General features: G+C 41.6%; 3 protein-coding genes, 4 long non-coding RNA genes, 2 other non-coding genes and 2 pseudogenes across 18 annotated transcripts; 2 read left to right on the top strand and 9 right to left on the bottom strand.

The window, feature by feature from the left end:
* Positions 1–159: 159 nt before the first annotated feature.
* LOC114829486 lies at positions 160–278 on the bottom strand. Its single transcript, XR_003777403.2, has one exon. It is a non-coding gene; the product is annotated as a 5S ribosomal RNA (ribosomal RNA).
* A 103-nt stretch (positions 279–381) lies between these two features.
* Positions 382–500, bottom strand: LOC114829485. The gene has a single exon (XR_003777402.2). It is a non-coding gene; the product is annotated as a 5S ribosomal RNA (ribosomal RNA).
* Positions 501–603: 103 nt separating this feature from the next.
* On the bottom strand, positions 604–712 carry LOC114829483 (annotated as a pseudogene).
* A 103-nt stretch (positions 713–815) lies between these two features.
* On the bottom strand, positions 816–924 carry LOC114829495 (annotated as a pseudogene).
* An 8762-nt stretch (positions 925–9686) lies between these two features.
* Positions 9687–11283, top strand: LOC117593305. 2 transcript variants are annotated; one of them, XR_004574750.1, is made up of 4 exons: positions 9687–9811; positions 10008–10079; positions 10297–10324; positions 11223–11277. It is a non-coding gene; the product is annotated as an uncharacterized LOC117593305 (long non-coding RNA). The 2 variants fall into 2 exon arrangements; XR_004574751.1 differs by lacking the exon at positions 10297–10324 and having other exon boundaries at positions 11223–11283.
* A 39047-nt stretch (positions 11284–50330) lies between these two features.
* Positions 50331–316056, top strand: LOC105009234 (protein tyrosine phosphatase non-receptor type 14). Its single transcript, XM_029114543.2, has 19 exons — positions 50331–50642; positions 125367–125731; positions 173450–173625; positions 229044–229141; positions 246832–246899; positions 247321–247391; positions 300184–300271; positions 300572–300660; positions 300846–300933; positions 302159–302241; positions 302779–302839; positions 303280–303346; positions 303857–305493; positions 306999–307139; positions 309812–310030; positions 312100–312228; positions 312540–312774; positions 313072–313235; positions 313462–316056. Exons 2-19 carry the CDS (start codon positions 125558–125560, stop codon positions 313588–313590), a joined length of 3717 nt encoding a protein of 1238 aa, XP_028970376.2. The 5' UTR covers positions 50331–50642; positions 125367–125557; the 3' UTR covers positions 313591–316056.
* On the bottom strand, positions 144166–147319 carry LOC114829422. The gene is made up of 4 exons (XR_003777341.2): positions 147224–147319; positions 146179–146279; positions 145113–145261; positions 144166–144571 (listed from the first exon to the last, which is right to left on the bottom strand). It is a non-coding gene; the product is annotated as an uncharacterized LOC114829422 (long non-coding RNA).
* LOC105008077 lies at positions 254904–255443 on the bottom strand. Its single transcript, XR_827607.2, has 3 exons — positions 255401–255443; positions 255040–255103; positions 254904–254946 (listed from the first exon to the last, which is right to left on the bottom strand). It is a non-coding gene; the product is annotated as an uncharacterized LOC105008077 (long non-coding RNA).
* On the bottom strand, positions 307042–313383 carry LOC105009233. Of its 3 annotated transcripts, none has more exons than XR_827761.4 (4): positions 313077–313383; positions 312093–312217; positions 307320–307475; positions 307042–307151 (listed from the first exon to the last, which is right to left on the bottom strand). It is a non-coding gene; the product is annotated as an uncharacterized LOC105009233 (long non-coding RNA). The 3 variants fall into 3 exon arrangements; XR_827759.4 differs by having other exon boundaries at positions 312159–312217; XR_827760.4 differs by lacking the exon at positions 312093–312217.
* LOC105009235 (N-lysine methyltransferase SMYD2-A) lies at positions 314717–386325 on the bottom strand. Of its 2 annotated transcripts, XM_029114541.2 has the most exons (12): positions 385962–386320; positions 373652–373715; positions 371078–371188; positions 350263–350323; positions 333403–333527; positions 333124–333191; positions 325800–325902; positions 324596–324706; positions 323081–323201; positions 322704–322878; positions 320622–320730; positions 314717–316401 (listed from the first exon to the last, which is right to left on the bottom strand). In XM_029114541.2, the coding sequence occupies exons 1-12, from the start codon at positions 386129–386131 to the stop codon at positions 316300–316302; spliced, it is 1320 nt and encodes a 439-aa protein (XP_028970374.2). In that variant the 5' UTR covers positions 386132–386320; the 3' UTR covers positions 314717–316299. The 2 variants fall into 2 exon arrangements, with proteins under 2 accessions (XP_028970374.2, XP_028970375.2); XM_029114542.2 differs by lacking the exon at positions 371078–371188 and having other exon boundaries at positions 385962–386325.
* Positions 386326–470313: 83988 nt separating this feature from the next.
* Positions 470314–498191, bottom strand: LOC105007623 (prospero homeobox protein 1). Of its 6 annotated transcripts, XR_002196444.2 has the most exons (7): positions 496970–498188; positions 491805–493793; positions 487930–488037; positions 481994–482188; positions 478245–478402; positions 472697–472826; positions 471889–471974 (listed from the first exon to the last, which is right to left on the bottom strand). XR_002196444.2 is itself a non-coding variant. In XM_010866621.4 (5 exons), the coding sequence occupies exons 2-5, from the start codon at positions 493725–493727 to the stop codon at positions 471789–471791; spliced, it is 2412 nt and encodes an 803-aa protein (XP_010864923.1). In that variant the 5' UTR covers positions 493728–493793; positions 496970–498177; the 3' UTR covers positions 470314–471788. The 6 variants fall into 6 exon arrangements, 5 of the variants coding, with proteins under 5 accessions (XP_010864923.1, XP_019900305.1, XP_019900303.1 ...); XM_010866621.4 differs by lacking the exons at positions 472697–472826; positions 478245–478402 and having other exon boundaries at positions 470314–471974; positions 496970–498177; XM_020044746.3 differs by lacking the exon at positions 471889–471974 and having other exon boundaries at positions 472730–478402; positions 497345–498191.
* Between the last annotated feature and the right edge of the window lie 39516 nt (positions 498192–537707).

Below are 537707 nucleotides of genomic sequence, written 5' to 3'. Positions count from 1 at the left end.
CTTAGCTTCCGAGATCAGACGAGATCGGGCGTGCTCAGGGAGGTGTGGCCGTAAGCCTACGGACAGTTTGAATTTGGGCCTTTTATAGAGTGTGTGGACATGACCTAAAAGAATGATTGACAGGATTTTTTTCAAAAATTAATTGAGATCAATCAAAAAGGCTTACGGCACCTGGTATTCCCAGGCGGTCTCCCATCCAAGTACTAACCGGGCCCGACCCTGCTTAGCTTCCGAGATCAGACGAGATCGGGCGTGCTCAGGGAGGTGTGGCCGTAAGCCTACGGACAGTTTGAATTTGGGCCTTTTATAGAGTGTGTGGACATGACCTAAAAGAATGATTGACAGGATTTTTTTCAAAAATTAATTGAGATCAATCAAAAAGGCTTACGGCACCTGGTATTCCCAGGCGGTCTCCCATCCAAGTACTAACCGGGCCCGACCCTGCTTAGCTTCCGAGATCAGACGAGATCGGGCATGCTCAGGGAGGTGTGGCCGTAAGCCTATGGACAGTTTGAATTTGGGCCTTTTATAGAGTGTGTGGACATGTCCTAAAAGAATGATTGACAGGATTTTTTTCAAAAATTAATTGAGATAAATCAAAAAGGCTTACGGCACCTGGTATTCCCAGGCGGTCTCCCATCCAAGTACTAACCGGGCCCGACCCTGCTTAGCTTCCGAGATCGGGCGTGCTCAGGGAGGTGTGGCCGTAAGCCTATTGGCGGTTTGAATTTGGGCCTTTTATAGAGTGTGTGGACATGTCCTAAAAGAATGATTGACAGGATTTTTTTCAAAAATTAATTGAGATCAATCAAAAAGGCTTACGGCACCTGGTATTCCCAGGCGGTCTCCCATCCAAGTACTAACCGGGCCCGACCCTGCTTAGCTTTCGAGATCAGGCGTGCTCAGGGAGGTGTGGCCACAAGCTTGTTGGCCATTTGAAGTTGGGCCTTTTATAGAGTGTGTGGACAGGTCCTAAAAGAATGATTGACAGGATTTTTTTCATACAGAAAATACATGTATTTTAAATATATTTTTGAATACATTTGGAAAATATATTTCCGAACACATTTGGAAAATATTTTCCTGAATACAGTTGGTAAATATATGTACAAAATGTTTGAAATTGGCCGCGTAAATGTATTTAAAAAGCATGTCAAAAAATATCAGAAGGTGCTGATTTGAACCGGCAACCTTTTGTTCCACAGTAAGTTAAGCTAACCTCTACTCCAACCAGGAGTACATTAGCAGGGAAGAAGCCAGTATTGGTATTACCAAGTTTACCTTAGTACGTTAGTCTATATTTGTGACTAAGATTATATGTATTTTGGTAATGCACATCTATAAAATGTGTTTCGAACTTAAATGTAATATAATCAATACGTCGGTAATTACATTTCATCTTTTTACTTTCACAGGACATGAAAAAAGCATTTTAATACGGGCTTCAAAATACATTTTGTAATCTATTTTCTATAATTGCAAAAATATTATTTTTTTCCATATGGGGTGAGTTGCCCCCTGATCTGAAAAGTAGTCTCATTTCACTTTCTGCCGTGCTGTGAACAACGTTAGGTGCAGATGAGCATGTCCTTTGGTGCTCAACGGAAGAAATAGTATCAGAGCATGTTAAAATAGTTCTTAAAACTCCAATGGCTCACTGCAAAGCGTTCGTCTCATCCCCGTCCATGCTGATCGCGACCTGAACAAGACTCTGCTCAAGTTTCTCAGCCAATCACAGGGTGAGGTTGACAGCCAATCACATCGCGAGAAATGTTCTGCCATCCGTTTCAACTATACTCCTTCCGTTTCCACTATACTTTGTCTCTCACACACATACATTCTTCTCTCACATACATATATTTTCTTTACACATGCATACATTTTCTGCTTATATACATATATTATTTAAAATTGTGACTGCATGTGCATGAGATAAAAAATGTAGGAATATGTATGTTAAATTTAGAAATATGTGAGAAAAATATATTTGTGTGTGAGTTAAAATATAGAAATATAAGAGTAAAATGTATGAATGTGTGAGTTAAAAATATATTCTTATGAGAGAAAAAACTGTATGCATGTTAGAGTGAAAATATATGTATGTGAAAGGAGAATGTATGTATGTGTGAGAGTGAAAATATATGTATGTGAAAGGAGAATGTATGTATGTGAGAGTGAAAATATATGTATGTGAAAGGAGAATGTATGTATATGAGAGTGAAAATACATGTATGTGAAAGGAGAATGTATGTATGTGAGAGTGAAAATATATGTATGTGAAAGGAGAATGTATGTATGTGAGAGTATCAGAATGAATAATGTCTTATACGGCCCCTCATAGTTAACTGCATCTCTGAAAGCTGTCATTTGTCCATCGGTCAGGGGGCATGCTGTGTCTGGAACAATGATGCTTGACTGGTCATCAAATGGAAGTCCGCTGTTTTCCCACTCAATGTCAAGAATATCCATGCCATACAAATGGAGCATTTTGAGTTGTATGCAGTAAAAGTAGGCACACTTTCAAATACTACAGAATGTGATCTTGGCTTCTAATTTCTAAATTTCCAAGTACATGAACCACACTATTAATTCAAATCACATTATATTTCTATGTACCTCTGTATTATCTGGTCCTGGAATTGGGTAATGTGTACGACCCAGCTCCCACAGCTGGTTAGGGGTCATGTGGCTTTCTGTTCTCAGCGGATGATTGTCCCAACCATTGCGAAAAGTATCTAGGTCATCCTGCAGGCGTGGGAGAAACACGAAGTGACAGCAGAAGAGGTGTGTTTTATTGGCTATGCTGAGGAAGCCCTCTTCTTCCAAGTAGTGGAGAACATCATAGTAGATGCATGTTACAGCTACCCACAGGTCTCTCCACAGCCGCTCAATCCTGTAAAATTTGAATTGAAAATATTTATGAAAAATATTTTTATCCACAAATGCACTTTTTTTTAAGATGCCCAACTGATTACATTGTTAAAACCAAGTCTTTGAATTTTTTTCTTTATTTTGTGTTTATGCATAAACACAAAATTAGAAATAGATTGGAATTAGATTTTGTTATGTACTATACTGCATGTCATTACACCATTGCAAATTAAAGTACTCCTGCTAGCAGTTGTGTGTTAACATACTACCACTACATGGCATCAGTGAGGTGGCAGCTTTAATTAGCAGTATCTATTTCATTGAACAAACCTTTGGTTGTGAACACTCTTCCCGGATATAAAGCTGCTCTTTCCAGTGCCACGGACTGTACACATGAAGCGTGCAACGTCGACATTTTCCACTCCCTGATCAGCACGAACCCTAAAGTAGACACAACACTTTCAAAGATCACATATATATCATTTTGGTAAAGTTTATTGGTTGCTTATTTACACAGTGCAAAGGAATTGGTTAAATTCTTAAAATGTATATATAGATTTTAGTTTTGCTGATTATACTTGTGTGGGGTGGTATGGTGTTGGGCACTGTATTGTTCTCAGAGGTGGAAGTACTATTCAATTAATGTGATATTGATGTAGTTAAGTATTGCAGTAAAAGTAGTAGTTTGCTCCCTTTGAATGATATATTATATATGACATCATTAGATTTTTTGTAGTGAAACCAGAGGTGGGGGACTCGAGTCACATGACTTGACTCGAGTCTGACTCGAGTCACAATTTTCAGGACTTGTGACTTGCTTAATTAAAGTATGAAAATGACTTGACTTGACTTTGACTTGAGAACAAGTTGCTTGAGACTTGACTTGACTTGAAGTAGAAGACTCGACAATGACTTGAACTTATAATAAACAAACAGCAATAAAATAATTCTATATGTTGTGACATCAGCACTACTAATCAGCGTATGTGCCTTTAACGCTGCACAATTCAAACCGCTGCACAAACAAGTGTTTGTGGACTGCGTGTGGAAACTTAAAAGCATTGTGCTTACACCATAACAGTTAACTTTACTGCATGAAAGGCTAACATGGAGGCGCCGATGTGATTACTAGCACCTAAACATTTCGAAGAGTTTTTTTTTTACTCATACAGACAAGAATAATTACAGCGTAATTACATATTAGGCAGTTTTTCAATCACAATAATTAGTTTATAAGGTTGTTATTATTAGCCCTTATTACATGGATTGGCTGAATTCCAGTGCAGAATGCGTGTTATTTCTTGATAACAGACCATTGCAATGAAAAACAGCGCGTTGCTATGGACGCAGCAGGATTCTAATATTTTGTGCCAATTATTGATTTATTTGGTAGGTAGCCATGTAATAAGCGGGATAAGGTATAGCGAGATGGTTGTTATAGCGAATACAACCCCTTCAGGCTGATTCAAGATCCCTCCGCTTCGTCCCCCAAAAATATTATTATTATATTATTCAAAGTAAAGTATGTTATATACTTATTAAAACCTGTCTGAAGGTGATCTTTAAGTACATTACTTGAGTAAATGTTCTTAGTTACTTTCCGCCACTGCTTGTACTGTTGTAGAGTAAAAACTCCCAGTTTAAAACATGCATTTACCTGAGAGGAAAACCAAACTTCTCAACAGATTCTAGGAAGAAAGCCTGGGTGGTTGATGCAAGGTTGTTGGTGGCTGCACCAAGATACATTATCTGCAGCACAAATGCAATTACACGTCTATGAGACACTCAAGTATTTTATGATTACACAAATGTGTACTCTTAGTCCAAACAACTGTGCTTACCTTACGGGAAAAAACGTCAATACCACCAAAGACAACAATGTTGTAGCTGAAAGAGAAAAAAATAATTTGTCAGCTGTATATAACATACTGCAAGTAAGAAAAAGTGTTCTACAGACAGTTGCTAAATGTAATAGACTAGATGTATACCATTTTAAGAGGTTAACTGTGATGGTGCATATACAGTAACATGAAAGCAGTATAAAAAATGTGTTATGGTGCATACTGATAACTACCACATACTTTACAAACACACTGAATGTATGCATTTTGTAAAAAAGATTGCTTAAGAATTTAACGAATCAATTTATGGTTTGTATCTATGTGCATCAAAGACTGGGGTCCTGGAACCGAGTAGGTCCGTCGAGCAATACATCCTACGTGAACCATCCTACTTATGACACCAGTGGTGTCAACACGGTGCATGGAGGCTCTGACACGGTTATACTGCACCCTCAGTCCTCTGGCTTGCAGAAGGGCCTTCACCATTCGATATCCAGAGCTGCCTCGACTTAATCTCCCTCACACACTGATCTAACTCTTCATCTGTCATAGTGCTGTATAATGCCTTAACTGAGAGATCAGACTCAGCCATGCGGCGGTATACTGTGCGCCTGGACATCCCCAAAAGTTTAGCTATACATGGAACAGACAAATTAAGTTCCAGAAGTTTACTAAGGTACTCTGCGGATATGACCATTCTTTGTCGCCCAGCTGGTCCTTGCTCAAACTGCACAACTGCAATGTGTTGCTCCCTTTTGTCTTTTTCCAAATTGATAAGACTGTGTAGCTGTGTCAGTGAATCTAAAATAGCTGGACAAACAGTAACTCGACTGGATACAGCATTTAAAAACACAAGTTCTTGTGTGCAAGTGAACTCTAAGAAGTCCAGATCCAGAGGCATGCGTCCCAGGATATGGTCCAATCGAAAGCGAAGTCTTTCTAAAAGTTGATTAAGCAGGAGTTCCTAGGAGAAAAACAAAATCATAGTGAGCACATTTTATGGAAAAAATAAAGATAAGCATGATATTCTTAAATTAAACAAAACAATGTTTATTGTTTCAAGTAAGTTAACATCTCATGAATATCTGAGTGAGTTTTCAGAGCTGAGCTTATTTATTTTCATATTAAAATTGCTAATTTATATATGTCCTCTGTTGTGGACGTCAGGACTTCTTACTTTCCCTCGGAAAACAGCCTCTGTCCCACGAGTGAGGGAGTCAGACAGCGTCCAGTTTCATGATGGCGATTATGTAATTTAGCGCGAATAACGTAACTTTGCAAAGACAGTGGGAATGGGGCTACTAACTTACGAGCAACCACGTCCCAAGCTGTTACCAGTTAACACTAATGAAATCATTTGCGCCTTCTTTTAATGTTTTGGGTAAAGTGAAATAGCTAGTAACTTAATAGGCAGCTGTTAAACAAACTGTCAGTCAGATATTTCTGACCAGCCACATCATAAACCATGCTAATATAAAGTTAGCTAATAGCTAAGATAACGCTAGCTAGCTAACATAACCCTGACTAATAGCTAACACATTTTGAACGAACGCCACATAATTAAAAGTTCCCTGTAGACATTGTTCAACAAATTATGTTAATGTGCAACGTGTCCGGTAAATATTAATGACTTTTACGAACAAAAAGGTAAATAAAGTGTACACTCACCGAAGCACCATCATGTGTGTTCTGAGCCATGCCGAGCTCTGACCAGAGCTCACCTGAACTTCACCGCCTTCCTGTTTCTGCGTCACATGAACAATGGAACGTAAACTTGATTGGCTACATGTTGGATGATTTGATACAGGGATCGATTGATTCTCCTTGGTTACCCGGATGTTGCCTGTGACTATTTTTACACTGAATTTTTTGAGACATAGAATTTTTTTACACTGAATCTTTTGAGATGTCGAATTTTTTTACGCCGAATTTGTTGAGACACTGAATTTTTTTACAGTGAATCTTTTGAGATGTAGATTTTTTTACACTGAATTTTTTGAGACATCAAATTATTTTTACATTGACATTTTGTAAACATTGAAAAAAATGTCATAGGCAAAAAAGATTCAGTGCTAGAAATTCGATGGCTTTTAAAATTCAAAGTCTGATTTAGATGTAAAATAAAATTCAGTGTTCAAATTTCGATGTAAGAAAATTCTGTGCTAAAAATTCTAATTCAAAATCCGATGGCACAGATTTACTTCCATAATAATTCCCCTTAATGTATGTTAAGTATGTTTGTATAAAGGTAAAATGTATCTTTCCATGTCCACTGTACCCCACCCCCCCAAAAAAAAAAATCATAAAAATAACTAAAGAAATATAGAAAACTATTAAAGTTGGAACTCTAGCCAGGAAAATATTTCACTTTGTGTGTTTTCAATCTACAGTCTTAAAGGTTTCACCTCATGAATGGAATTTACCTGCTTGGACTTAATCAATCAGTCATATCAATCCTATTATATTGAGTGATGCATGAAGTGTTTTAACATTACCACAACATTTTTGTTAGGGACATTTCTGAAGATATGGGTGATGATGAAGAAGCTGTGGCCTCTTCTTCTACAACTCAGTAAGTAGAAAACACGCACACACGCATTAGGCCTACATATTTCTTGCTGAAGGATTTGTATTTTTATTTTAGGTATCTCACCCAAGAGGACAATCAAGATGACCTGGTGTCTACTGCTTCTGACGACACAGTAAGTTGCTAAAAAGTTAGGTGTTTTTTGTTTTGTTCGTGCATGTGCATGCACACTAGATACTGTAAATCGTCATAGATAATTCCACAACCAAAACTTCCTCCTGATGTTGCTTAAAGTGTCAGAAAAATATACATGTGGACAAAAGGGGGCACAGTTATTATTTTATTTAATTAATTTATGATATAATGACAAAAAAAAATCAATGGAGAGGACTGTTAAAAAAATAAACAAATACATTTGAGCTTGACTTCAAATGCAAGTGGTTACCAACCACATGAAATGGTACATTTGTATGAGTCTGTGCAAATTTGGGATTGCTAATCCAATGTTTTAAATTCACAGATGAACCAACCCATACCTGGCCCTAGCTCTTCACCTGGGGAGCCAGTAGAGCAACATCTAGAAGACCCCACAAGTCCAACTTTAGACCAAAAACCAACAAAAGAACAGGTGGAACTCCTGCTGCTGGCATTAAAACTCAAACACGGATTAACAAATAGAGCCTTGGAGGACATCATGCATCTTATCAACTTTATTGCTGGTCCTGGTGGGGAATTGGTCACTGACTTTCAACTGTGATGGAGTGCCAGTGCACAAATCAAACAAAAAGTTTGTGGCCAATTTTGTGTTCTGTTAATGAACTGCCAATACAGCTACATGCAAAACATGTTATGCTTTGTGGCCTGTGGTTTGGTCAAAACAAACCAAATATGAACACTTACATGAAACCATTTGTCGATGAATGCATAGAGTTGTTCTCTAATGGTCTTATATGGCAAAGTGAAAGTGGGGAAATTGTCACAAGTAAAGTACTGCTTACTACCATGGTGGCAGATTCAGTTGCTCGGCCACAGATTCAGAACTTTAAACAGTTTAATGGAGCGTTTGGGTGTTCTTTTTTGTATACAGAAAGGAACAAGTGTGTTAAAGCGCAGGGGGCGTGTAAGCCCACACAGCAGTAGACGCCTACGCGGATCCGCATCCAAGTCGCGAAACCCGCGTGACTGTCACATTCGTTTTAGCACCGCCCAGAGGATCCGCTCCGCCTCCGGGCAGCGCGGTGAATTCTACTATCCCACACTGGACCCGTGTCGGATCCGCTCCGCCTCCGGGCAGCGCGGTGAATTCTACTGTCTGACACTGGATCCGTGTCGGATCCGCAGAAGTGGACGCGCCTTTACTGTAAAGGTTGAACTACAACCTCTTGGTGTGATCTTGCGACGCCGAGACAAGAGTCATATCAGTGGAGATTTTCTTTCCTGGGACACGGTTGCGCTGAACTATCTGAGTAAGTGTATTGATTTATTGCGACATTCACAGCAAACATAGGCCTTTGTGTTTTTTTGCTCATCATGTATAATGATTGTAATGACGTTGTTTGATATTAGGACTTTTGTGCAACATGCTATTGCTAGCTGAGAGATTATGATGATATTGTAGCCCATTTGATTTAAAATGGGATAGTCATTTCGGCAGAATATGTTATGGTAGTGTGATAAAGACTGGTTTGGTCTGTTTTAATGTGTCGCTGCTATCCATATGTAGCTTATGCTATGTTAGCAGCATGTAGCTGCTAGCTAGCATGCTGCTAGGCGCGATTGCATCATTTCGCAAGTATTGATAATGCCTATATATAGCTATATGTTTGAGTTCACGTTTGCGATGCAAACCTATAACTGATAAATTGGCACTGGTATTTCAGTCAATGAAGTGGGGGCTCCAACTGAGCTATATGGATTTTTATGTTGGGATAGTTAGTGGTAATATGTAATTTACTTGCCCCATATTTATAAAATTGTTGAAGAGTTTAACAATGTTTTTCTTCTCTAACAAGACTGCAGCAACAGCTGAGACCTCAGCGAAAACACAGGTAAATAACATATTATGATGGGTATAAACTGTGTGCTTTGTAGGAGCCAATTAGTGTTATAAGTGACAATCATCCTCTCCTTCTGCCCCCCTTCACTCCTCTCCACCCACTGTCTTTTCTCCTTCCCTACTCTCCATCCAACCTCCTCCTTTCCCCCCACCCTGTACTCCTCCTTCTCTCCTTTAATAACGTTTTGGGCAGTGATTAATTTGTTTCATTTCTTTATCATTCATCTGCATTTATACATATCATTAATCTGCATTTATACATAAAAACCTATTAACTATTGGGAAGCTAAGCATAAGAATCAATATGAAACATGAAAAAGTTTCTAAAAGTTGCCAATAAATGTATATTGTGATGTGAAATTATTTTTCAGATGGACGTTATAAAGGGCTCTGGGGTGTTTTGCCAGGCAGAAGCGTGGAAAGCAGCCCGCCTTGCCCCCTCTGCTACTGCCATGGTGCGGAATCTGCTGTTGGGCACCTTTGATTTGGAGACTTTGCTGAAAAGCAACCTGAATGGTACAAAATAACATGTTCCTAATCTCTTCTGTCCTTGAAAAAAAAAAATCAGTCATATTCTGTGGAATAAATTATGTGTGTGCGGGCATACCATCGCTTTTTTACTTGGCATTTTTGTATTTCCTTGCACCTCAAGAAAACATGATGTGTATATAAAAACACCCCTTTCATAATAATTTTGAAATATTACTTTAAGGTGGGAAGCCAACCAGAGGGGATGGGGAGCAGCTGGTCGCACTTGACCAAATTAAAAAGGCAGCCATTATTGGTGAGTAAATGCATAATGCATTGAGAAGGGAAAACCAAACTTTTAAGACTTTATAAGTTCACCACTTTAACCATAGCCTACTTGTATCAATATTTATTAGGCATCAATGGAGACTGCATAAAGTAGGGCACCAATTATTGTTACTGTATCTGCTTGGCACCTTTAATACTAATTCATCGCTTTCTGACTTCTTGATCCTACCTTTCCTCTTCTAAAGCCACATTGCTGGGGTATTGCGCTGTAAGGTGTGTAGTCCTCTATTTTGTAGAACATATAGTGTTGCAAATAACCTCATGGCATATTGTTGTCGTCTGAAGTGTTCTTAAATAATCATATTCACCCCTCCTTCACCTTAATCCCCTCTGTCCTGTGTTTGTGCCTTATTTTGTCTATACCGGTAATTGATTTGCTTGATTTTATTGCTTGATCTTATTGCTCTTCGAGTAAACCTAGCATGGCAGCTCGCGGGTGGAATGTGTGTGTGAATGGGTCAATGGGAGGACATTGTAATGTATTTTGGGTACTGTTAGGTGCAGGAAAATGCTATAAAAGTGCAGCCCATTGACAACTACATATGTTTACATGTGCAAAGTTTCTTACATCAGATAAAAAATTTGAGGGATTAGAATATCTGAATCTGTTTACATGGAAACAAATAATCTAATCATGACGTGCATAAACATGCACCAAGCCTTATTCAGAATAATAGCATTTTGACATCCGCAGAGCGGTCTTAATTTCCCTAAAACAACTGCAGAAGTTGTACTTCACCTGTGTTTTAAGCTAAACAAAAAACTCGGGAGTGGCAAAATTTTTCCTATCCATGAATTTTCTCGGCTTTGGATGCACATGATTGACCGTGTGACTGTTAACAATGCAGTTCCCATGACGGACATGTGCATATGAAAGAACGATGCCCCCCCCCCAAAAAGGGGGGGTGATGTTTCCAATCAGAATCTCTTTCAGATTTAGCAGAATCCAATCAGAATCTTCCAATTGACGTGTTTACATGACACATTTTTTATTATGGTCAGCCCTTTATCCAAAATATGTCTCCAGTCGCAGCTGTACTGTAAGCACTTTGGGTTCCTGATGAAGCACTATATTATTATTATACTGTCTAATTATTTTTGTCTTCTCTAGATGCTACATTGAAGAAGTGGCCGGCAGCCAGCCGAGGGCAGATAGGCACATCTATCAATTCGAAGCTCACGGAGCTGAGAAGATCAACAAGATAAATAGTTTTTTTTTTCTATTCAGTTTTTTGTCTTGTTTTTGTTCTTGTTCTATTTGATTGTTCTTAAGTAAATAAATAAATGTACATTTCTACATTTTGGGCTTTTATTTATGTTGCATAGTAGCTATGGATTTTAATAATTTTACTAATATATAGGTAAACATATAGGTGCATATATACATGCATATATGCACCCATATATACTTGCATATATGTACCTATATAGGTACATGTATGCACGTATATATGTACCCATATATGTACACATATGTGCATATATGTGTAGATATATGGGTACATATATACGTGCATATATGTACCTATATAGGTACATATAAGCCCGTATATATGTACACATATGTGCACATATGTGTACATATATGCACACATATATACGTGCATATATGTACCTATATAGGTACATATATGTACCCATATATGTACATATATGTGTATATATGTACATATAATATAGGAAAACGGCCAATTTTATATATGTCACATATATTAAAAACATATATCAAAACCTATATTTAAACATATATGTTTATATAGGTTATTTCCATGTGGGTGTGGCAAACCTTACCCTGATCACAAATTCATAGTTTACCCACCTCTTATTTTAACCACCGCAACCCTGTTTATAAATTTATAATAATTTATAGTCATGTTTCTTTTTTTATTTAATCTCCTTAATACCTATCTCATATTGTATTGTGTAAGCATACTTGGCTTTGGATGCCACATACATAATCATATCTGTCTTTTTGATTACAGGTGCTGTGAGGAAAAACACAGTGACACGGTCAGCCACGGACGCAGAGGTCACCAAGCACGCAATCAGGTGGTTCAACCTGGCAGCGGATCGGGCAACGAGGAGACGTGTCCCGCCTCAAGCCACACAAACGGAGTAATAGGAGAAATAAGCAATAAACAATATTTTTATTGAACTTCTTGTCGTTCACCAGTTATTAATTTTCTGATATTTTAGCTGTGCATTTCATTGAAGTTTTAGCCTAATGGATAAAATATTTTATGTCTGCACCGACCTAGGCCTATAAAGCACTAAATTAGGTTTTGACCACAAAATGAATGTAAAGCTGCTTAGCCAACGTAGGCTACTTAACAAAAACGGAATAGAAAGAACTTGTAACTTTCCACAAATGTAAATGACAATTTTATATTTCCATTAAGTAGTGATTACTTTTGTACAGTGAATTGATGTCTTGACTTGAACCTTTTCTGTTTGGCCTATTGACAATATTGTTAGGTTAAAAATACAAGGCAATGCAGATTTAAGATTAGGTCTATATTGCTGGAGTAACCTAGACTAGGCCTAGTGATAGAAATCCTATGGTTTAGTTTATCCTATTTTTATCCTACAGCAAGAACAGTCCTAGGGATTTTGAAAATGAGAAAAACAGGTCCAAAACGGACCCGGGCCAGATGAGCCAGGAATTTTATGAGGCCGTTACGGATCCGTGGCGGATGTATGTATCAATTAGCGGGTCCCAAATGGCCTTCGTTGCGGATCTGTCACTGAGCTCTAACAGACACCGATACAGTTCCGCTTCGCGAGTCCGTTCCGAAAGCCGCAATACCTCCGCAGCGGTTCCACCGCGGAGTCCTTTTGCTGTGTGGGAGGGCTTATCCCTAAGAAAAAGCAGAGTTGAGGAATCCCTCCCAAACTGATGATCTGGTAGAAGAGGCTTGTAGTTAGTGTAGGGTATAATGTGTCAGAATGGTGATTTATGGCCCTGGGGGACATCCGGTTTGTAGGGTGGGACTTCCGTTATGACGTATGTTAGGGTGGGACTTCCTGTATGACGTGTGTTAGGGCGGGACTTCAGGAGTGACGTATGCATGTCCGGTGATTTATGATTACATTGATGTGTCAACGTCTGATGAGCAAACTAGACTAGTGTTATAACAGGTGGGTTATGATTGATGATTAATAAATGGGTCTTAGGGTTCCAGAATGTTAAATTCCCAGGCAGTAAATAAGTGTTGTGTCAGCGGTAAGGTGTTTGGTGTTAAACAAAAGGGTGCCAGGGTTCCAATGCCATGTGGTACAGATTTAAACTTCCATGTTTTACAATGTGGTTGTAACATGGTGTTTTTCCACAAGCACGGAGTTAGTGAGAGACATGTTTTTTCTGTAAGCTATAAAGAAGGGGATGGGGAGGGACTTACGATTTTGGATAGTTTCAGCCCAACATTCATTTTAACAAGAGATGGGCTTCAACGTTATATCTGCCCGGTAGTAATGGTCCCTAAATAACCACTAATACAAACTGTAGTACATGGAGGTTAGAAATCATCCCGTGTCTCACGGTTTGTAGTCCAACACAGCATTACAGCAAACTAACTTCGCTTGAGCAATGCTATTATTTTGAAGGAGTTTCCATGGCCCCGGCCAACCACACATTTCGCAAAGGTGGATTGTGTCGCGGTTGGGGTTTTAAAATATTGTTATAAATAAAAACAAGTGTATGTATGAGCAATGGTGAGTTTTGTAATAAAAATGGTTGTTTAAGTCAGCAGTAACTTCTAAGTTGCATTATTGGGCAAAACGTTACAAAGTTACCCGCAAGGCAGCATATAAATTTGCATGAACAACGGCAAATCGTTGACAGGTAAGGATAGGTTATTTCAGGTAATTAAAACATTCGTAAAGGCGTCTTTTGAAATTGTACAACAGAGATCAACGCAAGATTGTTTTCCACACATCGGTAGAAATGTTTAATAATAGGCAACGTTGTTTAAAAAAAAATACTGTAGTATTTGTGTTAATATGGGCTTATGCTGTCACTTCCGGGTGAAGATGTGCTGTATTCTCTTAATGACCAACTTGTGAAATCTGATTTTGTATTGCTGTATTATGGTCCTGTGTTAGTTAAATGTTGAACTGATTAATGGCGATATGGTGACAATAGCAAGCATTTATATGTAAGCAGATGAGTTTATCGTTAATATATACAATTATATGACGTGATGTCACGGCTGAGCCGCGAAAATTAACGAGAACGGCCGTTCTACCAGACAGGGTGTATGAATATATTTGGTTGCCAAACGGCTACAATAATCAGAACTAAATAGTTAAGTTTTATCCTGAATTTGTATCATTGCAGCATGTATAATTCTAACACAATTTGAATCTAACGTGAAGAACGATGACATGTAACCAATGACAAAGTTAAGAGGCGTGACTTGCTGGAGGCGCCCCGGCGGCGATGTGAAGACAGTAATTAAACCCCGCAGCATCCACAAAAGTCAGCTGTTGTTTCAAGCGTGGAGTATATCTTTTCTGTTGTAAGTACAAGTTATTTTATTTGAAGTAATTTATTTGAATTGTGATGCAAATACAAACGAGACAATTGAACTGTTACCAAACACGGTTGAAATTAAACACCGACCGTGTTTGGTAAACACATTTTTGGACCTCCAAATCTTGGTAAGTAGACTTTTGACATTATTGTTAATCAGCTTTAATTACCTGTATACACTTGTTAATCCTATTTGTATTTAGTTCAAGTGACCAGCATCTGCCTCAGTTGGACTGGGCGGTCAGACTGTGATCTTACACAACCTGAGCAGATACTTTGTGTAAGTTTAATTATTTACAGAAATGTTTAGTCTTGTTCTAAAGTGTTATTAACAATTATGACTATGCATACTGACCCTTGGTACAACATTCTATATTCCAACAGATTGAGGACAGCCGGGTGATGATACAAAGTACTTTACCACAATGGGATCAGTTACGGACACCCTTCCTTGTGGCTGCACAGCGTGAGGGGATTTTTGTTTTGTTTTCTTTCAGGCTTGAAAGCTGAAGGTAATACAGCCAACTCTTCAAAACTGCGCTGTATGTGAATGTATGTTTGAGTTAGAATATTTAAATCTGAAAAGTGGATTGTTATTTACACGTTAAACCAGAGAAAATGGCGAAAGATAATGCTAACAACAGACCAGACACCGAACAGCCAACAACCTCTACACATAATCAATCGACCACACCCCAAAATACAAATGAACCAACCATTACTTTGTTACACAGTGATGCACACAATAATCCTCAGATACAAGGCTTGTTAACTGAGCTTAGTAACCCCCATTTTTCACACGATCTAGTTGACACTCCTTCGAGCTCTCTGATGCAAACTCAGTGCAGTGATGGCAATGTTAGAGTTATACAACGTATTGCGTTTGACAATGTTGAATTACGACAGTTGATACATTTACAAAATACTGGTGAAGTTGGTGATTTTGGCACATTCTAAGCTAGTATTATGGCAGGCTTGGATACTTTGATTGTTAAAGCTTCAGACTTTGTACACGGGCCTGGTGATCGTCTGCAGATTGAGTTGATTGGTGAATCTCTGATAGACCCCGTACATGTGACCATGAGAGCGGATGAATATAATGAACGCACGTTTGGTAATTTACTTGAAAATGTTATGCAGAGTAATGCCGAGATTATGATTGATGAATCACTAGAACTGGTGGTACAAATTGTCAAAAACCGTGAGGGTGGTGCCCCGCGACGTAAAGCTCAAACATTGTTGATAGATCAGATTATCAATAAAAAAAGAAGACATTTATATGTGGCTGTGAATAATGATTCTACGTGTTTTTCTGTTTGTTTGATGGGTATGTTGAACCCGCAGTACACATATCCTGAGGCCCTGGTTAGTGGTCGTGAGTTACATAAGGGCGCTGGTTTAGCATTAGCTGATTGTGTGACATTCACAGATATTGTTCGGTTTGAAGAAATGACAGGGTGTAAAATTGTTGTCTTTCACCGAACACGGGATGGTCACTTTACCAAGTTTCAAAACAGCAAGGAAACCCACCCTAGAACTGTCTTTATGTACTTACACAATAACCATTTCTATGGCATCATGAATCTGAAGGGTTTTCTGGGTGTGTCTTATGTCTGTGACTGGTGCTATACTGGTTTCAACACACGTGGTGATCATGGTTGTAAACATAGCTGTAGTGTCTGTCTTCATGAAGATTGTCATACCCAACCCCGTAACACAAAGCAGTGCCCTGACTGTAAACGGATATGTTATTCAGATTTTTGTTATAGCCAGCATAAACGTTTGAAGCACCACAAAAGTGTGGATCGTTGGGCTATGTCGATTGCGGCCGTTATTACAATGTTAGTATTATCAACTATAAAGTGCACAGGTGCATGGCTAACATATGTCACAATTGTAACGTGGATCTGGCGGTTGAAATGAATCATCAGTGTTTTATAAAACCCTCCAAGCCCGAGGACCCCAGTGAGCACTACATATTTTATGATTTTGAGACTATTGCCAATCCGGTGAATGGTGTACACACTGCAAATTTTGTGTGTGCAATAAGCTTTGATAACAAGACGTGGTGTTCAGCCGGAGATGGTTGTGTCGCTGCTTTTTTTCAAAAGTTTAGTGTTGAAGTATAACACTTCCCCGAGTTGGTTTGTTGGAAAGGAGAATAAAACACCGGGAGTCAGGGCAATTACCGTAGTTATATGTCCATTTATTACAGAAGCTTCTGGAGACACGTGTCGCCGCACAATGTCTAAGGATCAACATTCAAAACATCATTTTTATACTTCTACTACGCCCAAAAGATAGAGTCGTTAAATTCACAGAACAAGTATGCTATTGGTCCAGTTCCAATTCTATTCCTTATAAGGATAAACGCAAACATCTTCTTGTCTCCTCCTGGTATCTGTCTGGCCTGTCAGACTATGTGTGTGTGTGTCTCTAACCTGTGTCCTGTTTCTCACAAAACAGACATACTAAATCTTTCTCTCCCCGGCAACTGCTTAAACAGGGTTTCCTATTCTCCTACTTGCTCCTTCAGTTTCGGTTCATATTACAGACATTTAATATTTTGTTTCATTGGTTACAACAGCTTATAACAGTTCACTAACTTATATAATCAATACATCTACATTGGTTACAACAGCTTACAACAGTTCACTAACTCATACAATCACTACATCTACAATTCCCCCTTTTGATCTCTCCCCAGAGAGATCACCCCTATTCGCCAAGCTCCAGTTCTCCCGGGTCATGCTGCTCCAGTAGAGGCATCAGCATCCCTGATGGCGATCCTGGAGCCTTCTCAATGGCTGTAGAAATCACTCTCATGGCAAGCCCTCTTATGCATGGGATACAACAAAACCCACAAGTAACCATTATAGCACCAAATGTAGAAAGCGATAAAAGAACAGACATTATCAAACCTTTCCACTGGCCAAACATCGAGGTCATCCATTCCTCCAGCGGATTATCTATCCCAGAATGCTCGTATGCGACCCCTTGACATAGTCCAATTCAATCCCCCAAATTTCCTCAAACAGGTGTCCTCAGGTGGGGTCGCGAACCTCTTCGCTGGGGGAATGAAGACCCAATGCCAACCTGGGAAACCTGTAACAACATACAACACACATATCAATATTCCACCAATTCCAATATACCACTTCATTCTACTATCATCTCCCCAGACCTTTCTCTGTAACCCTGTCATCTTGGTACGAGTGGTATGAGCCACTCGGTGTCCTATACCCCCTTTTGTTACAGTATTCTTCAGTTCTTTCCCCTAAGAGTCTATTCCCCTGGCGCCGTCCTTTGTCTCCTTCACTCGCTCGTGGTCCCGCCGTGTCCTGGGGTCCGCTCCTGGCACCGGTCCGGCTGGTGTTGGTCCTTCTTCCGTCCACGCTGGGGAAAGCTCCTCCTTCCCGGTTTGGATGAGGTCCTTTAGTGACCTTCCTGGCTCCTGCGCTGGTGTACACTGGCTCCAATGGTACCACGTCTCTCCTTTGTCCCTCAGGCGGACCACATGACTCGTTCTCTCCACCACCTGATGAGGACCCGTCCACCTTGGCTCCGACCACTTTCGCTTGATGACCTTCAGCAACACCCACTCCGCCTGGGGCAGGTTCTGGTCCAGCGGGTGCAGGTCCCTCCGTTCTCCGACTCTGTTGGTGAATTCTGAAACGAGAGCTCGCAATTCATCAAAATACACTTTATGGTCTTTGGGCCACTTTTCCCCTTCCGGGACCGCAGGCCCCGCGGCTGGTCCTGGAAACTGTCTCCCCGTCAGCAGCTCGTATGGGGTGAACCCCGTGGTCTGATTTAACGAGCATCGAATCATCACGAGTGCCAGTGCGTCCACCCAGTTCAATTTAGTCTGTGCACCTATCTTAGCCAACTTGTTTTTTAAGTTCTGGTTCATCCTTTCTACCTTTCCCTGGGACTGTGGATGGTACACAGTGCCAAAAGCATGTTTTAGGCCCAATAATCTCTCTACCTTCTGTAAATCACTGTTCTTAAAGTGAGTCCCGTTGTCTGACCTAATTTTCTCTGGGAAGCCGTGTCTGGGAATGTACTGGTTCACTAAACACGTGATCACTGTCTGACTGTCCTCCCTTCTTGCCGGCCAGGCTTCTGGCCACCCTGTGAACATGTCCACACACACTAACATGTAACGGCACCCCCGTACAGTTTCCCCCATGTCCGTGTAGTCTATCACTATCTCTTGTCCAGGTCTCGTCGTCATGGGGAATGCCCCCATCTCCGGTTTGATCGTCGGTTTTGGATTGTGGTGTGTGCAGATGGTGCATGTCCTAGTGTAGTTACGTACCATGTCTACCATAAACGGGTGCCACCAATGGCACAAGTTCCTCAACATCTGTGCTGGCCCTACATGGCCCAACCCGTGGGCTTCTGCAAATTTATCTCCCTGCATGGCTGGTGGAAGTATTACTCTACCGTCTGGCCCTCTCCAGAGCCCACTCGTCTCTGTTGCTCCTCTCTGTTGCCAAATTGTTTTCCCTTGTGGGGAAGCCCCCTTTTGATGTCTCACTAGCTGGTCTCTCTCAGGGCCTTCTCCCCACACCACTTCCTCATCTGCTCTTACCACCATCACTCGTGGAGTGTACCCTGCTGCCTGTTTTGCTGCTGTGTCTGCCGCTTGGTTTCCCTGAGCTACTACACTATTTGAATTATCGTGTCCTTTGCATTTTATGATGGCTACCTTTTCGGGCAGGTCTAGGGCCTCAGCTAGTTCTCTCATCTCTGCCTCGTGTTTAATCGGTTTGTCTCCTGCTGTTCTAAACCCAGCTTTTAACCACTGTCCTAGCTCCACGTGTGCTGCGCCTGCTGCGTATGCCGAATCAGTGTAAATGTTTACTGTTGTTCCCTGGGCCAGTCTAAGGGCCTCTATTAGTGCTCTAACTTCTGCTCTCTGGGCTGACTGCATCCCCTGGAGCCTCTCTGCTTTCAGCGTGACTAAACCCTCTGGTGTTAGTTTCACTACCGCAAAAGCCGCCCTCAGGCCGTCTTGTTCGTGTCTGAAACAGCACCCATCAGTGAAGAGGTCCTCTGCCCCTGGGAGGGGTTCTGCCTCCAGATCGGTTCGTGTCTTACTCTCCCTCACTACCTCTTGCGCGCACTCATGTGGTAGCCCCGTCCCCATTCGGTCTGCAATATTTATCCCTTCATGTGTGAAAATCTAATTTGGAGCCCCGAGAATTTTGCTTAGGTGTTGTTGCCTGAGGGAAGTCATAGTGAACATCTGGGAATTTACATACGCCACTACACTGTGTGTTGTGAGTATCTGAAGGTGATGCCCCATCACTATGTGTGCGCATTTTTGAATGAGTCTCGCTACTCCCGCTGCATGCTGTGTGCAGGTGGGGTGCCTTTTTTCGGTTTTGTCGAATCCTACGCTTATGTACATAAGGATGTTCCTATCTCCCCCTTTTTTCTGAAACAGGACCCCGTTCATGACTTGTCCTGTTTCAGAAACATCTAGAAAAAAGGGTTTTGTGTAGTCAGGTATGGCCAGATCAGCTGCGGTGGCGAGTTGTTGTTTCAGCAAAATGAAGGCCTTGTCGGCCGGGCAAGTCCAATCGAGAGTGGCTTTAAGTTTACGCATTCCCTGCTCCTTAACTAGCGCTCTAAGTGGCTCTGTGAGCCCTGAATAGTTTGGGATGTAATTGCGGCTGTACCCCGTGAGTCCCAGGAATGATAGCATTTCCTGAACCGTAGTGGGTTTAGGATGGTGGAGGATGGTTGTGCGGTGAGCTGGGGAAAGCCCCGCTCCCTTCTGCGAGATTACTCTGCCCAGAAAGGAGACCTGCGTCCTTACCAGCTATAGCTTTTCTTTTGACACCTTGAACCCTTTCTCAGCCAGTCTGGTGAGGACCGTCATTGTAGCTTGGATGCAGGCGGCCACGGTCGGGGCCGCCAGCAGCAGGTCATCTACGTACTGGACCAAAGTTACCCCTGTCGGCAGGCAGCATCCCTGCAGCGCTTCTCTCAGTACCTGGTTGAATATGCCAGGGGAAAGCGCGAACCCTTGTGGTAGTCTCGTGTACCGCCATTGTCGACCCCTATGTGTGAAAGAAAAAATATCACAAAGTTCCTCTGCTAGTGGGAGACAGAAAAAAGCGTTAGCCAGGTCAATGCAGGTGAACCATTTTTGATCCGGGGTCAAATTAGTGAGTGCTACATACGGGTTAGGCACCGGTATAGTGGGTGTGAGTAAAATGTTGTTTATAGCCCTGAGATCATGGGCCATACGGTATTTCCCTGTCCCTTTCTTTTCTACTGGGAGGATAGGTGTTTTCCACGCGGAACCTGACTCCTCTAACACCCCTGTGGGCCACAAACCATTCAATGTCACATCTAACCCTTCCTCTGCCTCTGGTTTGTGTGGGTATTGGGGCAGCCATATGGGCTCTCCCGGTCCGATTTTAAAGGTGACCGGTGGGCAATCGGTGAGCCCCACATCCGTGGGACCCTTGGACCACAGTGAGTCAGGTAACTCATTAAGTCTGGCTGTGGCTACAGGGTGATCCATCTTTTCCCTCCCATGATCCCGAGTTATCTCTCTTCGCTCTAAACACACCCAATCTGTCCCTGGTGCTTCTAACCGATACGTATTACAGCTGGGTGAGTACCATACGTTTGGCGCCTGAGTGAGTGTCCAATCAGTGCATTCGACCGCCCTTTTAACCATGGGCCCCAGGTCTTTTGCTTGGTGTTTAGGATGCAGTGCCAGTGACACATGCGGGACGGACTCCTCCGCCATCATGTACCACTGATCCTGCTCCTCTGTCAACTGTACATCTGCCGCTACCCCTTCAGGGCCTACATATATAAATTTAGACCCGACCTGCCACGTGTCCCCACACACTACATCCCCAAACCCCTCTCTATACACCTCATCGCCCTGCCGATCATAAAATAGGGTCACATGTGGGGGGTCTGGCGGAGGAAAGTACGGCTCGAGGAGGGAGATCCACGGCCTCCATTTGAAGTACTGGGACAAAATACCCTGTTTGTCCGGCTTTTCCGGTGTCAATAGTCCCCAGTATATCTCTGCTATTTCACCCTTCACCGGTTGTACCAGGTACTGCCCTTTGCGTGTGGTTTCAGGTCCGCACACCGCCGATGTCCCGTCTGGTAACGTGACAGTTAGTCCATCTGGAGAACACAAGATATTAGCCCCCAGTTTTATCAAGAAGTCTCTCCCCAATAATTTCACTGGTGTGTTTGTCGACACCACATACGGATGGCTGAGGGCCTGTTTACCCAGTATTGTTTTAAGAGGAAATGTCACTGGCAAAGTCTGTCCCACTCCTTCAAACCCCACAACTTCCACTGTCTTGGAGGATAGTAGTCCTGTGACGGGAGGGGCGGTGATGGTGGAAAAACCTGTGTCAACCAGAAAGGGGAAGTCCTTCCCGTCGACATTCAGGGACAGCATAGGGTCTGCCCTTCCCCCGCTGTCCCCTCCCCTCCCTGTAGACCGTCACGCCTGGTCCCACCCTCCCTCATAAGAGAGTGGGTATTGTCCAGGTGCGCTAGGTGGTGGGATGGCGTGTGGGTTGGGAACTGGAGCTGCCCCTTGGTTTGGGTATCCTCTGCCCCCTGCAGTGTTCTGTGGGCAGTTTCTGGACCAGTGGTTCGGGTCACCACACGTAAAGCAGACTCCGTATGGGACTTGGGCTCCTGGAGCCCCTCTGCCTCTACCCCGCCCCCTCCCCCTACCATAACCTCCCCTCCCTGATTGGTAGGGCGCGGTGAATGCCCCCGGCCACCGTGAGGTTGGGGTTCCCATGTGGGAACAGGGTATAAATCGGGTGTGTCAGGTTCTCCCGAGCCTAGGGCTGCCATCTGTCTGTGTTTCTTTTTCCCTTCATTGAGCCTCCCTTTGGCTTCACCCAGCTGTAAGCGCAACAGGTTCTCTTCCAGTCCCTGTATCTGTTTGTCTTTCTCTGTCTCCTCATCTTTTGCCCTCTGTAAATGATGTACTATGTGTCTTTCCCATACGTGTGATTCACTACCCGGCAAGTCAGGATTTGCCATCATTGCCTTCTTTATTTTCTCTGGAAGTCCCTCTAAGACCGCCCTTCTAAACCACTCCTGCTGCAGACCCCCCTTCCCCGGGTGGTGCCCTGTGTGTTTGGCCCATGTGTCCTTACATGCTTCTAGATACTGTCTAGGGTGTTGTTCTTTTTCCCAAGGTAACTTGGGCATCGGGGCCCCAGCGGGCAAGGGAAATCGTTCCCTCAGGGCCGTGGCTATGCGCCCTACCACCTGACTGAAAGGAGTGTCGTCAGGGCTCCGCCTAGTGGCGGCCCCTTTTTCTATCTCAGTCATAGCCTGGGCGGACATGGCTCGGGCGACTACTGCCCTCCAGTCCCCCAGTGCCAACATTTGACCAGCTGTGAGTTTATCAAATTGTGACAACCATAGTCCACCTCCCTCTCCCATCGGGGGTAATTTATCTACCAGTGCCTGTACGTCTCCCAGCCCCAGTGGTTTATATCGCGGTTCGCCACCTCCCACTCTAAAGAGAGGCAGCTGAAACCCAGCACAACCAGCTTCTCCTGCTTGTGACCGCGTATACATTTTATTTTGAGTCTTTTGAATTGATTCTACTGTGTCATGGTGTAGTTTATGTTCTGGTGGGGGCGTATGCGGCAGTGGGTATACGTCTACGTCTCCCTTACTCCCGTCTCCACTACTGTCTGTGTCGGGGTCTTCGTCTGAGTCAGTCCATCTCCCTACTGCATTGCCCGTGAGTACCACCCGTCCTCTATGTGAATTCCCTTTTTTCTGCCTAGTTCTGGTCCTTCTCACTGTGTCACTATCGTCCGACCCCGACCTTGAGTCCTCACCTAACCTGCCTTTAGTAAGGCCTGATCTTTTCTTTATGGCCCCTGTAAACTCCTCTTGTTTATTCTTTCCTAGTCGTCTCTTTTCATCGTATATTCCGTATTCTCTAACAGCCCTTGCCTTGAACGGTTTCACCTCCCCCTCAGTGTCTGTTTCGCTCTGTGACTCCGCCTTCCTAGTCAACTTTCTCTTATCTTGCTTTCCTGTGACTTGAGTTATGGGCTTGCTATCCTGTGTGTCTAAAGACAATATACCACTCTGTAAACGTAAGACTGGATATAATGGTGCCTGGCCCGTACCAAGCCCCAAGTCATCTTCATATGCTGGGGGTTCTATCTCTCCTCCCTCTTTTTCCTCCTTAATTTTCTGTCCCTTTTTCTCTCTGTTCAAATGGTTTACGCCCTGACACCACACTGCTAATTTACACCATTCTTTTCTGTGCTTTTCCCATTCCTTCTCCTTTTCTCTATATCTCCCTCTCTTGACCAAATTGGCTGTTTCCTTCTTGTCTCTAACTCTATCTCGATTTTTGGAACACTCCTTCTCCTTATTCCACAAAATAACATGTAATGGTCTCCTTTCCTCCATCCTTAATCCTGCCTCACTCACCACTTGTCGCAATTTCTCTTCTATCCCTTCTTTTTCTTTCTGAATTGGGTCCATCCTGCCTACAACAGTCATTACATTTGACACCTGTATCCCCAATTGTTTCCACTTTCCCGTGCCTGGACACCGCCCATCGTCATCAACTTCTCTCTCACACTCCCAGTCCATTTCAACCTGACTTACGTTACTGTGAGTCCCAGACTCAAAATAATTAACAAATGATTAACGGGTACCTGACCCAACACTTTTGGGACTCAAACCCAGTTTTCTTATAAAGAATTTGGGGAGTTCCAAAACTCCCCGGGCCTCTAACCCAGCTGAACGGGTCCCTGACCCAACACTTTTGGGACTTGAACCCAGTTCTCTTATAAAGAATTCGGGGAGTTCCAAACTCCCCGGGCCTCTAACCCAGCTGAACGGGTCCCTGACCCAACACTTTTTGGGACTTGAACCCAGTTCTCTTATAAAGAATTTGGGGAGTTCCGAACTCCCCGGGCCTCTAACCCAGCTGAACCTTTACACACAATAAATACTTCGAGGTGCCCCTAAGTCCTCGGGCCTCTAACCCGACTGGTTGCCGAGACTCTAACTCGCAACTCTCCACCGTCCCTGTCGGGAAGTGGCGTAGGGTAGTCAACCTTAGAACGATTAACGGGCCTCTAACCCGACTTACAGTGAGACTCTAACTCACACACCGGTAGCGGGCCTCTAACCCGACTTACAGTGAGACTCTAACTCACAGACCGTTCCCCTGACCCCCTGAATTTAAACCAGTCTCCCAATACGTTTTCCACAGGTCCACAATTTAGTTCATAGCCAATATGCAGATTTAGATATAACAGGCTCTGCTTACCTTTATCATGAGCCGGCTCGGAACCTGTGAATCTCGCGTAGGTTGTCTGGACAAGATCGAATTCCTTCTCCTCTTTCCAATCCCGGACGAGCCCCCAAATTGTTGAAGTATAACACTTCCCCGAGTTGGTTTGTTGGAAAGGAGAATAAAACACCGGGAGTCAGGGCAATTACCGTATTATATGTCCATTTATTACAGAAGCTTGTGGAGACACGTGTCGCCGCACAATGTCTAAGGATCAACATTCAAAACATCATTTTTATACTTCTACTACGCCCAAAAGATAGAGTCGTTAAATTCACAGAACAAGTATGCTATTGGTCCAGTTCCAATTCTATTCCTTATAAGGATAAACGCAAACATCTTCTTGTCTCCTCCTGGTATCTGTCTGGCCTGTCAGACTATGTGTGTGTGTGTCTCTAACCTGTGTCCTGTTTCTCACAAAACAGACATACTAAATCTTTCTCTCCCCGGCAACTGCTTAAACAGGGTTTCCTATTCTCCTACTTGCTCCTTCAGTTTCGGTTCATATTACAGACATTTAATATTTTGTTTCATTGGTTACAACAGCTTATAACAGTTCACTAACTTATATAATCAATACATCTACATTGGTTACAACAGCTTACAACAGTTCACTAACTCATACAATCACTACATCTACATTAGGCAACCGAAATATAATGACTACACATTTATAGCACACAACTCTAAAGGTTTCAATGGTTACATCTTGATGCAGTACCTTGCTAACAATGGTATTGGCACAACACTTATTGCTAATGGTAGCAAGCTCATGATTTTTACAGACAGCACATTCAATCAGAGATACATTGATAGTCATTGCTTTCTACCTATGAAGCTGTCAGCCTTGCCACGTGCTATGGGTTTTAAGGATTTGAAAAAAGGCTACTTTCCTTACAAGTTTAACATCAAGGAGAATGAGAACTATGTTGGCCCCCATCCGGAACCGCATTATTATGGTGTGAATTCCATGATGGCTAAAGAAAAAGATGAGTTTTTGCAATGGTATGCAAATGTTTCCGCAGACCCCTTTGTCATGCAGGATGAAATAAAGGCTTACTGCGTGAATGATGTGGTCATCTTGAGAGAGGGTTGTATGCGCTACAGACTCGAGTTCCTGGAGTGTGGTGGTGTTGACTCATTCCGGTCAATTACGATTGCTTCGGCTTGCATGAAAGTCTTTTGCAACAGATTCCTCACCAAGGACACCATTGCATTGGTTCCCTCAGAAGACATTCTCAAACAGCTCAATCCAGTGGCTTGAATATGTGGCCTCCGATGAGAATATATCAATACAGCATGCCCTGAACAGGGGTGAAGTGAAAATCGGTCCCTACTACGTTGATGGATATGCTGAACGCGATGGTTTTAGCACGGTCTATGAATTTCTATGTTGTTTCTGGCACGGTCACCAAAAGTGTCATAGTTCAACAAGCATCAATCCAATGACAACGATTCAGTATGGGTTGATGCACCAGCAATGGTTGACATAGCTAGAGGCTTTGAAAGAACAACACAACGTACATGTTCAATACATATGGGAGTGTGAGTGGAACCGCCTTAAAAACACATCCGCAGATGTCAAAGCTTTCTTGAAGACCTTTAGTGCTGCAGAGCGCCTTGACCCTCGGGATGCTCTTTATGGCGGTCGTACTAATGCGATTCATCTGAAGTTTACGGCTCGAGAGGGGGAGACTATTCAGTATAACGATGTCTGTAGTCTTTACCCATTCTGCAACAAGACAAAGACTTATCCGATTGGGCATCCAGACATCATCTTTTGAGATTTCAAACCACTAGACAACTACTTTGGTATTGTTAAGGCTACAGTGTGTCCGCCGAAATGCCTTTATCACCCCGTTTTACCACACAGGGTTGGCGGTAAGCTGTTCTTTCCATTGTGTAGATTATGTGCAGAGTCTGAAAACCAGGTAACTGATTGTTCACATACTGATTCAGAAAGATCTTTAACCGGTACCTGGGTTTCTATTGAGCTGGTTAAGGCTGTTGAGAAAGGTTATCGCATTGTGGAAATATTTGAAGTCTGGGATTTCACCAGGACATCAGATGATCTTTTTGCAGATTACATGAGAACATTCCTGAAGCACAAGCAGGAAGCTAGTGGCTTCCCACCATCTGTGGTTGACGATGAGGCTAAAGACTGGTATATCCGTGAATATCATGAAAAGGAGGGTGTGCAGCTTGATAAGGAAAACATTGTTGTAAACAGTGCTAGGCGATCTTTAGCTAAATTGGCAATTAATAGTCTTTGGGGTAAGATGGGTGAGCGGACTAACCTTATGAACACAATGTTAATTACAGATCCGGAGGAGTTTAGCCACTACCTTTTTTCCAGTGAAATAGATGTTGGTTATTTCTCGTTTATCTCAGACACTGTTGCGATGGTACAGTGGCGTTACACAAAACAGACACCAATCAAACCACGTAACGGCAACATTTTTATTGCTGCGTTCACAACTGCTTATGCCAGACTCGAGTTGTATTCACTCTTGGAGAAGTTGGATAGATTTGTACTCTACACAGACACTGATTCCGTGATCTTTGTCACACGCCATGGGGATTGGGTGCCCCCACTGGGCCCGTTCTTGGGTGACTTGACCGATGAGTTACCGGATGGTGACAGCATAGCTCAATTTGTTAGTGGTGGGCCAAAGACATACGGTTACAAAACCGTTAAAGGACTGACCTGTCTCAAAGCAAAAGGCATTGCGCTCAACAGCTACAACACAACCATTGTTAATTTGGAGACGCTGACACTACTGGTTGACAACTTTGTACGGGGTGAGGGCTGTGATGATGATCATGTCCTTGCTAATGCAGACACAATTGCTAGAGATAAAAGAACATTCACATTGAAAAACCGAGTAGTGTCTAAGCTTTTTAGAGTTGTGTACAACAAGCTGATTACAGCACAAGGCCTTATGGGTACTAAACCACAGTCTAGGATGGATAGCGGTTTTGAACCCGCGACTACAACACCCGTTCAGCTGTGTCATTAGTGGCCCCAGTAACTCTGGTAAAACATATTTTGTGAAGATGTTGTTGGATAATGCTGAGGTTGTATTCTCCAAAGAAATTCAAAATATTTTCTGGGTTTATTCATGTTGGAAATTGCTGTATGACGAAATGTTGAAGGTAAGGGAGATACGTTTTATAGAAGGTCTACCAACATCGCTTTTAATTATTGACGATTTAATGAAAAGTGCATCAGAGAGTTTGGAGATGGAGAGAGTTTTCACACAATATTCACACCACCGTACCCTGAGTGCAATTTACCTTGTCCAAAACATGTTTGTTAAAGGCAAATCTAGTAGAACTATTAACTTGAATACAAGAGAGACAAAGAGACAAAAAGCCAAAATTATATACATGTCTAGAAAGAACACTTCAGTTGCACGGAAAAGAAAAACCATCAACCAATCTGGAGGTTTTCTACTGCCGTTACTAAGCGTTGCAGTTCCATTCTTAACCAGTCTAATTGCATCGAGACAGGGTTAAACAACATGGAGCATGCTCAGAAAATGTTTCTGGTGCCACAACATCAGTTGGAAAAACTGCGGGAATCCAAAACGACTAGTACCGATGTAAGACAATCTGTTGAGAATGATTTGGACTCATCGATTCGCAATATACTGTTGAAGCCTGATATGGATTTACATGAGAAAGTTAAAAGATACTCTGCCATTTTACAAAGATTTTTGACTGTTGTGCGCCAGGGTGAGCTTGATACAAACACCCTGACTTTAAGTCTACCTGGGTCTGAGACCGGGTCTGCTGTAGTAAACGTGACTGAGAATAAGCAAACTGTTGACCGAAATGTTGACCTTGTTGATGACATTTTGGATAATGTGCCTGTGAAGCGTAGAAAGAATGTTGAATATATTCTTAATAGAATGCACAGGTCTAAAGATTTGACTTCATGGAATTCAAATGGTGAATTTGTTTTCAAAGGAGAGATAATCAAGGGCTCGCACCTATTGGATCTTGTTAAAAGTGTGACAGCTACCAATAAAATTGCTGACGATAGAAGACCGTTGGGGTGGGGTGTGTTTTTAGAGGCCATGGCATGTCTCAACATGCCTTTTACAACTATTCCAAATGCGCATGTAAGACGTAAAATCAATTTGTATAAACAAAAGTCTGGTGACACAATGGATGATTTAGCCACACCACCAGCAACTGGTTTTCAAACAACCAAAGCTTTCTTTGAACCTCATACCACGGACCCCGCAAAATGGCTTCCATTTTAATGTGTTTTCATTTTATTTGTGATACATTGTATGTTTGTTTTATCTTGAATAAATGTTGTATGAAAAATAATATGTAAACATTGATGTGGTTTTACAAATGTTTTTCTTTTTTAATAATAAATTTGACATACACGTGATTGGCTTTTCTATTTCTTCAACAACCATGGCACAAATTAAACGTTTCACAAGATTGAGCATGTTGTATGCAATTAAACATTTGCTTATCACGCTTACTCTGGTACATCTTAGCTACAAACTTTGAGACTAGGGCATCATTTTCTCGTAAATCATCAGCATAAAAAGACATAAAATCTTTATAACTCAGACCTTTTGTCATTAGAAAGAGAAAGAACAAACAATGCTGTCCACACGTGGTTGAAACCAGGTCCTGTACTTGTTTTGAACTGTATTCCACATTCTCACAGGTTTTCAGAAAGGCCTTGATTGACTTGGGAAAATATGTAAAATCCGGGGGGTTTCCAAAACTGTCATAAAACCTTCCAATGCCATCATCCGTTATGTAAATAGCCAGCCAGTGCTCCCCAGGTTGATTGCTTGGGTGTGTATTAACAATCATCATTGATGCAACATCTCGGACAGGCACCCTAGGTAGTTGGTCACTTGCCAGTACACCATAGAAATGGGTCCTAGATGAAAATTGGTTCACCACACAGGTCAACTCTGCGGTATTCATTTCCACACAGTTCTCCTAATAGTAGTCAACCATGACTTGTCGCCGGTTTGACACTTCGATAATGGAGTCAAAGATTGAATAAACAACTAAATTAATTGTGTGGGGTAGTGGTTGTCTGAACCTCATCTCAAGTCGTACATTCCCTGACTTGATCAAGGATATGTGCTGACCACATTCCTCGTCTGGTGCAGTTGAATGCATAAAGGGCATAGCCGTGTAAGAAGTCCGACCTGTCAATAGCCAAGGCTTGGTCCTTTAGGTGTTTTCCTGAAGCTAAGGCCAATTGGTAAAATTCACGCACTGCTGACCCTGTTGTGTAATTTGGTTGGAATGGTTTGCTAGGAAATTGCTGACCATCCACATACATAGCCATAAACTCCAAATTATAATGTTTGAAATTAAATGGATTCTTTGTGTAACTTCCAGTAAAACTGTCATTGTCCACCAATCCGATTACAATACATTTTGGCAGAGGTCCTAAAAATAGGTTTTCCTGGTTACAAACACGACCCCCAGCCGGTAAACTAAATGTCTTCATACACACTCTTTCAATTGGGTACTTGGCATTGGTTGAGAGTAGCGCTTGAGCGTGTCCAAGTTTCACGGCTGGCGAAACAGACACTTTCTTGACAAATAGTGATGCGGATAGTATATGCAAACGATAACGCACATCCCCGACCCCCATAAGGCAGAACTCATCTTTACCGCGCACCATCCTAACCTTTATGTCAACGCCGTTTAACATAAGTTTCTCTTGAAAGAAGATATCGCTATGAACAGGGCCGATCATTTCAAATGTTGTGCTATCCACCGAATAGGCTGCCCTTTTCGTAAGTCCATCGTTCTCGCCTGCAGGGTCCGTAACATCCATGTGACCTGCGGCATCCTTGTAAAACAACCCAGCTGAAAACTGTCTTTAATGTATCACATCCATAATTCAGAATGCTCTCTATAACGGCTCTGTAGGGGTATGTGTTGCTACTCTGGCTAATTAAACGATCACCCAAGGAGACATCCACTTGTGAAAATAGGGTGGCTATCGGATAGTTGATAACCCCAACACGGGCTCCGGCATCATTATTGGTTCCGTCCGGTTTAGTGACTTTTACACGTAGGTACAGCAAAGTATTGTTTAGATCAACGTAGTCTTCGCCATTCCCGGCAATAAAGAACTCCAGAGGGGCTGCGTCAGATATTGCTGATAGGGTCGGTATTTCAACGTATGTATTTTTCTCGATAGATGTCTGTGTGAATGGAACTGTGAATAAATCCAACTCTGTCTTCATACATTCGCCAGACATACGGTGTAGGAGTGCCATCTCTCTAAAATATATTCTTAATCAGATTTGTCGTGTTCCCTTTGAGCGTCCTCCGGGGTGTATGTCCTCTTTTAACCTTGGCTCTTGTTTTTGTCTCATTCTTGCGTTTTTTACTCTTGGGTAGGCTCCGCCTACCAGGTGGTCTCTTTCTAACACCTCGAGACATAACCATTAATCCAGAACCATCCTGCTGTTTTGTTTGTCGTGACATAACACTGTTGACAACATCGCCGACTATATTCCTAGCCGCACTCTTCAGATGTGGTTTTGCTATGGAGAACCCGCGCTTCAACAAAGGTATTGCCATCCGGAAAAGCCCTCGGAAAAGGCCCCCTAGACCGGCCCCATACATTGCTGAGTACCATGATACCCTGGTAAACCGTTACCGGCCTGTGTTGTGTAGTATTCAACATACCTTTGAGGATCATCATAGAGCTTCTGCGGCTGCATCTTAAACTCTAAAAGATTGTTTGACGGGTCTGAAGTGTAATTTTGCAATCACCTTCCCCACTACAAATGAAACCAGCTGGTTTTGATCAGATTTTACTTCAATACAGATCTCATCAAATTGTCTCTTACTAAGAGGTACGTAGTGTGGCTTGTCGTACGTCACTGTGACAACTTCATTCTTTCTCCCTGTAATATGTACAGTTCGCAGCAGTGGGACATGACTGTCACCAACACATTGATAATCAATTATATCTGTGTAGATGTATAGGGTGTTAAACCCCGCCAGAATATCTGTGGGGTATGTTCCGTACCATGTGGCAGACCACCGCTCGCCTGATTTTAACCCCAATATCTGTTCCAGTTTTGCACTAAATTTCAAACTAAACTGGGTCTCACCTTTTAGAAACACTCTATTTTTAAATTCATCGTACCCCACCGATAAACCATGTGTTTTTATATGACTGTTGAGCTCTATCACTAGTTTTAATATGCTGCTGTAATAACCGGTGTCGAGTTCATATTTCCAAGTTTTGTCGTTTTTCAAGTCAAGTAGTTCAAATGCGTTTTCGCCCCGTGTAAAAGTATTCCACGTATGCGGGTATTGGAACTCTATCAAAGATACTTCCCAATCGCCTTTCAAATCTATACCTTTGGCAAATTTAGTGGTATAGCACGAACTCGTGTTGCTTGGATAGACATGTCTCGATGAGTTACTGGGCAGCGTTATGTAGAAGCCACCGTCACCCATGCTGATCGCAGTCAATGTAAATGACGTGATCCTGTAAATCCTGGAGTTTTATCCAGTTTCTAGGTCAACCACTTGTTCCGATGGTATCCAGCTGTTGAATTTCTCAGGCCAACCTAGCCACTTCACAAGACACATTTTCCTCCCTTTCTGTACTTTCTCATTCAAAACTGCTTCCACTTTAAAAGTTTTATCCTTGGCCACGATTATTTTCAGCAATTCCTGTTCATAAAAGGTCCCAACTATCACATCACCATCGTAATCTTTTATTCTATATACAGGAGGTACCCGAGGAATGCATTCTGTTATTGTAAAATATTCATCTGTGTACCCTTTTTCATAGCCTTTTGTAAACGCACCTCTCAGCTTTGAGAGTCTCACAGTATCCCCAACCTGGAACTTGTAGCTTTGATTACCATTTCTCGTTAATGTTGTGCCATACAGGTTCTTGAGAACTAATCTAACATTTTCTTCACAAACGTCAGCAGGCTTCATCTTAATAGACCGATGGTAGCTATGGTTGTACCCACGAACTAAATCTTGAATAACCTCAACATAGCGGTGGGTGTTGGCTGCTGTCAGATACCTCCACATTCGTGATTTAATTGTTTTATTAAACCTCTCAACGATACTCGCTTTGACATCATTTCCTGTAGCAAAATGTTTTATGTTGTACTTCTTCATCAACATTTCAAAATGTGAATTAAAAAACTCCTTCCCCTTGTCCGTTTGGACTTTTTGTGGTGTTCTTCCTTCTTTTAATATGTCTTCAAATGCTCGCTTTACCTCTATAGCGCTTTTATTTCTCAGCACGCGAATCCATGCGTATTTGCTTAATACATCTATGCATGTTAACATAAATTTCATGTTATTGTTTTCCACGCTGTAAGCACTCATGTCAACCAAATCCAGCTGAAATTGTGAATTTATATCATGAACAATAACTCTATTTCTTTTAAAATGTATAGCTACAGGCCTTTGTAGCGTGTATGCATCCTGGGCGAGCAGCCAGTCATCGGCCTCACCATTTTTGAGGATCTCCCCGGTTTTTTCCAAGTATGCTCTTTTCAAACCCTCTCTACCCACATAAGCACCAGGGTTTGCCGGGTCATAGTAAATACTTTTCATAACCTGTTCAGACATCGTAGAGTGTTCGAGCAATAATGAGAATTAATACATGTTTAACAATGTTTTATTTGAGTTTACGAAATTACACAACCAATATATTCAGAAAGGTTACACAAACATTCAGATTTCTCATAGTCTTTGTTTATATACATGTTAACATGAGAACTGAAGCAACCCTGGCCTTAGACAACAGACTCTTTGCTTTCATCACACCATGACCCCGCTGCGTCGCAGACAACATCCTCATTAAATTTGTCCATGTACTCATCCCTGTTCTCACTCAGTCTCTGTGTGATGTTCGGCTCCAACTTGAGCTCGTGCAGAAAGTTCTCAGCGGCCTCGTGAACATCAGTCATCGGTGTGTGAAAACCAGATGCGTTCAAAGCCTTGACCAACACATGTTTCAGTCGCGGTGTTAAAACTGTCGCCACAATGTCATCATAATGGGCCTCAAAAAAATACTCAGGCGGTTCGAGACATGAATGTCTTGTCTGGCTCGGGTGGTCCACTTCGCATCCGATGCATGCTTTGTGTAGAATAGCCCCAACAACGTTTTCCAGAATCATACCCATTGTTGCTTTGATGATCTTTGTCCATTTTGTGATAACTCTTGTTAGCATTTGAAAGGTATGACAGGTTAAGAGGACCTAGTTGATCACCAACCCTGTCAATCCAATGGTAGTTTCTTGTTGGGTATGCCGGTGGAATCGAGCTGTCTGGGTCAGGGGTTCCGTAGAAGGCTTCAGCGTTGTCATCCCAGGCGTCACACAGCCAGTCCTCAGCCTTGGGGTCTTCAATCACCGCTTGGTTGTAATCTTGAGACATGTTTCGTAAAATCTTCCGACTGCTTGAATGTCACCGGCGGTCTGTCGGTTTTTATGCTGTGCTGATGAAGGTGTTGGCTTAAGGCGGGGCTTCGGGGGTCTTAGGTCAGTCGATCAGTCCGCAGTCACAAACTAACCCGCTGATATTTTACGGAAATAACTCCAATCTGACAGAGTCATACTCTTTCAGCCCCTCGACAACTTTAAACAGTACATCTACTGTATTATGTGGGCCTTGTTTTGGCCCCAAATAAAACACTTTTCGAAAGGTGGCCCATAAACTGGCATTAAAAACCATTTGATCAGTCACACCAGCCTTAAACACTTGGCCTTCGGGTAATTCATAAAATGCAACCTCTGGTTGCTCTGGGTTGAAGATGTATCCCCCGATCCGACCATCGTCCAATTTCCACTCCTGTGCCACCATATCCGGGTGTAATTGATGGATTCGGGTTAAACTCTGCATCGGTTTCTTCGGGGCTGGCATGTTGATTGCATCTCTGCGGTCCATTAGCAATTTCTTACCAAATCGCTGAGCTGCGTTTAAGCTGTTAGCTTTCACCGGTGTTTCACCCAAAACATTGATAGCAGCACAATCCTCCATGTTATGTAATGTGTAGGTAAGTTTGCTCAGGCAAGACTGAATGACCAACCCCGATGTCGGCGTGGTTTAAATACACATACCCCGCCACTCAACCCATAAAACATGAAAGGTTAACAAACACCGTTTGTATGCCAGCTGTTGCAACACTTGTCAGAAGATAAAACACCAGGGTTTTATATTTGTCGAACACCATTTGCTGTACACCAAACACCTTACCGCTGACACAACACTTATTTACTGCCTGGGAATTTTACATTCCGGAACCCTAAGCCCCATTTGTTAATCATCAAACATAGCCCACCTGTTATAACACTAGTCTGGTTTGCTAATCAGACGTTGTAAAACATCAAACACTGACACATCAATGTAATCATAAATCACAAAGTCACCGGACATGCATACGTCACTCCTGAAGTCCCACCCTAGCATACGTCATACCGGAAGTCCCACCCTAACCTACGTCATACCGGAAGTCCCACCCTAACATACGTCATACAGGAAGTCCCACCCTAACATACGTCATACCGGAAGTCCCACCCTAACATACGTCATGACGGAAGTCCCACCCATGCAAACCGGATGTCCCGCCCACCTGTCACATCAATATGGAAGTCCCGCCCCCTAGGGCCATAAATCACCATTCTGACACAATATACCCTACACTAACTACTCTGGACTCTTAATATCTCACCCGGCACAGCCAGAAGAGGATTGGTCACCCCTCTGAGCCTGGGTCCTCTCTAGGTTTCTTCCTAAAATTCGACCTTCTTAGGGAGTTTTTCCTAGCCACTGAAATCCAACACTACTGTTGTTTGCTCCTTGGGGTTTAAGGCTGGGTGTCTCTGTAAAGCACTTTGTGACAACTGCTGTTGTAAAAAGGGCTTTATAAATACATTTGATTGATTGAAACATATTATACGGAGGAATACATTGATTCTTACCTGAATCCTCTGTCCATCATACATCCAAGTTGTGTCAAAGATACTTACCATTTTGTAGACATTGTCAAGAGCCTCACTATCGCATCTGATGCCCTCCTGTTTGCTATGGACGTGGACAGCTTTTACACGAACATAGATATTCAGGAGGGTATGCAATCTATTAGAAAGAAAATTCTTAAATATCCTGACTCTAAAAGGCCTGACAAGGAACTACTACAACTATTAGAAATACATTTGGACAGAAATGACTTTGAATTCGATGGCAACTTCTTTTTGCAAATGAAAGGCACTGCCATGGGCAAGAAGTTTGCTCCCGCTTATGCCAATATTTTCATGGCTGAGTGGGAGGCTTCTGCCCTGGCGGCCTGCCCCAAAAAACCAATACAATTTTATAGATACCTGGATGATATCTGGGGCATCTGGACACACACAAAATAGAATTTCACAATTTTCCTGAGTACCCTAAACAACCACAACCCGTCTATTAAAGTAAAATCCACATGCAGTGACACTGCAGTGGACTTTTTGGACACAACCGTTTACAAGGGCCCTAATTTTGAAAACACTGGCAAATTGGACATCAAGGATTATTTCAAGGAAACAGATACACATGCACTGTTATATAGATCCAGTTTCCATCCCCATCATACCTATGCAGGTCTACTTAATTCTCAACTCCTGAGATTTCATAGGATATGCACGAGGGGAGAGGATTTTCATTTGGGCACTAAAACGCTGTTCTCAGCTTTAACCACTAGGGGCTATACTTACACCATGTTTAGGAAAGCCTTTAAATCCTACCAACAACCAAAACCCCAAATTGTTGACACTCTACTGCCAGTTATCACCACGTATTCTCCCCATACTGTCCAGCTGCTTAGGGCACTCAGGAATAATTTCAATTCATTTAATCAAGATTTTCAGTTGCTTCCTAACCACAGTCTGATAGCAGCCTACAGGAGAAATAGGAACCTGCAGGATACACTGGTGAGAGCTAAAATTAGACCCCTCTCAGCTCCTAAAAGACAAATTGGCAAAAGTGAGTTTTATAGACACAGACAGTGGGTTGTTAATAATTCCACTAATGAGGTTTTCAGGACCCAGAAGGACACCAGTGCTCTGACCAAAAACTACATTTATTTAATCAGATGCAAACACTGCAAATTGCAATATGTGGGTGAAACAATGAACAGTTTACTTACCAGATTCACTCAACACAGATACAATATTACCAGGAGGAAGAGCACTGGTGTCCCCCACACTCTGCATTTCATAGCACTGGGCTGGACCCAACTGGAGGCCACTGTCCTGGAGGCCAAACCCAAGTGGTCTACAGCCCACAGACGTAGGGCTGAGAGGATATGGATTGCCAGACTGAGCACAGTGGTGAGGGCCCTGGGGCCTTTGGCAGCGCCACCCACCTTATACTTACCTAACCCTAACCCAATGTTTCTGAGTTCTGATAGAATTGAATGGGATTTCACGGTGAACCTGAAACAGCTTTTCACTGAGGCTACAAAAGATTCCTTCAGGCACAGGTATGACAAGAGCAGAGATTGGGCCTCTCTCAGGCCCAGGGTTGAGATTAACAAAATCTGAACTGGGCTGCTGGTGCGCAACGAGCCCTGGAAACATAGCTGTCTGTAAACATTGAACGCGTACATGACAGCGATACACCCCGCGAAACGCATCACCTGCGGAGCAATAATCTCCATGCTTCCCGGCAGCAGGCACACCGATTGATTGAATAGGTGACCGCTCGAGCTGAACTCTCTAGGAAGGACTCTTTCGTACTCTGAGCTTCTGAGTACGTGCAGCGTGGGTACCTCTCCAGCTAAACCGCCTTTCCGTGTGTTTCCTCTGTGAGTTACATCTCCATCCAGGTTGCAAGATATCACAAGATGAGGTACGCTCGGGAACCCGCTTTCTACTCTCAACAGAGAGTACCCACACAGGAACCATTCCGTTATATAACCGCTTGGAACTGGAAACTTACTGGACCTCAGCTGAATCGTACCTGGGACTCGCTGTCCCATGCCAGCCATCCTCTTGGGTATGATCACCACAGCGTCCCTTAAGATATGTCTAAGGATCACAACGTTCTCATTCTCTACAAGAATAGAGAACCCAGATCGTATTCTGGTCATCTCTCTGAGAGCAACCAAGCCCTCACGTTCACAGGAGCTGGGTACGCTCGAGTGGTCAGCCACGAAAGGTTCAAGTTTAATCTCCCTAAGGGTGCAGATGTCCTGCAGCCACGAGCATGGCTCAAGAGGTTCCAGGTCTCTCAGATCTAAGCCTTTCCTTCCGTCAGGCAGCACACATTTCAGCTTGAATTCTGTGCCCAACCTGCAGTCTCCTATAGCCAGAGCGCACAGCGTGCAAACTATCTCCTCGCGGCAGCCTTCGTCAAAGATCAGACAGGTAGCTATCTTCTACGAGGCCACCAAGGTGTACAGAGATAGCCCATCCAAAGTGTAGATGCATTCCGATTCCACCTTCAGGCCTCGAATGTCACGCTCGATTTCTTAGCATCTGTGCCGGCCCCACCCCACTTCCTCTTCTGCTCTTACCATCATCACTCGCGGAGTGTACCCTGCTGCCTGTTTTGCTGCTGTGTCTGCCGCTTGATTTCCCTGAGCCACTACGCTATTTGAGGTATCGTGTCCCTTACATTTTATGATTGCTACCTTTTCGGGCAGCTCCAGGGCCTCGGCTAGCTCTCTCATCTCAGCCTCGAGTTTAATCGGTTTGTCCCCTGCTGTTCTAAACCTGGCTTTTAACCACTGTCCTAGCTCCACGTGCGCCACGCCTACCGCGTATGCCGAATCTGTGTAGATGTTTACCCGCTTCCCTTTGGCCTGCCTGAGTGCCTCTATTACTGCTCTCACTTCTGCTCTCTGAGCTGACTGCAGCCCTTGGAGTCTCTCTGCTTTGACCGTGACTAGATCCTCTGGTGTTAGTTTCACTATCCCAAAGGCCGCCCTCAGCCCGTCTTGTTCGTGTCTGAAACAGCACCCATCAGTGAAGAGGTCCTCTGCCCCTTGGAGGGGTTCTGCCTCCAGATCAGTTTGTGTCTTACTCTCCCTCACTACCTCTTGCGCGCACTCATGTGGCAGCCCCGTCCCCATCCGGTCTGCCATGTTTATCCCCTCGTGTGTGAAAGTCAAATTTGGAGCCCTAAGAATTTTGCTTAGGTGTTGTTGCCTGAGGGGAAGTCATGGTGAACATCAGTGAGTTTACGTACGCCACTACACTGTGTGTTGTGAGTATCTGAAGTTGAAGTCCCATCACTATGTGTGCGCATTTTTTAATGAGTCTCGCCACCCCCGCGGCATGCTGTGGGGTTTTTTCGGTTTTGTCAAGTCCTACGCTTATGTACATGAGGATGTTCCTATCTCCCCCCTTTTTCTGAAACAGGACCCCGTTAATTTCTTGTCCTGTTTCAGAAACATCTAGAAAAAAGGGTTTTGTGTAGTCGGAAATTGCCAGATCGGCTGCGGTCGCTAGTTGTTGTATCAGCAGAATGAAGGCCTGGTCGGCCGGGCAAGTCCAATTGAGTGTGGCTTTATGTTTACGCATTCCCTGCTCTTTAACTAGCGCTCTAAGTGGCTCAGTGAGCCCTGAGTAGTTTGGGATCTAATTGCGACTATACCCCGTGAGCCCCAGGAATGATAGCATTTTCTGAACGGTAGTGGGTTTGGGATGGTGGAGAATGGTTGTGCGGTGTGCTGGTGAAAGCCCCACTCCTTTCTGCGAGACTACTCTGCCAGGGCCCCAGCCGGCAAGGGGAATCGTTCCCTCAAGGCTGCGGCTATGCGTCCGACCACCGTCAGGGTTCAGCCTAGTGGCGGCCCCTTTTTCCAGTCATTGTCTGGGCGGACATGGCTCGGGCGGCTACTGCCCTCCAGTCCCCCAATGCCAACGTTTGACCGGCTGTGAGTTTGTCAAATTGTGCCAACCATAGTCCACCTCCCTCTCCAATCGGGGGTAATTTATCTACCAGCGCCTGTACGTCTCCCAGCCCCAGTGGTTTATACCGTGCCTCGCTGCCTCCCACTCCCCACCCACCAAAGAGAGGCAGCTGTAACCCAGCGCCACTACCTTCCCCTTTTTCTGCTTGTGATCGCATGTACCTTTTATTTTTAGTTTTTTGAGCTGATTCTACTGCGTCATGGTGTCATTTTTGTTCTGGTGGGGACGAACGCGGCGGAAGATCTACATATACGTCTCCCTTCCCCCAGTCTGTACTACTGTCTGAGTCTGTGTCTTCGTCTGAGTCAGTCCATCTCCCTACTGCTTTCCCCGTGAGCACTACCCTTCTCTTTTGTGCCTAGTTTCCCCTTTTCTTTTTGCTTTTAATCCTTCTCAACGTCGCCTCGCTGTCAGACTTCATCTCATCTTGTTCCTCCCGATCTAACTCCTGTTTTCCTCCCTGTCTTTTCTTTCCTACTTCCTTCTTACTCCACTCCTCATACCTCCCGCACTCTCTCTCTGCCCTTGTCTTAAATGGTTTCACTTCCTCCTCAGTGTCTGTCTCGCTCTCTGACTTTGTGGTTCTACTTAACTTCCTCTTTTCTTTCTTTCCTGTCGACTGGGCTACTGGCTCACTGTTCTCCTCTGCGTCTAGGCACAATGTTCCCTCTTCTAATGGCGGTGCAGTAGGTGACACCAAGTTGTTCTCATACGGCGGGGGGTCTCTCTCTCTCTCTCCTTCCTATCCTCCACATCCTGTGTTCTAAGCTTCCCCTCCTTCTTCTCTTTATTAAGATGACCTACTCCCTGACACCACACTGCCAATTCACACCACTCCTTTCTGTTTCTTTCTCATGCCTTCTCCTCATCTTTATATTTCCCTTTCTTGACCAAACTTGCTGTTTCCTTCTTCTCCCTTACCCTGTCTCGATTCTTGGTACACTCCTTTTCTTTATCCCACAAAATGACATGCAATGGTCTCCTTTCCTCCATTCTTAAACCTGCCTCTCTTACCATCTGTCGCAATTTTTCCTCTATCCAGTGGTGTAGTCTACGTGATACGCAGGTATACGCCGTATACCTACTAGGAAAAGTCAAGGATTTCCGTATACCCACTTACAAAAGCGCGATGATACGTAACAACATTGTTGTGACAGAACGTTCTCATTTTCATTCATAAATTCACCCCGTCTGTGTTGTGAAGCACTGACACTTGGACCTTTGAGGCTTCCGTGGCGGTGCCCTGGTTACCTATGGTTACCTTATATACCGTATATATGTCAATGAACAACACGTTTCTCGCAGCTAGGTAGCGCAGAGCCAATGAAACGTAAACAGACCCAAAAAACACTATTTCAGTGTTTTAAAAAGTCCGTCCCTGAAGCTACTGCCGCGTCGGGTGACACAGCTGCCGCAGATCATGACGATCGGATTACCGTTACAGAAAACCAGCCCGACAATCCAACCGCAACGTTACTGTTACCTGGTAAGTGACAGTATCATAGATATATTGTTCTATATCTATGGACAGTATCTTATATGATTTTGTGTGTGTGTGTTTGTGTGTTTTAAAAGCATTGAAAAAGTCTTAAATTTGATAATCTCAGGCCTTAAAAGCCTTGAATTTGGTATATAAAGTCTTGGATTTCGTTACAAATGTCTTATATTGTTTGCCTTCCCAAGGATTAAGTTCATACCATAACTAAATGAACTGTTACTAATGTAGGCTAATTAAAAACTGACCGGAGCGAGGACCGAGACACAAAGTAAACACGCCTCTCTGACAGGTACCGGGAGGGGGGGTTAGCTCGGTTAAACTGATCGGCGGATGTGCGGAATGTGTCGGGTGTGTCGGAGCCTGGCTGGCCACTCTGCGCCTTCAGACAAAGCTCAAGGTAACAGGCAAACGGCTTATTAGCTAGCCAAACACCGAGCAGCTCCATTAATCTGCTCTTATAACAAACCGAGCATCTGTGATCCGTGCAGGACTTCACTGTGAGCGGACTGTTTAGAGACCATGTTACCGGCAGGTAACGTTAAAGGTTCGCTGCTACTGTAGCGGAGCTGCAGGTAAACCACCAGGGCTCTCAAGTGTCACACATTGAGCGTGACAGTCAACGTAAAAAGCAAACGGGGCTCTGTGTCTGTCAGACGGTCTGAGATTTACCCTATCAGCAGAGCAATCACGTAATGCACAGCAGACTATGGTGCAGGTATTTTTATAGGTTTTTTTTAGGTACTTTATTTCTCTCAAAATATCACGACTCCAAATCTCAGAGAACACGGATATATTTTGAATGTGCACAAAGTTTTGAACATGAGCAGAAATCTTGCTCAAAACACATCTGAAATATTCCAGTCCAGGGGTGTATTAATTCATTAAAATGAATGAATTTGTCATTGAGGTGAATAATTGTCATATGCACATTAAAGGAGGTTACTTCCTCAAAAAAGGTGTCACTCTTGTCCTTAAAACTTAAGAGCCCTGAGTAAACGCTGACCTGAGCTATATGTTTTCAGTGTTAAACATAGCTGCAGGTATTCATGCACAACTGTTGTTGGTGATTTACAGAGGTGGAAGATCGTGTATTGCAGTAAAAGTAGAAAAAACTGTGTTGTAGAGTTACAAATTACTTGTCAGTTACAAGTCCTGCATTCAACATTGTCCTTAAGTAATAGTACAAAAGTATTATCAAAATATACTGTAGGCTACTTAAAGTACCAAAAGTAAAAGTGCTCATTATCAGTTTAATATATCTTACTTTATTGGATTATATTATAATCCAATAAATTGTATTACATGACTGATACTTTAAATATAACTGTTATATTAACTTGCCTTAAACTTGAGACATTAGTTAATGAGTGGCCTGTTGATACCTTGAACCTGTTATGGATGGATAATCTCTAAGGGAAGAGCATGGCTGGTTTTCTTAGTGTGTGATGTCCTGTGGTGTTCAGGTTCAGTTGCATTTTTCAAAAAGTTAAATATGTCTCATCTGTTCTCAACTTTAAGTGTTTTTCCAGGGCTTTCAATAAACGCCATCAATACTGAAGCAGTTGTCCGTGTATACTAGTTTGTATATGGAAACGTCACAGTGCTTAGTGTATGGGGTGTTGCTCTGGGACAGGCGAGTATGAGGCTGGGAGGGGAAATCACAGTATACTCACTACAACAATATAGACTACACCACTGCCTCTATCTGTCCCTTTTCTTTCTGAGTTGGGTCCATCCTGCCTTTAACTGTGAGTACATTTGCCACCTGTATTTCCAATTTCTTCCATCCACCGGTACCTGGACCCCACCCATCATCGTCCAATTCTCTCTCAAACTCTTCTTCCATCTCTCCCTGACTTATTTTACTATGAGTCACAGACTCAGAATGATTAACAAGTGATTAACGGGTGCCTGACCCAACCCTTTATCTATGGGTCCCTGACCCAACACCTTTGGGACTCAAACCCAGAGTTTCCATCAGAATTTGGGGTATCCTCAATTCCCCGGGCCTCGAACCCAGTACTCTTATACAGAATTTGGGGAGTCCCAAACTCCCCATCCATTTCCTTAATAGTGTTTATCTGTCACGTGAGATCCTAACTCAAACCATTATGTTCGAGGTGTCCCTATATCCTCTGGCCATTCACCCGACTGATTGTCAAGTCTCTTACTTACAATCTCCACTGTCCCCGTCGGGAAGTGGTGTGGGGTAGTCAACCCGAGAACAATTACCAATTGCCTCGACCTTTATTAAATACCTTAATCTCCTTTCGTGGCAAAAATGATTTGACCTGTTGCATTACTAATGAAGCTGTGATGTCATTTTGCTTCTGTAGAATATTGTAGAGTTGAGCAGTATCTTGTGGGCTCCCAAGAGGAGCAATGAGTGTGTCACCTGCAGGCTGTCGTCTTGACTGAGGCCGTGATGGAGGCTCTTGTGTTTGCTGAGGGGCTCGAGAGGGATGTGTTTGATAAGAGCTCACACGGAATCGTGGGAGCCCATGCGTCTGACTAAGGGATTGTGAATGGGATGGCCGTGGTTGCATTGATTGGGCAAGAGGACGTGTACGGAGACTGCTCTGACCTGACGGAGGACCGCACTGATGGTAGAAAATAGACCTCTTTGTCAGCATGAAGTTGGACTGGTTGATGCATGAGGGCATGAGTTTTAAGCCTGACACATTTTCCAACTTTGGTTCACACTCCTTTCCAATGGGTTCCTTTGTCTTTCATAATTTGAGTGATTTTGGTAAATACTCATTCAATCAATCAAATTTATTTATAAAGCCCTTTTTACAACAGCAGTTGTCACAAAGTGCTTTACAGAGACACCCGGCCTTGAACCCCAAGGAGCAAACAACAGTAGTGAAAGAGGGCTGAGTGTTGCCAGCAGTGTACAGCCCAATTGCACAAGTGCGCAACAGAGAGACAACAACAAGCCAGTGACTCTTCCCCCGAAAAGCATTGGAGAGAGGGCATCCCAGTGGCGACGAGAACCCATCTGGCAAGACAGCAAGGGTGGACAGTATCAAGCCTACTGGTCACCTTCACGCCCCCAGGCCAGGCTACACCTAATTATAAACCGTGCTGTAGAGATTCGTTTTTAGTAGACACTTGAAAGTTATTTACAGTTTTTTGGGATACGACCGTGCAGCCGTCGAGGTGCACAGTGAGATCTGCTAACAACGCTATTTGTTTCTTGGGTCCTAAAACGAGGATTTCTGTTTTCCTTGAGTTTAAGAGCAAGAAATTCTCTGTCATCCACTTCCTAATCTGAAATGCATGCTTCCAAAGTAGCTAATTTAGGGGCTTCTCCATGCTTCATTGAAATATATAACTATGTGTCATCAGCGTAACAGTGAAAGTTTACATTGTGATTTCGGATTACATCGCCCAGAGGGAGCATATATAGTGAGAATAATAATGGGCCCAGAACCGAGCCTTCAGGAACACCAAAGCATACCTTTGTCAGAGGATATGCCATCCACACTAACAAACTGATATCTTTCAGATAAATAAGATATAAACCAGGCTAGAACATGTCCACGTAGCCCAATATGGGTTTCCAGTCTCTCTAAGAGAAGGGAGTGACCAATAGTGTCAAAAGCAGCACTAAGATCAAGAAGCAACAGGACGGATGCGGAACCATTGCCCGAGGACATTAGAAGGTCATTTGATACCTTCACAAGTGCAGTCTCAATACTATGATGGGATCTGAAACCGGACTGGAGTATTTCATAAATGTTATTTGTCTTTAGGAAGGCATTCAGTTGTTGGGAAACACATTTTTCTAAGATTTTTGAGAGGAACGGGAGGTTCGATATTGGCCTATAATTGTTTAATATGTCGGGATCCAGATAAGATTTTTTTAGAAGAGGCTTAATTTCCGCTATTTTTAGTGAGTTTGATACACATACGGAGGAAAGGGAGCAATTTATTATGATCAGCATTGGCTGACCTAGCACAGGAAATAGCTCCTTAAGTAATTTTGTTGGAATCGGGTCTAGCTGAGAGTTTGTGGGTTTAGAACTCATTACAAATTTAGTAAATGTGTTGAGCGATACGTTATAAAATAATTCAAGTGTCCCCATTGACACCTGGTCAGGGAGGTTCAGGACAATTTTAGGACAACTGAGATTTTGAGGACCATAACTATTTAACGGGCAGAAATCCGTTTTCAGCCAGCAATTGAGTTGCGCAAGTCTGCTGTAGAGCTCGTCACCACCCCTAGCTGGGAGAGGGCCAGAGACAATTACTCAATGCAGACACATCTTTCTAGCTAGTTTACACGCTGATGCTATGTTCTGCTTCGTAACCTCTGACTGTTTCATCCTAACGTCGTTGGTGCCAACGTGAATAACAATATCTCTGTACTCTCTATACATGCCAGTTTTAGACTTCGCTAGCACCAACCCCAGATTTGCAGCTACGTCGGTGGCTCTGCCCCCTGGGAAACAGTGTATGAACTCTGGCTGATTATTTTGTCTAATACTGCGTGTAATGGAATCGCCGATGACACCGGTAGAACAGGTCACCGGTAGAACATTCCTGCCGATCATTCCCCTCCGAAGTCGGCTCGGGCCTTGACTCTGACTCCAGTGGGGAAAACCTGTTGAAAGACTCAGTTGGATTTAGCAACGATTCAGGTTTAACTGGTTGATGGCATTTCTTACCGTTGTGACGAAAAGAGAGCTGAGCCGGAAGGCAAAGCTCTCGATATACCGGTCAATTTTCCTTCCTACCCTCACCTATGGTCATGAAGGCTGGGTCATGACCGAAAGAACAAGATTGCGAGTACAAGCGGCTGAAATGGGTTTTCTCAGAAGGGTGGCTGGCTTCTCCCTTAGGGATAGGGTGAGAAGCTCAGCCATCCGTGAGGAACTCGGAGTAGAGCCTGTTGGGGAAGTTTCTGAAGCCTGATGCATTCTTACTGATTAAAGGACTTGAGTCCCATTGTTTAGGTAGGTAGAGGAATGTGGGGGATCTGGTATTTGCCAAAGGGGTATCATTGACTGGTATCAGCTGAAGAAATGGTTACTCTTTATCTCCTCATCTGTATAACTCATCAGGGCATCTATTGTCTGTTCGGGTTCGGTTGGAACTCTTAGAATTGAAGAAGTTATTCATGGGAGGAAGGAGAGCTGTCCTTTGTGTGAAGTTTAGGTTATAATGGAACAAAGGGAATGTGTCCTGTTGAGCTGGATTGTGCAGGATTTTGACACACCCCTCTTCTGTTCTTTATATACTGTTGAAAGACATGTATGGAGCCAGAGACTCCTCAGACGATTATGTTGGTAAGCGGTTGACGCGTCTCTCATATTTGCATAATAGTTAATAAAACTGTTAGAATGTGCCAAGAGAACTTTGTCTCTGTTTCTTACTCCTTTAAGAGTGTCGATACATGGAATTACCATCACAAGCCGCTGCTCCTATGCGTCGAAAGGAGCCAGTTGAGATGGTTCGGGCATCTGGTAAGGATGCCCCCAGGACGTCTCCCTAGGGACGTGTTCCAGGCACGTCCAGCTGGGAGGAGACCTCGGGGTAGGCCCAGGACTAGGTGGAGAGATAATATTTCGATCAATTGGTCATTTTCAAATAAGTTTCACTGGGTCTGAGCTATTGAGCATGGGAAAATGCTTTATAAACTAGTAAAAAATAGCTAAACTAAAGGATGTTGACAGTAAAGCTTTATCAGTTGATTATTTCCATATAATTTTCACTGGGTCCTAGCTATTGAGCATTTTCTATTGAAAAATGCCTCATAAAGTAGTAATAATGTAAACAATTTAAAAATAGCCAATCTTAAGGTTTATGGTAGAGCAGCTCTCCCTGAAAATGTATCAGTTGATTATTTCCATGTAAGTTTTATTGGGTCCAAGGTATTGAGCATTTTTGATGGAAAAAAAAACCTAGTAAAACAAGTAATGTCAAAAACAAAAAAAATGTAATGTTGATGGTAGAGCAGTTCTCCCTGAAGCTATAGCAGTTGATTATTTCCATGTACTCTTTATTGGGTCCGAGCTATTGAATATAATTCATGAAAAATTGCTTCTTAAACTATTAATACATTTCCTACATTGGAAAATTGTAAAACTAAAGGATGTTGATGGTAGAGCAGTTGTTCCTGAAGCTATATCGGTTGGTTATTTTGATATGAGCTACTGACATTTACATAAGCAACTGACGTTTTTTATTAACCTGACCAGATAATGGTGCACTTTTAAGATGGTGGCTTAACCCTCGCATCATAGTAAAGCAGTTTTTCATGTTATTTTCGACTCTGAAAGATTAAGATGAAACTGATTTGGTCAAACAAGGGGTGTTGCTTTTTCACTATCATCAGCAGATTCACAATATGTAATTGCTGTCTTTCTGGCAGGTTTCGTTGATGGGGTATTGACGATCAAAGTGCGAATCCTGAATATATAGCTATCTTCACCGCAGTAGTGCAGTGATTGCATTCAAGGTGAAGCTGGATTTGTGGATTACCCTGATAAGAAAGGTGAGGCTGACACACTTCCCAAACCTTGAAAAGATGTTGCAAAACATCAAAGACAAAAATGCCTTTCTCTCTGAAAAATTCTGTACCCATATCAACAAGCTGATAAATGAATTAAACTGAAGATCTTAGGTGGATTTGAAACCAGATTGAGCAAGTTGCTTTTCTCTCTAATGCATTAATTTCCCTTGAAATTGAAGAGCTGTCCACTAAAATGCAGAAAGTGTTTGATTACCAACGGGAGTTGACATAGAGATGATTGATTTACAAAGTGACATTGAGTTGAAAGCTAGATCGAGATACAAGGACATTTGGGGACTGGTGAGTAGAGAGAAGTATGAATTCCTTCCAACCTGCACGATTAAGATTAAGGTCTTCTTTGGATCTACATACCTCTGTGAGATGGCCTTTTAAAAGATGAAAATAATCAAGTCCAAATACTGGTCTCTTTAAGAATAGCCAATCTCTGATCCAAAAATATTAATGTGACAGGGTTGAGAATACTGGGATGGGGTTGAATACTGTAATGTATCCTAAATTAAAAGATGTAGATGGCAGAGCAGCTCTCCCTGAAGCTTAGTCAGTTGTTTTTTTTCAAATATGTTTCACTGGGTCCGAGCTATTGAGTATTTTTTTATTGATTAAAATACAATTTTGAAAAGTCATACATTTTCATCTTAATTGTATGTGATGGGGTTGAGTTGATAAGCTTGACAGCACCCTCCCTGACTATAATAGACCTCAAAAAATTAATAGAAAGTGTAATATCACTCACCTTCTTCTGCACCATGCTGTTGAAGAGAGCTGAATGATGCAACTTCCTGTAAATTATGTCACATATGGGTGGCCTAAGTTATTATGGGCGGGAATGGTTGAGGTGACTGGGTTAAGTTCAGACTCAGGGACATAACTTTATAAGTTGTTTTTTTATTAAATATCTAGCATTTTTTAACATGTTTTCTTTTCAAAAGCAAAGAACACAAATAAATACTTGCATTATGGCCAAAAATTATAGACACTGTGAACATTTTATTAATTATTTTCCAAGTACAAATTCAGCGAAGAACCTCAGGGACAAGACAAAATGCTTGCTGTAAGACAGAAATAAGATTTCTTTTAATGATAAACATTATTTAAATGTAATAATTATTTGTATTCATTATAAAGGACATACCAAAGTATTGTGAAAAGCTTTTTACATTTCATTTTGGTGAACCACCACTTTCAAATATCTAAGGGACTGAAATATTACCGAATCCCAGGAATGACCCTTGACTTGAATAACAGAGACACTGCTTCCATTGTGACTTATTTTCAAATGAGCCTATCCATATGTTGTTTTTACAGCCAAATTATTACAATTCAGAACAATAGTGCACTACTTCTACTGCATGTCATTGAGCAGAACTGTTGTATAAAAACAGAGACATTATTGTTACTATTCAAAAAGCACTGTGGCTATGTTCAGTCCTAATGGTGCTTAAATACCAGGCCTATAATTGAACAGGAACTAGTGTTATTACGTGTTTGTGTGTGTTGAGCCTGTTACTGAACATAGTTATGGTGCTGTTTTTGCTCTTGCTTTGTTAGAATGCAATACATTTGCTGAGATTGTGTGTGCTGAACGAGGTAATATTTTTGCACTTTCTCTGGTGTCCAGTGTTGTATTTAGTCTGTCAATGGTCATGCGTACAGACAGAAGGGTGGTGACTGTTTTAATATGAACATATTTTATATTTCTAGTGTTTTTTGCGATTGTAGATATCAGCTCACATTCTTAATGAAAAAGTGATCTTGGGCTTCAAAAGTTTGATGACAACATGTTTATATGATTGAGACGATGTAAGTTAATAGACCTAGTGGAACACAAGGTTTTTATCCTATTGCTTATTTCCAGTAAATCTGAAAAAAATAACGGATATGAAAATGGCCACCAGAGGATGCAGTTTAATTACTATTTCAAGCTGACCAAATGGTTGTTGACGTTTATGGGAATAGCCTACCGATAATTCGATCATCTTCCTTATCGGAGTCGTGTGTTTAGTGTAAAGGATTACGCTATGAAATATAGGAAATAATTTTGCAACGTTTCAAAAAGGTAGCCCACAATTCACTGTGAACCATATACTAAGCCCGATACCGAATTGTTCTAAAAGGGGGGAAAAGCAAGGAAGTAGCAGAGACGCGATAGAATATCGCATAAGCAAGGAAAGAGGACACATCTCATTCGTTTTTTGTTCGCCTTTTATTCATCTCTCATCTCTAAAACCATTAGGTCTATACGAGGAGCCACCACTTCTCCGCTAGTCTTGCATTCCTGAAATTCCTCCGTTCTGATGTCAGATGGGACGGGTGTCCATAGACTACTCTGAACCTGTGCACTGCGCTCCGCTGCTCCTGAGTGGTCACAAAATAGGCTAACCAGAGTCTCCGGGACGGTCAAACAATTTTATTCGTGTCAGAACTTGGAAAACTTACCGAATGTTGTTTTTAAAATTTTTAAATAACGTGGCGTTTTTTTTCTCTGAACGTCTTTGTTTATTCTGGAATACAATCCTTCATTTTCACCGTTTAAGAAGACATGTTGACTATTGGAGGCGGAGACAAATGTTTTAGAGGAATAACCCAATCTTACGGATTTTTAAGGACTCAGTTTCTCTCCGTCGGCACGTATAATTTCCTCATGTAGCAACGGAAAACGGTGGGTGTCTACTCTCTGAGTCTGTAGGTTACTTTCTGGCTACTTTTTATGTTGTATTTACCTTTATAGAGACTGCCATATTACAACAAAATAACAGCAATGTGTTGCCATCTTAATATCTCAATACTATTTATGGTATATTCGTGCTATGCATATGCTGTGTGGTAAACCAATGTAAATCGTTGTCTCGCATGCCAGTCCAGTGTCACATTTTTACATCCACAATCGGGAATATTCCAGGGGATTCAAATGCTATTTTATATTGGCTTACAACAGTTAAAACCCGTCAAATAGATCTGCGTTATTAAGTAGAACGTGGCTAGAGAAAGGCTGGACAGTACTGTCTCTGGTTTGCACCTCGTTGAGGCTATAATAGAAGTGTTATCACATGCATACAAACCAGCAGCCAGAGAGCCTATTTCCATAAAAGTGAGGCCTGGATATGATGAAACCACTCAAGCAAGGCCATGAACTTGAAGGAAAAGATAGAGCAGGTAAGTGTTGAGACAAATTATTTGCAATAGTCAATGAGATTCAAATCATCAAGAATCATGATGGTGGCTGGCCTATGGCAATGTGCAATTTACTGATCTCTGAAAATAAATGAATATCATTTAGACACCAATACTGGTTGTTTTGCCTGTATGTATGGCTATGTGTCTTGACTAATTAGAAAAAGGCCATGTGAAGTTGTTTGCATGTGTGAGTTTGCAAGTGGTTTACAAATGTCAACCTCCCTCTCTGTCTCCTAGTCTAGTGGTGGTGATGACATTAGGACATTACTGGTAAACTGGTAAGGCACATTCAGTGTTCAAATAGTGTGTATTAGTGTTAATGAGAGCGATCTGTTTGGACATGCCCCTGCTGTAGAATAACAACCAATAACTGTGAAGTAGGAGAGTATGCAAAGGCAAATATAGCATAGCTTCAGGAGGCGTGGGTCATACAACACACTCAGATACTCACATCTGGTTGCATTGATAACCTCAGTGAGCAAATTATATGGTGCTATCGAAAGTGGAATTGTAGTACCTAACATCAGCTTCTGAAACACTGCTGTAAGAGTTGAAGAGCACGACCGGTTTTACATGTTGCTTTACCACTTATGATACAGAACTTTGTCACTAACATAGGTGTGTATCTCTATCTCAGTCCATTCTATCATATTCTATGTGAAGTGTACACAGAGGATGGCCTTTCCCATACTGAAGTGCTGGTGTGTTTTGTGAGTTTTATAAAGGCTTCTCTAGCCATACCCTATAGCTGCAACTCACCTCAGACAATAACAGACACATCAGGCACATCAAGACCTGTGGCTTTCATGCTCTCTCTCTCTACCCCAGATATTTACTCCACTCACCTGCTGCAGCAAGGTACCTGTCAATCACTAAACAACTTAAACTACTGGCTAATCAGGTCACCAACACACACTTGTTAACATATACAGACAAGTGACTGATTGCGCAGTCGTTAGCATGTTCTATGAGCACTCTTATTTTTTCACACCACTATGTTCATCTAATATATTTGGCATTGTATTGCTGAAAAAATCTAGGCCTTCCCTGAAAAAGACATTGTCTGGATGGCAGAATATGTTGCTTTAAAACGTATGTATGTATTGTTCAGCATTAATGGTACCTTCACAGATGTGCAAGTGACCCATGCCATGTGCACTAATGCACCCCCATACCATCACAAATACTGGCTTTTGAACTGTGAGCTGATGGCAAGCTGGATGGTCCCTCTCTTCTTTAGTCCATGAATCCCAGAGGACCATGAATCCCAGTAGCCAAGTTTTCCACTTCACCTCACCTCATCATAAATGAGCTCGGACCCAGAAGAGTTGGCAGCGTTTCTGGAACTTGTTTATATATGATTTCTTCTTTGCATGGTAGAGTTTTAACTTGCTTTTGTGGATGCATCGATGTACTGTGTTCACAGACAATGGTTTTCAGAAGTGTTCCTGAGCCCATACAGTAATATCCACTACAGACTCGTGTCTGGTTTTAATGCAGTACCGCCTGAGGGCCTGATGATCATGGCCATCCAATATTGGTTTTTGGCCTTGTCCCTTGCATACCGAGATTTCTACGGTTTCTCTGAATCTTTTAATCATATTATGTACCGTAGATGATGAGATCTTTGCAATTTTACATTGAGAAACATTATTCCTAAATTGTTGCACAATTTGCCTCTGCAGGCTTTCACAGAGTGGTGAATCCCTCCCCACCCTCTGAAAGGCTCATTCTCTCTGGGATGCTCTTTTTATAACCAATCATGTTACTTATCCGTTGCCAATTCACCTAATTAGTTCTGAGTTGTTCCACCAGATTGTTTTTTTAGCACTACACAACTTTTCCATTCTTTTGTTCCCCCGTCCCAGCTTTTTTGAAATGGGTTGCTGGCATCAAATTCAAAGTGGCCATATATTTTTCAAGAAAGAATAACATTTCTCAGTTTCAACATTTGATATGTTGTCCTTGTACTATATTATATTGAATATATATGATTTGTACGTCATTGCATTCTGTTTTTCTTTACATTTTACATAGCATCCCAACCTTTTGGAAACAAGGTTGTAGTAATAATAAGCATCATAATTACTAACAAAAATGAAATATTTTGTTAGTTCTTTTGTTCCCCCGTCCCAGCTTTTTTGAAATGGGTTGCTGGCATCAAATTCAAAGTGGGCATATATTTTTCAAGAAAGAATAACATTTCTCAGTTTCAACATTTGATATGTTGTCCTTGTACTATATTATATTGAATATATATGATTTGTACGTCATTGCATTCTGTTTTTCTTTACATTTTACATAGCATCCCAACCTTTTGGAAACAAGGTTGTAGTAATAATAAGCATCATAATTACTAACAAAAATGAAATATACACTCACCTAAAGGATTATTAGGAACACCTGTTCAATTTCTCATTAATGCAATTATCTAATCAACCAATCACATGACAGTTGCTTCAATGCATTTAGGGGTGTGGTCCTGGTCAAGACAATCTCCTGAACTCCAAACTGAATGTCAGAATGGGAAAGAAAGGTGATTTATGCAATTTTGAGCGTGGCATGGTTGTTGGTGGTAGACGGGCCGGTCTGAGTATTTCACAATCTGCTCAGTTACTGGGATTTTCACGCACAACCATTTCTAGGGTTTACAAAGAATGGTGTGACATCCAGTATGGGAAAAACATCCAGTATGCGGCAGTCCTGTGGGCGAAAATGCCTTGTTGATGCTAGATGTCAGAGGAGAATGGGCCGACTGATTCAAGCTGATAGAAGAGCAACTTTTGACTGAAATAACCACTTGTTACAACCGAGGTATGCAGCAAAGCATTTGTGAAGCCACAACACGCACAACCTTGAGGCGGATGGGCTACAACAGCAGAAGACCTCACCGGGTACCACTCATCTCCACTACAAAAAGGAAAAAGAGGCTACAATTTGCACAAGCTCACCAAAATTGGACAGTTGAAGACTGGAAGAATGTTGCCTGGTCTTGATTTCTGTTGAGACATTCAGATGATAGAGTAAGAATTTGGCGTAAACAGAATGAGAACATGGATCCATCATGCCTTGTTACCACTGTGCAGGCTGTTGGTGGTGGTGTAATTGTGTGGGGGATGTTTTCTTGGCACACTTTAGGCCCCTTAGTGCCAATTGGGCATCGTTTAAATGCCACATCCTACCTGAGCATTGTTTCTGACCATGTCCATCCCTTTATGACCACCATGTACCCATCCTCTGATGGCTACTTCCAACAGGATAATGCACCATGTCACAAAGCTAAAATCATTTCAAATTGGTTTCTTGAACATGACAATGAGTTGACTGTACTGAAATGGCCCCCACAGTCACCAGATCTCAACCCAATAGAGCATCTTTGGGATGTGGTGGAACGGGAGCTTCGTGCCCTGGATGTGCATCCCACAAATCTCCATCAACTGCAAGATGCTATCTTGGGCCAACATTTCTAAAGAATGCTTTCAGCAACTTGTTGAATCAATGCCACGTAGAATTAAGGCAGTTCTGAAGGCGAAAGGGGGTCAAACACAGTATTATTATGGTGTTCCTAATAATCCTTTAGGTGAGTGTATTGTCTTTTCATTTGATAATTGGAAAACATTTCAATATTCTTGTTTCTGGATATATAAAAATAGGACAAAATAGGACAGGGTATATCCTGATAAATATTAACTTCATTCTTTATCTCTTTATCAACTTTATGAATAGAGAAATTTGGAAACTCCATGCTGTTGCAGGCATTGAATCACATAAAGAACATGGTGTGTCACACTGTTGCTAAACTTATTTATTCAAACAATGTTAAGAATGTACAGGTAAAGACATCAAGTGTAGGTTTCCATCTTTTCAACAGCATCTGACCTAGTTGTTCACTTTCCACCCCAGGCTCAAATCACTACCCAGCCCCCATTCCCATTTCGCTACCCTTCACTGAACGTTTTAGTGCTCTCATAAGAAGCAATCTAAACATTCCCTTAAAAATTATAAAATTTTCACTGAGGGTTTATATGAGAAAGTAAGGTTAGTGGCTTTTGGAATAATTTAATGTTTAGTGGAGGGGGCCATGTTATTTTGTGTGTGTGCATTAGAAATGTAAAAAAAAAAAAAATGTAAGCGTTTGTTTGATTCAGTTAATTCATTCTGCTTCATTTAACCTCTATATTACGGAGTCAGGGTAGCCTGATGGCTGTAGCATCAGATCAACTGAAAGGTTGCTAGATTTAATCCCTCAGGCAGCAAAGTAAAAGTGTCGTTCTGTCCCTGAGCAAGGCAAATGTTTAATATTTCCCAGGTCAGTGCTGAGAATGAGAATTTGCTCTCAGTCATACTTACCTGGGAAAATAAAGGATGTCATAGGGCCGGAGGGCAAATGCACAGTTGTTGCTCATCTAATCCCAGCAGTCGATGCTTTCTTATGCTTACTTACACCTCATTATACTGTATCAAGGTACTATCCTGTAACCGTAAAAAGAAACCTTTATACAATTAGTGGTCACCAGGGGGCATTTTTTAGCACATCATCTCCAGCCAGACACTGCTGTTATTGAAACTAGGTCTGCTTTTCATTCAATTGTGTCTGTTTTTATATAGCGAAATAAATGGTTCTTTAGTGGCCTATTCATGAATCCCAAGTGATGTAACCCAGCTTTGGTTTGTGAGCGGTAAGGATATTCTGAAAATGGTTCAGCCTGAATCGTAATTCACAACAACACAGATAAGAGTCTGTTAAACAGCTCAGTGGCAGTTGATACCATAAGGCAAGGTAGGCAGCCCCAGAAGGCTTAGGGCCCATGAACATTCAAACTGAAATACAATTTAAAAGATTGCTGCAAGCAGCAATTAAGGGGTCCAAGCTATAAGAACAGATAGACATTATAGGTCTGATAGGTTGTATTGGCCCGTTTGTGTTCAGGATTAATTAGCGCTTCATGTGATTTTCTGGAACAGTGCCCCCAAATGGCCAATTGGCACCACACACTGCACATTACCATTCCTTGCCATGCCAATGATGCGTGCCAAAATTGGTGAGAATCAGACAAACGGTTGTGGGAGATATGCTTTCACTTCTTGTAAAATTGTAGGATGCAGGAAGTTGTTGACAAATGACATCTGCTGTGTTTGAAATGTCTAATATTGTTAATAATAACTAAAGGGCAGTATCCACAAATGCTATTTTTCAAGTTTCTTGAAAATGTGACGAACGGCCTAGGGTAGGTTTTTCAGAAAATTCGAAATAGTGGAAATTGTAGTCAGACAGAAATGAAAACAGCCTTTTGTAAAGTTGTATATCACCTGTTTCCACATCATATTATACAAGTTGCCCCCACAATTGTGGCAAAAGCTTTGAGCTTTTGAAAATCTAATCTTTGGCCAGTGGCACTCAAAGCATTGGCCATTTGGGCGGGGCGATGCATTCCAGAGTCACCGTGGCAACTTGATCTGATCATGTTAAATGCATAGCTGACAGCACATATTGGATCTTTTATGTCAGTTGACCAGCTTGGGTGTGTGCTATTCACATGTCTTTCATGAGGGGACTTGAGAAATACACTGACGGGCCCCAAAAATGTTGCACACCCTAATATTTCATTGGCCTGCCTTTAGCTTTGATTATGGCGTGAATTCCCGGTGAAATTTTTTCAACTAACTTATCCAATGACACATCACTTAATTCTGACCAGAGTTGCATACATTTTTGGCTGAGATATACAGTGAGGCAAAATGAGAGAAAAAAAATCCAGAAAATCATATTGTAGGATTTTTAAATAAATTCATAAAAAATTCTACAATGTGATTTTCAGTTTTTTTTTGTCTCTCATAGTTGAAGTGTACCTATGATGAAAATTACAGGCCTCTCTCATCTTTTTAAGTGGGAGAACTTGCACAATTGGTGGCTGACTAAATACTTTTTTGCCCTACTGTATTATTGACAACCGGAGAGGCAAACCACTCCGTAAAGTCTTCTCAAGCACATCCCAAAGACTTTCAATGGAGCTAAGGTTAGGATTCTGTGGTGGCCAATTCATGTGTTAAAATGATTCCTCATGCTCCCTGAGCCAATCTTGCAAAATTTGTGCCTGAAGAATTCTAGTGTTGTCCTGGAATTTGCCCGTGGCATCGGGGAAGAAAAGATTTATTGATGATTTAAGAAATGAGAAGCTACTCGCTAGATTAGTTAGGGTAAAAATAATGGTAACTAGCTAAAACATATGAACCATTGCATTCTTTATTCAATCATAGGCACTTAAGTATCTCCTTATTGAAATTCAAAAGTTTTTTTGGTCAGGCAATGTAGGCTGTTGGATGTTTGGGATAACTTCAAAGTGAGATGAAGTAGAAGTACCAGGCACTCAAAAGTCAAAACGCCTGGGCCTGGTTTCCCGTTTCAGACTTGTCTCGCTTGAAATAAAGTACCAGCATACCTTGAAGAGGGTGCAATGACATCAAAAGTGGAGCTATATGTATCTGATATTATTGCATTCCTGACAGCTTAATGAGCCGATTACACATTAACAAAATCAATAGGCTACAGCAGAGGCGTCGCCAGGAGCACAATACAATCGGGGCTTAGCCCACCCACCCGCCCCGCCCGGGACAAAAAGTACAGGGTTTTGAATGTACATGTGGAACATTTTGGTGTACACACTAGCAGCCTACATGTCTACATTGTCATCATGTGCGATCAGAATTATAGATGAATAGATCAGGGGCTTTGTATATTTTTTGTGGGGTCAATTTGAGATCCGGGGCTATAGCCTAACGATGCCACTGGGCTACGTATTGTTTCCCGAGGCTGTTTCCCGAGGCAGATTGTTTCCCGTGGCCCTACTATTGAAGTAATTGACCAGCTCAAAAGCCTACATTTTTTTTAAATTTGCTAGACTATGCCGATTCAATGCAGGCATTTATATAGCCTATTTCCTTAGGGTTGAGTGTTTTGTTTTTCTTCCTGGATTTAAAATGTGTTTGAATTTGAATGATGGAGAATTAAAAGCAATTCATGCATGTTCCTAAAAGAAATAAGGCCAATAGATGAAAAAAGTTATGTTTGAGTGGACTTGAGAAATTCACTGTTGCAAGGTGGGGGTAACTTCAAAGTGAGGTGAAGTTGTAGTATTAGGCACTCTAGAGTAAAAAAAAACATGGGCCAGGGTTTGCTTTTAAGACTTGTCTGGCTTGATATAAACAAAGGAACAAATGCTGTATGTCTGATCATTTTGCTACTTTTTATCCTAGACGAAGTAAAGTACACGGTGCCAAAGATAGTGTCTTTGCTTTTTTGCAGCAAAACCATGTCATACTGGAATAACAGTTTTTTATACACTGAAACCTCCAAGGCAGTCATTCTTACCATTATTTTGCAATGAAATAACTGTAATGAAACCCATATAGCTATAGGACTCTGACTTTTCATAAATGTGTGTACATTATATTCTAACATTGTTTTTTATATTAACATTGCAAAACAAAAGATTTCTAGAGTTTTTCTAGCTTGAATGGTCTTTACATTCATATTGACCATATGTCTATAGACAGTGTATAATTTCTGTGTTTTCTACTTTTTCCTGCTCTTGAAAATCCGGGTCACCTAAACAAAGGATATTTTAGACAAAGTTCACATGGTAGGCTAGTGTGTAGGATCTGCACATGGAAGGTAGTGTTTACTGTGAGTAATTGCTCCACAAGCGTCAGTGAAATTGATGTGCATTGTTTGCCCACAAAACAACCAGATGCCTTGTTCAATTGATCCCACTTAGAGGGAAATACATTCATTATAATTTTACAGCATTATATTTTTACTCACTAAAACAAATATTGCTTTCTGAATCAGTTTGTTTTTCTGCATTTTGGCGAGATGATATTTTTTTCCTGTGAATGTCAGATTAACTGTTTTGGCCATTTTCAGATATTTGCATTTCATACGTGTCAATAAAGCCTTTACTAAGCAGTTTAATGGATATTGGTGATGTTTGTATCTTAGCAACAAACGAAAATGAGCTGCATGGTCGAGTTGCTAGGAAGAAGCCTTTACTGCGCCAATTCCACAAAAAAAGTCTGGTTACAAAATGTCTGACCAAACCTTGACACGCCTCACAGCTTCTGGCACACTCATTTGGAGTGACGAGACCACAATAGAGCTTTATGGTCACAACCATAAGCACTATGTTTGGAAATGGGTCAACAAGGCCTATAGTGAACAGAATACCATCCCCACTGTGAAGCATGATGGTGGCTCACTGATTTTGTGGGGGTGTGTGAGCTCTAAAGGCACGGGAAATTTCATGAAAATTGATGGCAAGATGAATGCGGCATGTTATCAGACGTTTCTGGAGTGGCCATCATTCTCCTGACCTTAAAATCGTCAAGCCACTCTGGGGAGATCTCAAATGTGCGGTTCATGCAAGATGACTTTGCATGACCTGGAGGCATTTTGTCAAAACGAATGGGCAGCTATACCACCTACAAGAAGACTGCACGCTGCCATTGATGCTAAAGGGGGCAATACACAGTATTACGAACTAAGGGTATGCAGACTTTTGAACCTGGGTCAGTTCCTTTTTTCCCAGGATCAGGGATAGGGTGAGGTTAAGGTCAGGGTTAGATTTACTGGTTGTTGGGGGCCTATAGGAGCTTTGACTGATCAGGTTTGATGGTGAGCAAACATTTTTAAAGCCTTTGATTCATAGCTTGAATTTGTTTGGCCCGTGGCAGTCACATGGTTTACACTACCAACTTCCTATTTATTGCAGCACAACGACCTGATGCACTCTTGCAACAGACCAAGTTTGCTTGAAAGATCTGTTTGCATTCAGGCGTAATGAGCCTTCAAAGTGACTTTCTGGTATAGCGCCCCCACATGGCCGAATAGTGCCAAACATTGAATGCCACCTCTACTCCTCGTTCCAACCATGTATACCAAGTTTAGTGACTATAAGATAAACGGTTGCTGAGATACACTCTCACTTCCTGTTTGACGGCCTCATCGCCATATTCGATTGGCTGTAACGGACAAATGGCAGATCAAAAATCCATATGATAACTTTTGTTAGGATTGGTCTGAAAAATCATCTGTGCCGTTTTTCAGGAATATTACAAATTTGTGGCCTATGAAACATTTCTAAGCATTTTCTGAAAATTCAATATGGCGAAATGAAAACAGCCTCTGGCAAAGTTGTTCAGCACTTGCCCATGCATCATATGATACCAGTTGTATGTCTCTAGGGCAATCAGAGCCTGGATTATGAGCATTGGAAAATCACAATTTTGACCCGATGGAAGCACCAGAGGCATGGGCACCAGAGGCATGGGTGAGATTTGATTTTATCTGGAATGGTAAAACAGATTAAATAAAACAAAAATATTTATATAATAAATGTGAAATGGGTGGGGTCAAACTAATAAATATCAGAGCTTTGAATCAGTCACTTAAAGCTTAAATTATATTGCTGCCAGTAAGCAACCTGTTTTTGAAGTAATTATGCGGTTGGTAAGGTTACCTTGTCAACTTAGGTTTGTTGTAGCTTCTTAAGGTAGCTAGCTAAGTTGGTTATGGCGCTTCTCCATTGACCAGCATGGTACAGGACGGCAAGCATGTATCTGACCCATGCAGTGTTGCCTGCACGGCAAGGTAATGGAGAAGTGCCAATCATAATGCAGACATCTTTGTCACCGGCAGGGTTGCATCTTTGTCACATTTTTCACCCCTGATGAGTTTGCCCCCCTGATTATTAAAGGCAGTAGCACACATGGAATAACTTTAAAAAACATTATTTCAATGAACGTATGACCAAAATATTATACTAAACAGTAAATTTTCTTTGGATGTGTCTTTTTAGCAACAATATTTAAACTGCAAAACAACTTTGCTATTCCTAACAGGATATTTGCTATTTGCTAACAGGATAGCAATATGATTACTTGTAGTGGCAGTTGCCTCCTGTGAGCATCTGTTTTGCTACACAACAACAGTAACCAACGAAAATTACTTTTCACAAACTGAGGCCCCAACATCATCAATTTTTTTACCTCATTGTTCTTATCAAAGCTATGCTGCCAACATTTTGTACACACCTTCTTTCTTTCTTGTTGAATGGAACTTCCACTTCCAAAGACACTTGCATTGTTGCCCCTTTCAGTGGAGTGAATCAATTAATTTAAAAGTAATTACATACTGCCTTATAAGTTACGACTACAGTGAAACACAAAGCATGTAGCCTTTTTGTTCAAGTGTACAGTTTCTTAATCATCATCAAGTGCATTCATCCTTTTCACACTATCCTGCACCTTTCCTTATCTGTCAACTGGGAGAGCCACATACTGTATACATGGAACAAAAATTATATTCGGTGTCACTAAACTGTCAATATCTTATTAACCTCTGTCTGGTGGACATTTATGATGGTCCAGGTCAGGGATAGTGCTTTCTTATGTGACTGTCAAACAGTAATATATGGAGCCATTAATCTTCATGACACAAGTAGTAGCCGCTAAACTACAACTGTTATGGCCACTTGATATTTTCCTACTTCCTTCTTTTTTCTTCCCCACTCACATATGAGCGTTTCATATTTTAAAAACGTTTCTGTCCGCGGTGTAGGGACTGTAGGGAGTGTCATGAATAAATGTATGAACTGGGATAATACGAGTGAGTTGACTAGAGTAACCTTGCCATAGATAGTTAGATGCATTCCTGTCCAAGGTTTTAATAAGCGATCGACCTTGGTAATTTTCCTGTGAAACTTACTAGAAACAAGATTTAAAATATCTTTGGGAATATGTGTACCAAGGAAATTCCCAAGATGACAAAAATACTGGAAGTTTAATCAAAGCCTTTTGAAAGATGAATCATTCAAGACCAGAATAAGAAACAATTGTTTATTTTTTTAAGGACAATTTTGACTCAGCAGATCCTCCATGTGGTATGGGATGCATTAAAATGCCACTCAATACTACAGTGGGGAGAACAAGTATTTGCTACACTGCCGATTTTGCAGGTTTTCCTACTTACAAAGCATGTAGAGGTTTGTAATTTTTATCATAGGTACACCTTAATTTATCCCAGATGCCCTTACACAGCTCTTTGGTCTTGGCCATTATGGAGAGGTTAGAGTCTGTTTGATTAAGTCTGTGGACAGATGTCTTTTATACAGGTAACGAGTTCAAACAGGTGCAGTTAATACAGGTAATGAGTGGAGAACAGGAGGGCTATTAAAGAAAAACTAACAGGTCTGTGAGAGCCGTATTTCTTACTGGTTGGTAGGTGATCAAATATTTATGTCATGCAATAAAATGCAAATTAATTACTTAAAAATCATACAATGGGATTTTCTGGATTTTTGTTTTAGATTCCGTCACTCACAGTTGAAGAGTACCTATGATAAAAATTACAGACTTCTACATGCTTTGTAAACCTGCAAAATCGGCAGTGTATCAAATACTTGTTCTCCCCACTGTATGTCATCAACTTACAGTTCCTTCTCATTATTAAGTTAATTCGCATTCAACCACAAGGAGCATGATACTTTATCTGGGGGTATCGTTAATTAAGAGTGATTTGCGCCTGCCAGGGTATTATCTGGCCAGCATTTTCGGTCTACTTTGAGATGTGTGGGCTTCTACCATAATTAATCCCCCCCACTCTCCATATACTCACTTTAACTCACTTTTAATAAATTGGGACGAGCAAGAGGCAAGATAAGAAGAATGTATTGTATAGTGTGGTTGACCTTAGACAGACAGCTGGACATTTGAATTGTAAACGTTTATTGTCTTAAAATAGCAAATGTTGGGGGAAGATGTGCTGTCAGAGTGCTTGTAGATATGTGTTGACTGACACGATCTTGCCGTTCGCTTGCCAGACTCCAATCTTTATACTAATAATCTGAATTACTGTTTTAAGTAGGCAAATAGATTCTAAAATCAACTCCTAACAAATTGTATACAAATACGAAAATGATTAAAGCGAAGATGACCATAGGTGAGAGTAGGAACTTAGATTGACTGATAAATCGAGAGCTTCGCCTTGCGGCTCAGCTCTTTCTTCACCACGACAGACCGATACATCGACCGCATTACTGCAGAAGCTGCACCGATCCGTCTGTCAATCTCCCGTTCCATCCTTCCCTCACTCGTGAACAAGACCCCTAGATACTCAAACTCCTCCACTTGAGGCAGGCACTCTCCACCTTAGGCAGGCACTCTCCACCCGAGGCAGGCACTCTCCACCTGAGGCAGGCACTCTCCAACTCAGAGTAGAGCCGCTGCTCCTCCACATCGAGAGGGGTCAGCTGAGGTGGCTTGGGCATCTGTTTCGGATGCCTCCGGAACGCCTTCCTGGGAAGGTGTTCCGGTCCCGTCCCACCGGGAGGAGACCCCGGCTGGCCTGGGAACGCCTCGGAGTCCCCCCGGAAGAGCTAGAGGAAGTGTCTGGGGAGAGGGAAGTCTGGGCATCCCTGCTTAGACTGCTGCCCCCGCGACCCGGCCCCGGATAAGCGGAAGATGATGGATGGATGGATTATAGCGAAGATATGAAATATAAAATTATTATTTTGATTGAGTGTAAAAATGAAATAAATAGCCAAAATCGCTGCTTTCTCCGTTTTAGAAATTTCACATGTTCAAATTGCTATTTCAGTATGATTTTGATTAATCGTGCATCCCTACTCCTTAGCTGCACTGTACTATTTTGCTATTTCACTTTATAATTGCTTTTTATTTGTATTACAAATGACAGATCATAGTGTTCTCTGAAGTGTGTACTATAAAGTTGTAGCTACCTTTCTTTCCTTCCGGAAAAGAAAAAAAAAGTCTGATCACTTTGATATTACATGACGTCTGGTCTACCACCCAAGTTGAATTTCACAAATTGAAACTTTTGTAAAGCAATTTCCAGAAATGACATTTATGACATTATATCAACAAAAAAAAAAAAAATCACCTCCATAAATTTCTCTAGAAAATGGGCTAGCTGAAAGGGTATATTGAATAGCAAAATGTACCATTTCTTTCCACTGCATTTCCAGTGCAGAAAATAGTAGCAAAAACGAATGGCAGTCGTTTATGACTATCAGACCTTTATTCGAAGAAATGTATTGACCAATTTGACCTAAAGCCTAAATAAACTCCACAAGATGTATTGCATAATTCCTAAGATATGAAACATTTATTCACAATTCTCGTAATGGAATAGATTATATAGGGGTTAATTGGAGTGCAGGTTCTTAAAACCCTTTAAGTCGTTTAACCGCATTTTCTGTCAGTGGTGCTGATTTGTCTATGAGTCTATGAGTATTAGGCCTAGATGCTTGAGATCATGAAATCTTGTTTTGTTTTCTCTTATAGAAGCCATTCATGTCAGCATCTCCATGCATCAAGATAGCACCCCGTTAGCACCTCCTGTGAATCGTCAATATATGTTCAAAATAATAACAACACTATTGGATTTATTCTGAAGAATATACGTGTGGTGTATTTTAATTTAATACATTTTTAGAGACTCAGACAAACAAATCCTGCAATTCAATCTTTTTTAGAATACTGAATGCTAACGAAGATAAACCAAATGGACACTGGGGGTCTGAAAGGCCTGCCGGTTTTAGAGTAGCGCAAATCCTGTATTTGGTTATATGTCAAAATCTTTTTTTGTAAAATATAGCTTAGGTGTTGAAGCAGAAAATACTGTAGCTTGGTTTTATAGTTTGCCCAAGTCAACAGAGAAAATCCAGTCATAATAAGGACATAATCATGTTGTTTCTCCTAAAATTGAACTCTCATTTTCAAGATTTATTCAGCTTTGTAGAATGAAAAAAACAGGAATTGAAATATAAAGGTAGTTTGACCAATTAGGAGAGTATATTATAGCCTACTGTCAGTTTTAAAGTCAATTAGGGAATTGTCATTAGATGCGATCTTCTACCATTCTCTACATCAAAACCATGATCTAATCAAATAGCTGTGCTTTATATTATATTATTTAATAAGATAATGTGTTTAAACAAATGGTATTTATTTCTGTGTAGGCTATTAGTGTTTCTTTATATAAACACTTTGTAATTATAGCAGAGATGAATACGCAACTGTAAACATTTCACTTTTAAATTAAACCTGTTATGTTAGGAGGTGTAATGTTAGGAACATTGTAAACATCGTCCGCAACTATCTTCAGAAAACGATTTTCAAAAAATAATTGCATTTTCATCATTTTAGCACTCCCATGCTTTGGAATAGTGCAATCACAGCTTGACGCAATTTACCTTATCTTACCGCGGTAAGGAAATGCTGTAATAAGATGAACAACATCTGTAGAATTATTATTTCTAAAAACACAGGATGTAGTATTTTCATTCATTTATTAGGCCCTACAAATGTACAATGAAAATCACTTAAATTATTCAAAAACAAGTCCATTAAGATTTCTAATTTCAACATATTTTGATGATGTACAAGGTAAAATAAAAGACATTATTGACCAGTTTGCGATGATCAAAAGATATCCGCATGAATAGCTGTGTATAGGCCTAAAGCACGGTTGCTTGACAAATTTGATAAATAAATAAAGAATGATTTACAGTAGCCTACACTGTCACGGTGCCTCCAGTGATCACGCTAGCCTCCGGCTGCTAGCTCCACATTCTGTTGTGGAAATCACTACAAAGGAACAAAGACTGCAGATTATTTTCATAAGTAAAGCTTTATTCAAGATTTACAAACCTGGAGCAGTTAAAAACACTCAGCAGAGTCAGGTAAAGAGCTCTCCGTTGAAGTTCGAACTCAGGCCTATATACAGTAGATTCAGTACAGCCCACTGTGTCCCCCTCCCATGCATGGTTAGTCTACATGTTTTACCAGCTGCTCTGCAAACATCGGTTTACCAAGATAACAAGATGTCTACAGCCCTTGAGTAATTAGCCAAAGCTATAGCTATCTGTTGTAGGCACATCCTGTACAAGTGCGCAGAGCCGAAACACACAATGGCCTTACTAAATTACTGGATGAAACTTAGAATAAGCAATATGATTTCATTGTACTATGGAATAACATAATTTCTACCACACATTCACGGAACACCCCTGACTTTCCACTATTAAACACACCTGTTCCTCATCACATCCCCCTGGACTTCCTGTCATTAAGCACACCAGATCCTCAATACTACAGCTTTTAACTGCCCTTCACGCCATTCTATTCAAGGAAAAACACTGCAGTGTACTGTATTATTCAATACATTTGATTTATAAATTTGATTAGCAGAGTAAAAGGATAAATGAATAACAAAATTGAATATTTGATAAAATATAGAAAAGTAATTTATTGATTTCTTTGAATCAGATGAAGACCCGGCATCCGAGACGTCGATTTTGGGGTCTGTTTCTGATCCTCCATCTAAATCTTGCAGCATGTGCAATGCTGTCAGGCCATCAAAATGTCAGGTTTGGTTTGCCATTGTGAACTAAACGCTGTGAATTTTGTCTGAGTTGAGTCTGACTTGTTCACCAAGTTCAAATTATATACAATTACTACCCTCATCATCATTCTTCATCATTAGACTTCAGTCACATGAATAGGTGTGTCTGGGTTATTTAGGGGGTTATCGCCCAATCATCCATTGACGTCATTGCAATTTCATTGCTATTCAGTTGATTAGATTAGATTTGATGTAATTTTGTCATTGAACAAGTACAGTATAACGAAATGCAGTTAGCATCTAACCAGAAGTGCAAATAGAAGAGTGCAAACAATTTACAAGTAAACAATTAAGAACAATGTATGTTATAAGTGGGATGTATGAATGTGCACATTGAAGGTGCAAGGTGGTATGTGCAACTGAAATGCAGGGCTTACAGCAATGAGGTTCCCACAGTAGACACAGTAGAAACTGAAAAAGAATGTAAACAACATCATAATTTCAAATAATAATTTGCAGTAGCCTACGTGAAAATATAGAAAAGTCAAAGTATAGAAACAGTAGTGTGTAATACGTTTGTTGAAGGGATTATTGGTGATCGTTGGTATATCGTTTTGTGAATAACTTTTTTAGCTTAAAACATTTGTAGAATCTTTCTCAGTAAAATAAGAAGAGAAAATTCAAAGAGAGATGGATAGGATGTGTATGCGATTTTGTTTCTCTCTCCTAATAAAAACAGTAACTGTGTACGTTTGTTGAATTGGTAATTAGTGATTGGTAAAAAAAATGATGGTATTTTGTTTCATGAAAAGTATTTAGATTTACATTTGAGGAATTAGAATGCTGAATCTCTTATTGAAAAATGGTGAAGTGTGATACATTTTTTGAATAGGCAAGTAGCCTATATCATTTGTATTATGTTTCAATAATAGCCTAATTAAAATGTTGAATGGTCATGGAAATCTTGTATTTCATTTGTAAATTCAACCTAGACTATCATTAATCTGGGAGTATCGCACATTCATCAATTGTACATCAGAACCCCCTTATCAACCCAGACACACCTATGCATGTGACTGAAGTGTAATGATGAAGAATGATGATGAGGGTAGTAATGGTATATTATCTGAACTCTGTCAGTAACTCAGACATAATTTACAGCGTTTAGCTCACAATGACAAACCAAACCTGACGATTCGACACCCTGACAGCATTGCAGACACTGGCAAGATTTAGACTAGATGGAGTCAGATGGAGGATCAGAAACAGTTCCTGAAATCGATTCTGATTCTGATAATGAGCCACCTCCTCCAGTGCTTGAACTCCTAAAGTTGTGGGCTGACTGTGGGGTAGAAGTTTGAAGTTCGAACGACCATGCTATCAAACAACCATGCTTTAGGCCTATATACAGCTATTAATGCGGATATCCTTTCATCATCGCAAACTGGTCGATAATGTCTGCTATTTTACCTTGTACAATATCAAAATGAGATTAAAATGAAAACAAAATTCTAATGGATTTATTTTAAATAATTTAAGTGTTGTGTAAATTTCATTTTGTACATTTGTAGGGATCTAATGAACGAATGAAAATACTATAGCCTGTGTTCTTGGGAATAATCGTTCTATTTATTCTTTTTTGACTTACTGCCGGCAATGCGGACCAAGCTCCTGCTTCACGATTTCGTCTTTGCTGTCGTGTTGGCCCCTTCAAACCAGGACCTTCAGCATGCGCTGGGACGGTTTGCAGCCGAGTGTGAAGCGGTGGGGATGAGAATCAGTACCTCCAAATCCGAGGCCATGGTCCTCAGTCGGAAAAGGGTGGCTTGCCCACTTCAGGTTGGTGGAGAGTGCTTGCCTCAAGTGGAGGAGTTTAAGTATCTAGGGGTCTTGTTCACGAGTGAGGGAAGGATGGAACGGGAGATTGACAGACGGATCGGTGCAGCTTCTGCAGTAATGCGGTCGATGTATCGGTCTGTCGTGGTGAAGAAAGAGCTGAGCCCCAAGGCGAAGCTCTCGATTTACCGGTCAATCTACGTTCTTACTCTCACCTATGGTCATGAGCTTTGGGTCATGACCGAAAGGACAAGATCCCGGGTACAGGCGGCCGAAATGAGCTTTCTCCGCAGGGTGGCTGGGCGATCCCTTAGAGATAGGGTGAGAAGCTTGGTCACCCGGGAGGAGCTCAGAGTAGAGCCGCTGCTCCTCCACATCGAGAGGGGTCAGCTGAGGTGGCTTGGGCATCTGTTTCGGATGCCTCCGGAACACCTTCCTGGGAAGGTGTTCCGGTCCTGTCCCACCGGGAGGAGACCCCGGGGAAGACCTAGGACACGCTGGAGGGACTATGTCTCCCGGCTGGCCTGGGAACGCCTCGGTGTCCCCCCGGAAGAGCTGGAGGAAGTGTCTGGGGAGAGGGAAGTCTGGGCATCCTGCTTAGACTGCTGCCCCCGCGACCCGGCCCCGGATGAAGCGGAAGAAGATAAATGAATGAATTAATTAATGTATTCTTTTTTCCATTTTTTAAATGATAAGACATTCTTGTATTTTTTCAAATTCATTAACTATTTTAAACAACAAATTATGTGATTCATTATTTTTTAGATTATTCTATACTGCTTATGACAACCCAGTACATGACCTGATGCTCTTGCTGGATGGTGATGTTGCAGAAGAGAATGTGTATGCTAATAGAGCCGATTCATATGCTAAGAACGAGAAACAGTGTTCGGCTCTGGCTGATACTGCTGGTCTTAAAGGCCTGGCATTTCTAGTTAAACTACACATTATGTGCATTTTCGTCATTCTTGTTTATGCATAGGCTGGTGTAGTATATTTACTTGAAGACTACTATATCAGACATGGTTCCTGTATTTTGTTGTGGTTACACTGGAGGTACTGAGTACTAAAACATAGGTTGCTCAGATGAGTCAGAGGTAGACCAGCGTCAGAGGTAGACCAGCCTAATTAATTGACCAGGCCACATCTACTACCCATGTGTAGATGAAGAGCATGACTGAGACCTCGCCCATAGTGAATATAGAATGTTTTTCCAAACATAACAATTCAAAGATATTGGTAACATAAAACGTTTCAGTCAGTGATACAATAAAGAAAAGTTGATACCTGTAATTTCATAGCTGCTTCAGCACCCCAAAACCAGAAAACCCACTATAGTGCAGGTCTGAACCTGCAGTGAATAGCGAGGAGGATAGAGTTAAAGTTTTTCAGTCACATTAGCACTACAGATCATTATTTGTATATGGAGTGCTGAGTCCAGACCTTGACCTGCAGAAACATCCTATCTCAAAAATAATGTAAACCTGGAATAGCAGCAGTTGCCAGTAAACAATTTACTTGTACACAAAAATATATGCAAGACTGGCCAGTCCTAGGGATACTCAGGGTTAAGTAAAACTACTTTTGACCACCATGCCCCACACTCGTGGAATGCCTAGCAGAGTAACCTTAGGTCTGAGTCCTTGCCTTTCTTAATGTGTATGCGCCTTAGGTCAGTATACAGTTAGGTTGGGAAATATTTGAACACTGACACAATTTTCATAATTTTGGCTCTGTATGCCACCACAATAGATTTGAAATGAAACAACAGAGATGCAATTGAAGTGCAGACTTTCAGCTTTAATTCAAGGGGTTGAACAAAAATATCTTATGAAACGTTTAGGAATTGCAACCATTGTCATACACAGTCCCATTATTTTAGGGGCTCAAATGTAATTGGACAAATTAATACAATCATAAATAAAATGTTAATTTTTAATACTTTGTCAAGAATAATTTGCAGGCAATGACTGCTTAAAGTCTGGAATGCATCACCAAATGCTGGGTTTCCTCCTTTGTGATCCTTTATCAGGCTTGTACTGTAGCTGTCTTCAGTTATTGTTTGTTTGTGGATCTTTCTGCCGTAAGTTTTGTCTTCAGCAAGTGAAATGCATGCTCGATTGGGTTGAGATCGGGTGATTGACTCGGCCATTGCAGAATATTCCACTTCTTTGCCTTAAAAACTCCTGGGTTGCTTGCACAATATGTTTTGGGTCATTGTCCATCTGTAAAGTGAATCGCCATCAAATCAACTTTGCTGAATTTGGTTGAATCTGAGCTGATAATATATTCTTATACACTTCAGAATTCTTCCGGCTGCTTCTGTCTTCTGTCACATCATCAATAAACACTAGCGACCCAGTGCTGTTTTGTGTTGCAGAGCTCACCAGTGTGTTCTCTTTTTCTCAGAATGTACCAAACTGTTGATTTGGCCACTCTTACAGTATATACAGTAGTTCCTGCTACTGTATCTCTCTGATGGATTATTTTTAAAGCCTAAGGATAGCCTGTTTAACTTGCATTGAGAGCTCCTTTGCCTGCATGTTGGGGGTTCCCAGCAACAGCTTCCAAATGCGAATGCCACACCTGGAATCAACTCCTGACTTTTAACCTGCTTAATTTATGAAGAAACAACAATGGAATGGCCCACACCTGTCCATGAAACAGTTTTTTTATTTGAGTCAATTGTCCAATTACTTTTGGTCACTTGAAAAAGAGGGGGCTACATAAAGAACTGTAATTCCTAAACACATCCTCCAATTTGGATGTGTATACCCTCAAATTAAAGTAAGATACTGTACTTTAAGCCCATATTCATTACTTAGCAGTAACTTGAATACATTTTGGTAAACAGACAAAATAACAACTTGTGTCAGTGTCCAGTTCTTTCTGGACCTAACTGTATTTCTGTAGTTTTTTTATATATCTTTTTGAAATAGTGCTGCAATACAGAGCTGAACAGTGAATCAGATCTCAGCCTGATTCACCTCTACAAATAAAGGTATAAAAACAATTGGCTTTTAAACAAATGTGCGTGTGTGTGTGAGATGTGGTTAAGAAGGGATCGGGCATGAAAAATTTGGCTGTAAAAGGACGAATGTTGAATGTAAGATTGTCCCTTAAGGCTCACTAGTATGGTCGACACTTAGGAAGAAATCTAGTGATGACAATACTCTAAGTGATGAGTAGTCCTCTTCTGGCTGTGCTGTGTGAAGTTTATAAGGGTACATGACCTTTTTTGCCATATCATTGTTTTTACATATTCAGATGATCAATAAATGAATGAAGCTGGTCAATAAATGAATGTGGCCTGTGTCCACAGTCTTTAAACTGTTCAATTCAGCTCCATAACCAGGTGGATAAGGAGAGGGACAATCAGGTAGGGTGTGGGCAGAGGCAGGACTTACTCTCCACAAACTGGACTAACATGATAAGATTGCGATAGACAACACCAGCACCCCTCTGTTTTCCATTCAACTCAGTTAGCTTTTTTCTATAGATATTCTCTTCCTCTTACTCAGTACAAGTGCAGAAGTTGGTGCTCTCCAAGTCTCTAACAGACTGACAAACACTAACACTCACACACACTTGTCACTTGGCCTCCCCTTCTTTTTGTATATTTTTTTTCTAACCACTTTCCATGACATCAGTGATTGTTTCCTGTGGCTCAGGATGAGTTGAGGTGTGGTGGTCCTGGTTAGGAAAAACATATCTGCAGTGTCATTGAGACAAAAATACTCTAATCTTCCTCCTGCTGTTTACTGTGCCTTCCATAGGTCATGGGAAAGTGTAGTCAAAATTGCTATTTTTGCTGTACTTTCAAGCATATGGAAAGACAATTAAAAGATGAGTATGAGCAAAAAGCACAATGTCACCTTTTGTTTATATCTGTTTCAACACATTTGTTTTACCAACTAGAATAAAAGCACTGTCAGAGTTCCATCCCCTGACAGTGTTTTTTTTATTTGATCATAAGTATTGGAAAATTTGTCTCACAGGTGCTTCTAATTGATCAGGTTTCCTGTTGCACTGATTATTCAGACATAAACTGGCAAAAAATATGTTGAACTCAGTTCCATCCTTTGCTTATGTTTTTGGTATCAGTAGGAATAATCAAACATTAAGACTCGGGAGCGGTCTATGAAAGAAAAGCAATAATTTAGATGCTAAAAGAAAACAGGAACTTAATTTGAATCCAAGCCCAAAAGTTGGGCATAACTAAATCAACAGTTTGGAATAACCTGAAAAACAAAGAAACCACTGGTGTCTTCAGCAATCTGCAACAACCAGGTCAGTCAAGACAAACAACAGCAGTTGATGACAGAAACATGAAATAAGTGTCAGTGAACTCACCAACAACCTCCAAAATGCTGCGGTGAAAGTATTTTGGCAGCAGAATTACAAAGGCAACACAACCAAATGCAAAACCCTATTTAGCACAAAATAAGATTTGAATTGGCAACAAAATAAAAGTGAAAGAGGGTACAGGTTTGGGAAAGGGTTTTATGGACAATTCAGACGATGATGAACCTTTATCAATATGATGGAAAGGCAAAAGTGTGGAGAAAAAAAGGCCTTAATGATATCTATACAGCTGAATAGGCTACTGCAAAATACAGCTGTGCTCATAAGTTGGCATACCCTGGCAGTAATTGTGCAATTTTGGCATTGATTTAAAAAATATGACTGATCATGCAAAAAAAACTGTCTTGTATTTAAGGATAGTGATCATATGAAGCCATTTATTATCACATAGTTGTTTGGCTACTTTTTAAATCATAATCATAACACAAAATCACCCAAATGGCCTTGTTCAAAAACTTGTTTTCATACCCTTGAATGTATAAAAAGCCACACCTGTGGCTTTTTAAATTGCAATTAGTGTCTGTGTATAACTAGTAAATTAGTTTCTTAGCTCTCACATGGATGCACTGAGCAGGCAAGATACTGAGCCATGGGGAGCAGGAACAAAAAAAACTGTCAAAAGACCTGCGTAACAAGATAATGGAGCTTTATAAAGATGGAAAAAGATATAAAAAGATATTCAAAGCCTTGCAAATGCCAGTCAGTACTGTTCAATCACATAAGAAGTGGAAAATTCAGGGGTCTCTTGATACCAAGCCAAGGTCAGGTAGACCAAGAAAGATTACAGCCAAAACTGCCACAAGAATTCAGAATACAAAGAAAACCCACAGGCTGCACTGGAAAAAGACGGTGTGGTTGTTTCAAGGAGCACAATACGGTGATACTTGAACAAAAATTTGCTGCATGGTCAAGTTGCCAGAAAGAAGCCTTTATTGTACCAATTCCACAAAAAAGCCTTGACACGCCCCACAGCTTCTTGGCACACTGTTATTTGGAGTTATGAGGCCAAAATAGAGCTTTGGGTCACATAAAAAAGTAAATTTTTTGTCAATTAATATAACATCAAATTTATCAGAAATACAATGCAGACATTGTTAATGTTGTAAATTACTACAGTAGCTGGAAAGAGCTGATTTCCAATGGAATATCTACATAAGCGTACAGAGGCCCATTATCAGCAAACATCACTCCTGTGTTCCAATGACACATTGTGTTTGCTGATTCATGTTTATCATTTTAAAAGGCAAGTTGATCATTAGAAACCCTTAAACCCTTGAAACCACTGAAATTGTTCTGCTGATTAAAGAAGCAATAAAACTGGCATTTAGACTAGTTCTGTATCTTGAGCATCAGCGTTTCTGGGTTTGATTACAGTCTCAAAATGGCAGAAACAAAGAACTTGATTCTGAATCTCGTCACTCTAAGCATGTTCTGAGAATTGAAGGCTTTTCTCCATGTCAATCAAACTAAAACTGCGTACAGCTGTCAACATTAGGACCTGATCAAGAACATCATGGCATCTAGATTGGCCTCAAGAATTGTAACATTTGAACTACAGGACTGTTGTTTGTGGGAGGAAATTAAGATCAGTATACAACATGCAAAACAAAAATTACTGATGTGAAAGCCACAAGCTTTAACGTTGTAAGACACCTGAAATCCCACAAAGACGGGTAAAGAATGACTGCTATACTGTGCCTAGCTAGCTAACGTGACATAATGTCGGAATAAAATGCTTTAGCCAGCTAGAAGAGCTAGCTAGAGTATCCTTACATTGGCTTCACATTAGAGCTAGACAAGCTAGCCAAAATGGGATTCATGGAATCTCCTAATTATTTTAGGATATTTCTGGTAATATTCTCGAATTTACTTGCTTGCAGTGGCCCCACCTGGCATTTTTATTGTGTTTTTAACATCCTTACATAGGCTTCACGTTACTGTTAAAGTATTAATCTGAATTCATAAATTCAATAGAAAATGTAAATAAATACATAAAAACAACAGACTAAGACTAACAACTGGACATGCACATCATGGACATCTTCTTCCGCTTATCCGGGGCCGGGTCGCGGGGGCAGCAGTCTAAGCAGGGATGCCCAGACTTCCCTCTCCCCAGACACTTCCTCCAGCTCTTCCGGGGGGACACCGAGGCGTTCCCAGGCCAGCCGGGAGACATAGTCCCTCCAGCGTGTCCTAGATACTTAAACTCCTCCACTTGAGGCAGGCACTCTCCACCAACCTGAAGTGGGCAAGCCACCCTTTTCCGACTGAGGACCATGGCCTCGGATTTGGAGGTACTGATTTTCATCCCCACCGCTTCACACTCGGCTGCAAACCGTCCCAGTGCATGCTGAAGGTCCTGGTTAGAAGGGGCCAACACGACAACATCATCTGCAAAGAGCAGAGACGAAATTGTGTGGTCCCCAAACCTGACACCCTCCGGCCCCTGGCTGCGCCTAGAAATTCTGTCCATAAAAATTACGAACAGAACCGGTGACAAAGGGCAGCCCTGCCGGAGTCCAACATGCACTGGGAACAAGTCTGACTTACTGCCGGCAATGCGGACCAAGCTCCTGCTCCGGTTGTACAGGGACCCAGGACCCCATATTCCCCAAGCACCCTCCACAAGATGCCGCGAGGGACACAGTCGAATGCCTTCTCCTAATCCACAAAACACATGTGGATTGGTTGGGAAAACTCCCATGAACCCTCCAACACCCCGTAGAGGGCATAGAGCTGGTCCAGTGTTCCACGGCCCGGACGAAAACCACACTGTTCCTCCTGAATCCGAGGTTCTACTATCGGCTGTATTCTCCTCTCCAGAACCCTGGCATAGACTTTCCCGGGGAGGCTGAGAAGTGTGATCCCCCTACAGTTGGAACACACCCTCCGGTCTGCCATCCCAGAGGCACTGTCCCCGACCGCCACGCAATGTTGCACAGGCGTGTCAACCAAGACAGCCCCACAACATCCAGAGACTTGAGGTACTCAGGGCGGATCTCATCCACCCCTGGTGCCTTGCCGCCGAGGAGTTTCTTGACCACCTCAGTGACTTCAGCCCGGGTGATGGACGAGTCCACCTCTGAGCCCTCATCCTCTGCTTCCTCAATGGAAGAAGTGACAGCGGGATTGAGGAGATCCTCAAAGTATTCCTTCCACCGCCTGACGACATCCTCAGTTGAGGTCAACAGCTGCCCACCTCTACTGTAAACAGCGTTGGTAGGGCACTGTTTCCCTCTCCTGAGGCGCCGGATGGTTTGCCAGAATCTCTTCGAGGCCAGCCGATAGTCCTTCTCCATGGCCTCACCGAACTCCTCCCAGGCCCGAGTTTTTGCCTCCACAACCACCCGGGCTGCAGCCCGCTTGGCCTGTCGGTACCCGTCAGCTGCGTCAGGAGTCCCACAGGCCAACCAGGCCTGATAGGACTCCTTCTTCAGCTTGACGGCATCCCTTACTTCCGGTGTCCACCACCGGGTTCGGGGATTGCCGCCTCGACAGGCACCGGAGACCTTACGGCCACAGCTCAGAGCGGCCGCTTCGACATTGGCGGTGGAGAACATGGTCCACTCTGACTCAATATCTCCAGCCTCCCTCGGGATCCAGTTGAAGCTCTGCCGGAGGTGGAGGTTAAAGATCTCTCTGACAGGAGACTCGGCCAGACGTTCCCAGCAGACCCTTACAGTACGCTTGGGCCTGCCGAGTCTGTCCAGCTTCCTCCCCCGCCATCGGATCCAACTCACCACCAGGTGGTGATCAGTTGACAGCTCCGCCCCTCTCTTCACCCGAGTGTCCAAGACATACGACCGCAGGTCAGAGGAGACGACAACAAAGTCGATCATCGACCTGCGGCCTAGGGTGTCCTGGTGGCACGTGCACTGATGGACACCTTTATGCTTGAACATGGTGTTCGTTATGGACAAACTGTGACTAGCACAGAAGTCCAATAACTGAACACCACTCGGGTTCAGATCAGGGGGGCCGTTCCTCCCAATCACGCCCCTCCAGGTGTCACTGTCGTTGCCCACGTGGGCGTTGAAGTCCCCCAGTAGAACAATAGAGTCCCCAGTCGGAGCACTTTCCAGCACCCCTCCCAGAGACTCCAAGAAGGTCGGGAACTCTGCACTGCCGTTCGGCCCGTAGGCACAAACAACAGTGAGAGACCTATCCCCGACCCGTAGGCGCAGGGAAACGACCCTCTCGTTCACCGGGGTAAACTCCAACACATGGCGGCAGAGCTGGGGAGCTATAAGCAAACCCACACCAGCCCGCCGCCTCTCACCATGGGCAACTCCAGAGTGGTGAAGAGTCCATCCTCTCTCAAGGAGTGTGGTTCCAGAGCCCAAGCCGTGCGTAGAGGTGATCCCGACTACCTCTAATCGGAACCTCTCAACCTCACGCACTAACTCAGGCTCCTTCCCCGCCAGCGAGGTGACATTCCACGTCCCTAGAGCTAGTTTCCGTGTCCAGAGATCGGGTTGTCTAGGCCCCTGCCTTCGACTGCCGCCCGATCCTCTTCGCACCGGCCCCTAATTATGAGTATCGTGACGTCGCCCGGTATGGCGCAGCCCGGGGTTGGGGCTCGTATGCGAGCGCCTGGTGGCCGGGCCTTCCCCCATGGGGCCCGGCCGGGCTCAGCCCGAACGGGCGACGTGGGGCCGCCCTCCCGTGGGCTCACCACCCACAGGAGGGACCATAAGGGGCCGGTGCGACTAACAACTGACAAATGTAAATAGTTCTCACACATTGGCAGCTGCAGTATTGGGCTTGGGCGGGCAAAGGCCCGACCAATTTACTCATTGGCCCACTTAGAAATTTGTAAGGATCTGGATCAAAACACTACCCAATCATGTTGTCCTTCTGTAGTTGCTATGAACCAGAAGATAAACATGTAACATTAGAATTATCACGGCGAATTCAATCCAGAGTCATCTAGTGAGACTATAATTTAACGTCTCTGCAATCAAAAATAAATTGTGTTATTCCAATGAACAGTACATACAGTATATGAGTAAAGTATGTCTTATAAGACATCATTGCATCCATTAACCAATCACAGAGTAGACTCGCAATATTATAATTATTGTAGTTTCTGGCGGGCAGTGTCTCGAAATAGCAACCACTACCCACTGCTCCAAATATGGATATCCCATTCTTCCCTGTTCGTCAGACTGTTTTGTGGTTGAGCCATATTTAGCCTCTTAAACCAACTTGGGTTGTTGCTTGGCCTGGGAAAAAGCTATTTACAGTGGGGAGAACAAGTATTTGATACACTGCCGATTTTGCAGGTTTTCCCACTTACAAAGCATGTAGAAGTCTGTAATTTTTATCATAGGTACTCTTCAACTGTCAGTGACAGAATCTAAAACAAAATCTAGAAAATCACATTGTATGATTTTTAAGTAATTCATTTGCATGTATTGCATGACATAAGTATTTGATACATCAGAAAAGCAGAACTTAATATTTGGTACAGAAACCTTTGTTTGCAATTGCAGAGATCATACGTTTCCTGCAGTTCTTGACCAGGTTTGCACACACTGCAGCAGGGATTTTGGCCCACTCCTCCATACAGACATTCTCCAGATCCTTCAGGTTTTGGGGCTGTCGCTGGGCAATACAGACTTTCAGCTTCCTCCAAAGATTTTCTATTGGGTTTAGGTCTGGAGACTGGCTAGGCCACTCCAGGACCTTGAGATGTTTCTTACGGAGCCACTCCTTTGTTGCCCTGGCTGTGTGTTTCAGGTTGTTGTCATGCTGGAATACCCAGCCACAACCCATCTTCAATGCTTGTACTGAGGGAAGGAGGTTGTTGGCCAAGATCTCGCGATACATGGGCCCCATCCATCCTCCCCTCAATACGGTGCAGTCGTCCTGTCCCCTTTGCAGAAAAGCATCCCCAAAGAATGATGTTTCCACCTCCATGCTTCAGGGTTGGGATGGTGTTCTTGGGGTTGTACTCTTTCTTCTTCTTCCTCCAAACACGGCGAGTGGAGTTTAGTCCAAAAAGCTCTATTTTTGTCTCATCAGACCACATGACCTTCTCCCATTCCTCCTCTGGATCATCCAGATGGTCATTGGCAAACTTCAGACTGGCCTGGCCTGGCTTGAGCAGGGGGACCTTGCGTGCGCTGCAGGATTTTAATCCATGATGGGGTAGTGTGTTACTAATGGTTTTCTTTGAGACTGTGGTCCCAGCTCTCTTCAGGTCATTGACCAGGTCCTGCCGTGTAGTTCTGGGCTGATCCTCAACTTCCTCATGATCATTGATGCCCCACGAGGTGAGATCTTGCATGGAGCCCCAGACCGAGGGAGATTGATCGTCATCTTGAACTGCTTCCATTTTCTAATAATTGCCTTCTCACCAAGCTGCTTGCCTATTGTCCTGTAGCCCATCCCAGACTTGTGCAGGTCTACAATTTTATCCCTGATGTCCTTACACAGCTCTCTGGTCTTTGCCATTGTGGAAAGGTTGGAGTCTGTTTGATTGAGTGTGTGGACAGGTAACGAGTTCAAACAGGTGCAGTTAACACAGGTAATGAGTGCAAAACAGGAGGGCTTCTTAAAGGTTTGTGAGAGCTGGAATTCTTACTGGTTGGTAGGTGATCAAATACCTATGTCATGCAATAAAATGCAAATTAATTCTTTAAAAATCATAATGTGATTTTCTGGATTTTCTACATGCTTTGTAAGTAGGAGAACCTGCAGTATCAAATACTTGTTCTCCCTAATGTAATTTTTGTTGCAAAGGGGTAGTATTTTTTTTTTCTTTCAGTAATGCCTCAAAAAACACATTAACCCTTATACAGGTGCTGAGGAGAATAATGCCTTCAGTACAACAGTAGCTGGCTAAGTGAAGATTGCAGCAACTTCGTCAAATAAAACCCCATTGAAATGTTGCGTTTTGTGGTAAACCATATTAATATTTGAGAGACAAACAATCTTTTCCTAGGGAAATCTTTGTTATTGTGACCAGATTACATACTCACTTTAGAATATATAATAGGACTATTAATGCTGGAATGATGGATTTTCTGAAGTGGTATCTGGCTCCTGTCGCAATCTACTGCTAAAATATCAAACTGTAGATGAGGTAGCAATAATTTGCAGTTTTGTGAGGGAAAAAGCTCATTCTGAATGAAAAGAGGTGGCTTGGCAGTCTCACCCCAGAATGTTACAACAGATTTTGGCCAACATGGATTTCTTGACTCAATGTTATGAATAGATCACAGTTATTCCAGAACAGACTTCGATTGTTCCTACATCTTTGCTTCTTTTCTGATATGTTGCAATCTATGTAGTTATTAAAACTTTGATTAAATGTGTTCTATCCAGGAACACTTAAATCACACATCAGGTCTTGATGAACAAAATATATTTAAGTTCAAAATCTATACTGTACATTGAGAACAAAATGACATAAAGGTCTGTGGAAACCAAAATCACCAACTGATTGAGGGCTGGATTCAAACTCACCCAAAAATCTAAGAAAACAATTGAAAAAACAAGTCGTTCCAGCTTGCGTGAATTTCATCACAGCAACTCATAATGTGATGATAGGAGAGGTATCAATGTCAAAGTACTTTATTGACAATATAACATGCGTGACTCGGAACAATGAAATTCTTGCGACAAGGCACGCAACATCTATGTATTAATTAAGATATATATAAAGGAAAAATAGAACAGACAATACAAAATGTTCCTCTGGTGACTGACCTGATCTCTCCATCTCCTTCCTGCTGTCAACACTCTGAAATCATTTGTTAGGCCTTGGAAGAATGAGAGTTGTTTTGAACGCAATCAGTCTGTGTTCCTCGTTCAGCATAGAGCGTATTGGTGGCTCTGACTACTCTGACAGTGCGATATGCATTTCTCAAATTGCATGCAGAAAATAGCTTAACGCGCTAAATACCTTCTTGACATGGCAGTCTGCAACGGTTAAATGAATGCAACGGAATCACTCATTCCCTGCCTCGTCCTCGCCCGTGCAAACTTCTGCTCTGGGGTATATGTCGGGGAGCTCCGCCCCCTAGACCGCTTTGCTCTTATTGGTTTACACTCCCCACCTCTGCAGCCATCACAGAAAACTTAATATGCACTATGGCTCAGCCAATCAGGGCATACCTTTCCCTATATAACTGAGTGTGTCCCTTGCTCAGTTGTCCTTTTTCTCCAGAAAGTTTGATCTTAACTCTAAACTGCAGTACTACTAGACAATGTTTGGTCAATATTATTCTTTATTATGGAGAGAGAGCACTCTGCGCATTTTGGTGAGCGGGTTTCCTTGGTGGCTGTCCTCTCCGCGCCATCCGTTACTGCGGAATCTGCAAGTGAGGACTCCGCCGGGGACGAACTTGGAGAGATGGATCACAGCCCTTCTCAGGGCTTGCTCCTGTCGATCCAAGTGTACCCCCCTCTTCCCCCTTTCATGTTTCTCATCAACATTATATATGTGTATATTTTCTGTACTCTACTTACCATCCGGAGGTTTGAATTTGCTTCTCGCCATCAAAGTTGCTAAAATCATTTTTCCCCCAGTTCGTGGGACCAAGAAAACAGTCATCCATTTTAATTTTCATGACACCATCTGCATGCACGAGTTTGCAAAAAAGATGGATTACTTTGTTTTTTTGTAAAAAAGGTTGACTTACTGTGTGAAATGAAAACATGAAAGCCAACATATAGGATGCGGCGACCACCCAACAAGATCATGTACCCATCAGCAAAGCATTACTCAGTCCTTTTTTCCACTATACTAACTGGCCTAAGACAAATCAAGGATCCCATTGGTGGATTTAATTTTCCTTTACAACTGCCGACTGCAATTTGTTAGTTGTCAAGACTTGACTAGTCCTGTAATTGAACTGTTATTGCCCAAGTTCAGTGGGTGAAGTTTGTACTGAATAAGCAGTCTGCTAGAACAGGTAATACAGGCTTTTTAATTTACTGCTTAAGGTGAGGCTTTCCTAAATAGTTAATACATTAGACAGAAATGTGTGGTTGTACACCTAAAAGGCTTCTGTGGTCGCCGTGTCCAAATATTTTATGTTTTCAATAGCCGCGCTTGCATATAAGAATTTGGGGACGCCATGCCTGGATAAAAAGCTTATGATAATAAATAAAAGGTTTGAGCACATTTTAAAAAGTGAATGGTATGACCAAAACATGGTCATTTTAATGACTGGTATTATTGTTTCACTGTCTGAAATGGGATAATGTTATGGCTGATCGGTATATACATACACACATACTATATACACCGATAAGCCATAACATTATGACCACCTGCCTAATATTGTGTAGGTCTCCTTTTTGCCGCCAAAACAGCTCTGACCCAAAACAGCATGGACTCCACTAGACCTCTTAAGGTGTGTTGTGGTATCTGGCACCAAGATGTCAGCAGCAGATCCTATAAGTCCTGGAAATTGTGAGGTGGGGCCTCCATGGATTGGACTTGTTTGTCCAGCATATCCCTCAGATGCTCATTTGGATTGAGATCTGGGGAATTTGGAGGCCAAGTCAACACCTTGAACTTGTTGTGTTCTTCAAACCATTCCTGAACCGTTTTTGCTTTTGTGGCAGGGTGCATTATCCTGCTGAAAGTGGCCAATGCCGTCTGGGAATATCGTTGCCATGAAAGGGTGCACTTGGTGTGCAACATTGGTTAGGTGATTCATCAGACCAGGCCACCTTCCATTGCTCCATGGTCCAGTTCTGATATTTACATGCTCATTGTAGGCGCTTTCGGCAGTGGTCACAGAGTTCAGCATGGGCATCCTGACTTGACTGGTCTGCGGCAACGCAGCCCCATACATAAACTGCAAATGCACTGTGTTCTAACACCTTTCTATTAGTACTAGCATTAACATTTCCAGCAATTTGAGCTACAGTAGCTTGTATGTTGGATCGGACCACATGGGCCAGCCATCGCTCCCCACGTGCATCAGTGTGCCATGACTCGGTTACCGGTTCACCGCATTTCCTTCTTGGGACTTTTGATAGGTACTGAGCATTTTGGAGATGCTCTGACCCAGTCGTCTAGCCATCACAATTTGGCCCTTGTCAAAGTCACTGAGATCCTTATGCTTGCCCACTTTTCTGCTTTTAACACATCAACATTGAGGACAGAATGTTCACTTGCTGCCTAATATATCCCACCCATTGACTGGTGCCATGATGACAAGATTATCAGTGCAATTAACTTCACCTTTTTATGGCTGATCTGTGTGTGTGTGTATATATAAAACTGTGTGTCATCAGCATAACATTGAAAATGTACATTGTGATTTCGGATTACATCGCCCAGAGGCAGCATATATAGTGAGAACAATAATGAGCCCAGAACCGAGCCTTCAGGAACACCAAAGCATACCTTTGACTTGTCAGAGGAGATGCCATCCACACTAACAAACTGATATCTTTCAGATAAATAAGATTTAAACCAGGCTAGAACATGTCCACGTAGCCCAATATGGGTTTCCAGTCTCTCTAAGAGAAGGGAGTGATCAATAGTGTCAAAAGCAGCACTAAGATCAAGAAGCAACAGGACGGATGTGGAACTTTGGCCGAGGCCATTAGAAGGTAATTTGTTACCTTGACGAGTGCAGTCTCAGTACTATGATGGGATCTGAAAACGGACTGGAGTATTTCATAAATGTTATTTGTCTTCAGGAAGGCATTCAGTTGTTGGGAAACAAATTTTTCTAAGATTTTTGAGAGGAACGGGAGGTTCGATATTGGCCTATAATTGTTTAATATGTCGGGATCCAGATTATAATTTTTTTAGAAGAGGCTTAATTTCCGCTATTTTTAGTGAGTTTGGTACACATCCAGAGGAAAAGGAGCAATTTATAATGTTCAGCATTGGCTGACCTAGCACAGGAAATAGCTCCTTAAGTAATTTTGTTGGAATCGGGTCTAGCTGAGAGTTTGTGGGTTTAGAACTCATGACAAATTTAGTAAATGTGTCGAGCGATACGGTATAAAAAAATTCAAGTGTCCCCATTGACACCTGGTCAGGGAGGTTCAGGACATTTTTAGAACAACTGAGATTTTGAGGACCATAACTATTTAAGGAGGAGTCAGTTATTTGTTTTCTAATGGTGATGATCTTTTCATCAAAGTAGTTCATGTATTCATTACAACTAAAGTGAAGAGCCATTTTACTTGAGCTTAGCTTTTTTGTTAACTTTGCAACTGTATCAAAGAGACATTTTGGATTGTTTTTGTTCACCTCAATCAGATTGGAGACATAAGCTGATCGAGCAGACGTGAGTGATTTTCGGTATTGTAGTGTACTGTCTATCCAGGCTAGTCTGAATACTTTCGCTCCAATTTTCTGGAGGCTTGCTTAAGTGCTCTAGTATTGTCTGTGTACCAGGGAGTTGCATTTTTTGTTTGTTTTTAGTGGTGCAACCGTGTCTAATGTATTTTGCAGTGTGGAGTTTAGATCCTCGATTTGATCGTTTACAGATTTATTTACTCTGTCGTTAATGAGCAAACGTCAAGGAATTTATTCCAGGATTTTGGAGGGAAATTATTAGATCTACAATATCTATTTCTCGTGACAGGACTAAATCCAAGGTGTGATTGTGGCAATGTGTTGGACCTGAGACATGTTGGATAAAACCCATTAAGTCAATTATGGCTTCAAAGGCTTTTTGAAGAGGATCATTGGACTTTTCCATATGAATATTGAAATTGCCAAAAATTTGAATACTATTTGCCATGACTACAAGTTTAGACAAGAATTCTGGAAACTCATTGAGGAACATTGTGTATGGCCCGGGGGGCCTATAAATAGTAGCTATGTAAAACGATCTATCGGCCCTAATATAGCCAGGAGGAGTGGCCTCATTTAAGGCAATTAATTCATCAGGCTTTAGCCACGTTTCACATAAACCAATAACATCTAGTTTATGATCAGAGATTAATTAATTTACTGCAACTGCCTTTGGAGCAAGGGATCTAACATTTAGGAGTCCCATTTTGAGATGCGAGGTGATACCGTCATTTTTATTTTTATTTGTGACCGAGGTGGAGGAAGGCTTTATCTTAATAAGGTTGTTTTTGTTAGCACTACCTTGTTTAACTTTTCTCAGCCTGGAACGAGTCACAGTGGCAATAGTTAAAGCTGTACTAACTACTCTGGCTATGTTATCGACAGATTCCACTATGTTAGCAAGCTGGGGCCTGACCTGCACCCTATCTCATGGTGAGGCTATAGGAGTGAGACTCCTGTCAATGTTCCTAGATAAAAGAAGAGCACCACTCCAGCTAGGATGGAGTCCGTCACTCCTCAGCAGATCAGGCCTAGCCCTATTTCTGGGAGAGTCCCAAAAAGAGAGCCAGTTATCTACAAACTCTACTTCCTGCGACGGGCAGAACTCTGTTTTCAGCCAGCGATTGAGTTGCACTGTAGAGCTTGTCACGACCCCTAGCTGGGAGGGGGCCAGAGACAATTGATGCCGACACATCTTTCTAGCTAGTTAACACACTGATGCTATGTTCTGCTTCGTAACCTCTGACTGTTTCATCCTAACGTTGTTGGTGCCAACTTGAATAACAATGTCTCTGTACTCTCTATACTTGCCAGTTTTAGACTTCGCTACCACCAGCCCCAGATTTGCGGCTATGTCGGTGGCTCTGTCCCCCGGTAAACAGTGTACGATCGCCGGCTGATTCTTTAGTCTAATACTGCAGTTAATGGAATCGCCGATGACTAAAGTTTTTAGTTTTTCAAGGCCACTGGTAGAACATGCCTGCCGATCATTCCCCTCCAAAGACGGCTCGGGCCTTGACTCTGACTCCAGTGGGGAAAACCTGTTGAAAGTCTAATTTGGATTTGGCATTTCTTCCCAGTGACCAAGAGAAAGTTCTTGCCCGGCTGCAGGAGCTTTGCCGGGGGGCTAACAAGACTATCGTTTCTTCCTGGTGGCACTTTTCTATTTCTACACTAACATAATCCTTGCCTGACATTTGCGTCAGAAGCCGAGCCTCTAACTCTGCTATCTTTATCTGAAGATGATAGTTCTCCTCCGTGTTGTAGCTACAACAATTACAGTGATAAGGCATTTTAATGATACTTAGCCTCGGGTGTTCAGGGGTGAGTAGTTCTGTAAATTATGTCCAAAAAGAGTCCCGGTGTAGTAAAGTTGGGTAAGAGTTGGGTAAAGAGTTTGGCAGATAGCCAGGTAGGTAACAGCAGGCAGCGTACAGCACGTCAACAATCCCACAATGCAATAGCAAGAGCCCAGCTCATAGAGATGCCTAGAGGCCCCCAGCCAGAACCGGACAGTATCCCCATGCAAGGCGCAGGCTCCCAACCACAAGACCAGAACATCCAAGCGGGGGAACGCTAGAGTGCCTGGTGGTGGCTCCGTCCCTGGAGCAGGACACAGTGCAGGACAAGAGGCAGCTCTGATCCCAGAGCAGGATGCGGCACCAGGATAGGGGAGGCTCTGCTTCCGAGGCAGGACGGGGCACCAGAGCTAGTGATGGGACGCATGAAGATTTGCTTGAAGCGAAAGGGCCGAGGCTTGAGAAGAAAATGTCACATATTTTGGAAACATGCTTGTTTTAAAAGACTAGTAGGGCATTCCAAGCCTTCTCTGCAAGCATGGTGGTTGTAGGTGAACGGAGCCAATTTAACACGCTTCCTGAAAAGGAAGAAAGAACATTTGCCTTGCAATATTGGGAAATTGCAGTCTGAAAGTTGAGTCGGCCTAATCTATGTAATATTGACTATTTAAAATATAGGCTTCTTAGCCTTATATTTGCACGTAGTGCATCTAATATATTTGCACGTAGTGCATCTAATATGTGCTCAACCCACTCAAATCTTTACAGTAGTGACGAGACACGTCAATATGAGGCACAGAGGCTGGCTCCAAAATTTCAATCCAGTCTGCTTGAAGTGAAAGGGCCGAGGCTTTGTATCTGTGGAATCTGATCGTTAACAATTACAATATGAATGTACTTTTCATTGGAAGTGCATGTGCCTAATAATGAGAACAACAGAAACATCTTTGTTTAAATTATCTCTCTGTAGGTTGTGCTCTAATGACCATAGGAATGTGTACGATGGCCATATGGCATGGGGGTTGACTTCTAAAAACATGGTCTTTGCTAGTTAGAAACGCCCTTAATGTATAGGCTAGCTCGTAACCAACATTACAGTGAGAAGATACTGGAACGTTCACCGAATGACATCTGTGCTGCAATTCTCCTATAAACTCGATTTGATACGGGTTCTACATTATTTTACCACCACACGTAACCAGCGATTTCTAACATATCTGAGAAACAATATCACGTGATTGATGACGTTTGAAGCTTCAGACGTCACGCAACCATCTTATGGGGTTTTTGAAGACATGGTGCTTTCCAACCATGCTTTAAAACATTTTTAAACTAAATTAGTCAACAGCCTAATAATCAAGAATTAATGACATTTACAAGCCGGTGAATGTGAAAATGTTTCTGCTACACACCATTCATTATCAATAACTAACAGGTAGGCCCAATACTGCAGACTGTTGTTAGAATTGTCTTGTAATTTCAGTAGGAAGATCACCTGGCTGGTGGCTCAACCTGTAGAACTGTGGATGGCTATGCAGTTGTTTTACAAAGCCCGGTTTGAGTCCCAATGAATATTTTCTCATATATGCTTTTGATAACACTGCATTTGTAATTGCTGTGTCAGGAATATTTGCTTGTAAGTTTTTAATATCACATCATAAATCAGACATTGGATCCACCATATTTTATGAATATTTTAACTCCAGAGTTTCTGTCATAGAGATGTATCATTCAGATGTATGATCACCAGGTGATTAATGACGTCCAAAACTTTGTTTGATCTCTACTGACAGGCACTAAGGCTTTCCTCCATGCCCAGTTATTTACAAGTTCTTCCCATATATTGGATAGCTAAGTAGAAAAGCCTATGTAAAGTTGGTAATTAGATAACGTGACATCACTGTCACAGTATTGAATCCAGTTTTAGTTTAGGTTTTGTGTGCCAGCACACTTATTGAAATTATAATATTTATTTTCGTATGAGTTATGTTAATATTCTTTTCTTCCACAGCCTAAATTATACCAAGGATACAATATTTTTTTTATTATTGTTGATCAAGAGATTGAACCAAATTCTCTGATCGAGGTATGTTTTGAAATTTCAACCCATTCTAATCCATACGAAAGGGCAGAATTTTGCATTGGTGTAATACCACGTGATTGATGACATCCGAAGCCTTGTTTGATCATGGTTTTTCCAAAGCATCTTTGGAAAATGCAAGCTTCTATGGTGGTGCGGTTTGTTGCCTGAGACTTTTAAACAGCAGCCTCTACTCGTCACCTTATTTAGTAATTTATTTGTAAAAGTTTTTTACAAGTTCAGCAATGTTGGTAGTGTTGGTAGTTGGTAACTCCCATTTTCTTACTTGTTATGGTGCTAGATCGAATCCAGATTATGTTTAACTCATTTGAGCATAAACAATACTGTTTATTGGTATTTAAATTATGTTTGTGTATCTTATGACACTCTTGCCATAGTAATACAAACATTAGAACAGATGCAGAGTTAAAAAATGCTAGCTGGAAAGGCAAGAAGTACACCAGCATTTCCTTCGGAAAGTGCATGCCTAACCACTGTCCTATGAAGTCATGTTGGATAGTGTGATAAAGACGACTATAGGATCGCATCTGATATTTATTCCTGACAAACAGGTGACACCTCTGTGCAGTGAGTTTCAAAGCCTTGAGAAATCATTTTGATGAAAGCCTCAAACGTGAGAGGGAGGCTCCGCCCCCGAGGCAGGACAGGGCACCGGAGCAGAGGTGGGAGGTGGTGATGGGAGGGGCTCGTCAGTCCACCAGTCCAGAGGTGGTGGCGGCAGTGGTTTGTCATCCCACCCCTCCGGGGGTGGTAGTAGAAGCCCATCGTCGAGCCACTCTGGAGATGGTGGCAGTAGTGGCGCGTCATCCCACTCAACAAGTGTTGTACTCGAGTCACAGGGCGGGGGACCGGCACTGGAGGCTCAGGGCGGGAGGCCTCACAAGTGTGGTGGCAGGAGTACCGTGTCTTCCTCCTCTGATGACTCCTGGTACTCCTGCTCCCAAGGCTGCAGGGACTCCTGCTCTCTCCTGAGCCCCCACAAGTATGGCAGCAGGGGCTCTACCTCCCACCCCCCTGAAGGCCCCCACAGCCCCCCCCACCAAAAGAAAACTGTGTGGGGGTCTTCTGGGCTGGTCACATAGAGATGCCTAGAGCCCCAGAGCCAGGACCTGACAGTTGTATTTTGGAGATATAAATATGTGCCTTCATGGAAATGCCTAAGTGCCTTTATCTACAAGCAATATCCCAAAATGACAAAATGAAAAAAATAATTTGAGCCAGTTTACATGAGAATAGGTTTTCAAACCCTTTGCCGTGACACTCCAAATTGCGCTCAGATGAATAGTATCCTTTTATTGACTTTCAGATTTTTCTAGAACTGTGGCAAAGAACAGAACCTGCAATGTTTATTTTCGATTTACATTTGATGAATTAGCCTACACAATAAGCTGAATCTTCTATTGAAAAACAGTAACCCATGTGAAAAGGAGCCTATACCATTTGTATTGTGTTTCAATAATAGCCTAATTAAATTCATTCATCTGGGAGTATCGCACATTAATCCATTGACGTCATGCATTCGGTGAGGGGTGATAAAAACGGTCGGAAAACTGTAAAAGAAAATAGGTAAAAAAACAAACAGGTCTATTAATAGTTTTCTGTTCATCAGATTAGAATTCAGGCAACTTAACAATGTAATATATGCCTATTTAGGAAAAGTCATGGAAGGAGGAGGGTGTAGCTTTCAAAATTTCAGTTTTATTTCAATTACATACTCAAACGCCAATTGGAGATCCTGGGGTTAAAACAAAATTGCAGTCAACCATGTCCCAGGAAAGACTGAATGACTTAACAATGTTCTCAATTGAGCAGATTTGTCCGTAGATCCATGAATATGGAAGACCAAATCAAAGCATTTGCAGAGGCCAATGCCAGGACGGTTAGATTCTGATTACAGCCAGAACTACTAGAAGATAGGAAAACTGTCTTTCACTCCTCCTATTTTAACTGACAAGAGAACACTTGTTCAAGGGAACTGATAATATTAGCTACATATCATGCGTATAATAACAGGATTTTGCCACAGTGTGTGTGTGTGGTAAAATTGTCATGATAGACATGGGGCCCCGAAAGCAAGCTTTGATTAGGGCCACAGAATTGGTACACACCACCCTGGAGATAATTAAACAAGTACTTTGGTCACGATTCTCACTTATTTGCGTGGCAACCTTTGGCTTCTTGCTGATCATGCACAACTTTTGGGTGTGAATGAATGTTTTTAAGACAAAAATAAAAAATAAAAAGCATGAGTCTTTTTAGCACACTTACTCTCTTTTAGCGTAAAAATAATCCAAGTAATCATAGTCCATTACATGTAACTCCCCAAGCCTGGATATATTACACCAGATAGTCATGGGGGTGCAAAATCTAAGCATAATCCTAAACATGACTTGTTTATATATATAACCTAGGTCTTGTTTTGCCCTGTATTACAACATAAACATTTACATATGGAAATATAAACATACATGTTACAAGAAAAACACATTTAACAATCATCGGATGAATAGTAAAGATGACACCCCAAAAATGCATATGCCGGGTCAAAATGATCTGACAAGATATGTGTTTTATTGATCTTGGTTCTAAAATATTATACATTTTGTGGAAGATAATAATTTAGTAGCCTGATTGCAGTTTTCAATAGGACACATTTCCAACTCATGTCCATTGCTGTAAACAATATTAAATATACACTCACCTAAAGGATTATTAGAAACACCTGTTCAATTTCTCATTAATGCAATTATCTAATCAACCAATCACATGGCAGTTGCTTCAATGCATTTAGGGGTGTGGTCCTGGTCAAGACAATCTCCTGAACTCCAAACTGAATGTCAGAATGGGAAAGAAAGGTGATTTAAGCAATTTTGAGCGTGGCATGGTTGTTAGTGCCAGACGGGCCGGTCTGAGTATTTTACAATCTGCTCAGTTACTGGGATTTTCACGCACAACCATTTCTAGGGTTTACAAAGAATTGTGTGAAAAGGGAAAAACATCCAGTATGCGGCAGTCCTGTGGGCGAAAATGCCTTGTTGATGCTAGAGGTCAGAGGAGAATGGGCTGACTGATTCAAGCTGATAGAAGAGCAACTTTGACTGAAATTACCACTCGTTACAACCGAGGAATGCAGCAAAGCATTTGTGAAGCCACAACACGCACAACCTTGAGGCGGATGGGCTACAACAGCAGAAGACCCCACCGGGTACCACTCATCTCCACTATAAATAGGAAAAAGAGGCTACAATTTGCACGAGCTCACCAAAATTGGACAGTTGAAGACTGGAAGAATGTTGCCTGGTCTGATGAGTCTCGATTTCTGTTGAGACATTCAGATGGTAGAGTCAGAATTTGGCGTAAACAGAATGAGAACATGGATCCATCATGCATTGTTACCACTGTGCAGGCTGGTGGTGGTGGTGTAATGGTGTGGGGGATGTTTTCTTGGCACACTTTAGGCCCCTTAGTACCAATTGGGCATCGTTTAAATGCCACGGCCTACCTGAGCATTGTTTCTGACCATGTCCATCCCTTTATGACCACCATGTACCCATCCTCTGATGGCTACTTCCAGCAGGATAATGCACCATGTCACAAAGCTCGAATCATTTCAAATTGGTTTCTTGAACATGACAATGAGTTGACTGTACTGAAATGGCCCCCACAGTCCCAGATCTCAACCCAATAGAGCATCTTTGGGATGTGGTGGAACGGGAGCTTCGTGCCCTGGATGTGCATCCCACAAATCTCCATCAACTGCAAGATGCTATCCTATCAATATGGGCCAACATTTGTAAAGAATGCTTTCAGCACCTTGTTGAATCAATGCCACGTAGAATTTAGGCAGTTCTGAGGGCGAAAGGGGGTCAAACACAGGTGTTCCTAATAATCCTTTAGGTGAGTGTACGTACCACGTAGAATTATTATACCATTATCCTTGTAGGAGAGGTGTCATATATATATATATTATATATTATATATATATACCCAAATAAAAGCTGCAGTATTGAGCGTATTTCATCATTCAGCTACTGTTGGCCTTATTTAAAACCACTTTAGATGTCCATGTGCACCATCTATTCATAAATTCTCTAAATAAAGCATGTATGATATTTCTTGTCCAATGGTGCCCCCATGTGGCCAGATTGAGCCATAGTTCATACATTAGCTAGATGCATTACCCTGACTGTGTGTGCCAAAAGTAAATCACACTCAGACATATAGGTAACGAGAATGTCATCTGGATATGTACATCAAATACAGGTGCTGGTCATAAAATTTTAATATTATCAAAAAGTTGATTTATTTCTGTAATTCCATTCAAAAAGTGAAACGTGTACATTATATTCATTCATTACACACAGACTGATATATTTCAAATGTTTATTTATTTTAATTATGATGATTATAACTGACAACTAATGAAAATCCCAAATTCAGTCTCTCTGAAAATGTGTATATTACTTAAGACCAATACAAAAAAAAATATTTTTTGAAATGTTGGCCAACTGAAAAGTATGAGCATGTACAGCACTCAATATTTAGTTGGGGTTCCTTTTGCCTGAATTACTGCAGCAATGTGGCGTGGCATGGAGTCGATCAGTCTGTGGCACTGCTCAGGTGTTATGAGAGCCCAGGTTTCTCTGATAGTGGCCTTCAGCTCTTCTGCATTGTTGGGTATGGCGTATTGCATCTTCCTCTTCACAATACCCCATACATTTTCTATAGGATTAAGGTCTGGCAAGTTTGCTTACCAATTAAGAAAAGTTGCATCTCCATAAAGTTGGTCAGCAGCAGGAAGCATGAAGTGCTCTAAAACTTCCTGGTAGGTGGCTGTGTTGACCTTGGACCTCAGAAAACACAGTGGACCAACACCAGCAAATGACATGGCACCCCAAACCATCACTGACTGTGGAAACTTTTTACACTGGACTTCAAGCAATGTGGATTCTGTGCCTCTCCTCTCTTCTTCCAGACTCTGGGATCTTGATTTCCAAAGGAAATGCAAAATGTACTTTCATCAGAGAACATCACTCAGCAGCAGTCCAGTCCTTTTTGTCTTTAGCCCAGGCGAGACGCTTCTGACGCTGTGTCTTGTTCAAGAGTGGTTTGACACAAGGAATGTGACAGCTGAAACCCATGTCTTGCATATGTCTGTGCGTGGTGGTTCTTGAAGCACTGACTCCAGCTGCAGTCCAGTCTTTGTGAATCTCCCCCACATGGGTTTTTGAATGGGTTTTGTTTCACAATCCTCTCCAGGGTGCGGTTATGCCTATTGCTTGTACACTTTTGTCTACCACATCTTTTCCTTCCCTTCACCTCTCTATTAATGTGCTTGGACACAGAGCTCTGTAAACAGCCAGCCTCTTTAGCAATGACCTTTTGTGTCTTGCTCTCCTTGTGCAAGGTGTCAATGGTCGTCTTTTGGACAGCTGTCAAGTCAGCAGTCTTCTCCATGATTGTGTCGCCTACAGAACTAGACTGAGAGACCATTTAAAGGCCTTTGCAGGTGTTTTTAGTTAATTAGCTGATTAGAGTGTGGCACCAGGTGTCTTCAATATTAAACCTTTTCACAGTATTCAAATTTTCTGAGATACTGAATTTGGGCTTTTCATTAGTTTGCAGTTATAATCATCAAAATTAAAAGAAATAAACACTTCAAATATATCAGTCTGTGTGGAATGAATATATACATTATAAAAGTTTCACTTTTTGAATGGAATGACTGAAATAAATCAACTTTTTGATGATATTCAAATTTTATGACCAGCACCAGTACATTTTATAAAGGTTGTCAGATTTATATGCATATATGTGTAAAACCACTCCCACTTGAATGTTTATTGGTCAGTAATGACAACATTTTATGACATATGGGTTTGGCTTATACATCCTTTACAGAACTTGGTCTATAGAAGCCAAAGATCAGACATTTGGTGCTAGAGGGGTTTTGTTTTAAGTGTCTTTCACAAAATTTCTAATGGTAAAAAATCGAATATGGTGTATTTTGAGTCTCCGTGGCAAAAGATTTCCTTGTGAGGAGATGGACATATGGAAAAAAGTTTCATGAATCTAAGACACAGGGCATGGGCGTGTGTCCTAGATTCACCTAACTTATTGTGGAAAGCTTGGTGAAGGCTAGCTGAATCATTTGACCCAAGTGAAACAATTTGAAGGCAACGCTATCAAATACTGTGTACTGCTGAAACCCTAATAATGAACTGGTACAAAAACAATAATGTTTTCATCTTTGAACTGCTGAAACACATATATAACACAGTGGATATAAAAACTCTACACACCCCTGTTGAAATGCCAGGTTCTTGTGATGAAAAAGAATGAGACAAAGATAAAAGTTCTGACATGATTTTACACCTTTAATGTGACCTATAATGTGAACAATTCAATTGAAAAACAAACTGAAATCTTTGAGGAGGAACAATGTAATACTCGGTTGCACACCTTTAAACGAATTGTTGAAGCGCCTTTTGATTTTATTACAGCACTCAGTCTTTTAGGGTAGGCGTCTATTAGTATGGCACATCTTGACGTGGTTTGCAAAAGCGCTCCAAATCTGTCAGATTGCGAAGATATCTCCTGTGCACAGCCCTCTTCAGATCACCCCACAGATGTTCAACTGGATTCAGGTCTGGGCTCTGGCTGGGCCATTCCAAAACTTTATCTTCTTCTGGTGAAGCCATGCTTTTGTGGATTTGGATGTGTGCTTTGGGTCGTTTTCATGCTGAAAGGTGAACTTCATCTTCTAACGGATGCCTGAAGGTTCTGTGCCAAAATTGCCTGGTATTTGGAACTGTTCCTAATTCCCTCCACCCTGACTAAGGCCCGGTTCCAACTAAAGAAAAACAGCCCCAAAGCATGATGCTGCCACCACCATTCTTCACAGTGGGTATGGTGTTCTTTGGGTGATAAGCAGTATTGCTTTTTCACCAAACATACCTTTTGGAATTATGGCCAAAAATCTGCTTTCATCAGACCATAACACATTTTCCCGTGTGCTTTTGGGGGACTTGATGTTTGTTTTTGCGAACTTCAGCCAGGCTTGGATGTTTTTCTTTGTAAGGAAAGGGTTCTGTCTTGCCACCCTACCCCATAGCCCATTCATATGAAGAATACAGGAATTTGTTGTCACATGTAGCACACAGCCAGTACTTGCCAGAAATTCCTGCAGTTCCTTTAATGTTGCTGTAGGCCTCTTGGAAGCCTCCCTGACCAGTTTTCTCCTCGTCTTTTCATACATTTTGGAGGGACGTCCAGTTCTTAGAAATGTCTCCGTTGTGCCATATTTTCTCCACTTGATGATGACTGCCTTCACTGTGTTCCATGGTATAGCTAATGCTATGGAAATTATTTTGTACCCTTCTCCTGGCTGATATCTTTCAACAATGAGATCCCTCTGGTGTTTTGGAAGCTCTCTGCGGACCATGGCTTTTGCTCTGAGATGCAACTAAGAAAATGTCAGGAAAATCCTACTAGAACAGCTGAACTTTATTTGTGATTAATCAGAGTCACTTTAAATGATGCCAGGTGTGTAATGACTTCTATTTAACATGAGTTTAAATGTAATTGGTTAATTCTGTACACAGCCACATCCCCAGTTATAAGAGGGTGTGGTCACTTATGCAATCAGGTTGTTTTAAGTTATTTTTTTATTATTTTTTTAACCCTCGAAGATTTCAGTTTGTTTTTCAATTGAATTGTTCACATTATAGGTCACATTTAAAAGTGGAAACATTTCTGACATGATTTATCTTTGTCTCATTCTTTTACATCACAAAAACCTAACAGGGGTGTGTAGACTTTTTATATTCACCCTAATAATAAAAAAACTGGTACAAAAACAATAGTGTTTCACCAGCGAACTAAAGAAACACTAATTATATTAATGAACTAGTACAATAACAAGTGTTTCACCATTGACGGGGTTCAGCTGTGTGCAACACTGTGCCACAGTTAGGACCAAATTGGATACACTGCCATAAAGACAAAAAACGCAGACTGCACTCCCATGTAAGTTACTAGATAGTGATATTATTTGCTTGTGTTTTTAGAATATTACCTTACTTTTGACGTTACATTTTATCTAGCTAGGAAGTTAAGAAAATGTATGTGGGCTGGTGTCCGTAATGTAATCTGGACTGTATGGCCATGGATAAACATGTACAGTTGGGAGAACAAGTATTTGATAGACTGCTGATTTTGCAGGTTTTCCTACTTACAAAGCATGTAGAGGTCTGTCATTTTTTTCATACGTACACTTCAAATGTGAGAGACGGAATCTAAGACAAAAATCCAGAAAATCCCATTGTATGATTTTTAAATAATTAATTTGCATTTTATCGCATGACATAAGTACTTGATCACCTACCAAACAGTATAAATTCCGGCTCTCACAGACCTGTTAGTTTTTCTTTAAGAAGCCCTCCTGTTCTCCACTGATTACCTGTATTAACTGCACCTGTTTGAACTCGTTACCTGTATAAAAGACACCTGTCCACACACTCAATCAAACAGACTCCAACCTCTCCACAATGGCCAAGACCAGATAGCTGTGAAAGGACATCAGGGATAAAATGGTAGACCTGCACAAGGCTGGGATGGGCTACAGGACAATAGGCAAGCAGCTTGGTGAGAAGGCAACAACTGTTGGCACAATTATTAGAAAATGGAAGAAGTTCAAGATGACGGTCAATCTCCCTCTGTCTGGGGCTCCATGCAAGATCTCACCTCGTGGGGCATCAATGATCATGAGGAAGTTGAGGATCAGCCCAGAACTACACGGCAGGACCTAGTCAATGACCTGAAGAGAGCTGGGACCACAGTCTCAAAGAAAACCATTAGTAACACACTACGCCATCATTGACTAAAATCCTGCAGCGCACGCAAGGTCCTCCTGCTCAAGCCAGCACATGTCCAGGCCTGTCTGAAGTTTGCCAATGACCATCTGGATGATCCAGAGGAGGAATGGGAGAAGATCATGTGGTCTGATGAGACAAAAATAGAGCTTTTTGGACTAAACTCCAATCGCTGTGTTTGGAGGAAGAAGAAGAATGAGTACAACCCCAAGAACACCATCCCAACCGTAAAGCATGGAGATGGAAACATCATTCTTTGGAGATGCTTTTCTGCAAAGAGGAGGATGGATGGGGCCATGTATCGCAATATCCTGGCCAACAACCTCTTTCCCTCAGTAAGAGCATTGAAGATGGGTTGTGGCTGGGTCTTCCAGCATGACAACAACCCGAAACACACAGCCAGGGCAACTAAGGAGTGGTTCCCGGAAGAAGCATCTCAAGGTCCTGGAGTGGCCTAGCCAGTCTCCAGACCTGAACCCAATAGAAAGTCTTTGGAGGGAGCTGAAAGTCTGTATTGCCCAGCGACAGCCCCGAAACCTGAAGGATCTGGAAAAGATCTGTATGGAGGAGTGGGCCAAAATCTCTGCTGCAGTGTGTGCAAACCTGGTCATGAACTACAGAAAACATATGATCTCTGCAATTGCAAACAAAGGTTTCTGTACCAAATATTAAGTTCTGCTTTTCTGATGTATCAAATACTTATGTCATGCAATAAAATGCAAATTAATTACTTAAAAATCATACAATGTGATTTTCTGGATTTTTGTTTTAGATTCTGTCACTCACAGTTGAAGAGTACCAATGATAAAAATGACAGACTTCTACCTGCTTTGCAAGTGGGAAAACCTGCATAATCGGCAGTGTATCAAATACTTGTTCTTCCCACTGTATATCTTTAAGCTTATTTGACAGCGAGGGACACATTCAACCAACCATGAGGTAGAGTAAGAGTCCTGAGATTATAAAGAAAAGCCAATGCTGACATTAATCCTCTCCAGCTTGAGCGGAATATTCAATTTCTTATTGGTTCAAAAGCAATTGTTGTGTTAATGAGTATAATTTGGTGGGGTAACACCTTATGTGAAAATATAATAAATCTCAGATGAGAAACAGGTGAAAACATTTAAAATCTGAATAGAAATACTGTTAAAGTTACAGCCATTTTAGTGATTGATGGTATTCATCTAACATTTTACGGACAATGGCATTATCAGAATTTCTAAACTGAACCTATACACTGCTGAGCCAAAATCATATGACCACTCACAGGTAAGGCAAATAACGTTGATCATCCAACACGGGCAAATGTCAAGGTCTTGGTAGATTAGATGGTAAGCAAACAGTTCTCATAGTGTTGGATGCAGGAGAAATGGGCAGAAGTAAAGACCAGAGCGACTTTGACATGGGCCAAATTGTTATAGGCAGAGGACTGGTTCAGAGCACCTCTGCAACGGCAAGGCTTGTAGTCCGTAGAGGGACAAACCACAAGTCGGCGACAGGGAGTTGGATGCCCAAGGGTCATCGATCTGCGAGGGCAATGAAGGCTATCCCGTCTGGTCCGAACCGACATTAGGTCTATTGTGGCACAAGTCACTGAAAGATATGATGGTTACAGGAGGAATGTGTCGCAACCAGTGTTGAGGTAATGTGTTACAAAGTAGTCAGACTACTTTTTCATGGAAAGAGTAATGTAACACATTAGTTATTTATTTAAAGTAATCTCTTACTAGTTAATTTTTCAAATAAATGATGCGCTACTCAATTTCTCTCAGGGCAACCAAATTAGCTTTACCTAGCATTTATTCTCCAGTAGCAAGTGGCAACAAAAAGATGTAAAGATGGCAGCACCAGCAGTTCTGCTAAAGTTAATGATACACCTACCAAAGCCATGCCCACAGCTCCCAAAAATGTCAGCATTGTGCAGCAGAAGGCTGAGCTGCATGATTCAAGCTTGGGAAGCAGTTCACTATTTTGTCTAGGATTACTACCCTCGCATTTAACCAATCACCGGGGTTACTGTTTTGTTTTGCTAGAATTTCTTGCCTTGTTGGACAACCAAGGTACAATCCCAAATCATCCTCTGTTGGACCACCAAAGATTATCTCAAACAAACATCTAGGTACATATTCTGTTTCTAAATGTGATTATTCTGAATAATTTCAAAAGTGATTCACCTATTCACCTCTGTGTAAAGGAGGTGGATTATGCACATTATTGCTAAGAGATTTCAAATTGCAATGTGCTTAATGTTGTCTTTATTGAGAAGGTGTGTTTATCAGTGTACAAGGCTACAGCTGTTTTTTGTTCTTCATAGATCCATTGCAGTGAACAATCTAGTATTGACGTCTGTACATATAGGCTGTTGAATAAACTAGGCCTGAAAATGCAGAGGCACAATCCAAAATTTTGTAGTGATTCTACAGCTCTGGAAAAAATTAAGAGACCACTGCACCTCTTTCTTTCCTTTCCAAAAAAGTTGAAAAGGAAGGTTTTGAGTGAGGAAGAGAAGGGTTAAAATTAAGAGACCACTGCAAATTGAACGCTTCTTTTCCTCACTCAAAACTTTCGAAATTTGAAGAGGCCAAATATATTACTGTTGAATCCATATTTAGTTTCAACAGCATATGCAAGAGTATTCTTGATTAAACTGATCCTTTTAAATCTAGATCAAGGCCTGCTTTTAAACTATATCCTTGGAATGATGAGAATATATGTAACCTTAAGAACATTCGTAGAAAAGAAGAATATAACTGCAAAGTTACAAAAATACAGGTTCATTACATGTATATGAGGCAGATGCTATCATCTTATTACCTACTTTGGCTATTTTACTGCTGTATGAAGCGCTTTTTGCGTTGGTTTAGAGAAGGGCTATAAGTAATTATTATTTGCCTCCACTCATTCAGTACGTGCAGAACCACACATTCTTGTAAATGTGTTGTCAATACGGATAAGACTATTGCAGAGCTAGGTTTCATATAATTGACATACAAGTAATTAAGGAGCCATGTAGCTAGTTAGTTGTACATTCCCTACATAGCCAGCACATTTCATTATTTTAAACATGGACATCGTTTTTTTCTATCAAACTAACATTGTAGTTAAGTTAGCCAACGTCAGCTAACGTTAGCCTGCTGTTTGGTACTGCTGCTTTGTAGCAACTTTCTGCTACAGTACCAGAGTTTTTACAACAAGGTTAGGTTGCATTAGCTACCTAAGTTAATACTTTTCTAACGTTACTAACTACAGTATAATTTTTACCTTCACTAGCATCCTGGTGAAAACACTATTGTTTTCATGTCCACTTCCCCAACTAGCATTAGCAAAGGCGGAGTAATGCTAAACTGTATAACAAAGCGAACTAACCAGCTAACTCATGATAACATCACTGTAACTGTTTGCAAATAGGTTCCTTACCTTAGTAGAATGTAACAGAGATGTTAAACCAGATTCATATGAGCAGTTTGGTTTGGCACAGAATGTAGCTAGCAACCTGGTTCTTCTGTCGACACTGGTCACCCACATTTCAAAAGGGACAGCTTGTGCAAAGGATTGTGGACATTGTTGTCTTAATAACCACATGGGCTCTGTGCACAAGCGTATGGACGAACTTCCGCTTTAGCCAGATGTCGGCATATCATTTTCCGGTTTACTTAAGGCGATCACCCGCGTCGCCCAAAATTTCTGTTTTTAGTAGATGTCTCCAAGACCTGCCTAAAATAAGCATTAGTGATGTCCATCGAATTGTTGATGCTTGGTCCCCTGCTCCAACAAGCAAGCAGAACAAGGGATTCAAACTCTACATATCGAGTTATCTGCACAACTACGAGGGTAAGTAGTTTACTGTGGTGTGCCGGCCGGCTATCGGCTAAGCTAGTTAGCGACGTGTTCCTTTTTAGTGTAGTATTAGGCAGGACAACAGAATGCATAAAAAGCCTCAAAAACGGCAATAGAACGCTAGCTGAGCTGGAACGCTAGCGCGTCCCCATAGCAAGTGAATTGAAACGAACCTTCATTCAGCCTCTTCAACCTGAATGAAGCTTATAATTCTATAGCCTCAGAAAAGCACCAAAACAGGTCTCCTCTTTTATTTTACTACTGTAACCTCATTTCACAACGAAACTGAAAAATAACAACTGGCATAGGAAGTAAAGATCTGGTCCTATACGGTATTATTTGCGCTTAAACCTGTGTTACGTGGAAGTATGTAAAAAATCCCCTTTCTGACTATTTCTAGTCTAGCGTTTGAATTCATTGAATGGCGCAAGCCATATTTTATTAAAAAGAGGACATTCTCCTGATTAAAATTATGCCCCACTTGTACCTTGAAACTTAAATGAGTCACGTACATTATATTTCTTTTTTTTCCGTACAACAGCATCACTCATCTTGTTGTGAGTTTAGGTGTTTACTAATGCGGATGAGTATTAGTAAGTAAACCGGAAACTGCAATACCGACTTCTAGACAAAAGCGGAAGTTCCTCACTACGCTGGTGCGCAGAGTCTATTGTGGTTTGAATAGGGTGAATCTGCCTACTAAGAAACTACAGTTCCCTTCTCCCTGGTGAGAAGTGTTATGGAAATTTTGAACAAAGGTACATTTGAGAAATGTCTTTCTTTCTATTGGCTGGTATGTAAATCTTTACTTTGATTGTGACACACGTCTGTATAATATCAGAGGATTATTGGGTATTTGGGCCATGTCATTTTGGAGAAAAGTATTGCATATATAAGGTATACGCCAAAACCGAAAGTTTTAATTTAATAAAACTTTAATGAAGCTTACGTGACTAAATATCAGTATATCTTCAACTAAATAACAAAAGTTTGCTTTCCATTACATCTCACTGAAATTAATTATTCCATATTTTGGACTATATTTGACTGATGTTAACTAATTCAAACGTCTACTTCTCTAGAACCACTGGCCTAAATGGAACCAGTACCCATGTTTTTAAACCCAAATCTTAACAAGATTCTATCTGAAACAGTATGGCCGCTATTCAACATATGTTTTTTCCAGTCCATCAGAACCACCATTAGGGTAATGTTTATTGGTCATTGGTCATGTTTCTCAACAAAATTGTATTGCATTGAGAGGGCTTGGTCCATAGATGCCAAATATTCAACTACATGAAGATCGGTCATTTGGTATGATAGGAGTAGAGTTTTAAGTGATTTTCATGAAATCCAAAATGTAAAGACAGTAAAATAGTTAGGCAGTGGACATTCGTGTCTGTATGTGTATGGACATTTGACTCAACAGTAACTCTCTAAGGCCATCAACAATGAAAAACAGTGGTAGAAACTATATGTTTAAAAAAATTTAATCTATAATAATGTGTGTGTGAAAAAGAGATGCAGACAGCATAGATATCTATAACATTTTTGACATGCGTTTTTGGCTTTTCCGTTCATCATATCATAAAAAATAAGACAGGTACACAAAGAATCAGCCTTATAGGTTAATCAGGGTGGAAATGGCATCATTGTGAAAAAAACTAATTTGGGCTTGGCCTGTGGCCAATATAACTTTTCACCAAGGTCTTTTTGAGTTATTCAATGGTTTCAAGGAATAAAATAATAATAAATATAGTTGCAAGCAACCATGTGACGGGGATCTCCTGTGACCATTGGGAAGCAGTCATATAAACATTGTAAGCATACACCTGCAGAAAAAAATCACATGGTAAGCACTTTCATATATTTTTTACTGTGGTCAGCCATATTGGCCTCCATCTTGTATTATTTTACTTAGTTTTAAACACCCTATATGGAGACATCTATTAGACACATATGCCGCTGGCCTGGTCAAACACATTTATTGTTGATTTTATGTTTTTTATATATTTCATGGAATTTTCAAGATGGCAGACATGATTGGTTCTTGATGCAGAGTTGCACCTCCTGGGGAATTAGGCATGTAGACCAACACTCTGCATTCTAGGTCAATCGTGGTGGAAACAGTGTCAGTGTTAAAAAAAAGAAAATGAATAGACAAAAACACGGGCAATGGATAACACAGTGGTAGGACATTGCAAGTATATGTTTTTTTTATTTTTTATGTTTCAACAAGTGTGTGTGTGTGTGTGTGTGTGTGTGTGTGTGTGTGTGTGTGAGATCCATCTTAACTCCTTTAAGCCAAACTCAGTCTCTCTGGGCTCCAACCAGTCCTGTATTGCTGAATCGCTTTCAAATGTCCTGTACCTGTCAGTGAATTCTCCTTGAGAAAATTTGTTGCAACTGCACAGTACACCATCACAAATATGTCCATTACATTAGCCTGTTGCATCTTGCTGATGCATTAGAACCCAGTCCTACCAAACACTCAAAACTGTATTTCCCATGCCTTTCTGCTTCCTTTGTCTAAATAGATTAGAACAGTTGTAAACAGTAACAGTATCGTTAAAACATTAATATTTCTGGTGCTTCTGTTCTGCTAGTGTAGCAAAATAACAATTCCACTCTTTTCTATAGTTGGTTTAACAACCAACACAAAGAACAGAAGAACACAATTTCCCATTTCCCATTACTGTTACAATAACTCATCAGTTAAGATAGTTTGCTTACATTGAAGTATCTCTCTCAAAGAGTAGTTCATAAACAATTCTCAGTTCACCTATATAATTTACATCTGATTATGTTGTACCGGAACTTCAATCAAATTCACCATTGTTTCACATAAATGACCAAATACCTTATTGAAAATCAAAACATTTCACACTATCTTGAAGGTCAGCTAATATAACTGTTATTTAGCCTAATTTCTCTACAAGATGAAACTCAGTGTGAATTTCTCCAAGTCTCTTCTTATTATCCTAGCACATCAAAGACACTCTGTAATCCTGTCATAAATCATGACCCCCCCCCCCCCTTTATGCCCTATCTCCCCAGAGCTCACCCTGGAGTGGGGGATGGTTCACTAACCTAAGGATAAGTCCAATCTCATAAGATAGATTGGTGTTATCTTGACGCCAAACAATAGCGAGCAAACAGTCTCAACATTCACCTAAAAGAAGCACCTGTTAACCATTAACATTCCAATGATTGCCTACTAGGACAGAAATTTAATTAGAACTAGAATACCCAATTTTGATAATGTTACCAGTAAGTCTGTTTCTCTTCCAAAGAGTTCAAAACAAGTCAAAAACCCATTTCAAACAGCCCCCCACCCCACACATGGTGTTTGTGTCAGTGAGTTGACCACTCCATGGGGTCTGTACCTCTCTTTACAATTTAGACTATGTAAAACTTCTCAACTTGGTTTTCTAGAAAACAACTTGATGCAGAATGACTTTCTCAGTATCAATTAAAACAAGGCAAAACTTAGTAAACATGTAAGGAATAACAAAATGTGCTCCCTGCACGTTTTACCCACTTATTCCATAATGCATGAGATTAGTATGATTACTTCTAATCAAATATCAAACAAACTGAACAGTAACAATTTTGTATAAAACAATGTAAAAAAATAAAAAATAAAATAGACAAACACTGACAAACACTGCAGGATGCTGATTTTAACAGATGCCAATTTTTTGCTATAACTATGGAAACAGAAAAACTAAGTCTTCATGTAACTCTTTAAGTACTTATTTAATTCCCTTTGAACTCTTAAGTTAAACTATTTTTCATTATAGATAATAATTTCATACAGTCCCCCCCCGCTTTCACAACAGAGTCAACGGAAAATGACTCCAAGCGTGAAAGCAGGACCATGACAGGGCCGACATGAAAAAGAAAATCGGTAGTTGGGAGGAAGCTAACATTCATTTAGTAAAAGGTCGCAAAGTCGCAAACTGAAAATCTAACAAAAACAAATGTGAAAAAAACATCCACAAAGAAAATCAAAACAACTGTGCCACACGGTCGCTCCCGTGAAGGAAGAATAACCCATAAAACCTATAGCCCAAATTAGTACATAAAAATGTTCATTCCCACAGGCAATGGCCAAACTAAGTTGAAACAACTCATTTATCATGACTCAATGAACCTCCTAAAGTCTGGGGAATTTTCTCAACTTAGATGCATGTCTATGTTATTCAAAATAATATTTAAACTTAATGTGCCCTAACACATGTAAGTGCCCTAACACTTTCATCTCAATCAACATGTCCTAACATCGTTAATAGACCTGTCGGCCCGTAAGTGAGATGTTCCAGGCCCTAGCCAGAATTGAAATGTGCCCTAACACATATTACCAGAATGTGCCCTAAAACATATACCTGCGCCCTAACGCAAAAAGGTGTTCTTACCTCCCAAGTTTAGAATTTAAGCCCGGGTACCTGTACTGAGGAATCCCAAAAATTATTTAAGCTGGGCGCACTGACTCTCACCCCTTTTGCAGCCAGTCCACGAGCGGGGGAGGAATTGGGCTCCGGGACCTAGTCACCTAGTCTGTATTTATTACAGTTAAAAGGGGTGTGGTAAGTTGTTGCCCATCTGCCCATCATGTCAATAAAACACATTCCCTTTGTTCTGTTACTACCTAGTTTTCACACAAGGGGAAAACTGTCCTCCTCCCACATGGGTAACCTATAGAACTCTAAAGAGCTTTTATAGCATCTGGATAGACAATAGATGCCCTGATGAGTCATACAGGTGCGCAGATAAAGAGTAACCATTTCATCTGCTGATACCAGTCAATGATGCCCCCTAGGCAAATACCAGATCCCCCACATTCCTTTTCTAATTTGAACAAGGGTACTCAGTCCTTTAATCAGTGAGAATACATTGGTTAGAGAAATTTCCACAACAGTTACAGTAGATGGGAATGAGCTGGTCCTGAGCCTGCTGGTGCAGGAACGAACAGACCTGTACCACCTGCCTAATAGGTAGGAGGACAAACAATTTGTGGCATGGGTATGAAGGGCTTCTGATGATGCCACTTGACATGCGCAGACACCACTTATGTTGAAGGTCCACGATGGCTGGGAGCTGGGCACCAGTGATGTGCTGGGCAGTGTTCACCAACCGTTGTAGGGCCTTCCAGTCGGCCACAGAGCATCCACCAGACCACACTGTGGCACAGTTAATCAAAATGCTCTTGATTGGGCAGCAGTAGAAGTTCACAAGGATCTGGGAAGTCAAGAGGGCCTTCTTCAGCCTCCTCAAAAAGTAGGAGGCTGAAGAAGGCCATTTTGACCAGGGTTGAGGTGTTGAGGTTCCAGGAGAGATCCTCGGAAATGTGGACACCCAAGAATTTGAAGCTGGACACAGGCTCCACCTCAGTGCCATTGATGAGAACTGGGGCGTGACTGCAGCCTTTAGAATTCCTGTAATCCACAATTAGCTCTTTTGGTCTTCTTCATTGAGGGCCAGGTTGTTATCAGCGCACCTTCTGCCAGACACTTGACCTCTTCCCTGCAGGCAGACTTGTCATTGTCACTGATCAAGCCTGCCACCGTGGTGTCGTCTGCGAACTTGACAATGGTGTTGGAACTGTGTACAGGAACGCAGTCATGGGTGAAGAGGGAATACAGGGGGCGGCTCAACACGCAGCCTTGTGGAAAATCAGTGTTCACTATCAGGGTGGAGGAAGTGATGTTGTCTAAGCTGACAGACTGGGGTCTGTTGATTAGGAAGTCCAAAGTCCAGTTGCAGAGAAGAGAGGCTGATTCCCAGGTCATGGAATTTGTTGACCAGCCTAGAGGGGATTAATGTGTTGAATGCTGAACTAAAGTATATGAATGGCATTCTCATATAGGTGTTGGTTTTGTCCAGGTGGGTCAGGGCAGAGTTCATAGCTGTGGAGATCCTCTGTAGAACTGTTTGACTGGTAGAGCATTACATGGACTTCCTTCTACACATCAGAAGTGGTCTTGCCTATCTACCTACCAACACATATGCTATGGTTACAAGACACAGGTCTTCACATGGTACCTAGAATTTCTAAACAACCTGGAGGCAGGGCTTTGTCCAATAGAGCTCCTCTATTGTGGAATGACCTGACAAAGATGCATACTCAGTCTCAACCTTGAAATGTTTAATGAAATACTTATGCCTTCGGTAGGGTTTATGATTAAGTGAACTGCGGCCAAGGGGTGTGAAGGAGAAAGGAAAGGCTCTGGATTTACAAAACACCACTGGGATATCCTTCAATATCTGCATATTCTAGTGTTATTCCTCCTTAAAAGACTCAATTGCATTAAGTGTAAACATATGAGAAGTGCTGTTCACCATTGCAACCTAGCTGCTAATGCAGATATGAACGTATTTATCTGTAAGTAGAGTAGTCGTTGTGGTCAGGGATGCTGAGTGAGCGTGTTCTTTCTGTCTTCTGCCAACACAGAGCTTGTTGCTGTTCTAGGAAGTGTTCCACCATATGATATGAGGAATTCCACTGGTTCATCATTGATCAGTTTATGGCCTGGTAGCGAGAGGACACTGCTATTTTGTTAATTGTTGCGACAACTTTGGTGAAGGAGGAAACTGTTTTACGAAGCCTAGATAGTGCTGCAGAGACTGGATCAGTGACTGTGGCTTTGTGGAAAGCAAGATGAAGTTTGTGACCAAAACATGGAATCCCTGTAAAGTCATCCAGAAAAGCTCTCTTGTTTGATGGATTGTCTATTGCAATTCCAGCCATTATTGAAATGTACAACCTCCATCCATCTTCAGTCTTCTCTTCAAAAGCCTCCCTCAAGCTCTCTGCTGTGTGATCTGTGTTTAGTTCACAACAGCCCAAACACCAGCCCTGCATCTCCCATGACTTGGTAATGAAATGAAGAGTAACAGCCATACATGTCTCTGCCGCCCTGCTGGTCCACAGATCACTTCCGGATGCATACATTTATTTCTGTAAGTTGTTGGTTTATTATCCTTGTGGTTTCTGTGTATAACTTGGGTATTTCAGTGTACATTAAATTGTTTCTAATGGGAGGCTAGTATTTGGGATTAAATTGCTCCAGGATTTGCTTGAATCCACTCTTTGACAATAAACAAAGGGAATTTGTCCAAACAGATGAATTTTGCAACTGCCTTATCCAGCCTCCAGGTTTGAAGACTTGTCATATTTTTGTTGTTGCCCAAAAGCTACAGATATGGAGGTCTTTGTCCGTGCATGCGCCTGGCTCTCTGTCAAATTTAACCTGATACTATGTAAAAAAAAAAAAAACACCTCTGTACTAACATTATAAATCTTTCACTAGATCTAATGTGACATAATTTGGGAAACTGGGCTTTTTCGCAAAATGTGAGTTTTGCTTTTTAGTGCAAAGGTCCAGATTCTAAGCTTTATAAAGGTCCAGATTCTGAGCTTTGAATTGGTATATAAAACATGTACTGTTTGATAAAGTTATGGGACAGATATGCTGAATTTAAAGTTGATAATCTGCTATATTTTATAGCGTGCGTCGCAGTCGGGCCGCTTTTATTACAATGCCTTCCAACAATACTCTGATCAGCGGCTCACCAGCGGATGCCTCGCCCCAATATTAGGTTTTATTTCTAATAATCCTTTACAATAATTTTGGTCATATCACAAATGACAACGAACTGAATAAAATCTAAACAATTTCAAATAGTGCAAGATGCATACAAAAAAACATGTATTGTACAGCAAGCATACAAAATAAACATGTGCAAATGAATAGATTTTTTTTTTTTATCAAATAGTGCAAGAAAACATGTCCAGCATCAGATATAGTAAAATTACACAATTTGAATGTGAAAAAGTACAAAATAAACATAATACAATACAAAATAAACGGGGGCTAGAATGGCAGTAGTATACATAAGTGTGATCTAGCAGCAATCGATAGTTATTGAATATTATAGATACATTAGTGCAATAAGCTTATGAATGGTGGCATAGCACACTACAACTACAGTCAGAATTAAGAAGATTCACACACAGCTTTAAATATATTAAGAGGATAATGCAATCATATACATAACACTGTGCATAGCAGCAGTTTAAAAAAAAAAAGAGTACTGTAAATTAGCAGCAATACTGGTTGTGCTGGAGATGTCATTCATATTCACGGCAGGTCCCTTGCACCGCCACAACGTCTTCTCTCACCTGCACGGTCAGCTGCCCCTTTCTGGTACCTGGGGACCTGGTTCTGGACAGCCTTGTCAGTGGCATCCCAGTTGGAAGGATTCTTCCTTATGGCTCCTGTAATACAGTAATCAGATATTGTACTTCAATGGTCTGACATGATTTTCTGAATTGCAAGACAAATTAAATGTTTCATGAAGACAACATGCTAGAGCAACTATAGTCTTGTTTTTACCTGATTGTAGAGCCAGCTGTGCCCTCGGCTTGACATTCTGTTCAGTCAGATGTTTATCAGAAGCTAAAAAGAACAATGAAATGTCAATAGCTTAATAGTGAAATAAACAAAACTGCCATATACATGTAATTTCTGAAAGGCTGTACAGTATTGCATTTTAATAAAGGGCACACGTTCAGATTAATGCAGTTTCATGAAGATAAGATGCTTGCGTAACTATAGTCTTGTTTTTACCTGATTGTAGAGCCAGCTGTGCCCTCAGCTCGACCTTCTCTCCAGTAAGCCGCTTGATCTTCTCCAAATGTTCTGAAAGTAAAGACAGTTAATTATTCAGTCCTAAATATCTGGTTATTTTAAAATCAGAACTCAAATCGTGTCCGTCCACCAAAATGTTAATTCATACATTAATGTGCAGAGCCAAAACATTCCCCAACCTCTGCCTTCTTGCCCTTAAAATTTAATTGAAATTGACAAATAAAATTGGAAGCAACTTGCTTTAATAACAAGTTAAGCATCTGGGTTAAGTGAATGAACCCACACATACCTATGTAGTGGAGTACCTCTCTGGTGCATTGGAGTATTGTGCTTGCTCCATCCTAAAAATAAACTTAAAAGTTGGTGAACAGGTAAATATGGTGAAACCAAGTAAACATTGCACCAATTACAAGATCAACATGTAATTCACATACCTCCAGGGCTGCAATCCACAGGAGCTTGTGGTGTAGATGTGCATCCTTGGGGTGGTAGGGGCCCACGCTGGATAGATTTTTGCTCCTCTGGCGATAAACACATCCGGTCTCTCACGTGTCTAGGAAAAGTTAAGGTTTTGTAAGCATTTACACTGCAAAACATATTTTCATTCCAAATTTCAAATTGTTATTATGTTTTCAAATTCACCTGCATGCTTGATGAGCTTATAAGGGACAGCCTCCCAGGTTTCTTCAGGTGGTGAACAAGCTCTGGCAAACATTGTGGCTGAAGCACTTCCTGCTGGTGACGCTTTGTGGTGGCCAGTCCCCCTTTGAGCCACAGACGTGCAACTACTTCCACACAGTCATCCTCCTACGGGAACAGAACTACAGAAAATGTCATGACCGGAAAGCACTGTTTAGAAAAGAGGTTCATAAAACCAGCAGCATCAGACACACACAGGCTGGCTAAGAACAATGTGGATACACAAAGACACATCAGTAACGGAATTGTAACAAGTGCAGTTTTAGCTAGTCTAGAAAACACGATTTAGCTAAAGTTGCATATCAGTTGATAAAAGTTACAAGGAATAAGCACATATATTATAACATTCTAACTTGTTGATAAACTAAGAAACACGATATAGACAAGTTAGCTAACTATGTTACCATACCTGTTCAACTGTTGATATGTGAAGAAGCACAAAACATCCAAACTTGAGGATAAACGAAGAAACAAAAAATTGTAAGCAGCCAAACTTGTGGGCACACGAAGAAACAAGGGTAGGTATTTCATCACAGGCCAATGCAGTTTTTTTCAAGCTCAGTCTATAACTTGTCTTCCTGCCAATGGTTTAGAACTTGCGTTCAGCTGCCAGTGACTAAAGAATTTGAATGTTAATAGAATATTGCAAACAGTCCTTGTTTAATACAAAACAGTCATTACGTTCTTATTCATTAACCTAACAACACTTAGGTATTTATTATAACACAGAACAGAACTCACCATAGCTATGTAGGTGACTTGGCGTTCAATAATTTTCAGTCCGATGTCCAAAGAAATCTTGATCTTCGTTTGTTTCGGGAGTTCATCAAATTGTAGTAAAACAATGTCGTAATCCCCCTGTTGTATTGTCCAATTCAGAGCATATAGCCTAAACCTTACACCCTTTGAAAAAGAGTTTTCCTGAACAAGACTTAAAGAACCAAGTCACTAAAATGATCCAGTTTTCACATTACTAGAATGTGGTATTTTGGCAAAAATGCAGATTGTCTTGCCTTTACGTGCAATTCACATTCCCTACGGACATGGCAGTGTTTAAACACAGTAAAGAACTGTCCCCCATGAAGCAATTAAAGTTGAGGCTATAGGCGAGTAGTTGAGCCGGGAGCATGCAGTGGAAAATGACCATTAGTTTGGGGAAAAAGTGATGGTAAGCTATGGTGAGAGACAACTGTTTCTATGTGTTTATGTACATGTCTACACAAAGGTTCTTTACACAAGCAATAGTGCAAAAGTCAAAGTGTATTTTATTTATAAACTACCAATGTTGACCAAAATTCTGTACACTAAGATTTAACAATATTAAAATAAAGTTAATACAAATAATGAGTACAAGAATAAAAGGGGTACAATAGCATCTCTGCTGGAAGAAAATGGGTGCACAAGCAGATACAGCAGATAACAGCAAATTGATAATTAGCTTATGCAAATTGAGATCAGGAGAAAAGCAACAAAAGCTGGTGGCGCGCTGGCTGTGGGACATTATACCCTCATGTGGCCCACCAGCAGCAAAACGCTGGCGGCCCGCCATCGATTGCTCACTGGGGTGTTGTTACCTAGCTAGCTAACGTTAACAGTAACATAATTTACTGTGCAAACATAATGGTTAAGCATAATCACACACAAGCTAGAAACCAGGAAATGTTAGCTAGCTGGTAAGTTAATGTTGTTACCTAGCTAGATGACATTAACAGTAACGGCAGTAGCTATAGCTAGATAACTAGCAATACAAACGACATGGACAACTTTTTGAAAGGGAATTATCTGTAGCTATTTAGCAAACGTTACACTTACCCGTAAACATTTAGGAATGTTTTGTGGCAGACTGAAACAATTATATATATTCTGATTACATACTTTTTCGCTACCGTTCACGTTCAAGGCGTTCAATACTCCAATAATCTATGCATCTTTCAATGTCGCTATCATAACTGCCATGATTGTCCTTTTCTTGTGAATGTAATCCGTAGACAGTTGTTTTATACAAGAGGAGCTAGCGTTTTCTTTCCACCATTGGCACTGCAATGAAATGCCTCAATTTTGCCTGAAAGTTTTAAACTGTCAAAGTCTGGGATATCATCATTGTTGTCCGATTTATCTTCATGATATCATGGCATCATTTTACTCCAGAAAGTAGTATCTCTCTTGTTGATAAGACCAATCAGAACTCAGTATGTCTGCATGTCCAGCCCCTTCATTATCTCAGCTAATGGAAGGAAAAGTCCTGTATTTTCCGCTGGTTAAATAAGGGTTTTATTGTAATATGTATTCGCATTTACACTTACTAGTCTGTTATTAAGTCACATTAAAGTTCACATCTTCAAGAAGGCTTTTCTGCAAAAAAAGACAAAATGTCCCAGAACGTTTTTCTTCTTACAAATGGCTCCCCTGAAAAGTAGTGACATGCGACAAGCCCAGTTTCCTGAATTCTGTCACATATTTGTTTTTTACATAAAATGGTTGAATATACTTTTGGGAAATATGGTATATATCTTTTTTTTATATTGCTGGTTCGTTTGTCCCAGCAACACAACATTATCCCAAATACACTGGTCAAAAATGGATGGAACACTTAAATCACACATCAGGTCTTGATCAATGAAATATATTAAAGATAAAACTCTTTACTGTACATTGTGTAATTCGTTGAGAACAAAATGACATAACAGCAGTAAATGGAAACCAAAATCACCAGCCGATTGAGGGCTGGATTCGGATGCACTGATACATAACGTCCCAGAGGTCAATTGGATTCAGGTCTGGGGAATGTGAGGGCCAGTCAATGTCATCACTGCCTTCGTCATCCAGCAACTGCCTACACACTCTGGCCACATGAGGCCGGACATTGTCCTGCAACAGGAGGAACCCAGTGACCACCGCACCAGCATAAGATCTGACAATGGGTCTGGGAATTTCATCCAGGTACCTATTAGCAATCAGGGTACCCTTGGCTAGCACGTAGAGGTCTGTATGCCTCCCCAGACCATCAGTGACTCACCGCCAAACCGGTAATGCTGGATGTTGTTGCAGGTGGCATAACATTCACCACAGTGTCTCCAGACTCTTTCACGTCTGACATCTGCTCAGTGTGAACCTGCTGTCACAGGTCCCATGTTTGGTCAGAAACATGCGTACCAGTAACCCGCTGGAGGTCATTATGTAGGACTCTAGCAGTGCTCCTCCTGTTCCTCCTAGCACAAAGGAGCAGATACCGTTCCTGCTGCTGGGTTGATGCCCTTCTATGACCCTGTCCAGCTCTCCTCTTGTAATGACCTGTCTCCTGGTATCTTCTCCATGCTCTTGAGATTGTACTGGTAGACACAGCAAACCTTTTTGCGACTGCAGGTACCGTCTCATGCTATCAGTAGTGACAAGGACACTAGCAAAATGCGAAACTAGAGAAGAATCAGTCACGAAGGATTAGGAGAGAGCAATTATCTGTGGACACCACCTGCACATTCCCTTTTCGTGTGTTGTATTGCTGTTGCTTCTCCAGTCCATCTGTTGTCATTTTCATTTGCACCAAAACAGGTGATATTGATTCACAGTCGCTTACGCTTCATAATTGGATAGATTGATATCCCTGAAGTTTAATTGACTTGGTGTTATACTGTTATTATGTGTTCCCTTAATTTTGAGCAGTGTATATACATGTCCATTGGGCTAGCTAAGCTGTTTGCTGCATCTATGTTAAATAATTATGCTTTGGTGGCAAGATAAGGAATGAACACAAATGCGCATAAGCATCCAAGGTAGATCAATTCTTATTAGTAGGAAAGTAGCCTAACATGAATCTCTGTTCTGTCCTTCACGTTATAATGGTAACACAAAGTGGAGTTTGAAGAGAGCAAAAAAATACTATTTCAAAAACATAGTTAAATTTAATATTTCACTCCCCTGTGGCTCCATCATGCAGATTGCCTCTTGTGCTTGCACCTTGCTAGCAGATTAACCGTGATTTGTGGGAGACTACATGTCTGTAGATTTAAGAGAGGAAAATGTTAACCACATGAAATCTATATATTTTATATAAATGTTTTTGTATCTGCTGTAGGCTACTGTTACTAACCAGCTTATAAAAAAAGTTACATTTTCAAGGTAATTTGTGTTATTGCTAAAAGCAAAATGCTTAAAAGGCTGTCGTAAACAGTTTACATGGTGAAAGAAATTTAAAAATAAGAACTGTGCTGACAATGGTAATCTAATGCATGGGGCCAGATGCCAAAACAAGGTTTGGAATGGCCAAAAAGGTTAACAGTTTGAGTGTGTTCAGGTTAAAGATGAACAACCTGTGCTCTCTGCCATTCTGTTTTAAAGGTTTAAGAAGTTTGACAGTCTGAGGTTTGTTATGTCCTTCTCCCTGTCTCCTCTGTGTTTCTGCTTTTATGTGCAGATTGGGGACAGTTGGAGCAGAGAGTGTTGTTAAGGTGACCAGTTACACCTGGGTTTGGAGTCAGCCAGGATATATAAGTTCCTGGTGCCCAGTTCTCTTTCTCTCTCTCTCTCTCTCTCTCTCTCTCTCTCTCTCTCTCTCTCTCTCTCTCTCTCTCTCTCTCTCTCTCTCTCTCTCTCTCTCTCTCTCTCTCTCTCTCTCTCTCTCTCTCTCTCTCTCTCTCTCTCTCTCTCTCTCTCTCTCTCTCTCTCTCTCTCTCTCTCTCTCTCTCTCTCTCTCTCTCTCTCTCTCTGTGTCAAGTGTGCAAGTGTTCAACTTTAGCAATTGACAACAATAAAATGGAATCGAAGAATTGTGGTATTTTATTTACTCTCATTGGTGACCAATAGGTCTAAAGGCCATACTGCTACTAAGCCCATCTCCAGTCATCTGATTTCTCCAACTTGTGATCATTTGATTTCTTTAAAGGCTCTTTGTCTAAACTGCTTAAATTACCCGGAAACATGACATTAATGTCAAATCTTAAACCCTGATTTACAATATTATGTCAGTGAAATTCACACTTCAATATTGTGATGTGGTATTATGGTTGTATTGCACAGCCATTTGGTGAAATAATGGGAGTAGTGTAATATACAAAAGGCCAGCCTAGTTCAGCAGGCCCGCAATAGGATGTGTTGATCTTGGCTACCCTCTCAAGAATCGAACCTGGGTCATTAACCACTACACCACCAAACTGCACAACTGTTTGGTATTAGTATAGCCTCTTGACATTACATAATTTTCACTCATTAACATCATGCCAATATTCTGTTAGACATCATTAACTACTATTAAATTGAGTAACGTTTTTTATTAAGTTTACCTCCACCACAAATACTATCTATGAACTTTATGGCTTTTGCGACTGGCCGTTTTAACAGCTTATTAGCCATTTGTGAATGACATTGATACAATAACTACTGTATCAATACAGATGACGATAACAGACTTTTTCGTCAAGTGAAAAGATGAGAGAATCGTGTTGCCAGTGAAGTGTGTGTCTATCCTGAACAAATCCTAAGACATAATTAGACGCAATATAACAGTCAACAAATTCATTTTGGGGTTCCCATAACCTAGCTACTCAAGGTTGTAGCCAGCAAGGTTTTTGTCTATCCTGAACAAATCCTCTTTTGCCACTCGCCGTTTTAACAGCTAATCACCCATTCGTGAATTACATTGATACAGTATCTATCAGTATAGGTGACGATAACTAGTGATGGCCATTCGAGGCTTCATTAGCGTTATTTTAGCAGCAGGACATTATGGTGGCAGCACTCAGATTTTCTTTATCACAATAAAAGCCATCATTGAAATGTATAAGGCAATATATTTAACAATCTAGTCTGTGAAATACAACAGACAAGTATAACATTGGAACAGACATTAGATATAAAATGTACAGACTAGATTGTTAACTATATTAACTTATATAGTTCAATGATGGCTTTTATTTTGAAAAAGAAAATCTAAGCACTGCTATCATAATATCCTGCTGCTAGAAGAAAGGTATTGAAGCCTCAAATGGCCATCACTAACGACAACTGACTTTTTTGTCAAGTGAAAAGTTGGCCTATCCTGAACAAATCCTAATATCCACCAGAACTGTTTTATTTTAGGCTTCCTATTACCTAGCTATGTAGGGTTGTAGCCAGCTAAGTTTTTGTCTGTTCTGAACTTCCGGCATAATGCGTTTTGACTGTTACAGGAGACGAATGCGGGACCTGTTATTCCGGAGATCGTGTCTGTAATCACTACACTATTTAACAAGTAGTCAGTGGTCGGTCACTCACTCATTCAGTAAGAGACATTCGCTCTTCTAGGCCAGCTCCGCTTACGCGGTCCGGCAAAAATACTACAAACCCCGATTCCAAAAAAGTTGGGACACTGTACAAATTGTGATAAAAAATCTATGGAATAATTTATAAATCTCATAAACTTATATTTAATTCACAATCAAATGTTGAAAGTGAGACATTTTGTAATGTCAAATATTGGCTCATTTTGGATTTCATGAGAGCTACACATTCCAAAATAGTTGGGACAGGTAGCAATAAGAGGCCGGAAAAGTTAAATGTACAGATGAGGACCAATTTGCTACTGCTATGTCAGTTGGCAACATGATTGGGTATAAAAAGAGCCTCTCAGAGTGGCAGTGTCTCTCAGAAGCCAAGATGGGCAGAGGATCACCAATTCCCCCAATGCTGCGGCGAAAAATAGTGGAGCAATATCAGAAAGGAGTTTCTCAGAGAAAAACTGCAAAGTGTTTGAAGTTATCATCATCATCTACAGTGCATAATATCATCTAAAGATTCAGAGAATCTGGAACAATCTCTGTGCGTAAGGGTTAAGGCCAGAAAACCATACTGGATGCCCTTGATCTTTGGGCCCTCAGACGGCACTGCATCACATACAGGAATGATACTGTAAAGGAAATCACAACGTGGGCTCAGGAATACTTCCAGAAAACATTGTCGGTGAACACAATCCACCGTGCCATTCGCCATTGTCGGCTAAAACTCTATAGGTCAAAAAAGAAGCCGTATCTAAACAGGAACCAGAAACGCAGGCGTTTTCTGTGGGCCAAGGATAATTTAAAATCGACTGTGGCAAAGTGGAAAAGTGTTCTGTGGTCAGACGAATCAAAATTTGAAGTTCATTTTGGAAAACTGGGACACCATGTCATCCGGACTAAAGAGGACAAGGACAACCCAAGTTGTCATCAGCGCTCAGTTCAGAAGCCTGCATCTCTGATGGTATGGGGTTGCATGAGTGCGTGTGGCATGGGCAGCCTACACATCTGGAAAGGCACCATCAATGCTGACAGTTATATCCAAGTTCTAGAACAACATATGCTCCCATCCAGATGTTGTCTCTTTCAGGGAAGACCTTACATTTTCCAACATGACAATGCCAGACCACATACTGCATCAATTACAATGTCATGGCTGCATAGAAGAAGGATCCAGGTACTGAAATGGCCAGCCTGCAGTCCAGATCTTTCACCCCTCAGATTCCTGTTGCATTTTCGACCCCACAAAATTACAACTAACTGTTTCATAATGTGTATATGCTGTTTCTGTGTGCTGTAAATAAACACAGCAGCAATATCATGTTAAGGCTGTGTTGATATAACATTATTCCTGAAGTGGGAACGTTTAGTTTCAATCTCTCGCCTGCCTGCATACCCTCAACCTAGTTCAGTCTGGTCCCTTGGCTAACCTTTGAAAAGTGTGTTTATTGTGTGCTTTATTGTGTGCGTGCATGTGCATGCTTGGTTACTTGTTTAGTCAGCTCCCCTCCCCCAGTGAATGTTATCATCTCCTTGTGCATGATAATATTTATGCATGGGATTATTGTCAGCTGGTGATGTCACTTCCCCTAAACCAAAACCGAGTCTTAGGTCTGTTGACCAGTGTTTAACAGACATCCGTTGTTATCTAATTACTCAGTCTTTGTGTGTGTGTGTCACCACATGCAAATATGTCCATAAGAAACATGAAAATAATATGCTACAATAGCAAGCGTTTGTCAGCCTAAAGGGGTTCAGGATAGCAGAATAAGGAATGTGTGACACTCCCTACTCATCCTTAATATCAAGTGTGGTTGTTTTTGTCATGCAAACCTATCACCACACTTACACACAAAAGAACACTACACAGGTGTGCTATGTTTTTCCATTCGGAGTACTGAGGAATCTGGGCTTGAATCCAAGCTGACTATCAGCAGCCTACTGCCAGAGTCCCAGACAAGATAAAACACATTCCCCTGTCTGTCCTCTCTACTATATTGTTCCTGCCCACTTTACTCTCTCTCCTTTCTCATTTTTCTCTCTCCCCCCCTCGCTCCCTCCTGCCTTGGGCTGCCATTACTGCTCAGTGTTCTGTTTTGGTAGGGAAGAGACATTCTTGTTGTCTACAGGAAGTTTGGGGGATTTTGATTGGTTTTGTGGCTGGGCTGCATTAGCCTGCAATGCTACCTGAGGCCAGCTAATTAAAACTGCCACCACTGTTTGGCAAGCTAATCTTACTGGTAGCTTGGCTCCCATCTACATTGTATTGCATTAAGTTACAGTATAATATTAGATTGCATGATAAATATGTAAGAAAGAATTTATATGTTGACTTTTATTATTTTATTTTATTAATTCATTACCACTTTCTACATGAATGTGTGTGGAGTTGTATATGTGCAATAGCAACCCTTACTGATCTGAGTGTATGTGTGTGTGTGTGTGTGTGAGACTGTGTGCGTTGTCCTACTTCAAAGCTCTTCTCTTATCCCAGTGCAATGCTCTACAGAACATGAAAGTCTACCCTGATGATTAATCCAGGGTTTGTGTTACAAGGCTTCCCCCGCTAGTATTGTCTAAAACCTACTGACCATACAAAGGTTTTGTGTGCACTAGGTTTGGGGAGATTTACATGTTAATTCCGGTCAATATAAGAAGTACACAAACATGTTCTGCAGTGCTTGTTAATGAGGGCAATTGTGAATTTGTTTGTACATGACTATTCTTTCTGAGTTGACAGGATTTTAAATGGAACTGATCCCTACCCAGCAAGCAACACGCCAGTGGCCCACCAGCGGCCACTAGCTTTTTGCCGCCTTTTTTTATAGCGCGCGTCGCAGTAAGGCCGCCGGTGGGCTGCTTTCTTGACAATGCCTTCTAACAATACCCTGATCACCAGGGGCTAGCTGCTTTTATGCAATAAACCCAGCAGGATGCCTCATGCCCCAATATTAGGTTTTATTTATAATAACACTTTATAATAATTTTGGTCATATCACAAATGACAATGAATTGTATAAAATCTAAACAATTTCTTTCAAATAGTGCAAGATGCATACAAAAAAAACATGCATTATACAGCAAGCATACAAAATAAATATGTGCAAATTAATTGAAATACAAATGTTACAAAATCAAATAGTGCAAGAAAACGTTTCCAGCAACAGATAGTAAAATTACAGTATTTGTATGTGAAAATACACAATAAACAAAATACAATACAAAATAAACAAGGGCTAGAATGGCAGTAATATACATAAGGATGACCTAGCAGCAATCAATAGTTGAATATCATAGATACATCAGTACAATAAGCTTGTGAATGGTGGCACTACAACTACAGTCAGAATTAAGAACATTCACACAGAGCTATAAATATATTAAGAGGATAATGCAATCATATATATATAACATTGTACATAGCAGCAGTAAAAAAAAAGAAAGAAATACTGTACTGCAGCAATATTGGTTGTGCTGGAGATAGCACATAACACTGTGCATAGCAGCAGTTTAAAAAAAAAAACGAATAAATAAAAAGAGTACTGTAAATTAGCAGCAATACTGGTTGTGCTGGAGATGTCATTCATATTCACGGCAGGTCCCTTGTACCGCCGCAACATCTTCTCCCACCTGCACGGTCAGCTGCCCCTTTCTGGTACCTGGGGACCTGGTTCTGGACAGCCTCATCAGTGGCATCCCGGTTGGAAAGATTCTTCCTTATGGCTCCTGTAAAACAGTAATCAGATATTGTACTTCAATGGTCTGACATGATTTTGAGAATTGCATGACTTTCAAGACAAATGAAATGTTTCATGAAGACAACATGCTAGCGCAACTATATTCTTGTTTTTACCTGATTGTAGAGCCAGCTGTGCCCTCGGCTTGACATTCTCTTCAGTCAGCCACTTGATCTTCTCCAAATGTTCTGAAAGTAAAGACAGACAGTTCATTATTCAGTCCTAAATATCTGGTTATTTTACAATCAAAACTCAAATCGCAGTGTCTGCCAAAATGTTCATTCTTACCTTCATGTGCAGAGCTAAAACTTCCCCCTACCTCTGCCTACTTGCCATTAAAAATAAATTGAAATTGACAAATAAATAAGCAACATGCTTTAATAACAAGTTGGTGAGCAGGTAAATATGGTGAAACCAAGTAAACATTGCACCAATTATGAGAGCAACATGTAATTCACATACCTCCAGGGCTGCAATCCACAGGGTGTTGTGGTGTTGATGTGCATCCTTGGGGTGGTAGGGGTCCACGCTGGAACGATTTTTACTCCTCTGGCGATACACACGTCCGGTCTCTCACGTCTCTAGGAATAGTTAAGGTTTTGTAAGCATTTACCCTGCAAAACATATTTTCATTCCAAGTTTCAAATTATTATGTTTTCAAATTCACCTGCATGCTTGATGAGCTTATAAGGGACAGCCTCCCAGGTGTCTTCAGGTGGTGAACAAGTTCTGGCAAACTTGTCATGGCTGAAAGATTTCCTGCTGGTGATGCTGTTTGGTGGCCAGTACCAAAGTCTGCTCCACTGCTGCCACCAAGGGCGTAGATTTGGTTTGAACATTGGGGGGGTTTAAAGTTGTGTGCTGCCTGTTTTTTTTTTCATGTGTATTGGAAACTTCCCCTCTTGATTACTGACATTAAGACAAATATTTTTTGTATTACAAGTTTTTAGAAAATATATGTTTAAATATGCTAATTGGGTATTATTTCATTAAATATGTGCAACTGTGCATACATTTCCAGAAGAGAAATCTGAACATTGGATAAAGCCAGATTCAAAATTCTTGTTTCATTATGTTGACATATTACAGTCAAAGGTTTTTACAGAGGGAATTTTGGATATCTCTTTTTATCACTCCATTAATTAGAAAAAACTGCCAACAGCCATAAAAAATCTATTTTCGCCCCTCTTTTAGGTACAAAATGTTGTATAAATCAGAATGTGAATGATATATAAACAAACCCCTCTGTAAAAACCTTGAGAATAAGGATAGGAATACACATGGAAAATTTGGTGAATGTAAGTGCTGCTGAAGTGGAGATTTCTGGCTCAGAGTATGAGAAAAAACCCATTTTGAGAAAACAGCCTTTAAAGATTTGTATTGTAAAAATGCATACTTTTTTGTGGAAAAAACTATTTACAAACATAATATCTTATAAAATCATTAGCAATCAACAATACAAACCATCTAAAAAAAACGTCAACACTTATAACACAGCATTTATAGCCTTTAACTGAACAGAATAGCGAAAAGAAAAGGCAAAAACACACTCCGAGCATGTCACGTGATGCGTCTGAACGAATCACGTTGTCAGAAATTGACATCAGCCAATGAGATCCGCTTTTAGAGTAAAATGCCCAATTTTAATTTGACGATTGCTTGCTGATAAAAAGGAAATTAGCATATTTAGACCCCACAGCACTCACCATGAGAGAGAGACCTTTCCAGTGATATATGATATGACAGGGTACAAACAGCGATTGCGCGGAGCAGCAAGTTGATTTAGAACGACAACTTTTGATGAATTTAGGCGAAATCAAGAGACTCAAATAGACTAGAATGTATTAGTAGTAAATGTAGTAAAAGTAGTAAAATAAAGACCTAATGTGTATTTTTGACTTTTTTTACACCACAAGTCTGAAAGAAGTCATGTTATTGAAGACAAATAGCCCCCATAGAGCCCCAAATCTCAACATTGACCAGTGAAAAAAACGATGTTTTTGCCTGCCGTGTCTCGCCTTAAGTACAGAAACCGCCAGTAAATCGTTCATTCATCCAATTCGTTAAAAAGTCAGATTAATTTAGGAAGAAAACAAACACCGATGTGAATACTTTTGTCATTGATAATTACAGACACTATTGAAAAATGAACTAGCAAAACAGACGGCTGATTTGGTAACTTGTTATACTGATAAGTGAGCTATAAGTTAAATACATTGAAATGGAGATTAGCTAGCTAAAATATATCTGGTTTAACTGGTGTGTACTTAGCTATTACACAATATTCTCATACCTCATTCTCAGTACATGGTTGTTGTTTTTTTACATCCCTCTCTGACCAGCAGTTAAATAAAGTCCGCTGTGCAGCGCTTCTCTTCATTTTTGAACGTTACCTGTCGTCGTGACTCGTGTGCTCTCCACTCGCGTTGTTTTGGAAAAAGTGCGCCTTGGGCGTTACCAATCGGTTCAATGGAGGGGAGTATTATTATTATTTTTTTTCCTATTTGATTATGACAAACTATATTTGAGTAGGAACAATTATTGTTACAAAATATATGAATTCTTCATACTTTTCATTTGATCTACTGTAATTCTCATGTCGAAATATTGGGGGGGTTGTAACTGATGGATTTGAATATTGAGGGGGTTACCTCCCCCCCATCCCCCCCATAAACTACGCCCCTGGCTGCCACACAGTCATCCTCCTCCGGGAACAAAACTACAGAAAACTTCATCTCCTGAAAGCAATGTTAAGAAGAGAGGTTTAAAACCTGGCAGCATAAAACACACATACAGGCTAGCTAAGAACAATGTGGATACACAGACACCTCAGTAACGGAATTGCAACGGAGTGTCACTGTGTAATTGCAAGTCCAGGTTTAGCTAGTCTAATCTAAAATTACTGCCAAGAGTAACATTATCCACATGATGTGGATAACGTTACACAAAGAAACACAATTTACCCAACGTTATGTATCAGTTGATAAAAGTTAAAAGGAGTAAGCACATATTATACAATTCTAACTTGTTGATACCCTAAGAAACAAGATTTAGACAAGTTAGCTAACGATGTTACCATACCTGTTCAACTGTTGATATGCGAAGAAGCACAAAACATCCGAACTTGAGGATAAACGAAGAAACAAAAAATAGTAAGCAAGCAAACTTGTGGACACATGAAGAAACATGGGTTACTGTAGGTATTTAATCTCAGGCCAGTTTCTATAAGTTGTTTTCCCGCCAATGGTTTAGAACTTGCTTTCATCTACCAGTAACTTAATTAAAGAATTCAAATGTTAATAGAATATTGCAAACAGTCATTGTTTAATACAAAACAGTCATTACGTTCTTACTCCGTAACCTAACAACACTAGTCATTTATAATGGCGCAGAACATAACTCACCATAGCTATGTAGGTGACTAGGCGTTCAACAATTTTCAGTCTGATGTTCAAAAAATCCTTGATCTTCATTTGTTTCGGGAGTTCATCAAATTGTAGTAAAACAACGTGATAATCCACATGTTGTATTGTCCAATTAAGAGCATATAGCTTATAACTTACACACTTTGAACAAGAGTTGACGAGAGAACCAAGTCGCTAAAATGAATGTTCCTTCTAGTTTTCACGCTACTACAGTGTGGGATCCAAATGGCGATTGTCTTGCCTTACACATGTGCAATTCGCTATAGCACCATCTACGGACACGGCGGTGTTTAAACACAGTAAAGAACTGTCCCCCATGAAGCATTAAAGTCGAGGCTATAGATGAGTAGTTGAGCTAGTACCATGCAGTGGAAAATGGCCATTAGTTTGGGAAAATATTATGGTAAGCAATGGCGAGATGTGTTAACTGTACATGTCTACACAAAGGTCCTTTACAAAAGCAATAGTGCAATAGTCAAAGTCTATTTTATTTATAAACTACCAATGTTGACAAAACTTCTGTATACTAAGATTTAACAATATTAAAATAAATCAAATAATCAGTACAAGAATAATAGCATCTCTGCTGGAAGAAAATGGCAGCACAATCAGATACAGCAGACCTCTTTTCGGCGGCTAGCCGCCAGCATAACGCAGTCTGGCCGCTGGTGGAAAGCTGCCTGAAATGCAAATTAGCTTATGGAAATTGAGATCAGAAGAAAAGCGGCAAAAGCTGGTGGCCCGCTGACTGTACGACATTATAGCCGCCGCTAGCCCGCCAGCAGCAAAACGCCGGCGGCCCGCCAGCGATTGCTCACTGGGTAGCCTGGTGAGCACACGTTTCCCTGTGTAAGGTCATAAGCAGTTGTTGTGGAATTTCACATAGATATTGATAGATTAATAACACAAAGACACCTTAATTTACAAAGTATAGCTGAGTCATTTAATACGTTTTAACATGCTGCATGGAGAGAGTCCGCATGCAAGGAATTCTCTCCCGAATGACCTGATCCCTCCTGCTTATATAGAATCTATCATTGTAATCTTAACCAATGGAAGTTAAGACAATTACTCTACCATTATATTAGTTCCTGAGGTCCAAAGAAGGGCTTTAGACAATGAGGCACCGAATCTTGCCAGACAGGGCAAGTGATACACCACAGGAGGTAACAAAAGGTCAGGATGAATATCTTTTGGGTATAAAGTGGGGAGCAGGTATAGGAAGGGAGTCGCAGAGTTACATGACAATGGGGACAGTAGAAACAATGGACCTCTAACATCTTGGCCTGATTGTCGCATTATTCAAGAGAGGCTTCTATGCTAGAAATATTACATAGGGAAATGATTCTAATTGACAGGCTAGATAACTACAATTTCTCCCATACAGTACATAAGTGTATCCTAGAGTTTAATTCAGCTGTGTTCATATAATATTAAGCCACCCTCTTCTATGTCTGTGGGCTGTTCTCTTGGGCTGAGCTGGATATAAGGAAAGGACTCCCACTAATGAGAAAAAAAAGCTCCATTACTTCCTCCAAAGCCAACTGTCTGCTTTGAATGTATTCCTCTTTCTAGTGTCTGAATTTGATTCATCCAGGTCTTCACATCTTCTCCCAGACCAGACTCTAAAATGGAGAATTAAAGAAGCCAGACACTTGGCTTGAATCACTAGTATTACTACTAGTTGGTTATGTTGTTTCACTGATTTTACTTGACAAATCTACTGTCCTATTATTTATTTTCTATTCACTCTGATTGTGTTTCTCCAGGGCAATCAACTAACATTCTAAAGGGTGTCAGACCTCACCCTCATCTAAATAATTGCCATTTGCAATACGTTAATTGTAATGCTCAAAAACTGCACTATCTTGTATTGTTATTTTTTTCTGGTATGTATCTGATACTAATGTTGGTCTTTTTCCATCTCTTCCTGCAGCTCCCAGTGAACTTCTTCCCCTCCTCTTTCTATTCCGGACTACTCTGGGAATGGGCCAGCACCTATCTGGGGTGCCCTACTTCGCCTGGGGGTGTGGCTGCCATGCACCGGTGGGGAGGGCTATGTTAATGTCTTAGAGCCCTTTCTTGTGACCTTTTAACCTCTCACACCATTGTGACCACCCCTGAGCCATGCCGTTCAAACTGAAGCTGCGTCGCACAAGGCGCTATAACGTGCTCAGCAAAAACGTCTTTGAAATAAGAATTCGTCTGCTGGACAACAATGTTGTAGAATTCAGATGGTCTGTGGAGAGCACAGGCCAAGAATGTCTGGAGGCAGTGGCCCAAAGACTTGAACTGCGAGAGGTGATTATTATTTTAATTTATCCTTTATTTATGCAAGGAAATCAAGATGAGACCAAGGTAATTTTTGGAGCTGAACCCGGTATAACGGCAATGTAATTATTTACAGTTCTGTGAAAAAGCATTTGCCCCCTTCCTGATTTCCTCTATTATTGCATATTTGTCACACTGAATAGTGTCAGATCTTCATAACAAAGGTAACATAAAATGAAAAGAACGAGAATACCAAACACATAGTTCTGTGTTTAACCCTTTGAAGAGTACAATCACACCAGTGTGATCAGGCTAGAGTGGTTCCTGAAGCTTACAATCACACCGGTGTGATTAGAACGTATTGTTAGAACGCACCATTAGATCATCTAGGTACGAGTGACATAACAACCACTGGTCAGACCACGCTTTTATTTACTCACATTTAGTTCAAACAGCGTTTATAACTTTATTTCCAAATTGTAACTGTTTGAAAATCAACTCTATGATATTAACAAGGTAGCAAGCATTCTAATTGAGACAAGAAGAGTTACTTATGTATTTGCCATGTTCAACAAGTTTATAAAACCCCCTAAAGCAGATAGCATCAGAACTCATGTCCACTGTATAATTTAATGAATTTGCATCTTTCTTTAGTGAAAAAATTTAAAGTATTAGATGGACCATCACCAGAACTACACAGTCTAACAAGGACAATGTATCATCACTACGACCACCAAGACATAACATGGTTATTATGTCACAATTTAATACAATTGATCCCTAGAAGAAACAGTTTGACATCTTAAAGCTTCCACATGTTGTCTTGACACACTGCCATCAGACTTAAAAAATATTATGTACTCTATAACAATGGACATTGGCTCTCTGCAATCCGGCATTTTTCCAATGTCTCTAAAAACAACTGCCATTAAGCCCCTATTAAAAAAGAGAACACTGGATGTATCTATATTGAACAACTATAGACCTGTATCAAATCTCCCTTTTATAGTCAAGATTATTGAGAAGGTTGTCTTCAAACAACTCAGCAATTTTGTGAACTCACTCGGTCTCTTAGACAAATTTCAGTCAGGCTTCCGACCTCACCACACTACTGAAACGGCCCTGATAAAAGTTTGGAATTATATACGGCTGAATACTGATTCCGATAAAATAACAGTTCTGGTTCTATTAGATCTCAGTGCAGCATTTGACACATAGATCATAGAACACTTCTAGATAGGCTGGAAAATTGGTTCAGATCTTATCTTGATGGCCGGAGTTACTTTGTCACCATTGGTAATCATGAATCTGATAGGGTGGCTATGGCATGTGGAGTTCCCCAGAGATCAGTTCTCAGACCGTTTCTGTTCAATCTCAATATGCTACCTCTTGGCCAAATTCTACAGAACAACAACATTAACTACCATAGCTATGCCGATGATACTCAAATATATATGGCTCTCAAACCCTATAACAACAGCTCAATAGACTCACTGTGTCATTGTATAGAGCACATAAATACCTAAATGAACCAAAATACTCTACAATTAAACCAAGATAAAACCGAGATTATTGTGTTTGGCAACAAAAATAAAATAACTAGTATTAGTAAAGAGCTGGATTCTTGGGCCCTAAAAACCAGGGACCAAGTGCATAATCTTGGTGTTCTGACTCAGACCTCACATTTAACAGTGATATCAAAGCGGTCACATAAACAGCACTCTATAATCTTAAAAATATAGCCAGAATCAAGGGCTTGGTGTCCAAAATGACCAAGAGAAGCTCAACCATTATCTCTAGTAGGGTTGACTACTGTAATGGCCTTTTGACTCCCCAAAAAACTAAAACAATTAAACAGCTACAGCTCATTCAGAATGCTGCTGCTAGAATGTTAACCAGGACCAAGGGAACAGAGTACATCACTCCGGTTCTTAAATCTTTTCACTGGCTTCCAGTCTGTTACAGAATAGATTTTAAATTGGTGCTTTTAGTCTATAAATGACTGAATGGTTTGAATGTTTGAAGAATATAAACTGAGCAGGGTTCTTAGATCAGCTAATAGAGTCCAAACTACACGTGTTTAGCAGTTATGCTGCGCACAACTGGAATAAATACCTGATGATCTTAGACATGCCCCAAACGTGTCAATATTAAAATCCAGGTTAAAAACATGTCTTTTTTCCCATGACGGAGCATTTGAACTTAACCGCACTGTTTAGCCTTACAGTTTTATAGCTTTCTATGTTTTTATCCCATTTTTATTCTATTTTATTTATATTTTATTATTGTTAAAATTATGTAAAAATTATTATGTTTTTGTTTTGATGTTTCCATTTGAGTATTTGTTTTTATCCTATTGTATTTTTATATTTTTTCTTTGTGAAGCACATTGAATTGCTTGTATGCATTGTGCTATATAAATAAACTTGCTTGCTTGCATGCTACGTACCAACAGGCAGCCAACAATAGCAGTCATATTTTTCTAAAATAAACATAATACTTCTGACACCAAAACAAATGATATTAGCGACTATAACATCTTACAATATCCTGGGAAAGCTGACAACTGGTCAAAATCATTGTGTAAAAACTTTCTAGAAGTTACATCACCCCTTTCTGGGCGCTGCTACGTTTGTTTATCAACCAAAGATAAAGAAAGGTGATAAGATCAGTAACTGAGACCGGATGGTCATTTAAATTTGTGACCCCCCCTACCAATGTTTTGATCCATTCTTCAGCAGTGGCACATCATGCAGGTACTACATATCTACAGTGTGTGTGGCAATCTGTCGTTGGTGGTTGACTTTCAGTAATTACAGTAGTTTAAACAAAGGATATGTTAGACATTTCTTTACTTCAACCGCTCAATACAATAAGACACATTAATAACCGTCGCCAATCTTCATTTTCACTGCATTGAATTACAGGACACACTTTGCTAGCTAGCGGTTAGCTGATGTTTGCTAGTTAGCTACAGTTACATCAACCAGTGTTTGCAGCTGTTTGAATTTGAGTCAATGAGAGAAGCTTGCAATGCAATGTATGTAATGTTCCTTAGCTTGCAAGGTGACTGTTCAACCATCTGAAAAGCACTTAATGAATGTAGCTAAAGTGGGGTTAATCCAGTCACTTTATTTTATGTTGGTATGGTTCACACACACAATAGCTGAATTTGCAGAGCTACAATAGCGAGCAAACCGATGGAACAGTATTACAGCACTACTTTTGGTGTCCCCCTCAGGAATTGCTGTTGAGAAAAAAGCTCAACGTAATCTTAAAAAATCTGTTTTTTTACTGATCGTATTTTTCCATTACTAAATTCACAATTCGTTAGGAATTCATAATTTTTCATAAACGTTAGAGGGCTTTTGAATAATTGCGTAAATAAATTACTTACACACCACCTATTGCCTGATAGGTATGTTTTATTGATACAGCAAGTGAAGTGTGTCAGTATCTTTTGCACTGTGATCTTTAGAAAAAGGACAGCATTTCTACAGTTGGTCAATAATTAACCTTTTTAACAGTATTACTACTGGTAGTAGTTTGCTAATATAAATGAAATGATGCATAACTAGCAGCGTGGTGTTTTTGGGAAGCTGCTGACATCACAATCACATTCTGGAACTCTGAGTGAGTACTGAAATCACACACAAAAAAACTCACGTTGCGGGCCTTTAAGTGATATTTGAAATTTGCGTGTGAAAAGATTAAACCATAATTGTATTTATTGAAGGAAAACAGTAATCCAATAGCAAGTGTGAAAAAGTGATTGCCCCCCTGAACTTAACAACTACAATATAGGACACAAAAAGTATGTTGGCACCCCTACTAATTATTGAGTTCAGTTGTTTCAGCCACACCCATTGCCCACAGGTGCATACAATCTAACATATAGTCATGGTATCTCCATAAAAAACACTGGCAGTACAATGACTCATACTGAAGAGCTCAGTGACATTAAACATGGCACTGTCATAGGATGTCACCATTACCAGAAATCAGTTTGTTACATTTCTGTCCTAACTAGATCTGCCCCGGTCAACTGTAAGTGCTATCATTGTGTAGTGGAAACCTCTAGGAGCAACAGCATCTTAGCCATGAAGTGGTAGATCATGCAAACTCACAGAGCGGGTCCACCACAGGCTGAAGCACATAAAATTTGCCTATCATGTGTTGTATCATTCAACACAGAGTTTCAAACTGCCTCTGGAAAAAAACATCAGCACAAGAACAGTGAGTCAAAATGAGTTTCCATGTCCAAACAGTTGTATGCAAGCATCATATCAACATCCACAATGCAGAGGGTCGGCTGGAGGTGTGTAAAGCACACCGTCACTGGACTCTACAGCAGTGGAAATACACTCACCTAAAGGATTATTAGGAACACCATCCTAATACTGTGTTTGACCCCCTTTCGCCTTCAGAACTGCCTTAATTCTACGTGGCATTGATTCAACAAGGTGCTGAAAGCATTCTTTAGAAATGTTGGCCCATATTGATAGGATAGCATCTTGCAGTTGATGGAGATTTGTGGGATGCACATCCAGGGCACCTGTTCCACCACATCCCAAAGATGCTCTATTGGGTTGAGATCTGGTGACAGTGGGGGCCATTTCAGTACAGTGAACTCATTGTCATGTTCAAGAAACCAATTTGAAATGATTCATGCTTTGTGACATGGTGCATTATCCTGCTGGAAGTAGCCATCAGAGGATGGGTACATGGTGGTCATAAAGGGATGGACATGGTCAGAAACAATGCCAAGAAAACATCCCCCACACCATTACACCACCAGCCTGCACAGTGGTAACAAGGCATCCAGGTCCTCATTCTGTTTACGTCAAATTCTGACTCTACCATCTGAATGTCTCAACAGAAATCGAGACTCATCAGACCAGGCAACATTCTTCCAGTCTTCAACTGTCCAATTTTGGTGAGCTCGTGCAAATTGTAGCCTCTTTTTCCTATACTGGATGTTTTTCCTTTTTCACACCATTCTTTGTAAACCCTAGAAATGGTTGTGCGTGAAAATCCCAGTAACTGAGCAGATTGTGAAATACTCAGACCGGCCCGTCTGGCACCAACAACCATGCCACGCTCAAAATTGCTCAAATCACCTTTCTTTCCCATTCTGACATTCAGTTTGGAGTTCAGGAGATTGTCTTGACCAGGACCACACCCCTAAATGCATTGAAGCAACTGCCATGTGATTGGTTGATTAGATAATTGCATTAATGAGAAATTGAACAGGTGTTCCTAATAATCCTTTAGGTGAGTGTATGTTCTCTAGAGTAATGAATCACACTTTACAGTCTGATGGATGAATCTGTGTGTGGCAGATGCTAGGAGAACTCTACCTACCGAAATACATGGTGCCTACTGCAAAGTTTGGTGGAGTATGGATAATGGTCTGGGGCTGTGTTTCAGGGTTTGGGCTAGGCCCTTGAGTTCCAGTGAAGTGTCATCTTAATGCTACAGGATAGAAATACATTTTAGACAATTAGATGCTTCAACTTTGTGTCAACAGTTTGTAGAATTCTATGTTCCACCATGATTGTGCCCCTGTGCACAAAGCAGGGTCCATAAAGGCATCATTCGACAAGGTTGGTGCGGAGGAACTGTGACCCACACAGAGCCCTGGCCTCAACCCCACTGAAAACCTTTGGGATTAATTGGAGCGGCGATTGCAATCCAGGCCTTCTCTTTCAACATCAGTGCCTGACCTCACAAATGTTCTATTGGCTGAATGGGCACAAATACCCATAGAGACACTCCATTATCTTGTGGAAAGCCTTCCCAGAAGAGTGATTGCTATTAAGGTATGGTTACACCTGCCAGAGCCACCAACCACCTCCCATTCATTCTCAAATAGAAATGTAGTGTTGACAAGCGATTTTTGCAGCTGGCAGAAAAGCAGTGAGATTTTTTGCTTGGGAAGCAGTTAGGTAGTTTGACATGTAGCTGCCACTTCAGAACAGTATTAACAACCAATTACAGATGACACTCAAGGTTCTTAGGGCAGCTGGGCTTGTTTGGGATTCACAAGAGTATACTTCAGTTCCTTTAACACTAGGCCCACTAAATGCCTACAGGAATTGAGGTTTGAGTTTGTCATTGAGTTTGCCATTTTGAACGCTACACCCTCCTCCTTCCATTGCTAAATAGGCTTATATTAAATAGTTCTGTTCAGAATTCTAAACTCACAAATGGAAAACTATTTAGAGTCTATATACCTGTTTTTTACCCTGTTTTCCGACCAAATCGGCCAATAGCCCACGGCACCTAGCATTGGCGGCCAGGCCTCCCGCTTATGGTACCCAGGTGCTTATCACCCCTCACTGAATGCATGAAGTCAATGAATGAATGCACAATACTCCCAGATGAGTCTTGGTTGAATTTGAATGAACTTACAAATGAAATACAAGATTTCCATGATCATTCAACAATTTAATTTTTAATAATAATATTATTGAAACATAATATAAACGATATAGGTTACTTGACAAGTCAACATACAGTGGGGAGAACAAGTATTTAATACACTGCCAATTTTGCAGGTTTTCCCACTTACAAAGCATGTAGAAGTCTGTCATTTTTATCATAGGTACTCTTCAACTGTGAGTGACGGAATCTAAAACAAAAATCCAGAAAACCCCATTGTATGATTTTTAAGTAATTAATTTGCATTTTATTGCATGACATAAGTATTTGATACATCAGAAATGCATAATTTAATATCTGGTATAGAAACCTTTGTTTGCAATTACAGAGATCATACGTTTCCTGTAGTTGTTGACCAGGTTTGCACACACTGCAGCAGGGATTTTGGCCCCATGCTTGTATGTACCCTCACAGCGATGCACCAAAAGAAAGGCTAAAAAACAAGTAGGAATACATTTTTAGTCATGGACAACAAAATAACTACACCCTAATAAAGATACTAAAAACTATATAAAGTAGAGTGTCTGGTAGCAGCAAGCTAGCTCTCATCTCTCTCTCCACGTCTGCTGCTACTCTGTGACTTAAACATCCACATGGACTCCCCCACCTGCAAGCTCTCATCAGAATTCACCATTTAACTGGATAACTTCTCTCTCACCCAACATGTCACATTCCCCACCCATGAAAAAGGACACATCCTCGACCTGGTCTGCTCCAGTAACCAACCGGTGCTCGACCTCCATCCATGCCTCTTTCCCCTCTCTGATCACAAACTGATACGTTTCACCATCCCTTCTCCAACCCCACGCCCCCGCCTCCTCAGAGAAATCACCTTCCGCAACCTTAAATCAATCGATCCCCACCATCTCTCTGACCTGCTCTCCACCTGGACTCAACCCTCACCTCACCTGATGATCTCACGAACCACCTCAACTCCACCTTGTCTACCTCCCTCAACACTCTGTCACCCCTCAAAACAAAAACTGTCACTTTTAACACATCTTAACCCTGGTACACACCTGCACTCCGGAAAATGAAACAAACTGGCCGCCAACTTGAACGTCTGACAAAGAAATCATCCCTCACAGTCCATTATGAAGCCTATAAACTCCATCTCACTGCCTACAAAGACGCCCTCATTGCTGCTAAATCTGCCTACCTTTCCACCATCTTCACCGACCCCTGCCAAAACCCCAGAACCCTTTTCTCCACAATGAACAACCTCATCAAGCCCCGGACCAACACCCTATCGACCTCTACTCCGGATCTCTGCAACTCATTCCACCACTTTTTCGCTGACAAAATCAACATAATTTACCAATCTCTATCCCCTGTATCTCACCTCTCAGTATCTACTCCAGCACCCACCATGGACCCTCCACTCCCCATCTCTCCTGATCTCTCGACCCCTCCTCCTCACTGCCTCCTCTCCCAGTTTGACCCGGTCACTCCTTCTGAAATCTCCAAACTCATCAGCTCTTCCAAACCCACTACCTGCTCCCTTGACCCCCTCCCTAATCCACTCATGAAGTCCTGCCTCCCCGTCCTATGCCTCTACCTCACTAACCTCTTCAACCCCTCACTTTCCCTTGGAACTGTCCCCTCTGCCTTCAAAACTGCCGCTGTCACCCCAATCCTTAAAAAACCTGGTCTGGATCCCTCCTCCCTCAACAACTACCGCCCAATATCCAACCTCCCCTTTCTGTCTAAAACCCTGGAACGCATAGTCGCGACAAAAATACAAACTCATCTTCATGCTAATAACCAATTAGATCCCCTCCAATCTGGCTTTCGCCCCCTCCACAGCACTGAAACCGCTCTCCTCAAAGTCCTAAACGACCTCCGCACTTCTGCTGACACCGGTTCCATCAACATCCTCATCCTCCTCGACCTGAGTGCAGCCTTCGATACCGTGAGCCATAACATCCTGCTCACCAGACTCAAAGACCTCGGTATCAAAGGTACTGCACTCAGCTGGCTCCACTCCTATCTATCCAACAGATCCCACTTCATCTCTCTCCATAACCACACCTTGGCCACAGCCACAGTCACTCAAGGTGTTCCCCAAGGCTCTGTACTCGGCCCCCTCCTCTTCATCATCTACATCCTCCCTCTTGGTCAGATACTTCGCCACTTTAACCTGGACTTCCACTGCTATGCCGATGACACCCAAATCTACCTCAGCACCAAATCCCCCCACAATCCTCCCCTCTCCCACATCAACTCCTGTCTGTCAGCTATTAAAACCTGGATGCAACACAACTTCCTCAAACTCAACAGCGACAAAACAGAATTCCTCCTCATAGGCTCCAAATCCACACTCAGCAAAACCAATAACCCCACTCTCACCATCGATGGCACCACTGTCTCCCCATCTCCCCAGGCCCGCAACCTTGGCGTTATCTTTGATTCTACCCTCTCCCTTGAGCCTCACATCCGTCAAGTCATTAAAACCTCCTTCTTTCACCTCCGCAACATCGCCAAAATCAGACCCTCTCTCACACCCACCGCTGCTGAAAGACTCATTCACGCCTTCATCTCCTCCCGACTGGACTACTGCAACTCACTTCTCCTCAGCATCAGCTCTACCAACATCAACCGACTCCAACTGGTCCAAAACGCAGCGGCCCGACTCATCACCCGCTCCAAATCCTGGCACCACATCACTCCAGTCCTAAAACAACTCCACTGGCTTCCTATCTCCCACCGGATCACCTACAAAATCCTGGTCCTCACCTACAAAGCCCTCCACCATCTGGCCCCCTCATACCTCACTGACCTCCTCTCCCCGTACCAACCCTGACGGTCCCTCAGATCCTCCTCAGCTGGTCTCCTCTCCATCCATAAATCCCACCTCCGCAGTTTTGGGGACAGAGCCTTCTCCAGGGCAGCTCCCAGGCTCTGGAACTCCCTCCCCCAAGAGATCCGCACCTCTGAGTCCCTCACCATCTTCCAGTCCCACCTCAAGACCTATCTCTTCACCTCTGCCTATCCGTAGCCCCACCCCCCCTCCTTTCTCACCTGTGTCTAATCTTGTCTTGTTTTGTTTGTTTTGTTTTGTTCTGTTTTTATCTACATGCATTGTAAAGTGACTTTGATTCCAAGAAAAGCGCTATAAAAATAAAATGTATTATTATTATTATATATGAGTAGCAAGATTCCAAATATCAGGTTAGTTATACTATGCAAATGTTTTCATACAACTACAAAAGTAATTCCAAGTTAGCAAATCTTTTTTACAAGTGTGCAACATATTTTACAAATAAAAAACCTATGTCACTGTTTTACCTTCATATAATAAGGGATATACACCCATTTTAGATGTGGCCTTATTTTATTTATTTTGAAGATAAACTTGTCATCACTTCCAATCAAATATAAAACAAACATTTTCAAAGCATATTTTTCTTAAAAGGAACCCTGACTATTAAGATACATAGGCCTAAATATGCTACAATTGCTCTCTCCTACAAAAAAAACAGTTAGAAATACATAAAATATTATTTAAAAAATCCTCACATTGTAATACATAATTTGAACTACGAAGGCAGCCATTATTTCTTGCGTGCGAAATGCATTCTGGGTCGATGACGTGTAATGGTTGTGTTCAGATTGAGAGGTGAGCTAATGGTGCTAAGTTTAACTGTAGCAACAGCCGAAAAGTGAATATAGTGCCACATTGTGCAGTGTTTGGTTGTAATTTCCAGTCCAAAGGCAACAAGGGGAGTGATGTAATCCTCCACTGCTTTCCTCACGAGAAGAAAATAAGAAAACAGTGGGAAGTTGCGGCTAAAAGAGCTCACAGGTGCTACTGGTTACAAGTGAAGACTAAAACCAAATGCTGTGCCTTCAATTTTCCCCCACAATGAGCCTAAACATCCATGCATAGTGAGTGAAAGCCGCTATTTTTTCACTAGCTTTATGTGCTGTGATACACAGAGTATCTGTAAATATAATCAAAGCATCTTGTTTTAGCGTTATACTGTATATTCTCATTAAGCAAATAATGGTGGTAATGATTAGGAAATTATTTATACCGATAATAAGAGTCTGCTCTTAGCCTACCCTGAACTGCTGCTGACAAAAAGTGGAGCTCTTTACAGCAAACACTCTCGCTTGGCATTGGCAAGCAGTTGCCGCACAGACACCAACGGTTTTGCCCCACTCTCGCTTCCTCAACTCTCTGATAGTCTTAATTTTCATCATGTAACTCTTGAGTAGGCCTACCATCTTCCGCATTATTCTCCTGATTTAAGCCTACGGTGCGCTCAGGTTCAAATTGAAAAGGCTGAACGGCAGACGTTTTCATCTCGCTGTTACTGTCGGCCTACTGTCAAAACTTAGCTGGTACGTTGGAAAAACACTAGACGCAGCACAGCTGGTAGAACCTTTACACATCACTACCTAGAATGCATTGAGACATACATAAACATGGCGGCCTACGAGTGAACGTATTTTCAGCGTTTTTTTTTTTACAAAAACCAAAACATTTGGAGTGTTTTTGTACCACCTTTTTTATAGCTGACGCCCACGTTATCTTATACGGCCAACATGTTGTACTAGTCGGGGTTCTTTTTAATACACATTTATAAACAAATTTGTTGCATGCGGCACGGTGTCCACTGTTTGATGTCCCTCTTTGCTGCTCTGTCCAGGTCGGCCAACGAACAATGTTTCTCCCTTTGTGTCTAGTATTGGCTTGCAGCTGCATCTGAGAAGTCATACGTGGTGTTTTAGCAATTATAATATGCTTTATAATCCTTCATTCAATATTAGAGTTTGCAGTCAGGCTATTTCTTACCATCAAAGTCAGTCCAGCTCCATTCTTCATCAATACATTTTAGACTAATCTGATTTACAACTAATCCAAGCACACAGTGTTGTGTCGACTATTCTACCAGGGATTTGAAAGACAAAACATTACATTTTCTGTACAGTATTGGAGCCATCTATCGCAGATGATGTACATATTGAACCAATGCAGTAAAGCAATAAATATGAAAATCTTTTTGCCATGCCCCTTCTACTCTTAACAAATAAATATGTCTACAGATTAATGGTAATTTATAAGTTATTCATCAAGTTAAAGTCAATAATAAGGTGTTAATCAATTCATATAACTAGGTACGGTGTTTATTGTAGTGCTATTCCCGCCAAATTGTTCCTCCCTAAAGCCCACCATACCTAAGACTAATCTTGTTTAATACATTTGCATACATTCACCTTTCATGCGGCCTATACTTTACATCCTCGCAAGTAGTATTGTGTAGGTCCCTGACTACACGCAATGAAAATGGGGTGAATCCAGGCAATTAGCAAATGACAGAAATTCTAATAAAATTACAAACCGCACAAATCTAACATAGTAGGGACTGTAGTTAAACGTTCAACTTACAGATAATGTATTTCGTCTTGTTCGAGAAGACCCCGGGCCTTCCGTCGAGCAAGCGGTTAGAAATACAGTCAATAGTCTGGTTAATTTGCTAGGTATGTATGTGTATAAATATTTCTATATAATGTAACAATGTTAGCCAGCAAGCTAGATAGCTGAAACTTAAAACTCGATACCGCACGTACTGCTAGCAAAACAAAATTACTTGGACTCCCTTGAACTGTTGTCACGTTTTCAGTAGTCTTTACCATGGCTTGGGAAGTTGAATAGAAATTGCTGGAATGCATTCTCAACGCTTTACTGAAATGTAAGACTTTGATTACAAACCAGTAAAACACAAATGCGAAGTAAAACGTTCTCGTTTGTTTTGAACTCCAATCCTCTTAATTTCACTGGTCATTGAAAATCGTCTCGCCCTCATTCCTGGTTTTCTTCGCCATATTGGGTGAAGAAATTAATTTGATTGGCCATCGATTGGCCGAGTGCGTCACCGTCCAGTTTTGAGCCATAATTGGAAACTGTCATCTCCGCTGTTTGATTTATTTAACACCTTAAACGTAATTTGCTCAAGTCATGGACTTGAGTCAAGTCACTATAATGTCAAAGCGCAAGGCAGATGATCGCCAACAGAGAAACTGTCCAGTGCACCAGTGTGAACAAAGTAAAAAGACATTTGTGGCCAAAAGTTAAGACAAAAGCAGAGAATAAATCAATAAAGACTGAAAAGAGTGAGAATAACCAACTGACCAGTGTTTCATTTGCAATTACTTCTGATATTATTTGCCTTCTCCGTAAAAAGCTGTTTGTCATGTCAAATGAAGATAGAGAGGATCTGCATAGGGTTTTCGCATTATTATATCCATTAAGAAACCAAACTTTAGCACACCTGTATATCGACTGGTGCATTGGAGACCAAAGGTCGATTCAAGTAAACAAAATATCTCCCGCACCCAGTCTGCGTAACTAGCAATAAGAATTGAATAACAACGTTTTGTAAACTGTTGAAATCTTGATACCGAAATGTTATTAAATTCTTATTGCATGTTATGCAGACTGGGTGTGGGAGTTATTTTGTTTGCATTATTATATCCAAACAAGGATCTTGCCATTGTTTTGCTGACATTGTTTCTTGAACTTTGCAATATAACATCAAACTTCTTGTGAATCTGAATCCTAAACCAGCCTATTTATAAAGTTCTTACAACTAGTTAAAATCATTTTATTTCACGACTTCTCTGTACTGGCCTTTTAACTGTCACCATTACAAAGATCTTTACTTGCATGGACATGGCCTTTTCATGCAGTGTAGAACTCTGGTACTGTAGAGCGAGAAGATGGAGATTAAACAAGTAAAGTTGAGAGCAAGCGCTGCTCTGCTAAATTGTAAAGAAGAAAGGAAAACACACAAAAAAAATGAATTTAACACAAGCAATTTTATCTAAGATCGTTAGACACAACACACCGAAGAGTTCAAAGAGTATGCTAATGCTAGCAGCGCAGAACCATCCATCCATCCATCTTCTTCCGCTTATCCGGGGCCGGGTCGCGGGGGCAGCAGTCTAAGCAGGGATGCCCAGACTTCCCTCTCCCCAGACACTTCCTCTAGCTCTTCCGGGAGGACACCGAGGCGTTCCCAGGCCAGCCGGGAGACATAGTCCCTCCAGCGTGTCCTAGGTCTTCCCCGGGGTCTCTTCCCGGTGGGACGGGACCGGAACACCTTCCCAGGAAGGCGTTCCGGAGGCATCCGAAACAGATGCCCAAGCCACCTCAGCTGACCCCTCTCGATGTGGAGGAGCAGCGGCTCTACTCTGAGCTCCTCCCGGGTGACCGAGCTTCTCACCCTATCTCTAAGGGATCGCCCAGCCACCCTGCGGAGAAAGCTCATTTCGGCCGCCTGTATCCGGGATCTTGTCCTTTCGGTCATGACCCAAAGCTCATGACCATAGGTGAGAGTAGGAACGTAGATTGACTGGTAAATCGAGAGCTTCGCCTTGCGGCTCAGCTCTTTCTTCACCACGACAGACCGATACATCGACTGCATTACTGCAGAAGCTGCACCGATCCGTCTGTCAATCTCCCGTTCCATCCTTCCCTCACTCGTGAACAAGACCCCTAGATACTTAAACTCCTCCACTTGAGGCAGGCACTCTCCACCAACCTGAAGTGGGCAAGCCACCCTTTTCCGACTGAGGACCATGGCCTCGGATTTGGAGGTGCTGATTCTCATCCCCACCGCTTCACACTCGGCTGCAAACCGTCCCAGTGCATGCTGAAGGTCCTGGTTAGAAGGGGCCAACACGACAACATCATCCGCAAAGAGCAGAGATGAAATTGTGTGGTCCCCAAACCTGACACCCCCCGGCCCCTGGCTGCGCCTAGAAATTCTGTCCATAAAAATTACGAACAGAACCGGCGACAAAGGGCAGCCCTGCCGGAGTCCAACATGCACTGGGAACAAGTCTGACTTACTGCCGGCAATGCGGACCAAGCTCCTGCTTCGGTCGTACAGGGACCTGACAGCCCTTAGCAAAGGACCCAGGACCCCATATTCCCGAAGCACCCTCCACAAGATGCCGCGAGGGACACAGTCGAATGCCTTCTCCAAATCCACAAAACACATGTGGATTGGTTGGGCAAACTCCCATGAACCCTCCAACACCCCGTAGAGGGTATAGAGCTGGTCCAGTGTTCCACGGCCCGGACGAAAACCACACTGTTCCTCCTGAATCCGAGGTTCTACTATCGGCCGTATTCTCCTCTCCAGAACCCTGGCATAGACTTTCCCGGGGAGGCTGAGAAGTGTGATCCCCCTATAGTTGGAACACACCCTCCGGTCCCCCTTCTTAAAAAGAGGGACCACCACCCCGGTCTGCCATCCCAGAGGCACTGTCCCCGACCGCCACGCGATGTTGCACAGGCGTGTCAACCAAGACAGCCCCACAACATCCAGAGACTTGAGGTACTCAGGGCGGATCTCATCCACCCCCGGTGCCTTGCCACCGAGGAGTTTCTTGACCACCTCTGTGACTTCAGCCCGGGTGATGGACGAGTCCACCTCTGAGCCCTCATCCTCTGCTTCCTCAATGGAAGACGTGACAGCGGGATTGAGGAGATCCTCGAAGTACTCCTTCCACCGCCCGACGACATCCTCAGTTGAGGTCAACAGCTGCCCACCTCTACTGTAAACAGCGTTGGTAGGGCACTGTTTCCCTCTCCTGAGTCGCCGGATGGTTTGCCAGAATCTCTTCGAGGCCAGCCGATAGTCCTTCTCCATGGACTCACCGAACTCCTCCCAGGCCCGAGTTTTTGCCGCCGCAACCACCCGGGCTGCAGCCCGCTTGGCCTGCCGGTACCCGTCAGCTGCCTCAGGAGTCCCACAAGCCAACCAGGCCTGATAGGACTCCTTCTTCAGCTTGACGGCATCCCTTACTTCCGGTGTCCACCACCGGGTTCGGGGATTGCCGCCTCGACAGGCACCGGAGACCTTACGGCCACAGCTCCGAGCGGCCGCTTCGACAATGGCGGTGGAGAACATGGTCCACTCTGACTCAATATCTCCAGCCTCCCTCGGGATCCAGTCGAAGCTCTGCCGGAGGTGGGAGTTAAAGATCTCTCTGGCAGGAGACTCGGCCAGACGTTCCCAGCAGACCCTTACAGTACGCTTGGGCCTGCCGAGTCTGTCCAGCTTCCTCCCCCGCCATCGGATCCAACTCACCACCAGGTGGTGATCAGTTGACAGCTCCGCCCCTCTCTTCACCCGAGTGTCCAAGACATACGGCCGCAGGTCAGATGAGACGACAACAAAGTCGATCATCGACCTGCGGCCTAGGGTGTCCTGGTGCCACGTGCACTGATGGACACCCTTATGCATGAACATGGTGTTCGTTATGGACAAACTGTGACTAGCACCACTCGGGTTCAGATCAGGGGGGCCGTTCCTCCCAATCACGCCCCTCCAGGTGTCACTGTCGTTGCCCACGTGGGCGTTGAAGTCCCCCAGTAGAACGATAGAGTCCCCAGTCGGAGCACTTTCCAGCACCCCCCCCAGAGACTCCAAGAAGGTCGGGTACTCTGCACTGCCGTTCGGCCCATAGGCACAAACAACAGTGAGAGACCTATCCCCGACCCGTAGGCGCAGGGAAACGACCCTCTCGTTCACCGGGGTAAACTCCAACACATGGCGGCAGAGCTGGGGAGCTATAAGCAAACCCACACCAGCCCGCCGCCTCTCACCATGGGCAACTCCAGAGTGGTGAAGAGTCCATCCTCTCTCAAGGAGTGTGGTTCCAGAGCCCAAGCCGTGCGTAGAGGTGATCCCGACTACCTCTAATCGGAACCTCTCAACCTCACGCACTAACTCAGGCTCCTTCCCCGCCAGCGAGGTGACATTCCACGTCCCGCAGCGCAGAACCACAACAGCTAACTCCAACACTGGAGAAGCAAATAAAATTTCCAAATGCCTGCAGGCAATTTTTTTTATTAAAGAGCATGGTACCTGTACGTTCAGAGTATTAAACTAGCTAGTGAGGTAAGAGAATAGTAACTGGCTGTGTCTGTATGCGCACGTTTGTGTTGAACTGTCAGTAAGTGGCTGTCACATTCATATAAAGGTAGCCATCGTCTGAGCGACAACCATTTTTTATGTTATTGTTGTTAATTTGCTTTTGCTCATTAATTTTGAAGAGGGGTTGTGTTATAAATCTGAGAGGCGATTCATGAACAGTTTTAAACAATGATTAATTGAGGGGGAGTACTTAGGTTAGTAGGGAATTATGTTAAATTAGTATTGTCAAACTATGTTAAGTTGACAAGGAAGGGAGACTGATGTAAAGGAATGACGTTTTTGCAATACATAAAAAATCATGTTTGTAACATCCCCAGCCAACACACCCATGTGGGGCCCAAACGGGCTGCAAATTGGCTGATATCCGGGGCCCACCTGGGCTACCCAACTGGGACCCAGCTAATTTTGGCCGCAGTTTCCATGGAGGCCCCACATGTGTTAGCCCAGATGGGTTGATGATGGGCTCTTGATGGGCTCCATATCGGGCCCATATGGGTAGCCTAGGTAGTCCCCATATAGGGACTACAGGAGTCTGCCCACATGGGTTGATGATGGGACCCAGATAGGTCTTATCTAGGGCTCTTATGGGCCACAACGGGTGTATATATGGGCTACCATATTTGTCTTTTTGGGTTACCTTATTTTACAGTAAACCCCTAAATACAAACATTATATGTAAGCAATGAACAGAAACCATTACTTCAAGCTTTACTTTATTAACAGAATATTTATTAACATATGTGTATTAACAGACAAGTATCAAAAGTGAAGGCTTTTGACAAACTTTATATTTCACAAACAAAACAAAAGTGCAGTTTTACAGTCCTCTGTCAGAAAACTCTATATTTCACATACAAAAACAAAAGTGCAGAATCTCAGTCCTCTGTTGTCGCTCTCCCAACGGCCCTTTGAAAAGAGAAAATAAATAAATCAACCATTTTTCTACTTTTGCAATTCCTTTTCACAGTTCAAACAGATGTGTCAGGTTAGACTTTTGGTGCTCCAAATCAAGTTTATGTAGATATGGGGTTTTCAAACCTGTCCCGGAACACCCCCAGCACTGCACATATTGGAGGCACAAAATTTACATTTTGACCAACTTTTACCACTTTTGACAAGTTCACACTTACATACAATTAGAAGGGTTAAGGTTTAATGCATATTTGCCGTGCTTTTCGGAGGGAGGACTCCAAGCTCTGAATTCAGCCCGAACCCAGAGTACTCCCCCCCGCATATAAGTGGTTAGGACTAGAAGTGTGGAGAATAGGTGGTGGGGGGAAGCTGCAAACTGTCAATGGATCGAGGTAAGACTGCTGAGTCTATATGGGCCATTCTACAGAATTGGTGCAAAGTCAGAGTTGGAAACATCTTGAATTTTTTTTTTTCCACAATTTTTTCATATATGCAAATTGTATAATATCCAAGGTATGCTTTTCTAGTAATTGTGCAGTTAATTCTCATTTTGTATTTTCAGATAATGCTGGAATATTTTCCTTCTCCCCAAATTTGTCACTACCGAAACACAATATTAAATAATTTATTAAGAAAGCTTATTATGACCTATTACAATTTTGTTTACATCTACCTTATAAATATATATTTTTTCAATTTTTTAAAAATATTTTTACAGGATAAATAAATGAAGATTATAATTTGTATGATATTTTTAGTGTAATTTATGAGAATTGTTGTATTTTGAACCCAATCTTTCTTTGTAGAAGGCATAAAGTTTATCGTACTAATTTCAAAGTTAAGGATTCATTAGTTTGAATATGCATTGAACCAAACACTATCATAACATCTTAGTTGATAATTCAATATACTTTATTTTTGACAAAACATCCCATGTTACGGTAGTGACTGCATGTTTTGGTAGTGACCACAATACTTAGTTTGCCATGGCTGAATCAGACTGTCCACATTTTATGTTAATATAAATAAATAACTATGATGCACATATGCAGTCAGTACATATAGCAGACACACATCTGACAGTAAATGTCTTATAAGAACACCTAGAGCTATTCTATACTTTGGGTCTTGAGGTGCAAGTGCGAAGAGATATGGTTCATAGATTTTTCTTCCTAAAAAAAACCTTTCAGAACCACTTTGTTTTATTTTCACATTTTCAACATTTTTTGTTTATGAGTCATTCAGATAAATCTCCAGAACCACTGAACTGTGTGTGTGTATGTGATTTTGGTTGGGTGACAGTTGTAGGTTAGCCTACAAAAGTTTAAAGTTTGACAAAAGCACAATGTTGTGTTTTACACAAATATAAGTAGGCTAAACACTTTTTAACTGCAGTTTTAATGATAATGACTTTTACCCATCTTGCTCTCCACCACGTGCCCTCGCTGTACGGTTTCCTCCTTCCTCCTGTCCCTGGCACCAATTAGCCACTTTGACACTGCCTTTTCAGCATCTCTTCTAGTAATCTGGTTTGTAAGGGCATTTTTTTTCAAGCTTCCTGTAAAATAGATAAAGAGTGAGATAAATTCCTCATTTGAGCCCTTGCAACAAAGCAGAAATCTCCACCATGTAATTTTTCAGGTAATACAATAATGGTATCGGATATAATATTCTGTCAAACACAACATTTTTGGTGCAAAGGTTTATTAAACAAACAAACAAGGGACTGGTTCTGTAACTGTACCTGAAAGCTACAGTTAATTTAATTTAAATGTGTAACTTTTGTTCTATTGTATTTACCTTTGCTTGTAACTAGTGTATTTTTACTTATATTATTTGTAGTACCTCACTTGTATTTAATAATGATTTAACTTTATTATTTATTATAAACCATGAGTTGTGTGATTGCTACACCACTAATTAACAGTTACTTATCACTGAATTGGCAGTATACCTGGTCCATATTGTCATAATTAAGGGTATTCTCTATCCAGGTATGGACAATTAATTGCATACAATCAAATTGATTTATGAAGAACTCAACTCTACAAAATAACCTTTGTTTGCACATTAATATGTTAAACAGCGAGTAAACATACCATATACAACCTCAAACAGTTTGAGCCCCGAAACAGTTTGAGCCAACAAAATTGTACTCTCTTGATAGGGAGTGGTCTAAAAGGAAGGCCATCATTCTTCTGGTGGCTTCATCCAATGTTCTTCCTCCAATTTCTGCCACCACGCCAACCTAAAGAAAAATAAGATTATCATAATGGGAATTAATTCTGATTATCATCGGAAGTAGTAATCTACTATTTGTATAGTGTATCGAGTCCCTAAATACAACTCTATTTTTCATAATTCCCAGGGAACACTCCCATAATACATGCAGTTGCCTCTCTAACAGATGTTTTATACTTGTACTTAAGTTATTAGCAAAAAAGCTACAGTACTGTGCAAACGTCTTACGCCACCATTATTTTTGTTTTAGAAATTATATAATGACCATATGCTAATTGTGGGAAGTATTTAGTGTGATCTCCCCTTACACTTGAGCAATTGTTGGGATCATGAATGTGGAAAAGTACAGACAGGTTTTAATTTATAATGCCATTCCTTCTGGAAAGTGCCATATTGGGAATGTTTTTATTTTTTTTAGCATGATAACGATTCCAAGTACACTGCTAATACAGTATAATCATATTTGAAGAGAAAAACAGCTTTCCTGAATTTATAGAGGCAGTATGGGGTCACCTAGACAGAAACATTTTTGAATACGGCCTAAATCTAAAGATGAACTCTGGGAAGTGCAGAAAGCAGCCGAGGTAAAATATGCCAGACAATTACTTCAAAAAACTTAAGGGCAGTCCCCCCAAAAGAGGTGTGAGATGTGCTCAGTGCAAAGAGAGATTACACAAAATACTGACTTTTGCCTGAAGAAGCCTTTTTGTTATTATTTTGTGTACATATTTCCTGTACTTTCTGTACATATTTCCTGTACTTTCTGCATCTTAATAAAGAAACCGAAATAAATGTGGGTGGTAATTAATACTTTGCTAAAACAACTAAGCTTGTGGTGGCCTAAGACTTTTGTATAGTATTGTATGTGCAAAAACATTAACGATCAGCCCAGTAAATCTGCTAAATGGTCATATTAGAACATACCACTTGTTTGTGGAAGGTGGGGTCTGCCAATTTCTGCTCCATTGCAGCAACCTCCAAGAGCGTCCTCAGGGGGAAAACAATATCTTCTGGAAGTGCTGTAACTGAAAACAGTAGTCATCACTAACTAAGCATTATCTATCAATGACTTCATTATGTGTGTGGACCCTCAAATAAAATGCTGACTAGTTCCTTTGAAACACTGATGAACAATATGGTGGCATAACTGTAAACAAAGAAGTGTTATAATAATATTTTTAGTAAAACTTTAGAATACTCTTCCATCATCAATGAATAACTACACAGGAACAAATAAGTAACACACTATTAACATTCTACTAATATTAACTAACAAGGAACTCTGATTAATGAAATAGTAATAGCACTCAGTTGAATGTGGTAGTTCTATAACTAATCAATAACTGCTATGTTTTTCATACCTCCCAGATAACTACTAAGAGAACTACTATATGAGTTCATAATGCATAAATTAGGAAGGAATTGGAACAGTATTCTAAAGTGTAACGTTAATTCGGTATATTTTGTGCCATTTGTTAATTGAATTAGCACTAACTTTAAATAAAAAAAGGAAAAAATAGCACAGGCCGCGGAGATGGTGTTAAAGCTTCTTGAATCTCGAATGTTCTGTGATGAAATAGACATTTGTTAAAGATTTATAAAAAAATGTACATTTGAGAAGGGGATTTTTTCATTAAATGCGCACACTTTTAAAACAACAGCTAGCTGCTGAAATGGTCGCTGTATGGCTTTGTTCTGTGATCACAAAATAATCGGGAGCAGACACGATTAAACAGGCTTGTCTTGTAATTGCATTCGAAAAATTAATAAGGAAGTGCTTTCATTTTGGCTGTTTGATGTGCACATCGATCTTATACAAATTCAAAAATGGCGCCAGAAATAAGGGAAAATATGGCGCGATTTGGGGGAATTCGAAATTCTAAAGTGACAAGAAGCTTTTGGTCAACATCGTGTTTTGAAAACAATGTATTTTAATGAACATTTATATTGTGAAATGTAACTTTCTTACCTTGACTTAGCCTTGACTACGAAGACAGCGAGAATCTTCCAAATCTCCTCCCGAAAATTACAGCAGAGTGTGAGTGAGACTGAGAGAGTGAATGGTGTCGCGGCCTCGAGAGCGCGAAAAGGGCGAGGGGAATGGGAAGTGTTGAATGAAATCTCGCGAGATCTATCATGCAATGGTTTTTCTTTTTTTTGTGTCACCGTTGTACAGTGTCTGTACCTTTAGGTGTCTTTTTGTAACTGTTTATATTATATTGTGAGTAAAAGTGTGCATACTTTTGACTGCACCACTGTGACAGTATCTGCAGGGTCTTGATCCTTTTAATAGGCCGAAAATTTGTTAAAATTGCAATTGTGTTGGCATTTGTATAGATACAAGCAATTTCAAAGGTGCATCTGTAAAAAAAAAATTGGGTTTGACTGTTTGCACTTCCTGAATTAGTAAACTGTAAAACTGAATTAGTCCCCAAGTGTAGCCCATTTTCAACCCATGCACTCATTTCCCATTAGTGAACCACCTAGGCCCCACAAAGGGAGCCCAACTGGGTTTGCCCATGTTGGACTTACTCAGTTGACCCAAGTGGGCCCCAGATAAGAAGCCCATTTTGAGCCCATGCCCACTCTGTACCCCTGTCGCCCATTTGTAACCCATGTGGGCCCCACATAAACGTGTTGGCTGGGTCACATAGAAAAATAACATTTTGTGAGAATTGGAGGTTTGGTGATGAAGTAGTTTCAAGAGGCTGGCTACTGTATAATGCTGAGGCTGTGATGACAAGTTGTTCTGTCTGTGGCCAGTATGCTAAAGATAAAAGCAGAAATTACTAATTTGTCATCGAATTGCCATAACATTGCCTCTCAACATCATCTCAAGTTTTAATATTTAGCTAGGTACCACTATAAGCATTGTGTTAAACTGCCTAACAATACATATGAAGTTTAATTCCACCACAAATAGCATATATGAACTATATGGCTTTTGCCAATGGCCAATAGCTTATTAGCCTGAAATTGGCCTCCTAGTATCTTACTACTTGGAAAAGTCATAAGAACTGAGCAATTGCTAGTGAGACTGAAGATGAGCTTTACACTGACAAAGCTATTTAATGGCACAACGATGTTTGTTTTTCTTTAATTTGTGAATGAAATTGATGCAATAACTAACAATATACACTCACCTAAAGGATTATTAGAAACACCATACTAATACTGTGTTTGACCCCCTTTCACCTTCAGAACAGTCATAATTCTACGTGGCATTGATTCAACAAGGTGCTGAAAGCATTCTTTAGAAATGTTGGCCCATATTGATAGGATAGCATCTTGCAGTTGATGGAGATTTGTGGGATGCACATCCAGTGCACAAAGCCACATCCTAAAGATGTTCTATTGGGTTGAGATCTGGTGACTGTGGGGGCCATTTCAGTACAGTGAACTCATTGTCATGTTCAAGAAACCAATTTGAAATGATTCGAGCTTTGTGACATGGTGCATTATCCTGCTGGAAGTAGCCATCAGAGGATGGGTACATGGTGGTCATAAAGGGTTGGACATGGTCAGAAACAATGCTCAGGTAGGCCGTGGCATTTAAATGATGCCCAATTGGCACTAAGGGGCCTAAAGTGTGCCAAGAAAACATCCCCCACACCATTACACCACCAGCACCAGCCTGCACAGTGGTAACAAGGCATGATGGATCCATCTTCTCATTCTGTTTACGCCAAATTCTGACTCTACCATCTGAATGTCTCAACAGAAATCGAGACTCATCAGACTAGGCAACATTCTTCCAGTCTTCAACTGTCCAATTTTGGTGAGCTTGTGCAAATTGTAGCCTCTTTTTCCTAATTGTAGTGGAGATGTGTGGTACCCGGTGAGGTCTTCTGCTGTTGTAGCCCATCTGCCTCAAGGTTGTGCGTGTTGTGGCTTCACAAATGCTTTGCTGCATACCTCAGTTGTAACAAGTGGTTATTTCAGTCAAAGTTGCTCTTCTATCAGCTTGAATCAGTCGGCCCATTCTCCTCTGACCTCTAGCATCAACCAGGCATTTTCGCCCACAGGACTGCCGCATACTGGATGTTTTTCACTTTTCACACCATTCTTTGTAAACCCTAGAAATGGTTGTGCGTGAAAATCCCAATAACTGAGCAGATTGTGAAATACTCAGACCGGCACGTCTGGCACCAACAACCATGCCACACTCAAAATTGCTTAAATCACCTTTCTTTCCCATTCTGACATTCAGTTTGGAGTTCAGGAGATTGTCTTGACCAGGACCACACCCCTTAATGCATTGAAGCAACTGCCATATGATTGGTTGATTAGATAATTTCATTAATGAGAAATTGAACAGGTGTTCCTAATAATCCTTAAGGTGAGTGTAGGTGACAATAACTGACTTTTTCGTGAAGTGAAAAGACGAGAGAATCGTGGAAACACCAGAACCCGGTCCACAACATGTTTATAGTGGGAAAAAGTTTTTTACTGAAATTAATCCTACCTAGTGCAGCTTTGAGTACTTAGTATCGGTGCTCGGTATCAAATACCCAAATATAAGTACTCATACTTGTACTCTGTCTGAAAAAAAGTGGTATCAGTGCATCCCTAATCACCAGTTATCCATTCAAACGTATTACACATTAATGTTTTCATTACTGTTTTTAAAATCAACCAATTACTGTTCTATATTTTCATGTAGGCTACTGTAAATACTTCTTTGAAATTGTGTGCATTTTGTTTACATACTTTTTCAGTTGTATGTCTACCTTGGTGTGAGGGTAGCGAGTGTGTAATGTAGTGGAAAAAACAACATTGACATGAAGGATCATGTTCTTGTCTTTATCCTCAAAAAAATGCACAGCCTTACACAGTCACAACACAAATCACCACAATTACCTGTGAGGTGCAGGACCTAAAATAGACATCATAATGACAAACTCAAAACAGGTGTTTGGGTGTAAAGGGTGCGCTGTTGCCATCTGCTCCAGCTGGCGGTTAGTACAATGGTGAAGTGCCGCGCCTGAGAGGGATAGAGCATGCAGCACCACGGGAGCAGCCGTAACAGTACCCCCCCCCCCTCAGGTTTGGCTCCTGGCGATGCCACCTGCCAACAACAAGGGTGGCCCTGAGGATGTGGAGCCGGCCGATCCTGGCCCTGCCTTAGCCGGGTGTCCAGAATCGCCTCGCCCCTGTACACCGGACCCCAGCTACCTCCACTTGAGGCACCTCTGCAAGACCAAATCCCCCCCCAACGGACCAGGAAGCTCCAGCCGGAGGAGAGAGACATGGAAAGAGGGAGAGATGTCATAGTACGGTGGTGTGAGTTGGAGATCGTATGTGACGTTGTTTACCTTCCGGAAGACCTTGAACATCCCCACGTACCGAGGCCCCAGCTTTTAACAGGGCAGATGGAGCAGGAGGTCCCTCGTGGACAACCACGCCTTGTCCATTGGGTGGTACTCTGGAGTGTTGCTCTGCTGTCGGGGGACGGTGGACCTAGTTGGACTTGCTGAACCACTCCCCATGGCCTGGACATTGCTGGAATCCCCCACCCTGGGGCACAACAGATGCTGGAACCCGAGGACCACCTGGAAGGAGGTTAGACCTGTGGAGGAATAGCGCAGGGGAGAAAACAGGCCCACTCACCTGGACAGTCTAGGCAGGAAGCCTGGAGGAACCTCCCTAGTTCTTGGTTGGTGCGCTCTGCCTGCCTGTTAGCCTGCGGGTGTTACCTGGACGTGAGAATGACCACAACCCCCAGACTGGACAGGAAGGATTTCCAAACTCAAGATGTGAACTGGGGGATGCGTTAGGAGTATATGTCCTCCGGAAGTCCATATAGCTGGAAGACTTGCTGAAACAGCACCACAGCAAACTAGAGGCATAGGGGAGGTCAGAGAGTAAAATGAATCGTGGTGTTCCCCTCTGACCATGGCAAGCCCGTGATGAAGTCCATGGAGAGGTGGAACCAAGGTCGCTGAGGTACTGGTAGGGGGTGGTGCTTGCCTGCTGGAGCCGTTTCATGCCAGGCCACCAGTATATCTCCCGGAGTGCTTCCAGGATCTAGGTGATGCCTGGGTGCCCTGTCGCTGGTGTAGTATGTGCCCAGGTCACTAACCAGCCCTTCACTCTCCGGGACATGTAGGTTTGTCCGGGGAGCACATTGGTGGCACGGGATCCTGTCTCCCTGCCCGTTGAATGTCTGTGTCAATGTCCTAGGAGACAGGACCCATGATACACGAAGAGACAGGACCCATGATACAGGACCCATGGCAGGATGGACATGTCCTTTGGTAGCTCTGCCCCCCTGGTCATGCAGGCGGGAGAGTGTGCCCACCCTGACATCCTTCGTACCTGGTTGGTATGTCAGGGTGAACTGAAAGTGCTCGAAGAACAGGGTCCATCTGGCCTTGCGGGAGTTGAGGCCTGTAATAGTAATTCCATTGATCGACACTCTTAAATAAGGAAGGAGACAAAGTTCTCTAGGCACAATTAAACAGTTTATTAATTATTATTTGCAAATAAGAGGGACGCGTCAACCGCTTACAAACATAATCGTCCGAGGAGTCTCTAACTCAATATAGCTTATTCAACAGTATATATCACATACAAAAAGGGGTGTGGTAAGTTGTTGCCCATCTGTCTTGTGTAACATTTACCCAAAGGGCGGGCTGTCCCCCCACCTTATCCTTCTCAACTCCTAAGGAGACACAATGTCTGGATAATCAACAGAGACACTAAAGGGTTATACAGATTTACGAGTAACCATCTAATCCACTGGTGCCGGTCAAGGATGCTGGTCAAGGATGCCTCCCCAGGCAAACACCAGACCCCTCTCGGCATCTTTAACTAGTAACTCATTCATACATACGTATAGGACGACCAAGAATACATCAGTTCAAGAATTTCCACAACAGGCCCCGCGCAGCCCTGACATGTGTTCCGGTGGCCTGTCTGGACTGTGAATACCTGTTTAGTGAAGAAGCACGCCCCCCTCAGCTGCTCGATGACCGATGGGACATTGGGTACCTGTACTTGATTGTAATGTTGTTCAGCCCCCAGTAGTCAATACAGGGCCGAAGGCCCCCGTCTTTCTTCTTGACGAAGTAGAAGCTCGCTGAAGCAGGGGAGGTGGAGTGGCAGATGCATCCCTGCTCCAGATTTTCCTTGATGTGATCTCCATGGCATCGTTTTTGGCCACCGAGAGGGAGTAGATCCAGCTTCAGGGGGTTGCGGCTTCTGGTATGAGGTCAATGGTGCAGTCCCAGGAACAATGAGGAGGGAAACACCCCGCTTAAGTTTGCGTACTCCGGCGGGATGTTGGCTGGGAGGGCGTCCTCCGGCCTCCCCACCGACGTAGGTCCACACGTGATGGTCAAACAGGTCTTCCGACACTCCGGGGACCATCCCAGGATCTTCCGCTTGCTCCAGGCAATGTTGGGGTTGTGTTTCTGGAAGCACGGGGGACCCAGGATGATAGGGTGAATGGACGACATCATCACCATAAATTCCATTCTCTCTCGATGGCAGACGTTGATGGTGAGAGTGAGCAGGTGGGTCACGTAGGTAATGGAACTGGAGCCCACATAACGGCCATCTAAAGCCTGGATGGGCATCGAGGACCTCAAATGGCACAACGGCGGCCCGAGAGCGGTTACCAGGGAACGGTCGAAGAAGCTCCCTGCAGCAACGGAGTCAATCAGGGCTGTGGCTGTATGAGAGAGAAAGCCACCAGACAACACCACCGAGCAAAAGAAAGGGCCTGCTATATTATGTAAACACAAGGCACCTGCTGTGCCAGCTTGCGCTGTATGGCTACTCACCCCATTCCTGCTCTGTGCTTGAGCCAAGGCAAACCCCTTCTGGAAGTGCCCCTTCTCGCCGAAGAACAGGCACAGACCCCATTTACTCCGTTGTTCTCTCTCCTCTGCGGTGAGCCTCGTGATCCCCAGTTCCATGGACTCCGGCACCCTTAAAGAGGAAGGATGGACACGGCGCGTCAAACGATCACGGTCCCAGAGCTGCCCGTCGATGGCAATGTCAAGGGCAATACAGACGTCCACCGGCATCAAAGTGCTTATGCATGCCAGCTCCATCAATTCCCCATACCCGCTATCCCAAAGCGCCATAACCCATTTGAGGGCACGGCCAGTTAAGAGAATGATTATCGTGATTACCTTCACATAATCAGTATAAGGCTTGTCTCCAAAATACAATTCACATTGGAGAAGGAAACCACGACAACCCTCAGGATTGCCATCCTACTTATCAGCCAAGGCTCCCCGGAGTTCTCTTACCTGGGTGCGGCTAGACTCCACAGGGTCGGCAACGAGAGGCACAGCAGTTTCGGCTTACTTGTTAGGGTATTCCCTCCCAACCATGCTGCCATGTGGGACATCATCTCGCCGAATGCTGTTCCTAATCTGGCAATCTGCCCATCCATGGTGTGGAGCCAATCCTCAAGCTCCGGCGCACGACCCAGGGTTCCAACCCCCTTCCCGTGCCCACCCTAAATCATCTCGACCTGGGTAGTGCAGGGAAAACGAAAAGAAAAACAGAAAACAAACAAACTGATCGGAAAAAAGTGCCTCAATGGGGACAGATTAATCTGTGAAGTGCGAGTGTTGTTAGTGTATAAAAGGAAAGGCAAAAAACTAAAACAAACAATACGGAGAAGCAACAGTTTAGCTTGTCTTTTAATGTGGAAAATGCACCATAGGTCTCAATACAAAACAGACACAATAACCTGTGAAGTGTGGGTCAAAACTAGGAACTCAAATAGACAACATAATGACTAACAAGACACAGGTGTGTGTGAGTGCATGAGGGTTGCATTTGCATTCGTCTCCAGCCAGAAGTTAGTACACCGGCGAGGTGGAGCCGCTGGAGAGGGAGAGAGCATGTATCGCCACGCAGAGCAACCCACACACATTTATTGCATTTAATGCATCGCCACACCAAGCGCTATTCATTATAGGGGGATAATCTCAAAGTTCATGAAAAAGAAAATGAAAACAAGAAAATAATTATATTATAAGGTCCACAAAGCAGCATTTTCCATTTTAATAAACTTTAGATATCATTAGTTAATAAACCCTCTCTGGCAGAGTTTCAGAACTAACAATACCCCAACTGCCATGATTGCAAGTAAAACGTAGAAGGCCGGGACATTCATAGGAATGCACTTCCTTGAAGGTGTGTGAGGTGAAGGCCAATGACAAGCTTTATTTGGGTTCATGTAGACATACACCGAGCACTCTAGAAACAAAATATACATAAGCAACGCAACCATCAGACAAACCCACAGAGTAAAACAATTTGGTATTTATTCGATGGCGAGAGCTGAAGTTTGTATGAACAGTGATGCAGAGTTGGCTACTTTTGACAAGTAAGGTTACATTTGATATTTAATTTAGCTAGTTGGCTAGATAGTCAAGGAAAGTTAAGTGAAAGTGACTAGATTGATGATGACATTGAAAATCATTCAGTGTTGTGTATTTTATTTGTATGAGCGCAGATACTTTTTAGGAAGGTTTCTCTTGCAAAAAGCTAACGTTAGTAAGCTAAGTTATGTGTCCAAACAGACAACAGACCTTGATTCCTTTTGCTGGAAATAATGTTACAACCTGGTGTTCTCTGCAAAAGAAAAACTAGCATGCATGTTTGACCAAAACAAATACATAAGTGACTATTGCAGGGAAGAAGCAATTACATTGCCTTTTAGCTAGATTTTAGCCTTGTGCAAACGGGTCAAAACGCAGATATAATTGTTAGCTAGCACAATTAGTGTTTCATATTCGAAAGCTAGCCATCAACGATTCTCTGAAATATGGCAATGCATCTAAAGCAATGAAATATATCTAAACTATGTGCACATGAGCAACTATGCAATATTGGATATGGGCCGTGCAGGAATCATTAAATTAAATTCAGTCTCCTGATGGGGAGTAATTATGTATAGCAATTGCAGTGGGCAGGAAAGACTTCCTGCAATTATCCTTGTTTACATTGGAGCTGTAGGAGTCTCCAGCTGAATAATACTCTGCTGCCCGACCAGCAGGCCGTGCATTGGATGTGAGGTGTTGTCCATGATGTTAAATAGTTTCTGCACCATTCTCCTCTCCACAACCCACTCAAGGGGCTCCAGAGCAGACCCCAGCACAGAGCCAGCTTTCTTTATGAGCTTGTACACTTTATTGTTGTCACTGGCTCTGATGCCGCTGCCCCAGCATATGGCTGCAAAGAAAATTACACTTTCCACAACAGACTGGTAAAACATATGCAACATCTTGCTGCACACATTAAAGGACCTGAGCTTCCACAGACCAGGAACCACCGGCCTGAGGATACAGATGGAAAGAGGGAGAGATGTTAGTGTATGGTGGAGTCAACTGGAGCTCATATGTAACGTTGTTGAACTTCCAGAGGGCCTTGAACGGGGACCCAGCTTATGACAGGGCAGACGGAGCGGGGGCTCCCTCGTGGACAACCATGCCTTGACCCCCGGATGGAACTCAGGTGCGTCACTCCATACGCGCTTCTGCTCTTTCTGCCTCCTGCAGGCGGACGTGTGCGGCGGACCAGACATTGTTAGACTTCCTGAACCAATCCTCCACTGGATGTCACTGGAACCCTCTACCCATGGGCACAACAGGGGCTGGAAACCGAGGACCACCTAGAAGGGGATGAGACCTGTGGAAGAATGGCGCAGGGAGTTGTGAGCATACTCCACCCAGGGGAGAAAACGGGCCAATTCATCTTGTCTATCGCGGCAGTAAGACCGGAGGAACCTCCCCAGTTCTTGGTTGGTATGCTCCGCCTACCTGTTGCTCTGTGGGTGGTGCCTGGACATGAAGGCCTTTCATACTCAAGATGTGAACTTGGGGCCGTGGTCCAAGACAATGTCCTCCGGAAGGGAGGGAGACAGGATGGGTATGTCCCTAGGCAGATCTGTCCCCTGGTCGTGTAGGCGGAAGAGTGTGTCCGCCCTGATGTTCTTCGTACGTCATCTGTACATCAGGGTGAACTGGAAGCGCTTGAAGAACAGGGTTCATCAGGCCTGGTGGGAGTTGAAGCGCAGCCCTGACAGGCTCTAGGTTCTGGTGGTCTGTCAGGACTGTGAACAGCTCCCGGGCACCCTCAAAGCCAGTGTCTCCACTCCTCCAGTGCCAACTTTACAGCCAGTAGCTCACGGTCACCCGCGTCGTAGTTCCTCTCTGCAGCAGTCAGTTTCCTGGAGAAGTACGCAGAGTGGTGGAGTCTGGGAGGAGTCCCGTACTGCTGGGAGAGGACCACCCCCACCCCGACCTTGGATGCATCCACCTCGATTGTGAAGGGCTTGAGACAACTAGCATTTAATTCTTTGAAATTAAGCGTGTTTATCAAGCAACTGTGCTTTACGCCTGTGTATGGCTATTCATGCTTATATCCTTTGATCGTCGCGAAATGGTTGATAATGTGGTTTATTTTAGCTTGGACTTAGTCAAAAACTTAATTTGAATGGATTTATCTTTGAATAATTTAGGGGTTGTGTAATTTTCATTTTGTACATTGGTAGGGCCTGATAAACAAATGAAAATACTTTAGCCTGTGTTCTTAGAAATAATCGTTCTATGTATTATTTTTTTCCCCATAAGACCTTCAATACAAACACATTCTTGTATTTTTCTAATTCATTAACCATATAAAACAAACAAATTCTGTAATTCAGAATTTGTCATTTGTTTGACTATTCTATATAGTTTGATAACGACCCAGTAGATGAACTGATGCTCTGGCTGGATGCTGATGCTGCGGAGAATGTGTATGCTAATAGGGTCGACTCATATGCTAATGACAAGAAATGGCGTTTGGCAACGGCTGATACTGTTGGTCTGAAAGGCCTGGCGGTTCTAGTGTTAATAAATGTCAGTTTCCCACATAATTTTATTATAATGGCTCGTCAGAGTTCTACCAGACTCTTTGGTCTTTTGGGAGCATTCCTGACTTTGACCCCAATTCATTTCCCCTCTCAGACTTTCAATTTTTTGTCTCTCTGCAACATTTATCCACTTGATACTTTTATAGCTGATACATACATGTTTCTGTGAAACACGCACGGTTTTGCAACTGGGTTAGACTGAAACAGATACATTTAACATAACTAGTGGTTTACCTTCTGTAATGTCAGTTGTGCTTTTGAGATCATCTTTACACTGATCACGAGAAGGTAAACACGATGATCACTCTCTTGACTGGGCATGCCCTTGAATGGGCAACAGCACCATGGGCCAGCGGGTCTGGGGAATTTAGGTAGTTTCCCGGTTTCATCGCTAAGTCCTGGTTAGTATTTTAGCTAAAGGACTAAATGCAAACCCAACAGGGAATTGAACTTGGGTCGCGAAAATGGTAGGCAGAAGCAAACCCGCAAGACCACAGGGCTGCGGAATAGAGAGCGTGCCCGGCGCCTCAAGGCATGGGCATGAGCTCTATAGTTGTAACAAAATGGGGAACCGCTCACATAAGGCCCATACAAAAATACGCCAGCACGCAACAGCGCCAGGTGTAGAAAAAACTTAACGAGAAGTCTCAAGCCGAGTCGAATGGGAACGATCCTGTTAGAACTACATTCAATGGAAAAACAAGAGATAGCCTCCAACACGAGGCAAACCCCTTGTCGCAGGATTGAGGGACAGTGCTCATACCACTCCCCCAACAGAGCTATGCATCCCCACACGCCTCAACTCAATAGATTATGGGGTTAAGGAGCACACTGCAACAGAGAATCCACCCATGTATGGGTTCTAACAACAATTACAGATTGTCACCGGCAGGAGAACCGAGTGATTCAGGGACGTAGATGAAGTAGAAATGAAAAAAAGCCGGCGACCAAAACGCCACGGCGCAAATATCGTCCACTCTAACCCACTGAAAAAGGGCAGCAATCCCCCATCTGGAGTAGGCACTGAGACCCCCGGGAGCCGCGCACCCCGAAGATTCGTAGGCCAATGTAATACAATCGCAAAGCCAGTGAGACAGCCGCTGTGTGGAGAGTGGACAGCCCAGCCGAGAGAATCCGCATAACACAATCAGCTGAGGAGTCAATCTAATATTCTTAGCGCTCAGGGCACGAATGGGGCACAAATGGGGCAGCCTCTCCTCCTCCTCACCCGCGTGGATAGGAGGAAGAAAAGATTGCAGTTCAGTCACCCTTGATTGGTAAGAGCTTGTAATTATCTTAGGCACGAACAACGGGTTCGGACATAACGTAGCACAATACAGATTCTCTCTGATCGACAGGCATTCAGGGTGCACGGAGAGCGCATGCAGATTACTCGCTTAGTGGAGGAGCAAGGCCGTTTCCATAGAGAGCGACTTGAGAGAGCTCTGTTCCAAAGGCTCAAAAGGAGGTGCACAGAGCACTCTGAGCACCCTGTAAAGGACCGTGCAGCGGTCCTGGCCAAAGGGCACAGACGGCGCGTACCCAAAAGGAAACGTCTAATCAGCAGGTGGCTGAAAACAGTGTTTCCAGCAAACCCCTCATGACAAGCTGAGATCGCTGAGGCCTAACCACTAATAGTAGAGGGTGATATCTCCATGTCGAATAGGTACTGTAAAAAGGACAGAATCACTGCGACCGGGCAACATGAGGAAAGAAGATCGCTCACACCAAGTCAAAAACGTGTCACACCTCGTGGAATACAGTTTGGAAGTAGATGAAGCCCTAGTGCCCTGTATAGTGCATACTACTGCAGTAGACAGTCCCCTTCTAATCAGCCTGGCCCGTTCAGGGGCCAGGCCACGAGGGTCCTTAAGAGCAACGGTGTGCGAACGATCGTGTTCCCGGCCTAGGACTGCGCATACTGTCTGAAAGGGACTGTCCACGGGCGGCCCTCCAGCAGTTCAGTCATTTTTGGGTACAAGACCCCTGTCAGGGGCAGGCAACATGCCCCCTATTGCCTACCCCTGACATACGCCTCCCCACCCCATAAAAACCTGAACGAATGTTGTCACTCTCCCCATGGGGACTCCCTGAGAGAGTGAGTCGGGGTCTCTCCAATAGGCCAGTAGGCTGGTCGGCAGGGATAGGAGTTTTTTTGATGAAGCTCAGGGTCTACCCGCTGTCAGGTAGATGATTGGTTTTAATCCAATGTTATTCTTGTCTTTCCAGCTAACGTTTTTCAGCTATGAATCCATTATGTTTTTTATTATTGAGGCAAGAGTGTCATAAGATACACAAAATAAACTTCGCCAACGTCGCCATCGCTGGACTGGTAAGGTTAACAACGTTTTAAAATAAATTACTAAATAAGGTGACCAGTAGAGGTTGCTGTTCAAAAGTTTCAGGCACAGAACCGCCCCGAACAACCATAGAAGCCTGAATATTCCAACGATGCTTTGGAAAAAGCATGTGATCAAACAAGGCTTTGAACGTCATCGATTATGTGGTACTACACCGACGCAAACCTCAGCCCTTTCGCCTGGATTCAAATGGGTTGAAATTTCAAAGTGTCTCAATTGGAGATTTTGGTTTAATCTTCTGACCAACAATTATTTAATTACGTTTGCATCCTTGGTATTACTGAGGCTGTGGAAAAGAAAATATTTACATAATACGAAAATAAATTATAATAATTATAAGTGTGCTGGCACATAAAACTGGATTCAACACTGTGACGGTGATGTCAGATTATTATCTAATCATAGCTACATAGCTATCCAGTATATGGGAAGCACTTGTAAATAACTGGACATGGAGGAAAGCTCTGGTGCCTGTCAGTTGACATCAAACAAAGCTTTGGACATCATTCATCACCTGGTGATCATACATCTGAATGATACAACTCTATGAGAGAAATTCTGGAGTTAAAACATTCACAAAATACGGTAGATAGAATGCTTGATTTAAGATGGGATTCCAAAAATCCGATGAGCAAATATTCCTCATGTAGGAATTGCACAGACAGTGTTGCCTGTGTTATCATTGGGACTCGAACCAGGGTTTGTAAAATAACTGTATATTCACCCACAGCTCTACACATTCAGCCACCGGCCAGGTGATGTACCTAACAAAATTACAAGACATATACCAACAAAAGTGTCGGGCCTACCTTTTTGTCATTGATAATGAATGAATGAACGTTTTGTGAATTCTTGTGAATTTCATTAGTTCTTGACAATTAGTCTGGAGACTAATTTAGTTTCATATGTTTTAAAGCATGGTTGGAAAGTGCAATTGTCTTTAAAAACCCATTAGATGGTTGCGTGACGTCCGAAGCTTCAAACGTCATTAATCACGATATTGTTGCTCGGATACAAACCTTGGCCCTTTTGTTCCAGCAGACTGGGTTGAAATTTAGGAGCCAGCCTCTGAGCCTAGTATTTGCGTGTCCCGTCATTGCTGTTATGACTTGGTGGCTGAGTGGGTTGAGCAACTGTTCGATGCTTTTTGTAGATGGGTTTGTATCTTGCTTAGTGAGGATGTTTTGTTTCCACATGCACATCTGTACATTTCCATGCATTTACACTACTCACCGGAGCGACTGCTGCAATTCTTCTGTTCTGCCGCTGATCTGTTTACCAATACATTGATGGAAGAGAAAGAAGCGGGGCAAACGTCATCATCATCATCATTTTCTTCCACTTATCCGGGGCCAGGTCGCGGGGGCAGCAGTCTAAGCAGAGCTGCCCAGACTTCCCTCTCCCTAGAAAACTTCCTCCAGCTCTTTCGGGAGGGACACCGAGGCGTTCCCAGGCCAGCCGGGAGACATAGCCACCTCAGCTGACCCATCTCGATGTGGAGGAGCAGCGGCTCTACTCTGAGCTCCTCCCAAGTGACTGAGCTTCTCACCCTATCTCTAAGGGATCGCCCAGCCACCCTGCAGAGATTTCGGCCGCCTATATCCCGTATCTTGACCTTTCGGTCATGACCCAAAGCTCATGACCATAGGTGAGAGTAGGAACGTAGATTGACCGGTAAATCGAGAGCCTCGCCTTGCGGCTCAGCTCTTTCTTCACCAAGACAGACCGATACATCGACCGCATTACTGCACAAGCCACCCTTTTCCGACTGAGGACCATAGCCTCGGATTTGGAGGTATTGATTCTCATCCCCACCGCTTCACACTCGGCTGCAAACCGTCCCAGTGCATGCTGAAGGTCCTGGCCTGAAGGGGCCAACACGACAACATCATCCGCAAAGAGCAGAGACACAATCGTGTGGTCCCCAAACCTGATACCCTCAGGCCCCTGGCTGCGCCTAAAAATTCTGTACATAAAAATTACGAACAGAACCGGCGACAAAGGGCAGCCCTGCCGGAGTCCAACATGCACTGGGAACAAGTCTGACTTACTGCCGACAATGCGGACCAAGCTCCTGCTTCGGTCGTACAGGGACCTGACAGCCCTTAGCAAAGGACCCAGGACCCCATATTCCTGAAGCACTCTCCACAGGATGCCGTGAGGGACACAGTCGAATGCCATCTCCAAATCCACAAAACACATGTGGATTGGTTGGGCAAACTCCCATCAACCCTCCAGCACCCCGTAGAGGGTATAGAGATGATCCAGTCTTCCACGGCCCGGACGAAAACCACACTGTTGCTCCTGAATCCGAGGTTCTACTATCTGCCGTATGCTCCTCTCCAGTACCCTGGCTTAGACTTTCCCGGGGAGGCTGAGAAGTGTGATCCCCCTATAGTTGGCAAACGTGCCGGTGTCTTATACAGATCTTGGATGAGATACTTCAATCCGCCGCTCCTGAGTATTCTACTCGCAACTGTACAATCCCTAGACAAAAAAAATGTATGAACCACATGCACAGATTAACTTCCAATGGGACATCACAAACTGTTGTGTGCTAGCGTTCGTGGATCCTAAGGTGCCAGAATTGGGCGTCCCCCTTGCTGGGTTTTCTATCTACTGGCAGGACATAATGTCAGGTAAAAGTAAGGGCAGAGGGGTCTGCATTATGGTTAACTCTCGCTGGGGAACGGATGTTGCAGTGCTATTAACACAGTTCACCAGACCTGGAGTTACTTTCTATAAAGATACGGCCCTTCTATCTTCTGCGGGAATTCAGCTCAGCTATTATCACAGCAGCCCTGCAGGCGACCTACAGTTGTGCTCAAAAGTTTGCATACCTTTGGAGAATTGGTAATATATTTACCATTGGTAAAGAAAACATGAGTGAGCAGGCAAAACACATGTCTTTTATTTCTTATGGGATTCACATTCAACTCAAGGTCATAACAGAATGGCACAATCATAAAACAAATCATTGCTTTATCTTCAAAACATTGCAACAAAGAAAAAAATCAACAGACCCCTGTTCAAAAGTCAGCATACCCTTAGTTTTTAACCTTACATAATCGACATCCGCGTATCCGCGGACAGTGCTCATTTGCATAAATATTTATAAAAATAGAATTGCCATAATCGTCCGATTTCAATGGTATATTATTTGTAGCCACTTTCCGTGTATAATTTGGGTTGTCCGTGTATAATTTGGGTTGTCTGTGTATTGTTTGGGTTGCTATGGGAACTTTTCACCAGGCAACGACATTGACCATGCATCTTAGAAAGGCTAATGTGTAGACAAGAATAGGGATTACAAGGGTGTACATCACTATATATGATGTTTTGAACCATAATACATCGTTTGTATTATAAATATGATATAAAAATAAATATTTAGTCCACATAGTATGGGGGTGTTCTTGAGTTTTTGGGAAGAAGTTGGTAATTTTTCTGAGTTTATAAAATATATAAGTCCAAACGTAACTAGCGATCTAGTTCTGCGTCATTACATGCAAAAAAAAGTGAGATAAGATAATCATCTTTCATTTTATTGTGTTTTATTTCTAGGTAGAAGAACCCAATTTTTTGGGGGTGCCTATATTTTTTACCTTCTATTATTTCATTATTTTCAACCCAATTACAGTGTAATTTGATAGTAAAGGCATGGAAGTATGAGGAAATACCATTGACACAAAACTTCATAATGCTTTCAAAAAAAAGTATTTATGCTGAATGGCAGAAATGTTTTCAGAAAATGTTTTTTTTGCCTTTCAAACAGATGAGTTTTATAAATAGTGACCCAGAAGTCTGTTTTTATCTGTTTTTATTGTAGCCAGAGGGGTTGTTATTACCAGGATTCATGATAATAGGTTGTATCTGTTACAGAAATGAATCTAGGACCCAAAATATCCAAGTAGTGAAATCCGGCCGAAATCAATGTGGCATTGGTGCAGTAAAGGCTTCTTTCTGGCAACTTGACCATGCAGCCACGTGAGAGCTAACAAACTCATTGACTATTTATACACAGACACTAATTGCAATTTAAAAAGCCACAGGTGTGGGAAATTCACATTTAATTGCCATTTTCACCTTTGTGTGTCACCTTGTGTCTGTAACAAGGCCAAACATTCAAGGGTATGTAAACTTTTGATCAGGTTTTTCTGATTTTAAAATGAGCCAAACAACTATGTGGTAATAAATGGCTTCATATGACCATTATGACAACATTTCACATTTTCTGCCAGGGTATGCAAACTTATGAGCCCAACTGTATATGGAGTAATGAATGGACTAGAGGTTGCACACCCTGAGGCAGCTGCTATTGTTCTTGGAGATTTTAATCGAGCAGATATGAGGAACGTTTTACCATATTACCACCAGCACCCGGGGTGATCAGACTGTTGACCATTGTTATTCCCAATTACGAAATGGATACAAACCCGTCCCCCGCCCTACATTCGGTAAAGCAGATCACACATCAATTTTGCTCACAGCAGCACAGGAACTTGCATTATCCATCATCAGCAAATTGTTACCTTTACACAGTTATTCCTCTGATAGATACCAGAACTTGCATTACAGAAATCCTTTAACAATTGGTAAAATATAGAAACATTTAAATATGGTAAAAAAGAAAGAAAACAACTGAATAAAACATACTAAGAAAATTGAAATAGAGTAAAAACTAAATAAAACATAGCTGGTAGATTCTGTAGTATATTCCATGAGGCTGTAAGGCCAAACAGTGTGTTTAAGTTTTAGTGCTCAGTCATAGACGCGTGAAAAGAGAAGTGTTTTTAACCTGGATTTAAAAATGAATACATTTGGGACACGTCAAAGATCTTCTGGTAGTTTATTCCAGAAGTGTGCAGCATAACTGCTGAATGCAGCTTTGCCATGTTTAGTTTGGACTCTGGGCTCTACTAGCTGACTGGAGTTTGTGGATCTAAGAACCCTGCTCACTTTACACTCTTCAAACATATCAGAAATGTATTTGGGGCCAAAACCATTAAGTCAACTTATATGCACATATATGTAGAGGATTTCTCAACGTATATATTTACATACACTCACCTAAAGGATTATTAGGAACACCATACTAATACTGTGTTTGACCCCCTTTCGCCTTCAGAACTGCCTTAATTCTACGTGGCAGTGATTCAACAAGGTGCTGAAAGCATTCTTTAGAAATGTTGGCCCATATTGATAGGATAGCATCTTGCAGTTGATGGAGATTTGTGGGATGCACATCAAGGGCACGAAGCTCCCGTTCCACCACATCCCAAAGATGCTCTATTGGGTTGAGATCTGGTGACTGTGGGGGCCATTTCAGTACAGTGAACTCCATTGTCATGTTCAAGAAACCAATTTGAAATGATTCGAGCTTTGTGACATGGTGCATTATCCTGCTGGATGTAGCCATCAGAGGATGGGTACATGGTGGTCATAAAGGGATGGACAATGGTCAGAAACAATGCTCAGGTAGGCCGTGGCATTTAAACCATGCCCAATTGGCACTAAGGGGCCTAAAGTGTGCCAAGAAAACATCCCCCACACCATTACACCACCAGCACCAGCCTGCACAGTGGTAACAAGGCATGATGGATGCATGTTCTCATTCTGTTTACGCCAAATTCTGACTCTACCATCTGAATGTCTCAACAGAAATCGAGACCCATCAGACCAGGCAACATTCTTCCAGTCTTCAACTGTCCAATTTTGGTGAGCTTGTGCAAATTGTAGCCTCTTTTTCCTATTTGTAGTGGAGATGAGTGGTACCCGGTGGGGTCTTCTGCTGTTGTAGCCCATCCGCCTCAAGGTTGTGCGTGTTGTGGCTTCACAAATGCTTTGCTGCATACCTCGGTTGTAATGAGTGGTTATTTCAGTCAAAGTTGCTCTTCTATCAGCTTGAATCAGTCGGCCCATTCTCCTCTGACCTCTAGCATCAACAAGGCATTTTCGCCCACAGGACTGCCGCATACTGGATGTTTTTCCCTTTTCACACCATTCTTTGTAAACCCTAGAAATGGTTGTGCGTGAAAATCCCAGTAACTGAGCAGATTGTGAAATACTCAGATCAGCCCGCCTGGCACCAACAACCATGCCACGTTCAAAATTGCTTAAATCACCTTTCTATCCCATTCTGACATTCAGTTTGGAGTTCAGGAGATTGTCTTGACCAGGACCACACCCCTAAATGCATTGAAGCAACTGCCATGTGATTGGTTGATTAGATAATTGCATTAATGAGAAATTGAGCAGGTGTTCCTAATAATCCTTTACGTGAGTGTATGTGCCCTGAATATGTTCATGAAATATATAACTTGCGCTTCTCACAATATCATAATACAATCCATGTCATATATTTAAGCGTTGAATAGTGTTAAAATAATGAAATGAATGAATATGCAGTACTTTAAGCATTTCTCTTCAATTAACCTTCAATTACTGTGAAAAGACAATTATTATCTTTTACTAACAACATCCGATTTGTAAATTGTACAGTATGTATTTACAATAATTTCTGTTGAATACATTGTAAATGCAAGTGAAGAAACAACTGGTTAGAGTCAGTCACCTTCATTTAATAAGGACATATGCAACTTCCACTGTGTAACAATATAATGATAAATGTTTAGTAAATACACCAAAGTTTTGACTTTAGTCACTGTCAAGCAGCATATAGCACCTTTTTCAGTATCAGTATAATTAACTACTTTGTACTCCAAGTTTACATAAAAAAAAAGACTCATTATGAAAACGGACCATTGGCTCAATGTCAGCATGCCAATTGCATGCTCCTTCAAAACTTACGACTGTGGCATTGTGCTGTGTGATGGAACTGCACATTTCTGAGTGGCCATTTATTGTGATATGCCACACCTGTGAGGTGGATGGATTATCTCTGCAAAGGAGAAGTGCTCACTAACACAGATTTAGACAGATTTGTGAACAATATTTGAGAGAAATAGGCCTTCCGTGTACATAGAGAAAAGAAAGTCTTAGATCTTTGAGTTCAGCTCATGATAAATAGGGGCAAAAACAAAAGTGTTGCCTTCATAATTTTGTTCAATGTACAATGGTAAGGGGTAAGCACAGTATGTTGAGTAGTGTAAAAATTCTACAAAAATCTTTTTTTTCTCAATTTCTTGGATACAAAATAAGCAAAGCAGTAAATAATTAAACAAAACTGAATAACATTTTGGGGAAACTTGGTAAAACACTTAAAGGCACCATAATGTTCATGTAAAATCATTTTCCATATTTTTCCTGGCAAGCTACATAGGTCCTACAACGCCATATCAAAATACGAAATTATTTATACAAACACTTTAAACAATTGCAAATGTTAACTAAATTAATATATGTATCTCTTGCACACACTTCCTACAGCTGAGCTTATGTACAATAGCTCCAGGTTCTCTGTCGATAATGGCTGATACCCTGGATGTGACCCCACTGTCCAAAGGTGCCCCAAGAAGATTTTAATAAAACACTGAAAATAAAAACATTGGCAATTGGCAAAAAAATATATTTTCAATGCACACATGTATGTAATAATCCTTGTATGGGCTGTTTCCTCCGGTGCACATGTACTGCTACAGTATGGTTTTGAATCCAGCCCATCTTTCATTGTGTGCGGTGTGCTGGTGAAAGCCCCGCTCCCTTCTGCGAGATTACTCTGCCCAGAAAGGAGACCTGTGTTCTTACCAACTGTAGCTTTTCTTTCGACACCTTGAACCATTTCTCAGCCAGTCTGGTGAGGACTGTCATTGTGGCATGGATGCAGGTGGCCGCCATCGGGTCGCCAGCAGCAGATCGTCTACGTATTGGAACAAAGTTACCCCTGTCGGCAGCGAGCATCCTTGCAGTGCTTCTCTCAGTACCTGGTTGAATATGCCAGGGGAAAGTGCAAACCCCTGTGGTAGTCTCGTGTATCACCATTGTCGACCCCTATGTGTGAAAGAGAAGATGTCACAAAGTTAATCTGTTAGTGGGAGAAAGAAAAAAGCATTAGCCAGGTCAATGCAGGTGAATCATTTTTGATCAGGGGTCAAATTAGTGAGTGCTACATACGGGTTAGGTACCAGTATGGTGGGTGTGAGTAAAATGTTGTTAATGGCTCTGAGATCATGGGCCATACGGTATTTCCCTGTCCCTTTCTACGCAGAACACGACTCGTTCAATGCCACAAGCCGTTCAATGTCACATCTAACCCTTCCTCCGCCTCTGGTTTGTGTGGGTATTGGGGCAGCCATATGGGCTCTCCCGGTGGGAGGTGGCTGGTGGGCAATCGGTGAGCCCCACGTCAGTGAGGCCCTTGGACCACAGTGAGTCCGGCAACTCATTGAGTCTTGCCGTGGCTGCAGGGTGATCCATCTTTTCCCTCCCATGATCCCGAGTTATCTCCCTTCGCTCTAAATATACCCAATCGGTCCCTGGTGCCTCTAACCGATATGTCTTACAGCTGGGTGAGTACCATACGTTTGACGCCTGAGTGGGTGTCCAATCAGTGCATTCGACCGCCCTTTTAACCATGGGTCCCAGGTCTTTCGCTTGGTATTTAGGATGCAGGGCCAGTGACACATGCGGGACAGACTCCTCCGCCATCATGTACCACAGTTCCTGCTCGTCAGTCAACTGTACATCTGCCGCTACCCCTTCAGGGCCTACATATATGAATTTAGACCCGACCTGCCACGTGTCCCCACACACTGCATCCCTAAACCCCTCTCTATACACCTCGTCACCCTGCCGATCACATGAGGGGGATCTGGCGGAGGAAAGTACGGCTCGAGGAGGGAGAGCCACGGCCTCCACTTGAAGTGACAAAATGCCCTGTCTGTCCGGCTTTTCCGGTATCAATAGTCCCCAGTATATCTCCGCTATTTCACCTTTCACCGGTTGTACCAGGTAGTGCCCTTTGCGTGTGGTCTCAGATCCGCACACTGCCGACATCCAGTCCGGTAACGTGACAGTTAGTCCGTCTGGAGAACATAAAATTGTAGCCCCCAGTTTTATTAGTAAGTCTCTTCCTTTATTAGTAAGTCTCCCAGTTCACTGGTGTGTTTACCGATACCACATACGGATGGCTGAGGGCCTGTTTGCCCAGTATCGTTTTAAGGGGAAACGTCACTGGCAAAGTCTGTCCCACCCCTTCAAACCCCACAACCTCCACTGTCCTGGAGGATAATAGTCCTGTGGTGGGAGGGGCGGTGATGGTGGAAAAAGTGGCACCTGTGTCGACCAGAAAGGGGAAGTCCCTCCCGTCGACATTCAGGGACAGCATTGGGTCTGCCTTTCGCACTCTGTCCCCTCCCATCCCTGTGGACCGTCAGTCCTGGTCCCACCCTCCCTCATAAAAGAGCTGGTACTGGCCAGGTGCACTAGGTGGTGGGACAGCGTGTGGGTTGGGAACTGGAGCTGCCCCTGGATTTGGGTATCCTCTGCCTCTTTCGGCGTTCTGTGGGCACTCCCTTGACCAGTGGTTTGGGTCCCCACACGTAAAACAGGCACCGTATGGGACTTGGGCTCCTGGGGCCCCACAGCCTCTACCCTGCCCCCTCCCCCTACCGTAACCTCCCCTCAGAGTCCCTGGTCGATAGGGCGCGGTGAATGCCCCCCGGCCACCATGAGGTTGGGGTGCCCATGGGGGAACAGGGTATAAATCGGGTGTGTCAGGTTCTCCCGAGCCTAGGGCTGCCATCTGTCTATATCTCTTTCACCCTTCATTTACTTTCGCTTTGGCCTCTCCCAGCTGTAAGCGCAGCAGTTTCTCTTTCAGTTCCTCTATCTGTTTCTTTTTCTCTGTCTCCTCATCTTTAGCCCTCTGTAAATGATGCACTACATGTCTTTCCCATATGTGTGATTCACTCCCCGGCAAGTCAGGATCTTTTATTTTCTCTGGAAGTCCCTCTAACACCGCCCTTCTAAACCACTCCTGCTGCAGACCTCCCTTCCCCGGATGGTGCCCTGTGTGTTTGGCCCATGTTTCTTTATATGCTTCTAGATACTGTCTAGGGTGTTGGTCTTTTTCCCAAGGTAACTTGGGTACCAGGGTCCCAGCCGGCAAGGGGAATCTTTCCCTCAATGCTGCGGCTATGCGTCCGACCACCTGACCGAAAGGGGTGTCGTCAGGGTTCCGCTTAGTATCTCATTCATAGCCTGGGTGGACATGGCTCAGGTGGCTACTGCCCTCCAGTCCCCCAATGCCAACATTTGACCGGCTGTAAGTTTGTCAAATTGTGCCAACCATAGTCCACCTCCCTCTCCCATCGGGGGTAATTTATCTACCAGCGCCTGTACATCTCCCAGCCCCAGTGGTTTATACCGTGATTCGCCGCCTCCCACTCTAAAGAGAGGCAGCTGAAACCCAGCGCCTCTACCTTACCCTTTTTCTGCTTGTAATCACGTATACATTTTAGTCTTTTGAGCCGATTGTACTGCGTCATGGTGTAGTTTTTGTTCTGGTGGGGGCGAGCGCGGCAGAGGTTTTACATCTACGTCTCCCTTCCCCCAGTCTCTACTACTGTCTGAGTCAGTGTCTTCGTCTGAGTCAGTCCATCTCCCTACTGCTTTCCCCATGAGTACCACATGTCCCTTGTGTGAATTTCCCATTTTCTTCTTGTTTTTAGTCTTTCTCGCTGTGTCACACCCATCAGACCCCGACCCCATGTCCTCGCCTAACCAGCCTTTGCCACTGCCTGACTTCTACTTCCTGGCGCCTTTCACATCATTCTGTTTTTTCTCTCCTAGTTTCTTCACTTTCTTACTCCTCTCCTCATACCTCCCGTACTCTCGCTCTGCCCTTGCCTTAAACGGTTTCACTTCCTCCTCAGTGTCTGTCTCGCTCTCTGACTTTGTGGTTCTACTTAACTTAGCTACCGGCTCGCTCTTCTCCTCTGCGTCTAGGCACAACGTTCCCTCCTACATTGGCGGTGCAGTAGGTGACACCAAGTTGTTCTCATACGGCGGGGGGTCTCTCTCTCTCTCTCCTTCCTATCCTCCACATCCTGTGTTCTAAGCTTCCCCTCCTTCTTCTCTTTATTAAGATGACCTACTCCCTGACACCACACTGCCAATTCACACCACTCCTTTCTGTTTCTTTCCCATGCCTTCTCCTCATCTCTATATTTTCCTCTCTTGACCAAACTTGCTGTTTCCTTCTTCTCCCTTACCCTGTCTCGATTCTTGGTACACTCCTTTTCTTTATCCCACAAAACTACATGCAATGGTCTCCTTTCATCCATCCTTAAACCTGCCTCTCTTACCACCTGTCGCAATTTTTCCTCTATCTGTCCCTTTTCTTTCTGAGTTGGGTCCATCCTGCCTACGGCTGTCAGTACATTTGCCACCTGTATCCCCAATTTCTTCTATACCCCGGTACCTGGACCCCACCCATTATCGTCATATTCTCTCTCAAACTCCCCGTCCATTTTTCCCTGCCTTAGAATTACTTATTTTACTATGAGTACCAGACTCATATAAGATTCAAATGATTTGTGGGTCCCTGACCCTATCCTTATCTATGGGTCCCCGACCCAGTACTTATCTAGGGGGTTCCAAACCCCCGGGCCACGAACCCAGTACCCTTATACAGGACCCGGGCCTCTAACCCAGCCGATCGTGAGCTTTTAACTCACAATAAATATTTCGAGGTGCCCCTAAGTCCTCGGCCCTTTAGCCCGACTGGTTGCCGAGACTCTAACTCGCAACCTACCGCCTCCCCGTTGAGAGGGGTGGGGGGTAGTCAACCCCGGAATGATTAACGGGCCTCTAACCCGACTGACAGTGAGACTCTAACTCACAAATAGCTGCCCTGACCTCCTGAATTTAAACCAGTATCCCAATACGATCTCCACAGGTTCACAATTTAGTTCACAGCCAATAAGAAGATTTAGATATAACAGGCTCTGCTTACCTTTGTGATGCGCCGGCGGTGGAACCTGTGAATCCCGTGTAGGTTAACTGGACCGGATCGAATTCCTTCTCCTTTATTCAATTATTCGCCGCACAATGTCCGAAGATCAGCTGTCACACAAGTATTATTTATACTACCAATACGCCTAAAAAGCGGGGGGTTTGAGGTAGCCAAACATGTGTGCCATTGGTCCAGTTCATGTTCTTTACCTTATATGTGTATGTGCATCTAGCCCTTTATGGTTTCTGTCTTGTCTATTCTTAATTCCCCCCTGCCCAGACTATGTGTGTGTGTTGTTAATCTGTCCCCCTCTATTTCCTGTTAGTCTGACACACAAGCTTAGTCTACTCTTCCACCCCAGCAACAGCCTAAATAAGATTTCCTGTTTTCTACTTGCAACTTTCAGTTTCAGCCTATGCTACACACATTCAACATTTTGCTTCAATGCTCACAACAGTTTAACAGCTTATACATTCAGTGTATCCACAATTGCCATCAAATAAATCATAGAAATGCCCCAAAAGACATAAACAATGTTTACAATACACCACTTACACATTGTAAGAATCTGTCAATTGCAAGCATCCACCTAATTAGTTGGCAGATTTAGTTGGTGTTGTGTGTTTAACAGAGACAGGACTGTGTGTGTGTTTATCCATGTGTATTTCTGCCACGTGCCTCTGTGTATGTCCTTTGCTCCCTCACTTCCGAGTGGCCTTTGTCCTTCTCTAACTAAGTGTAGCACCCTTTTGTCCTTCTTTTCGAGGAGGAAAAAGACATACCAGTCCTGATTTTTACCCCTCATTGTCTGTCAGTGCTCAACTGCCAAACATATTGGCTGGTTTGAAGACTGATCTGGTGTTTGTCTTACTGTGGTAGATTTTAGCTCCCTCCTTTTTACATTGGTCTGTTTCACACTGTTTTCATATGTGTCTATGCCCAATGTTTTTATCCTCTCTCGTTTTCTCTTACTAATTTGTTTACTCGCTTCTTTTTTGCCCTGTTCTCCTTTCCTCCCTCTCCTCCTCTTTTTCCCCTCCCTCTCCTCATCCTGTGTGACTATTCTGGCCTGTAGGGTTTTCCTCATTGCAGGTCAGTTCAGTGTTAACAATGCTTTTTACCTTTTTAAACCCGTTTAATATACATTTGGAATGGGTTTGCAGTATTTATTGTGTGTTTGTTGAATTCACATTTATATGAGTATGTGTATGCCTGTGTGTACAAAGAAACAGTGGTAGTAATACATACACAATATTATGATATTTCCCAGGCATCAGTGATGTCATAAATACAAGGTACAACTACAGCCCCGCTTTGGCCTCTGTCTAACGCCTGCTCTCTTACTCCTGATCCAAACACTACACCTGCATGCCATGATAGGCTACAAAAAAAGACACCTTCCTTCTCTCCTCACTACTGACGAAAATGTTTCTGTCTCCACAAACCCCTCCAGACAGCTCCAAGAGGATGTGATTGATGGCTGTCTGGCAATGTGTGTGCATGTGTATGTGTGAATGTATGGGTCTGCAAATGGATGTGTGGAATGGAAATTAATTGAAATTAGGTTTTAATCATTGGCTTTGTGGAAATGATTGGTGTGTGTGCACATTTATACTTAGCAGAGAATGTTTCTAATGAGTGTGTGTGCATGTGTTGGGAATCTATAGGTGGGCATCACCTTGAGCAAAAGACCAAGGCAAGAATTCCAGGTTACATACACACACTACACACTCCACGCTTACAATTATTGTGAGGTGAGGTTGCACTGATGTACAAAGCAAGTAATTGACTTTGCACCTGGGCACACACTCTCACACAAAGACATACCAACACATTTTTTATTTTATGTTATTAGATGAGCAGCACAGTAAATGCTGTTGATTTGGGCCATTCTATTTATTGTCCAATTTTAGTTTTGTTCGCATCTTAGTGAAAACCAGCCCTTATTTTAAATTGAGTGATATGTAATATTTGTCATATACAGCCTAATCATTAATATCTCAATCTCTGTCTCTCCCCCCTCTCTCCTACCAGATCCAATATTTCGGCCTCTGGTTCCAGGCGAAGGCCCAGCTTCAGATCCAGCGCTGGGTAGAGCTTGAGAAGCCTCTAAAAAAACAGCTGGATAAGTTTGGCAATGAGCCTCTGCTCTTTTTCGGGGTAATGTTCTACGTCCCCAATGTGTCCAGGCTGGAGCAGGAGGTGACCAGGTAAAACACACTACAGCTGAAAAGTGTAAGGCACACTCGATAAGAGTGTCTCCTAATTACTAAAATATAATTTATCAGAGAAAAATTTACACTTTCAGTCCCTTCATCTTATGTTGACGGTTTGGCAACTGTCAAAACACATTGTTACAATTATTACCAACAGCAGTGAATCCATGTGCAGTGGAAAATGTGGAACAACATTAAGTAGCCTATTTCCCAGATAAGCGTTGTACTAGTGAACAGTAATTTCATCCAGCTTTATGTAGTGTGGTTGTAGTGGTAGCTTCAAGCTACTGTTACTGCCTTTTGTACAACCCCATTTCCAAAGGTTTGGATGCTGCCTAAAATGCAAATAAAAAGGCAGGCCAGTTTAGCACCTGGACTCTTACTATGGTGCCATGCTGTTGTAATATGTGCAGAATGTGGCTTGGCATTGTCTTGCCAAGTAAGCAAGGCCTTCCCTGAAAAAGACGTCTGGATGGCAGCATATGTAGCTCCAAAACCTGTACATATTGTTCAGCATTATTGGTGCCATCACAGATGTGCAAGTGTTGCATATATTCTATGTTATAATAACTATGGGACCAGAAGGGTAAGGTTAGACTACTGGAGCACAGAGATACTCAAGACAATGGTGCTTTAGTTGAAAGAAAGCATTACAAAAAAAAAGAATTGCATTACAAAACACATTAAGTTTTCTAGTTAAACATTCAGTTTTCAAGTTAAGTGTTCCTAAAAAGAAAACATTCATAACATCAAAATCCATGTATAACATATACCCTGAATGACCTATTACAATACAATATCAATTCAAATGAGCTGATAAAACCTTGGTGTGTGCAGTCCAGGTATATAGAAAAGTTTACTACTGCACAGTGGGGTGCAGGAATGAATGTGTTAGCAAAACTGTCCTACCACACCAAGGGATGCAGTATGTGGATGAATAACTCAAAACTCTTCCAGACATCTAGGATAAAGGCTCGCCATGAATTCTGTGTGGAACACTCTTTACAAGACAAAATAAAAATAACAAAAATAAAACCCTACCAGTCGACAGAGAGTCAGAGAAATATCATGAGTATCAATTACATCAAGTCATTAAATCCACCCATTATTTGAGTAAACAATAGCATTACAATATCTAATGTAAAACTGCATGTATTTTTTTTCCACCACCAATTTACAGTGTACACAATTCAAAATATATAAACAATATACAGCATTGTAATTAAAACCATAATGAACACATTTCCCAACCGATTCCGTGTAGACAACAGGACACGCACGTAATGGCAGCGTCCAGCTCCACCACGAGGTCTCCACAGCTAGCTAACGAAATAAAATGAACCCAATAAATATATGTAAGACAGAAAAATAATGAATACAACTGGGACACTTAAATATTTTACTTAATTCACATTGTAGGTGTTTTACCTTGTCGAATTTAAATGAGGGAAAACAAAAGAAGGAAAAAAATGTATTCAAATCCTGACAATAAACTGCAGGATTTCTCTGCAACAGTTTTCTTCTTTATCAGTCACACTAGTCATCAGTCAGTTAATAGCTACGCTGCTATCCTTCTCACTCTGTTCTCTGCTCTGACGAACAAAATAAAATAAATGACGGTCCTACTATTCTACCCAGCACCTAATTGGCTGAACTGACACATCAATCACTCCGTTTGCTCACTTTAACTGGAATTTCCAAACCACCCACATACATTCACATACAATAGATATATTTTCCTCTTCAGTCGGGAGGTGTCCCTGATTCCCAACAATAATTTAAAGTTTTGATTTGTCAGACCACACGACAGTTTTCCATTTTGCCTCAGTCCATCTAAGCGAGCTTTGGCCCAGAGAAGGCAGCTGTGTTTCTGGATCTTGTTTATAAATTGTTTTCAATTGCATTTGTGGATGCAGCAACGTTCTGTGTTCACAGACAATTGTTTTTGAATTGTTCCTGAGCCCATGTAGCAGATGTCCACTACAGAATCATGTCTGTTATTATTGGCAGTGCCGTCTGAGGGCCCAAATATCACAGCCATCCAATATTGGTTTTGGGCCTTGTCCTGTGCGTTCAGAGATTTCTCAGGATTCTTTGAATATTTTAATGATACTATGTACCGTAGATGATGTGATCCCCAAACTCTTTTGCGTTGAGAAATGTTATTTTAAATTGTTGCACTATTTGCCAGTGCAGTCTTTCACAGTGTGGTGAACCCCTCCCCATCTTTGCTTCTGAAAGACTCATTCTCTCTGGGATGCTCTTTTTGGTGAACCGCGTAAGCTCTAAGAAGAGCGAATGTCTCTTACTGAGTGAGTGAGTGACTGACTACCCCTTGTTAAATACCGTAGTGGTTAGAGAAGCAGACATGTGAACTATTGGTCCCGAGTTCGTATCTCCTCACAGGCAAAACGATGTACGCGTTATGAATTATTCCATATAGACGAAAACTTTGCTGGCTAAAACCATTAACATTTACATTATACACTCACCTAAAGGATTATTAGGAACACCTGTTCAATAATCCTTCTCATTAATGCAATTATCTAATCAACCAATCACATGGCAGTTGCTTCAATGCATTTAGGGATGTGGTCCTGGTCAAGACAATCTCCTGAACTCCAAACTGAATGTCAGAATGGGAAAGAAAAGTGATTTAAGCAATTTTGAGCGTGGCATGGTTGTTGGTGCCAGACGGGCCGGTCTGAGTATTTCACAATCTGCTCAGTTACTGGGATTTTCACGCACAACCATTTCTAGGGTTTACAAAGAATGGTGTGAAAAACATTGGTTTCTTGAACATGACAATAAGTTCACTGTACTGAAATGGCCCCCACAGTCACCAGATCTCAACCCAATAGAGCATCTTTGGGATGTGGTGGAATAGGAGCTTTGTGCCCTGGATGTGCATCCCACAAATCTCCATCAACTGCAAGATGCTATCCTATCAATATGGGCCAACATTTCTAAAGAATGCTTTCAGCATGAGTGTAGTAAGCCTGAAATAAAACAGTTTACAGATTTTTGAAGTACGCATCCGTGCATGCGTTTTGGATCAGGATAGACAAACACATTCACTGGCTTAACAACGTAGTAAAGTTATAGTAAGCCTTAATTTAAACTGTATATGGTTATATTGCAACTGTTTCTGGCATGGAATAGTTCATCTTCAGTCTCACTAGCAATTGCTCAATTCTTATGATTTTTCTTATGAAGTTAGTTAATACTAGTAAGCCTATTACTGGCTAATAAACTGTTAAAATGGCCAGTGGCAAAAGCAATACAGTTCATAGACTCTAGGGTGGAGGTAAACTTAGTAAGAAATGTTAGACAGTTTTACACAATCCTCAATGGAGTCTAGCAACTGCTGAAACTTGTAATGTTGTGGTGTAATGGTTACAGACCGTGCCTCTCATATGGAAGACTTAAGTTCGAATCTAAGACATTTCTTAATTATTTCTGGTAGATTCCACGATTATCTCGTCTTTTCACTTGATGAAAAAGTGAATCATCGCCTTTATTGATAGTTACTGTATAAATGTCATTCACGAATTAAAGAAAAATTTACTTTGTTTTGCCATGAAAGAAAAAAATACCTTCTTATGCCATGAAATGAAATACCTTTGGCAGACTCAGTAGCAATTGCTCAATTCTTATAACCATTCCAGTAAGTTAGTATATACCGGTAAAGCATATTACTGGCTAATACGCTGTTAAAAAGGCCAGTGGCAAACGGCATACATAGACGCTTTTTGTGGTGGAGGTAAACTTAGTAAGAAACATTAGTCAGTTTAACTGTATCAATGTCATTCACGAATGGCCAATTACCAATTAAAACGGCAGGTGGCAAAAGAGGATTTGTTCAGGATATACAGATGCCCAGTGTCAGTATAGACGAGAGGCTATACTGACAGCCAGCAAATGTACAGCTCCATGGTGTAGTGGTTAACGACACAGCCTTTCACGTGGGCGACACGGGTTCGAATGTTATACCCAATGGTTTCTTATTATACCCAATCATGATACTAACCTGTAACACTAACCTAATTACCTAATTACAAATTACTAAACAAATAATGATAAGATGTTCCACAAGGTTTTGCAACTTTTCCATTCTTTTGTTGCCCTTGTCCCACTTTTTCTTTTAAATGTGTTGTTGGCATCAAATTCAAAGAGGGCACATATTTTTCAAGAAACAATAACATTTCTCAGTTTCAACATTTAATTTGTTGTCTTTGTACTATTTTCTATTGAATATAGGGTTCAAATGCACATCATTGCATTCTGTTTTTCTTTACATTTTACACTGCATCGAAAATAGCTGAAAGATTTATTAAGTGTTTGAAATAAGAAATAAACACTATATAAAATGTGACAAAAAATGTTGTGCTGAAAGATACATTTTCTTATAAGAGGTCTAACCTCCAAAGGAGCACGCATTTTCAGATGACTTTGCCACATGCTGTGAAAGAACTTCAATCTATTTCCATTTGAACCTCAATTAAGTGAATATTAAATAATATAAATCAAATGCAGACAACTTTTTGGGTCTTCCACTGCATTTTCTGTCTTCATATTGCCCAGTTTATTGAAAAACATTGTGAATTTTCTTCTAGCTGTCTACAAGTAATCAATGTTTGGTAGCCCGACAATCTGCCTCAATGATCCTATCCACCTACAGATCATCTCTGGAGAGCTTTTCCTACTTCCCTCATAGACTCATTGCTGACCACTGGATGCATCTGACTTTTGACAATGTGAACAAACAGATGCTCCTCTCTAGCCTCTCTGGGCTGGGTGTCTACATTCTAATTGCTTACAATTCACCTCTATTCACCAGGAATGCCCAATACTATTCTGATGGTCTGCCCCTATTAATTGTAAATGTAGTTAAAATTAGATATCTTTCAGGCAAACTAACACGCACATTTTCAGAATGACACACAGAGAAAACAGTAATGAAATCCCCTGTTTACTAATTTAATATAGAATACTATTAAAGAATAGTATTCAAAGAAGACAATTAAATAGTACAGTATGAATAGTATTACAATTTATATTTTCAACTTCCTTCTATTCCTTTACATTCAAGTAATATAGCAGATGTTTTTATTCACTGCAAGGCAAGGCTGTAGCCATGGAGTTAAGATACAGTGGATATAAAAAGTCTACACACCCCTGTTAAAAATTCCAGGTTTTTGTGATGTAAAAGAATGAGACAAAGATAAATCATGTTAGAACTTTTTCCACTTTTAATGTGACCTATAAAGTGAACAATTCAATTGAAAAACAAACTGAAATCTTTGAGTGGGGAAAATAAAAACCTTACCTGATTGCATAAGTGTGCACACCCTCTTATACCTGGGGATGTGGCTGTGTTCAGCAAAAGCCATGGTCCGCAGAGAGCTTCCATAGCATCAGAGGGATCTCATTGTTGAAAGATATCAGTCAGGAGAAGGGTACAAATGAATTTCCAAAGCATTCAATATACCATGGAATACAGTGAAGACATTCATCATCAAGTGGAGAAAATATGGCACAACAGAGACACTACCCAAGAACTGGACATCCCACCAAAATGTATGAAAAGATGAGAAGAAAACTGGTCAGGGAGGCTTCCAAGAGGCCTACAGCAATATTAAAGGAACGGCAGGAATTTCTGGCAAGTACTGGCTGTGTGCTACATGTAACAACAATCTCCCGTATTCTTCATATGAATGGGCTATGGGGTAGGGTGGCAAGACGGAAGCCCTTTCTTAAAGAAAAAAAACATTCAAGCCTGGCTGAAGTTTGCAAAAACAAACATCAAGTCTCCCAAAAGCACGTGGGAAAATGTGTTATGGTCTGATGAAACCAAGGTTGAACTTTTTTGCCATAATTCCAAAAGGTATGTTTGGCACAAAAACAACACTGCAAATCACCTAAAGAACACCATACCCACAGTGAAGCATGTTGGTGGCAGCATCATGCTTTGGGGTTGTTTTTCTTCAGCTGGAACTGGGGCCTTAGTCAGGGTGGAGGGAATTATGAAAAGTTCCAAATACTAGCCAATTTTGGCACAAAACCTTCAGGCCTCCGTTAGAAAGAGTAAGTTCACCTTTCAGCAGAACAACGACCCAAAGCACACATCCAAATCCACAAAAGCATGGCTTCACCAGAAGAGGATTAAAATGTTGGCCTTTTAACAGGGTTATTGCTGTGTTGTTGTTGCTCCTACAACATCATAATTAATGTTGCTCCAGGACCATCTTTGCAACTGACCTGTTGTTAGTTGGTTACCCCAGTCCAAAGACAGAATATTCCCCTGACTAACACCCTTTGACCTAAACCTAACCTCAGAGACAACTGGGCCTAAATCTAACCTCAGTGGCACCTGTGCCTAAATCTAACCTCAGTTGTGCCAACATTAATTATGATGTTGTAGGAACAACACCAACAAGGTGAAATCAGATTGGTCATCAATATTTGCTCCTTTTCTCACTCACCTCCATGTCACCTGCTCTCCCTGCCCTGTCGGCGTCCTCATGCTCTCTCTCCCTCTCTCTCTTTACTCTGAATATGCCAGAGTGAACATGGAAGAAATATTATCAGTAAACAAGTGGTTTTTCTTGGCATGATGTTCAGGAATGGATTACTAAACATTAAGCTTTTTGGCTGGCAAAAAAGATGACGCCTGTGTGTTTGGCTTGCCGTCTGCTGCTCTCGTGTTTTCTTTTCTGTCTGTCTGTCTGATGTGTCGTTTACCTGCTGTACGCGGCTAGTGTATGCCCATCAAGCTCTCCTAGACATCTGCATCTCTGTTGTGGATTCACTCGTGGACTTTCACACCGTGGACGTGGAATGCCCCCTTCACGTACGAGCCTCCCCGAACCATCTTCCTGCACGATGTCTGCCGGTGGCCACTAAACACGAGATCACATCACGAAACTGAAAGCTTATTTACAAGCTGACATTTTGTTTGGACGCAGATCTGCAGCATGGCATCCGCGGGACGCGGTTTACCGATGTCTTCGTCCTTGTTTCCCTTTACATCTGAGTCATGTCACTCGGGTTGATCTCCGTAGTGTGGGCCTCCGCTCCCGGCGGAACGGAGTAAATCACGGAAATCTGCGCTCACTGAGAAAAGCGCCGCCATCTCACGTGACTATTCCTCCACCTAAGTTGGCGCTAATAAACGCCCGCTCTGTGGTGAATAAGACCTTTTTATTAAACGACTTCTACTCCTCACACAACTTGGATTTTATGTTCATCACAGAATCATGGATACAGGTCGGTGATTTAACTCCCTTCTCAGAACTGGTTCCAGCAAACTGTAAATTTTTTTACTCTCCATGTCCTAGTGGACGCGGGGATGGGATTATAACTATTTTAAATAACTCTCTCTCCTCACACTGCCGGCTGGTCCCTGCAACAGCCTTTCCCAGCTTTGAATCTCAGCTTCTCCACCTAGATTGGAATGGTCCCATCTGTATAGGGGTGATATACCGCCCTCCACACTCCACTAAGGATTTTATACAGCAATTTACTGAGTTCATTGGCAACATTGCCACAAACTATGATCACTTCCTTTTGATGGGCAATTTTAATATTCATGTATGCTGTCATTCAAATTCCCTGTCGCAGGAGTTTCTTGACTTAATAGATGCTTTTAATCTACTGCATTGGGTCAAAAACTCTACTCACATTCAGGGCCACACATTGGACGTTGTGTTATCTTATGGGATTGATGTCACTGATATTGTATTCTCTGATTTTCTTCTCTCTGATCACAAGCCTATTTTATTCTCACTGGCCCTCATTTATCATTCTTGCGTGTAAGATTTTGCTTACACTCCTCTCATCGCCTGATTTATGAAACTGTGTGTACCTTTAAAATCCAGGTGTACGCAATACCTTCCCTTGATAAATGCCGCGGATGAAAACGATCGTCATTAGAATAACACGCCCCTATATATTCAAGTCTCCGCTTCCCCCACGCCCTCATTTAAGCCATGGACACACGGAAGACGGCAAAAAAGAGAAACTTCTCTGACGTGGGGATTGAGACGATCACCAGGGAGGTAGAAAGAAATAAAATTGTTTCATTTGGCAGTTTAAAAAGCGGAATAAAAGATGATGATGTGATGTGGAGTACCATTCATTCACATTAATAACTGCATGACAATTTGTAATATTCGTCTTATTATTTCATGATATTTATCAATGACGTTTATTGTTATTTAGAAGAAGAATGTCGTTATTATTATTTCTATTATTGTCTAAAAGAAGAAGAATGTCATTTTTATTATTTTGTCAGTCTGAATTATATTTTGGTAATTCAAAGCCTTTTATTACTGAACCCAGTCCATGCGCAACTGCCGGGCCTAACCCTGAAACGTCATGTAAAGCGCACAGACTCGCATCTGAAGGAATACATATAAGTCAAATGCTTTGGTAAAGTCACACAAATGAAACCTTGAAGTCCATGTTGCACAAAAATAAACACTGAAGTTTGTAATTATGTTGTTGTTTTTTTTACAGTAGGTCATAAAATATATCACATCTTTTAGTTTGTCAGTGCGTTAGGATTTTCTTTTCTGCGCTGTTAAGGTTTCATTTCTCTCCGCCATGTCCATGTGCAATATTTTGTTGTCATCCACCCACCAAAGATCACTCCAATTATAACTATTAATACTGTTTTATTTTCAGTTTACATCTCTGCACTGGCATAACATCAGTGCACAAGGGAACTGCAGCAGGGGCTGAGTATACGGCTACACATTTTTTACTTTAGACAGGTCAAAATAAAAGTCCCGTCTCTTCACACATGCGCACAATTAACTCTTGCACAATTTTGGGTATACAACAGTCAGTATCATAATTAAACAACATAATATAACATAAATGATGTGAACATATAACTCAACATGCGCATTTCCGCACTAACTCAAAACGTGCGTACACCACCTCCTGAGCTGGCGTAGGATTTGAGAGTGCCGTACGCCAACGTCCATATTGATAAATCTCAAAGTCACCGTGGTTTTGGGTGTACGCCAGGTGTACGCTGGAAATTTGGTGTACGCACTTTTGATAAATGAGGGCCACTGTCTCTTCTGGAGCTTTCTCAACCCACTATTGCACCTGTTATGTCGCGGTTCTATTCTCCACAGTTCAGCATAAACTTCGACTTGTGCTTTGCTGAACTATGCTCTCACTTGAACCAACCATTATTTGACCTGGATGCAGATCAGCATCTTAGCCTTTTAAATTCTGCTTGGCTTAAAGTAGCAAATGTGACTGCTACTCTTAAGCCTCATAAACCCAAACCAAAATGAGATATGTGGCAAAATTCTGACACTCGTCACCAAAGACAAACTTGTAGAAAGGCAGAACGCAAATGGAAACGGGACAGGCTAATTGTCTCCTTCCACATGTTCAAAGACTCTCTTATAGCATACCAGAACGCGGCTAAATCAGCTAAAGCCGCATACTTCTCAAACTTAATTGAGTCCAATCACTCTAACCCTAAGGTCTTGTTTTCTGTCATTCAATCTGTTTTAAATCCATCTGTTAAATTGTCTGTTGCCTCAGATACTCTATGTGAAGTCTTCCAGAGATTTTTTATTACCAAAATCACTAAATTAAGGCTTAGTATCTGCCCTAAATTAACTCTCCCCCCTATTATGTCGCTTACCTCATGTGTTTAGGAGGCTTTTGATTCTATTAACCTCCAGACACTGAAGGATGTGAGCGCCAAGCTCAAACCTTCATTTTGCCCAAATGATATCATTCAGCCGAGATTTTTAAAATTAATCATCATCTCGGTGGGTCCAGGTATGGTATCTCTTATTAACAAGTGTCTAAACACAGGCTCTGTTCGGGCCAATCTTAAAGTGGCTACGGTCACTCCTCTGCTCAAGAAGCCTTCACTGGATCCTTCTGTTTTAAAAAAATTACCTGCCCATCTCTGTCTTACCTTTCATTTCCAAGTTATTAGAGAAAATCGTGTTGGATCAACTCCAACACTTTTTGTCAAATAACTGTATATATGAGGTTTTTCAATCTGGGTTTAGGACTGCCCACAGCACTGAGTCCGCTCTCCTGCGAGTGCTAAACGACATTTATATCTCTACTGATTCTGGAGACACTGGTTTTAGTTCTCTTAGATCTTTCGGCGGCTTTTGACACCGTTGACCACCCAACTCTGTTAGCTAGACTGGAGACATGGGTGGGCATAAAAGGCTCTGTTTTGTCATGGTTCCAGTCTTACCTTTCTGACAGAAAGTTTTTAGTAAAGATGGGCAACTTCTCCAGCTCCATGGCAACTCTGAGCTGTGGTCTTCCACAGGGCTCCATTTTGGCTCCCTCGCTATTTTCTCTCTACATGCTACCGCTGGGCGCAATTTTTAGGAAACACTGTGTATCATTTCACTTTTATGCAGACGACACTCAAATTTACATTCCAATTAAGCTAAATAATCCTGCAGCATTCAATTCTCTTCTGCTTTGCTTAGAGGAGGTGAAGGCATGGCTGGCTCAAAATTTCCTCTCTCTAAATGATGATAAGACCAAGGTCATTGTTTTCAGCCTGAGTGAGAGGTCCCAGTGTACAAGCCCAGACTTGGGGAGTCTATCTCCCTTTAAATCTACCGGAGTGCGGAACTTAGGTGTTCTTGTTGACCAGTCCTTAAAGTTTGATAAACACATCTCATCTGTAATCAGTTCCGGTTTCTACCAACTTCGTTTACTATCTAAAATCAAAGGCTTTCTCACTCCAATAACTCTGGAAATTTCATCACGTGTCGGCTGGATTATTGCAACTCACTATATTGCGGTATATCAGATTCTCAAATTTCCCGTCTTCAGTTAGTCCAAAATGCTGCGGCCAGACTTATCCTTAATTGTCGCAAATATGATCATATCTCTCCTATCCTCAGATCTTTACACTGGCTACCGGTTCGGCAGAGAATAGAATTTAAAATCCTCCTCTTTGTCTACAAATCTTTACACAACATAGCTCCGGTTTATCACTCTGAACTTATTCATCTGTACATTCCGTCCAGAAGTCTCAGATCCCACGACCAGGCGCTGCTGGTAGTCCCTCGTGTCAGACTAAAGCGTAGAGGGGAGCGTGCTTTTGTGGTGGCAGGGCCTCGTCTGTGGAACACCCTGCCTCTAGAGATCAGAACGGCTCCAAACCTCTCTGCTTTTAAGTCTTTGGTTAAAACATACCTGTTCTCGTTAGCATATTGATGATTTTTCTTGGGCTGTTTTTACTATTTTACATTTGTCTTTGTTTTAAAGTTAATCTTAGTTTAGATGTTCTCTATATGTTTATGGGTTGTTTTGCTGCTCTTATTTTTATATGCTTGTTCTGTAAAGCACTTTGGTCTGTCTAGCGGCTGTTTAAATGTGCTATATAAATAAATTAACTTGAACTTGAACTTAAATCACATCTTGTGCTACTGTATACTTTTATCATCTGACTGGTACAGTACAAATTTTTTCACTGCTGTCAGCTTATTTTTCTTCTTTTCTGAGGCTGCCCAAAAACTGATGAATGTCACTGCCATTTATCCTTTTTCTCATGATTGACACTCACTGTGAATGAAAGCTGACTGTATAAAACTGCTTGCACTTTAATCAAACACTAATAATGCTATTTATCATAAGCAAGTACAGCCATAAGAACAATATACAAATATGCAATCAAAGAACACGACTACTGTCTACATTAATTACACATGCAGCGCAAAATAAATGATTGACACTTTACTTTAGTTCACATGGTCTTTCTGAAAAATATAACAAAATAAAGATATAAGCGTTAGTTGAATATGCTCACAAGCACCATTGTACTGTATGTTGCTAGGTGAAGGTGTTGCTAATTAGCTTTCCAGGTAACTTAGCTATGATAGCCAACATTAGTGATAGTTGATTGATTAGCACACGCAAATCAGCCTGTGTTCACCAAAAACTTTTGTTTCAAATCCATGCAATTACTGACACTTATATTATTATTTATTTTCACAATTACAGTTGCAGCGCAAAATGTCATGTTTTTGTTAAAACTCTCACAATCGACAGGAAGATAGCCTATGTTACACTCATATTACATTATAGTTTTCCACTTCTTAATACATTTGAAAGTAATGAAATAGAGAGACATTACAGTGTTTCACACTGATTGTACCTACCAACAGTTGAACAAAGGCTGGGCTACTGTTAGATATCAGCCGCTTCGTTTAGTGGTTGAAATAATGATTGCGTACCCTGTTGTCAAGGGAGAGAGTAATTCAATTATTTATTGCAGCATTTGATAGTCCATTGTTCATGTTGTTACAGACTCAATACTCGATCTTACAAACTCAATCTCATGTCACTCAATCTCAAAGAAAATTCTGGTCGTACCTCTACTTTATAGACATTGCAACCTGGAATACACATCACAGTACTGTAAACCCATTGGCTGATTACTGTCGCACTCTGACTGAATGTGATGAAACAGATGTTTGCAAATATTTGATTATATCTTTTAATGTGACAACACTGAAGAAATTACACTTTACTACAACGTAAAGTAGTGAGTGTACAGCTTGTATAACAATGTACATTTGCTGTCCCCTCAAAATAATACAACACACAGCCATTAATGTCTAAACCGCTGGCAACAAAAGTAATTATTGCTCTTATACTGGTCACTGGAAATTCAAAATGGCACCTCATGGCAAAGAACTCTCTGAGGATCTGAAAAAAATTGTTGTTCCTCTACATGAAGATGACCTAGGCTATAAGAAGATGGCCAAGACCCTGAAACTGAGCAACAGCACGGTGGCCAAGAGCATACAGCAGTTTAACAGGACAGGTTCCACTCAGAACAGGCCTCGCCATGGTCGATCAAAAAAGTTGAGTGCACATGCCCAGCGTCATATCCAGAGGTTGTCCATCCATCCATCCATCCATCCATCTTCTTCCGCTTATCCGGGGCCGGGTCGCGGGGGCAGCAGTCTAAGCAGGGATGCCCAGACTTCCCTCTCCCCAGACACTTCCTCTAGCTCTTCCGGGGGGACACCGAGGCGTTCCCAGGCCAGCCGGGAGACATAGTCCCTCCAGCGTGTCCTAGGTCTTCCCCGGGGTCTCCTCCCGGTGGGACGGGACCGGAACACCTTCCCAGGAAGGCGTTCCGGAGGCATCCGAAAAAGATGCCCAAGCCACCTCAGCTGACCCCTCTCGATGTGGAGGAGCAGCGGCTCTACTCTGAGCTCCTCCCAGGTGACCGAGCTTCTCACCCTATCTCTAAGGGATCGCCCAGCCACCCTGCGGAGAAAGCTCATTTCAGCCGCCTGTATCCGGGATCTTGTCCTTTCGGTCATGACCCAAAGCTCATGACCATAGGTGAGAGTAGGAACATAGATTGACTGGTAAATCGAGAGCTTCGCCTTGCGGCTCAGCTCTTTCTTCACCACGACAGACCGATACATCGACTGCATTACTGCAGAAGCTGCACCGATCCGTCTGTCAATCTCCCGTTCCATCCTTCCCTCACTCGTGAACAAGACCCCTAGATACTTAAACTCCTCCACTTGAGGCAGGCACTCTCCACCAACCTGAAGTGGGCAAGCCACCCTTTTCCGACTGAGGACCATGGCCTCGGATTTGGAGGTACTGATTTTCATCCCCACCGCTTCACACTCGGCTGCAAACCGTCCCAGTGCATGCTGAAGGTCCTGGTTAGAAGGGGCCAACACGACAACATCATCTGCAAAGAGCAGAGACGAAATCGTGTGGTCCCCAAACCTGACACCCTCCGGCCCCTGGCTGCGCCTAGAAATTCTGTCCATAAAAATTACGAACAGAACCGGTGACAAAGGGCAGCCCTGCCGGAGTCCAACATGCACTGGGAACAAGTCTGATTTACTGCCGGCAATGCGGACCAAGCTCCTGCTTCGGTTGTACAGGGACCTGACAGCCCTTAGCAAAGGACCCAGGACCCCATATTCCCCAAGCACCCTCCACAAGATGCCGCGAGGGACACAGTCGAATGCCTTCTCCAAATCCACAAAACACATGTGGATTGGTTGGGCAAACTCCCATGAACCCTCCAACACCCCGTAGAGGGTATAGAGCTGGTCCAGTGTTCCATGGCCCGGACGCTGTTCCTCCTGAATCCGAGGTTCTACTATCGGCCGTATTCTCCTCTCCAGAACCCTGGCATAGACTTTCCCGGGGAGGCTGAGAAGTGTGATCCCCCTATAGTTGGAACACACCCTCCGGTCCCCCTTCTTAAAAAGAGGGACCACCACCCCGGTCTGCCATCCCAGAGTCACTGTCCCCGACCGTCACGCGATGTTGCACAGGCGTGTCAACCAAGACAGCCCCACAACATCCAGAGACTTGAGGTACTCAGGGCGGATCTCATCCACCCCCGGTGCCTTGCCACCGAGGAGTTTCTTGACCACCTCTGTGACTTCAGCCCGGGTGATGGACGAGTCCACCTCTGAGCCCTCATCCTCTGCTTCCTCAATGGAAGAAGTGACAGCGGGATTGAGGAGATCCTCGAAGTATTCCTTCCACCGCCCAACGACATCCTCAGTTGAGGTCAACAGCTGCCCACCTCTACTGTAAACAGCGTTGGTAGGGCACTGTTTCCCTCTCCTGAGGCGCCGGATGGTTTGCCAGAATCTCTTCGAGGCCAGCCGATAGTCCTTCTCCATGGCCTCACCGAACTCCTCCCAGGCCCGAGTTTTTGCCTCCACAACCACCCGGGCTGCAGCCCGCTTGGCCTGTTGGTACCCGTCAGCTGCGTCAGGAGTCCCACAAGCCAACCAGGCCTGATAGGACTCCTTCTTCAGCTTGACGGCATCCCTTACTTCCGGTGTCCACCACCGGGTTCGGGGATTGCCGCCTCAACAGGCACCAGAGACCTTACGGCCACAGCTCCGAGCGGCCGCTTCGACAATGGCGGTGGAGAACATGGTCCACTCGGACTCAATATCTCCAACCTCCCTCGGGATCCAGTCGAAGCTCTGCCGGAGGTGGAGGTTAAAGATCTCTCTGACAGGAGACTCGGCCAGACGTTCCCAGCAGACCCTTACAGTACGCTTGGGCCTGCCGAGTCTGTCCAGCTTCCTCCCCCGCCATCGGATCCAACTCACCACAGGTGGTGATCAGTTGACAGCTCCGCCCCTCTCTTCACCCGAGTGTCCAAGACATACCGCCGCAGGTCAGATGAGACGACAAAGTCGATCATCGACCTGCGGCCTAGGGTGTCCTGGTGCCACGTGCACTGATGGACACCCTTATGCTTGAACATGGTCTTCGTTATGGACAAACTGTGACTAGCACAGAAGTCCAATAACTGAACACCACTCGGGTTCAGATCAGGGGGGCCGTTCCTCCCAATCACGCCCCTCCAGGTGTCACTGTCGTTGCCCACGTGGGCGTTGAAGTCCCCCAGTAGAACAATAGAGTCCCCAGTCGGAGCACTTTCCAGCACCCCTCCCAGAGACTCCAAGAAGGTCGGGTACTCTGCACTGCCGTTCGGCCCGTAGGCACAAACAACAGTGAGAGACCTATCCCCGACCCGTAGGCGCAGGGAAACGACCCTCTCGTTCACCGGGGTAAACTCCAACACATGGCGGCAGAGCTGGGGAGCTATAAGCAAACCCACACCAGCCCGCCGCCTCTCACCATGGGCAACTCCAGAGTGGTGAAGAGTCCATCCTCTCTCAAGGAGTGTGGTTCCAGAGCCCAAGCCATGCGTAGAGGTGATCCCGACTACCTCTAATCGGAACCGCTCAACCTCACGCACTAACTCAGGCTCCTTCCCCGCCAGCGAGGTGACATTCCACGTCCCTAGAGCCAGTTTCCGTGTCCAGAGATCGGGTTGTCTAGGCCCCTGCCTTCGACTGCCGCCCGATCCTCTTCGCACCGGCCCCTTATGGTCCCTCCTGTGGGTGGTGAGCCCACGGGAGGGCGGCCCCACGTCGCCCGTTAGGGCTGAGCCCGGCCGGGCCCCATGGGGGAAGGCCCGGCCACCAGGCGCTCGCATACGAGCCCCAACCCCGGGCCTGGCTCCAGGGTGGGGCCCCGGCTGCGCCATACCGACGTCACGGTACTCAAAATTGTATTCTTCATTAAGGGGGTTTTGAACCGCTCTTAGTCTGACCCGTCGCCTAAGACCTGTTTGCCTTGGGAGACCCTACCAGGGGCATATAGCCCCAGACAACATAGCTCCTAGGGTCACTCGGGTACTCAAACCCCTCCACCACGTTAAGGTGGCAGTTCTTGGAGGGGTTGTCTTTGGGAAATTGACATATGAGTGCTGCCTGCATTGATGCAGAGGTTAAATGGGTGGGGGGTCAGTCTGTCAGTGCTCAGACCGTACACTACATCAAATTGGTCTGCATGGCTGTCGCCCCAGGAGGAAGCCTCTTCTAAAGATGATGCAGAAGAAAGCCTGTAAACAGTTTGCTGAAGACAAGCAGACTAAGGACATGGATTACTGGAACCATGTCCTGTGGTCTGATGAGACCAAGATAAACGTATTTGGTTCAGATGGTGTCAAGCGTGTTTGGCGGCAACCAGGTGAGGAGTACAAAGACAAGTGTGTTTTGCCTAGAGTCAAGCAAGGTGGTGGGACTGTCATGGTCTGGGGCTGCATGAGTGCTGCCGGCACTGAGGAGCTACAGTTCATTGAGGGAACCATGAATGCCAACATGTACTGTGACATACTGAAGCAGAGCATGACCCCTCCCTTTGGAGACTTGGCTGCAGGACAGTATTCCAACATGATAACGACCCCAAATACGCCTCCAACACGATCACTGCCTTGCTAAAGAAATTGAGGGTAAAGTTGATGGACTAGCCAAGCATGTCTCCAGACCTAAACCCTATTGAGCATCTGTGGGCCATCCTCAAACGTAAGGTGGAGGAGCACAAGGTCTCGAACATCCACCAGCTCCGTGAGGTTGTCATGGAGGAGTGGAAGAGGACTCCAGTGTCAACCTGTGAAGCTCTGGTGAACTCCATTCCCAAGAGGGTTAAGGCAGTACTGGACAATAATGGTGGCCACACAAAATATTGACACTTTAGGCCGTACTCTCAAAAATGAGAGGGGTGTACTCACTTTTGTGATATACTCTACACTCACCTAAAGGATTATTAGGAACACCATACTAAGACTGTGTTTGACCCCCTTTCGCCTTCAAAACTGCCTTAATTCTACGTGGCATTGATTCAACAAGGTGCTGAATGCATTCTTTAGAAATGTTGGCCCATATTGATAGGATAGCATCTTGCAGTTGATGGAGATTTGTGGGATGCACATCCAGGGCACAAAGCTCCCGTTCCACCACATCCCAAAGATGCTCTATTGGGTTGAGATCTGGTGACTGTTGGGGCCATTTCAGTACAGTGAACTCATTGTCATGTTCAAGAAACCAATTTGAAATGATTCGAGCTTTGTGACATGGTGCATTATCCTGCTGGAAGTAGCCATCAGAGGATGGGTACATGGTGGTCATAAAGGGATGGACATGGTCAGAAACAATGCTCAGGTAGGCCGTGGCATTTAAACCATGCCCAATTGGCACCAAGGGGCCTAAAGTGTGCCAAGAAAACATCCCCCACACCATTACACCACCAGCCTGCACAGTGGTAACAAGGCATGATGGATCCATGTCCTCATTCTGTTTACGCCAAATTCTGACTCTACCATCTGAATGTCTCAACAGAAATCGAGACTCATCAGACCAGGCAACATTCTTCCAGTCTTCAACTGTCCAATTTTGGTGAGCTCGTGCAAATTGTAGCCTCTTTTTCCTGTTTGTAGTGGAGATGAGTGGTACCCGGTGGGGTCTTCTGCTGTTGTAGCCCATCCGCCTCAAGGTTGTGCGTGTTGTGGCTTCACAAATGCTTTGCTGTATACCTTGGTTTTAACAAGTGGTTATTTCAGTCAAAGTTGCTCTTCTATCAGCTTGAATCAGTCGGCCCATTCTCCTCTGACCTCTAGCATCAACAAGGCATTTTCGCCCACAGGACTACCGCATACCATTCTTTGTAAACCCTAGAAATTGTTGTGCGTGAAAATCCCAGTAACTGAGCAGATTGTGAAATACTCAGACCGGCCCGTCTGGCACCAACAACCATGCCACGCTCAAAATTGCTTAAATCACCTTTCTTTCTGGAGTTCAGGAGATTGTCTTGACCAGGACCACACCCCTAAATGCATTGAAGCAACTGCCATGTGATTGGTTGATTATATAATTGCATTGTAATTGATTAATGAGAAATTGAACAGGTGTTCCTAATAATCCTTTAGGTGTATATTGTAAGTACGCCCTTATTGCAAGGTATACTAAATGCTGTACATTTTGACATTGGCAGCTGTGGGAATCACACTCAAAACCTATTGTAAGCACCAGTACCACTACAGAGTTTCTGAGAGAATGCACTTATCATATTCAGTTTTGTTAATTAACTTGGCAGTCAGGATGGAGCAGAAATCCAAAACTAGGCTGTGTGCTGTGTCCAGACTACTTAAACGGAATCTAAGTCAGCTGCAAAACCAGGTGGACAAGGATAGGGACAATAAGGTGGGGTGTTGGCAGTTGCAGCAGGAATAATCAAGCAGCAACTATATATGCAACACAACTGGGAGGACTTTGGACAGGGACAGCAACAAGTTGTTCAGGCCAGGTAGTCATGAGGTGTGGTCCAAGGAGAATGCATTCCTTCAGCGGATTCACAATGGGAACTGACCCTACTCCCCAGGCACAATAATATAACAGGTTAAAACCTTGGGACTGAGACAAGGGGGACCATTGACACTGTGGCCCTATCCAAATGTAACCGGGCCCACCATGCAGGAAGTAATAACCCACTTTGCCAAGCATCCAACCAAAGGGACACCAAACCAACCATTCAATCCCATTGCATGAGGACTGCAACATGAACAAAAGTAAGCCAGTGACTCAGTCCGTAAATGTCATTGGAGAGAGGACATCTGTGATGGCAATTTCTAAATTCCAAAGTTCTATGAAAATGGTAGGTAAGACAGGAGAAATCAATTGCGCAATAAACGGTTTTAATCTTGCTTGCAAGGAGAAAGTATACAGGTTACAAAGTAACGGTGGATAGTTTCTAAATAAAAACATCATTTCGACAGTATTTATTACATAGGAAAAAGGGGTGTGGTAAGATGCTGCCATCTGTTTCATGTCAATCAAACACCTTTCCCTTTGTTCTATCACACACGTCAAATGCTATCTTCCCCCACCTTATCCTTCCTGTCATAATGTTTACCTAAAGGGGCAAACTGACCTTACTGCCCCCTTGCTGTATCTTCTCCTATCCTGTCCTAAAACCCATTGATCTGCATCTGGACAGACAATAGATGCCCCCTATGCAAATACCAGGTCCCACACATTCCTGTACCTATCTTAACAGTGGGACTCACTCCTTTATACAGTCAGAATACATTGTATAAGAAATTTCCACAACAATCCATCCTCTTGATACCATGTCAAACCTTGGTATCAAACCTTAAACAGTACACTCATTAGGATGTAGACTGCAACAAAACAGTACTCTTTAACAACATGACCCAGTCAATATTATTATCCTTAATGATTAGAGAACTGAGCAAATCTGAAATGTCTGGATCCTCCTTTACATTCTTCTAGATCATTACCTTCCGTATAGACACCAAGATCTCACATTGTCATCATACAGAATCATAACATAGTACAGCAAAACTTTTTTCTTTATGTTAAAATCATCATAAACACCTATCACTGAATGCATCCTTCAATTTATCACTGTTACAAAGTTCTCTCATGCCAATTGCTCAATTCACTGAAAAGTCCTCTCCATGGTTCCATTTGGATGTTCTTCCAAAGTCATCACAAATGTTCTGCTCTTCCAAACGTCAGACAGTCAGTTATGAACCATTTCTTTGACAGGTCGGTGTAACAGAACGAAAAAGTCAGATGTATATTCCAAGGTGTTGTCCTTCACTCAAATGCAGACACAGCTCTTGTTGTCTCCATTCTAGCTGCTTTATCAGCCAGGCCAGGAGAATCTGTGTGTTCTCCCTTGTGAACTCCAAGATGACCAGTTTTAGCTAAAGGTTCTAGAGCTAAAGGCCAAGTAGAAAGTGACTGGTTACGAGCACCAGAAAATTCACTTTCCCTCAGTGACTTCAATTCACTGCGTCTAATCTTTCAACACTGAAATCCTCGTGTAGCGTGTCGTCGACCCCAGGTTCCTCTCTCAGCTACCTGGACAGCAGATGAGATGTACCTGGTATGGACCCAATCAGCGTAGCATGATGTTGTGCAGTAGATCTTTCCTACACCTCCATCCTCTCGGTCGGAGGTTGCCTTCTCCATCACATTGCAGAATCAGCAGGACTCAAATCAGTTCAGCTCACAGGAACTCAGCATCCTGTAGACGTGCAGCACCTAGACATGCAGCGCTCCAGAGTCGACTCCTCTCTCAGCTGTAGGACAGTCTGTCTGTGTGTCTGTGAGATCCATCTCACCTCAGCCACCTCACAGTTGTCCTTTTAAGCCAAGCTCACTCTCTCTCTGGGCTCCAGCAAGTCCTCTATTGTTGAATCGCTTTCAAGTGTTCCGTATCTGAATGTGTGAATTATCCTTGAGAAGATTAGTTCCAACTGCACAGTACATCATCACATATGTCCATCACGTTAGCTTGTTGCATCTCGCTGATACATTAGAACCACATACTATCAAACACTCAAACCCTAAATTTCCAATATCTCTCTACTTCTTTTCTCCAAATAGATTAGAACAGTTGAAATCAATAACAGTATCGTTAAAACATTAACATCTCTGGTGCTTCTGTTCTGCTAGTGTAGCAAAATAACAATTCCACTCCTTTCTATAGTTGGTGTAACAACCAACACAAAGAACAGAAGAACACAATTTCACATATCTCATTACTGTTCCAAAAACTCATCCGTTAAGATAGTTTACTTACATTGAAGTACCATTCTCTAATAGTAGTTCATGAACAATTCTCAGTCCACCTATATGATTTACATCTGATTGTGTTGTATCGGAACTACAATCAAATTCACCCATTGTTTCACATAAAGGACCAAATACCTTATTTCAAATCAAACATTTCACACCATCTTGAAGGTCAGCTAACATAACTGTTATTTAGCCTAATTTCTCTACAAGATGAAACTTAGTGTGAACTTCTCAATCTCTTCTTATTATCCTAGCACATCAAACACACTCTGAAATCCTGTCATAAATCATGACCCCCCCTTTTTACTCCTTTATCACCACAGGGCTCTCCCTGGAGTGGGGGGTGGTTTACTAACCTAAGGATAACAGACCCTGGTCTTGGAGGATTGTCACCTTATCACTAAGGGACACTGTTGTTATCTTGAAACACCCCAGGCATTGACAATAGTAAAACAACCTTTTTTCTCTTCATTCACCTCAAAGAAACCTCTGTTAACCATTAACTTTCCAATGATTGCTTACTAGGACAGAACTTAAATTAGTATTAGAATACCCAATTTTGATAATGTCTGGTTCTCTTCTAAAGAGTCCAAACAAGTTAAAATCCATCTCAAACTGTTTTTTGTGTCAGTGAGTGGAGTGCTCCAGTGGGTCTGTACCTCTCTTTATGCAATTTAGACTATGTAAGACTTCTCAACTTGTTTACCAGAAATATAACTTGATGCAGAATTATTTTCTCAATATCAATTAAACCATGGCAAAATTTTGTAAACATGTAAGAAATAACTAAATGTGCTCCCTGCACGTTTCTACCCACTTATTCCATAATGCATGAGATTAATATGATTACTTCTAATCAAATATTAAACTAACTAAACAGTAACACACCCATCAAATTAGTTATTGCTTAGCTAAACCATTTCAAAATGGCAAGATGTATTCTACTCAACCATAACCATGTTAGATTTCACATAAAACATACTTTTCAAAGACCCAATTTGACAAACTAGATTATTCATGTAACTTCTTTAAGTACCTATTTAATTTGCTTTGAACTCTAAGTTCAACTCTTTTTCATTTGAACTCTAAGTTCAACTCATTTCCACTATAGATAATCATTTCATACAATCCCCCCCTGCTTTCAAGACAGAAAATGACTTCAAGCTTGAAAGCAGAACCATTACAGGACCAAAATTAAAAAGAAAATCGATAGATGGGAGGAATCTAACATACATCCAGTAAACGTCGCAAACTGAATATCCAACCAAAACAACCGAAAATAAGAAAAACAAAGGAAATAAAAACCGTACCACACACACGGTCGCTCGTGTGAAGGAACTCCCAAAGTAGCATATCAAAATTTGCATTTACACAGGCAACGGCCAAACTAATTTGAGACCAACAAACATCATGACTCAATTTACCTCTTAAACTCTAGGGAATTTTCGCAATTTTAGATGTAAGTCTATGTCATTCAAAATAGTGGCGGTCAGCCAAAATCGCTACTTCCATGCATATCTCATGCAAAGACATCGAATTTGTACTAGCAGTTAACAATGTTGGATGACTCAAGGTCTCCACCCATACTACAATTTGATTCGAAATCATAAATGTAAACATTAAAGCAACCAAAAGGAAAACTTATTCAGCTTTCACATAATGTTTTATCATCCCAAAACTGAACATGTGTTGGTAAAATTACCACGTGTGAGAACAGGCTGAATTTAACCCTTAGTAATATGCTACCTTGATATAATGTTAAGGGTGGCGGAAGCCATCCCAGTGGACCTGCCCACCCTTCCTGAAGCTCTGAGCTCAACACATATATGGTAAGCCATTAGCAAGGCCAAATGTTCCTTTATGGTCCCCAGACCATCCTCTCAATTTAGCCTACATCGTTCGTTAACTGAAGATTTTAGATTTAGTGTCCAACCTATCTAATATTTTCGCAGTTTGTAAAAATGTGCTTATCAGTATCTATACAACAACTCAACATTATGGTGGAAATTAAGAAACTCTTAAGAATGGCAATCCAGGCAGAAAACAGATTTATGACGTCACTATAATCAAGGTACAATAAGTAATCCAAAGGAAACTCAATGTAGCCTTAAACACCTTTACATCAATACCCTATTTGTTCACAAACGTACCATTCCAGAATTTAAATTCCATGAACAAGTATCAGGCGCTGGTTTTAAAAACACAAGTATTATCCCAGTTATCGTTGGAAAACACATAGAAGAGAAACTATATTATTTAACCAAACTCAATTTAGCATTTAAAATAGGACGTCTAATTTTAGGTTAATTTAAACGGGGAATAAACTGGCTTTGACTATTAGGGGAATAAACGGGCCGTAGTCATTTTACCCTCTTTTGCAGGCTATGACTATATTGGCTGAATCCAGTCTTCATGGAAAACAGCATGTTACCTTAATACTAAAAACTTTCGCTATCGTCTGCATCCCACTCCATACAAGGAGAGAGAAAACACTATTTTAACCCCTCATTACGAAACCACGAGACCATATTTTTTTCCTCATCATTATACCAATTTCTAAGCTATCCCTCTAATTATATTTATGCCATTATTTTCTTAGACTCCTAAGTTAGCAGGCTAACACTCCCACGTGTGCCAGCCATCAGGCAAATTCAATTTCAACACAAAGGCAAAAGCCAAAAGAGTAGGCCTCGCATAATAACCATGTTAAAAACCCAATGTAAGCGTTCGCCCAAACGCACTCCAAACAAGACGAAACATTGCTATTACAAAACTTCCAAGTTAACACCAACCTCGGTAAACGAGATCCAATATTCTATCAAGGAATACTCAATGCAGCCAATCGGATCCCTCGTGCACAGGGAATACCAAAATGGACAAATGCATTTACTAGACCGACCACAACCAGACAATGACAAATGCCCTTGACTCGGGCCATAACCACATTCAGAACAAACACAAGTGGCGCATGCATATACAACTTCTGTAGCATACTGATCCAAACCATAAGCTGACCAACAATTGCGGCAATTTACAGGAAAGTATGAGATCCAATCTCAATTGCATATTTAAGTCCAACCTAAATTGCAGATGTTCAAGCAGTCCAACCGCTTATAATCCAGCACTACTCGCAACGCAATAGGTTAGCAGCATAGGAATGGTTGTCAGGCCTAACTACAGTCGCTATTAACCAAAACACCACACTTCAACATCCAAACATACAGGAGCACGCTATACTCCATCACGCAGTCCAACTGCTGCACGGGAACTGGTGTCAGGACATGGAACAAAAACGACATGTTTCTAACTACAGCCGCCCTGACTGCAATACTCAAAAAAAACTTCTAGTCACCATACTTACTCAAATCCATTTATCAATTTCCACAAAACCATCAAATCTGACTTACAAAAACAACCACATTGTTTACTAAAGCATATGAAAACTGTATTAAGGAACAATCTCACCGGTTGATGCTCCCTCTGGTCCCCTGTCTGACCGTCCGCACCCCTCCCTCAGGCGGTTCAGCGTTCCTGCATGTTCCCGTTGAATCACTCGCGGCAAGGCCAAAGAGATTACAAGTGTGTACACCTGGTGTGTACAACTCCCCACTTTTGGAACTTTTTTTGAAACTCGTAGACATGCTCAACACTTCCAAAGCGGAGCAGAAAACGGCCTTCAGCGGCCCACCGCATTTCCACGTTCACAACGAAAAGGTCCACAGAGCTTATGACTCCAACGATGCAGTGTCCGGAGCGGGCCTCCAAGGAGACCCACCTATCGGTCCAGCTGAACTCCGCGGGGTGGGGTGACGGGCGATCAGAGGAGAACGAGCCATCTAACCTGAGCAAAAAAAACTACAACACAGATCAATATACTCCACACTGTCTACACACCGTAGCCTACGCTTTCCAAACAACTTTTCATACGTTACCACGTCCATCTACCTCCAATCAGCCCGACAGGCCGCGCATCCATCACCGAATGAAAACGCCAGTCGCCGGAAAACCCTAATAACACTCAAAGAAACATTGTTCACATGTCCAAACACCATAAACGTCAGTGATAATTTTTGCCGGTCCAGCCTAAACACGAGAGACCGGCAAATATTTACTGTCGCACTTCCCCATGTTCCAGATTTACCCAGTAAATCTAGTTTATACTCAACCAACCAGAAAGCGAAGTCAAGCTCGTCAGCCCACAAATGAGATTTTAAAAGGTCCAACCTTTTACTGCAGATTTTAAAGTCCAACTTTAAGTTTTTTTTGTTGTTTTTTTAAACCGAATTGCATTCTTACCTCCAAATTCAATTTCCGCAGGAAACCTGTACTGATCAAGCACGAGTCACAGCTCCCGACAGGCACTCTTTCTCAGCCCGTCAAAGGATAAGCCTTTTCTGGACGATACTAGAATTCCAGAGCTTTCTCTGGCCGTGCACGGTTAACCTGTTAGGAAAGGACTCGAACCGATCAGGATTAGGATCCCGGACGAGCCCCCAAAATGTGATGGCAATTTCTAAAATCCAAGTAATTCTATGAAAATGGTAGGTAAGACAGGAGAAATCAATTGCGCAATAAACGGTTTTAATCTTGCTTGCAAGGAGAAAGTATACAGGTTACAAAGTAACAGCGGATAGTCTCTAAATAAAAACATCATTTCGACAGTATTTATTACATAGGAAAAGGGGTGTGGTAAGATGCTGCCATCTGTTTCATGTCAATCAAACACCTTTCCCTTTGTTCTATCACACAAGTCAAATGCTATCTTCCCCCCCCTTATCCTTCCTGCCATAATGTTTTCTGTAGTGTTTACCCAAAGGGGCCAACTGACCTTACTGCCCCCTGTTGTATCTTCTCCTATCCTGTCCTAAAACCCATTGATCTCCATCTGGACAGACAATAGATGTCCCCTATGCAAATACCAGATCCCCCACATTCCTGTACCTATCTTAACAGTGGGACTTAGTATTTTAATCAGTGAGAATACATTGTATTAAGAAATTTCCACAACAGGGGGCAGTGGATGTGCATTATCATTTGCATATATTATCTGCGTCACTATTTGTCAAGAAAGTGTCTGTTTCGCCAGCCGTGAAACTTGGACACACTCAAGCGCTACTCTCAACCACTGCCAAGCACCCAATTAAAAGAGTGTGAATGAAGACATTTAGGTTTCCGGCAGGGGGTCGTGTTTGCAACCAGTAACACCTAGTTTTAGGACCTCTGCCAACATGTATTGTCATAGGATTGGTGGACAATGACAGTTTTACAGGATGTTACACAAAAAATCTATTTAATTTTAAACGTTATAATTTGGCTATGTATGTAGACGGTCAGCAATTTCCTAGCAAACCATTCCAACCAAATTACACAACGGGGTCAGCATTGTGTGAATTTTACCAATTGGCCTTAGCTTCAAGAAAACACCTAAAGGACCAAACCTTGGCTATTGACAGGTCTGACTTACACAGTTACGCCCTTTATGCATTCAAATGCGCGCCGGATGAGGAATGTGGTCAGCACCTATCCTTGATCAAGTCAGGGAATGTACCACTTGAGATGAGGTTCAGATAACCACTACCCCACACAATTACATTGGTTGTTCTTTCAATCTTTGACTCCATTATCGAAGTGTCAAACCAGCGAGTGGTTGACTACTATTAGGAAAACAATGTAGAAATGAATACAGCAGAGTTGACCAGTGTGGTGAAGCAATTTTAATCTAGGACCCATTTCTATAGTGTGCTGGCATGCAACCAACTACCTAGTGGACCAGTCTGAGATGTTGCATCAATGATGATTGTTAATACACACCCGAGCAATCACCCCGGGGAGCACTGGCTGGCTATTTACATAACAGACAATGGCTTTGGAAGGTTTTATGACAGTTTTGGAAACCCAGGAAACCCATTGTTTTCGCCAGAAGTATGTCTATACAAATAGATTTTACGCCTTATTAAACTCATTTGGATTAGTTGTAAAAGGCATGTTGAGACATGCCATGGCCTCTATAAACACCCCCCACCCCAATGGCCTTCTATTGGTTGGCTGTCACACTTTTTTAACCAGATCCAACAGGTGCAAACCCTTTATTATCTCCTTTGAAAATGTATTCACCATCTGAAGTCCATGAAGTCAAATCTTTAGACCTGTGCATTCTATTAAGAATATATTAAACATTCTTTCTATGCCTCGCAGGAACATTATTCAAAATGTCATCAACAAGGTTTACATTACAATCAACAGTTTGCTTAGTCTCAGTCATGTTTACTATCAGGCCCAGTCTCAGATCCGGTGAAACTTAAAGTCAGTGCATTTGTGTCAAGCTCCCCCTGTCTCATAACAGTCAAAATGTTTGTAAAAGGGCAGAGTATCTTTTTGCTTTCTCATGTAAATCCATATCAGGCTTCAACAGTATATTGCGACAGATTGTCTTACATTGGTGCTAGTTGTTTTGGATTCTCACAGTTTTTCTAACTGATGCTGTGGCACCAGAAACATTTTCTGAGCATGATCCATGTTGTTTAACCGTGTCTCGATGCAATTCGACTGGTTAGGAATGGAACTGCAACGCATAGTAACGGTAGTAGAAAACCTCCAGATGTTTTTTATTTTCTTTGCGACTGAGGTGTTCTTTCTAGACATGTATATAATTTTGGCTTTTTGTCTCTTTACTTTTCAGAGCTGCGATTCTGTTAAGGGTATATTTCCGCACCTTAATTTAAGCGCTATTTCACAGAGTGATAGAATGAGGTCGGTGAAAGCTGATTCTAAAATAACTTTTCGTTGACTTGCCGGTGCCTTAAATAACATGTTCAAAAGTGGTACATTTCTACGAATGCGTTTAGACATGATCAAACTTTCTTAGGAAAGTACACGACAGGCCAATCCCCTGAAAATTATCCTGTTCTCAGACGGTAGTCTTCTGGTGTTGTAGCTTTAAAGTTAATAAGTAAATAACCAAAAGGGGGATGTGTTGCGTCTTTAAAACTCTCCATGAAGAATCGAGAAAGACTGGGGTATATCTGTCTGCCTAAAATGCTAATCTGCTGATTGAGGTAGTTTGTGTTCAAGTTAATAGTTCTACTAGTTTTGGCTTTAACAAACATGTTTTGGACAAGGTAAATTGCACTCAGGTTAAGGTGGTGTGAATATTGTGTGAAAACTCTCTCCATCTCTAAACTCTCTGATGCGCTTTTCATTAAATCGTCAATAATTAAAAGGTTGTTTTTCTGAATCGGCAGCAGATTGTCATCATACAGCTATGTTGGTTGATCTTCTATAAAAGTAATGAATAAACCCAGACGATATTCTGACTTTCTTTGGAGAAAACGTCAGCATTATCCAACAACATCTTCACAAAATATGTTTTACCCAAGTTACTGGGGCCATTAATGACACAGCTGAATTGGTGTTGTAATCGTGGGTCAAAACCGCTATCAATCATAGAATTTGATTTAGTACCCCTAAGGCCTTGTGGTGTAATCAGGGAGCAGTACACACTTGTTGAAACGCTTAGAACTCTGAAAACACTTAGAAACTACTCGGCTTTTCAATGTAAATGTTCTTTTATCTCTCGCAATTGTGTCTGCATTAGCAAGGACGTGATCATCATCACCACCAACCTCGCCCTATACAAAGTCATGTTAGCGTCTCCAAGTTAACTGGTTGTGTTGTAGCTGTTGAGTGTAATGCCCTTTGCGTTGAGACAGGTCAGACCTTTAACGGTTTTGTTACTGTATGTCTTTGGCCCACCACTAACAAATTGAGTGATGCTGTCACCATCTGGTAATTCATCTGTCAAGTCACCCAAGAATGGCCCCAGTGGGGGTACCCAATCCCTGTGGCATGTGACAAATATTCACTGAGTCAGTGTCTGTGTAGAGTACACGTCTATCCAACTTCTCCAAGAGTGAATAAAACTAGAGTCTAGCATAAGCGGTTGTGAACGTGGCAATAAAAATGTTGCTGTTACGTGGTTTGATTGGTGTCTGTTTTGTGTAATGCCACTGTACCATCGCAACTGGGTCTGAGATGAAAGAGAAATAACCAACTTCTATTTCACTCAAAAAAAGGTAGTGCCTAACTCCTCCGGATCTGTAATTAGCATTGTGTTCATAAGGTTAGACTGCTCACCCATCTTACCCCAAAAAGACTATTCATTGCCAATTTAGCCAAAGATCGCCTAGCACTCAAGCTGCACACCCTCCTTTTCATAATATTCATGGATATACTGGTCTTTAGCATCATCGTCAACGCTAGCTTCCTGCTTGTGCTTCAGGAATGTTCTCATGTAATCTGCAAAAAGATTATCTGATGTCCTGGTGAAATCCCAGAATATTTTCACAATGCGATAACCTTTCTCAACAGCCTTAACCAGCTCAATAGAAACCCAGGTACCATTTAAAGATCTTTCTGAATCAGTATGTGAACAATCAGTTACCTGGTTTTCAGACTCTGCACATAATCTACAAGGGAAAGAACAGCTTACCACCGACAATGTGCGGTAAAACGGGGTGATAAAGGCCTTTCGGTTTGAGACATGGTAGCCCTAACAATACCAAAGTAGGTGTCTAGCAGTTTGAAATCTCGAAAGATTATGTCTGGATAACCAATCGGAAAAGTCTTTGTCTTGTTGCAGAATGGGTAAAGACTACAAACATCTTTATACTGAATTGTCTCCTCTTCTCGAGCAGTAAACTTCAAATGAATTGTGTTGGTACGACCGCCAAAAAGATCATCCCGAGGGTCAAGGCGCTCTGAAGCAGCAAAGGTCTTCAAGAAAGCTTTGACATCTGCGGATCTGTTTTTAAGCTAAATTCCACTCACACTCCCATATGTATTGAACATGTACGTTGTGTTGTTCTTTTAAAGCTTTAAGCTTTGTCAGCCATTGTTGGTGCACTGGATTGGTGCTTGCTGAACAATGACACTTGCCAGAAAGTGTGCCAGAAACAGCCTAGAAATCCATAGACTGTGTTCACCCCATCGCGTTCAGCATATCCATCAACATAGTAGGCACCGACTTTCAGTTCACCTCTGTTCAAAGCGTGTTGTATTGATATATTATCATCAGAGGCCACATATTCAAGCCATTGGATTGAGCTGTTGGAGAATGTCAGTAGTTGTCTGAGGGGACCAATGGAATGGTGTCCTTGGTGAGGAATCTGTTGCAAAAGACTTTCATGCAAACCGAAGCAATCATAATTGACCGGAATGGATCAACACCACCACACTCCAGGAACTCGAGTCTGTAGCGCATACAACCGTCTCTCAAGAAGACCACATTATTCACGCAGTAAGCCTTTATTTCATCCTGCATGATAAAGGGGTGTGCGGAAACAGTTGCGTACCATTGCAAAAACTAATCTTTTTCTTTAGCCATCATGGTATTCACACCCCTCTCCAGGAGCCATCACCTTATCGTGGTGGAGAGGTTTGTGTGTTCCTATGAACCTGAGGGCTGTGTTGTCCGGGCCTTAGTGCTCCTGGTAGGGTTTCCCATGGCAAAGTGGTCTCAGGGGAGGAGCCAGACTAAGAATGGGTCAAAAATACTCCATGTTTAAACAAGGAAGAGGAGGAGTTACCCTGCCTGGAGGAAGCCTGGGGCCCCCGTCTGGAGCCAGGCCCAGTGGGAGGGCTCGCCGGCGAGTGCCTGGTGGCCGGGTTTGCCACGGAGCCCGGTCGGGAATAGCCCGAAAAAGCAACGTGGCACCCCCCTCTCCGTCCTATAGGCCCACCACTCATGGGAGGAACCGCTGGGGTCGGGTGCGCTGCCATATGGGTAGCAGTGAAGGCCAGGGGCCTCGATGGACCAGACCTGGGCGGCAGGGGCTGGCTCTGGGGATGTGGAACGTAACCTCTCTGTGGGGGAAGGAGCCGGAACTTGTGAGGGAGGTGGAGTCCCAGTAGGGGACTCCATAATTCTGCTCCAATGATGGAGACACCTGGAGAGGCATGATAGGGAGGAACGGCTTCCCTGATCTGAACTCGAGTGGTTGTTTGTTGTTAGAGTTCTGTGCTAGTCAAGGATAATCTATAACGTACACCATGTTCGAACATAAGGATGCTCATAAGTGTACGTGGTACCAGAGCATGTGGTACCTAGGCCGAAGGTCGATGATTGATTTTGTGATCGTGTCATCGGATTTGAGACCGCATGTTTTGGACACTCGGGTAAAGAGAGGGGCGGAGCTGTGAACCGATCACCATCTGGTGGGTTGGGTCAGAGGGTGGGGGAAGACTCTGGACAGACCGGGAAAACCCAAACGGGTAGTGCGGGTGAACTGGGAACGTCTGGAGGAGGCCCCTGTCCGAAAGATCTTCAACTCACACCTCCGGCGGAGCTTTTCTGGCTTCCCTGTGGAGGTTGGGGGCAATGAACCTTAGTGGTCGATGTTCAAAACGTCCATTGCCGAAGCTGCGGCGGGGAGCTTTGGTCTAAAGGTCTTAGGTGCATCAAGGGGCGGTAACCCTCAAACACCCTGGTGGACACCGGTGGTCAGGGAAGCCGTCTGACTGAAGAAGGAGGCCTTCCGGAATATGTTATCCCGGAGGACTCTGGAGAAGGTTGCAGTGTACCGACAGATCCGAAGGGCTGCGACCTCTGCTGTGAAAGAGGCAAAACAGTGGGTGTTGGAGGAGTTTGGGGAAGCCATGGAGAAGGACTTTTGGTCGGCACCAAGGTGTTTCTGGAAAACCGTCTGCCACCTCAGGAGGGGAAAACGTGGAACTATCCAAGCTGTGTACAGTAAGGATGGGACACTGTTGACCTCAACTGAGGAGGTAATTGGGCGATGGAAGGAACACTTTGAGGAACTCCTAAATCCCACTAACACACCCTCTATAGTAGAGGCAGAGCTGGAAGCTGATGGGGAAGCATCGTCAATCTCCATGGCAGAAGTCACTGAGGTAGTCAAACAACTCCACAGTGGCAAAGCTCCGGGGATTGACGAGATCCGTCCTGAAATGTTGAAAGCTTTGGCTGTGGAGGGGATGTCTTGGATGACACGCCTCTTCAACATTGCGTGGAAGTCGGGGAAAGTGCCTAAGGAGTGGCGGACCGGGGTGGTGGTACCCCTGTTCAAAAAGTGGGACCAGAGGGTGTGTGCCAATTACAGGGGTATCACACTTCTCAGCCTTCCTGGGAAAGTCTACTCAAAGGTACTGGAAAGGAGGGTTCGGCAGATAGTCGAACCTCAGATTGAAGAGGAATAATGAGGATTCCGTCCTGGTCGGAACAACCGACCAGCTCTTTACTCTTCCAAGGATCCTGGAGGGGGCCTGGGAATATGCCCATCCTGTCTACATGTGTTTTGTGGATCTGGAGAAGGTGTATGACCGGGTCCCCCGGGAGATACTGTGGGAGGTGTTGCGGGAGTATGGGGTGAGGAGGTCCCTTTTGAGGGCTATCCAATCCCTGTACGTCCAAAGTGAGAGCTGTGTTCGGGTTCTCGGTAGTAAGTCGGACTCGTTCCAAGTGGGGGTTGGCCTCCGCCAGGGCTACGCTTTGTCACCAATCCTGTTTGTAACTTTTATGGACAGGATATCGAGGGTTGCAGTTCGGTGCCCTGGGGATCTCATCGCTGCTTTTTGCGGATGATGTGGTCCTGATGGCATCAACGGTCTGTGACCTTCAGCACTCACTGGACCGGTTCGCAGCCAAGTGCGAAGCGGTTGTGATGAGGATTAGCACCTCTAAATCTGAGGCCATGATTCTCAGCAGGAAACCGATGGAGTGCCTTCTCCGGGTAGGGAATGAGGCGTTACTCGGGGTCTTGTTCGCAAGTGAGGTGACAATGGAGTGGGAGATTGGCTGGAGAATCGGAGCAGCAGGGGCGGTATTGCATTCGCTTTACCGCACCGTTGTGATGAAAAGAGAGCTGAGCCGGAAGGCAAAGCTCTCGATATACCGGTCAATTTTCCTTCCTACCCTCACCTATGGTCATGAAGGCATGACCGAAAGAACAAGATTGCGAGTACAAGCGGCTGAAATGGGTTTTCTCAGAAGGGTGGCTGGCTTCTCCCTTAGGGATAGGGTGAGAAGCTCAGCCATCCGTGAGGAACTCGGAGTAGAGCCGCTGCTCCTTTGCGTCGAAAGGAGCCAGTTGAGGTGGTTCGGGCATCTGGTAAGGATGCACCCAGGACGTCTCCCTAGGGAGGTGTTCCAGGCACGTCCAGCTGGGAGGAGACCTCGGGGTAGGCCCAGGACCATGTGGAGAGATTATATTTCGACACTGGCCTGGGAACGCCTCGGGATCCCCCAGTCAGAGCTGGCAAATGTGGCTCGGGAAAGGGAAGTTTGGGGTCCCCAGCTGGAGCTGCTGCCCCCGCGACCCGATACGGATAAGCAGATGAAGATGAGAAGGTATTCACACCATAGTAATGTGGTTCCGGATGGGGGCCAACATAGTTCTCATTCTCCTTGATGTTAAACTTGTAAGGAAAGTAGCCTTTTTTCGAATCCTTAAAACCCATAACACGTGGCAAGGCTGCCAGCTTCATCGTAAGGAAGCAATGACTATCCAAGTATCTCTGATTGAATGTGCTGTCTGTAAATATCATGAGTTTGCTACCATTAGCAATAAGTGTTGTGCCAATACAATTGTTAGCAAAGTACTGCATCAAGATGTAACCATCGAAACCTTTAGAGTTGTGTGCTACAAATGTGTCGTCATTATATTTTGGTTGCCTAAACTTTTGGAAAAAAGCAGTGACACAACCATCTCCGGCTGAACACCACATCTCGTTATCAAAGCTTATTGCGCAGACAAAATTTGCTGTGTGTGCACCATTCACAGGACTGGCAATTGTCTCAAAATCATAAAATATGTAGTGCTCACTGGGGTCCTCGGGCTTATAGGGTTTTATAAAACACTGATGATTAATTTCAACCACCAGATCCACGTTACAATTGGGACACATGTTAGCCCCTTATAGTTGGTAATACTAACATTGCAATGACAGCCACAATCGACACAGTATTTCTTCTGGTCACACCTGCTAACCCAACGACCCACACTTTTGTGGTGTTTCAAGCATTTATACTATAACAAAAGTCAGAATAACATATCCGCTTACATTTTGGGATATGTGTTACGGGGTTGGGTATGATAATCTTCATGAAGACAGACACTACAGCTATCAATCAATCAATCAAATGTATTTATAAAGCCCTTTTTACAACAGCAGTTGTCACAAAGTGCTTTACAGAGACACCCAGCCTTAAACCCCAAGGAGCAAACAACAGTAGTGTTGAATTTCAGTGGCTAGGAAAAACTCCTAAGAAGGCCGAATTTTAGGAAGAAACCTAGAGAGCACCCAGGCTCAGAGGGGTGACCAGTCCTCTTCTGGCTGTGCTTGGTGAGATATTAAGAGTCCAATTGGAATAATTTAGACTAGGTCAAAAGTATGACCAGGTGGACAAGGACAGGGACAGCAACGGGCCCCCCAAACCAGGTACTCCACAGGTATGGACCAGGACCTCATCTCCTCCTAAAATTTAAAACTGGAGGAGACTGAGAAAAGTTAGAAAGTGCATTCTTCATATCCCCCAGCACAATAGTATAGCAGCGTAACACCTTGTAACTGAGACGGGGGGTCCGGCGACACTGTGGCCCTACCCGTGGGAGGCCCCGGACAGGGCCCAACAGGCAGGAAATCAATCCACCCACATTGCCAGGCATCAACCAAAGGGACACCCACCAACCGCAACCCCCCTGAATGAGGGCCGAGTATTGCCAGCAGCGTACAGCCCAATTGCACAAGCGCGCAAAAGAGAGACAACAACAAGCCAGTGACTCTTCCCCCGAAAGGCATTGGAGGGAGGGCATCCCAGTGGCGACGAGAGTCCACCTGGCAAGATAGCAAGGGTGGACAGTATCAAGCCTACTGGTCACCTTCACATCCCCGGGCCAGGCTACACATAATTATAAACCGTGCTGTAGAGATGAGTTTTTAGTGGACACTTGAAAGTTTGCACTGAGTTTGCATTTCTAACCTTAATTGGCAGATCATTCCACAGTAGTGGAGCTCTATGAGAAAAGGCCCAGGCGCCAGCTGTTTGTTTAGAAATTCTAGGTACAATTAAAAGGCCTGCATCTTGTGATCATAAGTTACGTGTAGGTATGTATGGCTGGATCATTTGAGCAAGGTAAGTAGGAGCAAGTCCATGTATTGATTTATAGGTTAAGAGTAAAACCTTCAAATCAGCCCTAACCCTAACAGGCAGCCAGTGTAAGGACGCTAGGACAGGAGTAATATCTGTGAATGTCACACAATCATCTAACACCAAACCAGCTCCCTTATGTAACTCACAACCACTAACCAGGGCCTCAGCCTATGTGTACTGTGGGTTCAACATACCCATCAAACAAATGGAAAAACATGTAGAATCAATATTCACAGCAACATATAAATTCCTTCTTTTTTTATTGATATCTGCTCTATCAACAGTGTTTGTGCTTTACATCGCGGGGCAAAACCCTCACGGTTTTTGACAATTTGTACCACCAGCTCTAGTGATTCATCATTCATAATCTCAGCATTACTCTGCATAACACTTTAAAGTAAATTACCAAACGTGTGTTTATTATATTCAATCCGCTCTCATGGTCACATGTACGGGGGATATCAGAGATTCACCAATCAACTCAATCTGCAGACAATCACCAGGCCTGTGTACAAAGTCTGAAGCTCTAACAAGCAAAGTATCCAAGCCTACCATAATCATTGCATAGCATCTGCCAAAATCTCCAACTTCACCAGTATTTTGAAAATGTATTAACCCGTTGACGCGTATGATCACACCAGTGTGATCAGGCTAGAGTGGTCCCTGAAGCATACGATGACACCAGTGTGATTAGAACGTATTATTTAGAACGCACCATTAGCATGCCTAGGTACAAGTAACGTAACAATGGTCAGACCTTGCTGTTATTTACTCACATTTACCTCAAACAGTGTTTATAACTTTAATTCCTGATTGTAATTGCTTCAAGACCACACTATGATATTAACCAGGTAGCAAGCATTCAAATCGGGAAAAGAAGTGTTACTTACGTACCAACAGACAGCCAACACTAATACACAAAAATGAATGATATTAGCGACTACTATAGAGCATCTTAACATTTCCTGGGAGAGCTGACAACCGATCAAAACCATTGTAAAAACCTTCTAGAAGTTACATTACCCGTTGTGGGCGCCGCTATGCTTTTTATGTAGTTTATTCGGTTAGCTGACGTTTGCTAGCTAGCTACAGTTACACATCAACCAGCTTTTGCAGCTCTTTGAATTCGAGTCAATGAGAGAAGCTTGCAATGCAATGTATGTAGTGTTCCTTACCTGGCTTGGTGACTGTTCAAATTCTGGAACTCTGAGTGAGTACTGAACTCACGCGCAAAAAAACTCATGCTGGGGGGCCGTTAAGGAATATTTGAAACTCAGGCGTGAAAAGGTTAACTGTCGTAACTCAACGTTGTATAACTCTAACTTTGATTGAACAGGCCTATACAAATAGCCAGATCAGAGTCAAGACCAAGATTTTAACCAGATAGTAAATGTTTGGAATGAACTGAAAACATTTGTTCATTAGTGGGGCAAGCTGGCAAGGGATGGTTATCTTGTTATGACCATCATAACGTCTTGGTTCGAGAAACTGAAGATAAAGGCCTGCAACAGCTACATTGACCACATAATACAAAGTCTTACCTCTGTAGTTTATTGACTAAAATCTAGGATTGTAAACTCTATATGTAGGAACAATGTAAGAATGTACATTATTTTAAATGATAATTAGACATGGATTTTTTCATTATTTCATTTCAAACTAAATAAAATTGTTAGGCCAATAGTACCTAATTTATTTGTCAATCCAATTGATTTTGAAAATTAAAAAAAAAGCTACCCCCTCCTTCCATAACTTTTCCTAAATAAGTGTATATTACATTGTTCCGTTCAGAATACTAAACTCCCAAGCTGAAAACTATTTGGAGACTATTATAAAAAATTATAAATGTACACTATTCCTACTTAACAGGCCAAATAGAATTAGACAATGAAGACGGGGAGTGTTGTTTTAGATCATTGGCGCGTCCACATGTTTCCAATCACACAACGTTTTCACCAAGTTATGAATAGGCTACAAGAATGGAGCGTCTTCACGGATCTGTCCCAGGAGTCCTGGATTTGAAATGGGTTCATTTCAGTGCCAGTTCATAGGACCAGACTCTTAATTTAAGTGATCGTATTTTCCCAAAACTCCTCTTGGTTTGGACCTACGCACTGGCATTGAAATCAACTCTCTATCCCGATCAGAAGCCCCGTGAGAGACCCGCAAAGACGCAGCATTTTTGGAGCCTATTCAATTAGAGAAAAGGACCGTGTCTATTTCCAAGAACTCCTCTTGGTTTTTCTATAGGCTAACTGGCATACATTTGCACTGGTCAAAGTATTATCCACTCTCAAATATCAACAACCTTGGGCATGGTCTTATTATAAAGGGGAGACCTAAAAGAGTGTTCCATGATTTTAATGGTCTCATTTGGATATTATTACAAATAGAGATCTATATATTCTTCATGCCTGTCTCATGGTTCAGTGGTTTAACCTTTTGTTTTTCTGACGTTTGCTTGCTGTCTTCATAGTTTTAATCTTTAGTCATGGCTTCTATGTGGCTTCATTAAAACACCTACATTAATTAAGCTGTTGGACACTAGCTCTGCACCAAGATTAAAAACAAGTTATTGTAATGTCAAGTCAAACTTCAGCTGCCTATCAATCTTTCTAACTATTTTTGCAGTCTGCAATGTAAGACAATAGTTACTGTTCACGCATGCTTCCTCCTTACTACCAGTAAAAACTGCCTTGTGTATAATACTCTTGAATCAGTCCACGTGGTATTATAGCCAGCAGTTAATAATGCAATTGTTAATAGGCTACCTTTTAATTGGGATGGAGGAGTAATGTAGCCTCTTTTAAATGTGTTGATGTTGAGTTGTTAAGTGCATACACTTAAATCTTACAGAACATTGCACAGTTATGTCATCTTTTATACTGCAGTCCGATAATTCTATTCTTATAGTTTTTCACTGTTTTACAAACAGATTCTGTGACCATGTTATCCAGATTGATTTGCCACTTTATATTTCAAAGCTTGTCAATTTAAAATGCACATTTTCTATTCACTGCAGGGTTTATATTTGCCGGCAAATGATGGCTTTTCACCAGTATCAGGTGTAGTTGTCCCACAGATGAAAATATCAATGGCCAAAATGTCAATGTGCCAAATGAATAAATAAATAGATTAATAGCAAATTAAATAGCCTAATATTGTGTGACCTATATGATCTGTTGCCAAGAAAACAGTGAGTCTCCTCTCACTTTTACAGTAAGACATTACTGTTTGGTCATGTGACTTAGTGTGGTGCCAGAGTTTCAGTAAATGATCTGACATCCTAGAAAACCAACATAATTTGCAAAGTAGGCTATTTGTTAAGACGTTTCTAACATTGGCTTCAAAATCCCCTATTCAGATTGGAAACATTATTTTGGAATCAATGGATCTAAATTGAAAATACACTACCGTTCAAAAGTTTGGGGTCACTTACTTCCTTGTTTTTGAACATATTGCACATTTGTTATCCATTAAAGTAGCACCAACTTGATCAGCAATACCATGAAGACATTGTTAATATTGACTATTGTACCTGGAAACTGATGATTTGTAATGGAATATCTACATAGGCGTACAGAGGCCCATTTTCAGCAATGATCAGTCCTGTGTTCAGCCAACATTTTCAGTTGGCTAATCCAAATGTATATTTTTAAAAGGCTAATTAATCATTAGAAATCCCTTTTGCAGTTATGTTAACACCACAGAAAACGTTTGTGCTGATTAAAGGAGGATTAAAACTGTCCTTCTTTAGACTTGTTGAGTATCTGGACAATCAGCTATTGTGGGTTTGATTACAGTCTCAAAATTGCCAGAAACAAATAACTTTCTTCTGAAACTTGTCGGTCTATTCTTTTTCTGAGAAATTAAGGCTATTTCATGACAGAAATTGCTAAGAAACTGATGATCTTGCACAACTGATGTGTACTACTCCCATCACAGAACAACTGTCTCTAAACAGAATAGAAAAAGGATATGGAGTGCTTGGCATCATCTCTCAAGCATGGTGGAGGCAATGGAATGGACTGGGGGTGCATTGGTGGGGGTAAATTTGTACAGGCTAAAAGGGATCTTGAAGAAGTAAGGCTGTCATTTCATTTGCTACGCCATGCCATACCCTGTGGACGGTTGCTTGATTGGAGCCAATTTCCTCCTATAACACGACAATGAACCAAAGCACAGCTCCAAACAACTATTTAGGGAAGAAGCATTCAATTGTTATTCTGTCTACAATGGAGTGGCCATCACAGTCACTGGAGCTCAACCCTATTGAGCTGTTGTGGGAGCAGCTTGTCGGTATGGTGCGTAAGAAGTGCCCATCAAGCCAATCCAACTTTTGGGACGTGCTTCAGGAAGCATGGGGTGAAATCTCTTCAGGTTTATCTCAACAAATTGACAACTAGAATGCCAAAGTTCTGCAAGGCTGTAATTACTGCAAATCGGGGATTCTTTGACAAAAGCTAATTTGGAAGCACACAATTATAATTTCAATTAAAAATTGTTATTTCTAACCTTGTAAATTACTGTATTTCCTATCAGTTTTGTTATTATCTCATGCTAAATATTAAGACTCCATTGTTTGCATCAGCTAACCTTAGACCATTGACTTGCAATGCAATCATCCCAAATATAAAAAAAACATCAAACAACACTCACTCAGCAATTCCTCTGTCTTCAGGTACAGTGCCACCATCCAAATGCATGTCCTACTCCCTTTATTGTAATGTGGCGTCTTCTGCCTCTCCTCATGCAGTTCTGTACATGCAGCACGATGCGCTCTTTTTGTCAATATGGATAAATACTGTAACGTCTGACTGTAGTAGCCTAAAGCTAGGTTTCATATAAAATGACATTTTTCAATATTCAATATTTGTACATGGACTTTGTTTTCATTGATTCCTTTTTTCTAACACCATGATAACCAGCAAACCTATCTACAACCATTATACTTGTTAGCTTGCATTTACTTGCTTTCTGACTTAATGAAAGAAAGACAGAGATTGTTATGTGTGGATGAGTAGACTTGTTGGGTGATCCTCTTGGTACTCTGGGCCCTTCAGCTTCTCACAGTCAATCCTTTGTTAAGAATCTTGGTGTTATTTTTGATAGCTCCTTCAAATTTGATTGGCAGATTAGTTCCCGTTGCCAAAACTAGCTTCTTTCAGTTAAGACTTAAGGTCTATCTCTCTCCCAAAGATTTTGAGAAAGTTATCCAGGCTTTCATTACTTCTCGGCTAGATTATTGTAGCTCTTTTTATATGGGGGTAGAACAGTCATCTCTGAATCGGCTCCAGTTAGTAAAAAATGCAGCTGCTCATCTTTTAACTGGTAAAAGAATGCATGAACACATAACACCAGTCTTGGCCTCCCTCCCTTGGCCTCCTGTCCATTTCAGGATAGATTTTTTGAATTTATTGCTTGTTTTCAAGGTTTTAAATGGGTTGGCGCCACCTTATCTGGCTGAACTCTTACACCGCCATTCTGCAGTTAGAGCACTGAGGTCAACTAACCAGTTGCTCTTGGATGTCCCATGATCCAGGCTTAAAAATAGAGGGGGATCGAGCCTTTGTGGGGGGTGACCCCATCCTCTGGAATAGCTTACCTCTGCGCATTAGAGCTGCGCAGACTCTAACTTTTAAATCGTTGGTAAAGACACACCTTTTCGCACTGGTTTTTAATCCTAGCGGACTTTGGCATTCGTATTTTACTTTGCTGCTGATCTGTTTCTTTTATTTTTATTTGTTAGTAACTTTGTACTTGCTAATTTATGTATTTGATATTATCCTGTTCAGCTCTTTGGTCAACCATGGTTGTTTTTAATGTGCTATGTAAATAAAGTTGACACTGACATTGTGACAGCTAACATTACCCTGCTGTTTGGTTCTACTGTACTTTTTATAAACAACGTTCTGCTACCAGAATTTTTACAAAGAGTACATTAATGTTTGTTCGTATTAGCTACCTAGCGTTAACCACTACTCTGGTATTTATCTAGCTAGGTAATCAAATTACAAGTAGTAAAAAGTAATACAAATTCAGAATTGCCAAAAAAACATTATGGTTGAGTTAATGGGTCCCAATTGCAAATATGTTCCATGTGAGGAGGTGGACTTAACTGTCTCTTTTCAAGGCTGTAACTCAAAAGGGATGGGTGTGGTGAGCTTGCAAATATAGAAAACCTCAGTAGATAAAAAGTTGATCAAAATCTTTGTCAACATATGTACCAAGTAGAATTATTAAACCATTAACACTTTATAGCAATGTCTATGCTTTAACCTATACAACATGCTAACTATTAGCTAACACCTGGTGAACATAGCTAAGGTGGAGTGGTGCTAAACCACTATACCACTATGGTGCTATAGTAATGTTAGCGAACGTTAACAAACATGAAGTTGGTAAGGTAACATCACTGTAGTGTTTGCACATAGGTTACCTACCTTAGCAGAATTTAAACTGAAATAGTGGACCAGATCATTGTAAGCACATGAGCTTGCTTGCTTGCAAAAGTATGAAGAACTCTCACTAGTCACATGAATTTGATGGAATATCGTACTAGCACCACATGCCCAAACAGTGGCCATAATTATATGACACCCAGGTTGGTTTCCTAATTCCATTGACTTTGAATGGGAAAGGGTCTAGCTTGTCAAGCCTAGTGTGATAAAAAATTGTGAGTAATGAGTGTCTCAGACATCTGAAAGTGTTTAACATCTCGTGAAAGTTTAATGTCTCTGAGTTATATTGCTGATTTTTGGTGAAATTCCTAACATTGGTGACCTTTAAAGTGTTGGAAGTGTTCTCTCACATTCAAAATGGCCGAAAATCCATCAAGGCTTAACTAATGGTCCCCAGTGTTAAATATGTTCCTTGTGAGGAAATGGACTCATCCACAATTTTTTTGTCTCTCTGTCAAATGGAGTGAGTGGCGTAAGTTTGCAAATTTGTCGGGTTTTACATCGCCCCCTTGTGGTTAATTGGAAAATTATTGCGCCACGATATGTCCTGCCATGGTTCTAAACGTGTCCCAAGTTGTCCTTTTTTTCTTGTCACTTCTCTGTTCAACAGTCATTATAATAAGCGAGTGCTAGTGAGTGCTAACTATGCTCATTACTAATCACCGTAGCAGTCCAACTAAGGTACTGGTTGCATAAGGCACAGGTCAACTTGCCTTTCCCAATCTGAACTGTAATCATTTGGGGGGGTGTGTTGGTCCTACTTTGTATTACTTGTAATTTGATTAAGGCTTATTTAGCAGTCTTAAATATAAGAACAGTTGCTATGCATTAGGGGTGGAGCCGAACGGTATTCGGAAAGCCACAAATAACGTGGTTTTTACAAATACTTATTTCAAACAAATACTTTAAAAAATATTTGTATTCGGGAACAAGAAAACCGTTATATCAAAAAATTGCGTATTCTCATGAGACCGCAGTACATGCCCGGATGAGTGAGTGAGTGACGTTCAGTTGGGGGAGGGGAAAATAATAAAAGCGGTAACTGACACAGGCTGCTCCACACATCTCCATTCTCCACACAGCAACAGAGAGCGCTTGGCTGAGCGAAAAAACTTCACTGCGTCACAATTTTGTTTAATAGATTTTTGTACCTTAACTGGGTTCCAAAGGCAATTTATAACTTTCAGGAAGCGGAGTTTGATCAGGATATTATTTCATTATGCTGCAATCGGGTGAACCAGCCCTAACGCAAAAAAAGAAAACGGAATTTTTACGCCTATTTTGAATTTTACTCGAATACAAATACAAATACTTTTTCCCCCTTAACAAATACATTCAGATACAAATACTGTCTGCTTTGCACACCCCTACTATGCATCATATCTGTCGATTTAAAATATGATGAGAGTAAACCAGTGACCCATGTCTTTGGTGTGGTGGCATCTCCCTTTGCAAAAAACTGGGCAGTCATTCCATTACTTACACACCTGCCCTGAGGTGGGGGCGAGACAAAAGCAAGGGAGAGGGGAATGAGAATAAAAGGGGGTTGGTGTGGTGTAAGGTTGTAACACAGATACGATTGGCTGGCTTCAGTTCTTCAAGCAGTTACCTAATTTTTGTGCGTGTGTGTTTGGGGTAGTGTTAGTTAGTGGAATCTTTGAAGTGTAGAAGGGTGCTTTTGATTTTTGTGAAATCTGATACAAGTAGTGTTACTCTCTTCTTCTGTCTATCTCTGCAGCTGTTAAAATTACCCACGGCAGGGTTAAGGAGGTTGGGGAGGTGGGGGTGAGATTTCGGGTGTCAAATAAATGGGGGTGGGGGATGTTGCCGTGTCCTTCTATCCATCCTAGATACCCAAGCCTAGTATTTGCTAATATAAGAGGTCCATTTTTAAACATTGTTGTGTTTGTCGGCAAGTCGGTTTGTCTCTTCCAGACTACTTCTCTCTGTTTTACAGTGCACTGATTTAAACCAAATCGCATTAAGAGCTAACTCTGCTAATGTTAGATGCTCTTTGTTATCGAAACTCAACAAAAAAACATCCAGGTGTTGTTGAAACAATATGGTGGAAATGTTTGGTCCAACCCTTTAACCCAGACCAGACCTCAAAATCTAGCCCTAATGCACAAAATGTCAGCAGCACAGACATCCTTGAAATCCCTGCTTTTTCCAGCTAGTTATCAGAGCTCTTCTCCCACAGACACAACTTTATAACCTTTGTTGTTTTAGCAATAATACCATGTAAATCCCGCCAACCTCCCACATTCTCGGGCTGGCCCCATCTGGGGTTGGTAAGAGGTTGCTTATATGTTTCTTTTGACATTGGGTGGGGAGATTATAGAGATGATACAGTAGAGCAAGCTGTTGGATAAAATTAAACTTGTCTTTGTAGATGGAATGCGGTGAAAGACCTGTCTGATGTTCTAGGGTTTGGGGTTTGGAAATTAGGGTACAGAAGATTTGAACATTGAATACATTCACACATTTTATTGTATTACAACAGGAAATCTAAAATGATTTAATAAGGAGTTGTTGCCACTGATCAACACATTTTATTTTATTGAAAAATAAAACCTGCAAATTGCTCTAAATTATAAACAGAAAATTGACTGCATACGAATTCTAGGGATAGGACGAATGAAACCGAAACTCCAAATCACCGTCAGTTTTCCGATCTCTACTGTTTCAATGCAGTGTACCAGAAGCTTGTTTACCAGAAATGGAACACCACGTGACCAATGAAATTTGAAGCTTCGGTCATCACAAAAACACTTTCAAGTTCCAACCTGCGCCATTTTCGAAATGGCTGTTTTTAAACTGTGTGCATAAAAGGTTAATGAAATCCAGTCACTTCGAGGGCTGTCAGTAGGAGTTTGGGACATGCATGTAAATGGATATTAGAAGTACTTGAAAGAGCAAGTTAGTCAAGAGCATCATAAAATAGAGCTTGTTATTTGATAGTAGTCATAGAACAGTAATTTGAGAGTTGTACAAGAGAATAATTTAGAGTGTTGGTTAGATAGTTATTTGAGGGTCATACAAAAGTTTGGGTAATCTGAGAAGTAGACAAGTTAATATTAGCTAGGTTCTTGGAATGGGTATAAGTACCGTGTATTATAGGGCAATGGAGAATATGTCTGTATAAATGTGTATATGTGTAACTAAAGGCCACACTGTGTTTGAACATCCTATGCGAGAACATTCGTTGTGGATTCATTGTCTGGATTTCTATTGTCTTTTAATGTTATTTATGTAATCATTATACTGTGATGGCAATTCCATCGATTAAACCTCTTACTAAGAAAGGTAAGACAGAGATCAAATGTTCTTAAACACAAATTACCGTTTATTATATAATATTTGCAAATAGAGACAGAAAGACAATAACACAAGATCAATGAGAGTCTGTCTGAAGAACAGTTAAGAAAACACTTTCTTACTTATACAAAAAGGAAGTTAGATCTCACAAAATAACTGACATTTCATCAATACATGTTAATCTGGTCTAAACCAGTAAGGTTTATTCTTCTTATCAGTTTCTTTCTCAGGTTCACCCAAATGCAGGTTGTCTAATTGCATTTTACAAATACTTCTTGACTTCAATTGTCCACCAATCTCTTGTCCCTCTCATAATTACGAAACCAAGAACAATTCTTGCATTCTTCCTACTTGGCTAAATACAGGTTTGGTACCTTTCTAATTAGCCCAATACTACACCAGTAATTCTCTACTCCCATATACATCTGTAAAAGGCACTAACACATTAGTTCTACAAATTTCTATAACAATGCACATTGTCAAACTACAATGGCTAAGGTCTGTGTCCAGGCCCTCTGCAATATGCCGTGCCTAAAAAGGTCTACACAGGAACATCCAAAAGTCAATATTGTTATCTGTTGTTGAAGCTTTCGTAGTTTGGTGGCTTACATGCAAGGCGGCTGACAACAGCATCTGAAAGATATTTTGGCATTTAGAGGTTACAGGTTCGAATCCCTTGTTAGGCATCTTTTTATTAATACTTGGTTTAAATAACTGTCACTTTTTAACACTAGAAGCACAGAGCCATTCACACCTACTTGAAGCACCATCAGGGGTCATTTTGACCCATGCGTGTTTTAAATGGGAGGGTGTTGCTCACCCACAATGATTGGTATATGGCGCATCTTGTGCGTATATTCAATGCCAATGACACTATTTGCACCAGAAGGACATTTGACCAAGAGGCACTTAAAAAAAAGTTTACTAATAATTGCCTTGCAAATGCATGATGGCCTAAAAGATTAAATAACATGTTCACACCATTGTGTATTTATCAACAATAGAGTAGATATAAAAAGATTTGAAAGGAAAATAAACTGTATGGCTAAATACACTGCACCATTTTTTTCCTTTCCAAAAAAGTTGAAAAGGAAAGTTTTGAGTGAGGAACAGAAGCTTTGAATTTGCAGTGGTCTTTTAATTTTAACCCTTCTGTTTCTCACTCAAAACCTTCCTTTCCAACTTTTTTGCAAAAGAAAGAAAAAGGTGCAATTTTGAAATTTTGAAAAAAGGTGCAAAGGTGAAATTTTTTCCAGAGCTGTATTTTCTAATATCGTGGTAAGCGTAATAGCAAACCCCGAAAGTCGGGATGCCAACATAAGCATTGCTCCATGGTCGAGTTCTGATGCTCAAGTGCCCATTGTACGTGCTTTCAGCAGTGTACGGGGTAAACATGGGCACCCTGACTGTTCTGCGGCTACGCAGCAGCATGCGCAACAAACTGTGATGCACTGTGTGTTTTGACACCTTTCTATCAGTACCAGTATTAACTTTTTCAGCAATTTGATCTACAGTAGCTCGTCTGTTGGATCGGACCACAAGGGTCAGCCTTCGCTCCCCACGTGTAGTCTTGGCCGCCCATGACCCCTTTTTTGAAATTGGTGTAGACTACAGTTTTCAAAGACAAATGACAACCGGTGTTGAGTGGGTAGAATTCAATGAAGCCTATAACTGAGGACATGTGAGGGGTCTATTCCTCAAACTAGAGACTTAGGTACTTAGTCTCTGTTTTTTGTATATCTGGGCCTTCCACATTTTTTCTATCTTTGTTAGAGCCTGTTGTCTTTTGTTGACCTTATGACATACCAGTCTATTGCATGCTGTGGCAATTCAAAAATAAGCACAAAGACAATGTTAAGCTTAATTTAACAAACCAAATACCTTTCTGTTGTATTTGATATTATGGGAAGTGATTTTATAGTACCAAATTAGCCATTTAACATGATTACATAAGGACAAGGTATTAGAGTGATGGCTGCTGCTGCTAGATTTGATCAAAAATGTATTTTTCAAATAATGATGGTGCTGTTTTTTTACATCATTAATGTCTTGACTATACTTTCTTCAGTTAAATGCCACTTTTGTGAATAAAAGTACCAATTTCCTTACGGAACAGCAAAATCTGTACATTATTCCAAACTTTTGGCCGCCAGTGTACTTTTGAGAACTTTCTATTCTTGTATTACTATATGGGAACCTGCGAGCAAGCATTTTCTTTTTAAACTTAACTATTTGCATCTTTAATTACATTACTGTTTTTAGTAATTTGTCCCAATATGTTTTTGATTTGAAATAATATACATAATATATTTTCTTGTTACCTTGTAACCCTGTTAACTTGTTTCTATACTACTCTACAGTCCCTGACAAAAGTCTTGTCGCTTATCTATTTTGTAGAAACACCTGCTATTAACCTGACTTTTAATTAATCAATTGGTGTTAGAAATGGCTCATATGAAAAGCTAAAACCCTCCCAAATGATGTTTAATGCACTGAAATAAATTAGTTTCACTGAAAAAAGATTTATCATTTAATCAAGACAGAAAGGTCAAATTTTGGCAAGACAAAAGTTTTGTCACCTATACAGAAATGGAAAAAATTTACTGCAAATACAAAAATATGTCAGCAAATTAAGTAGTGGTGCTGTGAGATCCAAATGTAATATCTTGTATGACTTCCATGAGCTTGAAGGACTGCATCCATGCGGTTTGGCAAGGATTCATACAATTTATTGATGAAGTCATCAGGAATAGCAAAGAAAGCAGTCTTGCATGCCTCCCAGAGTTCATCAATATTCTTTGGTTTCGTCTTCCATGCTTCCTCTTTCATCTTAGCCCACATATGCTCAATGATGTTCATGTCTGGTGACTGGGCTGGCCAATCTTGGAGCATCTTGATCTTCTTCGCCTTGAGGAACTTTGATGTGGAGATGGAAGTATGCGATGGAGCACCATCCTGCTGCAGAATTTGGCCTCTTTTATGGTTGGGAATATAAGAAGTAGCTAAGATTTCTTGGTATTTTAGAATATTGATGTTGCCTTCCACCCTGCAGATCTCTCGCACACCCCCATACTGGATCTAACCCCAGACCATGATTTTTCCGCCACCAAACTTCACTGTTTTCTGGGTGAATCTCGGATCCATGCGGGCTCCAGTAGGTCTCCTGCAATATTTGCGGCGACTATGGTGTAATTCAACAGAAGATTAATCTGAAAAATCCACCTTCTTCCACTTTTCCAGCATCCATCCTTTTAGCAGGCTGTGGGCTTTGGCAAATGCCACACGGTTTTTCAATTGTCTTTTGTTTGGTGCTGGCTTCTGGGCACTGATTTGACCATGGAGGCCATTTCGAGACAGAATCCAACAAACTGTTCTGGTTGACACAGGGACTTCAGGTGACCAGGTCTCGTGGAGCTCTGCTGCAGTGGAAAAAGGGCTGGCCTTGGATTTGAGCCTACAAACGGTCCTCTCAAGCAGTTGTCTTGCGGGGTCTGCCTGACCTGGGCTTGTCAAAAACATCTCCAGTGTCTTCAAATGTTTTTTTTATCCTCTGTACTTGACGCTGAGACACATTGAAGGTGTCTGCCACATCAGCAGTGGATCTGATCTTCAGCCTCTTGATAATCAAAACTATAGTCTCAGGGTGAATCTTAGGCATGTTTGCAGAGGTCTAGTTGCAGTTGTTGTGAAGGTCTAGTGTACTGGGGTTGTTTTTATACACACCTGAGACCTAATTGATCCATTATTAGTCACAGGTGAAGCTCATATGACAAGGCGACAACACTTATGTCTTTGCAAAAATGGACTCAATGGGCTTTACCAAGCTGTGAATATTTGAATACTTTTTGACGGATTCGTTTGGCACTGAAACATTATTACAAAAGCTGTTGGGATTAAAATGAGCCATTTCTTGTAAAAACATCTTGATTAGAAATATATTTCAGCGGCACTTCAGGTCAATTTGTACACAAGCGACAAGACTTTTGTCAGGGACTGTATACTAGAGAATATTCTGTTGTTGCATCGATGTGAGGGTACATACAAGTATCTTCTCGTCAAACTTGTTTACATTACTTGAACAATAGTACATCTGTTTATTTGTTTATTTATATAGCACAATTCATACATCAAAGCAATTCAATATGCTTTACAATGAAAAAGAAAAAATACAAAAGAATAAAAACCAATACAATGAAAACATAAATAAAACAAGGGGGACTCTAACCTCCTAAAAAAACAACATCATAATAAAACAGAATACAAACATTTAAATAGAGTAAAGCTAAATAAAAACATAGGAAGCTTATTTTTTATTTATATATAATAATTCACTTTTAATAAACTGTAAAATGTAACAAATCTTGTGTATTTATTGTATTGTGCTTACACCAGCACGATTCTCTCGTGTTTTCACTTGACAAAAAAGTCAATTATCATCACCTATATTGATAGATACTGTTTTAAGGTCATTCACAAATGGTAAATACAGTGAGGGAGGAAATGTGATCCCCTGCAGATTTTTTACATTTGCCCACTGACAAAGAAATGATCAGTCTATAATTTTTATGCTAGGTTTATTTGAACAGTGAGAGACAGAATAACAACAACAAAAAATCCAGAAAAACGTATGTAAACATTTTTATAAATTGATTTGCATTTTAATTAGTGAAATATGTATTTGATCCCCTCTCAATCAGAAAGAGTTCTGGCTCACAGATGTCTTTTATACAGGTAACGAGCTGAGATTAGGCGCACACTCTTAAAGGGAGTGCGCCTAATCTCATCTTGTTACCTGTATAAAAGACACCTGTCCCCAGAAGCAATCAATCAATCAATCAATCAGATTCAAAACTCTCCACCATGGCCAAGACCAAAGAGCTGTCCAAGGATGTCAGGGTCAAGATTGTAGACCTTCACAAGGCTGGAATAGGCTACAAGACTATCGCCAAGCAGCTTGGTGAGGAAGTGACAACAGTTGGTACGATTATTCGCAAATGGAAGAAACACAAAAGAACTGTCAATCTCCCTCGGTTTGGGGCTCCATGCAAGACCTCACCTCGTGTAGTTGCAATGATCATGAGAACGGTGAGGAATCGGCCCAGAACTACATGGGAGGATCTTGTCAATGATCTCAAGGCAGCTAGGACCTGTCACCAAGAAAACAATTGGTAACACACTATGCCATGAAGGACTGAAATCCTGCAGCACCCACAAAGTCCCCCTGCTCAGGAAGCACATGTACAGACCTGTCTGAAGTTTGCAAATGAACATCTGAATGATTCAGAGGAGAACTGGGTGAGAGTGTCATGGTCATATGACAGCAAAATCAAGCTCTTTGGCATCAACTCCTTCCCTCAGCCAGGGCATTGAAAATGGGTCGTGGATTCCAGCATGACATGACCCAAAACACACAGCCAAGGCCAAATATATTTTTTAGCCCCAAAGGACAGGGTTTATGTTACACTCTGAAACAATGTGAATTTCAGCTGTAACTCTTAGTGTCGAAATATCTGATTCTAATACAGCAGTTATTTTTTTTTTTATAAATCCTTAAAATTATTATTTTTCAGATTTACATTTTAAAGATATTTCACAACAATTTCTCCTGGGTTTCCTCAAATGAAACAACATTTTTGAAAATAGGTAGACATTTGTGCTCTATCAAATCCTTGTGGTATGTCAGGCACCTACAAGCTCAATTGTGGTTGTTCAGGAATTTGTTTACCTCCTGCACGAATGCCTGTTTGATAAGAAGGAACTTGGGGAGATGTGTGTTGGAGGACAATTAATACAGTCTGTTGTGTCTGCAGTGGAGCTTTTGCATCAAGGCAAGGCTATTATCCCAAATTAGATGGTGTGAAATTGGGAGGGGAAATAAATAAGAAAACATTTACCTTACAGGTGCCTGATGGAGCAATGAAGAAAATCTGTTCTAAGAGACCCAGCATCCTTTTCAATCGTTTTGTCTATTATTCACATTCTGCCACTCTACCATGGTTATTCACACACACACACACACACACACACACACACACACACACACACACACACACACACACACACACACACACACACACACACACACACACACACACACACACACACACACACACACACACACACACACACACACACACACACACCATTCTGTTATTATCCTTGTGTCTATGAGAGTCACACTGAGACAACATTTTCCCTAAGGGGGAGCTAAAGGAATGTTCTAGCACTATGACTAGTACTCTTTCCTGAATCTCTGGATGGTTTTCCTGCAGAAGCCTCGCCCACTACACCACAGTAGGTTTCTTCCCCTCTAGTGGCAGTGGTTAGGCTTGGCTAATTAGAGGGTTGCCAAGGAAACGGAATGGTGGCTCAGCCAACCAGTGTAATGACAGGGTGAGGGAGGGCTGGGTCAGATTATAGACTGTGTACACTAAGCTTAAAAAAGAACAAGAGAGGTAGAGAACTAGAGGGAGAGAGAGATACAATGCATGGGATAAAGTAATGGATAGAGATGCGTTGGAGAATGACATATCTTCAGATAAAGAGACAAAGATGACAAAGAACAAAGACGAATGGCATTATGATAGTAGTTTCTTGTTGACACAGGTCTTCAAACAAGTCATGGTCATGACATTCTCTCTGCCTCTCTCTCTTCCCTTTCTCCCCGGACTTCTTGTGTTGACTGAAATGAACATAGCTGTTCTTGTCTGTAACAGGGTGGAGTGACTAAGCATGCAGAGATGGCTTGGTGCTTTCCAGCCCACAATTTGTATACTCTGGCAGGTGTGTATATGTAACACAGGAACGTTTTCTAACAGCCTCCAGTGGAAACACACTAACTAGGGTATCTATGGTTACAAACAGGAAACCAGTTTCTTTGCAGCTGAAACTGGTCAGCTGGAATCAACCCTGACACAGCTCTGTTTTGATAATGGCCCATTTAGACTTTCTCTCGATTTCCTTCTCTCATTCATTCCCTAACTCCTTGCTTTTCCCCCTCATTCTCACTCTCTTTTCTTTGTCCCAATATTTTCTTTTCACTTCTCTAATGTGTGGCATTGTTAGAGTACTACATTCTGCCTAAAGACTTAACTTAAAATTAAGAAGGCAAATAAATACATTAGCAAATTAATTTCATATTTCAACTATAACAATAATAATATAAACAAAAACAATTCCGATATTTCAACTATAAACAAACCCTTTTAATGTATTGTTGACATCTTGTGCTAATAGGGGGGAAAAGTTGGGTTGAGTGGACCTATACGGAATCCCTGATAAGCTGTATGTTTCCTTCTGTTCTCTCATATCTTTGTCTTACCACACGTTTTTATGGTTACTCTGGGCCAAGACTGAAAATTATCATATCAACTTACTTCAAGCAAAACAGTGGCAGAGGCACCCACAGTCAAAACACTAGTCCAGCACCAACTTGTTCTAGCTAGATCTCTGCTCAGACCCACAGAAATAGACCCCAGCTAGCCTAGGTACTAGCTAGTGCTATGCTTCAATCCACCGTCATAACACTAGCCCAGCCTCAGCTAAGTGCTAATAATTTTAAAATGTCGTGCCATTTTGTGAAGTAATACTATGAAGGCTACAGTTAACATTGCTAAGTTGATTCACTGACTGTCATTTGAGCAGTCATCCTAATCTTGAGTAATTTACTTAAGTGCATTTATTTTCATATTTTGGCTCTCATAGGAATAGAACCCACATATGGAGTTAGATGTGTCTCTATATTGGTAAATATATTTAGAAAATCTGTGCTTATATTCATCACAACTCACAAATAAAAATAGGAGTTGTAAATGTGAAAAAATATTTAGTAGATAAAAAACTCTGTAAATATGTAAGTTTCACAAATAAATAACATTTGTGAGTATGTTAAAACATATTTCACAAATAAAACAAAAATCTGTAAAACATTTACAACTGTTGCTTAACATTTGCAAGTGTTGACTTACATTTACAAATCTTAAGTTAATTTACGGATCTGAATTTTATATTTACAAATTTTTTGAGACACATTTTTCTTCGTTCAACAAGTTCTTGTGTGCATGGTTTCAGTCAGAGGGCTCACTTGGTGGGACTTATGGAATTTCCGGACGGGAGCCTGGTAGATTGGAGTCTATAGTAGCTAGGACATGTTATACTCACATTTCAGGAAAAACTTTTATTTGTACAACAATATTTGACTGCATCACAAATGGGTAATACAACGCCGAGGGAGATTTCGACTTCAGGCTACTAACTTAACCACAGTTAGTTATGTCAGCCTACATCTAGTTGGCTAGCTAGCCAGCTAGTAGGCTACTGTAGCTTAAATAAAGTAATGAAGGTATCTAACCCCACGACGCAACTGACTAGATAACAGTATGTTTTTGACTTGCATAGCTGCATTTAGTTCATTCAGTATTAGTCTTGCACATCTAGATATTGTTAGTGGTTATACAATTGTGGTCATAAGTTTGCATACCATCAAGTTCAGTCTGAGTTCACTCTGAATTTGTCCACTCTTTATTTATTTTTAACGTCCACTTACTGTGTTTTAATCTGTTGTTGGTTTTATTCGATTTCTTAACTTCTTATTGTATTACTTTGATTTTAGATAATTTTAAGTGTTTTCCTTTTTAGTCTTGCCCTCTGTGTTGTACTATTATATTATATTATGTATTGCTGCCTTTTATGTATTATTCCATTAATGATGTATACAGACCCGGTGGCACAGGAAAATCACATTGTATGATTTTTGAGTACTTAATTTGCATTTTGTATAATCGCATAAGTATTTGATAGTGAAGTATTTGATCAGAAAAGCAGAACTTAATATTTGGTACAGAAACCTTTGTTTGCAATTACATTTCCTGTAGTTCTTGACCAGGTTTGCACACACTGCAGCAGATTTTGGCCCACTCCTCCATACAGACCTTCTCCAGATCCTTCAGGTTTTGGGGCTGTCGATGCCCCACAAGGTGAGATCTTGCATGGAGCCCCAGACCGAGGGAGAGTGACCGTCATCTTGAACTTCTTCCATTTTCTAATAATTGCGCCAACAGTTGTTGCCTTCCTACCAAGCTGATTGCCTATGGTCCTGTAGCCCATCCCAGCCTTGTGCAGGTCTACAATTTTATCCCTGATGTCCTTACACAACTTTCTGGTCTTGGCCATTGTGGAGAGGTTGGAGTCTGTTTGATTGAGTGTGTGGACAGGTGCCTTTTATACAGGTAACGAGTTCAAACAGGTGCAGTTAATACAGGTAATGAGTGGAGAACTGGGGGGCTTCTTAAAGAAAAACTAACAGGTGTGAGCCGGAATTCTTACTGGTTGGTAGGTGATCAAATACTTATATCATGCAATAAAATGCAAAATAATTATTTAAAAATCATACAATGTGATTTTCTGGATTTTTGTTTTAGATTTCCTCTTTCACAGTTGAAGTGTACCTATGATACCTATGATAAGACTTCTACATGCTTTGTAAGTAGGAAAACCTGCAAAATCAGCAGTGTATAAAATACTTGTTCTCCCCACTGTAGCTTGAGCAAGCCATGCATGCAAAGAATATTTGCTTAGGACAAATGTGCCTGTCCATGGCAATCAGTAGCCCGTCCAAAACGTTTGTTCTAGTGCTTGCACGTATACCTGTTTTGAGGGAGATGTGAATCCATCAACCTCGACTGTAAAGCACTTTGGGTCAACTCCTGTTTTTTTTAAATGTGCTATATTAAATAGAAGTGACTTGACTTTCCACCAAGTGAGATATTGGTTACATTTCTCTCACAAAAGCAGTGCGTGCTGTGGGTCATACCTTCTGCTTACAGAACTGTCAACTTGTGTATCTGGGAGAACCGCAGTGCTGATGTTACCGTGTGTCTGAGTCTCCGTAACCAGGGCAACGATGACATTCAGTGACAGAAAACTCGCCTGTCATTCTGATTAAATACTTCTCCGCTATGTTTGACGAAACAAATCGCGTCCCGGATTGATTCTGTAAGGGACAGTGCATTTTATTAGTATTATACGGGACGGGTGGCAACCCTAGGTTATATACCTTCATTACTTTAGTTAAGCTACAGTAGCCTGTTAGCTGGCCAACCCGATGTAGGCTGATAACTAACTGTGCTTAAGTTAGTTGCCTGAAGTCGAAAACACGCTCAGCGTTATATTACCCATTGGTGATGCAGATAAATATTGTTATACAAATAAACGTTATACTCAAATTTCAGGAAAAATTTGTCCTAGCTACCTATAGACTCCAATCTACCAGGCTCCCGTCCGGATATTCCATAACTCCCACCAAGTGAGCCCTCTGTATTTTTTCTAGATATATTCACGAATATTGAGACACATCTAACTCCATACCCACAACCCTAGCACAGCACCATAGTCAACATGCATGATCTTCTGAATTATTGGGTTCAGTAACTCCCCTTTTATTTTCCATTTTGTGCTCTCAGTACGTAACGCATACCTTCTCTCTAGGTACCAGTATTACCTGCAGGTAAAGAAGGAGGTGCTGGATGGACGTCTTCGCTGTTCTGTAGAGCAGGGCATCAGATTAGCTGGCCTAGCAGTGCAAGGTAAGACAGATTACCCACATGACTTCGCCCCATTGCTTAAGCACTAACCTTGTTTTAAGTCTTTCACTGCGAGTCCAGAGAATTCCTGTCTGTGATCACATTTCAATACATTATTAAACACATACAATGGATATAAAAAGTCTACACACCCCTGTTAGGTTTTTGTGATTTATAAGAATGAGACAAAGATAAATCATGTCAGAACTTTTTCCACTTTCAATGTGACCTATAATGTGAACAATTCAACTGAAAAACAAACTGAAATCTTCAAGGGGGAAAATAAAAATAAAAAAACTTACAATAACCTGGTTGCATAAGTGTGCACACCCTCTTATAACTGGGGATGTGACTGTGTTCAGAATTAACCAATCACATTCAAACTCATGTTAAATAGAAGTCATTACACACCTGGCATCATTTAAAGTGACTCTGATTAATCACAAATAAAGCTCAGCTATTTTCCCGACATTTTTTAGTTACATCTCAGAGCAAAAGCCATGGTCCGCAGAGAGCTTCCAAAGCATCAGAGGGATCTCATTGTTGAAAGATATCAGTCAGGAGAAGTTTACAAAATAATTTCCAAAGCATTCAATATACCATGGAACACAGTGAAGACAGTCATCAAGTGGAGAAATTATGGCACAACAGAGACATTACCAAGAACTGGACATCCCTACAAAATTGATGAAAAGACTAGAAGAAAACTGGTCAGGGAGGCTTACAAGAGGCCTACAGCAATATTAATGGAACTGCAGGAATTTCTGGCAAGTACTGGCTGTGTGCTCCATATTACAACAATCTCCCGTATTCTTCATATGAATGGGCTATGGGGTAGGGTGTCAAGACTGAAGCCTTTTCTTACAAAGAAAAACATCCAAGCCTGGCTGAAGTTTGCATAAACAAACATCAAGTCTCCCAAAAGCATGTGGGAAAATGTGTTATGGTCTGATGAAACCAACGTTGACATTTTTAGCCATAATTCCAAAAGGTATGTTTGGTGCAAAAACAACACTCCACATCACCAAAAGAACACCAAACCCACAGTGAAGCATGGTGGTGCCAGCATCATGCTTTGGGGCTGTTTTTCTTCAGCTCGAACCGGGGCCTTAGTCAGGGTGGAGGGAAGTATGAACAATTCCCAATACCGGGCAATTTTGGCACAAACCCTTCAGGCGTCCATTAGGAAGCTGAAGATGGAGAGGAAGTTCACCTTTCAGCACAACAACGAACCAAAGCACACATCCAACTCCACAAAAGCATAGCTTCACCAGAAGAAGATTAACATTTTGGAATGGCCCTGCCAGAGTCCAGACCTGAATCCAATTGAACATCTGTGGGGTTATCTGAAGAGGGCTGTGGACAGGAAATGTCCTCGCAATCTGACACATTTGGAGCACTTTTGCAAAGAAGTGGGCAAATATTGCCATGTCTGTAATAAAATCAAAAGGTTCTTCAACTAAAGTATTAGTTTAAGGGTATGCACACTTATGCAACCAGGTTATTGTGAGTTTTTATGTTTTTATTGTCCCCCCTCTAAGATTTCAGTTTGTTTTTCAATTGAATTGTTCACGTTATAGGTCACATTAAAGTTAGAAAAAGTTCTGACATGATTTATCTTAGTCAAATTTTTTTACATCACAAGAACCTGGCTTTTTAACATGGGTATGTAGACTTTTTTTATCCACTGTATGCACACATGCACGCACACACACACCCCAACCTACCCATCCTGCATCCTCTATGTACATACACACAAACTTTTTCTAGTGGGAAATGTAAACAGATTTTCAGTAACACAAAGGTTAGCCATGTCAGGAGGAACTTTATCTGTAAGGAAGCATTCTTCATTACACCCAACTAAACAGAATGACATTAGATTACATTAGATTCTACCTAAAATATCTAGCTAAATCAGCGTATTTTGAAATGGTATTGCTTTAGTCTGGTACTACACATTCTCCTGACAGACCGTAGTTACAGTGGGGAGAACAAGTATTTGATACACTGCCGATTTTGCAAGTTTTTACACTTACAAAGCATGTAGAAGTCTGTAATTTCAGTCTATTTTTATCATAGGTACTCTTCAACTGTGAGAAACGGAATCTAAAATACAGAAAGTCAGACTATATGATTTTTAAGTAATTAATTTGCATTTTATTGCATGACATAAGTATTTGATACATCAGAAAAGCAGAACTTAATATTTGGTACAGAAACCTTTGTTTGCAATTACAGAGATCATACGTTTCCTGTAGTTCTTGACCAGGTTTGCACAAACTGCAGCAGGGATTTTGGCCCACTCCTCCATACCGACCTTGTCCAGATCCTTCAGGTTTTAGGGGCTGTTGCTCCAAAGAGTTTCTATTGGGTTCAGGTCTGGAGACTGGCTAGGCCACTCCAGGACCTTGAGATGCTTCTTACAGAGCCACTGCTTAGATGCCCTGGCTGTGTGTTTCGGGTCATTGTCATGCTGGAAGACCTAGCCATGACCCATCTTCAATGCTTTTACTGAGGGAAAGAGGTTGTTGGACAAGATCTCGCAATACATGGCCCTCAATACGGTGCAGTCGTCCTGTCCGCTTTGCAGAAAAGCATCCCCAAAGAATGATGTTTCCACCTCCATGCTTCAAGGTTGGGATGTTGTTCTTGGGGTTGTACTCATCCTTCTTCTTCCTCCGAACACGGCGAGTGGAGTTTAGACCAAAAAGCTCTATTTTCATCTCATCAGACCACATGACCTTCTCCCATTCTTCCTCTGGATCATCCAGATGGTCATTGGCAAACTTCAGACGGGCCCTGACATGCGCTGGCTTGAGCAGGGGGACCTCACTGGTAATGAGTGTTTTCCACTCATTACCAGTTAATACAGGTAATGAATGAAAAACAGGAGGGCTTCTTAAAGAAAAACAGGTTTGTGAGAGCCGGAATTCTTACTGGTTGGTAGGTGATCAAATATGTCATGCAATAAAATGCAAATTGATTATTTAAAAATCATACAATGTGATTTTCTGGATTTCCTCTTTCACAGTTGAAGTGTACCTATGATACCTAAGATAAGACTTCTACAGGCTTTGTAAGTAGGAAAACCTGCAAAATCAGCAGTGTATAAAATACATGTTCTCCCCACTGTAGCTTGAGCAAGCCATGCATGCAAAGAATATTTGCTTAGGACAAATGTGCCTGTCCATGGCAATCAATAGCCCGTCCAAAACGTTTGTTCTAGTGCTTGCACGTATACCTGTTTTGAATGAGATGTCTCCATCGTCTCTCACAGTTATTGTGTACCTATGATAAAAATTACAGACCTTTACAAGCTTTGTAAGTAGGAAAACCTGCAAAATCAGCAGTGTATCAAATACTTGTTCTCCCCACTGTATGTATACTATAGAAAGTAATGTGCCATGACCCTCCTGTCATTTTATTTTGAATTGTGTCAGTATACTTGAACTGACAAAATACAGTTTATGCAAATGTTTCTCCGGTAAGACAAACCCTATTGTTATTGTTAGTATTATTAGGGGTTCTCAGAAGGACAAACCCTATTGTCATTGCTAGTATTATTATTGTTGTTATTATTATTATTATTATGATTATTAGGGGTCCTCCGATAGGCAACTGGCAATTTTTTTTTTTATAACTCCCCACTTAAACAATAGGCCCAGAGTAACTACCTCACTGACACCCACCCTGATTCGTCCACCAGGGGTGCTACAAAACACGATTCAGTGACCTGCCCTTTGGCGTACAGGTGTGATATACACTAACCTAAAGGATTATTAGGAACACCTGTTCAATTTCTCATTAATGCAATTATCTAATCAACCAATCACATGGCAGTTGCTTCAATGCATTTAGGGGGGTGGTCCTGGTCAAGACAATCTCCTTAACTCCAAACTGAATGTCAGAATGGGAAAGAAAGGTGATTTAAGCAATTTTGAGCGTGGCATGGTTGTTGGTGCCAGACGGGCCGGTCTGAGTATTTCACAATCTGCTTAGTTACTGGGATTTTCACGCTCAACCATTTCTAGGGTTTACAAAGAATGGTGTGAAAAGGGAAAAACATCCAGTATGCGGCAATCCTGTGGGCGAAAATGCCTTGTTGATGCTAGAGGTCAGAGGAGAATGGGCCTACTGATTCAAGCTGATAGAAGAGCAACTTTGACTGAAATAACCACTCGTTACAACAAGGTATGCAGCAAAGCATTTGTGAAGCCACAACATGCACAACCTTGAGGCGGATGGGCTACAACAGCAGAAGACTCCACCGAAGATCTCCACAACAAATAGGAAAAAGAGGCTACAATTTGCACGAGCTCACCAAAATTGGAGTGTTGAAGACTGGAAGAATGTTGCCTGGTCTGATGAGTCTCGATTTCTGTTGAGACATTCAGATGGTAGAGTCAGAATTTGGCGTAAACAGAATGAGAACATGGATCCATCATGCCTTGTAACCACTGTGCAGGCTGGTACTGGTGGTGTAATGGTGTGGGGGATGTTTTCTTGGCACACTTTAGGCCCCTTAGTGCTAATTGGGCATGGTTTAAATGCCACAGCCTACCTGAGCATTGTTTCTGACCATGTCCATCCCTTTATGACCACCATGTACCCATCCTCTGATGGCTACTTCCAGCAGGATAATGTACCATGTCACAAAGCTTGAATCATTTCAAATTGGTTTCTTGAACATGACAATGAGTTCACTGTACTGATATGGCCCCCATAGTCACCAGATCTCAACCCAATAGAGCATCTTTGGGATGTGGTGGAACGGGAGCTTCGTGCCCTGGATGTGCATCCTACAAATCTCCATCAACTGCAAGATGCTATCCTATCAATATGGGCCAACATTTCTAAAGAATGCTTTCAGCACCTTGTTGAATCAATGCCACATAGAATTAAGGCAGTTCTGAAGGCGAAAGGGGGTCAAACACAGTATTAGTATGGTGTTCCTAATAATCCTTTAGGTGAGAGTGTACATGCCTCCCTATAGGGTGACAAGGAATAAGAGATACATTACAAGATGAAGGGAAAAAAGGCCAATTAGTATTTAAAAAAGTATGCTCAATGTTCATGTCAGCATACCATTAACATGTGCCGGACGGGGTCAGTTTGACCCATAGGTACTTACATTATTTTTTTGCAGAACTCGATAAACTTACAGGAAGCTCCTATATTTATGCTTTATGCTTGATTTTTTTAAAATGTAATTTAAAAACATTTTCCCCAAAACTTCGCCATTTTTATTTTATTTTCTAAAGCTGTAATTCTCCTTCCCTCTCACCAGCCGCATAAAAATTTATTAGATGCCACCAGTGTGTGCATGTCAGGGATTACGCTAGCCGATGGTACAAATGCAGGCGGTATCACGTGTCACGCAGATGAAAATATCAACGGCCAAAATGTCAGGTGGGAAATACGGCAAATACATTGGTTAAAAGCATATTAAAATATTAAATGGCCTAATATTGTGTGACCTACATGGTATGTTGCCAAGAAAACAGCGAGCCTCAGCTTGCTCTTACAGACATTAAGACATTACTGAGTGTTTGGTCATGTGACTAAGCAAAATAGGGTTTAAACATTTATGAAATGGAACAACATATATTTATATCCATGCATTTTAATGGGCATTATCTAATTAGGAAATATGTTTGGAAATGACAAAAATGTACTTACAATATAAGCCAAAATATTTTACACACGCTTGAGTGTTTTTCTTTAGTTGATCAGAGTTGATGCGACAAATAAGCAAGTGAAACGTGTTTGTCTAATAATAATGTTGAGAAATGCATAAACATTCCCAACTAAGGTTAAACATATAGAAATTATGAACAAAAGAGTTTCAGTAAATTGATAACTTTCTGCAGAGCATGTCAAACATGCTCCTGCGTGCGTGGTCTAGACATCCTATGGAAATGGACATAATTTGCGTGGTAGGCTATTTGTTGAGACGTTTCTAACATTGGCCTGAAATCCTTAATTATTCAGATTGGAAACATATATGATTTTGAAATCAAAATATTGTGCAAGAAGATCGTTGTCTATAAAAATAATTGTGATCTGGCTCAAATAATTACAATCAGGCAGTTATGTAGTAATTGCGACAGCCCTTGAAGGCTCAGTTCACAAAGATTGTGAAGACTCCATTGTGCTTCTTAATTTAAATAAAATAAATGTAATTTAATTGTAATTATTACACACCCCACCACATCAACAAAATTCAAATATCCCATCATTACATCATGTGCCGATGGGGCAAAGATGGCAGCCCACCAATAGCTTGAATTGAATTAATTGAACTGACAGTTTATTTTATCCACTGAAAGTCTACTGAATGTCTGCTAAAAGCATGTTATGAAAGCTGTTATAAAAATTGTGTTCATGTGTGTACAGAGATTTACATTGTGTTTATAGCAGCATTTGACTTAGGATGAAATAAGCACAGGAACTGACTAATCACACATCAGTGTTCATCAATATAGCCTAGGCCTACTCCTTACAACTGACACAGGCTGCTCCACACATCTCCATTCTCCACACAGCAACAGAGAGTGCTCGGCTGAGCGAAAAAACTTCACTGCGTCACAATTTTGTTTAATAGATTTTTGTACCTTAACTGGGTTCCAAAGGCAATTTATAACTTTCAGGAAGCAGAGTTTGATCGGGATATTATTTCATTACGCTGCAATCGGGTGAACCAGCCCTAACGCAAAAAAACCCCGGAATGTTTACGCCTATTTTGAATTTTACTCGAATACAAATACTTTCTCCCCCTTAACAAATACAAATACAGATACAAATACTGGCTGCTTTGCACACCCCTACCCATTTCCTATCAGCTTGGACGATTGGCTACCGGTAGGCAAACAGCTAGAATGACAGGTTAAGGACCACTGCGAAAAGTGAAATATGAATTATAGCCTTGCCAATGCATATAGATGGCCTAATAGCAACGTTTTTACACATTATTGTAATAAGTGCAAAAAATTGTAAGTGAAATAAATGTTATTGGTAACCTTAAAATATTTCGAACTGTTTTGGATTACTGAGATTACTCAGTAAAGGCATGTCTGACAACAAACACTCATAACACAACATTTTCTTATAACACTTCTATTGTGTATTTGTCACTTAATTGTTACTGTATTTTGCAGTTCTGCACTTTAGTATTTGCCAGTTTTTGTCCCCACACTATATGTTTATTGTTATGCATCATCAGACCAGTGAATTCAGAAAAGTGAATTCCTTGTATGTGAAAACCTACTTGGCAATAAATCTGTTTCTGATTAATTGTGCTAATTGGCTTGAAGTGATATAAGATATATGTTTTTCATTATTAGAAGAAACAGTATAAAAAACAAACTTTTGTTTCCCACAAAAAAGTCCTCAAAATGATCTTCTAGCGAAAAACATGCATTTTACCACACTATTTGTTTAAAATATTTTTTTTTAAGTATTGATAAGCCATTTCATTTGTTTATTTTCAAAATTACCACACATAGAATTTGGCCATTTATTAAAAGAGAATTGTTATATATAAATAAAAAATAGGCTAAACACAAAATGGGAAAAAAAGCTTTTCAAGCTTTGAAATGGCGATGTATTTAATTCCAATCAAACCCTTTATCAACATTTCAGATATAATGGAAAATGGCATGCTTCAAGTTTCATATGAGCAAACAAATTTTCTTTACAGACAATGTGAAGAGGCCATCGAGGCACACATTTGGCAAACAATCGGATTGTACTGCCAGCAACTGTCCGTAACCATTCCACAAAATAGCTCAGTCCACACTGAATGCAGACTTTTGGTACCTTTCAAGTAAAACCAGTATACAATCCCAACCCCCAAATACCACGGCCCATTGTAAGCAGTTTGTTTTTGGCTTACAGGAAATACACCAGAGGTTTAATATAACACTTTTAATTCCTCATCTGTTAGTTCAAACCATTCTGCACTATTTCGCTTGGCATCAGGAAAAGTTTGGGCTAGAATCTTTTGCCACATTTCTGTGTCAATCAAACACCGGAAAGTGCTCAAAGGACGTTGAATATTTTTTCTTGCACATTAAGTTGGCCCGGGGGTTTCTATTATGATATTGCATTCTTGAATTTTCACCCACAGGTTCCCATCTGTTTGTTGAACCCATACTGTGCCATGTCTAGTGGGCTCTTGCAATGAGTCACAAGTAGAATCTGACTCTGAATCAGATTCAGTTTGAATGTGATCTCCGTCTTTGTCCTAATTCTCCACCTCATTATCCACACATGGTTCACCCTCAGTTTCCAATTCGTCAATATTTTGTATAATGTTTACTTGCTGAGCCATATATTGTAACCTTTGGGACATTGTAAGGAAATACCAAACTGTGCAACTTATTGTGTAGCAGCCTGTCTACACAGTGAACTCCAGCCACACACTTGCTACTTCATAGCACTAAACGCTAAAGAAATTGTACTGTGAATACAATTGTCCTAATAGCTCTGTCCATTGAGTTGATCAATACAATTGTCAATTTCTCTCTGTGGTTTCAATAGGCCATTATAGCCTATTGAATAGTAAATAGCTGGCTTAAACAATTGCGATTAGGCAGTTATGTAATAACTGAGTTCATTCTGCTGAATAATTTAAATAAAAACATTTGTTGGAAAAGTGAAAGACGAAATATAGCCTTGCAAATGCATATAGACGGCCTAAATGCATATAGTCTCTGCATTTTTACTGTTACAATAACTCAGAAATAAACCAGATTAAAAAAATAGGCAACTGAAAATATAGACCATGTATACCTACCACACAGACACCGGACCCGATTCCTCCACAGGGGGAGCCACAGGCCACGCCTACATTTCATTTGTTTTTACAATGACACTATTTCCACCCCAATTGACTTAGAATGATGATTCTTTGTCTACATGCCTTAATCACCAGGAGGTGCAACACTGCATCAAGAACTTCAAGAATTTCATGAAACCTATAAAAACCTACATAAAATCAACAATAACTGATTGACCTGGCAACCATGTGTCTTGTACATTTCTCCCTAAATGGTGTTCACTGCTAAGAGATAAAACTCAAGATGGCAGACATAATGGCTGACCAGTGTTAAACAAATGCATCCATGAACTTCATGTGTGCATTACATTATGGCACAATGAAAATATAAACCAGGTATATTATCCAAACAGACTCCTCACCCGATTCCTTCACAAGGGGTGCCAAAGGCCACACCTTAATGCATTTTTCCCACAATTATGCCATTTCCACCCCAATTGACCAAGAATGCTGAATCTTTGTGTACATGCCTCATTCCCCAAAAGGTACAGGATTGCATCAAGGACCAATCATGTCTGCCATCTTGGATAATTTGTACAGTGAAAAGTTCTTGAAACCTATACAAATCTACTTAAAATCAACAATAACTCTGTTTGACAAGGCCAGCGGTGTACATGTGTCTAATAGATGTTATGCATACAGGTACCCTGTATGTGCGTTTGTGTTTTTCCCCCTCCTGCCGTTTCCCCAGGTGTCCCTTATGTTCCCAATTGTGCTCGTTGGTGTTTCCCACCTGGCAGTCATGAGTGCATCACCTGACTGCTGTGGTGGACCAATCAGTGGACACCCCTCCTAATTGCCCCACCTGTTCCTTTTTTCATGTACCTAATCACATCACACATCCCCTGGTTTAAAAACCCAGTCAGTTGGTTCTCCCAGAGAGACTCTTTTGCTTTATCCCACATGGACACTGAGATACATACCTTTTTTGATAGACAGACACTTTGTTCATTCATACATCACTTAGTTTAGCGCATACATCTCACTTTGTCCTGTTTCATGTTAGTATGTATTGCCGTGGTGTTTTGTTTGGTCTTATATAGTCAATTGTTTGCTGTTGAGTCCCTGTTCAACCTATGTGTTTTGTTTGTCCCTGTGTCCCTGGGATTTTTTTTTTTAGCAAATCGCCCTTGGGCATACACTACCCATAGGAAAACTTCTTAAAACGTGTTTTACCATGTGTTTATAATAAATGTTTTATGTTTGACGGTAGCTTTGGTTGTCTGTGTCGTTTGTTCTCACTGTTCGTTTACACTACACTAATATTTTACGCATCTCTGTACCATCCACCCTAGACTGCTAGTGCCACAGGCTTTGTAACAGATGTCTCACTATAAGGTGTTTAAAGCAAAGAGAAATAATACATGGCTGTCCACCGTAAAAAAAATAAAAATGAAAGTGCTTTTCATAGGATTATTTCTGCTGCCATATGCTTATATTGTTGTTATGGCTGCATCCTATGCTCACCATGTCACAGGAAAACTCTTTCCCATGGTTGCTTGCAACTATTTCTGGTGGATTTTCAAAGTTGCATCTGTATATCCTTTTTGGGGTAATACAGATCCCAACCCCTTGCGCAGTAAAAGAAGAGGGCATCCACAATTCTCTTGTCATATCACTTGATGAAATAGTTATCTTCACCTATATTGAAAGTTATTTATCAATGTCATTCACGAATTAAAGAAATACGAACGTTGTTGTGCCATGAAATGAAATAGCTTTGGCAGTGTATAGTTCAACTTCAGTCTTGCTAGCAATTGCTCAATTCTTATGACTCTTCCAAGTATTAAGTAGACACTAGTAGGTCTATTACTGATTAATAAAAGCCATACAGTTCATAGACGCCATTTGTAGTGGAAGTTAAACTTAATAAGAAACAGTAGTCAGTTTAACACTGATCAATGGTGTCTAGCTAAATATTCAAACTTGGCACGAAGTACATACTTGTAGTACATATTATGTAGTATGCGATTTGAGATTCAGTCAATGCTTTGATTTCCTCATAGTTCACATCATCTAGTGGTTAGCTATTCAAATGTAATTGTATGGACGACCATCTACAGTAATCTTTGTACAAGAGAACACTTTAGTTCTGTTAATAAACGTTCTGTTGCCCACGTTATTTCAGCCAAAATGGATAAAAGTTGCTTTTTGGAGACAATACGGAGGTGCACTGCAGTGACGCTGACAGGGGACAACAACTGTGAACGTTGTCCCTGGCCCAGGCCTAGGGATGAGGGCCCATTTGGGTGGCTTAAATATAATTATTAATTTGTCAGTCAGTGTTAGTATTCAGTACTGTCAAGAAGGTTAACCGTTTATAAACCGAAGAATTTCACTGATGAAGGGATTCATGTTTTTTACTTCCCCTTTTCTGTAAAAATTGATTGTTCTAGCAACAGCCAATCAATGATACCCTAACACCAACAGCCAATCATGGTGATACCCTAAACACCAGCGCCAACATAACTTTGTTAAAGCAGCACTAGATAGGATATATTCAGTAAAAAAAAGCGCCTGTGGTGTGTAATTTGATCATTTTTGGAGCATGCCACGACTACCCAGCCAATCCTGTTCCAGCCAATTGCCTTCTGCAAGGCAGGCTTTCTTCTTTGGCTTATATTGTGAACCTGCATTTTACCTGGATGATATTATCAATGAGAAGCAAAGAGAGCCAGGCTGAAGTTTGCAAAAGACCATAATGATTGGACCGTAGAGGAATGGAATAAGGTCATCTCTGACGAGTCAAATATTTAGCTTTGCCCAATACCTTGTCGTCAAATGGTTAGATGGAGACCTGGAGAGGCCTACAAGCCACAGTGTTTTGGACCCACTGTTACATTTGGTGGAGGATCGGTGATGGTCTGCGGATGCTTCAGCAAGGCTGGAATCGGGCAGATGTGTCGTTGTGAAGGATGGATGAATCAAGCCAAGTACAAGGTTATCCTGATAGAACACCTGCTTCCTTCCGCTCTGACAATGTTCCCCAACTCTGAGAATTGTTTTTTCCAGCAGGACAATGCTCCATTCCACATAGCCAGGTCAATCAAGGTGTGGATGGAGGACCACCAGATCAAGAGCCTGTAACGGCCAGCCCAATCTCCAGACCTGAACCGCAGTGAAAACCTCTGGAATTCGATCAACAGGAAGATGGATGGTCACAAGCCATCAAACAAAGCAGAGATACTTGAATCTTTGTGCCAGGAGTGGTGTAAAGTCACCCAACAGCAATGTGACAGACGGGTTGAGAGCATGCCAAGACGCATGAAAGCTGTGATAAGAAATCAGGGTTATTCCACCAAATATTGATTTCTGAACTCCTAAGTTAAAACATTAGTATTTTCTTGATGAAAAATTAATTTGTTTTCTTTGCATTATTTGAGGTCTGAAAACAATGCATCTTTTGGTCATTTTGACCAGTTGTAGATATTGTAAATGACAATATTTTTATTTAGAATTTCGGAGCAATGTTGTCAGTAGTTTATAGAATAAAATTAAACATTTTAATTGTACATTTTACTCAAACACATACCTATGAATGATAAAACCAGATGTCTTAATTTTTTCTAAAGCTGTATATACACTCTAATAACATTAATCTCATATATTTAAAATAATAATTGTTTTATGTGACACTTTTTATTGTTTTCTAAAGAAACAAACCAGCCATGGAGTGACTGGAGTCATTGTTTTCATTATAGGTACTGTATAGCTATTATCTAGCCATCAAGACGCGGTGGGCACCCACTGCGCGCTTTCCTTTTCCTGCCACTGTTATCTGGGGTTCCCAAACCCTGGGTGTGAATGTTCTTATTGATTCCGGGGCTGATGACTGTTTTATTGACACCTCCCTTCTTGTGCAGTTGGGCATCCCCTCAAGCCCCTTACACCCACCCATAGAGGCCACAGCCCTGGACGGTCGCTCTATCGGGCGGGTGTCTGAGATATCAGTTCCTGTTACCCTGACCCTATCTGGTAACCACAGTGAGGAGATCCAGTTCCTGCCCTTACGTTCACCTAACGTTCCCATAGTGTTAGGCCACTCATGGCTTGTGAAACACAACCCCCACATTGACTGGACTACTGGCTCTGTTACTGGGTGGAGCTCCTTTTGTCTGGCTCACTGTCTGAAGGCCGCTCCACAGGTTCTGACCAAGGCCGCCCCCCTGTCCACGGACATCGACTTGTCATCTGTCCCTGCTGACTACTGGGACTTAAAGGAGGTTTTTGACAAAGACCGGGCCACCTCCCTACCACCTCACCGGCCGTATGACTGCGCCATAAACCTCCACCCAGGAACGCCGCCCCCCCGTGGACGCCTGTACTCCCTGTCTGGACCTGAAACAAAGGCCATGGAGGAGTATGTGGGGACTTCCCTCAGGGCCGGGATCATCCGACCATCTTCCTCTTCTGCTGGTGTGGGGTTTTTCTTTGTGGCCAAGAAGGATAAGACCCTGCGTCCCTGCATAGATTACCGGGGCCTGAATGACATCACGGTGAAGAACCGCTATCCACTCCCTCTGCTTGCCTCTGCATTCGAGATGCTCCAGGGTGCCACGATCTTCTCGACGCTTGACCTCCGCAATGCCTACCACCTGGTACGGATCAGAGAGGGAGATGAGTGGAAGACAGCGTTTAACACCACTAGTGGACACTATGAATACCTGGTGATGCCGTTTGGGCTGACCAACGCTCCGGCTGTCTTTCAGGCTCTGGTAAACGACGTGCTCCGGGACATGATTAACCGCTTTGTTTTCGTGTATCTGGATGACATTTTGGTTTACTCCCGCTCTGCCCAGGAACACACCTCCCACGTACGACAGGTCCTTCAGCGGTTATTGGAAAACCGTCTTTTCGTTAAAGCTGAGAAGTGCAGGTTCCACCGCTCCGTCATTCCTTTCCTGGGCTACATAGTGGCTGGGGGTAGCATCCAGATGGACCCCGGCAAGGTCCAAGCCGTCACCGATTGGCCACAGCCCTCTTCACGCCTGGACCTACAGCGCTTCCTTGGCTTTGCCAATTTCTACCGGAGGTTCATCCGGGATTACAGTGAGTTGGCTGCCCCGCTCACCGCCTTGACCTCCACTAAAGTGGCCTTCCAATGGTCCCCCGCAGCATCCCGTGCCTTTGCGGCCCTCAAGCAGCGCTTCACCTCGGCCCCCATCCTGATTCACCTGGACCCGGCCCGGCAGTTTGTAGTGGAGGTGGACGCCTCCAGCGTCGGTGTAGGGGCCGTTCTGTCGCAAAGATCGGGCCAGGACCAGAAACTGCACCCCTGTGCTTACCTCTCCCGCCGCCTGACTCCTGCTGAGGCCAATTACGACGTTGGCAACAGGGAATTGCTTGCGGTCAAAGCTGCATTGGAGGAGTGGAGACATTGGCTGGAGGGGGCGGAACAGCCCTTTCTCGTTTGGACGGACCACAAGAACCTTGAGTATCTGCGCTCGGCCCGGAGGCTCAATTCCCGCCAAGCCAGGTGGGCCCTGTTCTTCGCTCGCTTCCAATTCACCCTCTCCTATCGGCCCGGCTCAAAGAACACCAAACCGGACGCGCTCTCCCGTGTGTTCGGACCTGCTGCGGACCACCAAGAGCCTGAGCGTATCCTTCCTGCCTCCTGTCTGGCTACGTCGTTTGTTTGGGGGGTGGAAGAGGCAGTCCGGACCCTGGGTGGGGGCGTCTGACCGCTTGTTTGTGCCTGACCATGTCCGGTCCAAAGTCCTGGAATGGGGCCACTCCTCAACACTCACCTGCCACCCCGGCGCCCGACGGACCTTGGCCTTCCTCCGTCAACGGTTCTGGTGGCCCACCATGGGGGTGGACGTCCCCTCCTTCGTATCCGCCTGCACCGTGTGTGCCCAAAACAAGACGTCACGCCAAGCCCCAGCTGGCCTCTTGCAACCGCTTCCTGTCCCTCGTCGCCCATGGTCGCACCTCTCCCTGGACTTCGTCACGGGCCTGCCTCTTTCCGACGGCAACACCACTATCCTCACGGTGGTGGACCGGTTCACCAAAACGGCACACTTCATCCCCCTGCCCAAGCTGCCATCGGCCAAGGAGACGGCCCAACTGATGGTACAGCACGTCTTCTGAATCCACGGTCTGCCTGTTGACGTCGTCTCCGATCGGGGCCCTCAGTTCACTTCCCAGTTCTGGAGGGCTTTCTGCACCCTCATTGGTTCTTCCCTCAGTCTGTCCTCCGGTTTTCACCCGTCAAACGGCCAATCGGAACGGGCCAATCAGGACCTGGAGACGGTGCTGCGGTGTCTGGTGTCACAAAACCCCGCCACATGGAGCCGGCAACTGGTTTGGGTGGAGTATGCCCACAACACCCTACCCTCCTCCGCTACCGGGCTCTCCCCCTTCGAGTGCTCTCTGGGCTACCAACCTCCGTTGTTCCCAGAGCAGGAGTAGGAGGTCGGTGTTCCGTCCGCCCAATTCTTCATTCGGCGCTGTCGCCGGACATGGAAGCGGCCCGTGGGGCCCTCCTGCGCACCAACGTCAGGTACCGTCGGCAGGCCGACCGCCGCAGGACCCCGTGTTGGCCAGAGGGTGTGGTTGTCCGCCCGGCACCTGCCCCTTCGTGTGGAGAGCCGCAAGCTGTCTCCCCGCTTCATCGGGCCCTTTCAGATCTCTCGGGTCATCAGCCGCTCGGCTGTTAGCTTAGTGTTGCCCCGCTTTGCTAATAACGCTAATTATTGACTGAGATAAAGCTGAATAATGGATTGTTTTAAAAATGTACTATGTGCCTGAAGGACCTATTCGGGGTAAGGGGACTGTTAACGAAATGTGATTTTTGGATGGCACTTGAACAGACAGAAATGGGCTTAGCACACTCCTAGAACACCCTCTATCTTATCTATCATATGACCCTCGCATTGCTACCTGTCCTTGTCTCTGGGTGCCCTAAACAACAATAAACAACACCCTCTCCCCATTGTGGTGAGTGTAGCAAATCCTCAGCCAGACAATGGTGAAGCATACTGATGTTTCCAGAAGCCTTTATTTGCGCTCAGCCGCCAGCCTTATTATGAACACAAATCTACTTTCTCTTTCCTTATATTTCTTCTTCATGAAACACCGTAAGAGCTACAAGACAGATAAATAACAAAATTAGCTCTTACAAAGATAAACATTACCTGAAGGCCATAGTAACCGTAACATTTATCAAACATTTCTGTGACGTTACCTATGTAAGTATTCACACTGCCGAAAGGCCAATGATAGTATGACTCCGTATTACGGCAATAACAACACATTTCAACAGTTCATGGAAGAATAGATTAAACGTCATATTACTGCACACAAACATTTAACAAATCAACACACACTACCTTGTTCCCGTTCCAGCTAGGTTCTTAATTATCCCCTTTTAGAACTTTATAATTTCAGAGCAACGTGTTCTTCTTACTTCTGTGTGTGCGTCCCCCCTTTTAGGTGCTAGATTAACGTTCCGCTAGGGGGCACTAAAATAAAGGACTCATAATACTAAAAGAGGAAACTAATAAAATAAATCCCTGAAGTGGTTACCTTATTAATACACTTTCCTTAGAGTCAGTTACAGTGAGTGCAATGGCAGAGAGCTTGGTCTATGAAATCACATAACTGTTTGAGCGCCCTTGTTCCACACAGCTTCCCCTTCTTCCTGTCATGCTCCTGACTCTCTGCTTATATAGTCCTCGAGTCTCATAAAATGGAGCCTCTCAATTATCCCCATGTAAAGACCATTAGTGCCAACTCCCCTAGAGGGCTGTACTGGGAGAGTAGTGCACACTTCCATTACAATAGCTAATGTGAATCTGCTGAAGCAAATGCTTTCTACTCTCCCACTCAATTAATTTGCCGTTTTCATCTTGCTAATGTATGTCTTTTTATATAAAACATGAATTTCTGATGTGTAACTCAATATCAATGGCGTTTCTAGCGATTATTTCATGGGGTGGCAGGAGGGAGGAAAGTTGAAATTCAAGGGTGGCATATCATTCTATTGCTGGTTATGTCCACTTTATTTACACAAATCCAGCTACTGAAAACAGACAGTGTAATGTCTCGCTAGTAAATGTCATACATGTTCTACAATTTGATATTTGAAGTTTGGTACAAGTCTTTCAATTGTGCAAAATCTCTGAGTGTTGGGAGTTCTCTATTATAGTATTATATAAGTATTATATATGTAACTTAAGAATTGAGGAAAAATATGCTGTATTTTACTTTGAGACATTGTTTATATTATTCTGCCAAGTGCAGAAGCATCAATCAATGCATCCTGAAAATGAATGCCTTTTACTGCTTGAAATACACAAACGCTGAATCTAGGCAACAGAGGTTATAGAGTAGCCATTTAATATACTAACAAAATGTACTGTTAATCACATATGCCCACACATTACATTTTGTTGATGTTATAGAGTCCAGAGATGCATTTTTGCTAGCTAGCTATCAGGACAAGCATTACAAGTCAATAATGGCAGCTAGCACCAACTTAATTCATCTGAAAATTAAGCTAACTAAATTTACCAATAATATTGAAGACTGCATTACATTAGCTAGTAGACAATATCAGGCATATCTTAACTATAATAAATGTTTACTGCTAATGCAAGATTATAGCATTTTGTATTGTATATTTAGTGTGCAGCAGTACTTTCTTTCATTAATGCTAGGCTAGTCTAGTGCGATCCTGACTGTTCCGTTGCTTAGAGTATCACACACCCCTGACAACTGGGGTGGTGAGTGAGGTGGCAAGACATTTTTAGGGTGGCAGCAGCCACCCCTTGTCACCCCGGTGGTTTTGTTAGTGTCAACATGCATTTCAAATTTGAAGAGTTGATCTCAATTTGTGTTAATTCTCTTCCAGCTGACTTCGGGGATTACACACAGTTCCTGTCCCAGGACTTCCTCAGGGAGTATGTGCTCTTCCCAGTGGTGAGTGATCCCTAACACTACACCCCTTTAAATTGTCTTTTGCAGCATTCAGATGTGGACTGGAGCAAGTAGTGTCAGGTAGTGTGTTTGTAGGATGTTTTCCTGCTCTGATGTATGAGATTTTGTGCGTGACGGAGCCGGAACAAACACATTCGCAACATAATCTCCCTGTCTACTTCTGGTTCCTTTAGTCCTGCATGGCTTAATGTATACTTTCCCATTCAACCAGCCACCCCTGCCCTGTCACACCATACATGTTCTTGTGGTGCTTTCTCCATCTTTATCTGTGCCTCCTGTTTCTTTCTCCCAAACCATATGTATTACATGTCTCTCTTTTTTATCTGCCTCTCCCTCTAACTACTTTGTGCCTTTTACTCTATTTTGCTGGCTTTTTTTTATTCTTTCTCGCTCCTTCTACCAGAATTGGCCTCATGCAGATGAGTTGTTGGAGGAGTGGACTCAGAAGGTAGCTGAAGAACATAAGAGTCACTGGTAGGCCACTTGTGCAAAACATCATCCTATAGTTTACAGCTTACAGAGGTTTTTGCCAGTGATCAGCACAAACAAGTCCATACATTTAAAGAAAAAAATTAAATCTTCAAATTGTTGTAAATTAATTGCAAATAATAAATAAATAAATAATAGATTGCATTATTCACTCCCTATTGTCAATATTTGTAGAGGCACTGAGAGATTATGGGCAAGAGAAACTTAACACAACACATAAGGGCTGACTAACTGAACAAAGGACAGTTATATACAACATGGTGCTGGGCCCACTGCTGATGGGCCCCACACACCCTACCCACAGGTGTCCATGTGACTGTCATAGACTCTATGAATATATTCCATGGACCATACTGTTGTGACAAAGCAAAGTATCTTCCTAAAAATATACAGTGAGGGTAAAAAGTATTTGATCCCCTGCTGATTTTGTATGTTTGCCCACTGACAAAGAAATGATCAGTCTATAATTGTAATGGTAGGTTTATTTGAACAGCGAGTGACAGAATAACAAAATAAAATCCAGAAAAACGCATTTCAAAAATTTAATACATTTATTTGCATTTTAATGAGTGAAATAAGTATTCGACCCCTCTGCAAAACATGACGTACATGGCCCCGTCCATCGTCCCTTTGATGCGGTGAAGTTGTCCTGTCCCCTTAGCAGAAAAACACCCCCAAACCATGTTTCCACCTCCATGTTTGACGGCGGGGATGGTGTTTTTGGGGTCATAGGCAGCATTGAGTTGAATTGATTCCAAAGAGCTCGACTTTGTTCTGATATGACCATAAAACTTTCACTCAGTTCTCATCCTAATCATTCAGATGTTCATTGGCAAACTTAAGACGGGCCTGTACATGTGCTTTCTTGAGCAGGGGGACCTTGTGGGCAATGCAGGATTTCAGTCTAGACCAAATCTCCCGCACATCCCCTTCACTATCCATAGTTCTTAGATCTTCTCCAAATTTGAACTATGGAAGATCAACATCTTGGACTCATGCTAATAAAGGTTCTTTCCTGACTTGTGGGTTTTACGGTTTTGTTCATGGATCAAAAGTGGACAGAAGCCAACTGTAATGGTACTGTGACTATGGATAGATGGATTTAGGACTCTTATGGTGAGTAAAACCACATTATCTAAAAGAACAAGTCAGTTTAAAGAGCATAAGTATCCAGATTAAGGCTATATTAACCTGTGGTGAGGACACATAAGACTTTGCAGTTAGTCCAGAGATTCCACAGGAGAAGCAAAACCCTTTATAGGGCACTCAGACGTTGTAATGGAGAAAACTGCTAAATCTTTGGCTGATGACATTAAAATGACTGTCACCAAGACATAATTCAAAAATATGCCTTTGTTCCAGAAGAAGATTTTTTGATATACAGAAAATATGGAAAGAAAAAACATTAGTCGTTGATTTTGTTATCAGAAATTCCAAAATGGAATGATAAATTCCTCAAAGATGGTCTTGAAAGAAGATGTTGAAAATGTTGTGAGGTCAGCTGAACAAACAGCTGGACTTGGTGAGTTAACAAAAGGACTTGAAAGTTGATAAAGGAACTGGAGATGCAGGAAGAAGTTGGAAAAACACCTAAAGACACTCAAAGGCCATTGAAAAAGAAACCAGGATTCCACTTTTGTGGAATCCCTTGCAATTGGCAGAATGAGTGTCACAAGAAGAAGTCTCAAAGGACAGACAGTTGGAACATGAGATATTCTGCCCACATGCAGAGCAGCGATCTCCCCTGTATGGGATCCAGGAATCAAATATGGATTTCCTGGCGACACCTGGAACTGATGTGAGCTTGTATAATCACTGATTAAGAGTTCTAAATTCTTATTTCCAAAAATGTATTGTACCTAAACACTGACAAAAGCTGGAACTTATCTAGGAGACCTGATCACTTATCTTGTTAATGGTGTGATGGAAATTCCATGTATCAACACTCGGAGTAAGGGACACTGAGACAAAGTTCTCTTTGTACATTATAACCGTTTTATTAACTATTATGCACAGAGACTATTATGAGAGACGCGTCAACTGCTTACACACACATAATCGTCTGAGGAGTCTCTAACTCAATATAGCTCATTCAACCGTATATATCACATAGGAAAAAGGGGTGTGGTAAGATGCTGCCATCTGTCTAATGTCAATCAAACACATTCCCTTTGTTCTATCACACAAGTCAAATGCTATCTTCCCTCACCTTATCCTTCCTGCCATAAGTAACTTCAATTCTAAGAGTTCCAACCGAACCCGAACAGACAATAGATGCCCTGATGAGTTATACAGATAAGGAGATAAAGAGTAACCATTTCATCAGCTGATACCAGTCAATGATGCCCCCTATGCAAATACCAGATCCCCCCACATTCCTCTACCTATCTAAACGGTGGGACTCAGTCCTTTAATCAGTAAGAAAATACATTGTATAAAGAAATTTCCACAACAATGGCCAGGCTTATGTAATTGAATATTAATTTGAAAAAACACTTTGATGGTAAATAACATGTTGTAACAGGCATCCAATAGAATTGCCTGTTTTGTTTTGTCATGTTTGATGTAAACCAGAACCAGACGCATCTACTGCATCAACAATGTCTGTTAACCACTAGGGTGGTCTTTCTCCAAGTTGGAATGTATGTGTGTTCTCTCTCTCTATGCCTCGTCGCAGGATTACTGGAGGGGGGAACTAATACACAGAGGGTAATACTTTTTTGACGTTAAAGGAACTGAAGGAGGTACTGGCTGTGTGCTACATGTGACAACAATCTCTCATATTATTCATATGAATGGGCTATGGGGTAGGGTGGCAAGACAGAAGCCTTTTCTTACAAAGAAAAACATCCAAGCCCAGCTGAAGTTTGCAAGAACAAACATTTCCCAAAAGCATGTGGGAAAATGTGTTATGGTCTGATGAAACCAAGGTTAAACTTTCTGGCCATAATTCCAAAAGGTATGTTTGGCGCAAAAACCCAAAGAACACCATACCCACAGTGAAGCATAGTGGTGCCAGCATCATGCTTTGGGGCTGTTTTTCTTCAGCTGGAACCGGGGCCTTAGTCAGGGTGGAGGGAATTAAGAACAATTACAAATACATTTTGGAATGGCCCAGCCAGAGCCCAGACCTGAATCCAATTGAACATCTGTGGGGTGATCTGAAGAGGGCTGTGCACAGGAGATGTCCTCGCAATCTGACAGATTTGGAGCGCTTTTGCAAAGACAAGTGGGCAAATATTGCCACGTCAAGATGTGCCATGCTAACAGACTCCTACCCAAAAAGACTGAGCGCTGTAATAATATCTAAAGGTGCTTCAACAAAGTATTCATAAAAGGGTGTGCACACTTATGCAACCAGGTTATTCCATCTCATCTCTCATCTCATCTTCATCTGCTTATCCGGTATTGGGTTGTGGGGACAGCAGCTCCAGCAAGGGACCCCAAACTTCCCTTTCCCGAGCCACATTTGCCAGCTCTGACTGGGGGATCCCGAGGCGTTTTGGAACAGTGTTGAAATATAATCCCTCCACCTAGTCCTGGTCCTACCCCGAAGTCTCCTCCCAGCGGGACGTGCCTGGAACACCTCCCTAGGGAGACGTCCTGGGAGAATCCTTACCAGATGCCCGAACCACCTCAACTGGCTCCTTGCGATGCAAAGTATCAGCAGCTCTACTCCGAGTTCCTCACGGATGACTGAGCTTCTCACCTCTAAAGGAGAAGCCAGCCACCCTTCTGAGAAAACCCATTTCAGCCGCTTGTACTCGCGATCTAGTTCTTTTAGTCACGACCCAGCCTTCATGACCATAGGTGAGGGTAGGAACGAAAATTGACCGGTATATTGAGAGCTTTGCCTTCCGGCTCAGCTCTCTTTTCATCACAATGGTGCGGTAAAGCGAATGCAATACCACCCCCACTGCTCCGATTCTCCGGCCAATCTCCCAATCCATTGTCCCCTCACTTGCGAACAAGACCCCGAGATACTTGAACTCCTTTACTTGGGGTAACACCTCATTCCCTACCCGGAGGAGGTACTCCATCGGTTTCCTGCTGAGAACCATGGCCTCAGATTTAGAGGTGCTAATCCTCATCCCAACCGCTTCGCACTTGGCTGCGAACCGGTCCAGTGAGTGCTGAAGGTCACAGACCGATGATGCCATCAGGACCACATCATCCCCAAAAAGGAGCGACAAGATCCCCAGCCCACCGAACTGCAACCCCTCCCCACCCCGACTACGCCTCGATATCCTGTCCATAAAAGTTACAAACAGGATTGGTGACAAAGCGCAGCCCTGGCAGAGGCCAACCCCCACCTGGAACGAGTCTGACTTACAACCAAGAACCCGAACACAGCTCTCACTTTGTACGTACAGGGATTGGATAGCCCTCAGAAGGGACATCCTCACCCCATACTCCTGCAGCACCCCCACAGTATCTCCCGGGGGACCTGGTCATACGCCTTCCCCAGATCCACAAAACAGGCCCCCTCCAGGATCCTTGCAAGAATAAAGAGCTGGTCGGAATCCGCATTGTCCTCTTCAATATGACTATCTGACTAACCCCCCTTTCCAGTACCTTTGAGTAGACTTTCCCATGGAGGCTGAGAAGTGTGATACCCCTGTAATTGGCACACACACTCTGGTCCCCCTTTTTGAACAGGGGAACCACCGCCCTGGTCCACCACTCCTTTGGCACTGTCCCCAACTCCCACACAATGTTGAAGAGGCGTGTCATCCAAGACATCCCCTCCACACCCAAAGCTTTCAACATTTCTAGACGGATCTCGTCAATCCCCGGAGCTTTGCCGCTGTGGAGTTGTTTGACTACCTCAGTGACTTCTGCCATGGAGATTGATGATGCTTCCCTATCAGCCTCCAGATCTGCCTCCACTATAGAGGGCGGGTTAGTGGGATTTATGAGTCCCTCAAAGTGTTCCTTCCATCGCCCTATTACCTCCTCAGTTGAGGTCAACAGTGTCCGATCCTTACTGTACACAGCTTGGATAGTTCCCCGTTTTCCCCTCCTGAGGTGGCGAACGGTTTTCCAGAAGCACCTTGGTGCCGACCGAAAGTCCTTCTTCATGGCTTCCCCAAACTCCTCCCAAACCAGCTGTTTTGCCTCTTTCACAGCAGAGGTCGCAGCCCTTTGGGTTCGTCGGTACCCTGAACCGTCTCCAGAATCCTCCGGGACAACATATCCCGGAAGGCCTCCTTCTTCTTCTTCCCTGACCACTGGTGTCCACCAGGGTGTTCGAGGGTTACCGCCCCTTGATGCACCTAAGACCTTTAGACCACAGCTCTCCGCCGCAGTTTGGCAATGGAGGCTTTGAACATCGACCACTCAGGTTCAATGCCCCCAACCTCCACAGGGATGCCAGAAAAGCAATTGTTCACGTTATAGGTCACATTAAAGGTGGAAAAGGTTCTGACATGATTTATCTTTGTCTCATTCTTTTACATCACAATAACCTGGCATTTTAACAGGGGTGTGTAGACTTTTTATATCGACTGTACTTGGTTTAGCCCCTTTAAGGCCTTAAATGCCTTTTAGATCTCACATGCCTTTTAACCCATTTATGTTGTATAGGCCTGATAGGTCATATGGCCTGTGAAAGCCTTTAAGATTTAAAACCCATGTAGGTCTCATAGGCCTTATAAGCCTTTTAGGCAATTTACATAGTAATGTCAAGGTAACGCTGGTGTGTCACATACATTTATTGGCATGTGGTGGCCAATAGGTTATACAATTCTATGTACATGCCCAAAAAGTTCTTCATTTGAAGTTTTGTCAAAATCTGACCAATGGTCAAAATCTGACTAATTAGTTTTAGTTTCGTTGTTATCTATTCAAAGTTACGTGAAAAGATGATGATGGACCCAGCAAGCAACACGCCAGTGGCTCACCGGCGGCCCACTAGCGTTTTGTCGCTGCGGCCGTCAAGCGTTTCTGCAAAGCGTTCGGCAAGCGGGCCACCCGACTGCGCACTTCGCAGTCAGGCCACCAGTGGGCCACTTTCATGACAATGCCTTCTAACAACACCCTGATCAGTGGCTCACTAGCGGCCCGACGGCGGCTAGCCGCTTTTATGCAATAAACCCAGCGGGATGCCTCACGCCCCAATATTACGTTTTATTTCTAATAATCCTTTATGATAATTTTGGTCATATCACAAATGACAATGAACTGAATAAAATCTAAACAATTTATTTCAAATAATGCAAGATGCATACAAAAGTAACATGTGCAAATGAATTGAAATACAAAATCAAATAGTGCAAGAAAACGTGTCCAGTAACAGATAGTAAAATTACAGTATTTGAATGTGAAAGTACAAAATAAACATAATACAATACAAAATAAACAAGGGTTAGAATGGCAGTAATATACGTAAGTATGACCTAGCAGCAATCAATAGTTATTGAATATCAGATACATCAGTGCAATGAGCTTATGAATAGTGGCATAACACATAACTACAGTCAGAATTAAGAACATTCACACAGAGCTATAAATATATTAAGAGGATAATACAATCATATATATATATATATATATATAACACTGTACATGGTAACAGTAAAAAAATAAATAAATAAATAGGCTACAGTACTGCAGCTTAGCAGTAATACTGGTTGTGCTGGAGATGTCATTCATATTCACGGCAGGTCCCTTGTACCGCCGCAACATCTCCCACTTGCATGGTCAGCTGCCCCTTTCTGGTACCTGAGGACCTGGTTCTGGACAGCCTCATCAGTGGCATCCCGGTTAGAAAGATTCTTCCTTATGGCTCCTGTAATACAGTAATCAGATATTGTACTTAAATGGTCTGACATGATTTTGAGAATTGCATGACATTCAAGACAAATGAAATGTTTCATGAAGACAACATGCTAGCGCAACTATAGTCTTGTTTTTACCTGATTGTAGAGGCAGCTGTGCCTTCGGCTTGACATTCTTTTCAGTCAGACGTTTATCAGAAGCTAAAAAGCACAATGAAATGTCAATAACTTAATAGTGAAATAAACAAAACTGCTACATACATCTAATTTCAGAAAGGCTGTACAGTATTGCATTTCAGTAAAGGGCTCACGTTCAGACAAATGCAGTTTCATTAAGACAAGATGCTTGCGTAACTATAGTCTTGTTTTTACCTGATTGTTAAGCCAGCTGTGCCCTCAGCTCGACCCTCTCTTCAGTCAGCCAGCCACTTGATCTTCTCCAAATGTTCTGAAAGTAAAGACAGACAGTTCATTATTCAGTCCTAAATATCTGGTTATTTTACAATCAGAACTCAAATTGCAGTGTCCACCAAAATGTTCATTCTTACCTTCATGTGCAGAGCTAAAACTTCCCCCTACATCTGCCTTCTTGCCCTTAAAAATAAATTGAAATTGACAAATAAAATTGGAAGCAACATGCTTTAATAACAAGTTAAGCATCTGGCTTAAGTGAATGAACCCACACTTACCTATGTAGCCATCTTCTACATGGTGGCATGGAGTACCTCTCTGGTGCCTTGGAGTACTGCGCTTGCTCCATCCTAAAAATAAACGTAAAAGTTGGTGAACAGGTAAATATGGTGAAACCAAGTAAACATTGCAGCAATTACGAGATCAACATGTAATTCACATACCTGGCATGGAACTGATGTCACAGTCTTCCTCCTCCGGGAACAAAACTACAGGAAACGTCATCACCTGAAAGCAATGTTTAGAAAATAAGTTACAAAAAACGGCAGCATAAGACACACACAGGCTAGCTAAGAACAATGTGGATACACAGACAACAGTTCCAGGTTTAGCTAATCTTAATTTACTACCAAGAGTAACGTTACCCACATGATGTGGATAACGTTACACAAAGAAACACGATTTAGCCAACGTTACGTATCAGTTGATAAAAGTTACAAGGAGTAAGCACATATTATAAAATTCTAACTTGTTGATACCCTAAGAAACATGATTTAGACAAGTAGGTTAACGATGTTACCATACCTGTTCACCTGTTGATATGCGAAGAAGCACAAAACATCTGAACTTGAGGATAAACAAAGAAACAAAATATAGTAAGCAACCAAACTTGTTAGCACACGAATAAACAAGGGTTACTGTAGGTATTCAATTTCAGGTCAACACTGTTTTTTTTGTTTTTTTCAAGCTCAGTTTCTCTAACTCTTTTTCCCGCCAATGGTTTAAAACTTCCGTCCAGCTACCAGTAACTTGACTAAATAATTAGAATGTTAATAGAATATTGCAAACAGTCATTGTTTAATACAAAACAGTCATTACGTTCTTACTCAGTAACCTTACAACACTTAACGCTAGTTATTTATATTAGAACAGAACCATAGATGTAGATGTAGTGTTCAACAATTTTCGGTCTGATATGTCCAAAAAATCCTTGATCTTCGTTTGTTTCGGGAGTTCATCAAATTGTAGTAAAACAATGTGATAATTCACATGTTGTATTGTCCAGTTCAGAGCATATAGCTTATACACTTTGAACAAGAGTTGACGAAAGAACCAAGTCGCTAAAAAATTTTTCTAGTTTGCACGGTACAACAGCGTGGAATCCAAATGGCGTCAAGATGCCCATATGGTCTTGCCTTAAACATGCGCATTTTGTTACTATAGCGCCATCTACGGACACTGCAGTGTTTAAACACAGTAAAGAACTGTCCCCCATGAAGCAAAAGTCGAGGCTATAGATCAAGTTGAGCTGGTACCATGTAGTGAAAAATGGCCATTAGTTCGTGAAAATATTATTGTAAGCAATGGCGAGATGTGTTTACTGTACATGTCTACACAAAGGTCCTTTACACAAGCCTGTCAAAGTCTATTTTATTTAAAAACTACCAATATTGACCAAAATTCTGTACACTAAATTCGGTACAATAGCATTACTGCTGGAAGAAAATGGCAACACAAGCAGATTAAGCAGACTAGCACGGCCTCTTTTCGGCGGCTAACCGCCAGCGTAACGTAGTCGGGCCGCTGGTGGAAAGCTGCCTGAGATGCAAATAAGCTTATGCAAATTGAGATCAGGAGAAAAGTGGCAAAAGCTGGTGGCCCGCTGGCTGTACGACATTATAGCCGACGGCAGCGCGCCAACGGTTGCCCACTGGGGAGCTCATAGATGCTAGTAGAAATGTTGTTTTGCTCAATGCAAAGCATCGTATTTTGAGGTAAGTTTGGTGACTTCAGCTCTAAGGAGCACAGAGATATTGCCATTTGAAAACCTTATGTTTGACCATACACTGTAGCGCATCACAATGGCCAATTGGTGCCACACAAGTGTTGTTATCTTGTCATACTAATGATGCGTACCAAATATGGTGAGAATCTGACATACGGTTGTGGAGATATGCTTTTACTTCCTGTGAAACTGTAAGACGCAGGAAGTTGTTGACGTATGACATTGGCTGTGATTAAAATATCCAATTTTCTTTTAGTAATTATTGATAGGGAGCAGATGCAGTTTGTGAAGTTTCATGGAAATGGTGTGAATGGCCTAGGACCAATTCATTTTAATTTAGTTTTAATTTAATCAAAATACCGGGAAACAAAGATGCAGCACATAGGTCCAAATGGCAATTTTGTTTGGCTCAACCTGAAGCACAATGTGAGATTATTTTGGTGACTTTAGCTCTAAGGAGCACAGAGAAATCGCTATTTGAAAATCTCAAGTTAGATGACACACTGTAGCGCCCCTCAATGGCCGACCATCCATATTTTTATTAGTTGTTGGGGACCTATAGGAACTTGCAAAATGCTTGTGTAATGTATGTCCTGTTAAGGATCTGAATGTGTATCAAGTTATGTTATAGTATGATCAACGGTGTCTCATTAATATGCTGATAAGTACAACACCACACCCACTTGAAGGTTTGTTGGTCATTAGCGGCCAAATTTTTTGACATACTGGTTTGGCTTATACATCTTTTACAGACCTTGGTCTTTAGGTGCCAAATATCTTAGTATGTGATTATTGGACATTTGGTGCTACAGGAGTAGCCTTTGAAGTGTTTTTCATTTGATTATGTCCGAAAATCCCTCATGGCGGAGCTAATGGGTCCCAATGGCAAATATGTTCCGTGTGAGGAAATTGACTTATCCACAATTTTTTGTGTCTCAGGGTCAACATCGCCCCCTTCTGGTGAATCGGAAAATGCTTGCGTTAGGTATGTCCTATCAAGGTTCTGAACATGTGTACTTTGTTAGATTATAATAAGATTAAAGTTTTTTTGATAATATGCTTCAATGTAAAAAATCATGCCCACTTAAAGGTTTATTCATTTATAGTGATCAAATTATTTCACATACATGCTCGGCTTATACATCTTTTACAGACCTTGGTCTATAGAAGCCAAATATCAATGGACGTGAAGATTAGACATTGGGTGTCATAGCAGAATCGTTTTAAGTGGTTTTCAATATCCAAAATAGCTGAAAATCCAATATGGCTTTCAAGTCCCAATGAGGAATGAGGAATCAGGTCTGGTGTCTGTGTGGTAGGTATACCTGGTCTATATTTTCAGTGGTCCAATTTATCTCAAAAAAGTGAGTACACCCTTCACATTTTTGTAAATATTATATCATGTAAAGTAGTGAGTGTACAGCTTGTGTAACAGTGTAAATTTGCTGTCCCCTCAAAATAACTCAACACACAGCCAAACCACTGGCAACAAAAGTGAGTACACCCCTACATGAAAATGGCCCAATTAGCCATTTTCCCTCCCCGGTGTCATGTGACTCGTTAGTGTTACAAGGTCTCAGGTGTGAATGGGGAGCAGGTGTGTTACATTTGGTGTCATCACTCTCACACTCCCTCTTACTGGTCACTGGAAATTCAACATGGCACCTCACGGCAAAGAACTCTCTGAATATCTGGGATAATTTTTTTTGCTTTACATAAAGATGTCCCAGGCTATAAGAAGACTGTCAAGACCCTGGGGGGGTCTTGACAGTCTTCATGGCTTTCGTCCCAGAAGGAAGCCTCTTCTAAAGATGATGCACAAGAAAGGCCACAAACAGTTTGCTGAAGACAAGCAGACTAAGGACAAGGATTACTGGAACCATGTCCTGTGGTCTGATGAGACCAAGACCAAGATGAGACCACAAACTTATTTGGTTCAGAGGGTGTCAAGGGTGTGTGGTGGCAACCAGGTGAGGAGTACAAAGACAAATGTGGCTTGCCTACAGTCAAGCATGGTGGTGGGAGTGTCATGGTCTGGGGCTGCATGAGTGCTGCCGGCACTGGGGATCTACAGTTCATTGAGGGAACCATGAATGCCAATGTGTACTGTGACATACTGAAGCAGAGCATGATCCCCTCCTTTCGGAGACTGGGCATCAGGGCAGTATTCCAACATGATAATGACCTCAAACACACCTCCAAGAAGACCACTGCCTTGCTAAAGAATCTGAGGGTAAAGGTGATGGACTGGCCAAGCATGTCTCCAGACCTAAACCCTATTGAGCATCTGTGTGGCATCCTCAAATGGAAGGTGGAGGAGCGCAAGGTCTCTAACATCCACCACCAATTTGGGGTGGAAATGGCATCATTTTGAAAATACTGAATTTGGGCGTGGCCTTTGGTGCCCCCTGTGGGGCAATCGGGTCAGGTCTCTTTTTGGTAGGTATACGTGGTCTATATTTTCAGTGGTCCAATTTATATAATTTTTCACCAAGGACTTTATTTTTTTGAAAAAATATATAGTTGCAAGCCACCATGGGATGGGGTTCTCCTGTGACATGGTGAGCATGGAGAAGCAGTCATAACAACATTGTAAGCATATGGCAGCATAAATAATCCCAGGGTTTATTTCTGTGATCTGCTGAAACCCTAATGACCAATGCTGGGTTAGTCATCATATGTAGTCCTCTACCTGTCTTTTGAGGAACAAACATACATAAGAGATCAAAATACCAATCAGTTTAGGAAACTATACATTGTCGGGACAGAAGCTAGATTCCCATCATGTGTCCTGTTGTTAGTTTCTTTAGTCTTCTTTGTCTTCCATCATTGATGTCAAGTTCCTATATCAGTTATTGCATTCACTTTGATGTGGGCCTGAGAAAGGATCAGGTCTTAAAAATGTCAGTGAACGTGTGTATCTGAATAATGTAATTGTAGTAATCGCTTCTAGGATGTGTTGCTGTACTCACACTCGGTGGTCTGTGTCCACCAGAAAAAGATTTGTGACATCCCTACCTGTGAACGTATAATGTCACCATATTCAGTTAATGTCTTACAACAGTCCATCAGACTTTCATCCACTGGGTATATTTCCGTCAGTTCACAAAAGAGGAATCAATAGATAAGTGTTAAAAACTGGATTTCATGAATTCCATCATATACCTTATTAAGTTTCCATAACAGTCTATGTCAAATTATTTTGGTCCATCCAGAACTTGCTTAGTTGATGTTTGATTCCATGTGCTATTTTTATGTCTGATAGCACTTGTCAGTAGAATGAGATTGTTGTCTAATCAGACTTGACTTTTGTGAGCCAAATCATAGTGGTGATATCAATTCTACTACAAATTATTTGTAAATAAATGTGATCATGAATGACCCTTATTAAAGGTAGCTACTCTGTACGTCACAAGCCTAACATTAAAATGACATGTGTTCCTGGGTCCACCCAGACTGGTCAAAGACCCAAAACTCAGGGATGCCCACAGTGGCACGAGTTTCCCGTGTTTTACTTAACAGAACTAATGCCCTAAATAGTTTCAAAATATAATTTTAACCAGTTGAAATCAGAATACTGCTCCATATCTATTAAGTATAATAAAGGCAATTTCTGGCATTTAGGAAAAACTGTCTGCTCCCACAGCCATGTAAATATCAGCATATGAAGGGGCGAACTTCTTCCCCATTATGGTGCCATGTATCTGAAGGAAGAACTTTGAGTTAAATTTAAGCAACTTGGCAATTTTTGTTGTCATAATATACAATTCTGGAATTGTCAGTGCATACAGAAATAATATGCATAAAGAAATCATGCTGAGGGCCGTTTAGTGATATTTTAAAATGTACTTGTGAAAAGGTTTAAATCTGTCATTTGATGCTATAGAAGTAGCGTTTCAAGCATTTTTCAAAAATTCAGAATTGCCAAAAAAACATTACGCCTGACTTAATGGGTCCCAATTGCAAATATGTTCCTTATGAGGAGATATCTACCTCTTTTCAAGGCTGTATCTCAAACTGGGTGAGCATGGTGACCTTGCAAATGTGAGAAACCTCAATAGCGCCACCAAGGAGTTGATAAAAAAATTGGTGCAGTAATTTTTTCCGTATGGTCCTTGTCAACATACCTACCAATTGAAGATCGGACATTTGGTGCCAGAGAAATACATTTTTTAGTGTTTTTCAAAAAGTCCAAAATGGCAGAAAGTCCATCTTGGCAGACTTTATGGGTCCCAATGGCAAACATTTTCATCATGAGGAGATACACCTATGTAACCAAATACTCTAGGTCACAAGGGGTGGGCGTGGAGAGCTTGCAAAAAGTGCAACTTTGGAGGCTTGTGATAGCGCCACCATGAGGCCGACATGCATGCCACTGCAGCAGAAGTTGTTTACAACCATAAACATTTGGGCACCTTTAAGCCATGTAATCTCACAGGAATTTGCAAAAAAAACCACCCTTTTTTGCTGGAATAATAATTATAATTAAAGCTGCAAGCAGCATTTAGCGGGTTTCAGCATTGAAGCTACTACTAGCGAGAGTGCACATTTTGTTCTATTTATATCCATAGTTGCAAGCAATATGATTTTTCATTTCCTATAGTGTCCCCATGTGGCCAACTTGAAACATCCTTCACACAAAGTAAAATCACAACCCTGAAATGTTATTTCACTGTGAAAAAGAATAACAGATTCTGTGTTATGGCTAATTTGGCGCCACTGTTAGAAATCGGCGGTTTCGTATAGTGGTCAAATAGTGTAGAACCTGTATCAAATCGAGGGAGAAGTTCGCTCACGTTTATTGGAAAATTGCAGCACAGATGTCATACGGTGAACGTTCCATTATCTTCTCACTGTAATGTTGGTTACCAGCTAGCCTATACATTAAGGGCGTTTCTAACTAAGACCATGTCTTTAGAAGTCAACCCCCATGCCATATGACCATCGTAAACATTCCTAAAGAGAGATAAACAGAGAGGTTTCTGTTACAGAGAGATAATCTAAACAGAGAGGTCTCTGTTGTTCTCATTATCTAGGCACATGCACTTCCAATGAAATGTACATTCATATTGTAATTGTTAATGCTCAGATTCCACAGTCCCCCCTATCAAACATTTAAAGAAAAACATTACATGTTTGATAAAACATTACAATTCAATTCCTAATGAAAAGAAAAGGCCCATACGCATATGTTACAAATGACTAAAATGAAAGAACAAAAAGAGTATCCGACCAATCAGGTCTTATTTGTCCTCAAATGAAAATGAATTTAATCAAGACAATTGACACACCCCACTCCGACACCTAACTCAATGTATGACAGTCATCAATCCCTTCCCCAGCTAAGATTATAAAGGTCAAGAAACATTATGACATCAACAGGTTATTATCAGTGTTAACGGTGTTCAGCAGAAAATCAGACTCAACATGACATCATGATTAAAACATTTCCCCCAAAGTCCATTGAACAATCAAAACCCCCCTTGTCTGTATCATGATCCATGCGACAAAATCATACAAAAGACTTATGCATATCCTGTTGTACCTGTGACAGATTTCTACCTTTAAAATAGGGAAAACATCTACCTTGGTCAGGGACCATCTATAATAGGGAACAATTCACTGTCCAAACAAACCATGATAGCCATCATAATGTAGATCTTTAAGCATCATCACAAATACGCCGAAGTCCAATACTGGGATTGTCATCGTACAGTTTCCCACCTGTCTTGCGAGAAACAAACCTTCATACATATGAAATCACCATATCAGTTTATTTAGGAAAATCTTAGATTGTAAGGAAATAAGTTTGTTTTCAATCAAGTGTCCTTCAGTTCTTGTCTTCAGTTTCTTTGTCTTGCATCAGTGATGAAAGTTCCAAAATCAGTTATTGCAGTCAGTGTGATGTGGACCCAGCAATTTGCCTGGTTGTCCTAACAAGTCAGTGTAGGTGTATAATGGATAAGTGAGTTTCCAACACTTCACTTAATCAAGATTAACACCACAACAGTGTCTTCCACTGTGTTGGGACCCTGTGACCTTTCCAGTCAACTGGCCCGTGGTACTCTGACCTGTAGTTTGTGTAGTCCTTCAGGACTCAGGTGGATTCTCCTCTCATCTCGCTGTCGATGATTCATCTAGAAATGGAATGTGAAGCCAAGTGATCTGACCCTGGCATCGTTCTGCCATGTGAGTGATCAGGAAAATTCAAAACAGATTCAACCAATGTGGTTGTAGAAGTCCTTCTTGAACATGTTGCTGGTACTCACACACTCAGTTGTCTGTGTCCAGTCAGTGACGTGATGTGTCATCAGAAAAGGGGTTGTGATGTCCTGATCTGTTGAAAGTATAACTGCAAAACAACGATTATTGTGGTTCAACAGTCCATCAGACTTTCATCCACTGGGTATGGTTCCGTCAACTCCCAAAAATGAAGACAATTGATCAGTCCTGAAACTTGTGGATCTCAGAAGTTCCATCTTCAGAGTGAAGCATACACCCTATTCAGACAAGTTTCCATAAGTTTATGTCAAAGTTCCTTTTCCATCCAGAACTAGCTTGGTTGTTGTTTGACTCCTTGTGCTATATTATTGCCCAATAGCAACCAGCAGTGGAATAATATTGTCAGACATGACTTTGCTTAGCCAAATCAGAAATGGTTAGATCTATTCTATTTAACCATTAAAATGTTAGACCTTACCTCAAACAAAACAATCTCCAAATAAACCAATTAAAAACATCCTGTAAATGGAAAATGGAAAACATAACAGATGCCAATGCTCTGTTATAACTATGCAAACAGGAAAAACATTTTTTTTTACAAAACTCCTTGTAAATACAAATTTGATTTGCCTTGAGCCTTAAGCTCAACTCTTTCCAATCATAATCAATTATCATATCATACATCCCCCCGCCTTCACTTCATTAAGTCAATGGAAAGTGACACCATGAGTGAATGCAGAACAATGACAAATACAGCCACAGGAGGCGCCATCCTGAACCTGCACTGGCCATCTTTTCAGGACAGACATGAAAAATAGAGAATTGGTAGTAGGGTTGGATCTATAATCCATTCGATAAGGAGTTGCATCCTGTATATTCATCAAAACAAAGTGAACAAGTTAAAAACATGAACATTCACTAACACCAACAAAGACATCAATGTGCAACACGGTCGCTTGTGTGAAGGAATTATAAACCATATAACCCATTAACAAATTTTACATAATAGCTAAACAGCTCTCAAATTTGACATTACCACAGTACCATCACACAGGTCTGTGATATTGGCTATCATGCATTTATAATATCCTGTAGTTTCTTGCCACATGCCTAACTAAATTGTTTGGCCCCCTAGGGATAAGCTGTGAAACTAAATTGTAGGAGTGAAAAACTCCAGCCCATGTGCAGTGGTTTACCTGTGGCAACCACCAGGGCAATTGTATTAGCATAGCTACAGCATACAACTTTAGAATTTTTACAGGCAACGGCCAAACTACCTCATGAAAAACACAAAGTGTCTTGAGTAACCTCCTAAATTTTAGGGAATTCGCAAAGTTAGATTAATTTTTATACCAAATAGTGGCGGTCAGCCAAACCCTAAATCACAACTTTAATGCTTTATCTTTGTTCTATCATCAACAATGGGGGATGACTTTAGGTCTCTACCCACACTTCAGTTGGTTTCAAAATCATACATTTCAACATTAAAGCTAATGAGAGGAAAATATATTTAGCTTTCACTTAATGTTTGTTTATCCCAAAACTGTAAAAAAACTGATAAAATTACCATAGATGAGACCAGACCGAACACTTGAATTTAACCCTTAGTAATAGGCTACTCTGATGTAATGGGAAAGGTTGCTACTCTGAGCTCCACCCATTTATGGTAATCCATTAAAAAGGCCAAATGTTTGTTTATGGTCCTCAGACTATCCTATCAATTTAGCCGACATCCTTTGTTAACTGGAGATTTTGATTTAGTGTCCAACCAATCTAATATTTTCGCAGTTTGTAAAAATGTGCTTATCATTATCTATACAACAACTCAACATTAGGGTGGAAATTAACTCTTAAGAATGGCAATCCAGACAGAAAACAGATGTATGACATCACTAAAATCAATGTACAATAAGTAATCCAAAGGAAACTCAATGTAGGCCTTAAACACTGTTACATCAATACCCTATTTGTTCATTAGTCAATTTACCATTTTAGAATTTGAACTCTATTAACGAGTATCAGGCGTCGGTTTTAAAAACAAGCATTATCCCAGTTATCGTTGGTAAATACTAATAAGAGAAACTATATTATTTAACCAAACTCAATTCAGCATTTAAAAAATAGGTCATTTAATTTTGTGTGGAGTAAACTCGCTTTAACTGTATTACCCCTTTTTTAGGCTATGACTATTTTGGATTCAAATTCAGTCCTCATGGGACACAGCGTGTCTCCTTAATGTTAGACTATCACCATGTGGATTCTTCATTATACCACTTATACAATATATAATGAGAGCAAAAACACAATACGTTAACCTTTTGTAAGACAACCAGGAGACTATTTTACCAGATTAGAAAATCATGGTACCAAATTTTAATTCATCACTAGGTTTCAGACGTACTCACTTGTGCTAGCGAACAGCTCAGCAAGCAACAGACAAGTACCACGTGGTGGGCCTTGATTAAGGCCTACCTACATTGTCGTGAGACCCCCCTTGAGGCCTTACGGTTTTAAACATTATCATCAACGCAATAAATACGCTTGACTCAAAATTACAAATGTACACATGACAAAGCACAACAAAACAGGTTATTTCTTGAATGCCTATTAAAACATGGTCAAGCATGACAGAACAAAACAGGCTGTCGAATGCCTATCAAAACATGCAATATAACATTCAAGTGCTTTTCATACTACACGTAATATTCAATTAAATAAGCTTGGCTATTACCGAGGAAGGTGATCAGGTTTCCTTGATAAGTTCCAGCTTCATTTAATGATTAGGTACGATACATTTTTAGGAAATAAACATTAAGAACTCTGAATCAATGATTATGAAAGCTCACGTCAGTTCCTAGTATTGTCCATGATTCCAGGATCCCATAAGGGAGACTCCATCTTGAGACTACTGTCGGTCAGCCAGGTGGTCAAACAGAATGAATCTTCGTCCATTTCGATTGTCTCCTTTTGCGCCTTTCGACTGTTGTCCTTTCTCTGCCTTCTTAACTTTCCTCTGTCTTCTCTCTTCGTCTGTCCCAAACTCTCCATCTGTCCATATACAACTTCCTCGGAATCCATCTTGTTTAGCCGGAAAACTATGATTTACAGTGTCAAATGCTGCACTGAGATCTAATAGAAACAGAACTGTTATTTTATCTGAATCAGTATTCAGCCGTAATATCATTTAAAACTTTAATCAGGGCCGTTTCAGTAATGTGGTGAGGTCGGAAACCTGACTGAAATTTGTCTAATACACCACTATTATAGATACATCCAGTGTTCTCTTTTTTAAAAGGGGCTTAATTGCAGCTGTTTTTAGAGATGTTGGGAAAATGCCTGATTGCAGAGAGCTATTAACTATTTGCTGTAGGTCCATTGTTATAGATTAATAGTTTTTTTTGTCTGATGGCGGTGTGTCGAGACAGCAAGTGGAAGCTTTAAAATGTCGAACTGTTTCTTCTAGGGATTTTTGATCAATTGTATTAAAATGCGACATAATAACCAAGTTATGTCTTGGTGGTCGTGGTGACAGTACAGAGTCCTTGTTATACAATGTAGTTCTGATGTTCTGTCTATTACTTATTTTTTCACTGAGGAAACACGCAAATTCTTTACATTTCACAGTGGACATGAGTTCTGATGCTATCTGCTTTATTGGGTTTGTAAGCTGACCATGACAAATAGAATGCGGGTATTGTTGATATTTTTGTTGATCATTCATGATAAATGGTGCTGTCTGGCCCTGCGTAACTCATTGTTGAAATTATCCAGGGGTACATCAACTGACTCATTGTTGACGAGATACAGTGGGGAGAACAAGTATTTGATACACTGCCGATTTTGTAGGTTTTCCCACTTTTATAATTTTTATCATAAGTACTCTTCAATTGTGAGTGATTGAATCTAAAACAAAAATCCAGAAAATCACATTGTATGATTTTTAAGTAATTAATTAGCATTTTATTGCATGACATAAGTCTTTGATACATCAGAAAAGCAGAACTTAATATTTGGTAAAGAAACCTTTGCTTGCAATTACAGAGATCATACGTTTCCTGTAGTTCTTGACCAGGTTTGCACACACTGCAGCAGGGATTTTGGCCCACTCCTCCATACAGACCTTCTCCAGATCCTTCAGGTTTTGGGGCTGTCGCTGGGCAATACGCACTTTCAGCTCCCTCCAAAGATTTTCTATTGGGTTCAGGTCTGGTGACTGGCTTGGCCACTCCAGGGGTTGTACTCATCCTTCTTCTTCCTCCAAACACAGCGAGTGGAGTTTAGACCAAAAAGCTCTATTTTTGTCTCATCAGACCACATTAACTTTTCCCATTCCTCCTCTAGATCATCCAGATGGTCATTGGCAAACTTCAGACAGGCCTGGACATGCGCTGGCTTGAGCAGGGGGACCTTGTGTGCGTTGCAGGATTTTAATCCATGACGGCATAGTGTGTTACTAATGGTTTTCTTTGAGACTGTGGTCCCAAGGTCATTGACCAGGTCCTGCCCTGTAGTTCTGCGCTGATACCTCACCCTCCTCATGATCATTGATGCCCCACGAGGTGAGATCTTGCATGGAGCCCCAGACCGAGGGAGACTGACTGTCATCTTGAACTTTTTCCATTTTCTAATAATTGAGCCAACAGTTGTTGCCTTCTCACCAAGCAGCTTGCTTATTGTCCTGTAGACCATCCCAGCCTTGTGCAGGTCTACAATTTTATCACTGATGTCCTTACACAGCTCTCTGGTCTTGGTCATTGTGGAGAAGTAGGAGTCTGTTTGATTGAGTGTGTGGACAGGTGTCTTTTATACAGGTAACGAGTTCAAACAGGTGCAGTTAATACAGGTAATGAGTGGAGAACAAGGGGGCTTCTTTAAGAAAAACTAACAGGTCTGTGAGAGCCGGAATTCTTACTGGTTGGTAGGTGATTAAATTCTTATGTCATGCAATAAAATGCGAATTAATTATTTAAAAATCATACAATGTGATTTTCTGGATTTTTGTTTTAGATTCCCTCTCTGACAGTTGAAGTGTACCTATGATAAAAAATTACAGACCTCTACATGCTTTGTAAGTAGGAACACCTGCAGATTCGGCTGTATATCAGGCCAGTGTATATCAGGCCAGTATATAAAAAAGCAAGGCAACCATTGATCAGTGAACTTGTGCATGGGTGTGGTTTTGCATAAATATGCAACAGGCATAATGGTATTATAATTCTAATTGGTGCATATGTTAAGAACCATGAGATAACAAAAACTAGTGCAAGCTATTTTCAGTGGCGGTGTTGGGATTTTTACATTTGCCAGCTCACCACACTCATTTAATTTGAGTTACAACCTATGAACAAATGTAGTTAAGTCACCAAAAGGGAACATATTTGCAATTGGAATCCATTAACCTTTTCGTTATGGTTTTTCGGCCATTTTTGCCCATATAGGCACAGAATTCCTACTAATCAGATTATATTTTTACTTCTTATCAACCACACAGTGGCGCTATAGAGGTTTCCCACATTTGCAAGCTCACCACGCTGAACACGTTTAAAATAAAAGTGGTGTATAAGTCAATCTCCTCCCAAGGAACATATTTGCAATTAATGTTTACAGCTAGATAGGACACAGTTGGATGTTTCCTATTGGAAAAAAAACTGCAATCTAATGGCTTAATGCTAAAACCCTGCTAAATGGTGGTTGAAGCTTTAATTGATTTGTGTTTTCTATTGTGGATTCTACACTGTGCCCCTTTAAGTGGATCACTGAGAAGTTGGATTAGCTTTTAGGCATTTACGTATTTTTTCTGTCACTTTGTTGAACGCTAGCACTTTGCCCAAAGAATTAGAATTTCTAGTCTTGAACCTTAAATTAGGAATTAACTGTAATATTACCCTAATCGGTGTATATCACCCTCCCTCTGCTAAAATTGGCTTGGGAAGTCAGCTGATTGACTTAATAGTATCATCATCAATTTCTTCCACTTATCCGGGGCGTGTCGCGGGGGGCAGCAGTCTAAGCAGAGATGCCCAGACTTCCCTCTCCCTAGACACTTCCTCCAGCTCTTCCGGGGGGACACAGAGGTGTTCCCAGGCCAGCTGGGAGACATAGTCCCTCCAGCGTGTCCTAGGTCTTCCCCCTGGGTCTCCTCCCGGTGGGACGGGCCTGAAACACCTTCCCAGGAAGGCGTTCCGGAGGCATCCGAAACAGATGTCCAAGCCACCTCAGCTGACCCCTCTCGATGTGGAGGAGCAGCGGCTCTACTCTGAGCTCCTCCTGGGTGACCGAGCTTCTCACCCTATCTCTAAGGGATCGCCCAGCGGAGAAAGCTCCTTTCGCCCGCCTGTATCCGGGATCGAGAGCTTCGCCTTGCGGCTCAGCTCTTTCTTCACCACGACAGACCAATACATCGACCGCATTACTGCAGAAGCTGCACCGATCCGTCTGTCAATCTCCCGTTCCATGCTTCCCTCACTCGTGAACAAGACCCCTAGATACTTAAACTCCTCCACTTGAGGCAGGCACTCTCCACCAACCTGAAGTGGGCAAGTGGGCACCCTTTTCCGATTGAGGACCATGGCCTCGGATTTGGATGTACTGATTTTCATCCCCACCGCTACACACTCGGCTGCAAACCATCCCAGTGCATGCTAAAGGTCCTGGCTTGAAGGGGACAACACGACAACATCATCCGCAAAGAGCAGAGACGAAATCGTGTGGTCCCCAAACCTGACACCCTCCGGCCCCTGGCTGCGCCTAGAAATTATGTCCATAAAAATTACGAACAGAACCGGCGACAAAGGGCAGCCCTGCTGGAGTCCAACATGCACTGGGAACATGTCTGACTTACTGCCGGCAATGCGGACCAAGCTCCTGCTTCGGTCTTACAGGGACCTGACAGCCCTTAGCAAAGGACCCAGGACCCCATATTCCCGAAGCACTTTCCACAGGATGCCACGAGGGACACAGTCGAATGACTTCTCCAAATCCACAAAACACATGTGGATTGGTTGGGCAAACTCCAATGAACCCTCCAGCACCCCGTAGAGGGTATAGAGCTGGTCCAGTGTTCCACGGCCTGGAAGAAAACACTGTTCCTCCTGAATCCGAGGTTCTACTATCGGCCGTATTCTCCTCTCCAGTACCCTGGCATAGACTTTCCCGGGGAGGCTGAGAAGTGTGATCCCCCTATAGTTGGAACAAACCCTCCGGTACCCCTTCCGGTACCCCGGTCTGACATCCCAGAGGCACTGTCCCCGACCGCCACGCGATGTTGCACAGGTGTGTCAACCAAGACAGCCCCACAACATCCAGAGACTTGAGGTACTCAGGGCGGATCTCATCCACCCCCGGTGCCTTGCCACCGAGGAGTTTCTTGACTACCTCTGTGACTTCAGCCCGGGTGATGGACGAGTCCACCTCTGAGCCCTCATCCTCTGCTTCCTAAATGGAAGACGTGACGGCGGGATTGAGGAGATCCTCGAAGTACTCCTTCCACCGCCCGACGACATCCCCAGTTGAGGTCAACAGCTGCCCACCTCTACTGTAAACAGCGTTGGTAGGGCACTGTTTCCCTCTCCTGAGGCTCCGGACGGTTTGCCAGAATCTCTTTGTGGCCAGCCGATAGTCCTTCTCCATGGCCTCACCGAACTCCTCCCAGGCCCGAGTTTTTGCCTCCACAACCACCCGGGCTGCCGTCCGCTTGGCCTGCCGGTACCCATCAGCTTCCTCAGGAGTCCCACAAGCCAACCAGGCCTAATAGGACTCCTTCTTCAGCTTGACGGCATCCCTTACTTCCGGTGTCCACTACCGGGTTTGGGGATTGCCGCCTCGACAGGCACCGGAGACCTTACGGCCACAGCTCCGAGCGGCCGCTTCGACAATGGCGGTGGCGAACATGGTCCACTCGGACTCAATCTCTCCAGCCTCCATCGGGATCCAGTCGAAGCTCTGCCGGAGGTGACAGGAGACTCGGCCAGACGTTCCCAGCAGACCCTTACAGTACGCTTGGGCCTGCCAAGTCTGTCCAGCTTCCTCCCCTGTCATCGGATCCAACTCACCACCAGGTGGTGATCAGTTGACAGCTCTGCCCCTTTCTTCACCCGAGTGTCCAAGACATACGGCCGCAGGTCAGATGAAACGACAACAAAGTCGATCATCGACCTACGGCCTAGGGTGTCCTGGTGCCACGTGCACTGATGGACACCCATATGCTTGAACATGGTGTTCGTTATGGACAAACTGTGACTAGCACAGAAGTCCAATAACTGAACACCGCTCGGGTTCAGATCAGGGGGGCCGTTCCTCCCAATCACGCCCCTCCAGGTGTCATTGTCGTTGCGCACGTGGGCGTTGAAGTCCCCCAGTAGAACGATAGAGTCCCCAGTCGGAGCACTTTCCAGCACCCCTCCCAGAGACTCCAAGATGGTCGGGTACTCTGCACTGCCGTTCGGTCCGTAGGCACAAACAACAGTGAGAGACCTATCCCCGACACGTAGGCACAGGGAAACGACCCTCTCGTTCACCGGGGTAAACTCCAACACATGGCGGCAGAGCTGGGGAGTTATAAGCAAACCCACACTAGCCCGCCACCTCTCACCATGGGCAACTCCAGAGTGGTGAAGAGTCCATCCTCTCTCAAGGAGTGTGGTTCCAGAGCCCAAGCCGTGCGTAGAGGTGATCCCGACTACCTCTAGTCGGAACCTCTCAACCTCATGCACGATCTCAGGCTCCTTCCCTGCCAGTGAGGTGACGTTCCACGTCCCTAGAGCTAGTTTCCGAGTCCAGGGATCGGGTTGTCTAGGCCCCCCCCGCTTTTGACTGCCGCCCAATCCTCTCCTCACTGGCCCCTTATGGTCCCTCCCGCAGGTGGGGGGGCCCACGGGAAGGCGGCCCCACGTCACTCCTTCAGGCTGAGCCCGGCCGGGCCCCATGGGGAAAGGCCCGACCACCAGGCGCTCGCGTACGAGCCCCAACCCCCAGGCCTGGCTCCAGGTTGGGGCCCCGGCTGCGCCATACCGGGCGACGTCACGGACCTCAAGATTTTATTGACTACATTTTAACAAATGTACATGATAATTATTTGTCAATTGGTGTGTTGCATTTGGGCATTTGTGTACCTGTAGAGATGTCAGAAATCATATTCCAAACCTTGCATTGTCACTAAAAGAAACTTCAGTACATTTGATTGCATCGCTGCTATGTCAGATGTTGAGAAAGTGTTAGAGGATTTCACTATGGTTTTTAACTCAATTGCAGAACCATTGTTATGGTAATTCCATCAATAGGAACTCATAAGGAGTAAGCACAGAGGCTAAATTCTCTTGGCATAATTAGCAGTTTATTTGCAAATCAAGAGAAGCGTCAAAAGCTTAAAGAATAAACCTGTGAGGAATCTCAGAGGAAAACAGTCACAGTATTTAAACAGTTAAAAGGGGTGTGGTAAGACTGTTCTTTCATTCTCTAAAGAGAAAATGTGTTCCTTATCCTTCCTACCCCTGCTTGTGTCTTTCTCTATCCTGTCACAAAGGTTTACTCAAGTAGGGGCAAGGGGAACATCGTAAAAGACAGTTGGCCACATCCCTGAAGGACAGATTCTCTTATTGGTTTAGACAGATTAACAGATGGTCAGAGGACCCAATGGTCCACTGATATCATTCAGAGATAAAAAAAATTGTCATGGAAGAAAGCTTGGAAAACAGCTTCAATTTCTGTCTGGCATACTTTTACAAAACATTTGCATAAAGTTTGTGCGAAAGGCGAAATCAGCATACCATGTAAACACTATCGGATTGTTATGGGAATCCTGCAGAAATTTGGAAAGTAGTTAAAATGCTAAAGAACAATTCCTTCAACTCATTACTAAAACAGATAGTATTAGACGCCAAAAAAAAGTATATTATGCAAGCTTTCAAACTTCACTTTATTACAGCTGGCTCTCTATTTGAATGAACCTCTTCAGCTTTTCATAGTGTATTTGCAAATAGAAATATAGTTGCAAGCAACAATGGGACGAGGTTCTCCTATATGGCAAGGATGGTGAAGTAGGTTGCCAGTTGGAAAAGGTCAGACATGATCAGACACTGTGACACTAAGTATTTATATGGATTCTTTATACGCTAGTAAATAATTTTCAAATGCCATGTTCCACCTCATTACGTCTAGTTTTTCTGTCATAAGGCAATTTACATAGCTGTGTTTGACTTACAGTGTATAGAACTGGAGCCAATGAATCAGGGAGCTAAAAAAAAGTGCTGCACACGGCTATACACTCTATTTTCCCCTATGAATTGACATTTCATACGGACACTTCATAGCCTAGTGAGTATTTCTCAAAAGCCATGTTCCACCTCACAATGTCTAGTTCTTTTTTTACAAGACAATTTGCATATTTGACACAGTTGTTTCGTTCATTTGAATGACTAGCATCAGAGTTCTACCCAACCTCGGCATACGCTGTTGGTTTTACTTTCACAAAGAAAAATAGACCAAGACAATAGCATAATGGGGACAATAGCATAATGTTTGTAATAGATATTTGGACACATGGTAGGTCTAAAATAATTAATGTGGTAGTGGATTTTTGATTGTAATCATGAACACAGATAAAATCATACACTGAGCCTTTGACTAAGTAAAAAGACTTGTGAACGACTGACTGTCAGTTTTATCGTTCATTTGAATGTCCGCCAGTGGAAATCTACCCCAACCGCTGGCTTCCAGCTCAGTAGCCTACGCTCTGTCTAACAACTGTTAGTTTGATGTTCTTAAAGAAAAGTTGATCTAGAAAGTAGTGCCATAAATACATAATTACAACAAATAATTGGACACATGACCTACAGTAAATAATTTAGTATTACATTTTTGATAGAGAAGAATGAAAAGAATCAAACCTTTTACTGAAAGTCTCAATAATATCAGAGTCAGTAGAAAGAGTTGAGCTGGCCATCGCTACCATGTACAAGGAAGTGTAACACTGTACATAAATTACAATATGGCACGAAAACAACACTCTCTCACCTTCTTATCAATTACAGCAAACATAATCATTAACAAAATGAACAGCCACAAAGCATGCTGGGATATCACTAATAAAAATAAATACTCCTCTATGCTGTTTATTTTTGTAAACAGCGTAAAGAAGTCTGTGGTAAAACAGATAATTATTGTGTTTCCTGATCAAATATCTCTGTAGTTATTTAACTGGACAAGTTTTAATTAAGGTTATATATCTAATATAAAACAGAAACTCACTGGCATAACAAAATATAGAAAACAACAGGCTATTTATAAAAAAAATGTTTTACTTTTATTTAACCAGTTAAGCCGATTGAGAACAAATTCTCATTTGCCAGGGCGACCTGGCCAAGATAAAGCATAAAACATACAATTATGTTAGATACATAAAGTACAGTTGATATAAAAAGTCTACACACCCCTGTTAAAATGCCAAGTTCTTGTGATATATAAGAATGAGACAAAGATAAATCTTGTCCGAATTTTCCACCTTTAATGTGACCTATAATGTGAACAATTGAAAAACAAACTGAAATCTTTGAGGGGGAAAAATAAAAAACTCACAATAACCTGGTTGCATATGTGTGCACACCCTTAAACTAATACTTTGTTGAAGCACCTTTTGATTGTATTACATCTTTTGGGTAGCAGTCTATTAGCATGGCACATCTTGACATGGCAATATTTGCCTTCTCTTCTTTGCAAAAGAACTCCAAATATGTCAGATTGCGAGGACATCTGTGCATAGCCCTCGTCAGATCACACCACAGATGTTCAATTGGATTCAGGTCTGGGCTCTGGCTGGGCCATTCCAAAATGTTAATCTTCTTCTGATGAAACCATGCTTTTGTGGATTTGGATGTGTGCTCTGGGTCGTTGTCATGCTGAAAGGTGAACCTCCTCTTCATCTTCAGCTTTCTAACGGACGCCTGAAGGTTTTGTGCCAAAATTTCCTGGTATTTGTAACTGTTCATAATTCCCTCCACCCTGACTAAGGCCCCGGTTCCAGCTGAAGAAAAACAGCCCCAAAGCATGATGCTGCCACCACAATGCTTCACTGTGGGTATGGTGTACTTTGGGTGATGTGCAGTGTTGTTTTTGCGCCAAACATACCTTTTGGAATTATGGCCAAAAAGTTCAACCTTGGTTTCATCAGACCATAACACATTTTCCCACATGCTTTTGGAGGACTTGATGTTTGTTTTCGCAAACTTCAGCCGGGCTTGGATGTTTTTCTCTGTAAGATAAGGCTTCCGTCTTGCCACCCTACCCCATAGCCCATTCATATGAAGAATACGGGAGATTGTTGTCACATGTAGCACACAATCAGTACTTGCCAAAAATTCCTGCAGTTCCTTTAATGTTGCTGTAGACCTCTTGTAAGCCTCCCTGACCAGTTTTCTTCTCGTCTTTTCATCAATTCTGGAGGGACATCCAGTTCTTGGTAATGTCTCTGTTGTGCCATATTTTCTCCACTTGATGATGACTGTCTTCACTGTGTTCCATGGTATATCTAACGCTTTGGAAATTATTTTGTACCCTTCTCCTGACTGATATCTTTCAATGAGATCCCTCTGATGCTTTGGAAGCTCTCTGCGGACCATGGTTTTTTTCTCTGAGATGCAACTAAGAAAATGTCAGGAAAATTCTACTAGAACAGCTGAACTTTATTTGTGATTAATCAGAGACACTTTAAATGATGGCAGGTGTGTAATGACTTCTATTTAACATGAGTTTGTATGTGATTGGTTAATTCTGAACACAACTGAATTGTTCACATTATAGGTGGAAAAGGTTCTGACATGATTTATCTATGTCTCATTCTTTTACATCACAATAACCTGGCATTTTAACAGGGGTGTGTAGACTTTTTATATCCACTGTATAAACACACAAAATACAATAAAGAGACAACATATAATACAGATCGAAGAAGAGTCAATATACAGTATGTGCAAGGTGATGTGTAAGTGGTACAGCAATGACAAAATACAAATACAATAGAGAATCTATAGAAAAATACTGAATGTACTAAAGCGCCTATACATATTGTGCAAGGTAAATCAATTGATATGCAAAGATTGTATAGCAGTAACGGTAGGGGGGATAACACTTGAGTATTTGAGCATACCTGAGTAACTGGGATAGTGCAAAAGAGCATAAAACAACTATGACAGCAGTGCATGTTGGCTGCTGAGAACTGGACAGAGTGGCGGCCAATGGAGGTATGGGCTTTTGGGGTGACTAGAGAGATGTATCTGCTTGAGTGCAGGCTATGGTGTAGAGCTATGGTGATTAATGAGCTTAGATACAGCGGGACTTTGCCTAGCAAGGATTTATAAATGAGTTGGTACCAGTGAGTTAAGCGCGACTATGTAATGAGAGCCAGCTAACTAATGCATAGAGGTAGGTGTTGTATGGGGCTCTAGCAATGAAACGTATGGCACTGTGGTAGACCGCATCCAGTTTTTTAAGGAGAAAGTTTGAGGCAGTTCTGTAGATGACATCACTGAAATCTAGAATTGGTACAATAGTCATTTTCACCATTGCAAGTTTGGCAGTGTGAGTGAAGGAGGCCCTGTTGCGAAATAGGAAGAAGAGCCTAGACTTAATTTCAGATTAGAGGTGGTTTATGTGGGACTGAAAAATCTAACCAGACACCTAAGTATTTGTATGTGTCCACATATTCTATTTCAGACCCATCTAGCGTAGTGATGCTAGTCAGACGGGCAGGTGTGGGCAGTAGTTGAAGGTTCCAGAAAGTGTGCTGAATGGCATCAAAGCTCTTCTGAAGGTTTGATAGCACAGTATCCAATGAAGGGCCAGAGGTGTACAGAATGGGGTCATCTGCATAGAGATGGATCTGGGAGTCCACAGCGGCAAGAGCAACATCATTGATCTACAGAGAGAACAGAGTCGGCCCTAGAATCAAACCCTGGGGCACCCCCATAGAAACAGCCAATGGTCCAGATAGCAGGCCCCCCGATTTAAAATGCTGGAACCTATCAGAGAAATTGTTAGTGAACCAGGCGAGGCAGATGTGAAAAATCAAGGCTGTTGAGTTTGCCGATAAGAATGCGATGATTGACAGAGTCAAAAGCCTTGGACAAATCAATGTAGACGGATGCACAGTAGTGTTTTTTTTATCAGTGGTGGCTATGATGTCATTTAAGACCTTGAGTGTGGCCGTGGAGCATCCATGACCAGCACAGAAGCCAGATTGCATAGCAGAAAGGGTACAGTGGGATTTGAGATGGTTGGTAATCTGTTTGTTTACCAGGCTTTGAAAACTTTGGAAAGACAGGGTAGGATGGAAATAGGTCTGTAGCAGTTTGGATCAAGGGTATCACCCCCTTTGAAGAGGGGAATGACTGCAGCGGCATTCCAATCTCTAGGGATTTCTGATGATGAGAGAGATGGTGATGGGGGTTGCAATAATATTTGCAGATTATTTTAGGAAATAGGGACCCATATTAACCTAGCTGATTTGTATGGATCCAGAATATGTAACTCTTTCAACACATCAGCTGTCTGGATTTGGGTGAAGGAAAAGCTCCTTAGTAGTTAGTGTAGGGTATATTGTGTCAGAATGGTGATTTATGGCCCTAGGGGGCGGGACTTCCATATTGATGTGACAGGTGGGCGGGACATCCGGTTTGTAGGGTGGGACTTCCGGTATGACGTATGTTAGGGTGGGACTTCCGGTATGACGTATGTTAGGGTGGGACTTCCTGTATGACGTATGTTAGGGTGGGACTTCCGGTATGACGTATGTTAGGGTGGGACTTCAGGAGTGACGTATGCATGTCCGATGACTTTGTGATTTATGATTACATTGATGTGTCAGTGTTTGATGTTTTACAACGTCTGATGAGCAAACCAGACTAGTGTTATAACAGGTGGGCTATGTTTGATGATTAACAAATGGGGCTTAGGGTTCCGGAATGTTAAATTCCCAGGCAGTAAATAAGTGTTGTGTCAGCGGTAAGTTGTTTGGTGTACAGCAAATGGTGTTTTATCTTCCCCTGGTGTTTTATCTTCTGACAAGTGTTGCAACAGCTGGCATACAAATGGTGTTTGTTAACCTTTCATGTTATATGGGTTGACTGGCGTGGTATGTGTATTTAAACCACGCTGACATCGGGGTTGGTCATTCAGTCTTGCCTGAGCGAACTTACCTACACATTACAAAACATGGAGGATTGTGCTGCTATCAATGTTTTGGGTGAAACACCGGTGAAAGCTAACAGCTTAAACGCAGCTCAGCGATTTGGTAAGAAATTGCTAATGGACCGCAGAGATGCAATCAACATGCCAGCCCCGAAGAAACCGATGCAGAGTTTAACCCGAATCCATCAATTACACCCGGATATGGTGGCACAGGAGTGGAAATTGGACGATGGTCGGATCGGGGGATACATCTTCAACCCAGAGCAACCAGAGGTTGCATTTTATGAATTACCCGAAGGCCAAGTGTTTAAGGCTGGTGTGACTGATCAAATGGTTTTTAATGCCAGTTTATGGGCCACCTTTCGAAAAGTGTTTTATTTGGGGCCAAAACAAGGCCCACATAATACAGTAGATGTACTGTTTAAAGTTGTCGAGGGGCTGAAAGAGTATGACTCTGTCAGATTGGAGTTATTTCCGTAAAATATCAGCGGGTTAGTTTGTGACTGCGGACTGATCGACTGACCTAAGACCCCGAAGCCCCGCCTTAAGCCAACACCTTCATCAGCACAGCATAAAAACCGACAGACCGCCGGTGACATTCAAGCAGTCGGAAGATTTTACGAAACATGTCTCAAGATTACAACCAAGCGGTGATTGAAGAATCCAAGGCTGAGGACTGGCTGTGTGACGCCTGGGATGACAACGCTGAAGCCTTCTACGGAACCCCTGACCCAGACAGCTCGATTCCACCGGCATACCCAACAAGAAACTACCATTGGATTGACAGGGTTGGTGATCAACTAGGTCCTCTTAACCTGTCATACCTTTCAAATGCTAACAAGAGTTATCACAAAATGGACAAACAACTTGCACCAAAATTTTAAAGATCATCAAAGCAACAATGGGTATGATTCTGGAAAACGTTGTTGGGGCTATTCTACACAAAGCATGCATCGGATGCGAAGTGGACCACCCGAGCCAGACAAGACATTCATGTCTTGAACCGCCTGAGTATTTTTTTGAGTCCCATTATGATGACATTGTGGCGACAGTTTTAACACCGCGACTGAAACGTGTTGGTCAAGGCTTTGAACGCATCTGGTTTTCACACACCGATGACTGATGTTCACGAGGCCGCTGAGAACTTTCTGCACGAGCTCAAGTTGGAGCCGAACATCACCCAGAGACTGAGTGAGAACAGGGATGAGTACACGGACAAATTTAATGAGGATGTTGTATGCGACGCAGCGGGGTCATGGTGTGATGAAAGCAAAGAGTCTGTTGTCTAAGGCCAGGGTAGCTTCAGTTCTCATTTTAACATGTATATAAACAAAGACTATGAGAAATCTGAATGTTTGTGTAACTTTTCTGAAAATATTGGTTGTGTAATTTCGAAAACTCAAATAAAACATTGTTAAACATGTATTAATTCTCATTATTGCTCGAACACTCTAAGATGTCTGAACAGGTTATGAAAAGTATTTACTATGACCCGGCAAACCCTGGTGCTTATGTGGGTAGAGAGGGTTTGAAAAGAGCATACTTGGAAAAAAACGGGGAGATCCTCAAAAATGGTGAGGCCGATGACTGGCTGCTTGCCCAGGATACATACACGCTACACAGGCCTGTAGCTATAAATTTTTAAAGAAATAGAGTTATTGTTCATGATATAAATTCACAATTTCAGCTGGATTTGGTTGACATGAGTGCTTACAGTGTGGAAAACGATAACATGAAATTTATGTTAACATGCATAGATGTATTAAGCAAATACGCATGGATTCGCGTGCTGAGAAATAAAAGCGCTATAGAGGTAAAGCGAGCATTTGAAGACATATTAAAAGAAGGAAGAACACCACAAAAAGTCCAAACGGACAAGGGGAAGGAGTTTTTTAATTCACATTTTGAAATGTTGATGAAGAAGTACAACATAAAACATTTTGCTACAGGAAATTATGTCAAAGCGAGTATCGTTGAGAGGTTTAATAAAACAATTAAATCACGAATGTGGGGGTATCTGACAGCAGCCAACACTCACCGCTATGTTGAGGTTATTCAAGATTTAGTTCGTGGGTACAACCATAGCTACCATCGGTGTATTAAGATGAAGCCTGCTGACGTTTGTGAAGAAAATGTTAGATTAGTTCTCAAGAACCTGTATGGCACAACATTAACGAGAAATGGTAATCAAAGCTACAAGTTCCAGGTTGGGGATACTGTGAGACTCTCAAAGCTGAGAGGTGCGTTTACAAAAGGCTATGAAAAAGGGTACACAGATGAATATTTTACAATAACAGAATGCATTCCTCGGGTACCTCCTGTAAATAGAATAAAAGATTACGATGGTGATGTGATAGTTGGGACCTTTTATGAACAGGAATTGCTGAAAATAATCGTGGCCAAGGATAAAACTTTTAAAGTGGAAGCAGTTTTGAATGAGAAAGTACAGAAAGGGAGGAAAATGTGTCTTGTGAAGTGGCTAGGTTGGCCTGAGAACAAGTGGTTGACCTAGAAACTGGATAAAACTACAGGATTTACAGGATCACGTCATTTACATTGACTGCGATCAGCATGGGTGACGGTGGCTTTGTTAGATTCTGTCCAAGTTTGATCCATGAACAAAATAAATGCAACCAGAAGTCAGGGGAGAGCCATCTTTATTCAGCATGAGTCTATGATGTTTTCCTTCCATTTCTCATTTCTCTCTCTCCAAAATTACAGAGGCAACACTGTTTTTATGCCAGAATACATAGGAGGTGACCAGTGGTCATTACCAACCATTACACATTCCAATACCCTCCAATAAGAAAGGTTTATCCTACAACAGACCCTTGTATGGTATGTTCCAACCTATGGTCAATGGACCTATCCATATAGCCTATGTCAGGGGCAACTCCTAGCAGGAGGAATGGACAGAATGTATGGACAGGATGTGTGGGGCCCATCAGTAACAGGCAACACGTCCTGTCTATGGTCCTTCTTTCAGAGTTAGTCAGCACATCTGTGTTGTGTTAAGTTTCTCATGCCAATTTCCCATCAGCTTCTACATAACGCTGCCCAGTAACTCATCGAGACATGTCTATCCAAGCAACACGAGTTCGTGCTATACCACTAAATTTGCCAAAGGTATAGATTTGAAAGGCGATTGGGAAGTATCTTTGATAGAGTTCCAATACCCGCATACGTGGAATACTTTTACACGGGGCGAAAACGCATTTGAACTACATGACTTGAAAAACGACAAAACTTGGAAATATGCACTCGACACCGGTTATTACAGCAGCATATTAAAACTAGTGATAGAGCTCAACAGTCATATAAAAACACATGGTTTATCGGTGGGGTACGATGAATTTAAAAATAGAGTGTTTCTAAAAGGTGAACCACAGTTTAGTTTGAAATTTAGCGCAAAACTGGAACAGATATTGGGGTTAAAACCAGGCGAGTGGTGGTCCGCCACATGGTACGGAACATACCCCACAGATATTCTGGCGGGGTTTAACACCCTATACATCTACACAGATATAATTGATTATCAATGTGTTGGTGACAGTCATGTCCCACTGCTGCAAACTGTACATATTACAGGGAGAAAGAATGAAGTTGTCACAGTGACGTACGACAAGTCACACTACGTACCTCTTAGTAAGAGACAATTTGATGAGATCTGTATTGAAGTAAAATCTGATCAAAACCAGCTGGTTTCATTTGTAGTGGGGAAGGTGATTGCAAAATTACACTTCAGACCCGTCAAACAATCTTTTAGAGTTTAAGATGCAGCCGCAGAAGCTCTATGATGATCCTCAAAGGTATGTTGAATACTACACAACACAGGCCGGTAACGGTTTACCAGGGTATCATGGTAGCTCAGCAATGTATGGGGCCGGTCTAGGGGGCCTTTTCCGAGGGCTTTTCCGGATGGCAATACCTTTGTTGAAGCGCGGGTTCTCCATAGCAAAACCACATCTGAAGAGTGCGGCTAGGAATATAGTCGGCGATGTTGTCAACAGTGTTATGTCACAACAAACAAAACAGCAGGATGGTTCTGGATTAATGGTTATGTCTCGAGGTGTTAGAAAGAGACCACCTGGTAGGCGGAGCCTACCCAAGAGTAAAAAACGCAAGAATGAGACAAAAACAAGAGCCAAGGTTAAAAGAGGACATACACCCCGGAGGACACTCAAAGGGAACACGACAAATCTGATTAAGAATATATTTTAGAGAGATGGCACTCCTACACCGTCTGGCGAATGTATGAAGACAGAGTTGGATTTATTCACAGTTCCATTCACACAGACATCTATCGAGAAAAATACATACATTGAAATACCGACCCTATCAGCAATATCTGATGCAGCCCCTCTGGAGTTCTTTATTGCAGGGAATGGCGAAGACTACGTTGATCTAAACAATACTTTGCTGTACCTACGTGTAAAAGTCACTAAACCGGACGGAACCAATATTGATGCCGGAGCCCGTGTTGGGGTTATCAACTATCCGATAGCCACCCTATTTTCACAAGTGGATGTCTCCTTGGGTGATCGTTTAATTAGCCAGAGTAGCAACACATACCCCTACAGAGCCGTTATAGAGAGCATTCTGAATTATGGATGTGATACATTAAAGACACAGTTTTCAGCTGGGTTGTTTTACAAGGATGCCGCAGGTCACATGGATGTTACGGACCCTGCAGGCGAGAACGATGGACTTACGAAAAGGGCAGCCTATTCGGCGGATAGCACAACATTTGAAATGATCAGCCCTGTTCATAGCGATATCTTCTTTCAAGAGAAACTTATGTTAAACGGCGTTGACATAAAGGTTAGGATGGTGCGCGGTAAAGATGAGTTCTGCCTTATGGGGGTCGGGGATGTGCGTTATCGTTTGCATATACTATCAGCATCACTATTTGTCAAGAAAGTGTCTGTTTCGCCAGCCGTGAAACTTGGACACGCTCAAGCGCTACTCTCAACCAATGCCAAATACCCAATTGAAAGAGTGTGTATGAAGACATTTAGTTTACCGGCTGGGGGTCAAGTCAGGGAATGTACGACTTGAGATGAGGTTCAGACAACCACTACCCCACACAATTAATTTAGTTGTTCATTCAATCTTTGACTCCATTATCGAAGTGTCAAACCGGCGACAAGTCATGGTTGACTACTATTAGGAGAACTGTGTGGAAATGAATACCGCAGAGTTGACCAGTGTGGTGAACCAATTTTCATCTAGGACCCATTTCTATGGTGTGCTGGCAAGTGACCAACTACCTAGGGTGCCTGTCCGAGATGTTGCATCAATGATGATTGTTAATACACACCCAAGCAATCAACCGGGGGAGCATTGGCTGGCTATTTACATAACGGATGATGGCATTGGAAGGTTTTATGACAGTTTTGGAAACCCCCCGGATTTTACATATTTTCCCAAGTCAATCAAGGCCTTTCTGAAAACCTGTGAGAATGTGGAATACAGTTCAAAAAAAGTACAGGACCTGGTTTCAACCACGTGTGGACAGCATTGTTTGTTCTTTCTCTTTCTAATGACAAAAGGTCTGAGTTATAAAGATTTTATGTATTTTTATGCTGATGATTTACGAGAAAATGATGCCCTAGTCTCAACGTTTGTAGCTAAGATGTACCAGAGTAAGCGTGATAAGCAAATGTTTAATTGCATACAACATGCTCAATCTTGTGAATCGTTTAATTTGTGCCATGGTTGTTGAAGAAATAGAAAAGCCAATCACGTGTATGTCAAATTTATTATTAAAAAATAAAAACATTTGTAAAACCACATCAATGTTTACATATTATTTTTCATACAACATTTACTCAAGATAAAACAAACATACAATGTATCACAAATAAAATAAAAACATTAAAATGGAAGCCATTTTGCGGGGTCCGTGATATGAGGTTCAAAGAAAGCTTTGGTTGTTTGAAAACCAGTTGCTGGTGGTGTGGCTAAATCATCCATTGTGTCACCAGACTTTTGTTTATACAAATTGATTTTACGTCTTACATGCGCATTTGGAATAGTTGTAAAAGGCATGTTGAGACATGCCATGGCCTCTAAAAACACACCCCACCCCAACGGTCTTCTATCGTCAGCAATTTTATTGGTAGCTGTCACACTTTTAACAAGATCCAATAGGTGCGAGCCCTTGATTATCTCTCCTTTGAAAACAAATTCACCATATGAATTCCATGAAGTCAAATCTTTAGACCTGTGCATTCTATTAAGAATATATTCAACATTCTTTCTACGCTTCACAGGCACATTATCCAAAATGTCATCAACAAGGTCAACATTTCGGTCAACAGTTTGCTTATTCTCAGTCACGTTTACTACAGCAGACCCGGTCTCAGACCCGGGTAGACTTAAAGTCAGGGTGTTTGTATCAAGCTCACCCTGGCGCACAACAGTCAAAAATCTTTGTAAAATGGCAGAGTATCTTTTAGCTTTCTCATGTAAATCCATATCAGGCTTCAACAGTATATTGCGAATCGATGAGTCCAAATCATTCTCAACAGATTGTCTTACATCGGTGCTAGTTGTTTTGGATTCTCGCAGTTTTTCCAACTGATGTTGTGGCACCAGAAACATTTTCTGAGCATGCTCCATGTTGTTTAACCCTGTCTCGATGCAATTAGACTGGTTAAGAATGGAACTGCAACGCTTAGTAACGGCAGTAGAAAACCTCCAGATTGGTTGATGGTTTTTCTTTTCCGTGCAACTGAAGTGTTCTTTCTAGACATGTATATAATTTTGGCTTTTTGTCTCTTTACTTTTCGGAGCTGCGACTCGGTTAAGGGTATATTACCGCGCCTTAGATTAAGCGCTATTTCACAGAGTGATAGAATGAGGTCGGTGGATGCTGATTCTAAAATAACTTTTCGTTGACTTGCCGGGGCCTTAAATATCATTTTCAAAAGTGGTAAATTTCTACGAATGCGTTTAGACATGATCAAACTTTCTTAGGAACGTACACGACAGGCCAATCCCCTGAAAATAACCCTGTTCTCAGACGGTAGTCTTCTGGTGTTGTAGCTTTAAAGTCAATAAGTAAATAACCAAAAGGCGGATGTGTTGCATCTTTAAAACTCTCCATGAAGAATCGAGAAAGACCGGGGTATATCTGTCTGCCTAAAATACTAATCTGCTGATTGTCGCGGGGGGTTTTAAACAAGATGAGGTAGTTTGTGTTCAAGTTAATAGTTCTACTAGATTTGCCTTTAACAAACATGTTTTGGACGAGGTAAATTGCACTCAGGTTACGGTGGTGTGAATATTGTGTGAAAACTCTCTCCATCTCCAAACTCTCTGATGCACTTTTCATTAAATCATCAATGATTAAAAGGTTGTTTTTCTGAATCGGTAGCAGATTGTCATCACACAGCGATGTTGGTAGACCTTCTATAAAATGTATCTCCCTTACTTTCAACAGTTCGTCATACAGCGGTTGCCAACATGAATAAACCCAGACGATATTTTGAATTTCTTTGGAGAATACAACCTCTGCATTATCCAACAACATCTTCACAAAATATGTTTTACCAGAGTTACTGGGGCCACTAATGACACAGCTGAACGGGTGTTGTAGTCGCGGGTCAAAACCGCTATCCATCCTAGACTGTGGTTTAGTACCCATAAGGCCTTGTGCTGTAATCAGGGAGCAGTACACTCTTGTTGTACACAACTCTGAAACGCTTAGACACTACTCGGTTTTTCAACGTGAATGTTCTTTTATCTCTAGCAATTGTGTCTGCATTAGCAAGGACATGATCATCATCACCGCCCTCACCCCGTACAAAGTTGTCAACCAGTCGTGTCAGCGTCTCCAAATTAACAATGGTTGTGTTGTAGCTGTTGAGCGTAATGCCTTTTGCTTTGAGACAGGTCAGACCTTTAACGGTTTTGTAACCATATGTCTTTGGCCCACCACTAACAAATTGAGCTATGCTGTCACCATCCGGTAACTCATCGGTCAAGTCACCCAAGAACGGGCCCAGTGGGGGGACCCAATCCCCATGGCGTGTGACAAAGATCACGGAATCAGTGTCTGTGTAGAGTACGCGTCTATCCAACTTTTCCAAGAGTGAATACAACTCGAGTCTAGCATAAGCTGTTGTGAACGCGGCAATAAATATGTTGCCGTTACGTGGTTTGATTGGTGTCTGTTTTGTGTAACGCCACTGTACCATCGCAACAGTGTCTGAGATGAACGAGAAATAACCAACATCTATTTCACTGGAAAAAAGGTAGTGGCTAAACTCCTCCGGATCTGTAATTAACATTGTGTTCATAAGGTTAGTCCGCTCACCCATCTTACCCCAAAGACTATTCATTGCCAATTTAGCTAAAGATCGCCTAGCACTGTTTATAACAATGTTTTCCTTGTCAAGCTGCACACCCTCCTTTTCATGATATTCACGGATATACCAGTCTTTAGCCTCATCGTCAACCACAGATGGTGGGAAGCCACTAGCTTCCTGCTTGTGCTTCAGGAATGTTCTCATGTAATCTGCAAAAAGATCATCTGATGTCCTGGTGAAATCCCAGATTTCAAATATTTCCACAATGCGATAACCTTTCTCAACAGCTTTAACCAGCTCAATAGAAACCCAGGTACCGGTTAAAGATCTTTCTGAATCAGTATGTGAACAATCAGTTACCTGGTTTTCAGACTCTGCACATAATCTACACAATGGAAAGAACAGCTTACCGCCAACCCTGTGTGGTAAAACGGGGTGATAAAGGCCTTTCGGTGGACACACTGTAGCCTTAACAATACCAAAGTAAGTGTCTAGGGGTTTGAAATCTCGAAAGATTATGTCTGGATGCCCAATCGGATAAGTCTTTGTCTTGTTGCAGAATGGGTAAAGACTACAGACATCGTTATACTGAATAGTCTCCCCTTCTCGAGCCGTAAACTTCAGATGAATCGCATTAGTACGACCACCAAAAAGAGCATCCCGAGGGTCAAGGCGCTCTGGAGAACCAAAGGTCTTCAAGAAAGCTTTGACATCTGCGGATGTGTTTTTAAGCCGGTTCCACTCACGCTCCCATATGTATTGAACATGTACGTTGTGTTGTTCTTTCAAAGCCTCTAGCTTTGTCAACCATTGCTGGTGCATCAACCCATACTGAATCTTTGTCATTGGATTGATGCTGGTTGAACAATGACACTTTGGGTGACCGTGCCAGAAACAACCTAGAAATTCATAGACCGTGCTAAAACCATCACGTTCAGCATAACCATCAACGTAGTAGGGACTGATTTTCACTTCACCCCTGTTCAGGGCGTGCTGTATTGATATATTCTTATCGGAGGCCACATATTCAAGCCACTGTATTGAGCTGTTTGAGAATGTCTTCTGACAACGGTTGTAGTTGTCTGAGGGGACCAATGCAATGGTGTCCTTGGTGAGGAATCTGTTGCAAAAGACTTTCATACAAGCCGAAGCAATCGTAATTGACCGGAATGGGTCAACACCACCACACTCCAGGAACTCGAGTCTGTAGCGCATACAACCCTCTCTCAAGATGACCACATCATTCACGCAGTAAGCCTTTATTTCATCCTGCATGACAAAGGGGTCTGCGGAAACAAGTGCATACCATTGCAAAAACTCATCTTTTTCTTTAGCCATCATGGTATTCACGCCATAGTAATGCGGTTCCGGATGGGGGCCAACATAGTTCTCATTCTCCTTGATGTTAAATTTGTAAGGAAAGTAGCCTTTTTTCGAATCCTTAAAACCCATAGCACGTGGCAAGGCTGACAGCTTCATAGGTAGAAAGCAATGACTATCAATGTATCTCTGATTGAATGTGCTGTCTGTAAAAATCATGAGCTTGCTACCATTAGCAATAAGTGTCGTGCCAATACCATTGTTAGCAAGGTACTGCATCAAGATGTAACCATCGAAACCTTTAGAGTTGTGTGCTATAAATGTGTAGTCATTATATTTCGGTTGCCTAAACTTTTGAAAAAAAGCAGTGACACAACCATCTCCGGCTGAACACCACGTCTTGTTATCAAAGCTTATTGCACACACAAAATTTGCAGTGTGTACACCATTCACCGGATTGGCAATAGTCTCAAAATCATAAAATATGTAGCGCTCACTGGGGTCCTCGGGCTTGGAGGGTTTTATAAAACACTGATGATTCATTTCAAAAGCCAGATCCACATTACAATTGGGGCACATGTTAGCAATGCACCGGTGTGCTTTATAGTTGGTAATACTGACATTGTAATAGCGACCACAATCGACACAGTATTTCTTCTGGTCACACCTGCTAACCCAACGATCCACACTTTTGTGGTGCTTCAAACGTTTATGCTGGCTATAACAAAAATCTGAATAACATATCCTTTTACAGTCAGGGCACTGCTTTGTGTTACGGGGTTGGGTATGACAATCTTCATGAAGACAGACACTACAGCTATGTTTACAACCATGATCACCACGTGTGTTGAAACCGGTATAGCACCAGTCACAAACATAAGACACACCCAGAAAACCCTTCAGATTTATGATACCGTAGAAATGGTTATCGTGTAAGTACATAAAGACAGTTTCATTGCTGTTTTGAAACTTGGTAAAGTGACCATCCCGTGTTCGGTGAAAGACAACAATTTTACACCCTGTCATTTCTTCAAACCGAACAATATCTGTGAATGACACACATTCATCTAACGCTAAACCAGCCCCCTTATGTAGCTCACGACCACTAACCAGGGCCTCAGGATATGTGTACTGCGGGTTCAACATACCCATCAAACAAACAGAAAAACACGTAGAATCATTATTCACAGCCACATATAAATGTCTTCTTTTTTTATTTATAATCTGATCTATCAACAATGTTTGAGCTTTACGTCGTGGGGCACCACCCTCACGGTTTTTGACAATTTGTACCACCAGTTCTAGTGATTCATCAATCATAAGCTCCGTATTACTCTGCATAACACTTTCAAGTAAATTACCAAACGTGCGTTCATTATATTCATCCGCTCTCATGGTCACATGTACGGGATCTATCAGAGATTCACCAATCAACTCAATCTGCAGACGATCACCGGGCCCTTGTACAAAGTCTGAGGCTCTAACAATCAAAGTATCCAAGCCTGCCATAATACTTGTGTAGAATGTGCCAAAATCACCAACTTCACCAGTATTTTGTAAATTTATAAACTGTCGTAATTCAACATTGTCAAACGCATTACGCTGTATAACTCTAACATTGCCATCACTGCACTGAGTTTGCATCAGAGAGCTCAAAGGAGTGTCAACTAGATCGTGTGAAAAATGGGGGCTACTAAGCTTGGTTAACAAGCCTTGTATCTGAGGATTATTGTGCGCATCGCTGTGTAACAAAGTAGCGGTTGGTTCATTTGTATTTTGGGGTATGGTCGATTGATTATTTGTAAAGGTTGTTGGCTGTTCCGTGTCTGGACTGCCGTTAGCATTATCTTTCGCCATTTCTCTGGTTTAACGTGTAAATAACAATCCACTTTTCAGATTTAAATATTCTAACTCAAACATACATTTACATACAGCGCAGTTTTGAAGAGTTGACTGTATTACCTTCAGCTTTCAAGCCTGAAAGAAAACAAAAATCCCCTCACGCTGTGCAGCCACAAGGAAGGGTGTCCGTAACTGACCCCATTGTGGTAATGTACTTTGTATCATCACCCGGCTGTCCTCAATCTGTTGGAATATAGAATGTTGTACCAAGGGTCAGTATGCATAGTCATAATTGTTAATAACACTTTAGAACAAGACTAAAAATGTCTGTAAATAATTAAACTTACACAAAGTATCTGCTCAGGTTGTGTAAGATCACAGTCTGACCACCCAGTCCAACTGACGCAGATGCCGGTCACTTGAACTAAATACAAATAGGATTAACAAGCGTGTACAGGTAATTAAAGCTGATTAACAATAATGTCAAAAGTGTACTTACCAAGATTTGGAGGTCCAAAAATGTGTTTACCAAACACGGTCGGTGTTCAAATCCGCTCAACCTAAACCGGAGATTTAAACAGGCAATATGAAAGATAGCTAAAATGAATGGATTGCGCAATCGTAAAATTGATTTACAAATTCTTAAAAAGTTGCATCACAATTCAAATAAATTACTTCAAATAAAATAACTTGTACTTACAACAGAAACGATATACTCCACGCTTGAAACACCAGCTGTCTTTTGCGGATGCTGCGGGGTTTAATTACTGTCTTCACATCGCAGCCGGGGCTCCTCCAGCAAGTCACGCCTCTTAAATTTGTCATTGGTTACATGTCATCGTTCTTCACGTTAGATTCAAATTGTGTTAGAACTATACATGCTGCAATGATACAAATTCAGGATAAAACTTAACTATTTAGTTCTGATTTTTGTAGCCACTTGGCAACCAAATATATTGCTATATCACGTCTGGTAGAACAGCCGTTCTCGTTAATTTTCGCGGCTCAGCCGTGACACACGTCATATAATTGTATATATTAACGATAAACTCATCTGCTTACATATAAACGCTTGTTATTGTCACCATATCGATATTATTCAGTTCAACATTTAACAAACACAGGACCATAATGCAGCAATACAAAATCAGATTTCACGAGTTGTTCATTAAGAGAATGCACCACATCTTCACCCGGAAGTGACAGCATAACCCCATACTAACACAAATACTATAATATTTTTTTTTTAACCAACGTTTGCCTATTATTAAACATTTCTACCAATGTGTAGAAAACAATCTTGCGTTGATCTCTGTTGTACAATTTCAAAAGACGCCTTTACGAATGTTTAAATTACCTGAAATAACCTATCCTTACCTGTCAACGATTCCCCGTTGTTCATGCAAATTTATACGCGACCTTGCTGGTAACTTTGTAACGTTTTGCCATATAATGCAACTTAGAAGTTAATGCTGACTTAACAATTTTTATTACAAAACTCAACATTGCTCATACATACACTTGTTTTTATTTATAACAATATTTTATAAAACCCCAACCACGACACAATCTACCTTTGCGAAATGTGTGGTTGGCCCTGGGCCATGGATGCTCCTTCAAAATAAAAGCATTGCTCATGCGATGTTAATTTGCTGTAATTCTGTGTTGGACTTCAAACCGTGAGACACGGGATGGTTTCTAACCTGCATGTACTACAGTTTGTATTAGTGGTTATTTAGGGACCATTACTACTGGGCAGATATAACCATGAAGCCCATCTCTTGTTAAAATGAATATGGGGCTGCAAACTATCTGAACTCGTAAGTCCCGCCCCATCCCCTTCTTTATATCTTACAGAAAAACACGTCTCTCACATGTAACTCTGTGTTTGTGGAAAAACACCATGTTACAACCACATTGCAAAAACATGGAAGTTTACATCTGTACCACAAGGCATTGGAACCCTGGCCCCCTTTTGTTTAACACCAAACACCATACCGCTGACACAACACTTATTTACAGCCTGGGAATTTAACATTCCGGAACCCTAAACCCCATTTGTTAATCATCAAACATAGCCCACCTGTTATAACACTAGTCTGGTTTGCTCATCAGGCGTTGTAAAACATCAAACACTGACACATCAATGTAATCATAAATCACAAAGTCACCGGACATGCATACGTCACTCCTGAAGTCCCACCCTAACATACGTCATACCGGAAGTCCCACCCTAACATACGTCATACAGGAAGTCCCACCCTAACATGCGTCATACCGGAAGTCCCACCCTAACATACGTCATAACGGAAGTCCCACCCTACAAACCGGATGTCCCGCCCACCTGTCACATCAATATGGAAGTCCCGCCCCCCAGGGCCATAAATCACCATTCTGACACAATATACCCTACACTAACTACTCTCCTTGTAGAGCAGTTGGCTGGGGATCGGGTAGCCAGGTGGAAAGCATGGCCAGCTTCAGCGAAATGCTTATTTAAGTTCTCTAGTATCGTAGACTTATCAGTAATGATAGTGTTTCCTAATTTTAGAGCAGTGGGCATCTGGGAGGCGGTACTCTTGTTCTCCATATATTTTTCAGTGTCCCAGAACACTTTAGAGTTGATGCTACAGGATGCAAATTTCTGTTTGAAGTAGCAGGCCTTTGTTTCCTGAACTAACTGAGTATACCGGTTCCTAGCTTCTTTAAAGAGTTGCATGTTAGGCTAATGCAGTATGCCACAGAATGTTTTTATGCTGGTTAAGGGCGGTCAGGTCTGGAGTGAACCAAGGGCTATATCTGCTCTTGGTTCTAATCATTTTAAAAGGGGCATGCTTATTTAGGACAGAGAAAGTCACTTTTGAAAAACAACCAGGCATCTTCTACTGTCGGAAGATTAATATAATCCCAAGTTTAATAAAATTCAAAAAGCCTGTTCACTGAAGTGTTTAAGACAGCCTCTGACAGAAATGAGGGGTGGTTGTTTGACCGCGGACCCATTACAGACGCAGGCAATCAGGCAGTGATCGCTGAGATCCTGGTTGAAGACAGCAGAGGTGCATTTACAGGGCAAGCTGGATGACATCTGTGAGGGTGCCCTTGTTCACATATTTAGGATTGTACCTAGTATGTTCATTTATAATTTGTGTAAGGTTAAGTGCATCAAGCTTAGAAAGAAGAGTGGCTGGGGTGTTAAGCATGTCCCAGTTTAAGTCTCCTAGCAGCAAGAACTCTGAGGATAGATGGGGAGCGATCAGTTTGCAAATAGTGTCTAGGGCGCTGCTTGGGGCTGAAGGGGGTCTGTAACAGACAGCAAAGGTTATAGTGTTATTTCATAGGTGCCCGAGGAGATGCTTTTAGTGTTTTTCACAAATTCAATATGGGTGCCAAACCCTTAAAGCGAAGTTAATGAGTCCCAATGGCAAATGGCAAATATGTTCCTTATGAGGAGGTGGATTTATCTACCTCTTTTCAAGACTGTATCTCATACAGGGTGAGTATGGTGACCTTGCTAATGTGAAAAACCTCAATAGCCACCGTGTGGTTGATAAAATAATCCTGCCAGTCTTTTTTTCCATATGGTCATTATCAACATACGTACCAAGAATAATTATTATACCATTATCCTTGTTGGAGATGTCTGTATATGTGAAAAACCACGCCCTCGGACATTGGTCAAATAGCATCCATGTTTGTTGACATACTGGCCTGGCTGATATAACTTTTGAGGACCTTGGTCCCTAGATGCCAAATATCAGAGTACGTGAAGATCGGACATTTGGTGCCAAAAAAAATTCAAGAAGGTCGGAAAATCCATTAAGGCGGACTTTATTGGTCCCAATGTCAAAAATGTGAGTGTGTTTCAGCATTCAGCTACTATTGGGCTAATTTCACCACTTGTGCATTGAGACATCCATGTGTACCGCCTAATCAGGAATTCTAGAAATTAAGCATGAATGGTGTTTCTTGTCCAATGGCCAAATTGAGCCATTGTTCAACATTAGCTAGATGAATTACCCTGATAATGTGTGCCAGAAGTATATCACACTCAGATAAAGAGATAATGCCATCTGGCTATTTTGGCGCCACCTTGTGGTAACATTTAATTTACATGCATACATTACATCTAAATACCCTCCATGGTGTGAGGGAATTTGGGCCGGATATCACTACTTGGACATTTTGGGTCCTAGATTAATTTCTGTAACAGATACAACCTGGGACGGTTTGCAGCCGATTGTGAAGCGGTGGGGATGAGAATCAGTACCTCCAAATCCGAGGCCATGGTCCTCAGTCGGAAAAGGGTGGCTTGCCCACTTCAGGTTGGTGGAGAGTGCTGGCCTCAAGTGGAGGAGTTTAAGTATCTAGGGATCTTGTTCACGAGTGAGGGAAGGATGGAACGGGAGATTGACAGACGGATCGGTGCAGCTTCTGCAGTAATGCGGTCGATGTATCGGTCTGTCGTGGTGAAGAAAGAGCTGAGCCTCAAGGCGAAGCTCTCGATTTACCGGTCAATCTACGTTCCTACTCTCACCTATGGTCATGAGCTTTGGGTCTTGACCGAAAGGACAAGATCCCGGATACAGGTGGCCGAAATGAGCTTTCTCCGCAGGGTGGCTGGGCGATCCCTTAGAGATAGGATGAGAAGCTCGGTCACCCGGGAGGAGCTTGGAGTAGAGCCGCTGCTCCTCCACATCGAGAGGGGTCAGCTGAGGTGGTTTGGGCATCTGTTTCAGATGCCTCCGGAATGCCTTCCTGGGAAGGTGTTCCGGTCCCGTCCCACCGGGAGGAGACCCCGGGGAAGACCTAGGACACGCTGGAGGGACTATGTCTCCCGGCTGGCCTGGGAACGCCTCGGTGTCCCCCCGGAAGAGCTGGAGGAAGTGTCTGGGGAGAGGGAAGTCTGGGCATCTCTGCTTAGACTGCTGCCCCCGCGACCCGGCCCCGGATGAAGCGGAAGAAGATGGATGAATGAAAAAATAAAGATACAACCTATTATGATAAATCCTGGTAATCACAACCCCCTTGGCTACAATAAAAACAGACTTCCTTGGTCACCATTTAAAAAAACACATTTATTGGAAAGGCAAAAACATTTTTTTTTGAAAGCATCAAAGTTTTGTGTCAATGGTATTCCCTCATATTTTCATGCCTTTACTGTCAAATTACACTGTATTGGGTTGAAACTAATGAAAAAATAAAATAATAGAAGGTAAAAAATATAGGCATTTCAAATAAATTTGGTTCTTCTACCTAGAAATAAAACACTATAAAAGAAATAAGATTTAATGTATATCACTTCTTTTTGCATGTAATGACGCAGAACAGCCACCAGATGACAGCACGAGATCGCTAGTGAAGTTTGGACTTCTATAATTTATAAACTCAAAAAATTACCAACTTCTTCCCAAAACCTCAAGAACATCCTCATACTATATTGACAGAAGAAATGTTTTATATCATATTTATAATACAAACGGTGTATTGCGGTTCAATACATCATACACTCACCTAAAGGATTATTAGGAACACCTGTTCAATTTCTCATTAATGCAATTATCTAATCAACCAATCACATGGCAGTTGCTTCAATGCATTTAGGGGTGTGGTCCTGGTCAAGATAATCTCCTGAACTCCAAACTGAATGTCAGAATGGGAAAGAAAGGTGATTTAAGCAATTTTGAGCGTGGCATGGTTGTTGGTGCCAGACGGGCCGGTCTGAGTATTTCACAATCTGCTCAGTTACTGGGATTTTCACACACAACCATTTCTAGGGTTTACAAAGAATGGTGTGAAAAGGGAAAAACATCCAGTATGCGGCAGTCCTGTGGGCGACAATGCCTTGGTGATGCTAGAGGTCAGAGGAGAATGGGCCGACTGATTCAAGCTGATAGAAGAGCAACTTTGACTGAAATAACCACTCGTTACAACCGAGGTATGCAGCAAAGCATTTGTGAAGCCACAACACGCACAACCTTGAGGCGGATGGGCTACAACAGCAGAAGACCCCACCGGGTACCACTCATCTCCACTACAAATAGGAAAAAGAGGCTACAATTTGCACGAGCTCACCAAAATTGGACAGTTGAAGACTGGAAGAATGTTGCCTGGTCTGATGAGTCTCGATTTCTGTTGAGACATTCAGATGGTAGAGTCAGAATTTGGCGTAAACAGAATGAGGACATGGATCCATCATGCCTTGTTACCACTGTGCAGGCTGGTGGTGTAATGGTGTGGGGGATGTTTTCTTGGCACACTTTAGGCCCCTTAGTGCCAATTGGGCATGGTTTAAATGCCACAGCCTACCTGAGCATTGTTTCTGACCATGTCCATCCCTTTATGACCACCATGTACCCATCCTCTGATGGCTACTTCCAACAGGATAATGCACCATGTCACAAAGCTAAAATAATTTCAAATTGGTTTCTTGAACATGACAATGAGTTCACTGTACTGAAATGGCCCCCACAGTCACCCCAATCTCAACCCAATAGAGCATCTTTGGGATGTGGTGGAACAGGAGCTTTGTGCCCTGGATGTGCATCCCACAAATCTCCATCAACTGCAAGATGCTATCCTATCGATATGGGCCAACATTTCTAAAGAATGCTTTCAGCACCTTGTTGAATCAATGCCACGTAGAATTAAGGCAGTTCTGAAGGCGAAAGGGGGTCAAACACAGTATTAGTATGGTGTTCCTAATAATCCTTTAGGTGAGTGTATATAAATGATGTTTGTATTACCGTGAGGAACTGTAAATATGACACAAGTGTTTATGCTACTGCCCCATCCCATGCTCAAGCACTTGCTTATCTCCAGTCCGATTTTTCACTCCTACAAAAATCCCTTATTGATCTTAAGCTGGTACTGAATTTGAGAAAAAATAGATATATGCTCTGCTCTTACCCTGGCAGAAAATGTGAAATGTTGTATATTATTTAAGGATTGTGATCATATGAAGACTTTCATTATCATAGTTGTTTGGCTCCTTTGTAAATAATAATGATAACAGAAATCACCCAAATGGCCCTGATCAGAAGTTTACATACCCTTGAATCTTTGGCCTTGTTACAGACATATAAGGTGACACACCGGTGGAAATGGCAATTAAAGGTGAAAAACACTCTTAAAGGGAGTGCTCCTAATCTCAGTTTGATACCTGTATAAAAGACACCTGTCCACAGAATCGATCCATCAATCAGATTCCAAACTCTCCAAGACCAAAGAGCTGTACAAGGATGTCAGGGACAAGATTGTAGACCTACTCAAGGCTGGAATGGGCTACAAGACCATCGCCAAGCAGCTTGGCGAGAAGGTGACAACAGAAGAAACACAAAAGGACTGTCAATCTCCCTCGGTTTGGGGCTCCATGCAAGATCTCACCTTGTGGCGTTGCAATGATCAAGAGAACGGTGAGGAATCAGCCCAGAACTACATGGGAGGATGTGGTCAATGATCTCAAGGCAGCTGGGACCATAGTCACCAAGAAAACAATTTGTAACACACTATACTGTGAAGGACTGAAATCCTGCAGCACCCGCAAGGTCCCCCTGCTCAAGATCGCACATGTCCAGGCCCGTCTGAAGTTGGCATCAACTCAACTCGCCGTGTTTGGAGGAGGAGGAATGCTGCCTATGACCCCAAAAACACCATCCCCACCGTCAAACATGGAGGTGGAAACCTTATGCTTTGGGGGTGTTTTTCTGCTAAGGGGACAGGACAACTTCACTGCATCAAAGGGATGATGGACAGAGCCATGTACCGTCAAATCTCTAGTGAGAAATACAGGCTCATCTGGAAAAAGACTGTGATTGTTTCAAGGAGAACAATATGACGATACTTGAAAAATAAAGTGCTGCATGGTCGAGTTGCCAGAAAGAAGCCTTTACAATTTGCCCGACAACTCCTTGACACACCTCACAGTTTCTGGCACACTGTCATTTGGAGTGACAAGACCAAAATAGAGTAAAAACCATAAGCGCTATGTTTGGAGAGGGGTCAACAAGGCCTATAGTAAACAGAATACCATCCCCGTTGTGAAGCATAGTGGTTGCTCACTGATGTTTTGGGGGTGTGTGGACTTTCCTGCATGACGATGACCCAAAGCACAAGGCCAAATTGACCCTCCAGTGGTTACAGCAGAAAAAGGTGAAGGTTCTGGAGTGGCCATCACAGTCTCTTGATCTTAATATCATCAAGCCACTCTGGGGAGATCTCAAATGTACGACTATAAACTTTGCATGACCTGGAGGAATTTTTCCAAGATGAATGGGCAGCTATACCACCTGTCAGTTTTGCCTGCTCACTCATGTTTTCTTTACAGATGGTGCATATATTACCAATTCTCCAAGGGTATGCAAACTTTTAAGCGCAACTGTGTTTGGGATCACTGCTGGAAGGTGAATGTTCTCCCAAGTCCCTGGTCTCTTGCAGATGTCACAAGGTTTTATTCCAGGATTTCTCTGTACTTTGCTGCATCCATTTTGCCCTCTGTCTTCACAAGCTTTCAAGCCCAGATGCCAATAAGCATCCCCATAGCAAGATTCTGCCACCACCATGCTTCACATTAGAAATGGTTATCTCAGGATATGTGAAATCTACTTCTATTGGTCCCAGGCTCTCCCACATGCCTTCTGGCCAACTCTATAGTGATTAGATGTGAGTTGTTTTAAAAATGTATTTCTGTTTACCACTCTCCCATAAATGTCACTTTTGTGAGCAATTTTTCAAGTAAATAACATCTTACTCAATTTCCCTCAGTGCAACCAATGTAGTTCATGTAGCATTTATTTTCTCCAGTAGCACATGGCAACAAAAGGATGGCAATATTGCAGCACCAGCAATTCCTGCTAAAGTTCATGATACCCGTTCCAAAGCCACGTGCCCAGCTCCCATTCATTTAAAATCGATATGTAGCATGGACAAGAAATTTGTGCCAGCGGAAGGCTGAGTTGCGGGATCCAGGTTTTGGAAGCAGTTTGCTATTTTGACTATGTCATTATTACATTCTCATATTACCAGTCACAGAGGTCGTGGTTATGTTTTGCTGGAATCTCTTGTATGTTGAACAACCAAAGTTCGATCCCAAATCATCCTTTTTTGGACAACCAAAGTTGATCGCAAATGAACATCTAAATACATGTTCAGTTACTAAACCTGATTACTCCGAATCATTCAAAACAGATTTAGTAACTATTCACCTCTGAATAAAGTCGTGAAAGATTATTGGAATATGCACATCATTGCAAAGATATTTAAATTTGCAATGTGCCTAACATTTTCTTTTAAAGCAATGTTTATCAGTGCACCAGGCCACAGCAGTTTTTTGGTTCTTCAGTGTTCACTGTAATTGATCTATTGACGTCTGTACATATAGGCTATTGAGTAAGCCTGGTCTGAAAATGTGGAGTCACTTGCAATACAAAAATGTATTGAACAGATTCTTGATTTAAGAACTAAATGCAAATATTGTTTCTCATTATGGTATATGATTGTTTGAGATAATAGGATTGGTCACTCTTGCTGATTAATAATATTATATGCTGCTGTCTGACACTGACTATGCAATACCTGACTATGTAATTATACAATATCCCATTAAATGTGTGCCTTCTGGGCGTAAGATACCAACACGTGAATAAAGAATCAAAAGACATATCTTAAACTAAGTAACTTAACGCCTTGCTTTCTTTCTACAGCAAGTAACTAAATAATGTAACTACTGTAGTTACTTTATGGGAACTGTAACTACTTACTGTAATTAGTTACTTTAAATGTTCCCTAACACTGTTTGTAAAGCAACTGGGCAATTGGTGCAGTATGCACAGTGACTTGCAGTTAGGCCATGTAAGACTACTTTAACTTCCTTATAGTTGCCTTAGGTCTCTTGGTGGCCTCCGTGACCACAGATTGAGTACAGCCTTGTTGACTTATTCATAGTTGGGCCATATTCTTTCAATTAAAAAAAGTCAAAGGTTTGTGCTCTGAAGGATATTCATTACTTTGGAAATGTTCTAATATCCCACCTCTGATTGGTACTTTTGAAGAACCTTATTCCAGATTTGCATCAAATGTTCCTAGTTTTTGGTAGAAATTGTACTAACCATTTGCGAGACATCCCTGAGTCAGTTATGTTTAACCTGAAATCATGTGAAACATTTTAATTGCACAGAGGTGGACTCCATTTAACTAGTTATGTGAATTCTAAGCACAATTGGTGGCAACACAGCTTATTTAGGTGTCATTGCAAAAGAGTTGAATAATTATGCTGTCAATTCTTTTCTTTCTTTATATTTTTCACGTTGACATTATGGACTTTTTTGTGGTGATTATTGTAAATCTCCTGATCAAATCCATTTTGCTCATCGATGTGGAAAAGTTCAATGGAAGTGGAAAAGCTAAAGAGGAGTGAATAGTTTTGAGGCACTGTATTGTCAGCACTATGGAATAGCTTTTTGGTAGATTTTTGATGAATACAATATTAAATAGTAAAATATTTTAGTGTCTTTTCATATTGTAACACATTAGAATCTGGAAAGGTCAAAGAGGTCTAAGGGCCACTGTATTTGGACTCATATAAGTTTAGAAAATACCATAATCTTAGCATGTTTAGGTCTAATGTTTCATTAAGCCTGTACTGTTTTCTAAGTAATTACATTGTGTTTGTTTGTGTGTATGATATACAGTATGTATGTGTGTGCTTTCAGTCGAATGCAGCCTGCAGAAGCAGAGTTGCTTTATATCAAAGAGGTGGAAAAGCTGGATGGCTTTGGCCAGGAGAGCTTTGCTGCTAAGGTGCATCTACCAACACCCACACAAACCTTTTCAATTTTATTATCATTTTGGGGACATAAACATCATCATCCCATTCAAAATTCTATTTTCCTTAATCATCAACCTAAACCGTCACCCCAAAGATTTTTTTGTTCATGGGTACTGTTGTAATGCACCTACACTGTCAAATTGTTTGTGTTTCACTATCATTGCTGGGATTTTATCTGTCCCCGCCCTGATATTAAAATCTGTAAACACACAAACACACACACACTTGTTTCAGAGTTTGTGTTCTTTAATTTGTACGTATTTCTTTAACAGGATAACTACACAAATGACATTTTCATCGGTATGTCCTTCATCGGAGTCTTTGTCAAACACAGGAACGGCAGGTCTATTATGCTCCACAGGTGGGTCTTCCACTCACCCTATGGCCGTTTTACATTGTTTAGTACTGGTTAAGTTTTGCCTTGCTAAAGAAAATGAATATGCTTTAACCTGTGCTAAACTCTATGCTTTATGAGTTTCTGTTTGGTGTGTTTGTGGGTCTGCATGTCCATGCGTGTTCACATGCGTGTGTGTGTGTGTGTAACAGATGGAAGGACATTGGTAACATAGCGCATAACAAGTCGGCTATCACAGTTGAGATAACAAGTAAAGATGACACCATCATGTTTCACACGGTAAGTGTTGTATCTCCCAATGGGATGCAAACAAGGCCATTTCACAGGAAACTGATGAACACAGACTCACTTTTTACAGGGAATATAGAATGTTAAGTACATTAAATTCAGAATTTTTTTTAATTTGCTTTTACCTTTACTCATTACACATTTATATTACAGCCTAATTCTTAGTTCATCTTCAACCTACACAAAATACCCCATAATAAAAACAGGTCTAGAGATTTTTGTGAATTAATATAGCTTTTACTTAAGTATTCAGACCCCTAAGTATTCAGCACCAGCTGATAGGACCCTACAGTACCAGCTTAGCATATCTGTATTTGGGGAGTTTTCCCCATTCTTTTTTGCTGATCCTCTCAATATCCTCTCAGGCTTCTATGCAAAATTGCCTTGAAGGCCAGACTGGCCGATAAAAAAAAAATACTAAGATGGGCAAAAGAACACAGACAGAGGAAGAACTATGCCTAGAAGGCCAACATCCCGGAGTTGCCTCTTCACTGTTGATGTTGAGACTATTGTTTTGTGGGTACTATTTAATGAAGCTGCCAGTTGAGGACATGATGCTTCTGCTTTCTCAAAATAGACACTAATGTATTTGTTCACATGTTCCTACTCCTCTTTCTGTTCTGGTTAGAGACAGTTTGCGCTGTTCTGTGAAGGGAGTACCACACATCCTTGTATGAGATCTTTAATTTGTTATCAATTTCTTACATGGACTAGCCTTCATTTCTCAGAACTAGAATAGAGTTTCAGAAGAAAGTCCTTTGTTTCTGGCAATGATGCTGAAGATACTGAACAAGTCTAAACAACAAAGCCAGTTTTATTGCCTTAATCAGCACAACAGTTTTCAGCGACGCTAACATAATTGCAAAAGGGTTACAATGATACATTTGGATTGGCAAACACAATGTGCCATTGGAACATGAATGATTGTTGCTGATAATGGGCCTCTATGCGTCAATGTAGATATTCCATTGAAAATCAGCTGTTTCCAGCTAAAATAGTCATTTATAACATTAACAATGTCTACACTGTATTTCTGATTAATTCTATTTTATTTTAATGAACAAAAAATCTGCTTCTCTTTCAAAAACAAGGACATTTCTAAGTGACCCCAAACTTTTGAACAGTAGTGTAATTTGACCTAAATGTTTTTGGTCAAATCCTGTTTCAATAAGAAACCTGATATGTTGATGTTGTGTATGTGCGTGCATGTCCATAGGATGACATGGAACTGTCCAAGTACATTGCGCGGCTCTTCACAGCCAGACACAAGTTCTACAAACAGAACAAGATCTGTGCTGAGTAAGTTTCAGAATCATTTATTCACTTTTCACATGTAATATTGCCAGAAGAGCTACATTTATGTTCCATACTGCCTCCTGTGGTCTATATATTTCCCTGTGTATGTGACACCAATAGAGACGGAAATAGTTGTCCTATAGGTGTGGGCACACTGCAGTGATTGTATCTCCTTTGTATCTCCTTTGGCCTTCATCTTTCCTCTGATCGCTAACTCACCTCATACTGTGTTTTGTTGACCACCCATGACTAGTGCTTAGCCTTTAGCAATTGGCATTGCTTAAACACTAGAACCTAATTGCAACCTCTGAGCCAGTCGGAAAAAGAGAGAAGAAACTGCTAGTAAGTACCAACAAGGGAGGTGGAACAACTGGGCCTTCGGGAGGGATAACGTTAAAAGTCATACCAAAAAAACTACAGTATAGTGTTGGATGCCTTTAGACTCAAAGTTCTTAATATTACATGCTTTCTTCCAAGTAATCTAACAGTCTATATTGTTACACCTTTCCTTCCCGTCTCTGTCTTTATCAACCTCCTTAGACCTGCCCACTCCCCTGTGCCTATCAGGAGACGCCCCACTTGGACCCCCCGCCATTCTCTGGTACTGTCAGTCACTAAGTCAAGTCTCTTAATTGCCACCCTCATGCATGTTAGTTATACATTTAAAATACACCACAGTAGCAAGTGAATTTTAAGGTTAGATTAGTTATAATAAAGTCTGTAGGATGATTCAAAAGCCTTCTCTTTCTGGGTCACCCCTATACAGACTGTGGGGATTTAGGGTCAGGGCGTTGCTAGACTGTTGTGTGGGTGTTGTCAGGGCATTCTGATGTAACTGACAATAAAGTCTGTAATTTCCCTTTCTCCCTCCCTGCTGGTGGAACAATGAAGACACTATATGTGGAACAATAGTGGTACAGTCCACTTCGGATTCTCTGGAGGAATGCATTAGACTCTGTGAGAACCCTTAGACCCTAGATTGCAGTCTTTCGTTAACCATTCCCTTTCTCTCTCGATCTTTCTCTCTATATACTTCTATAGCCACGGCCACGGTCCTGTATCCTCCAGCCAACACACTCTCATTACCAAGATACACAGAGCTCTCAAGGTAGTGGACACAAACACATTTACATAATTCTTACATTTGAATCGTGTAGGTTACAGTTTACTGGCTGAAGTGGAATGGCAGTACAGCTGCAATATGTGGACAGAAGTTGAAATCCTGGTCGCAGCATACTGACAATGCCCAAAAGCGTAACATGGTCATGCAAATTCACTCAGCACCTGCAAGTGTTGGTGACTGACAGTTTCTTTGTCATATCACACTAATTTTATTGAAAATGTCTTGTTAGAAACAAAATAATAAACAATTAGTAATGTAAACAGTAACCAAAAGTATCTTGATCTTGATATTGTTCTATTCTGTCAAGTCTGTTTCCTTAATACTTTGTTTTCAATATATACACCCACCCACAGCTAAATCATTGTATCCATCTTCACAGGAATGGAAATGTATCCTTCTGAAATTGCGAAAAAATAAGTGTGTTTGACAGTGTACATAAATGATGTGTAATTGTGCCTGTGTGCTTTCTGAGTGTGTCTCTTTCTCACTTTACAGACAGCATATTCCACGACGACCTGTACTACAAATCTGAGACCAGTCTGGACCGGTGTCCAGCTGAATTCAGCTTTCGCAATGGAACAGTTCCCAATGGCAGTATGTACAGTAGCCCCAGTCTCAGTTCCCTCAACCACTCCCAAACATTTGTTCAACCTTCGCCCATCTCTTCAAACCTCAGCATCCCCGGCAGCGAGCTGATGCGTCACGACTACATCCCTAGTCACCGCCATAGTGCCATTATCGCTCCTTCCTATAGGCCCACACCGGAATATGAAGCTGTGATGCGCCAGAAGTGCCGCATGCTTCCAGCACCCCATGACCTTCACAGCCAATCTCTTAGGAGTCTCAATATTAGCAGTGCGAATGCATATCGTCACCCAGAGGCGTTGGTTTGTAGTCAGCCAGAGATGAGAGAGAGGGGCCCATATCCAGGTCCCAACTCATACACACCACAGATCAGCTACAGTAAGTCTTTGAACCCTGCTCCTCACCAGGGCCCTGGAGCTGGTCAGGGCCCCTGCCAGTCCTCGTGTGGAGGAGGCGATGGAGTAGGAGGGGGCGGGAGCTCAATCTTGCACACGGTCAGCACACCAGAACTTGCCAACACCAAACAGCAGGGCACTACTACCAGCAGCTATGGTGCTACGGCCAACATGCTGAGGAACCACATGTCGCGGCCGCCCCCTCCCTACCCTACCTTCCGGCCTGCCACCAGCACCCCGGACTTGGCAAGCCATCGGCAACGCTGTATGGGTGGCAGCAGCCCCGAGCTGGTCACTCGCATGGTGCAGCTGTCTGTGAAGACCTTCCAGCCAGACAGCTCCCCTGTGGTACACCAATCTCTGCAGGAAGTTAGCGAACCACTAACGGCGGCTAAGCATCGCTCTTCCCTGGGGAAAAGACACAGTATGGAAGTGGTCAGCAGCATGAGGGGTGGGGGAGGAATAGAGAGCATGGGGGTTCTGAAGGGGATGGCTGCCTCTGTTAATAGGAGGAATACTCTTAGAGAGCAGGTGATGGTGCCACAGCCTCAACCACCACCCCAGTCTCCACTACAACCCAAAGAACTGCCAATGCAGAAAGCCCACCAAACCCTGGCCCAATCCTCCACGCCAAAAGGGGTAGGTGTGACCTATCAGCATCAAAAGACTCTCTCTAATGCCACCATGCTGATCCACAGCAGCGAGAGCGAGGAAGAGGAGGAAGAGGAGAGGCCCGAGCTGGATGTTCAGATCCCAGGTCTGAATGAGGACATTAATGCCCAACTCCAAGCAGCCCTGGCCAAGCTCCCCAACAAGCCCCCTCCGGAGTACCCTGGTCCCCCTAGACCATCCCAAAATGCGGTTCTCCGCTCCCACAACCACCCTAACAACCACAACCATGGAACCACGGATCCATGCCAGTCCCAGCCCCGTGTGCTAAAAGCTGTGCATAGCCAGGGTGCCGGAGGTGGTGGCACCCTGACATGTGGGGAGCAGGCTGGGATGAATGGGGCAGTTCTGGGGCCGTCCATCTCTGAGCCGGATCTGACCAGTGTAAAGGAGAGGGTCCGGAAAGAGCCAGTCAAAGAGCGGCCAGTGTCTGAGATGTTCTCCCTAGAGGATAGCATAGTGGAGAGGGAGATTGCACAGAGGGTAAGATACAACTATGTTTCATCATTCCAGTCTATTACATACAATAAAGTTGGGTGATGAAAAGCACAATATGCAATTTGAGTTTATTTTGAGCTGTATGAATCAGAAAATTTAATATTAATCAGGGCTCGACAATGACGATGGCGTGATGGCGCCAGACCAGTAAAAAGTCAAGTTGGGACTAATAAAACTAGCAATTCACTGTCTCGATTGGGGCCACTGTAAAATAAAATTGGACCACAGTGCCAAAATACTGTATGTTTATGTTGAGTATAGTTAATACAAGAATGGGCACGACAACAGTCACTTGTCCACTTCATCAATTTACTTACTTACAAGTCCTCCTACTACTAGTTTACAGTAGTGAGTGCATCTATTGTCTTTTTGGGTACTAGTCTCTGTAGTAATTGAACACACAACCCCTGCAACATTTCAAGCAATATTCTCCAAGGCTTCCAGTAAAACAAAAACATCTTGAATATCTATTCTGACTGTAAACAAACAGTTTCAGCTTGTTTGCAGTGTACCTTCCCCTAGTAAGGGATTCAAACTGTAATCTCAATTCAGTACCTGAAGGTGACATTAGGTTCCAGTCCTTACAGCTAATCACAAATAATCTATCAGATTATGCTTTGGTGTGGGGGGTTGTGGTTTTGCATTGTTGTTTTCTGTTAAATAAATAATATTTAATGCAGTACTAATGTACAGGTATGTAGTTTAAAAGATGTCTTTGTGTTTATGTCCACATTTTAACTTATTTTAATAGTACATGTACAGCCATTCATTCATTGTCTGCATCCAATATAGATATGGACCCCTTTTTGTTAATCCTTTTTGTTACCCCTCACAATCCATAATCCTATAGTCCCATCATGTACCTAAACCCTTTCTTCTCTGCTTTTCTATAGTTTTATTTTCTATAGACCCCAGCCTTAAAGGCCGGGTTCTACCCCAAATCCATCGTGTTAGTAAGACTGATCCAGGAGGCCCGGAGGAGTTAAAGGTGTATTGGTAGAGGGGTGAAAGACTGGAGGGATTAGGAGAGGTAATCCTAAATGGGAGGGACCTGGCAATGTGGGCCAGGTTTTGGCCCACATGTGACAAGAGAAGGAGAATAAGATGAAAACAGAATGAGAAAGACCCAGACAGGGAAGGAAAGACAAAGTGAGAAGAAAACAAGATGAGAAGGAACAAATGAGAGGGAATGAAGAAGGGACTGAGAGGAGGATAGAAAAAAAGGAGGAAGAGTGGCTACGGGTCTAGTTTTCAACCACCTCAGAAAGTATGGTCGTATGGATCATGGGTTATGAGTCGGCTGTAGGAGGTACAGACAGTCTATAGTTTCAGCTAGTATTGCTCCAAGTCTGAAACCTTTGGGTACCCAGTGCAGATAAGCTAAGTTTAGCAACAAACAGATAAAATCCACACACATAGGCACACATCCCCTCAGTTTAGTTTAGGCATCATAACTAACCATGACAGCGGGCTTGTCCTCTTTCCTGAAGACACTGGAGAGACAGAAAATGTCTGTTGACTCTCTGAAGAGACCTCTGATGATGGCGGCCCTCAACGGGCTCTACGTGGCCAGGATGCCTGTTCCAGAGAACTTGCACAATGATGGGGTTACGGTTGCCCCTGATGAACGGGTAAGACGTGCACTGTTCAGAGAGTACCAGAAATTATATTAAACTATATGTATACTATTTGTAGTGTCTTTGTAACACCATTAGTGTTATTTATTGTTGTATTTTAGCACTCTTTGGTTAGGCATATAAACCAGCATTTCATTGCTAACACTACTAGCTGTGCTGATTGGTCTGCCTCACCGGAATAGACAATTGAGCTGGGAGGTGTGAAAAGCAGTCTTTGTTCCAGGCCTTGCTAATCTAGCGGGATCTAGCAGAGCGCCAAGTGGGCTATGGAACGTGTGGCATCATTGTGGTTATTGCTACTGGGTCCGCAGCTATGTCAGGAATGTGACCCTTGGGAGAGAAAGAGAGAGACAATGAGAGACAGAGGAGTGGGAGGGAGAGAAAGATACTTCCCCAGCCCACCGAGACCCTGGCTGCATACCCTCTCACTCACAACTCTCAATAACAACACATTCCACTGACAAAACTACATATTGTCAAAGGCCTGCTAGGCTGGAGAGCTGGAATTCATATTCTAGGTGGGGTCATATGGGTTAGTTTCACTATGGACATGTTGACATATCACTTACACTACACTCTTTAACCATGTACCCCTATCTCTCTTGTTGTAACAGTCACTTTATCCCATGTACAGTGGAGCAAAAAAGTATTTAGTCAGCCACCAATTGTGCAAGTTCTCCCACTTAAAAAGTTAAGAGAGGTCTGTAATTTTCATCATAGGTACACTTCAACTATGAGAGACAAATTTAATTTATTTTAATGAATTTATTGGTAAATTATGGTGGAAAATAAGTATTTGGTCAATAACAAAAGTTAATCTCAATACTTTGTTATATACCCTTTGTTGGCAATGACAGAGGTCAAACGTTTTCTGTAAGCATTCACAAGGTTTTCACACACTGTTGCTGGTATTTTGGCCCATTCCTCCATGCAGATATCCTCTAGAGCAGTAATGTTTTGGGGCTGTGGCTGGGCAACACAGACTTTCAACTCCCTCCAAAGATTTTCTATGGCGTTGAGATCTGGTGACTGGCTAGGCCACTCCAGGATATTGAAATGCCTCTTACGAAGCCACTCCTCCGTTGCCCGGATGGTGTGTTTGGGATCATTGTCATGCTGAAAGACCCAGCCACGTTTCATCTTCAATGCCCTTGCTGATGGAAGGAGGTTTTCACTCAAAATCTCATGATACATGGCCCCATTCATTCTTTCTTTTACACGGATCAGTCGTCCTGGTCCCTTTGCAGAAAAACAGCCCCAAAGCATGATGTTTCCACCCCCATGCTTCACAGTAAGTATGGTGTTCTTTGGATGCAACTCAGCATTCTTTCTCCTCCAAACACGACAAGTTGAGTTTTTACCAAAAAGTTATATTTTGGTTTCATCTGACCATATGACATTCTCCCACTCCTCTTCTGGACCATCCAAATGCTCTCTAGCAAACCTCAGACGGGCCTGGACATGTACTGGCTTAAGCAGGGGGACATGTCTGGCACTGCAGGATTTGAGTCCCTGGCGGCATAGTGTGTTACTGATGGTAGCCTTTGTTACATCTTTGGAGGGAGTTGAAAGTCTGTGTTGCCCAGCGACAACCCCAAAACATCACAGCTCTAGAGGAGATCTGCATGGAGGAATGGGCCAAAATACCAGCAACAGTGTGTGAAGACCTTGTGAATACTTACAGAAAATGTTTGACCTCTGTCATTGCCAACAAAGGGTATATAACAAAGTATTGAGATTAACTTTTGTTATTGACCAAATACTTATTTTCCACCATAATTTACCAATGTATTAATAAAAAATCCTACAATGTGATTTTCTGGATTTAAGTGTACGTATAAAATTACAGGCCTCTCTCATCTTTTTGAGGGGGAGAACTTGCACAATTGGTGGCTGACTAAATACTTTTTTGCCCCACTGTACATGAGTAGTTATTTAGCAAACACCAAATGCTAATACTCTGAAAAGTAAAAATTGTTCAAATGCCAAACATATCTGTGCTTATGTTTGTTGTGTACAACCACATACCTTTAGGGAGGTTCATGCAATTCATACTTTAGATAAAATAAAAAAACATAACAATATGGCCGCTGAAGGCTGCTCCATCTCCAGTCATTTTCACATCAAATCACAGAATCTACTTAGAAAGCAGTGTCAACATATACAGGCAAGTAATTTAGCATTAATGCTTATCTGGCACAGCCCGAAGAGGACTGGTCACCCCTCTGAGCCTGGGTCCTCTCTAGGTTTCTTCCTAAAATTCGGCCTTCTTAGGGAAGGCACTGAAATTCAACACTATGTTGTTTGCTCCTTGGGGTTTAAGGCTGGTGTTTCTGTAAAAGCACTTTGCTGTTGTAAAAAGGGCTTTATAAATACATTTGATTGATTGATTGATCCAGATTGACTTACAGTATTGAGTGCATTAATTTTCTTGCTTCATTTGTACTGCTTTACGAACTGAATTAGGCAGGACAAACATTTTGCAGTAGTTAGGGGTGGAGGGACTTAGTTGAGTCATAAAACAGGAAGGTATACTTATTGATACATTATTTTGTTTCTTCTTTTGTTGCATTATTGTAATGTTCCACCTTTCTACTTGCATGTGACAAATACACTTTGAGTAATGTTGATCCCATTTTCCTCCCAACCGCTCCCTCTCCCTCCAGTGTAAGATCCTAGAGTTGAAGTTGGAAGAGGAGAGGGTCTTCACAGAGTATGAGCAGATCCCCAAGAAAAGGGCAGACTGTGTGGTCACCACTGCTACACTTGCCGACAATTGCGAGCGGAACCGGTTCCGTGATGTGGTTCCATACGAGAATAATCGGGTGGAGCTGGTTCCAAACAAGGAGAACAACACAGGATACATCAATGCTTCCCACATTAAGGTGCAGTCAGAGGACAGAATTGAAACTACAGTGCATTACTGTATCATGTAGTGGATGCTCTTATCCAGAGGGGCCTACATTCTGGGAATACCACATAATTCAGACATAGTAAGTGCATTTTTCCTTATTAAAGGAGCTATCCGCAAAGTCAGCTCAATAGTAAGTGTAAGCAAGAGAGCACTGATCAAAGTTAGCAACTGTCCCTTGTATGCCAAAACTTTTTGTGCATGCCTATTTGATAGGTATCTAAAAGGCAACAAAGCCTATTCATTTGATTTCGCCAAAAGACCTAGTGAACATTTTGTTAAGGTTCTGCTTGCTGCTTAGTATAACTGAAGAATAATGTTGCAGCGACATTTTCATGCATTACATTAAACACCTTGACTTTCTGGTCATGACAAATGGTACTCAATTAGTGCAACTGATCACAAATTTTCATGTAGATTATGTATATCAACCTAGACATTTTACATTCCAGGAGGGAGAATATATGGACAGGCCATTCACTGGAAAAATTCAAATTATTTTTCATAGATTGTTGCCAAAAAACATAGCAAAGTAACACCAAGCTGTTCATAAGCTGAAAACATTTAGTGCACAGCTTTGTTCACATCCCTGTCACTAAGCATTTCTGTTCTGGCTGGATAATCAATCCAAATGACAGGTGTGGCATATCAAGAAGATGGTTAAACAGCATAATCATTAAGCATGGGACAATAAAAGGCCACTTTAAAATTAGCAGTTTTGGCAAATCTTTGACATTGTCAAATTTTGAGGGAGTTTTCTATTGCCAGAGCTGTTGCCAAATTATTTCTGCATATAAGCTTTTTTTCGACATTACACTAGCTGCGTATCTAACTCTACATCTGCGGACAGAATAATAATTCTGCATAGCTGGTTTTATTTATTATAAAATTAGACATTCTGCCACTAAAATAGGAGTGACTGCTTTGGAAATCAGTTTCTAGTAGATACAAATGTTTCTTAGTGATGTTAAGTTTTGATCAGCTGTGCACAGCAGGAGTCACTGCAACAAGCAGGAGGCAGCTGGCTTTGTGAAACCTCATAACATTAGCTAGCATTAGTGGCATCCCTTTTGTGTTATGAAGTAGACGACTGTCATACTTCATTAATACTGACTATTGGTGCACAAAACACCTTAGCTATAGGTAAAATAGCATATCAAACACCATATAGACCATATTGCAATATTCTCACAATTCCTATCTTGTAGGGATACAAGGTATAACTCTGTCCTTTGCTGAGTACATAATCAGCTCAAACATGAACAGCTCTAACCCATGTGTTTGGTATGCTAAATTAAACAAATTGTCTGCTTTTAACCTATTCAAACATTTTAGATTAATGGCCACCTTTGAGAAAGGAAGAATGTGGGAGGTAAAGTGGCCACTTTAAGATTATTAGAAGTCTTACAGGCTTAGACTCAATGGAATTCCCTGGGAATGTAGTCCAAACCCTCATAAATGAGCTTTAGCTGTTTTCTCATTTTGCACTTTGCTGGTGTGTTTATGTGTTTGTGTGTGAATGCTACTTCAGTGCTGAATTATGTCTTATTAATGTGTAACCCTCTAATTTTGATCCTCTGAGATAGATGAGGACAAAAGCCTGTGTTCGCTCATGACACTTTACTGTCACAAGTGGGCCTGATTGCTCAGCAGGTTGCATTGTGATGGGGTTGTGTTCTGTTCACTACTATAATGTAATGGCACTCCATCTTCTGCCATTTATTAATACAGGTTTCTCGCAGAGCTGAAGGGTACCTTCCTAGTAAGGAGATTTTGGTGAAATAGTTTTAAGAAATAGACCACCACAAGCCTTGTGTGAGCAATGGCAACAGTGCCCTCCTGTGGAAAACCAGTGTCTTGTAGTTTTATTTCTTTGTGTTTATGCTTTTAAGGATTAATGTTTTTGCTTTTGTGAATTAAGGAAGCAGATAGCCTAATGGTTTGAGGATCTAACTGCTCTAGAAAAGAGCATCTGCTACATTACAAAAATGCCAAGTGTGTATTAAATTCATTGTAAGCCATGGTTTTGTGCCTACTGTGCAGGTTAAGATCAGGGGAAAGGAATGGCACTATATTGCCACTCATGGACCACTGGCCAACACCTGTGCTGACTTCTGGCAGATGGTCTGGGAGCAGGGGGTCAACGTCATCGCAATGGTTACTGCAGAAGAGGTACACACACAACCCCAAAACAGAGACAGTAGTTGATTGAAGGCCAGGGTTTTGAACCGTGAATAATTAAATATGTGAAGTTGTGTGATGGCTGAATAAGGAAGGAGCTGGGCATATATTTTATTCTCCACACCTCAGCCCACAAATAAGAGAAAAATATTGTAGAATTGTAGAATTGTGTGTGTGTGTGTGTGTTTTTGTTTTCCTGTTTCAGTGTGCATTCTTTGTGGTTGTGTGTGTTTTGTGTATCCAAGTTTATATGAACTTCCCATTTAACCTCACTCTCTCCTCCCTTTCCTATTCTCTTTTAGGAGGCTGGTAGGTCTAAGAGCCACCGCTACTGGCCCAAGCTTGGCTCCAAGCATAACTCAGCAACCCACGGAAAATTCAAGGTGACCACCAAGTTCCGTACAGACTCAGGCTGCTACGCGACAACTGGGCTAAAGGTCAAACATCTGTTGTCGGGCCAAGAGCGAACTGTATGGCATTTGCAATACACTGACTGGCCCCTAAACGGCTGCCCTGAATATGTCCAGGGATTCCTCTGTGAGTTACGGCTAAAATTACTTTAAAATTACTTTTATAAGGCCATAACATTGTGAAAACGCTGTTAAAAAAATAAATAATGGGGTAGAAAGGACATCTATTCCCTGTGTATTTGCCATGTTGTAACACTGCAACTGAAAGGATAGACATTTTATTATTGATGTGAAAACAGAATGTTGTTTGTTATGCATTGTCCAATTGAACTTAATGAGAGATTTGCATTAATCAATAGGAATTTTCCAGTGTGAAATATGATTGATGTAGGATGGCACTAACTTCCTGCCTTCTTCATCTCAGCCTACCTCGAGGAGATCCAGTCAGTTAGGAGACACACCAACAGCATGCTAGACACCTCAAAAAGCCTTAACCCCCCAGTGGTGGTCCACTGTAGCGCTGGAGTTGGCCGCACAGGTGTTGTCATCCTGACCGAACTCATGATCAGCTGCCTGGAGCACAATGAGGTGAGAAGCATCCTTGGATTTATGCACATTAGATTTGTGTGAGGATTATCCTGGGGCTCACAGTTACCCTCCAAACCGTTAAGGTTACAACGGCATGATTGGTATATCATAGGACAAGGTTTCTGGGATTTGTATATGGACATTTCCAATATATGCTTAAGTACTGGCTTGATTTTTAGACTTGATTTGATTTAATTTGACTCTGATCTCTCCCTCTCTCTTTTAGAGGGTGGAGGTCCCTATGATGTTGGCTCACCTGAGGCAACAGAGAATGCTCATGGTTCAAACCATCTCCCAGTACAAGTTTGTTTACCAGGTCCTCATCCAGTTCCTCAAGAACTCACGACTCATTTGAATCCTGACCTTCAATTTTGTCCGACATGACCTGACTAGAACAGGACTAGAAAAGGGTGAGGAATATGGATATAGCCTCACAGACTTCTGGTAGTCTAAAAAGTAGTTTCCACAATTTTGCCTACATCAAACTTGTTCGCTAAATGGGAAAGTACTGTAGGTCTTTTTTCATATTTGAACACATCCAGTGACAATTGCATTTTCAAAACAGGCATTATACATGTTACATAACATACATCCACAATTCATCTGAAAATTGGAGAGAGGCCTTTTTTATCACCAACATTTCACTGAAAGCCTCTTTGTCCAGAAAGCTATGCTAATTCTACAGACCAGACTAGCATGCTAGTCATTAGCATCAAAAATCCAAATGAGTAACAGCTCATTTGGATTTCAGTCCATGTCAAGCACTGCTAATTTCAGTCCAGGTCAAGCACTGCTAAAGTCACATTGTAAACTTGATAGTTTCTTTCTTGTTTTTTTTTTTTTTTTACAGTATTAAAGTATTAAAAACAAATTATTATGTATTACCTATGTTTCTCCAGTTATGAAATCTTCCAGTAAATGGCATTTCAAATTGTATGGTAATTCACCTGTTCTGATCAAACCTAAATGTATGTTTGAAAAGATAAATGGCATCGCTTTGTTCTGTATTTAATCCGATTATACTTTTCTAAATATTCTTCCACTGAAAATTAATGTACAAATGTTTAATACTTTTTTCAGGTGTTAACTTAAAACACTGTTCTTTGCTATACAAGAAAACCTTTTCTAAGCCTACTGTCATAAACATTCTAAATCTATGGTAAGGACAGAACATTTTAAGATATATTGAAGATTCCTAACATTTCAATATTTATTATTTTTGTATTTTTATGTTTCTTTTGATTTATTTCTTCTAAAATCATCACCTTTGGCACTGAATGTGATTGTTAATTTGTGCCCTTCAAATATTCCAATTCACTAACCTATTTCAAATTTCTCATGAGTAAATTCCTCTTGAGTGGTAAAGGCATCCTTAAGATTATAGTTTTTTTTCATACTTAGCCATCAGCTTTTCATGCACATCATGTTTATTTTTTAAGTATTTTAAGGTCATGTATTTGTATCCACTGGATAGTCTGTCAGACATTTGCATTGTAATTTTATTTTACATGTATTTTCTCAAGCTGTTTTTTTAGGCATCCCATCCTTTTTCATAAAAGAGAAACATGAGTTATTTTCATGACTTTAAATGTTACCCAACAACCACAGTTCCCAATGTTTTAGATGCTACCTGTCTTTAACCCTGACACCAGTACGGCTCTAGTTTGCTAAAACAGACTGAGACATTCAGGTGTGTAAATTACACATATACAGACAATGTTATTAGCACATTTGCACAATTCTCTCTTTTTTATGAGTTGAAATTGAAAATACATTTGAACCCAAACCCAAACATTTAAAAATGTTCACTTTCACAAGTCAAAAAGGGCCTCATTAAAATTATTACATTTGTGTAATTTATCTTACCTGTGACACATTTTAGGTGCATACTGGATGATGGCTGAAAATTTGCAAGGGTGCCAATATATTTTACCGTAACTGTGTGTAAAAACCAGGGTACAAAACTGCCAATAATCAGATTAATCCAAAGCAGTTCATATGAAATGGAGAATGTCTAAGGTAACAGATAGAACTGAGCCCTAAGAGAAAACAGTTACAGTATTGTTGTACCTTCAAAGCCCTGATGTTTGTTTCTAATAGGGAAAGAGGATTTGAGGTATGTGATAGAATGGTGTTGTCACTGGGTGTCAGTATAGAGTCCAAGACCAATCCAAGGTGTCTGAATGGTATATCCATTGTTCTGATTGGTATTTTGTATTACAGACCAGATATGTTTTATAGACCATATAGCAGCCAACATGGGATACGTACCAAAAAAGCTTTCAGTGACCAACCGTCTGTTTTTGAACAATGGTAAATATGTCTCTTTTAGGAATTTGTGGCTCAATTTTATCCATTTCATGTTCACCAAGTGTTTCTCTGTCTTCACATTTTTCTATCTCTGTGAGTTGTGATGCAAAGACACCCATGTCCAAATTGATGTTTGTATACTGGGTAGCAAGATTAGATTTCTATTGATGTAAAATGTTTTGCTTTGACTTGGTACCTTAAAAATACTGCAAATGAATAAACTATGCATGCTTTTTTATATGTACATATATGTATTCATACATATTCAAGTATATTCTCCTGACAAATGAGTGTTCTATTGCACTTCTTCTTGTTTTGAAACAGAATTTTTCCAACATTGCATTCCAATGTTACTGTTTTATTTTCCTCTGTGTTTTGGCATGTTTCCTAAGAAACTTTCAATATATGTTGTATGTACAGTATATGTTTTGTATACATTTGCCATAAAGTTTTTTGATATTTACCAAGCTGTCACCCTTGCTTATTATGCAATAAAACATTATTTTCTCTATATGCCTGTTCTTGGTACTTTTTCTTCTACATACATATTGTATGACAGTGTCTGTGACCATTACCAAAGGAAGGTTGTGTTTTCTGCACTCACTCTACACAGGAGTTAATACCAAACAACAATCACAATGCTAAACACATTGTGACAGGGTCCTTTAAAGCTTAATGGCTTTGACTAAACTAGCTGTACAATAGGCATCTCATTGGGTGAAAAGTATTATAGAGAATTGATATCAGTTTAGTTTTAGTGTACGAGGTTACTTCCTTTCTGTATCCCAATCTCTTTTCGAAGTTCTACCAGGTACTGGTGATCCTTTCCATGTGCCACTTCCATTATCGCCATCGCCTGAACACACAAACCAGTTTTAACAATTAACATACCATTATTATACAGGTGCTGGTCATAAAATTAGAATATAATCAAAAAGTTGATTTTTTTCAGTAATTCCATTCAAAAAGTGAAACTTGCATATTATATTCATTCATTACACACAGACTGATATATTTCAAATGTTTATTTCTTTTAATTGTGATGATTATAACTGACAACTAATGAAAATCCCAAATTCAGTATCTCCTAAAATTAGAATATTACTTAAAACCAATACAAAAAAAGGATTTTTAGAAATGTTGGCCAACAGAAAAGTATGAACATGAAAAGTATGAGCATGTACAGCACTCAATACTTAGTTGGGGCTCCTTTTGCCTTGAATTACTGCAGCAATGCGGCGTGGCATGGAGTCGATCAGTCTGTGGCACTGCTCAGGTGTTATGAGAGCCCAGGTTGCTCTGATAGTGGCCTTCAGCTCTTCTGCATTGTTAGGTCTGGCGTATCGCATCTTCCTCTTCACAATACCCCATAGATTTTCTATAGGGTTAAGGTCAGTCGAGTTTGCTGGCCAATTAAGAACAGGGATACCATGTTCCTTTAACCAGGTACTGGTAGCTTTGGCACTGTGTACAGGTGCCAAGTCCTGTTGGAAAATTAAATCTGCATCTCCATAAAGTTGGTCAGCAGCAGGAAGCATGAAGTGCTCTAAAACTTCCTGGTAGACAGCTGCATTGACCTTGGACTGCAGAAAACACAGTGGACCAACACCAGCAGATGACATGGCACCCCAAACCATCACTGACTGTGGAGACTTTACACTGGACTTCAAGCAACGTGGATTCTGTGCCTTTCCTCTATTCCTCCAGACTCTAGGACCTTGATTTACAAAGGAAATGCAAAATGTACTTTAATCAGAGAACATAACTCAGCAGCAGTCTAGTCCTTTTTGTCTTTAGCCCAGGCGAGACGCTTCTGACGCTGTGTCTTGTTCAAGAGTGGCTTGACACAAGGAATGCGACAGCTGAAACCCATGTCTTGCATACGTCTGTGTGTGGTGGTTCTTGAAGCACTGACTCCAGCTGCAGTCCACTCGGGTTTTTCAATGGGTTTTGTTTCACAATCCTCTCCAGGGTGCGGTTATCCTTATTGCTTGTACACTTTTTGTACCATATCTTTTCCTTCCCTTCGCCTCTCTATTAATGTGCTTGGACACAGCTCTGTGAACAGCCAGCCTCTTTAGCTATGACCTTTTGTGTCTTGCCGTCCTTGTCCAAGGTGTCAATGGTTGTCTTTTGGACAGCTGTCAAGTCCCCATGATTATGTAGCCTACATAACTAGACTGAGAGACCATTTAAAGGCCTTTGCAGTTGTTTTGGGTTGATTAGCTGATTAGAGTGTGGCACCAGGTGTCTTCAATATTGAACCTTTTCACAATATTCAAATTTTCTGAGATACTGAATTTGGGCTTTTCATTAGTTGTCAGTTATAATCATCAAAATTAAAATAAATAAACACTTGAAATATATCAATCTGTGTGGAATGAATGTATACATTATACATGTTCCACTTTTTGAATGGAATTACTGAAATAAATCAACTTTTTGATGATATTCTAATTTTATGACCAGCACCTGTACTTACATTTGTGTTTTAGACTTAAACTGTTTCAATTATTTTGTTTGCCACCAATCTACACACAATACCCCATAATAACAAAGCTTAAAAACTGAAAATAGAAAACAGAAATATCATATTCTAAAGTTTTCAGACCAGTAATTTGTAGGACATTTGGCAGCAATCAAAGCTTTAAGTCTTCCTGGGTATGCCTGCTTTGCACCCCTGGATTTGTTTCTAGAAGAGCATCTGTGAACTGCAAAAAAATTAATTGTTGCCCCAAGTCTGAGGTCTGCATCAGGTTTTCTTCAAGGACCTCTTTCTAAACATCCTATGTCTTTTCATCCTTCCTTCAATGCTGTAGGTATTTCTACGTCCATTCTTCACCATAGGGATTCTATTAGCCAGGTGATGTTTTTCACCAAATGCAGAACTTCACATTTGGGCCTAATCATTTGATTTTGTTTCATCACACCATACAGTTGGGCTCAAAAGTTTGCATACCCTTGGAGAATTGGTTATGTATGTACCATTTATAAAGAATACATCAGTGAGCAGGCAAAACATGTCTTTCATTTCTTATGGGATTCACATTCAACTGTAGGTTATAACAGAACGGCACAATCATAACATAAAACATGGCAAAGAAGAAAATGAACTGACCCCTGTTCAAAAGTCTGCATACCTTTAGTTCTTAATACTGTGTATTGCCCCCTTTAGCATCAATGACAGCATGCAGTCTTTTGTAATAGTTGTCTATGAGGCCCCAAATTCTTGCAGGTGGTATAGCTGGCCATTCGTCTTGACAAAATGCCTCTTGGTCATGCAAAGTCTTTGGCCATTTTGCATGAACCGCACGTTTGAGATCTCCCTAGATTGGCTTGATGATATTAAGGTCAGGAGACTGTGATGGCCACTCTAGAACCTTCACCTTTTTCTGCTGTAACCACTGGAGGGTCAACTTGGCCATGTGCTTAGGATCATTGTCATGCTGGAAAAGTCCAAGAGCAGGTTTCATGCAGAAGAATGCAAAGTGTCTGCCAGTATTTTCTGATAACATGATAACATTCATCTTGCCATACATTTTCAAAGGCTTTAGAGCTCACCCCCCCCCAAAACATCAGTGAGCAACTACCATGCTTCACAGTGGGGATGGTATTCTGTTCACTATAGGCCTTTTTGACCCCTCTCCTATTTTGGTCTCGTCACTCCAAATTACAGTGTGCCAGAAGGAGTGAGGCATGTCAAGGTGTTGTCGGACATATTGTAACCAGGATTTTTTATGGCATTGGCAGAGTAAAGGCTTCTTTCTGGGAACTCGACCATGCAGCAAGTATCGTCATATTGTGCTCCTTGAAAAAAAACACACCGCCCAGAGCAGCCTGTATTTCTACTGAGGTTACTGTGGGTTTTTCTTTGTATCCCGAAAAATTATTCTGGCAGTTTTGGCTGACAGTACTAACTGGCATTTGCAATGCTTTGGATCTCTTTTCATATCCTTTTCCATCTTTATAAAGTTCAATTATCTTGTTACCCAGGACTTTTGACAGTTCTCCCCATGTGCTCCCCATGGCTCAGGATCTAGCCTGCTCAGTGCATCCACGTGAGAGCTAACAAACTCATTGACTATTTATAAACAGACACTAATTTAAAAAGCCACAGGTGTGGGAAATGTACCATTTTCACCTGTGTGTGTAACTTTGTGTGTCTGTAGCAAGGCCAAACATTCAAGGGTATGTAAACTTTTGATCAGGGTCATTTGGATAATTTCTGTTATCATTATAGTTTAAAAAGGAGCCAAACAACTATGTGATAAAAAATTGTTTCATATGATCACTATCCTTAAATAAAAGCACTTTTTTTGCATGATCAGACATATTTTCTAAATCAATGCCTATGTTTCACAATTTCTGCCAGGGTCTGCAAACTTAGGAGCACAACTGTATAATTTTTTTCCTCATCCTTTAACAGTCCTTCAGGTGGCATGTCAGGTGTCATTTTACTCAAGAGTGGCTTCTGTTTAACTATTCTACCATAAAGGCCTGATTGATGGAGTGCTTCAGAGATGGCAGTTCTTCTGGCCGGTTCTCCTATCTCAGCAGAGAAACTCTTAAACTCTATTGCTGCTTTGAGTGGCCATTGGGCCAATTCCTTTTCATTTTCATATATTTTTTCCTCACTTGGATATTTTGAAAGGGGGTCATGATATTCTATACCCACTGTATAATGTAGTCATATGAACACATCCATTAACTGCAGGTGGACTACAATCAAGACCTATAGACCTCAAGATCTCAAGAATGAGCAAAGAACATAAAACGCATCTGAGCTAAGTTTACGGTACCATGGCATTGTTTAAATACTTACAAATGATGCATAGTCTGAAGTGTTACATACATGATGTATTTCTGTTTTAAATTTTTAATTTGTTGTCACAAATGTCTAAAAACATGCATTTGCTCATGTGTAGATTGACGGCAAAAAATCAATGCTATCATTCATAAATTCTGTGAAATACTGAATACTTTTCAAAGACACTGTATTTCACTGAATTTTATAACTTGGAGCTGATATGGAAATTAGCTTTGTGCATCATACTGTCATGCATATAGTGTAGTTACCTTCTTCAGGGCTGCAATACCCTGAGATTTTTGCTCCAGGCCCATGTACAGACGACCCAACTTCAGACATATTGAGGCCACATTCAAGGAGTAGGGAGGGTATATTACACTTGAGGATGGTAAATTGTATATGGTTACTATACAGTCATCATATACTTAGATAATTAATTGTGAATGTAAAATTACTCCCTGGGATGTTTAACAAACACTCTACACTGTTTTCAAAGACACCTGAGATAAACAGATTCATTAGTAATTTAGGGTTATATTGGACCAGAACTTGTTTTCTAGGTGATTAAATGAATACCTATAGTACATACAGTGGGGAGAACAAGTATTTGATACACTGCCGATATTGCAGGTTTTCCTACTTACAAAGCATGTAGAGGTCTCTAATTTTTATCATAGGTACACTTCAACTGTGAGAGACAGAATCTAAAACAAAAATCCAGAAAATCACATGGTATGATTTTTAAATAATTAATTAGCATTTTATTGCAGAAGCCCTCCTGTTCTCCACTCATTACCTGTATTAACTGCACCTGTTTGAACTCGTTACCTGTATAAAAGACACCTGTCCACACACTCAATCAAACAGACTCCTCTCCACAATGACCAAGACCAGAGAGCTGTGTAAGGACATCAGGCATACAATTGTTGACCTGCACAAGGCTGGGATGGGCTACAGGACAATAGGCAAGCAGCTTGGTGAGAATGCAACAACTGTAGGTGCAATTATTAGAAAATGGAAGAAGTTCAAGATGACGGTCAATCTCCCTCGGTCTGGTGCTCCATGCAAGATCTCACCTCGTGGGGTATCAATGATCATGAGGAAGGTGAGGGATCAGCCCAGAACTACACGGCAGGACCTGGTCAATGACCTGAAGAGAGCTGGGACCACAGTCTCAAAGAAAACCTTTAGTAACACACTACGCCGTCATGGATTAAAATCCTGCAGCGCACGCAAGGTCCCCCTGCTCAAGCCAGCGCATGTCCAGGCCCTTCTGAAGTTTGCCAATGACCATCTGGATGATCCAGAGGAATGGGAGAAGGTCATGTGCTCTGATGAGACAAAAATAGAGCTTTTTGGTCTAAACTCCGCTTGCCATGTTTGGAGGAAGAAGAAGGATGAGTACAACCCCAAGAACACCGTGAAGCATGGAGGTGGAAGCATGAAGGTGGAAACATCATTCTTTGGGGATGCTTTTCTGCAAAGGGGACAGGACGACTGCACCGTATTGAGGGGAGGATGGATGGGGCCATGTATCGCAAGATCTTGGCCAACAACCTCCTTCCCTCAGTTAGAGGGAAGATGGGTCGTGGCTGGGACTTCAAGCATGACAACGACCCAAAACACACAGCCAGGACAACTAAGGAGTGGCTTCGTAAGAAGCATCTCAAGGTCCTGGAGTGGCCTAGACAGTCTCCAGACCTGAACCCAATAGAACATCTTTGGAGGGAGCTGAAAGTCTGTATTGCCCAGCGACAGCCCCAAAACCTGAAGGATCTGGAGAAGGTCTGTATGGAGGAGTGGGCCAAAATCCCTGCTGCAGTGTGTGCAAACCTGGTCAAGAACTGCAGGAAACGTATGATCTCTGTAATTGCAAACATAGGTTTCTGTACCAAATATTAAGTTCTGTTTTTCTGATGTATCAAATGCTTATGTCATGCAATAAAATGCAAATTAATTACTGAAAAGTCATACAATGTGATTTTCTGGATTTTTGTTTTAGATTCCATCACTCACAGTTGAAGAGTACCTATGATAAAAATGATAGACTTCTACATGCTTTGTAAGTGTGGAAAACCTGAAAAATCGGCAGGTTATCAAATACCAGGTTGATCAGAATGTACTGTAATTTCTGGCTGCCACACCTGGCTATCTAAAGATGAATTCAGTAAGGCCTGAATTCGATTTGAAAGCAGATCAATGCAACTGTAGCTTTAAAAGGCTATTTCGTATTGAGCCAACATATGCACCTACTGTTAAACATGATTTTGGATAGAATCCGGACCCAACTTTAAGTTGCTCTGGATGATACTTTCTAAAATGGAAGTAAAATGTAATGTATGGATGAGTACCTGTATGGTTTAAGAACCTTCTCTCCATAATGAATGGCTCCATCCCAGTCGCCCATGTAGAGACACACTCCCATGGCCTGGTACATCATATGCAGCATGTACACATTTGTGCTCTCAAACACTTCACCCATCTTGTCCAAGCTAAGTCGGCACATCTCCAACAGCTCACCAGGGGTTGCTAATGAGTCAAGGTCAAGACTGAATTTAAAGGAACTAGCTTGTGCACCTGCTTCAAAATGTACCCAAATCCCAGGTCAAACATTATTGACCGGTGTTTTAGAGAAATTAAAAAAGACATTAATTATTTTCATAAATTAAACAAAAAATTCTTAGCCTAGATTGAGAGGCAACATGAAAAGAAAAAGACAAAAGGATATTTTTCTGGTGTTTGGCTGAGCGGAAGTCTTTTATGGCATTCCGAGCGTAGCCAATCATGTTGCTTATCGCCTCTTGTCCAGGAGGTTTGTTCAGTTTACGCACCTTCAACTTCATCTTATCCTTAAAGAATAAACAATATATGAGATGTCTACTTTGGCAGTCTTTCCAGTTCTATAGTTGTATTAAAAGAATATGAAAAACATACAGCTAAGGAAAAAATTCATAGACTACTCCTAATTTTTATTTTTTATCAGAGCATCCCTTCATGTATGGCAGCCATTCCATTCCGTTGTCTGTTAAATTCCAACAAAGGCACACCTCATTTTACTTAATGAGGTACTGATTAGGTGATTACCTAATACTTTGCTTCCATCCTGAATATTTCAAAGACAGCGGTTCATAAGAACAAGCTAAAGACTGGCAGAGGGCGAAAACGACTGTCCACTGATTGAGATGACCATCAACTCATTCGAATGTCACTCAACAACCGTAGGGTGACATCATGTGACCTACAAAAAGAATGGCAAACAGCAGCTGGGGTGAGGCGAGGATAGTTTGAAACAGGCTCCTAGGAGCAGGGCTGAAGTCGTGCAAAGCTAGAAAAAAAGCCCTTAATCAGCGAGAAGCAAAGAAGAGCCAGGCGGAAGTTTGCAAAAGACCATAAGGATTGGATCGTAGAGGAATGGAGTAAGGTAATCTTCTCTGACGAGTCAAATTTGTGAAATTTGGTGAAGGATCGGTGATGATCTGGGGATGCTTCAGCAAGGCTGGAATTGGGCAGATATGTCTTTGTGAATGACACGTGAATCAAGCCAAGTACAATGTTATACTGGAAGAACACCTGCTTTCTTCTGCTCTGACAATGTTCCCCAACTCTGATAATTGTTTTTTCCAGCAGGACAATGCTCCATGCCACACAGCCCGGTCAATCAAGGTGTGGATGGAGGACCACCGGATCAAGACCCTGTCATGGCCAGCCGAATCTCCAGACCCGAGACCCATTGAAAAACTCTGGAATTTGATCAACAGGAAGATGGATGATTTGATCAACAGGAAGCCCGAACTGATTACATTTTTGGGCCTGGAGTGGCATAAAGTCACCCAACAGCAATGTGACTGGTGGAGGGCATGCCAAGATGCATGAAAGCTGTAATTAAAAATCAGGGTTATTCCACCAAATATTGATTTTTGAACTCTTCCTAAGTTAAAACATTAGTATTTTGTTGTTGGAAAATGAATAGGAATTTGTTTTCTTTGCATTATTTGAGGTCTGAAAACAATGCATCTTTTTGTGGTTATTTTGACCAGTTGTTATTTTCTAGCCATTTTCTACAAATACCCAAACACATACCAATGAATAGTAAAACCAGAGAAACTGATGATTTTGCAGTGGTCTCTTAATTTTCCCAGAACTGTATATGATTTATGTAATGTATACCTTTACAATCTGAATTATCTACCCTTAATAGTCAAAGTGGAGTAGGTAAATGATAATCATGCAATTGGCCTCTTACTTTAGATTTGGTTTTGCATTCTTTGCAGTCACAAGTAAAATAGTAGACATCTCTCAACCTCTTGTTTCTGTCTGCTGTTGGGTAGAGGAGGTCCATGTAGCTGGTTAAGACCTGGAAAGACACCCATACACATATGCACACGTGCACACACATTATTCAGTTAATAACCATTTAAGTTCACTATTCATACATATCCAATATTGCGGTCAGTGAACTCAAATACAGGTGAGCTTATATTGTTGATAGATATTGGGCATGAAAAGTAGCTGAATTACACAATGTATGAGAGTATTAATTATCTCTGTACGAAGGACACTAGGTAGGAAATGTGATGGCCCATTTCTGATAATTTCCACACATCCTGTCCATACCTCCTGATAGGAGTTTTCTATCTGACTTTCATAGACCCTATGAATAGACCCATGGACCGTAGGTTGGCACATACCATTGTGAGGAAACCTGTCTGTACCTAATGATATGCATGTATTTTAGTTCTATTCTCTTGTTAGAGGAGTGGTTCGTTATCTTGTGCTATATGAGGTACCATTTCACAAACAGTTGGTATCTACTACTGAGGGGCCTCACACAACCTGATAAGCTGTGGAGCCAAGAAACTTAAGAGGGGACACTATTAGGCCATGTAAGGTTAGGAGGTAGAATACACGTATGTGATTGGAAGACAGCCAGATATTGGAGGGGATGTGCCGGTGCATAAATACTGTGTCCACTTTGTAATCATTGGAGAGAGATTGAAATGAGAAATGGAAGGTCAACATCATAGACTCATGCTGAATAAAGATGGCTCTCCCCTGACTTCCGGTTGCATTTATTTTGTTCATGGATCAAACTTGGACAGAATCTAACATTGTGACCAATTCTGAGAGGTTTTAAAATAATCCAGCAAAGCTTTTTTATTAGTTGCTGTTTCTTTTCCTCCTCAATCACACCTCCAGCTTCTAAGACTCACAGAAAATGAATCTTGTGCTGGGGCTAGAGTGAAAGAAATTACTGCAATGATCCCATTTGAACAACAATAGAATCAATTTGTATTGCAGAAATTTGGCAAAATTCTGAAAATCAGTAAAAACAATGAAGAACAGTTCATACACTTCATAGGCTTTGCACCTCTCTGACTCAGCAACAGGAGGACTAACACTCCGTCCAACCTACGCCACCAACATCCAACAGTTGGTCCCCTTTTTACCTCTTCCCCAGGCACCATCTTTTGGACGGCCCGGACCTCTGCCATGTTCCCCTTGTATGTGACTATGACGTTGGGACAACAACTGTGGTTAACCAGGGCCACACTGAGAGATAGAGAGAGAGAGAGAAATGTCACACCCAGCCCAGCCCACAGTTAAATTTTATTTAATTAAATGTATTAAAATCAAAACATTAAAATATCCTATTTGGATAAGTGAACCTCCAGCTGAGTTAATACTTGGTGGAACCAGTTTTTGCTTGAATTACAAATACAACCGCGAGACTTCATGAACAAATCTCTACTAACATTGCACAAGTTATTTGACCATTCTTCCTTGTAAAATTGTTCATGCTCAGTCAAACTGCATGGTGACAAACTATTTCACTCATCAAGTCATTCCACAGATTCTCGATGGGATTTAGGTCAGTGCTCTGACTAGGCCACTCAAGGGCATTCACTTTCTTGTCCTTTAGGCACCGTACGGTTGCTTCGGCAGTGTGATTTGGATCATTGTCATCTTCCATGAGCCATCTTTGCATTTTTAGCTTCCTGGCAGAGGGCTGCCAGTTCTCCTCAAGAATCTGTTTGCACTGTCCATTTTCTCTTCTATCCTGACAAGTGCTCCAGTCCCTGCTGAAGAGAAACACCCCCACAATTGGATACTGCCACCAACTAGCTTTAATGTAGACATGGTGTTCTTTGGGTGTAAAGATATATTGGGTTTTCCCCAGACATATCATTTTGCGTTTAATACAAAAAGTAATATGATATATTTGATTTAGACTTATTTAACCCGGAGCGGTACATATTTTTGTGGGGTTCGCGGCCACCTGCCCTTTCCTCAATCATTATCGGTGCATTTGAAGAAATGGTAAGGATGAATGAATAATAAAGACCATTGAAAAGGTTAAGCTCAATAAAACAGGAATTTGTTGATGAAGAAAGGTTGACATTTTGTGTTCAACAAAATCGCATTACCCGCAACAGGAAAAATTAAACCTGTGACCATGTGATCAGTCTGGAATAGTACTGTTACGTCACAGTATTAGACACGTTGATTTGGTATTTGGTCTTTGATTATTTGTGCACCGTGGGGTATTGCGTACTGGTTTGAAAATAACTTGGTCAAATGAAGCTTAGGACGTTATTGATCACGATTATCCCTTTGAAGCTGTAAAGTTGTGTCAACATCTTCATTCACTCCCATACCTCCTTCCCTCATATTGTTTCCTGTCTAATAACGGTATTGTTTCCCTCTGTAGTGTGTTTGTGTGCTGTATTATTACCCTTTCCTACCTAAGTGATAGAATATGGGCATGAGAAACTTAACACAACACATTAAGTGCTGACTAATTCTGAGCAAAGGACAATAGACAGGATGTGGCGTTGGGCCCGTTATTGATGAGCCCCACACATCCTACCCACATACTCTGTCCATACCTCTTGATAGGAGTTTACCATGTGACTGTCAGAGACTCTATGAATAGACCCATGGACCGTAGGTTGGCACATACCATTGTGAGGAAGCCTGTCTTTACCTGATGATACGCATGTATTTTAGTTCTATTTTCTTGTTAGAGGAGTGGTTCTTCGTTATCTTGTGTTATATGAGGTACCAAATCACAAGCAGTTGGTATCCACTATTGAGGGGCCCCACACCACCTGATAAGTGTGTGGAGCCAGGAACTCAAGAGGGGACACTACCAGACCATTTTAGGTTAGGATATAGAACACACGTGTGATTTGAAGACAGCCAGATACTACAGGGGATGTGCTGGAGAATAAAAGACTGTGTTAACTTTTTAATTATTAGAGAACATTTGGAAGATCAACATATTGGACTCATGCTAAATAAAGATTCTCCCCTGACTTCTGGTTGCATTAATGTTGTTCATGGATAGAAAATTGACAGAATCTAACCTTAGTTTTGATTTTGTATTAGTTGTAAAGCATCGTTTGGTCCTTCAAAAGCGCTCCATTAGAACTACAGCTTCGGAAAGAAGTAAGAGACAACTGCACCTTTTTTTTTCCTTTCTAAAAGGGCGAAAAGGAAGGTTTTGAGTGAGGAACAGAAGGGTTAAAATTAAGAGACCACTGGAAATTGAATGCTTCTGTTCCTCACTCAAAAACATTCATTTTCAGCTTTTTGGAAAGGAAAGAAAAAGGTACAGTCCCAGATAGCAAAAAATATCCGTACGGCTTCTTTTTGCCGCCGGCCCTAAGCTGTCGGCTATAGGTGCGTCCTGCTGGCGGGGATGAATACGTCACTCCCATTTCTTGCAAGATTTCTTGACTGATTCATTTTCTCTGGCGGTTGCCTGGGTCTAAAGGACGGCGGTCCTTAGGCGGCAAGACGCTTTTAAATACAAGGCTACTCTCAAAATCGACCGGCCATGTTGGTTTGGACACACATTCGCATCAGTTCGTCGCTCAATCACGAGTTACAGCCTGCAGTTTGCTAGCTAGCAAAGTCATCGACTACCATCGTTTAAGTAAGTACATGTTTCCTTTTTGTGTAATGCAATATTATGTTTACATTGTTTTTAGTTGATATATTTAAAATGTGTAGTCATCTTTGTTCTTGCCTAACTAGCTAAAGGAGCCTTGTTAATGCAATGTTGTTAGTACATGTTGAATTTTAACGAGCTATAATAGGTAGCAAAAGCTTTACATCTAGAAAGACTAAGTTTAACTTTTAGTGTTTTCTTACAAAAATAACGATGTATATATGTTGTTTAAATTATTTTGTTTGCCTAAACAAGTATGCTGCTAGTCCAGTAGCTAGAGTAAGTGTTAGCTAGCACATGGTGTTTTGCCTTTGTTACAGTACACACTGTGGCTAGCAAGTTTTGTGCTGTGTTGCTACTGTACTGGATTTAAGGCGATTATGATTTCTAATTCTCTGAACTGCTGTACTTTTTATGTTTGAGGAAAATTCTGTGTTCACTTGAATCACAACACTCAGTGAATACATTTTATTTTTAACAATTTCACTGTTCCACATTTGGCTGATAATGTCCCCCCCCCCTACAGCATAGCTACTGTATATTCCTAACGTTAACAATCCGGTTTTGTTCATGTTTTCTGGCAGATACCTTGGCCAGAGCATAACCGACTATCTTCACCCAAGAGACCTACTGTTGGTCAATCATTTTGGTTTTAAAGGTAAATGCATTGTTAGTCACAATGTTTAGTTACTGGGCCAAAAGGAAAATAATATTGAAAAGAGTTGAGAGGGAAAAACAGGACATTCACTTGAATCACTACATTCTACAGAAGTTGCATCGATTCCAGAAAACCAGGAAAATGTTGAGCCATCTGTAGACTTCAGAGCTGGTATGTAAAATGTATTGCTGTTATGCTTAATTTGTGATCCTGTAACTAAACTATACACTTTGTTAGATTTTCAAATTTCTGTTCCCTCTTTCTCAGAACCAGGTTTCTCCCCAGTAATCCAGACTCCACTTCACAGAGCCAAGAGTTTGAGTACAAGTAAGTGATGTTATTTGTGACGTTTTTTGTCTTGGAAACTATTGCTTTTTATTTAAGATTAGGAATCCTTTTATCCATAATCTGTTTTTCATTAGGGCACTTGACTTTCTGGATAAAAGGTGTCGAGGTGTGTTGTACATATCATTAGCTTTGCACAGTTCAATTATTGTTTCATTACTGAATATGCAATCTCTGCAGTGAAATTAAAGCTGTTATGTTTGTTCCCCCAGCTCGTCAAGTACTAAGCTTTACACCACCAGCAGCAAATTTACCCTGGCAGCATATGGGTGAAAACGCTGGAGGTATGTAATACGTTGCGCTAAACTAAGTTTTACTAAGTCCAATTCATTAAATGTATGCAATTACTTCAAACATATTTTTACGTCAATGATTATCAATTGGAGAAAGTCATCGCTCTGTTATTGGCCCTTGGACGTCCCTGGCATCTCGTGTACAGCACAAAGTTTTCAGCTATGAAGGTATATTCTAGGCCTATGTCTTATTGTCCAGTGTTTTAACAGTATTGAAAATATTGCCTTTAGTAGTTTTTTATTTTTTTATGTAGATTTCCAGTGACTCCAGAATGAAAACCAAGCTCTGAGGGAGGAGAACCAAGCCCTGAGGGAATGCAATGCACAAGCAGGTGAGAACGTGCATTGTTTCTTAAATTTTACTTTTTTGTGTGTAATGTAGGTTCAGAATTACCATATGCCTTTGATTTTGTAGCTTCGGATGACAGCGGCTCACTTCAAGAGCAGGTAAAGCAAGTAGGGACAATGTTGAAGACGTTTGCTCTCACTGGGCAATCAGGTACAACTGGCAAACAACACCTGTGGTTGTTAGTTTAATACCTGTACATGTAGTAGACCTAGATATAAATGTCGTAGTTTAGTATTTGAGGGACCAGGACTGACTACTTTATTCTTTTATTCTGGGAACCCCTGTAGGTGCGTTACCTGAAAGGAGCATCTGACCGTGAAGGCAGAAAAAGAAGGACCCACAGCCGACCCCTTAAACCTAGGCTGACTACTGACACCCCAGCATCACTGAACTGGAACACTTTCTTTATCCTGCAGTCAGTAACATCAAGAAGCCAGAAGTGCCAGACTACACTCACCAAATCCACCCTGTTTTTTTTTTTGTATTTTATTAATAATAGCTTGGAAATCCCATTTTGTACCTCTTATACTTGATATTGCACATTACCTGGTACCAAATATTCTACATACTCGTTTTTTAACATCAGCATTTTTCATTCCATCACAGTGCTTAACTGTTATTCTATTGTTAAATATAGCTTGTAAATCCTTGTGCCACAGGTCAGCATTGCAGTTATAATGGTCTGTTCTACTACTGTTTTTACCTCTGTATTTTTATATAAATATATATGTCAAGTTTTGTTTATCACAGAAACAAGAGACACAGATCTTACTGCAGCACGGTGTAAATCTTGTGCTCCAGGTCAGCAATGCCATTATAACAGTCTATTCTACTCTAGAGCTTTACTCTAAATTATTACCACTTTTCCTATTGTTAGAAATGGCTAGAAAATGTGATGTTATACCTTGATTTATTTGGTATCCTGCACATTCTTTGGTAGCAAATATCCTCATTACTTATGTTTACTGGTAATTATTTTCATCCCAGAGCTGACCTCTTTATATTATTAACAATTATTGTGTTTGTGTTATAATTTGCTTGTATGGCTGTTTTTTACCAAAATTTAATTGGAAACCTGCATGTTCTGTAGTGTGTATTTATATGTATGTTTTTTTATATTTATTTCAGTGAAAATAGCTTTTGCCGCGGAAGGTCCGCCTTTTAAAAAGCGGCTGCCGCCGGCGGTGAGCCGGCAAACGTGTTTGCGATTTAGACATTCTGACGCTTCTACTGTCTCTGGAGGACCGCCTCCGGTCTGCTGACTCATTGCTATCTGGGGTGGTCTCTTAATTTTTTCCAGAGCTGTATGTATTGTTGTTATTATAATAATGTGACAGTTATTTTAAGCCAAGATTCAAACCTGTAACCTATACATGCCAAAATATTTTTAAGATACCATCTATGTTGTCAGCCACCTTGCATTTAAGTTGCCAAACTATTGAAGCTTCAAAAATGGATAACAATATTAACTTTTGGATGTTCCTGTGTTGAAGTTTTTAGGCACGACAGATTGCAGAGGGCCTGGACACTAGAGAGGTAACAGCATACAGTAGGTTATCGAACCGTTCAGTACACCCCCTACGGTTCAATATGCACACGTGAATCACAGAGTTACGATATGTTGGTCATTTTCCTATTATTTCCAAAACATGCTTATTGCGCTGCAGACTACACGCACGTTGTAGATTCAGACCCACAGAACCAGACACATAGCTTATCAACAGGTAAGGCAGGCAACTGCTTGGGGCCCCGGCCGTTAGTGGGCTCCTGAGTGTTGCCAAACTTTACTCCACAGCAATGTCTCAAAATGTGGCAATCACAGGGACCGCAATCCCCTCCCCCTTAAACAAACAATGGACGATTTGCAATGACATCTCAGTAGGAAACCTCCCTAAAAGGTGTCCGACAGGGTATTTGCAGGTTTCAGGAAGTAAAATTTAAGACGTTTTAAGACTTTTAATGCCACAAATTAAATTTAAGACCAATTTCACAACAACACTGCATGCATAAAAATACATAAGGACAAAAATTCAACTGAAGTACCCACTGTTGACAGAGCAGTAAATATACTGCTAACAATAACGTTACTTCATGGGACTGATGTTCGATGATATGACCAAACAAAAATTGAAATTTTGTTAGAGGCTTTTGCGGCGTTTTTGTTTTTCTCAAATTTCATATGAGACTCTACTGATTTAATTCCCATTCATGTTTTCTTTCCCTTCAACATATTTCAACCACAAAGCAAGGTTGCTGTTGTCCAACAACTTCTGATTGAATTTGTACTTTCCCATGGTGCCTGTGGAAAGTTTAACAGCCAATGTCCAATATGTATCTAGCTAAATTACCTAGCTTGGCAGGCTACTTGCTAGCTATCTACCTACCTCTATGAATAACTGTGTTGCAAAAAAAGTGGCCAACCGACATGAGTGTGTTGCTAATCTAACATTGTGACTGAAATCGTATGTGTGACCAGAGCTAAAATTCGTTCAGAGAGAACCAAATTTGAAGAGGTACTGATGTCTTTCAAATCGAGGCACTGGCGTCTTTCAAGTTTTAAAAATCCAACACTCTGTTCTCTTGTATAACTCTAAAATTACTGTTCTATGACTACCATCAAATAACAAGCTCTATTTTGATTCTCGACAAATGTAATCTTTCAAATACTTCTCTCTAATTTCCATTCACATGCATGTCTCAAACCCCTACTGTCAGCCCTCGAAGTGACCAGATTTCATTAACCTTTTATGCACACAGTTTCAAAAGAGGCATTCCGAAAACTGTACAGGTTGGAACTCAAAGGTGATTTTGTGATGTCCGAAGCTTCGAACATCACTGGTCACATTGTGTTGTACTTTGAAACAAGCTTCTGGTACACTGCATTGAAACAATAGAGGTTGAAACAATGGTTTCACTTGTCCTATCCCTAGCATGTGTGCATTTTGCCGTTTTGTTGTTTTTGCAAGTTTGTTTATTTAAGCCTTTGTTGTCCTTTTGCTCTGCGCCTGGCATCCTGCTTTCCCAAATCATTACACTCGTTGATCTTTTGAAAGTACCTTTCCTACAATAGTGTATTCTTTGCTTGGATTTGCAATACTGAGTCAGTGGAGTACTCTATGATAATTTTCCACTGTTCCTCTCTGTATGTGTGAGACAAAGTGTGTATTCTTACTCTGGATAGATTGCTGCGCCCATGTGAGACAGCTCCTCATCTTCTACAGTGAAGCCATTACAGTTGACCTAGAAGACAGAAAAATATGACAAGTTTCAAGATTGGTGCAGACCTCTAATTAGAACACGAGGGATACAGGTAATTTAAAGTTGAATGTGTGTGAATGTGTACACGTTGGTACCAGATGTACCAATCCATTTTGATGTCTTTCTTGAGATAGACTATTTAGATGTCTTTGTGTGTGTGTGTGTGCACATGCATTTCAGCTTGTCTGTTTACCTGTGAGAAGAGTGTGAAGAGGGCTGTTTTGTTGGGAAAATCTAGGTTTTTAGAGTAGAACTGATGAAGGGTGGCTATGTCTGCTTCAATTGTCTCCCTCCTCTCATTGTCCATATCCTCTAAGTCTGAGGGACATGGAGAAGGGGAATGGAGAGAAAGAGAGGGATAGCAAAAGTTTGGGTAAAATGACACCTTATTCAAAAACACACATTCTCATCCTGAAGTACTCTGAGATGGTAATTCTTAAATTGGTGGGTTATTAACACTCATACCACTCTTACTGATTCAATAATAAGGTCTTAGAGTCCATGCAAATCCTTAAACAGATGCTACCAGTAACAGTTTCCAATAAGGCATCACCCCCCCAACATATACGGTATCTCACTTAACCACACACACTTCTTTATACCCGTAACAGTAAGCCAATATCCCTAACTTAACCCCAACACACAGCCAGCATAGGAGGGAGCAGAGAATAATAATCAGATGAGAATGCTGATTATCATAAATGTGATTTTAATGTTATGTATGTTCTTGTGGTTTTGCTAGAATGAAAGAGTTTAAGGGATGCTAGGGTATTATGTTTTTAGGGTTTCAGCAGTTTTTATTATTATTTAGAGGCCAAGCACCAAAGGTGCTGGTGCCAAATGTTTTGGTTAGTTTTATTAGAGGGCCAAGCCAGTTTCAATAATCAATTTATAAAAAAATTGACATGTGTTTTTATGGATTTTTGTTGTTGTTATTCTGTCTCTCACCATTCAAATAAACCTACCATTAAAATTATAGACTGATAATTTCTTTGTCAGTGGGCTAACATACAAAATCAGCAGGGGGATCAAAAAAAAGATCCCCCACTGTATAGGAGAAGCAATTCTTTGATGACGGTCTTAAGCCATGCGTCAGCTGTGGTTCACAGAAGCAGCACTCGTACACAACCCTTGCAAATATCAATAGTAGGAACCACGTTAGAAGAAAATACGGTTATGTCAATTCAAAGAAACATTTGCCAAAACAAACTATTACTCAAATAGTGGCGGAGTTCAACCACACAACTACTCACATTGTTTAGGGGCAGTATATGCAGTCAGAAAGAAAAAAGCTTCTGTATTTGATCTCCAGCACAAGATATTAAGAACATGCACCACAACATGAAATTTCATGTACCTAGCGCTTCCAATTGCAACGTCATTTGTTTTTACCACACAATCAATGATCTAAAGTGGAAATAATATTTTACACATTGTAATTAAAATGATAAGAATGACATAGCAACAAAAAGCAAGCTGGAAATGAAAACATGTCCACTCACCATTATGATTATCATTTAAAAACATCCAAAGTCCATTCTCCTGTCCTTTATGAAATGGACAATGGCAGTTTCATACTGCTTGTCTTTTGAATTAAATCTAAAATAATTTATTTTCGATTGAGATTAAAGCCAGGGCTAACAGTCGGGCCATCACAGTTGTTACATACACACTGCAAAAAGCTAGCCAGTTAGCTAGGTATAAGCATAAGAAAACAAGCTAAGGCTAGCTATTGGCTCTGAATTTGTGACATATTCTTAGGCCCTCTAGAGGACCTTGAGGCATCATACAATTGTCCCACCTATTACAAGACTATCTGTGATTGGTTGACTCTACTGTCATTCTAAAATTCTGCTCTAATTGAAGTTAGTGTGAATGACATTGGCTGGTGCCTAAAGCCTTAGGGTCTTGCCAGGGGTGTAGCACAAAATTCCAGGCCCTGTACATAAGTGGTCTCTGAGGGTCCATCCCCTCTTCAAGATTCAAACATTGTTAAGAGCGCCTCTACACGTTAGGGCCCTATATACTTAGTACCCCTTTCCCCCCAAGTCCGACACCACTCCGTGTAGCCAATGTGTATTAAGCCCAGCTAGATAATTTTTACCAAGAGACTATTCTGATGGGATTTTTTTTCCTCTTGGATATTAAGCCATTTTTTAACATAAACTGAGGAAATTGAATAGGAAGCTCATTACAATTACAATAAAAAAAAAGATTAAATCAATGAAAACAAAATTACAAATGATAATATATAAAAATACATACAGATTTGTATCTATGCTTAGATTGTAGAGGGCACTGACGGTTCCCCACCCAGACTTTCCGGAGGTTAGCTCTGGACAAATTTGGCTCAGACTCAATTATTCAACTATTATGAAGTTTACTAAATACTTTAATAAAGAACATAAAAACTCACAGGAGCAAGATAAAGGTAACTTACAGAAATGAGTAGAACCAAGAACATGTAGGAGAGGGAGTGCGGTGATGGAGTAACCACAACTAAAGAATCGTTTTGGAAAACGAACACATGCTAACAGAAAGGAACTAAATTATTTTATTTTTAATATGGTTTTGTTTCATTTGTCTATTTATACTTTAACAGGGTATTTTGTTTGATGCCCGAAGGAACTAACCTGACTTTTACAATAGCTTATGTCAGGGGTGGACTGGGACAAAAATTCTGCCCTGGCACAGTAGCCTGCACAGTAGCCTCCACCCAGGAACACACACATTCGCTACTGATGTTTGTATACAGATGGTAGTGCTACTAAAAGAATATACAGTCACCTAAAGGATTATTAGGAACACCTGTTCAATTTCTCATTAATGCAATTATCTAATCAACCAATCACATGGCAGTTGCTTCAATGCATTTAGGGGTGTGGTCCTGGTCAAGACAATCTCCTGAACTCCAAACTGAATTCCAGAAAGGGAAAGAAAGGTGATTTAAGCAATTTTGAGCATGGCAAGAAACTTGCTCCCTGGTACACTTGCTCCCTTAGGCCCCTTAGTGCCAATTGGGCATCGTTTAAATGCCACGGCCTACCTGAGCATTGTTTCTGACCGTGTCCATCCCTTTATGACCACCATTTACCCATCCTCTGATGGCTACTTCCAGCAGGATAATGCACCATGTCACAAAGCTTGAATCATTTCAAATTGGTTTCTTGAACATGACAATTAGTTCACAGTCCTGAAATGGCCCCCAAAGTCACCAGATCTCAACCCAATAGAGCATCTTTGGGATGTGGTGGAACGGGATCTTTGTGCCCTGGATGTGCATCCCACAAATCTCCATCAACTGCAAGATGCTATCCTATCAATATGGACCAACATTTCTAAAGAATGCTTTCAGCACCTTTTTGAATCAATGCCACGTAGAATTAAGGCAGTTCTGAAGGCAAAAGGGGGTCAAACACAGTATTAGTATGGTGTTCCTAATAATCCTTTAGGTGAGTGTATAGCTCTGGAATTAATTAAGAGACCACTCCTAATTTTACTTAAATCACCATCTCTACTTGCTACTGTCACTCCTTTTCTGAGAGACGAACTGCATTGTGGGATTGTTGACGTGCTGTACGCTGCCTGCTGTTACCTACCTGGCTACTTGCCAAACTTCGAATTTACTCTATATAAACTAATTGGTCAAAATTATATTTTAAGTGTTTTACCAACGCAATATTTTTTATCTGTTGACCTCTTACCCAACATTACTATACCGGGTCTCTTTTTGGACATAATTAACGGAACTACTCACCCCCATAACACCCGAGGCTAAGTATCATTAAAATGCCTTATCACTGTAATTGTTGTAGCAACAACATAGAGGTTGAACTGTCGTCTTCAGTTAAAGATAGCAGAGTTAGAGGCTCGGCTTCTGACGCAATTGTCAGGTAAGGATTATGTTAGTGTAGAAATAGAAAAAACTGTGTCAGTGCCACCAGGAAGAAACGATAGCCTTGTTAGCCCCCCGGCACAGCTCCTGCAGCCGGGCAAGAACTTTCTCTTGGTCACTAGGAAGAAATGTCGTCGACCAGTTAAACCTGAATGGTTGCTAAATCCAACTGAGACTTTCAAAAGGTTTTCCCCACTGGAGTCAGAGTCAAGGCCCGAGCCGTCTTCGGAGTGGAATGATTGGCAGGCATGTTCTACCGGTGGCCTTGAAAAACGAAAAACTTTAGTAATCGGCGATTCCATTACACGCAGTATTAGACTAAAGAATCAGCCGGCGATCATACAGTTTACCGGGGGGCAGAGCCATCGACATAAACGCAAATCTGGGGCTGGTGCTAGCAAAGTCTAAAACTGGCAAGTTTAGAGAGTACAGAGATATTGTTATTCAAGTTGGCACCAACGATGTTAGGATGAAACAGGCAGAGGTTACAAAGCAGAACATAGCATCAGCGTGTAAACTAGCTAGAAAGATGTGTCGACATCGAGTAATTGTCTTTAATATTCTTACAAGTTCGCTCATTAACGACACAGTACATAAATCTGTAAATGATCAAATTGAGGATCTAAACTCAACACTGCGAAATACATTAGACACAGTTGCACCACTAAAAACTAAAGAAATACGCAACAAGAAACTTGCTCCCTGGTACACAGACAATACTAGCACTTAAGCAAGCCTCCAGGAAATTGGAGCGAAAGTGGCGCTCCACCAAGTTGGAAGTATTTAGACTAGCCTGGATAGACAGTACACTACAATACCGAAAATCACTCACGTCTGCTCGATCAGCTTATTTCTCCAACCTGATTGAGGTGAACAAAAACAATCCAAAATGTATCTTTGATACAGTTGCAAAGTTAACAAAAAAGCAAAGCGTAGCAAGTGAAGTGGGTCTTCACTTTAGTTGTAATGAATACATGAACTACTTTGATGAAAAGATCATCACCATTAGAAAACAAATAACTAACTCCTCCTTAAATAGTTATGGTCCTCAAAATCTCAAAATGTCTTGAACCTCCCTGACCAGGTGTCAATGGGGACACTTGAATTTTTTGATAACGTATCGCTCAACACATTTACTAAATTTGTAATGAATTCTAAACCCACAAACTCTCAGCTAGACCCGATTCCTACAAAATTACTTAACCTTCTGAGTACTACGCTTAACATTTTTGGGTGTCACTACTTTTATATTTGGGCTTATAAACAATATGTAATGTAAATGGATCATTGTGTATTTGGCATAAAATTATTCCAAATTACCTCCGCTAATATAAGCTTGCATGTTAATGTTCTTATAAGGTAGTGTTTTAGGGAAAAATGCACAATTAAGTAAATAATTTCATAAGCAAAATCAGATTTTTTTCTATATATCATTGAATTCTGACCATAACACACCCATATGGAGTGATACTCCCAATACAAATGTTCTGTGCAAACACAATGCACATTTGTGTAAGAAAAGGCTTCACAATGAATGTGAACAGAAAAATGAAATAATTTGCCTTTTGTCCAACATGTTTTTGACACAAATTTTCACTGAAATCAACCACCCCGGTATCTCAACCCCAAAACATTCCAAAAACACTTTTCAAACCCTTTTTCTTACACAAATATGCATTGTATCACAATAAAAGTGAACAGAACAATTAAGGAGCTATTCCCTGTGCTAAGTCAGCCAATGCTGATCATAATAAATTGCTCCCTTTCCTCCGGATGTGTACCAAACTCACAAAAAATTGCAGAAACTAAGCCTCTTTTAAAAAAATCTTATCTGGATCCAGACATATTAAACAATTATAGGCCAATAACGAACCTCCCGTTCCTCTCCAAAATCTTAGAAAAATGTGTTTCCCAACAACGGAATGCCTTCCTGAAGACAAATAACATTTATGAAATACCCCAGTCCGGTTTCAGATCCCATCATAGTACTGAGACTGCACTCGTCAAGGTAACAAATGACCTTCTAATGGCCTCAGACAAAGGTTCTGCATCCGTCCTGTTGCTTCTTGATCTTAGTGCTGCTTTTGACACTATTGATCACTCCTTTCTCTTAGAGAGACTGGAAACCCATATTGGGCTACGTGGACATGTTCTAACCTGGTTTAAATTGTATTTATCTGAAAGATATCAGTTCATATGTGTGAATGGCATATCCTCTGACAACTCAAAGGTATGCTTTGGTGTTCCTCAAGGCTCGGATATAGGCCCATTTTGTTCTCACTATATATACTGCCTCTGGGTGATGTAATCTAGAATCACAATGTCAATTTTCACTGTTATGCTGATGACACAGTTATATTTTCAATGAAGCATGGAGAAGCCCCAAAATTAGCTACTTTGGAAGCATGCGATATTAGGAATTGGGTGACAGAGAACCACTTTCTTTTAAACTCAAGAAACAGAAATGCTTGTTTTAGGACCCAAGAAACAAAGAGCTTTGTTGGCAGCTCTCACTGTGAACCTCGACGGCTGCATGGTCGTATCCCAAAAAACTGTAAAAAAAAACCTTGCCGTTACCTCTCCTTTGATGAACATATAAAATATGTCTCAAGAGTTGCTTATTTTCATCTTCGAAACATTGCAAAAATAAGGAACTTTCTATCAAAAAAGGATGCAGAAAAACTAAGCCATGCTTTTGTTACTTCTAGATTAAATTTAGAACTGCAATGCTCTTCTTTTCGGTTACCCTGATAAATCAATTAATAAACTTCAATTTGTTTTGCACACAGCTGCTAGAATCCTAACTAAAACTAAAAATGTTTTTGAACACATGACTCCATTACTAGCCTCTTTACACTGGCTGTCTGTTAGGGTTAGGGCTGATTTTAAGCTTTAACCTATAAATCAATACATGGACTTGCTCCTACTTATCTCACTGAAATGATCCAGCCATACATACCTACACATAACCTTAGATCGCAAGATGCAGGCCTTTTAATTGTACCTAGAATTTCTTAACAAACAGCCGCAAGCAGAGCCTTCTCTCATAGAGCTCCACAACTCTGGAATGATTTGCCAATTAAGGTTAGAAATGCAAACTCAGTGCAAACTTTCAAGTGTCTACTAAAGACTCATCTCTACAGATTGGTCTATGATTAAGTGTAGTCTGGCCCAGGGGCGTGAAGGTGACCAAAAAGGCTTGATACTGTCCACCCATGCTGTCTTGCCAGGTGGGCTCTCATCGCCACTAGGATGCCCTCCCTCTGATGCTTGTGGGTTTCCTGGCTGTGTGGCCCTGTCTGGGGCCTCCCCCAGGATAGGGCCACAGTGTCACTGGACCCCCCTGATTCAGCCCTAAGGTCTTATGCTGCTATATTATTGTGCTGGGGGAGTAGGGTCAGTTATAATAATAATAATAATAATACATTTATTTTGTATAGCGCCTTTAAAAGCAGCTTTCTCAAAGCGCTTTACAGACAAGCATAGCAGAAACAGTACAATTTAAATACAAGGATAAACACAGAGGAATTTAAATCAAGTAAAAGCAATCCTGAAATAAAATGTTTTAAGAAGAGATTTAAAAGTCGCTAGTGTATTTGCTTCTCTGATGTCAGCCGGGAGGGAATTCCAAAGCTTAGGAGCATAGACAGAGAAAGCGCGATCACCCCTAGTATGAAGCCGTGTCTTAGGAACGACTAAGAGACCGCTTTGTGAGGAACGCAGGTTCCGACAAGGTGTGTAAGGCATTAATAAATCAGTCAAGTACTGAGGTGCCAGGTGGTGCAAAGATTTATAAGCCAACATAAGGATTTTGAAATCAATGCGGTATCTAACAGGTAGCCAGTGGAGGTACTCCAAGACAGCGGTTATATGGTCCCTAGTCCTGGCCCCAGACAGTACTCTAGCAGCTGAATTTTGAAGATATTGTAGTTTATCCAATGTTGATTTTGATACCCCAGCTAGAAGACCATTACAGTAATCTATGCGTGAAAAAACAAAAGAGTTTATCAACTTCTCAGCAACTGGGAAGGACAGCATAGGACGTAGTCGAGCTATATTTCTGAGATGATAAAACGATGTCTTAACTGTATTCTTCACAAATGGCTCAAATGACAAAGTGGCATCAAATATGACACCAAGATTTTTTAGTTTGCTCTTAAACTCCAAGGCACCACCATCAACAGACAGAGTAGGAGACCCAACCTTTCGCAGTTGATGAGGAGAACCAAGGAGCATAACTTCTGTTTTTGAGCCGTTTAGAGACAGAAAATTATTGGACATCCAAGTCTTTATCTCAGTAATACAGTTAGAAAGATGTACAACATTCGCTTGCTGGCCGGGTCTAGTGTGGATATAAATCTGGGTATCATCAGCATAAAAGTGGTAATTAAGGTTGAGAGATTGTAGTAATTGACCGAGTGGATAGATATACATATTAAACAGTAGGGGACCCAAAACCGACCCTTGCGGAACACCAGTGTGGACAGAACCAGTTTTGGACCTAAAACCACCCGTAAAAACAAATTGACTGCGGTCTTTAAAATAGGACGTGAACCAGTCAAGAACGCTCTCTGACAAACCAAATACATGTTCGAGACGATTGAGTAAAAAACTATGGTCAATAGTGTCGAAGGCTGAACTAAGATCCAAAAGAATTAGAATGGACGTGGAGCCGGAGTCAGAAGCAATAAGTAAATCGTTAGTGACTTTCACCAGTGCAGTCTCAGTGCTGTGTAATTTTCGAAAACCAGATTGATGAGGCTCAAATAATTTATTTTCAATTAAGTGTTTGTTTAATTGAAGGGCGACCACACCTTCCAAGATTTTCGCCAAAAATGAGAGATTCGAGATTGGGCGGTAGTTTGACAGATTTTTCACATCAGAGTTTTGCTTTTTTAAAACGGGAGTAACCGCAGCAGTTTTAAGTGTTGCTGGCACCTCCCCAAGTGACAAAGAGTCATTTATTATTGCGAGAACTGAGGGACATAAGGGACCAAAGCAGGATTTAAACAGACTGCTAGGCATAGGATCAAGTATGCAAGTGGTAGCTTTCATACTAGAAACCTGCTTGCAGAGCATCTCAGGTTGTAATAAAGTAAATTTGGAGAAAGGAGTGCCAGAGAAACTCAGAGTACTAACTGCAAGATCAGCAGGGTGCAAAGTGTGAATATTTGGGCGAATATTGTCAATTTTTTCGCTGAAAGATTTCAGAAACTCGTTACACAACCAGTCAGATGAAGTCAGAGAACGGACATTATCTACTTTAAGTAGACTGTTAATTGTGTAAAAGAGATGTCTAGGATTATTTTGATTGTTATCAATAATATCTGAGAAATAAGCAGATCTTGCAGTTTCAATGGCTACCCTGTAGTTTGGCAAACAGTCTTTCCAAGCTTGGTGAAACACATTTAAACCATGGTGACGCCATTTCCGCTCTAGTTTCCGACACGCAGCTTTCTGTATACGCAAATCATCATTATACCATGGGGCTGGCTGTACGAATGAAACAGTACGTGTTTTTATGGGTGCAAAAATGTCCAAACTGGTTGTAAGAACATTATTAAATCCAGAGATGGTGTCTTCAAGAGAAGCGGAAGACATAGCATCTAAAGAAGAGACAATCGAGTTTGCGAAGGTGGCATGATCAATTGATTGCCATTTACGGAAAGAAATAGAACGCAAAGTATCTCTACTAGAGTTAAATATCTCAATATTAAAAAAGATAGCTAGATGGTCAGAATGCCCAGCATCAACAACGGAGAGATTAGAGAGAAAAGAGTTGTTTGCAATAATTAAATCTAGTGTATGTCCTTTACAGTGAGTAGGGACATTTACAAACGGAGAAAAATTAAAACAGTCCAAAAGTGATAGAAAATCCTTGGCCAAGACACAAGCTCTGATCTACATGTATGTTAAAATCACCCAGAATCAAAATTCTCTTAAATCTGACGGACAATATGGAAAGAAGATCAGCAAACTCAGACAAGAAGTCCTTATTTGTTTTAGGAGGTCGATAGATAGTGACGACAGCAGAATGGAGAGCAGAGTGAGAATCAGATACATTTAAAACAAGACATTCAAATGTTTTAAAAGAAGGTACAGACACAGGGTGGATCTTGTATTGTAGTTTGTAGACAACTATGATACCCCCACCTCTACCTGTAGACCGCGAGACGTCAAGGAGACCAATGCCCGTTGGAGTCAGCTGATTAAAAAGAAGACCATCGTCCTGTTTGTGCCAAGTTTCCGTAAGGAAAAACAAGTCTAGCTTCTTGTCCATGATAAAATCCGATAGCAGAAAAGCTTTGTTGTTCACAGAGCGCACGTTAAGCAACGCGGCTTTTAATGGGCTTGCAGACACCGCATCATCACACGGTTGTCGCTGATACGGCAGAGCTGATAAGTTAGTAAAATCAGGCCCATGGGAAGACAGTCTTTTAATCCTTCGTCGGTAGTTCAAAACTGGAATGGAAGAAGACGAGGAAGAGATGTAGCTTCGTCCTGTGCTACGATGAATATACCGCTTTGGTCTCAGTAATCCAGCCCTGTCACAATGGTCGTAGATGTCCCCATACAGATAGTAATTCCGCTTCAGGGATAAGAGCTGGCGAGAGGTGTATTGTAAGGCCATATTCATTGAAGCCTCGTCAGCACCAGCTCCAAATAGTCCTATCTGTGAGTCCACAAAGCCAGAAGATGACCACCAGGCAAGCACCCAGAGAAGCAATCTCCCGGCGTACATGAAGAAAGCACGCTGCATCACAATGTCAGTTCGGAGAGCGGAGAGGCAGCCAGTGCGCGCCAGCGTACCCGCAGGAGTTTAGCTATTGAAAAAAAATTGCTCCACCCCCATCAATCCCCCATAGTTGGCCTTCCCTGTAGGGGAATGCCTTTTTAAAATGTTCCTGTCTCTTGCCGTTTTAAACTTAGGAGGACCACACCTGAGGAGTACCAGGCTTGAAAGACCTGTTGCTGTCCTTGTCCAAAGTCCTCCCGGTTGTGTTGCAGATCAAGACGATACCTGACGATTTCAGCTGCCACTGTGCTGACACCTCCCCCGTGTTGTCCCTTCCCTTGTCCATCTGGTCATGTTTCTGACCTGACTAAGTTTAAATAGACTCTGGACTCCATTGTTATGTATCTATCCTCATCCTGCTATAGGTTTACGGTTACCTCAGCATCTCTTACTTCCTTTCTCACAACACAATCGGCATTCCTTTTCTTATCTAAACATGGGGACGCAAACCCTTAATCAATAAGAACACATCAGTTAAAGAAATTTCCCTGACAAACTCCTGCTTCCTTCTGTTCTGACAATGTTCCCCAACTCAGAGAATTGGTTCTTCCAGCAGGACAATGCTCCATGCCACACAACCAGGTCAATCAAGGTATGGATGGAGGACCACCAGATCAAGACCCTGCCATGGCCAGCCCAATCTCCAGACCTGAACCCCCTTGAAAACCTCTGGAATTTGATCGACAGGAAGATGGATGGTCACAAGCCATCAAACAAAGCCGAGCTAATTGAATTTTTGGGCCTAGAGTGGCATAAAGTCACCCAACAGCAATGTGACAGACTGGTGTCATGGCATCCATTAAAACATTAGTATTTTGTTGTTAAAAAATGAATAAGAATTTGTTTTCTTTGCATTATTTGAGGTCTGAAAACAATGCATATTTTTTATTTTATTTTGACTAGTTGTTTTCTGCAAATAAATACTCTAAATGATAATATTTTTATTTGGGATTAATGTTGTTAGTAGTTCATAGAATAAAACAAAACTGTTCATTTTACTCAAACACATACCTATGAAAAGTAAAACCAGAGGAACTGATACTTTTGCAGTGGTCTCTTAATTTTTTCCAGAGCTGTACAGTATATCACAGTTACTTTTTAAACAGCACATGTTTATAACAAATGCACACATACAGTACAATATGTAGAAAAAACATGTTGACTGTGCATCTGAGTCTTTTGTACCACTGTTGTTTGCTGTCTTTCTAAACATTTTATATGCTGTCACTTTCTTTGCTGTAATTCCACAGTATGTTGTTCTTTGTTGTCACTGTCTGTCTGTCTGTTTGTCCTTGTTCCTCCCTTTTGTCACTATGAACTTTGTCTGTCTGTCTGATTGTCCTTTTTATAATGTACAGTTTAACAGGTTAAACGTATCTACATGTAGATATCATTAGGATTATTGTCATAGGTGACCCCTTATACATAGAAAATAAATACTACAAAATATGCAAAACTATAAATAGTCGCAGCAGTAATAGTTGTGTGTGTGTGTTTGTTTGTGTGTATCAACAGTCTTTAAAATGTTTAAATCCTTTATGCTATTATTGGAGAATTAAAGTATGATTTTCAATTGGATTCAAGTCAAGTGATTGGCTGGGCCATTCTAGCAGCTTTATTTTCTTTCTCTGAAACCAATTGAGAGTTTCCTTGGCTGTGTGTTTGCGATCATTGTCTTGCTGAAATGTCCACCCTCGTTTCAGCTTCATCATCCTGGTAGATGGCAGCAGATTTTTATCAAGAATGTCTCTGTAAATTTTTTCATTCATCCTCCCTTCAATTATATGAAGTTTGCCAGTACCGTATGCTGAAAAACAGCCCCACACCATGATGTTCCCACCACCAAACTTCACTGTTGGTATGGTGTTTTTGGGGTGATGTGCAGTGCCATTTGTCCTTCAAACATGGCATCCAAAAAGTAAAATTTTGCTCTCATCTGACCAGACTATATTCTTCCAGTATTTTACAAGCCTGTCGAGGCGGCAATCCCCGAACCCGGTGGTGGACACCGGAAGTAACAATAATAAACCATGTGGCGGCCGCGTGGCGGTCGAGGACAGTGTCTCTGGGATGGCAGACCGGGGTGGTGATCCCTCTTTTTAAGAAGGGGGACCGGAGGGTTTGTTCCAACTATAGGGGGATCACACTTCTCAACCTCCCCGGGAAAGTCTATGCCAGGGTACTGGAGAGGAGAATACGGCAATAGTAGAACCTTGCATTCAGGAGGAACAGTGTGGTTTTCGTCCGGGCCGTGGAACACTGGACCAGCTCTGTACCCTCTACAGGGTGCTGGAGGGTTCATGGGAGTTTGCCCAACCAATCCACATGTGTTTTGTGGATTTGGAGAAGGCCTTCGACTGTGTCCCTCGCGGCATCCTGTGGAGAGTGCTTCAGGAATATGGGGTCCTGGGTCCTTTGCTAAGGGCTGTCAGGTCCCTGTACGATGTGATGGCAATTTCAAAAGTGCAAAACAGTTCTATGAAAATGGTAGGTTAGACAGGAGAAATCAATTGTGCAATAAACGGTTTTAATATACTTGCAAGGAGAGAGTACGCAGGTTAAAAAGTAACAGTGAATAGTCTCTAAATAAAACATCATTTCGACAGTATTTATTACATAGAAAAAGAGGTGTGGTAAGATGCTGCCATCTGTCTCATGTCAATCAAACACATTCCCTTTGTTCTATCACACAAGTCAAATGCTATCTTCCCCCACCTTATCCTTCCTGCCATAATGTTTACTGTTGTGTTTACCCAAAGGGGCCAACTGACCTTACTGCCCCCTGTTGTGTATCTTCTCCTATCCTGTCCTAAAACACATTGATCTGCATCTACCCCCATCCTGCTGGAGCTTCATGTTTACCTCAACACCTCATACTTCCTTTCCCACAGCACAACCAACATTCCTTTTCTCATTTAAACAGCTGGTCAGTCGTCTAATCAGTTAGAATACATTATTAAAGAAATTTCCACAACAACGACCGAAGCAGGAGCTTGGTCCGCATTGCCGGCAGTAAGTCAGACTTGTTCCCAGTGCATGTTGGACTCCGGCAGGGCTGCCCTTTGTCGCCGGTTCTGTGCCTTCCTCAAGTGGAGGAATTTAAGTATCTAGGGGTCTTCTTCACGAGTGAGGGAAAGATGGAACGGGAGATTGACAGACGGATCGGTGCAGCTTCTGCAGTAATGCGGTCAATGTATTGGTCTGTCGTGGTGAAGAAAGAGCTGAGCCGCAAGGCGAAGCTCTCGATTTACCGGTCAATCTACGTTCCTACTCTCACCTATGGTCATGAGCTTTGGGTCATGACCGAAAGGACAAGATCCCGGATACAGGCGGCCGAAATGAGCCTTCTCCGCTGGGCGATCCCTTAGAGATAGGGTGAGAAGCTCGGTCACCTGAGAGGAGCTCAGAGTAGAGCCGCTGCTCCTCCACATCGAGAGGGGTCAGCTGAGGTGGCTGTTTCGGATGCCTCCGGAAAGCCTTCCTGGGAAGGTGTTCCGGGCCCGTCCCACCGGGAGGAGACCCCGGGGAAGACCTAGGACACCCTGGAGGGGACTATGTCTCCCGGCTGGCCTGGAACGCCTCAGTGTCCCCCCTGGAAGAGCTGGAGGAAGTGTCTAGGGAAAGGGAAGTCTGGGCATCTTTGCTTAGACTGCTGCCCCCGTGACCCGGCCCCGGATAAGCGGAAAAAAATGATGATGATGATGATGAACATGGCATCCAAAAAGTTACATTTTGCTCTCATCTGACCAGACTATATTCTCCCAGTATTTCACAAGCTTGTCCAAATGTTGTGCACCAACTTTAAACAAGATTCAACATGCTTTTTCTTCAGCAATGGAGTCTTGCATGGTGAGCGTGCATATAGGCCATGGCAGTTGAGTGCATTACTTATCGTTTTCCTTGAAACAATTGTACCTGCCAAGTCCAGGTCTTTCTGAAGCTCTCCACAAGTTGTCCAAGAGTGGGCTCTTGGACAACTCTTCTGATAATAAGTTTCATTCCTCGGTCAGAAATCTTGCAAGGAGCACCTAGTTGTGGCCAGTTTATGGTGAAATGATGTTCTTTCCACTTCCAGATTATGGCCCCAACAGTGTTCTCTGGAACATTCAGAAGTTTAGAAAACCTTCTGTAACCAATGCCATCAGTATGTTTTGCAACAATAAGGTTGCGAAGGTCTTGAGAAAGCTCTTCGCTTTTACCCATCATGAGATGTTCCTTGCATGACACCTTGGTAATGACACACCTTTTATAGGCCATCAGTTGGAACTGAACTAGCTGATATTGATTTAAACTGACAAGGGGCAGGTTTGCATTCTAATTACTGATAGATTTAATCTGGTTTCTTGGCTTTCCATGCCTTTTGGCACCTCCATTTCTTCATGTGTTCAATAATTTTTCCCTGTGTCATTTAATATTATTACACATGATCAAGGACTTCACTACAAAATCATGGATGGGGGGTCTAGACATACTCCCCAAAACATATTTTCATCATGTATTTTTAGAGTAACAATGGGTGTAAAATCTATTAAATTAGATTATTTTTGGTCAGGTTTGGCTAAATGTATACCTGTCTCATAGTTTATGTTAGCTAGCATGTCATTAATGGGAAAGTAATTTTTTCAGTAGTTGGTTAGCGATGTTACTAAAAAATATGACCCCCTATTACTAGCCACCGTCCCAAATTATTGGCCCCCTAACTATTTTGTTGAATTACATTATAATTAATTTTTATTTGAATTACAAATGACAGATCTTAGTCTTCTCTGGAGTGTCTACAAGAAAGTTGTGGCTAGCTAGATTTCTTGCCTTCCGGTAAAGAAAAAAGACTGATCACTTTGATATTAGGCTACATGACAGCTGGTCTGTCGCACAAGTCAAATTTAACAAATTGCAAATTGTCTAAACAATTTTCATTTATATCATTTCTACGATTATATATTTTTTTTACCTGCATACTATGAGAAATTGGGGCAGGCTAGCTGAAAGGTAATATTGATTAGCAAAACGTACCGTTGCATTCCAGTGCTATTACATTTTGAACTTGAAAGGATTTACTTTTCAGAATAATAGAAACGTTAGCTACTATTTACAGAAGACAGCTCACTTCAGGTGGGCGAGTTACGTTCAAATCATCAAACTCAACATGCTGCCAAATGAACACGATTCTATATAATTTCTATACAATTTGTTTAGTTTAGGTGTGATGGAAAGGTTGAAAAAAAAATTAGAAAACATATTGATTGATATATTGATTTTTTCAGGGGGGGCTAAAGCCCCCCCTAAAATAAGCCCTAAAATAAGCCCAACGATGTCCCAGCACATTACTTACTTTCTGAATGTATTTTTTGGGATGTATGGATTCCTTGGGTTGTTACCAATATCATGTTAATATAGCACCTTTGGAAATATGTTTACTGAGAAAAATGTATGTGATGTGTTCAATACTTATTTTACCCAATGTAGCTTTAGCAGTGTAAAGTTCGTCTTCAGATTCGCTAGCAATTGCTCAATTCTCGTGACTATTACAACCGTAGGATTCTAGTATTACTAGCGTATAAACTTTTAAAACAGCCAGAGGCAAAAGCCATACATGGTTAGGGTTGTTTGTGGTGGAAGTAAACTTCAAAAGAAATGTTATTCAGTTTAAACACAATGCTTAATGGAGTCAAGCAAAATACTCAAATGGCGTGATGTTAGTGCGCAACAATATGTAATGTTGAGACACAATATTATGACAAGATAGGTCCCAATCAGCCCCAATACTGGCATACTAGCTTACTATATACTATAAACAGTATGTACTTTACCATCATCCATGAAGTACATACTCTGCTTGTAGGATGTAGTATGCAATTTGAGATTCAGCCATAGTCTAGGCCTACTGTATGTCAATTAACTATTGGCTTTTGAAGACTGTGAAAGTGGTAAGACATGCTTTTCTAAAACCTGTTCATTTTTATTGATATGTTCTTTGGAACTAAATTAAACACGTCAATTCATGCTTGGTCACAATGACAGAAAAAAGTCTGATCTTATGTTTCCAAACACGGACAGGACAAAAGTGATGCGAGCGAGAAAATACATGGAACAGTCTTTTGGGATTCTGTTTCTGTCTGTTGGACATTCTTTGAAACACAGCTAAATAAAGCGTGACAGTTAGCCTGCGAGGGAGCAGGCTAGTTCAGAAGTATAAGTTACCTTGGTTACTGAGCAGGGACTCCTATAAGCCACAGTAATGGAACAGAACTCTCACTTAAATTAGCCAGACTTATTGAAATAACCCTGGATTTTCCTTTATCTGCCTTGATGGAATACCCTCCAGGTGTCCCAGTCCAGGACACTAGCACATTGGTACATACGTGATTCCAGCTCTCCAATCAATAGTAGTTTCTCTGACATACTCCTTTCTTTCTGGGTTTTCTGAAAAAAAAAAAAGAACCTTTTGAGCCTTCTGTCTTAAAATAAATAACTTATTTCTGACTAAATAGATTAAATTAAACTACAGTGCCCTTCACTAATATTGGCACCCTCTGTAAATATTCACAGAAATCAAACCTTTAATTGAAATACAATTATTGAAAAAATACATGTGAAATAAATATTTTTCTCCAAAATGTGTGCCACAATTATTGTCACTCCTAGTAATTGTTACGAGTTAAATCTAAGTTAGGTATATTTTCATTCATATGTTATGTTTTTATGTTCACCAGAGTGATTAGGAACACTTAAAGGGATAGTTCGTCCAAAATTACTTTTTTTCTCAAAGTTAACTTACCAAAAGATTGTCCATTAGGCCCATAGACACTGTCCCAGTCTGTAATTAGCGTTATTAGCATATTCCAAATTGATGAATGGAAATGTTTCGTACCACTATTTCAAAGCTGCATTGCAAGCGGAAAACTACTAAATTTTTTAAACTGTACACTGAAAAAAAAAACAGCGGAATTGGCTGAATTTAAACAGGCACTAGTGAACTATTTCGCTCATGGATCTTGAGTTAATTAAATTCTACCCACTCTGCAATGGGGATAATAACTCTGCCTCTCCGGAGTCGTATTGTGGGACAATCAATGCAGCAACTTCACCAACGGGACATATAGTTTTTGCAAGAAACATTTTAATACAAAGGATTGTGCCCCACGTTCACTTAGAAGAGGACTAAATGCGAATGCAATTCCATCAAGTTACCCAATTCAACTCGTGTTACCCAGTTCAACAACAGGTGCACTGGAGAGGCAAAAGCAAGACAACCCCCAAAAAGGAATTGTTTTGCAAGTGGCAGCCACAGACAATTGTTCTCTCCTTATCTTTCCTGACTGATTTTCTTTAGTTTTGCATTTTGCTTGTGTCCTTATCACTACTGCTAGCATGAGGCAGTACCTGCAGCTCATTCAGGTTGCACAAGTAATCCAGCTTCTCCAGGATGGCACATCCATACATGCTGTCACAAGAAGGTTTGCTATGTCTCCCAGAACAGTCTCAAGAGAATGGAGGAGATACCAGGAGACAGGCCATTACACAAGGAACAGGACGAGCACTGCCAGATCTCTACAAAATGACCTCCACCGGGCACCTTGTGTGCATGCATCTGACAAAACTGTCAGAAACAGACTCCATGAGGGTGGCATGAGGGCCTGACGTCCTCTAGTGGGACCTGTGCTCACAGCCCAGCAACGTGCAGCTTGATTGGCATTCGCCAAAGAACACCAGAATTGGCAGATCCGCCAATTCACAGATGAGAGCAGGTTCACACACTGAGCATGTGACAGATGTAAGTCTGGAGACGCCATGGCTGCAACATCATCCAGCATGACAGGTTTGGCAGTGCGTCTGTGATGGTCTGGGGAGGCATCTCCTTGGAGGATTGCACAGACATCCACGTGCTAGCCAACAGTACCCTGACTGCTGTTAGATACCGGGATTAAATCCTCAAACCCATCGTCAGACCTAATGCTGATCCAGTGGGCCCTGGATTCCTCCTGGTGCAGGACTCACGAGTTTGTAGGCAGTCACTGGATGAATGCAGGCAGAAGAGTAGTTAGTTGAAATTCATTTTATCGTTGGTTATGTCCACTTTATTTATATAAATCCAGCTACTGAAAACAGACAGTGTAAAGTATTGCTATGACATATCATACATGTTTTACACTTTGACGTTTATGTGTTCAAAGTTTCGTATGGGTCTTTCCAGTGTGGAAAATCTCTGTGAGTGTTGGGAGTTCCCTAAGATTAGATTATATTCAACAGTATTACCAATGAACAGTACGAGAACAGTACAAAGAAATGCAGTTAGAATCTAACCAGAAGTGCAAATAGAGGAGGGCAGGAAATGTACAAGTATTGAGTCAAGTGTATGTTACAAGTGGAATGTATAGATGTGCAATGAAGGCAAATACAGTGCAAAATGGCAATTCTAAATGAGCAATGAAGCAAATGCAAATAAAAATGAAATTATGACTGTGCAATCAAGCAAGTTGGAGGTGTAATGTAGTCTGTGCAACTGAAATACAGGGAAGGTAGACCTGCATTTAACATCCAAAAAAAAGAAAAGCAGGTACAATGGCAATTCTAAATGTGCAGGGCAGGCAAATGGAAGGTGCAAGGTGGAATGCGCAACTGAAATGCATTTTCACCTGTGTGTGTTACCTTGTGTTTCTGTAACAAGGCTAAACATTCAAGGGTATGTAAACATTTGATCAGGGTCATTTGGATGATTTCAGTTATCATTATGATTTAAAAAGGAGCCAAACAACTATGTGATAATGAATGGCTTCATATGATCACTATCCTTCAATAAAGGAGAGTTTTTTTGCATGAGTATGAAAGATATGAAAGAATTAAAGACATTGGATTTTAAAAAATGTAACTAAAAATATGAGTTCTGCCAAAACATCATGCCCCTAGCTGCAACACAGACAAAATGATCCCCAAATAAAAAAAGAAAATGGAGAAAAATGTACAAAAATGCCCGAGGGGCGCACAAGGGATAAGTATTATATATGCAACTTAAGCACTGAGGGAAAAAATTCAGTATTTTACTTGGAATCAGTGTTTATATTATTCTGTGAAGTGACAAAGCATAAATCAATGATCCTGAAAATGAATGCCTTGTACTGCTTAAAAGAGACAAGCACTGAATATACTGAGGTTATAAATAGAGTAGCACTGTTTTATCACATATGACCACACATCAGATTTTGTTGATGTTATAAAGATGTCTAGAGATGTCTAATTAAGAATAACAGTAGATAAACCTTAACTTTCTCCACAGATTAAATGAACAATTGAATTATCATTGCAAGCTACATCAACATTGTCCAATGCCCTTTTGCTAGCTAGCTATCAGGAAAAGCATGGCAGCTGGCTACAATCTAATGAAGCTAGCTACAAGCTAATGCTTCTGCAAATTTTCTAGCTAGCTAACTTCACCAAAAATATAGATGATTGCATTATATTAGTTAGTAGATGATGTCAGACACAACTATATTAAATGGCTGCTGCTAATGCAAGATTATAACATTTTGCATCAAATATTTTGTATACATGTGCGGCAGTTACTTCTTTCATTACTGCTAGACTAAAGCGATGCTAACTGTTCCTTAAAGTATCATGGACCAATGTCCAGTGTTATAAGTCATGGAGCTCCACCCCGTAGAGGGCTACGCTCCTCTAGGGGTGGCGGTGTAAACCGCGGCCATCACTGAAAATGAATTGTGCACATAGCTCAGCCAACTGGGGCACACCTGCCCCTTTATGACTGAGCACACCCTACACTCAGCCTCCCTCTTTTCTTCAGCTCAACTGAACATCACGAGTGGCCATCATTACTTTAACAAATGAAGATCAGTCAGTTCGGAAAATTGCGAAACCTTTGAATGTGTCCCCAAGTGCAGTCGCAAAAACCATCAAGCGCTACAACGAAACTGGCTCACATGAGGACCGCCCCAGGAAAGGAAGACCAAGAGTCACCTCTGCTGCTGAGGATAAGTTCATCCGAGTCACCAGCCTCAGAAATCGCAGGTTAACAACAGCTCAGATTAGAGACCAGCTGAATGCCAAACAGAGTTCTAGCAGCAGACACATCTCTAGAACAACTGTTAAGAGGAGACTGCGCGAATCAGGCCTTCATGGTCAAGTTGCTGCTAGGAAACCACTGCTAAGGAGAGGCAACAGGCAGAAGAGATTTGTTTGGGCCAAGAAACACAAGGAATGGACATTAGAACAGTGGAAATCTGTGCTTTGGTCTGATGAGTCCAAATTTGAGATCTTTGGTTCCAACCGGCGTGTCTTTGTGCGACGCAGAAAAGGGGAACGGATGGATTCTACATGCCTGGTTCCCACCGTGAAGTATGGAGGAGGAGGTGTGATGGTGTGGGGGTGCTTTACTGGTGACACTGTTGGGGATTTATTCAATATTGAAGGCATACTGAACCAGCATGGCTACCACAGCATCCTGCAGCGACATGCCATCCCATCCAGTTTGCGTTTAGTTTGACCGTAATTTATTTTTCAACAGGACAATGACCCCAAACACACCAGGCTGTGTAAGGGCTATTTGACCAAGAAGGAGAGTGATGGAGTCCTGCGCCAGATGACCTGGCCTCCACAGTCACCGGACCTGAACCCAATCGAGATGGTTTAGGGTGAGCTGGACCGGCAAAAGGGCCAACAAGTGCTAAGCATCTCTGGGAACTCCTTCAAGACTGTTGGGAAACCATTTCAGGTGACTACCTCTTGAAGCTCATCAAGAGAATGCCAAGAGTGGGCAAAGCAGTAATCAGAGCAAAGGGTAGCTACTTTGAAGAAACTAGAATATAAGACATGTTTTCAGTTATTTCACACTTTTTTGTGAAGTACATAATTGTGTTCATTCATAGTTTTGATGCCTTCAGTGAGAATCTACAATGTAAATGGTCATGAAAATAAAGGAAACGCATTGAATGAGAAGGTGTGTCCAAAAATTTGGCCTTTACTGTATCTTTTTGAGACTTTAAAATTGTCATATAAGGAAGTTGCCATTCTTGAAATTCGACATGCGTGACAGACCAGACTTGTAATACCAGTGATCAGTCTTTTATTTTTTCATTACCGGATGGCAAGAAAGCTAGCTACAACTTTTTAGTAGACACTTCAGAAAAGACTATGATCTGATCACTGATATGATCATTTGCAAATATAAAAGCAATCTTAATGTAATTCAACAAAATAGTAAGGTGGCCAATAATTGGGGTCGGTGCCTGATAAAAGGGGTTTGTTTGTTTTGGCTACGTCACTAACCAACTACACATGTCGGTCATCTAATTCCAGATTAAAGGGGGAGTTCCGTGGCTGTGGAATACCCCGGCACATTACAGTGCGATGTGGCATGGACAAAAACATAAAATAAGAATGGCCACCAGGGGGAATCTGGGAGACCGTTGACACCTGCCTGAGCAGCTGTTATTAAAGGGTTTACTGCTTTTAATTCAAGCCTGTGTCTATTTTTGTACGGACACAATAAAACACACAAATAATGAATTGCTATGTTGTTGTGTTTGATTCCAAGAACTCCCAACTGTCAGGCAACCTCTAACATTACGGAATCGTAATTTAGATGTCAGATATTTTGTAAAGTAGCCTAATACAATGTTTTTTTTCCCACCACATTGCTTTGATACAGTACAATATACCACAGAAGACCCAGATGAAAATATAGTTCAAGTATATAACATAGCACATTTACATGAAGGATGTTTCGGTTGTTAAAGGGTAATAGGCTACACTGCCAATTCTGCAGGTTTTCCTACTTACAAAGCATGTAGAGGTCTGTAATTTCTGTCATAGGTACACTTCAACTGTGAGAGACGGAATCTAAAACAAAAATCCAGAAAATCACATTGTATGATTTCGTAATAATTAATTCGCATTTTATTGCATGACATAAGTATTTGATCATCTACTAACCAGTAAGAATTCCGGCTCTCACAGACCTGTTCGTTTTTCTTTAAGAAACCCTCCTGTTCTCCACTCATTACCTGTATAAACTGCACCTGTTTGAACTTGTTACCTGTATAAAAGACACCTGTCCACACACTTGATCAAACAGACTCCAACCTCTCCACAATGGCCAAGACCAGAGAGCTGTTTAAGGACATCAGGGATAAAATTGTAGACCTGCACAAGCCTGGTATGGGCTACAGGACAATAGGCAAGCAGCTTGGTGAGAATGCAACAACTGTTGGCGCAATTATTAGAAAATGGAAGAAGTTCAAGATGACAGTCAATCTCCCTCGGTCTGGGGCTCCAAGCAAGATCTCACCTCGTGGGGCATCAATGATCATGAGGAAGGTGACGGATCGCCCAGATCTACACAGCAGGACCTGGACAATGACCTGAAGGGAGCTGGGACCACAGTCTCAAAGAAAACCATTAGTAACACACTACACCGTCATGGATTAAAATCCTGCAGCGCACGTATGGTCCCCCTGCTCAAGCCAGCGCATGTCCAGGCCCATCTGAAGTTTGCCAATGACAATCTGGATGATCCAGAGGAGGAATGGGAGAAGGTCATGTGGTCTGATGAGACAAAAATAGAGCTTTTTGGTCTAAACTCCACTCGCCGTGTTTGGAGGAAGAAGGATGAGTACAACCCCAAGAACACCATCCCAACCGTGAAGCATGGAGGTGGAAACATCATTCTTTGGGGATGCTTTTCTGCAAAGGGGACAGGATGACTGCACCGTATTGAGGGGAAGATGGATGGTCTGTAAAGTCTGTATTACCCAGCGACAGCCCCAAAACCTAAAGTATCTGGAGAAGGTCTGTATGGAGGAGTCGGCCAAAATTCCTGCTGCAGTGTGAGCAAACCTGGTCAAGAACTACAGGAAACGTAGGATCTCTGTAATTGTAAACAAATATTAAGTTCTGCTTTTCTGATGTATCAAATACTTATGTCATGCATTAATAATTATTACGAAATCATACAATGTGATTTTCTGGATTTTTGTTTTAGATTCTGTCACTCACAGTTGAAAAGTACCTATGATAAAAAATACAGACTTCTACATGCTTTGTAAGTGGGAAAATCGGCAGTGTATCAAATACTTGTTCTCCCCACACACACACACGATTCGAACTCGGGTCTCCCAAATGTCACTGCACTACCTGTTTTACCAGTCGCTAGACACCATTCAGCATTATGTTAAACTGACAAACGTTTCTTATTAAGTTTACCTCCTCACAAGGAACATATTTGCCATTGGGACTCATTAACTTAGCCTTAATGGTTTGGCGGCAGTTTTGAATTCGTGAAAAACACTAAAACATTTACTTCTCTGGCAACAAATGTCTGATCTTCACGTACTTTGATATTTGGCATCTATAGACGATAGTCTTCAAAAGTTTTATCAATCAGGCCAGTACGTTAAAAAATATGGATGCTATTGACCAATGAACATGTGAGGGGGCGTGCTTTTGCACATTATATAGACGCATCGCCTACAAGGATAATGGTATAATAATTCTACTCAGTACGTATGTTGAGAAGGACCATTTGGAAAAAATGACTGCAAATAATGTTTTATCAACCACACGGTTGCGCTGTTGGGGTTCCCCACAATTGCAAGCACACCACGCTCAACATATTTTAAATAAAATCTTTAAAAGAGGTATGTAAGTCCATCTCCTCCCAAGGAACATATTTGCAATTGGGACCCATTAAGTCGGGCATAATGTTTTTTCAGCAATTCTGAATTTGTGAAAAATGCTTCAAACGCTACTCCTGTAGCATCAAATGACAGATTTAAACCTTTTCACAAGTACATTTTCAAATATCAGACCTGCCTGTCTTCAGTAACTCGAACTGCATTGTGGGATTGTTGACGTGCTGTACACTGCCTGCTGTTACCTACCTGGCTACCTGCCAAACCTTTTTCAAATTTACTCTATTTAACTATTTGGTCAAAATTATATTTTAAGAGTTTTACCAACGCAATATTTTTATCTGTTGACCTCTGTTGATATGAATGAAGTTGAAATAATGCTGATTTAATAACCATGTATTCTTATGTTTTGTTTTATTAAATTGTATGCTGCAGCCAGGTTAGGGAAATATAATTGAATACAATAACCATAAAAAGTTTAGAACTCCATACATTACACTCAGCCACACTCACTCAGACTTTACACCTGGCTCAGATAGAGAGACAGGATTGAAACCCCACAATTAACATACAAATGAAACTGCCCCCTATACAGCACAAAGAGACCTTCTGTCTCCAACCCCCTGATGTTCTAGTCTAGGTTAGGACAATAGAATGTAAATTACTGTAACCTGGTTAAGATCTCACACCTGTATACATAGAACCTGAACACCCAAGGCTAAGTATCATTAAAATGCCTTATCACTGTAATTGTTGTAGCCACAACACGGAGGAGAACTATCGTCTTCAGTTAAAGATAGCAGAGTTAGAAGCTCGGCTTCTGACGCAAATGTCAGGCAAGGATTATGCTAGTGTAGAAATAGAAAAAACTGCGTCAGTGCCACCAGGAAGAAACAATTGTTTTGTTAGCCCCCCGGCACAGCTCCTGCAGCTGGGCAAGAACTTTCTCTTGGTCACTGGGAAGAAATGCCGTCGACCAGTTAAACCTGAATCGTTGCTAAATCCAACTGAGACTTTCAACAGGTTTTCCCCACTGGAGTCGGAGTCAAGACCCGAGCCGTCTTCGGAGGGGAATGACCGGCAGGCATTTTCTACCAGTGGCCTTGAAAAACTGAAAACTTTAGTAATCGGCGATTCCATTACACGCAGTATTAGACTAAAGAATCAGCCGGCGATCGTACACTGTTTACCGGGGGGCAGAGCCACTGACGTAGCCGCAAATCTGGGGTTGGTGCTAGCGAATTCTACAACTGGCAAGTATAGAGAGTACAGAGACATTGTTATTCACGTTGGCACCAACAACGTTAGGATGAAACAGTCAGAGGTTACGAAGCAGAACATAGCATCAGCGTGTAAACTAGCTAGAAAGATGTGTCGGCATCGAGTAATTGTCTCTGGCCAGCAGACTTGCGCAACTCAATCGCTGGCTGAAAACGGAGTTCTGCCCGACGCAGGAGGTAGAGTTTGTAGATAACTGGCTTTCTTTTTGGGACTCTCCCAGAAATAGGGCCAGGCCTGATCTGCTGAGGAGCGACGGACTCCATCCTAGCTGGAGTGGTGCTCTTCTTTTATCTAGGAACATTGACAGGAGTCTCACTCCTATAGCCTTAACATGAGAGAGGGTGCAGGTCAGGCCGCAGACTGTTAGCTAAATGTTAGATCCCTTGCTCCAAAGGCAGTTGCCGTAAATGAATTAATCTCTGACCATAAACTATATGTTATAGGTTCATGTGAAACGTGGCTAAAGCCTAATGAATTCACTGCCTTAAATGGGGCCTCTCCTCCTGGTTATACTAGTGATCATATCCCTTGTACATCCCAAAAAGGAGGTGCACAAGGGATATAATTTATATTTATGACAGTAAATATAAATTTACTCTCAAACATATCACTGAGTTTCATTCTTTTGAAGTTTTACTAATCAAAGTTAACCAGGCCGATAAATCGTTTTACATAGCTACTATTTATAGACAATGTTCCTCACTGAGTTTCCAGAATTCTTGTCTAACCTTGTAATCATGGCAGATAGTATTCTAATTTTTGGCGATTTCAATATTCATATGGAAAAGTCCAATGATCCTCTTCAAAAAGCCTGTGAAGCCATAATTGACTCAATGGGTTTTATCCAACATGTCTCAGGTCCAACACATTGCCACAATCACACCTTAGATTTAGTCCTGTCACAAGAAATAGATATTGTAGATCTAATAATTTCCCCCCGAAATCCTGGATTATCGGATCACTGTCTTATTACTTTTACCGTTAAAACAAGAAATCCACTTGCTCCGCAAACAATGAGTTTCAAAAGCAGTACTATAAATTCTCGGACTACAAATAAATTCCTTGATATTCTTGCAAGTTCGCTCATTAACGACAGAGTAAATACATCTGTAAACGATCAAATCGAGGATCTAAACTCAACACTGCGAAATACATTAGACACAGTTGCACCACTAAAAACTAAAGAAATACGCAACAAGAAACTCCCTGGTACACAGACAATACTAGAGCACTTAAGCAAGCCTCCAGGAAATTGGAGTGAAAGTGGCGCTCCACCAAGTTGGAAGTATTTAGACTAGCCTGGATAGACAGTACACTACAATACCGAAAATCACTCACGTCTGCTCGATCAGCTTATTTCTCCAACCTGATTGAGGTGAACAAAAACAATCCAAAATGTATCTTTGATACAGTTGCAAAGTTAACAAAAAAGCTAAGCGTAGCAAGTGAAGTGGGTCTTCACTTTAGTTGTAATGAATACATGAACTACTTTGATGAAAATATCATCACCATTAGAAAACAAATAACTGACTCCTCCTTAAATGGTTATGGTCCTCAAAATCTCAGTTGTCCTAAAAATGTCCTGAACCTCCCTGACCAGGTGTCAATGGGGACACTTGAAATTTTTGATACCGTATTGCTCGACACATTTACTAAATTTGTCATGAGTTCTAAACCCACAAACTCTCAGCTAGACCCGATTCCAACAAAATTACTTAATGAGCTATTTCCTGTGCTAGGTCAGCCAATGCTGAACATAATATATTGCTCCCTTTCCTCCGGATGTGTACCAAACTCACAAAAATTGCGGAAATTAAACCTCTTCTAAAAAAAATCTAATCTGGATCCCGACATATTAAACAATTATAGGCCAATATCAAACCTCCCGTTCCTCTCAAAAATCTTAGAAAAATGTGTTTCCCAACAACTGAATGCCTTCCTAAAGACAAATAACATTTATGAAATACTCCAGTCCGGTTTCAGATCCCATCATAGTACTGAGACTGCACTTGTCAAGGTAACAAATGACCTTCTAATGGCTTCTTGATCTTAGTGCTGCTTTTGACACTATTGATCACTCCCTTCTCTTAGAGAGACTGGAAACCCATATTGGGCTACGTGGACATGTTCTAGCCTGGTTTAAATCTTATTTATCTGAAAGATATCAGTTTGTTAGTGCGGATGGCATATCCTCTGACAAGTCGAAGGTATGCTTTGGTGTTCCTCAAGGCTCGGTTCTGGGCCCATTATTGTTCTCACTATATATGCTCCCTCTGGGCTATGTAATCCGAAATCACAATGTAAACTTTCACTGTTACGCTGATGACACAGTTATATATTTCAATGAAGCATGGAGAAGCTCTTAAATTAGCTACTTTGGAAGCATGCGTTTCAGATACTGCTCTTAAACTCAAGGAAAACAGAAATGCTCGTTTTAGGACCCAAGAAACAAATAGCGTTGTTAGCAGATCTCACTGTGAACCTCGACGGCTGCATGGTCATATCCCAAAAAACTGTAAAAAACCTAGGCATTACCCTTGACCCTGACCTCTCCTTTGAAGAACATATAAAATATGTCTCAAGAGTTGCTTATTTTCATCTTCGAAACATTGCAAAAATGTGAAACTTTCTATCAAAAACTGATGCAGAAAAATGAATCCATGCTTTCGTTACTTCTAGACTAGATTACTGCAATGCTCTTCTCTGGTTATCCAGACAAACTAATAAATAAATTTCAATTAGTGCTGCACACGGCTGCTAGAATCCTAACTAGAACAAAAAAATTTGAACACATTACTCCTGTCCTAGCCTCCTTACACTGGCTGCCTGTTAGGGTTAGGGCTGATTTTAAGGTTTTACTGTTAACCTATAAATCAATACATGGACTTGCTCCTACTTACCTTGCTGAAATGATCCAGCCATACCTACACGTAACCTACGATCGCAAGACGCAGGCCTTTTAATTGTACCTAGAATTTCTAAACAAACAGCTGGCGGCAGGGCTTTTTCTCATAAAGCTCCACTACTGTGGAATGATCTGCCAATTAAGGTTAGAAATGCAAACTCAGTGCAAACTTTCAAGTGTCTACTAAAAACTCATCTCTACAGCACGGTTTGTAATTAGGTGTAGCCTGGCCCGGGGGCGTGAAGGTGACCAGTAGGCTTGATAGTGTCCACCCTTGCTGTCTTGCCAGATGGGCTCCTGTCGCCACTGGGATGCCCTCCCTCCAATGCCTTTCGGGGGAAGAGTCACTGGCTAGTTGTTGTCTCTCTGTTGCGGACTTGTGCAATTGGGCTGTACGGTGCTGGCAATACTCTGTCCTCTTTCAGGGGGGTTGCGGTTGGTGGGTGTCCCTTTGGTTGATGCCTGGCAATGTGGGTGGATTGATTTCCTGCCTGTTGGGCCCTGTCCGGGGCCTCCCCCGGGTAGGGCCACAGTGTCGCCGGACCCCCCCATCTCAGTTCCAAGGTGTTACGCTGCTATATTATTGTTCTGGGGGATATGAGGAATGCACTTTCTAACTTTTCTCAGTCTCCTCCAGTTTTACATTTTAGGAGGAGATGAGGTCCTGGTCCACACCTGAGGAGTACCTGGTTTGGGGGGCCCATTGCTGTCCCTGTCCTTGTCCACCTGGTCATACTTTTGACCTAGTCTAGAATCAAATAGACTCTGGATTTAGCCCAGAGAAATGTATTTATTATTCTAATTGGACTCTTAATATCTCACCCGGCACAGCCAGAAGAGGACTGGTCACCCCTCTGAGCCTGGGTCCTCTCTAGGTTTCTTCCTAAAATTCGGCCTTCTTATGGAGTTTTTCCTAGCCACTGAAATCCAACACTACTGTTGTTTGCTCCTTGGGGTTTAAGGCCAGGTGTCTCAACTGCTGTTGTAAAAAGGGCTTTATAAATACATTTGATTGATTGATGATATTTAAATGTTCTATCTGAAAAATGTACATCTCAAACAATATAGCAGCATTCACTCCCCCAAGATTTGTGTTATTCTTTGTCTATTTTGGACTATTATTTTGAAGGAACTTTTATTTTGAAGGAAGAGCTGATGTAATGGATGTCTGAATCAGCTAGAATGTTGAGTTGGAGTTAGTGGTTCTATCAGCAGTTACGGAGGGCTATTTTCTTAAGCTATGGGAGGAGCCATGGCAGTGCCTGTGAGTCAATGGGGAATGGGTGGGGTGTTTTGCGTTATTCTTTTTGTTTATATTGGACTATTATTTTGAAGGAACTCTTATTTTAGGAAGAGCAAATGTTAAGTATTTGTAAATCTCCTTCAACAGTAAGTTGGTCTTGGCAGTTGAAATTGCTGCTACCATAAGCTAGATTCCAGTGCAAACCATCTCAAGATTTAGGCTATAAATGCCTGTGTAAATTCTAACCGTACTGAAATTCTTATTCAAAATAAGTACATTTTATTTTATTTTCCCTTTGTAAAGAAGACTTTTATTTTAATGTTAGTCACATTTCTTGTAAAAAAAAACCCAATAATTTCCTGTCAAAAGTGATCTAATGTAGCATGTACACTGGAAATGGAAACTGTTAAACAAGCCACATTTTTGAAAATGGTATTTTACAAAGGCGGACATATCACTAGGCACTTTCCCCTCCACATTTAGAAATGTCTGTATTGTCCCCCTCTTCCACTTTTTATGGTGAAAAAATTAGGACGAAGTGCTTCACCACCTGGCAGTAATTTCAGAGTGGCAGGCAGGCCAAGGCAAAAAATAAAATACTCCAGAGGGTATCAATCTCTGACATCTCGCCTCTTTGTTCCATAATCGTTTCTGGTACTGGTATGCGCAGCTAGACTTCCTCGCAAAAGAAGCTGCTTGCGTGTGAGTTTTCCTGAAGCAAAGCAGTATATCGCATAGTAAGGTGTTTGATTGAGCTAGTTAGCAACCTAACTTCTCACAACGTTGTGCACAAGCAGGTAAAGCATACACCGACCGCTCTCTCATTGATATGGCGAGCTAATTCCTGTTTCAAACAAGGTTGTTGGCAGATAACAACCAAACATCTCACAGCTGTTTTGTATGCAGTGTTGTAGCTAGCTAATTTACTAATTGAGCTACATGAAGTTTGCTAGCTAGTTGATAAGTGATGTGTTGAAGAGACACTATGAACAGTCAAGATGAAATAATCTAAGAGATTGACGACCGATATTAGGATGTTTAAGGAGAGTTATCAGAGGGTCTATCAGTTATCTACCAAATTCTTTAATATTAAAACATTTTGTCACACTGTAACGATGTTCTACATGTTTCACTGTCATGGTAATTCAGCCTACATAACTTGGTGCACCATGTCTCAGCAGGATATACAATTGTGTACAATTTTAGAATTCAGGAGCTTTACAAAAAAGTTTCACCCTCACTTAAAAAAAAAAAAGTTCCAACCCTGTATTTTACTAACTTAAATGTCAAAGTTGCTTGGCTAGTTTTACAACACATTTTTAACTTTATCTTTACAATAGTGTTTTCCATTTTCAGTGTGTACATTTGCTAGATTAATTCTAAGGGAAGTTTTTACATCACCTCATCCTTAAAAAATTCTAAAATAATGTTTGATTATATTAAACCCAGCTGAAACCTATTTGGTTTATTTAAATTAAACTTAACGTTGTCTGTGTTATTGAGTTGTCACAGTATGTAATGCACTGGCATGTGTTAAGGTTGGTATTAGTTTACTAATGGCAGAAAGGAATTAAATGAATTGAGGATGTGAGGCGTCCATTTCTGAAATGAGACATTCTGATGTACTTATTCTTTTCTTTACCATATAGCAGAGGTGGAGGACTCGAGTCACATGACTTGACTCGAGTCACAATTTTCAGGACTTGTGACTTGCTTGATTAAAGTATGAAAATGACTTGACTTTGACTTGAGAACAAGTTACTTGACTTGACTTGAAGTGGAAGACTCGACAATGACTTGAACTTATAATAAACAAACAGCAATAAAATTATTTTATATGTTGTGACATCAGCACCACTAATCAGCGTATGTGCCTTTAACGCTGCACAATTCAAACCGCGCCAAACATGGCAGACAGTAACGTTAGTCGAGCTCCACATATTGTATCGTTTGGATACAAGGACTTTGAACTGGACCGTGTGAATAAAAAAAGATTTGCCAGATGCAAAATATGCAACAACGTCAAATTTCATTAGTTATTTTAAGAACCACAAGGAAAGGTAAGAAAGTAATCTCTTTATATTCAGTTTCACTAAGATATATAATGATTATGTTACTAATGTAATGAATTAATCTTTTGTTTGTCATAATTTGGCCTTGGTTGCATATTATGTTTGTTTTTTTCTTGTTAGAAATGTGACCAATATCATTACTGAATACGTCTGGTAAATAGATGTAAGGGAATTTGACTATAACAGTGGCATAGCCTGAATTTTTATGTTGATGGGCATCTTAAAATGAGCGGGCATGTATATAACACGTAGGCTATAATGTCTGTATTAAATGTGGGCATTTTCAAGTGTTTGTGGACTGCGTGTGGAAACTAAAAAGCATTGTGCTTACACCATAACAGTTAACTTTACTGCATGAAAGGCTAACATGGAGGCGCCGATGTGATTACTAGCACCTAAACATTTCGAAGAGGTTTTTTTTTTTTACTCATACAGACAAGAATAATTACAGCGTAATTACATATTAGGCAGTTTTTCAGTCACAATAATTAGTTTATAAGGTTGTTATTATTAGCCCTTATTACATGGATTGGCTGAATTCCAGTGCAAAATGCGTGTTATTTCTTATTTGTGTCAAATTATAGATTTATTTGGTTGGTAGCCATGTAATAAGCGGGATAAGGTATAGAGAGGCGGCTGTTATAGCGAATACAACCCCTTCAGGCTGATTCAAGATCCCTCCGCTTCGTCCCCCCAAAAATTTGTACCGCGGAGGAGAACAATATTTGATTTTGAAATCGAGCTTCGCATTGAGCGCACGTCAGAAACAGAGGACAGTGGCCCTCATTTATCATTCTTGCGTAGAAACGGGCGTATATGTTGGCGTAAGATTTTGCTTACACTACTCTCACCGCCTGATTTATGAATCTGTGCGTACCTTTAAAATCCAGGTGTACGCAATACCTGCCCTTGATAAATGCCGCGGCTGAAAACGATCATCATTAGAATAACACGCCCCTATATATTCAAGTCTCCGCTTCCCCCACGCCCTCATTTTACGCCATGGACACACGGAAGACGGCAAAAAAGAGAAACTTCTCTCACGTGGAGATTGAGACGATCACCAGGGAGGTAGAAATAAATAAAATTGTTTCATTTTGCAGTTTAAAAAGCGGAATAAAAGATGATGTGATGTGGAGTACCATTCATTCACATTAATAATTGCATGACAATTTGTAATATTCGTCTTATTATTTCATGATATTTATTATTAATGACGTTTATTGTTATTTAGAAGAAGAATGTCATTTTTATTATTTTGTCAGTCTGAATTATATTTTGGTCATTAAAAGCCTTTTATTACGGAACCCAGTCCGTGCGCAACTGCCGGGTCTAACCCTGAAACGTCATGTAAAGCGCACAGGCTCGCATCTGAAGGAATACATATAAATCAAATGCTTTGGAAAGTCACACAAATTAAACCTTGAAGTCCATGTTGCACAAAAATAAACACTGAAGTTTGTAATTATGTTGTTGTTTTTTTTTACAGTGGGTCATAATATATCATATCTTTTAGTTTGTCAGTACGTTAGGATTTTTTTTCCTGCGCATTTCCGCACTAACTCTAAACGTGCGTACACCACCTCCTGAGCTGGCGTAGGATTTGAGAGTGCCGTACGCAACGTCCATATTGATAAATCTCAAAGTCACCGTGGTTTTGGGTGTACGCCAGGTGTACGCTGGAAATTTGGTGTATGCACTTTTGATAAATGAGGGCCAGTGTGTGTGTGTGTGTTCATCTCTTTAGTACTGTGACTTGACTTGACTAGAAACTTATAAGGACTCGACTTGACTTGTTTAGGGTGCACCCTTGACTTGACTTGACTTGACTTGCTTGATTTATCTGAACTGTGACTTGAGACTTGACTCGAGACTTGATGGTTAAGACTTGAGACTTGCTTGGACTTGACCATGTGTGACTTGTCCCCATCTCTGCCATATAGAGCTTAATTTATCAAACCAAATAGCTTTTAGCTGTTTTTGATATAATTAAAAGTGATGTTCTAGTACCAAATTAGCAATTTGGCATGATCACTCAAGGACAAGGTGTTGGAGTAATGGTTGTTGGAAATGAGGCCTGTGTTGATTTAATCAAAAACAATAATAATACAGTAATATTTTTTACATCATTTATGTCCGGACTATACTTTGATCAGCTGAATACCACGTTGGTGAATAAAAGTAAAAATTTCCTTTCAAAACCGCAACATTTATAAATTATTCTAAACTTTTGGCCGCCAGTTTAACGTTTATTGTCCTGTTTGATTTCAGATCAATTTCATGGCTAAAATAAAGGTTTCCACAAAATGTATTTCAAATTGATTAACAATATTATTTGTTTCATAGATGCCACGCAAACCTGGATTCATGCTGAGTGTTTTGGGCGTGTCTTTGGTTGTGCACAGTGTGTGACTGTGTGGAGCCTGGCCTTGACTGTGTGTGTGTGTGTGTGTGTGTTCAAGTAACTCTGTAGAAATTTGTAATTGTAAAGTTTGATTCCCAATTGAGCCAAATGTTGTTGTGTCCTAGGGCAAGGCACTCCACCCTAATTTACTCAAGGAAAATGTACCTGTATTTATTGTAAGTCGCTCTGGATAAGAGCATCTGCTAAATGACTAAAATGTATACATATTCTTTATAAAAATACATTTGATTTGTCTGTAAACACATTGTTATTTTTATTTACAATCTTCAACGTGGAGTAAAACAAAAATGGAAATGTATCCCTTTATTAGAAACTTGATAAATTAGCAATAAAAATGATTTGACCTAACTACTCAATTCTGGTAATGTTGTGATTGTTATTAATGTAAAGAAGTAACTTCTCAAATTTATTACCTACATTATCTAGCTTGGCTAGTTTTAATGTTATTTTTAACTTAAACTTTCAAATAGTAATTTCCATTTTCAATGTGTAGCTTAGAAAAATTAAGCTTTTCACTACATAAGATGTCTGTGTGACATCTAGTGTGACATTCATCTACTATCTTCTTTTATTACACTGATGCTGAGAATGTTTTGTAATAATCTAAGTTATTCTGCAATCAAAGTCAATTGACAATGAGTGTCATTAGGGTTTCAACAGTATGCCAAAATCCTATTGTTTGTTCCAGTTCACAAATTTTATTTTATGTTTTTGTCCATGCTGCATGGTACAGTAATGAGCAGCGGTATACCCAAGTATAACAAGGCACGCCCTGTCGTGGACTGCGATTTCCAATTGCCAATTTGACGTTTTTTCATTGGCACTAGCTTGCATGTGCGCTGTGGCCAGAGTTGGCGCGCCTCAGTGGAGGCTGCCCAAAGTTCTTAAGTGCTTTGTGAACTGCCCTTTGAATTGTTGGACCAAAACTTGCTGAAACCTTTTGAAAACGGCGTTGCTGTTAGCACTGTATTCTGCTAAGCACGTGCATGATCTCTGCTCTCTCTGCGCGCCCGCAGTACTTACTTATCAGCGGGGATTCAACACTAGAACCACCAGGCCTTTCAGACCCTCAGTATCCACCAGAGCCAAAAAATCCTAAAGGCTGTAATCTGGTCAACATTTTAGAATCACTTAATGAAACACAGCTTTTAAAAAGGTATTGACTTAACTGTAAGGGTATTATAATCATAGTAGAGAGAGTCATTGATCCTGTCACTTCACCAACAAACACCAACAACCCATTTACCCCAGAGATCAAGGTTGTGACAACTCTACGTTACTTGGCCACAGGGAAAATACAACAATGCAGCACAGACCAACTACGTATATTTCAGTCATCCGTCATTTGAATATTACATCAAACAAGAAATGCCCTCTCCAGACCCTATATCGTCCCAAGAATCATTTGGTTTCTGCCAACTACAAGAAACAAAGCCAACTTCATGGCCAAAGCTGGACCACCTGGTATGGTTGGTGCTATAGATGGGACATATAATTGCACTAATTATTGCACCATCAAAAGATGTCTTGCAGCTTGTAAAGAAATGTGCATTCATGTAAGAGGCTGAAAATTAACTGAACATATCTTGACTAGTCAGTATATCATTCTTGGTTTCATGTTTAATCCGTGACACTTACCCTACATTTTTTAGTATCTTTATTTCAATATGGCAACATGACACACCGTTCTATAGTATTGCTATGATGAATTCACTGACAGAGACCCCTCCCCTATCAACCAATCACTGTGGGCATAGTAAGTAAGCTGTTTTCGTGGAACACCACAGCATCCAGAGCAGCAGTGTCAACCCCGCCCTTTCTCTTAGCTTAAGACTTCTCCCCATTCCTTAGTAAAAGTTGGTCTTAGTAGCTTTGTGAAGAGGAAACTCTTAACTAGGAACTTTTAGTACTGTTTAGGAGTCCTCCTAGTGGTAAGATAATGTTGTGAATAAAGCCCCTGAAAAATAAATGTGTTTGTATTGAAGGTCTTATCATATGAAAAACAACTATTAATAAAAGAACACAAAGAATGATTATTTCAAAGAATACACGCTATAGAATTTTCATTATTTTATTAGGCCCTACAAATGTACAAAATAAATTACACAGCCACTCTATCGGTGACAGGAATTGTCTATAGGTGACATGAATAAATTAGCATGAATAAAATATTTTAGAAAAATACAAGATCCATTTCTCCAAATAAATAGGCTATGCGGATGGCGGTTTTGCAGGTCTCTCCCGGTGGTTCTAGTGGGACTATTGAGTTGATTTCAAAGCCAATGCATAGCTCTTGTCTCCTAGTTTACTATATAAGGTTTGTCTATAGGTGACATTAATAAGTTATCGAAAAACCGAACAGAGTTTTTAGGAGAAGACAAGGTCCATTTCTCCAAATGAATAGGCTAAAAAAACAGGGCGTCTTTGCCAGACTCTCCCAGGGGTTCTAGTGGGGCTATCAAGTTGATGTCGAATTTTCAAGTTGCCTATATCGTTTGTATTATGTTTTCAATATGTTTCATTTCATTTGTTGAATGGTCATGGAAATCTGGTATTTCATTTGTAAATTCATGCAAATTCTACCAAGGCTCTGATAATTAATCTGGGAGTATCGCGCAATTATCCATTGACGTCATGTATTCAGTGAGGGGTGATTAGCGCCTGGGTACCATTAGCAGCTGCCTGGGTACCAACGCTAAGTGGCATGTGCTTTTGGTGGATTAAGTCGGAAAACAAAAAGGTAAAAAAAAAGTAAATAGTCTCTAAATAGTTTTCTGTTCATGAGTTGAGAATTCTCACAATGGAACATTGGAATATATGCCTATTTCGGGTTAAGTCATGGAAGGAGGAGGGTATAGCTTTCATAATGGCAGTTTCATGTTAATTACAAACTCAAAAGCCAATTGGCGATTCTAGTGTTAAGCAGAGTGGTGTTACACCTGAACCCAGCTTTGTGCCTGAGATCATTTTGAGTTCTTACCAGTCTCGTGTGATCGAACTACAGACACCCACCTGTAGGATGCCGGGAGGGAGAAACTTCACCAAATGTGTCCCGTACGTGCCTTTGGTGCACATATTTTCTCCACAGCTGTTTGTGTGCCACAGCGCTTCTAAACAGCGTTTCTCTCACTGGCTTTGCAACTTTATCGCCATGGCCTATGAGTCATTTGGATCGCATGTCTTAGTCCTCAGAGGGTCTTAGGGCTCATTCTACTTGTGGGATTGCTGCCTCCTCTGCCCTCCTTGGAGGCATCAGAGTCGAAACATGTGCGACGGCATCATGGTCGACGCCGTTGCCCTTCATTCGTTTCTACTTGATGTCTGTGTGACATCTAGTGTGACATTCATCTACTATCTTCTTTTATGCTGAGAAAGTCCTGGATCTGGATCCGGAGGTCCCGGATCTGGCGGTCCTGGATCCAGCACAAATTAAACACTGGTTTTACCATGCCGACACACAGAGGTGGTGCAAGATTTTGGGAAGGCAGTCGCCATTGAGTTTTATATGCAGGAATATCCCTGCACATCTGCCCCACACTGGTACAGTAACTGGTAGTGACTGTGTGGTCTAGAAGAAGTGCAATTATGGTGAGCTTATCTTCTCTCACCTGTTTAGCAATGATCCTTGACACCAGTCGGACTGTATCAGATGGACACCAGTTTTCCCCGAAGGCAGTCATGGCCCCACACTCTAGCTTGTGCATCGCCCAGTCTCCTTTCTGAGAAACACACACAGGAATTATGTATGAAATATATCAGTAGTGATGTACTACAATCCTGTTGATACTTTGGTTAACTGCCAAATATTAATGTTTATAAACTGTTCACATCCATTTTGTAATGTTTCACTAAGCAGTTTGCAAGTTTTAGCAAGTTTTGTACTCAGATAACGTATTAAATCCGCTACTGGCGTCCGTCATGACCCCCCCAATATTACAGACAAGTCACCCCCGGAAAAAAGTTCTGGGACAAATGGACCTTTACCCCAATATATAATACAATTGTATTGTAAATCAACAAAATACAATACAAACCTATGCCATTGCCCAGTCACCAATCCTGCTTTTGATACCTTAAGTAAATCTGGCTGATCTATTAAGCTAAAAACTAATAATGTCATGCATCAAAAGCTTAAAGCAAGGCATTGATGCTTGTATAATTGGCCAGATTTTGGGTAGTCATTGAATGATGGAAAAGAGTGAAGGAACTGGATTTAGATTAATTCCAAATAGTCAATGAATTAATGTAACAAATGAGAGTAAAGAGAGTATTACAATTACAGCACTAGTATCAAAGATTAAATGCAAGAAGACCTTTCCCAAAATGCACTCTGGTTCATAACCTAAAACTAAAGCAGTGGGGGTTGGTTTTTTGAGTGAAGGGAAAACAGAACTAGTCCTGTAGAATAGACCCCTTACCCATTAGGGACACATTCAACCCCTACAGAAATGTCTGTTAACCTTCAACATTCCCATGATAGCCTATTAGAAAAGAAATTAAGTACATAGGTATAAATGGCTATATTAAATACTGAAGAATCATAGAATATGTCAATAAAGATAGAATTGACATTTCTTGGCTCATTCAAGGGCATGCTGAAGAAAATAGTAAAACACTAGACAACATGCCAATTCTAAGACTTTGTGTCCTATTCAGAGGTGACACCACAAGTCCAAAAGTGGTGGGGCAAAATTTGGGACATCAGGGCATTTCTCGGGGACCAGAACATTTTCCCTCAACTTTTGTCCTACTTATATGCTTAGATGACGAAAGATAATTGTAATCATTCACATACATTTGAGTAACTCAGTAGACACTTATCCAGGTGGACAAGGCATGTAACAATTATAGATGAGTACAAAATGTTGTATATCCATATATTAAATTGATCAACAGCTAACTTCAAAAAGGTGTTTATAAAATTATATTCCCATTCCATACATCAGATTATATTGAATCAGATCACTATATATTGCACTCTTCTTACTATCTCTTTCCTACTCTATCGCTAGGTGACTGTCTGCGAAAGACAGTTTTGTTGGTGCTAGAATTCATTAGCTACTTATCCTAGTGCATTAGTCGTCATCCATCTGTTATGGTTGGACAAAATTATTTATATTTTCCGTGTAGACGACTGGAATCTTTAGCTAGCTAGGTTTTGAAAGGTTTTACAAATGTCAACGTAACAACCCCAACGTCACAGTCTCAATTTAACAAACTGACTTAATTAGTGTCCCTTGCCTTTGCCTAGGGTAGCAGCAGCAGATTGTTTCATCTGCACTTGTCTTTCTCCCGTGGCAAACATGTACAGTAATCAGTGATCTTAAAATAATACTACTTAGCTATCTAGTTAATAATGTAAGGCTACTATATGAAACAATAGCAGTTTTGTCAGTTATGGATATGATCAAAGTAGCTAGTAACCATGTGCAATGACTGGATTCTAACGATTTCCTGCGTTACTATGTGTTGAGAGGCATGGTCGACGCTCTGCCTCCGGGGCCGAGTTGGCTGTAGCTAGGAGATTGCTGTGACTGACAGGTGCATTCACCTGTTGCAGTCAGCGTTTGAGGTACTGCGTTATATTATACAGAGGAAACTGGCTGAAATTTGGAGAAGTGTTTTATAAACTTGTTCAATTGCAAGAAATTCACGTTTATTTTTTTACATTTATAATATTGGATACGTTATATGACCTCAATACTCTGCTGCGTTGAAAGTGGTAGGGCGACGCCACACCACTTGAAAAGTACTGGGGCAAATGCCAGCTCACCACACATTTGCTGGTGGCTCTGGTCTTATTAATTTAAATACCAACTGCCCTTCTATAACAACCTACCATCCCGTCTCATGTAGTTACCACCATTACTCCCTTACATTCTCATGCCACACAGAAAATATCCCTTAACTCTCTAATCCACATTCAAAAACAACAAAAACTATGCCAATACCCACAACCCCCATACCACCTCACTCTGACCCCATATCCCTGCCCCTTTAATGCCTCTAGCTATTTCTTGAATAACATTCTTTCTATAGGACATCAGTGGCACTGTATGGGCCTTCTAAACAATCAGAACTCAGAATTTACATATTTACAAGTACATATGAGAGTGGGCGAAAAAGCCCAGTTATGTCTATTGCTGTATGTGTGCGTAATATCATCATAATCATCATCTTACCTGACATTTCACATTGCAATAGAATGCTTTCTTGCACTTCCCACATTTTGCCAAGCCCTCCTTCCTGTGGAAGACAAGACAACGGGTTAGTAGGGATTGAATATGCAGATTACCTGGTTTGGGGGGCCCGTTGCTGTCCCTGTCCTTGTCCACCTGGTCATACTTCTGACCTAGTCTAAAATCAAATAGACTCTGGATTTAGCCCAGATAAATGTATTTATAATTCCAATTGAACTCTTAATATCTCACCCGGCACAGCCAGAAGAGGACTGGTCACCCCTCTGAGCCTGGGTCCTCTCTAGGTTTCTTCCTAAAATTCGACCTTCTTAGGGAGTTTTTCCTAGCCACTGAAATTCAACACTACTGTTGTTTGCTCCTTGGGGTTTAAGGCCGGGTGTCTCTGTAAAGCACTTTGTGACAACTGCTGTTGTAAAAAGGGCTTTATAAATACATTTGATTGATTGAATACTAGAACATACTGTACATGTTTGAGTGATGATTTTCACTTACAAATGATACCTAATGTGGCATCACAGCTCAATGTTTTCAGTTTGTCAGCCACCAGCAAACACACAATGGGTTTGGAAAAGAATCACCCTCCTTTAAAATAATCACATTTTGTTGCTTTGCAGCCTGAAATGAAAAGGGACAGCTGTATTTACAACTTATAACATCGAAGTGAAAGATATAATACCAATTAAAAAACAGAATCACTGAGTTGGTAAAACAATCACCCCCCTCCTAAAATGACTTGTAAACCCAACCAGGTGTAGTTAATCACCCTCTCAATAGCACACAAAGCCAATTGACTTTCAACTGTGATCAGCTGTGGTCATTTTGATTAGCTCAGCATGAAACAAGCTTTTCCTGAAGCATTTCAGTCCTTGGTAGTGCAACTGAAAGAAACAATCAACAATGGGTGGAAAGGCATTGTCAAAATATCTCTGGGATAAACTTGTGGACAGGCAGGAGATGTCAGGAGATGGATACAAAAGAAATTCAAAGGCTTTATCAGTGCCTAGAAGCACAGTGAAGTCTATTATTAAGAAGTGGAATGTATTTGGTACAACACAGACCCTCCCTGGGTCAGGATGTCACTCCAAACTGGATGAAAGAGCCAGGAGAAAACTGTTCAGAGAGGCTACCAAGAGGCCTACAGCAACTCTGAAGCAGTTGCAGGAATTCATGACAAAGAGTGTGCATGTGACAACAATATCACAAATTCTCCACAAATGTGGCTTGTATGGGAGGGTTGCAAGAAAAAAGCCACTCCTCTAGAAAGGCCACATGCAGTCACGACTGAGCTTTGCCCAAATGCACCTTGAAGATTCTAAGGCCACGTGGAAGAAGTTGTTATGGTCAGAAGAGACTAAAATTGAATTATTTGGCCTCAATGCCAAACGATATGTCCAATACAGCTCACCATCCAAATAACACCATTCCTACAGTAAAGCATGGATGTGGTAATATCATGTTATGGGGTTGTTTCTCTGCAGCAGAGACTGGAGCACTTGTCAGGATAGAAGGAAAAATACTGTCAAATTCTTGAGGAAAATCTGCTGTTTTCAATGGGAAGAAGATTTACCTTCCAACATGACAATGACCCAAAGCACACAGCAAAACAGACCACACAGTGGTTGAAGGAGAAAAAGGTGAATGTCCTTGCATGGCCTAGTTAGAGCACGGAATTAAATCCCATTGAAAATCTGTGGAATGGCTTGAAGACAGCAGTCCACAAACGGTCACCATCAAATTTAACTGAACTTGAGCAGTTCTGCAAAAAAGAGTGGTCAGATATTGCAACGTGTAGATGTGCAAAGTTAGTAGAGACATATCCCAACAGACTAAAGGCTGTAATTAAAGCAAAAGGTGGTTCAACAAAATACTTTTTCCAACTCAGTGATTATGTTTTATAATTTTTTTATGAAAAGTTGATGGTATATCTTTCACTTGGATGTTATAAGTTGCACTGAGTTACAGCTGAATGAAACAAAAACTGTGTCTGTCTTCATTTCAGGCTGCAAAGCAACAAAATGAGATTATTTTAAAGGGGGTGATTCAATTTCAATTCCTTTCTAGCATTGACTGAGAAAGTACATGATAAGGCAACTGTCTGCATCACTGTGTTATGTGCATGTCTGACTGTGTGTTGTCAGTTTCATGAAGCAAGCCACTCCTTATGAAGCCAGGGCAACAGTTGTTAATGGGGTTTCTTGTGTCATGACCTATAGTGACTGTGGGCTTTGAAACATTCCAGGGTATTAATAGATATGCCCTTTGAGTTAGACCAGCTTCCATTTCAGATCCAGAGAACAAGTAGAAAACACCCCAAACAATCTATTAATTCCAGAGGGAGAATCTGGATCAAAATCTGGTTTTCCAATAGAAAGTCTATGTTCCCTGAAAAGATTAACTTTTTGTGTCAGTGCTGTAGAGTTCCATGCCTTTAAATTATGATTAATTTCCCCACTTTTCTAGACATCTTCCTCTACACATTTATTTCATTGTGAAACAAAATTATTTATTAAAATTAGTGCTGTGTAACAACTAAATAATTAATTGTGATTAATCGCAAAAACAACTGTAGTTAATTGCAAATTTAGGCCTAAATGAAGAATTTTCTGTTTAAAAAGCAATGCATTATGTTAAAGACATCCATGAGCCACTCTCTTTTGAAAGCTGCAGGCATGTTATCCTGCACTGAATTACACCTACATTTTTCAAGGTATTGTACTTTGATTATTAGGCTAAAATGTGGTTGGAATGAGTTAGGCTAGCAACAACATAAAATACCTTCCCATGCTAAAAGCAAGGTTAACACATGGATTTGTGCACACACAGCACTAGGGATCAGTTTCAGAAAAGGGTCAGAGGAGAGGCACGGCTGTTCTTCTCTTAGATATTCCAATTTCCAAATTGGAACAGCGCGGACAGTGTTCTAACATATGAGTACTAACATGCTGTTACACCCCATTCACACATAAACGGCTTGCCGTCATTTCAAGCGTAAGTGCTCCATTTAACACCAAGATTCACAGATGTGGTGAGTAAACAAGATTTACAACATGAATGCGTAGGCTACTCTGCACTGAAAAAAGCTAATGTGAAGCGCTCTCGACCACTCCAGCACAAGTCAATTTCCAAATAAAGTTACCTGTATACAGTTGCAAATTAATAAGTGACAGCTCCCGCTCAGTTCAACCACTATCTATGGTTCCTATTCTCAAAAAAATTGTAATGTTAATTAACAGCGTTAAGCATTTTTTATTAATCGCATGCATTAACTTAATTTTGACAGCCCTAATTAAAATACAAAACTGTAATGTCAGACATTTTACACTGCTCAAAGAAATTAAGGGTACATGTAATCATCACACTATAACACAAAGACAATTAAACTTCAGAGATATCAACCTGTCCAGTAAGGAAGACAACAGGTACACTGGAGAGGGAACAGCAAGACGACCCCCAAAAAGGGAATGGTTTAGCAGGTGGTGGCCACAGACAATTGCTGTCTCCTTAATCCTTCCTGACTGATTCTTCTCTAGTTTTGCGTTTTGTTAGTGTCCTTGTCACTACTGGTAGCATAAGGCGGTACCTGCAGCTCATTCAGGTTGCACAGTTAGTCCAGCACCTCCAAGAAGGTTCGCTGAGTCTCCCAGTACAGTCTCAAGAGCATGGAGGAGATACCAGGAAACAGGCCATTACACAAAGACAGCTGGACAGGGCCATAGAAGGGCAACAACCCAGCAGCAGGACCGGTATCTGCTCCTTTGTGCGAGGAGGAACAGGAGGAACACTGCCAGAGCCCTACAAAATGACCTCCAGCATGCACTTGATGTGCATGTTTTTGACCAAACTGTCAGAAACTGACTCCATGAACATAGCATGAGGACCTGACATCCTCTAGTGTGACCTGTACTCACAGCCCAGCATTGTGCAGCTCGATAGGCTTTTGCCAGAGAACACCAGATTTGGTAGGTCCGCCATTGGCGCCCTGCCTGCATCTTCATCCAGCATGACTGGTTTCAAGTTCAAATGGTTTATTTGTCATTTGCAATAACAAGTTATGGCAATGAAATGCTTGATTTTCCTACTCCCGAAAAATAGTGGAGCAATATCAGAAACGAGTTTCTCAGAGAAAAATTGCAAAGAGTTTGAAGTTATCATCATCATCATCTACAGTGCATAATATCATCCAAAGATTCAGAGAATCTGGAACAATCTCTGTGCGTAAGGGTCAAGGCCGGAAAACCATACGGGTTGCCCTTGATCTTCGGGCCCTCAGATGGCACTGCATCACATACATAGGTCTCCATAGGTCAAAAAATAAGCAGTATCTAAACAGGATCCAGAAGCGCATGCGTGGCAAAGTGGAAAAGTGTTCTGTGGTCAGACAAAGTTCATTTTGGAAAACTGGGACACCATGTCATCCGGATTAAAGAGGACAAGGACAACCCAAGTTGTTATCAACGCTCAGTTCAGAAGCCTGCATCTTTGATGGTATGGGGTTGCATGAGTGCGTGTGGCATGGGCAGCCTACACATCTAGAAAGGCACCATCAATGCTGACAGTTATATCCAAGTTCTAGAACAACATATGCTCCCATCCAGACGTTGTCTCTTTCAGGGAAGACCTTGCATTTTCCAACATGACAATACCAGACCACATACTGCATCAATTACAATGTCATGGCTGTGTAGAAGAAGGATCAGGGTACTGAAATGGCCAGCCTGCAGTCCAGAACTCACCCATAGAAAACATTTGGCGAATCATAAAGAGGAAGGTGCGACAAAGAAGACCTAAGACAGTTGAACAACTAGAAGCCTGTATTAGACAAGAATGGGACAACATTCCTATTCATAAACTTGAGCACCTTGTCTACTCAGTCCCCAGACGTTTGCAGTCTGTTATAAAAAGAAGAGGGGATGCCACACAGTGGTAAACATGGCCTTGTCCCAACTTTTTGTGTTGATGCCATTAAATTTAAAATCAACATATTTTTCCCTTAAAGTGATACATTTTCTCAGTTTAAACATTTGATATGTCATTTATGTTGTATTCTGAATAAAATATTGAAATTTGAAACTTTCACATCATTGCATTCTGTTTTTATTCCCAATTGTACAGTGTCCCAACTTTTTTGGAATCGGGTTTGTAAAAGTGACATGGGTGCATGATATGATTGGCAGATTAGCATGATATAAAGTGACAGGTGTGCATGGGACTATGGATGGAAGGGAGGAGGAGTTCCTGAATTGAGCAGCCTTACGGCCTGAGGAAAGAAGTTGTCCCGTAGCCTGTTTGTTTTAGACAGAATACTCCTGTACCCTCTCGCTGACGGCAGCTTGGTAAACAGTCCGTGGCATGGGTGGCTGGAATCTGTAATGATCCGTTTGCTCCTCCTCCTACACCTCTCTGTGTAGGGATCCTGCAGGGACGGCAGGGCAGACCTTGTTATGCGCTCTGCTGTTTTAATCATCCTCTGAAGTGCTTCACGGTTGAGGGTGGTGCAGCTGCCATACCAGGCCATGACACAGCCGGACAGGATACTTTTGATAGTGCATCTGTAAAAGTTGGAGAGAATCCTAGAATCCAGGCCAAATCTCCTTAATAGGTGTAAGAATAGAGGGGTCGAGACCCAGAACCCTGAGCTTCACCGTTAGCTTGTGGGGCAAAATGGTGTTGAAGGCTGAGCTGTAGTCAATGAACAGCATTCTCACATATGTGTTCCTCTCTCAGATGAGAGAGTGCGGAGTGGAGGGTCAGAGCAATGGCATCCTCTGTAGAATTGTTATGTTTATAGGCAAACTGAAAGTCTGATGTGATTTTTAACTAGCTGCTCAAAGCACTTCATTATGATTGGTATGAGTGCTAACGGGTGGTAGTCATTCATGCAGAGGACTTTTTGCTTTTTTGGCACAGGAACAATGATGGACTTTTTGAAGCAGCTGGGGACCACTGACTGATGTAGCGATAGGTTGAAGATGTCAGTAAAGACATCAGCCAGTTGGTTTGCATAGACCTTGAGAACACGGCCTGAGATGTTGTCTGGTCCAGAAGCCTTGATGAATTTAATCCTTTTTAGGGCTTTGCAAACTTCTGCCCTGGTCATTTGTAAAGGGCAGCCGTCCTGGTCCATTTGAGTGTCCATGCCAGAGATGAAGTTCTTAAAGCGAGCATAGAAAGAGTTCAGTTCCTCTGGGAGAGAAGCCGGCACTTCCCACACACTGCCTGAATAGCCTTTATAGTCAGTGATGGTTCTGTTAGAAATCGGCCGTTTCGTATAGTGGTTGTAATAATTATCGCAAACCCGTTTGTCAAGGGAGAGAGAAAGTATATTATTTATTGCAGCATTAAAAAGTCTTGTTCATGAGGTTACGGACCTGGTCTTCCTTACACAACCTCAATCTCATCTCACTCAATCTCTTCTCACTGTAATGTTGGTTACAAGCTGATATATACATTGAAGGGGGTGTCTACCTAGCAAAGATCAGGTTTCCAAGACAGAAAACCCCATGCCAAATGGTCAATGTAAGACATTCCTGGGGTTAGTAGAGTGCAACCTACAGAGAGATAATCTAAACAGAGAGGTTTCTGTTGTTCTCATTGGCACATGCACATCCAATGAAACGTACATTCATATTGTAATTGTTAATGCTCAGATTCCACAGTTCTCAGACCACTCCACATGTTCCTGGTATTGGAGCCCTGATAGAGAGATTCTACTTTGATTCTATATTGGCTTTTTGCTGTTTTTATTGCCTTCCTAAGGTCTACCAGGATTTTTTATAATCATCCTTGCTGTTGGAGTTGAATGCTGCAGTCCGAGCCTTAAGCATGGCACGAATACCACTGTTGACCCACGGTTTTTGATTGGGAAATTATTTTGTAGTTGTACGTGGTACAACATTGTGGGGGTGTACACAGCTGTTAAGAAAAACTGATGTAAACTCCCGGGGTAGATAGTAAGGGCAACATTTAACCCTAAGATGCTCCAGATCAGGAGAGCATCCAGAAGAAATGCAGTCTGCGTCCTGACACCAAAGATCGTTTACCATGAAGCAGACCCCACCCCCTCTGCTTTTACCCGGACTCTGCTGTTCAATCCTGCCGATGAGTGGATACCCCTTTCAGAAAAATGGCTGCATCTGGGATTGAGGGCTCCAGCCATGTTTCAGTGAAAACCAGTACGTTACAGTTCTTAATGTCCCACTGGAAAGCTAGCCTGCTCCTAAGTTCGTCCAGCTTGCTGTCTAGTGACTGGACGTTCGCTAAGAGAATACTTGGGAGAGGAGCACGGTTTCCCAGCAGCTGAAATCAGACCAAAACTCCACCCCGCTTCCCACGCTTTCTCTGTCGGCGTCGTTTTCCAGGTGCTTGCTCAGGTAAGCACAACAAAGTGTATCCCGGGTTGTTCATTGAACTTGATGTTCTGTACGAAAAAGACGATTCCAGTGCAGTTTGGTGGTTTGGTGGTTGGTCAGTGATGGTCTGGGGAGACATAATCCTTGGTGGGACACACAGACCTCCACGTGCTAGCCAAAAGTACCCTGACTGCTGTTAGGTACCTGGATGAAGTCCTCAGGCCCATCGTCAGACCCACTGGTGCAGTGGGCCCTGGGTTCCTCCTGGTGCAGGACAATGCCCGGCCTCATGTGGCCAGAGTGTGTAGGCAGTTCCTGAATGACGAAGCATTGATGCCATTGACTGGCCCTCACATTCCCCAAACCTGAATCCAATTGAGAACGTCTGGGACGTTATGTATCGTATAAACGACGCGCCAAGAAGCACCACAGACTGTCCAGGAGCTCGCTGACATCCTGATCCAGGGCAAGGAGGATATCCCCCAGGACACTATCAGCCGTCTCATCAGGAGCTTGCCTAGTCGTTGTCGGAAGTGCATACAGGCACATGGAGGCCATACACACTACTGAGTCACATTATGAGTTGCCGTTATGAAATTCTCACAAATTGGAACAGCCTGTGATTTCAACTGTTTACTTTGATTTTCAGTGTGAGTTTGAATCCAGCACTCAATCAGTTGAGGATTTTGGTTTCCATTGAACGTTGTTACATCATTTTGTTCTCAACAAATTACACAATGTACAGTAAAGATTTTGACCTTTAGTATATTTTGTTCATCAAGAGCTGATAAGTGATTAAGTGTTCCCTTAATTTTTTTGAGCAGTGTTTAAAAGGTGCTTTACTTTTCAATTGCTCACCAGCTATAGATGAAAAGTCTGAACTTAAACACCATTGTCATTTTATCATGTTGGAATACAGAGACAAAAAACATGTCACTGTTGAAATACCTTTTGTGATACAGTATATAGTATGAGTAGGACCGAAGGGTCCTTTTCCAATACCATAGAAAATGTGGCTTTTAAATGAGTGACGTGAACTACCAAGTGCATATCACAAGGGAAATCCAGGTGACTTGGACACAGCACTAATTATATTTCCTCATAATCCTGGAATATCGGACCACTGTCTTATTATACTTACTGTTACAACAAGAAAACCCACTTGCACCCCAAACAATTATTTTAAAAGACGTAATATAAATTCTCAGACTATCAAAAAAATGTTTGATGCTCTTCCATGCTCGCTCATTGATAACCAAGTAAATAAATCTGCAAACAAACTAATCAACACTGCAAAATACCTAAGATATGGTTGCGCCACTACAAACAATAGATTTGAACTTGAGCCTTCCACGTAAGAGGCACTGTCTTAACCATAACGCCACAGCATTACGCATTTCACCTGTCGCTAAACACTATTGAGCAGTGTTAACGTTTCTTATTAAGTTTACCTCCACTACAAATAGCCTCTATGAGCTTTTAGCTTTTGCCACTGCCCGTTTGAACAGCTTATTAGCCAGTAATAGGCTTACTGGTATCTACTAACTTCTTAGGAATAATCATAAGAATTTAGCAATTGCTAGCGAGACTGAAGATGAACTTTTCCATGCAAGAAATTGTCTCAATATAACCGTATACATTTTCTGGTTTCGGTTTTAGCCAGCAAAGTTTTCATCAATACGGAATAATTCACAATGTGTACTTTGCTTCGCCTGCGAGGAGATACGAACTTGGGACCTATAGTTCATAATTCTAACCACTACACTTTTTAAAAAGGGGTAGTCAGTCAGTCATTCAGTCACTCAGTAAGAGACATTCACTCTTCTTAGCCGGCTCCGCTTACGTGGTCCGGCAAAAATCATCACCATTAGAAAAAAATAACAGACTCCATAAATAGGCACAGTCCTCAAAACCTCAGTTGTGCTGAGAATGCACAGAACTTGCATGACCTGGCATCAGTGGGGCCACTTTTATCCTGTATCGCTTGAGATGTTCACTAAATTGGAATTGAATTCTAAACCCACAACTAGAACTGATTCCTATAAAACTACTTACTGTTATAGGACAGCCAATGTTGAACACATTTAATTGCTTCCTATCTTCCAGACGCATACCAAACTCTTTAAAAATAGCAGAAATAAACCCTCTTCTGAAAAAAAATCTAATCTGGATGTATTAAACAATTATAGGCCAATATTAAATGTCCCGATCCTCTCAAAAATTGTTGAAAAATCTGTTTCCCAATGACATAAATGCCTTCCTGAAGACAAATAACATTTATGAAATGCTCCAGTCCGGTTTCAGACCCCATCATAGCACTGAGACTGCACTCATGAAGGTGATAAATGACCTAATGCCCTCAGTCAAAGGTTCTGCAGCTGTCCTGTTGCTTCTTGATCTTAGTGCAGCCTTTGACAGCATTGATCATTCCCTTCTCTTGGAGAGATTGGTGACCCATATTGGGCTACGTGGACATGTTCTAGCCTGGTTTAAATCATATTTATCTGAAAGATATCAGTTCGTACGTGTGGATGGCATGTCCTCTGACAAATCAAAGGAATGTTTTGGTGTACTTCTAGGCTCGGTTTTACTTTTGCTTTTAAACAAAGAAATCCCAGAAATGCTAATTTTAGGGGACCCAAGAAACAAAGAGATTTATTGTCTAATCGCAAATAAACCTCTGGTTGTATGGTCATATCCCAAAAAACTGTAAGAAACCTCAGCGTTACCCTCAAACCTGATCTCTCCTTTGATGAACATATAAAATATATCTCAAGAGCTGCTTTTTTCTATCTTCAGAACATTGCAAAAATCTGAAATGTTTCATCAAAAATGAATGCACAAAAACTAATCAATGCATTCAGTGCATTACAGATGTCTTGGAATTCAATGCCAAAATAAACAAGTAAGCCTGCCAAAGAGTGAATTTATTCATAGATGAAGGAGCAACATTTACATTAAAATGCTAAAGCTTACTTGCTGACCAGAAGTCATACCCATGGTTGAAAGAATTGGATTGTGGAGTGTTTGGCAATGTAAGGACACCCCCCTTCCCAGACCATCCCAGACCAACAAATGTCCCCTGTTCATTACTCTTACATTACCGTTCATTGTTGCCAAACTGTGTTGGGCTACAACAACAATATAAATGTTTTCTACCATCTGCACCCTTGAATAAACAAGAAAAACTGTAAACACAGGTCAACAAAAGTTTTCTGACACAATCGAGAACTACAGAGGGATGACTCACTTTTCCCACATTTCAGAAGTCATCAACTATTCCATTAATTATACTTATTTTTTTCATCCATTCTCTCAACTTCCTTACTACATTTTCTCAACTTCATAACCGATTCCCTCAACTTTTTTATTCATTTTATTCAATTTTTATTTCTGTATCTAACCTGCAGTGTTGAGCAAACATCAGTGTCATGGATCAGTCAATTTCACTACAATTTGGGCTACAAATACAGAGATCTTCTTCACTTTTAAACATTAAACACAAAATTGTCCTCAGCCATCTATTGTTTGTTTAATTTTACCAATTTTATACGGTGTATGTTAAGGGATGGGCAGTGTTAGGTTTGCATATTTCAATGCAGTAATGTTTTAGGTGTAGCTTATCTCTGAGCACCTGACAGAGAAACAGACGTAATAATATTATAGGTAAACAATACATTGCTATCACATGCAATACATCATCCGGTTTGAATGTTATCGTTGGATTGAATGGGTGTTATCAGTGGTTATCAGCCTCATAGATATGGGTCAGAAGGATCCTACTAGGCCTACTGGTAGGCTCAGAAGGCTGTTATCATCCGTTCGCATGGTAAATCACGGATAAATACACGAGAAGACTCCAGATCCAATCCCAGACGAATTCAGGTCGCTGCTACAGGTAAGACTATTAAAATAGGTTAAGGTTAGGGTTAGGGTAAGTCTACAGGTAAGACCATTAAAATGAGAGCCTTTAAACTGTGATGATTTCATCAATACTAAATTATCTAAATACTAAATTAACCATGCGAATGGATGATAACAGCCTTCTGAGCCTACCAGTAGGCTAGCAGGCCCCTTCTGACCCATATCTATGAGGCTGAGAACCACTGATAACGCCCATTCAATCCAATGATAACATTCGAACCGCCTAAATACATAATTTAAGTTCCAACTGGTAGTATAAAATACAATAAATAAGACAGGTAATGAGCTATATTGTAGTTTTCCAATTCAGTAATATAAAAGATCAGGGATCAGGGGTCTGAATAATTTGCAAGGGACTGCATATAAAGTGCATCTGGCATAGTCCCCAAATGGTTCATACCCAACATGGCTATAACAAGAGAAAATTATGCAAGACAGCTCATTCTTTTAAACCGGTTTTCTGAAACGGAATAAGCAATTTTATACTCTTATACAGTCCCAGTCGAGAGGTATATTTAAATGACAGGTCAAATCTCCGCTTCGGAGCAAGCTCAAAAGCACTTTGCGTCACTGACATGCATCTACCACTCCACCTCGCCTGAGATCGTTTTAGAGGGTAAAGGTTGTGCTGACTATGAAGGACAAAATGAAGATATATGAATCTGTTAACTTTTTTCCTTTGAGCGTGGTAATGATGTAGTTATTGATGTAAATAAAGTGCATGGTGATAATAATGAAAACGTTTTGATTGTTTAAATTCCGTTCCGCCAAAATGCCTAAGTACAATTCTTGTAATTTTTTTTGGTTGTATACAACTATATATTCCACTTCTTAAACAATTGCAATTACTTTATGCGTCATCCACTGGCTTGTAGCTACCATGCTCATCTTAATTTCAAATTAATAATATTAAAAATCAATACGCTCTGCTGTATTGAATTGTTCTGTTCCAACTTGTAAAACACAGCTTAGACGATACATCATTCGATGATACTTGTTATGGGTAAGTGATTGCCCACCTTGTGAAGCAGAATTCGCAATGACATCCCCTTTCGCTGGCAGTCAAAACGTAAGCATATGGAAGACTGACGAAAAGGAGCTCCCCAACTTGGAAATGTTTGGTGACCCGGAGTCCTCGCCCTTTCCCGGGACTGTCGAACTTTTCAATTCCTTCAAAACTGTCCTTCATTATATATCTTAAAAACGCCAAGTTCCTTTCCAAATGTTACTACACAACTAATTTAATAAAATAACAATGGGCTGTTAAAGTTTTGCCGGAATCACTGCTACGCCTTTATAGAAGACTACTCGCCACTCCCCCAAAAGTAACGGTTCATACACGGTAATGTAAACTCTGCGTCCCCAAGGGTTCCGGAAGGTCATAAACTCAGCCCTAAAATAGGGTAGCCTATCTCAGAGCCTCTGACAAAAGTCTGCACCGTGAGTCTGCACGGGGAATAAGCCGAAATCACACGACAGACGAACGTCAACGGCGTCATTATTGCGCACGAAATTTTGAAGTGGTCAGTTCCCTTTAGGCGCGCCCTTACTGCGAACGTTGTTATTTCTTTATTTAGCTATATTAACACTAGAACTGCTAGAAACTTGTTGGAAATCGTGGTGAAAAGTATTAATCATGGTTAAGCAATGGCTGACTTGGGCCTCATAATTTTAGCCATTTTTTTTTGGGCATGCCCTATAAAGATATACATATTGTCCTTTCCTGCCCTTTTGGAAAATACAGCTTAGACCAGCTTAGATTTTGAGATGGTAAAACTGGTCAGTAGCTGGTTGACTTTCTTGGTCGAACGGATCAACATGCTAATACATTACACGCCCAGGAGAGGGTGTTGTTCTCACGCAACATTTGGCGCAATGGCCGTTGGTGTGAGAGAAGTGCGAGCGCGCATGTTGAGGAACTCGTGTGGTAGACACGCTATACTCTACGGAAAGGAGACAATATTTAACAACCCATAACACTGAGTTATCTAAGCTAGCCAGAAATATGAAATTTGCTTAACTCACCGTTGTCTGCACTCTCAACGACCTTTAGATTCCACTGCCAACCTGTACCAAATTTTTGGGAACATTATTTCAACAAGTATATTTGCATCTTCCCTTGAATTAGCTAACTTTCATACACTTGCCAACAGTAGGTTATGCGGTAAATATTGCGTGATTCTGACTGACTGGACCCCGATCCACACTATACTGCTTTCATTCACGATTGTAAACAACAAACACGTGTGAAGAAGCGCATGTTATTAACACGAATTAAACAGGTATTTTATTATGTTATGATATATCTTCATATGTACAAATTTGGTGTTTAATAATAGGTTACCTAGTAAAATATTATTCAGGTCTATTTCTTTCAACAAACAAAATACAAATATGTACAACATGGGGGACTACACTAAACACACAAACAAGTACTCTAATACTAAATTACTTTTGGGTATTCCAATATTCCGTATTCAAATATTTGGGTATTCAAATATTCTTTAAAGTCATTCAGGAACAAACCTTTACCAATTTAAACATTGTAAATCATGCTAACACCAAAAGTAACTGGACAATTTTGTCTAACATCCATATGACATATACTTGCATCGGTATAAGACACCTGCATAGGTTTGTATTGCATATTGGGAGGGTGAGGGTCAATCTATCACAGGATTTTCACTCTTTTCCTGGGGGTCACATTGACCCGTCTGCAATATTGGGGGTAATAACCACCTTAATTCCCCTGTTATAAGATGTAACTCAACATCTTATTTTCTCTCTCAACAGCTGGCATCTCCTACCAAGACATCCCACACGCAACTTACCGGCTCCATTCACAAAGTGTCTCCAGTGCAATTAAGCCACAAAAACTTCCCTTACTTTACAGCTATTTTGCACGAAGACAGAAAATATTGAAAGGTTTTAGTTTTCAATCCAATATATCACCCTTATTTCACCACTGTGGAGAAAGACCAGTAAGCTAAAACTTCACAAAACATACATCAAACTACAGGACTCACATAAATGACTTCTTCATATAAATGTTTTCTGACACCTGCATGTGTTCAACCTATATGTTAAAATGCAGGTACTACCTATAATGTCCTATACCAAAACATGTACGCTTCTCATCTAAAACAATCCTTTATTGGTAATTCTGAAAATATGTGGCCATACACTTGATATTTTAACAGACCAAATTACATTATTATCAGTGGTATGTTTCTTCTATGCAACTTTAAATTAACCATGCCTACCACATTAATACTTTCATTTCACATCTCTCTTTCAGAAGACCACTGACAAGCACCAATCCCAAGCTCCAGCCATCATCACAAAATCCTGCCAATGTGGATGTCCTGATAAACAGTGGGTCGTCATTTATGGTCATCCCAAGCGTCCAATATCAACACCTTCCTGATGAAGCAGATCACATAAAGAATGCAACCCTGCAAAAAATCCAAGAAGAAAACCAGCAAGGAAAGAAAGTAAGTAGCACTAAACTTTTTATAAGTTCATGAAAACAAGTGTACTACAACGGGTTGCAAACACACTTATCTAGAGTGGTCATACCAATCATTCTTAGTGACACCATTACTAAGGCATACATATCTTTCGGTGCTGCACTGTAATAATTACCTAACTATATAACTTTTTCATTTACTTATTATAATAACACAGTGAAATTATTAGCTATTTTTCCCTCCTTTGCATTCACTTATACTCTGTCATTATTTCTTATGAATATATTTCAACAACAAATGGCACAATGAAGTCATCTAAAACCTACTGACAACATTAAAGTTTCACAAACACACTATTCATCATTTCTTTAACTCTACCAGATAGGCTTACTGATACTTTGTAAAACATGGTCAAAGTACCTGATAATCCTCTGATATTATACAGACGTGTGTCACAATCAGAGTAAAGATTTACATACCAGCCAATGGAAAGACACACATTTCTCAAATGTACCTTAGTTAAAAATTGTTGACAAAGGCTAGGATGGTGCACAGTAAAGATGAGTTCTGCCTTATGGAGGCCGGGGATGTGCGTTATCGTTTGGATATATTATCAGCGTCACTATTTGTCAAGAAAGTGTCTGTTTCGCCAGCTGTGAAACTTGGATACCCTCAAGCGCTACTCTCAACCAATGCCAAGTACCCAATTGAAAAAGTGTGTATGAAGACATTTAGTTTACCGGCTGGGGGCCAATCGGAAAAGGGTGGCTTGCCCACTTCAGGTTGGTGGAGAGTGCCTGCCTCAAGTGGAGGAGTTTAAGTATCTAGGGGTCTTGTTCATGAGTGAGGGAAGGATGGAACGGGAGATTGACAGACGGATCGGTGCCGCTTCTGCAGTAATGCGGTCGATGTATCGGTCTGTCGTGGTGAAGAAAGAGCTGAGCCGCAAGGCGAAGCTCTCAATTTACCGGTCAATCTACGTTCTTACTCTCACCTATGGTCATGAGCTTTGGGTCATGACCGAAAGGACAAGATCCCTGATACAGGCGGCCGAAACGAGCTTTCTCCGCATGGTGGCTGGGCGATCCCTTAGGGTGAGAAGCTCGGTCACTCGGGAGGAGCTCAGAGTAGAGCCGCTGCTCCTCCACATCGAGAGGGGTCAGGTGATGTGGCTTGGGCATCTGTTTCAGATGCCTCCGGAACGCCTTCCTGGGAGGTGTTCCGGTCTCGTCCCACCGGGAGGACACCCCGGGGAAGACCTAGGACACGCTGGAGGGACTATGTCTCCCGGGAGAGGGAAGTCTGGGCATCTCTGCTTAGACTGCTGCCCCTGCGACCCGGCCCCGGATAAGCGGAAGATGATGATGATTATGGCTGGGGGTTGCGTTTGCAACCAGGAAAATCAATTTTTAGGACCTCTGCCAAAATGTATTGTCATCAGATTGGTGGACAATGACAGTTTTACTGGAAGTTACACAAAAAAATCGATTTAATTTCAAACATTATAATTTGGAGTTTATTGCTATGTATGTAGATGGTCAGCAATTTCCTAGCAAACCATTCCAATCAAATTACACAACAGGGTCAGCAGTGCGTGAATTTTACCAATTGGCCTTAGCTTCAGGAAAACACCTAAAGGACCAAGACTTGGCTATTGACAGGTCGGACTTCTTACACAGCTATGCCCTTTATGCATTCAACTGTGTGCCGGACGAGGATTGTGGTCAGCACCTATCCTTAATCAAGTCAGGGAATGTATGACTTGAGATGAGGTTCAGACAATCACTACCCCACACAATTAATTTGGTTGTTTATTCAATCTTTGACTCCATTATCGAAGTGTCAAACCTGCGACAAGTCATGGTTGACTACTATTAGGAAAACGTTGTGGAAATGAATACCGCAGAGTTGACCGGTGTGGTGAACAAATTTTGATCTAGGATCCATTTGTATGGTGTGCTGGCAAGCGACCAATTACCTAGGGGGCCAGTTCAAGATGTTGCATCAATGATGATTGTTAATACATACCCAAGCAATCACCCCGGGGAGCACTGGCTGGCTATTTACATAACAAAGGTTTTATGAAAGTTTTGGAAACCCCCCGGATTTTACATATTTTCCCAAGTCAATCAATGCCTTTCTGCAAACCTGTGAGAATGTGGAATACAGGAATACTCAAAACAAGTACAGGACATGGTTTCAACCAAAAGCGTGATAAGCAAATGTTTAATTGCATACAACATGCTCGATCCTGTGAATCGTTTAATTTGTGCCATGTTTGTTGAAGAAATAGAAAAGCAAATCATGTGTATGTCAACTTTATTATTCAAAAATAAAACCATTTGTAAAACCACATCAATGTTTACTTAGTATTTTTCATACAACATTTATTCAAGGTAAAACATACACTTTGACAATGAATCACAAATGAAAAAAAAAAAAGCATAAAATAAAACACATTAAAATAGAAGCCATTTTGTGAGGTCCGTGGTAGGGGTTTCAAAGAAAGCTTTGGTTGGTTGAGGTGTGGTGGTTGCTGAGAATGCAGTTGCTGGGGGTGTGGCTAAATCATCCATTTTGTCGCTAAACGTTTGTTTATACAAATTGATTTTAAGTGTTATAAGCGCATTTGGAATAGTTGTAAAAGGCATGTTGAGACATGCCATGGCCTCTAAAAACACCCCCCACCCCAACGGCCTTCTTTCATCAGCAATTTTATTGGTTGGTGTCATACTATTAACAATATCCAACAGGTGGGAGACATTGATTATCTCTCCTTTGAAAACGAATTCACCATTTGAATTCCATGAAGTCAAATCTTTAAACCTGTGCATTCTATTAAGAATATATTCAACATTCTTTCTACGCCTCGCAGGCACATTATCCAAAATTTCATCAACACGGTTAACATTGGGGTCAACAGTTTGCTTAGTCTCAGTCACATTTACTACATCACCCCCAGTCTCAGACCCGGGTAGACTTAAAGTCAGTGTATTTGTATCAAGCTCCCCCTGTCGCACAACAGTCAAAAATATTTTTAAAATGGCAGAGTATATTTTAGCTTTCTCATGTAAATCCATATCATGCTTCAACAGTATATTGCGAATCGATGAGTCCAAATCATTATCAACAGATTGTCTTACATCGTTGCTAGTTGTTTTGGATTCTCACAGTTTTTGTAACTGATGTTGTTGCACCAGAACATTTTTCTGAGCATGATCCATGTTGTTTAACCCTGTCTCGATGCAATTATACTGGTTAGGAATGGAACTGCAATGCTTTGTAACGGCAGTAGAAAATCTCCAGATTGGTTGATGGTTTTTCCTTTTCCTTGCGACTGAAGCGTTCTTTCTAGACATGTATGTAATTTTGTCTTTTTGTCTCTTTACTTTTTTCGGAGCTGCGATTCTGTTAAGGGTATATTTTGTTGGCTTATGGCTCTTTTGCAGAATAATAATGGACCCAAGTCAGGGGGAGAAGCGTTCCTTGTTGTTTATTCACAAAATATAGTACATATCTGTCTTAGATGTTCGGTCTTCTTCCCATCTCTCTCATCGTGGTCTTTCCAGATGTCTCTGTGCTTCTCCAAATGTCTTTGTCTTTAACAGCATATATATATATATATATATATATATATATATATATAGACAAACCTGTAGCACTTCTGTTGAGATAAATGAAGTTTAAATAATGCTGATTTAATTACCATGTATTCTTATGTTTTTGTTTTATTAAATTGTATGCTGCAGCCAGGTTAGGGAAATATGATTGAATACAATAACCATAAAAAGTTTAGAACTCCATACACTCAGCCACACTCACTCAGACATTACACCTGGCTCAGATAGAGAGACAGGATTGAAACCCCACAATTAACGTACAAATGAAACTGCCCCTTATACAGCACAAAGAGACCTTCTGTCTCCAGCCCCTTGGTGTTCTAGTCTAGGTTAGGACAATAGAATGTAAATTACTCTAACCTGGTTAAGATTTCACACCTGTATGCAAAGAACCTGTTGATATATGACCGAGAGTAACCCCCAAATGGGAAGAGTTTAGAGCATGCCCTTCTTCATTGGACAGCAAAAACAAAGAGATTTGTCCAACATGTCACCATGCCAACGAAGAGCCAATAAGGATGGGTTTTACTCACGAGAGTGAAAAGTAACCGCCCCTGTGGCGGGAGAATTCAAACCAATGTTCGATCTTGATTCGGGGCGAATATTTTGTGGAAGCTCGAGGGTTGAGCAAATATTTGACCGCTGCAGTGTATTTCATGTATTTTGACTTATCAATTCATATTAATAAATCTTTATGCTAAATTTCCATTTGGACCGGAGCCTCGTCCTTCTTCAGAAATTCTGATACTCGTAAAATTCTTAACACTTCCCCTCCACTATCTGGCTGTCTTGCAATCATTTAAGTGCAATGTATGTTCCACCCTACCTGTGTTCTTGGACCCATACAGGAATGTATGGACAAAATGTATGGTGGTATAAAGTATATCAGGAAAAAGACATGCTTTCACACAATTTCCATGCCTTAGATTGAGCGTTATTTCACAGAGTGATAGAATGAGGTCGGTGGAGGCTGATTCTAAAATAACTTTTCGTTGACTTGCCGGTGCCTTAAATATCATCTTCAAAAGTGGTATATTTCTACAAATGTGTTTAGACATGATCAAACTTTCTTAGGAATGTACACGACAGGCCAATCCCCTGAAAATAACCGTTCTCAGACGGTAGTCTTTTGGTGTTGTAGCTTTAAAGTCAATAAGTAAATAACCAAAAGGCGGATGTGTTGCATCTTTAAAACTCAATGTGAATGTTCTTTTATCTCTAGCAATTGTGTCTGCATTAGCAAGGACGTGATCATCATCACCTCCTTCGCCCTTAGAAAGTTATCAACCAGTCGTGTTAGTGCCTCCAAGTTAACAATGGTTGTGTTGTATCTGTTGAGCGTAATGCCTTTTGCTTTGAGGGTCAAGGCGCTCTGGAGCATCAAAGGTCTTCAAGAAAGCTTTGACATCTGCGGATGTGTTTTTAAGCTGATTTCACTCACACTCCCATATGTATTGAACATGTACGTTGTGTTGTTCTTTTAAAGCCTCTAGCTTTGTCAGCCATTGCTGTTGCATCAACCCGTACTGAATCTTTTTCACTGGATTGATGCTTGCCGAACAATGACACTTTGGGTGACCGTGCCAGAAACCGCATAAAAATTCATAGACCGTGTTCAACCCATTGCATTCAGCATATCCATCAACGTAGTAGGCACTGATTTTCACTTCACCCCTGTTCAAGGCGTGCTGTATTGATATATTCTCATTGGAGGCCACATATTCAAGCCACTGGATTGAGCTGTTTGAGAATATCTTCTGACAACAGTTGTAGTTTTTTGAGGGGACCAATGCAATGGTGTCCTTGGTGAGGAATCTGTTACAAAAGACTTTCATGCAAGCTGAAGCAATCGTGATTGACCGGAATGGGTCAACACCACCACACTCCAGGAACTTGAGTCTGTAGCGCATACAACCCTTTCGCAAGATGACCACATCGTTCATGCAGTAAGCCTTTATTTCATCCTGCATGACAAAGGGGTCTACGGAAACAGTTGCATACCATAGCAAAAACTCATCTTTTTCTTTAGCCATCATGGTATTCACACCGTAGTAATGCGGTTCCGGATGGGGGCCAACATAGTTCTCATTCTCCTTGATGTTAAACTTGTAAGGAAAGTAGCCTTTTTTCGAATCCTTAAAACCCATAGCACGTGGCAAGGCCGACAGCTTCATCGGTAGGAAGCAATGACTATCAATGTATCTCTGATTGAATTTGCTGTCTGTAAAAATCATGAGCTTGCTACCATTAGAAATAAGTGTCATGCCAATACCATTGTTAGCAAGGTACTGCATCAAGATGTAACCATCGAAACCTTTAGAGTTGTGTGCTATAAATGTGTAGTCATTATATTTCGGTTGCCTAAACTTTTGGAAAAAAGCACACCACGTCTTATTATCAATGCTTATTGCGCACACAAAATATGCAGTGTGTACACCATTCACTGGATTGGCAATTGTCTCGAAATCATAAAATATGTAGCGCTCACTGGGGTCCTCGGGCCTGGAGGGTTTTATAAAACACTGATGATTAATTTCAACCGCCAGATCCACGTTACAATTGGGACACATATTAGCCGTGCACCTGTGCGCTTTATAGTTGGTAATACCAACGTTCTAATAACGGCCGCAATCGACACAGTATTTCTTCTGGTCACACCTGCTAACCCAACGATCCACAATTTTGTGGTGCTTCAAGTGTTTATGCTGGTTATAACTAAAATCCGAATAACATATCCGTTTTTAGTCAGGGCACTGCTTTGTGTTACGGGGTTGGGTATGACAATCTTCATGCAGACAGACACTACAGCTATGTTTACAACCATGATCACCACGGGTGTTGAAACCGTTATAGCACCAGTCACAGACATAAGACACACCCAGAAAACCCTTCAGATTCATGATGCCATAGAAATGGTTATCGTGTAAGTACATAAAGACGGTTCTAGGGTGGGTGTCTAAGCGGTTTTGAAATTTGGTAAAATGACCATCCCGTGTTCGGAGAAAGACAACCATTTTACACCCTGTCATTTCTTGAAACCGAACAATATCTGTGAATGTCACACATTCTTCTAACGCCAAACCAGCACCCGTATGTAACTCACGACCACTAACCAGGGCCTCAGCATATGTGTACTGCGGGTTCAACATCCCCATCAAACAAACAGAAAAACATGTAGAATCACATTATTTACAGCTACATATAAATGGCTTTTTTATTGATAATCTGCTCTATCAACAGTGTTTGAGCTTTATATTTTGTTTTGCCAATTTGTACCACCAGCTCTAGTGATTCATCAATCATAATCTCAGCATTACTCTGCATAACACTTTCAAATAAATTACCAAACGTGCGTTCATTATATTCATCCGCTCTCATGGTCACATGTACGGTGTCTATCAGAGATTCACCAATCAACTCAATCTGCAGACGATCACCAGGCCCGTGTACAAAGTCAGAAGCTCTAACAATCAAAGTATGCCACAATGCCTGCCATAATACTTGCAAAGAATGTGCCAAAATCACCAATTTCACCAGTATTTTGTAAATTTATCAACTGTTGTAATTCAACTTTGTCAAACGCATTACGTTGTATAACTAACATCGCCATCACTGCACTGAGTTTGCATCAGAGAGCTCGAAGGAGAGTCAACTAGATTGTGTAAAATGGGGGCTACCAAGCTTGGTTAACAAGCCTTGTATCTGAGGATTATTGTGTGCATCACTGTGTAACAAAGTAATGGTTGGTTCATTTGTATTTTGGGGTGTGGTCGATTGATTATGTGTAGAGGTTGTTGGCTGTTCTGTGTCTGGTCTGTTGTTAGCATTATCTTTCACCATTTCTCTAACTTAACATGTAAATAATGATCCACTTTTCAGGTTAAAATATTCTAACTCAAACATACATTTACATACAGCGCAGTTTTGATGAGTTGACGATATTACCTTCAACTTTCAAGCATGAAAGAAAACAATGAAACAAAACTCCCCTCACGCTGTGCAGCCACAAGGTAGGGTGTCCGTAACTGAATCCATTATGGTAATGTACTCTGTATCATCACCAGGCTGTCCTCAGTCTGTTAGAATAAAGAATGGTGTACCAAGGTTCAGCTGTATGCATATTGTCATAATTGTTAACAACACTTTAGAACAAGACTAAACATTTCTGTAAATAATTAAACTTACACAAAAAGTATCTGTACAGGTTGTGTAAGATCACAACCGCCCAGTCCAACTGACGCAGATGCTGGTCACTTGGTCTAAATACAAAGAGGATTAACAAGCGTATACAGGTAATTGAAGCTGATTAACAATAATGTCAAAAGTCTACTTACCAAGATTTGAGGGCCCAAAAATTGTTTTACCAAACACGGCTGGTGTTTAATTCAACCTAAACCAGAGATTTAAACAGGCAATATAAAAGATAGCTAAAAATGCATGGATTGCGCAATCGTAAAATTGATTTACACATTCTTAAAAAGTTCAAATGTCTCGTTTGTTAGCGTTTGTAATTGCAACACAATTCAAATAAATTACTTCAAATAAAATAACTTGTACTTACAACAGAAACTATATACTCCGCGCTTGCAACAACAGCTTACTTCTGTGGATGCTGCAGGGTTATATACTGTCTTTACATCGCAGCCGGGGCGCCTCCAGCAAGTCACGCCTCTTAACTTTGTCATTGGTTACATGTCATTGTTCTTCACGTTAGATTAAAATTGTGTTAGAACTATACAGGCTGCAGATTTCACGAGTTGGTCATTACGAGAATGCAGCACATCTTACCCGAAAGTGACAGCATACGCCCATACTAACACAAACCGGTTATCGCAAATACTACAGTATTTTTTTTCACCAACATTGCCTATTATTAAACATTTCTACCAATGTGTGGAAAACAATCTCGCGTTGATCCCCATTGTACAATTTCAAAAGACGCCTTTACGAATGTTTTAATTAACTGAAATAACATATCCTGACCTGTCAACGATTTGCCCTTGTTCATTCAATTTTATACGCTACCTTGCGGGTAACTTTGTAACGTTTTGCCATATAATGCAACTTAAAAGTGAATGCTGACATTTTTATTACAAAACGAACCATTGCGCATACAATACACATGTACCAAAATCCTTGTTTTTATTTATAACAATATTTTAAAACCCAAACGTTAATGCCCATCTCTTGTTAAAATGAAAAATGGGCTGAAACTCTCCAAATCGTAAGTCCCTAACCCCTTCTTTGTATCTTAAACAAAAAGCATGTCTCCCATGTGTAACTCTGTGCTTGTGGAAAAACACCATGTTACAAGCACATTGTAAAACATGGAAGTTTACATCTGTTGTACCACTTGTCAGAATAGAGTTGCTGGACCTCTGGCACCCTTTTGTTGAACACCAAACATCTTACCGCTGACACAACACTTATTTATTACCTGGGAATTTAACATTCTGGAACCCTAAGGCCCATTTGTTAATCATCAAACATAACCAACCTGTTATAACACTAGTCTGGTTTGCTCATCAGTCGTTGTAAAACATCAAACACGGACACATCAATGTAATCATAAATTACAAAGTCACCGGACATGCATACGTCACTACACACGTCATACAGGAAGTCCCACCCTACAAACCGGATGTCCCACACACCTGTCACATCAATATGGAAGTCCTGCCCTCACCATTCTGACACATTATACCCTACATTTACTACTCACAGTCCTGCCAAACACTCAAACCTGTATACATGAAGAGCCAATGTCTTTCTGCTTCCAATTGCCTAAATAGATTAGAACAGTATAGTGGAAACAGTTAACCTTTCTGATGCTTCTGTTCTGCTAGTGTTGAAAAACAACAATTCCACTCTCAAACAGTAGTTCATAGTTCATTATCAAACCAGATCTCAGTTGATATATAATTAGATCTGATTGTGTTGTCGCGGGACAACAATCAAATTTACCTTTGTTTCACATAAATGATCAAATACCTTATTGCAAATCAAGACATTTCACACCATCATGAAGGTCAGCTAACATGACTGTTATTTAGCCTAATTTCTCTACAACAGAGGTCTCAAACCGGTTCCACGGAGGGCCATGTGTATGCAGGTTTTTGGGTTTTCCTTTAAATTGGTTCCCAGTTCAGACCTAAACAACCTGGTGGGGGTAGAAACGAACCAATTAGTGACCTAATTAGTCAAAAGTACAAGGGGAGAGCGAAAACCTGTAGACACTCGGCCCTCCGTGGAACCGGTTTGAGACCTCTGCTCTACAAGATGAAACCCAGTGTGAAATTCTCCCAAATTCTGACTCTACCATCTGAATGTCTCAACAGAAATCCAGACTCATCAGACCAGGCAACATTCTTCCAGTCTTCAACTGTCCAATTTTGGTGAGCTCGTGCAAATTGTAGCCTCTTTTTCCTATTTGTAGTGGAGATGAGTGGTACCCGGTGGGGTCTTCTGCTGTTGTAGCCCATCCGCCTCAAGGTTGTGCGTGTTGTGGCTTCACAAATGCTTTGCTGCATACCTCGGTTGTAACGAGTGGTTATTTCAGTCAAAGTTGCTCTTCTATCAGCTTGAATCAGTCGGCCCATTCTCCTCTGACCTCTAGCATCACCAAGGCATTGTCGCCCACAGGACTGCCGCATACTGGATGTTTTTCCCTTTTCACACCATTCTTTGTAAACCCTAGAAATGGTTGTGTGTGAAAATCCCAGTAACTGAGCAGATTGTGAAATACTCAGACCGGCCCGTCTGGCACCAACAACCATGCCACGCTCAAAATTGCTTAAATCACCTTTCTATCCCATTCTGACATTCAGTTTGGAGTTCAGGAGATTATCTTGACCAGGACCACACCCCTAAATGCATTGAAGCAACTGCCATGTGATTGGTTGATTAGATAATTGCATTAATGAGAAATTGAACAGGTGTTCCTAATAATCCTTTAGGTGAGTGTAGATGCGCAACAGATATAGCCCCTAAGCCATCAGTGCTCTTTCTACATGGTTGGAAATTAACCTGAGGTCTGCTCACCGCTAGCCCACAGGACCGAATCTCCCCGACCTACAACACAGGTCCTACTATGAGACACAGGGGCTCAATTCCCCTACTGTCGAAAAACAAATGAGACACCTTTTTCTTGTGGGTGGAATGATTTCCTGCCTGTTGGGCCCTGTCTGGGGCCTTCCCCGGGTAGGGCCACAGTGTCGCCAGACCCCCCCCATCTCAGTTCCTAGGTCTTACGCTGCTATACTATTGTGCTGGGGGATTGGGTCAGTTCTCCTTCCCCACAAAGTTCTCCTTCTTCACTATAAATCATTGTTGATATGATGAATGCGTTTTCAACTTCTCCAGTTTTAAACTTTAGGTCCTGGTCCACACCTGCGGAGTACCTGGTTTGGGGGGCCCATTGCTGTCCCTGTCCTTGTCCTTGTCCATCTGGTCATACTTCTGACCTAGTCTAATTTTAAATAGACTCTGGATTTAGCCCAGATACATATATTAACTATTCCAAATGGACTCTTATTATCTCACCCGGCACAACCAGAAGAGCACTGGTCACCCCTCTGAGCCTGGGTCCTCTCTAGGTTTCCTAAATCCTTGGGATTTAAGGCCAGGTGTCTCTGTAAAAGCACTCTGTGACAACTGCTGTTGTAAAAAGGCTTTATAAATAAAATTGATCTAGGGACCATGGTCTTCGAAATGTATATCAATCAGACCAGTATGTTGAAAAACATGGCTGCCAATGACAGATGAACATGTGCAGGGGCGTGGTTTTGCACATATATAGACACATCTCCTATAAGGAAAATTATATAATAATTATACTTAGTATGTACATTGATAAGGACCATAACAGATTTTTTTATCAACTAAATTGTGGCGCTATTGAGGTTTTTCACATTAGCAAGGACACCATGCTCACCCTGTTTGAGATACAGCTTTGAAAAGAGGTAGATAAGTCCATCTCCTCATAAGGAATTTATTTGCAATTGGGACCCATTAACTTTGCTTTAATGGTTTGGCTACCTTTTTTAATTTGTGAAAAACATTATAAAATGAACTTCTCTGGCAACCAATGTCCGATCTTCACGCACTTTGACATTTGGCACCTATGGACGATGGTTTTCGAAAATTATGTTAATCAGGCCAGTATGTTGAACAACATGGCCGCCATTGACAGATGAACAGGGGTGTGGTTTTGCACATATATAGACACATCTCCTATAAGGATATAGTATTATGATTCTACTTGGTGCGTATGTTAACAAAGATGATACAAAATTAATGACTGCAAGGATTATTTCATCAAACACAATGTTGTGCTATTGAGGTTCCCCACTTTTGATGCCGGTGTGTTGTGTTATTTTGACGGGACAGCAAATTTACACTTATGCAAGCTGTAGCAAAGTGTGATTGTTTCTTTGTCATTAGAAAAGATACAGTGGAGAGAAAAAAGTATTTGATACCCTGCCGATTTTGCAGGTTTTCCCACGTACAAAGCAATTTTAGAAAATGGAAGAAGTTCAAGATGACGGTCAATCTCCATCGGTCTGGGGATCTATGCAAGATCTCACTTCGTGGGGCATCAATGATCATGAGGAATGTGAGAGATCAGCCCAGAACTACGCGGCAGGACCTGGTCAATGACCTGAATAGAGCTGGGACCACAGTCTGTCGCTGGGCAATACAGACTTTCAGCTCCCTCCAAAGATTTTCTATTGGGTTCAGGTCTGGAGACTGGCTAGGCCACTCCAGGACCTTGAGATGCTTCTTACGGGGCCATTAGTTGCCCTGGCTGTGTGTTTCGGGTCGTTGTCATGCTGGAAGACCCAGCCATGACCCATCTTCAATGCTCTTACTTAGAGAGAAGGAGGTTGTTGGCCAAGCCTCACATTCTGTGGTCCACAACCCCATTATTCGTTCAAATTTTTCCTTATTTTCCTGCTACATCAAACAGATACAACAGTACAGACTGAAAACGGCAATCCCCAAACATGCACTCCATAAGGAGCTGGAATGTACTCGGAGCATTACATAACCCAAATGGCATCCGATTAAACTAAAGAATTCTGCTTCTCTCCCTTGCAATCTGCCTCTCAAACAATTTCTCGATAAGAGCCCTAACCAACTCATACTGAGATGGGTGGATACGGCAGTAGGATTGCCTTACTGGAGTGTCATCCAGTAGAGGGATTTCATGAGTGATCAAATAAGTGCACCCCACATCAATTTCACTTTTTGTAAATAAAGTTGCTATATGTCAGGGCCTTGGCTTGTTTTTGCTCTATACCACTAAGACCCTCAAAAGCCAGATAGTCCATCATCAGCCCTTCCCCTGGGACTAGTGGTCTGAGAAGAGACAAAGGCTTTACACTCCTGGGCCCTCCCATCTACCCGGAAATCTACTTTTGGAGTGTTAAAACCTGAACCAGTGGCTATAATCCTGCAAGGGGTCAACCATACTTCAGAATTGCCCACATTAGTAATTGGAACATTAGCAATCCCCCTCTCAGCTAGCATCAGGGAAGGAGAAACAAGTAGCCCCTCTGGAGGAATTCCCTCCTCAGGTCCCAATGGCTAAACCAAAATCTCTGTTAGCTCCTGCAAAGGTACGTAGGGACATGTAACTGGAACAAGAGTTACTGCCCCAGCAGGGACACAAAGTGGGGTCTTACCCTGTACCCTGACCTTATGAGCTTCAGATGGAAACGCTACTGCCTCTGTGATCTGGCAATGTCTAAGAGCACGTCTCCACCCAGGGGCAGCAGACTTCACAGATGGAGCTTCAAATAGGTCAGGTCAAAAGTGTTCGAACAATTCATGATTAAAACCATTAATGACATTCATCCCCAGTACCCCTGGTGTCACCTACTTCTTCTTTCCAGAGGATCCTTCACTACCAAAACACCCCTCTGTGGCATACACTTTCCCAAGACGGTAATGTCTAACCCTATTTGACCCAGATATGGGATTTCAAAACCATTGGCTGCTTTTAGTCCCAGCCACCCAAAATCCAGAAGGTCACAGTTTTGAAGATGGGCAAAGTTGGCGCGAAAATAACTCTCAGTAATTGTAGTGACTATCAACCCTGTATCAAGCAATGACAGCACCATAACTACCCCCCCATGGATACTCTATTACTGGAAAATTACCAACTAATTTTGACACATTATTGTCAGAGCCCAATCATACACATACCAATATGTGGCTTTGCACACTGGCAGGTTCTAGTTTTCCAGGTGGTCTGTAGGCAGTCAAAGACAATAAACACCAAAATAAGAATAGGTCTGACTGCAACCATGAGAAACTAACAAGAATATCAACTGGGCAAGGAATACCTTGGATATACTATGCACACATTGGTGAAAACACTTTTCGTGAGATAATGATATGATACAGTAGTTAGAAATAAGCACACAGGTGATAACACACAAATGAATACCCAAGGTTCACTTCTGCGATCTACCCTGATCAGTCACCCACAGGAGCAGAAGACCATTTTGAACTTGTGGGGCAGTGGTGAAGAAAGAAAGAAACAAACAAACATTTAACATAAAAGAAAAATTAACTAGTCCCCCCGCCGAGGCAACCCCAACTCTTTTGGCTGAATGTACGGCACAATTGCCCAGGTGGACTAGACAAAATAACCTAAATCAACTAGGGAAAACAGTGAGAACAGAGAGAGCTCCTCCATTCATTGTAAAACAAAATACACACTATAAACACAATACATTCTAAAAGTTCAACTTTATTAAGACAAATATTCATCAATAAAACATCCGTACAAATATTAATAAAAAACACACACTCTCAATGCTAGCAATTTTTACACATTCCCAACTTCCAACAATGACCTCCGCCAACCACAGTTCTGATTAACAAAGCTGGGAAACAAACAACTCTCTCACAACCTTAACACATATAGGCAGTATATATATATATAAAAAAATACCCACACAGCACCTTTAAAACCATAGCTTACCTTGCACCAAGTGTCCTGTCCTTCTTTGTCCAGAGTTGAACATGCATTCAGCCAGCCTTCTGGTTCCACCCGTATTTTATACTACAGGGGAACCTACACCAACCAACCACTAGGTCCCCCTGGCTACATAAGGTCTACTCCATAAAGCACCTAGGCTGTACTACCTGAATTAATTTAATGATCAAATACCTGAACATAAATGCTGTGAAATGACTTCCTGTTCATATAACTGCCCTCTCGCAGGGGTGCTCTAACAGGGATATGGTTACAGTCACACCAATCACCCTCTGGATTTCTATTTGAAAATAAGTGTTCTGTTAAAAGGCCTAGCCTATGCCCAGCCTATGCATAATAAAAATAGTATTTTTGCACATTATTTGTGATCACATAAAAAGCATATTTGAACTTAATAACGTTTAAATGGCCAGGGAACACAACAAATGCATCAAGCAGTTTAGAGAGAGCAAGTACCACCTTACAAGCTGTACTGCGTAGAGTATTCTTGCTCAGATGTTCAGCATCGCCGAAGGAATACAGCATACACCGATCAGCCATAACATTATGACCACCTTTCTAATATTGTGTGGGTCCCCCTTTTGCCGCCAAAACAGCCCTGACCCATCGAGGCATTGACTGCACTAGACCTCTGAAGGTGTGCTGTGGTATCGGGCACCAAGACGTTAGCAGCAGATCCTTTAAGTCCTGTAAATTGCGAGGTGGGCCCTCCTTGGATTGGACTTGTTTGTCCAGCATATCCCACATATGCATGATTGGATTGAGATCTGGGGAAATTGGAGGCCAAGTCAACACCTTGGATTCGTTGTTGTGTTGCACAAACCATTCCTAAACCATTTTGGCTTTGTGGCAGGGCGCATTATCTTGCTCAAAGAGGGTAGTGCCATCAGGGAATACCGTTGCCATGAAAGGGTGCACATGGTCTGCAACAATGCTTAGGTAGGTGGTACGTGTCAAAGTAACATCCACATGAATGGCAGGACCCAAGGTTTCCCAGCAGAACATTACCCAAAGCATCACACTGACTCCACCGGTTTGCCTCCTTCCCATAGTGCATTCTGGTGAAATTGTTTCTTCAGGTAAGTGATGCACACACACCCGGCCATCCACATGATGTAAAAGGAAACGTGATTCATCAGACCAGGCCACCTTCTTCCATTGCTCTGTGGTCCAGTTCTGAAGCTCACATGCCCATTGTAGGCGCTTTCAGCAGTAGACAGGAGACAGCATGGGCACCCTGACTGGTCTGCAGCTACACAGCCCCATAAACAACAAACTGCAATGCACTGTGTGTTCTGACACCTTTCTGTCAGTACCAGCATTAACATTTTCAACAATTTAAGCTACAGTAGCTCGTCGGTTGGATCTGACCACACAGGCCAGCCTTCGCTCATTTGTTGATCAGGAATTAATACCAGCGTCACTAAGTTACTCCTTAAGATACCTCGATAAGCCAGTGACCTGCTTCTTAGTTGTTAACAGGTCTTACTCTACAGTGATCCTGGCGTGTATACCCAGTACTAGACCAATACGGAGGGAAAAAAAGCACAATAAGACAACCTTGCTCTGATGGAACTCATTGGGGGGAAGAAAGAAGAGTACTTTATTGACACATGTACATCAATATACACTCACCTAAGGGATTATTAGGAACACCATACTAATACTGTGTTTGACCCCCTTTCGCCTTCAGAACTGCCTTAATTCTACGTGGCATTGATTCAACAAGGTGCTGAAAGCATTCTTTAAATGTTGGCCCACATTGATAGGATAGCATCTTGCAGTTGATGGAGATTTGTGGGATGCACATCCAGGGCACAAAGATCCCGTTCCACCACATCCCAAAGATGCTCTATTGGGTTGAGATCTGGTGACTGTGGGGGCCATTTCCATACAGTGAACTCATTGTCATGTTCAAGAAACCAATTTGAAATGATTCGAACTTTGTGACATGGTGCATTATCCTGCAGGAAGTAGCCATCAGAGGATGGGTACATGGTGGTCATAAAGGGATGGACATGGTCAGAAACAATGCTCAGGTAGGCTGTGGCATTTAAACAATGCCCAATTGGCACTAAGGGGCATAAAGTGTGCCAAGAAAACATCCCCCACACCATTACACCACCAGCCTGCACAGTGGTAACAAGGCATGATGGATCCATGTCCTCATTCTGTTTACGCCAAATTCTGACTCTACCATCTGAATGTCTCAACAGAAATCGAGACTCATCAGACCAGGCAACATTCTTCCAGTCTTCAACTGTCCAATTTTGGTGAGCTTGTGCAAATTGTAGCCTCTTTTTCCTATTTGTAGTGGAGATGAGTGGTACCCGGTGGGGTCTTCTGCTATTGTAGCCCATCCGCCTCAAGGTTGGGCATGTTGTGGCTTCACAAATGCTTTGCTGCATACCTCGGTTGTAACGAGTGGTTATTTCAGTCAAAGTTGCTCTTCTATCAGCTTGAATCAGTCGGCCCATTCTCCTCTGACCTCTAGCATCAACAAGGCATTTTCGCCCACAGGACTGCCGCATACTGGATGTTTTTCCCTTTTCACACCATTATTTGTAAACCCTAGAAATGGTTGTACGTGAAAATCCCAGTAACTGAGCAGGTTGTGAAATACTCAGACCGGCCCCTCTGGCACCAACAACCATGCCACGCTCAAAATTGCTTAAATCACCTTTCTATCCCATTCTGACATTCAGTTTGGAGTTCAGGAGATTGTCTTGACTAGGACCACACCCCTAAATGCATTGAAGCAACTGCCATGTGATTGGTTGATTAGATAATTGCATTAATGAGAAATTGAACAGGTGTTCCTAATAATCCTTTAGGTGAGTGTATACGACTTTAGATGACCAGACAGCTTTTGCTCAAGCCAATAAAATATTTATGCAAATATGTTAATCATAATAATTTAATAGTGTATTAAGTTATGAGCCTTTCAAGATTGAATAATAACATAATAAAAATACCATGGAAATATTACATTAGGGAACATGTCAGACCTAATCATCTCTCTCTTCCATGCACATCAGCATCACATGAACTAGCCAAAACAAGATGAGCTAACATATAAATGAGAAACCCTCTCCAAATCTTTCAGCATGTAGGCCATTAACACTTCACATTGTCCTGCAGCTTACCGTCAAAATGTTGTCTGGAATTGTTGAATCCGGAAGTGCAAATATTTCTGCTAAATTTAAGGTGAATACTTCAGAATAATATGAATACACATTATTGGAATTATTCTTGGTATAGCCACCACATGCACTGTAGATTGAATTCTAGTTACCTAGCTTATCTTATTATTAACTGTAATTGTTTGCTATGAAAATTAACTATGTACTGGACTGTTAATAGCAGTAAGGTATCTCAGGTATTTGTGGAAAGTTACCAATAAAGCACAGATATGTGCTGAATGGATTAATGTCTGCAGTCTGCTCCTACAAATAAAGCAGTCTGCTCCAAAAGACAAAGCATGCTTTAGTTGTTTCTATAGTCTGTCTCATAGCGACATCCTGTGGTGATTATGAAGAATACAATTAAGTAAATCAACAATTTTAAACATCAATTCAACATCCACAGAGATCCTATTCCATTTTACAAAAATGGCTATGTTGGATTGTCAACTTCCAAGTATTGTACAGTATTTTATCAAATTAAAATTATAAATGGCTCTCTACAACCTCTCAGGTGTGACCACAAAGCCATACTGTTCAGTGTAACTGCTCCTATCCCCACCAAGAAGTGCATCATCTCGTAGAGAACTAGATAAAGGATTAACACAACTAAAATATTCTACAATTACATTAACTCTGAGAGCATGAGGGAAAATGATTTGGTCTGATGAGACACTGTACAATTGTGAATAAAAACAGATGATGTGGAAGTTTCAAATTTCTATATTTTATTCAGAATACAACTTAGATGACATATCAAATGTTTAAACTGAGAAAATGTATCACTTTAAGGGAAAAATAAGTTGATTTAAAATTTCATGGCATCAACACATCTCAAAAAAGTTGGGACAAGGCCATGTTTACCACTGTGTGGCATCCCCTCTTCTTTTTATAACAGACTGCAAACGTCTGGGGACTGAGTAGACAAAGTGCTCAAGTTTATGAATAGGAATGTTGTCCCATTCTTGTCTAATACAGGCTTCTAGTTGCTCAACTGTCTTAGGTCTTCTTTGTCGCACCTTCCTCTTTATGATTCGCCAAATGTTTTCTATGGGTGAAAGTCCTGGACTGCAGGCTGGCCATTTCAGTACCCTGATCCTTCTTCTATGCAGCCATGACATTGTAATTGATGCAGTATGTGGTCTGGTATTGTCATGTTGGAAAATGCAAGGTCTTCCCTGAAAGAGACAACGTCTGGATGGGAGCATATGTTGTTCTAGAACTTGGATATAACTGTCAGCATTGATGGTGCCTTTCCAGATGTGTAGGCTGCCCATGCCACACGCACTCATGCAACCCCATACCATCAGAGATGCAGGCTTCTGAACTGAGCGCTGATAACAACTTGGGTTGTCCTTGTCCTCTTTAGTCCAGATGACATGGTGTCCCAGTTTTCCAAAATGAACTTCAAATTTTGATTTGTCTGACCACAGAACACTTTTCCACTTTGCCACAGTCCATTTTAAATGATCCTTGGCCCAGAGAAAACGCCTGCGCTTCTGGATCCTGTTTAGATACAGCTTCTTTTTTGACCTATAGAGTTTTAGCCGGCAACGGCGAATGGCACGGTGGATTGTGTTCACCGACAATGTTTTCTGGAAGTACTCCTGAGCCCATGTTGTGATTTCCATTACAGGATCATTCCTGTATGTGATGCAGTGCCGTCTGAGGGCCCGAAGATCACGGGCATCCAGTATGGTTAAACGACCTTGACCCTTACGCACAGAGATTGTTCCAGATTCTCTGAATCTTTGGATGATATTATGCACTGTATATGATGATAACTTCAAACTGTTTGCAATTTTTCTCTGAGAAACTCCTTTCTGATATTGCTCCACAATTTTTCGCCGCAGCATTGGGGGAATTGGTGATCCTCTGCCCATCTTGACTTCTGAGAGACACTGCCACTCTGAGAGGCTCTTTTTATACCCAATCATGTTGCCAACTGACATAATAAGTTGCAAATTGGTCCTCATCTGTACATTTAACTTTTCTGGCCTCTTATTGCTACCTGTCCCAACTTTTTTGGAATGTGTGGATCTCATGAAATCCAAAATGAGCCAATATTTGGCATGACATTACAAAATGTCTCACTTTCAACATTCGATATGTTATCTATATTCTATTGTGAATTAAAATGTAAGTTTATGAGATTTGTATATTATTCCATTCCTTTTTACTCACAATTTGTACAGTGTCCCAACTTTTTTGGAATCGGGTTTGTATTAGTCCTAATGCCAAGTGGTCCATCTGGCAAAAACAAGTACTACTCATCACCTGGTGTACATGTAGTGGGGCAAGACACTGTTGTGGAAGCTAGAGGGCATTTATTAACAAAAAGAGGATGAAATCAAAGTAAAACAGAAATGTGGGTAGCAGCATCCCACCTTTCAACTCTTTCCACTTTCTGCTGCCCGGAGATGCTTTTTTACGGGCCATTTTTGCTCCAGTGTTCTTGGATATTGACAGGTATGCCTCATCAAGGGGTGGCAGCCAAGGCTGTGCTCAAGGGCCCTGTTTTGTAGTCCCAGGCCAGGTAGTTCTCCCTGGGGCGTTGGCCTGATGCTGATAAGGGAGAGGGTGTGTTCATGCCATACTGGCTAAATCCATCCCTACGGTGTAGCATGGGGGAGGGAGCATCAATCTGACAGAGCCTAAGACCATGTACAATGAAGAGTGGTAAAAAGTGTCTAAATCCATGTGTGGGAAGCAAATACACTCACCTAAAGGATTATTAGGAACACCATACTAATACTGTGTTTGACCCCCTTTCGCCTTCAGAACTGCCTTAATTCTACGTGGCATTGATTCAACAAGGTGCTGAAAGCATTCTTTAGAAATGTTGGCCCATATTGATAGGATAGCATCTTGCAGTTGATGGAGATTTGTGGGATGCACATCCAGGGCACAAAGCTCCCGTTCCACCACATCCCAAAGATGCTCTATTGGGTTGAGATCTAGTGACTGTGGGGGCCATTTCAGTACAGTAAACTCATTGTCATGTTCAAGAAACCAATTTGAAATGATTCGAGCTTTGTGACATGGTACATTATCCTGCAGGAAGTAGCCATCAGAGGATGGGTACATGGTGGTCATAAAGGGATGGACATGGTCAGAAACAATGCTCAGGTAGGCCGTGGCATTTAAACGATGCCCAATTGGCACTCAGGGGCCTAAAGTGTGCCAAGAAAACATCCCCCACACCATTACACCACCAGCACCAGCCTGCACAGTGGTAACAAGGCATGATGGATCCATGTTCTCATTCTGTTTACGCCAAATTCTGACTCTACCATCTGAATGTCTTAACAGAAATCGAGACTCATCAGACCAGGCAACATTCTTCCAGTCTTCAACTGTCCAATTTTGGTGAGCTTGTGCAAATTGTAGCCTTTTTTTCCTATTTGTAGAGATGAGTGGTACCCAGTGGGGTCTTCTGCTGTTGTAGCCCATCCGCCTCAAGGTTGTGCGTGTTGTGGCTTAACAAATACTGCATACCTCGGTTGTAACGAGTGGTTATTTCAGTCAAAGTTGCTCTTCTATCAGCTTGAATCAGTCGGCCCATTCTCCTCTGACCTCTAGCATCAACAAGGCATTGTCGCCCACAGGATTGCTGCATACCGGATGTTTTTCCCTTTTCACACCATTCTTTGTAAACCCTAGAAATGGTTGTGCGTGAAAATCCCAGTAACTGAGCAGATTGTGAAATACTCAGACCGGCCCGTCTGGCACCAACAACCATGCCACGCTCAAAATTGCTTAAATCACCTTTCTATCCCATTCTGACATTCAGTTTGGAGTTCAGGAGATTGTCTTGACCAGGACCACACCCCTAAATGCATTGAAGCAACAGCCATGTGATTGGTTGATTAGATAATTGACCAAATGAGAAATTGAACAGGTGTTCCTAATAATCCTTTAGGTGAGTGTATAGTCATATCCAAGAACACTGAAAACAGTGAATGCTTTAGGGTCTGAATACTTCGGATCTGAATACTTATTGTAAAAATAAAAATGTAATAAATTGTGCTACACCAGGACCATGAAACCACTATAATTTAACTCTATTCTAAATCCAAAGCAGCACCTTTGCCCCATGCCCACTGCATATACTGTCAGGTTTTCGGGAAACAGCGCAAAGTTAGCCTTCCTCATCAAAACCACTTCAATTTCTGGCCCTGTGGGATGGTGAGGACTGGGAACCTGTGCTGGTGGCTGTGTGGACGTCACAGTATCCCCCCCTCGAGCAGAAGCTCCCGAGGTGGACAGGGTACGGGCCTAAGGCCTGCCCCGAGGACAAGGACCCAGGCGGTCAGGGTGGTGGCGAAGGAACGCTGAAACAAGAAGGGGGTCCAGAATTTCTGCCGCGACCTCCCAGGAACTCTCCTCCGGGCCGTAACCCACCCAAACCCTCTAGATAGCGGACCCCGGTTCACACTCCTGAAGGGCGCCCGAACCACCGACCTGAGCAGGGAGACTTGAAGAGATGGAAAGAGTACATACTGACTAAGAAGCCGCAGTCTGTACGTTACCCAGTTGATGCACTTCATGACAAGAAAGGGGACGATAAAACGGGCAAAGCTTCTTGCAAGGCAGACACAGTCTAATGTCTTTGGTGGAGAGCCAGACCCTTTCTCCTGTCCTATAGACAGGTGCCTCCCAGCGGTCCCTCCGGTCAGCCTTTTCCTTCTGTCTCCCTTTTGGCAGTTGTAAGTGATGGTGGGTCTCCGTCCATACCTGTTCACAGCATCTGAACCAGCAATTCCGTCGTCTGGAAGGCAGTGCGGAGTCCAGGCAGAGGTATAAAACGGTTGGCCTTGGATAACAATCACCAAGATAGTTGTCTTACCCTTGGAAGGAGGTAAGTCTGTGAGGAAGTCGATGGAAATGTGGGACCAGGGCCACTGAGGAATTGGTAGTGGTTCAAACATATCTGCAGGTAAGTGTCTGGGGCTCTTGGACTGGGCACATACAGAACAAGAGAGAACATATTCTTGGGTGTCCGTTCCCAAGGTTGGCCACCAGAAACGGGCTGGAAGTAAGTACAGAGACAAAGATTCTCTTGGCACAATGACCAGTGTTTATTTATTGCAAGCTTAATCAAAGCTTAAAGAAGAAACCGTGAGACATCTCTAAAGTAACAATCAACACCTTTGTTGCGCCTACTCAGGAAGAACAGCACGCTTTTTCCTTTCTTGCAGAGGGCCTGTGTTGTGTGACCAGTTCAGTTCATTGTTTATGTTCACTCCCAGGTACTTGTAAAAATCTATCTGGTGGTTGTTGCACCATACGACAAAGCTCTTTAACAGATTACTGTACTCGTTCTTAGTGATGCAACACACAATGGAGGAATCATATGAGATCTTCTGGAGGTGACATGTTCCAGAGTTGTACCTAAGGTCTGAAGTGTAGTGTGTGAACATGAATGGAAAGGGCCAATTATGTTTCTCTTATGAAAGGTCTTTACTGGTCCTTGTGCACATGATATATCAGGCATTGTTATGAAAGCCTACACTTTTATGTGTCCTTTCGCACAGATGTACTAGGTGGCGTTATCAAAGCACACGCTTTTAACCTGTGCTTGGGCACACAATACATTAGGTAGAGTTATTAAGGCATGCACTTTTATGACCACAAAATGTCAAGTAGCTCGGCTTTGTTTGTTGGCTTGTGGCCATCCATCTTCCTCTTTATCAAATTCCAGAGGTTTTCATTGGGGTTCAGGTCTAGAGATCAATGACAGGGTCTTGATCTGGTGGTCCTCCATCCACACCTTAATTGACCTGGCTGTCACGTCCTGGCTGTGCCCCTAGCCATCTCTGCGCTTGGCTCGGGGCATAGCCAGGACTCCTTTTTTTGGTTTCCCCAATTGGAGGCAGGTGTTAGTTATTGCCTCCAATTGGGAACCCTATTTAAGTTTAGTTTGTAGGCCCCAAGGCGTGGTTCATTTTGGTTTTGTTTATCCTGTGTAAGGAATACCCACGTCACTGGTTGCTACCTTTTGTTTTGTTGGAGTCCTTCTTTCTTTATTTTGCATTAAACATGGATTACCTTACCTACCTCTACTCTGCGCCTGTGTCCTTTTCATCCCACGACCGTGACACTGGCTGTGTGGCATGGATCACTGTCCTGCTGGAAAAACTATTCTCAGACCAATTGTCAGAGCAGGAGGAAGCATGTGTTTTTCCAGGATAATCTTTTACTTGATTGATGCGTCCTTCACAAAGACCAATCTGCCCGATTCCAGCCTTGCTGAAGCATCCCCAGATCATCACAATCCTCCACCAAATTTCACAGTGGGTGGGAGATACTGTGGCTTGTAGGCTTCTCCAGGTCTCCGTCTAACCATTAGATGACCAGGTGTTGGGCAAAGCTGAAAATTTGACTCATCAGAGAAGATTACCTTACTCCATTCTACGGTTCAATCCTTATGGTCTTTTGCAAACTTCCGCCTGGCTCTTCTTTGCTTCTCATTGATTAAGGGCTTTTTTCTGGTTTTGCACGACTTCAGCCCTGCCCATAGGAACCATCCTCACCGTGCACTTCACCCCAGCTGCTATTTGCCATTCTTTTGGTAGGTCACATGATGTCATCCTATGGTTGTTGAGTGACATTCGAATGAGCTGACGGTCACCTCGTCTGTAGACAGTCATTTTTGCCCTCTGCCAGTCTGTAGCTTTGTTGTCCCCAATGTCTGTTGCTTGACTTTGTTCTTATGAACCGCTTTTAAATTTTCAGGATGGAAGCAACCTTCTGTATCCCTCTGCCAGTACAGCCGGAATTTACCCTTCTTTTCCTCACTCAAAGCATATCTTTTCAACTCTTTTGTCATGCTGAATAGTTATTATTTTATTCAAATGACCTTTTGAGGTACTACTTGTACTGTTTTTGCCATCCAGCTGGTCCTATTACAAGAGGATAGTGATTACCTCAGCAGTGGTTTTTATACTTTTCCTCATTAAATTAGATTTGGTTCAGGTAATCACCTAATCAGTATCTCATTAGGTAAAATGAGTTGTGCCTGTATATTTCAGCAATTTTTTTAGATAGGATTCTTTTTTTAGTTTAATAAAAGGTTGTTTTTGTTAATATTTTAGATAAAAGATTAAGACAATTTTGTTAATTAAGTTTTGCTCATCTTTACCAAGGGTGCCAATATTTTATCAATAATTATTTTATGTTCATTACAACTATTTGAATTAATGCCTAGCAATAATTTTGCCTAGCAATCAATTTTGTTTGATTTGAATCACTGACAACAATATTTAATTTTGAGCTACCAAACATATACAGCCTATTGACTTGTATTTAAGCAATAAGGCACAAGGAGGTGTGGTATATGGCCAACATACCATGGCTTAGATTTGTTCTTTGGCAGACACAGGGATGAGTGGCAGGGTGGAGTGCAAGGGAGCCAGCATGAGTTGGGTGTGGTCTGGTGAGTTACTGAAAAATGTATTAAACTCATTGGCTTGTTCCCTGACCCTTCCCGCCTAAGAGCTTGTTTAAGACTTGTTATGATCTTCATTCCTCTCCATGCCACCTTGGTGCTTTCCTGCTGGAATTTTATTTTCCCTTTTCTCCCTGTGTCCTTTGCCTCCTTTATTCTCTTCTAGCAAGTAATTTTATATCTTGCAGTTAACAATTTGCAAAACACAGCTCCTGAAAAAATAAATTCTAAATGATGTGGCTCCCACCACCACCAGTTGCCAAGAGACCACTGCACCTTTTTCTTTCCTTTACAAAAAAGTTGAAAAAGGTGCAGTGGTCTTTTGGCAACTTGGTGGTGGTGGGAGCCACATCATTTATGTACTGGTAATCAGGGGGCTACAGATTAACATGGAACACATGTGATTATTAACAAATGCTTTAAAAGTACACTAGGTCTGATGCTAGTTAACGTATATTTGGGCAATTTAAAACTATTGATTAACGTGCCGTTTTCCTGCTCTGCTCATCTCTCCCAGGATTAAACGTATTCACTGCCATTTTATTAAATGGAATAATCCTTTGAACGCTACAGGTTTTTCAGTTGTTTTCACTGCTTGGATATTTTGGCTTGTACAGCAACTTGTGTAATAGGTATCATCAAATGTTTTATGGCTCAAACATCTCTTTTATGGCACACTCTCAACTACACATCACAACAGCTTTCTGAGACCCTGAAATTACTGTTTTATATGTAAACATGCAAAAAATGAATTCAAGTCTATTTCATGTTTGTTTCCAGCATAGATTTTGGTTCCAGTACTAACTTTACAACAAATTTAATGTCAAACATGATATTTTTTGTTTCTATTTTTTTGTGTAGATATCCTTTCACTGTTTTCTACATTCATCTTAGGGCCGCACAAAGAGGGGGTGGGGGGGCGTAAAGCGGCCTGTGGGCTGCCAGTTGCCCATGCCGGCCTTATGTATTGCTTTTAATAATAATTAAATGTTAATGTTGTTAATAGTAGAATTATATACACCATCATGCAATGGCGATGAGTTCCTCCAAAAAAAAACATAGAACCTAACGCCAAGACACCTTATGTATATTTTTGTACATTTTGTTTCTCTAAAAGGTAGTCAAACCAAAATATGGCATTTCCTGTCTGAACTGATTTAAATGTAATATAATACTGGCTCCTAATTCAATGAAGGATAATCTTCAAACAATACACATGCCATGAATTTAATGAACTGGAACCCACAAACCTTACAGGCTGTACCCCTACAAACCTACCTCATAGATGTGGTGCCAGGTAGTCAGTCAGGAGTAACCATATTTCCTCTGACTTAATAATGAATGCACTGACCTCTTGTGGTTGTTCATTGTGCTAACTGTTTGGACTAACACCTCATCACTGACAGTGTCATCACTTACCATGTCAAAAGAAGAAGTTGACATTATTTGTTGCACTGCAGAATTTGGCAAGGGCATAGACAGCTATATGTCTGGACACTACAGAATGTTAATCTTAAATGTCCCCAAGGTGAAAGTTGTCATAAAATGTAATTTTGTGTTATAAGAACTGACAGAAACATCACAGTTGCTTGATGCATTTATCAGTGTTGTTTAATCAGGTATATCCAATTTCAGCAGATGACTGTAGAGTCTTTGAGCTCAGATGGGGAAAAAAACTGCCCTTGCCCAATACACAATAAGATATTTTATAGTACATGTGCATACACACACGCATACGCACACACACACACACACACAAGATTTGTCTCATCTGTATCAGGAGGTTATATCTAACCTTGCCCTAGTTTTTTCCGATTTACTGTAATTCCATTTTTTTCAATCTAAATATTTGTTTCTCCTCATTTTTAATAATATCTAAGCTGGCAGGCATGTCCCTCAGTGATTATGTCGTGGTGTCTGCCGTCTCGTCTTGATTACATCAGAGGAATCTGATTTGTTTCAGAAGAAGAACATTGTATCCCTTTAGACCTCTCCCCAATAGTGATTTCTTGATAGGATGCTCTTGATGAATATCATCTGAAAAAAAGGGAGGGAGGGAAGGATTAGATGAACCAGATTATAATTTGGAATGAAGGGAAATTATAAGGAACGATAAATCCTAAGTAGATTTAGTTCTCAAGGAAACCCTGTTAGGACTGAAAGAATGTGAAAAACATGAAAAATACCGCAAGTATACATGCATGTATGTGGAACTGTCTGTCCACAAATGCCTACAAGACTGTATGTTGCCTACATGACCTTTGTTCATTTGCACTCAACTATTTGTCTGTGTAAAGACGTTAATTAATGTTAAGAAACAATAATCAAAGATTGGCGTATTCCCTACAGCCCAGCCTAAGTTTCTACTGTGGTGAACCCAGTGACTTAACTAATACAATGTCCACTACCATCCATGTCAGGGAGACATCCTTTAAGCCTCCGTCTCTTCTGCTTGTGGGAAGAGATGGGGGAAGAAATGTGTAACTTTCCTGGCAGTCTTAGCTCAGCCAGCTTTACAGGCGTGGAGTTTCATCTGAGCCTGTTTAACCATGGGCCTTTGCTTTGGTGTGGGCTAGAGAGAGGAGCTGCTGCCCTGTGTCACTCACCTAAGCTCTGCTTTCACTGTGAGGCTTAACGCCTCAGATATCAGCCTCTTTATGAGACAGCTGGAGCCCTAGGTCCTCCACTGCCGTCGCCGAATCTGTCTCACTATGTCTTCTCCTGTTTTTTACCCACTCCCTTGTCTTTCTGTTGCCCTTCATCTTCTTTTTCCATCTCCTGACAAAGTCTATCTTCCACTGTTCCCCTTGCCTCATGTACCTCAGTTTGATAGACTATGACTCTTGCAATTTAAGGATTGAGGGTTTAATTGCTAGGGGAGTGCCCATACGAAACAATATGAAAATGTTTGCAGCATCTAATGCAAGTCCCTTTGGATAATAAAATCTGTTATATTATGGAATGTCAATCAATCAATCAAATGTATTTATAAAGCCCTTTTTACAACAGCAGTTGTCACAAAGTGCTTTACAGAGACACCCGGCCTTAAACCCCAAGGAGCAAACAATAGTAGTGTTGAATTTCAGTGGCTAGGAAAAACTCCCTAAGAAGGTCGAATTTTAGGAAGAAACCTATAGAGGACCCAGGCTCAGAGGGGTGACCAGTCCTCTTCTGGCCGTGCCGGGTGAGATATTAAGAGTCCAATTGGAATAATAAATACATTTCTCTGGGCTAAATCCAGAGTCTATTTGATTTTAGACTAGGTCAGAAGTATGACCAGGTGGACAAGGACAGGGACAGCAACGGGCCCCCCAAACCAGGTACTCCGCAGGTGTGAACCAAGACCTAATCTCCTCCTAAAATTTAAAACTGGAGGAGACTGAAAAAAAGTTAGTAGTGCATTCCTCATATCCCCCAGCACAATAATATAGCAGCGTAACACCTTGGAACTGAGACAATGTAAATTTATCTAGTTTTGCCTTGCCTTGTCTTTTATCTGTCCACCCTATCTTCTGTTGTCTTTCCCTGTCTCCCCTAAACCTTTTACCTGCTTTCCTACGCTTGACTCATTCCCTTCACTCCCTCCAGTCAAGCAGTCCAGCTAAACATAGAAGTGACAACAGTTGCAGGATGACACTAGGGTTAAATCAGAGAACAATGGCCTCCCTCTGTCTCCGCCACTCCCCCACCTCCTTTATTAGACTGATATTGTTATCTTACATTGTTGCTCTTTTAGAGTTTGTTAGCTATGCAAATCACTATGGGACAGTTTGGATTTAGCACACTTGGATTTGATGCTCTTTAACCGGGTGCTTTTAGAAAGTGTCTATGCGTGGTCAAAGCAGGGGAAGTTACAAAGTTATATGATCGCAATCATCACTTTTTGATGACAGTGTTGTTATTTGGTATCACCATGGAGATTTGTGTTAAGATGAGGGTTAGGTTAAGGTTCAGTCATAAACATTTGCTATTCAAAGGCTAAAAAGTAGCAAATACACTTAACAGGAAAGCAGCGGTTCAACAATAATACCACATGGTACAGTATGCAGTGCCCTTTACTAATATTGGCACCCTTTGTAAATATGGATCAAAACAGGCTATGATAAACATTTATTGGCAGTTTATCCTCTTGGTCTTTCATTCATTTAGTTTTATTTTGAATAAAAGATCAAGAGGATGAACAAAGAAATTGTGTTGACAGCCCATTTTGCCAATTTTTTCCAAGGGTGCCAATATTAGTGGAGGGTAATGTATCCTTTACAATGAATATGTAAGAAGTCTCCACTTGCTACCTCTGAGCTGTCCTCTCCACTCCTCTCCTCTCCTCTTAGAGGAATTCTCTTTCTCCTTGACTTATTAATAGCTCCTGTGAATTGTTTCCAATTCCAGCACTGCAGCAATCAAAGGAAGTTGGCCTGTCAAGTATACACAAATACTTTCCTTTGTCCCTATGTTTAGCTGGCATGTGAAAGTGATGTGTGTGTGTGTGTGTGTGTGTGTGTGTGTGTGTGAGAGAGGGTGTGCACGTGTATGCAAGCATTACTGGGTTTTATGACCCATTGTGTGAACTTGACCTCCAAATGACCTACCTCTTTTACAACTCCTTACACTCGTTGCAGTACCAGTAATATTTGCCCAGGTTCAGTTTTGAGATTCATTCAGCACTAGTTTAGAAAAATGCTTAAATACGGTAGTTCAGCTTCATGTAAAGTCCTTCATGTACCTATTCTGATAACAGAGTGGCTATCCAAAATCTAAACACCCTTATTGAAAATGCCATTTATGTTCATATAAAGGCTGAAATCAACATTTTACCTTTAATAAGGTCTTGCAATCAACAATATTTCAGTGAAAAATAAATGCCTTATTAAAAATGTAATTTTTTTTTTGAATGCCTTAGTTTTGGTTGTTTTTCAGTAGTATGAGTGTGAAAATATGTTTCTACTAACCTAGCACACCTGGATTTTGCAATTTCATCCCACTCATCTTCGCAAAAGTACAAGATCAAATTGCGAGGGGATCTCCTGTACACAGCCATAATTAGGTCAGTCCACAGAGTTTCTATATACTCTGACGGGACTATTAAAAAACAGTCATCTTCTGGCTGTGCTGGGTGAAGATTAAAAGAGAATATAACCTTATGGGCAAAGTCAATCTTTTGCATGATCAGTAGACTAGCAGGTCAATACATGTAAATGTGCTTTGACCAAAGTCTTTAAACAGAATCCATGTCCACAGCATAACCAGGTGGGTGGGGACTGGGACAGGACTGGAAAAATCAGGTCAGGTGCAGGAATCATCCAGCAGCAACCTAATTAGCAACACAAACAGAAGAACTTCAGGCAGGGACAGCTGTGAGTCATTTGGGCCAAGTAGATCTTAGACGTCCTCATAGTTGATGTCCTCTTAGTAGATGTACACTAGGAAAGTTAAAGACAGCATTCCTAGAATTCACAAGAATACCTAAGCATACTATTTCCCCAGAGTAATAACTGGAAAACGCCCTCCCTCAGGTTTTTGGCATAGAGTATATTCCTCCCAGGGGAACATACAATCCCCAGGCTAAACTTAATAGATACAGTGGGGAGAACAAGTATTTGATACACTGCCGATTTTCCTACTTACAAAGCATGTAGCATTATGTCTTCTACTAATTTAAAATTAGTACATTTTTGGGATTTTATATATAACTTATGACTGTATAATGTGTAGGTCTATCCAGTATTTATCCTTACTTGACATTTAGTTTTTACTTAAAATAGTAAGTCAGACTATTTGATATTTACAATTATTAAGTTATGAGATGAATTCATAATTTCTCGACTTCCTGCTAATTCTGGTCATTCTAAGAAGGTCTCCACTATTTGATCCAAGAGCAGCAAAGTAACCATGTTTAACTAGAGAGCTAGCTTACATTACATTGTTAACTAGCTAGCTAGGTAGGATTATTTTAAGCTCACTTATTTCATTTGTTTGCTATATGAAAAAGATGCGTATAGATTAAGCGATCTGCTGCTGCTACCCAAGGCATGAAAAGGCTAGCTAGCTGGTCAGTTTGTTAAATTAATACTGATGATGTTTTGTTGTTACATTGACGTGTAAAACATTTCAATACCTAGCTAGCTAAAAATTCCAGATGTCTACATGGAAAATATAAATACTTTTGTCAAACCATAACACATGGATGACGACTAATGCACTAGGATAAATAGCTAATGAATTCTAGCGCCAACAAACCTGTCTTTTGCTGACAGTCATTGTGGTGTTATTGCAGGGTGACACCTAGCAAGAGCAATTGGTAGAATAGAGTTGGTAGGAAGAATACAGTGATGTGATTCAATATAATCTAATGTATGGAATGGGTATATGATTTTGTAAACACCTTTTTGAAGTGAGCTATTAAGCAATTTTATAATTGATCAGAGGTTTTCCTGGCTCAAAATTTGTCAAAGGTGGTTCCCCAACCTCCGCTTACCGGATGCTTGTCTGTGATATACTTTATATAACGTGACTACATCCTTGAAAAATACTACTTTTTTACTGCTTAATCTGCACTGTTGTCTATTTCCTCTTGAGTAGTTAATGCACTCTACAATGTCCTCCCTAATAGTAACATCAATATATTTTTTGTTAACATAGGCCTATTAACATGTTTCATATTTAAAAAGAAATATGAAATCACCTATCAGCTTTATAATTAATCACAGTCAATATTATTGTTGTCTATTTTTGTTGTTATTCTATGTTCTTGTTAATATAGACTTGCATAAAAAAATAAAGCTGAGTATATTACAACCTTGTCACTATTTATTTTCACCATCCTTGCCTTGACGCCACATCATTAATCTTCCTTGACTTCCTTCAGCTGTACTTGGCTCTGCTGCTGTTGCTGATCCAAGCGTCTTCATGTTCATATATTTATATTGTTTGTGACTTAAATAAGTTAGTTGTATAATTTTTTACATTGTATATTGCATATATAATGTTTTTGGTGAAAGTACATGATTTGAAAGTTTCCTCTTACCATCTGAAAAAGGGAATCAGTGGCCTTCAATCATGAAATGTGCATACATGTCACAAAAGGTGGTGTAGTGATGTGTTGCTAGAGCAAGGAACCAGGTGCAGGCAGGGGTAGTCGGTTTGGTGAGGGGCTTGACCACTCCGCCCTGGTCCATGCCCCACAGCGGCATCCCAAACCCGTCTTGGGGCAACCCCCAGCAATGCTCCCCAAGGGGATCCTCCTCCACTCTCTCATAGACCGCTTCATCCTCGTCCGAGGAGAGGGAGTCAGACCCCCAATCACCCCTCCAGGTATACATCCTCTCTGGAGGGACTGCCTGCTGGTTCCAGTTGAGGTGGCTCATTCTGTCACAAAAGGTGGTGTAGTGATGTGTTGCTAGAGCAAGGAACCAGGTGCAGGCAGGGGTAGTTGGTGTGGATTCTTTAAAAGAAGAGAAATAAACAAACACCGAGCACAAAACACACAAAAGCAAAGGGCTGACTAAAGCAGCAAAAACGACAATATGCAATGGCACAAGTACTTACAACAACGGCAACACACACACACACACACACACACACACACACACACACACACACACACACACACACACACACACACACACACACACACACACACACACACACACACACACACACACACACACACACACACACACACACACACACACACACACACACACACACAGAGCCACAATGTGGGGCGCAGAGGGGAAACATATATACACATACAAACGATACAAATTGGGACCTGGTGTGAAGGATTGAAAACATGTGACAGTCCGGGATGTGTTCGTGAGATATGGGAACTTGAGAATATATGGCACGGTGGCGCTGCTGCTCACCGCACCATGACAATACAACAATAATTTTGATGACAAAGCTGGTATTCATCGATTTTATCTTTATCGTATCCTTACAATCAAACTCACGTCTGGTTGGAGACTGTGTAAACAAACGTCATGCTTGATTCACAATAACACCATCATTATCACGAAAAACAACAATTGTAACAGCCTCAGTAACAACAACCCAATAATAGGTAAAATAAAATAAGATGCCGAAGAATATAAAAACATACAAACGTACCACAATATTAAATATTCTCACTACCGTAGGCTATTATTGTATTATATATTTATTTCACTTTGTTCTGCATTTTCTCTTATTTCTATTGTTCATGCGTTCATAAGGTTTGAAATGCCTTTGTGACTAGACAAATACATTATCTTCTCCTTGCCTTTCAGTCACTTAGGTCGTATCGACATACTTGGAGATCATAAACGGTCGTTATCATTTCAGTGGCTGGTATCTTGATTAGCTAACAGGTCTTAAATTAACTAGTAAGAGGATAAATAAACCAGCGGTTACCATAATAATGGCAGACTCTTTTAAAGGACTTCGACTCTGGGCTGAGACGCAAAAGTGTTCCTTAACTGTGCTGATTTTGTCAAGGAGAATAACGAATGGTTCATTAGCCATTTCAGGCTATAATTTATGTTGAAATGTGTCAAGTCATAGGTTGCTGATCCCCACACCCACATAAATTACGGGTGTTTCATATGTAAATAAGGACAGGTGCAGCGCGTTCTTGTGTTCACAACTTTCTGATTTATCAATCTGCGATGACATCTACGGTAATTTCGACCAGATGCAATAGTTTTGTGAATCACACTTAGAGATGATCGTAGGTCTCTCCCAACATTCGAATCTGAGATCTTTTCTGAGAAGTTTTCATGAATGAGGGCCAATGTCTCCTGTGTATGATTTTAGTGAGAGTCACTAGGTCTGGAGGTTTGTCGTGCCTGATCCGTGTTTTTTGCCTTCCTACAAAGACCTGCTATGTAAACTATTACTTGCCTGTGGTATATTGTACTGTTTTAAGGGTGAATAGCCAGGGGGGGTGTAGTACAAAAATATGGGCCCTGTACATATTCAAGATTCAAACATTTGAGGGCCCCTCTACACTTTAGGGCCCTACATAGTACCTTTTTTCCCCCGGTCCAACACCACTGCCCTTAGGTACCACCTGTAACTGTGGGTGTGGTGTTGTTCACTGGCTTGTGGCCGAATCCAAGTGCCACAGGAGTTATCCAAAAGGGGGTATCATATAATGTTGGCCGACCAGAACCAAATGCTGTGAATGTATATGGTGATGAACTTTGCTATAAATAAAGTGTGCTAAACTGTGGATTATTTCTGTGTTTCCTGGGGATCAATCTGAACCAGGTGTCGGTGACATGTTTCCATTTTATGAGGTAAGTTCACTTCCAATATTGAATCTTCCAATTCATTATGACAAGTCCTTGTTTTGAGCAAAAGGAATTTAGTCATTGAATGGTTTACTTTCTGTTTTCCTTTTTGTCTGAGCCACCAAATATTTACAAATAGGTTTCTGCCAGTGGTTAAGTTATCAGGGGACTTCGGAATAGCTTGCAGTTGGATGCATTGTGAAAATAATTATGAGTTTGCAAGATGAGAAAAATCAAAACTACTTTTCCATAGGGAGAGTCATAGATTGCCATTGTACTATTAAACTCAACTCCGGGCTACTGTTTTTTTATTTTTATTCTGTAGATCAGTTTTGTTTCCTAAACATGTAAAATGTAGTTTACTAGAAGGCTGTTACTTGTTGACTATGTTACGTATGATCAGAGCTGGAGCTGTGCCTACCTGCCCAGCCCACACTCCCTAACAGCTGATGTTCTAATGAACAAAATCTTAAACAACTATCATGTCTTCCTGTTTCACTGGGGAATATATATGAGATTAGACACACTACTGTTGAAATGTTTCAAACCTTTGATTGGTATTGTAGTTTCATGATTGTTTCCTAGAAATTACGTAGTTATTTCCATCCTGGTAAATAAAAACACAGCTCGCAGGTAACTCCACTCTACCATAATGCTAAAAAAATCAATTTATATGGTATGAGGCCTATCATCTTGAATACATCCCATCTGGTCTCAAGTATTTGAACAACTGAATCCATTCTAAGCATTCTAATAACTTTAGCAATGGTTTTATCATCTACTGTTAGTAAAGAGACAGAACTAGCTACACGATAAAGGATCTTCATTGTTTTTTAACAGTTTAATAATAGCTAAACATAAGTTGATTTGTGTCAAATTATACTAGATTCATATTCTGTAAAAGTTATCATCTAAGATGGCTCTGTCAAGGCAATCTTGCTCATGATTTGATAAGGTGGGAAGGGAAGCTTAAGAAGTGCTTTCTGTTCCAGTCCCTGGTAAAAATAAACAAATGTTCAATGTATTTCAATATGATCTTCTGTTATGTTGTTACTAGCGTTCTTTATAGTGAGAATAGCCCTTTCCTCCTCTTTCCTAATTTGCTAAGCTACTAGAGGTTATCCAGCACTTTTTACTTGTTTGTTTTGTTTTTAGTATTGCTATTTCTGCAGTTGGTGTTGTCATACAATTGTATTGCTGTTTAAGGTTATTTAGGTTTCCAAGTGTCAGTGTCTCTCTCTGTAGTGTTCTTTTTTATTTTATTCTAAATGTTATTTTCTAGCGCTTCTGTTTCTCTATTAGAATATTTTCTGTGGAATGATGTGAAGGATATAAAACAAATATAAATGCCTTGAAAGCTTTTCCAAGTTGATGTCCCTTCATTTTGAATAGGAATTATGGACGTGTGAGCATTTGAAATACAATACTCTCTAGTAGTTGGAACTAGAGACCGCTGTAGTTCACATAAGTTTATGTCAAACAAGCTTTTAATTGAATTGTCAAAAAAAACATTGATTATAGAACCAACTAGAAAACAGGTTGGCTGGTGAGTACAGGTAGAATACAATTGGATGCAGCTGTTATTTAAAATTGCACTTTGCCCATCAAACCAGGCCAGGCTGGGTGTTACTGAAGCTAGGAGACCCATAGACATGGGAGACCTACGGATATCAGTTAAATTGTCTTTACACAAAACAGTGCTTATGGCCAGGGGTTAGCACTTCTAATAGGCACAGCAAACCAGAGTTTACAATTATACTAGTAGTCTAACCCTGCCAGTAAGCTAAACCCCACTTCTGCACACAAATGGGAGTTGATCTTACCAGGAAGTCTTAGGCTAACCCTGTTCTATGATCAGAGCAGAGCAGACTTTATCTCACCCAACACCTTTCTTGGTCTTAAGCAAACCTTATGAATAGCAAAGTATTTTTTTCTTGTTGTGCTTTCTTATAGACACTTGAGAGTTTGAATGAAGCTATGAGCCATGTTGTACTATTTTACACATCGTAGATACACCGATCAGCCATAGCATTATGAACACTGACAGGTGAAGTTAATATCATTGATAATGATATCAGGTGCCATGATAACGATATTATCAGTGTTTTTCACTTCACCTGTCAGTGGGTGGGATATATTAGGCAGCAAGGGAACATTCCGTGTTATAAGCAGGAAAAATGGGGAAGCATAAGGATCTGAGCAAAGGCCAAATTGTGAATGCTAAACGACTGGGTCAGAGCATCTCCAAAACTGCAGCCCTTGTGGGGTGTTCCCGGTCTGCAGTGGTCAGCACCTATCAAAAGTGGTCCAAGGAAACAAAAGCGGTGAAGCGGCGACAGGGTCATGGGCATCCAAGGCTCACTGATGCACATGGGGAGCGAAGGCTGGTCCGTGTGGTCCAATCCAACAAACTACTGCAGCTTAAATAGCTGAAAATGTCAATGCTGGTACTGATAGAAATGTGTTAGAACACACAGTGCATCGCAGTTTGTTGCGTATGGGGCTGCAAAGCCACAGACCAGTCAGGGTGCCCATGCTGACCCCTGTCCACTGCCGAAAGTGCCTACAATGGGCACGTGAGCATCAGAACTGGACCACAGAGCAATGGAAGAAGGTGGCGTTTCATATTACATCACGTGGATGGCCGGGTGCGTGTGCATCGCCTACCTGGAGAAAACATGGCACCAGGATGCACTATGGGAAGGAGGCAAGCCAGTGAAGGCAGTTTTATCCTTTGGGCAATGTTGTGCTGGGAAACCTTGGGTCCAGCCATTCATGTGGATGTTTCTTTGACACGTACCACCTACCTAAGCATTGTTGCAGACCATGTGCACCCTTTCATGGCAACGGTATTCCCTGATGGCATTGGCCTCTTTCATCAGGATAATGCACCTTGCCACAGCAAAAATGGTTTAGGAATGGTTTGAGGAACACAACAACGAGTTCAAGTGTTGACTTGGCCTCCAAATTCCCCAGATCTCAATCCAACTGAGTATCTGTGGGATGTGCTGGACAAACAAGTCCGATCCATGGAGGCCCCACCTCGCAACTTGCAGGACTTAAAGGATCTGCTGCTAACGTCTTGGTGCCGGATACCCCAGCACACCTTCAGAGGTCTAGTGGAGTCCATACCTTGACGGTTAGGGTTGTTTTGGCAGCAAAAGGGGAACCTACACGATATTAGGCAGGTGGTCATAATGTTATAGCTGGTTGGTGTAAATATTAACATTATGATTTGATCTGTATGACAAATGTATTATTACTGGTAGTAAATGCTGTGAGAAGTAACCTTTTGATAGTGCACTACATATTTCTTTAATAAATAAAACACTGTCTCACACCCTCAACAGTCCAATTTCTGAATTCCAATTGTCAATGCCATCCACATGTTTTGTGAGGAATGTCATCAGACCAAAGTTATGTATAGATCAAAAGCATTTTCTAACAGCCCAAAGCTTGAACTGCACTCTTTCATAGTCATTTATTCACAATGCCCAATACCATAATGACCCCAAGTTTTAAGCGTACTTATTATGAGCCAAATCTCCAAACTAAGGCAGGGGTATTCAAATCTGGCCCTTGAAGCCAGTTCCACTCCATTTTTTCATTGCAACCCTCTGATCAGGGACTTATTCAGACTGAAGACACCAGGTGGGTCCAGTTAATGATGAGGTAGAACAGAAAACCAGCAGGCTCTGCCCCTCGTAGGGTAAGATTTGAATACCCCTGCTCTAAGGTATAAGACCTTCCAAAATGTGCATGATTAAAAGCCTTAAGCACCCATTTTCACTTAACCATAAGGGCACACACGCACAAACACATCCTCACAACTGAGAAAAGAGCAGGCTGAACGTCTAGTGGCCAAGCGGTGGCGTCAAGGCATCATCGGTTACTCCGAGCTCGTCAGTGACATGTCAAGGGCAGAGTGGAATTAGTGGGATTCTCTGCTATGTGACAGCTTGCTTTGGCTAAATGGTGTAATAATCTACACCCAGTCCCCTCCCCTTGAAATTCACTACCAGCCTCCGCAGACACACAGACAACACACATGCACGCGCACTGACCCTAGAGGCACAAACACTCCATAAACCTACACACACACATTGCATTAGTGACTAGCACAGATAACATTGTCTTAAGCTATTTAAAAAAAAAAAACATTGCATTTCAGTAATTATTGAATTAATGCAGATGGAGAGAGACATCTGCATGTTAAAGTGTTGGCCCCTCTCTTATGCACAGCAGATGTTCTCCTGTCATTTACTCAAATTACACTGCTTAGATACATTGCCATGGAGAGAGAGAGAAAAAGTGAGGGGACAGCAATTGAGAGATTGGGAAATAGGGATAAAGTCACTCTAAAGCATGTCTTATACAGCACATCATCACAAATGCAGTTTAGTTTTATTCAGCAGTCCTGGTATATTATCTTTTACTACATTTTAAGTACTGAGGTTTGATCTTTTGATGTCAGTCAGATCCGTTGCTACAAGCATCGCTACCTGATAGTTAGTAATTTATTATTTAATTAAATAAGTCTTTGATTTAATCACGGAAGGTGGATAGCGGCTGGGGGGCAGACAATTATCCTGAGCAATTTACAGTATGGAGTGCATACATTTTCATAATGTTTTCCGATTGGCCCCCAGTGTGAATCTAACTGACAACCTTGGCATTGTAAGCACCATGCTTTACCAACTGAGTTTAGGAGTGTGTGTTTGTCTGTGTCCACCTGGGCTGATGACAGATAACCAGGAGAGCTCCTTGGGATTATATTCCCAGGTTGTATCAGCATCATCTATTTGGATTATGTTGATAAAAACATCCTTGTATTATATTTTGCGTTAATACTCTGAGCTAGTTCTCAGAAAAACCTCCCTCCCATGCATGCTTAAAGGTAATCTTCTTCCACTTCAGCTTTTAAAATGTTTGGGTTCTCTGTCTTCCTAAACCCATTTCTCTCAGGGAACTGCTAGAATGGTTATCTACTGGACATCTAATGCAGAGAAAGGTCTTTTTACATTGACCTATGTACAGTTATGTCCTGAAATATTTGGACACTGACAATTCTCATAATTTGAGCTCTGTACACCACCACAATAGATATGAAATGAAACAACTGAGATGCGATTGAAGTGCAGACTTTAAGCTTTCATTCAAGGGGTTGAACAAAAATATTTTATGAAACGTTTTTTTATACACAGTCCCCTTATTTCAGGTGCCCAAATGTAGTTGGACAAATTAACACAATTATAAATAAAATTTTATTTTTGAATACTTTGTCGAGAATCCTTGGCAGGCAATGACTGCTTGAAGTTTGGCATGGACATCACCAAACACTGGGTTTCCTCCTTTTTGATGATTTGCTATGCCTTTACTGCACCTGTCTTCAGTTGTTTTTGTTTGTGGGTCTATCCGCTCAATTGGGTTGAGATCAGGTGATTGACTCAGCCATTGTGGAATATTCCACTTGTTTGCCTTAAAAAAACTACAGGGTTGATTTTGCAGTATGTTTTGGGTTATTGTCCACTTCTAAAGTGAAGCGCCGTCTAATCAGCTTTGCTGAATTTGGCTAAATCTGAGGAGATATATCCCTATACACTTAAGAATTCATCTGGCTGCTTCTGTCACATCATCAATAAACACTAGTGACCCAGCGCCACTGGAAGTCATGCATTTCCATGCCATCACACTGCCTCCACCATGTTTTACAGATGATGTGGTATGCTTCGGATCATGAGTTGCTCCAAGCGTTCTCCATAATTTCTTCTTCCCACCATTCTAGTACAGGTTGATCTTAGTTTTATCTGTCCAAAGAATGCTGTTCCAGAACTGGGCTGGCTTATTTTAGATGTTTTTTGGTAAAATCTAATCTGGTGTTTCTATTCCTTGTGGTGAACCCTCTATATTTTCTCTTGGGATGTCTTCTCTTTATGCTAGACTTGGTTGGAAAATGATATGCCTACCTCCTGGAGAGTGTTCTTCACTTGGCTGGATGTTGTGAAGGGGTTTTACTAAACCATGGAAAGGATCCTACGATCATCCATCACTGTGTTCTTCTGACTTTTTGTGTTGCAGAGCTCACCTGTGCGTTCTTTTTTTTTCTCAGAATGTACCAAGCTGTTGGTTTGGCTACTCCTAATGTTCCTGCTATCTCTGATTGTTTTTTGTTTTTGCCGGACCGCGTAAGCGGAGCCGGCCAAGAAGAACGAGTAAGCCTTAAATAAAACTGTATATGGCTATATTGTCACTGTTTCTGGCATGGAATAGTTAATCTTCAATTCGCTAGAAATGGGTCAATTCTTATGATTATTCCTAGGAAGTTAGTAGATATAGTAAAATATTACTGGCTAAAAAGCTGTTAAAATGGCAAGTGGCAAAAACCATACAGTTCATAGACTGAAGGTAAACTTAATAAGAAACGTTAAGTCATTTTTACACAATGCTCAATGGAGTCTAGCAACTGCTGCAACATGTAATGCTGTAGCGTTGTGGTTACAGACAGTGCCTCTCACATGGAAGACCTAAGTTGGAATCTATTGAGAGCAACAACATGTATCATTTTTTTTTGTGGGCCGCAATTAAACTGTTTACGGTTATACAGTATTGCGACTATTTCTGGTAGATTCCACGATTTTAGTTAGTTATCGTCACCTTTATTGATAGTAAATGTATCAATCTCATTCACGAATGAATAAAAAAAGTATGTTGTTATGCCATGAAAGAAAAAAATACGTTCTTAGCAATTGCTCAATTCTTATTCTTATTTTAAAGTTAGTAGATACTGGTAAAAGCCTATTACTGGCTAATACGCTGTTATAACGGCCAGTGGCAAATGCCATACAGTTCATAGACGATATTTGTGGTGGAGGTAAACTTAGTAAGAAACAGTCAGTTTAACTGTATCAATATCATTCATGAATCAGCTGTTAAAACAGACAGTGGCAAAGGAGGATTAGTTCCGGGTAGACACAATGGGTGACCCGGGTTCAAATCTTGAGAGGGCAACACTTTCTATTGCAGGCCGGCTGAACTAGGCTTGCCTGGTTTCTTGTTTTTTTGCAGCCTAAGGATGGCCTGTTTCACTTGCATTGAGAGCTCCTTTGACAGCATGACAACTTTTGAGTCAATTGTCCAATTACTTTTGGTCCTTTGAAAAAGAGGGGGCTATATATTAAAAGATCTGTAATTCCTTAACCCTTCCTCCAATTTGGATGGGAATACCCTCAAATTAAAGTTGAGGGACCGCACCTTAAGACCATATTCATTATTTAACTGTAACTTGAACACATTTTGGTAAACAGCCCAAAAAAAATTACTTGGGGTTAAACGCCTCCCTGGGTTAAACGCCCCCTCCCCCCGTAATTCTCCACCAAACCACCAAATGACGACAAATTTTATTTCATCTAGAAAATGTTGTTGAATCATCTCAACTGAGCAAGTAATTACAAAAAAATAGATTTTGACATACAGTGTAAGTTGATTTATTTATGTAATTTAGAAAACATTCAAGTGATGTGATGAAGTTAGACCTCTAAACTGATTTTTGATATGTCAATAGGAAGGCCTTAGGCTAAGTAATCAACTTGTTCAGTGAAATAAAATGATAATACTTTTTTATAGCAATCCTGTTTTTTATCGTGATCACGTTTTGTGGTAAATGCCCCCTCTCCTTTGGGGCAAAATACCCCAGGGGGTATTTTACTGCTGAGAATATATTTTACTGTGGAGAATATAATATAAATTATAAGATATAACCAAGACATTATAAGTAGCTAATATAAGTAGTTTTTTGTTTAATAGCTAGTTTACTGAGCATATATTAACATGTAATATAATAAGCCTATCAATTGGCACTGATATTGAATGAATTGCTCAATATTGTTGTCTTAATATTTTTTACTTAATGCTTTTGCACAAAACAAACTTAAAAATAGTCATCAAAAGTTATTTGAAATAGTAAATGTTATGTATAGCTTTTTGCCTTTGGATATTGGAATGTGCAATAGTTGGTTTTGTTAACTCACTTAAACACTACTTTTAAGATTTAGTTATTTTCAATGGTATAGATTAAATTGATAGAATGGTTTTCACCTAAATATGGAATAAATCTTAATTGGGGGTAAAAAAAGAAACCCCAGGGGGCATTTTACCCCACAGGGTATTTTACCCCATAAGGCATTTTGCCTCCATAGTGGGGTAAATCCAGCCATTTGCATAGTTTGTCATATGATTAAGATGTAATAAAATAGAATCATTGTAGATGTTTTTCAAAATGTAATTCTCTGACTATAGTCAATATGTTCATATAAAAATCTGACTAATTATAGCTTTTTTTTTGTCAGAAAATACTAATTTCCCTTAAAGGGGGCGTTTCCTCCCAAGTTACCCTACTTCTTTATATATTGACTATGCAGTGAAATGCTCCTCCATGAACTGCCACCTTAACGTGGTGGAGGGGTTTGAGTACCCGAGTGACCCTAGGAGCTATGTTGTCTGGGGCTATATGCCCCTGGTAGGGTCTCCCAAGGCAAACAGGTCCTAGGCGACGGGTCAGACTAAGAGCGGTTCAAAACACCCCTTAATGATGAATAATTATTTGAGTTCCGTGACGTCGCCCGGTATGGCGCAGCCGGGGCCCCACCCTGGAGCCAGGCCCGGGGTTGGGGCTCGCACGCGAGCGCCTGGTAGCCGGGCCTTTCCCCATGGGGCCCGGCCGGGCATAGCCCGAAGGAGCGACGTGGGGCCGCCTTCCCGTGGGCTCACCACCCACAGGAGGGACCATAAGGGGTCGGTGCGTAGAGGATCGGGCGGCAGTCGAAGGCAGGGGCCTAGGCAACCCGATCCCTGGACACGGAAACTAGCTCTAGGGACGTGGAACGTCACCTCGCTGGCGGGGAAGGAGCCTGAGATAGTGCGTGAGGTTGAGAGGTTCCGACTGGAGGTAGTCGGAATCACCTCTACGCACGGCTTGGGCTCTGGAACCACACTCCTTGAGAGAGGATGGACTCTTCACCACTCTGGAGTTGCCCATGGTGAGAGGCGGCGGGCTGGTGTGGGTTTGCTTATAGCTCCCCAGCTCTGCCGCCATGTGTTGGAGTTTACCCCGGTGAACGAGAGGGTCGTTTCCCTGCGCCTTCGGGTCGGGGATAGGTCTCTCACTGTTGTTTGTGCCTATGGGCCGAACGGCAGTGCAGAGTACCCGACCTTCTTGGAGTCTCTGGGAGGGGTGCTGGAAAGTGCTCCAACTGGGGACTCTATCGTTCTACTGGGGGACTTCAACGCCCACGTGGGCAACGACAGTGACACCTGGAGGGGTGTGATTGGGAGGAACGGCCCCCCTGATCTGAACCCGAGTGGTGTTCAGTTATTGGACTTCTGTGCTAGTCACAGTTTGTCCATAACGAACACCATGTTCAAGCATAAGGGTGTCCATCAGTGCACATGGCACCAGGACACCCTAGGCCGCAGGTCGATGATCGACTTTGTTGTCGTTTCATCTGACCTGCGGCCGTATGTCTTGGACACTCGGGTGAAGAGAGGGGCGGAGCTGTCAACTGATCACCACCTGGTGGTGAGCTGGATCCGATGGCGGGGGAGGAAGCTGGACAGACTCGGCAGGCCCAAGCGGACTGTAAGGGTCTGCTGGGAACGTCTGGCCGAGTCTCCTGTCAGAGAGATCTTTAACTCCCACCTCCGACAGAGCTTCGACTGGATCCCGAGGGAGGCTGGAGATATTGAGTCCGAGTGGACCATGTTCTCCACCGCCATTGTCGAAGCGGCCGTTCGGAGCTGTGGACGTAAGGTCTCCGGTGCCTGTCGAGGCGGCAATCCCCGAACCCGGTGGTGGACACCGGAAGTAAGGGATGCCGTCAAGCTGAAGAAGGAGTCCTATCAGGCCTGGTTGGCTTGTGGGACTCCTGAGGCAGCTGACGGGTACCGACAGGCCAAGCGGACTGCAGCCCGGGTGGTTGTGGAGGCAAAAACTCGGGCCTGGGAGGAGTTCGGTGAGGCCATGGAGAAGGACTATCGGCTGGCCTCGAAGAGATTCTGGCAAACCGTCCGGCGCCTCAGGAGAGGGAAACAGTGCCCTACCAACGCTGTTTACAGTAGAGGTGGCCAGCTGTTGACCTCAACTGGGGATGTCGTCGGGCGGTGGAAGGAGTACTTCGAGGATCTCCTCAATCCCGCCGTCACATCTTCCATTGAGGAAGCAGAGGATGAGGGCTCAGAGGTGGACTCGTCCATCACCCGGGCTGAAGTCACCGAGGTGGTCAAGAAACTCCTCGGTGGCAAGGCACCGGGGGTGGATGAGATCCGCCCTGAGTACCTCAAGTCTCTGGATGTTGTGGGGCTGTCTTGGTTGACACGCCTGTGCAACATCGCGTGGCGGTCGGGGACAGTGCCTTTGGGATGGCAGACCGGGGTGGTGGTCCCTCTTTTTAAGAAGGGGGACCGGAGGGTGTGTTCCAACTACAGGGGGATCACACTTCTCAGCCTCCCCGGGAAAGTCTATGCCAGGGTTCTGGAGAGGAGAATACGGCCGATAGTAGAACCTCGGATTCAGGAGGAACAGTGTGGTTTTCGTCCGGGCCGTGGAACACTGGACCAGCTCTATACCCTCTACGGGGTGTTGGAGGGTTCATGGGAGTTTGCCCAACCAATCCACATGTGTTTTGTGGATTTGGAGAAGGCATTCGACTGTGTCCCTCGCGGCATCCTGTGGAGAGTGCTTCGGGAATATGGGGTCCTGGGTCCTTTGCTAAGGGCTGTCAGGTCCCTGTACGACCGAAGCAGGAGCTTGGTCCGCATTGCCGGCAGTAAGTCAGACTTGTTCCCAGTGCATGTTGGACTCCGGCAGGGCTGCCCTTTGTCACCGGTTCTGTTCATAATTTTTATGGACAGAATTTCTAGGCGCAGCCAGGGGCCGGAGGGTGTCAGGTTTGGGGACCACACGATTTCGTCTCTGCTCTTTGCGGATGATGTTGTCGTGTTGGCCTCTTCAAACCAGGACCTTCAGCATGCGCTGGGACGGTTTGCAGCCGAGTGTGAAGCGGTGGGGATGAGAATCAGTACCTCCAAATCTGAGGCCATGGTCCTCAGTCGGAAAAGGGTGGCTTGCTCACTTCAGGTTGGTGGAGAGTGCCTGCCTCAAGTGGAGGAGTTTAAGTATCTAGGGGTCTTGTTCACGAGTGAGGGAAGGATGGAACGGGAGATTGACAGACGGATCGGTGCAGCTTCTGCAGTAATGCGGTCGATGTATCGGTCTGTCGTGGTGAAGAAAGAGCTGAGCCGCAAGGCGAAGCTCTCGATTTACCGGTCAATCTACGTTCCTACTCTCACCTATGGTCATGAGCTTTGGGTCATGACCGAAAGGACAAGATCCCGGATACAGGCGGCCGAAATGAGCTTTCTCCGCAGGGTGGCTGGGCGTTCCCTTAGAGATAGGGTGAGAAGCTCGGTCACCCGGGAGGAGCTCGGAGTAGAGCCGCTGCTCCTCCACATCGAGAGGGGTCAGCTGAGGTGGCTTGGGCATCTGTTTCGGATGCCTCCGGAACGCCTTCCAGGGAAGGTGTTCCGGTCCCGTCCCACCGGGAGGAGACCCCGGGGAAGACCTAGGACACGCTGGAGGGACTATGTCTCCCGGCTGGCCTGGGAACGCCTCGGTGTCCCCCCGGAAGAGCTGGAGGAAGTGTCTGGGGAGAGGGAAGTCTGGGCATCCCTGCTTAGACTGCTGCCCCCGCGACCCGGCCCCGGATGAAGCGGAAGAAGATGATGATGATGATGATGCAGTGAAATGTTGAAGCTGCATCCCACAACATTTTGGATAATATAACAACAAAACAAACGTAAGGATTAAAAGATCTTTTTCAGTTGCTTAAGACATCTTAAGAAGTTACAATGCAAATGCCAAAGTTATACTTCCAAGTTGCCTTTAATTATGGACAACGCAAGCACACTGATGCAGGTAGTTTAGGAATAGCAAAAACAAAATTGCCTGATTTTGACAGACTGGAAAAACCTGCCATACTGTAATCATTGTACTTATAATATATTACGAAGTGTTATAATTAATAACTTTAATATAACATTATAACCTTTTTATTTATTGAAATCAATACTGGTATCTGATTTTGGACATGAAAATTACATTAGCATTCAAGTATATCGGATTTAATACTAGAATACTTGTACCTCTGTTGGTTTAGTTATGCAATGGGGTGTGCTTGCTAGCTGTTTAAAAAAGTATGTATGGTTCAAAATAGTGTTTACCTGTCGAAAGGTTTAAGGTTCAAAAGATTGCATACATACATGACATAATTAAAGTTCTTAAAAGTGTTACTAATGACAGGTCTCGTGTCTTGAACGGTTCAAAATATACATGTTAATTAGCCTAATAGTTCATTACCACTAATTACGCTAACTAACATATGTAAAATCAATAAATGTTTCATCATATGAACTGGGGAAAGCCTAAACGTGTGAAGCAAATTTTGTAATGTGTCAGTAGCTCAAACAGTTCAAAAGATACAGCCTAGTAGTTAATTAATGTTAATTAGCGTACGTAAAATCAAACATTTCCTAATTTGAAGTAGGGATAGCCTAAACTGGTGAAACAAAGTTGTTTTTGTGTCTGTAGCTCGAACAGTACCATACCATACCATACCATCTTCTTCCGCTTATCCGGGGCCGGGTCGCGGGGGCAGCAGTCTAAGCAGGGATGCCCAGACTTCCCTCTCCCCAGACACTCCCTCCAGCTCTTCCGGGGGGACACCGAGGCGTTCCCAGGCCAGCCGGGAGACATAGTCCCTCCAGCGTGTCCTAGGTCTTCCCCGGGGTCTCCTCCCGGTGGGACGGGACCGGAACACCTTCCCAGGAAGGCGTTCCGGAGGCATCCGAAACAGATGCCCAAGCCACCTCAGCTGACCCCTCTCGATGTGGAGGAGCAGCGGCTCTACTCTGAGCTCCTCCCGGGTGACCGAGCTTCTCACCCTATCTCTAAGGGATCGCCCGGCCACCCTGCGGAGAAAGCTCATTTCGGCCGCCTGTATCCGGGATCTTGTCCTTTCGGTCATGACCCAAAGCTCATGACCATAGGTGAGAGTAGGAACGTAGATTGACTGGTAAATCGAGAGCTTCGCCTTGTGGCTCAGCTCTTTCTTCACCACGACAGACCGATACATCGACTGCATTACTGCAGAAGCTGCACCGATCCGTCTGTCAATCTCCCGTTCCATCCTTCCCTCACTCGTGAACAAGACCCCTAGATACTTAAACTCCTCCACTTGAGGCAGGCACTCTCCACCAACCTGAAGTGGGCAAGCCACCCTTTTCCGACTGAGGACCATGGCCTCGGATTTGGAGGTACTGATTTTCATCCCCACCGCTTCACACTCGGCTGCAAACCGTCCCAGCGCATGCTGAAGGTCCTGGTTAGAAGGGGCCAACACGACAACATCATCTGCAAAGAGCAGAGACGAAATTGTGTGGTCCCCAAACCTGACACCCTCCGGCCCCTGGCTGCACCTAGAAATTCTGTCCATAAAAATTACGAACAGAACCGGTGACAAAGGGCAGCCCTGCCGGAGTTCAACATGCACTGGGAACAAGTCTGACTTACTGCCGGCAATGCGGACCAAGCTCCTGCTTCGGTTGTACAGGGACATGACAGCCCTTAGCAAAGGACCCAGGACCCCATATTCCCCAAGCACCCTCCACAAGATGCCACGAGGGACACAGTCGAATGCCTTCTCCAAATCCACAAAACACATGTGGATTGGTTGGGCAAACTCCCATGAACCCTCCAACACCCCGTAGAGGGTATAGAGCTGGTCCAGTGTTCCACGGCCCGGACGAAAACCACACTGTTCCTCCTGAATCCGAGGTTCTACTATCGGCCGTATTCTCCTCTCCAGAACCCTGGCATAGACTTTCCCGGGGAGGCTGAGAAGTGTGATCCCCCTATAGTTGGAACACACCCTCCGGTCCCCCTTCTTAAAAAGAGGGACCACCACCCCGGTCTGCCATCCCAGAGGCACTGTCCCCGACCGCCACGCGATGTTGCACAGGCGTGTCAACCAAGACAGCCCCACAACATCCAGAGACTTGAGGTACTCAGGGCGGATCTCATCCACCCCCGGTGCCTTGCCACCGAGGAGTTTCTTGACCACCTCAGTGACTTCAGCCCGGGTGATGGACGAGTCCACCTCTGAGCCCTCATCCTCTGCTTCCTCAATGGAAGAAGTGACAGCGGGATTGAGGAGATCCTCGAAGTATAGCTAAACTGGGGATAGCTAAACTGGTGAAACAAAGTTGGTTTCCTGTCTTTAGCTTGAATGTTTCTAAAGATACAGCCTAATAGTCAACGCTAGTGGTCATTAGAGTTAGCAAATTTGTAAAGTCATATTTCAGTTGTTTTTTGATATAGCAAATAGTTTTATTGTCAGCCCTCTTCAGAAGTATGGCCTAGAGTCTGGAAATATACTGGCGAGTAAATCTGATGTACGATTCAGGAGAAAAATCATTTTAAAGGCATTTATTAGCATTAGCTTTTGTTGAAAATTCATATAATTCTGTCAGCTGCCATTTTGCCGTCTTTTGAGATATCAACAAACAAATGCATATGGTCATATGGGGGTGGTATCTGGATGCACAATGAATATGAAGTGCAGAGGTTAATGTTCCAATATAGAATTGGACACATGCACATTGTGCATACGTACACTCACCTAAAGGATTATTAGGAACACCTGTTCAATTTCTCATTAATGCAATTATCTAATCAACCAATCACATGGCAGTTGCTTCAATGCATTTAGGGGTGTGGTCCTGGTCAAGACAATCTCCTGAACTCCAAACTGAATGTCAGAATGGGATAGAAAGGTGATTTAAGCAATTTTGAGCGTGGCATGGTTGTTGGTGCCAGACGGGCCAGTCTAAGTATTTCACAATCTGCTCAGTTACTGGGATTTTCACGCACAACCATTTCTAGGGTTTACAAATAATGGTGTGAAAAGGGAAAAACATCCAGTATGCGGCAGTCCTGTGGGCGAAAATGCCTTGTTGATGCTAGAGGTCAGAGGAGAATGGGCCGACTGATTCAAGCTGATAGAAGAGCAACTTTGACTGAAATAACCACTTGTTACAACCGAGGTATGCAGCAAAGCATTTGTGAAGCCACAACACGCACAACCTTGAGGCGGATGGGCTACAACAGTAGAAGACCCCACCGGGTACCACTCATCTCCACTACAAATAGGAAAAAGAGGCTACAATTTGCACAAGCTCACCAAAATTGGACAGTTGAAGACTGGAAGAATGTTGCCTGGTCTGATGAGTCTCGATTTCTGTTGAGACATTCAGATGGTAGAGTCAGAATTTGGCGTAAACAGAATGAGAACATGGATCCATCATGCCTTGTTACCACTGTGCAGGCTGGTGCTGGTGGTTTAATGGTGTGGGGGATGTTTTCTTGGCACACTTTAGGCCCCTTAGTGCCAATTGGGCATAGTTTAAATGCCACGGCCTACCTGAGCATTGTTTCTGACCATGTCCATCCCTTTATGACCACCATGTACCCATCCTCTGATGGCTACTTCCAGCAGGATAATGCACCATGTCACAAAGCTCGAATCATTTCAAATTGGTTTCTTGAACATGACAATGAGTTCACTGTACTGAAATGGCCCCCACAGTCACTAGATCTCAACCCAATAGAGCATCTTTGGGATGTGGTGGAACGGGAGCTTCGTGCCCTGGATGTGCATCCCACAAATCTCTATAAACTGCAAGATGCTATCCTATCAATATGGGCCAACATTTCTAAAGAATGCTTTCAGCACCTTGTTGAATCAATGCCACGTAGAATTAAGGCAGTTCTGAAGGCGAAAGAGGGTCAAACACAGTATTAGTATGGTGTTCCTAATAATACTTTAGGTGAGTGTATATTGTACAGTAATCAGCCATTTTGTCCACCATTTTGCTAGTTATCTCTCATTCCTGAAAAAATATCAGGGAGGCATGTGTAAGGCACCTGTATGCCAAAGGACAAGTCAACTGGATTTACGGTTCATGAGAAGAAGATTTAAGTAGTTCATTATACAGAAAAAACTGTCATGGCGGACTTTATGGGTTTTTGAGGCTTTTTTGTTCATCATGCAAAATGAAGCAGGTCCAAAACAAATCATCACTGTCCGTCAAACAGGGTGGAAATGGCATCATTTTGAAATTTGCTAATTGAATCAAGTACTGTAGCAACCCTGGTGGAGGAATCGGGCGGGGGACCTGTACGGTTGTTACACCTCTTAACTATTTTAACAGTATGCATTTTTTACCATAGACTTTTTGAGTTATTAAGCATTTTAGGCACAAAGAATTCTCCTACTGGAGATATGTTGTAATAATTGTTTAAGAGCAGAATGACTGGTAAAAGGTAGTACATAAGGAGATGTGAATGGTGAGTGTGTTTAGTCAGGGATGTGAACACGTGTAAACATTTTTAGATTCCTAATAACATTGATTCTTCCCTGTATCTCTCGCTTTCTCTCTTTGATATTGCTGTGGTTATTTTAACACAAGGCACCTTGTATATGTCTATTACAATACGTTCATTCTATTTTCTACGATTGTATTTTATCAATCTTTTGTTTGCATATGAATTCATAACTGTATAAGCAATATAATATATACATATATATATATTGTGTAAGAATAATATCCAAAATACACACAATGCTGCATGAACAGGATTATCTGCTGGTGAACATGAAGGGGTTTGTCCAGCCTCTATTATCGTAATTTCTAGCAGTTGTAGGACTAAAACGCCTCAAGCTCAAATTTGATGTGCATTGGAATACAATAGTACGTTTTGATATTAGAAATTCCCTTTCAATTAGCTCGCAGGATTAATCTTTTCTTTTTATGTAATGGATTATGTGTGTGACATTGCAAATCTTGACATTCAATGTGCATAACACATAAATAAAGATTGACCAATTAGATATTACATTTTCTTTACCGGAAGGATAATCTTCAGAGAAGATATGCCTTTTTTAATAAAAATCAAAGAATGTGTAATGTAATTGAACAAAATAGTAATGTGTCAGATAACTAGGCACAGTTGCCGAGAATACTGGGGTTGTATTATGTTTAGCTACGACACTAACTAGCAGTAAAAAACAGTTGACCGATCAACCATAATATTATGACCACTGATAAGTGAATAGAATAACCACCTGTCAGTGGTTGGGATTTATTAGGCAGCAAGATAACATTCTGTCCTCAAAGTTGATGTGTTAAAAGCAGGAAAAATGGACAAGCGTAAGGATCTGAGCGACTTTGACAAGGGCCAAATTGTGATTAGGCTAGACAACTAGGTCAGAGCAATGAAAAAGGGTGGTTATGTCTGAAGAATCACATTTCCTTTTCAATCACGTGGATGGCTGGATGTGTGTGCATCGCATACCTTGATAACACATGGCACCAGGATACACTATGGGAAGGAGGCAGGCTGGTGGAGGCAGTGTGATGCTTTGGGCAATGTTCTGCTGGAAAGCCTTGGGTCCTGACATTCATGGGGATGTTACTTTGACACGTCACCTACCTAAGCATTGTTGCAGACCATGTGCACTCTTTCATGGCAATGGTATTCCCTGATGCCATTATCCTCATTCAGCAGGATAACGCGCCCTCCCACAAAGCAAAAATGGTTCAGGAATGGTTTGAAGAACACTTGGCCTCCAAATTCCCCAGATCTCAATCCAACTGAGCATATGTGGGATGTGCTGGACATACAAGTCCGATCCATGGAGGCCCCATTTCACAACTTACAGGACTTAATGGATCTGCAGCTAACGTCTTGGTGCCAGATATCACAGCACACCTTCAGAGGTCTTTTGGAGTCTAGATGGGTCAGGGCTGTTTTGGCGGCAAAAAGGGGACCTACACAATATTAGGCAGGTGGTCATAATGTAATGGCTGATTGGTGTATTTCCACAAATATTTCAGACATGCTATTTGCTAACATGCTAACTAACATTTCATTGTTTTGACCATCTTTTGCCATTTACTTTAGCCTCAACATTGACATAATTGGTCCTCTGTCTACAGTGAAGTTGATCTGTCTTATGTACAAATGTAACTTTTCATTCAATTTCCTTAGAAGCATTCTGTGACATAGGACAGACCAACATGATTCAGTGAGAGGATCATTCTCTTTCACCCCCGCAAACTCCATCCAGGCCAGGCCATCCATACAGACTCCTTCTGTTCAGCCCTTAAATCCCAATCTTTATACTAACAGATGCTTCCAAACTCGTTATCTCTCGAAGTGGCTATTGAGACTTTGCTTTTGACCCTCACGCTAAGGAGTTCAATTTATTAGATGCACTGGCCATAAGGGTGTGTCCAGAATGCCACTACCTAATAAAAATAATATGTCAATTTTCCTTGTTGTTCTGAAATCCCTTCGGGAGTGCAGTAAGGAGCTCAGCGTTTAAAGAGGCTTTGGCGCGCTGGGGAAAAGATGGGCCATATTACAGAGGAACAGAAGCCTGCTTGATTAATGGCCAGGATAATCACCTCATCAAATCACTCTCACTTATTAAATCTTGTTTAATATCATAATGAGGGCCTCCTGAGCTGCTTTAGTATACCCCCCCTTTCTCTCTTTCTCCCCCTCCTTTCAATCTGAGTATTTGCAAAGCCAAACTGTTTTAGGCTTGAAAGAAGCTATTCACTCTAATTCTTGCTGCCCATCTCTCTTGCGTTCTCTATATCTCTTTGTAATTACGTAATTCTCTTCTAGTACTCTCAATCGTGCCCTGTCTGTCCCAAGCTCTTGTTCCCTTATTTATTTCACCATTCTTGTGTTTATAGAACAAGACCTAATGAAAAACAAAAAGTAAACTGGAAATAATACTGCCTCCAGTTCCATGTTTTGTCTCTTGACTTTCTCAGATGGAAATGTGTCTCAATCAATCAGTTAAGTTTATTTATAAAGCCCTTTTTACATCAGCAGATGTCACAGAGTGGTTTTACAAAACACCTGGCCTTAAACCCCAAGGAGCAAACAACAGTAGTGTTGAATTTCAGTGGCTAGGAAAAATTCCCTAAGAATGCCAAAATTTAGGAAAAAACCTAGAGAGGACCCAGGCTCAGAAGGGTGACCAGTCCTCTTCTGGCTGTGCCAGGTAAACATATAAGATATTATTATAATTGTAATAATTAATAAATGCGTGTGGGCTGAGTCTAGAGTCTATTTAAACTTAGTCCAGGTCGGAAGCATGACCAGATGGTCAAGGAAAGGGACAACACGGGGGAGGTGTCAGCACAGTGGCAGCTGAAATCGTCAGGCATTGTCTTGATCTGCAACACAACACGGAGGATTCTGGACACGGACAGCAATGGGTCCCCCAAGGTACTCCGGAGATGTGGGTAAGGACCTCATGCCCTTCTAAGTTCAAAATGGGAGGAGACTGGGAAAATTCAGAAAATGCATTCTTCATATCAACAAGGATTTATAGTGGAGAAGGAGAACTTATTGGAGAAGGAGAACTGACCCTACTCCCCCAGCACAATAATATAGCAGCATAAGATCTTGGGACTGAGACAGGGGGCTGCGGCGACACTGTGGCCCTATCTGATGGAGGCCACGGACAGGGCCAAACAGGCAGGAAATCAATCCACCCACATTGCCAAGCATCAACCAAAGGGAAAACCACCAACCGCAACCACCTTGAATGAGGGCCGAGTATGTCTCAGAATGGAAATGTGGCAATGACACCATGGTTAACACCCCTACTCTTACAGTCATGCATATTTATGACCACAACCTTTCATGGCGGTGTGAGAAGAGATTGCTTATTCTAGTTAAGCTTATTGTGGTTACAGTAGCAGGATCATGTGGTCATAAATATGCATTGACTGTAAGAATATAATTAAAAGTCTCTTAACATCCCTCAAAAAAACCTATGCTACTGTAACAACAATAAGCAATATCTTCTCGCACCGCCATGAAAGGTTGAGTGGCGTCCAATTAATCCAATCATTATGCATTTTGGTATTCCTTTTTTAGAATGATGCTTCAGTGTATACTGGCCTGCTCTGAGTTATGATTTTTTTTACCTGTCCCACATGCTAGGGTTACATACACTCACCTAGGATTATTAGGAACACCTGCTCAATTGCTCATTAATGCAATTATCTAATCAACCAATCACATGGCAGTTGCTTCAATGCATTTAGGGGTGTGGTCCTGGTCAAGACAATCTCCTGAACTCCAAACTGAATGTCATAATGGGAAAGAAAGGTGATTTAAGCAATTTTGAGCGTGGCATGGTTGTTGGTGCCAGACGGGCCGGTCTGAGTATTTCACAATGTGATCAGTTACTGGGATTTTCACGCACAACCATTTCTAGGGTTTACAAAGAATGGTTTAAAAAGGGAAAAACATCCAGTATGCGGCAGTCCTGTGGGCGGAAATGCCTTGTTGATGCTACAAATAGGAAAAAGAGGCTACAATTTGCACAAGCTCACCAAAATTGAACAGTTGAAGACTGGAAGAATGTTGCCTGGTCAGATGAGTCTCGATTTCTGTTGAGACATTCAGATGGTACCAGTGTTTCTTTCGGTGTTGATTGCTGACAACACTTTTGCACAAACTGCATTGTGGGATTGTTGACGTGCTGTACTCTGCTTGCTGTTACCTAGCTGGCTACCTGCCAAACTTTTTCGAATTTACTCAATATAAACTAATTGGTCAAAATTCTATTTTAGAGTTTTACCAACGCAATATTTATCTGTTGACCTCTTACCCAACTTTTCTACACCGGGACTCTTTTTGGACATAATTAACATAACTACTCACCCCTGAACACCTGAGGCTAAGTATCATTACAATGCCTTATCACTGTAATTGTTGTAGCAACAACACGGAGGAGAATGTTCATCTTAAGTTAAAGATAGCAGAGTTAGAGGCTCGGCTTCTGACGCAAATGCCAGGCAAGGATTATGCTAGTGTAGAAATAGAAAAATCTGCGTCAGTGCCACCAGGTAGAAACTATAGTTTTGTTAGCCCCCCGGCACAGCTCCTGCAGCCGGGCAATAACTTTCTCTTGGTCACTGGGAAGAAATGCCGTCGACCAGTTAAACCTGAATCGTTGCTAAAACCAACTGAGACTTTGAACAGGTTTTCCCCACTGGAGTCGGAGTCAAGGCCCGAGCCGTCTTCGGAGGGGAATGATCGGCAGGCATGTTCTACCGGTGGCCTTGAAAAACTGAAAACTTTAGTCATTGGCGATTCCATTACACGCAGTATTAGACTAAAGAATCCGCCGGCGATCGTACATTGTTTACCGGGGGGCAGAGCCACCGACGTAGCCGCAAATCTGGGGTTGGTGCTAGCGAAATCTAAAACTGGCAAGTATAGAGAGTACAGAGATATTGTTATCCACGTTGGCACCAACGATGTTAGGATGTAACAGTCAGAGGTTACGAAGCAGAACATAGCATCAGTGTGTAAATTAGCTAGAAAGATGTGTCGGCATCGAGTAATTGTCTCTGGCCCCCTCCCAGCTAGGGGTGGTGACGAGCTCTACAGCAGACTTGCGCAACTCAATCGCTGGCTGAAAACGGAGTTCTGCCCGTCGCAGGAGGTAGAGTTTGTAGATAACTGGCCTTCTTTTTAGGACTCTCCCAGAAATAGGGCCAGGCCTGATCTGCTGAGGAGCGACGGACTCCATCCTAACTGGAGTGGTGCTCTTCTTTTATCTAGGAACATTGACAGGAGTCTCACTCCTATAGCTTTAACATGAGATAGGGTGCAGGTCAGGCTGCAGGCTGTTAGCCAGCCTGCTAGCATGGTGGAGTCTGTCAATAGCATAGCCAGAGTAGTTAGTACAGCTTTACCTATTGCCACTGTGACTCGTTACAGGCTGAGAAAAGTTAAACAAGGTAGTGCTAATTGTATCACTTCGCATCTCAAAATGGGACTCCTAAATATTAGATCTCTTGCTCCAAAGGCAGTTGCAGTAAATGAATTAATCTCTGATCATAAACTAGATGCTATTGGTTTATGTGAAACGTGGCTAAAGCCTAATGAATTCACTGCCTTAAATGAGGCCTCTCCTCCTGGCTATACTAGTGATCATATCCCTTGTGCGTCCCGAAAAGGAGGGGGTGTCGCTAATGTTTATGACAGTAAATATAAACTTACTCTCAAACATACCACAGAGTTTCATTCTTTCGAAGTTTTACTCATGAAAGTTAACCAGGCCGATAAATCATTTTACATAGCTACTATTTATAGGCCCCCCGGGCCATACACATTGTTCCTCAATGAGTTTCCAGAATTCTTGTCTAACCTTGTAGTCATGGCAGATAGTATTCTAATTTTTGGCGATTTCAATATTCATATGGAAAACTCCAATGATCCTCTTCAAAAAGCCTTTGAAGCCATAATTGGCTCAATGGGTTTCATCCAACATGTCTCAGGTCCAACACATTGCCAAAATCATACCTTAGATTAAGTCCTGTCACGAGAAATAGATATTGTAGATCTAATAATTTACCCCCAAAATCCTGGATTATCGGATCACTGTCTTATTACATTAACCGTTAAAACAAGAAATCCACTTGCCCCCCAAACAATGAGTTTCAAAAGCTGTACTATAAATTCTCGGACTACAAATAAATTCCTTGATATTCTTACAAGTTCGCTCATTAACGACAGAGTAAATAAATCTGTAAACGATCAAATCGAGGATCTGAACTCAATACTGCAAAATACATTAGACATAGTTGCACCACTAAAAACTAAAGAAATACGCAACAAGAAAAACTTGCTCCCTGGTACACCGACAATACTAGAGCACTTAAGCAAGCCTCCAGAAAATTGGAGCGAAAGTGGCGCTCCACCAAGTTGGAAGTATTTAGACTAGCCTGGATAGACAGTACAGTACAATACCGAAAATCACTCACGTCTGCTCGATCAGCTTATTTCTCCAACCTGATTGAGGCAAACAAAAATTTCTCTTTGATACAGTTGCAAAGTTAACAAAAAAGCAAAGCTTAGCAAGTGAAGTGGGTCTTCACTTTAGTTGTAATGAATACATGAACTACTTTGATGAAAAGATCGTCACCATTAGAAAACAAATAACTGACTCCTTAAATAGTTATGGTCCTCAAAATCTCAGTTGTCCAAAAAATTTCCTGAACCTCCCTGACCAGCTGTCAATGGGGACACTTGAATTTTTTTATACCGTATCGCTCGACACATTTACAAAATTTGTAATGAGTTCTAAACCCACAAACTCTCAGCTAGACCCGATTCCTACAAAATTACTTAAGGAGTTATTTCCTGTGCTTCCTGTCAGCCAATGCTGAACATAATAAATTGCTTCCTTTCCTCCGGATGCGTACCAAACTCACTAAAAATTGCGGAAATTAAGCCTCTTCTAAAAAAATCTACTCTAAATCCCGATATATTAAACAATTATAGGCCAATATCGAACCTCCCGTTCCTCTCAAAAATCTTAGAAAAATGTGTTTCCCAACAACTGAATGCCTTCCTAAAGACAAAAAACATTTATGAAATATTCCAGTCCGGTTTTAGATCCCATCATAGTACTGAGACTGCACTCGTGAAGGTAACAAATTACCTTCTAATGGACTCAGACAAAGGTTCCGCATCCGTCCTGTTGCTTCTTGATCTTAGTGCTGCTTTTGACACTATTGATCACTCCCTTCTCTTAGAGAGACTGGAAACCCATATTGGGCTACGTGGACATGTTCTAGCCTGGTTTAAATCTTATTTATCTGAAAGATATCAGTTCGTTAGTGTGGATGGCATATCCTCTGACAAGTCAAAGGTATGCTTCGGAGTTCCTCAAGGCTCGGTTCTGGGCCCATTATTGTTCTCACTATACATGCTCCCTCTGGGCGATGTAATCCGAAATCACAATATTAACTTTCACTGTTATGCTGATGACACACAGTTATATATTTCAATGAAGCATGGAGAAGCCCCTAAATTAGCTATTTTGGAAGCATGCGTTTCAGATATTAGGAAGTGGATGACAGAGAATTTCTTGCTCTTAAACTCAAATAAAACAGAAATGCTCCTTTTAGGACCCAAAAAACAGAGAGCGTTGCTAGCAGATCTCACTGTGAACCTTGACGGCTGCATGGTCGTATCCCAAAAAAATGTAAAAAACCTTGCCGTTACCCTTGACCCTGACCTCTCCTTTGAAGAACATATAAAATATGTCTCAAGAGTTGCTTATTTTCATCTTCGAAACATCGCAAAAATTAGAAACTTTCTATCAAAAAACTGATGCAGAAAAATGTATCCATGCTTTCGTTACTTCTAGATTAGATTACTGCAATGCTCTTCTCTCTGGTTATCCAGACAAATTAATAAATTAACTTCAATTAGTGCTGCGCACGGCTGCTAGAATCCTAACTAGAATTAAAAAAAATTAACACATTACTCCTGTCCTGGCGTCCTTACATTGGCTGCCTGTTAGGGTTAGGGCTGATTTTAAGGTTTTACTCTTAACCTATAAATCAATACATGGACTTGCTCCTACTTACCTGGCTGAAATGATCCAGCCATACATACCTACACGTAACCTTGGATCGCAAGATGCAGGCCTTTTAATTGTACCTAGAATTTCTAAACAAACAGTTGGCGGCAGGGCCTTTTCTCATAGAGCTCCACTCCTGTGGAATGATCTGCCAATTAAGGTTAGAAATGCAAACTCAGTGCAAACTTTCAAGTGTCTACTAAAAACTCATCTCTACAGCACGGTTTATAATAAGGTGTAGCCTGGCCCGGGGGCGTGAAGGTGACCAGTAGGCTTGATACTGTCCACCCTTGCTGTCTTGCCAGGTGGGCTCTCGTCGCCACTGGGATGCCCTCCCTCCAATGCCTTTCGGGGGAAGAGTCACTGGCTTGTTGTTGACTCTCTGTTGCGCACTTGTGCAATTGGGCTGTATGCCGCTAGCAATACTCGGCCCTCATTAAGGGGGGTTGCGGTTGGTGGGTGTCCCTTTGGTTGATGCCTGGCAATGTGGTTGGATTGATTTCCTGCCTGTTGGGCCCTGTCCGGGGCCTCCCCCGGGTAGGGCCACAGTGTCACCGGACCCCCCCGTCTCAGTTCCAAGGTGTTACGTTGCTATGTTATTGTGCTGGGGGATATGAGGGATGTACTACTAACTTTTCTCAGTTTCCTCCAGTTTTACATTTTAGAAGGAGATGAGGTCCTGGTCCACACCTGCGGATTACCTGGTTTGGGGGGCCCGTTGCTGTCCCTGTCCTTGTCCACCTGGTCATACTTCTGACCTAGTCAAAAATTAAATAGACTCTGGATTTAGCCCAGAGAAATGTATTTATTATTCCAATTGGACTCTTAATAATCTCACCCGGCACAGCCAGAAGAGGACTGGTCACCCCTCTGAGCCTGGGTCCTCTCTAGGTTTCTTCCTAAAATTCGACTTTAGGGAGTTTTTCCTAGCCACTGAAATTCAACACTACTGTTGTTTGCTCCTTGGGGTTTAAGGCCGGGTGTCTCTGTAAAGCACTTTGTGACAACTGCTGTTGTAAAAAGGGCTTTATAAATACATTTGATTGATTGATTGATGGTAGAGTCAGAATTTGGCGTAAACAGAATGAGAACATGGATCCACCATGCCTTGTTACCACTGTGCAGGCTGCTGGTGGTGGTGTAATGGTGTGGGGGATGTTTTCTTGGCACACTTTAGGCCCCTTAGTGCCAATTGGGCATCGTTTAAATGCCACAGCCTACCTGAGCATTGTTTCTGACCATGTCCATCCCTTTATGACCACCATGTACCCATCCTCTGATGGCTACTTCCAGCAGGATAATGCACCATGTCACAAAGCTCGAATCATTTCAAATTGGTTTCTTGAACATGACAATGAGTTCACTGTACTGAAATGGCCCCCTCAGTCACCATATCTCAACCCAATAGAGCATCTTTGGGATGTGGTGGAACAGGAGCTTCGTGCGCTGGATGTGCATCTCACAAATCTCCATCAACTGCAAGATGCTATCCTATCAATATGGGCCAACATTTCTAAAGAATGCTTTCAGCACCTTGTTGAATCAATGCCACGGAGAATTAAGGCAGTTCTGAAGGTGAAAGGGGGTCAAACACAGTATTAGTATGGTGTTCCTAATAATCCTTTAGGTGAGTGTATATGCTCCTAATATAGATGATGAACAATTTATTTCATCTATTTAGAACATTTTGCCTAATCTAGATACTCATCAACTGATAATGGGGGGTGACTTTAACTTCATATTGGACCCATTGTTAGACAGATCTTCAAATAGAACAGTACCCCTGCCAAACTGCTACAAATGTTTATGAAAAATCTTAAAATAATGGACCCATGGAGATTTACCTTCCCAAACCAACAAAGATATTCATTTTTCTCACCGGTCCATCACTCCTATTCTAGAATATACTTTTTTAATAGATTAAATTTTACCAGCCGTCTTACATTGTGATTATGAGGCAATGGTATGATCGGACCACAGCCCCTTAGTTCTTCAAATAATATTTGAAACTAAATATGACACTTTTAAATGGAGATTTGATAATAGTTCATTAGCAGATAAGACATTTTCAGAACAAACCGAAGCTCAAATAGGATTGTATTTAGAGACAAATAATACGACAGACGTTTCCAAATCCACAATTTGGGAGGCATTTAAAGCATATATGCGTGGACAAATTATCTCTCACAGTGTCTCGATTAGGAAACAACGTAAAGAACAAAAAAATAAATTAACAGACCAAATACTAGAATAAGATCATGAGTATGCAGTCTCCCCCTCACCAGAACTATATAAGAAGAGACTCTCTCTACAGTCAGAATTTCAATTACTCTCCACCTCAGAAACTACTGATCGTTTAATGCGGGCGAAAGCCACATATTATGAACATGGAGAGAGAGAGCAGGTAAACTCCTTGCTCGGCAAATTAAAGAGTTGGCAGCATCAAATAAACAATATTTTTACAACATTTCATGTCAAATTATATTCCTCAGAATCTGATAACGACCCATCGTGTATAGAGCAGTTTTTTGAATCACTTAACGTTCCGTCCTTGAATATGGAAGACAAGAATTTCTTGGAACAGCCAATAACTATTAATGAAATAAATCAAGCAATATCCAATATGCAGTGTTCAAAGTCCCCAGGTCCTGACGGTTTTACAACTGAATTTTATAAATCTTTTAGAGATTGAATCTCACCATTGCTTCTAGAGGTTTTTAATGAATCATTTGAGAAAGGCTGCTTACCACCAACATTTTATCAGGCAAACGTTTCTTTAATACATAAGATAGATAAAGACCCTTTAGACCCTGGTTCTTATAGACCTATCAGTCTTCTTGATGTTGATAACAAAATATTGGCCAAGGTTTTGGCTTCCATCTGTGATCTCCACGGATCAAACAGGTTTTATCGCCTCCTATTTTTTAACATTTGAAGGATATTAAATATTATTTACACACCAAACACCAATCCCACTCAACCCGAGGCTCTTATTTCTATGGATGCCGAGAAGGCCTTCTACAGGGTTGAGTGGGATTACCTCTTCGTCACTCTGGGAAAATTTGGTTTTGGTCCCAACTTTATTTCATTTATTAAATTGCTATATGCTCACCCCCAAGCTTCTATACAAACAAACAATAATAACTCTAGTTAAGTCGTTCTAGAAGACAGGGTTGCCCTCTTTCATCCCTGCTATTTGCTTTAGCAATAGAACCCCTAGCAATTTCTCTACGTGCATCTACAGCCTATAATGAAATAAGGAGAGGGGGAAAAGAACACAAAGTATCCTTACACGCTGATGACCTGTTAGTTTACATCTCCAACCCCTCACAATCAGTGCCAACCATAATGTCAATTTTAGATACATTTGGGAAAATCTCAGGATACAATATTAACTTTTCTAAGAGTGTTATATTTCCAATCAACCCCAAGGTCCAATTCGAAACACTTTCCTCTTTCCCTTTTAAAATAGTAAACTCTTTTAAATATCTGGGGATCACCATAACTAAATGTTTTTCTACCCTTTTTAAAGAAAATATTCTAAAGTTGTACGAATATACCCAACAAAGTTTTATGAAGTGGTCCAAACTCTTTATTTCTTTAGCAGGTCGCATTAATATGGTGAAAATGAATATTTTGCCCAAATATTTATTTATTTTCCAGTGTATCCCAGCTTATATTAATAAATACTTTTTTTGAAATTTGGATAGGATAATAACCCAATTTATTTGGAATAATAAAACCCCCAGAATCAAAATGATGTACCTACAGAGGACTAAACCGAAGGGTGGGATGGCCCTGCCTCATTTTCAGCTGTATTACTGGGCATGTAAGAGCTCTCTTATTTGGCTGGCAGGGGGGGTCGATAGAGTGGTGCAATATGGAAAATAAGTCATGCTCACCTTCCTCTTGGCCTGCTTTAATTTATTCAGCCCCGTCCAACTCGATTGAATAATCCAGTGGTTTCCAACTCACAAAATATTTGGAACCAGATAAGAAGGCATTTTAATTGGCAGACATGTTCTATCTTAGCCCCATTAACTGCGAATCATTCTTTTCTCCCTTCCCAAATTGATCCAATATTTCAGACCTGGTTCAAAAAAGGGATATGTTCCTTCCAAAATGTGTTTATTAATTAATGCTTTCCAACATTTCAGCAGTTACAGCAGATATTCGATCTACCTAGCTCACATTTTTTTAAATATCTACAAGCTCGCAGCTTTGTTCAAAATAATTTTTCTCCATTCCCTAATGAACCATCAACCTCTCAGATGGACACACTGTTTTTACAGAATCCATTAATCAAAGGAGGAATATCCATCATATATAACAAATTATCACAATTGGAAGGTGATGTTTCATTGGAGCATGTAAGAGCAGCATGGCAGGAAGACCTTGGAATAGATATTGCAGACTGGCAATGGGAGGAAGCACAAGAACGGGTTTACTCTTCTTCTTTGTGTATTAGACACGGTTTAATACAATTCAAGATCATACATAGACTTCATTTGTCTAAATTAAAGCTATCCAAGATGTTCTCCTCTGTGGACTCATTATGTGATAGATGCAGTCAAACGCCAGCATCGCTAGGACATATGTTTTGGAAGTGTCCTAATATTCGTAATTATTGGATTTCAGGTTTTCAATTACTGTCAAATGTGTTAGGAAAACTACTGGACCCAGACCCAATTATGGCTATTTTTACAATGTTGAGCTGTCTAATAAACAGTGTATGGTGCTTGGAGTTGTCACGCTCTTAGCACGTAGATTGATTTTGCTCAACTGGAAACAAAAAAATCCACCAAGCTGCTCTGCCCTGATTAGAGATGTTATGCACCACCTTCAATTCGAAAAGATTCGATTTTCCTTAAAGAGTAAGACTGATCACTTTTATGCAGTACGGAAGCCCTTTATAAATTACTTTAATAAGACAGCAATAATCGAACCTTAACCCCACTACTACTACAAACCCCTCCCTGTTTCTTCTTATTTTTTATTTTTTTATTTTTTTTTATTATTATTATTTTTCTTTGTATATTATTACTGGTGTTAAAATGTGAATTGTTTATATATAAGAATATTTTTGTTTGCAAAGTGAATTTTGTCTGTAATTTTGTATTTTCTATTATATATTTTTTTTTGTATGTATGTGTGCCAATGTAGGAAAATGTAATAAAGAGAATGTTCAAAATAAAGGAGTAACAGAAAGACTACTAGATATAAATCATATTGTAGGAATCATATTGTAGGTCCAGAACACCTTGTTTTCTAAAGAAAATAAAAAGAATTGTCCATTAAAAGAACATAAAATTTACAGGAATACAGTGTAGACATGTTAAGAATGTTATTGTAGCTGGAAAGACAGATTTCTAATGGAATATCTACATAGGTGTACAGAAGCCCATTATCAACAACCATGATGCCTTTCTTCTAATGGCATGTTGTGTTTGCTAACCCAAGACTATCATTTTAAAAGACAAATTGATCATTAGAAAACCCTCTGCAGTTATGTTAGCACAGCTGAAAACTGTTGTGCTGATTAAATAAGCAACAAACCTGGCCTTCTGTAGACTTGTTGAGTATCTGGAGCATCAACAATTACGGGTTGAATTGCAGCCTCAAATACAAAAAATGTTCTTCTGAAACTCGTTAGTCTATTATTGTTCTGAGAAATAAAGGAGAAATTGCTAAGAAACAGAAGATCTCATACAACGTTGTGTACTACTGCCTTAATAGAACAGCAGAAACTGGCTGTAACCAGAATAGAAAGAGGAGTGGGAGGCCCCAGTGCACAACTGAGCACAGTGGAGAAGCAGACAACAGACACAGGTCCTCAACTGGCAGCTTCATTCAATAGAACCTGCAAAACACCAGTCTCAACATCAACAGTGAAGAGGTGACCCCGGAATGCTGGCTTTCTAGGCAGAGTAGCAAATAAAAATACACTCACCTAAAGGATTATTAGGAACACCTGTTCAATTTCTCATTAATGCAATTATCTAATCAACCAATCACATGGCTGTTGCTTCAATGCATTTAGGGGTGTGGTCCTGGTCAAGACAATCTCCTGAACTCCAAACTGAATGTCAGAATGGGAAAGAAAGGTGATTTAAGCAATTTTGAGCGTGGCATGGTTGTTGGTGCCAGACGGGCCGGTCTGAGTATTTCACAATCTGCTCAGTTACTGAGCAACTTTGACTAAAATAACCACTCGATACAAACCGAGGTATGCAGCAAAGCATTTGTGAAGCCACAACACGCACAACCTTGAGGCAGATGGGCTACAACAGCAGAAGACCCCACCGGGTACCACTCATCTCCACTACAAATAGGAAAAAGAGGCTACAATTTGCACAAGCTCACCAAAATTGGACAGTTGAAGACTGGAAGAATGTGGCCTGGTCTGATGAGTCTCGATTTCTGTTGAGACATTCAGATGGTAGAGTCAGAATTTGGCATATACAGAATGAGAACATGGATCCATCATGCCTTGTTACCACTGTGCAGGCTGGTGCTGGTGGTTTAATGGTGTGGGGGATGTTTTCTTGGCACACTTTAGGCCCCTTAGTGCCAATTGGGCATCATTTAAATGCCACGGCCTACCTGAGCATTGTTTCTGACCATGTCCATCCCTTTATGACCACCATGTACCCATCCTCTGATGGCTACTTCCAGCAGGATAATGCACCATGTCACAAAGCTCGAACCATTTCAAATTGGTTTCTTGAACATGACAATGAGTTCACTGTACTGAAATGGCCCCCACAGTCACCAGATCTCAACCCAATAGAGCATCTTTGGGCATAGGCGCCGAAAATAGCGAGCACCCACGGAATATAGCGAGCACCCACGAAAATACCTAGCACGAGCACCCACGTGTGCCAGACCGCCAGTCCGCCAGTAGGCTACATTCATTTAAAATTAAACTTGCCGTTGGTGATATGTAAAGCGTCTGTCACACTGTGATTGGTTATGTTGATGTTAGTGACAGCGACATAACCAGTCGCTTGCTCCGGGTGCTCCCTATCCACCAATCACATCGTTTCTCAGATGAAAAAATGCCACTATCAAAAACTCGTAGCAGAAATTAGGGAGAAACTCCCAGAAACTATATGTGTCGTTTTTTTTTATCGATATTTAGATAATAGCGCAAAACATTAATTTCCCACGAACGGATCGCGGTTAGGCCTATGTGTCAGTTAAACTTTTCATCTCCAATCCTGTATTTGTGATAAGTGGTAAATTTTGAAAGATCTACTTTACGGCTTTATTAATAAGTAAATGAATAGGTGTGCGTAGTGCGTTTATATATGTATATATAGGTGTATATATAGGTATATATAGGTGTGTATATATAGGTGTGTGTGTATATATATATATATATATATATATATATATATATATATATATATATATATATATATATATATATAAATGGCGTGCGCCTATGAGCACCCACGGAGGAAAACATAAATCGGCGCCTATGTCTTTGGGATGTGGTGGAACGGGAGCTTTGTGCCCTGGATGTGCATCCCACAAATCTCCATCAACTGCAAGATGCTATCCTATCAATATGGGCCAACATTTCTAAAGAATGCTTTCAGCACCTTGTTGCAGTTCTGAAGGCGAAAGAGGGTCAAACACAGTATTAGTATGATGTTCCTGATAATCCTTTAGGTGAGTGTACATATCTCAGACTGGCCAATAACAAGAAAAGATTAAAAACAGACAATGAACTGACCCCTATTCAAAAGTCTGCATACCCTTACTGTCACGGTACGGTGAGGATCAGTACACCTCCAGTTCCCATCACTCTACAAACACACCCCGGACTTGTTTCGTGTTACGTCTTCAACTATTCACACCAGGTCCCAATCATCCCATTAGTATGTGTTTAAATGTTCCGCTCTGCTCCCCACATTTGTTGATCATTGTTGCTACTGTTTGTATGCTACATGTAACCGGTGAGTGTTTCCGTGTGCTGTCTAAAGATTCAGCCCCTTTGTTTTCATTAAGTTTGTTTTGTATGCTTGAGTATCTTCGCCTGCGACCGTTTCCTCCACTACCACCACCCGTTACACTTAGTTCTTAATACTGTGTATTGACCCCTTTAGCATCAATGACAGCATGAAAACACAGAAGATTTCTGATTGGACAAGAGTGACTCAAAGCGTGTTAGCTGTCCAGTGTCAGAGAATTGTTTTATAAGACGAGAACGGTGCCTCTTTGTGCATCTGTGCCAGGAGTCCTTGCATTGAAATGGGTTTTAGTGCCAGTGCATAGGACCAGACTTATAATTTAAGTAATCGTATTTTCCCAAACCTTCTCTCGGTTTGGACCTACGTACTGATGTTGAAATCAACTCGTTATTCCCGTGAGACCCACAAAGGACCTCGTCTTTTTCCTCCTCTGGGTTTTTCTATAGGCTAACTGGCATACATTGCACTGGTCAAAGTAGTAATGTCAAGCCAAACCGAAGCAGCCTACCAAGCTTTCTAACCATTTTTGCAATCTGCAATGTATATAGACCAAAGTTACTGCTGACGCGTGCTTCCTCGCTACTATCGGTATAAACGCTGCCTTATATACAGTAGGCTACTCTTGAGTCAGTCGGCGTGGTATTATAGCTGGCAATTAATAAAGCAATTATTTATACCTTTTAATCGAGATGGAGGGGTTATGTAGGTTGTTTTAAATGTGTTGGCGTTGAAATGTTTGTTGTATACACTGAAATCTAACAGAACATTGCAGTTACCTTATCTTTTATCCTGCAGGGCTAAAAGATTCTATTCTACTTTTTCACTGTTTATCAAACAGGGTCTGTGACCATGTTATCCAGATATTGTTTACTTTTGATTTGGCACTTTACGTTCAAAGCTTGTCAATTTAGAAGAAAATGTATGGAGTTTATTCAAGAGATTTTTCGGTTCACTGCCGTGTTTACGTTAGTTCTCCATTGATGTTCCCATATGTGTCGTGTTGGAGGTGGAGTCATGGCAGTTTTCCTGTGATGTCACCATGGGCAGTGGAAAACCAACCGAGGCAACCCATGTAGAGCCAAGTCTAGCTGGTACCATGCAATGGAAAAGCTCCCAAAACGGGTAGAGGCGAGGCAAGTAGAGTCCAGCCGGTACCATGCAGTGGAAAAGCGCCATTATGTCAGAGTTGTCTATGAGGCCCCAAATTCTTGCAGGTGGTGTAGCTGCCCATTCGTCTTGGCAAAATGCTTCCACGTCATGCAAAGTCTTTGGTCGTCTTGCATGAACCACACGTTTGAGATCTCCCTGCAGTGGCTCGATGATATTTAGGTCAGGAGGCTGTGATAGCCACTCCAGAACCTTCACCTTTTTCTGTTGTAACCACTGGAGTGTCAACCTGGCCTTGTGCTTGTCATGCTGGGCGTCCCATGCGCAGCTTTCGTGCAGAAGAATGCAAATTGTCTGCCAATATTTTCTGATAACATGCTGGATTCATCTTGCCATCAATCAAAACATCAGTGAGCCACCACCATGCTTCACAGTGGGGATGGTATTCTGTACACTATAGGCCTTGTTGACCCCTCTCCAAATATACCATTTATGGTTGTGACCATAAAGATCTATTTTGGTCTCATCACTCTAAATGTGTGTGCCAGAAGCTGTGAGGCATGTAAAGGTGATGTCGGGCATATTGTAATCAGGCTTTTTTGTAGCATTGGCGCAGTAAAGGCATCTTTCTGGCAACTTGACCATGCAGCTCATTTTTGTTAAAGTATCGTCGTATTGTGCTCCTTGAAACAACCACACTGTCTTTTTCCAGAGCAGCCGGTATTGCTCCTGAGGTTACCTATGGGTTTGTCTTTGTATCCCAAACAATGCTTCTGGCACTTTTGGCTGAATTATTTCTTGGTCTACCTGACCCTGGCTTGGTATCAAGAGATCCCTGAATTTCCCACTTCTTAATAAGTTATTGAACAGTACTGACTGGCATTTGCAAGACTTTGGATATCTTTTTATATCCTTTTTCATGTTTATACATTTCCATTACCTTGTTATGCAGGTCTCATGACAGTCCTTTTCTGCTCCCCATGGCTCAGTATCTAGCCTGCTCAGTGCATCCGCATGAGAGCTAACCGACTCATTGACTATTTATACACAGACACTAATTGCAATTTAAAAAGTCACAAGTGTGGGAAATTGTCCTTTAATTGCCATTTTCACCTGTGTGTGTCACCTTTTGTGTCTGTAACAAGGCCAAACATTCAAGGGTATGTAAACGTTTGATGAGGTCCATTTGGGTTATTTCTGTTATCGTTATGATTTAAATAGGAGCCAAACAATGCAATAATAAATGGCTTCATATGATCACTATCCTTAAATAAATGACAGTCATATTTTCAAAATCAATGCCAAAATTTCACAATTTCTGCCAGGGTTTGCAAACTTATGAGTACAACTGTATGTAGCCCCTCTTTTTCAAGGGACCAAAAGTAATTGGACAATTCACTCAAACTGTTTCATTGACATGTGTGGGCTACTCCTTTGTTATTTCTTCATCAATTAAGCAGGTGAAATGTCTGGAGTTGATTCCAGGTGTGGCATTTGCATTTTGGAGCTGTTGCCTTGGACAAGGACAGGGACAACCATCTGGTCATTTTTCTGACCTGGATTAGGTTTTATAGACTCTGGACACAGCCCAAATCCATTTCTTATTTATTACAACTTGTACTCTTAAAATGTTCACCCGGCACAGCCCTCCGAGCCTGGTTGGACTTTCAGTTAGGGAATTTTTCATAGCCACCGTGCTTCTACACTGTTGTTGCTTGCTCCTTGGGGTTTCAGGCTGAGTGTTTTGTAAAAGCACTTTGTGACAGCTGCTAATGTAAAAAGGGCTTTATAAATACATTTTATTGATAGATTGATTGGTGTAAACACACAACATGCTGTCAAAGGAGCTTTCAATGCATGTGAAACCGGCTATGCTTAGGATGCAAAGGAAAATCCATCTCAGAGATATACAGTAGCAGGAACATTAGAAGTGGTACATTCTGAGGAAAAAAGAACACACTGGTGAGCTCTGCAACACAAAAAGGCCTTGACACCCACGGAAGACAAAAGTAGGGTCCTTTCAGTGGTAAAGCGAAACCCCTTCACAAAATCCAGCGAAGTGAAGAACACTCCAGGAGGAAGGCATATTATCTACCCTAAAGAGAAGACGTCACAAGAGCAAATGCTAATGCATTCATTAGCCTCAAGAATAGAAAGGCCTGATTTGCGAAAAAACATCTAAAAAAGCCAGCTCATTTTCTTTGGACAGATGAAACTAAGATCAACCTGTACCAGACAAACACGGTGGAGGCAGTGTGATGCCATGGACATACATGGCTTCCAATGGCACAGGGTCGCTAGTGTTTATTGATAATGTGACAGAAGACAGAAGCAGCTGGATGAATTCTGAAGTGTATAGGGATATATAATCTGCTGAGATTCAGCCATATTCATCAAAGTTGATTGGATGGCGCTTTACTTTACAGATGGACAATGACCCAAAGCATACTGCGAAAGCAACCCAGGAGTTTTTTAAGGCAAACAAGTGGAATATTCTGCAATGGCCAAGTCAATCACCTGATTTCGACCCGATCAAGCTTGTATTTCACGTCCTGAAGACAAAATTTAAGGCAGAACGACCCGTAAACAAACAACTGACAGCTGCAGTAAAGGCCTGGCAAAGCATCACAAAGGAGGAAACCCAGAACTTGGTGATGTCCATGCGTTCCAGACTTCAAGCAAAGGATTCTCGATAAAGTATTAAAAATAAACATTTATGATTGTGTTCATTTGTCCAATTACATTGCAGGGCCCTGAAATAAGGGGACTGAAAATGGTTGCAATTCCTAAACCTTTCATACAATATTTTTGTTCAACCCCTTGAAATAAAGCTGAAAGTCTGCACTGCAATTGCATGTCAGTTGTTTCATTTCAAATCTATTGTGGTGGCGAACAGAGCTCAATTTATGAAAATTGTGTATTCCGACTGTAACTGTATATGTGTTTGTGCAGGTGTGGGTTTCTGGATCAAGCAAACATCTCCTTCTCACAACCTCCAGAAAGGCTTCCAGACGATCTCTCTCCAAAAGGAACAACATACACTTTTCTTTTTTATGTCTATCGGGGAAAAAAGGAACATTTTCCATCTTGTTTCTTCCACCACTTCATCTTTCCTATCTCTTCCCTAATCCATATAGTGAATTATACATGTGCCATTGACCAAATTTTGGTTCCAAGTTCCCCTGTTACCGCAAGCAACAACTGGCCCAAGGTGACCGGTCAGTATCAGGGAGAGAGGTTAGGCTGCATCTTCTCTGAGTGCCTCCCATTTTTTTGCCTTTATTGTTGGGGAGCAGCTGTTGTGTACCTGGCCACATATGCAACATGTATGCTGGCTATCTTGGCAGCAGGGCTCCCTGGGCTTTAGATACCAGCGTGAATCAATTCTTAAAGATGATTTGCGTGTCACACAGGGTGGGAGCCAGGGCTTAGGGGCTCTGGTGCTGGAATGCTCTATGATGAAGGGGAGAGAAAAAATGGTGGAGAGGAAAGAAAAGGGTTGGTCCCACTGTTGTGACAAGGAGTGCCCTTTGGGGTGTATTGTTTTATAGAGATGGTTTGTTAGGTTGTGTCGAGGATGTGGTAAATGTGGCCTTGTATGTCTGAGTCACTGGGCATTCATAAACACAAAATTCTTCTTGTAGAGTCAAACTTGTTCTCAATCCTTCATCTGTTTACTATCTGTGTCAAAGTCACTGTTTGATGATTCACACTGTGTCAGTACAGAGCCAGGCCAGTTTAGCCATATCATCCATAGACTTGGCAACCCCAGGTTGTGGTTGGGAGGTATTGAATTTAATGGACTGCTACCGTTCTATGTTAACCTGGCTCATCTCTGAAGACAAACTTTTACAAAAGACGACACTTACAGATAGGTCCATACTGTAATATTCTCCTTCCATGCTTTCTCTCTACGTCCTTCCATCTCTCGATCTCTCTTTTGTCTCAATGGAAAAAAATGCCCTTCAAATCTGGCCTGCTGCTTTACCTTGGGAAATGTGACATTATTTTTAGCCTGTCCACCGTGGCCGTTGTTAGCGGTTAAGGAGGATGAGGAGTCTTTTTTGGTGAGCCCTGTGTCCGTCTGTTCCGTATCCATTTCATGACAAATGAAATTCCTCGGGTCTTGCCAGAAACAATGGGCTGTTTGGCTGCTTGGCCCACCCCGCCTGATCGTTGGCTGGGACGTTGGAGAGCTTGCCTTGCCGAGACCAGTTTCCAACCCCTCTGCAGCTGTCCTGGTTGTCACTCCTTGTCTTAAGGCTCACCCTGAGCTTAGGGCTAGATCCCAGGATCAGTGGGCAGAGGGTTGGTGAGGCTCTGATGGGCCTCAGGGGCGCCTGAGAGGCAATTCTCGGTACTCAGCGTCTGAAAAATTGCCCCAGACACAAAGGGAGTTGAACGGTGTTAAGACCCCACGGAACAGAACGGAGTGGACCTGGCTCCCTGATATGAGGTCACCAAACCAAGTTTAGATCCCTTTGTCCTGCTGCCTGATTGACAGGAGGAGTTGCTATTAGATGAAATCATGTCTGCTTTAGACGCCTATGCTCACAGTTATTTTTCCAAAACTATAAAGTTGATTCCAATTTTGAAAGAGACAATAAGGAGTAACTTATTCCAGAGTGGATTTAATTTCACTTTTACTCTTAGCCAACAAACTGTTTATGTGACAGTGTATCCGTGCATGAATGGATCTCTGAATCTTTTAATCTGTGTTGATAACAGGTGCTAGACTTTATTAGTAATACAGTGCTAATGTTTAATGAATAGTCATCTGTGTGCTGTGGGAAATATGACTTGAAGGGAAATACAAAGACAAAGGCATCTACTGGTTTTACCCTGAATAATCTTGTAAAGGACGATATTTTTATGTCTGATCGTCTTAGTATTGTTTTTAATGTCCTGCCTAAAATTTTCCCCAAAAAGGGAAAAGCATAATATTCGCTCTTGCATCATTAATCACAGAACTGCTTCAAAGTTTTCAGGCTATCTTTCCTAATCATAGTTAAAACCTGTATGCCACATGTACTACTGATGTATCACTTACTAGACTTGACAAATTATGTCAAAGCATTCTTGATGAAATTGCGCCTTTTAGTTCTAGGTCAAGGCCTGAATTTTACCCTTGGTCTGATGAGAACATACAGTATAAAACCTTAAGAAGACATGTAGAAAAGCAGAATGAAAATGGAAAATGACTAAACTACATGTCCATTACAACTATATTAATGAGCTGCTATTATCTTACAATAAGAGAACTACTGACCGTGTTGTTAATCCAGCACCATGGCCTTAACTGGTGCAGACTGTGAAAAGTTGTTAACCATTTTTAATCAGAAAAGTGCTAATATTAGATCTATGATAAACCATACTCTGCTCCGTATTGAAGTTCTTTACCCCTGTTTGAACTTATTTAATTTCTCTTACTCCATTTGTTTTGGAAGACCTTTTAGACATCACATCTCATTTAAAACCCTCATTTTCCCACCAGACCTTATACAACCCAGACTGCTTAAACAAATGATTGGAAAAGTAGGGCCTGAACTACTCTCCATTATAAACATTTCTCTCAGCACAGATTGTGTCCCTGACTATTTTAAGTCAGTATGTGTTAAGCTTCTTCTTAAAATGTTTTATCTTGACACCGCAGTTTTTAATAACATCATGCCAAGCTGCCTTTCTTATCCAAAATTAGTGCTGCTTTCGACACTATAGACCACAACATTTTAATTTACAGACTTATAAATTGAATTGGGATCTCAGGGATTGCACAAGATTGGTTCAAGTCATATCTGTCAAATAGAGCACTTTTAGTGTCCATTAACAATTATATGTCTTCCTCTATGCCTGTCACATGTGGTGTTCCACAGAGTTCAATCCTGGGACCAATCTGTTTTTTTTCTGTATATGCTTCCGTTTGGTAGAATAATTAGTCAGCATGACATTTCTTTCATTGTTATGCAGATGATACACAGTTGTATTTGTCGGTTAAGCCAAATGACTTGAGCAAGTTGTGTGTTCTGCATAATTACCTGGAAGACATTACAAACTGGATGTCCAATAATATTCTTCAGTTAAGACTATTCTTCAGTTAAGACAGTTAAGTTTTAATTATTGGCCCCCCATCTACTTTGGATGAATTTCGGTTGGCTCTAGGATCGCTAGCAAGAAATATTGTGCCTGTGGCCAGAAATGTGGGAATTTTCTTCGATCCAGAATTACATTTTGTATATAACAAAAAACACTGGTGCAGGCATGCTTTTATTTCATCTCGCCTAGACTGCTGTAACGCCTGTACATTCTACGTGTCACCTTTGAGGCATCAAATGGTCTGGCACATGATTACATTAGTGACATGCTAAACCCATACTGCACTGTTAGGCCTCTCAAATCAGCTGAAAAAGGACTTCCTTTACTTTAATATATATGTATGTATATGTATGTGTGCATATATATTTTTGTTATACATTTTTTAATTTAGTGTGTGTATAACTGTGTAATTGTACAAAAAATTTAAGTTATTATCTCTGTCACTCTCTTATTCTATCTCGTTTTCTCGTTTATGTATCAGTGATTAACTGTTGTTCACACTCTTGTTGATTTAAGTAATAATAAAAAAATATATTTACCAAGGATTATAAAATGCTTTAGATTACTCCAGGTAGGGGAGTGTGTTTGTGTAGATGTGCTTGATTTAGGGATGAAAGTCCAGCCTCACCCTGAGTGCCTCAGACTAAAAGGACAACACAAGTTCAGGGTCTCTTTTACGGCACAGATGACAATACTGATGAGATTATGGAGAGACACTGACGACATAGAAAATACTCTTTGAGGTGTGCTGTGATGCCTGTGGGCAAACACCTGTTACAGGGTCTCTGATGAGACACAAATACACAACCATGCATGCGCACACACGCACAGAGAGAAAACTACAAACACCCATGCACAACACTCTCTGCTGCGGTTTCCCACCACACATAACACACACCCTTCTGACCACTTTTGCTGTACAGTAGGTGCCAGTTTTACAACACACATGCAGGCCATAACTAATAATCCTCTACACAGACATTGCTGTGTGACCCCTTTTCTCATTCTCATTAATAACACCCCCCGCCTCTCCTCCCACTCCAAAGGAGGACCATTTGGATTTAACAGCTGTCACTCTAACAAACAAAAGTGCCCCCTCCCTAGTGTATGTGTGTGTGTGCGCGCGCGCGCACGCCCGTGTACTGTACATACTGGCATGAGTGTGTTTTTGCGGGTTTGTTTGCGTACGTGCTTGCATGAGTGTTTCTGTGTGTGTCAGCCCTAGTTGACACGGTGACAAGTCCTCACGGAACAAGCCAGGGCCCCTGCTTTCCAACAACGACGGCTTTGTGATGCAGCTCCTCTTGGCGTGTTATACAGAGTTCCTCCTTCCTTTATTTCCTCTCTCTTTGCTTTCATTCTGTTTCATTCATCCTGGGTAGTGGGCCTATTTCCCTAGTCTGTCTTAATTTGGAGTGCAAGGCAGTGGGTAGGAAAATGAAGATGAAGGGAGGACTGGGGGTAGGGGGGTAACGGTGGCAGGCGGCTGCGGACGGACGAGCGGGCCTTTGTTCTGCCATTCCCAGGCTCCTCTCCTGGGCCTCGGAGGCTCCAGTTGCCTTGGGGTGGGGGGGGGGGTGGGGTGTCCAGAGACATAACCCCAGCAAGAATCAGAGAGGACACAATGATCTGTTCCACTGGAATCTGCCTCCAGAAAAAACATACTGAAAAGGTGGAGGGGCTGAAGAAAAGGAGAGAGAGAGTGAGAAACAGTGTGAGAGAAAGAGACATAGAGATGGAAAAGGTACATTAAAATGAATGTGTGACATGTAAAGAAAGGCTAGAGGGAAACTGTGTGAAAGGAATTATTGAATACATTTTGAATGTGGTAACATTTTCATTTACATGTTCTACAGTCTACCATTTGCTCCAACCACACAGTGACAGATACAAATCACAGCTATCACCAGGTGTACTACAGTACATTTTGCCAGTCCAGCAATACACCGTAGTTAGTCATTGTCATTTTGCACCACGCATTCTCACCACTAGATGTCCCCATTCTTAACACCTTTCCTACATGATACAGTGAGATCGCTTTTCTGCAATGTCTTTATCTCACAGCATTTCTTTTTGTCTTTAATCTTGACCCCTCTATGGAAGTAATTAGACTTAGTCTGTAAATGTTTAACTGAGAAAAAATATATATATATTTGAAGGTACTGACCTGGCACCATATCATGTTTTTCTTATGCTTTTTTATTACTGGTTGACTGTCTGGCTTAGGAAGTTTTTTAACTTGCGGTATACAGCATATGATCCAGTGACCTTTTGGTTACTGGTTACCCTTCTGCCCCAAAAGCTCTCCTCGCCACATCTTGAGAAGTTCAAGTAGACACTATTTGTGTAATATCACATGAAACAATTTTGTGTTGGTTGAATGACACATGGTATTGCATGAAAGCTCTCATTCAATCTTATTGCATAAACTGTGCACAACAAGCTAACCTTGAGGAAGAGGGACGTGGAGGACCTTGGTGGTCGTGTCAAAGTTTTGTGTGCAGGAGCAGAGGTACTGTTCTGTCAACATTGGGAAACATTTGCTGCTTTGAGATAGTGGGCCGTTGATCCAAGGCTGAGAGTAAGGCTATGAGTAAAGTCCTATCTCTTCTGCTGGGAAAAGCAGAGGCTGGAGCCAATGTCTACCTGACATGGAGACACAAAGGCCCCAGAACAAACAAGGACACCTGAAGACAATGACCTCTGAACTCACCTTGAGGTCTTTTTAAAAAGAAGAAGCTATGGATGGAACTCAACCAACTTTCTTGCCAGGCCTTGGGCAGATGGATTCTTGATAGTACTGTTAGTTAGTTCGTACTTGATAGTAAACGCACACTCCTGAACACGCACACACAAACACATGCACCTGCAAATACAGTTACACACATCAATAATGATCAGAGAGTGAAGCACAGATGTGTATGTTCCCCTGTGTGAGTGTATGCGTGTGTTAGTGAGTCTTCAGACGTAGCGACAGATGGTATTTGATTACAGAGCAGACGGTTTGTGTTGTACAAAGATGCTGCCTCAGCCCTACCTAAGAAGCCATAGTTTCCGGTTAAGGCTCGCAAAGAGAGAGAGAGAGAAAATTAGGGCGAGAGAGTGGCTGAGAGAAAGACGGAGTGAGAGAGGGGAAGAGAGAGGGAATAAAGAATAAAAAGATAGAACGCAGGGAGTAAAGAAAGAAGATCGACATAAGGTAAAGAAAAGAGAAAGTTTTCAATGTAGACATGAGAAATAAAAATGCTAATTTCAAGCAAAGTATTACTAAGATATACTTGGACATCTAAAATAGAAATATTAAGCACAAATTACATAAAAATATATATATCTTTTTTTTTATTGTGACCCTGCTCATTGTGGGTGTGTTTGCTTTCTTTTGGGTAGAGTGTGGGGGCTTCGCCCTGCTGGAAGCTCATGGCCGATGGGGCAGACATAGCCTCTGAGAAGCAGCGTCCCAATAATACGTACTTTGCTCAGTAGCTTTAAGTAGAACTTACCCTTATTTCTATTTCAAATATAAATTCAGGTCTTTCAGCCAAGGTTAGCAGGGATATCCAACGATCTTTGGGTAAGCTGGTGTGTCCAGCGGGGCTTGTTCTTCCCGCCCTTGGACAATCTCTTTGGGCCAGGAAGTATGACCCACCGGGGCTAGGAGTGAGTGGTGGTGAGTGCACCGCATTAACAATAGCCGCCATTTGTATTCCCATTTTATTGTTTCCCTCTGTAGTGTTGTTGTCAATGTTGCCATAAACCAGTTTGTTAAGAGAATCTGAGCATTTACCCATTACATATGTTCAGCTACAGTATTCTATTCATCATTGATTCAAATGAAGTCACCGCCAGTGGACATACGGCAGTAAAGCAGTAGTAGGCAGTGTTCAACTTGATCACTTTTTATCCTGATGGGGTAGCATCTCTAATTGACCATGACTGTGGAGAGGTCAATTTCTAACACACAGCACACACACACACGCACACACACACACGCACACACAAGGTGTGTGACATTTTAAATAAGTCTGTAGAGTCAGACATTCTGTAATTGCTTTTTTATTTATACTTTTCATCATTTTGCACAAGCTTGCATATATACTGCACATACATTCAGTTCATAGAGGATGAAGGCACGAAAGGCAATTCAACTACTGTGTCTGTTGGAGCAGTGGTGTCGGACCGGGGGGAAAGGCGTACTATAGTATATAGGGCCCCAACATCTAGAGGAGCCCTCAAAAAATGTTGACTCTTGAATAAAGAGGGAGGGGCCCTCAGAGACCTCCTATGAATAGGGCCCAGAATTTTGTGCTACACTCTTGGTTAGGAGGGTCAAAAGAGTAGTGGGGGAAAAGTCTCGAGAAAATACAAAAACGCTATTCATTTTTTTTGGTCTTTCAAGCCCCTCTACCTGTTAAAGTCAACGCAACGCCACCTCAAAATAATTCATTAACATTGTATACACTTTTGCAGTTAAATTCAGCTGCCAAAATCCCCATGTAGCAATTCTGAGAATTGATTGAGTGCTTTCAAGTATCCTTTATAAAATGTTATATTTTTTGAAGTAGGCCTAATGTTAAATTGTATTGTTTCTACTTCATGAAAATACAGTACAGCCTTCCTTGGTAAAATAATAATAACAATAATTATAATTATTAAATAAAAAATACAACATCCAATAAATTAGGATAAATAAAACCAATAAATTACATACAATCTGCAAAACAGCTAGATACTACCACCAACAAAAAATCTAGTCAGCCATGTTTGTGTTAATTGTCTCTTTAAATGAATTAATTAAACTATATTTGTAACTAAGTTTACGGTTGGAGCCATGGTCCTCTTGTTGGAATTACTACACTAGATTTGAATAATAATGTCATACAAAAAGCATAAACAGAATGCAATATACAATATATTGCTGAATAATACAAAGGCAGTATTAATCACTTTAAATTCCGTCATGGATATTTACAAAAGAAGGGCAAACAAACTACTAGGAACACTATCGAAAACAGACCCCCTTTAAACAGGTCATCAGAGGAAAGTTTGCAAACACACACACACACACACACACACACACACACAGTCGTTTCCCATCCATTAATGAGAATCATTTACATTTTGGGATGTGACTCCCGGGGGGGGGCCTCCGTGTTGAGAATTGTGTCACTCACTGGTTCACAGGTTCTCGTTCTCACACACACACACACACGCAAAGATACACTTACATACACAGCATCTGTGCATGCAACCCCTCCGCTAGCCTTTCTCCACAAAGATCAAAACTCTTCTTAATATCTGTATGTATTTTTAGAGGTGGGCTTGGGGAGCTAACTGTATGTTTACAGTAATATTTTACTAATACACTCCTAAACTATTTGTCTATAGGGACAGAAACCATTTTTAATCTCACTTTGGACTCTGTTGAGTCGTAAAGACAGACACCAATGCCCTTGTGTGGGTCTGTTTGGGTCCACCGTCAACAGCTCTATGACATCATAATAAAGGGACAACTACACCACATTCCGTCAGCAGAAAAAGGATGCTTGTGCAGTTTGAAGGGCATCGTTCATGAAGGAGCTGACATACCATTAGGATGATGAGTAAAATAACATCTCCTCTGGGTCTTTGGGGAAGAGAGGTTGGAGCAGGAATAATTATACACTTGCTTTCTCTCACTTGTTATTCCTCTCATACAATGTTTCTATCTTTGAGTCATTTTTCTAATTTATACTCATTCCTTCTATCTACTTCTGAGCCTTGTTAGACTCGGGAGTGTCCGGCAATTATAAAGACCTAAGTGATTTTTCCATTCTTCCGTATGTACAGTTTCGATATCACCCCCCAAAAGGGAATTTATCTCCACAAAAGAAAAGTTCAATACAACACAAAATGCTAAGAATTAAAATGATTTACAAACCCGCAAACACTACACAGTTATTTCTTCTATTGTACTTTTACGATACTAACCAAACTTCCATAACTGATCAAGACACAGAAATCACAACAAATACCATCAGAATGTTACCTTTCAAGACAATTCCTGACAGAGATTTCCCAAAAGTGCACTCTATACTTAAAAAAAAAAGAAGGTATAATTAATAACTCTTATAAAATACCCTATTTATATGCATTTCTGTTGCAACATTTTAGAAACCAAACCAAAATGACAAACCCAAACCTAAATATGTCCATAACGGTATTAAGGTCATGATAATTTATTTTAATTAGAGTCCTTATTAACCAGGAATAATCTGTTAAGCGTCACAAAAAACTATTTCTTAGGGTGTGGTTGTAGGGGAGTGAAGAGAGGGGATGGATATATTAGACTGTCTCAGATAAAAAATATCCTTCCTAAACTTTTTCTTGTGTTACTGGCCCTTGCAAGCCATCAGCTAGTGCCTTTACTCTGAGACAAACAGAAAAAAACCTTCCCATCAATGAGAAATCTCTCTCTTGGCTCTCTTCTCAGGGCTCCAATCTTAAGAAGAACAGTGTCTGGGGGTGAACATAATGGAGGGAGTAGCTCAGAGTCTTTCTCTCCTTCTTTTGTTAGACGCTTTGTGCTGCCTTCAGGTTAAGCAACCTGCTCCTTTTGATCTTTTGTGACACCAAATCAAAGCCAATGTGGCCAAGGCCAGGGGAATGACCAGAAAGCACAAATCACACATTTTTCTCACAGGCACACACAAACAAGCATTCAGAATTGTGATCTTTCAGAAAAGAAAATGTACTAAAATGTAACGATCACTTGCTATATTAGTTACAAAGCTAGGGCAGGAATTTTCAAACTTAACAGGATTCAGAAACTGCATTTAAAACAAAGTATTGAATGTCAAAGTATTTCACTGGCATAAATAAAGGAATGGTGTTTTTATTTTCATGTATCAAGAACTGAATAAACTGCATAAGGGCTCCTTTGAAATCAGCTGTATAATGGGCAGTATTTTGATGTCTCCAATCACATCTACAGAAGGGACCGTTTGGAATTGAGAGAATCAGACAGATTCTGTTCCACTATCTCTCTATGTATCTGGTCTTTAATAGATCTGAGAGGTTCTACATTTCCCCCTAGGCTGAGTGGTGACCTCTGACCTCATATTGTTCAGGAAGAAAAAAGCAGCTAGTGCTGAGCCAGATGAACAACACAGAGAAGAGGCAGAAAAATAAGGAAAAAGGTGTCCATACAATTCTATTAATTAATATCTGTTTATTTTTTTCTCTTCAATGTTTTTTTTTTTTTTTCTTCTGACCTTGTGACCTGACCATGCAAGACTCTAGGCCCGAATTTTATGCTATAAGTTATTTCTGGTCAGGTTACTTGGCCAGAAAAATAGCACTCCGTTCCTCATCATCTCTCTAAAACGTAACTTTTATTTTTTTAGATATCTGGCTTTTCATTCATTTAGTTCTAAAGTACAATTCCACCAAGTATTCATATAGTGCTGTTGTAGTGCAATTCTTTGTAAACATTTCATTTTCTTAAATAATAAATATAATTCTATATCGACATATTGTATCCTTTTAAGTTAACTGTGCCAATAGTGTAGTTTCATGGAAGAAATAAATACTTTTTTGCTGAAAGGAACTGCATTTCAAAAAGCAGTTATCACAGAGAAAGCTGTTTGACTTTATTTTAGACTTTATTTTACAGTCCATTTGTTTCGTATTAAATACACGAATGTAAATGGTAATAACACAGTTATTAGCTAAACATGATACTTTCAATAGGATTAGCACCACTGTTTACCAGTTAGATCCCTGGTCATAACCACATCCCCTTCATTTTAAATAAATTAAGTAGATCTTGTTACCTCATAGGATTGTAAAATCAATCAATTCTGCCTTCATTTTTTTTTTTACAGTGAATGTATAAATTAATGGTCCAAAAATGTGAGTTACATAAATGATGGAAACATTTAAGTCATAAACCCAGACAGTAACCATTCTTTGTTTATGCACACCGCCAAAAGATCAAAAGCTGTGTGTGTGCGTGCGTGTGTGTGTGGATGTTTGCAGTGCTTTAATTTGACATTATTGTCTTCTATTTGTGCAAAGCGTATGGTTGAGCCTCCTCCTTATGGGCCTTCCCCAATGTCTTCCCTATTACCAGATAAGTAAAACAAAATTGGACCCACATAAAAAGTAATAAAGGGGATAGGGTATGTGAAAATGAGCCCAAAGTGCTGAGATCAAAGTAACTATATGTAGAGAATGTATACTCTTTTCGAATAATAATAATTTATTTTCTGTGACGTTGTCAAAAGACAAACAAATCTTGAAGTGCCAATCTTTAGCAAGCAATGATGACAAATAATAATAATAATAATAATAATAACAACAGGAATAATAATAATAATAATATACACCCAATAAACACAATGCCCTACTCGCAGAAAACACACTTCAAAACATTGTGGTAGAGCTCAGCAGATGACTGATACCAGTCCAGTTCCAGTTTAGCTGTACTAGTATTCCAGTAAAGTCCAGTAGTTATTAAAGTCACTAGGCTGCAGGCAGCATAGTGTTTTCCACCCTGGGACATCCTTAGCAGTGGACACTGCCTATTGTGGGAAACCACCTTGCACAGTGGGGTGAGCCTATTGAGAACCCATCTCACATACAGTAGGAGCCCTCCGTAGTGTAGTGGCCAAAGTCTATTGGTGACCCGCACTAGCATTGTAAGGTCATCCTTGTATTAGGTAGGGTAGTAGAGGACCCCTGACTGTGCATAGTGGGTACCCTTCCTTAGTGTTTTTAGTATATCAGAGAAGATAGATCAGGGTTCACACAGTCCAAAACACCCAACAGGCTCAAAGTCTCTTCAGATTAGCAGAATCATTTGAAATACAAATAATAATCTTAATCATGATAATAATAATAATAACATCAACACAATAGCTAGGTCTTTTAGGAACAGCCAGTACGCTTCAGATTGGGAGGAATGCTACTTCATACTTCATACATTCAAAACAACAAGAAAATCATAGAATAGGGAGAAGAAAAAAAGAAAAAAAAAGAAAAAAAAGATATTATGAAAATCTGAAAAAGCACAAAGCGTTTGGGCGGAGAGACGGGTCGTGATTACTCATGAAGGAGCTCCTGGAGGCAGTTGGGCGACTTGAAGATCTCAGGCACCTCACTGTCCAGCTTGCAGATCACCTTGTAGATGGCCTTCTTCCAGGATGGGTCCACGTCTTTGCCTGCCACGATGGCATTGAAGAACTCACGCAGTGTGATTTGAGCCACCTCCAGGAAGCGCTCTGGAACCTGCACCAAAACAGAGATAGGAAAATGTGAGTCCAGGATGCTCCGTTTTAGTTATTGCGTTGTTATTGAAAATGTAGTAAGTCCTTGAATATTGAATGAAGGGCTTGAAACAACTGTAAACTGTCCATGGTTAGTGTGGTGGAAAGTCACTTGTCAATTACAATAATACAATTACAATAATAAAATGACATAAAGATCTGACACTAATAAAGAGTTAGCTGTGATGTGAAGCCCTGTGACATTCTGTAACATTATGTATCACCTGTTTATTCAATGGCTACTTCCTTAAAAACTAAATGAAATCCACTCTTGTTTTGTGACTGATGATGGCTCATTTCTAGTAAATTCTCAGGTTTATTTCCCCCTGTTCCTCCTCTGCTTTCCTCCCCACAGCTTCAAAAAGACGTCTTTATGAGTGGACTGTAAATCTGAATCCACACAACAGACGGCCTGAAAAGAGGAAGCACTACTGAATGCTTTGGAAACACACAAACACACACACACACACACACACACACAAGCTCTTTAGTGACCCTGACAGCTCAGCTCACTGACACCATAGTGTATTAGTCTGGCAAAGATCTGTGACACCTTCCCCTTAGCCAACACACACACGTGCATGCACACACGCACGTCTGAATACATATACACACCTCCTTGAGCCAATAAGATGACACATCCCACATTGAGTGAGAGACATATGAAGCCACACACACACACACCGAATACACACAGATCCGTAGTATTTGGCTGAACCTCTCTCCTTCACTCAAAGCCTCAGGGCGATGCAGCCTTCAGGGGTCACCTGCATGGATAATGCTGACTGTCTCTCTGCTGCCTACCCGCCTCCATCTGCAGCAACACACAGTCAGATGCACACACAGAAACACACACATGCACACAGACACAGGCACACACTCACAAGCAGACACTCAGGTAGATACATGAATAGAAAAACACACAGGCAGGCAGAGCCACACACCCAAATACACACACATACACACACCAAGCAGCTTGCCCAAATGCCTGACAGTGTGCACTCCGCTCCTCTCCTCCTGTGTCCTGCAGATACTCATCAGGAGTGTCAGGACACAGCAAGGTGAGTGGCCACCAGAACAGACACACACAGGGACGGGACAGCCAAACACCCCCCTCAGGGTGATGAATGGAGTGTGTGTGTATATGTGTCTGTTCATGTCTGTTCCAGTGCACGTGTGTGTATCAGTGTGAATGTGTTGATGGGTGTAATGTGAGTCCACTGGTCTTTGTGTGCAATCATGAATCCTGAATTAGAAACTGTACAGCTGAGATAAGAGTGTGTGTGTGTGTGTGTGTGTGTGTGCACGTGTCTGAGTAAATGTGTGCATATACAGTAAATGTGTGCCATCCAGGGCCAACGACACTCAAAACAACCTACTGTACCGAGCGCCGCCTCTTGCTAATGCCTAACCCCTTTACGACATTCCTCTGACAGACAATGCCACAATGACCTGGGGCACAGGAGACTGTGTCCCTGCAGACACCGGCCAGGGAGGCGGTGGTCCAGAGCTTCTGCAAGACTCTGAGTGCCGCATTACTAAGAATATTCTTGCACTGAATTTTTCCTGACGTTTTGACTATAAAAGGACAGCAAAACGCTGACTGGAAGGATAAGCCAATGTCAAGGAGAAAAGGGCATTGGTATTTCAGATCCTCTTGACTGAGAGAGCAAGGGGGGGTGGGGGGAGAGGGATGTTGAGAGACGAATGGGAGTCAGGGAGTGTGGACCGAGAGAGAGACGGGGAGAGGGAGGAAAAGAACGACAGAGGGAGGTGGAGACACCGAAGAGAAGCAGAGAGAAGGACAGGAGAGAAATGTAAGTGGAGAGAGAAAAGCAGGAGACAGAGGGAGTTATTCTTGTCCCAGAGCCCTTTGTCTGCGATTGCATGTGTGATTGTGTGAGCGAGGGTGCGCACGTGTGCGCGTGCACGCACAAGCTGCCCGCTTGTTGTGGCCAGCCGAGAGCTTTAACTGTTTTTGTCCCCCTCTCTCCGTTCCCCATCCTTCTCCATCTCTCCCAGCCTCCCTCCCTCGGGTCAGCTGTTGGGCCTTTGTTCCAAAGGCATTGTGGGGGATTATCCTGTGTGGCTGCTCATTCGCTCGGCTGGCTGGTAAACAGGGCCAATCACGTCGCTCGCAATCCTTCATACATATTTCATAGAGCTTTTAACAACTTCTTGCTGTCCAAATTCAAGGAGGGCCGCACAAAGAGACAGAGAGGAGCGAGGGATGTCTGAAAGAGGCTGGCAGGCATGGTTAGGGATAACAGAATAAAGGTAAATACAAAGACAGAGAGGGAGTGGGGCTCAAAAAGGCAAACAGGGTGACTGAATGAAAGCTGACCTCTCACACACAATCTACGGATGCACTTTGAGTTGTGCACACACACACTGCACTCGTTCTGCTGATGAAGACATTGGGCTCTCTGGAATATGGATGTTTTTGTCCAGCCTCACACTATTTCCTTTAGAGCGAGTGTGAGAGAGAGAGAGAGAGAGAGAGAGAGATGGATGGAGGAGGGGGCAGTGAGAGTGTCCAAAACAAAAGCTGTGATGAAAAGAGATATTATACTGCTCTTCCCCACAGTGTAACACTACACTGGCAGACAATTGGGGAAAGGAAAAGAGAGGGGTAGAGAGGGAGAGGAGGAAAGACGGGAAAAGAGGAGTGTGCAGCAGAGGAGAGAGGGGAGAGACGAAGAGCCGGCAAAAGCCAGAATGAAAAAGTGGAATGTTTTTTGGCGATAGCTGAGGTTATTGCACCCAGTGTTCATGCACCCGGCTGTGGACTCTCTTCTCACACGAGCACACACTCACCCCCACAACACAAGTCCTGCTGTTAATGAAGTAAATATTGATCAAAGAAAAGAGGACCTACTGTATCACTCTATCCCACTTTTGGAGGGGAATGAGGGGGTTCCGTGGACAAGCGGTACATATGAGGCATTTAATCACTCTCGTTCATCCTATGTCTCAAATAGCCCCTGCCCCTTCACTCTTTCTCTCTCTGTCTCTCCAGCAGCCCACCCCCCACCACACCCCCCATGACAGGTTGCTTTGAGACTGAGGGATAAGCTCTCCTGCTGTAAGCGGGAATCGGATTTCCTCTTTTTTTTGATGAGATAATAAAATATGACAGAGGACAATGGTGGATCCTAGACTGCTTGCTAGGGGGGCTATTCACAGGACATCATCCAGCCTGTCTTAAGACTGCTTAAACCAAAAGGTAGGTAACCAGCCAGGGGACCTAAATTCACTACTGTTCACCGGGTGGGATGCTGCTGTGTGTGTGTGTATATGTGTGTTTGTTCTGTAAAGCCTGAGAAAGCCTCTCTAGGTGACTCTGGGTATTGTGTGTTTGTTTGGCTAGTTTTCTCTCTGCCTTTGGGAACTGTCAGGAGATGTATTACACCTTCTATTTGCTCAGCGTTGGACAAACAGAAAGAGACCCTGGAAGATAAGCATTGTGTGTGCTGGGCTAGCCTTGAAGGATGCACGCCACATGAAACCCACATGCTTTGAGTTCCCCCTGGGTTAATTCCTAACCCGCTCCCGGCCTGGGAATAGGAACGCTTCCCATGCCTTTCTCTCTGGGTGAGGGACATAGTGGAATTGTACTATCCACAAAATTCTATTAATGTTGATCTCTAACAACAGAAAAGTTTCTTTCACTCATTTTATCCTTCTTGAAATTGTGAAAGGTCAATGCTAGAAATCTCTGACCAGGGAAGCAGAATCTAAGCAGATTTAAAGATTTTGGCTGAGTAAAAGCAGACTTTTCCAGAAATGTCACACAGAGAACCCTGTACCCCACGTATCAACTCCAATCAATAATCTACAAAGGCCTTGATAAGCTCTTGGACGGCACTGTCACTTTGGGCAAACAGAACCCATGCCCCTTAAATACCCCTCCCTTCCTCCTGCCGTCCCACTTCAGCTGATAAGACAATGCCATGGCTGAATAGTCCAAGTGGAGGAGGGGATGGGAGGGAAGAGAGAAGAGTGAAGGAGAGAAATTGGGAAAGGAAATTCAATTTAAGGAAAGGGAAGGAGAAAAAGAAAGAGAGGAGATTGGGAAACCAACCTGAAAGCTGTGTAAATACACTTCTAGCAGTACTGATAGTGATGGGGGAACAGACGGAATGGCCTTGGGATCCTTGCTGAAGCCTTGAGGACTGCTGTCTGCCTTCGTCTGACGGTTGATTTTCCTTGTGCGAGACAAACGCTGGGTAGGCGTCATCTGTGTACTTCTCAAGGTGTACCCCGGGTAGGGAGTGAAGGACGGGACAAGGTTGTCGTCGCTGCTGACAAACTCCTATACCTCATTCCTCCACCCTTCCCCCACAATCATATCAGGGCCTCTTCTGACATCTCCCTTCCCCTCCATCGCTCTCCAAATGGGAATAAGCTTACTAAGAGCGAGCTGTCCATCATGAAAAATCCTCAAGTCTGTTGCCATCCACTTCACTGGCGCTACAGTTACTGCAATGCAGGAGTGAACCGCAAGCTCCTGCACGAACCTCTATCAGGAAGGAGCCAAACAGACGATCCTTTCAGACAAACACGTTCCATGAATTATTCGATGAGCCTGGCAGACATTGGTCTGACTGTGGGGTCAGGGAGTGGTGTTTTGGGCCTCTGAGGTCAGCTGGCCAAGCCAGCTCCCGGAGAGAAGCCACGAGGTTACAATAAAGAGGGAGTCTGGAAGATAGCAGGGGGGATATCTGGGGAAGAGGAGAGTGGCAGGGATGGAGGGGAAGAAGTAAAGAATAGAGGGGGGTGGTAGAAAGAGGCCGGGCGGGCTGATTAACACGGATGAAGTATTGAGCAAAGAGAAGAAGATAAGGAGAAAGCTAGGGTGGACGAAAGAAAGACAGAAATAGCACGGAATAATGGTGCATATTGGATGAGAGATAGACTTGGCACTCGTTTAATTGGGAAATTGTGCTTGTGCGTGTGTTTGGAGGGTCTTTCACACATCTGCAGAGCCGATGTACACACACCCTGGTAATTCTGGCATGGGTCCCTTCGCAACAATTCATTAGTCACACACACACATTTTTGTAAACACATAGACACACACACACACAGACACACACACACACACACACACACACTCACCACCAACAACAAGAACAACAACACACCCCAAAACAGCCAGGAATAATGACAATCAGCAGCTGTGCCAAAAGACCAGGCAGCTACCCACCACAAGGTGACCGGGGAAAGAGGGATGAGGGGTAAGACGGGATGAAGGGACCAAAGAACAGGACAGAGAGGGCTGGAATACAATAATGGACAGCAGTATGTTGTTGTCCTCATTTAGGATAGGCCTACGTATGAGGTTTGTAGGCTAGGATATAGTGTATGAGTGTGTGTGTGTGTGTGGAACAAGAGGAAAGAAGTCTGACCACAAGGAGTTGTTCCCATTAAGTGAGTATTCCCTATCCCTGTCGCCCCAGGCTTCAAGCACAGCTCTCCTCATTTAATCAGCACTCAGAATAAAGTGGTTTCCTCTGACACACACCCACACAGACATGCGGTCAAATGCACACTAAAGACGGGACCTGCCAGATATCTCAGACAGAAGCCCTTAATAGCTGCGAGGCACTCAGTGAACAGATGATCCCCTTCTCTCTCCTCTCTTGCTCTGCTCGATTCTTTAACCCCCCCTCCCGCTTTTAAATACCATCTGAGAAAGAAGAGATTGCTAATAATTTTATTGTGCCTTTAACTAAATAGTGTGAGAACCATTTTAAAGCAACTATTTTATATCTGACACAAGTGTCTGTGAGCCTGGCAGCCTGGTCAGAGCGCCCACCCGCTCTCCTCAGCTCATTGTTAGAATTTTCTGGTATAGATGACTGTCAGAACTTTTTTCTCCATCTCTCTTAATTTGGTTTCTCTTGGTTTGTCTCTCATTCAAACAGACACATTCTATTCCTTCTTCAAAGGTAAGCCTACAACCTGAAAACACTACACTTGTCCGTTTGTGCGCATTTGTTTATGTGTGTGCAAGATTTGTGTGCATGTTTGCCTGTTTCCGTACAGGGCTGTGTGCATCTGCTCTGTGTGTCCACTCAATGCACATTACGTTTTAACCCCAAACCCGCCCCCCCCGGTCCACAGGGTCAAATACAGGTCAGAGATGATAACACACACAGACACACACCCCCGCTGTGCATCAGAGATGAACAAGACAATGGGACACATAGGAATGAAGAACACTGACATTGCCCTCATGGAAGAGAACATATCCAGCCCCCAAGAGGGAGGAGGCGAGGAGGGTAAGGGAGCGAGCGAAAGAGAGAGGTGAAACTCAGACAATGCTGTGGGGCATTGCAGTTGGACAGACAGCATCTGGTCTGAGCCTCTGTTAATGGACAGGGTCTGAGAAAGACAGGAGAGAGAGGGATAGAGTGAGAGGAGGGACGGAGGGCTAGAGGAGATAGGGACAGAAGGGGTGGTTGGGAGAGAAATGGATAAGAGATGGAGGGGTGAGTGATGAAGATGAGAGATGAAAGATGGAGAGAGAGGGGGTGGATGCAATGGACAACCAAAAGAAGAAAAGAGAGAAGGAGCAGCTGTTTTGGAAAGTCATACTTTAGAAGACGCTTCCATCCCGAGAGTCAAACATGAGCAATTAGGTTTCAACTTGCTCAGGGAAAGAACGACTAGCTTTTCACCTTGGTGGCTCAGGGATGCAATCCAGCAACCTTTCTTAGACTAGTTAGATGCTAGGCAAACTGCCACTCCCAAAAATCACTTGAATTGACAATAAAGTTTTGAGTTGTTTTTGTATTTTGTCTTTGATGTAAAGCAAAACCCCTGGGTACAAGAGAGTAAAAAAAGCGTGGGAGGGCTGTATGAATTTAAATAGCAGGATGACAGACGGGTGGATGGACAAAGGAGAAAGAGACACAAAAGGAGTGAGAGACGTCTTTCCAATACAAGAGGGAGCAGCTGATAAGGGCGGACATTTGATACCCTGAGGATCTGTGTGTGTGTGTTTGGTTGGGGCACAGGCTTCTGTGCTTCCATTCCTACTTCATTCTCTAAATGCAGAGATCATAGGGACTTCCTCTTTTAAATGCTTTAATGTGTGTTTGTGTGTGTGTGTGTGCACGCACGTGCATGTGTGAAGTTGGAGGCACAGACACTGATGGAGAAAACTTGGCCTTGTCCCGCTTATGGAAATATGAGACGTTCCCAGAGCCATCATAAAAATGTCTCTTTATCACCCCCACCCCTCATCCTTCTCCCCCGTCTCTCTCTCCCACCATCACATTATGTCGTTACACGCAGTCTTATGAAAGGGGGAGACAAAATGGAGGGATAGAGAGAGTGCAAGAAAGAAAGAGAGAAAGAAGTACGTGGGGCGGGGGGGGGGGGGTCTGGGAATCACAGAAAGGACACTTACAAAGGGGAGTTGAACTTCTCCGGGTTAAACTGGTGTGGGAGTCAGGGGGAGGACAGCGGGAATTGTGATGATGGGGTGAAAGATAGAGTTATGAAAAAGAGGAGAAGAAAGAGAGAGAGCTGAGAAAAGAAGACAGCAGAGACAGAGAGAGCCGGGGCAGGTAATTAACACTGGCTCTTTAATTACAGCTGGTGTTCACTGTGCCAGAAGGAATGTGACAATTATGCCATTAAAAAACTTCCTAATGGGGGGAAAACAGAACAGGGCAGAGGAGATGGAGGGATGGAGGGCGGGGGGGGGGGGGGCAGCGGAAGACATGCAAAGAGGAGGATGAAAGAATGAAAGGAGAGAGGCAACAGAAGGAATAGAGAAAGAAAGAGGGGAGGGAAATGAAAGAGAAAAGGAAACAATAACTACAAAAGAGAAGCTCTGAGGGAGACGGGAGCGTATTAGCAGAACACAGTGACAGAGCAGATTATCATCAAACAAGAAAGGCCACAGACGCGGGTGTGCGTTTGTGTGTGTGTGTGAGAGCTTTCTGGTGTGTTGACTGAAACAGAGGATATATTCATTCCAAAGACGCCACCAAGGTGGAAGGAACGTTGATGATGCTGAACCTGGCGAGGGGAAAACTTGTGTGTTTGTGTCTGTGCTAAATATGCGTGGGCTCCTATTTCAAGTGGTAGCGTAGGCTGGTAAGTGAGGTAAAGGAGGGGGAGAAGGAAAGGAGGTGATCTAAAGAAAAGGGCCTTAGGGGCATCTAGGTACACTGTCAATATGTTTCCATCTATATTTCACCTCTCTGATTCACACACACACATGCGCACACACACACAAACACGCGCTCGGCCCAAAACACACGCAGTCATGCACAAGCCAGAGGTATATCACCCACATCAGACAAAAAAAAACACCCTCATACAACGGCAGACTTCACCCTGACCAAGGCGGTTCATTTGTGTCGGGGAGGGGGTTGGGGAAGGGTGGGGGGTGTATTTGCATCGCAGGGCAAATTTTCCTTGTGCTCCTCTGTAATCAGCTCTTATATCTCCTAGACACCTGCCGCGAAAAACCTTAATATGCAAAACCCCCGCCCCGCACCCCACCCCCCTACGCTGCCCTAGCTCCTCAATCAACAGAAGACTTATTCACCTGCGCCATCTCTCTTCCTGACCCTATGTTTTTCTCCGTCTGCTTGCAAATTTGCTGCGTTTATGTATGTAAATGGGAGAGTTCCCTAAGCAGGGCCAAGGCTTGTTTCCTGGTAGAGGAGAAGAATGCCCAGTCTGTCTTGTCTGGTCTTGGGGAACTTAGGTTTGTCATCCATTTTGGCCTTCACGTTGACGTGCTTGTCTTGCTCCTAGAGTAGGTCTGTCCCTGTACTGTGTGTGTGCGTGTGCGCGCGTGTGAAAGATAGGGGAGCATGAGGAGAGTGATATATACAGCCTCAACTGATATATACATAACAGGCAGAGGGAAGGAGAGAGACACTATAAATGTGAGCACAGCAGAATACCCCTTCCCTTCCCACAAGGGCACTCCTCCGCAAAGCCTTGTCTTTCTCACCTCCTGCTTGTATCCTTCTCTCTTGCCCTTCTTCTCCCTCCGTCTTTTGCCAGACCCCTTCCATCCTCTATTTCAGTCCCTCACCCCTTCCCTCCCTCCACTTTCTCTTTTGTCTCAGCACTCACTTCATCCTCTATCTCCTATCTATCCATCTCCCACTCTCCCCCTCTTTTTCTCTGGCTCCCCCTTCCTCTAGCTAAAACAGTGGGAAGCTTAACCTTGATAACATTGAGATCCCCCCCAAAGTGACACACACACACACACACACAGCAGAAGTGCTTTGCCAGCACGGTGGGCCGGTCCAAGGGATGGCTGTACCCTTCGAGGTGAGCAGGACACTGGGAAATGCGGCAACAACAAAACACACACACACACCCGAACACGCACACCTCTCCGGGGGCCTTCTCTGGTGCAGCATTTTTAAAGGCTTATTGTCAGCTGACATTGAGGCACTGTGCAGGACTTGTCGTTCTGCAAACGTTCCGTAAGCGTTTACAATATGAACGCCCTTACCGTACTTCTCTCTCAGGGCTCTTAAAACACAGGAGGAGGGTGGTTAGAAAGGAGAAGTGTGAGCTGCCGTAAGTGAGGTGTAACAACAACCTAAAGTGGTCTACTTGGTTTTTTACATTTAACTGGAAGAAATGTACGCACACTCTTATCGCACAAAACTGGGAACCAAAACACAACGCTAGGACAGGGAAGCTATGGTTTAATTAATCACACACCCACCTATACAATGCTGAAATTCACTAAGAGGAACTCATAAAGAGACAGAGGTATTTTTTGTTAGGTTAAGTAGGCAAAATGTAAGTACGTTTGGTCGCAGGACACTCTTGCCTAACATTTCTGGACCCTTAGCCAGCTGTGACAGGCTGTAGTACAAAACTGTACTACATTAACGTCCTACTTCAGCATCATCAGCCTTCCTAAATCTCTGCTCAGACTGGTGATCAGCCTGTAGAAAGAAGGCATTTCTCTGTAAGCAGCCCTACCTCAAAGTCATTGGCCTTGTTGTAGTGCATGTTGAGAGCTCGGTAGAGCTCACAGTCGCGGCTGACGCTCATCTCCTCCACCCCGGTGACGCCGTCGTTGATGGCCTGACGAGCAAACTTCTCCATCTGGATGTAGTAGAACTCCCGGAAGTTACTGAACCATTTGATGAGCTGGGATGTGATGCAGCGGTTAAACTATAGGACAGAATAGACATTAGAGAGTGTTTAATATTAACATCTAAAGGTCATAATATATTTACCAATAAGGGGTATATCGCCAACATACCGTGGCAAGTAGCTGTTCTTAGGCATGATCACAGAGGGCCATGGTACCACAAAGCCCTGAGATTATATTCAAGTTTTGAGGTATTTACAATTACACCATACAGTTGTTTAACTGACAGACAAAAACAGAAAAAGGGACAGAGTACTGAATATCATAATAAAATTAAATAAATATAAATATATAAATATATTTTTGAGGAAGGAGAAGGGCAGTCTGTTGGTTTACTAGCTGATGGTCTAAGGGGACAGGGCAGAGAAAAAGTGAATAATCCAATGGAACCGTAACAATGCTGAACATACTGTATTAGATTTCATTATGTCCAAAATGACACAATTACAACACACATAGTATCAAATTTCTTTGCACAACCACAAGTTTTAGACGTCTTTTCTTTTGATGAAAAGGGTGGAGTGTAGCAGGCCGGGGCAGTTTCTTAATAAGTGTGTGAAGAGAATTCATATCCCATCAGGGAGTCTGAAGGTAGGGCGACATTGGAGAGAGAGATAAATGACATGAAAAAGGCTGCAGCAGGACAGAGAGTGAGAAGATAATGGAGACATGAAGTGAGACCGGCAGAGAGACAGAGAAAAAAGAGCAAGTGTATGTGTGTGGGTCTGTTACTCTGTTACTCTCCCCTCTGGGACAGGACCTCCCCCTCATCATAACCGCGGTCGGGCTGGGAGGAGAGAGTACCACAAACACATAATTGACCGGAAAAACGATTAAGTCATCATCTAAAGCGCCCTTGCCCGCAGGGGGCTCAAACATGTACTTAACCCCATTCACCAATTACCCTGCACTGCACCCTGGCTCCCCCCACCTCCCTGCCTTGAAGAAAAGAAAAAGGGGGGAAAGAAAAAAAATATAGAGAGAAAGGGATAGAGAGGGAGAAAAGACGAGGCCTGGCTATCTGATCTGTGGCTGCATGGATTCAATAGGAAGTAAACCTATTAAAGGCCTAGTGGAGTTGGAGCTGTCTTCCGTTTCGCTTCGCTACTGAAAACACACTGTCCAAACAGCCAGACAGGGAGATAAGGACCTCAGAGCCCAGCACGGTCCCGGTCTGGACTGTCACACATACATACGCACACACATGCACACCCTTTACCTCATCCCCAAAAACATTCCACCCCCATCCCCCAAAAACCTTCCACAACCCTTTTCCCACTATCCCTGCCTCACCCCCCCACCCCCAGTTCTTTTTGTGATTCAGGGAGAATAGAAGACAAAACGTTACTAAATGCTGAACGGCCACTCACTGGGGATGGAGAGCAGTTTTGACATGGAGATTAGGCGCTGGCTATTGTTCCAAAACCCACATTAACGGAGCTGGACCTACACGCACACACGGAAAAGGGGAGACTCACTCACGGCCTCATCTGAGTTAGGCATCAGGCTAGGACAGAGAGAAGGGCGAAAGCAGAAGAGGGAGCGAGAAAGCGAGAGATGGACAGGACAAGAGAGAATGGAGCTGGAGGGTGTGGGGGGAAGGCAAAGGAGGGGAAATGTTTCTGGAATGGTCCGTGGATGACATAATGGGAGGAGGCCTGAAAGAGTAAAGTCCGCCTGACATTGTTTGGTATTTGGGGGCAGGGGCGGGGGGCACAGCAACAGGGCCTAAAATGCAGGGTGAGCAGAACAGCGGGCGAGTTAGGGTTTGGTGGGGGTGGAGGGTTGAGAACAGCAGGGCTGGACAATGGACCAGTGGCAGCGTAGGAACGTGAGCTGTCAGCAAGCAAGGGTCATGACATCGAAGTGTCAAACAAACAAACAAACCACTGACACTTACAAATACACACACGCACACACAGTGCTATTCTTGTACACATTCATAGTCTCAAAAATAGAGGCATGAACCAACGTCCACTATACTGATACCCATGCCCAAACACACCTTGCGTGTTCACAGATTCAAATCACTACTCAGACAAATCACTCTCCGTGTGTATGTTTGTGATTGAGGACTGCACACTAAGATTAAAGTCAATGAAAGGGATGTCATCACTCACACTGGAGACCTTTAGTGTCACTCCAGCCTCCTCAGATTGATAGATTTGTCACTTTGGATAGGAATGGCTTCATTATACAGACGAGGCTTTATAACTCCAAAATAAATAAATCTATCTGGCACTATGCATGTTTATATTTATGTGTATGGGGCATAACAATGTACATGGATGAAATGTGGTTCTATCAGAACTTACAAACAGCATAGATAGAGAAACAGGATGAGAGACAGCGAGAGAGTGAGAGTGTCTACTAAATGTCTTTGTTGCTACTACAAACCAGGTCCCATTCTTGGTTCATTAAGTTGCTTGTTGGGAGGGACAAAGACCCCCTGATATCAGCTCAGGACCAGAGTGTTCCATGTTCTGTCAGTGTTTTGTCAGAGAAACTATTTCAAAGCGACACATCACCAGGACTCCTTAATCTGAGCTGGCAGGGGTCAGCCAAGGGAAGCATGAGATGGTTGTGGCCTGTAGATTTTTTTTCTTGTGTGTGTGTGTGTGTGTGTGTGTGTGTGTGTGTGTGTGTGAATGTGTGTGTCTTTGTGTGTAGCTTTGATTGGTTAAGAGGGGGAAGAGAGAGGGACAGTAAGAGCGTGTTTCTCACACTCATACTCGAGAGCCTGCAAAAGGTCAACCTTAAGCGCTAACAGAAAAATTACACACGTGCCTCACCCTATCATGCATACAATTATACACATAGCGCATAAAGAAAACCCTCACATCCAAACAACTAAACTCTTTCAATTGCAAGACTTACTAATTTTCTATAAGACAACAGTCTTATAAAACATTTCTTCATAATGTTATCCAATAAGATGTCAGAAAGCTGCTGAGCAAACTTGGTCAGATAAAGAAAAATCCCTGTTCTATTTAATCAGTAACCGTTGCACCGGACAACAAGATTTCAGGGGAGAGGGACGCGCTGACAAGGTGTCTCCAGCACATTGTGATGACAGAGATGGTACAGCTAAAGTCATCCAGCAGCTCTGCCCTGCATGGACAGTCAGACAGACAGTTACACTGCCTATGTGTCTGTCCGTCTCTCTCCCTGCGTGGCTGCCAAACAATAGAGGGGAGGGAGAATCCATACACATGACCTCAGACCACCAAGCTATTTGAAAAACAACAAGAGGAGCAGAAAGAGAAGCGCTCCGTCACTCTCTAACTAAAGCCCCTCCACAGTCATCGGGGCTTTCGACAGCTTCCTGTTTTCGCAAGGGGTGAATTGTGGGAGATAATCTCTTACTGCCTATTGGCTGACTCTACACAAACTGGCCCTAGAAAGCGGGTCTTTGTTACCGCGGCGACTCAAATCCAGCGCCTGGCTTTTCGTAGAGCAGGCATGCCACACCATCAGCGGAAAAAAAGAAAAGAAAAAGAATGACATATAGACAGGAAAAACCTCCTGACCTCATCCACTCCACAGCACATGACTTACACAAATACGGAGGCTACTGTGCCAAACACACAAAGGCAAACAGAAAGTGAAAGAATTAAAAAAAGAAAAATAGGTTTTCAAAAAAGCATCAGGTTAAGACATCCTTAATACCTTGATGTCGAGCTCATGCTTTTAGAGTTAATCAATTAATATGTCATGAAAATAAGCTATCTTGGACATCTAATTTAACATTTGACATGCAGAGAACAGACATAACGCTACAATTTTGAACTGTTTGTGGTTTGTCAACACAGAGCTGCTGGCAATTGGCCATCACTGTCACGGTAAACTGACCAGTTGATAATGAAGTGGTAAGCAAAAGGTGTGATCCTGAACTGCTGTTAGCCATAGCAGCAATCACTTTTGCTACATCTGTCACAACATTTACATTTAAGATCAAGAGTCAGTACACTCTTTTACCATAACCTGTTAATGAGTGCCAAGATGGCACTGCGTTACACCACTGCTGTAACAAACTGCTTCCCACGTTCATTCAATATTTCTACAACCAGACCTAATCTGTCAAAACCTTATTAAACATGAAAGCTACTCTTCTTGTCTTGCATTAGCTAGTCATGCAGTTAATGGGTTAGTGGCAAGTGGGGTTCATTTCCATACGTTCATTTCCGTAGCTTAGTCCTCCTTGTCATCCACTGTTTTGCCAACACAGGGACATGACAATCCCCTTAATTATTTTTAATGTTTTATTGTATGGGGATGCAATATGATTTTGATGCCATTTTTTATGTGTGTTTTTTGTACAGTATTTCAAATGTAAATAAGATTTGAGATACCTCCTTGAGGTGATTTCACCTAGTAGGCCACACAGTTTCACCTCACACGCTAGCCTACCAGTTTTATGCCACTAATGATATATGAAAAAAAAAAAAATTAAATGGTGGCAAAAAGTCTATCATCTAATCTTGGGGAGTAAAAATGATTTTTACAATTACAGCCGTCATCACTCACACATCGACCCCCCTACAACTCAACTAGGGTGTGTTGTGAAAGTGTTGCCATGTGACCTAGGGGTTAGGGTGGTTAATGGGTAATCACTACGGTGACAAAGAGAGCGCAGCTCTGGAAAAAAATTGACCTCTATCTCATGATCAGAACAATCTGGCCTGGATCTTTCGGAGGCACACAACAACGTTAAAGACCCTTAGCCGTGTCAAAGACACCAGCAAAGACAATTTGTAGCCATTTTGCAATATTGTCTGTTGTGTAGCCAACAAGCTTTGATTAACTCACTAAACAGGTATTGTATTCCTTATTCTCTCTACCTTATCACCACTCACCGTCCTTACACCCGCTCAGATAACCCCTTCTATGCACACTAATCCTTGACCCTATTCTAACTCCTCCCTCATCGCACCATCTCTTTCCCACAGTATAATGTCCGATGCTCATTCTTCTCCCATTTGAATATTACCTACTGGAACTTCCTCATCTTCTCTCTTTTGCAAAAAGCCACGAGGTAGTTGTTTTAGACTGGGTGGGACTAAAAGGAACTTTTCGTAGAAGGTGAGGAGAATTACGTTAAGGTTAGGTAAAAGGGTTCAGGTTATGCAAAGATTATCCCTAGTGTGACCTGCACATTTTGCATCACTGCGTCAGTTTCTTACGGACAATAAAAACACAAATAATGCAGCAAGAATTTCAAGCATACTCCTAAGCCCACATCTAACACAGGTATGTCAGGTTACATTACTAACCTGGAAAAACAACTCAGAAGAAGTGAGAAGAGTCAATGTTTCCCTCAACTTCCTCTTTTAACTGCAGTTTGAGGTGAGAGCAGACAGGCAGAGAAAAAGTGCAGAGCCAAAACAAGGAAGAAAAGACAAAGCGTAGTGATCTGTCCCTATGGTTGTTAGCGTAACAGTCACTTCCGCTTGGAAGGACAAATGCACAGATGGTGTTCAATACACCTGGACAATTAGGTAACTATGGAGAAAGCTACAGGTAGACAAAGGAGTGCAAAAGTAAGTTCAAAGTATGTTTTCATAAGCTCTGATGTCACTTGCCTTTAGGCACAGATCTAGCATCAGTTTACCCTTGCCAAATCCATACCATAAACCACTCAGTAAATAAAAAGGTTTGAGATTTTGAAAAAGGGTAATCTGATCTTAGATCAAGTCTCAAGAGTATCTTGTACTTCAAGGAGCAACATTAGTCTATGGCTTACTGTCAGGGTGTTACTCACCTTAACATCGGAGAAGAACATCTTGAGCATGTTGGAGCTGGGGTAACGGGCATAAAAGAACATGAGCTTGGCCTTCTTCAGGTGGTTGGGAGAGAGGCCCTCTTGGATCTAAACATCACTGCCATCAAGGAAAACAACTTATTTTTACCAAAAAAAAAATATTGAAAGGATCCACAATGAAAATCTTATAATATAATACATCTGCTATTTCCTTTGGTTTTGATACATAACAACTGTGTACTTAATGGGTCTTTATTATTATGCAATAATTTTCTAATAGTTTTTTAACTTGAAGACTACAATATAGGTCAGATGAATATTCTGCATTATAAATATATACATTATTTGGTTAGCAATAGCAATGGACTAGGTTAGGGCTGATCTTGAATCAGTTGTGAGTTGGTAGGGAGTAGTGAGTGAACCAGGGCCAAGCCATTTGCTTGCGATTAGCATCCACTCCGTATCAGGTGTGACTGCGTCATGGTAAATAAAGCATTGGCCAGCACCACAGCCGGCGCCTTTACATAAGAAGCTAATTTCACAGTCAAAGTACGCAAACGCCTTTCCCTCTTCCCTCTTCTTACCCCCAACCTCCACCCAAAAAAAGGAAGGACAAAACAGAGAAATTTGCATATCACAGACAAAGAAAGCGGTTAACACTGGTTATGAGAAGAGACTAATGGCTTGGCGAAAAGATATGCCAACCAAAGACAGGATCTACTGGCTTCATATCAAAACAAAACTGTAGAGATCCCTAAATGCATTTTCTCTTTACAACAGAACTGTAAACCTAATTTATTCAAAACACCCACGTCATAGATTTCTGAGACCTCGCTTTTTCTAGGGAAGTCTAATGGGGAAGAAGGGGTGGTGGTGGTTGTGTGGGGGGCACCTTTAACGATAGAGCTGTTCCAACCTCAATTACACCCCCCTCCTCCCCCTGGTCCTCCCCAAGCCTCCAGCCCCCCTAATGCTGCCAAACCTTCGGAGGAGGAGGAGTAAGAGGAGAAGATGGGTGGAGGAGAAAGAGGGCCTCCAAGGCAGTGAACCCAGCCAGTGATGGGCGCCACATCCCTGAAACACATCTGTGTTGAGGACTGGCCCAAACCATTTACATGGCAAATGAATGGCTGTATAACTCGGCTGATATCAATCTGGGGCTAAGACATTGAAAAGTGATGAGGGAAAAGCAGGCTGGATATAATACCCAGGGCAGAATTAAAAAAGTGTCTCTTCTCTTCTTAGACCAGAGGCATTCTGTGGTGACTATTATGTACTGAAACATAAAGCCTACATGTCATAATACTGATTAATTCTGGAATGCACTTTATATAGTTACGGATGAACTTTTACTAAATAATGGGATGTCATGACAATCGTTCAAGAATCTGGTGCTTGACGCAGAAGCCCATACAAGGAAGACATTAGCTGGGAGATGCCCTTGACTTCAGGGTTACCAAGGGCTCCCCTTTAAAGCCAGGGACCAGTGAACCATGCTGGATTGTGAAACAGGTCCTCCAGGCCTTGTATTGTCTGCTGGCTCAGTGAGAATTGAGAGAGAGGGGGCTGTATGATGGGCCTCTATAGGCAGGGAGGGAGAGAGAAGAAGAGAGGGAGGGAAGAGGGCCTATGGGGAGAACCCTGGCAGGCTAGCCCTACTCTGACTGGCTTGGCCAAAAGAGCAGCACTCCACTCTCCACACCACACCATCTGCTCCAAGAGCGAGGGATACAATGGCCCCTCTGAGAGAGAGAGAGAAGTCAGAAAAGAGTGAGAAGGGAGCGAGAGGAGAGATTGGAGAAAGAGGCATGGCAGAGTTAGAGTGGGAGAGGGCTGTTCTTTTCAAGTCTGGCAAGGTGGTGCTCTGCTGTAAACGCAATCAGACCCACAAGACTGGGCTTACCCAGCGAAGCGACTCTGTTCTCACTTCTAAATCAAAATGAATTCACATCTATGGAAAGTTATATGCGTCCTACATTTACATATAATTAAAGAAAATATCTGTGAGCTGCCCAAATCTACATACATAGGATCCCCAAATTTTTCCCAATGACCAAGCAACAGTGAATTTTGATGAATTAATTTCTCTCACAGCTTGCAAATGTAATAGTAATTGGACTTGGGGTGACACACAGCTATTATTTAGCTATGATGGTGCCCTTGTACCAGCTGGCATAGTGTTATCTGAGCACATCTGACAAGATATCATCATTCTCTACAACACTTCCCCAAAACCCCAAAGTCATGAGAGAAAATAGCTGTTCCACTTCCTCATTTCAGGTGTAAGGACAATATACTGATGGAAACTGATGGCAGCCATCTGCTGCGCAAACCTCAGAAACGCTGATGAACTTTAACGCACCCAACAAAATGTCTGAAAATCTGTCACACCTTTAGTTGTCGCAGTAATTCAATTAGCTACTATATACATGTTATATCTTATAGTTGATAACAATATTGTTATTTAAAATTGTTAAAAATAGCAGTGACAAACTGACATCCAACCAGTGTATTTCAAAGTGAAAACACCTGCAAAAATATAAAATAAGAAATCAAAACACATGGCTATGTTGTTCAAACTACTCTTCCTATTAAAAGGTGGACATCTGGTACTGTCCAAAAAAGTTTAAATGCCACAATACAGAAAACAGCATCTGGTAGATGTGATTATCATTTTATTCTTCCATCTTTTTTACACTCTCCCTTTCTCCATGTAATTCTTAATTTTTTCCTCCCCTCAGCAGTGCGACGGTGTAGCAGAGGACTATGGATCTCCAGAAAACCGCACACCCATGAGTTAGAAGACAAGACAAGGCACTGCAATGAAAGACAAATGCCACAAACACCTGTTAACATTCGCTTCAAAGACAAGGCAGGGAGGTGGGGGACAGAAAGAAAACATTTCTTTTTTTCTTTTTAAGTATTTGGGTGCCAAGCAACAGCTGAAGCTCCCCCGGGCTGTTGACAGATCTTTATGAAATGTGAAAAAAAGAGAATAGAAACATTGGACATTGTTTCATTTTACAATGGGAGGATGATAAGCCAGGCAAAAACACAGGTGGCCATAAATACACATCTTTTCTGAGTCCTCAGGCAAACCCTACCTTTCACACACACACACACACACAGAGCCCTTAGGTGATTATAACACAGACATATGTCAACAGTAGCATCCAGAAGCCATACATTAGCATCTATGTTAGATTCTTCAAAGTATACACAAACAATTTATGAACATGCTCATTAGTCTCACTATAGCACCTTTATCAGCCTGGCAATACTGCCTGTTTGACCATATACAGTGTAAGTAGAGTATATAAATATATATTTACATAAAAGTCTGTAATAGATATAAAAATGTCCAACATCAATGATAGCTTAAGTGCTAGGGAAGCACTGGGTGAAACTTGTAAAGAAAGACAGGTCTGAATTGTAGAGGGCTGTGATAAAGAGGGCTAGCTGAACAGATCAGTTGAGAGTATTAGGCCCCAGTCTCAGTGGGGTGAATGTGATCCTCCCAGAGGGACTGTAGCTCTTCATCTGCAGGCCTCGATTGGGGCGCACAGGGGTTAAACTACAGGATTGACTATAGACCGCCATTGTGCTCAACTTCAGGTTCCTCAAATTGGAACCATAGTTAGAAATGTAGAGGAGACATTTTCATACAAATAGTATTTAGTACAAATAAAGGTGTTCCTCATCATAAAAAGTAATACAAAAAAGAGGGACAGTATGTGTGGTGATTTAGCAGTAACAAGCAAAATCTAACAATACGGAATATCCAACAATATGTAAACAGTAAAATCTTCTATAGCATCTCAAATATTCCCTCTTATTCATATCCCTCCCTTTCCCATCCCTCTGTCAAAGGATACAGTGCTGCCAGAGTATGGTGAGACATCGTTCATGTCGCTCATGTCTCCACATTCTGACTTGATAAGGGATAGGGAGAGACCCTCTGCTGTGCTCCCTGGATGAGTCGGAGAGAGCGACCGGTGGTGGTGCCCCATGTGATGACCTGAGGACATCTTGGTCCGCAGGCTGGTGGTCTCCCTAGACAGGTCCATTGAATCCGGGGAGGAACGGTCTTTCCCTGGGTAACCTCCAGAAGGTGGGCCCAGGGGGCTCTGGAAGGGGTAGCCCATGAGTGGCAGTGGGAAGGGGTGGCGAAAAGAAGGTGGGCTGAAACCCATAGAGGCAGATAAGGAGGAGGGGTGCAGGGATGGGTGGTGGTGGCCCCCATGGGCACCCACAGCTGAGGACTGGTGATGGTGCTCTGTTGGAGTCTTCCTTACCACAAGGGGCAGCGCCTCCGTCTGGTCGTTGGTACCTGGCACAGGTATGCCGCCGAACGAGTCTAGGGGGTTAGGAATTATGACGTCGCCAAAGCACTGCAGGCGCTGGTTAGCTGTGTGAAAGTTAGGACCCTCACTGTTAACACCAAACCTCTCCGGGGGCATGGGGAGGGGTGGAAAGACCTGGGGTGGAGCAGGGCGCGGGGGCTTGGCGAATACCTTGACCACTGTGTCCACGACCTGATTCATGGCTGAGTTGAGCTCCTGTTTCAGAGTCTCAGCCAACTGCTTCCCCTCTGCATGGTGCATGGAGGATGAAGGGCCCTGACCGGGACCTTTCCCTCGGACCAGCCCCTCTCTCCTGGGCTTGTCCCCGTCGGTCAGTAGGGCCTGCTCCTGGAGCAGTGCCCTTGCCCGGTCCAAGAAGTGTCCCGGATCTAGGTCTGACATCTCATTGTCGGAGCGGTCTGCCCGGTCGTCTCCCCCGGCATCAGACCTACCAGCGCTGTCCTCGGACATGTTGCCCAGGTCAGGGTTAAGGTCGTGCTCCGAGTCGTCGGTGGAGTCATAGATCTGGAAAAACTTCTCCTGCAGCTGGCGTAGCTGCTTTTGCATGTCTTCCAGTTGCAGCTTCAGTTGCCTTCGCTCCTCCTGCTTCTGCTCTTTGCGCTGGCACACCAGCTGTGTAAAGCTCTGCTGCTGTTGTTGAGGAAGACGCTGCTTCCTCTTATTCTCCCGGCTGCAAACCTCGCCCCTTGGGCTAGGTGGCTGTGGGGGGCAGTCCATTTCCATCTCTCTGTCGCCAGTCAATCTCTCTCCGAGGTGGCGTGGGGGCATCACCACACTAGGGGAGTGGCTCATTCCCCGGATGATGTTCTCCACACGGGCACGCTTCGCCCGGAGGTGCTCGTCGTTGAGGCGCTCCAGGTCGAAGGCACCCAAAGCTGGGGGGCGGCCAAAAGGGGACAGGCACTCTTGTGGGCTGTCCTGAGATGAGTTACTGCAAGCATCCTCCTGGGGAGCTTCAGAACCACCGCTGGAAAGGCCCGACCCAGGGAACCCGCCGTCCCCTCTCTCACCTCTATCTCCTCTCTCCCCTCTATCCCCCCTCTCTCCTCCGTTCTTGGCCATGTTGCTCTTAAGGAGCTGGGAGATGATAGTGGCGCCGGGGAAGGGCATCATGGCATCTTCATATGAGTTGGCTCTCTTCAGAAGCTTCCTGAGCACGTTGGACTTGGACTCGTTGTCGGTTGCCGTGACCCCGGCAGGGCCGTGTGGCTGCACCATGGAGCAGTCCATTGAGTCTGCGTCAGAGCCGTGATGGTGGGAGTTGAGCGAGTTCATGGCACCGAAGATGGCTGCTTTGGCGCGTGCGATGTCGGCACTAGTTGTGGTTGCTGCTGTGTTGCCGGCAGTGCTGCCAACAGTCCTCTTCACGCCGATGTCCACACGTCTTCTCTTGGTCTGTCTGCTCAGGAGGGAGTCGCTGTCATGGTCCGGCATCACGGGCTGCTGCTATTGGGCCATATCCCGCAAAGCCACTCCTCTAGGACTGCTGCTGAAGGATACCTGTAGAAAGCATCGATATAAAGGAAACATTTCTTCATTAATCAAAAGGATAATTTCCCCTAAAATGTCCCCACTGTAAATGATAGCAAAACATCATATAAAATATTAGATTTTTAAGACATTTTGAACTACAATTATATTCCAATTACAAATAAATAGCCCTACTCTCGAGACTAAAATCAATTTACTGTATAAAATGCATAATCAATATGGATTTATCTCAAGATTGTATTCTGAACAGAACAGAAGACTGGAGTGTTGGGGTCAGAATAAGGCCTAGACATTGCATTCCAGGGCAAAGTCCTAGAGTTTGCACAAAATGCCACCCTACTCCCGGCATTGTGCACTACTTTTTATCCTGAACCATAGAGCTCTGGGAAAAAGTAGTGCAATACATAGGCAATAGTGTACCATTCTTATGCACCTGATATTTTCCTGTCTGTTCCCTGTTTTCCATGTTGCTTGCCTGTCCAACACTGAACCAGTTCCCACACAAAGCTGCATAACATTATGATAATTACTTAAGTATTTGTCCTCATTTCCATGTTTGTGCGCTTCAAGCTGACACAGAAAACCATTAACTCATAGACTAAAGAGAAAAGCTGAGGTTGGATTAAGAAAACCACAAAGACTCAATGAAAACTGTGGAACTGTTGCTGTCTTAATTGCAAATCATCAGTAGGTCATTAACATTTGATGCTACATTTTGGTAATTTAAATAACACCCTTATATCCAACACAGCTATTTAAGAGCATGTAGTAAAACCACATATCACTCACAACTCAACAGTTGATTATTAATAATGGACACAAACAATAAAGCCTGATTCCAGACTTCTTATACATATTGCACTCTGATCATATACACATGGAATAGCTATCAAATGTTATGAAGAAAACATTCCTCCAGCCAAACGAATGAGAGTATCCAAATGTGGAAATGAAACAATAAGAGAAAAATGACATAAATGCAAATAAATAGGCCTATTGATTTTGTGCCAGCAGGGGCTCACTTCTAAGGGGTTTTTGCTTGTCTTTTCATCTGGCAAGGCTGGTTAATTCTGCTCTAATGAACGGGTCACAAAGGTCAACGTTGCCAAGGAGCAACTTAAGGCACTGACAAAACCCCTAATGCTTTTATGAAAGGAAACAGTTTGCCTCCAACCAAACGGCAACAGTACGGCTATGTAAGCATCGGCTGACGGCTAAACATGCCTTTGTCAGTGGTATGGTACATTTATTCAGTATATTTACAGAACGAATTAACACTGAGTGACAAAAAATTTAAATAAAAAAAACTTGCTATATTCCACATTTTCCAGTGTTTTCAGATGTTCTTGGGTAGACCCCAATTGCACCCGGCTGTGGTCTTTACAAGACTAGATGGAGCACATTTTTAAAAAATCTGTTAAAAAATATTTAATAATTTACTATGAGTACTAACATATATATAAATAAATGTTCACCAACAGCTCATGTTTTCACTGATCAGATGGGGCTTCTGGCATTCATATATGGAGCGATATCTTGAGGGCACTGTTTTAAAACAAATGAGCAGAACCCAGCTAAAACTACTTAGAGATGGATGTGGAAAATGAGGCCACATGAAAAGTATTACATTATCAACCCTCTTTTATCAGCATCTCTTTATTTACCATGGGAAACAGGGACTGTAAATCACCATAGGATATGATGCCATAGTTTTGTTTTAATATACAATGGATATACTATTAAGCGATACAAAAGAAAAAAACTCTGTAAGTCTGAAAAAAAAGTTGGCAAAGCCAGACGTTTTTTTTTTTTTATCCAAAAAAGTATGTAAACGGGAAAGGAAATCGTTTACAAAGTGTTAACAAATGCTGGAATATTAAAAGTGTCTGTCTAACTCTGACAAATGACTCTGCCTCGACTCTCAGCAGTTTTAACAAGGGTGATACATATCTAAGAAAACCTTTTACATGAGCACCACAAGAACTTAACAATGGGCTATGTCGTTATCGCTCGAAATAGAGCAGCCAGCACCTGTCTTTTCCGACGGCGCACCTGTCTCCTATTGCCCATGCGCAGTATATCATTGGGAAGACCTTTCAACAATTTGTAGTTGAACAATGAACTACGCTTGTCTATCAAGCTCTTTTAATTCCCAGTCGCTCATTTCCCTAGGATCTTTAAAACTTCGGAGAAATCGAAAGAGAGAGAAAGAAAGAACTTGGCACCGTAATGGTCAAAATATGAAAAATAAATGACTATACCCTTAAAAAAGCGAAGTAACACTCAAAGAAGTCATGGACATGAAATAGAAATATGACAACAAAGCATCAAAGAGTGTGGTGACTGGGGTTGTGCGCCTATGTGCCAAATATCCCTGTTGTCTCCATATTGTGCACTTGGGACGTTTTTCCCCCGTCAACCTTTGTCCGTTCTTGGCACTATCATAAATGTTATAAGCAGCGAACGCTCCACAATAAATGATAGGCAACCACAGAAACAGTAAGGCTAGTGCACAATTACGCTTATTAGATCACACCTGACACATCGAAGATAATAATAAGGATAAAGCCATGCTAATTCGCATTGAAACGTCTCATACTTGTAGGCTTAAGTTAGTAATTAACAATGGATTATTAAGAATCAACAGGAATAAAATAAAGTTTGGGACAAAGACCATATGCCAAAGAAACAGACTTGAAGGTGTCGAATAAATGTATCTATATCTATATCTATCTATATATATATCTATATATATATATATATATATATATATATATATATATATATATATATATATATATATATATACATAAAAGACAAGACTTCAGCCTTTGGTCAAATCAACTCAAAAAGAATTCGGCGTCTTTTTATGCAGAAAATCTTATAACAATTAACCAAACTCGAAAAGACTGTAACTTACTTTTAAAAGTTAGAAACGATCTTTCTGCCATGGATTTAGAATGATACAATTAATCCGCACATTATCTTCACAAAAAATACGCAACTTGGTCAATATTTAAGTGAAAGAAAAACAAGTCAGTTAAATCGTATAGTATAAGGCAACGTTGTCAACAGAACATTTACCGCTGTTTATCGTTTTGATTTGTTTATTTTTTCCGCCCACCGAGCGCACGCGACGCAAAAAACAAGAGGGAGGTATCTGAGGACAAGGTTAGGCTACTTACCCTGCAGATGAAGGGAAAAGCGAGGTCCTTTTATTGCTGAAATAGAATACAGAGGCTTCGCCCGGGAGACGCTGAATATTATAATTTCTTAGGAAAGGAAGAGCTGGAGTAAAGTGAGTGATGAACCCGAGCATAGACCAAAAAATATATATAAAAGATATATTTTGCGCCGCTGTGCTCTATACTCTCCTCTCGAGACTGAAAGACTGTGGTGATGATGTCGTAGCAGCTAGTGTGTGTGTCTCCGAGGCGCACGCGATGCAGAGCTTTGATGCTCGAGCTCTCCTCCACCAACAAGATTCACTTTAAGACACAGCTGAAGGAAACAGGAAGACGGCGCGTCATAAGCTTGGTGATGTAACGGTTAGCACCTACCAATAAGAACTGTCCATCGGGTCCGGAGGAGTACAATGCACTGAACTTGACCGAGGAATGGGACTTCGACAGGCAAAAAAACTCTTATCAATTTCTTTACAATTCAGTGAGTGGATATAGCCTACAAGAAAACATAATTTTCAAGTAGAGTATCGTGCTACTCTCAATGTTTTTCATAAACATTAATGTTATGCACATTACATTTAATTAAGATTGTAAATATCACAAAGACATGTTTCTGTAATTAGTACCAAAGTTCACCGGTATCCATTAAACACATATTCGCCGCTCATTTCATGCAATTTCTTTTAGTTTCGTATTTTTTATTTCCAAGCTCGATTAGACATTAATTCTCGTTTCTCATTTAGACATACTGATTTTTGTTTCATGCAACATTATCCTTTTGGTACGATAAGAACTTTGAAGTGTTTTCCCATATTGGATACACGCGTCTCCAGAGTCCAGGGGTTCAACATCCCTTTGCGCGCAGAGCCTCAGAAAGGCATGGTATACAACTACCCTCGTCTGATTTACCGACCACAGAGTGACTTGCTAAGGTTTGACTACACTGTAGGCTATCATCATGTAATGCCATCCCGTATGTGATCACTGGGTTATTTCCTGACATCACGGTCTCGAGCAATCCTAAATAAGGCCTATGAGTTTTTGTAACTTCTTTCGCAGGTATTTCTAGCACGATTTTTTTTAAATCCATCCGTTTCACTGCATATTAGACTAATATTACATTGATCAGTATGCAGGTATCAGTGTCTCGTTTAGAACATGCATTCAAGTTGTCAATTTAGATGATTAATTATATTATATTTAATGTTTTTATATGCTATTATATGCTACCCATTTTATGGTTGATTTTTTACAATTGATATATAGGCAGTTCGTAAAATGCCTTGAGTTTGCTGCTTAACGATTTAAATTTTCATTTAGAGATTTTGGCCATAGTACCCCAGCTCTATATATTTTATCTTACGACCCCTGTAACACCGAATCAGGTGTATAGACACTTAAAAAGATGTGTGATTAATTTGAATTTCTGTGTACAATTTCAAGTCATGTATGTTGTAAATGTTTGAACCGATCTTCTGTAAGATAATCTAATGTCTTTAGCCCCGTAGATCCGTGTGTTAATCATTTACGAAAGGCTAAATGTTATCAATATATTGAAATACTGGCTATAAAGCTGCATTTATGAATGGAATAAGCTGTCTTCAGATTTACATTTCCAGTGTTTTTTTTTAAGTAAAGGCTCCTTGTTGCAGATTATTTATTGGAGCCAGAGCATCCATAACCCTCATTTATCAACAAATGAAGGCTATACCACATTATATACTACATCATATTTTGGGGTATGCGATTTGTACATGTACTGATATCACTTTTAATTCGGTTTCCATCAGGAATGTGGTTACACTGATATTTGCCCCCAGATTTCTACTTCTGGAGGACCGTAAAGCCTAATGAAAATTATAATGTAATATTATTATGAGTAGTATTTTAATTATTTTGTTATTATTATTTAGGCCTAATGCTAATTAAACGAAAAACTATTTATCACGTGACTGGGCAAAATCTAATGTATTTAAAATTAAAATTTCACATATTTTTATAAAGCTACAGTTTTTTCCATGTACTTCTTCAGTCCATTTTTTCATTTGACATGGTATAGAAATCAATGCGTTGTATAAACAGGATTCCAAAGTGCTTAATGAAAAATCTTATGATTTTCCTGTCTTTCTCTCAAATGCCAAAAAGGAAAGGCGAGTCTTTTCCATGTCGCAAACAAGTGTTTTTGAGGACGAATAAATTGCAATGAAGTCAGCAAACTCTAGTGTCTGGAGTCTCTTTTCCAAAGCAGGTGTCCCGTCCCCCGCTCTCCAACTCCGCCAGTTAATTTAACTTCATCTCCCCACGGTGCCCTCAGTGCGTACGCTCTATGGAAAAACAGGCCGGGACATTAAAGACTGTGTTTGGAAACGGAAGACTCTGATGAGGTGTAGCGGAAACGTGTTCGTTAACATTGGCACCTCTTATCTCAGTCCATTCCAGATGGATCGCCCCTACTTATTTCATACAGATTTTTCCTTTTCTGTCGAGTGCTCTGAATCACCACCTTGATGGCCACGGCTGATAAGCGGCACATTACGCGCTGATGGGTAACTTTCTGACATATTTATTAGGGTTTGAATTGGTGGATCAACACAGGAGAAGGCATCAAGGGAGAGAATGAAAACATGCTTTTCACCCCGAGGTTTTATTAATGCGAATTTGAAACCATAATCCGCTGGCCGGTCATGGTAATAGAGCGCGCACAAGCAGGGCATGCAGGAATTCCATCGCTGAGATGGGTCACTGGCCTATTTCCCTTCTCACTAATTTGGCCTAACCACGAGCCTCAAGAGCGAAACATTTTGTATGGTGATTTAATTACTATAAGCATTATTAATGGATTACATTATTCATGTTAATGGTATGTTAGACATATACGAATATTGTTATTTGAATTATTCATATTATCGCTATGATTATTATTTAAATTATGCTGAGTAGATATATACAATTTTACACAATCTTGCTTCACATTTTATTTTTATTTTATTTTGATATTGTTATTTTTGTATTATGTTGTTATAAATACAATTACTAATCCATTATAAATCATAAGAAACGTGTAGTTTATTCATACGCATTTTACTGATTATAAGCGCCAACTGGTTTACAACCAGCTAACAGGACTGTTTTCTATACGAAAACAAACTAAAAGCCAGCATAATAGGATTTCCCAGGTAGCTGCCTATGATGACGTTCTCCTGTGAAGCAGATGCAGGATATCAGAAACAGGCGTAAAGAAAAATATATACATAAACACAAAAAAGCAGGCTACTTGCTGAAGTACAGTCTGATGCTTTCAATTAGACATGATTATATGACCACAACACTCCACACTTTTTACAAGACACAGTTTAAAATAATCAGAGCTAGAGAGATGGAGGAGAGAAAATAAAAAAGGGAGAGAAGGTGAGAAATAGACAGACACAGTAAAACATAGGTGTTATTTGTAAAAACAGGCCAGGAGAGAAAGAGATATAAAACTAAAAGGTGTTTTGTTCCAGAGAGGTCTTGGGGTCCCTGGATAAAAAGCTCCTCGTTTTGGAGAGGAGAAGAGCAGAGGAGAAGAGCAGTGGAGATGGCAGCAAGCGTTGGGGATGAGTGGGCATCCCACACTCTTACCAGTCCCAACAGGACGCATAACCTCATGACTTGTATTCAAGTGTCATCTCTCACCCTCGCTGTCTCACTCAAGAACCAGGTCCCTGAAGGTGACAATGATGATGGTGGTGATTAAGGGGAATATCAGGGATAGAGATGAATAATAAAAGCAGTAATTCCACTGGGCTTTGATTCCCAAAGTATTTGTAGCATCATCTTACACTGTATTTCTAGCAGTAGCCAAGGTGTTTCCCAGAGCTTTTCTTAGTAATGTGGCTCTTCAAAAACATTTGTAAAACCTTTCCTGTAAAATTGACCAATAAGCGTTGCTGCTGTAATCCCTTTTAGGATACCAAAATCAGCATTGTAATCTGATTTACAGCATAACATTAGAATAACCATGTTACCTAGTGTTCCTTGATTGTTTTTTTGGTAATAAGTGGAAACTCTGGTCTTCCATAAGTAACCCATTTAACAAAGGTTGATAAAAAAAAAATTTAACACACCACAATCAAAACAAGTAAAAAGTTAATGAAGAGCAGAATAAGAACATTATTAAAAATGTTGTTGTAGTGAAAATATACATTGGTATCTACAATAACTGGAATCACAAGATATCTTTTTTAAATATCTGACTATCTCAGATAGCACCAATAAAATACTATGATATTAATTTTAATTTGATGCCAGAGAACTGTTACACAATCAATACAATGAAATGTATTTACAGTAAGTAACTATTTTCTCCAAAAGAAAATGACAAGTGACACAAAATACAAGTGATTCAAAAATTACAAGTGATTTTTCCAAAAATTACAAGTGATACAAACAAAAAAGATAGCTGTTAAGCATTTATTGATTGCAGCATTATAATGACTTCTAGGTTTTCATACCACTGGCTCAAGGTTTTCATATCAAGCCTAAACAAAGGCTTCCAAGTTGTGATTACAGGCCAGAATATATCAAATAAATGTGGGTAAATATCCAACCATTAATGTTTTGCAACCCATTGCAACTCTAAGATATGTATTTACTGAAAACATTTGTTGAACTACAACACTTCTAACTTCAATTGTGAAAGGTCTCTCATTAATCGGTGCAACAAATGCAACAATTTACCATGTGCATTTTAATGTTGATGCGATTCTTACTCTTCACACAATATTTCTCCACAATGCACAACATTTTATAGTATTACCAAATCCATTCAGGGTTGGGTCACTTTTTTCTATATGGGTTGAGTCTGATTGTCTTCATGTACAGTTTAATCCAGGTAAAACATTTTGGACCTCTACTCAATGTATATGTGCCATAGCTTTAGCCTTTTACAGGGCACACCTTAAAATATTTTTCCCTGTCCACAGTTTCCCCAAAACACACCATAATTAATACTGTAAAACCCATTTACAGTATGTTGCTGTAATGTATTTTACTGTAAAAATGTACAGTGAAGTCTTAGTGTGGTGTAAAGCGAATGTAGGGTATGTTTTATATTAATATATTGTACTGTATATTGCTACAGTTATTTTCATACTTTTATTCTCAAAAGATTCCACAGAAACATACAATCAAGATAAAGTGCCTTGCAAACACAATCAAAAATGTTTATTATATTACTGAATAACAAATGTTATACTGACATTTCGTTCTATTAAATATTTCATTTTAAAACAAAAAACTAAAAATCAATTACTTTAAGGTCACAATGGTCGAAAACCTTTAACAACTGAAACATATTGCTTACATAAGTATTCATTCCCTGTACTGTGGAACCTCCTAGTTTACATATATGACAGAAATTGCCCTAACAAGGACATAATTAACATACCATTGGCAAACACTCAACGATATCAAAAGTATTGCATACTAGGCTGCAATAGAGGGTGGCAAGAAAGAACCTGTTACTCTTTACTTGAAATCACTTCTGGAGTGTGCCAGAAAGCATAACAGAAAACTGCAATATGAGAAAAGTATTTGTTGTCAGATCAGACCAAGATGCTTGCAGACACACCGTCCTTACAGTGCAGTATGGTGGTGGCAGCATCATGCTGTGGGCAGGCTTCACCTCATCAGGGATGGCATCGTATTTATTAATATTAACTGTGAATGCTGATAAGAACAAAGATCAAAGTTGACTATATATACATACTTGACAAAGCATTTGCAATTGTTTAAATTAAAAACATAAACAATCAAAAGGACTGCATTCAACAACAAATTGGCTGCAAAGTCCTATGTACGCTAGTAGAGTATTTGATTCATTTTTAAATCAATTTCATGTTCAATCAATTGAGTTCTATGTCACCACTGGGAACAGTCTGTCATTTTGAGCTTCAGGACATTTCATGTGTTTCATGGCATGCAACAACATGTCCACAATGATCAGTCCAAACTGAGATTTCATTAATTATTATTGATTGGTTAAGCATAGTAAGATGCCTCAATAGCTATATGTATTAAATTCTCTTTGCAAGCTGATAACTCAAATTATCAAATTATAGACAGTTATGTTACCAATAATTAGGGAAAATATTGGCATTGGGTTGGCTGTGTAAACATTTCGATACAACCCTGATTATATAGCAGGTATCTAGAATACTTCCTCTAAATGACCTAGACCCAGTAGTCATATAATAACTACTGTTAAACCTAAAAATCACTACAGTCAAATTGATTGTCCACATTATAAATAAATGGCACAAATATAGTGATACTGTTGTTTCTAGTGCCTTTCTTTTATACTGATGACTGAATGGCAGGCTTGGACTTATCTACCATAGCTGGGCATATGTGCGATGCCAGCAACGGCCTAAATTATTCAGTGCCTCTCTCCTCCTCATAGGATGCCCTGGTAGGACTTGCTGATGAATACAGTTGGTTAGGATGATGAGGCTACTGGCAGCAGTATGAGGGCTTGAGAAGTTGTTTGGTGTTGTGGGGATCTTAATCGCTGGATACTTCAAACAAGGCCCATTTCAATACGATTAATACAATCAGACTTCTCTCCAAATTTTATCTGAGAGGAGCGGTCACATTTTCAAGCACACACACAGTCAAACATTTAAACATAAATCCTACACTAAAACGCACTCAAAACAAGTGACATGTTATCTGTTCTGTTATCTGCAGAGAAGGAGGAGCTGATAATATTATTGAACATAGTGCTCCAAAAAAATAAATAAACACAAGATCGTATAAAGCGTGTCATGTTTGGTTGGATAACATAACATTCTGCTCAGAAAACATCTTGAAAATAATGGGCAATTAAAACTACAATCACCGAAGCGGAAACAAATACTGCTTCAGTCAAACACTCATTAAAATTGCATATATATTTCTAAACATAATTATTATACATAATTGGGCAGATGAAGGTCTACTTCCCATCTTTACCTGTTCTATGAGCGAGAATTGTGTTATAAATGTTAGCCTGCTTATTAAATATATTTTGTCATAGGAGATAATAACCATTATCAGAATAAGGAGAGCTGACTTAAAGAGAAGCTACACCAGACAAGCAGCAGATTGAGCTAGGGAACCATATCATACTGTGAGCCTTGGAGTTGCTTCGGCAGAGACACGCTTGAAAATGCCCTGAAACGACATTAAACCCAGCGACGTCCTTAATACAAACAATGGCACCATGAAATAGGGGCTTATCGTGTTCAAAGTCAAAGAGCCCCCTCAGCACTTTCTCTCTCTGCTTCTGTCTGCCTTTATCCTCTGCTCTGTATCTCTATCCCTCTCTGACCCACACACACAGAGGGGGTTTGAGGGAGAGCAAGAGAGAGACTGCGTGGGATTGCACCCACTCTCACGTCACTGAAACACACACAGCACCCATGGGAGTGACCAGCATTGTTCAAGTTAACCTCTCACTTGTGACTTGTGTGGCTATGTTTAGCACTGTGGGGCTAAACAAATCTCAGCTCTAGTAGTTAATTCAAATCTTCAGTGTTTCCATATCAATATGGGCTAATGTTTTTTTTTAATAGTAATTTGATAGATAGGATCTTTTATGAATCTAGTTTTATCTATAGACATGATTTCAAAACTTTCTCTAATGTGTTCCCAATAACATTTCCAGTATATTGGTTCGGTTACCGCTTTAGCGTCTACAGTATATGGAATAGAGACATTTTAGGTTTATTCACAAGGTAAAACAGGTTGTTAATAAAATAAACTGATTTGTTAGCTTAGCTAATCAAACCATCATCCTACATTGCTAATATAACAATCTAATTAAATCAAATAATAATTCTGTAAAGGAACTTAAGAATTTGCCATTGAAAAAGCTATTAAATTCTGCCTTGTTAATATACCACATGTTATAGGGAAATACTGCACCCTGTAGGGTACCCTTGAAGCCAGTCAGAAACATCTATTCAACAATGCCATGATGTTATTAAGTGGCACGTTGTGTTTGCTAATGAAACGTTATCATTTTAAAGGCTAATCGGTCATTAGAAAACCCTTTAGCAACTATGTTAGCACAGCTGAAATCTGTTGTGCTGATTAAAGAAGCAATCAAACTAATTGAGTATCTGGTGCTTCAGCAATTGTGGGTTGGATTAGTGGCTTAAAAAGGCCAGAAACAAATACATTTCTTCTGAAACTCATCAGTCTATTCTTTGCCTAGAAGCAGAAGCTCTCGTAGAACTCTGTGTACTATGCCCTTTACCGAAAAGTGCAAACAGGCCCTAACCAGAATAGAAAGAGGAGTGGGAGGCCCCAGTGCACCACTGAGCATGAGCACAAATACAATCAGTGTCTAGTTTGAGAAACAGATCACAGGTCACAGTGGCAAAGAAAAAGCCATATCCCAGTCTGGCCAATAAAAAGAAAACATTAAGATGGAGAAAAGAACACAGACACTGTACAGAGGAAGATTGGAAAAATATGTTATGGACAGACAAATCTAAGTTTGAGGTGTTTGGATCACAAAGAACAACATTTGTGAGACGCAGACCAAATGAAAAGATGCTGGAGTGCTTGACGCCATCTGTCAAGCATGGTGGAGGCAATGTGATGGTCTGTAGGTGCTTTGGTGGTGGTAAAGTGGGAGATTTGTTCGGGGTAAAAGGGATTTTGAAGAAGGCATTTTGCAGCGCCATGCCATACCTTGTGGATAATGTTTGATTGGAGCCAATTACCTCCTACAATAGGACAATGACCCAAAGCACGACACCAAACTATGCAAGAACTATTTCGGGAAAAAGCAGTCAGCTGGTGTTCTGTCTATACTGGAGTGGCCAACACAGTCACCGGTTCTCAACCCATTATTACACAATTATAATTTCAATTAAAAATCATTATTTCTAACCTTGTAAATAATATTTCCAATTCATTTTGCTATATTTCCTATTCAAACACATTTCATGTATGTTTTCATGGAAAATGAGGACATTTCTATGTGACCCCAAAGTTTTGAACAGTAGTGGATATTGAATATGTCATGGCCATTGGCTGTGCTTATGGGTTATGCAACGCCAAGTCCTAGGTACTGATTTCAGCTCTGGTATATTGGCTATATAATATAGACCCCAGAGGAGCTTTATTGCCATTTTAACCTGGTTACAAAGGCAAATGTCATACCCGTGATAGAGCATGGCTTTCAGCCAATTAGCCTTCAAGGCTCAAACAACCCAGTACAGAACACCTGCACTGATGAAGGACCATAACCATATATGGTTATAACATATCATAACTAGGAAGGATTCCGCATATTCATATGTGATAAAATGAACTAGATTTAAGAAAACTATTAAAAAGCAAAAAAAAAATTATAATTTCTTTAATCAGGTTAACTAAATCTATTTTGGGGATATAGAACTCCATATTTTAGAATTATCTTGGAATACTGAAAATGCTAAAGGGTTCACATCCTTTTTATCACCAATGTAGGCCTCAGTGCTGGCTGTGTAATCAAAGAAAACTAAGCCGTATTTTTTGTCATTGTGTCATTGTATCAATAGGAAGATAGATTTTTGTCAATACATTTCTTGAACATTTTGACCACATTAAAAAGAAAAAATGTAAAGTCTGTTTTGGTATGTTTGATTAATATAGCATTATTTGCTTGTCTGATGTTTTTACAAGAATTACATTAATCTTTTACTCTGAATTTTGTGTTGGTAAAATGTGTTGGTAATATAAAAATGTATTTTAAGTGCTGTTCTACACTGCCTCCAAGTGTGTGCTTGCTTTGGGTCAAAGCAGCTCCACAGAAGTGAGTTGAGGGTTGGCTTTTAAATGCGCAGCAGGGAGTTCGACATCAGATGTCCATCTTTTCCATCCCCACCCACCTCCAGACCACAGCCGCTATATTTAGATGTTTTTTTTTACTGTGTCTGCGACTGGTAGGTCCCTGTGTGCAAAATGTCTCAGTGAGTTGTAGAAAAAAGGGAAATAGTAAAGATAAGAGCAGCGGTCTGTTTTTGCTTCTGTGATTGTGGTAATTATATTTGTTGGCGAGGAGGCAAGTACTGCTCCCCGGGGGGTGTATTGTATTTGATTGGCCATGTCATAAAACCAAATTACAAGGAACCACCAAGATATCCTGTAATAACAGAGGCGAGGATCGTAAAATCAAAGAGAAGCCAAATTCAATCTATAAATGCCTCATGGAAAATATATTACATGGGTGGGAAATGGGAAACTTTAAATAATACACAGGTTAATGAGTTCTTAATAGTTCTTCATAAAGACACACACATTTGATTACCTATGGGATAAACCCCTAATATTGGACTTTCAGGCTCACTTGGGGCAATACTGTTGAAAAGGGATTTTAGTGAATGTCCTAATCTCAAAAGAAAATGTGTGATATCAACGACGCAATGCTAGTGTTTGCTTTTTTTTTCACTGTAGTTTTAGTTCCATGCATTTCATATTTGTAGTAAAGCCACTCGAAAACACAGAAGACCACTTCCCTCTCTTCTCCATCTCCACGCTCTCTCCACCCCAACTGACACTCTCTCCCTACTGCTCCAAACACTACCTCCTAATTTACCAACGAACAGAAAACAATAAACAAATCAGAGGGGGCCCCAAATGAACCAATGTTACAGTCAATGTCTTAGCGGCGTCATTGCGACCATCGTTCAAATCCTGGTTGCAGCATTCTGAAAGCGTTTTGGTGAAAATTTGCAAGCGATTTATGTTATCAATCTTTTATTTTTTCCCACCATTCCATTTCTTTTTCCAATAGTGATTTTACTCGTTGACAATGTCAGTATACAACAAGGTATTGTAACATTTTATTTTATTATTCATACATTTTTCCAGCAGAAATTCATAGCTTTCCAGCAGAAGCATTTCAAAATGTTAAAATCAACCAAACTCTGACGTTTGACTTCTAGGGTACATAAGATTTTTTATATTGTGATAGAGACACTATAGCTACACACACAGCTGCATTTGTTTTGCAAGATTATAGATAGATGTTGCAAGATTGTAGATGTGCAATAATTCATAGATTAACAACACAGATGTCAATTTGTACACAAAGTACACAAAGTGTGTCCAGAATAGTGTGACTCAATGGATTATTTCACATGGTCATACCTGCATGAAATATAGCTACAGTTAATTCATAGTGATGTAGAATACACATCCACATTAATGAAGTATGTCATATAAATAAAGAAATAATTTATTTGGGGTAGAAGTGTAGCCTGGTGGTTAAAGCACCTGACCAGTGACCCATAATGTTGCTACAGTAGATTGAATCCTGAGCTGGCAAGGGGATAAATGGTTTTGTCCCTAAAGGCAGTTACCCCTAATTTGCTTACAGGTCATTGCTAAAAATAAGAATGGATTCTTTGTCAGACTTGTTTAAATAATAGAAAACAACCCATTAGCATATTTAATGGCTATGTTGTAGATCTGTAAATATGAACATGTTTTACAATTTAACTCTGCATTACATTTTATGATGCCGTTATTTGCATAGCCATTTCTTCACCAATTTTAAGAACACTTCTGTCCAGAAGTAAAATTAGGGTAGGTGGAAATTATGCTTTGAATGCGGACACTTTTAAGAGTTACACTGCTCAGACCCATGCCAATAGCCTTAATCATAAATGCAACATGTAGTGCATAGAAAAACAAACTTTGTTAGTCCTTGAGGATAATTGGAATAGACTCCCTCAAATGACTTTTGCAAGTGATGTTGATATGTCATGTTTATGCTATAATTGAAATTTAGCTAAGGTATTTTCCCAGAATAACTGTTTTCCAGCTTCGTGTTTAATGGTTTACAAACCTGAAAGTAGTTTGGGCCAAGATAAACTAGAAGATTCATTTCATTTTTAAAAACCATTGCAAACTAACTACCTGTAACCAGCTAAATATATATGGAACTAATTTAATTTTATGAATGACAGGCTCCTGTTAGTTTGTTTTGTAGTCGACATCACAACACAAATTAAAATGGCAGCCCCTCTGTTTGATAGAACACATGGTGAAGTCAATGTTATTGATAACTGGAGCACACTTGTGTAATTGGTATTGCATGGCACTAACATGCAATGTTAGGGCTGGGGTTCAATTATTAGGCAGAGTAATTATGACAAAGTATGACAAAATAAAAAGCGGTATGTTGATCTGGACTGTCTGCTATAGTTAAACATTAAACAAATTAATAAATATAAAAAACAATGTTCTTGTCTTTATCATGGAGAAGAAAATCCAGTCAAAAGAATAAATACCTAACCTGATTAAGGTGGAGAAGCTTTACCTGTGTTGTTGCTAGGCCTGGGCTTCCAGAAGTTCAGCTCGATGTCTATTTGGAGTAGCCTCGGGTCTTTTGATTCAATTGAAAAAACAGATATGTATATTTTTTTGGGGTCTGATGAGTTTGTATAATGACATGCATAACTGCGTGAAGACGTCAGCTTTGTGACCCCAGTTTAAATTGTTTGTCTTTTAACACATTTTATGTCAAATACAAAAAATGATTGTTAGAAATGTTGGCCAACTGAAAAGTATGAACATGAAAAGTATGAGCATGTACAGCACTCAATACTTAGTTGGGGCTCCTTTTGCCTGAATTACTGCAGCAATGCGGCGTGGCATGGAGTCGATCAGTCTGTGGCACTGCTCAGGTGTAATGAAAGCCCAGGTTACTCTGATTTTGGCCTTCAGCTCTTCCGCATTGTTGGGTCTGGTGTGTCTCATCTTCCTCTTCACAAAATCCCATAGATTTTCTATAGGGTTAAGGTCAGGCTAGTTTGCTGGCCAATTAAGAACAGGGATACAATGGTCCTTAAACCAGGTACCTGTAGCTTTGGCACTGTGTGCAGGTGCCAAGTCCTGTTGGAAAATGAAATCTGCATCTCCATAAAGTTGGTCATCAGCAGGAAGCATGAAGTGCTCTAAAACTTCCTGGTAGATGGCTGCGTTGACCTTGGGCCTCAGAAAACACAGTGGACCAACACCGGCAAATGACATGGCACCCCAAACCATCACTGACTGTGGAAACGTTACACTGGACTTCAAGCAATGTGGATTATGTGCCTTTCCTCTCTTCCTCCAGACTCTGGGACCTTGATTTCCAAAGGAAATGCAAAATGTACTTTCATCAGAGAACATAACTACGTCTGTGCATGGTGGTTCTTGAAGCACTGACTCCAGCTGCAGTCCAATCTTTGTGAATCTCTCCCACATTTTTGAATGGGTTTTGTTTCACAATCCTCTCCAGGGTGCGGTTATCCCTATTGCTTGTACACTTTTTTCTACCACATCTTTGCCTTCCCTTCGCCTCTCTATTTAATGTGCTTGGACACAAAGCTCTGTGAACAGCCAGCCTCTTTAGCAATGACTTTTTGTGTCTTGCCCTCCTTGTGCAAGGTGTCAATGGTCGTCTTTTGGACAGCTGTCAAGTCAGCCGTCTTCCCCATGATTGTGTTGCCTACAGAACTAGAATGAGAGACCATTTAAAGGCCTTTGCAGATGTTTTGGGTTAATTAGCTGATTAGAGTGTGGCACCAGGTGTCTTCAATATTGAACCTTTTCACAATATTCTAATTTTCTGAGATACTGAATTTGGGGTTTTCATTAGTTGTCAGTTATAATCATCAAAATTAAAAAAAATAAACACTTTCACTTTTTGAATGGAATTACTGAAATAAATCAACTTTTTGATGATGTTCAAATGTTACGAGGACTTGACTGAACCACTCTAGGACACTGATATATTTGTTTTCAGGCCACTCAAGTGTGACTTTAGCTGTACACCAATCAGCCATAACATTATGACCACTGACAGGTAAAGTGAATAACACTGATAATCTCCTTATCATGGCACCTGTCAGTGGGTGGGATATATTAGGCAGCAAGTGAACATTCTGTCCTCAATGTTGATGTGTTAGAAGCAGGAAAAAGGGGGAAGCGTAAGAATCCAAGCGACTTTGACAAGGGCCAAATTGTGATGGTTAGACGACTGGGTCAGAGCATCTCCAAAACTACAGCCCTTGTGGGGTGTTCCCGGTGTGCAGTGGTCAGTATCTATCAAAAGCGGTCCAAGGAAGGAAAAGCGTTGAACCAGCGACAGGGTCATGAGCGGCCAAGGCTCATGGATGCACGTGGGGAGCGAAGGCTGGCCCGTGTGGCCTGATCCAACAGACAAGATCCTGTAGCTCAAATTGCTGAAAAAGTGAATGCTGGTACTGATAAAAAGGTGTCAGAAAACAAAGTACATTGCAGTTTGTTTCGTATGGGGCTGCGTGGTCACAGACCAGTCAGGGTGCCCATGCTGACCCCAGTCCAGTGCTGAAAGAACCTACAATGGGCATGTGAGCATCAGAACTGGACCACAAAGCATTGGAAGAATGTGGCCTGGTCTTATGAATCACGTTTTCTTTTACATCAAATGGCAACAGGATGCACTATGGGAAAAAGGCAAGCCAGTGGAGGCTGTGTGATGCTTTGGGCAATGTTCTGCTGGGAAAACTTGGGTCCTGCCATTCATGTGTATATTACTTTGACTCGTACCACCTACCTGAGCATTGTTGCAGACCATGTGTACCCTTTCATGGCAACAGTATCCCAAATGGCATTGGCCTCTTTCAGCAGGATAATGCACCCTGCCACAAAGCAAAAATGGTTCAGGAATGGTTTGAGGAACACAACAATCCGACTTGGTGTTGATTTAGCCTGCAAATTCCCCAGAGCTCAATTCAATCGAGCATCCATGGGATGTGCTGGACAAACAGATATGGTCCGTAGAGGCCCCACATCGCAACAGGGGGACCTACACAATAATAAGCTTTGGTCATAATGTTATGGCTGATCAGTGAATTTTGTTAATCGAGACCTGATATGTGATTGAAGTGTTTGCTTAATTTTTTTAAGCACATACAGTGGGGAGAACATGTATTTGATACATTGCCGATTTTGCAGGTTTTCCAACTTACAAAGCATGTAGAGGTCTGTAATATTTATCATAAAACCTAGGATGGACCTGTTAGTTTTTCTTTAAGAAGCCCTCCTGTTCTCCACTCATTACCTATATTAACTGCACCTGTTTGAACTTGTTACCTGTATAATAGACCCCTGTCCACACACTCAATCAAACAGACTCCAACCTCTCCACAATGGCCAAGACCAGAGAGCTGTGTAAGTACATCAGGGATAAAATTGGAGACCAGCACAAGGCTGGAATGGGCTACAGGACAATAGGCAAGCAGCTTGGTGAGAAGGCAATAATTGTTTGCGCAATAATTAGAAAATGGAAGAAGTTGAATATGACGGTCAATCTCCCTCGGTCTGGGGCTCCATGCAAGATCTCACCTCGTGGGGCATCATTGATCATGAGGAAGGTGAGGGATCAGCCCAGAACCACACGGCAGGACCTGGTAAATGACTTGAAGAGAGCTGGGACCACAGTCTCAAAGAAAACCATTAGTAACATACTACAGTTGAAGAGTACCTATGATAAAAATGACAGACTTCTACATGGTTTCTAAGTGGGAAAACTGCAAAATCGGCAGTGTATCAAATATTTGTTTTGAAAAGTAAAAATAATCATAAAATACAGTGGGGAGAACATCTTTAACTATGAACATGTAACACAACTACTGCACCAGCAGCTAACAAAATTATCAGTTACGTTGCGTTTATAAAAATAGAAAAATCACTGTTGCACGCCCAGCTCGACTACAATATCAGAATAGACTCTGTGCACCAGCATAGTGACGAACTTCTGCTTTTGCCTAGAAGTCGGTATTGCAGTTTCCGGTTTACTTACTAATACTCATCCGCATTAGAAAACACCTAAACTCACAACAAGATGAGTGTTGCTGTTGTACGGAAAAGAAAGACAATGTACGTGACTCATTTAAGTTTCAAGGTACAAGTGGAGCATAATTTTAATCAGGAGAATGTCCTCTTTATAATAAACTTTTTTTTATTTTTATATACTTCCACGTAACGCAGGTTTAAGCGCAATTAATACCACATAGGACCAGATGTTCACTTCCTATGCCAGTTGTTATTTTTCAGTTTCATTGTGAAATGAGGTTACAGTAGTAAAGTAAAAGAGGAGACCTGTTTTGGTGCTTTTTTGAGGCTGTGGAATTTTAAGCTTCATTCAGGTTAGAAGAGGCTGAACGAAGGTTTGTTTCAATTCACTTGCTATGGGGACGCGCAAGCATTCTTTTGCAGTTTTTGAGGCTAGGATGAATTTTTATGCGTTCTATTGTCCTGCCTAACACTACACTAAAAAGGAACACGTCGCTAACTAGCTTAGCTGATAGCCGGCCGGCACACCACAGAAAACTACTTACCCTCGTAGTTGTGCAGATAACTCGATACGTAGAGTTTGATTCCCTACATTCGGTAGCAGCAAAAATCTATTTTTTCAATTAGGTAGAGAGTGCAAAGAAACTCTTAAATTCTTGAGTAGAGAACTTAGTTGCGGTCCTTCCATAATTCTTTGATACCAATAATGTTGTGTTTTTGGGGCTATTTCAAACCTCTTTTCCACTATACATTGTGCGGTATCCAGGCTTGGAATTTCATCATTTTAGGGGCAAGGCCATTTGGCCTTCAGTGTCACAAACATTTTCAGGGTACAAAGGCCACATGGCAGGGCAAAAAGGCCATTGAGTGAAATTAGAATATTTGGAGCTTACAAATAAACAACATGAATAGCTGATAAGAAATAAGAAACAGAGGCAAGGCTAGTTCAGCCGGCCCGCTATAAAAAGTGTTGATCGTTGGTGACCCCCTTAGAGTTGAACCTGGATCACCCAAGTCAAAGGCTGTGTCTTTAACCACTATGCCACAGAGATATATGCTCACCAATTGGGCTGGGGGTCATGTCAAGTTTGAATATTTCGTAAGACATCATTAACCATTGTGTTAAACAGAGTAACGTTTCTTATTAAGTTTACTTCCACCGCAAATAGCATCTATGAAACTGTAAGGCTTTTGCCACTGTCCGTTTTATCAGCTAATTAGCCATTCGTGAATTACATTGATACAGTATCTATCAATATTGGTGGTGATAACTCACTTTTGTCACGCCCTCCTCATAGTCCGGGCCAGGCATTCTCTCTCTCCTGTCTGTCTGTGTATGTGGGGCTTTCCCCCACTGCCCCTTAAGTCTCTGCACCTGCTATTCATTCCCTCATCAGTCTGCCTATATACAGGTGCTGGTCATGAAATTAGAATATCATCAAAAAGTGAAACTTCTATAATGTATACATTCATTCCACACAGACTGATATACACTCACCTAAAGGATTATTAGGAACACCATACTAATACTTTGTTTGACCCCCTTTCGCCTTCAGACCTGCCTTAATTCTACGTGGCATTGATTCAACAAGGTGCTGAAAGCATTCTTTAGAAATGTTGGCCCATATTGATAGGATAGCATCTTGCAGTTGATGGTGATTTGTGGGATGCACATCCAGGGATTGAAGCTCCTGTTCCACCACATCCCAAAGATGCTCTATTGGGTTGAGATCTGGTGACTGTGGGGGCCATTTCAGTACAGTGAACTCATTGTCATGTTCAAGAAACCAATTTGAAATGATTCGAGCTTTGTGACATGGTGCATTATCCTGCTTGAAGTAGCCATCAGAGGATGGGTACATGGTGGTCATAAAGGGATGGACATGGTCAGAAACAATGCTCAGGTAGGCCGTGGCATTTAAACGATACCCAATTGGCACTAAGGGGCCTAAAGTGTGCCAAGAAAACATCCCCCACACTATTACACCACCACCAGCCTGCACAATGATAACAAGGCATGATGGATCCATGTTCTCATTCTGTTTACGTCAAATTCTGACTCTACCATCTGAATGACTCAACAGAAATTGAGACTCATCAGACCAGGCAACATTTTTCCAGTCTTCAACTGTCCAGTTTTGGTGAGCTCGTGCAAATTGAAGCCTCTTTTTCCGATTTGTAGTGGAGATGAGTGGTAACCGGTGGGGTCTTCTTCTGTTGTAGCCCATCCGCCTCAAGGTTGTGCGTGTTGTGGCTTCACAAATGCTTTGCTGCATACCTCGGTTGTAACGAGTGGTTATTTCAATCAAGGTTGCTCTTCTATCAGCTTGAATCAGTCGGCCCATTCTCCTCTGACCTCTAGCATCAACAAGGCATTTTCGCCCACAGGACTGCCGGATACTGGATGTTTTTCCCTTTTTACACCATTATTTGTAAACCCTAGAAATGGTTGTGCGTGAAAATCCCAGTAACTGAGCAGGTTGTGAAATACTCAGACCGGCCCCTCTGGCACCAACAACCATGCCACGCTCAAAATTGCTTAAATCACCTTTCTTTCCCATTCTGACATTCAGTTTGGAGTTCAGGAGATTGTCTTGACCAGGAACACACCCCTAAATGCATTGAAGCTACTGCCATGTGATTGGTTGATTAGATAATTGCATTAATGAGAAATTGAACAGGTGTTCCTAATAATCCTTTATGTGAGTGTATTTCAAGTGTTTATTTCTTTTAATTTTGATGATTATTACGGACAACTAATGAAAACCCCAAATTCAGTATTGTGAAAAGGTTCAATATTGAAGACACCTGGTGCCACACTCTAATCTGCTAATTAACCCAAAACAACTTGAAGTCCAGTGTAAAGTTTCCACAGTCAGTGATGGTTTGGTGTGCCATGTCATCTGCTGGTGTTGGTCCACTGTGTTTTCTGAGGTCCAAGGTCAACGCAGCTGTCTACCAGGAAGTTTTAGAGCACTTCATGCTTCCTGCTGATGACCAACTTTATGGAGTTGCAGATTTCATTTTCCAACAGGACTTGGCACCTGCACACAGTGCCAAAGCTACCAGTACCTGGTTTAAGGACCATGGTATCCCTATTCTTAATTGGCCAGCAAACTAGCCTGACCTTAACCCTATAGAAAATCTATGGGGTATTGTGAAGAGGAAGATGCGATACGCCAGACCCAACAATGCAGAAGAGCTGAAGGCCACTATCAGAGCAACTTGGGCTCTCATAACACCTGAGCAGTGCCACAGACTGATCGACTCCATGCCACGCCGCATTGCGGTAATTCAGGCAAAAGGAGCCCCAACTAAGTATTGAGTGCTGTACATGCTCATACTTTTCATGTTCATACTTTTCAGTTGGCCAAGATCTCTAAAAATCTTTTTTTTTTATTAGTCTTAAGTATTATTCAAATTTTCTGAGATACTGAATTTGGGATTTTCATTAGTTGTCAGTTATAATCATCACAATTAAAAGAAATAAACATTTGAAATATATCGGTCTGTGTGTAATGAATGAATATAATATACAAGTTGCACTTTTTGAATGGAATTACTGAAATGAATAAACTTTTTGATGATATTCTACTTTGATCACCACCACCCTATCTATTTTCGTTCCCAAGATTCCACCTTACCCAGACTCCAAACACTTCCACCTGCCTGCCTGCCAGCCACCTGCTCTACCTTGCCACTGTCCTGTCTACCTCGCCCTACCTACCTGCCCAGCCCCCACCCCTCCGGCCTGGCCTCATTCCAACCACCGTTAAAATACCCTTTTCGTTTCCCTATTGTGTCTGGTTTTGTGTGCTTGGGCCCACTCGCAGTTCCCCTCGCAACAACTTTTTCATCAAGTGAAAAGACAACAGAATCTTGTAGCCAGCAAAGGGTTTATCTATCCTGAAAATCTCATCTCATCTTCATCCGCTTATCCGGTATCGGGTCGCGGGGGCAGCAGCTCCAGCAGGGGACCCCAAACTTCCCTTTCCCGAGCCACATTTGCCAGCTCTGACTGGGGGATCCCGAGGCGTTCCCAGGCCAATGTCGGAATATAATCTCTCCACCTAGTCTGGGGCCTACCCCGAGGTCTCCTCCCAGCTGGACGTGCCTGGAACACCTCCCTAGGGAAACGTCCTGGGAGCATCCTTACCAGATGCCTGAACCACCTCAACTGGCTCCTTTCGACACAAAGGAGCAGTGGCTCTACTCCGAGTTCCTCACGGATGGATGAGCTTCTCACCCTATCCCTAAGGGAGAAGCCAGCCACCCTTCTGAGAAAACCCATTTCAGCCACTTGTACTCACGACTTTTGTATTATATGTGTTATTTATCTAGATAAACCAGATTAACATGACAACACTGTGTGGACACTAGTGATGGAAAATGTTAGATACAGTAGCTAGCTAGTCCAGTAGCTAGTAGCTAGTCCTAATATAAAGTACCCACTTGTGTATGTTGATAGCAATTGTTTTTGCTAAATAACTGTACAGTAAACTCATGTTTGCTATGTTGCCTCATACCTAAACATTAGTAATAACAAATGCTACCAGTAATGTGTGTCTTGTTAGCAGGGGTGGATAGTAATGCATTACAAGTCATGCAAAATAGTAAAAGAGTACAGTTTCAGAGGAATTAGTACTTTTTTAGTTTCTTTCTGGGGGCTATAGTCTTTACTCTTACTCAAGCATTTTTTTTTAAATAGATCGTACTCTTTACTCTGTTTAATGTGACCTATAACGTGAACAATTCAATTGAAAAACAAACTGAAATCTTTGAGAAAGAAAAAAAAAAACTCACAATAACCTGGTTGCATAAGTGCACACCCTTAAACTTTGTTGAAGCACCTTTTGATTTTATTGCAGCACTCAGTCTTTTTGGGTAGAAGTCTTTTAGCATCTCCTGTGCACAGCCCTCTTCAGATCACCCCACAGATTTTCAACTGGATTCAGGTCTGGGCTCTGGCTGGGCCATTCGAAACCGGTTATCTTCTTTTGGGGAAGCCATGCTTTTGTGGATTTGCATGTGTGCTTTGGGTCGTTGTTGTGCTGAAAGGTGAACTTCATCTTCAGCTTTCTAACAGACGCCTGAAGGTTTTGTGCCAAAATTGCCTGGTATTTGGAACTGTTCATAATTCCCTCCACCCTCATTAAGGCCCCGGTTCCAACTGAAGAAAAACAGCCCCAAAGCATGATGCTGCCACCACCATGCTTCACTGTGGGTATGGTGTTCTTTAGGTGATGTGCAGTTTTGTTTTTGCACCAAACATACCTTTTGGAAAGTTCAACCTTGGTTTCATCAGACCATAACACCTTTTCCCACATGCTTTTGGGAGACTTGATGTTTGTTTTTGCAAAATTCAGCCGGGCTTGGATGTTTTTCTTTGTAAAATAAGGCTTCAGTCTTGCCACCCTACCCCAAATCCCATTCATATGAAGAATACGGGAGATTGTTGTCACGTAGCACACAGCCAGTACTTGTCAGAAATTCCTGCAGTACCTTTAATGTTGACGTAGGCCTCTTGGAAGCCTCCCTGACCAGTTTTCTTGTCGTCTTTTTATCAATTTTGGAAGGGTTGTCCAGTTCTTGGTAATGTCTCTGTTGTGCCATATTTTTTCCACTGATGACTGTCTTCACTGTGTTCCATGGTATATCTAATGCTTTGGAAACTTATTTTGTACCCTTCTCTTGACAGATATCTTTCAACAGTGAGATCCCTCTGATGCTTTGGAAGCTCTCTGCAGACCATGGCTTTTGCTCTGAGATGCAACTAAGAAAATAACCTGACTAGTGACAGATGAAGAGTTAGTTTTATTGGTAAAAACAGAGTATATCTACGATAATACAAGCCTACCCATATAAAATGTGATTTAGTTATCCACTCAACACATATTTCTCAGAACAATGATAGGCGATAGGCCTACCTGGTGTTTTGTATTTTTGAAATTTCAGTGCTTTTTGTCAAACACACCAAACAACACAACCAGGAAGAGTTTTGAAGATTAGGCAACTATTTGTTTGATAACTGTAACATGGCGCTACCTTCAGGATAAAACATTATAAGGAATTTATCACAACGTTTGAGTAGAAAATGTGTAGGGAAGCACTTTTTCCAAATAATGATGATTGTATTTGACGCAGCCACCCCAACTCCATCCATAAAGGTAGGATATGTGATCCTGATTTTGCTTTGCATCTCAGAAAACTGTGGTTATCATTGGCTGCTGACCGCATTGAATTTAAGCTAAGAGTGCAGGTGTATAATCAAAGTTTATGTATTTAATTTGCGTTTTGAAAATCCATCTCTGGTGGCCCTAATAATCACAGGTTATGTTTACGCGGGTAAAATGTATTTGTGTGCGGGTGTTCACAATTGCAAACGTGCATTCGCATGCCTGGGGCTTTTGCAACATTTTGACAATGTTTGTGGTTGTGGAGACAAAACATCAGACTACTGCAGATTTAGTGTACGCAAGTATATTCAAATTCCGTTTTTGGCCACCTATGTAAACTCTAACATTGATTGATCTCGCAAAATATTTTCAATTGGTTATAGGCTATTCCTGATTGTTTTCTAATGTCTCTTAATATTAAAATAATCCATCCATCCGTCATCTTCCTCTTTTCCGGGGCCGGGTCGCGGGGGCAGCAGTCTAAGCAGGGATGCCCAGACTTCCCTCTCCCCAGACACTTCCTCCAGCTCTTCCGGGGGGACACCGAGGCGTTCCCAGGCCAGCCGGGAGACATAGTCCCTCCAGCGTGTTCTAGGTCTTCCTTGGGGTCTCCTCCCGGTGGGACGGTACCGGAACACCTTCCTAGGAAGGCGTTCCGGAGGCATTCGAAACAGATGCCCAAGCCACCTCAGCTGACCCCTCTCGATGTGGAGGAGCAGCGGCTCTACTCTGAGCTCCTCCCGGGTGACCGAGCTTCTCACCCTATCTCTAAGGGATCGCCCAGCCACCCTGCGGAGAAAGCTCATTTTGGCCGCCTGTATCCGGGATCTTGTCCTTTCGGTCATGAACCAAAGCTCATGACCATAGGTGAGAGTAGGAACGTAGATTGACTGGTAAATCGAGAGCTTCGCCTTGCGGCTCAGCTCTTTCTTCATCGACCGCATTACTGCAGAAGCTGCACCAATCTGTCTGTCAATCTCCCGTTCCATCCTTCCCTCACTCGTGAACAAGACCCCTAGATACTTAAACTCCTCCACTTGAGGCAGGCACTGTCCACAAACCTGAAGTGGGCAAGCCACCCTTTTCCGACTGAGGACCATGGCCTCGGATTTGGAGGTACTGATTTTCATCCCCACCGCTTCACACTCTGCTGCAAACCGTCCCAGTGCATGCTGAAGGTCCTGGTTAGAAGGGGCCAACACGACAACATCATCCACAAAGAGCAGAGACGAAATCGTGTGGTCCCCAAACCTGACACCCTCCGGCCCCCGGCTGCGCCTAAAAATTCTGTCCATAAAAATTACGATCAGAACCGGCAACAAAAGGAAGCCCTGCTGGAGTCCAACATGCACTGGGAACAAGTCTGACTTACTGCCGGTAATGCAGACCAAGCTCCTGCTTCGGTCGTACAGGGACCTGACAGCCCTTAGCAAAGGACCCAGGACCCCATATTCCCGAAGCACTCTCCACAGGATGCCGCGAGGGACACAGTCGAATGCCTTCTCCAAATTCACAGAACACATGTGGATTGGTTGGGCAAACTCCCATGAACCCTCCAACACCCCGTAGAGGGTATAGAGCTGGTCCAGTGTTCCACGGCCTGGACGAAAACCACACTGTTCCTCCTGAATCTGAGGTTCTACTATCGGCCGTATTCTCCTCTCCAGAACCCTGGCATAGACTTTCCCGGGGAGGCTGAGAAGTGTGATCCCCCTTCACACTCTCCGGTCCCCCTTCTTAAAAAGAGGGACCACCACCCCGGTCTGCCATCCCAGAGGCACTGTCCCCGACCGCCACACGATGTTGCACAGGCGTGTCAACCAAGACAGCCCCACAACATCCAGAGATTTGAGGTACTCAGGGCGGATCTCATCCACCCCCGGGGCCTTGCCACCGAGGAGTTTCTTGACCACCTCTGTGACTTCAGCCCGGGTGATGGACGAGTCCACCTTCGAGCCCTCATCCTCTGCTTCCTCAATGGAAGACGTGACGGCGGGATTGAGGAGATCCTCGAGGTACTCCTTCCACCGCCCGACAACATCCCCAGTTGAGGTCAACAGCTGCCCACCTCCACTGTAAACAGCGCCGGACAGTTTGCCAGAATCTCTTTGAGGCCAGCCGATAGTCCTTCTCCATGGCCTCACCGAACTCCTCCCAGGCCCAAGTTTTTGCCTCCACAACCACCCGGGCTGCAGTCTGCTTGGCCTGTCGGTACCCATCAGCTGCCTCAGGAGTCCCACAAGCCAACCAAGCCTGATAGGACTCCTTCTTCAGCTTGACGGCATCCCTTACTTCCGGTGTCCAACACTGGGTTCGAGGATTGCCGCCTCGACAGGCACCGGAGACCTTACGGCCACAGCTCTGAGCGGCCGCTTCGACAATGGCGGTGGAGAACATGGTCCACTCGGACTCAATATCTCCAGCCTCCCTCGGGATCCAGTCGAAGCTCTGCCGGAGGTGGGAGTTAAAGATCTCTCTGACAGGAGACTCGGCCAGATGTTCCCAGCAGACCCTTACAGTACGCTTGGGCCTGCCGAATCTGTCCAGCTTCCTCCCCCGCCATCGGATCCAACTCACCACCAGGTGGTGATCAGTTGACAGCTCCGCCCCTCTCTTCACCAGAGTGTCCAAGACATACGGCCGCAGGTCAGATGAAACGACAACATTATAAATAACTAGCGTTAATTGTTAGGTTACTGAGTAAGAACGTAATGACTGTTATGTATTAAACAAGGACTGTTTGCAATATTCAATTAACATTCAAATTCTTTAGTCAAAGTCACTGGTAGCTGAACGCAAGTTCTAAACCATTGGCGGGAAAACAAGTTATGAGCTTGAGCTTGAAAAAACAGCGTTGGCCTGAGATGAAATACCTACAGTAACCCTTTTTTCTTCATGTGTCCATAAGTTTGGTCGCTTACTATTTTTTGTTTCTTCGTTTATCCTCAAGTTCGGATGAACAGGTATGGTAACATCGTTAGCTAAATTGTCTATTATATATCAGCTTATTCCTTATTACTTTAATCAACTGATATGTAACGTTAGCTAAATCGTGTTTCTTTGTGTAACGCTATCCATATCATGTGGATAACGTTACTCTTGGCCATATCATGTGGATAACGTTACTCTTGGCAGTAACATTTAGCTAGACTAGCTAAACCTGTACTTGTTACAATTCTGTTACTGAGGTGTCTTTGCCTGTCCACATTGTTCTTAGCTAGCCTGTGTGTGTCTTATGCTGCAGTTTTTTTAAACCTCTTTTCTAAACATTGCTTTCAGGTCATGACGTTTTTTGTAGTTTTGTTCCCGGAGGAGGATGACTGTGTGGCAGTAGTTCCATGCCTGTGGCACAAAGGGGACTTTGCTACTGGCCACCACACAGCATCAACAGGAAGTCCTTCAGCCACAACAAGTTTGCTGAAGAAGGAGGCTGTCCCTTATAAGCTCATCAAGCATGCAGGTGAATTTGAAAACGTAATAATTTGAAACTTGGAATGAAAGAAACCTGGGAGGCTGTCCCTTATAAGCTCATCAAGCATGCAGGTGAATTTGAAAACGTAATAATTTGAAACTTGGAATGAAAATATGTTTTGCAGGGTAAATGTTTACAAAACCTTAACTTTTTAGACACGTGAGAGACCAGACATGTGTATCGCCAGAGTAGTGAAAATCTTCCAGCGTGGGCCCCTACCACCCCAAGGATGCACATCTACACCACAACTCCCTGTGTATTGCAGCCCTGGAGGTATGTGAATTACATGTTGCTCTCATAATTGGTGCAATGTTTACTTGGTTTCACCATATTTACCTGTTCACCAACTTTTATGTTTATTTTTAGGATGGAGTAAGCAAGTTTGATTTATTTCACTATGAAGCTATTGACATTTCATTGTGCTTTTTAGCTTCTGATAAACATCTGACTGAAGAGAATGTCAAGCTGAGGGCACAGCTGGCTCTACAATCAGGTAAAATCAAGACTAAATTTGCTAGCATGTTGTCTTCATGAAACATTTCATTTGTCTCAAATGTCATGCAATTCTCAAAATCATGTCAGACCTTTTAAGAACAATATCTGATTACTGTATTAGAAGAATACACGGACGAGGCTGTCCAGAACCAGGTCTCCAGGTACCAGAATGGGGCAGCTGACTTTGCAGGTAGGAGAAGACGTCGCGGGACCTGCCGTGAATATGAATGACATCTCCTTTTTTTTTGTACTGCTGCTATGTAGTGTTATATGATCGCATTATCCTCTTAATATATTTAAAGCTGTGTGTGAATGTTCTTAATTCTGACTGTAGTTGTAGTGTTATTCAACTAATCAAAAATGTATTTCAATTAATTTGCACATGTTTATTTTGTATGCTTGCTGTATAATGAATGTTTGTTTGTATGCATCTTGGACTATTTGAAATAAATTGTTTAGATTTAATTCAGTTCATTGTCATTTGTGATATGACAAATTATTGTAAAGGATTATTATAATCTGGCGTCACGAAAACCTGGCATTTTAACAGGGGTGTGTAGACTATATCCACTGTATATATATAAAAAACTAGACTAGAACATGAAACATTTTACTGGTTGTTGAGGGTCAGGCTGGTCTTCTGTTTCATCAGAAACTCTCCACCCAATGCATTCCTGGTAAGTTGGGTTCATCTATTGCTTGAAAGATTGTGTCACAGGTTGCAGGAGGAATGCGGTCGGTTTTGGCTTTTAATTAAACAAATAGCAAGCACGACCAAACAAAAAGAAAGGGCGGATTTAAGCAGCAAAACAACTGTACTCAATAGTTCTAACGAAACTTACATGTAACGGCAACACACAACGACATCAAACACAACAACGATCCACGAATGCGGGGAGCAGAGAGGAAACATTTAAACACTTACAAACGATATGATAGGGACCTGGTGTGCATGATTAAAGACGTGACACAAAACAAGTCCGGGATGTGTTCATGAGTGATGGGAACTGAGGGTGCACAGAACGGTGGCGCTGCTGCTCACCATACTGTGACCGATTGTCAGCACTCATTTCAAATTGAACACAGATTTTTCAGTAGTTTCTGTGTGTATTATCAAGTGGTTCTCCTTTGTCATCTGTAAATATTCATGCTGTAAGGTTGTATCAGAGTTCAAAACAAATCAGAGCCAGATTATTTATTCCTGGAATAAAGACCATAAGTTGTTCCACTCACCCACTGGTGTTCATCAGATACATTTTTATTACATCTTTTTGCATTGGCAGTTGTCACAAAGTGCTTATACACAAAAATAATTGGTGCACAATGACTTTGATAAAAACACTAGTGGGAATGGGACCTAGGAATAAACTTAGAGAGGAGCCAGACGTTGAGAGGTCCTCTTTGGCTGGTATTTATAAGAATACATTACCCTTTTGGGCCAGTATATTTGCATGTCCCGATTACTGGCTGGTTAGTAAACACAAGCAGGCTGAATCTTTAGGCAGAATCCAGATCAGCTGCACAACCAGGTGGACAAAGAGAGGTGGCCAACATCACTGTGTAAATCTGCAACACAACCAGATGGACTTTGAGCAGGTACAGCTTGGAGACATCAGGCCAGGTAATCCTAAAACACAGTCCAAGGATTTAGGGTCTCCTAAGATTCAACAGGACACCACAGTTATTAGCAGGAGCATTCCTTAGATCCAGAAGCATACCTCAGAATACAGACCCTTGTCCCTTGGCACAAACTATTGCAGCATAAAAACTAAAGACTGAGACAGGGTGGTATTGGAGACTTTACAGTAGTATTTAAGATTAGGTACCTTGCTTAAAGGCAGAGTCATGTATACCATGATACCTGGAGAATCTTAACTAGCATACGACTCTAAAACCCAACCTACTCTCCTGCGTTTTCTCCAAATACTGGGTGATGTGAGTGGACATATTGCTTTGTTAACATCTTTCAATCCCGGTACCATTGCAATGGGCCTTGTCTGTCCTGTGGTAGTCGTCAATGTCAGAGCTGGAAAAAAACAGTATTTGATACACTGCCGATTTTGCAGGTTTTCCTACTTAAAAAGCATGTAGAGGTCTGTAATTTTTATCATAGGTACACTTCAACTGTGAGAGACGGAATCTAAATCCAGAAAATCACATTGTATGATTTTTAAGTAATTAATTTGCATTTTCTTGCATGACATAAGTATTTGATCACCTACCAACCAGTTAGAATTCCAGCTCTCACAGACCTGGTTGTGGTGGACAGAAACAGTAAAGAGGAATAGAGCAATTTAGACAGATGAATTAAAGATTTTTTGATAAGTAGGTGAGATTTTTATTTTATCTAGCCTGTTATTTTACCATGTAAGTTGCCTGAGAATACCATGTAAGTTTGAGAATTAACCTGGGAAATAGTTACAGGAGAAGGAAAGAAGATCAATCAATTGGAAGCTGGGGATGGTTAGTTGGCCATGCTGTTATGAGATGACATTTTGCCATCACTGGTAAACACCCCTTCTCTTACAGTGACATGGGACCTATGGTGACCACAAACAGTCAGGACACCCATTTAACATCCAATCCAGATCACAGCACCCTGTGCAGGACACTCAAGCAACATGTAATCTTCCATCCCAGGACCGAACAGGCCTGACCTTGCTTAGCTTCAGAGGCAATATAGACAGTTCTTCTTCAGTTTTCCATGTTTGTCACTCTCACTTATATTCAACTAATCATATATTCTACAGTTACAGGTAAAGGAGAATCCAAGTCAATGCCCTTTTTTACTTCTGCTTTACAAACACACCTGTAGTAAGATAAATTGAAGTCGGGTCTGACATCCTGAACTCTCCCACAAGGCAACCTTTATAATAAAAACAATCATATATCTGTAAACTAAGCTTACACCGTCAGCCTCCATTCCTTATACAGAAGGGTTGGTGTTTAGGCTACCTGCTCTGCTGAAATATATTGCCTGTCACACCTCCAACGGTGCCTATAGACCAGCTACAGGAGGATCAACAGTTAGTGGGAAGCGCTTTTTCTTCACTTATCCTGGTACATCTATATCCTATTGGTGAACATAAAAAACTGAGTAATCTGTAAACTAGTCAGTTTTCAAGCAATTGACTAACAAAGAATCAAGACAAATTAGTCAATTTAGGCTATTTCAGTACTGCAAGCAACTACTTTATGGACTGAATTGAATAAATACATGATTTAGCTACGGTCCTGTTGCACTTGTTTACCTTGATTAACTAATAAGATACACGTTACTGGTAGCATTTGTTATTAGTAAAGGTTAGGTATGAGACTAACTTAGCAAATATGAGGTTATTGTACTGTTATTTAGCAAAACAACTGCTAAAAACATACAATTAGCAGCTACATTAGGACTGTATCTAGCTAATGTATCTAACATTTCGCCATCACTTGTGCACACACAGTGTCGGCATGTTAATTTGGTTTACATACAATAAACATCTAGATAGCTAACATACATACTGTATAATACAAAAGTAATGATGTTCACTTTACAAAGCAACTTGACCTAAAGCTCTTACCTAAATGAAATGTTTGTGCAAGTCCTTCTCGTATGTTCAAATTCATTGATTCAGTGCTGCTGTTGCTTTGGTCTGAAACTGTAAGATAACCACGCCCCATTCATTTGAATATACCAAATGGAAAAGTGTCAAAGTCCCTTGAAATAAATAAATGTGGTATTATGAAATAAAAGTACCTTGAAATAAATAAAAGTAGTCCATTGAAAAAGAACATTTTGACATTTTATTTATGTGTTCACTCATCTATATATTTATATTTATTGGATTTAATTTCAGGATTTATTTCATAGCCATATTTATTTATTTAATATTGACTTAAATGGCATTCCATAGCACTGGGCCCAATTCTCTGGATTGTGAAACATCTGCAAATTATACATTATCAAGATTAGTAAGGTACAAGCCAGGTTGTGCTTATAGGCTTTAGAATACCAGCAGGGAAAGTGGTTGTGTTGGGTGGAGTATAGAGAATGTGTTTGGGAATTTGACTATTAGGTTCATTGTTTGTAATGTAGAATTGAATGCAAGCATTATCAAAAACAAGATATGGTCTAGATATGGCATTGGGTGATGTGAGATGTTTCCAGGTGTAAGAGGCTCCCTTTCACACCAAACTGATGTCCTGGTAAAGGGTTCTCATTTTCATCTGCATGTTGCTGGTCACTCCTGTGTACAGCATCTAAAGACAATAATGCAATCTGTTACTAGGACATCAGTAGGTGAATTTGAACATATTGTATTCAAGTTGATGTTAAAACCTTTGAAAGGTGAGATGAAAACAACAAAAATGGGAAATGGTTAGTTATCATTCCTTCACCTTCAAATTCCACAGCAGTCTGTGCTGGAAAAATGTTATCATCTTGATGGACACTCCCAGATAAAGTGCCTTAAGAACAAAATGGAAACTGTTATGATGACAGCAATAGCTGTGCTTAGAGCTAAGACTTATATTTTGCTTAACTAAAACATGTATACTAAAGAACAGGTTGTGTAATGTGGTGTTTAACATACTGTATTACAGGACTGTATTCTTGGTTGTCTTATTCTATGAATGAAGACCAGTGCCCAACTCAAAACTAGCTAGACAGCCGGTTAACTAACCTGAGGTAACTCACTAACATTAGTGTACTTCAGCTAGCTAGCTAAAATTGCTTTGCTTATGTACCGTTAGCACTAGGAGGGGCCACACGTTATATTTCTGAAAAACTATGATCACGGCAAACTTTAAGTCCGCTGGTTATCATTATTAGTTAAAATACCAACATGATGCAGCTAAAGGTTAAGGTGAAAAGTAATCCATTCTAAACAAGTAAAACATAACAACCAACCTGTTCAGTTTGACTGGTTCGCTGGTGTTTGTTGGTCAGTCTAGTTAAAAAAATTGAAGCTGTCGTTACCAAACATCCAGGGATGCGCTGTGTGTCTAGAAGGTGGCTGTACTGAAATCGGATTCCAATTGCTACTTGAGAAAGGTATAATACTGACATCAGATCTGCTCTTACTTAGTTACTTAGTTAGTGCGCTATTGAGTTGATCTACTTGAGTAACGGCCTATCAGATCACAGAGTTTTGGGGTGGCACCTGCACTGGCCAATCAGATTTCAGTGGTAGCCATTGCCACCCCAGGCCACCTCCTGGATACACCCCTGCTGAGCTAAGCACGGACATTACCATTTACCCAGGGCGTTTGGTTGCGGAAAGTCCTCACGTTCACCATCAGGACAACATTATGGATGCACTTAGAGATACACTCACCTAAATGATTTTTAGGAACACCATACTAATACTGTGTTTGACCCCCTTTCGCCTTCAGAACTGCCTTAATTCTATGTGGCATTGATTCAACAAGGTGCTGAAAACATTCTTTAAAAATGTTGGCCCATATTGAGAGGATAGCATCTTGCAGTTGATGGAGATTTGTGGGATGCACATCCAGGGCTCGAAGCTCCCGTTCCACCACATCCCAAAGATGCTCTATTGGGTTGAGATCTGGTGACTGTGGGGGCCATTTCAGTACAGTGAACTCATTGTCATGTTCAAGAAACCAATTTGAAATGATTCGAGCTTTGTGACATGGTGCATTATCCTGCTGGAAGTAGCCATCAGAGGATGGGTACATGGTGGTCATAAAGGGATGGACATGGTCAGAAACAATGCTCAGGTAGGCCGTGGCATTTAAACGATACCCAATTGGCACTAAGGGGCCTAAAGTGTGCCAAGAAAACATCCCCCACACTATTACACCACCACCAGCCTGCACAGTGATAACAAGGCATGATGGATCCATGTTCTCATTCTGTTTATGTCAAATTCTGACTCTACCATCTAAATGACTCAACAGAAATCGAGACTCATCAGACCAGGCAACGTTTTTCCAGTCTTCAACTGTCCAGTTTTGGTGAGCTCGTGCAAATTGTAGCCTCTTTTTCCTATTTGTAGTGGAGATGAGTGGTACCCGGTGGGGTCTTCTGCTGTTGTAGCCCATCCGCCTCAAGGCTGTGCGTGTTGTGGCTTCACAAATGCTTTCCTGCATACCTCGGTTGTAACAAGTGTTTATTTCAATCAAAGTTGCTCTTCTATCAGCTTGAATCAGTCGGCCCATTCTCCTCTGACCTCTAGCATCAACAAGGCATTTTCACCCACAGGACTGCCGCATACTGGATGTTTTTCCCTTTTCACACCATTCTTTGTAAACCCTAGAAATGGTTGCTTGTGAAAATCCCAGTAACTGAGCAGGTTGTGAAATACTCAGACCGGCCCATTTTGGCACCAACAACCATGCCACGCTCAAAATTGCTTAAATCACCTTTCTTTCCCATTCTGACATTCAGTTTGGAGTTCAGGAGTTGTCTTGACCAGGACCACACCCCTAAATGCATTGAAGCAACTGCCATGTGATTGGTTGATTTGATAATTGCATTAATGAGAAATTGAACAGGTGTTCCTAATAATCCTTTAGGTGAGTGTATATGCTGAGACAAAGTCTGTCCCCATCAGTTGCAACACAGAACATATGCCAAACTGTTGTTTCAAAGCAGTCCCGGATAGTGGTAATAGATTCCTCATTCCAGCGTTGAACTGCCTGAATAACTTAGTTGTTTTCTGTAGGTTGGGAGGAGAGGAATGAAGGTGTTTTCTGCCTGACCTCAAATAATGCAGAGCAAACAAATTAATATAAATTTTTCAACAACAAAATACAAATGTTTTAACTTAGGAAGAGTTCAGAAATCAATATTTGGTGGAATTACCCTGATTTCTAGTCACAGCTTTCATGCATCTTGGCTTGCTCTCCACCAATCTGTCACATTGCTGTTGGGTGACTTTATGCCACTCCTGGCACAAAAATGTAAGTAACTGAACCCAATTAAAAACCTCTGGAATTTGATCCAGAGGAAGATGGATGGTCACAAGCCATCAAACTTTGCTAGGTTGTAGCAAAGTGTCATTTCTTCAGTGTTGTCACATGAAAATACAGTGGGTAAAATTTGGCAGGGTTTCCTACTTACAAAGCATGCAGAGGTCTGTAATTTTTATCATAGGTACACTTCAACTGTGAAAGACAGAATCTAAAACAAAAATCCAGAAAATCACATTGTATGATTTTTAAATAATTAATTTGCATTTTATTGCATGACTAACGTATTTGATCAACTACAAACCAGTAAGAATTCCGGCTCTGTTAGTTTTTCTTTAAGAAGCCCTCCTGTTCTCCACTCATTACCTGTATTAACTGCACCTGTTTGAACTCGTTACCTGTATAAAAGACACCTGTCCACACACTCAATCAAACAGACTCCAACCTCTCCACAATGGCCAAGACCAGAGAGCAGTGTAAGGACATCAGGGATAAAATTGTAGACCTGCACATTGTAGACCTACTGGACAACAGGCAAGCAGCTTGGTGAGAAGGCAACAACTGTAGGTGCAATTATTCGAAAAGTTCAAGATGACGGTCAATCTCCCTTGGTCTGGGGCTCCATGCAAGATCTCACCTTGTGGGGCATCAATGATCATGAGGAAGGTGAGGGATCAGCCCGGAACTACACGGCAGGACCTGGTCAATGACCTGAGGAGAGCTGGTACCACATTCTCAAAGAAAACCATACTGAGGGGAGGATGGATGGGGCCATGTATCGCAAGATCTTGGCCAACAACTTCCTTCCCTCAGTAAGAGCATTGAAGATGGGTCGTGGCTGGGTCTTCCAGCATGACAACGACCTGAAACACACAGCCAGGGCAATTAAGGATTGGCTCCGTAAGAAGCATCTTAAGGTCCTGGAGTGGCGTAGCCAGTCTCCAGACCTGAACCCAATAGAAAATCCTTGGAGGGAGCTGAAAGTCCGTATTGCCCAGCGACAGCCCCGAAACCTGAAGGATCTGGAGAAGGTCTGTATGGAGGAGTGGGCCAAAATACCTGCTGCAGTGTGTGCAAACCTGGTCAAGAACTACAGGAAACTTATTATCTCTGTAATTGCAAACAACGCTTTCTGTACCAAATATTGAGTTCTGCTTTTCTGATGTATTAAATACTTATGTCATGCAATAAAATGCAAATGACTTACTTAGAAATCATACAATGTGATTTTCTGGATTTTTTTTGTTTTAGATTCCGTCACTCACAGTTGAAGAGTACCTATGATAAAAATGACAGACTTCTACATGCTTTGTAAGTGGGAAAACCTGCAAAATCGGCAGTGTATCAAATACTTCTTCCCCCCACTGTATATACTCAAATATTTACACAAATGTGAGGGGTGTATGTCATTTCTTAAACCTGTTGTGACCTTTAACCCAAGGTATACTCTGGAGTCTTGGATGGGTATATTCTGGGGTTATGTAAAGACCACACATCGTGTTAACAGTAAATAGAAAAATATGTTTATTGGATGACATTGGTGGACATGTTAACTTCTATTTATTTCTGAACAATTCATGTGCACCTTGTTTCACTGACCGTAATCATCAAATCATGTAATGAACTGAAGTTGAACATAATATTTTGCGGTTGTCTTTATTGTTTGCTCTCTGATTTAATTCAAAGCCATTTCCTCTGCAGTGAATTTAATAATTTGAATGCTGCCTCATCCATTTTAATTTGGGCTAAGTATATGTACTCTTCAGCTACACGTTACAAACCAGCAGCCTATAGAACGCAAAGCTGATTCCTTCAAAACCTGCATAAACCTGCGCAGACACACACACACACAAACCTACACATGTACTTGTACTTACATACATTCAGACACACATTAATTCTTACAGACCACACACAATCCCAATGATTTGAAAGACTTCCCCAGGACAGAAGTGTCTGCCAGCACGGACATAAATCACATTGAAACTGGCGCGGAGGGCACCTCGCACCTTGTTCATGCTTCCCACACTATTGCACTGAATAAACCGGGAACATCCTGCCTCTCGTGCAGCCAGATGCCCCAAACGCGACCCAGGAGGAACGTACCTTTCTCCACCGCTCTCCACCTCCTCCCTCCCCCTTACCCCTCCCTCATTTCCCCATCCCTACTTCCCTCTCCTCTTTCGATGGCATCAGTCTAGGCTTGTATACTTTGCAGATGACTTCAGAGCACCTCTTTCGTTGGCCCTGCCCCGGGGATTTAAGGGTCACTTTTTTTTCCCAATCCAACGACTTCCTGCTTTAAGAGATGGTCAGAAAATAGCAGGAAGTGTGCACTTAACGGGAGGATGGTGACTCCCTCTTCCTGTCGTGTGCCTGGTTGAGCTCAGGTGGGTTTAATAAAATTATTCTAGACTACCTGAGGTTGCGTCCATGCCCTTTCCTCTGCAACTCCTCCGTCTCGGAGGAAGTGTTATACAGTAGGTCTGGATTGAGATACATAGAAATGTTTTATGGCTACATAATATGTGGGTGTGAGCGAAGCTCATATTGATCCTTTGCTCAGAAAGAGACAATTAATGAGATCAAAGGAAAAAGGCCAGATGTGTTGGGTAAAAATGTAATTGTTTCCCTTCATTATGTTATACTGTAGGGTGAAACAAAGCAACAACCCACCCTAACCTTACCTGTTTTTGAGTTTAAAGCAGTCACACACACACATACACAGTAGAACACGCACTCATGCATGCACACAAACAACACATGCCCCAGCCTTTCCAAATCTCCCCTTAACTCCTGGGATGCCTCGGCAGATCCGCACAAACGCCATAGGAGCCTTGAGAATACAAGAATAGAGTGGCATTCGCCTATTTGCGGGGTCATTGTCATAGAGATAATAGAAGCCTGAACACACACTGACAAACACACACACAGTAGTTGGATGAGTCAGGAGGATGGAACTATCCAGAGAGATTCACAGACACACCAGACAGACACACACAGCACATATAGTCACAGAATTAATTAGTGGCAGTTCAACCAGGGATAACCTTTTAGCTAGGTACATTTCTAGGGCAGCATATTCTTCAGTTAAACTTGTAGTAAACACCATTTACCTTGAAAGAAATTATTTAATTGAGTTTTGCACCAATAAAATCAGACTCACTCCCTCTTGTAAATATTACGTCATCATCCATTTTGTTTAAAGAAGACAACTGATTTAATAATGTATTAATTAAATGTTGTGTGTGTTAATATAGAGTAATAATAGAACAAATATGATCAAATTACACATTTAGTAATGTCATGATTCATTTAAGTGTTTTAACACTTTTGAATTACTTTATAAAATAATTTTACATATAGTGGGGAAAACTGGTGACATCTAAATCACATCAAAAACACATTAGCGCTAATTAATAATAAAAATAGACAACCGTTGTAAAAGCCATTTCACAGCATAACTTTCTTGCTGTAGAAATATTTTTTTCATGCTGATTTCAGAACTGGTCTGGACTGATTATTCAGCATTATCTGAATGAAAATGTTGGTGTTCAATCACTGTTGTGAGATGCACAACAGTTATAAGCCTGCTAGAGTTACTGGCAGGTGAAGAAATTACATAGACACTGAATAAATAGCAAAACTTTTGATATCATCTCAGTCTCAAATTTGACTATTTCGACATTGTTGTGGAGCTTTGAGAATGAGCGTGCAATAAGGCTCACAAAAGACAGACTACAGATAAAAAACAAAATTTGTGAAGTCCTATATAATCGATTGTGAGACATGACATGTATTGCGGTTTATAAGATACATTTGGGTCGAGTGCTCACAATTTTACATTTTTACTCTGAGATGTCTGCCAAGAAATACGGTTTCCCAAACTGTTCCCAAAAGCACACTGACAGCTTTCAAAAAATATCAGACATTACCTTCTACGTGGCCTGTTGTCAAAATATGTTATTAACCTGTTATTTATTTAGATTTTTTAACGGTTTACCAAGTTGTTTCAAGGTAAACATCAGGTGTGTCATGATTTGTAAAATGAACTTTGCTGACACTAATATTATTTGTCATTTGTGGAAATAACTACTAAGTAATTGCTTGGTGATGTTGAAACGGGAACCCCCTGTCTAACCCCCTGTCTGGACATTGTGATGAGAGGGAAGACAAACCAGCCCTTTGGGTATTCCTGATCCTCCTGGTTTTCCTTGCAGGAATCTCCTTTTCCCCTCTTGAAGTTTATCCTGTTCTGCCGGCTTGTCAGAGTTCAGTCCCAAAGGAAAGCGACAGGCGCTTTTTTTCAGGCGCTGACCCATAACGAGGACAGCGGGAAGCAGTACAAGTTTGTGTGTGTGTCTGTGTGTGTGGTGAGTGTGTCCTGACTAAGGGTTTATTTTCTGTCAGTAAGGAGACACTATGAATCCTGTACATTCAGCACGACCTTTGCGTGTCACATGCGTACATTCATGACCACCTCCTTTTGCAAGAAGAATCCTCAAAAAAATGTGCATCCTCTGCCACTCCCCCTGCTTTCTCCCCCTCTCTCCCTTCTCTCACCACGGCTTTTGTGTGTCTAGAACAAAAACAAAACATGTCCCTGCCAAGTGATGGCCTTTTATCTGTGCGCTTAAACATCCAGACTAGTTTTATTCTATTTTCTCTCCATCTCAGTCTGAGTTCTCTGACCCACTCCCTGTTGCACACAAATGACATCTCATGAAAACAGAGGAGGAAGAGAGAGAGAGATGATGGGATAAAAGAAAGAGAGAGAATAATATTAGACCAAGTTGAACAGAAAGGGATTGGGAGAAAAACAGGAGAGTGACTGAAATGGGTAGAGAAAGATAGCAAAAGAGAGATGTGAGGAGATACATTGAGGGGAGATAGAGGTCCATCTGCTCCAAAGATATCACTCCAAGAGCTTCTGGCATTGCCCTTTCCCTCCATGACACCATAGACTCCGTAGCTCCAACAGTAGGATGCAGGGCCAGTCACAGTCTTGACCCAGATCAGGAATATAATTCTTTGCTAGCATTTTAACCCGCAGGATGACTGTCTGGGAGGTCTGTAGACCGGAGTTCTGAGATTATCAGATGGTCACTTAAGAGGCAGAGAGCAAAAATAAAGTGGACAGCACTTAGCTAAAGATTATCCTTTAAGAGGAAGGGATGGAGAGGGAGCATCAAAGAAGAAAATAGGGGGAAAAGGAATCAAGAGATGGAGAGAGATAGTGAGGGAGATGGTGGCATAGATAGTGGGACAGATAAAGAACAGCAAGTGATCAGAGTTGAAGATATAGATTGTGTGTGTTCTGGAAAAAGGGTTAAATGGTGAAAAGGATGAAAAAAAGACTGAGATGGAAATGAAGAGAGAGAGAAAGAGTGAAATTGGAGGAGAGAGATTGAGAGATAGAGGCAGAGATGGAGAGATAGCGGGAGGCCAGAGGAAGCAGGAAGGATGAGTAAGTGGGGGATTAAGCAGTGAATGGAATCGGCGACTGAACTGAATGCGCAGATCGCTTACCCAAAAAACAGACAGAGGCCCGATCCGTCCATTCCACTGCATTTGCACTGCATCATGGGTAATGGGTGATGACAGTGTATTCTCCATAATGAGTTGATCCATGCTTGGGGGGAGGGATACAGGATTAAAGATTAAAATCCCACCTCATCAGGAATACCAATGACACAGGGGTCAAACTTCCAGAGTCTTCAGAGGGGATGGGGGATCACTGGGGCACCTACCATGGAGGCCTTGAAAGGACAAAAGGCACAGGGGCTTTTTTTAAATTAGAGCAAGAGGTGGAAGGTACAAAAGGACTTCAATTAATAATGGCAATAGTGGAGGAGTTTTGGATTTGACTACTGATTGAGAAAATAATATGGTGAATAATATGGGGAGCTAACCATGACTGGATAAAAAAAAAGAGCCACACTTTTCAGTGGAGTGAGAGAGAAAATAAAGTGAGAGACACAGAGACAGAGAGATAACTGACTCTGATTTGATTGGATCACTGCATCTCTCCTTTGTGCAATTATTGTATTCCCCCATGAAACACATACACATTCCGGAGGACTATGTCTCAGTATTGTGGAACAGGTTGGGAGGGGGGAGGATGTGTATATAAAAAAAGCACAGATCCCAGATCTAGATCTGTCTTAAACCCTCTACCCCTAGAGAGGACACGGGGGAGTGTGTGTGTGTGTTGGGGGGGTCAATGGTGGGAAAGGGGGCATTCTGATCCCATTGGAGGAGACAGGGGAGAGGGAGAGGTTTTGGCCTGTGTTTAATCCGCTCATTTTCATTTCTCTTACCATGTGGGATTAGAATGATTTTATTTAAACGGTCAGCTTGAGCTGCGGATTGAGAAATCTGGATTTTATAGGGATTATTATTACAGAGAAAATGCACCCACACACACACTCTCTTCTTGTCTCGCTCTCCTTTCTTCCCTCTTTAGTTCCCTAATAATCAGCTTGACCAACAAATTGTGTTTATCTCCACATTTAGGACAGTCAAATGAACAGACATTATGATACAGTCCTGTTTAGTAAGCCAGCATATTTAGTATCAATTCTGATTCCCATTAGCTGTAGCCAAGGCATCAGCTATTAGCTCCCTGAAGTCCACTTCAAAAACACATAAAAAATAAATGGCAACACCTTTTATATCACATTTTACAGTGTATGAATGGGTGTGACTTTGCACAGTCCTGTCTTTGCTATGAGGTGTCATTTTATCTGTTTGCTTGTTTTTACCTGCATAGAAAGCTGTTTTACTGAATGGGGATATGTTTATACTTATTATTACATTTAAAACAATAGCTTGGTCTCATGTGGGTTCCTAAATAAATAGTGATAAATAAAATTATGAATGTTTTCAGTAGAAGAGAGTTACATAGAAGTTCAGGCTGTATTCTCAGGGACTTATTTTGATTTCCTCATCACACTTACACAGCAGACAGACAGCCAGGTCTGAGTAAGAGGAGGAAACGCCTGTATCAGACTGACCATGGAGATGCCATAGTTCTAGATCTATCCTGTTTAGGTTTATCATTTAATCTACATTAGGATAAGGCAAGAAAAAAACACATCACTTTTTCATCCCGAGGACAAGCGTTTTATTCCCCCTCTTCTCATTACATTAAAGGATGAGCGAGGCCTCACAGTCGGTCTACGGTATTTAAAGATATCTCTTGTTCATTTATTTAATTGATCTTTATTTAAAGATACCTCTCATTCATCTATTTAATTGATCTTTGTCTCAGTCAAAATTACATCTCATGGGACAGGGAGGGTTAGTTACCGAAAATCCCCTAATCCTTCTCATGGAGACAGTGATGGTAATAGGGCATTGTGTTTACCAATGTATCAGAATATAAGAGGTGTATTATGAGGTGTTTGTAAAGAAATATTATGTTTTGCAAATTACCATTAAAGTTTGATTAAATAACCCATCGAAAGACAACAGTAGAAATACATGTTTGTCAATGTTGCAAAAGTCCTTCATTGTATGGGCATTTAAAGAAAGAAAAAATATAATTTTAGTTTTTGAGATTTTAGAAAACTATGAGAAAACTAACTCTAAAATGTAAGGACATTAGTCCTCACCAGTTATTAGGTACAAATAAAATCTGTTCACCATTGCAGTCAGCAGTATGTATATCAAATGTAGTATAATAATAATAATAATAATAAAAGTGTGCACAATAAACATAAAAACTCAAAGTTTATATTTTTATCAATATTTTGACAGTGATAAAATGTCACCCTTTTATCAAAGACAGCCATTAAAGCCATTAAATTAAAAAATTCTATTTTGTAAT

The sequence above is a fragment of the Esox lucius genome, chromosome 18, assembly GCF_011004845.1.
Source record: "Esox lucius isolate fEsoLuc1 chromosome 18, fEsoLuc1.pri, whole genome shotgun sequence".
Classification (NCBI taxonomy): Eukaryota; Metazoa; Chordata; class Actinopteri; order Esociformes; family Esocidae; genus Esox; species Esox lucius.
Note: the sequence above shows the minus strand (reverse complement) of the source record. Positions and strands in the feature narration are given on the sequence as shown.

Coding starts and splice junctions, on each gene's coding strand:
- LOC105009234 (XM_029114543.2), top strand. CDS start 125,558: ATGCCGTTCAAACTGAAGCTGCGTCGCACAAGGCGCTATAACGTGCTC. Junction 303,347..303,856: donor AGATACACAGAGCTCTCAAG/GTAGTGGACACA, acceptor CTCACTTTACAG/ACAGCATATTCCACGACGAC. Junction 313,236..313,461: donor GCTGCCTGGAGCACAATGAG/GTGAGAAGCATC, acceptor TCTCTCTTTTAG/AGGGTGGAGGTCCCTATGAT.
- LOC105009235 (XM_029114541.2), bottom strand. CDS start 386,131: ATGAAGGACAGTTTTGAAGGAATTGAAAAGTTCGACAGTCCCGGGAAA. Junction 333,192..333,402: donor TCTTCACACTCTTCTCACAG/GTAAACAGACAA, acceptor TCTGTCTTCTAG/GTCAACTGTAATGGCTTCAC. Junction 316,402..320,621: donor GTATTGCAGCCCTGAAGAAG/GTAACTACACTA, acceptor TTGTGTGTTCAG/GCGATGGCGATAATGGAAGT.
- LOC105007623 (XM_020044746.3), bottom strand. CDS start 493,727: ATGCCGGACCATGACAGCGACTCCCTCCTGAGCAGACAGACCAAGAGA. Junction 488,038..491,804: donor CACCATACTCTGGCAGCACT/GTATCCTTTGAC, acceptor AGTGATGTTTAG/ATCCAAGAGGGCCTCTCTCC. Junction 478,403..481,993: donor ACAAGGCCAATGACTTTGAG/GTAGGGCTGCTT, acceptor TGTCTTTCTCAG/ACCCTGTCCATTAACAGAGG.